The sequence below is a fragment of the Microcaecilia unicolor genome, chromosome 7 (assembly GCF_901765095.1).
Source record: "Microcaecilia unicolor chromosome 7, aMicUni1.1, whole genome shotgun sequence".
NCBI classification, from domain to species: Eukaryota; Metazoa; Chordata; class Amphibia; order Gymnophiona; family Siphonopidae; genus Microcaecilia; species Microcaecilia unicolor.
In genome coordinates this window covers 128,960,857-129,537,572 of record NC_044037.1, presented here as the reverse complement: position 1 = coordinate 129,537,572, position 576,716 = coordinate 128,960,857, and the positions used below count along the sequence as shown (strand labels likewise).

At 44.0% G+C, this 576,716-nt stretch overlaps 1 protein-coding gene across 1 annotated transcript; it reads right to left on the bottom strand.

Annotated features, from left to right (window-relative positions):
* Window positions 1-145,302: 145,302 nt before the first annotated feature.
* On the bottom strand, window positions 145,303-567,736 carry COL6A1 (collagen type VI alpha 1 chain). The gene is given in 37 exon segments (XM_030210386.1): window positions 145,303-148,423; window positions 173,302-173,331; window positions 175,505-175,679; window positions 176,841-177,027; window positions 178,141-178,250; window positions 182,103-182,236; window positions 223,304-223,310; window positions 231,384-231,391; window positions 283,526-283,556; window positions 283,783-283,817; window positions 291,703-291,781; window positions 328,305-328,367; window positions 331,011-331,046; window positions 331,581-331,631; window positions 338,244-338,306; window positions 342,856-342,918; window positions 369,184-369,246; window positions 373,789-373,851; window positions 375,829-375,864; window positions 375,958-376,011; window positions 376,493-376,555; window positions 427,249-427,311; window positions 434,591-434,644; window positions 456,248-456,292; window positions 456,384-456,410; window positions 458,214-458,228; window positions 458,230-458,241; window positions 458,940-458,984; window positions 466,161-466,214; window positions 477,302-477,346; window positions 482,743-482,763; window positions 487,297-487,317; window positions 505,926-506,048; window positions 509,073-509,232; window positions 511,140-511,340; window positions 566,377-566,506; window positions 567,404-567,736. Coding segments are annotated over 37 exon segments (3,129 nt in total). The 5' UTR covers window positions 567,555-567,736; the 3' UTR covers window positions 145,303-147,812.
* Between the last annotated feature and the right edge of the window lie 8,980 nt (window positions 567,737-576,716).

The following is a 576,716-nucleotide window of genomic DNA, read 5'->3' as shown; positions in this document are numbered from 1 at the left end:
TTCTGCACATGTCATTAATTGACTGAGGCAGTTTTAAGCGTCATTGTATTTCCTTTTGAATACTAACCTTTAACACATATTATTCTGCACACGTCATTAATTGACTGAGGCAGTTTTAAACGTCATCGTATTTTCTTTTGAATACTTGGTTTCTAAGCCACTATAGGCTATCATATGCGGGTTACATCATTAATCGCCGTCAGCATATTTACTATAAAAAACAGCTGTTTCGCTACTGCCGGTTTTCAGCGTGTCAGCACGTTCATGGAGATAGCACTCACAAACCCAATTTGATAGCATCAGCGGTAAGGTTTTAGATTTTGCTCTTAAAACATATAGCTTATTTCAATCATACTTGGCGTTTGGTATTTCAGGTTTTTTGAACATCGTGTATATTATTTATTTCTAAAATAACGGCGTTCTTTATATGCGTTTTTAAGGCTATATTTTAAATTGTCATATTTTATCCACATTATTTATACCTTTATCCAGATCATCTCATTTTTGTGAGCCCTTTTTGGAGGAACACTAGTATAAGTCAGTTTGAAGGTTAGATAATTATTAATGAATGCTTATGCAACAGTTGTCGTCTCTGTAGCTAATAATCACTTTTAGATATGTGTATACAGACCTTTAATACATATACTATCCCGCACACGTCACTAATTGACTGAGACAGTTTGAAGTGTCATTGTATTTTCTTTTGAACATTGAGACTCTAAGCCATTATTGGCCACCATAATCGATTCATATCATTAAGTGACGTTAGCATAACCACTACAAATAAACAGCTGATTTGCCACTGCCGACTTTCAGCGTATCAGCATGTCTATGTAGATAGTATTCATAAATTCACTCTGATAGTATCAACGGTAAGATTTTTATTTATTTTCTTTTATTTATTTTTTGCATTCGCTCATAGATCTCGTTCTCAAAATATATAGATTATTTCAATTACACTCGGTGCCTAAAAGCCATTCAAATCATTTTTGAATATCAAAGCTTACATCAGCTTGTATATATCTTAAAACGACGGTGTCTTTTGTATGCAGTTTCAAGGTTTTACTCCAATTTCATTAACTTTTTTTCATATATTTTTATCCAGATTATCTCACTCTGTTTGTGAGATTCTTTTTGGAAACATACCAGTATAAGCCAGTTTGAAGGTATGATAATTATTATTTATTAATTAATGTTCACGCAAAAGTTGGTGTTTCTATAGCTAATAATTACCTCCACATATGTTTACATTTATTTTGATATCATATTGCTTGTATATGCATCTTCAAGTCTTTCATTAGATCTTTACATATCTTTAAATACAATTTATTGTTGGATACATTATGTACTCTCATATTAATATGTTTCTTCTGTAGTCATATATTTATTTACGTACATACTCCTTCTGCAACTACATATATTATATATACTGTTTAAAATCATTATACACATATTACAATTTGTCCAAAAATCGCTTGTAACCACATGCACAGACTTTAAATGTACATTCTAGATGTAAAATGTTATTTTAAAGCTACTATTATTATTTATTATATATAACATGTGCCTTCATATGTTTTTATATTGTTTTTATTATGTCATTGTTATATCTTTGTTTTAGACCCCTGAGGAAGGCCTTTTTGGCCGAAACACGGACCGTGTTGGGTCGTAATAAATTATTTTGGTTCCCATAATTGTGGCTTCAGTCTGGTCCTTCTGGATAGCTTCCGCTCATTTTTGTTGTTATTTTGCATAAGGCTAGGCCATGAAGAGAGCCTGATTTGCATATGGCACAAAATCTGCTAATTATATTTTGTCATATTGGAAGTGTCTGAATGCTTTGGAAGTACCAGAGCTCATGTTGTGTCTATGGAACAGAGGTGCTGGGCAGAATGAAGGGTATTTGATAAAGCTACGCTGAGTATGAAGAAGTTCAGTACAAAGGACTACCAGAGGTATCGCCAATGCCGCAATTGACTGTCTCTGAGCTCTTTTCTTACAGGCAAAGTTTCTCAATGTGTACTACAGGACCCTTGGCAGAGATCCTGACCATGACAAAGGGGCCCTGGTTGTGGTTAGCTCAAAGACCCTATGACATAATGGCGACAAGGATAGGATCTTGAGGGCCAACATGTGGAGGACCAGCCACAGTCAAGACCTGAAGAGTATACAGAGAGTCAGTGAACATACCAAGGTGTCAGCTGTATGAGAGAGAGGTCAGAATCCAGAGTCCTCAAGGAGAGAGGAGACTATTTGGAGGAGTTCCTGACAGGACAAGATACAGCCCAGGCACTGGTCAGCAGAAACAAAAAGGACAGCACTGTACTGTGATGCAAACTGTTTCAATGCAATTTACCTATTTATGGTTTTAAAATTGATACTATGGGACTATGGAGAATGGGGATATGGGCAGCTATGAATGTCCTGGAGACACCCTGCCTGACTAGTGGGAGGGGGGGGGGGAGATGTCCTGGGAATTGGTCTTGCACCATGTTCTCCAGAGGTGTGAGGTTCACAGGGTCCACATCTGGTGCCTTCTCTCCAATCTTGGCCTTCATGTCTCTCTTCAGCTGTCTCCTATTGTTGAGTGACAGTCCTCCACATCTCCATTTCTCTGATAAACCCCATTCAACTTGGTGCTTGCACCCACTCATTCCTAGGGTTAAGAGGTGACCATTGTATGTATTAATTGTCATTTCCTAAATAGTTCACTCACCCCCACAATCATCTTTAACTTTCTCCCTGCCCTGCTCCTCATGTTCAGTAGGCCCAGAAGTGGAGCTCCTCACTCTCTACAGGGCCATCTGCATATTCCACAGGGTAAAAGCATAGGCTCCTCCAATAACAGTTCCTGCTCTTCATCAGTGCAGTGCTTCATTGAGTTTGTAACTTACCTAATGAAATTCATGCCACCTCAGTTTAAGATGCAGTTGGAACTGGCTTCCAAAGCACAATCCTGCAGTACAGGAAATAAAGCACCTGTGTTTATCTGTCATCATTTACTATGTTACTATCCTGCTTATTTTCGAAGGAGAAGGGCGACCATCTTCCGACACAAATCGGGAGATGGCCAGCCTTCTCCTAAAGCCGGCTAATTGGTATAATCGAAAGCCGATTTTGGCCGGCTTCAACTGCTTTCCATTGCAGGGCCGGCCAAAGTTCAAGGGGGTGTGTCGGCAGTGTACTGAAGGTGGGACAGGGGCGTGGTTAAGAGATGGCCAGCCTCGGCCGATAATGGAAAAAAGAAGGCCGGTCCTGACGAGCATTTGGCCGACTTTACTTGGTCCCTTTTTGTTCACGACCAAGTCTCAAAAAGGTGCAAGAACTGACCAGATGACCACCGGAGGGAATCGGGGATCACCTCCCCTTACTCCCCCAGTGGTCACCAACCCCCTCTCACCCCCCCAAAAAATTTTAATACATTTTTTCCAGCCTCTATGCCATACCCAGCTCCATCACAGCACTATGCAGGTCCCTGGAGCAGTTTTTAGTGGGTACTGCAGTGCACTTCAGGCAGGCAGACCCAGGCCCCCCCCCCCCACCTGTTACACTTGTTGTGGTAAATGGGAGGTCTCCACCCCCCACAAAACCCACTGTACCCACATGTAGGTGCCCCCCCTTCATCCCTAAGGGCTATGGTAGTGGTGTACAGTTGTGGGTAGTGGATTTGGGGGGGGGGGATTTGGGGGGCTCAGCACCCAAGGTAAGGGAGCTATGTAGCTGGGAGCAATTTGTGATGTCCACTGCAGTGCCCCCTAGGGTGCCCGGTTGGTGTCCTGGCATGTGAGGGGGACCAGTGCACTACAAATGCTGGCTCCTCCCACGACCAAATGCCTTGGATTTGGCCGGGTTTGAGATGGCCACCATTAGTTTCCATTATCAGCAAAAACCAATGGCGGCCATCTCTAAGGCTGACCCAAACGTTGAGATTTGTCCGGCCCCGACCGTAGCCCATTTGGATTGTTTGGAATGGGTCTTCAGTGTTTGGTGTTGTGTGGACTTTTAATAGTTGTCATTTCTTTGGTGAGGTGGGTTTGTTTGGGGCCTTCTTTCCCTTCTGTTGTGATTGTTCGCATGTTGGTGGTCCCCTTATGTTTGAGTTGTCAGCTTGATGAGGTGTGGGGTATCTGATTAGTCTGTGATGGCTATGTAGTATGGGTCTGATGTTGCTTTCTGCAAGTGGGGTGGTTAATGTTGAGCGGATCAATGTTAAGGAGTAGATTATTAGAAGCAGTTTGCGGACGTGCATTTTGACTTATGTTCCCTGTGGTTTCTAGTAGGCCGTGTTCTGACAGTTGGGTGCCTGATAGGACTTTATTCTGTGTTGTGGGATCTGGTGTTCTGGTCTTCCATAGATAAAGAATAATCCAAAATTACACCTAGAACATTTTGGTATATTCTGTAGTCATTTGAACTTTATGACATTCTCATGTTTACCTGGTGAAAGGATTTAGTCCAGTTTTTTATATCTATATCTATATCTATATCTATCTATATATATATATATATATATATATATATGTCCCTCAGTTCTGCTTTAGGATAGGGACACATGGCAAATTAGCCTGAGGTACCTTCCTCCTGGACTGGGAAAAGGGACTTTAGTATGCTTGTCATCCCATACCTCTCATTGCAAGAATTCTCATGAACTGATGCCAGGGAACCATGATTCTCATAGTCCTTTAGTGGCCGAGGCAGATCTAGACCCTTTCTTTTCTGGAATTTTCCATATGAAGTTCCATGATACTGGAACTTTGTCCAACACTGATCACACAAGCTTGGAGAATGATAGTGCATCTCAACATCAAGTCCCTAGCCCTCACAGCTTGGATGTTGAGAAGGTAACTTGTTCAGAACAATGTGTTTTTGCTTTAGATGCACACTCTGCTTAAGAAGGATAATTTCCTATCATAATTAAGGAGTAAAGTGGCTGAAATAGTAATGCATGGCACATTAGATTCTTCGGAGGAAGGAAATGTAGAAACTGAAAGGTGTGCTTTTGCAATTTGTCACCATTGTACAAAGCAACATCTGTTGTTAGCAGTGGGGTTGGGGCATGGGGGGTGGGGCAGGGGAGAAAGTCAAGCAAAAATTAAAAAAAAAAACATATGTTAGAAGTCTAGACAGGAAATTTCATTTACTGATATGCTGTATTGGCCCAGGTGAATGTTACAGATGATGTTTGTGTATATTTTGAAGTTGGCAGAAAAAAATGACAAGTTTCCCATCAGTAAGGAGAGTGGTGTAGAAATGGTTGTAGGCAGTGGAATAGAGTGGGCCACTGGAGCCATGATTCTACCAATTTGTGTACCTACATAGCATCATTACCAGGAAGACGGGATAGGGAGAGAGTTCAGTTTGGCCCTCCCAAGCAGAAAGATATTCCGCTGCTCCTGGAAGTGGTAGTGGTCACTGTGTATAATGTACCTAATATGTAGAACAAGCCTACTTTCCAGCATTGGTGAGGCTTTATTCTCAGTTTGGTTATTTGCCTTTTGAATGTCAGTAGAATTTATTATGATTGCTACATGGTCACTCCTGTTGCTTTGTATTCTGTAGTTGACTAACAAACATTAGTGGCATAGCTTTTTGTCAGTTGACTAGGCTGTATACAATGGAATGGCTAAGACTGAATGGGCCCCAGGTAGAAAAATTGAGGTGGACTTCCTATAACACCATCAGTCCCTAAGTGGTGGGGATGGGTGAGGGAGGATACACATTTCCCAAAGCTGGCATATTACAGTTAATATATTAAGAAAAAAATACTTCTTTTCTTCCTTTGTTGTTTGTGCAACGCTTTGGTCCTATTGTGTACTTCCTGTTTTATTTTTTTCATTACTTTCTCCAGGGCCTCTCTCTATGGCCACCATCCATCTTTCCTGTGTGTCCCTATCTATCCTGTCCAGCATCTTCCCTCTGTGGCCCTATCCCTATCTTCTCCCCATGTTCAGAATTTCTTCTATGTTCCCTGTCCCTATGCTTCCTCCACAGCCAGTATCTCTTCTGTGTCCCTGCTTTTCTCCTCTTCCCTTCCATGTTGTGGTATCTCTCTCTACCTCCCTCCATTGGTCCAGTGTCTCTACACGTCCCCTATCCAGTCTCTATCTTTTCTTCTCCCCCACCCCAGTCCAGCCTCTGCCCCTCTCTTCTCCTTTCCCTTTGGTTCAGATTTCTCTCTTTTTTCCATCTGTTCTCCACCCCCCAGCATCTACCCCCTCTCTTCTCTGTCCCTGTTGGTCCAGATCTCTCTGCTACTCCTCCATCAGCCCTCCTCTGCCAGGTCCAACATTACACACTCTTTCTCTGTCCTGCCCTCCATCTCTCCCCCCCCCCCCTTCTGGATTCTCCCCAGTGCTACGGCTGTCTCCAGCCAGTGGGGCCTTTCCTCTGCCACATCCCGCCCACAGGAAGTTGCATCAGAGAGGTGGGACACAGCAGAGGAAAGGCCCCACTGGCTGGAAACAGCCAGTTTTCAGGGCTACCTCTGCTGTTGCAGACCACCCTCCGCAGCACTGGGGAGAAGCCAGAGAGACCGAAGGGGGGGGGGGCGGCGGATGGAGCGATGTCAGACCTGCCCAGTTGCAGTGGATGGGTGGGTGGGTGGGAGGAAGATAGAAATGCTGGACCTGCAGACAGGAGCAACTTCAGGCATCCCCTACCATTGGGTGGTCCTGGGCAGTGCTATAAGATACATTACTTGTGGCTACTTTACTCTGTTTTGAATTTTTGTGGAGGAGTGGCCTAGTGGTTAGGGTGGTGGACTTTGGTCCTGGGGAACTAAGGAACTGAGTTCGATTCCCACTTCAGGCACAGGCAGCTCCTTGTGACTCTGGGAAAGTCACTTAACCCTCCATTGCCCCATGTAAGCCGCATTGAGCCTGCCATGAGTGGGAAAGCGCGGGGTACAAATGTAACAAAAAAAAAATTAAATTAAATTTTAAAAAATTCAACACCAGCTCCCCAAGTAGCAGAAAACTTTTGTACACCAATGGCATTGTTTTATAGTTCAACATTTTGAAAGCCAGTGTAGAAGTACTATGGTTAATGTCATGCATTAGTTTGTTCCACTATAATACAATCATCTTTAAACACAGAAAGAAACACCACCAGCAGAAATAATGTAACTAAGATTAAATCTCCTAATACAACAAAGAAAATCAATAATAGCAGTCATGAGAGACATTAGCTAAGAGTGTAGGCAAAATGGCTAATTTAACTATATTATGAGCCAGGATATCCTTAACTGGATAAAGCTAACAGGTATTCTAAAATGTTTAGTTAAAAGCAAGGTACGTGCTTTAATCTATCAAGTTAAGAACGATAAATTTATCAAAATGAATATCTAGTAGCACAGCTTAGCTGAAATTGGGTGGCGGAGCAGGTGGGGGGAAGAGGGTGTGGTGATTGGGAGGAGAGGATAGGGGAGGGCAGACTTGTACGGTCTGTACCAGAGCCGGTGATGGGAGGAGGGACTGGTGGTTGGGAGGCGGGAAATACTGCTGGGCAGACTTATATGGTCTGTGCCCTGAAAAGGACAGGTACAAATTCAAGGTAAGGTATACACATATGAGTTTGTCTTGGGCAGACTGGATGGACCATGCAGGTCTTTTTCTGCTGCCGTCATCTACTATGTTACTATGTTACTATGTATTATCGAAACAAAAGATGGCCGGCCATCTTGTTTCGATAATATGGTCGGGTACGCCGCTTTATGGGGCCGTCATTACAGATGGCCTCCCTTATAGATGGCCAGCCCTGTTCGATTATGCCCCTCCACGTTACTATTTCTGTTGGGAAACACAGTGACTAGCAAAAATGAACTTGATTGTTGTTTTATGCAAGAGGGTCAGCCAGTAGCTTTTGTAACCAGGGTGCTTACCCTAGCTGAGCAAACTTATGCACAAATTGAAAAATAATATCTCAGCATAATGTTTGCTTGCCAGTGTTTTCATCATTACATTTATGGCTGAGACATAATTACAGCAGAAACTGACTACAAGCATGTGATAGCAATCTTCTAAAAGCCTCAATCAACAACATGCTTTGAAGTTGCACCCAAGCAACTTCAGAGCAAGTTGTTGATGTTGCAATATTGCAACCTTATTATTGTTATTTTTTTTTTTTTTTTAATAAATCCGGTCCAGAGATGGTTATTGGTGATACACTCAGAAAGTTCACTGCAGACAACCATCAGCATTCCAGTGTTGGTACTGGACACCTCAAGGATTCTTGAGTGCAACAAGAACAAACTGACATTGAACAAATCATCCAGACAGATTTTATGAAAGTCACAGACTGGAGGCTAAATCAGATCATTCAGCACACTGCCAATATTGAAGTCTATAGTCCTGGCTAGATGACAGGACTCCAAGAAGGAATACACCAGTTGAAAATAGGGGATATTGATTTTTCATGGATAAAATCAACATACAGAATGGCATTTTATGCAAAGGGTCCAGGGTTATTATACCCAAATCACTGGGACCAGAGATGTTAAAACATATTCATACAAGCCACATTGGTGATGAAGCATATTACCAGCTGGCTCGTGATACCCTTACTGGTCTAACAAGCAAGGTACAATCAAATACTTATTCCATCTGGATTGAGATGAGCTTGAGCAGCAGAAGGAGACAATGATGTCACATGACGTACAAGTGTGGTCTTAGAAGATTGTCAGCATGGAGTTACTTAACTTTGCTGGGAAAGAGTACCTGTTGATAGAGGATCAGTATTCCGACATCTAGGAAACTGAACTGCTCCCAGACATGTCTGCTGAAGCCACAATTAAGTGTTTCAAGGTATAGTTTACACATTATGGCCAACCTGATCGAGAGATCTCAAATAACGGCACTCAATTTACTTTCATGAAACTCAAATAGATTTCTGCTATAGGGGTTTAAACATATTACTACATCAACAAGTCATCCACAAGCTAATGGCAAAACTGAATCTGTAGTGAAGATAGTGAAGAAGCTATGTGAGAAAGCACAAGGGGATGCACACCTACAAAGGACATGGATAGCAGCACAGTGTAGTGCCTAATTCAGGGGCGTAGCTATGGGCGGGCCCAGGCCCATCCAATCTCGGCTCAGGCCCATCCACCCAGTTTTAAGTGAAGTTGACTTAAAGCTCACAGAACAAAGCCAAAATCCGAAATACATGAAACCAGTAATACATACTATGCAATTCTGGGTGATGAATGCAAAGATCTCTCTAAACATGAGCTTGTTGCAGTATGTGTCAGGTAACTACACAAAGGGGTAATAAAGGAAAGGACAGTTGGATTTGTTGATACTGCAGACATGACAGCAAATGGGATTTCTGATAAAATCATAATAGTGCTTAAAGTGCTTGAATTAGATCCAGAGTTATATGTTGGCTTCAGCTTTGATGGAGCATCTGTGATGTCTGGAATCAAAGGAGGTGTTCATGTCATTTTGAAATGCACGTTTCGGCGGGCTGTTTATGTGCACTGTAATTCTCATCGCCTCAATCTGGTTCTCTGCACAGCATTTAAAGCATGTCCCTCTGTTAGCACATTTTTTGAAATTCTGAACTTGCTTGATTTTTGGAAGTACAAAAACAACTCCATCCTGATAGACAATGCCTTGAACTTGAACGATCAACAGACACAAGGTGGAACTCAAAATCTGGCTCTGTGAAAAACTTTTTGATGCTTTTTGATGTTATTCTTGAAGTACTTACTGAATTTTCAAATGCTGCTGGACAGACAAAACTAGATTCCCTATCTCTTCTACATCAGATAGAGACAAAGAAATTCTTATTTCTGGCAGTTACATTTGGGAAATTATTTGAAAGCAGTGACTTTGCCACAAAAGGACTACAGAGTGCCATGTTCTCTGTTACAGATTGCATTAATCTTATAGAGTGTCTAAAAGAAACATTTGTTCAGTTTAAGGAGAACACATCAAATGACTTTGATAAAGTTCTTAAATTAACAGAGGATCTCATGGAGAAATATGATATTTAAAAGTGGGATGTTTCTTCCTCTCAAAAGACAAAGCTACCTATAAAGTTTGGTGATTAATTGGTTTTTTCCACTTTGGGTAAATCTTCTTCTGTTAAAAGCAATGAAGATTTGAGACATCTGTGGAATGAGATAATTGACTGCCAGCTAAGTGAACTGAATAATCGTTTTCAAGATGATGCTTATGGAATGATGACTGCTTCTGCTGCCTGTATGCCAACATCTGAGGTCTTTGGCCGAAGAGAGAGTCTACTGCTCCCGTGCACTTTATATGGTATTACCATAGACTAGAGGAAGCTGAATTAACAGTGTTTGTTCAGCATCTAAAACACAAAGTAGCAGAAGGTACAAATTTTCCATCTTTAATCAAAGTACTAGACAACTGCAATTTGGACATTTTCCCAAATCTCAATGCCCTTTTAAGGGTACTTATCACTCTGCCGATGTCAACTTGCACTGTAGAACAACTGTTTTCAACTGCGAACAGAATCAAAACGGCATCAAGAGCTTCAATACTCACCAGTCGCCTCCATAATCTGTCACTGTTATCATTTGAAAGAGAACTGTGTGATTCATTGGACTATGACAGAATTATTGATATATTCAACACCATATATTCATTCTTTAGTGAGCATAGTTTCTCAACTTAATTTGCTAGATACTATTATACAGCTTTGGAATTGTACATTAGCACCAAATTCCAATTTATTTTATCTAAAACATCACTAGTGGCTGCCCACGAGGTACTTTTATAAGCCTATTTACAGAGAGGCTCTTAGCCTTTGAGAAGGCCGAGCTGACTATAGAGGATATAACTTTTGTCAATCCCTATTAGACATGTGCTCCTTATATAAACTGTATTTGATTTTTTTTCTTTCTCTTACTATACCAAACACATACTGTACATTTGAACATGAAGAGACAGTCCCTGCTCGACAGAGCTTACAATCTAATTAGGACAGACAAACAGGACAAACAAGAGATAAGGGAATATTAAAGTGAGGATGATAAAATAAGGGTTCTGAACAAGTGAATAAGGGTTAGGAGTTAAAAGCAGCATCAAAAAGGTGGGCATTTTAGCTTAGATTTGAAGACGGCCAGAGATGGAGCTTGACGTAATGGCTCAGGAAGTCTATTCCAGGCATATGGTGCAGCAAGATAAAAGGAATGGAGTCTGGAGAACGGTGCAGATAAGAGAAATTTACCCAGTGAACAGAGTTCCCGGGGAGGAATGTAGGGAGAGATGAGAGTGGAGAGGTACTGAGGAGCTGCATTAGTTTGTTCCACTATAATACAATCATCTTTAAACACAGAAAGAAACACCACCAGCAGAAATAATGTAACTAAGATTAAATCTCCTAATACAACAAAGAAAATCAATAATAGCAGTCATGAGAGACATTAGCTAAGAGTGTAGGCAAAATGGCTAATTTAACTATATTATGAGCTGCAGAGTGAATGCACTTATAGGTCAATAAGAGGACTTTGAACTGTATGTGGAAACGGATAGGAAGCCAGTGAAGTGACTTGAGGAGAGGGCCAATATGAGCATAACGACACTGGCAGAATATTAGTCATGCAGCAGAATTTTGAACAGATTGAATAGGAGAGAGATGGCTAAGTGGGAGACCTGTGAGAAGCAAGTTGCAATAGTCTAAGCGAGAGGTGATAAGAGTGTGGATGAGGGTTCTGGTAGTGTGCTCAGAAAGGAAAGGGCGAAGTTTGGTGATATTATAGAGAAAGAAACGACAGGTTTTAGCAGTCTGCTGAACATGTGCAGAGAAGGAGAGGGAGGAGTCGAAGATGACCCCCAAGGTTATGAGCTGATGAGACAGGAAGGATGAGAGTGTTATCCACAGAAATAGAGAATGGGGGAGGAGGAGAAGTTGGTTTAGGGGGAAAGATAAGAAGCTCAGTCTTGGTCATGTTTAGTTTCAGATGGCGCTGAGACATCCAGGCAGCAATGTCAGACAGGCAGGCTGATACTTTGGCCTGGATTTCGGCTGAGATTTCTGGTGTGGAGAGGTAGATCTGGGAGTCATCAGCGTAAAGATGATACTGAAAACCATGGGATGAGATCAGAGTACCATGGGAAGAAGTATAGATGGAGAAAAGAAGAGGTCCCAGGACAGATCCCAGAGGTACACCAACTGACAGTGGGATAGAAGTAGAGGAGGATCCACTAGAGTATACACTAAAGGTACGCTGGGAGAGATAAGAAGAAAACCAGGAAAGAACAGAGTCCTGAAATCCAAGTGAGGACAGCATATCAAGGAGTAGGCTGTGATCAACAGTGTCAAAAGCAGCAGATAGATCGAGAAGGATTAGGATAGAATAGAGACCTTTGGATCTGGCCAGGAACAGATCATTGGAGACTTTAGCAAGCGCTGTTTCAGTTGAATGAAGGGGGCGAAAGCCAGATTGAAGTGGATCAAGAATAGCTTAAGATGAAAGAAAGTCAAGGCAACGGCGGTAAACAGCACGTTCAAGTATCTTGGATAGGAAAGGGTGGAGGGAGATAGGGTGATAGTTGGAATGACAGGTAGGGTCCAGTGAAGGTTTTTTAAGGAGTGGTGTGACTACGGCATGTTTGAAGACATCAGGAACAGTCACAGTGGACACTGAAAGATTGAGGATATGACAGATGAAAGGGATGACAGTAGGAGAGATAGTGTTAAGTAGATGGGTGGGAATAGGATCAGAGGAACAGGTAGTTAGTTTCGAGGAGGAAATAAGATGTGTAGTTTCCTCTTCAGTGATTTCAGAAAAGGAGGCAGGGGTTGGAGGGTTGAGAGAATGGACTAAGGGAAGGAGAGGTGGAGGTGACCTGGTTAAGAATTCAAGTTTAATCTCGTGAACCTTATCATGCAATCTATGCTGGATGTAAAGAACAAATCGTCAAGAAACTCCAAATTGCCCAAAACACAGCAGTCAGACTCATATTTGGAAAAACGAAATACGAAAGCGCCAAACCCCTAAGCGAAAAATGATTCTGGCTCCCATTGAAAGAACGTATTAAATTCAAAATCTGCACTATGGTTCATAAAATCATCCACGGTGAGGCTCCGGTCTACATGTCAGACCTCAGACTTATCAACCAGAAACACCAAAGACCAGCACGTACATTCCTGAATCTCCACTACCCCAGCTGCAAAGGTCTAAAATATAAATCAACATATGCATTAAGCTTCTCCTTCATAGGCACGCAACTGTGGAATGCACTACCAAAAGCCACAAAAACAATACACGACATAACTAAATTCCAAAAAATACTAAAAACCAACCTGTTCAAAAAGGCATACCACAATGATCCATCCTAAATACCAGACAACTAAACCCATACCAGAATTGGACAAAACCGAACTCTCTATACCTCAATGCTTAAATTACTCTGTCACTAATGAACTTTAACGCAATTACCACTTTATCTCTCACTACGAAAATGAATTCTCTATTCTTGATTACTTAATCTACTCTGTCACTTATGAACTTTAATGCAATACCACTTTGTATTTCTCATTTCTGAATTGGCGATCACCATTACGGAACAATGTAAGCTACATTGAGCCTGCTAATAGGTGGGAAAATGTGGGATACAAATGCAACAAATACATAAATATATGAAAGAACTCAGCCAGAGTCTGGGGGGAAAGTGAAGGGGGGTTGGAGGTGAAGGCACTTTGAGGAGAGAGTAAAAAATGTGTTTTGTCCCACAACACAATATGCATTCCATATTATGCACTTACTGTTTTTGTATTAAAGCACACTGCACTGTTCTTTTTAAATAGTTATACTTCTTGAGCTCATGTAACCACACCTGCACTTTCTACATTTGATAAGTAAGAGATGGTGTGTTGGAGTATAATACTTATGATATGATACTTATGCTGACCCAGAATATTTGTTTTCTCACATGCAGAATGTTTGTTTTGACCTGTTGCTACCAGAATATTTGTTTGACAGATTGCTACCACAACGCTCTATTGCGGTGGGTAACTCACTACAGGACTGTGCTGAGAAACAAGTCCAAAGGCTGGTGTTTTCATCAGAGGGTGCCTGGGAGAAAGGAATGCAGATTGGCCACTCATTGTTCTGTTCTAGGCACACTTGTTTGTGAGCTGTTATAAAAAGAGGGGAAAGCTCTGGCTAAAACAGAAGCTCTGTACCTGGTTTGAGGGACGCCTCTATCCAGTGTGGAATTGTCCCGCAGAATCTCTGGGCAGTCATCGGTGCTTCCCCGATTGCTGTTACAGCTCAGATGAAGGCTACAATCCTGTGGTGATGTATGTATACTGCATAAGAGTGTTATGTAATATGTGTGTGCCTACCCAGTGTGGAATTGTCCTGCAGAATCTCTGGGCAGTCATCGGTGCTTCCCCGATTACTGTTACGGCTCAGATGAAGGCTACAATCCTGTGGTGATCTATGTATACTGCATAAGAGTGTTATGTAATATGTGTGTGCCTATTGATGTTGCCTATTGATGTGTGAATAAACAATCTTTAAAGCAATATCCAAACCCTTGATTTGCTACATTTGGCGCTGCGAGCAGGATTTTGCAGATTGTTTAAGCAAAAAAAAAAAAAAACAACATGTTTTGGAAAGGGAAAAAACAGAACCATAACAGTATTGGTGCTGGGATATCAGAGGATACTGTGCAGGCACAGTTACCTCAGTTATTTAGTATCCCGGGGTGGGATAAGTATCCCTATCATGCATTGGCAACTGAATGGGCTACTGATACGGGTTTAAGTGAGAATTGGGATGTTTGCCTAGGAGAGGGAAAGTGTGAGGAAGTGTTGCAATGTCTACAGAAAGCTCCTGTAATTAAAGGCAAGGAGTTGCGCTCAATAAGTCGACGTGGGTGGATTTTATTGTCGGCATATCGTCTGGTGCATCAACAAAATGTACTTCTCCAGCAGCAACTGCTGGAAGCACAGGTGGAAATGCTGACAGTAAAAAGTGATTTGGTAATGGCACAATGTCAGGGAAAGTTGATGATGGATAAGTGTACAGGGTACTAGAGTTGCAGAAAGGGCGACTGTAAGGGTAGTCCAGTATAAGTATCGTAAGAAACGAGGAAGAGTAAGCAAAAAGAAGGTAGCAATGGCGATGGCGAGGGTCAGTGTAGGGGAAGACTGGGATCCTGAAACATGGGATGTTTTTTTCCCCTCTTTATAAATACCTTTTTTTTTCCCCCTTTCTCTTCTGCCTTGTCTTCAGATAAACTGGTTTTCCCAGTCTGGCTGTCTCCATATTGATAAGGATCATTCTTAGCCTGAAGTAATTACCTGCTGCCCTAGCATTATTTTAGCATCATGAAAGAGACGCTACAACTAGTTTGCCAACTGTACCCTAATCTTTTCAGTTTTAATTCAATTGGCTTAAATCTAATATTTGTTTGATAACCTTTGTGCAGTCCATATGTATTTTGAGACATTTTGTTGTTGAACAGGTCTCAGCCCAGTGTAGGGGAGGCTAGAACTTTAGTAAAAATAGCACAACTAAAAACGTGTGATTAGTACAGTTTATGTTTGACATGTAGGACACTGAGAGAATCAAAGAGATGCATATTTTTAATCCCCAGTATTGCTAAGATTGCCTGAGGATGAGGGGACTTGTTCTTTGCAGCTAGGAAAATTTTGTTTAATTCTTTCTTTCCTTCTTTCTTTTGTGTGTTTACACTAATTATTTTACAACTACCAGAGTAATGGATGTTAGGTTTGTGAGACTGCTAATGGTAGCTACAAGATACTAGCTGTTTTGGGTTCTGCCTGACTTCTTCCTGAAGAATAGCTCTAAACAACGCAACTTTACATAATTTGGTGTTTGTTTGTTTTGGTCCTATATTCTCTTCCATTGTGGAGAGGGAAGATTAAAGATTTCTTTTACATTCCTGTCTCCTCCTTACAAACTGTGTTCAGAACGCTCTGATTACGAATTATTTTACCAGTTTGTTGAGGCTTCCTTTTGCACTGTAAATATGTGTAAAGTATTGTGTGTTACAGTTTTAATAACTGAAAATAAGAGAAACTTTTCCTTGAAACAGATATTCCTTATGCCCTGCTGTGAACTTCCTGTGGGACAGTGCCCTTGTCCGATTTCATTATATTTTATCTTTCCAGTGCACTAATAACATTTTTGTATTATCATGTACTTATGTTCACAAGATTACTTGTACTGTGTTTTTGTATTTTCCCTGCTACTGAGATTCCAGAGAACCCCCCCCCCCCCCCCCCCCCATTTTGGAAAGTGAATCTAGTTGAATGTTTAGATTAAGAACTTTATGCTATTTATTTAGTTCTTAAGCAGCAACTATCTCACACCCATATTTACACAGATTCCTGGGCAGTAGCCAATGGCTTAACTACCTGGTGGCCCATTTGGAAACAAAATAATTGAAATATTTATTCAAAACAGGTATGGGGTGCAGAACTCTGGAAGAAGATTGTACAAATGCTTTCCAATATGAAGGTTACTGTTTTTCATGTTGATGCACATGTTTCTCCTTTAACATCTGATCATCTTTATAACCAGCAGACAGACAAATTGTCTAAGATTTCACCTGTCAATGTCGTCACTGGAACAGATTCTGCACCTATTCCTGGGGATTCGCAAGAGAGAGGTTTGGCGCAATGGGCACACCAAAAAAAGTGGACATATGGGCGAACAAGCCACACTGCATTGGGCATGACAGCGTGGGTTAGCACTCACCACTTCCCTCATTAAAGATATTATTGCACATTGTCCAATCTGCCAACATTTGACTAAACGTCTGGTACCCCATCCAGTGCGAGGTCATTTGGCCCGCGGAAAGTTGCCTGGTCAAATCTGGCAGATTGATTATATTGGCCCTTTACCTTTGTCTAAAAGATGCCAATATGTCTGTGTCGCTGTTGATACCTTTCAGGTTTCCTGGTTGTACATCCCTGTCGCAGGGCAACTGCACAGAATACTGTTGTTTTATTGAACCTCATCATTCACTACTATGGAGTGCCATTGCAAGTTCAGTCAGGCAATGGTACTCACTTTAAAAATAAATTGCTCACCAGTTTTTGTACTGAGTATAACATTGAATGGATTTATCACATTCCTTATTATCCTCAGTCAGACGGATTAGTAGAGCGTATGAATGGTTTACTCAAGCAGAATATACGCAAATTGATACCTACTCGATCCACTACTCGCGGAGTGGCTGATTTTGGATCCACTGATTTGCCACTTGGACAGAAGGTTTGGGTTAAGGACCCTACTGGAGCTCAGCCTCCTATGCCAGCTGAGGTGGTGGCCAGAGGACAAGACGGCACAATGGCTATTGTTAAGCCTGGTGATTCACAGTTGCATAATGTTCCCATAGATCGTTGTTATTTGTGAGAATAGCATGCTTGTTGTTTATCCTTTGTAGTATGTCGTCATACTCCTTTTGGGTGGTTACCCACTAGTGTATACCCGGACCCCGGCGACGGAAATCCTCAACCAAACGAACGTGGTCCGCTATTGGTGGAAGAATTTGGAGAACAAGACACTGACTCAAGATAACTACACTTGTACTACCAACTGTCTTATTATGAATGTTACTGTTGACAATAGCTCACTGTGGAAGGTGCAGGGTCGTCTGTTGTTGGTAACTAATGCCACCCTCAATTTGACCATCTTGAATAATACACACTGGATGGGGTGTGTACAGCGAGCTGGCTTCTGAGATCAACAATGGATTCATTGGAACAGGACACAAAAGCTATTATTTTTTTTTTTATTTATTCTTTATTAATTTCTTAACATTTACAAGACAAACTTATAAATTGCAACATAGCATGAATTACATAGATCGAATTTTGAGTTATATAATTGAAATTTGTCAAAATTATTGGTATATAGTCTATGCATTCTAAACAAATAAAACTTTTTATAAGAAATTCTTTAAATGCTTCCTTAGACCACCATTATTTGTAAGGGGGTGGATAAAGTAGATGAGAAGATCAAATCAGGTATTTCAAAAAGAGAAAAGGCATATGGCCTGGCCCTAAAACCCAGAATTACACTACCATATCTTAATTACTTTACACCAACTATCTAGACAGCTTTTTACTTTCTATAAACATTTTAAGTTGTTCTGGCTCATAAAACACATATTTATTTCCCAAATATTTTATACAACATTTACAGGGATATGCCAACAGAAAATTAGCTCCCATTGATTTAACTTCTTCTCTATAAGCAAGGAAAATTTTTCTACGGTCCTGTGTACTTCTTGCCACATCCGGAAATATCCATATCTTTTGACCACAAAATAGTTTTTGAGATTTTTTAAAAATAAAGTTTCAACAACGCATTTAAATCTTGCTCAAAACGAAAGATATCAAAAGGGTCCTTCGATTTAAAACTTCCGACATGGATTCCTCCAACAAAGCCGATATATCCTGAAGATTCAATTCTAGAGGTTGAGCATTCTCTATTGGATTCGCCTTGGATTGTTTAATTTCAGATAGGTAATATATTTTATTAATCGGTGGAATAGCTGATTGCGGATATGCCAAAATTTCAAACAGGTATTTTTTAAAGAAATCCATCGGTGAAATTCCAATAGTAATAGGAAAATTTAATATCCTCAAGTTTAAACGTCTATTATAGTTCTCTATTTGTTCCAACTTTGAAGCCATCTTTATTTTATCAATTATCAATGCTTCTGTAACCTTTTTAAGAGAGGTAATTTCTGTTTGCGTCTGTACACTTTGGGCTAACGATTCTTGTTTAGCAGACTCACGAGCTAAGGTTAAAGAATCTATTTTGTTAACCATCGACGCTGTATCTTGAGCTGTTTTAGTAACAGTCTTAGTTAAGTTCTGAATAGCTGCCCAGATAGTTTGCAAAGTTACCGCTTGGGGAGCAGCGAGCTCCAAGGTCATCTCCTCTGCTTCCTGGGGCACGGCACCGCAGTCTGAAGCCAGTCACCGCCTTCCGATTCCGTTGAGTCCTCATCGCCGGCCCGAAGATTTGCAGGGCAAAGCGGTGGATTAAGTTCCGGTGGGGACAAGGATGTTTCAGCCCCTAGTGGAGACGCCGCTCCTCCGGTCGCTCCAATCGCAGGGTCCATCTCACCGGTTCCAGCTGGGGTGCTCGAAAGGAATCGCAGAAGAGTTTGTTGAGTAGGGGTAGGAACAAGGGCTGGCCGCGGTAAGCCCTTTACCGTCCCCTTTCTCTTGGTATGCGGCATTAGGAAAAATTCTCGACGTGAAAGTCTAAGAGAACAGCAAACTCGACCCGCAACGCCTCAAGCACGAGCCGCCATCTTGACTCCACCCCCTCAGGAGAAAAAGCTATTATTTTTAAAGGGTTGTAATATGTGCAAGAAACATTTAATAGTGATAAATCGGACCGGCGAATGGGTGTTCGCAAATGCCACCCCAATTACAAACCGAAGTACCTGGATGGACTTCTTGCATATTTTCTGGAAACAGGAACCGAGAATGTTATCTTCCCGCGTAATGCGTCTACCACAAACTTGTAAAAATATGTCAATGAAGCATCAGCGCATGATCTTAACATATAACATCACTTTCCCTAAGATGCCACATTGTACACGGTATCGGAGGGCTTGGTATGATACCATTTTAGGAACTGTTGGTACTGGGTTGGGAGTGTTAAATACTGTAGATACTGACACTTTGTATAACAAATTACATTACTTAGGGAAAGACTAATACGAAGAATTGAATATTTTAGCGAATTGGATGCCTGCTATTCCTTCACTGGGACAATTGGTGTTACCAGCAATGGAAGGCCATAATCGTTTATTTCAGCAGGACTTTATGTTTCAAAATGATTCATGGACGAATGTCACAAAAGCTTTGAATTACACATGGTGTACTTTGCAGGTACTGTATGCTATTCAACAGAGAGATAATTTTCAGATGGCTTTGCAGATGGGGATGCATACCCATTTGCAAACCCTGTTTGGTAAATATTGGCGTGGAGAGGTTTGGTTGGTACCTCAGAATAGCCTTACAGTCTGCAATATGCACTATTGTACTGGAGAACTGCATGTTTATGCAATTCAGAATACACAGATTGTATGTAAATATTATATTGTACCTATTATTGTTCAACAGAATGCACAATTACAATTTTGGAGTTCACATGTAAAGGGACAGTATATCACTAGGTATAATAATACTTACGATCTATCATATTGTATTTTTAGTTTAAATAGATTAATTTGTCCTTTACAAACACCTTTATATGAACCATGCTTATCACCTCGTTTTGGTGAATGTACCTTCACGGTGTACCCCAAAGATTATGAAATGTTTGTAGAGATATCCACTCAGATGGTATGCATTACCACAGCTAATAGCTCGACCGTACAACATAATCCATTTTTAGGGAATATGGTGGTTAGCCAATGTTATAGTAATATATCAGTATTTTGGTGGAAAGGTGCTAAATATTTCTTTTTCCTGGATATACAGATAAGCACCTCCACAATCTATACGTATAGTTTCTTCCATGCTCCTCTGTTATATGTTAATTATAGTAGACTACAGCAAATGCTAAATGAATCTGAGATTGTACATCAGTATTTAGAAGACACTAATCAAACTCTACGTATTATGAAGGTGGATGCCCAGTTAAATAAAACCCACATTCTCCTAGTTGCTGAAAATGTTCGGAGCAAACTGCAACATCATTGGTGGGATCCGTTAACTGGTCATTCTCCTGGAGCAGATAAATTTCTCCAATGGCTTGCACATCCATTACTAATAGTTTTATTACTTAGTATTGCTTTGGTGGTATGGAATTGTATTCTTACATGTAAAATTTGGCACCCTCCAGCAGGAGCGGTCCATAATACCAAGTATACTTCTGTGTCAGCATAGGTATCAAGAGGTGGAATGTGTTAGAGTATAATACTTATGATATGATACTTATGCTGACCCAGAATATTTGTTTTCTCACATGCAGAATGTTTGTTTTGACCTGTTGCTACCAGAATATTTGTTTAACAGGTTGCTACCACAACGCTCTGTTGCGGTGGGTAACTCACTACAGGACTGTGCTGAGAAACAAGTCCAAAGGCTGGTGTTTTCATCAGAGGATGCCTGGGAGAAAGGAATGCAGATTGGCCACTCATTGTTCTGTTCTAGGCACACTTGTTTGTGAGCTGTTATAAAAAGAGGGGAAAGCTCTGGCTAAAACAAAAGCTCTGTACCTGGTTTGAGGGACGCCTCTATCCAGTGTGGAATTGTCCCGCAGAATTTCTGGGCAGTCATCGGTGCTTCCCCGATTGCTGTTACGGCTCAGATGAAGGCTACAATCCTGTGGTGATGTATGTATACTGCATAAGAGTGTTATGTAATATGTGTGTGCCTATTGATGTGTGAATAAACAATCTTTAAAGCAATATCCGAACCCTTGATTTGCTACAGATGGCTTTGTTCTTGTTTTTATTTTAAACTTTTTTTTTTTTACAAATGCCTCTGACATAGCCTTCAGATGAAACGTGGTCATGTTGGATAATTTTCAGTAAAGTTTTTTTGTTTGTTCTTCATCTATGATTCTTTCTGTCCTTTGATATATGTTTCTTATAAAGCAAAGTTGAAGGATATGTGCCAAACTGTGGCAATTTTATTTTGTCAGCATCAGAATAGAGAGAAAGCAGTAGAGCCAAAGGAAGGGAAAAAGACTTCAAAGGTTCTCTTCCTGTTTTGCTTAATCAGGTATTTACATTTGTTATAAGCAAAGTATATGCCATTGCTGTAATTATACTTAATTGATTTGATTTGCTTACTTTATTTTTTGTCTATTAGATTGTAAGCTCTTTGAGCAGGGACTGTCTTTCTTCTATGTTTGTGCAGCGCTGCGTACGCCTTGTAGCGCTATAGAAATGCTAAATAGTAGTAGTAGTAGTAGTATGTATGTTGACATATTTGCCATTATAGTAGGCATATCTGATCAAGTTTGATATATATATAGTGCCCACCTATATTAGCTCTGGGCCCAGCCAAAATGTCAGGTCTGGCTGTGCCACTGGCCTAATGTCAAGGAGACTGAAGACATTTCTGCTAATAGCTAGCAAGTTACTTGAACCCTGTGTGATACAAGGTGTACTCTAAGCCAATACAAATATATAACCAGGACAAGAATCCATCGAAAATTTAAGTAGGCGATCTGCTGTTCTAAAAACTACGTAATTGTACAGGCTCAAAAAAAATAAGTAATATTATTCAAATTAATTACACATTTGCAAGGAAAATACAACTGAAATCTGGTCCCCGAGGAAAGAGTCTCCTGTTGCTTTTCTAGGAATTTCATCCTTTTTTTTTCTTGAGATACACATGAGACATCAGGAAATTGAAAGACAAAAAACACCAAAAGTATAGCCCTCTAAGGTATCTCATCTTGAGAACTTTCCAACATAGCAGATAAGTTCAAATTATCAGAAGAAATTTCTTCAAGTACAGGTTCAGCTGCATCAACATTCCATCGAAAAGAAACTGGCAAATAATAAAGTTTCTTTTCAGTTCAAAGGATTTATTGAATCGCTTCTCAATGTAGTTTATAAAATATATGCTAAAATTATTTCTAGTAGACTATTGAAAGTGTTGAGCAAAATTACACATCCAAATCAGATTGGATTTATGCCAGATTCTTTCATCATCTCTTACACCTGGCTAAATCCCACTCCACCCCTACCATAGCACTTTCACTAGATGCGGATAAGGCATTTGACAGGGTGAAGTGGGATTATCTATTCCATGTTCTAGGTTGGTGCCACAGATTTATTTATCAATAAAATAAAAATTCTGTATATGAATCCCTGTATATGAATCCCACTACCAGCATTATAGCGAATAATACACTTTCTGAGAAAATATACCTAAAAAGAGGCACCCAACAAGAATGCCCATTATCACCCTTATTCTAGAACCACTGCTGATCGCAATAAGACATAATGAAAATATAAATGGAATTAAATTCAAACACCTTGACATCAAATTTTCTGCTTATGCAGATGACATCATGTTATTCATGACCAACCCTACCCCTTCTATGCTTTGCTTCTTTGAGACAGTTAAATGCTTCTCAGCTATTTCAGGATACAAAATAAATTATCAAAAACCAGAAGTATTACCCTTAAATGTTCATGCTATACCCAATCTAGTGTCTCCATTTGGATTGATATGGTCCTCTAAAAATTTTAATTATTTAGGCATCAATATACATAAGACTTTGGAAGACAGTATAGGAGATAATAGCCAAATCATAATAAAAAAGCAGTTAAGGATATGCTTCATTCCTGGAAACCCTATCACCTTTTGTGGTGGAGGTACCTTGAAACAATTAAATTTTGTCTTGAGTATGATACCTACTTTATTTCCTGGGTTGTTTTATCAGCAGTTAGATAGGATTCTTTCTCAAGTTTTATGGCCTAAAAAAAATCATTGAACACACTTAAAAGTTAAAGGAGCATTCTGGAGTGTCTTTCCCAGATTTATTTGTTTACCACAAAGCTTTTATTACACATCAGTCTGGCTACTGGCTTAATAACGTCTTGCACTATATGCCTGTTTTGCTACAGCTGGAAAAAGAACTTACAAGACCCATCCCTAGCTCTTTACTTATTACTTTTAATAATTCCTTATCTTCTTCTATATGGAACAATCCCAAGCTCAGGATCATCAACAACATGATTCATTGGAATGAATGGACACCAAGGCAAATATGGACACTAGAACATTTATTTCATGATAAAAAAGTAAAAATCCTTCCAAGACGTACAACTACAATTCTCACTCCCCAGCAATCAGTACTTTCACTAGCTACAACTTAAACACTGTATTGATAAAAATCATATTTTTTAGATAAAGTGCATGAGGCACCATCATTGATTTCCCATACACATATGTTATTTGCTAATGGTCACATTATCTCATGCAAATATAAAGTTTTGTTACAAAAACAATATGTTCCATGTTTAGAATTGCAATCAGTATGGGAAACAGATCGTCACACCTCTTTAATGTCTAAACAATGGACTGTTTTCTGGATGAGAAAAAGCAGACCTTAATCCTCAGCCAATTTTATACAGTCCCTCTACTTTTTACATCGCAGGCCATATGGACACCTCAACAAATGAATCTAGTTCTCAATCTGTTGGCAAGCCTGTCTTTGTCAGAGAGCCAGGTTGTGCAGCATGTAGCAGGCCATGAATATTTTGGCCACCTTTTTAGGGCTGTAGAGGAGCTCCCCTCAGGAACAGTTCAGACATCAGAATCTTTTCTTCAGCAGGCCAAAGGTGCATTCAGTAATATTGCAGGTGCTCTTATGCCTCTTGTTGTACTCCTCCTGCACCTCATTTTGGGGGTGGACAATGGGAGTCATCAGTCTAGTTCACTGGGAGTAGCCTCTGTCACTTGTGGGAGGAGGGGGGGAGGAGCAGAATCCCAGACATGGGTGTGTGTTGGCTGATAGGGAGACCTTGTGGAGGTGGGGTAATGATTGTGGGTTCTGAGGCATTTAGAAGGAGGGAATGTGTTTAAGGTTAGGATGGAGAGAGGGAGGGATTTGGGAGTATGGGGTTTGGGAATCCCTGTCCTGATTACCCAGGAGCCAGTTGCTGGTGATCTCTTCTTGGTCAAACCTGCGGTAGATTCCTGAATGCTGGAGGATGTAGATGTTGTCGATCGATCCTGGGTAAAGAGCACACACATCCACAATCTCCCATTGGGCATCACACAGAACCTGCATGTTCATAGAGTGAAATTATTTTCTATTTCTATAGGTTTCTTTGTGTGCCTGGAGGGGGTGGGGAGGGTCTGAGTATAACATGTGTGCTGTTGATGACACCTATGACCAAGGGCAAGTGGTCTGTGACATAGACTGAGCCATGCTGTTCTGGAGTGCCTGGGCAGTAGTGGGGAAAGTAATATACTCAGAGGTGTAGGTGAGGAAGACATCGAAGAACTGGGCAAGGCAGTTGGAAATGGTGGGCTGGGTGAGGCCTGCATTGACTGCTAACATTGACTGGAAGCTGCCTGTGGCCAGAAAGGTGAGAGAAGCTGTGACCTTCAGGTGGACAGGCACAGGATTATTCATGCATGTTCTGGGCTGGAGGAGGGGTCGTAGCTGGTGACAGAGATAGTATATGGTGGCTATATTGAAGCGGAATCTAGTCAGGCATTCCTGGTCAATGAGGTCCAGGAATTGGGTGCGGGGCCTAAAGACTCTGTGATGGGGATATCTCCTCTGGGGCCTCCCTTCCAAACTCTTCTCCACTTCCAGCAAGGCATGAGCCACCACAGCATTCAGCACATTCATAATTGGCATGCCATTGTTCCACCACCATAGGTGCAACCTGCTGACCCCAGAAACACCACTATGCGCACCTCCACCTACTGCACCTTGTGAGACTCAGCACCAGACACAGTAGTGAGACACACACCAGCTGCCCAAAACACTCACTCTCCCACCACTGAGAAAAAATCTAGACACACACAGCTGCAGCATAAAGCACTCACTCTCCCAGCACCAGCAAACAGTCCTTACACACACAGCAGCAGCACAGAGCATGGTGAGAAACTGGGAATGAACAAACAGAGGAACACAGAGACAGAGGTCAACCAGGTAGGGATGTAGAATGGGAGGTGTGGAGGTTTGGGGACAGTGAGGGTTTCTTGAGGGAAGGGGGCAAGATACAGATGAAGGCAGGGCTGCCAAGAGGGGGGCACGGGGAACAAAATTCCCCAGGCCGAGGCCTCCAAGGAGGGCCCGGCACCGCAGTCCCACCCGCCCTCCGTCGTCGACCATCTGCCAACGGGCCGGGCCCCCTGCATTGAAATCACAGTGCCTTTCACTTCCGTGTGAAAGCGCTGCAGGCAGCAGCAGATTGCCTCCCTTTGGGCCTCCTTCTCTCCCTGTGTCCCGCCCTCGTCTGATGTAACTTCCGCGAGGACGGGACACAGGGAAGGAAGGAGGCCCAAAGGGAGGTGTTCTGCTGCTGCCTGCAGCGCTTTCACACGGAGGTAAGATGCGCTGTGATTTCAATTCAGGGGGCAGGGCCCGGCCTGGTGGCGGACAGAGGGGGGCGGGTGGAAAGCAGAGGCGGCGACTTCAGGGGGGGAGCAGCGGCACCGACCTTGGGGGCGGGGCCCCTGGGGTGGCTTTGCCCCAGGCCCGGCCCAGTCTCTCGGCGGCCCTGGAGGAAGGGATGGGTGTGGCTGAGGGGCTAGCAGATGTGGACAAGGACTTGAGAAGGAGAAACACAGAGGAGGCAAGTCAGGAAATATAAGGGTCAAAAGATTCAGACTGGGGCACACAGACAAAGGTAGCAAAGCATTCAGCAACTCTTCACTCTTTCTCACAAAAGACCACTTCCACCTCTCCATTCTCCAACTTAGCATAATCACAAATGGGTCTAAAGATAGGTTTGTCCTCACCCTAGACACTTTTAAAGGAGGTCTAATGCTGGACATTTTTCTCCCCACCTCTAGGAAGTCATTTTGCTATTCATTATGGGTTGGAGACATCATATAAGACTTCCCATGTCCCCTCTGGGAATGTTTTCTTACCAGGCATAAAGGTAGAAAAATAATTTAATTTTCCATTTATTGATTGTAATGTGTCAGTTTTGGGAACTGACATCTGCTACCTTTATATTTTGCACTGTACATAAGGAAATGCAACATTTTCTATTTCTCTGGTGTTGTGCTACGCTAGAGTCTGCTAATTGTTGTTTACATATTCTCTCTTCTAGCCAATCATTAAGTTGAACACAGACTGTTCTATGAGTTTCCCTAGAAATGGGATGTTGGATACTGTCCTTTAACTTTCAAGTTTGTCCTGGTCAAGGTTGTTTTTCTTTAGCAAAGGGTGAACCACTGCCCTTTTTAATGCTTTTGGTAGTTGCCCATTAGAAAGACAGGTGTTCACAATTTTTGTGGCACCTTCTATGAGGCTCTTATTTGCATGCTGCACTATCTTTGATGGGCAGGGGTCGAGGGAGTAGGTAGTTGGTCAAAGGTCTCTTAGGATTTTGTCAAAGTTCTCCTCTGTCATTGGGTTAAAAGTGTCCCATCTGTATCTGTCAAGAGGAGATGAGATTGTGCACCTCTGGTTAACTGGTTGGGGACTGGGTGGGATTGCCTGTAAATCCTGGCACAAACTTTTAATTTTGTTGGCAAAATATGCAGCAAAATCATTGCAGTTCAGTTTAGACTGAGTAGGCTGGTTCTGTTGTGGGGGTTGCAGTAGGCTGTTTACTATACTGAACAACTGCTTGGTTGAATTGGCAGCCTGTGTAATGCACTGAAATACTGTTTATTGGTTGCTGTTAAGGCTTGGCGGTACTTTGCCCTGTGCTTCCTACAGTTTAGCCTCTCTTCATCCAGGCGAGATTTATGCCATCTCCTTTCCAGTTTCCGTCCTTCATGTTTAAGGATCTGAAGTTCTGGAGAAGACCAAGGTGAGCGTTTGTGAGTGGGGCATAAGACCTTTTTTAGTGGTGCCGTTTTCTCTAAGGTCAACTTGTTCTGATACTGTAGTTGTCTTTTCATCCACATGTGGATAAGGCCATGATACTGAAGCTAACCTCAGTCCAGACTCATGGCAGGGAATTAAAACAAACTAAATATGGGAAGTTTTCCAACTGTTATCAACTGAAAACGTAAAATCACTGCTACTAAAATGATCACACTCACACTGCTTCCTAGACCACTGCCCAAAATTCCTGTCCCAAACCACTCCAACAGAGGTTGTTCAATGGTTAACAGACTGCCTTAATGAGTTATTAGAGTCAGGCTCTATTTTTTGCTAATAACAAGGGCTCCGTATCTTCGTATATAACATTATGGGAAGCCTTTACAAATTGGCTGAGAGGTGAAGTAATTGGTTATATAGCTCATTGTCATAAAACCAATAATACTCTTATTAACAATCTTGAAGAGGAAATTCGTCATCTTGAAATGTCTCTATACACATCTTCATCTAGAGTTCTAATTCAAAAACTCAGAAACCTCAAAATGCAATATAACTCCACTTTGTCAAATACCACCAGTGCCATCACATTTAGACAAAATGCTATCTACTATACAGAATCAAATAAGGCTGGTAAATTGCTTGTATCTTACCTCAAAGGCAAGAAAACTAAGCAATGCATAGCATCGATTCTGTCACCCACAGGAGTTTCCCTGACTTCCTCTCCTCAAATTCTCAAGGCCTTTCAATCATTTTATTCAACGCTGTATTCCTCAGAATGTAGGGTTTGTGACTATGAAATCTCTAATTTCCTCTCTTCATTGAGCCTACCTCACCTCAAGGCGAGATAGTATCTGCAGTTAAAGCACTGTCTTCATCTAAAGCACCAGGTCCTGATGGGCTGTCAGGGGAATTCTACAACTCATTCTTGGATTCTATCTCATCATGTTTGCTATCTTACTATTAAGAACTATTGGCTTCATCGTCAACAGGTCACTTCTTAGATGCTATCATTGTAGTACTTCAGAAGCCTAATAGAGACTGTACCTTTGTACAGAACTACAGACCTATTTCTTTGCTAAATGCTGATTACAAGATATATGCAAAGATTTTGAGCTGTAGAATGGAGGTCATTCTCCAATCACTTATACATAGAGATCAAGCTGGTTTTGTAAAGCATAGGTATGGTGCTGATAACATCAGATTATCGTGTCATCTCATCCACTCCGCTCGGTCTATGGAATACCCTATTTTATCTGTTTCCTTGGATGCTGAAAAAGCCTTTGACTGGGTGAAGTGGAAGTATTTGTTTTGTGTGCTTGAGCATATTGGGTTTCCTGAACCCTTTCTGCGTATGATACACCTGTTATATTCCCGACCGACTGCACGAATAGTAGCCAATGGTGAGTTTTCTGTCTCATTTGAGCTGCATAGAGGTACCAGACAAGGCTGCCCCTACTGTTTAACTTAGCGCTTGAGCCCCTTTTGGTAGCTATTCGGAACTCTGACGAAATTGCTGGTGTATTGATGGGGAGAGAGGAGTTCAAGCTCTCAGCATATGCTGATGATATAATGTTTTATCTTACCAACCCTAAGGCGTCTTCAAATGCACTTATTCAGCTAATTTTTCATTTTTCAAAATTATCTGGTTATAAAATAAATTGGGATAAAACTGAGCTAATGCCTTTAAATGATGCCCTTTCACAATACCTGGTTATCCCCTTAAATGGGTAGTCTCCTCTATTTTATTTATTTATTTATTTATTTATTGCATTTGTATCCCACATTTTCCCCACCTCTTTGCAGGCTCAATGTGGCTTACAATACATCATGAATAGTGGAAGCATATAGGAAAAGATACATTTAGCATTATAGAAGGATTTTGGGTAACATGATAATGATAGAACATAATAGTATTTTAACAAGTAAACATGATCATGATAAAACATTTTAGTATTTTACAAGCAAAAAATTGTAAGACAGTTCTGGATATTTGTATTGGGTTCATATTTGTTGGTCTTTGTGGTATGTCTTGCTAAAGAGATGGGTCCTTAGTAGTTTGCAGAAGTTAGTTCATAGAGCATTTTTAAGTTGCGCAGTAGCGCGTTCCAGGATTGTGTGCTCAGGTAGGAAAAGGTTGACGCATGCGTTAGTTTGTATTTTAGACCTTTACAGTTGGGGAAGTGAAGATTAAGGAATGCGCGGGATGATTTTTTGGCATTTCTGGGTGGTAGGTCTATCAGGTCTGACATGTAGGCTGGAGCATCTCCGTAGATGATTTTGTGAACTAGGGATGCGTTCTTTGAGTGGGAGCCAGTGTAGCTTTTCTCGTAGGGGTTTAGCACTTTCATATTTTGATTTGCCAAATATGAGTCTAGCTGCAGTATTCTGAGCTGTCTGAAGTTTTTTGATTATTTGTTCTTTGCAGCCAGCGTAGAGTGCATTGCAGTAATCTAGATGACTGAGTACCATTGATTGTACCAGGTTGTGGAAGACGTTCCTTGGGAAGAAAGGTCTTACTCTTTTTAATTTCCACATTGAGTGGAACATATTCTTGGTAGTGCTTTTCGCGTGATTCTCAAGTGTTAGGTGTCGATCAATGGTAACTCCAAGAATTTTTAGGGTGTCCGAAATTGGAAGATTCAATTTTGGTGTGTTAATGGTAGTGAATTTGTTTGTGTTGTGTTGCGAGGTGAGTATTAGGCATTGGGTTTTTTCTGCATTGAGTTTCAGTTGAAATGCGTCCGCCCATGTGTGCATGATATGTAGGCTTTGGTTGATGTCATTGGAAATTTCCTTTAAATCTTGTTTGAATGGGATGTAGATCGTTACGTCATCTGCATATATGTACGGGTTGAGGTTTTGGTTTGATAGTAGTTTTGCCAAGGGGATCATCATTAAGTTGAATAAAGTCGGTGAGAGGGGGGATCCCTATGGGACTCCGCATTCAGGTATCCATGTGGCTGAAGTAGTCGAGTTAGATGTCACTTGGTATGATCGTGTGGTTAGGAACCCCTTGAACCAATTGAGAACGTTGCCTCCAATTCCGAAATACTCGAGGATATGTAGTAGTATTCCATGATCAACCATGTCGAAGGCGCTAGACATATCAAATTGTAGAAGTAGTATGTTTTTGTCAGTTGCGATCGTTTGTTTAAATTTGTTCATGAGAGTAACTAGTACTGTTTCCGTACTGTGGTTAGACCGGAATCCTGATTGGGAATCTTGTAATATTGAGAATTTGTTTAAATAATTTGTGAGTTGCTTGGTTACCATCCCTTCTGTTAGTTTGGTTATTAAGGGGATAGATGCTACTGGTCTGTAGTTGGTTAGTTCACTAGCACTCTTCTTTACGTCTTTGGGTATGGGGGTGAGTAGAATGTTTCCTTTCTCCTTTGGGAAGAGTCCAATTTGTAACATATAGTTCATGTGATTCGTGAGGTCTGTTATGAATTGTTGAGGGGCCATTGTCATAAGGTTGTTTGGGCATATGTCTAATTTGCAATGAGATTTTGCGAATCTTTTGAGCGTTTGTGATATAAGGTCCTCCGATAATATCTCGAAATTGGTCCAGGTTCTGTCTGCTGGGTATTCACCAGGGTCTGGATCTAGGCAGTCAAGGAGTGTGTCATAGTCGGTGGTGCTGACTGGTATTTTAAGTCGCAATTGTATGATTTTTTCATTGAAGTATCTCGCGAGTTCGTCTGCTCCTGGTGTGTCTTTGCTGTTGGTTGTGATTGGTGTGGTATCTAGTAATTTATTCACGAGTTGGAAGAGTATTTGGGTATTTGAGTATTTGATAGAGACATTCACACTACTATAAAAATTAACTCAGATAGAATTGCTGCAAAGGTTGAGAATTCCCTTTTGTCCTGGTCCCCACTCAATTTAACTTGGTGGGGTAGACTTGATTGTATTAAAATGATGGTAGTTTTTTTTTGTTACATTTGCACCCCGCGCTTTCCCACTCATGGCAGGCTCAATGCGGCTTACATATACAGGTACTTATTTGTACCTGGGGCAATGGAGGGTTAAGTGACTTGCCCAGAGTCACAAGGAGCTGCCTGTGCCTGAAGTGGTAATCGAACTCAGTTCCCCAGGACCACCACCCTAACCACCCTAACCACCAGGCCACTTCCTAAAATCACATATGCTTTAAGTATGATTCCTCTCATATTTCCTGTTGCTTTCTACAGAAAGATGGAAAAGCTACTCTAGTTTTTTATGGAATTCAAAATCACCCAGAATTTCCATAGGAAAGCTAAAACTATCTAAATTACAGGGTGGAGTAAGATTCCCTGATCTCCTATCCTATCATAAAGCGTTTATTATATATCAGGGTCTGGAATGTATTGCCCCCTTTAAAGCAGATATCCCACCCAGATGGATGCTATTGGAGCAATCCATAATTGATCCTTTAATAAACTCTTATTTAGTAGGTATGCAACTCCCCAAGCGTATTGCCTCTAATCCTACTACTAATCAACACTACTCATAAACTATTGTCCTCGTTTGCCAAGTTATTAAGCATTCCCTGGTCATCTACTTTATGTATGCCCATTTGGAACAACCATAAATTTACAATTGGTAGAAAACAAGTCTCCTGGTCTCACTGGTAACGCATAGGTATATGGAATCTTAGACACTTTGTTGATTTAAATAATCACACCTGGAAATCGCTTTCAGCTATGAAGGTTGAATTTTCCTTAATAAATTCTCAATTCTACCAGTGGTTACAACTTAATTCCATGCTGAAAAAAAACAAATTGCAAATTGATAAGATGCATCATTCTCCTGAGCTTATTGATTTAGTTAAAAGTCTTTGGTCTACAAGACATGTTGCATTGCATGTTTATACTTTCCTTTTAAGTAAATCTCCCATTACATGTATGGGTCTTCGTAGGTGTTGGGAAGAGGATATCCAACAGTCTATTTCAGATAAAAGTTGGAAGCAGATATGGAAATCACTGTTTAAATGTTCCAAGTCTGCTGCCATAACACAGTCCCTCCATTTCTTTACGCATAGATCATTATGGACACCTCTCAGGTCGCATGCAATTAACCCTTGCATTCCCAGTTTATGCTGGTCCTATCATGCCCAGCAAGGTAATATTAAACATCTTATTTTTGAGTGTGTATGTATTAAAACATTCTGGAATGACATATGGCTAACTTTAACAGAAGTGTTTCATTTTACTGGTCCTATATTGTACAAATATGTGTTGTTTAGAGACCAATGTTTTAGATCTACGTTAAACCCAAATGAATGCATGCTTGTTAATACCTTGTTCACTTTAGCCTTGAAGGTCGTTTTCATGCACTGGAAGACTTTGAACCAAGCCACACATCAAGACTGGTGGAATCTAGTGTTTCAAACATATAAATATGAAACATTCCTTGCTAAAAAAGTCACTTCATTTTGCCTTGTACAAGGAGAAGAGGTCATAGTAACATAGTAACATAGTAGATGACGGCAGAAAAAGACCTGCATGGTCCATCCAGTCTGCCCATGACAAACTCATATGTGTATACCTTACCTTGAATTTGTACCTGTCCTTTTCAGGGCACAGACCATATAAGTCTGCCCAGCAGTATATTTCCCGCCTCCCAACCACCAGTCCCGCCTCCCATCACCGGCTCTGTTACAGACCGTATAAGTCTGCCCTCCCCTATCCTCGCCTCCCAACCACCACTCCCTCTTCCCCCCAACTGCTTCGCCACCCAATTTCAGCTAAGCTTCTGAGGATCCATTCCTTCTGCACAGGATTCCTCTATGCATATCCCACGCATGTTTGAACTCCGTTACCATTTTCATCTCCACCACCTCCCGCGGGAGGGCATTCCAAGCGTCCACCACCCTCTTCGTAAAGAAATACTTCCTGACATCTTTCCTGAGCCTGCCCCCCTTCAATCTCATTTCATGTCCTCTCGTTCTACCGCCTTCCCATCTCCGGAAAAGATTTGTTTGCGGATTAATACCTTTCAAATATTTGAACGTCTGTATCATATCACCCCTGTTCCTCCTTTCCTCCAGGGTGTACATGTTCAGGTCAGCAAGCCTCTCTTCATATGTCTTGGAACGTAAATCCCATACCATCCTCGTAGCTTTTCTTTGCACTGCTTCCATTTTTTTAACATCCTTCGCAAGATACGGCCTCCAAAACTGAACACAATACTCCAGGTGGGGCCTCACCAACGTCTTATACAGGGGCATTAAAACCTCCTTTCTTCTGCTGGTCACTCCTCTCTCTATACAGCCTAGCAATCTTCTAGCTACTGCCACCGCCTTGTCGCACTGTTTCATCGCCTTCAGGTCCTCAGATACTATCACCCCAAGATCCCTCTCCCCGTCCGTGCCTATCAGACTCTCCTCGCCTAACACATACGTCTCCCTTGGATTTCTACTCCCTAAGTGCATCACTTTGCATTTCTTCGCATTGAATTTTAATTGCCAAACGTTAGACCATTCTTCTAGCTTCTTCAGATCTTTTTTCATGTTTTCCACACCCTCCGGGGTGTCCACTCTGTTGGAAATCTTGGTGTCATCCGCAAAAAGGCAAACTTTACGTTGTAACCCTTCGGCAATGTCACTCACAAATATATTGAACAGAATCGGCCCCAGCACCGATCCCTGAGGCACTCCACTACTCACCTTTCCTTCCTCCGAGCGAACTCCATTCACCACCACCCTCTGGCGTCTGTCCGTCAACCAGTTCCTAATCCAGTTCACCACTTCGGGTCCTATTTTCAGGCCGTCTAGTTTATTTAAGAGCCTCCTGTGGGGAACCGTGTCGAAAGCCTTGCTGAAATCTAAGTAGATGACGTCCATAGCATGTCCTTGATTTAATTCTCCGGTCACCCAGTCAAAGAATTCAATGAGATTTGTTTGGCACGATTTCCCTTTGGTGAAACCATGTTGTCTTGGATCTTGCAACTTATTGGCTTCCAGGAAATTCACTATCCTTTCCTTCAGCATGGCTTCCATTACTTTTCCAATAACCGAAGTGAGGCTTACCGGCCTGTAGTTTCCAGCTTCTTCCCTATCCCCACTTTTGTGAAGAGGGACCACCTCCGCCGTTCTCCAATCCCTCGGAACCTCTCCCGTCTCCAAGGATTTATTAAACAAGTCTTTAAGAGGACCTGCCAGAACCTCTCTGAGCTCCCTCAGTATTCTGGGGTGGATCCCGTCCGGCCCCATGGCTTTGTCCACCTTTAGCTTTCCAAGTTGTTGATACACACTATCTTCCGTGAACGGCGCTCTATCCACCTCATTTTCAGGTGTACTTTTGCCAGTCTCTCTCGGTCCTTCCCCAGGGTTTTCTTCAGTGAAAACAGAACAAAAGTATCTATTTAGCAAATTGGCTTTTTCTTCATCATTTTCTACATAGCGTTTCGTTGTATCTTTTAGTCTCACAATTCCTTTTATAGTCTTTCTCCTTTCACTAATATACCTGAAGAAGTTTTTGTCTCCCCTCCTTACATTTCGAGCCATTTGTTCTTCCGCTTGCGCCTTCGCCAGACGTACCTCTCTCTTGGCTTCTTTCAGTTTCATCCGGTATTCCTCCCCGTGTTCCTCCTCTTGAATTTTCTATATTTCTGGAACGCTAACTCTTTAATCTTTATTTTCTCAGCCACTTGCTTTGAGAACCATATCGGTTTCCTTTTTCTCCTGCTTTTATTTACTCTCCTTACATAAAGGTCTGTGGCCCTGTTTATTACTTCTTTTAGCCTGAACCACTGTCCTTCCACTTCTTGTATGTCCTCCCAGCCCATCAGCTCCTTCCTCAGGTATTCTCCCATTTTGTTAAAATCAGCTCGCTTGAAATCGAGGACTTTGAGTTTAGAGTGGCCGCCATCCACATGAGCCGTTACTGACTTATTTTAAAGATGCATGCTGAGAAGTGTTATACATAAATTTCTTTTTTTTTTATGTTCGTTGCATATGTACATTATTATTAAAACACTGGTTTGTTCTATGCTGTTCTTCTGTAAATTAAATCAATAAAAATACTAAGACTATAAAACTACACTGGCTACCAATAACTGAAAGAACCAAGTTCAAAGCCGCCTGTCTAATCTTTCAGATTCTTCAAGGAGCTACATCAGAACTCATAGGAGCCAACTTTTCAAAATGATGGGGGGTGCTGAAATTTTTTTTTTTACAGGCAGTGTGTTCTCTCCCCCCCCCCCCCCCCCCCACCACCACCTTAAAATCCTGTCTGCTGCAGTCTTCACCTGGGCAGTGGCAGTACCACTCATAGGCTGCCTGCACCCTGCACCAGGACTTCTTCCCTGAACAGTCCCACCCCTCAGTCCCCCTGTACTGTGCAAATACAAAGAGATGCAAATTTCAAAAACTGACATATTTCAATCACTGTACTATAGGTTAACAAATACAAATAAAACAAAACATGGAAAATATGATAATATCATTTTTATTGGATTAAATACATTTTTCAATTAGCTTTTAAAGGCCAAAACCTTTTTCCTCAGTATACTGCTGTTCTGGTATTCTGTTCTGACATGAGAAAGGAGGGTTTGGTCTCCAAACATTAGTCAAAAATGTATTAAAATTAGTCCAATAAAGATATCACCTTACTTCCATTTTCTGTATTTATTAACACAGCTACCACACTACTTTATCCTAAACTAAAAATAAAATTCATTTTTTCCTACCTTTGTGGTCTGACTGTTTACTTCCCAGTCTCTTGTTTCTTTTTTCCTCGATCTTAACTCTCCCCCCTTTGCATCCAGCATCTACTCCCTCTCGCTCCCCTTTCCTTCCAGCATCTACTCCCTCTCGCTCCCCTTTCCTTCCAGCATCTGCTCCCTCTCTTCCCCCTTTCCATCCAGCATCTGCCCCCTCTCTTCCCCCTTTCCATCCAGCGTCTACCCCCTCTCTCTCCTCTTTCCATCCAGCGTCTGCCCCCTCTCTTCCCTCTTTCCATCCAGCATCTATTTTCTCCATCCATGTGTAGTTTTTCTCCTCTTTCTCTTTCCCTCATCTCTGCCGGTATGCATCTCCTTCCTCTTTCTTCACTCCCCTCCATCCATATGCATCTCCTTCCTCTCTCTCTCTCTTCCCTCTCCTCCATCCATGTCCACCATTTTTCCTCTCTCTCTGCCCCGCCATCCATGTTCATCTCACTTCCTATCTTCCCTCCCCTCCATCCATGTCCAGCATTTCTCCTCTCTCCTTGCCTCCATCCATGTCCAGCATTTCTCCTCTCTCTCCTCCATCCATGTGTATCTCCTTCCTCTGTTTTCCCTCCCCTCCATCCATGTCCAGCATTTCTCCTCTTCCCCTCCCCTCCATCCATGTGCATCTCCTTCCTGTCTTCCCTCTCCTCCATCCATGTCCAGCATTTCTCCTGCACTCCCCTGTATCCATGTCCATCAACTTTCCTCTCTCCCCTGCTCTCCCCTCCATCCATGTCCAGCAACTCTCCTCTCTCCCTTGCCCTCACCCATCCATATCCAGCAACTCTCCTCTCCCCCATGCCCTCCCCTCATCCATGTCCAGCAACTCTCCTCTCTCACCTGCCCTCCCCTGCATCCATATCCAGCAACTCTCTCCCCTGCCCTCCCCTGCATCCATGTCCAGCAACTCTCCTATCTCCCCTGCCGTCACTCATCCATGTCCAGCAACTCTCCTCTCTCCCCTGCATCCATATCCAGCAACTCTCCTCTCTCCCCTGCCCTCCCCATCCATATCCAGCAACTCTCCTCTCACCCCTCCATCCATATCCAGCAACTGTCCTCTCTCCCCTGCATCCATGTCCAGCAACTCTCCTCTCTCCTATTCCCTCCCCCATCCATGTCCAGCAACTCTCCTCTCTCTCCTGCCCTCCCCTCCATCCATGTCCAGCAACTGTCCTCTCTCCCTTGCCCTCCCCTCCATCCATGTCCAGCAACTGTCCTCTCTCCCCTGCCCTCCCCTCCATCCATGTCCAGCAACTTTCCTCTCTCCCTTGCCCTCCCCTCCATCCATGTCCAGCAACTCTCCATTCTCCCCTGCCCTCCCCTCCATCCATGTCCAGCAACTCTCCTCTCTCCCTTGCCCTCCCCTCCATCCATGTCCAGCAACTCTCCTCTCTCCCCTGCCCTCCCCTCCATCCATGTCCAGCAACTCTCCTCTCTCCCCTGCCCTCTTCCCCATCCATATCCAGCAATTCTCCTCTCTCCCCTGCCCTCCCCTCCATGTCTAGTGATTTCTCCTTTCTCCCCTCCCTCCTATCCATGTCCAGCGATTCTCCTCTGCCCTCCCCTCCCCTTCATGTCCAGTGATTTCTCCTCTCTCCTCTGCCCTCCTCTCCATGTCCAGTGACGCCCCAAACCCCACGTGCCCCCCGAGTTCCAGTTCCAACCCCTCCCTTCCCAACCTGCCCGCCCTCTTCTCCCTCAACAGCTCTCCTTGCCTTCCTGCAGCCCAGCCAGCGCTTAAAACTCATGAAGTCATGACTGCAAAAGAAGCAGAGTAGAACAGGCTCGCCTTCAGCCTTCCCCTTCTCTCTCAGCGTCCCGCCCTCATTTCCTGTTTCCATAAGGGTGGGACGTTGAAAGAGAAGGGGAAGGCTGAAGGTGAGCCTGCTCTAATCTGCTTCTTTTGAAGTCAAGACTTTAGTCAGGTAAACTGAGTTTTAAGCGCTGGCTGGGCGGCAGAAAAGCAAGGAGGGCTGTTGAGAGAAAAGAGGGCGGGTAGGTCGAGCTGGGACGTTGGAACCGGAACTTCAGATGACTGATGGCCGGGAAAATATTGGGGGTGGTCGAGCACCCACAGAGTCAGCGCCTATGTCAGAACTGCTGATTAACATCTCGTCTGTCTACACTGTTCACTCCAACAAACTGAAAGAACAATTGATCTTAGCCCCACTATTATACAAGGGATTCCAATATCAGAAAATCTTTAACTCACTCTTCTCAGTATCAGGGATCACATTATGGAACTCCCTCCCTCTAGCAATTAGATTAGAGAATAACTACCTCAGATTCCAGAAGAAGCTAAAAACCCTCTTCTTCCCAAAAACGGCTACATAATAATCACCAATCACCGATCCCCAAATGAAGTGTAGAACTATCAAATATAACACTGACTACATTCATAACATATAACGCCATGTAACAGTATATTTAACCAGTAAGATTGTACTCACCCAAAGTCTGGTCTTTAATACTGTAACAGTTGCTCCACTAATGAGGTAAACCACACTGAACCCTAAACAGGGGATATTACCGGTATTTAAGACCTAAATTGAATAGAATTGAAGACAGAACCTATATGGATACTGGGTTTATTATTATCACCTCCCTTGATTCCTACTCTTTTTGATAGTCAGATTGAGACAGTATCTTGGGGATCATTATTGACTCTGCACTTTCCTTCGGCCCTCATATTTCCTCTGTTGTGAAGACAAGTTTTTTTCTTTTTACATCAGCTAAGATCTGTAAGAAATATGATTGATCAAAAATCTCTGTGCTGCATATCATATGCCTTTATCAGTACACGTTATGATTACTGCAATGTTGCCTATGCTGGTATCACTAAAGCAAATTTAAAAAGATTGCAGACACTCCAGAATACAGCAGCTCCTATAATTTGTCGAGCATCTAGATATGATAGAGCCTTCCCTCTACTTCAACGTTTACATTGGCTTCCAGTTGAATATGGAATTAAATTTAAGGTGTTAATTTAAACCTTTATAACTCCCTCCTACCTGGCGGTTCTAACTATTCCCTATACTCCAGCATGTACTCTCTAATCACCCACTCATAATAGACTGGTTTTACTTTTTTTTAGTTACATTTGTACCCCATGCTTTCCCACTCATGGCAGGCTCAATGCGGCTTACATATACAGGTACTTATTTGTACCTGGGGCAATGGAGGGTTAAGTGACTTGCCCAGAGTCACAAGGAGCTGTGCCTGAGGTGGGAATCGAACTCAGTTTCTCAGGACCAGAGTCCACCACCCTAACCACTAGGCCACTTACCCCTGCAATAGCTAAATGGGAATCCACACGCACCTCAGCCTTTTATTTTCTCTTTCCGGCTCTGTGGAATTCACTTCCACAAGCTACTCGATTGGAAAAATCACACACGCTTTTCCGTACTATGCTGAAAACAAACTTTTTTCAACTGAAGTTTGATTCCCAGTGATGCACTGTACAGCAAAATGTGAATCCTGATGGATATCCTGAAACACAGAAATGTAGATTTAGGGAGGAATGTAGATTTATGTTCTACTGATATTATTAATGTTATTTTTTATTTTATTTTAGGACTATATATTCTTTTAATTTGAATTTATTGCTTGTTATACTTTCCTATCATTTTATGGATTTCTGTAGGTATTATGCTTTATATATTATATTTAGTGATTGTATACCGTTCTGCCTTGCCATGCAAAAAGATATGGTATAGTACAGGGGTAGGCAACTCCGGTCCTCGAGAGCCGCAGGCAGGTCAGGTTTTCAGGATATCCACAATGAATACACAGGAGATAGATTTGCAAGCACTGCCTCCATGGTATGCAAATCTATCTCATGCATATTCATTGTGGATATCCTGAAAACCTGACCTGCCTGCGGCTCTCGAGGACCGGAGTTGCCTACCCCTGGTATAGTACAACCGATAAACGATAAAGGGTTAGGCAAGCGGAGTCGATGGTCATCCAAGGAACGTAAGGCATGGGAGGGAGTGTAATGCTAACAATTCTAATTTAAAAGGACTATAATTCTTATAATTTCTTTTAGTTTTTTAAAGCCCTCTACTGTCAAAGGCGATAACTTTCTCATGGTCCCCTTGCATCTGGCTCAGGATTGCTCCTAAAGCTTTCTGGCTAGTGTCAGTGGTTAGAATGAATGGCAAAGAAAATTCTGGATAAGCTAAAACTGGTGGACTAGTTAAGCTTTCTTTTAAAGTGCTGAATGCTTCTTGTAACTCCAAGGTCCAGCTGAAATACTGAGTGGGCTGTTTTTTGCTGGGATTGCCCATTAGAAGGTGCAACAGCTTGGCTATTTTTTTGCAAAATTTGGTATAAACCTTCTGTAGTAACTTGCAAATACAACACATCTTCACATGTCCTTTGGACAGGAGGGAATTGACCATTTTTTAAGGGCACTAGTTTTATCTTTGTCTATTGTAGCACTATGTTCAGATACTACATGTTCCAGAAATTTAATTTGTTTTCTGTAACAATGTACACTTTGTAGGTTTTAATTTTACCGCAAACTCATGTAGCCTAATAAACACTTTCTCCAACTGTTCTAAATGCTGCTAGAATGTTGGAACAAATATTAAGATGTCATCTAAAGAGCAGAGGTATAGCTAGGTGGGGCGCCAGGGGAGCAACCGCTCCCCCAAACAGACTTTGGACAGCGACAGTACCTATTTTTCAGGCAGTCCGTTGCACCTATGCAGTGTGCATGCATACACCTCTCCACTCCCCCCTGGCATCACAACCTGGCTACGCTTCTGCTAAAGAGATCAGCAGGATAGCAAATATGTATTCATTCATGACAAGTTCCATAAGTCAGATAACATAGCGGGTGCATTGCGTAGGCCAAATGGCATCCTGTTCCACTCATACAGACTAAACGGCATAGTGACAGCTGTTTTCGAACGGTCTTTTCCTGACATGACCATTTGGAAATACCCCAATGTTAAGTCTAAAGTAGAGAAGCATTTGGCTTTTCCTAATGCATCCAAGGATTCTTCTATCCTGGGGAGAGGAAATGCATATTTTACCATCACTTGATTTAATTTCGGACAATCCATGCAATATCAAATCTCTACATCTTTCTTTCTAACAATCACAGCAGGACTATAACTTCTTTGGAGAATCTATTGATCTACCAGGTCCTGAATATGTTTCTTGAACTCACTGTAGATATGTGGTGAAATTCTTCAAAATCTTTGTTTTATTGGGCAACACTCTCGTTGTTGATCTCATGTCATAAAACTTCGGTGTAGCATTTAACTTGATCATTTTTGAAGAAAACATTTTGATGCTTAATCAACAGTTTTTCCAATGACTCTTTTTCCTCTGGATGCAGTTGTTCATAATCCACTTTTACTTTGGGTATTTCACTAGTTTCCTCTTTCTCCTTATTTTCAGGGCTACTATCACCCAGCTGGCACCCATCATTTTAAATTGCAAATCTGTCTGATTCAAACATTGTACCTCCTCAGGTCTAGAGACTTCTGTCACTCTCACACTGGGCCTCAATTTAATACTTTTGGAGCTCATATTTAGAATTCTTATTGGGAAAGTTCCTTTTCTTGCCTTGGCAACAATTTTTGCAACTAACATGCCCCCTGGAACAGACATTTCAGAAGTAGGTTTGATTATAACTGGACATGATTCTATTTTCTTTAAATTATAATAGCCTCCTTGTACTAAGGCTTCTGAGAATGGTGGAATGATTAGTCTTTTTGCTCCCAGAAGTTTCACAAACCCTAGGAAACCAGGTTGCTGAAGAACTTTATAACATTCTCAAATTTCTGCTTGAATTCTTGACACCACCTTTGAATCTGTCTTGGAACTAATTAGGGCAAAATCCTTAAATAAACCAGGCAGTTCTTTTAGTATATTGGTTCCAATTAGACCCTGAATATCTTCCTCTCCTTCCTGCCCTGTCCATACTTCATCTGTAACAACAAAGATGCAGCTCTTCGAAATTTAGTGTCCTGGAAATTCAACATCCGCTTCTAAACAACCATCTCAAGACCAGTACCTGCAGTCAGTTTGATCCAGTTTGCATCTGCCAGTCATCTTCCAGATTTTTGTCAGATTTTGGTAAAAATATCTAGCAGAAATAGTGCTGACCTCTGAACCGGTGTCAATCAGGAAACGAATGGGCACCTCACACATTAAGATTCTAGAGACCAGTCCTGAACGGAACATTGCCCATCACAGAGAGCCCACCCTTGTCAATTTGACCTCCGTCGAACCTATTGCTGAACCTGCATCTGCCAATCTCCCACCGGAACCATGTGACGCAAGTCCACCTTGATGAAGCTCCGAGCAACACACAAGAGGACCCTAAATTTTGTACTTCAAAAATTGTGCTAGAAATTGTTGTTCTTACAGTGCTCCTAATTGTGATTTTGGGACTAATCTTTTTGAAAAGGTTCATAGGTTACTTCAGTATACACATTAATGTTCCATAGTGATAATCAACTGGATCTAGACTATTGGGAGACTGCTATTGAATTTCGTGTTACCATACTCTTGCTTACCCTCTCTATTCTCCTTACTGTTACTTGGCTTTTATATTTTCTTTATTTAATCCTCCTGCTTTAGGGAGGTATTTTCCACTGCATGACCCAGACCAATACCATCCAACCCCTTTTTTGGGCCTTACCCTGGGACCCTGCCCCAGACGATGACCCTACCTGGGACCCCATAACTAGGTGTCAGATACTGTGTGGGACATTGTTCGACACCTGGACCATAGGCCCTGGATAGTTTTGGATGTTTTTGATATATTTGGAGGGTGTGGCCTTGTAAGGGTCGAACAGCCAGAAACACCATTAACCAGGCCTGAAACAGGAGAAATATTTGACTTTTGGCTTGTCACATATAACATTGTCCATAGTGGTTGGCAACCTTGGTTCTTCATTAGGATGAGAGGGAATCAAGGTCTTGAGATTTATTCCCTTTGTCCTGCTGGAGGACAACAACTTGGGGCCACAAGAATCCACCCCAGGTACCCCAAAGTTGACTTACTCTGGTTTAGTTGAAACCCTCTACCTAATCATTTTTCTAAAAATCCTTCCCTTTCAGCGGAAATTCCGGGGTTGACCTCAGTACCCCTGTATTTTGCTTTCTTATTTCAATTCTCTGAATAATAACAATCATGACTGCCACTTACTTTCTACTCTGTTTTCTGTCCACTATACTTGCACAGGTAATGTCAGGATCTGACCATCCTATCATCTTATCTCCCACCAATTACACACTAGTAGTTACCCTTGATGTCTGTGCCTACGTTAAATGTGGAGATTTAAGTTGGCAACGATATTACTCTGCATATGACAGGTTCCACTTGTAACATCTGGTCTAAAGTATGGTGGAGATCAGGCCAGGGTCAATACCAAGGTAATGACAATCCCCTAAGAAAGAGTATTACACTACTCAAACTAAAGGCAGATGTCCATCATTGCCAAACGAACCATTGCAATCCTGTTGTCATCACCTTTAGAGGTGTAACAGCAAGCACTTATCAAACCTATTCCCTAGGATTAAATGCTGCTGGCAGAGATCCTATAGCCAGGATCCGCATTCTTCCTCCTGCCACCTCTTTGTTTGGAATTGATATTCCCAATAAAGACATAAATGCCACAAACTATCATATTGCTTTTCCCACCCCTCAAGTAGAGAAAAATCCATTGATACCAACCCTAGCCCCTGCAGTAAAGATTCCATATGAGGTCCGCAGAATTGAGAGTGCAAAGGACTGGGTCGTTCTGGAAACTGGATTTGGTGAACGGAACCTGTGGCTAGAATGGGCCCATTACACCACAGCCAGTTTGAATATCTCTAACTGCTACTTCTGTGCCCATGCCCACGCAGAGCCCTTAGCAGTCCCCTTCCCCTTTGACCTTTCCAACCATCCAGAGGGTTTCCTGTGCATGTTACAGTTACTCCAGACTTTAGAGTCTATTAATCAGTCCTGTCAAGCCCTAGCAGAAAGTTATTCTGCGTTACCCCTATGACAGAGAATTCCTCCCACATTTATAAGACCCGATCCCACCACGATGTTCCAGACTTGTCTGGCCAGATACCCAACCCGTAATTCACAGTTTGTAGGTAACTTGACCTCTTGCAATACTACTCATTTTAGTATTGAACAGGTCGATTTTACTACCTTTTCTCAAGCCCGAACGCACGTATGGTGGTACTGTGGTTCTCTACCATACCTTACATAAAAATTGGAGGGAAACCTGTGCCGTTGTTAAATTGGTAATTCCACTAGTAATTGCCTCCCTAGGTTCACCCCACTCACCCTCCTCACACCGATTAAAAAGAGAGGCCTCTGTACCAGGCTCATTTGATGATCATGTCTATATAGACTCAATCGGAGTTCCCAGAGGGGTACCCGATGAATTCAAGGCCTGCAATCAAATCGCTTCAGGATTTGAGTCATTTTTCTTTCCTTGGGCTACAATTAACAAAAATGTAGACTGGATTAATTACATCTATTACAATCAGCAAAGATTTGTTAATTACACCAGAGATGCTGTTCAGGGAATAGCAGCCCAATTAGATGTCACCAGTAGAGTGACCATGGAGAATCGGATGATTCTTGATATGATGACAGCATCAGATGGTGGAGTGTGTGTAAAAATGGGTACTCAATGCTGTACTTTTATCCCCAACAATACCGCTCCAGATGGGTCAATTTCCAGAGCTCTGAAAGGCCTCATCTCACTTTCAGAGGAATTGGCTCGCAACTCTGGTGTTGACACCTCCTGGACAGGATGGCTGGATAAAACATTTGGAAAATGGAAGAATCTCTTTGTTTCAGCTGCAATTGCTATTATTGTTTGCATTGTTATTTTTATAGTTGTAGGATGCTGTATCATCCCATGCATCAGAGAATTAGTAGTACGCGTAGTTACTGCTGCTATAAGCAAGAAAGAACCAGGTCACTATGTCCTGTATGAACGCTTTATGGCTGATATCGAGCTTATTGCTGAAACAGAGGAAGAAAGAGAATATCTTCCAAAACGCTAGAAGTCAGCAGGGCCTTCATATACAATCTAGGCCTATGACACTCAGAGTTTTGCCTTTGCAATACTCATAATTATAATGCTCTTGAGTTTGCAGTAGTTGTTCATAACATTTACTTTAGTAAGTTTTTAATTAACCAATATTAACCTTTTTTATTAATTCTAAAATGAAACATTGCTGCCTTATTAATACCAGTTTAAGCTATATTTACACAATCAAAGTTTGACTAATGATTAGCTCTGTAATAATGATGTATTAGTTGATTGCAATTATATATACTCAAGCTTGTTGATTTTATTGTATGTCAAATGGATTTAGTTGAATTCCTGTGTTTCCAAGTCTCACTCCACCCCAGAGGGGTAGTTGTAGGATAGTTAGGTTTCTTGGGTAGGTTACCATAAAGGGGAACATAGAAGTTCACATAGCATATATCTACGTGCCCACAGGTTGACTCTTGCTATGGCCTAGTCCCTCATCATGTCAGAGCACCCATGTCACCTTAGATATATACATCTCCTCACTAGACTCCAAGAGCCCTCTGGAAAGGATGGCCACACACTAGAAGTCACATGTGCCAGCCCCCCCTAGGGGCCCGGCAAGAGGGGAATGTAGAAATATGCTGTCACTTGCTCTCAGTGAAATACAGGCCAAAGGCTCAGGCTAAGAGCTAGGCCTCTAAAAATCAAAGATCATCTCTGACACATATTTCACTGCAGCAAATGCTGAAGAAAGCAACTGAGGGCAGAAAGAGGGAGGGGGAATCTGCTCTATCAACAATGGTGGCACTGGCACCTGCAAGAAGTCATGAGCAAAGATGTTTTGGCTAGTGGAAGATAGCAGTAGGTCAAGTGCAAGTAGGATGAGAATATCCAAAGGTGGGCTGGAGGAAGGCTTGGGGGACATGTGAAGTCATTGTTATCAACTGATTAGGGTCAAAGAGTTCTGGTGAGAAAGTTAGGGTCCATAGGAATGAATAGAGCCAGCAGGGTATAAAAAGAGCAATCTGCAGGGGTATCGGAGCAGAAGGATGAAGAGACAGGACAGACTGCACCCGCTGTGTGTCATGAGGCGCTGTTCCACCATGCTCCAGTTATGAATGCCTAATTGCCTGTACTGCCTTTGGTGAGATGATAATAAAAATACCTTCTTCTATCCCCATGTGGCTTTCTAATTGTTGGGGAAGGTTTATACTCAGGCTGTGTAAAATCCTATTGCTTCCCCTGCCCAAAGCCTTTTCATAGCCCCTAATTTATTCAGGGCAGGGAAAAGAGAATTGCTGGACATGGATGGGAGGGGAGGGCAGGGGAGAGATGAGAATCGCTGGACAGGGATGGGAGGGGAGGGGAGAGAGGAGAATCACTGGACATGGATGGAGAGGAGAACAGGAGATAGAGGAGAATTGCTGGACATGGATGGATGGAGGGGTTGGCGGGGAGAGAGGAGAAATGCTGGACTTGGGTGGAGGAGAGGGAAGAGAGAATTATTGCTTTATATGGATACAGGGGAGGGAAGAGAAGAGAAATGCTGGACATGGATGGAGGGGAGGAAAGAAAAAAAGAAGATGCACATGGATGGAGATGAGGGAAAGGGAAGAGAGGAGAAAAACTGCACATGGATGAAGAAAATAGGCAAAAGCTGGATCCAAGTTATACCTCCTCCAGTCAATTCCATGGAGGAGGACCCAGCTTTTACTTATGGATGTATGGCAAGAAATGAAGAAGAAAGGAGGAAAGTAAAGAAATAAATGGAAAGGAAGCTCTCGAAACGGAGTTAAGGGAACAGATAGAAAGCAGCAGAATCAGAGACTGGGATGGATAGAAAAACAAAGTCACCAGACAACTAAGGTAGAAAAAATCATTTTATATTAATTTTAGTGTTTGAAATACGTCCAATTTGAGAATTTACATCTGCTGTCTTATTTTGCACTGGGTATACTGGAGCTGTAACAGCTTACAAAAATTATTTCTGATGAAAAAAAATTACATTTTTTTCTCCAATACTAGTATAATATTTTCAGTGATGTCTGTTTATATGCGCCATAGCTGGTATAAAGGGTGTGGCTAATGTGGGTGTGGCTACCATAGGGGTGGGGCCATATGTGGTGACCCCGCCCATAATGAGTACCGGCACCTTTTTTTCTACAAAAAAAGCCCTGCTAATAACCAAACTGATTCTGTTACTCCAAAGTTAACAAAGCAATTAACTGTCCACAAATATTCAGTGTCTCCCAGTGTTCCTTTTGTACAGCAAAATAAGCCAAAAGGAAACCCAAAGCATATTCAATTGGAGAAAAGTTCAGAATGAACAGGTCAAGCTGTCAACAGTAGGGGAGAAGAACTGGGAAGTGGAAACTGAACAGAAAGCTAGCCAAGAGGATGGATAGAGACACCAGAGTAAGCCTGGTGGGAATGGCCAGAAGCCTGCCAGGTCGCCACCTACACAGCACTAATAAAAGTACATTAACTCTTTCTCTTCCATCATGCTGTTGCAGTGATCCTTGGCCTTAGTGCCTTTCAGAGGTCACAAGCAGGGGTCCGCCATTTGCTTCTGTCTCACACCCAGAATGTATAAGGTTAATCATCCACAGGGCAGGTATCAGGAAGCACTGTGGGCTAAGCATCTACCTGCAGATTGACTAACTTCCACTGAAGAAGGGCAGAGGATTTGGCACATCTATTACTGTGATGAGAAAAGAAAGAGAAATTTTCCAAAAAGGGTTAAACTAGAGCAAAGTGTTATCTGATGTAAAATAAAGCATTTATAGTTTATATAGATCCTTGCTAGCATATGTAGAAGCGGGATTAATAACCCTTTTGGCCTATGGGGGGGGGGGGTGGTAATTTAAAGGAATCTCTGTATGGTTCAGGGCCCATAATATTGAACTATTATATAATATTATTATTATATAATATTGAGTGGAGGAGTGGCCTAGTGGTTAGGGTGGTGGACTTTGGTCCTGAGGAACTGAGTTAAATTCCCAGCACAGGCAGCTCCTTGTGACTCTGGGCAAGCCACTTAACCCTCCATTGCCCGCCGCATTGAGCCTGCCATGAGTGGGAAAGTGCGGGGTACAAATGTAACAAAAATAAATAAAACTATGGCACTGGTCCTTGGGATAGGTAATATGAAATCTTGCTACTATTTGGGATTATGCCAGGTACTTGTGACCTGGATTGGCCACTATTGTAAGCAGGATGCTGGGCTAGATGGCCCATCAGTCTGACCACTATGGCTATTTTTATGTTCTTATATAAGACTAGTAAAAAAGGCCCGTTTCTGGAACGAATGAAACGGGCGCTAGCAAGGTTTTCCTGGGAGTGTGTATGTTTGAGAGAGAGAGCCAGAGTGAAAGTGCAGGTGTGTGACAGAGTGAAACTGTCTGTGTGACAGTGTGTGTGTGAGAATGAGAGTGTGTGACAGGGCCCCCTCCCCTGTTCCTAACGCCCCTCACCCCATTCCCTCCCCTCCTTTTCCTCCTCCTTCCCACACTTTGGGTTCCCTAAGGCTTTCAAAAGTCTATGTACCCCCGTGGCCCTAACGCCCAGTATCCGGATACCCCACCGCTTTCCTCCTCACCCCTCCCCCAAGATGTAATACTTTCACGTCCTTCATTTTTAAAAAAAAGTATCCTATCTACCCTGTGTACAAATGCCCGGCATTCAGATTGTGTTCCTCTCGTAAATTGTCATTTCTTTCATTCACTCAGAACTTCCCCCCCCCCCCCCCCCCCCCCGAACACTTTTGGTTCCTTCAGTCTTTTAAAACTCTCCTATGTACCCTGTGTGCTAATGGCCAGCATTGAGATTGTTTTCCTGTCCCAAATTTGCATGTTTTTCAGTCATTCACAACCCCCCCCCCCCCCCCCCTTCTCCAGTTTAACACTTTCGTTTCCTTCAGTGTTTTAAAACTCTCCTATGTACCCTGAGTCCTAATGGCCAGTATTCAGATTGTTTTCCTTTCCCAAATGTTCATGTCTTTCAGTCGTTCAGAACTCCCCCCCCCTCCCCCCATTTAACACTTTCGGTTCCTTCAGTCTTTTAAAACTCTCCTATCAACCCTGTGTCCTAATGGCCAGCACTCAAATTGTTTTGCTTTGCCAAATTGTCTGTCACTGATGTCACTGAGGTCACTGCGTGCCTGCCTAGCAGACCACTTCCAGCAGGCACGGTCCCAGGCACATCCTGTTAGAGGTGAGAATTATTATATAGGATAAGAATTTATCTGTGTGTCAGAGGAAAGAGCAGAGAGGCTTGTCCTTGCACATTTCCCATGCCCATGAGTGCCTGCAATTTCTTTTGATGATAAGGCTTAAAAATGTACAGTCACAAGAATCTGAGCAGACGGCCTGAATTTCTCAGCCCACCACATGTTACAAGGAAATACCTGGGATAAAATGTTTTTAATACCTTGTTGTGGTTGAGAGTTTACCTTGCATCAATTTTGCTCTAGCCAATGTTCTTTAAGTCAGCTAAATATTGTGTGACATAACCCATGTAGACAGCAAGTATAAAATAAAGTAAATTGTGTTCGCAAAGGTACCTCTTATTATCTGCCATTGTATTATGGTGGTTGTGAAATCAGCTGAAATAGTAGCAAAGAAATAAAGGGTGCTATATAGAATTCACAAACTGATATAAAAAGTGAGTATCAAAAAAGTAATTAGTCTTCTACAGCAAAGCTGTACAGTGGGGGAAATAAGTATTTGATCCCTTGCTGATTTTGTAAGTTTGCCCACTGACAAAGACATGAGCAGCCCATAATTGAAGGGTAGGTTATTGGTAACAGTGAGAGATAGCACATCACAAATTAAATCCGGAAAATCACATTGTGGAAAGTATATGAATTTATTTGCATTCTGCAGAGGGAAATAAGTATTTGATCCCCCACCAACCAGTAAGAGATCTGGCCCCTACAGACCAGGTAGATGCTCCAAATCAACTCGTTACCTGCATGACAGACAGCTGTCGGCAATGGTCACCTGTATGAAAGACACCTGTCCACAGACTCAGTGAATCAGTCAGACTCTAACCTCTACAAAATGGCCAAGAGCAAGGAGCTGTCTAAGGATGTCAGGGACAAGATCATACACCTGCACAAGGCTGGAATGGGCTACAAAACCATCAGTAAGACGCTGGGCGAGAAGGAGACAACTGTTGGTGCCATAGTAAGAAAATGGAAGAAGTACAAAATGACTGTCAATCGACAAAGATCTGGGGCTCCACGCAAAATCTCACCTCGTGGGGTATCCTTGATCATGAGGAAGGTTAGAAATCAGCCTACAACTACAAGGGGGGAACTTGTCAATGATCTCAAGGCAGCTGGGACCACTGTCACCACGAAAACCATTGGTAACACATTACGACATAACGGATTGCAATCCTGCAGTGCCCGCAAGGTCCCCCTGCTCCGGAAGGCACATGTGACGGCCCGTCTGAAGTTTGCCAGTGAACACCTGGATGATGCCGAGAGTGATTGGGAGAAGGTGCTGTGGTCAGATGAGACAAAAATTGAGCTCTTTGGCATGAACTCAACTCGCCGTGTTTGGAGGAAGAGAAATGCTGCCTATGACCCAAAGAACACCGTCCCCACTGTCAAGCATGGAGGTGGAAATGTTATGTTTTGGGGGTGTTTCTCTGCTAAGGGCACAGGACTACTTCACCGCATCAATGGGAGAATGGATGGGGCCATGTACCGTACAATTCTGAGTGACAACCTCCTTCCCTCCGCCAGGGCCTTAAAAATGGGTCGTGGCTGGGTCTTCCAGCACGACAATGACCCAAAACATACAGCCAAGGCAACAAAGGAGTGGCTCAGGAAGAAGCACATTAGGGTCATGGAGTGGCCTAGCCAGTCACCAGACCTTAATCCCATTGAAAACTTATGGAGGGAGCTGAAGATGCGAGTTGCCAAGCGACAGCCCAGAACTCTTAATGATTTAGAGATGATCTGCAAAGAGGAGTGGACCAAAATTCCTCCTGACATGTGTGCAAACCTCATCATCAACTACAGAAGACGTCTGACCGCTGTGCTTGCCAACAAGGGTTTTGCCACCAAGTATTAGGTCTTGTTTGCCAGAGGGATTAAATACTTATTTCCCTCTGCAGAATGCAAATAAATTCATATACTTTCCACAATGTGATTTTCCGGATTTAATTTGTGATGTGCTATCTCTCACTGTTACCAATAACCTGCCCTTCAATTATGGGCTGCTCATGTCTTTGTCAGTGGGCAAACTTACAAAATCAGCAAGGGATCAAATACTTATTTCCCCCACTGTATGTGCTGCTACCACTGTGATCAGATTACATTCATGTAAAGTAATAGGAATTCCAACAAGATTAAAGGCCTTTTAATTGAACAGTATACATATAAAAATTCATTTGAGAATCTCTTAATAGTTTGATAAGTAGTGTCAATAAATTTGACAGAACAAGCTTTAACTATTTACTACTACTATTACTTCTACTTATCTTTTCTATAGCACTACTAGTTGTACACAGTGCTGTACACTAAATAAGAGACAGTCTCTACTCGACAGAGCTTAAAATCTAATCAAGACAGACAAACAGGACAAATAAGGGATAAGGGAATTACTTATGGCAAGAATGATAAAACAGACATATTGAACAAGTGAATAGGAGTTAGGAGTTAAAAGCAGCCTTAAAAAGGTAGGCTTTTAGCCTAGATCTGAATTCAGCCACAGTTGGAGCTTGACATACTGAGTCAGAAAGTCTATTCCAGGTGTACGGTGCAGCAAGATTAAATGAACGGAGTGCCTCAGAAGTTGTTAAAGGAGTGTTGCACCCTAGAATTTATTTCCCTTTAACATACCTATCATTTGGCCTTGCTACTTCCTCTTTATGAATGTAATTTAGGAACCAATATACATACATTGATGATTAAAGAATTATACCTTTCAAATTGCTTTTCCACTTTCATCTTCTTTCCTGATCACAGACGCACTGATAGTATACACAAACATGCAAGCATGCACATACACACTTACCAACACAAACATGCATGCACAGACACACACAAATATACAAGTATATGCACCAACAACCCCCTACACACACAGGCACACATGACTTTACAGGCAAAGAGGTTGGAAAGAATTCCATGAGCAATGCTCTGCATGGTTTCCCCACTTGTTTAAAATTAAATGCTACATTACGAGTCTTCTTTAGTGTCCCTCCCATTATGACACATTTTATCGTATTATGGTTACCATTGTCATGTAAACCATACCACCATTACCCCTTACACCAGGTCCTCGATTCCAGTAAGGACTAGAAATATCATATCTTCCCTCTATGGTAGCAGTCTGAGAAATACTTTCTCTTCCACACATAGGACCCCAGAGGCAGGCAGGTCTCCAGAGTCTCGAGGCATGGCAGAGCTCCAGAATCTCAAAGTTACACTGAGCACATATAGAGGGAAATTCTATAAATGGCACTCAATAATCAGTGCCAGAAAAAAATCTGCACTAAATGTGATTGTATAAAGGGCACACATCCTTTATAGAACCACGCTTAGTGCCGATTCCCATGTCTAACTTTTGGTGCCAGCCTTATATCTGCTGAAACCTGGTGTAAATGCTGGCGTCCAAGTTAGGTGCACTGAGGCAGTATTCTGTAAGAATGTGTGTTACTTTTCGGAATGCCCCTGACATCTTCCATGGCCATGCCCCCTTTTGAGTTACATACTATTAGACTTAAGCACTATGCCTTAAACAGAACAGCATGTAGCCAGATGTGCATGCAAATTTTAATGGGTGCCACACCAATAATTGGATGTTAGCATCCAATTATTGACATTAATTGGCTCATTAGCCAATAAATTTGTTCTTGCATCTCTGGAGTGCACCAAAATTTAAGTGTGCAAATATAGGCACCATATAGAGAATCTGGGGGATAGTCTCTTCTCTGTTTCTGTAAAGCACTGCATACATCTTGTAGAGCTGTATAAATGTTTAGTAGCAAATGTAAGCTCTGAGGACTATTTAGATACTTTCCTTCTGTCTTGTTCTTTTCTGACACTGACTTTCTGTAGGGATAGAGTATGAAAATTAGGAATAAGAGAGCATGATGTGAACTTATTTCAATGTTTTCCAAGTTATTACTTTCCATCTGCCTCTTCACTTATCCTATAGTCATGTTTCCCTTCTCAGTTTTTCCCTTTGCCAAGCATGCTCATTAAAAGTCCTTTCCATCTATTTATGGGTGGTGACTTATTCTGGAAAGACATTCCCTGGAGGTTTTCATCTCCCTGGACCTGGAATATGCTGGTCATTACTCTTGTGAATCATTAACAACATCACTTTGTAAGAGCTAACACAGCATAAGCCATACTGTTCTTTCTATGGGGGGGAAAGGGGGAGGGGTACCAACTCCATACACACATGGTTCACAGCTGCACTTCAGGGAAACTCAATGACTTTCTGTTCCTTGGGTGTTTAGCTTCAAAATTATTGTGGTTTGTGAGATGCTAGCTGGAGGATTGTCAAGTGTTCCGATTGTATACAGTTATAATGTTTTATTGCTTTAAGTTTTAGGAAATCAAATAACTGTATTTTTTCTGTTTCAGTTCTCTGGTGACTTGCCAACACACAGTTGTACCATCTGGTCCTGATTACTTCGCCTGCAGCACTGAACCAAAAGGGACACTAATTTATAGCAAGAAAACATAAACAGATTCCTCCTCCAATAGATAAATAGATTAATCCCCTTTTCCACACAAAGCTAGGGGCCCTAAGAGCCTTTAGATTCCTCTATATGTGTTCTTAGAGGTCTTTGATCTGTGAAATTTCAAATCAGTCTTTCAACTTTCAAACAATGTATTGTAGGACTCGCTTTTAGTTTTCTATTAAAAGCAGATGTAGCCCAGAAGACATTATTGCTGAGAGGACTGTATTTTCAAGCCTCGGGATCCTTCCAGAATACTATGACTGTTGTGGAGATTATAGAACAATATGCTAGTTTCTTTTTCACTTTAAGCAAGTATAATAGGCAATGAAAAATTTATTCTGCAAAGGATAGAATGTGAAATGACACAGGCCTTCTATGAAAATGTAATGGAGAATTGATTAGATACATATTTCTTTGTACTTCCAGCAGCATGGGGAATGGTTTACAAAACCAGAAATATTTTCACTTCCTGAATGCTCGTTGTTTTATGCCCAGATGAAGATCCTGAATATGGTTGCAAAATATGTCTGCTCATATATCCTCTTGCAGTCAGCATTAACAAGTAACTTTTTGGAAAACAAGTATGGCAGCGAATGACTGCTGGGCGAAAACTGCTGTATCGTTGAAGTACTTTGTAATGGGGACCAGTACTTATCACTCATTGTCCCCTGGATTACAGCACCTAGTACCCTGTGACCAGGGAGACCAGTATTCAACACCTTGTGCCAGGGAACTCAGCACAAAGTACCAAGGAACAAGAGATCCCAAGAGTAGCACTTCCTATATCCTATTACTCTTCACTATGGGACCCATGGTTGAAATTACTCTAGGACCAGGTAGCCCCGAACCTAGCATCCCCTGGCAATTAGGAGCCCAGAACATAAGCACCACTTGGAAACAAAAAATGCAAAACACATGGCTCTTTATTTTTTTCACAGGTGATACACGCTACAGCTATGATCCATTGTTAATATTCCCAGCACCTGTACCATATAATGTGGTTAAACAAAGGTACAATGAGGCATACACATTGGGGTGATTTGCAATTGAAAGAACATTCAGGGCCAGATGCACTAAACCTTAACGACCCTTTACTGACCCTTAACAAACAAATTTTCAACCATAGCATGCATCAAAGGCCATTTTCCGACGAAGCTAGCAGCCAACGAAACCAGAATGCAAACGAGAAACTACCATTGAAATGTTGACAATTCGGTATGCACTAACCATACCAACGATAACAACGAATCACTTACCGTCAGAAATTTAACGTGAGCTCAAACCTGTCGTTAAGGCCTGAGCTGTCATCTCCCCGCTGGCCCCTGCACCATAAAAATCATGTTTAAAAAGAAAAGTGAGCTCCCCGCTTCCCTCTGCCTAAAATAAAAATGAAACTAACAACAAAAAAGGCTCGGGAGGGGGCAAAGGCGCTCATCAGGAGCGTCCTTCACGGACGGCCTTGCCCCCATTCCGCCCGAATTCGCCGCTGCTCCCCGCTCCCCCCCCTCTTCAAAACCAAAATAAAAATCAAACTAACTTTTAAGGCTGCCCCGGCCCCCCTCCCTTCCTGTCTCTTTCCCAGCCCCGCCTCCCAACATCCTCCGCCCTGTGCCCCGCCCCCTCTGCCCCCTCCTGGGGTCATCGCCGCCATTCCCCCCCCTCCACCGGGTCCCCCTCCTACCGGGCCCGTGCAGCGCCTCTGCCTCTGTGTGAAGGTGCTGCATGGGCAAGAAGAACAGCTCAGTCTTCGTTCGCGTCTCTCTCCTCCTGGGCCCTCCCCCGTCTGATGTAAGTAACCTACGTAGAGGAGCAGCGGCGAATTCAGGCGGGGCGGGGGCAAGGCCGTCCATGAAGGAAACTCCTGTTGAGTGCCTTTGCCCCCTCCCAATCCATGCAACCTGTTTGTTTGTTTGTTTGTTTTTTTTGGTAGTTTTGACATTTGTGGCATGCGCAGAGCAGCCAGCATAACGCTTGGCTGCTCTGTGCATACGTTAGGGGCCGATTACTGATGGGGATTACACAGGTTTGATGCATTGTACTTTACAGTACCGCACCGAACATGTGCGACTTTTTTTTTTGGTGCACCCTTCGTTTTTTAAAATTTGTTAGGGACTTTAACGTTTTAGATTTTTTAACGTTTGGTTGATGCATCTGGCCCTCAAAGTGCTAGAAAAGACAGTTCTTGTGTTTGGATCACACAAATGGAGTGGAGAATGCTTTAAATTAGGCCCCAGAGAAGCTGCTGGACGTTTCTATAATATGCTGCATACTACAAAATGTAGCATGTGGCAATAGACAGTTAATTAAAGCTTTACTCCTTGTTATATTCAAGCTTGCAGGTAATAAATTATACCACACACCAGTTTCCCTTTAAATACATTCCCCTTTTTTACAACCTAGGGTAGTTCTCAGGTTCCTTTTACAACCCAGAGCAATTCCAAACCCCTTGTATACACTGTGGGGTAATTCTAACCTCCACCCAAGCTACCAGGTATGACCCTTCCTATGCTCTTTCTTCCAGAATATTTTCCTAGTCTGCTGAGCTTGGCTTGTACCTGCCTCTGGCCATTTGTTTCTTTTGGGAGTTTCAGCACATCCACTACTTCTGAGACTATCCTTAACCCAGGAATTATCAGCCCATCCTCTCTTCCCTTCTTTCTTTGGCAGTTCCCTCCTATAGTGGCTGTTAGCAGGGTTGCCAGGTGGAAAATTTTTTCCCCACCCAAACCAGCCCAAAACCAGCCCAAAGTCAAACCCCGCCCGACACCCCACCCCCGCCGTCATCAACCCCGCCCCCGCCGTCATCAGCCCCACCTCTTCCATCACCGGCCCGCCTCCCCCGTCATCGGCTCCGCCTCCCCGTCATCGGCCCCGCCCAGAACGTCTCTAATCCCACCCAAAACGTCACTAACCCCGCCCAAAACACCACTAGCCCCGCCCCCCACAGCCCGAAAAACCACTAAAAAAACCGCCGAAAGACCCCAAAACAAGCCCAAAAAACCGCAACCCGCCGCGGGCAAAAATTTCCCGCGCCGGGTCGCAGAAAACCGCCCAATTGGGCGAGAAAACCGCCCACCTGGCAACACTGGCTGTTAGACCTGCTAGAATATTCCTAGCCACACCCCTTTCCTTAAACTGATTAGTTTAATGCCTTTCCCACCTGGGAAGCACCAGGCTTCTGCACATTACCCAGCAACCACAGCTTTCTTCCCAGACTGCCTGGTGAGAGCTCTCTCATGTGTGGTTTCCAGCTATCCCTCCCCCAAGGCACCTATGCTAGGTGAAATGGATTTTTGCTGGCAGCAGAAGATGCATGTCTCAGGTAAGGATTTATTTTAACCTTTGTTTCTGATTTTCTTCTGTACCTTTGGGTTTTAACTGGATATAGCTGCTGGTTACTTCCTAATCGCTGGGACCCTAAGGTCCTAACACAGTTGCTGTGTCACATACCTTCCCACTTAAGAACCTAACCCAATTCCTCCCATGGGAAAATTTTATGCCCCCTCATGTAGCCCAGCAATCCTCATACCTGATAGAGCTTCACAAAAAGATTTTAAACCTTAGATGCTTCCTCTTATATCTAACCTGGGGCCTTTCTTTAGAGCCTAACCTCTTGCTCCATGGGGAATCTTCCACTCTTTAAACACTTTACCTTATCCTGCCTTGAGTCCCTTTCTGCTATACCCCTTTTATACTATATGCTTGAGGTTTCTTTTCTATACTGTTCCTCTTTTGGGTTCCCTTTTTTAACCTTTCTTACATAATCATTTCTTTATTTTCCCTTTTTAGGGGCTTTATATATAGGACCCAACCACCTTCCTTGAGAATCCACTCTGTTATCCCAAAGACTTTTCCTTGAGAGCCTCCTTCCCTTTAGTGACCTTAGCCTCCTCCAGATTTGGGATCCCTGCTGTTAGATCCGCTTTATCTGTTCTCTTCCTTTCCCCACCTGAGCACACTTAGCTTGTGGGATATCTTAGTCCTACTATGCCCCTGGCTACCTTTATGGCTTCTTTGGCTTTTATGAGCCATCTGCTTTTCCATTCTGCCCAGAGTTATAGGTACCTTGCCACCCTTTCCTCATTGAACCTGTGCTATGGGTTTATAACTTTCTACAGTTCCCAGAACCAAAGTCCCCTTCAATGACTGCTCTCCTGATCTGCCTACCTTTCAGTGCTTCCTCCGTACATGTGATCAGTAGTCTTTCCTTCATGGAATCTTTGATCTGTGACTCTAAGGAGTCTTTGGATTTTATCCAGATGTTTTTTTCCTGGCTTTTAGTACCACCTCTGTTATTTGTTCCTTTCCTTTTAGAAGAACTTTGGCTGCCCAGCTCTTTTCACTTTAGACCTTGATGGTTACTTAACCTCCTTCTCATCAGAGACACCTCTCGGGTTATTTTTACCTTCCAGGGTTCTTTGGGTGGCCCTTTAATCAAGGTTTCCTTCTCCTGTGGTGGGGTCCCATCTTTCTCTCTATGCTATAGTTACCTCCTTTTTTTTCCTTACTGGAGGCTTCTCCTTTCTTGGCTCCAGGCCTTTTCCTCTAGGCTCGTCCCCTTGTATCCCTAGAAAGATTAACAGAGTAGCCTGACCTGACCTATCAACCTGTTCTTTGGTCTCTGTTTGTACTTCTGGGTGTAACAGTGACTCTCTTGTAAGCTTCCTTTCCACGAGCTTGGCCTGAGTCTCTTGCAAGTTAAGGTCTAGATCATCTCTCTCTCTTTTTAGCTGCATCTTATTTTGCCACGGCTGAGCTACCTCACTAGTCAAGGTTCCACACTGGGCTTTTAAGTCCTGATTTACCTTCCCCAAGCTTCTGGTCAACTCTACAACCTTCTGTAGTTCCACAGACAACTGATCTACCAGCTGTGCATGTACTTGGCTCATGTCACCTAACTGACCTGCATAGTCCTTGTTGGCCCGCTTTAGACTTTCTAGGTCCTTTTGTGCCTGCTGTGGATCTGCATTTAAATTGGCCTCCACCTGAGCATGGGCTTGCTGCAGCTTTTCTATCTGGAACAAACCCTGCTCCTGCTCCCATTTTGGAGCCTCCCCCAATTGGGTTGCCTCGGTTTGTTTTATCAACAGAAACCCCTGCTCTTCCTTTAGGGCTTCTTTCAACTGGGCTACTTTGGTTTCTAGCTCCTACCTAAGCATCTGTTCTTTATTCAGATCCTCTCCCAGTTGTAATACCTCAGCTTCTTTTTGCCGTCTAAACTCCTTTTCCTCCTTTAGAGCACCCTCTAATTGGGTAATCTTAGTTTCTTTTTTCTGCAAAGTGACACGGCTTCCACTGCGACACTCCTCCTTCAGCCCCTCCACTGCCTCCATCTTATCATACTCCATAGCCTCCTCCCCACAGGGTTTCCACAGCTGCTCCTCATCACCCTGATCAGAGACCATTTCCCAATCATCCTCCCCACCCTCCAGCTCCTGCAAGTTTTACCTAGGGTGTGATGCATCCTGGGAATGTTAGTTCCTTCCCCTACTCAATATTCTGACCGGTTTCTTAGCCACTAGGGGGCGAATCTCATGTGTACTAGGAACCTGAGAGTGAACCTTTCTCTTCCTTAAGAATACCTTCTCCTCGAGCCCCTGACTCAGCACTCTTTCAGTCGGATCTTTCCCAGACCCCTTACACCAGCTAGTGCAGCTTCTTCACCTTGTCTACACTGCTGTTCTTCTGCTAGTTGGTTCCTCAATGTGGCTAGTAACTCATCTCTAACCCCCTTCTGCTGTTGAGCCTTTCCCTGAAAGGCTTCCCTTTCCTGTGCAGTCACCTCTTGTTCCTTCTGTCTTCTTTCCTTTAGCACTAACCAATTTTGATTGGAGGTCTGAAGTTGGGCATTCAAGCTTATATTCACTTGGGCCTTCCCTAAGGCTTCAAAATTTCCTTTAGGCTGTTGCAGTAAATCCCCATTTCTCCCCATTTCTTTCAAGAGCCCCTTTTACCCTGTGCTTTGCCAGTTTGGTTTCCTCCCAGGTCTTGTCACATCCTAGAGGTTCAGCTTCCACTTGTGCTATGCTGCTTTGCAGCAAACCCGGCACCTAAGCCTGCGCTAATTGCTGTAGGGATTCCCCAGATTTCTCACAGCCAGAATTGTTGCAGGGGTTCTGGACCTTTTCCCCTATCTGATAGTGACCCCAGAATGCTTAGTCTGGGCTCTTCCATGCCTATCCACCCTACAGAACTTTCTGGCCCTGCCTCAGGGTTCCCTGGCACTAGGACCACCTGAGAGGTCTTTGCCTCACTCTCTTTTCCAGTGAGCCCAACCTCCAGAACTTTTCCAGTCCTGCATTCCTCTGAAGGTACCTTCCCTGAAGAGCTTACTACTGTTTTCCCTAGTTTGTTGCTGCTTCAGGACCCTTATGACCTCTACCTTGGTCCTTATTAAATCTGCCTTTAGACACACTCTTTGGGCTGCCCTGTGCATGGTTTCCCTCTAACATAAGGGACACAGTGTTCTAAGAGGGTCCTTCAAACCTTTCCCTCATTTTGAGGGCTTCCTCAAAAGGATGATCTTCTTCCTTATGGCCATTATACCCACAAATCACAGAGAGATTGGGAATAATACCCTCTTCCTCTGGATTTCCCAATATCTCCTCCTCCACTGGAGAAGACTTGTTCCATTCTGTGACAAGGCCTACCCATCCACACCACAAACAACTGGAGAATTTTTACCCTTTTTCACTGAGGATTTACTTTCCCCATACCTTTCAACCCTACTCCAGACCACCCATGACTTGCCACTTTTCCAAAGCTCTCCACCAGCCCAGATCCCCACAGCACACCCATGGTACTCATGTTTCAGAGTCCCCCATGTTCATTCTTGTGGTTACTTCTCCAGGTTGAGGCTTCTGTGGCTTTAGACTATTGGCTTCCTCTGGCCTTCCTTGTCTCCCTTGCCCCATGACTTCAGTATTCAGCAGTGTCTTGGCTGTACAGCAAGATCTGTAAAAAAGAAGAGAACTCCATGTGCAGACTGAATTCCCCAAATCTTGCAATTCTCTTCTGTTTCCACTCCCAGGTACTTTTAACAGATATAGGCTTCAAAAAGCCTTTATATATTCTATTGATCTCTGGTTTCTGGACTCCATAACTCTTGTGGTCACTTTGTCCTCTGGCTACTCAACTCCTGACACCTTGTGGTCACTCTGCCCTATGATTCCTGGACTTCAGACACATGGTGGTCACTCCGTCCTCCAAACACTGAACCTCCGCTGTCCAACCACTGGACTCGGGACAGTCTGTGCTCTACTGGCAGTTGGAGCTTCCCAGTTGTTGCAGCTCACAGGTGCTTAGGGCTCCTCAAATGTGACGCTTATTAGATCCCATCCTTGTTGCCATCATATCACCACTAGGGGTCACACTAGTGGGTTTTGTCCTGATCCTAACTCTTCCAGTGGTGCTAGGGACTGCTTGAGTGGAATCTTTTTGCTGTAGCGGAGAGGACTAGCCCTGAGGGACTCCCTTTCTACTAGAGCTGAGTCACCCTGCCTACTACTTTAAGGTCTTGGATATCATCCGACCCACCCCCGGCATAGGCAGCTGCCTATCAAATAACCAGAACTTCTCAACGTTTTAAAACAAAAATATAATTTATTCTGGAAATCACCACTTTGATTCATTAAATGTTGCTCTCTTCACCTTCCCAAGAGTAACATAATGTAACAAAAAGTATTTCTTCACTTCCAAGGACAATTTTGTAATAGTTAATTAAAGCTTTAAGCCTTGTTACAAGCTTGCAGATCATATGTTTATGGTTACCATATTTACCCCGCCCCCTGTCACTTTAACCCCCCAAAAGAAAGCCAGATTCCCTCCCCTCCCCTCCTTTACCTTAGTGTGGTGCCCTAGTGTGGTGCCCTAGTAGTCTAGTGACAACTTCGGGGCAGGAAAGAGCCCCCTCTTTCCTGCCCGGCACGTCTGCAGACTGTCTTTCTCCTGGTGCAGATTCAAAATGGTAGCCGAGAGTTCAAGCAGTGACCTTGCAAGACTTCTGCAGGAGGAAAGACAATCTGCAGATGTGAAAGGCAGGAAAGAGGGGGCTGTTTCCTGCCCTGAAGAGGTCACTAGACCACCAGGGCACCACCCTAAGTTAAAGGAGGGGAGGATAGGACACCCGCCTGCCTGCCAGCCTGCTCGTTCGTCCACAATCAGAACAAACATGCAGGCTGGCAAAACCCGCCTGGTTGCCCAGCTGTGTCCTCAAGAAGAGGACATGTCCGGGTAAAACCGGATGTATGCTAACCCTACATATGTTATACCACACACGAGTTTCCCTTTAAACATGTTCCCCTTTTCACAACCAGGGCAATTCCAAACCCCTTTCCTTTACTTCAGGACAATTCCAAACACACTTTTGCACACCTTTTTACAATCTAGGGCAATTCCAAACCCTCTTTCACACACCGGAGTAGTTCTAACCCTCACCCAGGCTACCAGGGATAACCTTCCTATGCTCTTCTTCTAGAATATTTCCTAATCTGTTGAGCTTGGCTTGGACCTGCCTCTGGCCTTTTATTCCTTTTGAGACGATCTGTACCCAGCAGTTTTCAGCCCATCCACGCCTTCTGGGACTATTCAGCCCATCCTCTCTTTCTCTTCTGTCTTTGGCAGTTCCCTCTGACAGAAGCATAGAAACAATGACGGCAGATAAGGGTCAAATGGTCCTTCCAATCTGCCCTTCCTCAGTAACCATAGTTAATGGTTTTCCTCTTTTTCCTAAGAGAACCCACATGCTTGTCCCATACTTTCCTTAAACTCTGACACAGTCCTGGTCTCCATGACCTCCACCAGGAGGCCATTCCACCCATCCACCACCTTTTCTGTGAAAGAGTATTTTCTTAGATTCCTCCTAAGCCTATTCCTCTTAACTTCATCCTATGCCCTGTCATTCCAGAGTTTTCCTTCATTTGAAAAAGGCTCACCTCCTTATTGCATTATGTGGTGTTTAAATGTCTCTATCATATCCCCTCTCTCCCACCTCTTCCAGTGTATACATGTTGAGGTTCATAAGCCTCTCCCTATAGTTTTTGACAGAGACTGCTGACCGATTTTGTAGCTACCCTCTGAACTGTCCTCCATCCTGTTATATCTTTCTGTAAGTGTGGTCTCCAGAATTGCACATAGTACTTTAAATGAGGCCTCACCATAGACTTGAACAAGGGCTCTATCACCCTGTGGCTAGCTACAGGGGGCCCTCAGGGCCCAGGCCCCCTCATTTCTGTCTCAGCCCCCCCCCCCCCCCCCCAATAATAGTGGCCAGTAGACTGAGAGCTGACCTGAAAACTGGCATGACAAAAGCCATTTTTTGCTCCTTCAGGCTCCCTGCGGTCAGGCAGCTGAGCTCTCCTTCCCTTCCTTTGAGTCCAGCCAGCTACATTTCTCTCTCCTCCCTCTTCCCACAGCAGTGAGTCATAGACATTGAAGAAGCAGCTGCTTCTGGCTGCCCTAGTCCAACTTGCTGCTTAGTCCCTCCTCACAAGAAGTTGAAAAGGCGGTATGAAGCAGCGAGATGGACCAGGACAGCTGGAAGCAGCTATCTTCAGCGCTACCAGCAGCTCGTCACTGCCCAAGAAGATTTGATTGAGAACAGGAGACAACACAGCATCAGAAAAAGTTGAAGCCACGGAGGTTAATCTTTTTCCCCTCCCCCGTGCAGCCATCATTCCCATACAATCAAAACAAGGAAACAAAACCTATGACCACTGCAATCCACACAGTCATTCTTTGTGGTAGTATTTTTATTTGATCCCACTTACATTTTCAAACATGCTGGCTTGTGCAGCATATTGGATGTACACCGAGGAAGTATAATAACGGAATAACTTTCAATAGGTAGAGTAGGTAATTTGTTATGAATTGTAATCAGTGTGTCATTTGGAGGGGCTGGTTATAGGGACACTATAGCACGGTTATATTTGTGCAGAGATTGTTTTCTCTCCTGTAAAGGGCCAGTAAAACAGACACTCAGGTGCTCACATTCAGAGTTTCTATCTATCTATCTTTACTTATTATGACATTTATATCCCACACTTAAACATGACTAGGTTGAACATGAGAGCATTTTAAAAATCCTTTTTCCTGTGCCTAGATAAAAAGAGAAAGATGGTTTGTAGGAACTTCTCCTTTTGTTTTGTGAATCCAGTGGTATATTATAAAAATGCACTTATAGGTTTGTTACTACTATTTATAAGACAGATATTGAATAATGAGGGCAGAGCTACATTCTTGCAGAAGTTGTACAAACATTTTCCAGTTCTATTGATATATATATATTTATTTTCTTCTTCTAGTTTGGTTGTAAAAGGCATGGTTTTTTTGGGGGGGGGATGGGTTAATCTTTGTCTCCTGGCTGTGGTATTTGTATATAGATGAGTCCTGGGAAAATTTATGGCTAAGGGAACAGCAGCAGTAGAAGAGCCTTGGAAACTGAATAGAATTTATGGTTCCAAATGGTGATGCATAACTTATGGGATTTTTTTTTTTTTTTTAAGACCAGAGTAAATCGTTTCATAGCTGGTTGGCTGTGAAGTGACTTTTAAATTTATTTGCATGTTTTAATTGCCTTTTTGATGTGCTGACATGACAAAATTTGAATAAATGAATCTTATTGAAGTCTTTGACAGGGTGACCAAAGAACTGGATTGAAGGATGTGCGATAGATGTAATCTACTTGAACTTCATCAAAGCCTTTGATATGGGCCCCCTACGGAAGACTCGTGAATACGCCGAAAGGGTTGAACATAGGGACCAAAAGTGGTGAACTGCATAAGAAACTGGTTGACCGACAAGGTGGCAGAGGGTGGTGGTAAATGGAATCCGCTCGAAAGAAAGGAAGGTTGAGCAGTTGGAAGTTCCTCAGGGGTCAGTGATGGGGGCCTATTCTGTTTATTATATTTTTGGGCGAATTGCTGAAGGGTTGGAAGCAAAAGTGTGCCTTTTTGCGGATGACATGAAAATAGCCAATAGAGTGGATACCCTGGAGGGAAGTAGAAAACGATGAGATAGGGATCTCAAAACCTAGAAGAATGGTCGAGGGTCTGGCAATTAAAATTTAATCAATACAATTGAATTCTGGAAGAAACTTAAATAACTCCCTGAGTCTAACTTATATCCAAAACTATATTCAGATCATGCTCGATAATCAATCAATTCAAATGAACCACAAATTAACCTCCCACAAAGATACTATTAATGTGCTCAGTCCGTACCCATTCCAACCATTATATCCCCAATGGAATATGTGGCAGTGTCACAGATGGAACCATCATAGTACATTAAATGTTCCGCCTCTTAAGAAATGTATGTACATACAACAAAGCCAAACACAACTGCTCCAATAGTAAATGCTAATTAGTTTTATTCCCAAACTCTGAGTACATATATGCATACATATATATCGATATAAGTTCCATATATACACATTTATAACAGTGTTTTTGAATATTCGATATCCATAACACTTTATCTGCTAAATTACTCCGTATCTCAAAAAAGATATAGTAGAATTGGAAAAGGTACAGCGAAGGGCGACGAAAATGATAGTGGGGATGGGACGACTTTCCTATGAAGAGAGGCTGAGAAGGCTAGGGCTTTTCAGCTTGGAGAAGAGACGGCTGAGGGGAGATATGATAGAAGTGTATAAAATAATGAGTGGAATGGATCGGGTGGATGTGAAGCGACTGTTCACGCTATCAAAAATACTAGGACTAGAGGGCATGAGTTGAAGCTACAGTGTGGTAAATTTAAAACGAATCAGAGAAAATGTTTCTTCACCCAACGTGTAATTAGACTCTGGAATTCGTTGCCGGAGAACGTGGTACGGGCGGTTAGCTTGACGGAGTTTAAAAAGGGGTTAGAGAGATTCCTAAAGGACAAGTCCATAGACCGCTATTAAATGGACTTGGAAAAATTCCGCATTTTTAGGTATAACTTGTCTGGAATGTTTTTACGTTTGGGGAGCGTGCCAGGTGCCCTTGACCTGGATTGGCCACTGTCGGTGACAGGATGCTGGGCTAGATGGACCTTTGGTCTTTCCCAGTATGGCACTACTTATGTACTTATGTACTCAAAGGCAAGGAGATTCGCTGAACCATGCGCTAGAATTGCTGAAAAGCAAAGATAGCTGCCCTACCAAATATGTAGTTTCCTGTGTATGGTATCACAAATGTGCATATAACCGTAATATACAATAATATACACAATAATACATAGAGTGGTTAGGAAACTGCATAAAGGTTTTACTTCCCTTGAGGATAATTTGTGCTCGTATTCAAACTTCACATATGATGGTTTTGAGGCACGTAAATGTCTTCACCGGTTTTTTTCGTCTTCTTAAATTGAAGCTATTTTTTCAACACCAACATACCACACCATCTAACTGTGAGTTCCCTTTGCAAGGTAAGTTGCAGTCCTCCTGGATTCTGGGGGGTACTCCTGATGCCTCGATTGTGGCATTTGAACGCCTTGTGTTGCATGAACTCGAGAGTCAGGAGTGTTTAAATGGCCTGGTGGGTACGGGTTCTAATCTGACAAGGGCTCAACATAGTGCGCTTGCGGATTTGCTTAACGACCCCTCCCTTGTCATTAAGCATGCTGATAAGAGGGGTGCTGTCGTGGTCCAAGACAAAAGCCTATACCTTCAGGAAGCACATGCTCAGCTGTCAAATTCTATACTTTTTTTTTTTTTTTTTTAATCCTTTATTCAAATTTTATAAAATCTCACAAAATAATGAGACATTGCAATCCACATTAAATTTACAAAAGGAAAAAAGAAAAAAGAAAACTATTAAAGAATATAGATCTTTCGTCCACAATTAAAGAAAAACTGGATCCAAGACTTTAGAAATACAATATAAAGGAAAAGAAAAAAAAAGGCACATTTGCTACCTGTGTAAGTCCAACTCCTGCCTGCTATTCAGGGAGGGCATACAACATTTACTTCAACTCTTGCGTCTAGGAAATGATTAAGCTGCTTTGGGTCCATAAACTGATACTGTTTAGAACTCTAGCAATATATTACAGTTACAAGGAAAGCGGTAATACAAAATTTTGCACCTACAGCCTCGACTCTGGGGCGCAGCGCCAAAAAGGCCCGCGGTCTCATCTGCGTTGGCTTAGAAAGGGATCAGGGAAAAATTCTGATTTTAGAACCCATAAAACAGTCCTTTCTAAATGTCTTAAGGAAAGTCTTAGAACAGCAATTCCGGTCCTGGCTCCAACACAAAGGTGACCAGCATAGTAGTCCTATGGGTGATAACTTCCAACGAGGTTTTCCAGGAAAGAAGTAAGGTTTTTCATTGCTTCTTCCATTGGTTGCAAAGGGGACTCTCCTAGCTTCCCTTTAGGGTTCCAGATGTATTGGTACGCGTAATGGGGGGCAGTGAGTCGTTATCCATCCCTAGAATCTCAATCATTATTTCCTCACCATCTCCAAGGGAGGAATTAGAAGAGACTTGGGGAAATTGAGAAACCTTAAGTTAAGTCTTCTAGCCTGGTTCTCCAGGTATTCTAAACGCTTATGAAGAAAATTATTGTCCTTAACCAAGGCTGCTTCTAAAGTCCCCATTTCTGAAATCTTTGATTCCACTTTTTCCATTTTAGAGGACTGCTGCGCAGTCACCTCTGCCTGCATCAGAACGGCTTCTGAAAGAACTTTAATATCATCTGTATTTTCTTTAATCATACATTGCATAGAGGAGTGAGTGCTGTAAACCATGTCCCATAGTGACTCAAGCGTCACAACGGCCGGTTTCGTTATACCACTTGTTGGTAAAGGGGGGTGTGGCAGAGCCTCACGACGCGAAAGTTTGGAAACTATTTCCTGAGGTAATACCTTTAAGGCCAATAAAGCCGAAGTCTCTCGGTCCTGGGTCCCGCTCGTATCTGCTGCAGTCTGCCCCTCTAACAGCGCTGGTCTCACCCCTCCGGTGTCCTTTCCTGCACAGGCTGCTGCAAACAGCTCACTCCCCGGTTGTCGTGGTGCCGTGCGTTCCACGGGGCTCAAAGAAACCCCGTCTCCGCTCTCCATCGACGTCAGCGCGTCGATAGCTGCAGAGGGAGTTGAAGCACTCAGAGGTCCTGTTTGCGTCTTCGGAAACTGCAGCGTTGTCTGTTTCATCGACGAAAAGGTTCCAGGAGTTGAGGGGACCTCCCTCATCTTCCCCTCCGCTTTCCCATCGTATTCGACGGGTCGAAGGCCGCGCAAGAAGCAAAAAACCCCGCACCTTCTTTCCAGAGCAAATTCAGGTGCGTGTGGTCAGAGCGCCATCTTGGATCTCCCAAGTACTCAAATTCTATACTTTATCAGAGGTTATCCTCTGATCCGACTCTGCAGGTTCAAACAAAAGTACAGGATCTTTTAGAAGACGCTAACCGCGCTGGTACCCTTTCCCATAAAGCTTATAAAATATCTGTATAGAGAACATCCACGAGTCCCGTACATCTATTTTTTACCAAAGATTCACAAATCCTTGGAGCGCCCCCCTGGGCGTCCTATAGTGTCCGGGCGAGGGTCTCTCCTTGAGCCCCTTTCTGAATATGTGGACTACCACATTAAGCCTAGAACCGAAGAAGCAAAATCTTATGTATGAGATTCTACACATTTGCTCCAGATTCTTGCTGAGATTAGAATTCCCTGTAGAGGACCCATGCTTTTGGCTACCCTAGATGTGGTGGCCTTGTATACAAATATTCCCCAGGATGATGCTTTATGTATTATAGGGGAATATCTCTCCCTGCTGCGCATCCCTGGGGACAAGGTTCAGTTGTTGAAGAGCATGGGTGAATTGGTGATCAAGAATAATTACTTCATGTTTGAAGATCAGTACTATCATCAAATTAAAGGGGTGGCCATGGGGGCTACGGTCGCCCCTTCTGTGACCTGTTTATACATGACCAATTTTGAAAATCGTTTTGTGTATTGTGCCCCTTTTATGAGGAAAGTCCTACTGTGGAAGCGTTACATTGATGATATTTTGATCATCTGGAATGGATCAGAGGATGATCTGCAGCGCTTTGTGTCATACATAAATGAGGTGAATGTTCATATGAGCTTTACAGCCACTTAGAATGCAAAATGCATTAATTTTTTTGGATGTTACCATCAGGCTTGATGGAGGTTGTCCACTTCTATCTACAGAAAAGATACGGACTGTAATATGGTATTACACTACTCCAGCTTTCATCCCAGACACCTCCGTGATAACATCCCAACTGGCCAGTTTTTACGTTTGAAGCATCTTTGTTCTTTCAAGGATAAGTTTAAAGAACAGGCTGGTCATATGTACCATAGATTTTGTCAACGAGGATATCTGGACAGAGTTATTCGCAATGCATATAGGAGGGCTGAAAATGCAGATCAGCATTGGCTCTTGCATCCTAAAACCCAGGAGACAAGTAAACCTCTAGTGTGTGTATTACGTTTTTCTCAGATGTCCAATTCTATTCATCTTTGAGTCATAAATATTGGCACATTCTGAGGATTCTTGCTCCATTTTCTGATCCACCTTGCTTTGCATACAGAAGGGGGCGGAATTTAGGAGAACTCTTTTCGAGTCCAAGAAGAGGCCATGATGCTCCTCCTGGGCATTACAAGTGTGGAGGATGTACGTACTGCCAATATGTTTCTGAGGGGAATAAGATCCAGCTTCCACAATAGGACTAATTGTGATTCTAAGGGTGTGATCTATTGCATTTGGTGCCCCTGCAATATGTTCTACATTGGACACACTACTCTCAAGATAAAGACTCGCATAGGCGAACACATTAGTAATATTCAAACCTACGCTGGCTGATGGCTTGTGGAAGGTGCTGTGAAAAGATGTAAAAGTCCGGCCCCTTAGAAGCATTGAGCGAAACAGGGGCTCGCTGCTGGATGCGGGCATTCGCTATCATTCCAGCACAGCCGCAGCTAAGTATTTGTTTTGCGAAATTGCACAGCATGTATATACAAAAAAGTTTTCTAAAAAAGTGAAAAAATGTATTACTGCTAGTGCTAGTAAAGAGGACTGTGACTGATGAGGATTCTCGCCAACGTGGGTCGAATAATTGGCCACATAGAGCAGAGTAAAGCAATCAGCGGTCCAATTATAAGTTGGATCAGCGGTTATTGAGTTTCTGAAGCCCTTTCCTCTATTAAGTAAAAAGGTTACCTTGATAACAGAGATAGTTTGCTTGCTGTATTTAAAGATTTGTATGTTCAAATGAGGACAAGCACCAAGAGTATAGTTTAATATTCAAACCTGCAAGGCGGAGGCACCTTTGTCAGCACATTGGCAGGAGTGCCATCATATTGCAGATGTGCGATAAACAGTCCTCCTACAGATCACATTGATGAGAGGGGGCTCATTGAGTGATGTACTTATCCAAAAGGAACAATGTTTCATTTTTCCTGGGACACGGTACAACCTCGTGGGCTGAATAGGGAGGTTGAGTGGTTGTAAGAATGCAAGGAGTTGAAATGTCCTGATATTGAGACTCTGTGAGTAGACAATTTAAGTACATATGAAAGGGGGTTGGGTTGGGGATATTGGCTCGATGAGTCTGGCCTGGTCTGGCTTGGCTCTGTGTGTGAGTATTTGGCTTGTGACCAATAAGTGATGAGGGGCAGGGCTTTGATGACTATTTAAAGTGTGCGGAGCTAGTGATGTCACTCTTTCCATGCTGACGGTAGGCAGAGCCCTAGTTTGGACCCACTCGAGGTCTGTGGCTGCATTTGTATTTTCAATCTGTTTAGTAAGTATGGTTGAATTTTGTATGGTTATTTAGGAGCTCAAGGTTAGAGGTGCATGTTCCAGCTTGTGTGATAAATATGCTGGTAACTTTTATGTTGATTGTAGATTCCCTTTCTGATAATGCAATGCGAAACTCAGCCAGAGTCAAAGGGAAATAAAGTTTTGAAGTTGTGAGAATGGATTCGGTTGAAAGGAGAGTATGTGAAGTTTGAACATGAGCACAAATTATCCTCAAGGGAAGTAAAACCTTTATGCAGTTTCCTAACCACTCTATGTATTATTGTGTATATTATTGTATATTATGGTTATATGCACATTTGTGATACCATACACAGGAAACTACATATTTGGTAGGGCAGCTATCTTGCTTTTCAGCAATTCTAGCGCATGGTTCAGCGAATCTCCTTATACTTAGGTGTATCTCCTTGCCTTTGAGTAATTTAGCAGATAATGTGTTATTGATATCGAATATTCAAAAATACTGTTAGAAATGTGTATATATGGAACTTATATCGATATTTATGTACTCAGAGTTTGGGGATAAAACTAATTAGCATTTACTATTGGAACAGCCATGTTTGGCTTTGTTGTATGTACATACATTTCTTAAGGAGGCGGAACATTTAATGTGCTATGATGGTTCCATCTGTGACACTGCCACATATTCCATTGGGGATATAATGGTTGGAATGGGTACGGACTGAGCACATTAATAGTATCTTTGTGGGAGGTTAATTTGTGGTTAATTGATTGATTATCGGGCATGATCTGAGTATAGTTTTGGAGTTAAAATTTAATGCCAGAGTGATGCACTTGGGGTGCAGAAACCCAAAAGAGAGATACCGAATAGGAGGGGAGAGATTAGATCCTCAGACACCAACACCCCAAGGTCTCTCTCCTGAGTCAAGCTTACTAAAGGTGAAGAAACAATGTGACAAGGCGATGGCCGTGGTCAGAAGGATGCTAGCCTGCATAGAGAGGGACATAACCAGCAGAAGAAAGGAGGTGTTGATGCCCCTCTACAAGTCGTTGACGAGGCCCCATTTGGAGTATTGTGTTCAGTTTTGGAGGACGAATCTTGCTAAAGATGTATAAAGACTGAAAGCGGTGCAAAGAAAAGCTACAAAAATGGTGTGGGATTTGTGTTGCAAACCGTACGAGGATATACTTGCTGACCTGAACATGTATACTTTGGAGGAAAGGGGAAACAGGGGTTTCATGATACAGACGTTCAAATATTTGAAAGGTATTATTCCGCAAAATAACCTTTTTCTGAGACAGGAAGGCGGTAGAACTAGAGGACATGAATTGAGGTTGAAGGGGAGCAGACCCAGGACTAATGTCAGGAAGTATTTTTTCACGGAGAGGGTGGTGGATATGTGAAATGCCCTCCCGCGGGAGGTGGTAGAGATGAAAACGGTAATGGAATTCAAACATGCGTGGGATAAACACAAAGGAATCCTGTTTAGAAGGAATGGTTCCGCGGAATCTTAGCGGTAATTGGGAAACAAACGGGAGCTGGGCAGACTTCTACAGTCTATGCCCTGATCGTGACTGAATATATAGGTTGGGCTGGAGTTGTAAATTTTAAGGGGCTTTTGACGTTAGCTTCAGAACTAACTACAAGAACAATGCGTGCCCTGAGAAAGGCAAGGGCAAATCAAACTCAGAGTTACGTCCCTCACCTGTTCGACACTCCTTCCGGCTAAGTCATTCCTCAGTTCCGTCCAAAAGGGACAAGGTTCAGTCTTAAAAGGGTCTGTTTCAGTTTCCTAAGTCTGGCAGCCGTCATCCGGCTTGGAGCAAGGGCAGCAGCCATCTTGGCTAGCTCAGGAGGGGGCAGCCATCTTGTATAACGAGAACAGGAAGGAACTCCATATTTGGTCTTGGGAGGATCTCCTTTGGGGGCAGCCATGTTGGATTCACCTGAGTTTGGTTTGCTCAGATTGCTTCACTATTTAAAGCACTGCCTCCAGGCCTTCATTGCTTCGGCCTGAGGAGTTGCTGTGGGAGTGCTGTTCACTGACTAGTCTTTTGTTCCTGTTTACCTGTGCACCGGACCTTGGTTAGTTTTTTTGGATTACGCTTGTTTGCTGCCTGCCTTGACCCTGAACTGATTTTGACTATTCTTTGCCTGTCGGAGTACTGGTTCTGGACTTTGTCTGTTTCCTGCCATCCTGGTCAGCGGCTGTGCAACCCCGCCGGTTCCAGAAGTCCTGGTGGCCGCCTGCAGCTGGGAGCTCAACTCCCGGTGAACGGTGGTCACTTTCTACTACTACTACTACTACTATTTAGCATTTCTATAGCGCTACAAGGCGTACGCAGTGCTGCAGAAACATAGACAGGTGAAGCTAGGGGTTGTGTGGCTGCCTGACTGAGTGCGGTGGCACTCCATCTCTGCCGTGCTCTATGGGGGCACAAGGGCTCACTACTACCGGGTCATAACAGTAGGCCGAAGCCATGAGCTCACCAGACGGTTCTGAGCTTTCTCAGCTGGCTCAGGCGGTAAAGGAGCAGCAAGCACAAATAACACGATTGTCCAGTGTGCTGCAGAGCATCTGCAATCAATTTCCAGTGGCCCAGCAGCAGGCCGCTGCGGGCCCGCCAGGATCTAGAGCGGAGGCTTCCACCGCACGTCTGCGTCTCCCGGAGCCACCGTGTTTCAATGGAACCCCGGCAGCCTGCAGGGGGTTCCTTAATCAATGTCAGATCTTGTTTGAAATACAGCCGGAGGCTTTTCCATCTGACAGAATTAAAGTCACTTATATTATTTCCCTGTTGTCCGGTGCTGCATTGGCTTGGGCGTCTCCGTTGTGGGAACAGCGGAGCCCAGTACTGACTAACCTGGAAGAGTTCTTGCGGCAGTTCAGGATGGTGTTCGATGTACCTGGCCGACCATCTTCTGCCTTGGGAGAACTACAGCGAATTCAGCAGGGCTCCGGGTCGGTCGGGGCGTACGCCATCCAGTTCCACACGCTGGCCACGGAGCTCCGGTGGAACCAGGAGGCACTGACAGCCATCTTCTGGCAAGAACTGGACGAGTGAATCAAGGATGAGCTGGCTGGCCGAGAGATTCCAGCCACTTTGGACGGCCTTATTACTCTCTGCACAAGGATTGACATCCGTTACCAGGAGCGAGCCCTGGAAAGGGGCATGTCGCGACCGGGGCAGAGATCCAGAGGTCCGTCTCATCATCCAGAGGCGCGTGGGCTCCACAAGGAGGGTTCGGAAGGAATCCAGGAGGAACCCATGGTAATAGGCCGACATCGCTTGTCCAGGGAAGAAAGAATCATCGACTCCGAAATCGTCTGTGCTTGTATTGTGGAGAGGCCGGCCATTTCTCAGGCAGTTGCCCAAACAAGCCTAAGGGGTCAGGAAACGCTCTGGCCCGAGCCCCATGAAGGGAGTGGCTCTGGGCCGGTTGGCCTCCCTTCCAGACAATCTGCTCTCCGTTCCGGTTCTGCTCCAAGATGGACTACAGCCTTGTTGGACTCTGGAGCCGGAGGGAACTTCATTGACGCAGAGTTCCTGTCCCAGCTGGGAAGTTCCACATTATCCTGTCAGCCGGCACTCCGGGTCACCTCCATCCAGGGGGACAGTCTTCCCCGGACTATTTCTCAGGTTACCACAGATATCCATCTTCAGGTGGGGGCACTGCATCAGGAGACGATCCAGTTTCTGGTACTCGCCCAAGCCATCCATCCGGTGATTCTGGGACTACCCAAGCTCCGGCTGCACGCTCCTGTGAGTGACTGGACCACCGGTGAGATTGGGCAGTGGGGTTCCCGATGCTTTGAACATTGCCTCCCGCACGTCAAGGCCCCAATACCACTCTGCTCAGTGTCACTGCAGACCCCGCAGCAGGGGTTGTCTGGTCTACCCCATGATTATCAAGACTTTCAGGATGTGCTCAGCGCCCGGGCAGCGGATACATTACCCCCGCGCCAGTCGTTTGACTGTGCTATAGATCTCTTGCCAGGTAGGGAGCCACCTCGGGGGCGTCTGTATACGTTATCCCGGGAGGAGTGCCGTGTTATGAGAGAGTACATTCGGGAAAATCTCATCAAGGGGTTTATCTGGCCCTCTACTTCTCCTGCAGGGGCCGGGTTCTTCTTTGTGTCCAAGAAGGACGGGTCCCTTTGCCCCTGCATAGACTATCGGGGCCCTGAACAAGATCACCGTTAAGAAACCGGTATCCGCTTCCACTCATCCCGGAGTTGTTTGACGACCTGCAAGGAGCCCAGATTTTCACCAAACTGGATTTGCGTGGGGCCTACAATCTGGGTTGGATCCGTGAGGGGGATGAGTGGAAGATGACTTTCAACACTCACGAGGGGCACTTCAAATACTGGGTCATGCCGTTTGGACTCTGCAATGCCCCTGCGGTGTTCCAGAACTTCGTGAACATCATTTTTCAGGATCTATTGTACACGTCTGCCATTGTGTATTTGGATGACATCCTGATTTTCTCTGCCTTACTGCCCCAGCATGTGTCCGATGTCCGCCTTGTGCTTCAGCGACTCCGGGAGCATCGCTTATACGCTAAATTGGAGAAGTGTGCTTTCCACCAGAAGAGTCTTCCGTTCCTGGGATATGTGGTATCCTCCACTGGGTTGCAGATGGATCCCGGGAAATTGACCGCAATCCAGGACTGGCCGGTACCCCAGGGTCTGCGGGCCTTGCAGAGGTTCCTGGGGTTCGCCAATCACTACCGGCAGTTTATCCAAGATTATTCCCTTATCACGGCTCCCCTTACGGCCCTCACTAGAAAGGGAGCGAATGTCAAGAACTGGCCGCCAGAGGCGGTGGCTGCTTTTTCTACTCTGAAGAAGGCGTTCCCGGATCCTACCCAGCCCTTCCCAGTAGAAGTTGATTCTTCAGCCTTGGGGGTAGGGGCCATGCTCTCCCAGACGTCTGCTGCCGGTAAGGAGCATCCTTGTTTCTTCTTCTCCTGCAAGTTTACCCCCGCGGAGCGGAATTATACAGTGGGGGATCGGGAGCTGTTGGCACTCAAGTTGGCGTTCGAAGAATGGCGGTACTTGTTGGAGGGGGCCGCACATCCTGTCACAGTAATCACTGACCACAAGAACTTACTGTATCTTCAGAATGCTACCAGACTAAACCCTCGCCAGGCCCGGTGGTCTCTATTTTCGCGAGGTTCGACTTCCGTCTGATATTCAGGCCCGGTGAGAAGAACATCCAGGCTGATGCCCTGTCTCACAGCTTTGAGACTCCCGGGGACCAGGAGGAACCTTACCCCATGTTAAATCCAGGCTGCATTCCTTCCATACCTGGGGCTAGTGCCGGAGAGCAGTGCCTGTGGGTCTCTGCAGGAAGGTGTTGCGTTGAGGGCATGCTTCTGGATTTGCGGGACACTTTGGGTTCCATAAGACCCTCCATCTAATCGCCCGATCGTACTGGTGGCCTAGGATGGCGCAGGATGTTTTACAATATATGTCTACCTGTCCGGTGTGCGCCCGGACGAAGAGTTCACATCAGAAACCTTGGGATTTGATGCAGCCCATGCCAGTACCAGAGCAGCCCTGGGAGGACCTGTCCATAGATTTCATCACTGATCTACCGGTCTCCCAGGGCAACACCGTCATTTGGGTGGTAGTTGACCGATTCTCCAGAATGGCTCACTTTGTTCCCATGAGGTCCTTGCCCACAGCAGCCAGCCTCGCCTCCAGTTTCATCACCCATATATTCAGGCTCCATGGACTACCTAAAAGGATAATAAGTGACCGGGGTTCCCAATTCACCTCCCAATTGGGGAGGGCCTTGTGTTCTGCTTTTGGGGTGGCCACTCTTTTCTCATCAGCATACCATCCGCAGACTAATGGGATGGTGAAACGGGTCAACCAGACAGTGAAGGCGTTTCTCCGGGCTTATTCAAACCAGCGCCAGGACAACTGGGCTGCTTTACTGCCTTGGGCGGAGTTCGCCTACAACAACAGCTTGCACTCGGCCTCCAGCACTACACCGTTCCATCTCATCTTTGGGAGCCATCCACGACTTCCTCCACCAATTTCTCCTGCTGAGGTCTCACCTCTGGTCCAACCCACGGTGCGCACGATTCAGGAAGCTTGGGACAAGGTCCAGGCACAACTGCGTGGGCGGCCGCCAAGGCCAAGGAGACGTACGACCGCAGGAGACAGGCCGCTCCCATGTTCCAGACAGGAGAGAAGGTTTGGCTAAGCACCCGGTATCTGAGGCTGTGACTCCCATCACTCAAGTTTGCCCTCGGTTCATCGGTCCTTTTTCGGTACGCTCCAGGATCGGAGCAGTGACGTACTGGTTACATCTGCCCGGGCAGCTGAGGATGCATAATGCCTTCCACATGTCCCTCTTAAAACCTTTCCGCAGGTCCAAGTGGCATCCGGAATCCAAGAAGGTGGTAGTGCCAGAGAGTGATCCCGATCCTGAGTATGAGGTAGACCGAATCCTTGACTCTAAACGACGAGGAGGAAGATTGTTTTACCTGCTGTCCTGGAAACATTTCGGCCCAGAAGATAACTCCTGGGAACCAGCAACCAACGTCCATGCTCCTGATCTGGTTCGTGAGTATCACTCTCTTCATCCTAATCGCTCCGGGCCAGGGAGAAGAGGAGGCTTTCGGAGGGGGATACTGTTAGGTCCCTCACCTGTTCGATGCTCCTCCCGGCTAAGTCATTCCTCAGTTCCGTCCAAAAGGGACAATGTTCAGTCTTAAAAGGGTCTGTTTCAGTTTCCTAAGTCTGGCAGCCGTCATCCAGCTTGGAGCAAGGGCAGCAGCCATCTTGGCTAGCTCAGGAGGGGGCAGCCATCTTGTATAACGAGAACAGGAAGGAACTCCATATTTGGTCTTGGGAGGATCTCCTATGGGGGCAGCCATGTTGGATTCACCTGAGTTTGGTTTGCTCAGATTGCTTCACTATTTAAAGCACTGCCTCCAGGCCTTCATTGCTTCGGCCTCAATTGTTCTGAGGAGTTGCTGTGGGAGTGCTGTTCACTGACTAGTCTTCTGTTCCTGTTTACCTGTGCACCGGACCTTGGCTAGTTTTCTTGGATTACGCTTGTTTGCTGCCTGCCTTGACCCTGAACTGATTTTGACTATTCTTTGCCTGTCGGAGTACTGGTTCTGGACTTTGTCTGTTTCCTGCCATCCTGGTCAGCGGCTGTGCAACCCCCGCCGGTTCCAGAAGTCCTGGTGGCCGCCTGCAGCTGGGAGCTCAATTCCCGGTGAACGCCTGCAGCTGGGAGCTCAACTCCCGGTGAACGCCTGCAGCTGGGAGCTCAACTCCCGGTGAACGGTGGGTCACTTTCCAAGTGAAGCTAGGGGTTGTGTGGCTGCTTGACTGAGTGCGGTGGCACTCCATCTCTGCCGTGCTCTGTCGGGGCACAAGGGCTCACTACTACTGGGTCATAACACTCGGATATACATATAAAGTATCACTTACCACATAAATTTAGTTTATCTCGTTGGGCAGACTGGATGGACCGTACAGGTCTTTATCTGCCATCTGTTACTATGTTCCAAGGCTCCATTGAATCAGCAAACATAGCTGATAGGAAGTCCATTTTACACACTGTATGGTCTTATATAACATCTTTGGAGGAGTCCAGACATGACAAGTCTGTGTTAAACTCAGTTCATAAAACTGGATTCAAGAGGTTTATAGTTCTTGCCAACAACCCATCAACTAGGCAGTTCATTGCTGCATATAGAAATATGCTTGTGCATAATGATCTGAAAGGTATTCTGCAAGATAATTGCCTGCCTCTGGAAACTGTTCCCATTTTAATTGTATCAAGCAATTACATAGCTGAAGTTACACCCTCAGCATCAGTCCTTAACAATTCTATCAGTGGACAATGTCTCATTGATCCTGATAAAAGTGTAGTATCAGACCAAGATTACACTTTTATATCCCAAGACCTGCCTGTCTGTCATAAGTACATAAGTATTGCCATACTGGGACAGACCAAAGGTCCATCAAGCCCAGCATCCTGTTTCCAACAGTGGCCAATCAAGGTCACAAATACCTGGCAAGATCCCAAAAAAGTGCATCCCAGAAATAATGGATTTTCCCCAAGTCCATTTAATAATGGTCTATGGACTTTTTCTTTAGGAAGCCACCCAAACCTTTTTTAAACTCCGCTAAGCTAACCGCCTTTACCACATTCTCTGACAACAAATTCCAGAGTTAATTACATGTTGAGTGAAGAAATATTTTTTATATCATATCTCCCCTCAGCCGCCTTTTCTCCAAACTGAGGAGCCCTAGCAGCTTTAGCCTTTCCTCATACGGAAAGTCATCCCATCCCCTTTATCATTTTCATCTGCCTTCTCTGCACCTCTTCTAATTCCACTATATCTTTTTTGAGATGCGGCGACCAGAATTGAACACAATATTCGAGGTGCGGTTGCACCATGGAGCGATACAAAGGCATTATAACATCTTTCCTAATAGTACCTAACATTCTATTTGCTTTCTTAGCCGCCGCAGCACACTGAGCAGAAGGTTTCAACGTATCATAACGACGACACCTAGATCCTTTTCTTGGTCTGTGACTCCTAACGTGGAACCTTGCATGATGCAGCTATAATTCGAGTTCCTCTTTCCCACATGCATCACTTTGCACTTGCTCACATTAAACATCATCTGCCATTTAGACGCCCAGTCCTCCCAGCCTTGTAAGGTCCTCTTGTAATTTTCACAATCCTCCCATGGTTTAACAACTTTGAATAACTTTGTGTCATCAGCAAATTTAATTACCTCACTAGTTATTCCCATCTCTAGGTCATTTATAAATATGTTAAAAAGCAGCGGTCCCAGCACAGAGCCCTGGGGAACCCCACTAACTACCCTTCTCCATTGAGAATACTGACCATTTAACCCTACTCTCTATTTTCTATCTTTTAACCAGTTTTTAATCCACAATAGAACACTACCTCCTATCCCATGACTCTCCAATTTTCTCTGGAGTCTTTCATGAGGTACTTTGTCAAACGCCTTCTGAAAATCCAGATACACAATATCAACTTGCAAACCTTTATCCACATGTTTGTTCACCCCTTCAAGAAATGTAGTAGATTGGTGAGGCAAGATTTCCTTTCACTAAATCCATGTTGACTGTCTCATTAATCCATGCTTTTGAATATGGTCCTGTAATTTTGTTCTTAATAATAGTCTGTACCTTTTTTGCCCGGCACCGTCATCAGACTCACCGGTCTATAATTTCCCCGGATCTCCTCTGGAACCTTTTTAAAAATCGGCGTTACATTGGCCACCCTCCAATCTTCTGGTACCACGCTCAATTTTAAGGATAAATTACATATTCTAACAATAGCTCCGCAAGTTCATTTTTCAGTTCTCTCAGTACTCTGGGATGAATACCATCTGGTCCAGGAGATTTGCTACTCTTCAGTTTGTAGAACTGCCCTATTACATCTTCCAGGTTTACAGAAAATTCATTAAGTTTCTCCGACTCGTCAGCTTCGAATACCATTTCTGGCACCTGTATCCCACCCAAATCTTCCTTGGTGAAGACCGAAGCAAAGAATTCATTTAATCTTTCCGCTACAGCTTTGTCTTCCCTGAGCGCCCCTTTTACTCCTTGGTCATCTAGCGGTCCAACCGATTCTTTTGCCGGCCTCCTGCTTTTAATATACGTAGAAAAATTTTATTATGTGTTCATGCCTCCAATGGAATCGTTTTTACGAAATCCCTCTTAGCTTTCCTTATCAGCACTTGCATTTGACTTGACATTCCCTTATGCTGTTTCTTATTATTTTCAGTCAGTTCCTTCTTCTATTTTCGGAAGGATTTCTTTTAGCTGTAATAGCTTCCTTCACCTCACTTTTAACCACGCTGGCTGTCGTTTGGTCTTCCGTCCTCCTTTTTTTATACATGGAATATATTTGGCCTGGGGTTCCAGGTTGGTGCTTTTGACAGCATCCACGCCTGATGTAAATTTTTGACCCTCACAGTCACTCCTCTAAGTTTTCTTTTCCACCGTTCTTCTCATTTTATCATAGTCTCCTTTTTTTTTAAAGTTAAACACTAACGTATTTGATTTCCTATGTATACTTACTTCAAAGCTAATAACAAAACTGATCATATTATGATCACTGTTATCAATTGGCCCCAGCACCATTACCACCCGCACCAGATCATGCACTCCACTAAGGACTAGGTCTAGAATTTTTCCTTCTCTCGTCAGCTCCTGTACCAGCTGCTCCATAAAGCTGTCCTTGATTTCATCAAGGAATTTTACCTCCCTAGCATGCCCCGATATTACTTTACCCAGTCAATATCGGGGTAATTGAAATCACCCATTATTATTGTGTTGCCCAGTTTGTTTGCCTCCCTAATTTCCTTTACATTTCTGCATCCATCTGTTCATCCTGGCCAGACAGACGGTAGTACACTCCTATCACTATCCTTTTCCCCTATACACATGGAATTTCAATCCTCAGTGATTCCAAGAAGTGTTTTGTTTCTTGCAGAATTTTCAATCTATTTGATTCAAGGCTTTCGTTAATATACAATGCTACCCCTTCACCAATTCGATCCACCCTATCACTACGATATAATTTGTACCCCGGTATGACAGTGTCCCACTGGTTATCCTCCTCCACCAGGGTCTCAGGGATGCCTATTGTATCTAATTTTTCATTTAGTGCAATTTATTCTAACTCTCCCATCTTATTTCTTAGCAGTGCTTTTTTTGTAGAAAAAAAGGTGCCGGTACTCATTAAGGGCGGGGTCACCACATATGGCTCCACCCCTATGATAGCCACACCCCTTATACCAGCCATGGCGTATATAAACAGACATCATTGAAAATATTATACTAGTATATGAGAAAAAAATAATGTGATTTTTTTCATTATAAATAATTTCTGTAAGCTGTTACAGCTCCAGTATACCCAGTGCAAAATAAGACAGCAGATGTAAATTCTCAAATTAGACACATTTCAAACACTAAAATGAAAATAAAATGATTTTTTCCTACCTTTGTTGTCTGGAGACTTTGTTTTTCTATCCATATTGGTCCCAGTCTCTGATTCTGCTGCTCTCTATCTGCTCCCTTAACTCCGTTTCCAGGGCTTCCTTTCCATTTATTTCTTTGCTTTCCTTCTTTCTTCTTCATTTCTTGCCATACATCCATAAGTAAAAGCTGGGTCCTGCTCCATGGAATTGAGTGGAGGAGGTATAACGTGGATCCAGCTTTTGCCTATTTTCTCCATCCATGTTGTAAGGAGGTTGGAGGGTCTAAGCAGGCTAGGAGGAGGTATGGGGCCAGACTACATTCCCCACAGGACCCTGAGAGAAGGAATCGGGGTGGAAGGTTCCAAAACCCGGGAGGAACACCCCATGGAAGGGAGGGAGGTAAGGACTGGAAAGAGCAGCTGCTATGGCAGCCAAGGCCAGAAGGGGGAGCCAGGATGATAAAGCTCAATTTCCTTGGGTCAGAAATCAGTACAAGATTCCTCCCACCTGGGAGGAAGGGGAAGGCACTAACCAGCAAAGTAGCAGAGAAGCAGAGTTAATGGAGTGCTTGGAGGAAGGAGAGTCAGGAGGGCCCAGCTCACCAGGTTTGGAGGAACCGATTGACATGGACTGTAATTGTACTCTGGGGCAGAGTTGCAGGGATTGAAGGTGTGGGGGGGGGGGGGGGGGGGTGGGGGTGGTCACAGGAGTCAAGTAGCTGTGTTGTGGGAGGTGTACTGCCATTCTACAACCACCCAAGAGGAGAGAGTGTTTAAACTAAAACCCAGGCGGTTGGAACTGGGAGAAACTTGGATGTAAATTGAGACTTTTTCTTTTTGCTATGTTGGGAACTGAATGGAACATTACCCCCCTTTGAACTGAGTTTTGTGGAGGAGGGGGAATAAACTGGGTTTGAACTAAAAGCTGTGTTGTCTGGAAGGACTTTGTTTTGGACTGCTGAAGGGAGCTACCACCACCCCCAGAGGGATTGCTACCGGGGTACAGTTTATTACAATGTGCAGTTTTTCTCCTCTCTTCCCTTTCCACTACTACTTACTACTACTGCTTAACATTTCTAAAGCGCTACTAGGGTTATGCAGCGCTGTACAATTTAACATAGAGGGACGGTCCCTGCTCAAAGAGCTTACAATCTAAGAGACAAGTGAACGGTCAGTCCGATAGGGGCGATCAAATTGGAGCAGTCTGGATTTACTGAACGTAAGAGTTAGGTGCTGAATGCAGCATTGAAGAGGTGGGTTTTAAGCAAAGACTTGAAGATGGGCAGGGAGGGGGCTTGGCGTAAGGGCTCAGGAAGGTTGTTCCAAGCATAGGGTGAGGCGAGGCAGAATGAGCGGAGCCTGGAGTTGGCAGTGGTGGAGAAGGGTACAGAGAGGAGGGATTGTCCTGTGAACGGAGGTTACGAGCGGGAACGTAAGGGGAGATGAGGGTAGAACAGGTAGTGAGGGGCAGCAGACTGAGTGCATTTGTAGGTAAGAAGGAGAAAGCTTGAATTGAATGCGGTATCTGATTGGAAGCCAGTGAAGTGACCTGAGGAGAGGGGTGATATGAGTATATCGGTTCTAGCGGAATATGAGACGTGCAGCAGAGTTCTGAACAGATTGAAGGGGGGATAGATGGCTAAGTGGGAGGCCGGTGAGGAGTAAGTTGCAGTAGTCAAGGCGAGAGGTAATGAGAGTGTGGACGAGAGTTCGGGTGGTGTGTTCAGAGAGGAAAGGGCGAATTTTGCTGATGTTAAGAGGAAGAAGCGACAGGTCTTGGCTATGTGCTGGATATGCGCAGAGAAGGAAAGGGAGGAGTCAAAGATGACTCCAAGGTTGCGGGCAGATGAGACGGGGAGGATGAGGGTCTTATCAACTGAGATAGAAAGTGGAGGAAGAGGAGACGTGAGTTTTGGTGGAAAGACGATGAGCTCGGTCTTGGACATGTTCAGTTTCAGGTGGGCGGTTGGACATCCAAACAGGCTTATTACATGTGCAGTTATTACAATGTGCAGTTTTTCTCCTCTCTTCCCTTTTCCTCATCTCCATCCATGTCCAGCAATTTCTCTCTCCTCCCCTCTATCCATGTCCAGCATTTCTCCACTCTCCTCCCCTCCATCCATGCCCAGCATTTCTCCTCTCTTCCCTCCCCTGTATCCATATACAGCAATAATTCTCTTCTCCCCTCGCCCTCCGTTCAAGTCCAGCATTTCTCCTCTCTCCCCGCCAACCCCCCATCCTCCATCCATGTCCAGCAATTCTCCTCTATCTCCTGCTCTCCTCTCCATCCATTTCCAGCATTTCTCCTGTTCCCTGCCCTCCCATCCATGTGCATCTCCTTCCTCTCTTCCCTCCCCTCCATCCATGTCCAGCATGTCTCCTCTCTCCCCTGCTCTCCCCTCCCATGTCCAACGATTCTCCTCTCTTCCCTGTCCTCCCCTCCCATCCATGTCCATGATTCTTCTCTGCCCTCTGCCATCCATGTCCAGTGAGTCTTTTCTGCCCCCTGTCCTCCCCTGCCATCCATGACCAGCGATTCTCCTCTCTCCCCTGCCCTCCTCCTCCCTCCATGTCCAGCAATTCTCTCTTCCCTGCCCTCCCCTCCATGTCCAGCGATTTTCCACTCTTCCCTGCCCTCCCATCCATGTCCAGCAATTCTCTCTTCCCTTCCTCCCCTCTCCCATGTCCAGCGATTCTCCAGTCCTCCCCTGCCCTCCTCTTCCATCCATGTCCAGCAATCTCTCTTCCCTGCCCTGCCCTCCCCTCCATGTCCAGCGATTTTCCTCTCTTCCCTGCCCTCCCATCCATGTCCAGCAATTCTCTCTCCCCTGGCCCTCCCCTCTTCCATGTCCCACTTCCACTCCACTCTCTACTGAAGTCACAGCGGTGAACTGGCAGCGGCGATAGTAAAAGCATCAAACAGGCAGGCTCGACTCCATCCTTCACTTCCCGGCCCTCTCAGCGTCCCACCCGCCCTTGTGGAAAGGAAATGACAATCAGAGGAAGGCGGGAAGCAGAGATGGCAGGGAAGTGAAGGACGGAATCAAGCCTGCCTGCTTGCTGCTTTTACTACCGCCGCCCGCTAGTTCACCGCTGCGACTTTGGTAAATACTTGCAGGGGGCAGAACAGAACATCGGGGAGCTGTCAGACTTCAGAAAAAAGGTATTGGTACGCCGTGCACAAAAAAAGCACTGTTTCTTAGGCTCCTGGCATTCGCATATAGACATTTCAAACTATGTTTGTTGTTCCTATTACATCATGCTTAGTACTTGACAGTTTTAATTTGCAATCTTTTGTCTGATTTTTGTTTTTATTTAAGTACACCTGATCTACTATGGTCTCTTTTGCAACCTCACTATCAGGATACCCTATCTTCCCTGTTTTGGTGATATCTTTGAAAGATACCTTATCCTTAATCATGTGCTTTTGAGTGTCTGTCGGCCTTCCCCCCCCCCCCCCCCCCCCCCCCCCCCCCCCCCGTTTCTAGTTTAAAAAGTTGCTCTATCTCCTTTTTAAATGCCAATGCCAACAGCCTGGTCCCACCCTGGTTAAGGTGGAGCCCATCCTTTTGGATAGGCTCCCACTTCCCCAGAATGTTGACCAGTTCCTAACAAATCTAAAACCCTCCTCCCTGCACCATCGTCTCATCCATGCATTGAGACTCCGGAGCTCTGCCTGTCTCTTGGGCCCTGCGCGTGGCATAGGTAGCATTTCAGAAAATGCTACCCTAGAGGATCTGGATTTGAGCTTTGTCCATTGGTTCAGAAAAAAATTATTCTATGTATTGCTAGATATGTTGTTTTTAAGTTCTAAATATCTCTACATTGTGAACCATGCGTAAAATACTTTTGAGTGATAGTAGTGGCAGTGAACTTTGTTTATTGATAACACAGAAAAGTAAATTTGGCATTATTTTTCCCTCAACTGATGTTATTGAAATTTGTATTAAGTGTGAAAATTTGTTTTTAGACACCATGTCTCAAATCCAGCTAGCTCAGCAGCTTTGCTTTCTTTGGTTTCTTGTTTGAAATAGTGCAGTCTGTGTTAAGAAGCTTCTCAAACAGTACTATTTTCTCTGTTTTGTCAGGTGACATGTATGAATGTGATCCAGTAGGAAATCATGCACTTTTGTTAATTAAAGCTGTGGCAGAAAAATATTTGCAAATGGGATTTTATTATGCAAGCAAACAGTACACTGCCAAAAAACAAAATAGCAAGCAGCACAGTATTAGCCACCAAGTTCATACAAAGTTAATTATTTTCAGTGAAAATAAAGCTGTTTGCTGCCTGCTATGTGAATATTTAACCACTGTTTTATTATTGCTACCAAGTATTACATATTTAGGGCATATTCTTTCAACATAGATTGTTTAAATTTGTTTATCTAGACCTTACATGCAGATGGTATTGCTTGTTAAACCTAAGGGTGGTTAAACAATTTGGTATAAACTGTTGTTTATCACTATACTTGTTTGATTTGGGTGCGCTTATAGGGAGGGAAGGGAGTACAGGAGGGAAAGTTTCTTGTATGTTTTATTTATTTATTTGCATTTGTATCCCACATTTTCCCACCTATTTGCGGGCTCTCTGTAGAAGTTTTTATTGTCATGTTGGATAGTTCACTATTTTTTTTTCTTTTGTTCTGGAACGTGCTTTGTTGTTTGCAGGATGTGCTTACTGGAGCTCTATCTCTATTATATAATGTTTGTGAAGTAATCATTGAACATACATACATGTAGCAGTTTTTTCTTCTGAGATGACAACCCTAGTGCAGGTAGTTGGTTATAGAGGGGCGGGGCGATGAAGGGTACAATAGTAGGTGTGGCAAGGGACTTGTGTCCATTTAGCACGTATATGCTAGTATGCTATTCGGCAAATACCTGCCTAACATACATGTCACTGTCGGCATTAGCCTAACTGAGGATTCAGGACCTATTCAGCAGCACTTCCCCCCCCCTCCCCCCCAAGTCTGATCCCTGGGAATGTCAGTGAAAGACAGGATAACTCCTAACAACTGTGCCTCCGAGCAATAAAACAGACCAGAACCAATGCTCAGGAAAAAATAATAGAAATAAATCCCTATCTCCATAAACTGCCTTTACAGGAATTCACACCTCCTTGGTAAAACTAACCAAACTATGTAACAGGCCCCGGTGCATGCGACACATAGACATACAGAAACACACACACATCTGTATTATCTTTATGCCCTAAATCCTATTTCTAGATAAAATACCTTTTGTCAAGCCACCCTTCTGCATTGTATTATTGTGCTACAAAACCCACTGCCCTAAAGAAGTGGACTTGGGACCAAAAGAAAGGAACTCAGAACCAGGCCAAAGCCGACATCTTGAGGGCTCATCTCGTTTTTTTAGGGGATCTCCAGCTTGGTAAGTACACTTTAATTTTTGTTGTTTTGTACTAGGCGTACTATTTGCTGCTTAGACAGGGCAAGATTATATAATCAAGAGTCCTTGTGCAGCCTTGTAGATGTGGATTACAGACAGGGTGAGAGAAAAATTCAAAGGCTTTGTGAACCTCTTAAAGTTTGGTTATGGACTAGATGACACATAATCTGGTAAAAAGTCTCTGTAGTCAGGCAGAGTGCCACTAAATAATGACATTCAAATCTAATGTCCCAAACACTTATCAATAGAATATTTTAGGGGGCACTATATTTATTTATTTATTACATTTGTACCCTGCGCTTTCCCACACAGAGCAGGCTCAATGCGGCTTACATATGCAATACGAAGTTATAATACTGTTATTCACTTCAATCTTTTTCTCCAGTGAATCTCTTCCCTAAAGAAAGAAACCAAAATCTGGCCACGTTGGTGGAGGTTCTCCTCTGGTGAAAAAATTGCTTCCAGTTAAGTGATGCAATACACATATACTTTAATTTTTTGTATGGTTTTTAGGATGAAGGTTAAATACACAGAAAGCATTCAAAAAATAAAATAAGTGGATCAATGACTATTTGCGCTATACCATTACTATAAAGGAACAAAGTGTTCGCAAGGTGTGTGCTGCAGTATATTCTGATGATCCCCTTCTAAAAAAATCTCTATATATTTAAATTGATGTTGATAAGCTCTGATATGGCAAATACCGACTGCGGATGTGTAATTAATTAAGAAGTGCATTCTATTGATAAGTGTTTGGGACATTAGATTTGAATTTATGATATTGGGTCCCCACACAAGTAATTTATGGTCCTGAGAATTGGATTTCACTAAATAATGAAAAGCTTCAGTAATACCTTTGCAGTGTGGGTTTAGATAAGACTTATGCATCTAGCTCTGGGACCACACTATTATAACTTTGACTCTCTCACTCACCCACACCAGTTTGTGAAAAGAGGTATTGAACAACTGTTCCGTTGTACTCCAATGTAAGTCTTTAGGACCCTTTCACCTTTTCCAAATGATACACTCGACCAGTTTTCATACAGAGTGTGGGTACTGGAAGCAGTCCTTAGAGAGCAGAACCTTTGGCCCAAATCAGAAGATTATGGTCAGAGACAGCATAAGGAATTTCTATTAGAATTACTATCTCCTGAGATTATTAAACACTTAATGTTGTTTTCTGAGGAGCTTAAAGCAACACCTTTTGACACTTTAAAGCTCAGGATTGGAGTGGTATGGAAAACTCAGCCATCCCAGATAATTACTGTTTCAGAAGCTAGGAAATGACAAGACAAAGGATCACCCCAATACACAAAAAACCTAGACAAAGGGAACAAAGGACTTGCACCATGGAGAGGCCAGGGCAGAAGTAATTTTAGAAATTCCTCAGGTTACATTCCTTTTCATGAGCTCAAAGCACAGACAGATGAATTACAGCAGGAAAAGATTAAGTGGGATCAGGATGGGCATCTAATGCAGCTACAATTGGACAAAATACAGAGTGACTTGATAACAGCCCAAGAGAAACAGAAAACTAAAGAATAGGGATGTCCTGATCCCAAGTGGCCAAATACCAAACTGTCCCAAGTCTTTCTTGCCTAGTCTGACTCTTTTCTCTTACTTGAGGACTCATTTCAAGCACCTCAGGAGGATGGGAAGGATACAGGCTCAAAATACAGATTAAGGTTGTGGCACTTTTGATATTGGACACTTGTGGACACCCCAATGTTAACAGCAGGATAGGGGGTCAGGATAAATTAGCTTTGATTGACACAGGGGCTGGAATTATCTTTACAAATAGAGCTTCTCCCACTGCAGACCACAGAAATATGCAAAGTTATATATTCAAGGTATTATTAATACAGTACTACTACTACTATTTATCATTTCTAAAGCGCTACTAGACGTACGCAGCGCTGTACACTTGAACATGAAGAGACAGTCCCTGCTCGACAGAGCTTACAATCTAATTAGGACAGACAAACAGGACAAACAAGAGATAAGGGAATATTAAAGTGAGGATGATAAAATAAGGGTTCTGAACAAATGTATAAGGGTTAGGAGTTAAAAGCTGCATCAAAAAGGTGGGCTTTTAGCCTAGATTTGAAGATAGCCAGAGATGGAGCTTGACGTACTGGCTCAGGAAGTCTATTCCAGGCATATGGTGCAGCAAGATAAAAGGAACAGAGTCTGGAGTTAGCAGTGGAGGAGAAGGGTGCAGATAAGAAAGATTTACCCAGTGAATGGAGTTCCCGGGGAGAATGTAGGGAGAGATGAGAGTGGAGAGGTACTGAGGAGCTGCAGAGTGAATGCACTTATAGGTCAATAAGAGGAGTTTGAACTGTATGCGGAAACGGATAGGAAGCCAGTGAAGTGACTTGAGGAGAGGGCTAATATGAGCATAACGACACTGGCGGAATATTAGTCATGCAGCAGAATTTTGAACAGATTGAAGAGGAGAGAGATGTGGGAGACCTGTGAGAAGCAAGTTGCAATAGTCTAAGCGAGAGGTGATAAGAGTGTGGATGAGGGTTCTGGTAGTGTGCTCGGAAAGGAAAGGGCGAAATTTGCTGATGTTATAGAGAAAGAAACGACAGGTTTTAGCAGTCTGCTGAATATATGCAGAGAAGGAGAGGGAGGAGTTGAAAATGACCCCAAGGTTACGAGCTGATGAGACAGGAAGGATGAGAGTGTTATCCACAGAAATAGAGAATGGGGGAGGAGGAGAGGTTGGTTTAGGGGGAAATATGAAAAGCTCAGTCTTGGTCAAGTTTAGTTTCAGATGGCGCTGAGACATCCAGGCAGCAATGTCAGACAGGCAGGCTGATACTTTGGCCTGAATTTCGGCTGAGATTTCTGGTGTGGAGAGGTAGATCTGGGAGTCATCAGCATAAAGATGATACTGAAAACCATGGGATGAGATCAGAGTACCAAGAGAATAAATAAAAGCTACAGCTTTCTCATAGAAACATGAAATAAACAATAGAAATCTTTACAAAAATCATAAAACTAAAAAAAAAATTTCAACCTTTATTACATAATTCAAAACTATATCAACTAATCAACACATGTAATAAGTGCACATATTCCATTCCCTCCAATCAGTTTAAATCTAAATGTTCAATGTAGATAAGGAAAAGCATATTCTTATAGTCACTCATAAATCTTCTCCTTGATCTTCAAATTAAATCTGTTAAAATTGTCTGCTCTTCATAGCAAAATAGAAGAATCTCATCCAAAACTTCTTCCTCATGGATTAAACATATACAGTCCTTTCTACATAGCATATGCAGCCTGAGCGTTTTCAGCTGAAACCCCTGGCTTTTTTTCTTTCTTTTCCAAAATCACTGAGGAGGAAACTGTACATTTCTGTTCCTTTGATCCTATTCCCACCATCTACTTAGCACTCTCTCTCTTACTGTCATTCCCTTTATCTGTCATATCCTCAATCTTTCACTTTCCACTGCAACTGTTCCTGATACATTCAAACATGCCACAATTACACCACTCCTCAAAAAACCTTCATTGGACCCTACTTGTCCTTTCAACTATCACCCCATCTCCCTCCTCCCTTTCCTATCCAAGATACTTGAACGGCTATTCACCACTGTTGTCTTGACTTTTTTCATCTTAAGCTATTTTTGATCCACTTCAATATGGCTTTCACCCTCTTCATTCAACTGAAACAGTGCTTGCTAAAGTCTCAAATTTCCTGTTCCTGGTCAGATCCAAAGGTCTTTATTCTATCCTCATCTTTCTCATCTTTCTTTTGACACTGTTGATCACCGCCTACTCCTTGATACGCTGTCCTCACTTGGATTTCAGGGCTCTGTTCTTTCCTGGTTTTCTTCTTATCTCTCCCATCGCACTTTTAATGTATTCTTTGGTGGATCCTCCTCCACTTCTATCCCATTATCAGTCGGTGTACCTTGGGGCGTTGTCTTGGGATCTCTTCTTTTCTCCATCTATACTTCTTCCCTTGGTGTACAATTTGATAATATGCTAATGTAGCCTTTGGGTGCAGGCACTAGATGATAACTGGACTTCATTTAAGCCTATGGATCCCAGTTTGTGTGAGCAGATACTCTTTCATTTCCAGTGTGAACCTCATCAATTTAAAGAGTCTTACAGCTCCTGCTGGAACAATCCTTCCTCCTGCTCTCTGACTGCCAAGCTCTCATACTCCCTGACTACCTCAGAGCGGGATACTTTTTGTTTTCTTCTATTCTTTCCCCAAATACTTATTTTTTGATTGCTCCCTGAGTATATGACATTTGCCTTCCTAAGAACACTGTGCTGTACAGTTCGAACTATTTACTGAGCAATACCTGGTGCAGTCAAACACCTGTGGTCTCAATCACCATTAATGGGACAACATATTCCACACCTCTGGTTACCATTGACTCTATTGACATTCCCAGACTTTATCCCATATGCTGTGCATCCATTACCTCATGGCCTGGGAGAAGAGACTTACATTCTGCTGAACTTTACAGTACTCTGTGCCTATATTGATCACCTATCACCTTAAGACAACCTCCAAAGATGTGAATCATACCATCACTTATCAGAATGGACAGAAAATGTTTTAAATTTGCTATAATATGCTCATGTCTCTGTATGGGAACTTTTATTTGGGTATTCACCTACTGCTGATCATTGTATTTAATATCGTTATTCACCCTATCATTATTTTAACTGTTGTATACATTTTGTTATCCATTGTCATCTTCCTGTGCTATAAAATGAGACACATGTACAGTGGCGTAGCCAGACTTGACATTTTGGCCGGACCCAGAGCTAATATGAGTGGGCAATTTTGCACTTCCTGGAGGATTTCTAAGCAGTCTGCCCAATAGCTGCCCTGCATTAGCAGAAACCACATACATACTTAATGGAGAAACCAATATTTTTTAATATAGTTACATTATCCCATATCTTAAAATTGACCGACATAAGTCTACCATAATGGCAAACCTCTCAACACACATGACAGGATCTTGCAATATAATTACATAGGAAAAATGTACTTCAAATTCTGGTAGCACCTCAATAATAGCAATAGAAAATCCGTTCACTGCCAGGTACTTTGTGAAGTAACACTAAATTCTGCAAAGAAGCTTAGAGCCTAGGTTTCAAACAACATCAATTCTGAACATGAATACCAATAACAGTAATTGTATAAAGGCAGCAGTGAATATACATAACAGCAATGTGCATCCCAATGGAAAAGTCAGACAGGTCAGACTCGTACATCCCCACAGAAACCACATGCTGGCAGAATCTCTCACTTTATTCACATGCAGAACACATACCAACTCCTATCAATTACAGAATAGAGGACCAAAAATTAGAAATTGTCCTGTAGCCTGGCATCAGCCATTCCTTGCCCTTCAGCCCAGCATCAGCTTTTCCCTTCCCTACCCTCATCCATCACCATAGCCCAGCATCAGCCCTTCCCTTCTCTACCTTACTCTCCCTCCCATCTATCCCCATAGTCTGGTATCAGGTCTTCCCTTCCCCACCATCCATCCCATATCTAGGTATCAGCCCTAATCTACTCCCCACCCCTTCCTGTAGCCTAGTGTCAGCCCTATCCTACCCCCTCCCAATCCCCCCCATGGTCTGGCATCTCCTCCCCCCACCATGAAGCACACCAGCATTAAATATAAGACTTTTTGTTTAATGTCCTGGGCACTGCAGAGCCCATCGCCACCCAGAAATCTGCCTACATTCAATTTAAAACTTTTTTTTATTTTAACCCGAGCACTGCACCCAAAACCCCACCAAGGCACCAACATGACAAACGTACAACCTTTTAAAAACATTTTAACTTGGGCACTATAAAAATTATTGGTCGGTTTCTGGGTAGGGGTGGGCTCTTCACTGCCTAGGGAAGAAAGATATATTTAATGATTAAATATACCTTTTTTGACCTAGGCAGTGAAGAGCACCCCCCCCCCCCCCCACCACCACCACCCAGAAGCCCATCACCAGCCAGCACTACTCTGTACACGACATTAAAATTAAAAAATATATATACTTATTTTACCTGCGCTGAGCAGTTGTGCTTCGGTGGTGGTGGCAGATGGTGGTACAGACTCAGAGAGCACTCACTGTGTTCCGCTCCATGAGGCAGATGCACTAAAGCTTAATGAGCCTTTAATGACCCTCCAACGAGGGAAAATTTGATCCGTTGCATGCATCAATGGCTTTTACCGAGGAAGCCAGCAGCTAACGAAAACAGAATGGAGATGAGCAATTAGTGTGAAAACCCCATTGAAACGACATGCACTAACCTTTTCCGATTGCCTTTACGCAGGAAAAAGGCAGGAAATCTAACGAGAGGTCTGGACCTCTCGTTAGGACAGCTCTGTGCCAGGAAAAATAGTAAGTGAAAAAACAAACAAACTGTGAGCCAATCCCAGCGCATTAGCAGCGCTAATAGCGCTGTGATTGGTCAAAAGGAAACTGAAAGGCACAATCCATAAACATAAGCCTCTACAAGCCCCAAGGAGTTCAAAAATATTTTTTTTCTAGGCATGCATCCCCGTCCTCAGACTGCAAACAAAACACAAGCACATGGCTCCCAAATCAAACAAAAAGGGTCGGGAGGGGCAAGGCGCTCGTCAGGAGCGTCCCTGTATGGCGTCCTTGCCCCCCCCCCCCCACCCGTGGTCGCCGTTCCCCCCTGCCCAACTTCCCCCTGCATTCTAAATTAAAAAGCAGAAGAAAAGCAAACGTACCTTTAGCAGCCCGCGGCCCCCCTCCCTTCCTCCATACTCCTGGGCCCGCCCCTGGTTACCGACGCCAGACAGGGCAGGCCCATGAGGAGAGAGACGCGCGGACCGAAGCTGTGCGAAGACAGGCATCAGCTTTCTTCTTGCCCGTGCAGCGCCTTCGGACAGAGGAGAGAGGCGCTGCACGGTCCCGGTAAGAGGGAGGGGGGCCAGCCGATGGAGGAGGGGAATGGCGGCGACGACCCCAAGAGGGGGCGGGGCACAGGGCGGAGGATGTCAGGAGGCGGAGCTGAGGGGAGAGCAGAGTAGTGAGGAAGGGAGGGGGTCGGGGCTGCTAAAGGTACGTTTGCTTTTCTTCTTGCTTTTTAATTTAGAATGCAGGGGGAAGTGGGGCAGGGGGGAACGGCGACCACGGGTGGGGGGGGGGGCAAGGACGGCCATACAGGACGCTCCTGACGAGCGCCTTTGCCCCCTCCCGACCCTTTTTGTTTTGATTTGGGAGCCATGTGCTTGTTTTGACTGTGTTTTGACTGTTTGTGGCATGCGCAGAGCAGCTAACATAACGCTTGGCTGCTCTGCGCATGATTTGGGGGCAGATTAATGATGTGTATTGTGATTCTTTGATACATTGTACGTTTCAATACCGATCTCAACATGTGTGACTTTTTTTTTTTGGTGCATTCTTCGTATTTTTAAATCGTTAGGGACTTTAACGATTTAGATTTTTTTACGTTTGGTTGCTGCATCTGCCTCCATGTGTGCTGTGGTGGGGATCAACAAAAAAAGGCAGATCTTGATTCAGCAGGGCAGAGGGGAGGAACCGCTACACTGATGGCAGCCGGTACATGTTCCCTTCCCATGCAGTACTGCGGTGCCGGTGCCATCATGCGCACAGGGGGAGGAGCAAATCAAAGCAGCAAAGCAGAGTTCAGAGACTCCAGAGTGAAACCGGACACAGAGTGAATAGTGGGTGGCATCGGTGTGCAGCGCTACAATGGCCTACGACTTCAGGATAAGGACCCGCACAGAAAAAAAATTTAGACAGGGAGAGGAGGACCGAAGAGCTGCCTGCCACCTTGGTTGGGCCTGAGCTGAGAGCCCACCCCGTAGCTATGCCCCTGAGCTGCGTGACGCGACCTGCAAGCCCGAAAGGTAGGTAGGTGGCTGGAGCCTGGACTGGAGATCAGCTGATCGGGTGCCGTGCCTTCTCTGCTGTCTACGCGAGTCGAGATTCACAGTCTCAGGACAGTTGAAAATGTGAAAAGGGGCTTGCTGCAGTGTGTGTGGTGCGCTTGGGTGGGCGGGCCTGAGACGAAATTGGATGGGCCTGGGTGGCCGTAGCTATGCCCCTGCGACATGTACATTTCCTGCAGCGCATGTCCTACAAAATACCATCAGCATTTTAAGGTAGTTAAACATACTTGTTTCCAGCATCTCTTTCTGAAACCAGTTAATTTGAACTTCTAATTTGGCTTTTTTCTACTGCATTGCATACCAGGGTCAGCTGTAGTATATTGTGTTTCCACTTTCATACTCTTACTCATGGCATCCTGGAACCTTTAGACCTTAACCTCCTCAGAAATTTCCTGCATCCCTATGCATTGTAGGCTCTAAAGTGGCATATTGGGTTTCCACACCCAGTAGTGGCTGCCCTACCTAAGACATGAGGTTTTGGCTCCTAATGGACTTGCTTATCTCCATAGCTATGGAGATGATACTGTGCAGGACAGGGGACCTGCTCAAAAGAGCAAGAAAGTACTGTTGGAGGTATGTGAGGCATGAAAGTTTGCAAGCTGGCCACTGCTGTTTATAAAGCAATGGCAGATGTGAGTGCTGTATCTGGTACTCAGGTTTGCTTCCATCTTTTTCCATTAAAAAAAAAAAGACAAGAAAGAAAACAAGTGTGGGAGATGCATCAGTTCACAGCTTACCTGAACGTTATCCTAACTGAGGCTTCTGTAAGGCAACTTAGTCTTATTATCAAAGCTTCTGAAAGGCAATTAGTCTTATTATCGATCAGCGTTTACAACCAATGGTCCTTCTAAAGACCATTTCCGCTTTTACTGTGGTTCTTATGATTTCACCTTTTGATGTTTTTTACTCTGAGTTTGCATATAGACTCCTGATGCAGGCCCTTCAATAAACTATGTTTTAAATTCAAGACACTGTGTGCTCCAATCTCTGTTCCCACTTTCTTCTCGTTGTGAGCTACTCCATGGGACCTTTTGAGTTCTCCACATACGTGGATTCTCTTGGGCTGATTCCCGGTGAGTCACTGTAAGTAGATATGATGAGATTAGTTGGCCTGAAGAGATTAGTTGACAAGGGTAGCCAGACAGGCTGTCTTGAGAACTGGGCCTTCAAATGAATCCACACCTCTTGGGTAATCAGGAGACATTGTATCAAACAAACAAACCAAATTATTATACAGGAATATGCTAGAAAAAGATAGTTCAGGCTATAAAAAGACACGTTCACACCCAAGACACAGACACAGTGGTATAGCTACTATGGGGCCACGGGGGCCTGGGCCCCCGTAGATTTGGCCCTGGACCCCCCTGCCAACGACCCTCTCAACCTCCCCTCCTGCCATCGCCGTCTGATACCGTTGCTGGCGGGGGACCCCAACCCCCGCCAGCTGAAATCTTCTTCCTTCGTTTTGCTTCCGAGTCTGACTTGCTGCACGTACAACGTGCAGGACGTCAGACTCACAGAAACAGAACGAAGCCTTGCAGGGCTTCATTCTGTTTCTGTGAGTCTGACGTCCTGCACATTGTACGTGCAGGACGTCAGACTCAGAAGCAAATGAGGAAGAAGACTTCGGCTGGTGGGGGTTGGGGTCCCCCACCAGCAAAGGTAGCAGATGGCGATGGCGGGTTGACGGCAGATTGGTGCGGGAGGGGGGTTGAGAGGGTTGTCGTCGGGGGGGGGGGTCAAGTTGTTGGTGGTGGTGCTGGTGGCGGCGGGGGGGGGGGGTGCTAAATGTTGCCCCCTCACCTCGGGCTCTGAACCCCCCTCCCGCCGAAGTCTGGCTACGCCCCTGCACAGACAGACACACACACACATTCAGCCACACACTCATACACCCTCTCCTACCTGCAGACCTTTTTTCTAGTAGAGCTATTCTACACCCCCTCCCCCCTTCAGCCCAACGAAGGACAGACTCATTCATTGACAACCACACACAGTATCAGGGGGACAGGTAGACTCATACGCACAGAAAGAGCTGCAATACGTTTCTGCCCTATGTGCTGTAAGCCTATTTCTATATAAAATATCTTTGTCCAAGCCACACTTGTGTGTTGTATTATTGTGCCCCTAAGAAGTGAACCCAGGACCAAAAGAAAGGAACCTAGAACCAGACAAGAGCCAAAGCTGACATCCGACTTCTGGGGACCATAACGGACATACTTCTTTAGTCCATACTTAGAACTATACATAGTGATATCTCTTCTAGATCTTGACTGGTTTGAGGAAAAGCCCCCCCCCCCCCCCCCCCCTTACTCAGGATTCAGGATAGAAGTGAAGAGACAATGGAGGCATTACTATGCCTCAGATTACTTGCTCTAGCATCAAGATAACATAGTAACATAGTAGATGACGGCAGAAAAAGACCTGCACGGTCCATCCAGTCTGCCCAACAAGATAACTCATATGTGCTACTTTTGTGTATACCCTACTTTGATTTGTACCTGTGCTCTTCCTTTTCAAGTTCCTCTCTCCTCGCATCTCAGTGAGGCTTTGCACTTTTCAAAGGCTAACAAGCTTACCCTGGAGAAAGGAAAAAGAGGGTTAATTTATTTTAATTTGAGGTATTTATAGAAATGTTAAATAGTAGTAGTAGTATTTATGTGGATTCAGACAGGCAGTAATTTATCGGCCTGATCCCACAATTATACCGCCATAGTTTGTGGGTCAGTGGGAATCCACCCACAGGCTGAAAGACCTGAGACAACCTAGAAATCTGGAGTCTCTGATATGCCCCGATAATGAACAACAAGGTCCAGAGGCTGGAAGAGAAAGAAAGCACAGAAGTTTTAACATGTTATCACTCAACAAGACATGATTATACACAACTTCTGCTTGTATGGACTCGGTTGTCTCTTCGAGAGGCAGAACAGTAGCTGTCATTTTCTCAGTTTTTATTTGTGGGGGAGACTTGCACAATTAAATCACAATTCTGACAAGCTTGTGGCTGACTCTCAACAATCGAATAAGGGTGGGGGGGGGGGGGGGTAGGGTTCCTGCATCAGACTTTCTTTCTCAGCACTGCATGTCTCACAGCCATTGTTAGATAACAAAACAGAGTGTTTAACATTGCATTAAAGCTTCCCTGTTCAGGAACACTGTGTCTGCACAGGAGATAATTTAACACTGCTGTTCTCACAAGCAGAGGTTTTGAGTGGTCTTGTTATTACAGCAGAGCTGTTCTTTGTGTCCACCAACAGAAGCTGGGCTCCTTGCTAACATAGATATGTGATTGAGAGTGACATTCCAGCACAGTTACTGTTAAGACAGCCGACTCTGAAACAGTGGGTTGATCATGATCCAAGCTAAGAAAACAATTCTCTTTGGAGGAACAAATGAGAGGAACTAACATCCTCGGACTAGTTCAGTGGGATCAAATACAGAACATTCTACCACCATCCCTTTAAAATTCACTGTGTGTCTACCCCAACAACTTCCCAACCTTGTCAATCCGTAGGACCCAATATCCCTATATCAATAGGACAAACATCTCTCTTCCTTGCAGTCCTTGACTATGGCCTCTAAACATAGGCTGTAGGAAAGTCTAGCACTTCCTGAATGCAGTCTATAACTTCTGAGATCAATTTTACCTTCTCTTTCTGACTCCTTTTACATGTACAAAGTATACTCCTCTAGGGAACAACTTTTAACACAGGCACAGTATATTATACAGTTCTGCTACAGTGAATGAGACACTCCTGCTCTCAAGATTTTTGTTAAAACAGGCTCATAGGCAGTTGATGGCCCAACTGTTTGGGGAGGCTAAAGGGGGCGGGGTTAGGGGTGGAGCTTAAATCCATAATTGTCTGATAACACACAGAAAAAATAAATAAAAATAAAAGTCACAATACCTTTTATTAAATTTAGATATTAGCTATGTATCATATGTCAAAGAATAAAGTGGTTGCTCAAAGCATATTACTAATCACAATCGCTCAACTGCAAAACACTATGCACAACTTTGTGCAAAAAACACTCAGAACCTTACTGTACCATAAATATTATACTGGGCAGACCTAATATACCACCCATACGAAAAATGCAGACCGACAGAGATGAAGGTCTACTATGGACTGGCTAGTGTCAAAGTGCAGAGAGACAAAGAAAACTACGCTGAACAACCAGCAAACTTCAAATAAACTCTGAGAGAATAAACAGTCTAGTTAGAAATCATCTCTCGCCGGTGAAAGCCTGACAAAGCTTTGAGAATCAGCACCGTGCAACATTTGACTCACAGCCTTAGGCATGACAATTAAGTTCCAAGCAACTGGCAAGATCCACAAATTAAGCAAAACATCTCTTTTCCAAACATCCTGATCTCACTCAACCCCTTGCATTCTTGGTGCCTGTATCGTCCTAGTAGCAAGCCATGATTAAACGCCAGCCTCTCCCAGCAGATGCTTGTACCTGGGAATATTTGCAGCTCTGAGCTGAGCAGCACACGGATGCCCGGCGTGTAAATGTTTTTAAGTTGCAGTGACGACTCACCTCCGCTCCAGCCTTTCCCTTATCGCTTCTGGCTCAGTGTCCCGCCCTCACGGAAACAGTACAATACCTCATCAGAGGAAGGCAGGACACTGAGCCAGAAGCGAAAAGGGAAAGGCTGGAGCGGAGGTGAGTTGTCGCTGCAACTTAAAAACGTTTAACCGCGGGCGGCCACTGCAGGAAGGTTGGGGAGCTGAGAGGGCGGGATCAGCGGGGGGTGGGCGGCAGCGGAAAAAGGGAGGAAAGGTCACAGCTTGGCTGGGGAGCTTAGCCTCCCCCAAGCCTATTATACGGGGCGCCTATGAACAGGCTGTCTCTGGTTTGGAAACAGCTATCTCCTTTAAAAACAGTTGAATATATATTTTGAGCACTTAGTGAAATATAACTGTAACTCCAGGACTTTAGTCTGGGGAAACTGCCAAAGTAAGATTATTTATAAAGCATGCACCTAATTAACTATAACAAAGACAACACAGCCCAGGAGGCAGTCAAGGCCTTAGTATTGTGGCTAATACTGCCTGAACAGTGAAAGATAAGTGAGCTGCAACCCTCGGACCCTAAGAAATTAATATTGGGGTGTGAATCAGTTCTCTTCCTATCTGATCTAGATGTATTATCTTATCAATGATCTAGATCTCGGTGGAACCTCTAGCTGTAGGTGGTATGCAGGTAACACACTTTGGGGGTGTTATTGGGGTACCTGACACTTAGTATAAATTCTGAAAGAAATGAGTCCCACACAAGACCAACATTAGTAAGTAAATTGGCAGAAGCAAATCTGTTCACCCTTATCCTTAGATCCAAGCTCACTGTGCCAAAATAATATAAAGAACTAACTCCACACCCAAGTATTATAAAAAAAATAGGGTGAATATTTATTTACAATAGCAGCAGATATAAGAAAGGCGGGGATGAAATCAAAGCCAATCTTATCAAAGAAATAGCTCAGATTAAACACACTTAAAATCCCTAGATGGAATTCTAATCCAGTCAGGCTACTTTATCCTCACAGAGCACTAATTGAAAGGTAGTATGGCATGTATAAAACCTGATGCAGATCTCTAGATAGCAGTGTTCTTCAGATGGTCAGTCAGGTCCAGACACAGGCTTGCTCCTTGGGCGGGATGTTGATACAGCAGCCTCTGTCTTTGATAACAGCCCTTATTTATTGAGAAATCACTGACTGCAGCTGTACCGATGATGCCTTGTGGATGTTGTCTGCATAATATTTTTATCCCCATTGTGGTGACTTCAGGGACCACATTGAGGTAGTCTCCTTAATAAAAGCCAGGGTCCCATAAACAATTCTAGAAGTCCTGGCTGTTCTAGCCATGATGTCAATTTAGAATAACAAACTTGTTATTCTAGTACTTCGAGAATCTTGTCAGCAGTCTTTGCATGCAAGGTTGAGGCTTTATCAGATAGCAGAATTTAGAGATGGAAAGACTGTCTGCATATGTAAGTCAGGTTGTTGATGCTGGATAGTGCCATGGATTATATTCTCATATGTCTTTGGGAAAATATACATATGTAGTGCTTCATAGTGCTGGTTTTGCTCCTACATTCCCCACTTTCAAGGGTTCAGTTATAAGGGGAACTGAGCAACTTGAAACACTAGCTAAACAAACAGTAGGTTTACTCAATTGCAATAAATGCCCTTACAATGTTTCACTAAGCATGCTAGACTGCATTCATGTATCTAAGCTTAAGCAGTGAGTAACAGATAACATTGTAAGCAAGCTTCAACAATGGCTTAAAATGATAATAGGTATACAAGTATGAAGATACACTGTACTTGAACATATGAATATGCAATAAAATAAAGCACATTAAGTTGCATGCAATGATATTTATCAGAGGTTATGGTTAAGTGACTTTGAATTGCTTAAGAATATGTCCATAAAAGTAAAATGACTAGTGAGTTCATGGAAGAAAAGTCACTTTATAGCAAAGCATTATGACAATTGAGTGATGAACCACAGCGTTGAAGGTAGTGTGTGACACACCACCTTAATGACCTTTAATGTCTATAGCATGGGCTGCAGGAAGTGCATGGCTGTGCAAACAGTCCATAGGTACCCAGTCCATGGAATGCAGTCCTTAACATTCTGGGTATTACTCTTAAAATGTGCAACCAGGTGATGAAATAATGCTGTAACAACACAGTTGAGTGTGGCATATATCAACCTTTGTTATTCTAGCACTCTGAGAATCTTATTAGCAGTTTTTGTCTGCATGCAAGGCTGAGGCTTTATCAAATAGCAGGCTTTAGAAATGAAAGGTCTGTCTACATATGTAAGTTAGCTTATTGAAGCTGGATAGTGTCCTACACACAGATGTAATGTAAATGCAAAATAATCACAAAAGTCAGAAGACTAAAAACCAGTGGCGTAGAAAGGGGGGGGCGGTGGGGTGGTCCACCCCGGGTGCACGCCACTGGGGGGGTGTTGTCTCCATTGGTTCCTTGCTCCCTCTGCCCCGGAACAGGTTACTTCCTGTTCCGTGGCAGAGAGAGCAATGAACCAATGGAGCTGACGCAGCTCCCAGCGACGTGGACTTGGGGGCGGATCGGCCCTCCCGCCCGCCCGCCCCTCGCTTCTAAACGAAATAAGAATGCGCTCTGGGGGAGGGTGCGCGCCAGAGGGGGGGGGCTCCATGCTGCCCCGGGGAGATGGGGGTGCGCAGCGGCGACCCGCCCCGGGTGTCAGCCACCCTCGCTACGGCACTGCTAAAAACAGTGTGTATTATGAACCATTGGCAGTACTTTGGTTCAGGGCTCAAATCCTCCTTTAAAATGACAGGCCCTAGGTTAATGTGACACTGGCTTGACCTTCAGTACAGTACCAGGGCACATGATCTGTTGAGACACCTTGGTACAAGCCAGAATGAGGAACGGGCATAGGTGGAAAGATAGATTAACATAGTGCAGCAACATGGTGGTTACAGATGTTCTGCAGTTGCAGAGCCACATAACTTCAGAGGAAGGTGACTTTGTATTCTTAGAAGAACCAGCATTATTAGCATTTCTAGGTAAGGATTATTATTAGCCTTCTGAGTACTAACCAACTAATTATAATATATCCAACAAGTGCTAACCACAATATTATCATAGCCAATAAGTGTGATTATTGTCATATTTCCTATGAATAATTTGTTGGCATAATGAAGGTATAAAAATGTATTTAATACTTCAGGGGAGATCTAAATAGCAAATACTTTTGTATAGCAACTGTTCTCCCCAAAGCAATTACCAATTGTACCGGTATTTGTTAAGTTACTAATAAAAGAATTTGATTGCTTTCTCAATTACATGTGGCCTTGGGTCTTTTGGCTCTCCCAATTGGGTTTGGCAGGTAATCTGGGGAGGTGGTAAAAAGACCCTAAAACAACAAATACAATTCTAAAAAATAGCAGAGGTGGTATTTGTTTATCACATCATATACAGGTCAATTAACATCCACTACCATGCATACATATATAAAACAAATGAATTCTAAACACACAAATCTTGCTATGTATAAGAGTATGCATAAACTGAACTGGCAGCTGAACTGGCAGACAATCCCGTCGGAGAAGTGACTGACCTAGTGGCCATCCACTCGCCGGGACCGCAAAGACCACAGGCTTGGATCGGGTCGAGTCGCACGGGGCGCAGGAGAGCCAGGAGTGTAAAACGGCACCTCAGCGGCCCCGAAGCAGAGAGAGGCAGCTGCACCTCTTCCAAAGGGGACCGCACAAGAACCGAGCGCCCAGACTTCCCCCCGTTCGCCGATCTCCCTCAGACACAACAAGAACCGCTTAAACCTCCCATGCCTCCCAACTAGCGCAACGCAAGACGTCTGCAATCTCCTCACCAAGTCGTGAGAACAGCAAAAACTGAGGAACTAGATCCAACATTATCGTTTGTGCGGCGGACCACATGGGGTATTTCCCTGTGTATCTCACCCATCCCAAACCACTCTAACTGGACTGGAACGGACCAGAGCAACATCGGAGCCTCACCGGACCCGATTGATGAACTACAGAATAACACTGGCCCGATAAACCCCAAAACGAGCGAGTGTCCTGAATCTGACCGTGAAGGCCTGCCTACCTTGTGGCCACGACCTGTCCCCGACTGGACTGGGGCTCAACTGTGCCCAGAAGAGCTGAAGACGACTGACCCACCAACCGGAGGCATCGCGGAGACGCACCCATAGCCAGGACAGGGCTAGACTCGACTGGCTACGGATCGGAGGCCACGGAACAAGGACAACACAACCGTAATGAATAATAAAATAACTGCTGCTTTGCTTAACTGCATGCACTGCTTTAAGCTGATCTAAATGTCCATACTCTGCTTTGCTTCGCTTTTGCTTTGCTTGCTTTAAATAGAAAGTTAAATGCATGCACCGCTTTAACTTGGATTTAAAAGTGCATGCTCTGCTTTAATACAGATGCCTTCAAATAGCTTAAACATTATACTGTATACTGAAGGCAAATGATTAGTCCAGCCAAAATAATACTATTCTGTGTAAAAATTTATATGCAATTTGCCTTGCCATGCTTTAAAAGGGTAGAGAATAGCTTTGTCCTAGCATTGCTACCAGCTTAAATTAATGTACTTATTTAGCTTGCTCTGGTCCCCAGACAAATGAGCCACCTTGTACAACAAGAGAATTAGAATTAGATCAATAGGAAACACCTATTACTATGTACCTACTGTAAACACAGGCTGCCTTGCTCTGATTACAAACTAGCATTATCAGTAGGAACTGTTGCCAAGTTTAAATGCAAATGCAGGCTGGCCTGCTGTGAACTGTTGCCAAGCTTTGAATTGCTGCTAAGCATAAATGCAACTGTAAATACAGGCTCGCCTTGCTCTGATTACAAACTAGCACCACCAGTAGGAACTGCTGCCAAGCTTAAATGCAAATGTAGGCTAGCCTTGCTTTGAATTATTGCCAAGCTTAAATGCAAATGTAGGCTAGCCTTGCTTTGAATTGTTGCCAAGCTCTGAAGTGTTGCCAAGCTTAAATGCATATGTAAGCTTTACCTCGCTCTGAATTGTAGCCAAGCTCAAATACAAATGCAGATTTTGAACTACCAAGCTTCAATACAAATGTAAACTTTAATTTGCTTGAATGCCAAACCAGTTGAATGTTTACCACAGCGCCTTTAGACACAGATATGAATACCAGTACAACACTCCTATTCTCATCCATTGTCTCTCCCTACTCTTATACGCAAACACAACCTACAATCCAGATAACAACAATCCCATTACTCACAAAGTCACACAGCACTCACATACACACAATGCCTACCATAAAGAACATCCATAACAACTCACCCACAACACAACAATCCTATGTACAACCAACCAACAAAGACTACCTAAACCAAAGACACAATAACCAACCAAAAGGAATGATCTCTGAATATGAATACCGCCGACCAAAAAGAGGACAACATCAACAACAACAAATTCAACCACCGAGAAGAAGAAACAGACAACTAATAAAAATAAACACATCAACCCCCCCCCCACCCCCCCCCCCCCCCACGGAACCATACCACTCAATCCAACTAGGATACATCAATGCAAGATCAGCAATAAGCAACGCAGTAGACATACTAGACTGGATTACCACAGACAACTTAGACCTTCTATTTATCACAGAAACCTGGTTCCATAGCCCCACAGACCCCGCCATCTTAGAAACATGCCCACCAGAATACAAAATCACCCACTGGACAAGAAATGGAATAAAAAGAGGAGGCGGAATAGCTATTATTTACAAACCCAAATTCACCATCACAATCACAGGTGAATCTACCTCCCACAAACTTGAAATTGCATCGACAGGAATTAATCATCCAAACCTAATAGGACACCTTAACACAATCCTATTCTACAGGCCACCAGGAAAATGGCAAGACTCCCAAGCAGAACTTATGGATTTCATCTCGAACTCCTGCATATGTGCCCTCAAACATCCTTATACTAGGAGACATCAACCTATACCTAGAAAGATGACACCTCACCAAGCACATGAGAATGCAAAGAATTCCTAAAACTCTGGGATCTGCAAGTACCCAACACACAACCAACACACAAAAAAGGACACACACTAGATATCATAACAAACAAATTCGAAACGGACTCAACCATCATACTCACTGACACAAGATGGACACCCACACTATGGTCAGACCACCATAAAGCAAACGTCTCTCTCTGCTGGCGAAAAACACTCATAAACACAATCAATAAACAGAAACGAACAACATACACAACGAGAGGAAAAATAGATCCCACAATATTCTGAACGAATGGTCAACAAACGCTGACACCATCCAATTCCTCCAAGAATGGGACGATCTATGTACAACAACATTAGACAAAATTGCCCCAATACAAACCAGAACATCTCACAGGAAAAAAGCAAATCCATGGTTCACCGAAGAGCTGAAAAAACTTTAAAACACAAGTCAGGAAATTAGAACGAGAATGGAACAAAAAGAAAGACGAACAGACACTAAACGCCTGGAAATCACTTCGGAGAAATACAAATACACCATAAAAACAGACCAAAAGACTACACTACAAAACAATAATAGGACCTAACTACAAAGACACACATAAACTCTTCAACCTTGTGAACAAACTGTTAGACACCACACCAGTCACAAACAACGGCAAAGATCTACCAGATGTTGACAACCTTGTGAATACTTCAAGGAGGAAAATTATACAACTACGACTCAAAATACCCGCTAGCTCTATTGAGTACACCACACTCTTAGAATGTCTAGATCCAGAAGAAGGAATACACCCAGCAGACAGAACCTGGACCGAATTCGAAATACTATCAGAAGACCTCATCTCTGAAACTCTCAAAAGATATGCCAAATCCCACTGCAAACTAGACAAATGCCCAAACAACCTCATGAAATCTGCTCCTCAACAATTCAAAATAGACCTAACGAACCATGTAAACTTCATGCTACAAAACGGATTTTCCCAAAAGAAAAAGGAAAAATCTTACTCACCCCAATACCTAAAGTTACAAAGAAAAGCACGAATGAATTAACCAATTACAGGCCAGTAGCATCCATACCACTAATAACCAAAATAACCGAAGGAATGGTAACTAAACAACTCACTAACTATCTAAACAAACACTCAATATTGCATGATGCCCAATCAGGATTCCGGTCGAATCATAGCACAGAAACAGTATTAGTCACCCTTATGACTAAATTTAAACAAATAATTGCGACTGGCAACAATATACTCCTCCTACAATTTGATATGTCAAGTGCCTTCGATATGGTAGACCACGGAATCCTATTACACATACTTGAATACTTCGGCATTGGAGGAAATGTCCTAAATTGGTTCAAGGGGTTCCTAACCCAACGTTCGTATCAAGTCACATCAAATTCGACCACATCTAAGGCATGGACACCTGAATGTGGAGTACCACAAGGATCACCACTTTCACCAACCATTTTCAACCTAATGATGATCCCTCTGGCAAAACTCCTATCAAACCATAACCTCACCCTTATATATATGCTGATGATGTGACAATATACATCCCTTTCAAACAAGACATTAACGAAATCTTCAACGAAATCAATAAAAGCCTACACATCATGAACACATGGGCAGATGCATTCCGTCTGAAATTAAATGCTGAAAAAACTCAATGCCTGATACTCACCTCCCAATACAACACAAAGGAATTCACCACTATAAACACACCAAACCTAAACCTTCCATTCTCAGAAACACTCAAAATCCTTGGAGTCACTATCGACCGCCACCTAACACTCGAAACTCATGCAAACAACACAACTAAAAAGTTGTTTTACTGCATGTGGAAATTGAAAAGGATAAGACCATTCTTCCCAAGATCCATCTTTCGCAGCCTAGTGCAATCCCTCGTACTCAGCCACCTGGACTACTGCAACTCACTATACGCAGGTTGCAAAGAGCATACACTGAGGAAACTTCAAACAGCCCAAAATACGGCAGCCAGACTCATCTTTGGAAAGCCAAAATATGAAAGTGCAAAACCATTACGAGAGAAACTGCACTGGCTTCCACTCAAGGAACGCGTCACTTTTAAAGTATGCACATTAGTTCACAAAATCATCCACGGCGAAGCCCCAGCCTACATGTCTGAGCTTATAGACTTACCACCCAGAAACGCCAAAAGATCATCCCGAACCTACCTCAACCTCCACTTCCCCAATTGCAAGGGCTTGAAATACAAGATGCTACACGCGTCAACCTTTTCTCACATGAGCACGCAGTTTTGGAATACACTGCCACGCAACTTAAGAACAATCCACGAGCAAGCTTCCTTCCGCAGATCACTGAAGACCCATCTTTTTGAAAAAATTTACGGAAAGAGCCAAAACACATAAAATCCACACTTACTGTTTAGTAATGCACTATAAATCCACTTCTGAACTCTCATCCCCCGTAATCCACTTCTGAATTCTCATCCCCCGTAATCCCACATCACTCCTACCTTTACTCATAGAAATATGTATACTATATGTATTTATGCCTTAATATTGCCCTTCAAGCTCCCATTGTCTCCTTCCAGTGTTCAATGTTTGTGTTCCATTGTTGCACTCCTTAACGACACTTCGATTGTCTCGCATAATTCTGCACAATGTAATCCATAACCAATCTGTAACAAATTGTACTTACATCATTCATTTCTTATTGTAAGCCACACTGAACCAGCAAAAAGGTGGGAAAATGTGGGATACAAATGCAATAAATAAATAAAAATAAATAAATAAATAACCAACATCTGTGTTGGCACTGAAAACAGATCTTACTATGTATTAAAAGCTTGTGCACATAGCTAAGTTGCTTTTTGGTTTTTACCTTGAGATGGAAAACACAGAGTGGACAAGATGCTGGGCTCGATGGACCCTTGGTCTTTTCCCAGTATGGCATTACTTATGTACTTAATAGAGTTGGAACCTGATAATGAAATGCAGTTCTATGGGTAACCTACAAGTACTTACTATACTGTTAATATGGAAAGGATATTCGTATTTATATATTCTTATTTTATGCATTCTTATATCCCACTATTTTCCAAAAATGAATTTCAGTTCAAAGTGGCTTACAATTTGCAGTTAGGTGTAGTTACAGTAGTGTTTTTCGGTTAGGGTGAGTTGTAGAGCCATAGGAAAAGGATTTTACCAGTAGAGTGCCACAAGGTTTGGTTCTTGAGCTGGTTCTTTTTAACATTTTTGTAAGTGGTATTGCTGAAGGGCTGCCTGGTAAGGTCTGCCTGGTTAGGTCTGCCTTTTGCAGATGATACCCTCTGTCACCATCCACTCAACCAGTTCCTAACTGTTATGACAATAGGGACCTTTTCAATCTGTCACGGGATGGTGAGCCCTTGGAAGGAGATGCAGGATGGGGTCATACTGGACTTAGTGCTTACTAATGGGGAGAGTGTTTCTGATGTTATAGTAGGTGATCGTCTGGAATCCAGTGATCACCAGATGGTGTGACTTAATATTAAGATAGTTGTGGAGAGGGTTCATTTAAAAGTGAAGGTTCTAGACTTCAAAAAAACTAACTTTATTCAGATGGGGGATTACCTCAAGGAATTGCTGTCTGAGTGGGAACATCTGGAAGAACAATAAAATATTTTCAAACCTTTATATTTCTTTGGGTTTTTTTTAATTCTTTTATTTAAAGTTAACATTTCTCAAGCCTCTCCTTATTCGTAATGTTATTTTTCCTGTTTCCACATTTTCTCTCCCCTCCAATTTCTAAGTTGCCTTCTTCTGTTGTCGATTTTATTCTCTCTGCATTTCCTGTAGATTCATCCCATAGTTGTCATATTGTTTTTGCTTTTGGTATAAGTTCCATTTCTTGTGTTTTCACTTTTTCCTTATGTTTCCCTTTATCCCACCTATACTCTCCCCCTCCTGCTCTCACACCCCTCACACCTTACCTCCCCCATACCTCACCTCCCCCATGTATTCTACCTCCCCACCTCTCTGTATTTTCCTCTTCCTTCACCTCTTCCTCCTTCCTTCTCTCCACTTCTGCCTCTTCCCACCCTTCTCAGCATCTTCCTTCCCCTCCCTCTCCTCTTGCTTTTGTCACAGGTGAAAAAACAAACTTGGGGCAGGCTGCAGGCAAGAGTCCAGAGCAGGCTGAGCTGGCACGGGGGCAGGGTTGCAAGAGCCTGTGAACCTGGAAGTGCTCCCATGCTAGAGAAGGGAGTCTCCAGAGTTCGTAGGGCTCAGCCCCACTATCATCACTGGCCTGGTGGGGGGGGGGGGGGGCAATCAACGTGTATGCATGAGGGTGGAGAAGGAAGGCACAAAGGAGGGGGCAGGAGTGGTAGGAGCTGTGGAGCTCTTGATGTTGAGGGGCACAAATAGCGCCGAACCTCATTGGCCTGGCAGGACCTAGCAACAAAAGGGGGGGGGGGATGTTGGTTCAGAGTCCCAGTGTCCATGGATGTGCATAGGCATGAAAAGTGCCAAAGATGAATGACCCTGATTGGCTGAGAGTCCAGCAACATGGGGGGGGGGGGGGCAGGAGCAATCTGGATGCTTGCTGCGCTGAGGAGTGCAAGAATGGGCTGGAGTGTAGGGGAAAATATGGCAGTGTGGAGCAGTTACAGATTCATCCTGTGGCTGAATAAAAAAAAAAAAAAGTCCCCTGAACTCTATAGAGCTCAGGGGCAGTGGAATGTGATGTAGAGCCTTGTACTGGAGAGTAGAGGAGATGGCTGGAAGTGAGTTGCTGGCACAAGACTGGAGCTAGAGAAAGAGTACTGTTGGCTGCAGATATGTGGGTGGCTGGGAGGTGAGATCTGGCTGGCAGTGGCTGTGTTGCTGAAGGTAGAAGTTCTGGGTAAACTGAAATAACCTGTTTATCTCGGGGAAAATATGTGTGAAACGTTTGTGAGAAAGGGAAAGAGCTCTCTGTATCTGTAAGTGTATGGGTGTGTGTGTATGAATGAGGAAGGATTTTAGGGGAACTGTGAGGGGGTTTATAGAACACTGACCCCTTCCCTTAAGAAAAGTCCCTCTGATAGCCTGGGCCACCTTAAGGGCACAAAGAAAGCCAAAAGTTAAGATAAGTCTGCTCTTCCATATACAGGTAAGGAAAGGCCATTGAGTAGTCACTGAGTTTAGTGAAACTTACCTTTTCTGGAGACTGGTTCTGAGTGTCTGTACCTGAAAAACATAAAATAGACACAAAGAATCAAATCTCCATCTTTGGCCGTCTTCAAATCTAAGCTAAAAGCCCACCTGTTTGATGCTGCTTTTAACTCCTAACCCTTATTCACTTGTTCAGAACCCTTATTTTATCATCCTCACTTTAATATTCCCTTATCTCTTTTTTGTCCTGTTTGTCCTAATTAGATTGTAAGCTCTATCGAGCAGGGATTGTCTCTTCATGTTCAAGTGTACAGCGCTGCGTATGTCTAGTAGCGCTTTAGAAATAAGTACTTTTTGTACTTGGTTCCCTCTCTTTGTTACACTGTAGTAAATCTTAAGACATACACACTACAAAAGAAAGTTATTACTTTAGAGTAAAAAGAAAATAAGATAGATAACTTGGTTAATATTTATCGGATGGTTTCACTATTGTTCCAGAGCGGTATTACTGTACCCGTTTAAAAGAGATTTAAACTGCTGGTTAAATTGTTCTACATGAAGAAATGTTTGAATATATGTTTATGCAACAAAAGAATCAATTTTGTTAACTTCAAAACTTTTCTATACCCTAAATTGGGTTTAAAATAAAGAAGTAACTTTTGCATTTGAACTTTTGGAAATGGTGGAGTCATGTTTGTACTATTAGAAACTATGACGAATCTGCAGCTTTTAAATTTCATCAATTGCCTACTTTTAAGAAGCATTGGGCTCCTTTTGATCATTACATCAAAACATCAGCATCTCCTAGATTTTTATATTTATACTTAAATTGTCACATTTATCTATATGTAATGCATTTGGTTTTGTTGTTGTATATTGGTTTAAATTTTCTTGAAAACTCGATAAAATGATTAAAAAAAAAAAAAGAACTAACTTATACTTACCATCTGTCTGGTTACTGGGTCTCAAACTCCTTTTAGTTTCCTTTCCTTCTCTTGGTTTTGAACTAAGAGAATGTGCTTAATTTAATGTACTCTGTTACTTGGGATTGTTTGATGGCTTGAGGTAAGCGGCCAAAGAAGATTACAATCAATAGTACATGGTAGAGCCATCAATACAGGCCTGAGGTAGCATCAACTTCAACTCCAACTTGCTTACTCTCCCTTCCCTCCTAGTACAGGAATTCTCTCTCACCATTCAATCCCTCCTGACACACTCTCTCTCTTTTCCTCTCTTGTCCTTGCACTCTCCTCCTTCCCCTTATCCTCCCCCCCCCCCCCCCCCCACCCCCCCCCCCCCCCCCCCCACCTGTCACATATAATGTGAAGTAACACAAAACCATCCAAATAGGCTTTCAGAGCTTACCATATCATACTAGCATCAACTCCATTAACTCAAATCACACAAGCCCTGCCTATGAAAGTTAGCATCAGTTTAAAAAGGATTGGAAAAATTCATGGAGGAAATGTCCATAAACCATTATTAAGCTAGACCTGATGAAAGCTACTGATTATCCCTGGTGTCGGTAGTATGGAATCTTGCTACTCTTTGGGATCCTACCAGGTACTTGTCACCTATTTGGGCCACTACTGGAAACAGGATGCAGAGCTAAATGGTCCTTTTGTCTGATCCAGTAAGGCAATTCTTATTGAACACCAATAAGAAAAGAGAGCAAGTTGTGAAAAGAGAGCAAGTCGGACTGCTAGAGAGTCCTACACAGAATTTACATGTTAATCCTCACCTCAGTTACACAGGTAGGCCATCACCTGATAAAGAATAGGGAACTACATATACGCAGAAATGGTAAACCCAATTAACCAGACCCAGAGAACTATGGAATACTGAAGAAAGAGAAAAAGAAATGCATTTCCCCTGTACCAAACAAAAGATAAGAAATGCATATTTACAAAACTGACACTTCTCATTCTCTAAAAATTGATCATAAATATTTTGTACTTTTGTCTGATCATTTTATTTTTCTAGTTGGGGTGGTGTCTCTCTCTCTCCTCCCCCCTCCTCCCACTTCCTCATGTTTTCTCTTGATTCATTTTTCAGGATCTAATTTCTATTTTGTTCTTTACTACACCTATCTTCCTTTCATCCTTCTATTTCATCTTTCCTCCTGTTTCTTTTATCTTTATTTGTAATTATTTTTAGCTAGACTATATTCCTCCTTCTCCCCCTCCAGCCCTGTTTCCTTCCACTTCCTACCTTCCTAGTCCTCTCACTTCTACCCATGTGTCTCATTCCTTTGTGAGATTCCTGTTCCCATTGTTCAGCCACTTTCTAGTCCTCTGTTTCCATCCTCTGAACTCATACTCTACCAAGCCTCATCTACCTCTGCCTCTCATTCCATCATCTCATCTGCCCCAGTTTCTTCCCTGCCGCTCATCCCCTCTTCACCTTCAGTCCCTTTCTTATGTCTTACCCCTTACACAGGTTCCCTTTTCCACTTTTACTTCCCATTTCCACCCTCTCTCACTTCCTTCAAAGGCTTGTCCCCTTCCCTTGTCTTTCACCCTCTTCATAACCCTCTACCTCTTTTTCCCTTTCCCTCAGCTTCCATTGCACCTGCCTCTCCCCCATATCCCTTTCCCAACCTGTGCCCACCTAACTCCTTCAGTGTTAATTTTCCTTTCCTGCTTCTTGCCTTTGGTATTCATTCTTCTGTTCCTCCATCTTCCCTACCTTCCATGCATATATCTTTGCTACTATTTGGGTTTCTGCCAGGTAGTTGTGACCTGGATTGTCCACTGTTGGAAGCAAAATGCTGGGCTAGATGGACCCTTGGTCTGACCCAGTATGGAACCCATCTTGCAGCATGCCACAGGGCTCCCCTCTCTCCCCACTCCTTTTCATTGTATTCATATTGTCTCTTGGGAACATCAATCTGCTAAAAGATGACATCTTCATGCTAGTACCAGTTTTCACTGATCTACCAGAAGCTATCTGTAGGCTATCTACATACATAGAATGTACTCAACATTGGGCCACCAAGAACATGCTAAAGCTAAATACGAACAAAACCAATCTCTTATGGTTTTACACTCCAAATGATTCTGACCCAAATTCAATACCCTTATCCCCTGACTTATCTATACCAGTGGAGGAAAAATTGAAGGTACTAGGAGTTCCCCTACACTTCTCAGTGTCTTTTGAAGTACAAGTCAATCAACTATGGCAAAAAAACTTCTACAAACTTAAACAGCTAAGACTAACCACATCCTACTTCGATCAGTCATCCTTCACTTTACTCGTTCAAATGCTTGTTCTCTCTCACATTGACAACTGCAATGCTCTTTATCTAGGTCTCTCAGCTAAATGAATGCCCAAGCTCTAACTCATCCAAAATACATCTGCTCGCTTGATTTTCAGACTTAAGAAATAAGATAAGAATCTCACCTTGCTTCAAACTGCTACACTGGCTCCCCATTCAGAAAAGAATTCTGTTTAAAACTGCCTGTGTACTATTCCAAATCGTATATGGACTAACCTCAGAAGTGCTGATCAACATTTTTAAAGATTTCTTATTTGGACACTCTGCACGGCTGCAACACTCTCTGATATTTTGCTCCCAAGTGTCAAGAATGTCCATTGTTTAAAATTCTTTAATGTCCTATTTTCTTTTATAATCATTCCATTTTGGAACTCCCTATCTACTATAATATGCCTCAAACCCTTCTATCTCTCTTTTAGAAAGAAATTGAGTAGAGAGATGTGGTAGCTGTGTTAGTCTACTTTTAAAGATTTTCTGATCTGACGAAGAAGGGCTACCTTTGAAAGCTAATCAAAAAATGTCTTAAGTAGTCCAGTAAAAAAGGTGTCATCTTATTTTCTTTTCCATGTTTTATTTTATTCTATTTCTATTGATTACAGAAAGAAAATGAAAACTTTCTTTTATGAGGATTAATACCGTATCCACCTTATAATCGAAAGAGAAAAACGCCCATATTCCGACCTAAATCGGGAGATGGACGTCTTTCTCTCGTGGGCGCCCAAATCGGTATAATCGAAAGGCGATTTTGGGCATCTTCAACTGCACTCCGTCGCAGGAACGAATAAAGTTGACGGGGGCGTGTCGGAGGCATGGTGAAGGGGGGACTGGGGCGCGGTTATCGGCCGAGGAGAGATGGGCGTCTTTAGCTGATAATCGAAAAAAAAGGCATTTTTACCGCGATTTTGGGTCACTTTTTTTGGACCCTTTTTTTTTCACGAACAAGTCCAAAAAAAGTGCCCCCAACTGACCTGATGACCACTGGAGGGAATCGGGGATGACCTGCCCTGACTCCCCCAGTGGTCACTAACCCCCTCCCACCAAAAAAAACCCACTTTACAAACTTTTTTCCCAGCCTGTATGCCAGCCTCAAATTCCGTACCCACCTCCATGACAGCAGAATGTGTTCTATCCTCTGACAGCCTTTCTCTGGTTCTGATGTGGGTCTCGGGTGAGTGTGACACCTTTTCTGTTAAGGGCACTGCAGAGTCACATCAGCAATGCATTGTGGTGGGTGTAGGGTATTGGGCTCCGTGAGTCCACTAGCTTGTGTTAAATGCTCACGATGTTAGTAGTTGGTAGGCTCTACTCCCATGGTGCTTTTCCCTCTGCTTACTGGGTCAGAATGTGCCCTGTTTTGTTTCGGTAGTCCATGAGGTAGTGGCCATTTTTGTAAGACACTTTTAGATCCTGTTCATGTGTTAGCCACGTTACAGCACGTAGTTCTTACCTTGAATGTTGCTGAAAGAGGGCATTGTACACCATTCTGCAAGCTCGGACCTAATGCTAATCTCAGTACCAGTGAGACTCGTTGCCAGTGGGGCACAACCTCTGATCTGCAGTTAACTGTGAGTAAACATGCTTATTCAAATAAAGGACGTTTTCAGCGAGATTAGTCTTCAGGTGTCAACTGGTGTGCCAAGGTTATACAGCAGCAACAAGTCCTGTCCCTGGAGCACTTTTAGTGGGTGCTGCAGTGCACTTCAGGCAGGCAGACCCAGGCCCATCCCTCCCCACCCGTAACACTTGTGGTGGTAAATGGGAGGCCTCTGAAACCCACTGTACCCACATGTAGTTGCCCCCTTCACCCCTAAGAGCTATGGCAGTGTTGTATATTTGTCCCTCCCACGACCAAATGGCTTGGATTAGGATGTTTCTGAGCTGGACATTTTTATTTTCCATTATCACAAAAAAAAAAAAAAAAAAACGCCCAGCTCAGAAAGGACCAAATCCATGGCATTTAGTCCGTCCAAACCGTATTTTCGAAACAAAAGATGGGCGCCCATTTTTTTCGAATATACGGTCTGTCCTGCTTCTTCACGTACCCGTTTTCGGACATAGACGCCCATGGAGATGGGCGTTCGCATTCGATTATGCCCCTCCACGTAAACTTGGTATAACCTCTCTGATGCTAATGATTGATGGTATTTGTAAACTGGTCATAATTCTGCGGTTCACATATTGCTGTTGTAATTCCTAGGACGTCGCTTACTAATTTACCAATCTTCTGTAAACTGTTTGTAAAATGATCACAATCTCATGTTTAACGTATACTGGCCTGCTGATGTAACTCTATGAAAATTGCCTACCGATTTACTGTAAACTCTGATCCTATTCTCACCCATCTACTTAGCACTATCTCTCCTATTGTCATCCCATTTATCTGTCATATCCTCAATCTTTCAATTTCCACTGTGACTGTTTGATGCCTTCAAACATGCCGTAGTCACACCACTGCTCAAAAACCCTTCATTGGACCATACCTGTCCTTCCCACTATCACCCCATCTCCCTCCTCCCTTTCCTATCCAAGATACTTGAACATGCTGTTCACCGCCTTTGTCTAGACTTTCTTTCATCTCAAGCTATTCTTGATCCACTTCAATCTGGCTTTCATCCTCTTCATTCAACTGAAACAGCACTTGCCTACTCGCCTACTCTTTGGTACGCTGTCCTCACTTGGATTTCAGGGCTCTGTTCTTTTCTGGTTTTCTTCTTATCTCTCTCATCATGCTTTAGTATATACTCTGGTGGATCCTCCTCCACTTCTATCCCATTATCAGTTGATGTACACCTCAGGGATCTGTCCTGAGACCTCTTCTTTTCTCCATCTATACTTCTTCCCTTGGTACTCTGATCTCATCCCATGGTTTTCAGTATCACCATTAAGCTGATGGCTCCCAGATCTACCTCTCCACACCAGAAATTTCAGCAGGAATCTGGGCCAAAGTATCAGCCTACTTGTCTGACATTGCTGCCTGGATGTCTCACCACCATATGAAAGTAAACATGACCAAGACTGAGCTTATCTTTCCCCCTAAACCAACCTCTCCTCTTCCCTCACTATTCCTGCCTCTGACATATTGATCATTCCTTTGTAGCTCTTTTCTGCCTCTCTCTCACCCTTCTTTGTCTCCTTTTTACTTTTCAACTACGTATCAAATTTCCATCTTCTTCTTTCACCCACTAGCTCTCCCATTCCCCATCTTACTCCTCCCCATCTCTACTTTCTCTTTTATCTTTAATCTACTTCCCATTACCATATTTCTACCCTCTGTAATCACTATCTCTCATTCATTTCCTTGCCACTCCCTCCTCCCCCTCTTGGCCTCTCCCACAGGTTTCCACCATTCCCATCGTCTTCCTCCCTCCACCCTTCTAACCAGCATCTACTACTACTACTATTTAGCATTTCTATAGTGCTACAAGGCGTACGCAGCACTGCACAAACATAGAAGAAAGACAGTCCCTGCTCCAAGAGCTTACAATCTAATAGACAAAAAATAAAGTAATCAAATCAATTAATGTGTACAGGAAGGAGGAGAGGAGAGTAGGTGGAGGCGAGTGGTTACAAGTGGTTACGAGTCAAAAACAATGTTAAAGAGGTGGGCTTTCAGTTTAGATTTAAAGGTGGCCAAGGATGGGGCAAGACGTAGGGGCTCAGGAAGTTTATTCCAGGCCTAGGGTGCAGCGAGACAGAAGGCGCGAAGTCTGGAGTTGGCAGTAGTGGAGAAGGGAACAGATAAGAAGGATTTATCCATGGAGCGGAGTGCACGGGAAGGGGTGTAGGGAAGAACGAGTGTGGAGAGATACTGGGGAGCAGCAGAGTGAGTACATTTATAGGTTAGTAGAAGAAGTCTGAACAGGATGCGAAAACGGATAGGGAGCCAGTGAAGCGACTTGAGGAGAGGGGTAGTATGAGTAAAGCGACCCTGGCGGAAGACGAGACGGGCAGCAGAGTTTTGAACCGATTGGAGAGGGGAGAGGTGACTAAGTGGGAGGCCAGCAAGAACCAGATTGCAGTAGTCTAAACGAGAGGTGACAAGGGTGTGGATGAGGGTTTTGGTAGAGTGCTCAGAAAGAAAGGGGCAGATTTTACAGATGTTGTAAAGAAAGAAATGACAGGTCTTGGTGATCTGCTGGATATGAGCAGAGAAGGAGAGAGAAGAGACAAAGATGACCCCAAGGTTTAGAGCTGAGGAGACAGGGAGAATGAGAGAGCCATCAACAGAAATAGAAAATGGGGGGAATGGGGAGGTGGGTTTGGGGGGGGAAATGAGAAGCTCGGTTTTGGTCATGTTTAATTTCAGGTGGCGTTGAGACATCCAAACAGCAATGTCAGACAAGCACGCTGAAACTTTGGTTTGGATGCAAGGTGAGATATCAGGGGTAGAAAGGTAGATTTGGGAGTCATCAACATAGAGATGGTAGGAAAAGCCATGGAATGAAACTAATGAACCAAGGGAAGAAGTGTAGATAGAAAAGAGGAGGGGACCAAGAACAGAACCCTGAGGTACGCCAATAGGCAGAGGGATAGAAGTAGAAGAGGATCCACCAGAGTGAACACTAAAGGTGCGGAGGGAGAGGTAGGAAGAGAACCAAGAAAGGACAGAGCCCTGGAATCCAAGTGAGGACAGGGTATCGAGAAGTATGATGTAATCGACAGTGTCAAAAGCAGCGGAAAGATCAAGAAGAATGAGGATGGAATATTGACCTCTGGATTTAGCCAGTAATAGGTCATTGGAGACTTTAGTAAGCGCAGTTTCGGTTGAGTGGAGAAGGCGAAAACCAGATTGTAGTGGGTCAAGAATAGCATGTGAGGAGAGAAAATCAAGGCAGCGGTGGTGAACAGCACGCTCAAGTAATTTGGAGAGAAAAGGGAGGAGGGAGATGGGTCGGTAATTAGAGGGACAAGTAGGGTCGAGTGAAGGCTTCTTAAGGAGAGGTGTGACCACAGCATGTTTAAAGGCAGTAGGGACAGTTGCAGCGGCAAGTGAGAGGTTGAGAATGTGACAGATAAAAGGAATAAGAGCAGGTGAGATGGCATTAAGAAGGTGGGTGGGAATGGGATCAGAGGAACAGGTGGTACATTTTGAGGAAGAAAGGAGAAGTGTAGTTTCCTCTATAGTAACTTCAGGAAAGGAGGAAAAGGAATGAGGGGAAGGAGAGAGAGAGGGAGGAACGGACTAGTGAAGGGAGAGGTGGCGAGGTAGAGAATTCAAGGTTTATCTTTTGAACCTTGTCATGAAAGAATTCAGCAAGGGTCTGAGGAGATAATGAAGGGGGAGTTGGGGGAGGGGGCACCTTGAGGAGAGAGTTCAATGTGGTGAAGAGAAGTCGAGGGTTAGAGCCAAGAGAGTTGGTCAGTTGGATATAATAATCCTGTTTGGTGCGTAAAAGAGCATTCTCCAAGGACAAGCAGGCTGCTTGTTCTCACGACTGGGTTGACGTCCACGGCAGCCCCCACCAACCGGAAGAAAACTTCGCGGGCGGTCCCGCACACAGGGCATGCCCACCGCGCATGCGCGGCCGTCTTCCCGCCCGTGCGCGACCATTCCCGCTCAGTTTTTTTCTATTCCGCGCTGGAGAGAGACGTGTTATCGTCTCTCTCTCTGTCAGCCCCGGAAACCGGATCACGGTCTAGCCGCGGTTTTTTCTCCTTAGCGTACGCGTTCGCATATTTCTTTTCTTTTTTATTGTTAAAAAAAAGAAAAAGTGTCCTCGTCGTTCTTAGCCGCGAGGGCGCTTCGTTGCGGCCTAGTGGCCGCACGGTCGTTTTCTTTTCTGGGTGTGCTTTTTCACCGCCACCATCGACGACTTTGACTTCGCCGATGCGATTTTTCCATCGATGTCCTCGAAGGTCCCGAGCGGATTCAAGAAGTGTGGTCGGTGCAGCCGGCAGATCTCGCAAACCGATACCCACGCTTGGTGCCTCTAGTGCCTCGGCCCGGAGCATAATACCAAGACGTGCACCTTGTGTCTCGGCTTAAGGAAGCGGACACAGGTGGCGAGGCAAGTTCTTCGGGACCGTCTTTTCGTAACTTGCGCCGGCCCTTCGATGTCGACCTCGACGGCATCGGTGTTGACGGCCGGATCGTCGGTACCGGTAATGAAATCGGCGCCGACTCTGGCACCGACCCCAGGAGTACAGGTACCGTTGGCCCGCCGGCCTGCCGGTGACGGCGGAGGTGAGCGGCCGCACAGGCAGTCGGCCCCGGCCACTCCCTCTACCCAGGGCCATCGGGACCGAACCCTGTCGGATCCGATTCCTCGAGGCCGGGGGGGGGGGTTCTACCTCTTCTTCATCTCTGCCGCCGAGTGCCGATGACGGGCACCGAAAGAAAGCCAAGAAGCAACGTCATCGGTCGCCCATGGCGTACGGAACTGCCAGCTCCGGCACCTCGAGGGAGGACTCGACGCCAAGGAAGCGGCAGTGCCGAGAGGAGCATTCCCCCTCGGTTGAAGAGGTGTCGCTGCGCCAGTCCGCGGGTGCTTCGGTACCGTCTCCTGGACCTGAGCAGCTTCCGGCATCGACACCCACACCGGCCCCCCTGCCTTTCCCGACAGCGGGCCTGGACGAGTGCCTCCGAGCCATCCTTCCGGGGATTCTGGAAGGGCTGATGCGCCAGGCTCTGCCGGCACCGGGGGTGCTTGCACCCCCGGCACCGTTGATGGAGGCGCCGGTGTGCTCTAGCCCGATGCCGAGGCCTCTGACGCCGACGCCGCTTGCACGGCAGGTGGAGTCCCCGTCGATGTCGATGGAGGGAGCTTCATCCCCGCCGGCGCGGGAGTCCACCGCTCGACGCCATCACCGAGGACGTGGTTCCTCGAAGTCGAGACGGGCCCGGTTGAGATCTGAGCTGCAAGAGCTCATGTCCGACACCGAGGAAGAGGCCTCATGGGGGGAGGAGGAAGACCCCAGATATTTCTCCTCAGAGGAGTCTGTGGGCCTTCCCTCCGACCCCACTCTTTCACCGGAGAGGAAGCTCTCGCCCCCTGAGAGCCTCTCCTTTGCCTCCTTCATCAGGGATATGTATTCCCTTTCCCGTGGTCACCGTGGATGAGCCGAGGGCCAAGATGCTCGAGGTCCTCGACTATCCATCACCACCTAGAGAGTCTTCCACGGTACCGTTGCACAATGTCCTCAAAGAGACACTGCTTCGGAACTGGCTGAAGCCATTATCTAACCCCACCATCCCCAAGAAAGCGGAGTTCCAATACAGGATCCACTCTGACCCAGAGTTTTTTTGTTTTTTTTTTTATTTTGCATTTTAGAATTTTTTACAAGCCATTTATAAACTTGAGTAGGCAATACAGATACATATTTTGAAATCATATCATTCAAATAATAAAGAAAAAATTTTTTTTTTACTCATCTTCTTTAGACCACAAAAGTATGAGATCACTTGAAAGGAAAATAACAGGAGAAGTCTTAAGAGGAAAAAACAAAGCAGATGTATAGCTTAACACACACCTATCCATCTAACCAATATTCTCGACTAGGAGCTGGTATTATCCAGTAGCCAGTTTCTTAACTTTAACGAATTCACTAAGATGTTCAGGTTGGAAAAATATATATTTTATCCCTAAATATTTAACCACACACTTGCAAGGGTAGTTAAGATAAAAAGATGCCCCCAGAGTTAATATTTCAGATCTAAGAGCTAAGAAAGCTTTCCGTCGCTCTTGAGTGGATTTAGTCACATCTGGGAACATCCATACCTTTTTACCCAGAAAAAGGGTTTTTGCATTTCTAAAGTATAAACGTTTAACTGATTCTAAGTCTTGCTCAAATATAAAAGTCACTATTAAAGTACTTCTTTCAGAATCCTCGGTCATAGAAGTCTCTAGAAGATCAGACAAATTCAAACTGTCCTTATTTTGATTTAAAGGTGCAATAGTTTGTAATCCTGATTGAATTTCAGACACTTTTTTTGATTGAAGATAATATATCTTACTAATCGGGGGAAACATTTCAGGAGAATAATGTAAAGTTTCTTGTAGATATTTCTTAAATGCTTCTATTGGGCTGACCACTAAGGACTTTGGAAAATTCAGAAAACGTAATGTAAGTCTGCGGTGGAAATTTTCAATCTGTTCTATTTTACGGTGAATAAAGGTCTTATCCTTAACAGTTGTTAAATTAAATTCCTGTAGATTCTTCATTTCTTGTTTGACTTCCACCAATTGAGAAGCAAATTCTTGTTTTGTGTTCTCCATAGTATTATAAAGTGAATCTACTTTACTCACGAGAGATGAAATTTCTTTTGTAGAGTTGGCTACTGAGATATCCAAACGCTGGAGAGCTTCCCAAATACTCTCCAGCGTCACCGCCACAGGTTTAACAACTAGAGCTCTCAGCTCAGGAGTAGGGATTCCTCCCTTCTTCCCTCCATCGGGTTTTGCCGTCTCCACTCCTCGATCCACGGGTCCTTGTGCACTCGATCCCGGTCGCAAGGACCCCGTCTGGAGAAGGCGCCCTATGGGTTGGGGCGGTGGCTCGAGTTCCGGGGAAGAAAGAGTGACATTTAGTCCCATATCCTCATGGTCTCCTTCCAGAGAAATTGCAGGAGTCAACCCGGAAACCTGGGTAAGTGCCGTTGTGGTGTATCTCTCCATTGTTTGCTGCCCAGTGGTAGGTTTAGGCGTCGAGGTTCCTGCCTTAACCGTGCCTTTACGCTTTGTATGGGGCATTCTTAGAAGAAAGAAAATTTTTCGGCAAGCTAAACTCCGGAGCTCACACAAACCACAAACTAACGTGCCGCCATCTTGTCATGTGATCCCGACCGTCCACTCTGACCCAGAGTTGATGCGGCTTCAATTGCCTTATGACTTGGCGGTCATGGACTCTGCTCTCGAGAGCACGGAGTTCGAGGGATACCGCCTCAGCGCCCCTGGGGCGGGAGTCTCGCACTCTGGACTCGTTTGGGAGGAAGGCCTACCAATGTTCCATGCTCGTGACCCGCATCCAGTCATACCAGCTCTACACGAGCATTCACATGCAGAACAATGTGAGGCAACTGGCGGACCTGGTCGATAAGCTCCCACCGGAGCAGTCCAGGCCTTTTCAGGAGGTGGTCAGGCAGCTGAAGGCGTGCAGAAAGTTCCTGTCCAGGGGTATCTATGACACCTGTGATGTGGCATCTCGAGCTGCGGCCCAAGGTATAGTGATGCGCAGGCTCTCCTGGCTGCGTGCCTCTGACCTGGACAACCGCACCCAGCAGCGACTGGCGAATGTCCCTTGCCGGGGGGGATAACATTTTTGGCGAGAAGGTCGAGCAGTTAGTGGCCCAACTGCACCAGCGGGAAACCGCTCTTGACAAGCTCTCCCACCGGGCGCCTTCAGCATCCACCTCTGCAGGTAGACGTTTTTCCCGGGTCCGGCAGGCTGCTCCCTACGCCTACAACAAGCGTAGGTACACCCAGCCGGCCCGAAGGCCTTCTCAGGCACAGGGACAGTCCCAGCGCGCTTGTTCCCGTCAACAGCGTGCGCCTAAGCAGCCCCCTGCGCCTCCACAGCAAAAGCTGGGGACGGGCTTTTGACTGGATTCATGGGAACATAGCCGCCATCAAAGTGTCCGTACCAGATGACCTGCCGATCGGGGGGAGGTTGAAAGTTTTTCACCAAAGGTGGCCTCTGATAACCTCCGACCAGTGGGTTCTCCAAATAGTGCGGAGCGGATACACCCTGAATTTGGCCTCCACCAAATTGCCCACCGGGATCCCAATCCTTCAGCTCCCACCACAGGCAGGTACTTGCAGAGGAACTCTCCGCCCTTCTCAGCGCCAATGCGGTCGAGCCCGTGCCACCCGGGCAGGAAGGGCAGGGATTCTATTCCAGGTACTTCCTTGTGGAAAAGAAAACAGGGGGGATGCGCCCCATCCTAGACCTGAGAGGCCTGAACAAATACCTGGTCAAAGAGAAGTTCAGGATGCTTTCCTTAGGCACCCTTCTACCAATGATACAGAAAGACGATTGGCTATGTTCCCTGGATTTAAAGGATGCTTACACTCACATCCCGATACTGCCATCTCACAGACTGTATCTCCGATTCCGTCTGGGGACACGGCACTTTCAGTATTGTGTGCTGCCCTTTGGGCTCGCCTCTGCACCACGGGTGTTCACGAAGTGTCTCGTGGTGGTTGCGGTGTATCTACGCAAGCTGGGAGTGCATGTGTTCCCGTATCCCAATGATTGGCTGGTCAAGAGCACCTCAGAGGCAGGAGCTCTTCGGTCTATGCAGTGTACTATCCACCTTCTGGAGCTGCTGGGGTTTGTGATAAATTACCCGAAGTCCCATCTCCAGCCAGTCCAATCTCTGGAATTCATAGGAGCGCTGCTGAATTCTCAGATGGCTCAAGCCTTCCTTCCCGAAGCAAGGGCACAGAACCTTCTATCCCTTGCCTCTCAGACCAGAGCGTCTCAGCAAGTCACAGCTCGGCAGATGTTGAGACTCCTGGGTCATATGGCCTCCACGGTTCATGTGACTCCCATGGCTCACCTTCACATGAGACCTGCTCAATGGACCCTAGCTTCCCAGTGGTGTCAAGCTACCGGGAATCTAGAGGATGTCATCCGTCTGTCCATCAGTTGCCGCAATTCGCTGCACTGGTGGACCATTCGGACCAATTTGACCCTGGGACGTCCATTCCAAATTCCGCAGCCCACGAAAGTGCTGACGATGGATGCATCTCGCCTGGGGTGGGGAGCTCATGTCGATGGACTCCACACCCAGGGTCTGTGGTCCCTCCAGGAACAAGATCTTCAGATCAACCTCCTGGAACTCTGAGCGGTCTGGAACGCGCTGAAGGCCTTCAGAGATCGGCTGTCCTACCAAATCATCCAAATTCGGACAGACAATCAGGTTGCAATGTATTACATCAACAAGCAGGGGGGCACCGGATCTCACCCCCTGTATCAGGAAGCCGTCGGGATGTGGCGTTGGGCTTGCCAGTTCGGCATGCTTCTCCAAGCCACATACCTGGCAGGCGTAAACAACAGTCTGGCCGACAGACTGAGCAGAGTCATGCAACCGCACGAGTGGTCGCTCCATTCCAGAGTGGTACGCAAGATCTTCCGAGAGTGGGGCACTCCCTCGGAGGACCTTTTCGCCTCTCAGACCAACCACAAGCTGCCTCTGTTCTGTTCCAGACTACAGGCACACGGCAGAATGGCGTCGGATACCTTTCTCCTCCATTGGGGGACCGGCCTCATGTATGCTTATCCTCCCATACCTTTGGTGGGGAAGACCTTACTGAAGCTCAAGCAAGACCACGGCACCATGATTCTGATAGCGCCTTTTTGGCCCCGTCAGATCTGGTTCCCTCTGCTTCTGGAGTTGTCCTCCGAAGAACCGTGGAGATTGGACTGTTTTCCGACTCTCATTTCGCAGAACGACGGAGCACTTCTGCACCCCAACCTTCAGTCTCTGGCTCTCATGGCCTGGATGTTGAGGGCGTAGACTTTGCTTCGTTGGGTCTGTCTGAGGGTGTCTCCCACGTCTTGCTTGCCTCTAGAAAGGATTCCACTAAAAAGAGTTACTTTTTTAAGTGGAGGAGGTTTGTCGTTTGGTGTGAGAGCAAGGCCCTAGAACCTCGCTCTTGTCCTGCACAGAACCTGCTTGAATACCTTCTGCACTTATCAGAGTCTGGCCTCAAGACCAACTCAGTAAGGAATCACCTTAGTGCGATTAGTGCTTACCATCATCGTGTAGAGGGTAAAGCCATCTCTGGAGAGCCTTTAGTCGTTCGATTCATGAGAGGCTTGCTTTTGTCAAGGACCCCTGTCAAGCCTCCTGCAGTGTCATGGGATCTCAACGTCGTCCTCACCCAGCTGATGAAACCTCCTTTTGAGCCACTGAATTCCTGCCATCTGAAGTACTTGACCTGGAAGGTCATTTTCTTGGTTGCAGTTACTTCACCCCGTAGAGTCAGTGAGCTTCAAGCCCTGGTAGCTCATGCTCCTTATACCAAATTTTATCATATCAGGGTAGTACTCCGCACTCACCCTAAGTTCCTGCCAAAGGTGGTGTCGGAGTTCCATCTTAACCAGTCAATTGTCTTGCCAACATTCTTTCCCAGACCACATACCCGCCCTGCTGAACGTCAGTTGCACACATTGGACTGCAAGCGAGCGTTGGCCTTCTATCTGGAGCGGACACAGCCCCACAGACAGTCCCGCCCAATTGTTTATTTCTTTCGACCCCAACAGGAAAGGGGTCGCTGTCGGGAAATGCACCATCTCCAATTGGCTAGCAGATTGCATTTCCTTCACTTACGCCCAGGCTGGGCTGGCTCTTGAGGGTCATGTCACGGCTCATAGTGTTAGAGCCATGGCAGCGTCAGTGGCCCACTTGAAGTCAGCCACTATTGAAGAGATTTGCAAGGCTGCGACGTGGTCATCTGTCCACACATTCACATCACATTACTGCCTTCAGCAGGATACCCGACGCGACAGTCGGTTCGGGGAGTCGGTGCTGCAGAATCTGTTTGGGGTTTGAATCCAACTCCACCCTCCAGGACCCGATTTTATTCTGGTCAGGCTGCACTCTCAGTTAGTTGTTCTTCGTAGGTCAATTTCTGTTATGCCCTCGCCGTTGCGAGGTTCAATTGACCTGGATTCTTGTTTTGAGTGAGCCTGAGAGCTAGGGATACCCCAGTCGTGAGAACAAGCAGCCTGCTTGTCCTCGGAGAAAGAGAATGATACATACCTGTAGCAGGTGTTCTCCGAGGACAGCAGGCTGATTGTTCTCACCTACCCTCTCTCCTCCCCTTTGGAGTTGTGTTTTACTCATTCCTTTGCTTGTCATTCAACTGAGCGGGAACGGTCGCGCATGGGCGGGAAGATGGCCGCGCATGCGCGGTGGGCGTGCCCTGCGTGCGGGACCGCCCGCGAAGTTTTCTTCCGGTTGGTGGGGGCTGCTGTGGACGTCAACCCAGTCGTGAGAACAATCAGCCTGCTGTCCTCGGAGTACACCTGCTACAGGTATGTATCATTCGCTGATTGGAAGGAGGTCAGCATGAACTTAAAGTGTAAGAAATCAGCAAGGGCCCGAGATTTCCGCTAGAGGCGTTCGGCGGAGCGGGTACAGGAACATAGGTAGCGGATATTAGAAGTCAGCCAAGGTTGGGGTTTTGTATGCCTTATAGGGCGGGTCATCAAAGGTACAAGTGTGTCTAAGGCAGAGGATAGAGTATTGTTGTAAGAAGAAACAGCCTCGTTGACAGACGTGGATGGTGCCACAGTAGAGAGGAGGTTTGAAACATAGGAGGATAGAGATGAAGGGTCAATATCGTGAAGATTCCTAGATCTGATCCCCTCCCCATCCTTTGCAGCTTGGGTAGTGCAGGTTTAGGTACGTTCGTGATGATTCGGATGTGTTTCTCATAGGTAGGTCGATCAAGTTTGTCATGTATCCCGGGGTTTCACTGTACTATTATGGTAAGAACTAAGAACAAAAGAATGACCATACTGAAACAGACCAAGTGTCAAAGTAATTGGCAGAATCCCAAAAAGCAGAGACAATTTTATGATGCTTACCCCCCTCAACCCCCACCCCAGGGATAAGCAGTGATTTCTCCATTTCTACATTAATAAGGGTTTATGGATTTTTCCTCCAGAAACTTCTTTGAACCTTTTTTTCAAATCCAGCTACACTAACTGCTTTTTACTACAACCTCCAGCAACAAATTAGTCTAATTATACACTGTGAAAATATGTTCTTCGATTTCTTTTAAATGTTCTACTTAGAAGCTTCAAGGCATATCCCATACCCACTGCTCTTTTTGAAAAGAGTAAAACTAATGATTTGTGTTTACCCATTCATTCCACTGAAGATTTTATAAAACTCTCATATCTCCGCTCAGCCATCTCTTTTCCAAGCAGAAGCACCTTAACCTCTTTAGCTATTTCTCAAAGGAGAAGTCTGATAGCCATTGACTCATATTTAGTTTGGTGGGGTGGAATTTGCATGGATAAGAGTTTGGTAGGGCATGGCACAGGTGGCTGGAATTTTGTTAGGCAAGTCCTGTCTATAGTGAGATTTGCAAGTAGAGACTCTGAAATTTCAATGACACTAATAGACATTAGCAATTGTCCTGCAGTCCGGCATCAGTCCTTCAGCCCGGCATCAGCTTTTCCCTTCTCTACCCCTCCATCCATCCCCATAGCCCAGCATCAGCCCTTACTCCCTGCACCCCAATCTATCTCCGTAGTCTGGTATCAGCCTTCCCTTCCCCACCATTCATCCAATAGATAAGCATTAGCCCTACCCTATTCCCCACTCCTCCCTATAGCCTAGCGTCAGCCTTGTCCTATTTCCTACCCATCCTCCCATAGTCTGGCATCTCCTTTCCCCACCATGAAGGATACCAGCATTAAATATAATACTTTTTTTTAATGTCCTGGGCACTGTAGAGCCCACCTCCACCCAGAAACCTGCCTACATTAAATTTAAAACATTTATTTTTTTTATTTTAACCCAGGCACTGCAGATAACATCCCCACCCAAAAACCCACCAAGGCATCAATATGAAAAATATACAACCTTTTTTAAATTATAACCTGGGCACTATTAAAATTTATTATTGGTGGGTTTCTGGGTAGGGATGGGCTCTTTACTGTCTAGTGAAAAAAGGTATATTTAATTATTAAATACACTTTTTTTTTACCTAGGCAGTGAAGAGCACAGCCCCACCCAGAAGCCCACCACCATCCAGCATTATACTGTACACAATGTTAACATTTAAAAAAAATATATTTATTATACCTACACTGGGCAGGTGGGCTTCGGTGGTGGTGCAGACTCAGACAGCAGTCACTGTTCTCCGCTCCATGTGTGCTGTTGTGGGGCTGCAAAATCAACAAAAAAAGGCTGATTTGATCCAGCACGGCAGAATGGAGGAACCGCAACTGTGACGGCAGAAGGCACAGTTTCCATTCCCATTCAGCACTACAGCACCATCATGTGTATGAGGGGGAGGAGCAAGGCAAAGCAGCAAAGCAGAGTCCAGAGACTCCAGAGTGAAACTGGATGATCGACGGAGTTGTGGCCCTGGCGTGCAGCACTATAATGGCCGACTTCTGGATCAGAACCCGACCTGCATTAAGAACAAAATTAGGCAGGGAAGAGGAGGACCTGAGAGCTGCTGGCTGCCTGGGTGGGCCTGAACTGAGATTGGGTGGGCCTGGGCCCACCCGTACCTATGCCCCTGGTTCTTGTTCCTGTTCCATCCTGACCTGTTCCTGTTTCAGTGTTCCTGTGCCTGCCTGCCACAGTGTTCTTGTTTCTGTTCCATCCTGACCTGTTTCTGCATTCCCTTTCCTGTTTCATTCTGACCTGTTTCAGTTTCAGTGTTCCTGGCCAGGCCCAGGAACTTTAATGCTGAGGCAGGCTGCAGCATTCCTATTCCTGTGCCTGCCTCAGTCAGCATTCCTGTTTCTGGGCAGGAACAGAAATGCTAGGGCAGTTCCAGAAACAGGAACACTGAGGCAGACCTCAGTGTTCTTGTGCCTGCCTTAGCGTTCCTGTACCTGGGCCTGCCTCAGTCAACGTTCTTGACTGTTCTTATTTCAGCATTCCTATTAATTAATTAAACTCTGGAACTCGTTGCCGGAGAACGTGGTGAAGGCGGTTAGCTTGGCAGAGTTTAAAAAGGGGTTAGACGGTTTCCTAAAGGACAAGTCCATAAATGGACAATTCCGGGAATAACATGTATAGAATGTACGTTTGGGAAGCTTGCCAGGTGCCCTTGGCCTGGATTGGCTGCTGTCGTGGCTAGGATGCTGGGCTCGATGGACCCTTGGTCTTTTCCCAGTGTGGCATTACTTATGTACTTATGTATTCCTGTTTCAGCATTTCTGTTCCTGGGTCTACCTCAGCGTTCCTGTTGAGATCTTGTTTATACAAATTTATTTTAAATTATGAAAATGAAAAATGAAGGTAGTTTGGAAATATTATATCACTGAAGGTTTCAGTGCACATTGTTAAAAATTGATAGGAGTTTTTGTGTAGGTTTAGCTAGCAGTATCTTGAAAAAAAGACACCCTCCCCCCCTCCCCACATAGCTATTTTTGGTGTCAAAACGTTTGGACTATTTTTGGGCAAGAATTGGGCTGAAAAAGTTTTTTCGCCACCTGGCAACTCTGACTGGAGGACTGAGCAAGGAGGGTGAGGAGCTCCTCCTGACACCAAGGCCATGGACGGCCTGAAAGCAGGGACACTCCAGCCCTGCAGCAGAAGGTGTTGAAATGGAATGGGAAACCTCATGAAAGACAATTCAAGGTACTGAAAAGGCATCTGTGGGAGACCATAGCAAGAATAGTGCTTTGGAAGTGGGAGGTAGAGCTGCCAGTCCTTCAACAGTGGAGGGGCAGACTGCTGTAAGGAGATTGTTTGAACTGGACACCCCTTGGGGCATAGGCGGTCGGTGGCCCAATTGTTTGGGGAGGCTAAAGGGGGCAGGATTAGGGGTGGGGCCAGGGGCGGAACTTACCTCCATAATTGTCTGACAACACACAGAAAAAAAATAAGTAAAAATAAAATACTTAGATACCCTCAGGAGGCAATTCCTCCTTTAAATAAAGTTTACTATTTACCGCCTTCGAAAACAACAAACATGATACCAGAGAAGTTACCGAATTTACCTTCTGATGGGATACAAGATTTATCTGCTTTATTGGAGGAATCTTTGTCGGAGATTGAAATAAGAAGAACTTTAATCGTGCCCTCTATATTTGAGCAGGACTTGAATGCTCTAATGAGATTATATTTTAAAAATTCAACTAAGCTCTTTTGTGGTCAAAAGATATGGGTATTTCCTGATGTGGTAAAAACAACACAGGATAGGAGGAAAAAATTCCTAACTTTCAGAGAAGAAGTTAAAAGTATTGGAGCTAAATTTTTGCTTGCTTATCCTTGTAAGTGTTGTGTTAAATATCTAGGAAACAAATATGTCTTTTTTGATCCTGACCAATTACAAAAGTTTTTGAATGCAAAACGAATAATTAACTAGATGGTAAATTGTTAATGAAGGAATAACTAATTAAGATATAGAAAATATGAAACTTCTGGACAGGCCTATTTACCTTAAAAAGCATATTATTTGGATATCTCCTCTGTTTCTATCTTCCCTTCCCCCTCCATTATATTGTGGTCTAAGAAGTATAATGTACTATGGGTTTTTTTTTTCTCTTTACTGATTGGAATTTTATCCAATGTAATGACTTTTTTTTCTTTCGTGTTACTAAAGCAAGTTGTCTTATATAAAACTATAAATGCAAAATAAAAATAAATAAATAAATAAATAAAATAGTCACAATTAATACCTTTTATTAAATTTAGATATTAGATATGTATCATATGTCAAAGAATAAAGTGGTTGCTCAAAGCATATGCTAACCACAATCGCTCAACTGCAAACACTATGCACAACTTTGTGCAAAAACACACTCAGAACCTTACTGTACCATAAATATTACACTGGGCAGACCCTAATACACCAATATACCACCCATACGGAAAATGCAGACCGTCAACAATATGAAACAAGGGATCATAATATCATAATTCTGATGTAGAGCCACAAAACACCCTTTTAGGGTGGATAGTGTTCACAATGAGCTCCTTTTATTAACGACCATATGTAGATCCTTCAAGAGGTAGTGTGTCATGATTTAGGCTCTACACCCTTTCTGATGTTTTGGTGTCACCTCAGTAAGGCCAACACACAATCTCTCCACTGCAAAACACTATACACAAACTTGTACAAAAACACTCATAACCTTACCAAACCATAACAGCACTAATTCCAAGGACAGGACGAGCTACAACCTTATGCGTGGAAAGGCAGCACTATAATTACACTGGGCTCTAAAACACCAGTACACAACCTAGTGAAACAAAAAAACCCCAAAAAGGGCTGCAAATACTACACACTAGCAGAATACTGCATCTTGATCACACATGAAAAACACATAAGTACATAAGTAATGCCATACTGGGAAAAGACCAAGGGTCCATCGAGCCCAGCATCCTGTCCACAACAGCGGCCAATCCAGGCCAAGGGCACCTGGCAAGCTTCCCAAACGTACAAACATTCTATACATGTTATTCCTGGAATTTTGGAGTTTTCCAAGTCCGTTTAGTAGCAGTTTATGGACTTGTCCTTTAGGAAACCGTCCAACCCCTTTTTAAACTCTGCTAAGCTAACTGCCTTCACCACTTTCTCCGGCAACGAATTCCAGAGTTTAATTACACGTTGGGTGAAGAAAAATTTTCTCTGATTTGTTTTAAATTTACTACACTGTAGTTTCATCGCATGCCCCCTAGTCCTAGTATTTTTGGAAAGTTTGAACAGACGCTTCACATCCACCTGTTCCACTCCACTCATTATTTTATATACCTCTATCATGTCTCCCCTCAGCCGTCTCTTCTCCAAGCTGTATAGCCCTAGCCTCCTTAGTCTTTCTTCATAGGGAAGTCGTCCCATCCCCGCTATCATTTTAGTCGCCCTTCGCTGCACCTTTTCCAATTCTACTATATCTTTCTTGAGATGCGGCGACCAGAATTGAACACAATACTCAAGGTGTGGTCGCACCATGGAGCGATACAACGGCATTATAACATCCTCACACCTGTTTTCCATACCTTTCCTGATAATACCCAACATTCTATTCGCTTTCTTAGCCGCAGCAGCACACTGAGCAGAAGGTTTCAGTGTGTTATCAACGACGACACCCAGATCCCTTTCTTGGTCCGTAACTCCTAACGTGGAACCTTGCATGACGTAGCTATAATTCGGGTTCTTTTTTCCCACATGCATCACCTTGCACTTGCTCACATTAAACATCATCTGCCATTTAGCCGCCCAGTCTCCCAGTCTCGTAAGGTCCTCTTGTAATTTTTCACAATCCTGTCGCGATTTAACGACTTTGAATAACTTTGTGTCATCAGCAAATTTAATTACCTCGCTAGTTACTCCCATCTCTAAATCATTTATAAATATATTAAAAAGCAGCGGTCCTAGCACGGACCCCTGAGGAACCCCACTAACTACCCTTCTCCATTGTGAATACTGCCCATTTAACCCCACTCTCTGTTTCCTATCCTTCAACCAGTTTTTAATCCACAATAGGACTCCTATCCCATGACCCTCCAATTTCCTCTGTAGCCTTTCATGAGGTACCTTGTCAAACGCCTTTTGAAAATCCAGATACACAATATCAACCGACTCCCCTTTGTCCACATGTTTGTTCACTCCTTCAAAGAATTGAAGTAAATTGGTCAGGCAAGAATTCCCCACACAAAAGCCATGCTGACTTGGTCTCAGTAATCCATGTCCTCGGATGTGCTCTGTAATTTTGTTTTTGATAATAGCCTCTACCATTTTCCCCGGCACCGACGTCAGACTCACCGGTCTATAATTTCCCGGATCTCCTCTGGAGCCTTTTTAAAAATGGGCGTTACATTGGCCACCCTCCAATCTTCCGGTACCATGCTCGATTTTAAGGATAAGTTGCATATCACTAGCAGTAGCTCCGCAAGCTCGTTTTTCAGTTCTATCAGTACTCTAGGATGAATACCATCCGGTCCAGGAGATTTGCTACTCTTCAGTTTGCCGAACTGCCCCATTACGTCCTCCAGGTTTACCGTGAAGTCAGTAAGTTTCTCCGACTCGTCCGCTTGAAATACCATTTCCGACACCGGTATCCCACCCAAATCTTCCTCGGTGAAGACCGAAGCAAAGAATTCATTCAGTCTCTCCGCTACGTCTTTGTCTTCCTTGATCGCCCCTTTTACCCCTCGGTCATCCAGCAGCCCAACCGATTCTTTTGCCGGCTTCCTGCTTTTAATATACCGAAAAAAATTTTTACTATGTTTTTTTTGCCTCTAATGCTATCTTTTTTTCATACTCCCTCTTGGCCTTCTTAATCTGCGCCTTGCATTTGCTTTGACACTCCTTATGCTGTTTCTTGTTATTTTCAGACGGTTCCTTCTTCCATTTTCTGAAGGCGTTTCTTTTAGCCCTAATAGCTTCCTTCACCTCACTTTTCAACCAGGCCGGGTGTCTTTTGGAGTTCCGTCTTTCTTTTCTAATTCGCGGAATATGTATGGCCTGGGCCTCCAGGATGGTATTTTTAAACAGCGTCCACGCCTGTTGTACAGTTTTTACTCTCTCAGTTGCCCCCCTAAGTTTTTTTTTTACCGTTCTTCTCATTTTATCATAGTCTCCTTTTTTAAAGTTAAACGCTAACGTATTTGACTTTCTGTGTACAGTTACTTCAAGGTTGATGTCAAAACTGATCATATTATGGTCACTGTTATCAAGCGGCCCCAGTACCATAACGTCCCTCACCAGATCATGCGCTCCACTAAGGACCAAGTCTAGAATTTTTCCTTCTCTCGTCGGCTCCTGCACCAGTTGCTCCATAAAGCTGTCCTTGATTTCATCAAGGAATTGTATCTCTGTAGCGTGTCCCGATGTTACGTTTACCCAGTCTATATTTGGATAATTGAAGTCACCCATTATTATCACATTGCCCATTTTGTTCGCGTCTCTGATTTCTTTTATCATTTCTGTGTCTACCTGCTCATCCTGGCGAGGTGGACGGTAGTACACTCCTATCACCATTTTTTTCCCTTTTATACATGGAATTTCAACCCACAGTGATTCAAAGGTGTGATTTGTGTCCTGCTGAATTTGTAATCTATCTGAGTCAAGGCTCTCTTTAATATACAATGCTACCCCTCCACCAGTCCGGTCTACCCTATCATTACGATATACTTTGTGACAACAGATATGAAGGCAAAATACTTAACTGGAAAGTTACCTCAAGAAGTCAGACTCAGCATGCAGCAATACTAGAAAAATTGAAACTTACATGCAAAATATCACAGATACACATTTCCAAAAGCTGACATATTCCAATTAATAAATTCTGAATAAAATACTTTTTTCTACCTTGTTGTCTGAGCATTTAGTTATTCTATTTGCTTTGGTCCCAGCGTCTTCTGTTTTATGCAGTGTTTTCTTTCCATTTGATATTTTTTCTCTCACCATGTCCACCATCCACTTGTGTCCTTATGTGTCCTGACTACCACTTGTAGCCCTGTCCCTATCCTTCCTCCAGTTTCAGCATCTGCCCTTAAAATGTTCCGATCCAGCCCTTAAATTCAGCATTTTCCCATCTAAGTCTTTGTCTTGCCTTGGCCTGCATTTCCCTCTGCTGTGATCAGGGAGGTAAGAGAAGATTCAGTTTTGCTAGATGAGTGGTGTATGGGGAAGGGGGGGGGGGGGCTCTGATTTGCACTGTACATAATACATGACTGATCCACACAGGACCCACAGTTAGGAGGTCGGTTCTGTGGAGGTGAGGGGTGGGGGAGCCTCTGGTAAAACTTATCTCATTCATATACCAAAGGACAGCAATAAAGAGGGTAAGTAATGTATACAGGTTGCAGCCTCTGCGATTCCCCTCTGATAACCCTGCACAGCGAACTGGATCCCCCTTATTACATTTGCCACAGCTGAGAGCTTCCAGGGCAATCGGTAAGGAACTAGTTGCAGCAGTAATTTAAACGCCTAATCATATTTATCAGCTTTTTATACATCTCAACACTTCCCTGGGGTGAGCATCATCGGATCAGCGTCTAATTATTCTTTTAAAGGTAATGAGCTCCAAAAGCCAACAGCGTCTTTGAATGCTACCGAATCCCTTAAATAAAAGCCCCCAAATCCTGCTAATTCTTATATCATTAGACAGGTCAGGTGTTAAATATTTCTTATGAATGTTACTTATTGATGCGCTGTTGGAGCTGCACAGAGATAGAAGATAAACACAGTGATATCAGTATCTCCCCCTCCCTGCACTTTCCGCTGGAAAGAATTTGCCAATCCCCCTAACGCTCACTTTCCCTTCCAAGACACAAGAGAACGGGAGATACAGGCAAGCTGTCAACGCCAGGCAGTGGAGAAAGCTGGAGGAGGGTGGATGCGGCTCTGCTTTCCATTGGCCAACCTGGCAAGGGCTCCACTCACCTTGATGAGCTTGCATCTGATCTGGGCCGACACCTTATGGCTGTTGTGTAAGTTGCCCACTCGGAACATGAGGCACAGTTTGCTGTCACGCTGCGAGATCACGGCGTGGTGGCTGAACATGAGGGTCTCGGCTCGCTTCTTGGGCTGAGACATTTTAATGAACATGCAGCCTATCAGGAAAGCGTCCACGATGGATCCCAGCAGGGACTGGAAGAGGAAGAGGATGATGCCCTCTGGGCACTTCTCCGTGATGTACCTGAAGCCATTTGTATGTGTAATTCCTTACCTGCGTTGCAAATCTCAAAGTTAAAAGCGATCAGCAAGACGGAAAGGAGCGCGAGTGCTGGAGCTTTGCTCCAGCATTTCCCTTCTTGCTCAGTGTCCTGCCCTCGCGGAAACAGGAAATACCTCATCAGAGGAAGGCGGGACACTGAGTGAGAAGCGAGAAAGGAAAGGCTGGAGCGGAGGTGAGCCCTCGCTGCAACTTTGAAAGGATTAAACGCCGGGCGGCCACTTCAGGAAGGTCGGGGAGCTGAGGGCGGGCTCGGCGGGGGGTGGGTGGCGGCGGAAAAGGCGAGGAAAGGTCACAGCTTGGCCCAAGCTTCTTATAAGGGGCGCCTATGCCTTGGGGCTTAGCATAGGTCCCACACAGACTATTGATTTTGAATTACTGAACTGTGCTTATTTGCTTTCTTGTGTTTGCTGGACCTATTAGACTACTTTGCTGGCTGAAATAAAAGGAAAACCCAGACCAGATCACTTTATGGGTCTGACCTAGACTTGTGGAAAATACAAGGCTGGAAGCATAGAGCAACTGTGCAGAGGGCTGAAAGAACCCAGGACCCAGGGTTATGACAATGGTACCCCAGATGGAACTGACCGATCGGCCTCAAAGAGAAGCTGTAGTGGAGAGGACCCTCACCACCCTTAGCAAAGAGAGAACAAGTGGTCGTACAAGGTAAGAGGTACCAAGTCTGGGCATTGCTGGACATGTGGAGAAGATAAGGGGAGCAATGGAAAACACAAAGAAATCTTTATTGATGACACTCAAACCAAGATAATGCCTGACACAGGCCATGTTTCTCCCACATAAGGGCTGTGTCAGGGGCAAAAACCTCTTGGAAAATGCACTGTAGTATATTTTTAAAAACCCAGCACAATGGCTAAACATCTGTCACATCACTCTCCAGAAGATGACAGCATATACACAGCCACAACACCATCGATGGAGAGCGATGTGACTGATGTTTAGCCATTGTGCCAGTTTTTTTATGTACTACAGTGCCTTTTCCAAGAGGTTTTTGCCCCTGATGCAGCCCTTATGTGGGTGAAACATGGCCTGTGTCTGGCATTATCTTGGTTTGAGTGTCATAAATAAAGATTTCTTTGTGTTTTCTATTGATCTACTTGGTTTGTTCCCAGATTGAAATTTGCAGATTGGTTGCCCTGTTGTTTCCTTGAAGCTAAGGTGAGGGCAGAAGAAGGCCTTCAATGACCCAGGTCGCAGCTAGAACCCTGGGCTGAGCATTTAAGGAGTCCGCACTTGGGTTTTTTTCATATGTGTTGCAGAAATTTCCCCCAGGAGGTGGCAGAGATCTCCTGTTGGTAGAGGAAGCCACTGAACAGTGTTCAGAACTAGGTGAAGGAATTTACAGCTGGATTGTCAGCAGTTACAGTAAGAGAAGGACCAGCGGAACCCGTTTGGGGGACACAGGACTGGACTTGTGGTAGGATCCACCCCAGTAAAGTCCTTTATTTGGACATAGTTTTAAAATGTGTCTATAAAAGCAGAGTGAAGAAGTCCACAAGGAATGTCCTGACTGTTCTGTGGTATATAGGTTCAAATCCAACCACCCCATAACATAGAAGGCTTTGTGAGGAGGGTCATTATTTTGTGGTAGGCCCAAGTAAATTTTTTTTATTTATATAGGCGGGGAATAGGACTGGGGCTAGGTTTTTGAAATAGCTGGAAAAGGTAGATCCAAATGTAAGGTGGGGGGCTTAGAGGGGATCATTACTCAGGATACACAGGAAATTCGGGAGGGAGGCGGCGCTATCAGTAATGAAGGATATGGGTTGCCAGCTGCAGGAATAGCACTGAGAAAACTCGGGAAGTCTGCTTCATACGAGGGAGGAAACCAGGAACTTATAGTAGCCCCTGTACTAGAAAATAGCAAGTTTTCTGGGGAGGGGAGCAAAACCCCCAAAATCCCCTGCCTGGGACTAGGAAGATGAGCCCAGAGGATGCCATTCTTAGTTTGATGACTGGAGATTGTCCATATACAGGGGTGGAGGAGCCCGAAACAGAGGGATGTTATGAATGCTGGGGGGCTGTTTGTGAGAAAGGTGGTCCAAAGGATCAGGAAAGAAGGGAACTACTCTGTGGGGGAAGGGTAGTGCTTCCAGGGAAAGGCCCAAGTATGGGAGACCGGGTAGGTCTGCAAACTGAGCTGGGGAGGAAAATAGCCCAGTTACAGCTGGAGATAGAGGCCATAAAGAACAGTAGTCTGAAGTAGGGCTACTAAAGAAGAGAGTGCTGGTGGCACTGGAGGAAAATGAAACCTGGATTCAGTCCTTAATTGTAGTGCAGGGTATTGTGAGCAAGCGAATACAATTATAAAGCTAGTGGGGATAGCACTTCAGGAGTCCCACACTAGGGAGTTAAATGGGGAGAAGCAAAGGCAGAAAGCCATAAAAGCCCTGGCCTAGAAGCTGAGTGGGCAAAGGCCAGCAAATGTAAAGAGGTAAGTGATAGCCTCCTGTCCATTATGAAAGCTAACTTAGCAGAGGAACAAAGGTTGAGAGCTGGAAAGGAAATAGAGTATTTCCAATTTCAAGTGATTTCTGCTATAGCGAGGAAGTGGCAGAAGGCTCAGCTACAGGAAAGCTAGAGCAGACCCGGATGTTGGCTGAAAGCTTGAAGAAAGCCAGTAAAATTTTAGAGAAACAGGGCCAGGCCTTGAATGCTAAAGTAAATGAGCTTTCCCAGGGGGAAAAAACCAGGAGCTCCAATTAAAGGTGTCTGATAGGGCCATATCAGATCTAAAAATGGAATTAGCACAGGAACGGGAACTCCAGGAGCAAGGGAAAGGCAAAGGCACCCTAGAAGAGGTCAAGAAGGTACATGTAACTCAGCTTCGTGAGCTGAGTGGGAAGCATGCTCAGATTATACAGGGATTAGAGGCCAAACTGACTGAGGTGCAGGTAGAAGTAGAAGGCCTAAGAGAGGTCACACGGACCCCTGGAAATAGATGCCAGGGATTGACCCATAGCATAGAGGAACTCTCACAGGAGAGGGTTGTCAGGGAGCAGGAGCTCCAGTTAGCAAAGTCCACTATTTTAGACCTCCAGGATAAGCTCAGGGAGGAAGAGATCAGGAGGGCAGACTTGGTGAAGGAAAGGGATTGCCAGTTAACTCAAGTGAGATCCCATCGGCTAGAGTTCGCCTGGCTGAGGGAGGACTTGCAAGAGACCAGAATCTAATTACAGGCACTGATGGAGCAACCCCTGTTGAGGGAAGATGCCCATAGGGAATGTAAGGAAGCCCCTGCCCAGTTAAGAGGGTAGAAAAGGTGAGGCCAAGACTATAGGGTAAGAAGCAGATATTTTAAACACTCGGTGTTATGGGTCCTGAAGCCATTAAGATAGAGGGCCCTGGAACAGGCATTTGGGAAGGGGCAGCCCTTAGGATCTGCAAGGAGGGATTAAGCCAGTCAAGAAGGGTAACAGAAAAGAAATAGAGAGACCCCATAAACCAAGAGGGGGAATCCCCAGAAAAGTGTATCCTATAAAAACTTGGTATAAAACCAAATGTAGAATATCCAAAGCACATGAACCCAGGTGTGTAAAGTCTAGACAGCCACATAAGAAAAAGGAAGGAAGGCTGGTTGAGATTTAGGCCAGAACCATAAAACTCTAAGGAAGGGGTTCCTCAGTAAAGGTTCCCCAAAAGAGAAAGGTAGATGGAAAATCTCTTGGTTTACCAGGACTGCATAAGTGGCTTAGGCACACTAGCAGATTGAGGGCCACATGTCTCAACCATAGATGAGGAACATGGGAAAACAAAACCTACAGGAATAAAAGTAGTAGAACCAAAACCAGAAACCTTGGAGTAGAAATTAAGGAAAAAGGCCTTGGAAAAGTCAAAAAGAAAAGAGAAATAAATAAAAATTGTGAATCCTGGATTTTAAAACACCAAGATAAGATTAAGAACAGGGCGTTGGGGAAGATAAAAAAAAAGAAAAAGATTGGTGATCTGGGAAGGCCTCAATTCCTCCACTTTCCATGGAAGAGGCAGGCTAAAAGTCAGTTTGGGTCGTGTCCCTGCCAAGTGATACATATCAGGAAAAACAGAAAGGGACAAGGTTTACAGAGAGAATTGCAACTCTATAAACAAGAAAAAAGAGAGGACTTTATAGAGAGTAGCAATATCTTAAGGGTGGGGGCATAGGCGCCCGGTATAAGAGGCTTGGGGATGCTATGCCTCCCAAGCCACAGCAGGATGGATCAGCTATTTCTATAGAAATGCTAAATAGTATTTGTAGTAGTTCTCCTGAAGTCCTGCTGCTCTGGGATAGCAGCAGCTGCAGTGAAAGCCTCCCTTAGCCTTGTGTATAACCAGTTGTAATTTGATCATCTTACTGCTGGGAGAGCAGAGCAGGGGAGAGGGGTTGGCTGGAGGTGTCCTGGGTTGCCAGGGAGATATTTAACTAGGATCATGAATTCCTGGCTGCATATGAGCAATTCACACCAAAGAGACTTGTACTGACCCCTGAAATTTTAAAAGTGCTAAAAATAAGTTTTAAAAGTATTTGCATTAAATCTAATTGCAGAATTTAGGTGCTAGGAAGTGGGATTGGTATGCCATGTACTCAAATTTGCTCAAGCCATATGCAAATTAGTCCGTTTTTGGGAGGTTCTCATTTGCATATTTATGGGTAAAAATTGTTGGAAATGTTTACAGCCTTAATGTTAGGGCATGGCTCTGATCAAAAATGTGAACTTTGATCCAAAAATGAAGGGTTTAGCTAGTGTTTTGACTAAAAATTCCCATTAGAGTGTCTGTATGTTAATCTGCATTCAAATAGAGCTCTCTGATTGGATGAGCAGCTCCTGTTAGAAAATCTGCCCGGGAACAGAGAGGAGAGAATCAATGGGTGGGTGGGTGGGTGTGGATGGCTGGAGAGGGGGCAGGGGAGAGGAGAGAATCAATGGGTGGGTATGGATGGCTGGAGGGGGGGCAGGGGAGCGAGGACAAGAAATGAAGAAGAAAGGCAGAAAGTAAAGAAATAAATGGAAAGGAAGCCCTGGAAATGGAGTTAAGAGGACAGATAGCAGCAGAATCGGATACTGGGCCAGCATGATCAGAAAAACAAAGTCACCAGACAACAAAGGTAGAAAAGATTATTTTATTTTCATTATAGTGTTTGGAATATGTCCACTGTGAGAATCAGGTGCTCAACATTAAATGTTTATATTTATTTACTTATGTATGGCATTTTATCCCACATTAAACATGAATTAGGATGTTTTGTGGCTCTACATGAGAATTGTGATATTATGATCCTTGTTTCATATTGTTGACGGTCTGCATTTTCCGTATGGGTGGTATATTGGTGTATTAGGTTCTGCCCAGTGTAATATGTATGGTACAGTAAGGTTCTGAGTGTGTTTTTGTACAAAGTTGTGCATAGTGTTTTGTAGTTATGATTATGGTTAGTATATGCTTTGAGCAACCACTTTATTCTTTGACATATGATACATATCTAATATCTAAATTTAATAAAAGGTATTAATTGTGACTTTTTATTTTTTATTTTTTTTCTGTGTGTTATCAGACAATTATGGATTTAAGCTCCACCCCTGGCCCCACTCCTAACCACACCCCATTTAGCCTCCCCAAACAGTTGGGCCACTGACCGCCTATGAGTGGGGGTATGTAATGGGGAAGGCATGGTCCTGGCACCCCATTGCCCTTTTCCCACTTGGTTTGCACATAAGGAATGCAGGAGAGTCCCTAAGAAACTCATCTCTAGGGAAAGGGCTCTGGGCCATAGATACAAAAGAGAGAAGGAAGACCTGTGGAACCCTCAGAGAGAATGGAACAGGGTAACCCCTTCAGGAGTAGAGCTGAAATTACCCCAGGTGGTCACTAGGGAGAGCCCTGGGCTTGAAGCCAAGTTCCTTTGGTAAAGAAACAATAGGGGATGCCTATTCTCAGAGGAAGTGGGGGGAGGAGCTTTTTGAAGCCCAGCTGAAAACAGACAGAGCTGAGCAAGGAGAGGACTGAGCAAGGAAGGCGAGGAGCTCCTCCTGACATCGAAGCCATGGATGGCCTGGAAGCAGGGACACCCCAGCCCTGCAGCAGAAGGTGTTGAAATGGAATGGGAAACCTTATGAAAGACAATTCAAGGTACTGAATAGGCAGCTGTGGGACTGGGAGGCCATAGCGAGAATAGAGCTTTGGAGTGGGAGGTTGAGTTGCCAGCCCTTCAGTAGTGGAGGGGCAGATTGCTGTAAGAAGATTATTTGAACTGGACACTTGTTGGTGCTTAGTACAGGGCCCCCACAGACTGAATGTTGATTACAGTATTTTTCTTTGTAACCTCTTCTTCTTTGTAACCTTTTCTTTGTAAGCCCTTCATTTTGAAGGGTTCGGTTCAGTTCAGTTAAATTAGCCTTTGAAAAAATTATTTTGGGGGAGGTAACCTTAAGGGGTCAGTTTCAAAATTATTTAACTCTGTATTTATTTATCATTCCCATTAACCTCATATTCTAATCAAGAAATGGCAGAAAGATCTTTTAGACAGAGAAACATTTTGGATCTCATTATGGGAATCTTTATCTACTGAATCTCCACTATTTTAACTATACAGGTATGACTTTTATTTAGAAATTATATCACCCCTAAATGTCTTAATCATTGGGGTTTAGAAGATTCTGACTTTTGTGGGAGGAACTATGGACAAGTTGGGACCATAGGAACCAACTTTTCAAAATTATTGGGGGTGTTAAACCCAACAGAAGTTACCTCTCCATGGACACAGTCAAAGAGTTTGTTTAGTGTTGGGGGTGCTCAGCACCCACAGATTTGGTAGGAATTTCCTTTTATTCAAACATTTTGGAAGCAAATTCATACAACAAACTACAAGAATCCCTGTACCATTTAATTACAGTTTTATGTTACTGGAGGCTGATATTCTAATTACTTTCCCTTCTATATATAGAGGTATGATAAATTGACAATTGTTAGTTGCTAGATCTGTTATAGATAATAGATGGGACATGGATAAGGTTTGGATGATTTACAAAAAATTAACATATGAACTGAAAAATTAGAAGAAAAATTTGATAAGGGCTGGAATCCCCTTCTACTTTGGATAACATGCAATTCTTGTTTTGGATTTGATTTGTGCTTTCTTTCCTTTTAGACATGATCTCATTTTCTGTTCTATTTACTGGAAATACCATATAATGTTCTTGACTGGAGAGCTGTACCTGGTAAAAACTGAATATATCAATACATTGAGTATATGCACAAATATCCATTGTTTTCTGAACAGGTTTGAGGGGACATGTTTACTAAAGTGCAGTGTTTGTGATTCTGCTTATATGGAAGGTTAACACCTACTGGTAGTACTGCAAGAATACTTGCTAAGGGTCATCAGCACTATTTTGAACCTGGTGCAGCCCCGGCCTGGAAGCAGAGGGGGACCACTCCACTTTCTACAATTACACTACCAGGAGGACCCCTGGGTAATACAGGGGGAAGAGAGGGTGTCTGAGATGGTGGGGTCTGCACAGGTGGATCTGTAATGGGAGTTTCTGCTCGGGGGGTCTGTGATAAGGGGGTTTGCTGGGGGGGAGGCTCTATAATGGGGGGATTAGATTAAGAAGTGGATATGTGGAGGTGATTGATCGGAGGGTGGGTATATGCCACCTAGCTTTCCACCTGTCAAATTGGGCAGCCACTCCTCCACATCACACCTGCAACCCGCCCCTACTTGTGTTAAATTGTTAGCATGGGTTTTTGTACCACGCTAGCTAACATGCAGTAGTGCTACCATCTACAATGCTATAAAGCCTGTATTAGCTGCTTATCCCAGCTTAGTAAACAGGCACCAAAATTTGTTCTGAGAATTTGTGCATTACAGAGGCTGTTTTGGAGTACCTAGTTTAAAAACACAAATGCCTCTCAATCTATAGCAAGCACTTATATTTAAGTGTCATTTGCATGCTTAAATTTATAGAATAACTAGCACTTGCATGCATGAATGTACACTTTATATGGATAAGTGCTAGCAAATTACTCAGTGCTATTTGATAATTTAAGGGCATAAAGTGCATAGCACATAAATGCAAGGGGGTGTTCACAGGATAGGAGCATGGGCAGGCCTAACATTCACATGAGTAACTTACAGAATACTGTAATTTACATGCATAAGTGCCACATTTAGGCACACTGATGTCAACTTACACTAGCATTCTAACGTCCTGATTCTGTAAAGGTCTCCAAAATTAGGCACATTCCCGATTTGTGTGCACAGTTTAATTAAAAAAAAAGCCAATTAGTGCCAATAAGTGGCTTTTTGAACAAGCAATTATTGGCACTAATTAGATTTAATTGGGACCGACATGCATAAAGTTAGGTGTGGGATCTGTACCTAAAATTTATATGCATTCCAAAAAAGAGGGTGCAGAAATGGGAAGGTCATGGGCGCTTCAGGGTGGAACGGGGGAGTGGCTTTGAGTAATGCTCGTAATTACAGAATAATGGTGCTCCAGGTGTTAGTTTAGGAACAGGCATTTGCACCACATTTCTGTTAGTGCAAACAGCTATGCCTAAATTTACATAACTTTACGCTTAAACGTGTATTCTATAAATCACGCCAAATTTTAGGCGTGGCTTATAGAATATCATTTAAGCGGGGTTTTTCGGTGCCATTTATAGAATTTACTCCTAAGTGTTCTTATAGTATAGGCTCATAGCCCTTGTAAAGTAGGCACCTAAATTATGGCACCCAGTTATAGAATTGCCCACATAAAAGCTTATGTTGCCTTCATAAAATAGGGGCCTATTTTGACATTTGAAAATAGGTACCATTTTATAAAATTATCCTTTTAAAAGGTGTTTATTCATATTTTCTAAGAAAAGTAGGGCCTTTGAGTCAGTTTTTAAATATAAAATTAATTTTAATTGCCAGAACTGTAAATAACTTCTGCCAGACAATTTTCTGTCTCAGATTTGAGTGAATTAAACCCAAGACTGGGATGATATCATGCTCTTGATGGCATCCACAGGCACTTGATTTTTAAAAAATATTATTACTAATATAACATCCACAACCTTCAGTCAAAAATGGTGGAAAACATTTATTTAGACAAATTAAGGTGGACATATTTCGGTTAAACACAGAAGTAAAATACATTGGTCAAAAGATCATGAACAAGATTAAAATTATTTGTTTTCTAATATCATCATTATTGTAGAAAAATTCCTCACTTTGTAACTTAAACCTTGTGTTAACACCAGATAAGGAAGGGATTCTCTTCAGAACAAAATATTTGTATAAGCTTTAAAAATCAACCCTATAACATGTGGCCTGTGGAATATTTTTGTTGACAATAATAGCACCATTATTACCATAGAACACATCTGATAACCACTACCTGATTACTGAGGCCTGAAAGAAGCAATTATTTTTAACAGAATCAACTCTAAAAATAAAGTTCTTTAAAATATGTGTGACACTTGAAGTTAATGACATTTTATAGGGTTAAAGTCAACATAGTTGTGGTATTGGAGTTGTTATATTTGTAATCATTTTCTCCCTTTATTACAGCATAATACTAGAGACTCTATAAAATATAATCAGTAGGGTTCTAAATATGTACAAAAGTATGATAACTGATGACATATCCTAAGGTTCAGAGTGAAGGAATGCCTTATCATATCATGAGCATTACAGCATTTTTTAGACATTTTAATTAAAATACACATAGGGGTAATTTTATAATTGTACATATTAGAAAAAATTACATGTGTACTATGTGCTATATAGACTTTCCTTAATTTTCAAAGCAAAAGTATGTATATACTTTTGCTTTGAAAACTACCCAGGAAAGCTATATACACACCTGCTATTTGATGCACTGGGCTTTTTCTTTTCACAAAAAAATTACACACACGCATGAATTTTCAAAAGTTTGCACGTTACTACAATTTCTTCTCAACCACACACCTGGGAATGCCTTTGCAGTACAACATACTTCTACCCAAATATCACACAGGCAATTTTATAAAATTCCAATTTACAGAGAAACACCAATTCTTACTGACACCTGCATCAGAGCAAGTTTAAATTTTGTTTGGAAGCTTTTGGGGAGGCCATTTTATAAAGGCACATAAGCACTTTATGTTGCCTTTATAAAACAAGAGCAGGTGCTTAAAAAAATTATCCTCCATATATCTTATTTTCAACAATCATCACTGCAGACAGAAACACTAATTGATTGCCACAAAGGTTAAGGAACAATCTGTAATTATTTGGAGGAGACAGACAAAGGAAATTTTACTATGAAATTAATGACCCTGGTCTAAACCAGAACCAGTGATATTAGGTAGATATAAAATTATATGTTTTTTTCAGTCATAGACTAATTATTCAAGTGAGGAATGATTTTCAGAATCATTTTAATTTCTCACTCCTTTGTATATCCCCTCACCTTCATTTATTATTTCTCCATCTCCTTTAACTCATGATGTCCACTATAGAAGATAGTGCTGGCACTAGGAATGTCAATACACTCTGGTTCCAATTTTAAAAGAGCCTACTGAGTCCTTACTCCAGCCAGGGGGACCAGGAGTACCCCAGCCTGAATCTGCTATCCTAAGGGAAGGGCCCATGAGCTGCTACCCAGGAGATGCAGAAACCAATCAAAGGGCTCAGAGGTCCTTTTACAAAGGCGTGCTAATCTAGTTCTGCTGGAGACAGAATACTGGATAGTCCAGGGCTGCACCATTCAGCTACAGTAAGGATGATGTCACTGTAAAGCTGTATTTTCTTTCTACATCTGGTGGTTGGGGAGCACAAACACACATATCTGGACTGGCCTAGCAGGAACTGGGTATTCTCTAACCATAGACCTTGTAGTTAATTTTCAAAGGGACACTATTCATGCAATTTCCCTTTGAAAACTGCCTACAAGATCTGTAACTTATGAAAATTAAATCTATACAGTGTTTCCCTAACCAGTTCTTTCCCCACACTCTGGCTGAAAGCTCAAGTACTGTAGAAAGTGGCATGTATTTTTGGCAGCCAGAGAGGGGTAATTTTTAGATGCACAACTCTTTGAAAATTTTCTTACTGCGATCAGCTAAAATAGGGGTTCTCTTGAATGGCCTTTGAAGTCCAAAAACATTCTAGCTTTTAGGATGTCTAGGAACTGACTTCCCATTCTTACTCTGAAAGGCAGAACTGAGAACACCTTGACTAGAGATTAATCATGTACCAGTTTATGTAATTCTCTCTCAGGGAATTTGAGTGTTATAGTTTAATTTTATTGTAGCAAATACCTGAATGCTAAGATACAGCACAACCACCAGGAACTGCCCAAGTTCTGTTGGTGATGAAGAAGATTGAGAACACACCTACCTATCTGCTGCATTAGTTGTCACATTATATCAGAATGTGAAGCCCTAGACATGAGTATGGAGAACAAAGGAATCTCTGAAGACAAGAATTGATGGGATGGTTATGCATAAGAAATAATTGTAGAGAGGAGAAATTTGTACACATTGGGTGAATTTAAGTGGAAAACGTTGTTAATGTGCTATTTAGGACCCTTCGTAAATCCTTCATCTCAGTCTAGTGAAATCTTCCTTGATACTGTTTGATAGAAAACCCCCCTGAGCAGGGAGGGATAATCAGCCACCCGAAAGAGATGACGTTCCCCATAAGCAGCATCATACCCTGTGGTTTTTCCAGTGGCCAAAACCTGTAGATTGGACTCATGGGCATTGTTGCCAACTGCAAGCACATAAATCTCTATTCCAGCTTTCTTTGCTTCCTGCATGACCTGCTCAAGAATGCTCTCGGTGATTCCTTGTGAGTTACCATCAGAAAAGAGCAATACCTTCTTCTTTTTTCCAGCCTGTGAGGACTGGCGATAGAGGTTAGTAACAGTTCTAAGGGCAGCAGTCACATCAGTAGCATCATTGATGAACTCCATATCATTGATATCTTTGGCAATTTCTGTGTAGTTGGTTAAAAATTGTGCTTCCACTTTTTGCTGGTTTTTGCCACTGTATTGAACAACGGAAATGCGCAAATCTCCTGCTGCAGGCTTACTTGCACTCAGGAACCGCTCTGCCATGAGCTTAGCAAAGGTTTTGGTAATCTCAAAGTTTCGGCTTCCAACACTAGTAGAGCTATCCATCAAAAAAGTGATGTCCACTGGGCTTGTGAAAGTAACTGTGGAGGAAAATGGAAAAACTGAAGATTATGGTGCTTATTTTAGAAACACTATTTAGAAACATAGAAACCTGGGGGTCAATATTCAAAGTGATTTAAACATCCAGGAGAAGCTCCTGGATGTTTAAATTGCATGTCCGGGCCGAACTTAAGCAGACAGTGCTGCTGAATATGCCCTCTAATCACCCATTTGGGGGTGGTTGGGATGAAACTGGCCAGTTTGTGGGTGGTCCAAGGTCAGCTACCTAGCAAGTTAGCAGAGATATTCAGTCTGCTAAAAGGCTTAGAAAGCACATAAAGTTAGGACAGAAAAAAGGCTGTTTTAACTTTATGTGGTAAAGTGAATATCGGCCAGTGCCTGCTTAACTTCTAGGTCTGGCCCTGCTGTCCTGCCATCCCTCTCCCTCTCTGGCAATCCCCCCCACCCAGCATATGTGGAACTCTTCCTGATTCTCCTCCCTCCCATCCCCTACCCAGAAGCACACAGGACCCCCTTCCATCCCAACCACCCCCAAATGGTTGATGACCCCCCTTTCAGGATGCTCGCTCCCTCTCCCACTCACTGGAAGCCAACAGAGCCCCCTCCCCTGAAGGATCCCCTGCCTCTCCCCAACCCTACCCGTAAGAATGGCAAGTTCCCTCCCCATGGTAATGGACTTACCTGCCAATTGCACCTGTGGCCCAGTAGAGTAATGGGCAGGAGTGATGCCCACTCGCTGCTGCCTGTTGTGGCAGCCTCTCTAAAATGACTGCCAGGACCTCTAGCAGCAGCCTCGTGGCACTTCAAAGTACTGCAAAGCTGCTGCTAGAAGTCATGGCTGCCATTTTAGAGTAGGACCAGGGTGGGCCAAAAAAATAAACATGTATTTTTCATTTCAGAATGGGGATGCACATTTATGTCCAAATAGATAAACATCAGGATTTTTATCTACTACCTAGGATGTCTAGCTTACAAAAAAGGGATTAGAGGAAATTGTGCCTTTAATTCCCCAATGGTTGATGGCCTCTGAATGTAAAACTGGAAGGGACATTGGACTCTGTGATAGCTTAGGAAAATTAAATATTTTCTAAAATGGCTAACATAAATATTTAAATTGGCATTTCAGAACATAAAACTTGTATGTGCCTGCACATAAATGTTTAGGTGCCAATTTTAGTCCCATTAATGGTGAAATTTTGTCTTACCTGTTACTTTTATTTCTTTGAGTCCTGCTAGACTTGTCCAAAACACTTAGTTAAATTCCCCGACCAGCAGATGGAGGTAGAGTAAAGACAAGTTTAAATAACATCACTCATAGGCGCCCGGTATAAGAGGCCACGTGCAGCCAGCCAGCCAGGGCTGGTCTTGGGCAGGACTCGAACAACCGGTGCAGCTGCAGAGAGCCTCGCGCTCCCAGGGGCCCCGCACTGCCGACTACAGACTGACTGATCCAGTTCTTCTCTCTGCAGCGACTCACAAGTTTTGGGCTTGTTTTTTCTGGCATGCACTCAGCGCAGGTTGCTTATTTTAGAGCGTTTCCCCCTGATTCGCAATTGGTTTTGGGTTTGTTTATAATCCTTCCAGCCACAGCCACTCCTGATTGGCCGGACACTGGAAGTAACTCAGAGCGCCAATCAGGAGCACCCTTTTACATGCTCCCTGACCAATCACAGCTGAGCTGCACTTCTGTAACAGCTCAGCCACGTGAAAAAAGAGTACAGTTGTCTTCCTGCATCTACTGTACGACATCACAGTGGAAGAACAAAGAGAGCACGCGGGGGTATAAGTATTACCGAATTAAAGTAAGCAGGAGCAGTCAGGAAATGTTATTTGTAAGTAAGACAAATAATTTTAAACTTAATACATACAGAGACTGGCCAGCCAGTGCTCCGAGTGAAGTGGTGGAGTGACGCGGTGGTCAAAACAGTGAGCTAAATGCAAAAGTTTAACTGCAGTCGATTGAAAGAGCTGAAGGCACTTGATGGAATATAGATGGAGACCAGGGTAAAGTGAGTTGCAGTAATCTAGATGGGAAATGAGATGGATAGGAGGACAGAGCACATAAGGTTAGGGTCTAAATAACAGCAAAGGGGGCGGATATGATTTAGAGCAAAGAATGCTGAACGAACAGATTACTTTGTCAATTTGAGGCTTGAAGGTCAGCGGAGTCAGAGAAGGGGAAGTCCAAAGGTTGAAGCGTTGTACCACAACAGCCCTTAGAGAGAGAAAAATACCTTATATTTATCCCGCACGCATTAGGGAGAAATATTCCCCTTGCACAACGTGTGCTGTACAGAAACATTCCTCTGCCCTGATGTGTTCCATCAGGGCAGAGGAATGTATTCCAAAGCCCAGTAGAGACCTTTCAGCTCCCATCATCTGAATGTTTTTTCCAGGAAGAAAATCGCAAGAGGAGCTTTCCCTTTCTAAGGGCTCTTGTGGTACAACTCTTCAACCTTTGGACTTTCAAAGGAAGACGTGAAACTTCCCTTCAGAACCACCTTTGACCCTTGTGCTCAAAAACAGACAGCCACAGTAATACAGGACTAATAGGTTTCTGATACCATTGTGTGAAGTGTGACTTCAGCCAGGATTCCAACTATACAGCATGTGGAGAGCTCAGAACAGAAAGTACTGCAGCTCCAGTGCAACAGATTAGACAGACTTCTTATGGGCACAACAACAAGAAAATGGGAGAAGGAATAACACAAGACAAAAAGACAGACGGGAAAGACAGAGGAACAGGAAAATCAGAGAAGAATTAAAGAAACAGAGCATCATTCTCAATCCTTCCTCCCTTACCCAGGGATAAGGATGTGACAAATTTTTATTGGACTAAATACATTTTTGACTTGCTTTCAGAGGTCTAAACCTCCTTCCTCAGGTTAGTAAATTCCAAAAAGCTAGTAAAAAATGTATTAAATTAGTTCAATAAAAAGGTATCACCTTATACATTTTTGTTTCAAATATTTATTCATTTTTTAATTTAGTGAATGGAATGTGTCAGTTTCTGAAATTTTAATCTGTTGGTCTGACTCAGTATGTATGTTTCAGTCAATTTGCTTTATAGGTCCTGAGTGACTTTTTAAGGTTTTATAATACTTTTCAATATGCCTAATATTAGAATTTGGACTTGATTTAGCTCATAGCATTCTCAGCAGTAGCTCAACTTTCACTTGCTAACCTTGAATCTTACTATCACATTTTGGATAGGACACCCTTGGTATCTCTGCACTCTGGAAATTGGACCTTAGCACTGGTGCTTTTGTGTCATCCAAAAGTTCTGGCTGCCTATTCTGTAGAAATGCACTTTCCTTCCAACTATACTGTTCAGCCATCAAGCTCTTAGACAGTTTGAGCAACCACTTTATTCTTTGACATATGATACATATCTAATATCTAAATTTAATAAAAGGTATTACTTGTTACTATTTTACTTTTATTTTTTTTTCTGTGTTGTCAGATAATTACGGATGTAAGCTCCACCCCTGGCACCGCCCCTGACCCCGCCCCCTTTAGCCTCCCCAAACAGTTGGGCCACCGACCGCCTATGACATCACTAGTATAATAGAAGGTGCATCTTTGGAGCTAGACTGTACCAAAGCCAAGATGAATCCCTCTGGATCCACCAAAGACCCAAGGATATAACACAGAACAACTAAATGAGGAACAAAAAGGAAATTATAGACCGGTGAGTCTGACGTCGGTGCCTGGGAAAATGGTAGAGGCTATTATTAAAAACAAAATTACAGAGCACATCCGAGGACATGGATTACTGAGACCAAGTCAGCATGGCTTTTGTGTGGGGAAATCTTGCCTGACCAATTTACTTCAATTCTTTGAAGGAGTGAACAAACATGTGGACAAAGGGGAGTCGGTTGATATTGTGTATCTGGATTTTCAAAAGGCGTTTGACAAGGTACCTCATGAAAGGCTACAGAGGAAATTGGAGGGTCATGGGATAGGAGTCCTATTGTGGATTAAAAACTGGTTGAAGGATAGGAAACAGAGAGTGGGGTTAAATGGGCAGTATTCACAATGGAGAAGGGTAGTTAGTGGGGTTCCTCAGGGGTCTGTGCTAGGACCGCTGCTTTTTAATATATTTATAAATGATTTAGAGATGGGAGTAACTAGCGAGGTAATGAAATTTGCTGATGACACAAAGTTATTCAAAGTCGTTAAATCGCGACAGGATTGTGAAAAATTACAAGAGGACCTTACGAGACTGGGAGACTGGGCGGCTAAATGGCAGATGATGTTTAATGTGAGCAAGTGCAAGGTGATGCATGTGGGAAAAAAGAACCCGAATTATAGCTACGTCATGCAAGGTTCCACGTTAGGAGTTACGGACCAAGAAAGGAATCTGGGTGTCGTCGTCGATAACACACTGAAACCTTCTGCTCAGTGTGCTGCTGCGGCTAAGAAAGCAAATAGAATGTTGGGTATTATTAGGAAAGGTATGGAAAACAGGTGTGAGGATGTTATAATGCCGTTGTATCGCTCCATGGTGCGACCGCACCTTGAGTATTGTGTTCAATTCTGGTCGCCGCATCTCAAGAAAGATATAGTAGAATTGGAAAAGGTGCAGCGAAGGGCGACTAAAATGATAGCGGGGATGGGACGACTTCCCTATGAAGAAAGACTAAGGAGGCTAGGGCTATACAGCTTGGAGAAGAGACGGCTGAGGGGAGACATGATAGAGGTATATAAAATAATGAGTGGAGTGGAACAGGTGGATGTGAAGCGTCTGTTCACGCTTTCCAAAAATACTAGGACTAGGGGGCATGCGATGAAACTACAGTGTAGTAAATTTAAAACAAATCGGAGAAAATTTTTCTTCACCCAACGTGTAATTAAACTCTGGAATTCGTTGCCGGAGAAAGTGGTGAAGGCGGTTAGCTTAGCAGAGTTTAAAAAGGGGTTGGACGGTTTCCTAAAGGACAAGTCCATAAACCGCTACTAAACGGACTTGGAAAAATCCAAAATTCCAGGAATAACATGTATAGAATGTTTGTACGTTTGGGAAGCTTGCCAGGTGCCCTTGGCCTGGATTGGCCGCTGTCGTGGACAGGATGCTGGGCTCGATGGACCCTTGGTCTTTTCCCAGTATGGCATTACTTATGTACTTATGTACTTATGTAAAAAGGGTCAAAAGCATTGGAAGGAAATGACATAGCAGTCATGGTCTATAGAGCTACTACAGAGATGATCCCCAAACCCGCAGTCCTCTGAGACAATTTGACAGGAAATTGGAATGGTCTAGCAGAACTCAAGGAAAGGAAATTAACAGGTAAGACTAAATTTCACCTTCCATATCATCCAGCTAGACCAGTCAAAACCAGTAAGATGTACCAGAGCTCTATTCATCTGGGTGGAAAACAAGGATCCCTGAACAACTGCCATGGCAAAGGTTCTGTCACCTCGAGCCCATACTTCAAGCTTGTAACACTTCACAAAAGAATGGAGGGAGAATCGAGTTGTCCTATGGGAAAACTGCCATGAACTGTGCCCAGGAAATATCCTGGGCTCTAGTCAAGTGAGCTCAGAAACTATTTGGAACCATTTTATTTGCCAAAATATAGGTCACCTGTATGGCCACCTTGATCCATTGAACAACTGAAGCTACATCCCCTTTGTGCTGACCATGAAATAGCACAAATAGGTGGTTTGATTTTCTGAACTCATGCGTGACTTCAAAATATCTGAGCAAAATTCTATGTACATATATCTTATGTAGAATGCTCAGCAACTGTATTTGATAACTGGGAGAAGGCCAGTAAAGAAACCACTTCATTCATATGGAAGACCAAAACCACTTTCAGCAAAAAAGAAGAGAACTGTGAGTGCCAACACAGAGTCACTTGAAAAAGATAAGAACAGAACCCTTCAACAGAGAGCCTGCGAAAGAGGGAGCCTATTCTGAAAGGATGAACTCCACCTTAATTGGGATGGAACCAGGCTGCTGATGCTAACTTTTAAAAAGGGGAGAGCATCTTTTAAACTAAAATTGGGGAGGGGGGAGGGAGGAAAGTCAACAGTCTCCCAGGAGCTCATGGTATACTGTGGTGTATCCTTGAACGATACTATTGAAACAGTTCTTCTAGGGAATTCCAATACAGAGGTTTCAACAATGGTGAAAGAAAGGCAGACGTGTTTAAAGAGTGCCGCAGGGATCAGTACCGGGACCAGTGTTATTTAACATATTTATAAATGATATAGAAATTGGAACAACAAGTGAGGTGATCAAATTTGCAAATGACACAAAACTATTCAAGGTTGTTAAAACACTTGCGGACTGTGAAAAACTGCAGGAAGACTTTAGGAACTTGGAAGACTGGGCATCCAAATGGCAGATGAAATTTAATGTGGACTGAATTGATTTGCTCTTTTCTTACTACTGACAGGTCAGTTGTGACCCATGAACTGCATAGCTAAAAGGCTCGAACTTTACTTTTTGCTCAGAGCTGCATTTCTCTGTACTTTTGCTGAGGCTGTGTATCTGAGGTCGTGCTGACCCTAAGGAGCACTCATCCCCCCTCCCCTGGTGCAGAGTCACTACTTCTATATCAGACACAAGAATGACTACACAGTTTGAAAGTGGAGATGTTTTGAAAATTCCTATAACGAAATGGCGTCTAAAGTCTTCTATAAAAGAAAACTTGGACTTATTATAAGATGCTGAGTTCTATACATATTGTTCCGTGTTCCATAACATTCAGATAACATGTACCATTATAGGTAAACAATGATGTAACACAGAAATTAGCTGAAGTCGCAAACTGTATGGTTTGGGAGGGGGACTGATGCTCACTCCAGTGTATATAAAGCCACTGTGTTACTGTATCTAGTCAGAGGGGCGAGATGATCGACAGAGCGTAAGCCTTTGCAGCTGTGGTCTAATTGCTCTATTGTCTAATTGCTTTCTAATTGTTCTGCCTAATTACACTATCTAATTAGTTTACCTAATTACTCTATCCGATTACTCTAATTACTTTGCCTAACTGCTGTATTGCCGTATTGCCTTGTTATTGGTAAGTAATAAAAACCTTTCCTTCTGAAGAAACATGGAGGGGCATAATCGAACGGCGTCGGGCATCTCCATGGGCGGCCATCTCCAGGCCGGTGCCACAAGTGGGCGGAGCCAACCGTATTTTCGAAAAAGATGGCCGGCCATCTTTTTCTTCGCTAATACGATTGGGCCCGGCCAAATGTCAGAGTTCGCCGGGTTTGAGATAGCTGGCATCGGATTTTGGCCATAATGGAAAATACTGCCGGCGATCTCAAACCCGGCGAAATCCAAGGCATTTGGTTGTGGGAGGAGCCAGCATTTGTAGTGCACTGGCCCCCCTCACATGCCAGGACACCAACCGGGCACCCTAGGGGGCACTTCTAAAAATTAAAAAAAATACCTCCCAGGTGCATAGCTCCTTTCCCTTGATTGTTTAGCCCCCCCAAAACCCACTCCCCACAACTCTACACCATTACCATAGCCCTAAGGGGTGAAGGGGGGCACCTACATGTGGGTACAGTGGGTTTTGGAGGGCTCCCACTTACCACCACAAGTGTAACAGATGGGGGGGGGGGGGGGGGTGGGCCTGGGTCCACCTGTCTGAAGTGCACTGCATCCACTAAAAACTGCTCCAGGGACTTGCATACTGCTATCAGGGAGCTGGGTATGACATTTGAGGCTGGCATAGAGGCTGGCAAAAAAGTTATTTTTTGGGTGAGAGGGGGTTGGTGACCACTAGGGGAGTAAGGGGAGGTCATCCCTGATTCCCTCCAGTGGTCATTTGGGCTCCTTTTTGAAGCTTGGTCATGAAAAAAAGGGACCAAGTAAAGCCGGCGAAATGCTCATCAAGCCTGGCTTTTTTTTCCATTATCGGGCGAAGCCAGCCATCTCATGAGCACGCCCCTGTCCCACCCCTGTCCCACCCCCGTCCTGCCTTCACTACCCTACTGACACGCCCCCTTGATGTTTCGCCGGCTCCGCAACGGAAAGCAGTTGAACCCGGCCAAAATCGGCTTTCGCCGGGTTCAGGAGATCGCCGGCCATCTCCCGATTTGTGTCAGAAGATGGCCGGTGATCACGTTCGAAAATGAGCTGAATAGTAACATAGTAGATGACGGCAGAAAAAGACCTGCACGGTCCATCCAGTCTGCCCAACAAGATAAACTCATATGTGCTACTTTTTGTGTATACCTTACCTTGATTTGTATCTGCCATTTTCAGGGCACAGACCGAAGAAGTCTGCCCAGCACTAGCCCCGCCTCTCAACCACCAGCCCCACCTCCCACCACTGGCTCTGCCACCCAATCTCAGCTAAGCTTCTGAGGATCCATTTCTTCTGAACAGGATTCCTTCATGTTTATCCCACGCATGTTTGAATTCCGTTACCGTTTTCATCTGCACCACCTCCCGCGGGAGGGCATTCCAGCTCAGTTGCAGACCAGACTCTGACAGAGGAGGAAGTGCTGCCAGAGGCTCTATCGGTTCCAGGAGGGGGAGCTAGGCCTGGCCCCTTCCCCAGCACGGAGAGGGGTTCCTGGGGAGCATTCCTCAGGCAAACCCCAGGCTATGGGGCCTACCGGGCCCAAACACCAGATGACCCGGAGGAGCAGCTCCCAGCCCAGCCCTGCTCCGGGGAGGAGAGAGAGGAGCCCTGTGGACCGGAGGATGCCCAGAGCGAGTGCAGATGACGGCAGAACCCCTAACATGTCACACAGGTCCCAGGAAGGTGGGTGTGCAGACAAGGAACGGGGGAGACAGCCGGGGAAGGCCTCCAAGCCGCAGCCTAAGAGGCAGGCAAAAGAGGAAGCTATGGAGCTGGGCAGTGAATTGCAGCCAGTCCCAGGCCAGTTAGAAGAAGAGGCAGAATGGATGGAGGAGGAGGAGGAAGAGGAGGACGCACAAGGGGTGAGCTGGGATCCGGAGAATCCAGGGAGAGGAGTGGTGGAGCGAGTGAAGAAGATTAAGGCCCTGGAAAAAGAGCTAGCAGAACAGGGGAAGAGATTAAAGATGGCAAAATCCATGAGCAAGCTGGCCCCAGTAGAGCACAGGAGGTCGTACCAGAAGGAGGAAGGGCGTTTGGAGGTACTGATCCAGAAGAAGGAGAAATTGTTGGTAGCAAAAAAAAAAAGGCAGAGACAATCCCTTGAGAGAACTTTATTTAAACAGGGAGAGAATGGCAGCTGCACAGTGCAAGCAGTCTGAAGGATTTGCCTCAGCAGAGCTGGTGAAACACCAGCCAGTAAGAGAAGAGGTACCAGGGACCAGCAGTCAACAGAGAACTATACAATTCATGACAGACTTGGCAAGTCAGTCTGGAGTACTCACAGAGCAGGAAGGTTCCAGAAACAAGGGTTGTGAGCTGGAAGCTGATGGCTCCTTAGAGTCTGCTCCACAACCAGGGAGAAAAGAAACGGGAAAAAAAAGCATCAGTTAAATCCTTTCATATCATGGAAACTGAGAAAGGAGACTCAGAGTACAGTCTGTTTTCCAAACATATTGTGGCAGAAGCTGAGAGTGAGGAGGGCAGCTTACCTGTGGAAAGGAAAAAGGAGAGGACAGAGGAACCTGACAATGCAGAGCTCATAGGGAGACAGAACTCAGAAAGGCTGACTCAGGTGCCTGCAGTGAGCTTGATTGGAAAAACCATTTTTTTCTCATCAAGGAGGCAGTGCAATGGTGCCGCTGGAACCTGAGGACTTGTGCCTTGGAGAGAAAGAGGGACAGGAGTATCAGTCCAATCATGAAGCAGAGAAAGGAGGAGCTGGTTTAAAGCCTGGTTTGAGCCACGCGCGTGACCTGCCTTCTTCCAGAGTACAGAGAGTCAGGAGGAGGTGCAGGACATTTGGCAGAAGCAGCAGACCACTACTTCTTCAGCCTTGGCACAGATGGACAATGAGACTTTTGTAACAGATAAGGAGAACTCTGGGGAAGGGGTAGGGCTGGATGTGCAGAGGAAGGTTTTGTTGATGAATAATGTTGTGCAAAAGGAAGGTTTAGGAATCTCTGCAGAGCAGAGGGATATAAATGCAGGGAAAGGGAAGTGGGAGCGAGGGGGTAAATCCTTTGCGGCAGTTACGGGAGAAGGAGGGAGAGGGAAAGGGGGGGATTCTCGGGTAATGTGCCTGGGGAGGGGTTTTGGGAGGGGGGGAGAGGCTGGGGGCAGGTGCCAAGGAGACAAAACGTGGTACAAATTAGATGGGTGGGGGAGGGGGCAATGCCATCCAGAGAGGTAGTTTTGAGATTGGTATTGGGGTTGGGCTTTATCCCAGAAGACCTCTATGCGTGTATCCATCCAGTCAATATCCCTGAATATGATGTGAGTTTTTTCACGCAAAGAGGAATGGAGGTCTTCTGGGAAAAGTATGAAGGGGTACGGGGGAGGGGGGAGTGGAGAAATTATAAGGTTGTGCCCATTAGCAGACCTGACCTGGTGCAGGTGACCCTGCTAGTTAGAAATGAGTCCATTTCGGGGGTGGACCTAGCATTCTGGCTCCAGCGATACGCGGAATTACGAACCCCACTGGCGAAACTCCCAGACCCCAGTAGAGTATGGGCAGGGGGTGGGGGGCTTTGGTCAGGCTTAAGCAAGTAGGGCAGGTGGTCCAGCATATCCCCTCGGCAGCATTTATAGGAAGGGACCGTATCCTGTGTTTCTATAAGGGGCAGCCACGACAGTGTTTTAAATGTGCTGCCTGGTACTGCAGTGTGCCAAATGTGGTAGCAAGGACCATGCCACAGAGAATTGTGCCTCCACATGATGTAATCTTTGTGGGGGTTTGGGGCATGCGTTTAGGGATTGTCCGGAGGCTTTCCATAATGGAGGAGAGGGAAGTATTTCGGCTCAGGAGAAGAGGGGAGGGTTGCCAGAATCAGAATCAGGGCGCAGAGGTACTGAGTAAGGGAGGTGGGAAGGAGGGGAGAGGGGGAGAAGTAGGAGATAGAGGGAGAGAGGGAGCACAGGAGGGAGGGAAGGGGCAGGATGAGGAGGAAGAAGGGGGATGGGTGCGGGTCTCCAAAAGGCAGAGGGGAGCACAGGGGAAGGGGGGAGGGAAATAGGTCTGTTTGGGGAGGGAGGTAGTCCAAGGGCTAGAGGTAGGGAATTGGTTTCAAGGTTTAGAAGTGGAAGAGAGGGGGGAGGAGGTAGAAGAAAGAGGAAGGGAGGGGGAGGGCAGCAGGAGGAGGGTGGGGGTAAAAGGAGATTAGAGGGAGAGCCTAAGGGGGAGGGGAGGGGGAAGAAGAACGGGGGAGGATTCGGAATGAAGGGGGTTGTTAGGAGGGAAGAGGGGGAGGAAGTGGAGAAGGGGTGGGGAGGGTAAGGAAGATAGGGGGACACGGACATCGGACAGGAGCGAGGGTTTCCAGGAACAAGAGCAGGGGGAGGAAGGGGAGGCTGTAGAGGAAGTAGAGGAAAGGGAGGTGGAGGGGATGCAGGGAGAAGGGGAGGGGGGGTTCAAAGGGTTGCAGAGGAAAGGGGAGGGGGGGAGGTGAAGAAGAAGAAGGGGAGGAAGAAAGGAAAGGGGGAGGGGGGAGGGGAATTTGAATTTGGAGTTCGAGATTAGGCAGAGGAAGAAATGGAAACGGACGATGGGGGGCAGGCGGCGGAGTATGGGTTGGGACGGAGGGAAGAGGTCCAGGACGGGGTGGTACAGAGGAGCCATAACCTTGAATAATGGCAGGGATTCTGTTGTTCTTCGCCACGCTAAATGTGGCAAGTGTTGCCTCCCAGAGGGCGCAAGTAGTGGCCTTTGATGGCCTCTCAAAGATCGCTGCAGATTGTTTTTTGCTGCAAGAAACAAGGCTGCAGACGATGGATGCAGTCAGGCGTGCACAGCGGGCCTGGAGATTGGGGCCCTCCATTTGGGGATTAGCAGGGGAAAGATATGGGGGAGTTGGTATTCTTTTCAAAACACATAGGGTAGTAATACAGAGGGTGGTAGAATTAGGCATAGGGAGGTGTTTGGTGGTAGATGCATTGTTACACGGGGTGGCGGTACGGACAGTTAACATTTATGGGCCGCAGAGTAAAAGAGGGAAAATTTGTTGTTTGGGAAAATTAAGCCATATTTGTACACGTCTCAGCAGGTGGTATGGGGGGGGGGGGGGGGGGGGGAGATTTTAGTACGATCTTGCGGAAGCAGGATAGTGGGGGGAAGGCGGCACAGGTAAGATATGATGGGGTACGGTTGGGGGGTATCATGAAGGGAGCGGGATTGGTGGATGTGCATATAGAACACTTAGCGGACAGGGAAGGGTTTACATTTACTAGGGTGGTTTGCAGGAGTAGGATAGATAGGTTCTTAGTACGGAAGGGGGTTTGTGGGCAGGGGCCCCGTTTGGTGGAGGTGGAATTTTCTGACCACAAGTTAGTATTGATAGCAGTTGGAGGGCTAAGGGCTCACAGGCCGGGATGGGGTCTCTGGAGACTCATCCTGAGATGGTTAGAGGAGGAAACGGTACATAAAGAGTATCAAGAATTTATTGAAGATCAAATATCGATCCAAGGTCTCTTCTCCTCGCCAGGGGAATGGTGGGAGGTGGTAAAACGGCGCACCAGGTTTTTCTTCATACAGCAAGCCAGAAGGAAGGGAAGGGAGATGACCCGGCTGGGGTGGCGATTAAAAAACAGAGAGACTATTTGATCTCTCAGAGAGGGAGAAGGGAGGACATTGACACCCTACAAGCAGAGTTAGAAAAGGTGCAGTACAATAGGTATTCTTCGCTGAAGTACGAGAGGGATTTCGGGAAGTTGGTGAGCCCAGATCCCTTTGAATGCTGCAAAGAGAGAAGGGAGCGAAGGATGGTGAGTAGTCTGCAGGACGTAACAGGAGTGGTGAGGGATTCAAGGGAAGGGATTCTGAGGGTGGTGGGAGAGCACTTTGAGGATTTTTTTTCAGATAGGCATTTAGATAAGGATAGAATGGGGACATATATCAAGGACACTCCGGGGGTGGGGAAAAGGGGGGCCTATCTTCAGTTCCTAGAACAACCATGGACCTTGCAGGAGGTAGAAGAGGCCATAGGGGCCTTGAGGAGAAAGACCGCGCTGGGGCCGGATGGGTTCCCGGCGGAGTTTCACCAGAAGTTCAAAACTTGATAGCTCCGATTTTGTTAGATATTTGGGAGGTGGCACAGCAACAGGGTTCTTTGCCAGAATCCCTGGGAAAGGCAGCTTTAACTCTCCTCAGTAAAGGGAAAGATCCAGGGCTCTTGACAAACTGGAGGCCCATAGCACTGTTAAACAGTGACCGCAAAGTCTTTGCCCATATGCTTTTAAAAAGAATGAGGCAGATGGCGGGGGAGGTGTTGGCTCCCTCGCAAGGTTGCGGGGTGCCAGGAAGGGGGGTACTTGAGGCAGCAGCATGGGTTCGGGAGGGCTTTGAGCATAGCCGGGTAGATGGAGAGGGGAGGTAGATGGTCGCCCTGGATCAGGAAAAAGCTTTTGACAGGGTCCAGTTGGAATTCCTATGGGAAGTTTTACTCCACTATGGTTTTCCAAGGGGATGGGTGGCACAAATCCAGGTGTTGTACACTAAGGTTCAGTGCTTTCCTCTGGTAAACAGATGGAAAGGCAAGGGGTTTGAGGTGACGGCTGGGGTTCGGCAGGGGTGTCCCTTGCTATATGTATTTACAATTGATCCATTTATCAGGCGTTTGGAGCAGGGTGGGGAAGCGGGACTTCGGGGGGTGGAGGTGAGCACAGGGAAGGATTTACGGGTGGTAGCGTATGCGGATGATGTCACGGTGTGGGTAGCGGATAGGGAGGCAGGGGAACAGTTAAAGGGAATGATTGTACAATATTCACAGGCAAGTGGGTCACAGGTAAATCACGGGAAAAGTAACAGTTTGTGGGTAGGACCGGCAGGGTTGGGTTTTGAATTAGGGGGAGCATTCCCACACACAGGGAAGGAGTTGCGGGTGATGGGGTTTCACTTTGGGTTGGGGGATTATGCCTTAAGGAATTGGGAGCAGAAAATTCAGGAAGCCAGGGTAAGGGTAGAAAGGTGGAAGGGTTGGAAGATGCAGATGATGGACCGGGTTCAGCTGATTAAATCCCACATAGTGCTGTTTTTTTTGTTTCTTAGTTACATTTGTTTATTGCCTGAAAAATGTTACACTGCGCTTTACAGCGTGTTTTTTCAGATGTTGTGGGGTAATCGGCTGAACCCTGTAAAACGGAACATCACATACCTGACTAGGAAGGAAGGGGGAGTAGGGATGGTTAATCCGGTGCTTTTCTTTAGCTCGATTTTCCTCCAATTTAATTTGGGATGAGCAGTGGGTAGTGACCCCCCGGGGTGGGCGTCCAGCATTCTCCAGTGGTGGGGAAGATTTTGGATTCCTTGGTTGGGTGGGGGGAGGGTGGTGGCCTTAAGGGAGGGGGCCCCAGAGGTGTGAGTTACTATAGGACCATGACAAAGTTAGTAAGGTTGTGGGGGATTCTGGCAGAGGAAATTAAAGGAGGGAAAAGGGGGGGGGGGGGTGTGGATGGAGAGGGTGCGTGCGCAGAGGTTTGCAGCACAGTTGGCACTCAGGGAAGCTCCTGGGCCTGTTGTCCGGCAGGGCTTGCAGTTGATAACATCAGAACGGATCCCTCAGAAGTACAGGGACATCGCATGGCTGTCCTTTCATGGGAAGCTGTATGTACGAGGCAATCTTAAGTACAGGAAAGCACAGGAGCGGGACTGTCCGAGGGGGGAATGCGTAGGACGGGAAGAAACAATGGACCATTTTTTGAGGTTCTGTCCTTTTTCCGTGGCAGTAGCTGCCCAGGTGGCCTCCTTATTGAATATACCTTCCTTTCGGCAGTATACCTATGCTGACTGGGTGTATGGGAGGATGCAAGGTCATGGGCAGTTAGAGTCAGTAACAGGGTTCCTAATCTCGGTTGTCATCATGTTCCACCTCTGGATGGCGTGTTGCAGGGTCTCCCTGCACCAGGAATATAGGTCTGTGGAGCGGGTTAGTTGGGATGTGGTTAGGGCAGTCCAGGAGGTGGAAAGGTGGGACGGGTGAGGGTGGGGGTTGGTGCTGCTGCTCGGTGGTGGAAACACATAAGGTTAAAACCACCATAAATAATTTGTTTGGTGGGGTTAGGGTTTTATTTGGGTGGGGGGAGGGGAGGGATTGGGTGGTATATATATATATGTACATATGTTGATACTCTTGTGATGTAATTTTTTGATACCACTGTTATTATTCTTGTTATCCGTTTTATCAATAAAAGAGTTCTCCAAGTATCCACAACTCTCTCCGTGAAAAAATACTTCCTGACATTTTTCTTGAGTCTGCCCCCCTTTAATCTCATTTCATGTCCTCTAGTTCTACCGCCTTCCCATCTCCGGAAAAAGTTCATTTGCAGATTAATACCTTTCAAATATTTGACCGTCTTTATCATATCACCCCTGTTTCTCCTTTCCTCCAGGGTATACATGTTCAGGTCCGCAAGTCTCTCTTCATACGTCTTGTAACGCAAATCCCATACCATTCTCGTAGCTTTTCTTTGCACCGCTTCAATTCTTTTTACATCCTTAGCAAGATACGGCCTCCAAAACTGAACACAATACTCCAGGTGGGGCCTCACCAACGACTTATACAGGGGCATTAAAACCTCTTTTCTTCTGCTGGTCACACCTCTCTCTATACAGCCTAGCAACCTTCTAGCTACGGTCACCGCCTTGTCACACTGTTTCCTCACCTTCAGATCCTCAGATACTATCATCCCAAGATCCCTCTCCCCGTCTGTACATATCAGACTCTCACCACCTAACACATACGTCTCCCGTGGATTTCTACTCCCTAAGTGCATCACTTTGCATTTCTTCGCATTGAATTTTAATTGCCAAACCTTAGATCATTCTTCTAGCTTCCGCAGATCCTTTTTCATGTTTTCCACTCCCTCCCAGGTGTCCACTCTGTTACAAATCTTAGTATCATCTGCAAAAAAGCAAACTTTACTTTCTAACCCTTCGGCAATGTCACTCACAAATATATTGAACAGAATCAGCCCCAGCACCGATCCCTGAGGCACTCCACTACTCACCTTTCCCTCCTCCGAGTGAATTCCATTAACCACCACCCTCTGGCGTCTGTCCATCAACTAGTTCCTAATCCAGTTCACCACATCGGGTCCTATCTTCAGCCTGTCAAGTTTATTGAAGAGCCTCCTGTGGGGAACTGTGTCAAAAGCTTTGCTGAAATCTAAGTAGATTACGTCTATAGCACGTCCCTGATTCAATTCTCCGGTCACCCAGTCAAAGAATTTAATGAGATTCGTTTGGCACGATTTACCTTTGGTAAAACCATGTTGTCTCGAATCTTGCAACTTATTGGCTTCCAGGAAATTCACTATCCTTTCCTTCAGCATCGCTTCCATTACTTTTCCAATAACCGAAGTGAGGCTTACTGGCCTGTAGTTTCCAGCTTCTTCCATATCACCACTTTTGTGAAGAGGGACTACATCCGCCGTTCTCCAATCCCACGGAACCTCTCCCGTCTCCAAGAATTTATTAAACAAATCTTTAAGAGGACCTGCCAGAACCTCTCTGAGCGCCCTCAGTATCCTGGGGTGGATCCCGTCCGGTTCCACAGCTTTGTCCACCTTTAGATTTTCAAGTTTACATAGCAATTTACATAGCGGTTTGCAGCATCTTTCAGTCTCACAATTCCCTTTTTAGTCTTCCTTCTTTCACTAATATACCTGAAGAAATTTTTGTCACCCCTCCTTACCTTTCTAGCCATTTGTTCTTGCGCTTGCACTTTCACCAGACGTATTTCTCTCTTGTCTTCTTTCAGTTTCATCCGGTATTCCTCTCCATGTTCCTCTTCTTGAGTTTTTTTTGTATTTCAGGAACGCCAACTCTTTAGCCTTTATTTTCTCAGCCACTTGCTTGGAGAACCATATCGGTTTCCTTTTTCTCTTGCTTTTATTTACTCTCCTTACATAAAGGTTTGTGGCCATATTTATAGCTTCTTTCAGCCTGGACCACTGTCCTTCCACTTCTTGTTCGCCCTCCCAGCCCATCAGCTCCTTCGTCAGGTATTCCCCCAATTTACTAAAGTCAGAGTTTTGAGTGGCCGCCCTCCACTTCAGCTGTCATATCAAACCAAACTGTTTGATGGTCACTGTTGCCCAGGTGGGCACCCACTCGGATATTTGACACACTATCCCAATTTGTGAGCACCAGATCCAGCGTCGCTCCCTCCCTCGTGGGTTCCATCACCATTTGTCTGAGCAGAGCACTTTGAAAAGCATCCACGATCTCTCTACTTCTTTCCGATTCCGCAGATGGAACTTTCCAATCTACATCCGGCAAATTGAAATCTCCCAGCAACAGCAGAGTGGGATTTCTCCTCAGTGTTGGCTCAGATTAGCCAGTCATCTGAACTTGGATCCTCTCTCTGTAGAGAAAGAGGGCAACTACCACATCACATTGAAAAAGTTACTGGGTGTGTGTCCAACCTGAATGGGTGCCTGAAACTGAAAGTACCTTCCCAGCACCAAGAAATGAAAAAACCCACCTGTGCTCTGGGTAGACTGAAATGTGAAAGTACACTTCGGTGAAGTCTAGACACATCAGGAACTCCCTTGTCCACACCGAGGCTATCATGAAATGCAGAGTCTCCATGAAGAACCTCAGAACATAAAGTGTAGCATTGAGCCCCTTGAGATCTAAGATGAGCTGTAATGAGTCCCCTTTCTTGGGCACCATGAAATAGATGGAATAGCATCCTTAAACTTCGCTTGGGGGGAGGGGGTTCACTGACCTAGCTGAAGCAGGTGCAGTAAATTCTCTTTCTTTTACCACCTGGCACTGGAGAGGTGAACTGCAGGGGGACATCATAAAGGCATCTGAGATGGGTTTGGCAAACAGTATGCATTCAACTCAGTGACTGGCTAAATGAAAGTAACTGGCTAGACCCATGTCAATCTGGCTTCAGATCTGGGTATAGATTGAAGATAGTTCTTGTGTTGCTTCCTGATACTCAATTCTACATGAATCTCAATCAGGATTTCGGACAAATCACAGCACCGAAACTGTACTAGTATCCACAATGAACTCATTCAAACAATCAATTGCAACTGGTAGCAACATACTCCTCCTACAATTCGACATGTCCAGCGCCTTCGACATGGTTAATCATGGAATACTACTACATATACTAGAATACTTCGGAGTAGGAGGTACAGTTCTCAAATGGTTCAAAGGATTCCTGACCACAAGATCATACCAAGTAACAACGAACGTGGACATATCACCCCCATGGATACCTGAATGTGGAGTTCCCCAAGGATCCCCCCTATCACTAACTCTCTTCAACCTAATGATGATACCTTTAGCCAAACAAGACCTTAATCCCTACATATACGCAGATGATGTCACGATTTACATCCCGTTCAAACACGATCTAAATGAAATCACCAACGAGATCAACCAAAGCCTCCAAATCATGCACTCCTGGGTGGATGCATTCCAGCTAAAACTCAATGCAGAAAAAACACAATGTCTTGTACTCACCTCACAACACAACAAAAACAACTACTCCACCATAACCACACCATACTGCTCTCTCCCCACTGCACAAAATCTGAAAATTCTTGGAGTTACCATCGACCGAAACCTCACACTCGATGCTCATGTGAAGAACACAACGAAAAAGATGTTCCACTCCATGTGGAAACTCAAAAGAGTAAAACCATTCTTCCCCGAGATACGTATTCTGTTCCCTAGTACAGTCAATGGTAATAAGTCATCTGGACTACTGCAACGCACTGTACGCTGGCTGCAAAGAACAAACTATCAAAAAACTCCAAACAGCCCAAAATACCGCCACCAGACTCATATTTGGAAAAACCAAATATGAAAGTGCAAACCCCCTAAGAGAAACTCCACTGGCTCCCACTCAAGGAACGCATTGCGTTCAAGATCTGCACGATTGTACACAAAATCATTCACGCAGACGCCCCAATCTACATGCTAAACCTCGTGGACTTGCCTCCCAGAAACGCCATAAGATCATCCCGCAAATTTCTCAATCTGCACTTCCCCAGCTGTAAAGGACTAAAATACAAGCTGATACATGCCACCACCTTCTCTTACATGAGCACGCAGCTATGGAATGCATTACCTACAACCCTGAAAGCTATTGATGAAATAACCAACTTCCGCAAATCTTTGAAGACTCATCTCTTCAACAAGGCCTACAAAGAGAACCCATAGCCTCACAAAACTACCTCACCAATCCTTCCAATTATTAAAGTCCACCTTCATACTATCCTGCCTAACACCTTCCTTCTCTCTTCCCTTACTTAATCTCTATACAGTACTAAGTGTATCTGATATCATGGAATGACTATGTCATAACAAACTCTGTAAGCCACATTGAGCCTGCAAATAGGTGGGAAAATGTGGGATACAAATGCAATAAATAAATAAATAAAATACTCTTCACAGAAACTGTGAAAAGGAATCTGCCTCGATACTAGTGTTGCTCAATTTCTCAGCAGCCTTCGACACCGTGGAACATAATATGCTTACAAGGCTAGCAGGAACAAGTATCAGTGGCACAGTATTTACATAGTTCAAATCCTATCTGTCAGATGGGCAACAATCAGTTATTCAGCAACTGCACATCTTCACCTTTGCACATTTTATTTAATATCTACCTCAAACCTTTAGCTGAGCTGCTTTGGTCAAAGCACAAAAAAATTCTATGTCTGTACCAATGATATGCAGCTACTCATATCCACTGAACCAAATCTACCCATAGCTTTGATTACACACTTCCCAGAAAAACATTACACTGGCTACTAGCTAAATTAAAACTCTGTTTGATTTTCAAGGTCCTCAGACAAAAATTGGCCAGAACACTTAAAGAATAAGTTACCCCTCTACACACTTTTGAGACCTCTAAGGTCCTCTCAAGGAACATCACTATTAGTACCCTTATCAAAAGAAACTGCACAATGTGATACCACCAGCAAGACTTCTCAAGAGTAGCCCACACATTCTGGACTTACTTACAGAGGGTCTATGTTTAACTCTACCTCTTCTTCAGGAAGCAGGTGATAGCCTGGTTCTTCTCCCACTATCCACTCATTCCACACCTGAACTAACTTGCTGCACACTCTGTAACTTACACCAGTTCCTCATATATTACTCAACTTTATATATAATTTGCCTTTGGTTTAGCCATCCATCTATTTATCCCAATGACTTTGTACTACCTATCTTGTCCCCATTTACATATCTCAACTGCACTTGCCCCCTCTGCTACATAATAAGATTTGTCATTGTATTGTATGAACAGCATTAGCATCATATCTACATTATTTGAATGTTCTGTTATTTCATTGATAATAGGTTGACATGGTATCAAATCTATGTTATTTGAATGTTCTTTCATACTGTCTATTATGGTATCACTTGTATTTTTCTAACATTTATCATATTTCTGTTATATGATTTTTCTATAGTGCTGTTAAATGTGTATATTTTTGATACTGTATCATGTTAGTCCCATTACTAGGTTTCAATTTGACGTTTCCAAGTTTACCTCACTGACTGGTATTTGTCATACATTTGTTCATTTTACTATTAGTATGTTGTTAACAACAATTTAAGTTTTCTGTTAAATTGTACCTGCTATACATCATAATGGGTGAATCTCTTCTCTTGGAGCTGACCTCCTGGAGGAGTGAAAATGACCCCAGTTGTGAGTATGACTCCTGCCACCTCATGATCTCATCACTGTCAAAGGTTTGTCTTCAGAAAAATGCCGGGGCATCACCTCCCCAAGATCCTTCACCAGTTCTACAGCTCCTCACCAAACAGCAACCAGCACTTGAAGGGAACTTGCTAAAGCATGTCTTTGAGACAAAGTCTGCTGTACAATGCCTGAGCCAGGGCCACCATCAGGTTCTCATTGTAATCAATGGAGAGTTTGAGCACCATCAAGCTCAGGTTTTTTTTTTGTTACATTTGTACCCTGCGCTTTCCCACTCATGGCAGGCTCAATGCGGCTTATATGGGGCAATGGAGGGTTAAGTGACTTGCCCAGAGTCACAAGGAGCTGCCTATGCCTGAAGTGGGAATTGAACTCAGTTCCCCAGGACCAAAGTCCACCACCCTAACCACTAGGCCACTCCTCCACCAAAAATGCCATCCCTGACTCCAGCTGGGTGAACACCTGGGAAATTCAGAAGTGCACCCAGCAGACTACAGCCCTGGCCACATAGCCCCCACACATGGCAATCATAATCCTGAAAAGGTGCTTTAGGTGCTTTTCCACCTTCCTGTCAGGGAAGTCCTTGAGGGCAAAGCAGTCCTCCACTGGAATCATTGTCTTCTTGGTCTCAGCTGTATTCAGGGTGTCAACATTGGGCAGGGTAAATAAAGCCTCTGACTGCTCTGGGAAGCAGGTACAGCCTCCCCATGAACTTGAACCCATACAGGACCAACCAAAGGGCTTCTCTTTGAGGACCATCTCTGATAGGGTTTTGTAGAGTGGGAAGGCATTTGTGGGCTTCTGATAACCTTAAAGAATGGGGTCTCCCCCTGCTGGCTCTCCCAGGGTGCCTCTAAAATTTGCAGGGCCACTGCAACCTAGTCAGTCAGAGCAGGGAGCTCTTTGTGCCAAAAAAAGGTAAATCACCAGAGACTGTGCATCCTCCCCCAGGGATTTCTCCCCAGACTTTAAGGAATCTGAGTGTCCTGGAGATCCTGGAGAGGGGGATGGTCAAGAACCTCATCTGCCGATCCTGGAAAGCATGGGAGGAGAGGACCAGGAACTGGGCTGGCTCTTTGTACAGCCCCAAATTGTCTCCCCTAGGGTGCATGAGGAGATGCAGGGGTCCCAAGGGTATTGCTGTGGGAGTGAACTCCCCCCCCCCCATGGAAACATAGGCAGAAAAATCTGGTCTCTATCAGCTTGTCAGGGCCCACATACCCCCTCTGGAATGGCTACTGCCAGCTGAGGTCCAAAATCCAGCCCTGGGCTCCCATAGGATGTGTTCAGGAGGAAGGGAGACAAGGATACATCCTTGGAATTCCCTGGACTCTGAATCATGTCAGTCAGCCCCCCCCCCCCCCCCCCCCCCCCCGAAAGTAGAAAACAACTGGCTTGCATATAAGATAGCCACTGTTCCTACCAAAAATTGCACATCCGCAGGAACAGGGCCTAAAATAGGTGAAGGAAGGGTAAACTAGTATCCCAACCTGCCACTGACTCCAAATCCTTTTTGGCACACTCCAATGATGCCACGGACAGCCCCTTTACCACAATCAGGGCAGGAAGAGCCAGAGGCTAAGGAGAGCCACTGATTGCCACAACTACTGCAGTGCTTTGGCATTTTGCCTGTGCTGACCATCCCTCAATGCCCACTCACCTGGACCTCTTCTGGTGGTGATCGACCCAAACCATGCCAGGATCAGTGCTGTGGCTATCCTTTTTCATGCTCAATAACCTCCTCTACTAAACATGTTGCTTTTTTTCTCCAATAAACTTTATGAGGCAGATAGCCTCACTAAGACTGCCTGCTTCACAGATCATTCTTATTTTTTTTCACTTGCTCTGAAGAGGTTCTGGTAGGGAGGGGTAGGCAGCCTCACAAGGCCTTCTGGTCTAAATTGTGGGAAAGGACTCAGAGCAGAATGGAGAGCAAAATCTAAAATACTGCACCTCCAACTCAACTGGGGGGTGGGGGGTGCCTGTGGGCTTATCCTGGGAGTACAAGTGGCCCCTGGACTCAACCACAGGAACCCCTGGCTATAGCCTGAGTCTTGAGAGTTGGACCTGAACAAAAAATTCTAACCAGCAGCACTGTCAGCCCTCTTTTATAATGGTGATATCACCAGAATTTGTCTTTTCTCTACCTCCATCTGCTGGTTGGGGGGATATAATCCACTGGTTTGGACTGGTCTAGCTGGATGTTAAGGGAATTTTAGACATTTATGGTCCTAAAATGGATGCCATTTCTCCATGTATTTTAGAAAAGGTTCTACATCAAATGATCCTGATCTAAAATACTGGTGGAACTTGAGGTGACCTGACCTGGACATCTCAGTTCCAATTGGTACATCCTTACCAAAATGTTGCTCTAAAATTTCAGAAGATTCATAGGCTAACCATTGCTCATCAGCTCTATAAATGTTCAGCAGAAGAGCTGTCTTCTATTGGGAACTGTGAAACACTGGGATGGAGAGTGAGGAAAATGAAAACTGAAGAAAAAAACCAAAACAGTAGCAAATACAGGGACAAGTTCTGATTGAAATGAAAATCCAGAGGACCATGCAAAACTAAACAAAACCACAAAAAAAAGATCCTTTAGTTGCTCACAACATGTCCTATCTACAAACTGTCATTGACTGTCAAAGGTTCCCTTACTAAATAATTTGTCCATTTAACTCCTGAAACTTAGGGATGATATCCTATATGTTCAATTTTACATAAAATATTAAGATGGAAACTGGTCAGCACATGCACAATTTTCCCAGTACTTTACAAAAGGCTCTGCCAAACACATAACTCATTGTAAAATACTATAATGATGTGCAAGAGTATCTACTAACATGCCCAGAGGGAGAAGCAATTTTAAAAAGCCTCATATGGAGAAAAAGAACATTCTTTTTTCCCTGTTTCCATGACTGTAGCCTCTTAAAATTATTGATTCCTACTGCATCAATCTTTCCCCATTCCCACATCCCCTGGATAAAGACATATGTCTCCCATTTACAAAGACCACCTCCCCTTACATGCCCCCAGATCTTACTTAGAGTCTGCCTCAGTGGCGCAGGAAGGGGGGGCGGGGGGGCGGTCCGCCCCGGGTGCACGCCGCTGGGGGGTGTCAGCTCCGCGCCGGTACACTGCCCTCTCTGCCCCGGAACAGGTTATTTCCTGTTCTGGGACAGAGAGCCGGAGCCGACACACCCCAGCAACGTGCAGTCGGGGCGGATCGGCCCTCCCGCCTGTCCCTCGCCGCAGGTATGCGCTCCGGGGGGGGGGGGGGGTGCGCTCCAGCGGGAGGAGGGTGCGCCGTGCTGCACCCGGGGGGGGGGGGGGGGGGGTGCGCAGCGGCGACCCGCCCCGGGTGTCAGCTCCCCTCGCTACAGCTCTGGTCTGCCTGATATCTAGTGGGAGACAGGAGCAATCCCCTGTTGCTCCCGCCCTTCCTGGCACCTGGTTCAAAATGGCATCAAACAACTCCTAGCAGTAGTTTAGTGGTACTGCTGCTAGGGGTCAGCCAGCACAATTTTGATCCCAGTGCTAGAAAAGGCAGGATTGACTGGGGCTTGCTCCTGCTGTCCATTAAACATCAGGGAGGCCCCTAGTAAGAACTGAAAAAGGGTTGGGGTGGCAGTGGGAGTCTTATTCAGGAGAAGGCTCATGCCTTTGTTGGGGATGGGGGGAGGAGTCTGATGCTGATGTCGGGGAGTGCAAGTGGTTCAGGATAAACTCGTTTCTTTGTTGGGGGAAGGTGTGTAGATGGGGGGGGGGGGGGGGGGAGGGAACTCCTTCAGCTTGTGCGTTTGCCCCTTCAGACTGATACCCTCAGGACAATTGTAAAAGCTGATATGCAAACTTTTAGGTCTACATATGTATTCCCCTTGTAAAATGAATATACATATGTGTGCCTGCCCAAATCACACCCCCTTAAAACCTGCACATGCTGAGGATCTCCATGTTTAAATAGAAGCTTTCTAAAATCACTATCTGCATGTGTAGCTAATCTATACATGTAATAGCTGCTATTCACACGTGGAGATGCTTTTAAAATAACCCCCTATTTTGCTATATTCCAGTATTACGGCAGTTTCTTTCTCAACTGAACACTTTCTGTTATACAATCATTTTAATTACTGCAGAAAAGAAGGTAAGATAGAAGATACTTACTTGGACAGGTGTAATCTGGACATTTTTTATCTATAAGAAACCATAAATAATGATGCTATGAAGTAATGTGAGAGCTACAACTGCTGCTTGATTAGGTTTACACACAACACAATAATTTACCAAAGTATACCAACAGGGTTATTTTCAAAAGAGAAGGGCGCCCATCTTTCAACACAAATCGGGAGATGGGCGTCCTTCTCTCAGGGTCGCCCAAATCGGCATAATCAAAAGCTCATTTTGGGCATCCTCAACTGCTTTCCATCGCAGGGATGACCAAAGTTCATGGGGGCATGTCGGAAGCGCAGCGAAGGCGGGACTGGGGCATGCCTTACACATGGGTGTCCTCGACCGATAATGGAAAAAAGAAGGGCGTCCCTGATGAGCACTTGGCCGACTTTACTTGGTCCTTTTTTTGTTACAACCAAGCCTCAAAAAGGTGCCCAAACTGACCAGATGACCACCGGAGGGAATCGGGGATGACCTCCCCTTACTCCCCCAGTGGTCACTAACCCCCTCCCACCCTAAAAAAAAACCCTTTAAAAAATATTTTTGCCAGCCTCTATGCCAGCCTCAAATGTCATACCCAGCTCCATCACAGTAGTATGCAGGTCCCTGGAGCAGTTTTAGTGGGTGCAGTGCACTTCAGGCAGGTGGATCCAGGCCCATCCCCCCTACCTCTTACACTTGTGGTGGTAAATGTGAGCCCTTCAAAACCCACCAGAAACCCACTGTACCCACATGTAACATAGTACATAGTAACATAGTAGATGACGGCAGAAAAAGACCTGCACGGTCCATCTAGTCTGCCCAAGATAAACTCATATGTGTATGTAGATGCCCCCCTTCACCCGTAAGGGCTATGGTAGTGGTGTACAGTTGTGGGTAGTGAGTTTGGGGGGGCTCCGCACACAAGGTATGGGAGCTATGCACTGGGAGCAATTTCTGAAGTCCACTGCAGTGCCCCCTAGGGTGCCCGGTTGGTGTCTTGGCATGTCAGGGGGACCAGTGCACTATGACTGCTGGCTCCTCCCATGACCAAAGGGCTTGCATTTGGTCGTTTCTGAGATGGGCGTCCTTGGTTTCCATTATCGCCGAAAATCGGGGACGACCATCTCTAAGGTCGCCCTAAATTTCGCAATTTGGATGCCCATCTTGTTTCGATAATACGGGTTTCCCCGCCTCTTTACCAGGACGTCCTGCGAGGATGTCCTCAGGAAAACTTGGGCGCCCCTTTTGATTATGCCCCTCCAAATGTACTATTTCTTTATTTTATATATATATTTATTTATCAAACTTAATTACTATCTTTCCCAAAAAGGTATACATTGTTTTACAACAATTATTAAAACAATGACTATATAATTCAAGTAAAACAAAAATAAAGGCAGTTTATTTATAACACAATTTAGATAACCAGCCCTCACATTGCCTTATATGTGGGGACATAGAAGAGGAATGTGACTGTACCAGCTATGGTATTTATCTCTTAGGATATGACACAGTAATGGAGGTAGGAGAGAAGGCATCAGCTTTGACATGTATAGGCCAAGACATGGCTAAATGGCATAGATGTACCAGTTGTGTTTTTTGTCTTGGAGCATGGCAGTACTACATGAGAGTTAAAGCTGAGGTAACTGACTTAAACTCAGGCTGGTTATATGGATATATTAGGCCTTTTAAACTGTTAAATGGCCATTATTAACCATATAAAAGTAGACCTGGTGAGGGACAGGGTGGAGGTAGCCCAAACAATTATCCATTTAGTAGTGATATTTAGCTGCTAAGGGGGAAAGTTATCAATGTAGGCTACCGTTAAGATCTGTTAATAACATGACTTAACAATAGCCTACGTTGATAAATTATCTACTTAGGGTTGTAATTATCTGTTTAGTTTAGCCCTAACAAATAGCAGTGCTGGCACAGTCCTCAGTCAATCCTTATATTCAGCTCCACTACCTAAATGGATAGCAGTGCCTAATATGTGAATTAGGCACCAATGTTCGCATTTAACTTAAGCTGGTGACTGTGCCAGCTGAATATTAGCCCGACTAGTTTTAGTTAAAGCACTGTTAAAGTAATATGGCAAATCAGATAAAACATTTGATGATGATAATCTCTCTCCCTGATAATTCCTATTTCATTAAAAGCCCAGGATTTCTATCTAGTTTCAGCTCTTCAGTAGCCCTGAAGATATGATAGTTACCTTTGCAGATATAAGAAGTGACATTCTCTAGGAAGGAATCTTCCAGAAGTTCTGCATAATTTTCCTTCTGCAAAGAAAGACCCGGTTCATATTGTGTGCCCCCACAGGCAATGGCATCTAGCTGCTCTGGATTTGGAGGTAAACTAAAGATGTCACCCACACCAAGGGACAGGACCTGCAAGAAAGAAGTATATTTATATTAAAGACAACCCTTAGGATCGAGAGATATAGAAGGTTATTTTAAAAGCCTTATTTGCAGTTTCCATGTGTAAATTCTGGCATTTATGTAAATGACAATTTTAGAAACGGATCGATTTACACGTGGATGTCCATAATACATAGAAATCGCCAACAGGCATGGTAGGGTGAGGTTTAGGCATGGCCTTGGCAGGACAAAAAGCTATACATGTATTCCCTATTTCATAAAGGGACTACACATACAGAACTTGAGCTGTTCTCTTGCACATTTATGTTTTCAATAAGTGCTCATTTTGGGTCTATTCAGAAGGGATTAAGAAAGGTATCCTCCTTAATCCCCCACTGTTTATTCCCCCTCCAAACTGAATAAATGAAAATTTTGGCTTCAGTAATTAATTAGTAGCATTTGCAGATTTATGTTTGTAAACTGGCTGGCATGCACATGTAAGTGCAAACACAAATTTAAGTTGTGAAATACCACTTACCTGTGTAAGTTGCCAAGTTTCATCTATTGATTTTTCCCGCTTGTATATTTGTAAAATGGAAGCTCCCACTGCAAGTGCCAACAAATATATGTGCACTTCTGCAGATAATTTTAAAAAGCTCTTCATCAGCAGATCCTTTACTAAAATACCACTGGAATTGAGCATGTATCAAGCTCAATTCCTATCTCTATGGTTTATGTAAAATTAGGATCATAGGGGCTCTTTTACTAAGCCGCGTAAGTGTCTATGCGTGCCCAACGCACGCCAAAATGGAGTTACTGTCTGACTACAGTGTGGCTCTTGCGGTAATTTCATTTTTGGCATGAGTCCGATATGCACGTCTGAAAAATATTTTTTATTTTTGGACGCGCGTAACGGATGTACGCAGGCCATTACCACCCAGATTCTTTACCGCTAGGTCAATGGCTGGCGGTAAGGTCTCAGACCCAAAATGGACGCGCGGCAATTTTGATTTTGCCGCACGTCCATTTTCGTGAAAAAAAAGACCTTTTTCACAGGCGCGCTGAAAAATAGATTGGCGCGCGCCCAAAGCCCACACCTACACTACCACAAGCCATTTTTCAGCGCACCTTAGTAAAAGGACCCCATAGTCTGAGGCAAAAAAAAAGATATCTGCAACAAATTTCTCTTACCTGAGTATTGATCTCACAGAGTGAAGAGAGAGGAGTAGGGTCTCTAGCTGTGTCTGACCGTCCATCTGTGAGAACCAGGGCCACTCTCTTATTTGAGGTGAAACGCTTGAGGAGATTGTCCTTTGTAAAGAGTAGAGCTTCCCCAGTCCAAGTTCCACCAGCAATCCAGCCCAGATTCTTCACAGCCCTATATGTAAAAAAGAAAATAAGGTTTACTTTAAACACACACACACACACATAACCTACCACCCAAATCACATGCTAATCAGCTATAGAGTAAGTCAACCCAGCAACCAGCCATCCTTCATATTTTCACATCCAGAAGACATAAGGCTTGACAAGAAAAATACTACTTTGTAGACAAATTTGAATAGTTCTCGCCATAAATGATATTTTAACTCATCAAAACTCCAAATTATTTATATCACAAAATATTCTTGATAAATTTTAAATTAGGGATTTGTTTCTTAACCAGCCTGCAAAATAAAACCATCAACATTAGTTTCTAAATATTATAGACTACTAGTAAAAAAGGCCCGTTTCTGACACAAATGAAACGGGCACTAGCAAGGTTTTCCTCGGAGTGTGTATGTGAGAGAGTGTATGTGAGAGTGATTGTGAGAGAGAGAGAGTGAATGTGCGAGTGTGTGTGTGTGACAGAGAGAGAGTGAGTCTGGGTGCGAGTGTGACCAAGACTGGCAGCGATGTGGAATATGCGACTGATGGGTGGGACACTCTTGTCTGGTGGGCGGGGAGGCAGAGTATAGCAGAGAGGGCGCCCTTGCCGTTTCCGTGAGAAGCTGCACTCTGCGTCCTTGAAAAAGGCTGGCACGGGGATTGGGGTACGACTGAGAGGAGAGTCCCCCATGGCATCCTGGGACAATGGCATGGCGGGCCTTGGGCACCCTAGCAGCAGCGGACAATAGACTCACTCAGTTCCATTCTGACTCTCACGTTTTGTCGCTTAGCAACGGGTGAGCGATGCGATTCGCTGAGTGTCAGTGCTCCGCCCTCGATGTCATCACGTTGTGACGCGAGGGCAGGGCAGACACTCATGGAGAAAAAGCGATCTACACAACCACACATTTAGAACGTTTGAACTTTTGGAGGCTTCATTAGAACGTTGGAGGTGCGTTTTATATAGAGAGAAACATCCATTCAGACAAATAATAGTAGTATTTAAGATTCTTTGAACATTTGTAACTCATGTCTGTGGAATAGCCCTGTGATACTGGACACACTTTTCACCTTTGCATAGGATCATCCATCCTCCTAGTCAGTGCCAGCAGCACACACTTACTCTTTTAGCTGCCCAATGGACTGAATGTTGGGGTCACCCATAGCCACTGTTTCCTGGGTATTTCCATGACTGTACTGGACAACTCCCACCTTGGACTCTCCAGCATCAAACTGCAAAATAATAATTTGTTAAAAATAGATTGAAAATCACTTAACTTTTCTCCTGCTCACTTTCTATGAACATTCAAAAAGGTTTAACCTGGGTGACTACAGATAAAATGACAAGCACTAGATTTAATCTACTTGGATTTCAGCAAAATGAGACTACTGCCAGACTAGCGTGCCCTCCTGGTGGTAACTTCAGATTTGGTGTGCGCCCATAATGCCTGGATGAATTATTTCCTATGTGCACTGGTTCCGGTGGTAATCGGCACTTGACGCATGCCAACCGGTCACTGCGCATGTAGCATGTGAGTGTTTACTGCTAGATGAATGGGTGGTATTAAAGGCTTAGGCCAGTTTTTGGGCATGCGCAAGTTTCATTTTTAATGCAGACCCTTTTCCCATCCCATTAAAAAAAAACCATTTTTTTGGTAGACTCGGTAAAAACTGGCCCAGCGCATGCCCAATACACGCACCTACACTACCGCAGGCCAGTTTTTACCACGGCTTAGTAAAAGGACCCCTCAGACAGAGATTCCCTTGATCAATACCTGCAGACCCAATCAGAAGATATCAGTATTATTGCAACCTGGCCTGATTTGATGGAACTTTTTTTTTTATCATACTGAACACTCCACTTCCTTCTAGTGTAGTTATTGAACACCTTTTCAGCTGTGCTGGATTAATGTCTCACAAGCACACTTGCATAAGTGACAGTCATTTTCCAAAATTTTAGTTTTACTAAAAGCAAAGTGAATTGAATTATAGAGCAGTAAAGTTATTGGTATAAGAATGTTAACAATAGTTGCATTCATTGTAGTTGCAGTACTTTTACTTTTTACTCAAAAACTATTATATTAGGCAATAACTTTTTACTTTCACTTAAGTAAAATTTTTTTAATGTGTTTTTTAATGTGTTCTTCACTTAAGTACTTTGAACAACACTGATGTGATCTAAGAATAATAATAAAACAAGAATATAAATTAATAATAATAATGATCCTGGATACTAGATGGCATCTTAGAGTGTGGACACACCTACACTCACTCTGAGCTTTGGTAGTGCTACGGACTCTAGTCAAGTCCTCGCCCATTGTGCTGATGGGTAAGAGAGGAGGGAAGGGAATTCCCAACAGTTCAGAGTCTCTGCTAGACCCCCGATGACTTCCTCCCCTACTGTAGGGACCGCCGCGATGATGTCAGCCAGCAGTTTGGACGGGGCTTCATTGAGCCCTGTCAATCATGTGGCTTCGCTGCAACCAGGAAGTGGTGTGGCTGTTGTGAAGTCTACACCTGACACCCATGAGTAGGAGCAGAGGGTGAATGAGAGACAGACTGCCTACAGTGTTTTCAGTTGCTGTACCTGGGGAAGATTTATTTCTGAAGTCTGCTGCTCAGATTCTTTCTACAGAGGCAGTGAGTACTGTATCCTATGTGAAAAACCAGCTCACTCTCTGTTTTAAGACCCAGGTTTCTGTAAAACCAGTCATTGTGACCTTGGAGTCACTGTGAGATATTACACATAACATACATTCCTCACTACAACCTTTAATAATGGAAAATGTTAAAGATATTAAGGTTATTTCAGAGGCAGTCCAGGTTTAAGTACAGAGAAATGCCTCAAAGTCCTCAATGCTGGAAATCTTGGAAACTAAAGTTAAGGCTGTGGAGAATTTGGAGTCAGTCTCTGTAAAGGATAAGAATTATACACACCACCGTTTAGAGTATCTGGAGAACCAGGTCAGGAGACATAAGAGACTGCTCAAATTTCCTAAGTCTCCATTAATTTCTTCAGTTGACATGGTTAAGAAGTATTTGGTCGAGGTTCTAAAGACTCTTGAACCAGACCACAATGCTGTTTTGAAACTTTCTTTTAGACATATTGACTCATTGTTTATGGGTTCAAAAATGTAGATTTTTCCTGATCTTGGTAGAGAGACACAGATGAGGTGCAGGGCATTCCTGGCTTATTGTGCCAGGGTGCAAGCTCTAGGTGCCAATTTTGTTCTTAGATTTCCTTGTATGTGTTTTGTTGTATTTGAGGGTAAATGGTTTCAGTTTTTTGAACCTGAACAATTGGAAGAATTTTAAATTCCGAAGGAGGAAATAAATGTTATCATGTAACCTATATGCATGCTGCTAAGGGCAGGCTTGGGAGGGTCTTTTGGGGTGGTGTCTCCATTATTAATTTTTTTTTCATTATTAGTAATTTCCTAATTCTTGGATCTGTTTTTCTTTATTTGTGGACGAATTTGTTTGAGTTGTTTTTCCTTTTGATTGTGATGTATGCTTTTCTCTATTTCTTTGGTATCCCATATGGATAGCTATAACTTAAATTTTTGTGAAATTTCAATAAAGATAAAAAAAAAAAAAAAAAAGAATAAAAGAGGAAGCAGTAACAAGAGTTTACCAAGTTAATGTGCTCAAGAGTTTTACCTATCACTGTTGCCTTTAAACTGAACTTGATGCCCTGAACAGAGAAGTAAACCCGTGCACATCTCAATGACGATGTGTCACATGGCTATGACATCACTTAGGTATGTCAGTGTGAGGGAGTCTATAGGACAATCCCTCACAGTGCCAGAACCATCTTAAAACTCACAGTTCTACCTAGGGGGGAAGTGACACGGGAGGGTCGGAGTCAGGAAGGCATGGTCCAGGAAGTATAAAAGCTCAGGGCACATCCAGATTAAGGAGGCCCAGAGGGAAAGCAGTGATACTGGACAGCATATGCCTCCACCATGTACCTGTGAACTGCAACCCTGACAATCAAGTAGGCCAAGTTCAATTTGGGACCTTTTAGATCTGTTTGTTTGGCTCAGCCAGATGCAGGCCAGCCTATGTTATTTGCTAATGATTGTACTGGTAACTCTGGGGATCCAGACCAGAGTCATGCAGAGTGTGCTGCCTTGCTGAGATAATAGTGCATACCATGGCCCTACAGAAGCATGCCATGAAAGGACATTCTTACATCTAAGAACTAGTTGTATGTTTACTTTCTCCCCTACCTGTGAATTGAACAGGAACCCCTATCTGACATCTTTAATAATTATTATTTCTGTTCACCTTAACCCTCCGTTTTATCCAGATTCTGGGCCTGCCCTCATTCAAGTTACCACATATGGTTCTGGCGATGGGATATGAGTTTACCCTGCTAAAAGAAGTTGTAAAACTTAGCCTCCTGGGTTCTAGGCCTGGTAGGAGTACAACTCAGGAAAATCATGCTAAAGGGGCCAGCTCTGCCCTAGCTAGGGACTGGAAGACATACAGTTAGTGCCAGACAGGCAGGCTTTATTTTCTGGTTTGTTCCTTTTATGCAGTGTGTGCTAAGGTTACAAGGAAAATATGGAAAGACTGTTCCAGGCTTTAGTGGAAGGCCAGCAGCAGCTGGAATAAGAGGTGCAGAGGCAATGGGAACAACAACAGGCTTCCTAGAGATCTCTAAAAGCCCAACAGAACTCCCTTGCTTAAGTGACACAAGCACTACAGGCACCCAAGCTACAGACTCCAATTCTGGTGTTACAAGCTTTGAGAGGGTCATTTGGCTGATTGGCTGGAACCTTTTGTTTCTCCTTTGACCCCCCCCCCCCCATGAAAATAGGATATAATTTAAGAGTAAGGGGCAGAACAGCTACTCATCTTCTAATGTTATAAATGGTAGTCTGGAGGAAGAATATATTAGGAATTCCACAGATATTTTAGGAATACAGGTTAATAGCCCTTTGAAAGCAATAGTCACCAAACAGATACAGTAACCATAGCTTACCTTGTTGTTACTTCTCCAGAAATGAGTGGGTAGTTGAATGATTGGATCACTACAAAATGCATTGCTCACATGAATGCTTCTCCTATACCACTCACCTTAACATGTTCATCTTTGCTCAGTCTGTCAATTACTTTAATAATGAAATCTTTCGCCATCTGGAAGTTTGCAAGGCCAATACTTTCTGAACTATCCACTACGAAGAGTACATCAATGGGGCCGCATGCACATTCTGCAACAAAAGTATAATATAGATGCACATATAGGTGATAATGTTCACTAAGCCTTATGGAGGCAAAGTATACAGGCATTTTTGGATCCATGTATGTTTAGTACATTTTCAAAGAGAAAGTGTGCAGTTTCACCTGGAAAGCTAGCTAAAGCAACATGGGTACTAAAGTAGTTTTCTCCTGACCCAGTATTTTCATAAAAAGATTTGCCTATTTGCAGTTAATGCTTAAATCTATAACAAGATAGGCACCTGCAAGTTGAGGAAAATATGAGGAGGGGTCTAATGAAGATTGGATAATGGTCTAGAGTTTAGCAGCAAAGATAAAATGATAAAAATGTAAGGTCAAGCATTTAGGTAGCAAAAATCAAAGGTAGTCGTACTGTATCATGGAGTGAAATTTTGTGCACAAAACAAAAGCAAAATATAGGAGTGACCATATCTGATCATCTCAAGGAGGCCAACTGGGTACATAATATAACAGGAAACGCTAGGATATTTGGGTACATTGGGAGATGAATGGCCTGCAGGAAAAATGAGGTGATATGGCTTCTGTATACATTTCCAGTGAGACACTATTTGGAGTATTACATACAGAGCTGGAGATCAAAGTTTCAATAGCATAGGAGTCAGCCCAGATTGCAGTTTTATTTATTTATTTAAAACATGCATAAACCGCCCAATCCAAAAGTGCTCGCTGGTATAAAATAGAACAGTCATAATATAGCATCATAACATACAAGACAAACCAGTTACACATAATAATCACCTAATATTCCATTGTTAAATATGAATATAAGTATATTTCCAATACTTTTAAAGAAGTCTCATAAGCAAGATGGAAATCAGCAATATCTATCCCTATACCCAGTGGAGTGCCGCAAGGACCTATACTGGAACTGGTGCTTTTTAGCATATTTATAAATTATCTAGAAATGGGAACGAGTGAGGTGATCATATTTGCAGATGATACGATGCTATTCAAAGTTAATACATCACAAACTCGTCTTTTTTCAGACTGTCAATTACCACAGTGTGTGTGAAATTGCAGAAAGACATTGGAAGGCTGGAAGACAGGGCATCAAAATGTCAGATGAAATTTAATGTGGACAAGTGAAAAGTGATGCACATTAGGAAGAATAACCCAAATTAGAAATACTTGATCCTAGGATCAACTTTAGAAGTCACCACTGAGGAAAGGATTTAGCCTTTGGATTACTCTGCTTTTAGTCTCCCCTCCCTGGTGTATCTTTCCCCTCTTTATTTTATTATATTACTGTAAACAACGCATTAGCCAGTTTGGACCCCGGGCAGTATATCAAGCCTCTGGAATAAAAACAAAATCATGGACAATATGTTGAAATCTTCTGCTCAGTGTGCAACAGCAGCAGCAAAAAACAAAAACAAAAACCCCCCAGAACATCAAGAATTAATAAGAAAGAAACAGAGAATATCATAATGCCTCTGTATTGCTCCATGGTGAGACCCCATCTTGAGCATTCTGATCACCACATCTCAAAAAGAATGTAGTGGAACTGGAAAGGGTACAAAGAACTGTGACCAAAATGATTAAGTGAACGGAATGACTCCCATATGAGGAAAGGCTAAAGCAGTTAGGTCTCTTCAGCTTGGAGAAGAGAAGGTTAAAGGGAGATATGATAGAGGACTACAAAATCATAAATGGAGTGGAATGGGTAAACCCTTTGTCAGACCCTGTATGGCAACTCTTATTTTCTTATTATGTTTTTATGTAATTAGAGGCAAACAACTATTTCTTTACAAAACAGGTGGTGGATACATGGAATGGCCTCCCAATAATGGTGGTGAGATGAAGACTGCTACTGAATTCAAGAAAGCAGAAGATAAGGATCTCTGATGGACTAGAAGGGATTGTACAACTGAGCAGATAATGTAGATGGGCATACTAGCAGGCTGTATTATTTTTTCTGCCATCACGTTTTATGTACTCATATTCAAATACCAATTAACAAGCCTTACGAATTAACACAATCATGGTAATAGGTATATACAGTCACTTGGAAACAAACTGGGGCCACGGGAGGGAGCCCGGCTAACTCCCACGGTTGGCGGTCAGCCTGGATATTCAATGCCAGGCTGTTTCTTGTGATCGGCATTGAACATCTGGTTTATTTTCAGCTGGTTTAAAGTTAACTGGCTAAGTGCCATTTAACCGGCCAGGTGCAATTCCTGGCCAGTTAAATGATTGTGACTATCGGGGGGGGGGGGGGGGGGGGGGGGGGGATTGTCTCAATAAGAAAGAAGAGAACTGACACAAATGTGTGCTTAGAACTATCTGCCTTTTGCATGTGTTATGGTTTTCATATAACAGTGTGAAAAGGAACATGAAATAGTGGTAATCCAGGGAGGAACCTGACTGACCTGAATCACAAAAACACTAGCATCTGACCATTCCCTTTAGAGTAGCATCAAAATGTCTCAACCACATCAGTGGCGTAGCCAGACATGACATTTTGGGTGGGCCCAGAGCTAATATGGGTGGACACCATGGGGTTGATATTCAACTGCTGGCAGGCTGTGCAGTTAAAGCCTGCTGCCAGTGCTGAACCAGGAAATTCAATGTTGCGCCCTATCCGGCAATCGGCATTGAATTTCTGGTTTTATTTTTGGCCGCTGGAACTTAAAACGGTTAACAGATATTCAGCGCTAAATGGTTAAGTTCCTATCTTTATATAGGACTGCTATTTATGCAGTACTATTTAACTGCTTAACTCAGCACTGACCATCGGCACTAACTGGCTATAACGGGCAACATAGCCGGTTAGCCGCTATGTGCTAGCCGCAAATATTTAGCGGAGATTACTGACTATCTTCCGCTGAATATTTGCGGTTAGCCAATTAAATGATATTTAAGTGGTCAGTGGGTTTTGCTGACTGGTTAAATAGCACTGAATATTGGGGGGTATATATATATATAAATTGGGGGGGGGGGGGTGGTATGCATGTATAAATAATGCCTTAGAATGCTCTTGATGATGGATATCTAAGTAAATAGTCAGCCCAACAGCTGTCCTGCATCAACATAAATAGAGAAGAACAACAACCAAGGAAGAAGTGCCAACCAAGGGATATTTATGAGAAATATCAAAAACAAAGGTCAACTAAAATGATATACAGTCCATAGGATCTATTTAAAAAAAAAAAAAAAGGTATCAAGACTCGATGCAGTCCTGTGTTTTGTTGCATGGGGCATCTGCCTCAGGAGTCTCAACTTCAGTCGGACGAGTAAGTCCTTTGTACTGTTAAAGGACAGATATGAACACAACACAATCAAACAGCCACCCACACTATTAGGCTGTGATGGCAACATGACAACAGCTACAGCTGAGGACCTGACCTCTTGATACCATTTTATAGATCCTTCAAAAATGTATGCCGTTTTAGTTAACCTCTGTTTTTGATATTTTTAATAAAAATCCCTTGGTTGGCACTTCCTTGGTTGTTCCCCTTTTTGTTTTGCTGTTCTTCTCTATTTGGTTTTGCACAGGGGTTATGTTGGCTTTTTATTGTTTTGTTTTTTCTGCATCAGCATAAACCACATACTGTCACACTGTCAACAGCAAGATTTTTTTCCCACCTACTGTAATGCACCCCTCCTGTGCTTCAGTGTAAGATGTATTTCTGAATACCAGAGGTTATACTCAGTACCCAGATTCACCTCACTGAGGACGGTGGAGTGTACAAGTCACTAACCTCGCCTCTCACTCTCGATGAATGAGAGGGGAAAATAAACTAAGTTAGGATTTGTCCTGCTTCTGGAAGAACCAAACTTAACAATCTTCAATAATAATATTAGTTTTTATTTTGTCAAAAATGAGGTAAGTATATATTCATATCAACCTTTATAATCAATTGTAAGTAAATTATAACATTTATAATCATCAATGTTCCCTTTTTCCCAATTTTCCAATTCCCCAGTATATCAGTATAAACTCAACATTTCTACTTTGGTTCAGTATAGAGTTAACACTACAGTCTTTGCTTGACTTTCTTTCCTTTACAGGATCTTTCCTCAGTACCTGCAAACAGGATTACTATCAGATAAGTATAAATTCCTAAATATTCCAAATGCTTAACTCCCTTCTCAACTTTTAAGTTTATCTTTGTATTTTCACAGAACTTCAGTATACCCTCAACATGTCAGCTTAGGTAAGTATATGTCTTTTCTTTGTCATTTAAACTTGTTGCAGCATAGCTGTAGATGAAATTTTAGGTTGTTTTCTTTTGCAATCTTTCTTGCGTGGGGGCCCATGATATGTTCCAGGTTTTCGTGCTCCCTTTCGGTTTCTTCTCCCTTCACCTCACTCTTAACCAAATAAAATGAAGGCAAGACCCTAACTCCTTAACCTTATACACCACTTAACTAAGTGTCCTTAATGGGGTTTTTTTTTCCAAAAATACTGGGCCTCAGTAAACTTTCAGGAAATAAAAGTAACCAAACAATCCCTTACTCTCAACACCTAGTCTGTACTTTAATTTCCCTATGCTATGGAGAAGATTCAACATGCATACATTGTTGCAATCAAACCAGTCAGCAACCTACAGATTTTTGTAGCCCTCTCACTAGGATTCCCCATTAAATCACACATTAAATCTTTTCTACTCAAATCACAGCTATCCTCACTTTTTCAGACTCCCTCACCCCAAGCAACCCAAATTTAATTTCAAGCACTCAACAGTTCTTTCAAATGTTCTAAACCACACTTTCCTCCTATTCTGTCACATTCTCCTAGCACTGCACATCCCTTTCAGCCACTTCAATCACTCTCCAGTACATTAGAATCAGCTTTCCACTTCCCAGTCTCTGCCACACAGTTTTGCACCTCCTCTCTCTTCCACAGTCAGTCAGCACTCACCATCTGTATCTCAACTGTGCACTTCAGCATTCATACCTTTCAAAAATACAACTTAAAACCTTTTCTTTCTTTCTCTCAAGCCACCACCAACACAACCTCTCACTCTCACTGCTTTCACCTTCTTCCCCAACTGTCAGCTCCTTCTGCCCAACTCTCAACTGACCAGCAAGCCATTGCCAAGGCAACCAGGTCTCAGCTTGCTCAGCTGTTGTCCCATAGTGATGTCACCATAGAACCCTTATTTGTTTTCCTCTGGAGAAGCTCAGGTAAGATTATTTTAACCCCTTCGGGTTACACTACTGTGGCTACAGAACATAGTACAGCTTTCCATAGAAAAGATTTATTCAAATCTGGTAGCACCTCAATAATAGCAGCACAAAATCCCTTCATTGCCAGATACTTTGGAGGTCTTTTACTAACAATTGACTCGTGTTATTTGCTATAGAACTAATTTTATTCCTATGAGCCCTGCAGCAGAAAACATGAGCTATTAGTAAAAGATCAGCTTTGTGAAGTTAAGCTAAATCCTGTGAAGAAGCTTCTCAGAGCCTATGCTGCAAACCTTAACACCATCAATTCTGAACACTCAATACCCAAAGCAATAGCTTTATAAAGGAAGTAATGAATATATACATAACAGCAATATGCATCCCATTGGAAAAGCCTGATCATTCAGACTGATATAGATCCCCACGCAAACCACATGCCAGAAGAATCTCTGACCTTGGTAGCATAAAGAACACTGACAACACTTACCAGTTACAGAATAAATGACCAAAAATTAGAAATTGACCTGTAGCCTGGCATAAACAGTGGCCTTCCCTACTCCCCCATCCCTCCCTATAACCCAACATCAACACTGCCCTTCCCTACTCCCCCATCCCTCCCTGTAGCCCGGCATCAGTACTACCCTTTCCTACCCCACACCACTCCCTGTAGTCCAGCAATAGCCCTGCCCTTTCCAATCTCCCACCCCCAACCAGTAACACATCAGTAACACATTACAGAGCCCAAGCCCACCAAAATGAAATTATAAAACTTTTTTTTTAATCAGCATTATACATACAACAGTTTTGTTTAACCTGACCAGTGTAGAGCCCTCCCCAACCAATCCACCCCCCCCCCCCCCCCCAGCAATCCAACTTTACACAGAAACCTTTTTTTTTAAACCTAGGTAGCACTTCGCTGCAGAGTCTACTGCAGTACCCCCGATGAGGCCTGAAGCAGTGTGCTGAAGAGGAGGCCACAGGGGAGAGTAGGCTTGACTGGGGGGGGGGGGGGGGGAATGCCGCACTTCTAGCCTCTGCTCCTGCCCCCACGCACTGGGTACGGCACTGCTTCCACTCTGCAGCAAAATCGGCCCAGGAAGTTGTTTATTTGGAGCTCTGGCACTGCTTGTTTTTAACTTAGCTTCTGCTCTTCCCCCCCCCCCCCCCCCCCAGTGCTGTGCCATGCTGCTGCAGAAATATGGACTCTCATCAGCCCCAGACACTGAACCCGGCGTCTGAGGCTGATGAGTGTCCAAATTTCTTCAGCGGCATGGCACAGCATGAGGAGAGGGGGGCGGCAGCTAAGTTTAAAAAAGCAGTGCCGGAGCTCCAAACAAATAACTTCCCAGGCAGATTTTGCTGCATTTCTCAGTCCAGCGGCACAGCAAAGGAGGGGGGAGGGAGCAGCAGCTAAGTTTTTAAAAAAGCAGCGCCGGAGCTCCAAAACTTCCCGGGCCAATTTTCTTGCACAGCGGGAGTGGTGCCTTACCCGGTGCACGGGGCTGATGAGTGCCCATATTTCTTCAGCGGCATGGCACAGCATAGGGAGGTGGTGGGGGAGCTAAGTTTTAAAAAACAGCACCAGAGCTCTGTTGCACGGTGGCAGAAGCAGAGGCTAGAAGTGCTGTCTGCAATAGAGCAGCAGCCTCCACGGGGAACTTTCAGCAGAGCAGACTTGGTATAGGTAAGTTTGTAGTGAAGGGTCCTCCCCCTCCTGAATCTCAACTGGACTTCAGGGCAGCCCAAACAGCAACAAAAAAGTAGTTCTGCGGATGTGCAGGGTAACCAGTTTATAAAGCACCTGATTGGTGCAGAGGCTGAGACAGGGTGGGCCTGAGCTGAGATTGGGTGGGCCTAGGCCCACCCATAGCTACGCCCTTGAACCACATAGAGGGGCATAATTGAACGGCGCTGGCCAAATAGCTGGCCGGCCATCTTCGGGCCCGGCGCCGTAAGTGGACGGAGCCAACCGTATTTTCAGAAAAGATGGCTGGCCATCTTTTTCTTCGCTAATACGGTTGGGCCCGGCCAAATGTCAGAGTTCGCCGGGTTTGAGATGGCCGGCATCGGTTTTCGGCCATAATGGAAAATAATGCCGGTGATCTCAAACCCGGCGAAATCCAAGGCATTTGGTCATGGGAGGAGCCAGCATTTGTAGTGCACTGGCCCCCTCACATGCCAGGACATCAGCCAGGCACCAAAGGGGGCACTTCTAAAAAAAAAAAAAAATAGCTCCCAGGTACATAGCTCCCTTACCTTCGGTGCTGAGCCCCCCGAACCCCCCAAAACCCACTCCCCACAACTTTACACCATTACCATAGCCCTAAGGGGTGAAGGGGGGCAACTATATGTGGGTACAGTGGGTTTTGGAGGGTTCCCATTTACCATCACAAGTGTAACAGGTGGGGGGGGGGGGGGGGATAGGCCTGGGTCCGCCTGCCTGAAGTGCACTGCAGTACCCACTAAAACTGCTCCAGGGACCTACATACTGCTGTCATGGAGCTGGGTATGATATTTGAGGCGGGCAAAAAAATGGTTTTGGGGTTTTTTTTGGAGTGGGAGAGGGTTGGTGACCACTGGGGGAGTAAGGGGAAGTCATCCCCAATTCCCTCCAGTGGTCATTTGGTCAGTTGGGGCTCCTTTTTGAAGCTTGGTCATTTAAAAAAAGGAACCAAGTAAAGCCGGCGAAATGCTTGCCAAGCCTGTTTTTTTTTCCATTATCAGGCGAAGCCGGCCATCTCGTGAGCACGCCCCCTCCCGCCTTCACTACCCTACCGACATGCCCCCTTGATGTTTCGCCAGCTCCGCGACGGAAAGCAGTTGAACCCGGCCAAAATCGGCTTTCAATTATACCGATTTGGCCAGGTTCAGGAGATCTCCGGCCATCTCCCGATTTGTGTCGGAAGATGGCCGGCGATCACTTTCGAAAATGAGCTGGATAGTCTCCCATTGCCTCAAAGTTCACAGAAATGAGTTCTACACTCAAAATGAAACCATTGGTCAGCTTATAGAAGCTTTAGAGTACTCGATTGCTGTTCATCCTCAAGCACTGGAACACCTATAGTGGTCTTTGGTCATATTAAGTTTGCCAATAAAAGGAAAGACGTTTGTCCTGTGGAAACCTATCACTTAGAAGCCCATTTTCCTTCTGTAAAGAGAGGCAGATTTAGTTTTGCTCATGTCACTGTGTGTCTCCTTGGTTCCACTTCCTCTCTTTCTGAATTTCTCCCTCTCTTCCATATCTTTTTCTGATTTTATAGTGTTTTTGAAAAAAACTTTCTTTTCATACTGGATGGGAAAAAAAAAAGAATGAGGCAGCACATCTGCTCCTTCAGGGAGTCCCCTAGAAGCCTCTGTTTTTCTAATTAACCAGAATATGGGGCTTGACCACCTATAAAAACTGCTGTTGTATAAAACTCTAGAGTGGCCATTATCCAGACCAGCCAGAGTAATGATAAAACAATACATTTGCACACTAGTATAGAAACATAGAAAATGGCGGCAGAAAATCAGCATATGGACAGCAATTCTATAAAAAGGTGCCTATTTTTTGGCACTTACTTTCCTTTCTGGAATACTACTGTATATGCATGTATATTTTAGGTGCAACCACTTACTACAGCCATAGAGCTGGTGTATTGAACACACTAGTAAATTATAGTATTCTATGATTAACAGGTATAACTGAAAAAAAACTGCCCAGACTTTATGCAGGTGTAAGCCCACCTTCGAACTATCTACCATCTCATTTAGACACTATTTTATAGAATAGTGCATAGCTGAATACTGGCATTAATATATGTATGTGCACATATATGCCAGTATTATAGTCATTTATATGAATTCTTGGTGCTTAAATGTTGGTACCCTCTTTATAGAATTACCCCCCAACTGCTTAGTTCTACAATCCATTCCTTGTCAAAATTGGAGAATACCTCGAGGAGCTGTTTGTTGGATGGAATGATCGGGGGGGAAACAGCAAATCAGTGGGCAAAACTGAGAGGTGCTGTTTTAAGGGCAAATTCTTTTGTTAGGAAAATAAATAAAAGTAAGATAAAAAGGAGCAATCTTTGGTTCTCAAAAGAAGTAGCTGAAAAGATAAGGAAAAAGAGATTAGCCTTCATAAACTACAAACAACTGTAGAAAGATGAAGACAGACAACAATATCTAGAAAAGTGATTCCCAAGGTGGGCAGTACCATCCCCTGGGGGGGGGGGGGGGGGGATTGGACTAGTCTAGGGGCGTTGAAAGACAAGGTAGTGGTGTGGGGGTGCTGCACTGTCCTAGAGGGCACAGGAGAGATAAGCACAATACAGTGGTGTGAACAACTAAGAAGTATGAAATTTATTTTTTCAATGATTTTATCAACGAGGTAACTTGGCAAATAGGCCCACCTATAACACTATTTATTTGCTTATGCATATGAGCATATATTTGGCACCATTGCAAATAAATTGTGCGAAGTGTTGCTCGAGTCATGAGAAGTCAGTAATAAGAGCCGCCACTTGGGTAAGTGTTGAAAGCATTACTGCGAGCAGATGTCTTATTTTTGTATTTTCAGCTGGTTAGCTTGGTTAAGTATTGAAGCATAACTGCAAGCAGATGACCCATACTTGCCACAGAAAAAGATTTGAACCACTAAAGTATTTTTTTAAATCATTTTATCAATGTGGTAGCTTGGTGAATAGGCCTGCCTATATCACTGTTTACCTGCTTATGCATATGAGCATATGGTTGCACCTTCACAAGTAAACCAACAGTGCATATGTTTGTACTGTCGCAAATAACATAGATCAAGTGAAAAATGTAAATTGTTTTTTTTGTTGTAAACTTAACAAAATTGCAAGTTTGATGTTAAACTGTACCTACTGTAGACCACTTTGGGTGAATCTCTTCATAAAGGTGGTTAATAAATCCCAATAAATAAATTAGATTAAAATTTCAATTCCATCATTAATATTATTATACTATACTATTTATGTTATTAAATAAACGTTTAACAACATTTTGAATAATTTGTTTTGAGTAATAGCCTAAATAGGTAGGGGAGGGGGGGTGGACTGTAATAAATTTACAGAACCAAGAGTATGGCGGGTCAAAAAAGAATGGGAATCACTGATCTAGAAAGCTAGAGAAGCTGGTAAAGTAGTCAGGAATGCAATGATGCAGACGGAGAAAAATAGCCAATATGGTAAAATGGGTGAACAACAAAAGCAAATGGGCCTCCAAGAATGGAACAATCAAAAGTCCTTTAATGAACAGACCCAACACAGGCCGTGTTTCAGCGTATGTCCACCTGCATCAGGATTCAATTTGAATGGCAACTCTTGAAAGACACACAAAAAATATATAAAATTGTACTCCGCAAAGCACAAGCAAACAGTTACAAGAAAGGCACCTAGGAGCGCCTTAGTGCCCAACTGTTGATAATCAGCTCACATGTGAGAAATCAATCGAATTTCAGAACAATCGCAAATAAAACCCACACCTCGATTCATCGTGGTGTTCAACAAAAACATTTTTGTTTCTGTTTGTGTACTTTTGAACCCTCTCTTCTGTTACCAAAATGGGGAAACAAGACATTTTTACATATGTTAATGATAGGAAAAAGTATAAAAGCAGCATTCTGAGACTCAAGGAAGAAGGGAAGGAATCTGTAGAAGAAGATCAGGATAAAGCAGGATTCTTTGGCAAATTATTCCATTCTGTGTTCACATATGAAGGGCCAGGTGTAGGAATGCAGAAGCCAAACATAATAGGGATGGAAGAGAGGTAGAGGCTGACTGATTTTCAGAAGATTGTTTATGAGGAGACAACTAAAGTAAAAATAGTCATAAAGATAGGACTGAATAGGATACATACAACACAACAGAATTTATATTCCGATATATACCAGCTAAGGATCAATGCGGATTACAATTTAGATGAAAACTAGGTCATCACTAGGAAATACAAAAATACAGAAATTATATCTAAACCAATCTAAGGGGCTCTTTTATGAAGCGGTGGTAAGCCCAACGCTGGCTTACTGCTCGCTAAAAGGGAAGTACCTCCGGGCTCCCTCCCCCAGCATGTGCCATTTCTGACGCTGCATAAATATTCAATTTTTGTAGTGCCGGTGTGTACCCAGCGGTAATCGGGCAGTGCCATGTGCTGCCCAGTTACCGCCAGGTTAGCCCAGGAGCCCTTTACCACCACCTCAATAGGTGGCGGTAAGTGCTCCCCCCTGAAATGGCCATGTGGCACGTGCTTCACTTGCCGCATGGCCATTTCTTTAAAAAAAGAAAGACCTCCCTTTTACCCACTGCAGTAAAAGGGGGCCTCGGCGCATTTGCTTAAGCTTCATAAAATGACCCCTAAATTAACTAAAGTAGTACATAAGAAAACCTAAATTATATGAAATAAATAGAAAATAAGGGCCCTGTTTACTAAGGTGTGCTAGTGTTTTTAGCGCTTGCTAAAAATTAGCATGCGCTAATGCTAGAGACACTCATATAGCGCACGCTAAAAACGCTAGCATGCTTATAGCGCGGATTAGTAAACAGGGCCCTAAGTCTTACAAAATCGTAAATAGGATTCTACAAATCTCAGCTCCAGAGGAGGAGAGTTCCAACATTGCACCAAGCAATAAACAAAACTAGAACTATATGAATGGCCTTGTACCTCACATGTTTTACAGAAGGAAACTGCAATAAGCAATGATCTCCCAATCTAAGAGAATGAACTGTTCCTACATTGAATAACTCCACCAAATAATCTGGGAGAAAAACATAAAATAATTTGTGGATAAAAATGCAAAGTTTAAATTTACATCTTACTTCAAACGGAAGCCAATGAAGAGATCTCAAAAAAGGAGTGACATGATAAAATTTATGTCTTCCACAAATTAATTTTGCGGTCGTGTTCTCAATCTGAGGATACTGACAAAACTTAGGGAAATTCTGGTGGCTCAGCTGTTTGATATTTTTTCTTTAGGGTCAGGAGTGGTCCCAGAGACTAGACCAAGGTCAACATAGTCCCTCTCCACAAAAGCAGTAGTAAGGAGAAAGGTGGGAACTATAGGCTACATAGTCTGACCTTTGTGATAAGTAAATCAATAGCAACAATTCTAAAATTGTATTGTAGAAAATCTTTAGCTTCATATCTATGTTAGTTGAATGTTCTAATGCATGCTTATTAGGTGTATCATTAGTATAATGCCAACATTGTATTATATCTCTGAAATTTGAATTCAAGTGCTATTAAATGTGTATATTTTGATACTGTTTCACATAATTTATTAGGTTTCAATTTTACTATTTTCAAATTTACCTCATTTATTGTATTTATGTTTATTCTTGGTTATTTTACTATTGTTGTGCTGTTAACAAAATTATGTTAAACTGTACCTACTTTACAGCACCTTGTGTGAATCTTTTCATAGTTAATAAATCCCAATAAATACATACATTTAAAAAGATTAGATTTCTGGAATTGAAAGACCTGAAGCAGCATATAGTTTTACAAGAAGTAGGTCTTGTCAGACAGATCTGATTAATTATTTTGATTGGGTGTTCAAAAAGATGGATCATGGGAGAGATCTAGATGTGGTATACTTAGATTTCAGCAAAACCTTTGAAAGGAGACAGAGCGGTGGTAAAAGGAGATTGATCCAAGGAAAATTATATCAGTGGTGTACCACAGGGATCAGTACTTAGGCTGGCTCTTTTTAACATCTTTGTGAGTGTCTGGTAAAGGTTGTCTCTTTGCGGATGATACCAAACTTTATAATAAGGTAGATACCCTGGAGGGTGTGGGTGGCATGATGAGGGATCTAGTGAAGCTTGAAGAATGGTCCAGAAATTGGCAACTAAGATTTCATGCTAAAAAAAATGCAGGATCATGCAACTGGGTTGCAAAAACCCAAGGGAATGGTATAGTATAGAGGATAAAGTACTTAGAAAATAAGAATAGCCATACTGGGTCAAACCAATGGTCCATCTAGCCCAATATCCTGTTTCCAAAAGTGGCCAATTCAGGTCACAAGTACCTGGTAGCAACATTCCATTTTACCAATCGCAGGGCAAGCAGTGGCTTCCCCAAATCTATCTCAATAGCAGACTATAAACATTTCCTCCAGGAACTTGTCCAAACTTTAAGCCCAGATATGCAATCTGCTGTTACTACATCCTTTGGCAGCGAGTTCCAGAGCTTAACTATTCATTGAGTGAAAAAATATCCTATATAATAATTCTCGCCTTCAACGTTCTAATGTGCCTGGGACTGTGGCTCCCTTGGAGGTGGTCTGCTAGGCAGTTTAGAATGCACTGACGTCAGTGATGTCACTGACAGCTGATTCCAAGGCAAGGGGAGGAGTAGGGAAACACGCGGAGCGTGTTTCTCTACTCTTCCCCCTGCCTGGGAAACAGCTGTCAGTGCCCCCCCCCCTCGGCACAACACCCAAGCCCCTCCAGCTTCTCCCTTCCCTCATACAGTGTCCTGTCCTCACAGAAACACGAAATGTATCATCGCAGAAGGCGGGACACTGTGTGAGGGAAGGAAGAAGCTGGAGGCGAGCCCACAGGGGGACAGAAGAGATTGCTGGACATGGATGGATGAAGGAGAGGGCAGGGGAGAGAGGAAGTTTGCTGGATATGGGTGGATGGAGGAGAGGGCAGGGGAGAATGGAGAGTTGCTGGACATGGATGTATGGAGGGGAGGAAGTCAGGAAGGAGATGCACATGGATGGAGGGGAGGGAAGAGAGGAGAAATGCTGGACATGGATGGAGTGCAGGGCAGTTAAGAGAGGAGAAATGACAAGGATGGAGATGCATACGGATGGTGGGGAAAAGAGAGAGGAGAAATGCTGGACATGGATGGAGGGGAGGGAAGACAGAGGAAGTAGATGCACATGGATGGATGGAGGGGAGGGGAGTGCGGAGAAATGCTGGATATGGATGGAGGGGAAACTGCTGAATTTAAGGGCTGAATCGGAACACTTTGAGGGCAGATGCAGAAACTGGAGGAAGGATATGGACAGGGCTACGGATGGTAGACAGGACGCATAAGGACACAGGAGGATGGTGGACATGGTGAAAGAAAATATATCAAATGGAAAGAAGACACTGCATAAAACAGAAGACACTGGGACCAAAGCGAATAGAAAAACTAAATGATCAGACAACAAAGGTAGAAAAAAGTATTTTATTCAGAATTTATTAATTGGAATATGTCAGCTTTTGGAAATGTGCATCTGTGATATTTTGCATGTAAGTTTCAATTTTTCTAGTATTGCTGCATGCTGAGTCTGACTTCTTGTTCACTATTTTACTTTCATATTTTTTTTATTTCTAGTTCCTTGTGTCATATCTATTGTCATGTGCTTTTTGTGTGTGATCAAGGTGCAGTATTCTGCTAGTGTGTAGGATTATTTGCAGCCCTTTTTGTTTTGTTTTTCATTAGGTAGTGTACTGGTGTTTAGAGCCGGTGTAATTACAGTGCTGCCTTTCCATGCATAAGGTTGCAGCTCATCCTGTCCTTGGAATTAGTGCTGTTATGGTTTGGTAAGTTTATGAGTGGGTTTTTGCACAAGTTTGTGTATAGTGTTTTGCAGTGGAGAGATTATGTGTTGGCCTTACTGAGGTGGCACCAAAACATCAGAAAGGGTGTAGAGCCTAAATCATGACACACTACCTCTTGAAGAATCTACATATAGAGCATATGCATTTCTAAGGTCTACACTGGCATGGTATGGGAAAGGAAGGAAGGGAGAAAGAACTGGCTTTTTTGGGAATAACCATAATGTATATGTATGAGATATCTCGTACGAATTCATTATGGTTATTCCCAAAAAAGCCAGCTCTTTCTCCCTTCCTTCCTTCCTTCCTCCATATTAACATATTCATTTGCATATATATATATATATATATGCAAATGAATATGCTAATATGCCCTGCCCCATCCTCCCCCCCCCCCCAAATGAAACAGTCAAACTATGCCAATGGCAGTCACCTTGTGCTGCTGCTGTTACAGCAGTGGCGGCAAAAACAGAAATAAAGATTGCAGAGCCGCACTATTCCTCCTGTTTGCGGCTGCCGATCCCGCTTTCCTCTAACAATTTCCTGTTCCAGGGCAGAGCCGGTCAGCTGCGAGCGGGAAGGGAACAACGGTGCAGCCCCGCGATCTTTTTTTTCTATTTTTGCCGCCACTGCTGAAACAGCAGCAGAGCAGCACCAGTGGTGGCTGTGGCAGGGGGGTACTGGGTGGGAGTGGGGATAGCCTGGTCTTGGTGTGCCAGTGGTAGTGGGGGTTCTGGAGGGGTGGGGGAGAGAAGATTTGGGTGTTGGGTGGGGCTGAAAAAAAGACTGTAACACTGGATGGGAGGGTGTGATTGTAAGTGAGGGTAGGGTGGAAGAGTGGGGATATGGGGATTAGGTGGGGTGATAGTGGGGACATATAAATTGAGCAGGAATAAAGAGGACCCCAGGTACAGGGTGACTGGGTGATGGGGAAGGACAGACGATAGGTGATGGGGAAGGACAGACGATGGATGGAGAATGGAGTGGGGAGGGGGAACAGATGCCGGATGGAAGGGAGAAGAGATGCTGGATGGAGGGGGAAGGGAGGACAGATGCTGGATGAGAAGGAGAGAGGGGACAGATGTCAGATGGAAAGAGGGAGAGGAGGGACAGACACTGATGAGGGAGGGAGAAGGAACATATGCCAGATAGAAATGGGGAGAGGAGGGACAGACACTGGATGAAGGGGAGAGAGGGGATAAAAGCTGGATGGATGGGGGAGAGAGGATGCAGATGTTGGATGGAACTGGGAAGAAAGAGGGGCCTGAGTGGATGAAAGTGAAGAGAGAGAGAGGGGCCAGATGCTTGATGGAGGAGGGAGAAAAAGAGGAGAGACTCTGGATGGAAGTGAGGAGAGAGAAGGGTCAAATGCTAGATGAAAAGGGGGTGAGAGAGGACAGACACTGGATAGAAAGGGGGAAGAGAGAAGGCAGATGCTGGATGGAAAGGGGGGAGAGAGGGGGCAGACACTGGATGGAAAGGGGGAGGAGAGGGGGCAGATGCAGGACGGAAAGGGGAAAGAGAGAGAGGGAGCAGATGCTGGATGGAAAGGGGGTGTTACACTCCTACCTTGTTACTCCTGGCGGCGGCCATCTTGAGAGGTTCAGCTGTATCAGTTCCTGAGGGGCAGCCATCTTGGGAGGTTCATCTGAGAGGCAGCCATCTTGAGTGGCTCATCTGAGAAGCAGCCATCTTGGGAGGTTCATCGGAGAGGCAGCCATCTTGAGAAGCTTCCTCATGGGCGTGCCCAATGAGATTCCTTGCCTAGCAGCTAGGGCAGGGATCCTCTGATGGGAGGCCTACTTAACAGCAGAACAGTGCCATCATTTTGCTTCAACTTCTACTTTTGGTAGAACTACTTGAGCTCCTGCGACTCTGTCTACTATTGTTTGCTGCCTGACCTGATCCCTGCTGGTTTCCTGACTTCGCTCTGTCTGCTGCCTGCCCTGACCTTTGCTGGAACACCAGACTCTTCTCTTCTCTGCTCGCCGCCTGCCTTGACCACTGCCTGACTTCGGACTCTTCTCTGCTTGCCGCCTGCCTCGACCAATGCCAGTCTCCTGACCAGCCCGATTGCTCGCTGCCCGACTCCGATCCCAGCCGCGTCTGTAAGTCCTGGCAGCCGCCTGCACCTGGGGGCTAAACCCTCGGGGAACGGCGGTTGTCATAGGTGAAGTTTTGGGTTTGTACGGTCGCCAGCTGAGCACAGGCTTTGCACGGCACAAGGACTCACCGACCTCAACGGGGGGGGGGGGGGGGGGGAGGGATAGATGCTGGCGAGAGTTAAGAAGAGATCAAGGAAAAAAGAAACAAGAGACTGGGACCAACACAATTAGAAAAAAGTAAATGGCCAGACAACAAAGTTAGGAAAAATGAATTTTATTTTTAGTTTAGGATAAAGTAGTGTGGTAGCTGTGTTAATAAAGAAAATGGAAATAAGATGAAATCTTTATTTGACTAATTTTAATACATTTTTGCTAATGTTTGGAAACCCAACCATCTTTTCTCATGTCAGAACAGAATACCTTAATAGCAGTTTACTGTCCTGACCAGAGGAAAGAGGTTTTGGCCTCTGAAAGCTAACTGGAAAATATATTTGATCCAATAAATTGGTATCATCATATTTTCCATTTTTTTGTTTTATGTGTATTTGTTAACCTGTAGTATAGTGATTGAAATATGTCAGTTTTTGAAATTTGCATCTGTGGGCGGAGGAGTATCAGCAGCACAGCAGGTAAAAAAGAACTGGGATGGTAGGGGGGCGTCAGCTGCGGTGGTAGGGGAGCATCAGGCAGTGGCCATCAGTTTGACTCCCTCAGATGCTTTGCTATTGATCATGTCCCTCATAACATTCGAAGGGGGGACAGAAATAAGATTTTGATTAGGAAAGAACAAAAATGGATCTACATGCTACAGTCACTGGAACCAGTGGCGTACCTAGGGTAGTTGACACCCGGGGCCGGTCATTTTTTAACACCCCCCTCCAAAATCCAGTACTAGGCATACCGAGAATACAAAACACTCAGGACCTATAGAGCAATTCTACCATACCATAAGCAGTCATTTCTACGAGTCACACAAGGAAAAAGAAATCATCTTAAACACTACAGTGAGCACTAGAACATCAATTCACCTATTGTAAAATGAAAACAGACAGATTAGTACAGATCGTCGATCCTGCACAGTCAATGCCAACCGAAAGCCATGTCTTTTTCACAAACACAGATACACCCTAATCCACTATAGAACAAGTAATCATAAACTTTCTATTCAGACAAAAATTAAACTGAACCCCCAAGATGCCAGACACTGCATACAATGCAAGACCACAGAAACAGAAAATGTCCCCTAGTACTGTGCAAAATATAAAGACAGCCGATGTAAATTTGAAAAAAAACTAACAAATACCAATCACCACTTTACAAATTAACAAATAGAAATAAAACAAATATAGAAAATAAAATACCATTTTATTGGACTAATACATTTAGCTGTCAGAGGCCAAAACCTTCTTCCTCAGGTCAATACAGTATAGTGTGTTACAGTGTCCTAACCTGACCTGAGGAGGGGGTTTTGTTCTCCGAAAGTTAGTCAAAATGTATTAAAATTAGTCCAATAAAAAGATTACCTTATTTACATGTTCTATTATAAACATTTAACACAGCTAGAATACTACTTTATCCTAAAGCAAAAAAAAACAACAAAAATATATATTTTATTTACAGTTTGTTGTCTCTGGTTTCAGCTTTCCTCATCTTCTTTTCACTGTCTTCCTTCCATCCAGCATCTGTCTTCGTTCTTTCTCTGCCATCCAGTGTCTGCCCTCTCTGCTGTCCCCTCCATCCAATGTCTGCCCTCTCTCCCTGCCCCTTCCATTCACTGTCTGCCCTCTCTTTCTCCCCCTTCCATTCACTGTCTGCCCTCCCTCTCCCCCCCATCCATCCAAGGTCTGCCCTCCCTCACCCCCCCATCCATCCAGGGTCTGCCCTCCCTCTCCCCCCCATCCATCCATCCATCGTCTGTCCCCTCTCTCTCTCTCTGCCCCTTTTTTCAGCCCCCAGTTCCAGCCCTCTTATCCCACCTGCCCCTAGTTCTAGCCCCAGCCCACATCTCCCACTTGCTCCCCCTTTTCAGCCCCACTATCCCACCAGTACGCAGTTTCAGCCCCAGCCCTTTTCTCTCACCAGTCCCGAGCTTCAGCCCCAGCCACTTCTCCCTGTCCCCTTTTCAGCCTCCAGTCCCCCCAGCTTCAGCCCCTGCCCCTTTTCAGCCCCCAGTTCCAGTACTAGCCCCCTTATCCCACCTACCCTCCTTTTCAGTCCCCAGTTCCAGCCCCCTTCATCCACATGCCTTGCATTAGGGACCCCTTTTCAGCCCCAGACCCATTTTCCCACCAGCCCCAGGCATGGCTCCCATTTTCTTGCATGGCCCCTTCCCCACCCCCTTCTCCCCACCCATCCCCTTCTCCCCTCTTCTCCCATCTGAGATCCCCCTCCCCACCCCAGTCCCCTTCTCCCATCGAGACCCCCTCCCCACGTCTCCTTCTCCCATCTGAGACCCCCCTCCCCACATCCCCTTCTCCCATCTGAGACCCCCACCCCCCTTCTCCCCAGCCCAGTCCCCTTCTCCCCTCTTCTCCCATCTGAGACCCCCCTCCCCACGTCCCCTTCTCCCATCTGAGACCCCCACCCCCCTTCTCCCCACCCCAGTCCCCTTCTCCCCTTTTCTCCCATCTGAGACCCCCCCACCCCTTCTCCCATCTGAGATCCCCCTCCCCACCCCAGTCCCCTTCTCACCTCTTCTCCCATCTGAGACCCCCTCCCCACCCCAGTCCCCTTCTCCCATCTGAGGCCCCCCTCTCCAGTCCCCTTCTCCCATCTGAAACCCCCCTCCTCAGTCCTCCTCACCCATCTAAGCCCCCCCAACTCGACCCACCTACCACCTTCGAAGACAGCCCTGGTCTCCTGCCTCCATCGGGGGCTTTTAAAAAAAATCTGAAAAGCAGCATGGCAGGCAGCGCTTCGCATCTGCCCTGCCTGCTTGTAAAAGAAAGCGGCAAATCTCCTCGTCGACGTCGCGTCGGGTCTTCCCTCACTGGGTCCCGCCGTCCGCGAGGGCGGGACCGTGAGGGAAGACCCGACGCGACGTCATGACGTCGACGAGGTTTGCCAGCGCTTTCTTTTACAAGCAGGCAGGGCAGACGCGAAGCGCTGCCTGCCATGCTGCTTTTCAGATTTTTTTTAAAGGCACAGGATGGAGGCAGGAGACGAAAGGCTGACTGCAGTCTGCAACGGAGCACCCCCCCCCCCACCCACTGACACCCGGGGCGGACCGCCCCCCCCCCCCTTGGTACGCCACTGACTGGAACCACGTGGTTTAAATTCCTTGATTGAATGGTCTGTGTTCTTTTAATTCCACTCCCTCCCTACCATCATATGGGGGTGTGGCTTATCACCTCTGCACTTTAAATACCGGTGTAGTTTTTCCGGTTGGTGCTTTCATTTCCGGTATCATGGAAACCATGGACATCAATGTATAAGGTTAGTACCAGTGGACTCTTTAATTTATTTACAAATTACATTTTTGCTTATACTATCAAGTCTAAGTAAATGACGGGATATTATTGTGATTTCCAGGCAGTGTGACTTGCTGACAGTTACTTGGCCCCCCTGAGGAAGCTAATTGTAATAGTGAAACGGTGAGTCCCGTTGGGCGAAATTGTTAAAGCTAAGTAACATTATCATTCAAGCAATTGCCTAACATCACGTGTTGAACATATTATTCTCTAATGGGATAAATATAACCCCCATTTAGAGCCCTTACTTACACGCAAGCGGAGTTTTCAGACCGGTGATAAGAACAGAGTCAATTTGACGCTGGCATTGAGTGCTATTATCACACTGCTGCCAAGCCTTGACTACTGAGGTTGTTTTCACCACTTTAAATAAGAAAAAAGTGCAGTTTATTTCCTGATATCGTATAGACTGCAATAGTTAAGTATTTCTCAAGCTCATTATTAGTACTTTACTTTTTGACTTGCTGAAAATTGGGTCTTGCATTATCTGCATTCACAGCTGATTTAGATCATCATGACTGCCAACACTTGGCGCATTGGGTTCAGTTTTGCCACTGACACAACCACTACCTTATTGAACAGAATGACTGAATTAGGGGATGATGTCCATCATGGCATTAAACCCGATTGGGATGCTTTGAGGGGCATAATCGAACGCGAACGACCATCTCCATGGGCGTCTATCTCCGAGAACGGGTACGTGAAGGGGCGGGGTAAACCGTATTTTGGAAAAAATTGGGCGTCCATCTTTTTTCCGATAATACGGTTTGTGGCAGCCAAACGCATCGGATTTGTGCGGATTTGAGCTGGGAAGTATCGTTTTTCAGCGATTGTCACGTCTGTGGCTGTGCCCACCCTCAGACTTACCTTATTCCTGGGGGTCAGCTTCCTAGCTGGCTCCTGTTTCTTCTGTCTGTCCTTTCTGAGCTAGCTCTGGCTCCCTGTGCTGGCTGCATCCAGCAGCATGACACTAATTGCTTCACTATACTGCACCTGTGGGTGTTGTCTGGGTTAGCTCTCTCTCTCTTTCTCTCTGTGCTGGCTGCTTCCAGCATGACTCTAATTGCTTCACTACACTACACCTGGGTGTGGGAAGCCTTTCTGTGTTTCACTGTGCTTTCTGCCTGCTCCTTGGTTTGTGCCTGAACAGCCTCCGTAGTTACTTAGAGATTGCTGCAGCTGCGCCTCTGGTGTTGAAGGGCTTTATTAAGGACTTAGAGACTGCATCCTTTGCCTTTGCATCATCTAAGGTCGTTGGTTGTAGAGTGCTCTGTGCACTGCTACCTTGTCCAGTTCAGTGTGAGTTTCTAGCTTGTTACTAGTAGCTTGGGCATAGCTTTTCTTGTTGGCTTGTGTACAGCTTTACTAGTTCTCCTGTGTGGTGTGGTGTGGTGTGTTGTGTTGTGTGAGTTCCTAGCGTGTGACTAGTTAGCTTGGGCACAGCTTTGCTTGTTAGCTTGTGTACAGCTTTCCTAGTTCTCCTGTGTTTTGCTTAGTGTGAGTTTCTAGCTTGTGACTGGTTAGCTTGGGCATAGCTTCCCTGTTAGCTTGTGTACAGCTTTTCTAGTCTTCTTGTGTTTAGCTTTCTGGTTTTCCCATGTGTGTTTTCCTTTGCTTCTGGAGCTTCAGCCCTAGTCCTATCCGCTGCCAGTACCCCTTGCTACTGGAGCTCCAGCCATAGTCTTGCTCCGTGACCTGACCATTGCCTGAATCTGACTACTCTCTGCCCGCTGTCTGACCTGACTACTGCCTGTACCCAGATATTCTCTGCTTGCTCTGTGATCTGAGCATTGCCTGAATCTGACTACTCTCTGCCCGCTGTCTGACCTGACTACTGCCTAAACCCGGATATTCTCTACCTGCGGCCAGACCTGACTATTGCTGGAACCCGGACATTCCCTGCCTGTCTGCCTTGCTTTCGCTAGGTGCCTGGGGGCACTTCTGTATCCTGATTCCTGTTGTTCCTGCCTGCTAGTTCCAGTTCTGGTTTTCCTGTAAGCCCTGCCTGCCGGCTGCCCGAACCTGAGGGCTCAACCCTCGGGGAACGGTGGATAAGCGTAGGTGAAGCCTAGGTCCAGTGTGTTCCTGTCCAGCGGGTTCCCGTCCTCCACTCCAGTGTGTTCCAGTCCAGTGGGCTCCACTCCAGTGGGTTCCAGTCCAGTGCGCACCCGTCCGGTGCGTTCCAGTCCTGTGTATTCCCGTGCAGAACTCCAGTCCGGAGTTCCAGTCCAGCCTCGCCTCAACTCTGCTTTGGAGGTGACCTTGCCTGCCACTGCTCCTCCACGGTAGTGGTCCAAGGGCTCACAACCCAGTGCTTCTGGGGAAGAAGCCTGACAGAATGCCAAGGCCCTCGAGAACGCAACAGCGATAATGGAAACTGAAGGCGCCCAGCTCAGAAACGAATAAATCCAAGGCATTGGGTCGTGGGAGGGGCCAGTATTCATAGTGCACTGGTCCCCCTCACATGCCAGGACACCAAGCGGGCACCCTAGGGGGCAATTGTAACAATTAAAAAAAAAAAACAGTTAACTACCTCTGAAGTCCATAGCTCCCTTCCCTTGGGTGCTGAGCCCCCCAAATCCCCCCAAAACCCACTCCCCAGAACACTACACCATTACCATAGCACTTATGGCTGAAGGGGGGCACCTAGATGTGGGTACAGTGGGTTTTGGGGCAGTTTGGAGGGCTCCCATTTACCACCACAAGTCTAACAGGTAGGAGGGGATGGGCCTGGGTCCACCTGGCTGAAGTCCACTGCACCCACTAACAACTGCTCCAGGGACCTGCATACTGCTGTCATGGAGCTGGGTATGACATTTGAGGCTGGCATACAGGCTGGAAAAAAGTTTTAAAAGTTTTTTTGGGGTGGGAGGGGGTTAGTGACCACTGGGGGAGTCAGGGGTGGTCATCCCCGATTCCCTCCGGTGGTCATCTGGTCATTTTGGGCACTTTTATGGGACTTGTTCGTGAAAAAAAAGGGTCCAAAAAAAGTGACCTAAATTCGCGCTAAAAACGCCTTTCTGTTTTCGATTATCGGCCAAGGACGCCCATCTCTCCTCGGCCAATAAACACGCCCCAGTCCCGCTTTCACCACGCCTCCGACACGCCCCCATCAACTTTGTCCATTTCTGCGACAGAAGGGCTGGTAACCAAGCAACTTACAAACTATCTAGATAAATTTTCAATACTTCAAGATTCCCAGCCAGGATTTCGGTCTAACCACAGTACCGAAACAGTATTAGTAACTCTCACGACTAAATTCAAACAAACGATTGCATCTGGTAAGAACATACTACTTTTACAATTTGACATGTCAAGCGCTTTCGACATGGTTGACCACGGAATTTTAATAAACATCCTTAAATACTTTGGAATCGGAGGCAACGTCCTCAACTGGTTCAAGGGATTCCTAACCACAAGATCATACCAAGTAACATCTAGCTCGACTATTTCAGCTGCGTCGGTACCTGAATGCGGAGTACCACAAGGATCCCCCCTCTCGCCAACTCTATTCAACTTGATGATGATACCCTTGGCAAAATTACTATCAAATCAAAACCTTAATCCATACATTTATGCAGATGACGTAACGATCTACATCCCATTCAAACAAGACCTAAAAGAAATTTCCAATGACATCAACCAAAGTCTCAATATCATGCATTCCTGGGCGGACGCATTCCGGTTAAAACTCAATGCAGAAAAAACCCAGTGCCTAATACTCACCTCCCAACACAACAAGAAAGAATTTACCACCATTAACACACCAACTTTAAACCTTCCTATTTCAGAAACCCTAAAAATTCTTGGAGTCACCATTGATCGACACCTAACACTAGAGAACCACGTGAAAAACATAACCAAGAACATGTTCCACTCAATGTGGAAATTAAAAAGAATAAGACCTTTCTTCCCAAGGAGTGTTTTCCGCAACCTGGTACAATCAATGGTGCTCAGTCATCTAGACTATTGCAATGCACTATATACCAGCTGCAAAGAACAAATAATCAAGAAACTCCAGACAGCCCAGAACACTGCAGCTAGACTCATATTTGGCAAACTAAAATTTGAAAGCGCCAAGCCCTTACGAGAAAAATTACACTGGCTCCTACTTAACAAACGCATCACGTTCAACGTATGCTCACTAGTTCACAAAATTATCCATGGAGACGCACCAGCTTACATGTCAGACCTGATAGACTTACCACCTAGGAATGCCAAAAGATCATCCCGCACATTCCTTGATCTGCACTTCCCCAGCTGCAAAGGAATGAAATACAAACTAATGCATGCGTCAAACTTTAGCTACCTGAGCACACAGTTATGGAACGCACTGCCGCACAGCCTAAAATCGATCTAAGAAAGAACGAACTTCTGCATATTACTGAAGACCCATCTCTTTAATAAAGCATACCACAAAGATCAAACAATGTGAATATGCACAACTCGCCATCTATGTTTAGAACTGTTTCACTATATCTGCTTTTATATTATAACTCTGTTTAAATTATCATCATGCTGACCAAGACTTTGTAATACTAAATGTCTATTTACAATATTCTTCCACTACTCATGATGTATTGTAAGCCACTTTGAGCCTGCAAAGAGGTGGGATAAGGTGGGATACAAATGCAACAAATAAATAAAGAAAGAAATATTTTCTCCATGGACCATTATTAAACGGGCTTGGGGAAAATCCACTATTTCTGGGATAAGCAGTATAAAATGTTTTGTACATTTTTGGGACCTTGCCGGGTATCTGTGACCTGGACTGGCCACTGTTGGAAACAGGATGCTGGGCTCGATGGACCTTTGGTCTTTCCTAGTATGGCAATTTAAAACATAAATACTTATGTGCTTATGTTTTAAATGTACTACATTGTAGCTTCATCGCATGCCCCCTAGTTCTAGTATTTTTGGAAAGCATGAACAGACGCTTCACATCTACCCGTTCAAGTCCTCTCATTATTTTATAGACCTCTATCATATCTCCCCTCAGCCGCCTTTTCTCCAAGCTGAAGAGCCCTAGCCGCTTTAGCCTTTCCTCATAGGGAGGTTGTCCCATCCCCTTTATCATTTTTGTCGCCCTTCTCTGCACCCTTTCTAATTCCACTATATCTTTTTTGAGATACGGCGACCAGAATTGAACACAATATTCGAGGTGCGGTCGCACCATGGAGCAATACAAAGGCATTATAACATCCTCATTTTTGTTTTCCATTTCTTTCCTAATAATACCTAACATTCTATTTGCTTTCTTAGCCGGAGCAGCACACTGAGCAGAAGGTTTCAACTTATCATCATGAGTAATCTAAGGAATTACTTCTTTACAGAAAAGGTGGTAGATCTATAGAATGGCCTCCCAGTGAGAGTGGTGAAGTCGAATACTATATCTGAATATAAGAAAGCATGGGAAAAATAAACAGGATCTCTAAGGGACAGGAAAGGACAGAAGAGATTAGTAGATGGTGTGGATGGGCAGATAGGAGAGGCCATACAGTCTTAACCTGCTGTCAGTTTACTACTACTACTAATCATTTCTATAGTGCTACTAGATGTACGCAGCACTGTACACATTAAATGCAGGTATTTTCTCTGTCCCTAGATCATGGATCATGATACCATGTTATTTAAGTTATCAAAATTGATCATCTCAGGAGAGGTGATTCATTGGTATGCTATGTTTTTGGAAAATAAATATTGTAAGATTAAGTCGGGGAAGATGTGTTTAACAGACTGGCTATTAGATTCCTCAAGGATCCCCTCATCTACTCTATTTTTACTGTCAATGTACTCTCTCTTGGCAAAGTTATAGAAAATCTTGGGTTAGCCCATTAGTTATATACAGACAATTAGGTTTTTATTCCTGTGAAAGGGGTCGGTATTGGGGCCGATTCTGTTTAAAATATTTGTAAGAGTCATTGCTGAAGGGTTAGAAGGGAAAGTTTGCCTCTTTGAGGGGACACAAAGATAGCCAATAGAGTGGATACCCAGGAGGGAGTAGAAACCATGAGAGATCTCCAATAATTAGAAGAATGGTCAAAGGTATGGCAGTTAAAATTTAATCATCAAATCACTAGTACAGATTAACTAATATAGAAAAAAAAAGTAACTGACATACAACCTTCCATTCCACATACTCACTAAATATGGAGTGAGTGTAAAAAGTGCTCAGTTCACACGTGAAGTCGTCATTCAAATGAGACTGACTGAAGGAGAACCATCATCGCACTAATAAAGTTCTCACATGAACATGCAAATGGTGCAAAACAATAACAAACCTACCAGGCTTATATCTACGAATAATTCTGGGGGTCGTTTACTAAGCCGTGGTAGCATTTTTAGTGCACACTAATGATTGGCATGCGCTAAATGCTAGAGACGCCCATAGGAATATATGGGCATCTCTACTGTTTAGTGCACGCCAATCATTAGCACACGCTAAAAATGCTACCGTGGCTTAATAAGGAGGCCCTCTAAACACCAACACATCTAATCTAATATCAATATAATGTATTATGTTAAAGTAGACTAATCCAAGAAAAAATGAATGAAAAAAACTCTACTTAACTCAATGTTCAAACTGATGTCTACTACTACTACTACTACTACTTATCATTTCTAAAGCGCTACTAGACGTACGCAGTGCTGTACACTTGAACATGAAGAGACAGTCCCTGCTCGACAGAGCTTACAATCTAATTAGGACCGACAAGCAGGACAAACAAGAGATAAAAGAATATTAAAGTGAGGATGATAAAATAAGGGTTCTGAACAAGTGAATAAGGGTTAGGAGTTAAAAGCAATAGAAGAACTTATAATAATCTTGAACCACCAATGTGTAGTCAGGGGGACTGGCAATAAATACCTTGACCACACTTGTAATGACTTGTGATTTGGTGAATTTCTAGTAATACAGTTATATTTTGAAGTTTTCCCTTGTATATTGATTCAGTTAAAATTTAGTGTCAAGAAGTGCAGTGATACACTTGGGGTGCAGAAATCCAAAGGAGATGTATAAGATAGGAGTAGAGAAATTGGTAAGCACAGATCAGGAGAGGGACCTTGGGGTGATGGTGTCTGAGGATCTCAAGGTGACGAAACAATGCGACAAGGCAGTGGCCATGGTTAGAAGGATGCTAGGCTGGATAGAGAGGGGTATATCCAGCAGAAGAAATGAGTTGTTGATGCCCCTATACAAGTTGGTGAGGCCCTACTTATGTACTTTGCATTTTGGGTTCAGTTTTGGAGGCCATATCTTGCTAAGGACATAAAAAAGCATTGCATGCACATGGCGATTGATTGTTGTGTCCGCAAAGTGAAACACTAACAATCCTTTGATGGGTGTGATACCTTATTCATCTTGTGTGTCCGATGTTCACTCTATTATTCAAAATATTGGCATGTATTCAGTGATCATCTTCAGTTGCGAGAACTTCCTAAATTTGAATATAAAACAGAATAGGAATATTGGAGAGATGCTGGGTAATAAATTACATTATATGAGTGAACCTAGTGGTCACTGCAAGTGTGGTCTGTGTATTTATTGCCAATATGTTTTAGAATGTATTTATGTTACTCTTCCACATTCTAACAGTAAGTTTTATTTGAAGAGCAAGAGTGATTGCAATAGTATGTGTCATATATTGCATTCAGTGCCCGAGTGGATTATATTACATTGGTCAGACTCGTTGCTGTATTAAACAATGAACTGGAGAACATTTATGTAACGTTCGAACACATAAACAGGAACTCCTCTCATTGCTCATTGGATGGAGAATAATCATGGTATTGAAGATTTGCAGTTTATGGTACTTCTACAGATGTCTATAGAGTATAGGAGGGGACATTTCAGAAACATTGATTCATAAGGAACAGCAATTTATTGTCAGATGGGATACAGTATACCTAAGGTGCCTGAACCAGGAGGTTGAATAGGATTAAAAGTGAGAAGTGAGGTGGCTGGTTGTATTGTAGGTTGTATTGACTGTCTGGTTTGCTTGCTTGATTGGTTGGACGTGATGATGTCAGTTATCCCTGAGGGAAGTATATATACTTTGCATTTTTTGTTGGTTCTTTTTGAGCTGCTGTTGACGGGCGAACATTTGGAGTGCCTGCTAGTGAGCAGCCATTCCAATTGAATAAAATATATATTGTTTATTGAGTGTGTGCAATTTGGGTATGTGTGTCAAATTTATTTATTAGGATTTATTTACCACCATTTTGAAGGAATTCAATCAAGGCGGTGTACAGTAAGAATAGATCAAACATGAGCAATAGGCAATTACAGCAGTAAAAATATTCAAAAAACAATACAAAGTATGGCATGGAGGGGCATAATCGAACGCGAATGCCCATCTCCATGGGCGTTTATCTCCGAGGACGGGTCTGCAAAGGGGTGGACCAGACCGTATTTTCAAAAAAGATGGGCATCCATCTTTTGTTTCGATAATACGGTTTGTGCCGGGCAAATGCATCGCATTTGGGCGGATTTGAGCTGGGCAGTATCGGTTTTCAGCAATAATGCGAAAGCACCCAGCTCAAAAACGAACAAATCCAAGGGGCCAGGATTCATACTGCACTGGTCCCCCTCACATGCCAGGACACCAACCGGCCACCCTAGGGGGCACTTATAACAATTTAAAAACATTTTTAATACCTCCCAAATCCATAGCTCCCTTACCTTGGGTGCTGAGCCCCCCAAATCCCCCCCAAAACCCACTGCCCACAACTCTACAGCATTACCATAGCACTTATGGCTGAAGGGGGGCACCTAGATGTGGGTACAGTGGGTTTTGGGGGCGGTTTGGAGCGCTCCCATTTAGCAGCACAAGTGTAACAGGTGTGGGGGGGGGGGGGGGGGGATGGGCCTGGGTCCACCTGCCTGAAGTCCACTGCACCCACTAACAACTGGTCCAGGGACCTGCATACTGCTGTGATGGAGCTGGGTATGACATTTGAGGCTGGCGTACAGGCTGGAAAAAAAGTTTTTAAAGTTCTTTTTTTTTGGTGGGAGGGGGTTAGTGACCACTGGGGGAGTCAGGGGAGGTCATCCCCGATTCCCTCCGGTGGTCATCTGGGCAGTTGGGGCATTTTTGGGGGACTTGTTCGTGAAAAAAAAGGGTCCAAAAAAGTGACCCAAATTCTCACTTCTGGCGCCCTTCTTTTTTCCATTATCGTCCGAGCACGCCCATCTCTCCTTGGCCAATAAACACACCCCAGTCTGCCTTCACCACGCCTCTGACATGCCCCCATCAACTTTGTCCGTTTCCACGACAGACTGCAGTTGGAGGCGCCCAAAATCGGCTTTCGATTATACTGATTTGGGCACCCATGAGAGAAAGGCGCCCATCTCCCGATTTGGGTCGAAATATGGACGTCTTTCTCTTTTGAAAATAAGTTGGATAGTATACTACTTACAATGTTTGTGTGATTTGTGATTAGCATTCATTTATTTCTGTCTATTATAGGATATGTATATTTCCTCCTGAAGAAACGTATGTGAAACTCAGACCGTTGGTTATGATCTACCTCTTGACATACTGTGCTGATTCACATTTCAGAACTCTTCTCTATCTTGGTTTTCTTCTTACTTCTCCTATCACACTTTCAGCATACCCTTTGGTGGTTCTCCACTGTTATTCTAGTATCAGTCAGCATACCTCAATGCTCGGTCCTAGACTCTGTTCTATTTTCTTCTACAACTCTCACTAATCTGATCTCTTCTCATATCTTTCAGTACCATTTTTATGCTGATGATGCCCAGATCTAACCTCTCTATCCCCAAAGCTCAGCCTGCTTGTCTGACATTGAGGGGTATTTTCAATATGAGTCTAAATGCGATTTTGGTCGGTTTGCTCTTAACATCCAGAATCCAAGTGGCAAATATATTGATTTTTGGAAGTGACCACTTGCTAGATGTTTTTGTGCTCTGTGCTTTTATCTTTTTGGTCCATTTTCAAAAAAAAGAAAAAAAAGTCCAAGTGGGAAACGCACAAAATCAAGCCATTGGGATGTAGGAGGAGCCAACATTCTTAGTTGACTGGCCACACAGACATCCCAGAAGAGCAGTGGGGCACCCTAGGGGGCATTGTAGTGGTACTTCACATTAAATCTCCCATATACATGTCTCACCATTACCCCCTTATATTGTATGGTGAGCCCTCCAAAACCCACCAAAAACCTATTGCACCTAATTTACACCACTACTGTAGCCCTTATGGATGCAGGTGTCACCTATATGTGGATGCAGTAGGTTTTTGTTGAGTTTTAGAGGGCTCACACTTTCCAACACAAGTGTAACAGTTAGAGTGGGATGTGGGCTTGAGTCTCCTTCTCTACAGTGCACTGAACTGACCACTAAGCTACTCCAGGAACCTGCTTGCTGCTCTAATAGGACTGTCCATAACATCTGAAGCTGTCAGAGGCTGGTATGTACTGTTTCTTCATATCTTTGGGGGCGGGGGGGTGAGAGGGGGGTCAGTGACCTCTGGAGGAGTGTCATTTCGTTATTCCTCCTGTGGTCATCTTATCATTTAGTACACATTTTTGTGGCTTAGTCATTATTAAAACAGGTGTAGCTCAAAACGTCTTAGTTTTAGTCCTGAACATTTTTGTTTTGTTCCATTATGGCAGAAAAACATCAAAGTGTTAGGTATGCTCTAATTCTGCCCCGGCACACCCCCTTGTGATTTGGATGCATTGCAGATGAACTGCATAGATAACCATCTGCAGACTAGATTTTGAAAATAGCGCATGTTTTGCCTAGTGTATATTATCATCATAGCTAAGAGCTTTGATTCAAGGCCTGACTTTGGTTCAGGATCTAAAATGAGAGAAAAGCTTACAGGCCAAGGACTCTAACCTGAACTCCAGTATGACTGCAGAACTCATGATCTGTTGTGACACTCTCATGCAGCAGAATGAGGAACGGGCATAGGTGGAAAAACAGTAACATGGTTTAGCAACATGGTGGTCACAGATGTTCTGCAGCTGACAGAACAAGATAACTCCTGCTAGTCTATTATATTATTAGCATTTCCAAGAAGAACTAACCAACTCATTACCATAGCCAATCAGTGTTGGCCACGGTGTTGTCGTGTATCCAATGGGGCATGATTGTTGTTGTGTTACCTGTAGCCTGAGAAGACCTATAAAAATGTATGTACTTCCTACTTCTTTAGAGACTCAGACCCAGAAGAACACCTATGTGTAGCTGTGGTACTGTACTCTCATAAGCAATTAATTGTACTTATACTCGGAGAATAATAAAAGTATTTGATTGCTTATATATTCTTTGGAGTCTCAGATGCAAGCATCATGGTTGTATTGCGACTCTGTTACCCCCTCCCCTCATGAGGTTAAAATTTGTAATTGTAACTTTCTCTTGGTGAGTAATAAAATCTCTAACTTCACTTTCTCATATGTATGGCCTTGTATTTTATCTCTCTAAAGCCGTTTTATTATATATGTTAGTATAGAGAGGTGGTAAAAATACTAAACACCACTGGTCTTTTAGCATTCCACAATACTAAGTAGTGGATATTTGAGACACTGGCGTGAGAGTGAAAAGACAGTGATAATCTTAGAGTGATAAGGGGAGCCCATTATTAACATTTTGGTGGCCCGTACGGGGATAAGGGGAATCACGACTTCTGGGTCCCTTTTGCCACTCTAGGAAAAGGGGGATGGACGCATAATTAAGGATATCTGCATAAGTAAAATTCTGGGAGAACTCCAGAAGGAGTCATCGACTCAGGGACGCCTGAGCCGACTCAGGAAGACGAAAAGTGATTGAATCCAGGGAGTACTGGATAAGCCGCTCGGCGATCGTTTCCACAGGGGTGGTAACGCGCTTCCATATTAGCATGCCAATACTGGGGAGCGGTAACAACACCGTGCCAGCTGTGGATGGGACGTCCAGGTGCGTGTAGCATGGAGAGTGGTAAGTTAAGAAATCTCTTCTTGATGTTATTATTGTGTTTTAAGAGTATTAAAGTTAACAGAGTTCCTGGTAGGTACAATTTCAAATTTGAGCGTGAAGGGGGTTTTATTGCCCATTGCACTCCTTATGTCAAATTTGAACGTGAAGGGGGGTTTTACTGTCCCATTGCACTCCTTACATGAAGACACATGAAGGGGGATTTCAGTGTCCCATTGCACTCCTTACGTGAAGATTTATTTGTTAGAAAAAGTATTTTAAAATACCAGGTTCTCTGTCACATTATGGCCACACCTCTAGAGCTAGTGATTAGATAGATATTTTACAGGAGAAATAAAGGATCTCACAAAAAATTTGTAATAGTTGGTTTAAGTGGCATAAAAAGGCTGACCTTTGTTAGCCCATAGATGGATCATCTGATACAATTGCTTTAAATAAATTGATCCAATACAATGAGACCCACAAAAAGGGGTAAATCCCGCATTAAACACCTACTGTTAATAAATGGATCCTTTTTACCAGAAGTTACTAGGAAAATATGATTCTAAAATTGAGCCCATCCAATTTAGTAAAACTAAGGCTCCTGTTTTGATTGCATTAGTAAAAGATGTAATGCAGAGTTCTGCACTTGCTACAGTTGATGTGACCCGTGAAGTGCATTTGTGGCAAACTTACGATGTGTGCATGTTTCCCTTCTTGCTACTCTATTAGGGAAATATATTTTTATTTAACTCTTCCTTTTTCTGCTCTAAGTTTTCTGATTACTAAAGCTACTGTGCTTTATTAAAAAAAAAAAAAAGAAAGAAAAACAAAAAGGCACATGAACTGTCTACCCAGTAATGCAAGTGTAATGGGGACCACTGATAACTGTTCTAAATTGTATTCTTTAAAAGGAAATAATGAATAATTCTTTGCTGAGGAAGCAGAACTTGAGTACTCAACCCGATTACATTTAAAAGTCTGTTTAATTTATGTCCTGTTTATATATATATGTCTTCTGTTAACTAAGTGTTGTGTGACCAGATTAGGGAAGACTTGTCGGCTGATTAAGTCCTGTGCTGGCATGCTCTTGTCTAACGCTGTCACTGTTTTTACTATGGCTTGCTTTGTGTTATGAGTAATAATATGGTGCTATTAATGGTGCTATAAATGAAAACTACATTACGGGGAAATTATTTAAGTAACAGTGAAGAAAGGTCTTTCAATAACTATGTCTGTTATGTGTAAATGACCTTTTGCATTGTCATCCTACTTAGCTTAGATTTAAGGAAGTACTTTGATCTGTGTCGCAGCATGAAAAAAACCCCTCTTAATTATAGTAACAATTTTTACTGCAATGCAGAGGGATTTTTTTCATGCTGCAACACAGATCAAAGTACTTCCTTTATAGAATTAATGTCTATTGTTTGACATTCACTGTAGCATATTTCAATCTTAACTTCCCTTTGGTGATAAGTGAGGTTTCTTGAGTATTCCTGAAATGAATGGATCTTGTAAATTGTCTGCTTGTTACTGTGTGGTTTACTGTTTACTTCCTGTTTAGCCGGTGGTGGGAGGCAGGGCTGGTGGTTGGGAGGTGGGGATAGTGCTGGGCAGACTTATATGGCCTGTGCCAGAGCCGGTGGTGGGAGGCGGGGCTGGTGGTTGGGAGGCAGGGATAGTGCTGGGCAGACTTATACGGTCTGTGCCCTGAAAAAGACAGGTACGAATCAAGGTAAGGTATACACAAAAAATGGCATATGTGAGTTTATCTTGTGGGTGGACCGTGAAGGTCTTTTTCTGCCGTCATCTACTATGTAACTATGTTTTTTTTACTGATGGGAAACAGATGTGAGAAGGAAACCATACAAGATTTTAAGTTATATTATAATTCTTGTTCTATTTAATGTGCTGTAATAAGGAATAGAATCTGTTACAGAAGTATAAACAGGTTCTGACATTGTAAATAATTGAAAGAGTCCCAATAGATGGAAAAGTTGACATGGAGAGGGATAATCGAACAGGGGCGCACATCTCTAAGGATGACCTCGTAAAGGGGCGGGGCAACTTGTATTATCGAAACAAGATGGACGTCCATCTTTTGTTTCAATAATACGGTTGGGGACGCCCAAATCATGAAATTTAGGTCGACCTTAGAGATGGTCATCTCCGGTTTTCGGCGATAATGGAAACCGAAGACGCCCATCTCAGAAATGACCAAATCCAAGCCATTTGGTCATGGGAGGAGCCAGCACTCGTAGTGCACTGGTCCCACTAACTGAATGTAAAAAGGCCTTCCCTTACCGATCCAGAAAGGAACGGGCATGCATGAAGGAAATTGCATGCAAATGAGCTGCTCGCTGTTAGCTCATTTGCACATGATTTCCTTCCTAAGGAGGTTATCAATAGAAATCAAACAAAATAAAACATGGAAAAGAAAATAAGATGATACCTTTTTTATTGGACATAACTTAATACATTTCTTGATTAGCTTTTTTATTTTGTTTGATTTCTATTGATAACCTTAAGAGTGGACTAACACGGCTACCACACTCCTCTACTTCCTAAGGAGGGGAAGCGACGGCAGTTGAGGACGTCCTTCCCTGTGACGGCAATTGAGGATGTCCAAAATGTGGATGTTTCTGTAAGAAGGACATCCATGCCTTTGCTATGCCTCCGATACCTTCTTTATTTATTTATTTGGATTTTGGATCACAAGTAGCAGCAGTGGGATTTGAACCAGCCACCTCTAGATTGCAAGACCAGTGCTCTAACCACTAGGCCACTTTGCCACTCCACCACTCCCTTGAAATTTGGCCATCCCTGTGGGGGGCAGTTGAGGATGTCCAACATGTTTGAAAGAAGGACGTCCACGCCTTCGTTATGCCTCCACGGACACATACATACCTTCCCCCCTCCCACAGGGATGGCCAAATTTCAATGGAGTGGAGTGGCTTGGAGGAGTGGCCTAGTGGTTAGAGCACTGGTCTTGCAATCCAGAGGTGGCCAGTTCAAATTGCACTGCTGCTACTTGTGTTCCAAAATCCAAATAAATAAAGTGGGTGTCAGAGGTATAGCAAAGGCATATGTGTCCTTCTCACAGAAACATTCACATTTTGGACATCCTCAACTGCCGTCGCAGGGACGGAGGCATAGCAAAGGACATACTTTAAAAAAAAAAAAAAGACAAAAGCTTTTGAAGTTGTTTTATTCGGGATGGGAGGAGGTTAGTAACCACTGGGGAAGTTAGGGGAGGTCATCCCTGATTCCCTCCGGTGGTCATCTGGTCAGATCGGGCACCTTTTTGGTCAAGAAAAAAAATGGACCAAGTAAAGTCAGCCAAATGCTTGTCAGGGACGCCCTTCTTTTTTCCATTATCAGCAGAGGATGCCCATCTGTCAACCATGCCCCATCCCACCTTCGGTACACTGCCAACACGCCCCCTTGAACTTTGGTCATCCCCATGTCAGAAAGCAGTTGAGGATGCCCAAAATCGGCTTTCGATTATGCCAATTTGGGTGACCTTTGGAGAAGGATGCCCATCTCCTGATTTGTGTCAGAAGATGGGCGCCCTTCTCCTTTGAAAATAAGCAGGATAGCTACACCAGTGGAATATAAAGAAATATTATTTCAATGGACGCCATTGAGGTTTCTGATCTGCTACAGAGGATACAGAATCTCAATGGAGCATTTAAACAATACTATTGTACATTCCACCCCCCCCACCCCCCCACACACACACCTCTGGAGTAACTATCTCACATAAGAAGTACTTCTAGCCCTAGAACACTATTTTGGTAACTTATCTTATTTACTTGTATATATCACCTTGATTAATCTACAGGTTATGAGGTGAACGATGTGGTTTATTTTCTCATTAGTGTACTGCCTAATTGCCCTCATTGCCTGCCTCTTTAAGCATTCACTTTGAAATTTTGCAAAAGGGACCAGCTTGGTTTACAGACAGATCTTTTCAAAAGGGTAATGTCAGCTTTGCTGCTATTCAGTGCACTCATGATGAAATCCCCATTGAAGTCGTGTAATACTGACATCCTGATTCTTACACTACTCCAAATGCAGAACTTACAGCTGTGCTGTTTCGTCTTAGAGCTGTGCTGTTTGTCTTACAATTTAAAGTACTGGATATGCTATATATCCTGCTTGATTTCTATGTAAAAGGTCATTCAAGGATGCAGCTTTTGTCTGCCTCTTTAGGATTTTTTCTTTTTTAAAGCTGATTTTTGTTGCATTGCACTCAAAACTTGACATGTTTACATCAACTGTGAGCCCTCAGATGACTGAGATCCCAGAGAAATTGCCCCACATGAAAGGTAAATCTAGATGAATGTTTAAATTTAGAAGATATTAAAATATAGATATTTTGTGTACCTAGAAAATCTTTTATACTGTCCTAGAACAAAGACAGTGCCTTTTTAGGCAACTGCCTGTTTGCCCTAAGAGATACACTGTTAGCTTTCTTATTTGGGACCATTATCCGAGTACAAATTTTCACAATTTATTGTTTTACTAGTAAAAAAGGCCCGTTTCTGACACAAATGAAACGGGCGCTAGCAAGGTTTTCCTCGGAGTGTGTATGTTTGGGAGAGTGTATGTGAGAGTGAGTGTTTGAGAGTCAGAGTGAAAGTGTGAGTCCAATCCATGCTCCTCTGTTACCTGGCCCCTCCATTCATCCCTATCCAGCAATTTCGCTGTCTCCCTGAGGCCTGCCCTGCAATCCATATGCATCCATGGCCATCTGTTCCCTCCATTCATCCCTATTCAGCAATTCCCCTCTCCCTGAGTCTTGCCCTTCCAATCCATGCTCCTTTGTCATCTGGCCCCTCCATTTTTCCCTATCCTGCATTTCCCCTCTCTGCCTGAGGCCTGCTCTGCAATCCATATCCATCCATGGCCATCTGTCCCCTCCATTCATCCCTATCCAGCAATTCCCCTCTCCCTGAGTCCTGCCCTTCCAATCCATGCTCCTCTGTCACCTGGCCCCTCCATTCATCCCTATCCAGCAATTCCCCTCTATGCCTGAGGCCTGCCCTGCAATCCATATGCATCCATGGCCATCTGTGCCCTCCATTCATCCCTATCCAGCAATTCCCCTCTCCCTGAGTCCTGCCCTTCCAATCCATGGCCATCCATGCTCATCTGTCACCTGGCCCCTCCATTTTTCCGTATCCAGCATTTCCCCTCTCTGCCTGAGGCCTGTCCTGCAATCCATATCCATCCATGGCCATCTGTCCCCTCCATTCATCCCTATCCAGCAATTCCCCTCTCCCTGAGTCCTGCCCTTCCAATCCATGCTCCTCTGTCACCTGGCCCCTCCATTCATCCCTATCCAGCAATTCCCCTCTCTGCCTGAGGCCTGCCCTGCAATCCATATGCATCCATGGCCATCTGTGCCCTCCATTCATCCCTATCCAGCAATTCCCCTCTCCCTGAGTCCTGCCCTTCCAATCCATGCCCATCCATGCTCATCTGTCACCTGGCCCCTCCATTTTTCCGTATCCAGCATTTCCCCTCTCTGCCTGAGGCCTGTCCTGCAATCCATATCCATCCATGGCCATCTGTCCCCTCCATTCATCCCTATTCAGCAATTCCCGTCTCCCTGAGTCTTGCCCTTCGAATCCATGCCCATCCATGCTCATCTGTCACCTGGCCCCTCTATTTCTCCCTATCCAGCATTTCCCCTCTCTGCCTGAGGCCTGCCCTGCAATCCATATCCATCCATGGCCATCTGTCCCCTCCATTCATCCCTATCCAGCAATTCCCGTCTCCCTGAGTCTTGCCCTTCGAATCCATGCCCATCCATGCTCATCTGTCACTTGGCCCCTCCATTTTTCCCTATCCAGCAATTGCCCTCTCTCCCTGAGGCCTGCCCTGCAATCCATTTCCATCCATGCCCATCTGTCCCCTGTATTCATCCCTATCCAGCAATTTCCCTCTGTCCCTGAGTCCTGCCCTCCCAATCCATGCCCATCCATGCTCCTCTGTCCCCTGCCCCCTCCATTCATCCCTTTCCAGCAATTGCCCTCTCTTCCTGAGCCCTGCCATCCCAATCCATGCCCCTCTGTCCCCTGCTGCCTCCATTCATCCTTTTGCAGCAAGTCCCCTGTCTCCCTTTCATGACCCCCCCTTGCATCCATGCTTCTCTCTCTCCCATGTCCCAGCCTGGGCCGCCCTCTTCTCCCCCCCTCCCCCCTTCGCATCCATGCTGTCGTTTCTCCCCTGCCCTCCTGCTCCCATTGTTGTTGTTTAGTGGCCACCCTCTTCTCTCCCCCCAACATGGTTGGTTTTTTTTTTTTTTTCTTGTTTTTAAATTTACCTCCGTGGCAGCGAAGCGTCAGGGAAGGAGGCGGTGCTCCGTCCCGACGTCTAGGTTTTCCTTCGCTGTGTTCCGCCTTCTTTTGACGTCATCCTTGACGTCAGAAGAAGGCGGAACACAGCGAAGGGAAGGCTAGACGTCGAGAGCGCCGCCTCCTTCCCTGACGCTTCGCTGCCGAGCGTTGCGATTGGTTGAGTGTCATTGCTCCGCCCTCGACGTCATCACGTTTGACGCGTGGGCGGGGCAGACACAATGCGATCTCACCCCCTTCACTTTAGAATGTTGGCTAACAGAGGCTTCATTAGAACGTTGGAGGTGCGTTTTATATAGAGAGATATTACCTGAATTTGAACACTTTTTCCCCTACCTTACAATATCGTTTGCCTCCTCATCTCAACAACAAGACGGATGTTTCTAAATCACATATCTAAAATTTCGATACTCATTGTAAACAGTTAAAATGTTACCCTTTTCAGCCTTGTTTTATATAAATGGGGTACAGACGTACCTTCCTGATTACTTGGTGCACTATTTTTATCTATTATGTAAGCTATTAATTTACTTTTCTTAGGACAAGTTTACAACTTAATTTTCCTTAATTTCTACTGTTAGTAATTGGATACTGATATGATCTTATTTTTTTTTTACATCAGCTTTTCCATAATTGAAAGGTGCTTATTTAATGTTTTTAATCAAAGGCTTAACTCTGGTTACCATGATAAAGAATTTATGTTTTGAATTGCAAGGAAAAGTTGTATGTGCAAGGTTACAGAGATGCTCAAATAAATGATTTGTAAGACCAGAGGCCTAAAGTGAAGCCCTCTTTGCGCTGCTCTACTTACTTATTTTATTCCTTTGAGTCATGTTACAGATTCACCCTATTCTTATTTACTCCACATTGACGCCTTCCAGAAGCTGCATACCATCTCATATGGGAAACCCTGACTGTGTACACTCTGATGCAACTTTGTGCCAACTGTGTGTTCCCGATACCAGAAAAGAGAAGATGCTGAGAAACAAACACTGACCGCTGTTAATTCCTCTGTAACATGGACTTTAGTTTTCTACTTTTACTCATGCCTTCCTTATCTTTCTACTAGATTTCCTGATGTTACTTTACTGTTTGTATCCTGTGGTCTCCCATCCCATTGTACTGGGACTATTTACAATCTTTTATAACGTCTCTGTCTTACATTTCCCAGGAAATTGCCAGACAGAAGGGGGGAATAACAGTTCAGAGAACCCCAAAGATCTGAAGATAGGAGACTTAGTCCATAGAAAATACTACACACACAAGACCTGGAAGGATCGGGTGTATGTTGGACCCTTTAAAGTTGAAGCCGTAAAAGCTACTGCAGTTAAACTACAAGACCACACATCTTGGGTTCATATGAAAGACATCAGAGTCTTCAGACAAGCTCCGGTCCAGGAACCAAGTGACACGCCAGAACCACAGCCATTCTGATTGCTTTTATTTTAGCTGTGACTTTAACTTTACGAGAGTACTTGAGTACTGCTTTAAGTCCACTTGACAGACTTAATGCACGTTGGCCAGAGGGCAATTAATCTAACTGTTACATGCTACAGAATTAAATTCAGACACAGTTAAAAAGACTTTTTACATTACTGAAGCTGGAGTATCAAAATGAGGAAGTATAAGTGCTTCTAACACAGCTAGCACTGGAGATACGCCTGAATCTGGAAGTGTCCCTGACACCACAGAGGCAGGAAACAGATAACTTCAGCATTAATTATACTTTCTATAAATATACATTAAGACTGTTTGGACTTTTTTTGCTTCATTTCATTACAGCATTAATTTGAATCTTGCTTGACAAGTTTTATTTCAGGTCTGCTTAAAGGAATCATGAACTTATGATCACTACTGACAGCATAATACTTTTTATCCTGTCTTGCAACATATTTGCATTTAGTTGGTTTATGCTAGAAGCAAACAATAGTTTAATGATTCTTACCCTGTTTTATAAAAGCATTGCATTTATTCTGTTTATTTTAGAGACATTTTAGGATAAGTTAGGTTAGTATAAGGTCTGTTCCACATACGCATTGAATATAACAACTTCCTCTTTTTTCTAAGTACTTTACAGCAAACAATTAAGCATTCAAACACATCTTCTGCTAGGAAATATAGAATTCTGATTGTTATACATGAGCTTTTAGTTTTGAGTTAATTTTGCATAAGTTGTTTTGCACAAATATAGAATACTTTCTTAATATTTCAACCTTTTTCTATTCAACTTCCTCTTTTCTCCTTTCCACATAATCTCTATCTAAGCATTTAAACAAGTTCAACCTTTTTGAGCATTAATTCTACACCTAATTACCCTTACACCTGCATACATTTTTGATAAGAACTTAAACTTACCTTTTTTATTTTATAAGTAACATTGTATCTTCCAGGCATCCCGATGCTCACACCAGCCATACCTGAAGGAGACTCAGACCAAGCACAGCAAAAACAGGAAACTACCCCGTCACTTCCCCGGGAGTGGTTGACACCACAGCACTTAAAGTTAACCCTTGTAGGACTTTTCATTGTTTCAACTTTCATACTTGCTTTTATTTTGTTTCTTATGAGTCTGCTCAAGCTACGTTTAACTAAGACTTAAATTCAACATACTGTTGTTTAAGTTTTGATTTCCTTACATGACACAGGAATCAGTTACACGGACCAACAATTCCCTTCAGATTTTTGACTGGTCACTCATAGCTTTAGGACTTGTCTTCCTGCTTATTTTCCTTTTTGGTATTTTACTATTTTCTGTTTAGAATATTCTTCCTTTCCCACAGAATTAGAAACAGATTAACGCTGTATGAACAGAGCCTACTGTGGCTCCGTTTCCCTTAGACTTTGACACTGATTATGATGGTACCATAGGCATGCTAAAGTTACTCCAGAGTGATAACAATAATGACAAATCTTGGAAATCCCTTGCTTTACTGTTTTCAAATTTGTCCAAAGAAGCTAGCATGCCTCCCGCCTCACAGTCAAAGTTTACAAATTGTTTGGTAGGGACAGGTATTAGCAAACCCCATTTTTTTCCTTTGGAGTTTTATAATTATAAAGATACATGGGAATTACCCATAGAAAATGTTGCTACCATTTTGCTCTGTGATGGAACCCTAACTGCTGCCTTCGGCCTATCTTTTGGTTATTCCATTAGCAATTTCAAGCACACAAATTCCCCTTACTAGTGTCTCTCATACTTACTATCCGCCTCTTAGTGCTCATAAAATTGTGTGGCCATAACGGGTAAGTAAGGCCCAGAACTCCCAACCTGCTTAGGGATTCTAGGATGCCTGCAACCTAAGACAGCCTACAATCAGAGCACTAACCATGTCCTTTTTGAGCTTATGATAATAAAGACCTAACTCAAGATTTGATTTTGAGGTGAAAGCAAACACCTAGGTGCAGGACTATGTCAATTGCAAGGAGCACTAGCCATTCCCATATTTAGTGAAGGTCTTACTTTCAAAGACCTTCAAGGGGGGAGATGTATATTATCATCATAGCTAAGAGCTTTGATTCAAGGCCTGACTTTGGTTCAGGATCTAAAAATGAAAGAAAAGCTTACAGGCCCATGACTCTAACCTGAACTCCAGTGTGACTGCAGAACTCATGATCTGTTGTGACACTCTCATGCAGCAGAATGAGGAACGGGCGTAGGTGGAAAAACAGTAACATGGTTTAGCAACATGGTGGTCACAGATGTTCTGCAGCTGACAGAACAAGATAACTCCTGCTAGTCCATTATATTATTAGCGTTTCCAAGAAAAACTAACCAACTCATTACCATAGCCAATCAGTGTTGGCCACGGTGTTGTCGTGTGTCCAATGGGGCATGATTGTTGTTGTGTTACCTGTAGCCTGAGAAGACCTATAAAAATGTATGTACTTCCTACTTCTTTAGAGACTCAGACCCAGAAGAACATCTATGTGTAGCTGTGGTACTGTACTCTCATAAGCAATTAATTGTACATATACTCGGATAATAATAAAAGTATTTGATTGCTTATATATTCTTTGGAGTCTCAGATGCAAGCATCACGGTTGTGTTGCGGCTCTGTGACCCCCCCCCCCCCCCCCCCCCCATGAGAGGTTAAAATTTGTAATTGTAACTTTCTCTTGGTGAGTAATAAAATCTCTAACTTCACTTTCTCATATGTGTGGCCTTGTATTTTCTCTCTCTAAAGCCGTTATATTATATACGATAGTTCAGAGAGGTGTAAAAATACTAAACACCACTGGTCTTTCAGCACTCCACAGTACTAAGTAGTGGATATTTGGGACACTGGAGTGAGAGTGAAAAGACAGTGATAATCCTAGAGTGATAAGGGGAGCCCACTATTAACACTAGGACAATATCCAAATGCTGCTTTATGCCACTTTTTAAACGTTTTTCTCTTTTGAAAATGAGCCCCACTGCCAGCTACATATTGCACTGTCATCTTAAAATTAACACGTCCTTGATAGAACTCTGTGAAACCCCGAGTGGGGGTTAGGTGTGGCCAGAGGAAATAATACAGATGAACAAAAAGGGTAAAATACAAAAAATGAATATTTATTCACAAGAACTGAAACTCCTCAGCCTGTTGATTCACAGAGCTGAGTAGTAGTACTGAGAATAAACTTAGTGGAGGAGTGAGTTAGAGGTATATGCTGAAACGGAGGACGTTTACAGCAGAACCCGAATCGGCGGAACCACTCCTAAACACCTATGAGAAACCAACTTGGAGTTTTTGGCTCCCAAGGAGGTTACATTGAATACCATCTGGAAGGCGCTTCGGGACCTAAAGGTGGCAGTAAATAATTTTGTAGTTATAATTTTATTAGAGAGTTACATGGACAATTTCAACTGAACCCTTTGAGAGTAAAAAATTGATATAACAAATGATTCTACATGAGCAAGAAGTGGTTATGATTTTGAAAATGATAATAGACCAGAAATTTTGAATAATAAAATGAATATTATTATAGATGATTAATATCGAGATTATTGTTTTTCCCAGAGTTCCGGGTATGACTCCTAAAGTTTTCCTCAGAAATATTTCCTCAAATTATTACTTTAAAAGGAGTGAAGCCTGTGAAAACTGGGATTACTTTAATCAGTGGGATTTGAATTAGAGACTTAAGTATATGAATTGTTAAATAATTTCTAGTTTTTAAAAGAGAAAGGATGTAATCAGATGTATTATTTCTAACTAATATTGGAAAATAAGTATGTTTTCAATGAAATGATTTGACTATACACCGTATTGGCCTTGAAGAAGCCAACCAGATGATCAATGTGGAATAATGAATTAGACGAGTAATATCTGGGGATAATCAGGTTAATACCACGTTTTTTTTTCTGTTTACTGTTTAATTGATCTCCTTATCTTGTTTCACTCTCCCTATTTAGTGGTCTAAGGAAGAGAATAGAATTACCTGACTGAAATAATTCCTACGTATTACTTTCTCTGTATTTCCAGCAAGTTGTTTTATCGCTTGTAAAGATTTAAATGGTTATAAATAAAAAATTTAAAAAAAAAAAAGAGAATAAACCCCTGCGGTTCAAACATACAGGTATCAGTATTTATTGTCATGTACTCTTGGGCATGTTGCATCACAGAGCCCGAGATATAGAATGGGGAAAACCCCGGTGGTTCAGGAAACAGCAGTAAGCCAGCCTCTGGCGGCAGCTCAAGCACAGTCCACAGCTGCAGGGTTGCCACAGCTCACACACTGCCTTTCAGTTTTCTTTGACTTTTCAAGTCTTGATCCAGCCAAACCTCCATCAAACTCACAAAGTTTGATCAGTTTGTAACAAGGGCTTACTTCAGCATGATCGCAGCATGTGGATGTCTCCAGTCAGAGCATACACTGAGGCTTCTACTCTTTCTCTCCTGGGCCTCCCTCTGTTCTGCTCTGGCTCAGGGCTTTAAGCTTCCAGTCTACTGTGAAGCCACTCCTTCCTGTCAGTCAGTCTTTCTCTCCCATAATGCACTAATCCTGCCATAGTAACTCTGCAGTTCAGCCTCTGTCCAGCAGGGTTAACACCACCTGCTGAAAAAAAGATGGCTGAACAGCAACTTCCCCCAGGGAATATCTCTAGAGACATCCCCACTATGTCCCTCACTGCTTCACAAACTCATCTTTTCCCCCAAACTCATTTCCCTTCTTCCTTCTTTCTCTGTGATAGTATTCTCATCCTTCCAATTCCCTTGACTCACACCCTTAGGGTTATTTTTGAAGTCTTTCTTTATGTACACACATCTAAAAGACTGCTAAAACATGTTGTTCCTTACTTTTCAGTATTAGTAAAATCTGTCCCTTCCAATCTAAGCATGATAACTAAATACTCACCACTCTCTCACTGTTTTCTGCTTGAGACTACTACACCCTACTCTTCATGTGTCTCCTGCAGAACTATCTTTCTCCACTGCAATTCAATCAAAATTCTGCTGCATGACATTAATATTACTATGACCATTAAACCCCTCTCCTCAGATCATCACATTGGGCCCCCTCTGCTTCCATATACAATTCAGACTTCTATTTCTCACCTACAACAGAATTCATTCTGTAGCTGCTCATTATTCCCCCTCTTCCTATACACCCTTTCTCTTGAACTCCATTCATTAGCAAGCAACTCTCCTCCATTGTTAGCTCTCAACTTTGCTCTTTCACTCATTGTGCTGTTTTTCTGGAACAGATTTCCTGAGTTAGCGTATTGTGCCCCTTCTCTGGAAATATTCAAATCCTGACTAAAAACTCACCTTTTTGAGATTGTTTACATCTTTACCACTTCTCTATAATTAATTTCTTCTCATGCACTCTGTTATTTGTTGTATGTTTCTCTTCACTAGACTGTAAGCTCTGACTGACTTATGTGTGTACAGTTTTACATACACCTGGTAGTAGCAATATTAGAAGAGGGGAGATGTTGCAGGATAAGAGGTACGGATGCAGAGAGAAAGGAGAGAGATGATGAGGGTGCAAGGGAAGGGAAGAAAGAGAGGGTGATTTACTGCAAGGTAGGTGGTGGAAGGAGAGAGATAAATAAGAGGAGAATGGTACAGGTGAAGGGTGGGAGAAGAAAGGAACTGGATGGGAGACCTGAGGGAATGAGAGAATGAGTAAAAACCTGAGGTTGGGGAGCAGGAGGAGGAAGGGGAGAGTACTGGGGTCAGGGGGAGGGGAATGTGCTAGGTGGTGTTGATGAAAAGAAAGTTTATATACTTCCACCAGCCAATTAGACCTTCCTATTCCTTCCCCTCCCTCCATTTTAAACAGTCAAAATATGCCTATTACCCTGATGTCAAAATTAGTGATCTTGATAGGTTTCAGATTTAGCTGGAAATCATAGCATCTTCACACATGAACTATATTTACAGTCCAGCTGATATTCAGCCGGCAGTGGTCAGTGTTTTTTTTAAACACTGACTGCCATCAGCTAGATTAGCCCCAGATATTCAGTGCCAGTGACCTGACTTGGACTACCAGGGATATCAGGGGGCCTATCTGGTCAGGGGTGGGGGGGGGTTGAGGGGCAGTTCTGGGGGTGGGAACGGGGTTGTGTCACATGCAGATTGGGGGAGGGGGAAGCAAGGAAGGGGTCTTTCTTGAGGGGGATCAGAGGGCTTAAAAGACCAACACAAAGTTATGTAGGTGCCGGCATACTTAACCTGGCCAAGTTAGGACAGCTTTTGAGCTGTCCTAACTTGGCTGGGTTAGCTATGCAGATCCAGTACCTGCATAAACACTGGCTCGGCACTGCCCAGTTTAGTGCCACTAAATTTTGGCAGTTGGGTGGCTCACCGTGATTTAAGCAGGCAGGAGACTCTTCAGCCCGCATAAATCGCCCTGAATATCAGGCCCAGTGACTTTCCTCAAAGGAAAAACATTTTAATCAAATATACTATTAAACAGCAACTACGTATTGGCAAATTGTACTTACCACAGCAAGCTAGAATAAAAAAGAAAATAGAAATATTTACTTTCTACATTATTTCAATACACCAAGTTTTCAAACACTGCAGAAAAGTATTTTTCTGACAACTCTAATGAAACAGCTCCTGAGTAACCAACTCTAATCAAACAGCTGCTGAGTAACCAAGATAAATAGTTATGGTTGGATATTCAAAGACACATCCATACAGCCATGGCCACTTTCAGGGTAATTCTATTACTGGACATCTGAGGACACCTGGTAAGAGCCTATTCTACAAGGAATACAAGTGCCTACATTTATTCATGAAATGCAAACGCAACCCTGAAAATATACACCTATAAGTTTGGCTGAGCACATATGCCAGCTATAAAGCTGGTGTAAAGTGTATGTGCTGAAGTGCTGGAGATACATGCATAACTTATGGTGTTCTATAAGTTACATATGTAACTTTACACCTTGCCCAGGCTCTACCTATGTGTACACCTACTTGTAAGACACGCGCTATACACCCTCTATGATGGTAATTCTATAAAGTAGGCACTAACATTTATCTAGAGTACCTCTATAGACATACAGTATGGTATATTCGTCGGAAATACAGCCAAATCTCTTTTTTCTCTAAATTGCTTATTTCTAAAAAATTAGGAGGAAAAGACCTCGTTAAGACCTCAATCCACAAACTTGGAGCTTATAGCTTCCTATATGTGTGAGTAGTCAAACAAGTCATCATTGGTCTGAAAAACCTCCTATTCACAGTTGCTAAGTAGACAAAAAGTTTGAACTTTTAATTCACAATAAATTTATACCAACAATTAAATAAAGTAAAATTATTACTAAGCTTAAATAGCACGGCTCTTACAAAACGTCAGATGATTGTCTAATCATCTTTGTTCTGCAAAACTCTTTCAAGTCTTAGGTAGAGGTCCCGAAGGGGACCCGTTTTGCATAGGCTTCTTCCGGAGACCCCACCTCTCTTTCAGACGATCAATTGTGCCTGTGCTCTTCACTGTGACTTTATGCATTTATGTGCATATCTCTGATAGTCCATTATTTACAGGTGGGTGTACACATGGGCAGAGTCTGGGCGGACTGTGAGCAGGGCACAAACTTACAAGCATAAATTATAGAATACTATGGAGTTCATTTTCAAAAGAGAAAACATCCATAAATCTGCATTTGGACATTTTTCTCACAAAAACATCCAAATTGGTATTTTCAAAACCAATTTTTAGATGTTTTCTATGAAGTCCATCAGAAGTGTGTTCAAATCTCAAGGGTGCGTTTCAGGGGCATGTTAAGAGCAGGATCTGGACATTTTTCAGCCATAATGGAACAAAACAAAACCGTCCAGGACTAAAACTAAGATGTTTAGAACTAGACCTGTTTTTATAAGGAATAAGGCACATAAAGGTGCCCTAAATGACCAGATGACCCCTGGAGGAAATCAGGGGTGACCTCCCCTTACTCCCCCAGTGGTCACTAACCCCCCTACCCCCCAAAAAATGTGATTAAAACCATTACTTGCCAGCCTCAGATGTCATAGGTCCATTAGAACAGTATGCAGGTCCCTGGAGTAGTCTAGTGCACTGCAGACAGGTAGACCCAGGCCCATACCTCCCCCTACTTGTGGAGGAAACTGTGAGCCCTCCAAAACTCACCAGAAACCCACTGTACTCACATATATGTTCCCCCTTCACCCGTAAGGGCTATGGTAGTGGTGTGCAGTTGGGGGTAGTGGGTTTTTTTTTTAGGGGGGGGGAGTTGGGGGGCTTAGCAGACAAGATAAGGGAGTAATGGTGAGATGTGTACCTGGGAGCATTTTATGAAGTCTACTGTAGTGCCCCCTAGGGCACCCTATTGCTTTCCTGGGATGTCTGGGGGACCAGTCTACTAAAAATGCTGGTTCCTCCTACATCCCAATGGCTTGATTTTGTGCGTTTTGCACTTGGACTTTTTTTTTTTTAATGGACCAAAAAACAAAATGTCCAAATCACAAAACCTTGTTCAAAACAGTATTTTCAAAAAAAAAAAAAAAAAAGAAGTTTTTCTTTTTTGAAAATTACCTTTCCTATTCTGATTTTGGATGTTTTTTGTAAAACGTCCAAAGTCGGACTTAGACGTCATATCGAAAACGCCCCTCCACGTCACATGCATATCTCTGGAATATAGGCACATATACTTACACCAGCTCTTTGTTACGTGTATACATATGTACATACCTGGTTATATCAGTGGGCATCTATTTTCCTTTATATGCACCAATCAGGGCCCTTGGGGAGAATCGCCCCGTAAAAGGGTAAATGTTCTATCTTTGAATTGTCAGCAGCACTATTTGGTTAGTGCTACTGAAAATGTTACTGACTGCTTCAGCACTATTTGATACTCAGCTGCTATGCATATAGTTAATTGGTTTAAGATAGGACACAAAGAGGCATATTTTCAAAGCACTTAGCCTTCCAAAGTTCCATAGAAACCTATGGAACTTTGGAAGGCTAAGTGCTTTGAAAATATGCCTCAAAAGCATGCTCTAACTTAAACTGCCCAGGTGTACGGACAGCAGCTGATCATCACCACTATTCAGTGTAGTGGTAGTGAAAGTGCTGCCTACATATATGCAGTGCCGCTGGTTCTACAGATAATAGAACTGAGCATACTTGGACAATTTAAACAGCACAAGCAGATTTATAAACACAAGTTGACTGCGGGTTTTATATATTTACTTGTTACTTTCAGCACTTTACAGCATCTTTAGGAAATTTGCTGAACCTAGCTGGGTAGGGTTTCAGGTAGAAATTTGCATGAAATTAGGTGGTTGAAATTTGACTAGCTCAGGGGAGTGGCAATGATGGCAACCTCAAGGTTGGGTGCTGCACGTGGTCTCTTTTGCCTGCATAATAATTGATTTCCTCAGTGCGAGATGCCTCATAAATAAAGGAAAGGAATTGTTAAAGCCTTACCATCGCCAGCCAGAACTTCATCCCTGTTACAGCAAACGCTTGACCACTACTCCACTCAATGACTACAGGAAAAGCCTGGAGTGGACTCTGCTGTAAAGCCGGCGGCAGGAGCTGCTACATATCATTGTCTCATCTGGGAACCTATATTCCACCATGTCCCTCCGCCATGTGTGAGGCGATAGCGGATCTCAATTTGTAGGTGGGTCTAAGTTTGAGATACATGGAGGGGCATTTTCAAAAGAAACGTCTAAGTTTGAATTTGAACGTCTTTGTAAAACGTCCAAATTCGGAGGCGGGGAAAAGGTCATTTTCGAAAAAAGATGGACATCCATCTTTCGTTTTGAAAATACCAAGTACGTCCTTGGATTCGGACGTCTTTGATTTTCAAAATCAAAGATTCCAAGTCTAAAATGTCCAAATGCAAGCCATTTGGACATGGGAGGAGCCAGCATTTGTAGTACACTTGTCCCCCTGACATGCCAGGACAGCAATCGGACACCCTAGGGGGCATTGCAGTGGACTTCATAAAATGCTCCCAGATACACAGCTCCCTTAGCTTGCATGCTGAGCCCCCCAAATCTCCCCAAAACTCACTACCCCCAACTGTACACCACTACCATGGTCCTTATGGGTGAAGGGGGCACCTATTATTATTATTTGTTACATTTGTATCCAACATTTTCCCACCTTTTTGCAGGCTCAATGTGGCTTACATATAACCGTTAACGGCATTAGTCGATTTCGGTCTGAACAAATACATGGTATAAATGAATACAAAGTGATATTGTGGTAGAATGAGGTACATGTATGGTAGGTACAATTGGGGGGAACTTAGGGAGGGAAAGGGGGAAGAAGAGAGTCAGATAATGTCCTTTACGGTCTTTGGTTACATTGTGTTGCAAGTGTCCAGGTATTTTTATGTTGGGTCGGTGGGGTATGCTCTTCTGAACAGGTCTGTCTTTAGTGCTTTCCGAAAATTTAGGTGGTCGAGTGTAGTTTTTACTGCTTTTGGCAATGTGTTCCATAGTTGTGCGCTTAGGTAGGAAAAGCTGGATGCATAGGTGGATTTGTATTTCAGTTCTTTGCTGCTTGGGTAGTGCAGGTTTAGGTATGATCGTGCAGATTTTGTGGTGTTTCTGGTTGGCAGGTCGATAAGGTCTGTCACGTATCCCAGTGCCTCGCCGTAAATAATTTTATGAACAGTCATGCAGATTTTGAAAGTGATACATTCTTTGATTGGTAGCCAATGCAATTTTTCTCGGAGTGGTTTGGCGCTGTCAAAACGTATTTTTCCAAATACAAGCCTGGCTGCTGTGTTTTGGGCGGTCTGAAGTTTCTTTATGATTTGATCCTTACATCCCGCATAGATTCCATTACAGTAATCTGCGTGGCTTAGTACCATTGACTGTACCATGTTACGAAATATTTCCCTCGGGAAGAATGGTTTCACGCATTTGAGTTTCCACATTGAGAAAAACATTTTCTTTATGGTAGATTTCGCTTGGGTCTCTAGTGATAGGTTATTGTCGATTGTTACTCCGAGAATTTTCAGGCTATCTGAGATAGGGAGGGTGTATCCTGGGGTGTTAATGTTTGTGGGTTTGTATGTATTGTATTAGGATGAGATGAGATGATGAGACAGTGTGTTTTTTCTGTATTTTTAGTTGGAATGCAATTGCCCATGAGTTCATGATGTTTAAGCTTAGCTTGGTTTCGTTGGTGATTTCCGCCAGATCATGTTTGTAGAGGATGTATAATGTAAAGTCATCAGCGTAGATAAATGTGGGTTTTGGAGGGCTCGCTGTTTCCTCCACAAATGTAACAGGTGGGGGGGGTATAGGCCTGTGTCCACCTGTCTGAAGTGCACTGTACCCACTAAAACTGCCCCAGGGACCTGCATGCACTGTCATGGACCTGATTATGACATCTGAGACTGGCAAGTAATATTTTTAATGATGTTTTTTGAAGGTGGGAGGGGGTTAGTGATCACTGGGGGAGTAAGGGGAGGTCATCCCTGATTCCCTCCGGTGGTCATCTGGTCATTTCTGGCACCTTTTTGTGCTTTATTCGTAATGAAAACAGGTCCAGGTGAAAACGTCCAAGTTTTCGTCTTGGACGTCTCTGCTTTTTTCCATTATGGCTCAAAGATGTCCAAGTCTTAGGAACACCCAAGTCCCGCTTTCAAAGGGAAATCGTGCCAAACGAATCTCATTGAGTTCTTTGATTGGGTGACTGGAGAATTGAATCAGGGACGAGCTATAGACATAATCGACTTAGATTTCAGCAAAGCTTTTGACAAGATTCCCCACAGGAGGCTCTTAAATAAACTGGACGGGCTGAAGATAGGACCCGAAGTGGTGAACTGGATTAGGAACTGGTTGACGGACAGACACCAGAAGTCGGTGGTTAATGGAATTCACTCGGATGAGGGAAAGGTGAGTAGTGGAGTGGCTGAAGGATCGGTGCTGGGGCCGATTCTGTTCAATATATTTGTGAGTGACACTGCCGAAGGGTTAGAAGGTAAAGTTTGCCTATTTGCAGATGATACTAAGATCTGTAACAGAGTGGACACCCGGGAGGGAGTGGAAAACATGAAAAAAGATCTGAGGAAGCTAGGTCTAAGGTTTGGCAATTAAAATTCAATGCGAAGAAATGCAAAGTGATGCACTTAGGGAGTAGAAATCCCTGGGAGACGTATGTGTTAAGAGGGGAGAGTCTGATAGGTACGGACGTTGCTTCTAGAATGTTAAGCGACTTCCTGTGTCATACGATGCTAATGCAAATTCATGGATGACTGGGGAAATTTGGAAGCAGTGGCTAAAGAAGTTAGACACTAGAATGCGGACACAAAAGCGTCAGATTTTACTACTACTACTACTACTACTATTTAGCATTTCTATAGCGCTACAAGGCGTACGCAGCGCTGCACAAACATAAAAGAAAGACAGTCCCTGCTCAAAGAGCTTACAATCTAATAGACAAAAAATAAAGTAAGCAAATCAAATCAATTAATGTGTACAAGGAGGAGAGGAGAGTAGGTGGAGGCGAGTGGTTACAAGTGGTTACGAGTCAAAAGCAATGTTAAAGAGGTAGGCTTTCAGTCTAGATTTAAAGGTGGCCAAGGATGGGGCAAGACGTAGGGGCTCAGGAAGTTTATTCCAGGCCTAGGGTGCAGCGAGACAGAATGCGCGAAGTCTGGAGTTGGCAGTAGTGGAGAAGGGAACAGATAAGAAGGATTTATCCATGGAGCGGAGTGCATGGGAAGGGGTGTAGGGAAGGACGAGTGTGGAGAGATACTGGGGAGCAGCAGAGTGATTACATTTATAGGTTAGTAGAAGAAGTTTGAACAGGATGCAAAAATGGATAGGGAGCCAGTGAAGCGACTTGAGGAGAGGGGTAGTATGAGTAAAGTGACCCTGGTGGAAGACAAGACGGGCAGCAGAGTTTTGAACCGATTGGAGAGGGGAGAGGTGACTAAGTGGGAGGCCAGCAAGAAGCAGATTGCAGTAGTCTAAACGAGAGGTGACAAGGGTGTGGATGAGGGTTTTGGTAGAGTGCTCGGAAAGAAAGGGGCGGATTTTACGGATGTTGTAAAGAAAGAAACGACAGGTCTTGGCGATCTGCTGGATATGAGCAGAGAAGGAGAGAGAAGAGTCAAAGATGACCCCAAGGTTTCGAGCTGAGGAGACAGGGAGCATGAGAGAGCCATCAACAGAAATAGAAAACGGGGGGAGTGGGGAGGTGGGTTTGGGGGGGAAAATGAGAAGCTCGGTTTTGGTCATGTTTAATTTCAGGTGGTGTTGAGACATCCAGACAGCAATGTCAGACAAGCACACTGAAACTTTGGTTTGGATGCAAGGTTTGTTGCTTTGTGATAATTGTGCTGCACACAGTGATGATGTCAGGCTGTCTAACGTCAAGGTGGTCTTCCTGCCACCAAACACTACCTCTCTGATCTAACCTATAGATCAGGACATAATAGCCAATTTCAAACAACATTATCGGGCTCTTGTGCTACATCATCTGATGTGCGTTATGGATGACCAGACTGGCAAGGATAAACATGCTGTTGAACTGGCTCGTAATCTATCACTGTTGGATTTCCTACATATGTAGAAAGAGGCCTGGAATCATGTTACACAGGGAACCATTCTGAACTGCTACAAGTGGGCAAGCTTTGTTAAGGATGTGGAGAGGCACAAAATAGATGCAGCTGTTGCAAACGCGTCAGATGAACAGGCTATTGACATCCCAGCCAGTGTTACTGAAGAGGAGTTTCATTACTACGTAGCTGTTGATTACGATCTACAAACAGCTGACGACAGCACTGATGTCGAGATATGCGCCTACATGCAGGCACCGGCTGATGATGAAACAGATGAAATGAGCAGCGAGGCACATGCTGACGAAATTCAACAACCTCCTGTCACTTTTGCAAGAGCGCTGGAGAGTCTCAACACCATGCAGGCCTATGTGGAGGCCACTGGATGAACAGTGCTATGACAGTTTTTACCATCTGGTAGATGTAGTCTATGGAACTCACAGACACAAGAGTTTACAGAGGACTATGACTGATTACTTCAAGTAAACCTAACGTCAGTTAACGGAGACTGTATAACGTCAGTTATCGGAGACTGTATACTGTACGTATAATAAACAGTACTGTACATATGTTTATCAGATGCCAAGCTTCTTTGGGTCACAATGGTTAAGTGCAACTTTTCTGTGGTCAGAAACTGTGGATTTATCCTGATGTGATTAAGAACATGCAGGACAAGAGAAGGCACTTTTTGGAAATAAGAGAGGATACAAATTGTACTTCCATTAATACAATGTATTGTAAGCCACACTGAGCCCGCAAATAGGTGGGAAAATGTGGGATACAAATTCAATAAATAAAATAAATAAATACTAGAGCATTGGGAGCAACATTTCTGCTGGCTTATCCATGTAAATGTGTTGTTCATTATTTAGGAGTAAAATATGTGTTTTTTTGAGCTGGAACATCTTAAGTCTTTCATTGACCTGAAAAGGACATCTGGTGGTGGATTATCTTCTGATGTAGGTGTTAGTTGAAATCTGTGGGATACTTTAGGTCCAATCCTTTTCAAATGTATACTTTTTCTTTATTAGATATCCTTGTCTACTGTACCATTCCCCCTCATTTATTGTGGTGTAAGGAAGGGTAAATATTTTGTGCTTTAACTATATTATTTTTTTTCCTTTTTCTTTAAGAATTCTTGGACAATATTTCTCTGTGTTTGTCACAAGTGGATACTTGTAAACTGTTAATATAATTGCAGTAAATACAAAATTATAAATGAAATTTGATTGGCTCAACTAAGGGCAGCTGGATTCCCCCACAACAACTTAATCAATTAGTGCTAAAAACCAGTGCTATCCAGCTTGGGAGAGTGGGGTAGTTATCAAGGTGCAGTAAAAGGCAAGCTTGGCCTGTTGTAGCTCTTTCACCTGTAATGGACCATTTAGAGAATTATGCTGTTCATGAGTAACACAGGCAACCCACAGTCCTCCAAATAATCACTGCTCATAAGGGCTGCATAAAAGTACTTAAAATGCTTATAAAACTGGGTGGCAGTATCTTGTGGCTTACTGAAAACTTGGTCATCTATAGAACTAAGACAAGAAACATATCTAGACCCCTGGCACTGCTTTGTTACCTGAGCCAATAATCTCCGTGGGCAATTTCCAAACCAATGATATTGGTATTTCCAATACAGCATCATCTTTCAAGCCCGCTCATGAATAAGGGAATTTAAACCAGTTTGCACTGCTAAAAAAGTCTTCCAAGCTCTTGCATAGGCTTCCAAATACAGGCCCATTTTGCAAGCGCCAGTTTTTTCTCAAGGCGCACGAAGCCTTCAGCTATACTTCCAGGCTCCAACAAAAGTGATAATGTTTCCTCTACGAACAGCCTTAGCAGTGTCCCAAAATAGCTGTGGTGTACCCAACTGCTGTTCATTAAAAGTGAAATAATCTTGCCACTTCTTAGACAAATAATTTTGGAAACCAATATCTCTCTGTAAGTAAGAAGGAAACTGCTACCCTTCCTGAGACTGTGAGAATCCTCCCAATTCCAGCTGCATCCGGATAAAGGAGTGATCAGACACCTCTTGTGGATCTATCTCAGTGCTGGAAACTCCTCCAGGCCCACAATTCTAGCACATAATCTATACGAGACCATGTGCCATGTGCCTGTGAAAGGTGTGTCTAATCTCTTTCACCTAGGTGCAGTAATCACCATGGGTTCACCAAGACCATAGTATTACAGAAATAGCGGTGTTACGTTCCTCACCTGTAGGACGGCCTGCACGGCCAGTTCGTCTTCGAGCACTTTCTTAGTAGCGGTGGCCAGCCATGCGGGCTGTCGGCATCGGCTGCTCGACCCAGTCTCGATGACCGGCCATGCGTATGGTGGCATCGGTCATATTCGGTCTGGTCTCGATGGCCAGCCATACTGAAGCGGCTGGGGTGGCCGGTCAGGTTGGCTATCAGCATCAGTCAGGCTCGCTTCGATGGCGTGGCCAGCCATTTTGGTTCGGCCCTGGAGGCCAGCCACGCGGACTGTCAGCATCCGGGAGGTGGGACTTCCCTCCGGCGCGGATCTTTCACCTCACCTGGTTGTGCGAGATTGGCCGTCTCTCGCTGCTGCTCCAGCCCTCTCCAGCAGCCAACCAACCCAGGGTCGTTCTCTCCAGCTGACTGGAGTTACTGCCGATGAGGGGACTATTTAGGAGCCACAGTCTCCTTCGTACTTTGCTTCGGCTTCTATCGTTATAGAGGTTTGGTACTTGTGATTGTACGTTCTGCTGTCTACTTTGCTGTCTGCCCTGACTATTGGACCAGACCCGACTATTCTCTGTACCGCTGCCTGCCCTGACTATTCTCTGTACCGCTACCTGCCCTGCCTCTTGGATTGGCCCTGACTATTCTCTGTTCTGATGCCTGCCCTGACTCTTGGATTGGACCTGGCTATTCTCAGCTTTGCTGCGTGCCACAGCCAGTGGCTGTGCATCCCCGCTCGTATCCAGAAGTCCTGGTGGCCACCTGCATCTGGGGGCTCAACTCCCGGGGAACAGTGGTCGCTCCCCAGGTGAAGCTAGGGGTTGTCCGGCTGCCTGACTGAGTACGGCGCTCCTCTCCAGTCCACCGTGCTCTGTCAAGGCACAAGGGCTCACTACCGCAGTATCGCAGGAATCATAACAAGCGGACCCCTTTCACCTCATTATGTTCTTCTGGGGCCCCTCTCCCTCAGGAGCAATCCAGTTCAAAATCCACAACTCTATTAAGATCACCCGCTATGATAAGGGGAGCAGAAAGCTTTCGAGCACACTAGCTCAAAAAAGGAATGATACTAGACATTAGGGGCATATACCAATAATAGCAAAAATCTAGTTCACTGGTATGTAATTTGTAAGAGCAGGTAACACCCCAGGGGATCCCCATTAAGCTCTCTCACCTCACAAGGCAGATTTTTACGAATAAGGACTGCTACTCCTCCTTACTTGTGGGCCGCAGTGGAAAAATATACCTCTCCCACCCAGCCCTTTTTAAGTTTAAGATGTTCAGTGTCAGTCATCTTAGTTTCCTGGAAGCAGGCAATATCTGCATGATGATGTTTCAGCAAAGACAGAATTTATTTTCACTTCACAGGGAAGGAGATCTCAGAAACATTCCAAGAAAGAATGTTCAAAGACCCATCACCCATGATGGTAAAAAAAGGGAGAAATTGAAGGTTATATCTAAGCACATCAAATTAGGGCTCCATCAGGGCTACCACCTCCTCGCAGAGAGAAAAGTACAATCTATCAAAATTAAGCATGATGTAGCATATAAAACCAAAGTAGGAACTAAACAACAAGAAGTAACATAACAAGTAAACTCAGTGTCCCGTGAGTAATAAAGCATCTCCCCAAAACCTCCTACCCTGCCTCTCCCCACTCTCCATTCCCCCAAACATAAAGCCCTCACTCCCCTACATCCAAAACTTTCCACATGTCCCAAGGTCAAAGTCCAGGGAAATAAAGACATATCACATTAGAATGCTATCAAGGCATACCCTTCATCCACCTAGCAAGAAAACAGGATGCTACAATAGAAAAAACAGTCCCCAACTCAGAGAAACTCTAAGAACACAGGAACAGGCCTCTATGATCCAGCCTAGCAGGTGTAACTCATACATCATCCAGCAAAGCAAGCACTTACTATCCATTTACCACACACATACAGTCACCCTTCGGAGGTGCCTGAAGGAATAGCAGAAGTGTTCAGCCAATCTTGTGCTTCCTGCACAGTATTAAATGTTTTCCATCTGCCCTCTGTGAACACCTTCAGCTGTGCTGGATATAAAAGCATAAAGTGCTGCTTCTGTTATGAAAGCACAAAGCAAAGAGGAGTAAACGCCTTCCTGTGCTCAGGGCCGTGCCAACACGGTAAGCTAGGTAAGCATGGCAGGGGGGCGCCGCTGCACCATGCTCACCTCGCTCGCCCTCCCCCCAACATCCCTTTTCTTTTTTTTTCCCATTTTAAATGTACCTCCGTAGCGGTTCCGGCAGCGCAGCGTCAGTGAAGGAGGCGGCGCTCCCAACGTCGCTAGCCTTCCCTTCGCTGTGTTCCGCCTTCTTCTGACATCAAGGAAATGACGTCAGAAGAAGGCGGAACACAGTGAAGGGAAGGCTAGCGACGTCGGGAGCGCCGCCTCCTTCACTGACGCTGCCGGAACCGCTACGGAGGTAAATTTAAAAAGAAAAAAAAAGAAAAGGGATGTTGGGGGGAGAGAAGAGGGCGGGCAGTTGAATTGAACAATGGGAGCGGGAGGGCAGGGGAGAGACGAGAGCATGGATGCGAGGGGGGGCGGTCATGGAAGGGAGAGAGGGAAATTGGAGGGGGCAGGGGACAGAGGGGCATGGATTGGGAGGGCAGGGCTCAGGGAGAGAGGGGAATTGCTGGATAGGGATGAATGGAGGGGGCAGGGGACAGAGGAGCATGGATGGGCATAGATTGGGAGGGCAGGGCTCAGGGAGAGAGGGGAATTGCTGGAAAGGGATTAATGGAGGGGGCAGGGGACAGAGGAGCATGGATGGGCATGGATTGGGAGGGCAGGGCTCAGGGAGAGAGGGGAATTGCTGGAAAAGGATTAATGGAGGGGCAGGGGACAGAGGAGCATGGATGAGCATGGATTGGGAGGGCAGGGCTCAGGGAGAGAGGAGAAATTGCTGGACATAGAGGGGAGGGAAGAAAGATGAAGGAGATGAAATGAGGGAAAAGGAAGAGAGGAGAAAAACTGCACATGGATGAAGAAAATAGGCAGAAGCTGAGGACCAGAAATGAAGAAGAAAGGAGAAAAGGAAAGAAATAAATGGAAAGGAAGCCCTGGAAACGGAGTTAAGAGGACAGATAGAGCAGAATCAGATACTGAGCCAGCATGATCAGAAAAAGAAAGTCACCAGACAACAAAGGTAGAAAAAAATCATTTTATTTTCATTTTAGTGTTTGGAATATGTCCACTTTGAGAATTTACATCTGCTATCTTATTTTGCAATGTATAGCAATCTGTTTCTAAGAATATTGCTGACAATTCCTGTCAGTGTGGCAAGTGGTGAGCGATCATTTTCACGGGGGGGGGGGGGGGGGGGGGGCACCGCCACCGCAGCCAACTGATAGTCTGCGGGGGGGGGGGGGGGGGGGCGCCAACTAATAGTCTGCAGGGGGGCGCCAGAGACCCTAGGCACGGCCCTGCCTGTGCTCCTTGAGTGCAGCCAAGTAATTCTGAAAAATATGTATAATATTGTCTTCATATTTAGCGCCATCCCAGTTCTGCTTGTAGTGGTGTAGCAATGCGATTTTCTGGGCATAGCAATAGAATTTGGCAATAATAGGCCATGGTCACACTTCCTCCTCTGTGTGACGGACCAAGTGGAGTGCCCACTCCAGTTGATAAGGCCTCGCTCCAGTCGAAACATGATTCTGAGAAATCAGCCATTCTTCTAGTATTTCTGGCAATCAATTCTCTGGCAGCGTTTCAGAGAATCTTATGAAACGCAAGTTGTCCCACCTGGAATGATTTTCTAGATCATCTAGCTTTGCTGCATGCTCCTTGACCAACGTATTAAGTGCCTCAAGATCATGCTGGGATGTCAGCATGCTGTCCTCTGGATCAGAGAGTCTGACTCCCAATTTGCCAGTACATCTTCAGACATTAGAGAGCAGCTGCTGTACCGACGTTAGTTGTTACAAAAGCAGTCCTAGGCACGGGTCCAGTGTTTGAACTACTTCAGCTTAATATCATCCTTAAGAGTAGGCACCACATCGTGGGGGGGGGGGGGGGGAGGGGGGGGGAGGGTGGCTGGAAAGTGATCCGCCATTTTGCCTTCTGCAGCCTTAACCCTAGATGCATCACGTTTCTGTCCTTTATTTGACATTGCATCCCCTGCCTTCACCACAAACTGTCCATATATGTGTCAAACGCATACAGAAGCAAAACCGATAGTCAGCAGTAGCACAGAGAGAGGTAGATTCTAAGGGTGCACCGGAGCAGCTACAGACCACACATCTTCCTCTGCTCACAGCATCATATGACCACTGCTACATACATTTAAAAAAATGTCTATCTCAAAATCATTAGTATATGTTCCTACAGCTATCTCGCTTCTTCCAACTATTACAGCTGTAATAAAAGAAAATCCATCATCTCTCTCTCCTTATTGTTCAAAAAAGAATAAGAGGGGGAGAAAAGAGAATCCCTGGCCTCAGTTTATACTTTTTTGGACAGCAAGGATTTCTTTCTTTCATTCTACTTTAATTGCCTGGAGACTTGTGGGATGGACTACAGGCACATTTTAAAAATGTTCTGGACAGCACCTCACTGGACTTTTTACCTGGGACTATCTTCTTGATGTTCTGGTTGACTAGACAATGATGTCCGTTCCAGATGATGACCAGATTTTTCTAATTCTGGCATTAAAACTTCTTAGAGATCAATCTTTTGCAAAAACTCTAGGAACACCTCAACTCAGAATGTGTCTGGGTGTGCAGATGGAGAAGATGAACAGGTCCCAGAAAGTATATATACTATTTAGAATAGATTCTGATGATGATTCTGTATTAACACTAATTAATCAGAAAATGATGCCATGGTTGCAAATTCTTTAAAAATTGGCAAACCAATGTTAGAATTAAATTTCCACAACTTTTGTTTTGCTTGTTGAACCTGGTGTTTCAGAATGTGCAATCTTTGGTGGAACTATGATGCGTTTTCTTTTACAACCATGCCAGAATGTGAGCCATGTAGGAAGCCCAGAATAGCTTGAGGACAAGAGCAGTGAGATCTATTACATAGTGGAAGAGCACAAGGGTCCTTTTTGGCACCCTAGAAACACTGTCATAGTCACCACAGATAAAAAAAAGAAGAAAATAAAGATCTTCTACAAAAGGTTAACAGACAAATAAAACAAGAGTGAAAATCACCAAATCCCAAATGATCAAGACTGTAAATACACACAAAAAAACACCGAGGTCCACTACAAACAAGACAAAGTCAAAAAGAAGAATGAATAGCGTGATCAAAAGGACTGTTCCAGGGCGGGAGATCCAGAGCTTCATTTACCCTGGGCTTATGGGCTGTGCTGGGGATTTGCAGAGCAGGTTTGGATTGGTGGCTGAGGCTGCATGTGTTTTAAAAAGTTTTTCTTCTAAAACTGTTTTTGATTCTATGTCTCACCTAAAACAAACGTAGGGAAAAAAAAACGCTGTTCTTTCACTTGCTGTCCTCTCTAAGCCTCTCTATCCTATTACTACTACTACTACAAATCATTTCTATAGCGCTACCAGTCATACGCAGCGCTTCACAATTACTAATTTGGATTTTCTGCTGTTGGTTTCTTCTTGAACTGTGTTGAATTTCTGTGCTGGTGATTTCCTATTCTGTGTGCTGAAGTTGTCTTAAAAGTGCTCCCTGGAACTGTGTTTTCTACCGAGTGAAGTAATCTGATTAACTTACATTAACAGATAGAGTCTTGGTACATGTGGGAACCAATGACATAGAAAAATGTGGGAGAGAGGTTCTGGAAGCCAAATTCAGACTTTTAGGAAGAAAGCTCAAATCCAGATCCTCTAGGGTAGCTTTTTCTGAAATACTTCCCGTTCCACGCGCAGGGCCCACGAGACAGGCAGAGCTCCGGAGTTTTAATGCATGGATGAGACAATGGTGCAAGGAGGAGGGTTTTAGATTTGTCAGGAACTGGGCAACATTCTTGGGAAGGGGGAACCTATTCCGAAAGGATGGGCTCCACCTTAACCGGGATGGGACAGGGCTGCTGGCATCAACATTTAAAAAAGAGATAGAGCAGCTTTTAAACTAGGAACAGGGGGAAGGCCGACAGTCGCACAAAAGCATATGGTTCAGAATAAGGTATCTTGCAAAGATATCGCCCGAAAAGAGAAGACAGGGTTTATTGATAGTGAGTATGAAAAAGAGACTGTAGTAGATTTGATGTCCATAAGTAAAAATAACAAAAATCAGAAAAAAGATAGCAAATTAGTACTGTCAAGTAATCAACATGCTGTAATAAGGAATAGCAAGTCTAGCTTGAAGTGTCTATATGTAAATGCTAGGAGCCTAAGACATAAGATGGGAGAATTGGAATATATTGCACTGAAAGAAGAATTGGACATAATGTCACGATGGTGACTATTTTCCTTGGCTGTGCTCACCTCGCCCTCTGGTGGCCAGAACCGGGGGCTGCCATAGACTGTCTTGCTGTCTTCCCTACACATTCCAGTTTTTCATTCCAGTCCGGTCCAGAGATTCTAGCCCTTCAGACTTGGTTGGAAGTTTGGCAGCTAGCCTCACCCTTAGCTGCTTTGAGCTTCCTGCAGCTGAGCCTCAGCTGCTGATTGCCTTTATTAGGCACCTGGCCCTTTCAGCAGGGCCTTTGCATCGTCTAAGGCCCCTGGCATGATGGTGTGCTCTGTTGCACTTCTGGTTATTCTGTTTCTTGTCTGAAATCTTTGCCTGGTTCTAGTCTAGTCTTTGTGTAGTTAGCTTGTACTTGGTTGCTTGTTTTCTAGTTTTATTTCTTGTTTGTATTTCCTGGTCAGGTCCTTGGTTAGTCTGTGTGTAGGTTAGCTGTTAGCTTTTACTGCTAGTTCCCTTCTTAGTGGCTGCTTGGCAGCTTTCTGTTCTTGCCCTCTTGTCTGTCAGTGTTTTTCCCTAGTGGCTGCTTGGCCGCTCTCAGTCCTTGCTGTTACCTGTCTTTGTACCCTTTTCAGTGACTGCTTGGCAGCTTTCAGTTCTTGTCCGTTAGCCTGTCCCCTTCCTGCCTAGTGTTGTATTGTCTGTCTGTGAGTCCTAGCCCAGTTTTCTGCCTTGCTTCCCATGTATATTCCTTTCCCCTCTGACCCTCAGTCCCCGTTCAGCCTAGTTGGTATCCAGTTCCTGCCCTGTCCAGTAAGTCTTGCCGGCCGCCTGCACCCAGAGTCTCAACTCCTGGGGAACGGCGGTCAAGTGCAGGTGAAGTCTAGCTGTTCCTGCTCTGCCTGTTCCAGCATGTTTGCCTCACCTGCAACTCTAGTCCGGGGTTCCAGTCCTGTTCTGCCTTGTCTCTGGTTTGGGGGTAGTTTTGCCTGCCACTGCCGCTCCACGGCAGTGGTCCAAGGGCTCACAAACCCAGTGTTTCCGTGAGAAGCCTAACACATAATAGGCATCTCTGAAACCTGGTGGAAGGAGGATAACCAGTGGGACACTGTCATACCGGGGTACAGATTATATTGTAGTGATAGGGTGGACTGGATTGGGGGAGAAATAGCACTGTATATTAACGAGAGCCTTGAATCAAATAGATTGAAAATTCTACAGAAAACAAAAGACCCCTTGGAGTCATTGTGGATTGAAATTCCAAGTGATAAGGGGAAAAGGATGGTGATAGGGGTGTATTACCATCCGCCCGACCAGGATGAGCAGACGGACGCAGTCATGTTAAAGGAAATTAGTGATGCTAATAAAGTAGGCAATGCAATAATAATGGGTGATTTTAATTACCCCTTATAACAAAGCAATTCTACTAAGATGTAACCGAGTATTGGAGGTGTACAATCGCTAGTATATATGAAATGTGGAGAAAAAAAGACTTCAGAAACCCTGGAGAATACTCCTTATGTGGAAACCACCTTTCAATTTTCGAGTACTCCTGTTCTTCAATCACTAGTCTTCACATATAGACTGGGTTAATGTAACATCAGGGCATGTTAGGGAGGTAAACTTCCTTGATGAAATAAAGGACAGTTTTATGGAGCAGCTGGTACAGGGGCCGATGAGAGAAGGAAACATTCTAGACTTAGTCATTTGTGGAGCGCATGATCTGGTATGGGAGGTTACAGTCCGGGGGCCGCTTGACAACAATGATCATAACAGGATCACCTTTGAAATTTGCTTTCAAAAAGGTAAACATAGGAAGTCAAATATGTTAGTGTTTAACTTTAAAAAAGGAAGCTATGATAAAATGAGAAGAACAGTATAAAAAAAACTTCGAGGAGCGACTGAGAGGGTTAGAAACCTACAACAGGCGTGAATGCTGTTCAAAAACACCATCCTGGAGGCCCAGGTCAAACATATTCCACGTATCAGAAAAGGAGGATGGAAAACTAAACGACAGCCGGCATGGTTAAAAAATGATGTAAAGGAGGCTATTGGAGCTAAAAAGGAATCCTTCAGAAAATAGAAGAAGGAACCGAATGAAGAAAATAAGAAGTGGCATAAGGAATGTCAAGTCAGATGCAAAGAACTGATAAGAAAGGCAAAGAGGGATTTTGAAAGAAAGATAGTTTTAGAAGTGAAAACTGATAGTAAAATGTTTTTTAGATACATTAAAAGCAGGAAGCTGGCAAAAGAATTGGTTGGCCCGCTGGATGACCGGGGTGTAAAAGGAGCGATCAGGGAAGCCAAAGAAATAGCAGAAAAATTAAATGAGTTCTTTGCTTCGGTCTTCACCGAGGAAGATTTGGGTGTAATACCGGTGCCAGATAGGGTATTCGAGACTGAGGAGTCGGAAAAACTTAATGAAATATCTGTAAACCTGGAAGACATAATGGAGCAGTTCTGCAAACTGAAGAGTAGCAAATCTCCAGGACCGGATGGTATTCATCCCAGGGTACTGATAGAACTAAAAAATGAGCTGGCAGAGTTACTGCTAGTGATTTGTAATTTATCCTTAAAATTGAGCGTGGTACCGGAAGATTGGAGGGTGGCCAATGTAACGCTGATATTTTAAAAAGGTTCCAAAGGAGATCCGGGAAATTATATACCGGTGAGTCTCATGTCAGTGCCGGGCAAAATGGTAGAGACTATTATCAAGAACAAAATTACAGAGTACATTCAAAAGCATGGACTAATGGGACAAAGTCAACATGGATTTAGTGAAGGGAAGTCTTGCCTCACCAATCTGCTGCATTTCTTTGAAGAGGTAAACAAACATGTGGACAAAGGTGAGCTGGTTGATATTGTGTATCTAGATTTTCAGAAGGCATTTGATAAAGTCCCTCATGAAAGACTACAGAAGAAATTAGAGGGACATGGGATCGGAGGTAGTGTCTTACTGTGGATTAAAAACTGGTTGAAAGATAGGAAACAGAGAGTAGCGTTATATGGTCGGTATTCTCAATGGAGAAGGGTAGTTAGTGGGGATCTCAGGGATCTGTGCTGGGACCTCTGCAATTTAACATATTCATAAATGACCTAGAGATGGGGGTAACTAGTGAGGTAATCAAATTTGCTGATGACACAAAGTTATTCAAAGTCATCAAATCGCGGGAAGACTGTGAAAAATTACGTCTCTGCTCACCTCGCCCTCTGGTGGCCAGAACCAGTGGCTGCTATGGACTATCACCCGTTCCAGACTTTAGCCCAGTCCAGTCCGGATCTTCCAGGCTGCCAGACTTCTCTGTCTTGTTTGGCCCTGCACAGCACCCGTAGCTGCCTGGTGATTGTTGCAGCTGAGCTCCAGGTGCTGCTGGGCTTATTAGCCATTTTGATAATTTCTGCCTTTGTCTTTGCATCGCCTAAGGCCCTGAGGTTTGTCAGTGTGCTGTGTGCACGTCTGCCTAGTCTGTTTTTTCTGTATTGATTCTTGCCTGAGATTCTTGTCTGTTCTAGTAAGTCTGCGTGTAGTTTAGATTAGGTTGTTGCTTGTTCTCGTCTTGTTTCTGAGTTGTAGTTTTGTGTCTAGTCCTTGTCTGTTTGTGTCCTGGTGGCTGCTCTGCAGCTTTTAGTTCTGTGTCTTGTTATTTCAGTGTTTTGTTCCCTGTTTTTGTGGCTGCTTGCAGCTTTCAGTCCTGCCCATTAGCTTTCCCTTCCTTGCCCTGCGGTCCCTGTATTTTTCCTTTCCCCTCTGCCCCTCAATCACGGTGCAGCCTTGTTGGGATCCTGTTCCTGCCTGTCCTATAAGTCCTGCTGGCCACTTGAAGCCAGGGGCTCAACTCTTGGTGAAAGGTAGCCAAGTGCAGGTGAGGTTTAGGGTACCTGCTCAAGTCCTGCCTGTTTGCCTCTGCTGCAACTCCAGTCCGGAGTTCTGTAGGCATGTATAAATAACTAACTCTTATGGGAAAAGCAACCCAATGAGTAATTCCCACGTTCCCGTTTACAGAAGTCTGGCTAAACAACTTCTTAGCTCTGCCTAGGGGTATTATTCTACAGGAACCTGCCTCTTCTGGTGCCTATACCAGAACTTTCCTTCCATTGTAGAGAACTGTGATAAAGAAAAGTCACAGCTGATATATATTAGAATTTATTATAAAGATAAGAAAATATAAATGATACACTCTGCAATAAGGCTTAGGTACAAATATAGAGACCTTATGCTGATAAGAAAACTATAGAATGTATTGTCTAACTAAAACACTGTTATCACTGGTTACTAGGTTATACACAATCCTGATTTGTAACTGACTAGGTCATGAAGTAATACAGTTAGCAGCACATCTTCCTGACCACAGTTCTGAATTAACCCGCCTTTGCTGAGGTAAGAACCCACTCACTAATCCCAGACTAATCGGAAATAAATCCCTGTAATTCTCACCAAACTGACTCTTGGGTGGTCTCTCAGATGAGGTTGGCACAGGTTTTCCCCCTTAGACTCAAACTGTCTTCCAAAGCGAGTCAGTCTTAGAGAATAGCCCAGGCTCTCTGCAGCAAGCAGGATTACAGTCACTCTGGCCGGTACAGCTGGACCAACAGGTACTTTCTTCAGATAGACAGTTCACAAGGTTGTGGACCACTTCAGGTCTCGCTGGTCTTCTCTCCAGCTACCCCGTCTTCCAGGCGAACCACACAACTTCTGCCAGACCCTTTTCTTATCCTCTCATTCCTGCTCTTCCAGTATGGCGGTGCTTATTCTCAGGTGAACAGACAGCAACCAATCATGATCTTGTCCAGCTCCTTCCCTGAGCAAGAAACGACCTTTTCTTGACCTTCAAATTGTTGCATTGAGATGGGCATTCCTGTCTCTCATCAGGCTTGCTGGCGCCATGGTCTTACTCCCTTTTCCTTATCAGGGAGGTAAAAGAGGGGGCAGGTAGCCCACTGCATGTCCTTGAGTTTTTCCAGGCCTGCCAGTGATTTACCACAAGCAGAGAGCTGACACAAACAGAAAGTTGAATCTGCTTGCTCACTGAAGTACAGGGTCATAGTTCACAGACTCCATCTTGATATAGTTGTATTAGATTGTAAGCTCTTTGAGCAGGGACTGTCTTTCTTCTATGTTTGTGCAGCGCTGCGTACGCCTTGTAGTGCTATAGAAATTCTAAATAGTAGTAGTAGTATTCACAGGCTGAGACCAGCAGAGTGAGACTCACAGGGAAATAGCCCTACAGTTCCAGTCCTGTTCTGCCTAGTCTCTGGTGTGGGGTGGTTTTGCCTGCCACTGCCGCTCCTCGGCAGTGGCCCAAGGGCTCACAAATCAGTTTCCAGCTTTGAAAACGTGACACAAGAGGACCTTATGAGACTGGGAGACTGGGCGTCTAAATGGCAGATGATGTTTAATGTAAACAAGTGCAAAGTGATGCATGTGGGAAAGAGGAACCCAAACTATAGCTACGTCATGCAGGGTTCAGCGTTAGGAGTCACGGACCAAGAAAGGGATCTAGGTGTCATCGTTGATGATACATTGAAACCTTCTGCTCAATGTGCTGCTGCAGCTAGGAAAGCAAATAGAATGTTGGGTATTATTAGGAAAAGGATGGAAAACAAAAATGAGGATATTATTCTGCCGTTGTATCGCTCCATGGTGCGACTGCACCTCGAGTATTGTGTGCAATTCTGGTCGCTGCACCTCAAAAAAGATAGAGTGGAATTAGAAAAGGTGAAGAAGGGTGACAAAGATGATACAGGGGATGGGACGACTTCCCTATGAGGAAAGGCTGAAGAGGCTGGGGCTCTTCAGCTTGGAGAAAAGGTGGCTGAGGGGAGATATGATAGAGGTCTATAAGATAATGAGTGGAATGGAAAGGGTCGATGTGGAACATCTGTTTACGCTTTCCAAAAATACTAGGACAAGGGGGCATGCGATGAAGCTTTAGTGTAGTAAATTTAGAACAAATCGGAGGAAATTTTTCTTCACTCAACACGTAGACTCTGGAATTCGTTGCCAGAAAAAGTGGTTAAGGCGGTTGACTTAGCAGAATTTAAAGAAGGGTTGGACGGCTTCCTGGAAGAAAAGGCCATAGAATGTTATTGAATGGATGTGGGAAAAATCCACTATTTCTGGGATGGACGGGACAAATTGTTTGTTCTTTTGGCCGCTGTCAGAGACAGGGTGCTGGGCTCGATGGACCCTTGGTCTTTTCCCAGTATGGCGGTGCTTATGTACTTATAAACTCTGTGAAAGACTAAAGTCCCAGGACGCTTTAGAGGAGGCGACTGCTGATCTTGCACAGCCTTTTTCTTTGAGCATTGAGAAGGCAACTCTTGATTGTCGATCTTGCACGGCTTTGTTTTTTGAGTGTTTGATTTCATATACAAGATTTTTATTTGATAGAATACTTACAGACATGTTTTTTCCATAGACAATTTTAAAAGACTGCGAAGACTCCTGAGGCAGGCCGGTTGGCAGAAACACGGATGTGTCAAGTCTTCTGAGCTACACAATAAATCTGGACTTTATAAACATCATCTAGAGACCATATTCTTGGGTCATCTTCACTGTGTCCTGTGTGATTTTGAGTGTGTTCTTCTGTGCTTATATCAGCATCTGTTATTTCTCCAGTACTGTCTTCTGTTAGTGAAACTGCAACTAGACTAAGTCAGGGGGCTATAACACCACTTGCACCAAGGTTCACACTTCCTTTTAATTTACCTGTTGACTTGGAATCATTATTGGGGGATGTTTCTCCTAAGAAAAATTCTTTACTGGATATTTGAAAGGTGGTTACCCATACTGAGGAGATGCTTAAGAGGACTATAGCCTAGCTGTGTGCATTTTCTAAAGAAATGGTGAATAAATTAGGAGAACTGGATCACAAATCATCTGTAGTTGATAAATATATTACTTTATTAGAACCTCGAATAACTGGGCTTCAATATGTTAATGCCATTGGGATTAAGGACAGTTTCAGTGTACATTCAAAATCGGAAAATGTTTCTAGGGCTAGGAACTTGAGGATCTTGCATTTTCCTTCTACCCATTTATTGTCTCTAGATATATTATTTGCTACTTATTTTAAGGATGTTTTGAAGATTCCACATGCTGAGCAAATGGTGATTTCTAAATATTATTATGTCTATAAATTTACAGATTTCAAATGCAACTGAAGGTGAGATGAATGCTTTGGCACCATCTGATAGCTTTGATGTGACAAAAGTTTAGAAGATTCCCAAGATATGATTTCCGATCAGGCCACCCTGTTAGTTACATTTGTTTGTTTTTAAGAATATAAGAACAGTCATACTGGGGCAGACCATTGGTCCATCTAGCCCAGTATCCTGCTTCCAGCAATGGCCAATCCAGATTACAAGTATCAGGCAGAATCCCAAATAATAGCAAAATTCCATGTTACCTATCCCAGGGACAGTAGTGGCCTTCCCCATTTCTATCTCAATAGTAGACTATGGTGTTTTCTTCCAGGTGATGACCCTGAAAGCATTTATGACAATAGATTCTCCCTGTTCAGAGAGGAGCATCAAAGGTTAGATGCAAGCATTTGTGTTAAGCTTTTTCTGTTGAGCAAAGCAGGCTTGTGAGTTTCACAATATAAATATCCTGTGCAGATGGTGGAAATTGTCTAAAATTATAAGCAAGCACGTGTAATGCAAGTTAGAACAAGGAACCAGGAAGAGCTGATTACACATCTTAGCCTACATACCCTTGACATGTAGAACATTGCATGTATAAGCAGAAATCAGTATATATGTACCAGGTGTATTAATTTCCTATTACTGGTTTATTATTGGTAATGGCTAGACTTTATGACTAAATTGTTGACTGCTATTGAACTTTGTCCTGAATTAACTAATAGCCATCTGACTGAAGCTGGACTTTACCCTTGATTATTAATTGTTTGTTTTTATGACTAACTGCTGACTTGTTGACCTATGACCAGGTAACCCACTAATAAAAAGGCAACGGTAAGGAAACAGAACGAGCCAGTCAGGTGCAGCTTCCACTACTGTTAAACTGACTCTGTGACTGCTCGCAAAGGCCTTGCTATTTAACCAACATTAACTGTATGTATGGAATTCTTTGCCTTGACATCTCCTAGGGACGGGAGATTCTTGCACCCTCTAGTGTGCACTAACTCCAAGAGCTGGACCTTACCTGTTTGAAGGAGGCTAGACTCACTTACCTCCAGGGCTTAGGGCCTCAGTACAGTACAGCAGTGGTAACATTTTGTGTATAAAGGCTAAAGAGATTAGCTCTGCCTTAGAAAGGAGAGGGGGGGAGTTAGTGCTGGACAAGCAGGATTTTTTTCTGTGTTGGGTTTGAAGAGTGTTGAGCTGTAGAGCAACAAGCAAACTCTGGCTTGGAATGAAGCCAGAAGGAAAGCTGGCCTGAAGGTGTAAGAAAGGTTCTGCAGAGAGTGTTTTGAGCTGTGGTGCAAGTCACACCTAACCAGGAGAGTTGGCAAGATGGAAGAAAAATACAAAAAGTTAAAAGTGATTAGGAAGCTGTAGAACTTACCTAATCAAGCACAGTGTGTGCATTTGAATATAATTGACAGAGAAGCTAGTTCTGGAAAGCTCCCATGGAAAGTGAAACCAAACATTGCTGCTGGTGCTGGAGCAGCTAGGGAAAGCCAGTCTGGACTACAGAGTTGAGTTGGAACCAGAACTGCTATTTGTTGTTATTAACAAGTTGACTCTTGGAGACTACAGAATAGGGGGATAGAAAATTCCAAGCTGTGCATCAGAAACATAGTGAAAGCTGAACTGCTGTCAGGGAAGCTGCAACTGGGGCAGTTTGGAAACCTGGTCTGGAATAGAAGTTACAATGGCAGCTGGAGCTGTTTCCTGGGAAGGTCCAGCTCTTGGAGTCAGTGCACACTAGAGGGTGCAAGAATCTCCACGTACAGAAGAAGTTAGCTGCAACTGGATCTGTGGGAAAATCCAAAGTGGAGCAGCTGTGTAAATGCAGTCCATCTGCTCCAAAGGGGACAGCCAATTAATCTCTGTTTATTCTGGCAGGAGACTCTTAAGGTACCTCTAAAAGGTGGAAAAGAGCAAGAAACTCCAGGTTGGGAGTTGGAGACCAGGAGTGGCAGCAGGCTACAATAGCTCTAGGAACAGGGCTAATTATTGTTCCAGGGAATGGGATGTGCCTGGGGAGGAGAAAAGTCAAGCTAAAAAGAAAAGTTGAAAGAAACCATAAAGTGTGGTTGGCAAAGAAACTAAGGGGGCAGTCAAGGAGGCCCCAGGAGGAAGTCTGCCAGCTGACCTGCATAAGATCGAAAGGATTCAGAAGAGGGAGTACTCTGCGAAGGATACAGAGATTAGATAGCTTCAGGCACAACTAGAGGGAGCCCATCTCTATAAAGAAGGGCCAGAAGCTGCAAGAAGAAAAGGAAGCTCTTCAAGGACAACTGGTAAAAGCAGGACCTGAGACAGAATCAACACAGACAAATGGACATGAGTGTGCCCCAGTCTACTCAAAGTGCCAAGAGGGCAGAGAGAAGGAGTTCAAAGAAACAGTACGCAGCAAATGGAAGTGATGCCTGAACATGAGAGTGAGTTGCAACCCAAGCCCAGAAGCCTCAAGAAAGAAAAGGGAACCTGTCAAGGACAACAGTTAGAGGTTAAGTACCTGTCCCATGTGCATCCTAAGAGATGGAAGGAAGTCCACCATGGTAGTCTAGAGGTGATTGTAGACATGGATTGTTTGCCATGGTGTCAACAAGAGGAAGAGAAGGAACCCCACAAAGATCACTTGAAAGAGGTTCAGTACCCACCTCAAGATCTAGTTAGTGAGTTGCAGGAAGCTGACAGCTGGATTAGAATGCTGCCCTACTGTACATCCCTTTCCCCTCTATACTATCAGCAATTGTAGTTCTACTCTACTTCCCTTGTGTGTTGTGTACGTCACATTCTCCTAAATTCTGTCTTTCCCCTGCATTAGATTGTAAGCTGCCTAGATGGTTTGCTCCATAGGACATTCATTGATTTGTTTGCTTTATTTTTTGTCTACTAGATTGTAAGCTCTTTGAGCAGGGACTGTCTTTCTTCTATGTTTGTGCAGCGCTGCATACGCTTTGTAGCGCTATAGAAATGCTAAATAGTAGTAGTAGTAGGATGGGACAGGATATCACCATTAAACTTGAAACTTGGCTAAAGAATTGCAGCATGCCACTGTGTATGCGGGTCAATTATGGAAGGAAAAGAAGTCCCTCCAATAGCAACTGCCAGAGAGTATGGACCAGTAAAAGGAGCTGATGGGAGCTTTCACTCAGCAAACTGGGAAGTATGTGGAGGAATTACAGTCTATTCGTACTGCTGTGGAAGCAGAAAAGCATACAGAGGAGATAAGGCAATTGAATGCACGACTCTAGGAAGGGGCCATGCAGAGACAGGATTACAAGTAAGGCTGGAGGAGACCCAGGCCTTGGGAAAAGAGAGAGTGGTCACAGAGCCAGAATTCATGGCTGGAGGCCCAATTGAAAGCTAAAATCCAGGAAGTCCTGTCTCAATCCAGTGACAGAGAACATAAGGTCACAGAATTGAGAAGCTGTCTGAAGCAAAAGACAGAGGAGGTTACCCAGCTGCAGGATCACATAACCCTTGTGATGTCCTCCACTGAGATACTAGAGAGGCAGGAAGAGGGGCTACCTGCTATGTTGAAAGAGGCAGGAGAGCATGCAAGAATTGCAGAGATGCAACGGGAGAGTGCGCAGGCTGACCCTAGTCTATTACGTTATCACTATAGGTGGCTTAACAGAGCTTTGTGTTTGAGACATGCTCCACCGCGCATGCGTGGGTGCCTTCCCTCCTGCTGTGAGACAGCAGTTACCACAGTTAAATACTACAGCATAAAAAAGAAAAAATAAGACACAACTCCTAGGGGAGGTGGGAGGTTTTGTGAGAATATAAGGCCTGTTGTCCTTGGAGAATGCCTGCTACAGATGAGCATTTTCGCTTTCTCCGAGGACAAGAAGGCCATTAATTCTCACAATTGGGGTATCCCTAGCATCCAGGCTCACCAAAAATAACAAACATTGGTCAACTGAGCCTTGCAACAGCAAGGAAATAACTATATACAAATTGAGCGATAGTGCAGCCTGGAACAGAATAAAACAGTGGAGTTGGATTCTAGCCCCCAGGTTCTGCAACATTGTCTGCCGGAACCAACTGTCACATCAGGTATCCTGCTCAAGGCAGTAATGAGATGTGAATGTGTGGACTGAAGACCACGTTGCAGCCTTGCAAATTTCTTCAATGGAGGCTGACCTCAAGTGTGCTACAGACACAGCCATGGCTCTGACATTGTAAGCCTTGACATTACCCTATAGGGTCAGCCCAGCCTGGGCATAAGTGAAGGAAATGCAATCTGACAGCCAATTAGAGATGGTGTGTTTCATTTTGGCACTCCAATCTCCATGGTTCTTTGAAGGATAACTCCAGAACGAGAGGGAACCAGATCTGCTGAGGCCAGTAAGGTGCAATCAATATCATGGTCCCATGGTCTTGCTTGAGCTTCACAAATGTCTTCCCCACAAGAGGAATGGGAGGATATGCATACAGAAGACCTGTCCCCCAATGAAGGAGGAAGGCATCTGACGCTAGTCTGTCATGGGCCTGAAGCCTGGAACAGAACTGAGGGACTTTGTGATTCATCTGAGTAGCAAAGAGATCCACTGAGGGGGTGCCCCACATCTTTCGGGCACAGCCTATGTTGAGGGACCACTTTTGCAGTTGCATGACCCTGATCAGCTTGTTGTTTTTACCTACCAGATAAGTAGCTCGAAGGAACATGCCATACCAGCGAGCCAAGCACCACATCTAGATAGCCTCCTGATACAGAAGTCGTCATCCGGTAACCCCCTGCTTGTTGGTGTAATACATAGCAACCAGATTGTCTGTTTGAATGAGCACAGTTTAGTGAGACAGCTGATCTCTGAAAGACTTTAGAGCATTCCAGATCTCCCAGAGCTCCAGAAGATTGATATGAAGATCTCTTTCCTGGGCAGATCAAGCTCCTTGAGTGTGAAGCCCATCCACATGAGCTCCCCAACCTAGGAGAGATGCATCTGTCATCAGCACCTTTTGTGGCTGAGTAACTTGTAATGGAAGTCCCTGAATCAAATTGGTTCAAATGGTCCACCACAGAAGACAGCGAACAAGCTCTGGGGAAGAGAAAACCATAGCAGAGAGGTTAAATGAATTATTTGCTTCGGTCTTCAATGAGGAAGATTTGGGAAAGATACCGGTGCCAGAAATAGTATTCAAAGCTGACGAGTCAGAGAAACTGAATGAAATCTCTATAAACCTGGAGGATGTAATGGGGCTTTTTGGCTAGGATCAGGCGACCCTCAGGGGGAGGAATGCTGGCTTCGGCCTAACCCCTGGTAAGCCTTTCCTCAGCTGAGAGGTGCCCAGCTCTACCACCGGTTGCCTTTCAGGTGCTGTGGAGGACTTGCAGCTCATCTGCATATCCTGCCTTCTTCGGGGTGACTCCCAGGTCCACTCCGATCCACTCAGGGCCTCCGCTCTAGGTGCCCAGCGCTCCCACCAGGTGCTGTGGAGGACTTACAGCCCTTCTGCATTTCCTCACAGCTGTATCCAGGGTGACTCCCAGGTCCACCCCGATCTTCCCAGGGCCCTCACTCCAAGTGCCCAGGGTTTCCAGGTGCTTTTTGGCTAGGATCAGGCGACTCTCAGGGGGAGGAATGCTGGCTTCGGCCTAACCCCTGGTAAGCCTTTCTTCAGCTGAGAGGTGCCCAGCTCTACCACCGGCTGCCTTTCAGGTGCTGTGGAGAACTTGCAGCTCATCTGCATATCCTGCCTTCTCCGGGGTGACTCCCAGGTCCATTCCGATCCACTCAGGGCCTCCGCTCTAGGTGCCCAGCGCTCCCACCAGGTGCTGTGGAGGACTTGCAGCTCATCTGCATATCCTGCCTTCTCTGGGGTGACTCCCAGGTCCACTCCAATCCACTCAGGGTCTCCGCTCTAGGTGTCGCGTGCCTGACGGCGCGTGGGGCATTTTTCTCTTTACATTTATTGTTCTCCCAGTTACTACTTATGGCTCCAGTACACTTTCTCTTCTTGGTACTGTCCCTTCCTAATTTGTTTCTCCATCTTAAACCACTGTACACTGCAGGACCACATTGTCCACCCTCTGTATTCATCACCATTTCTTTTTTCCTCTTCCTTTTTCTCAGCTCTCAAACTTGAACATTTCCTTCCTTCCATTCATCCATCTTCTTTCTATCTGAGTACATCTCGCCTTCGTCGTTGTCGTTGTACCTCTCCTACTCTTCTCCGTACTCTTTTGCTCCTTCTCCTGCTCGCTGCTGGGGACATTAATCCCAATCCTGGTCCTCCATGTCAGCTCTCATCCTATTTGTGCAGGTCACACCATGATATCTCCAATCTAATTTCTGTTCCTCTCCTCCCCCATCCTTCCCTGCCTTTCTCTTCTGCTCTGTGGAATGCCCGCTCAGTCTGTAACAAACTTTCCTACATCCAAGACCTCTTTATCTCTCGTACTCTCCATCTGCTTGCCCTAACTGAAACTTGGCTTTACCCTGAACTACTACTACTACTACTACTATTTAGCATTTCTATAGCGCTACAAGGCGTACGCAGCGCTGCACAAACATAGAAGAAAGACAGTCCCTGCTCAAAGAGCTTACAATCTAATAGAAAAAAAAAATAAAGTAAGCAAATCAAATCAATTATTTTATTTATGTTAATTTATATACCGTATCTTATTGCAACTGCAAAACAGAACGGTTTACATATGTATAAAAACAATTAGTGTATACAAATAAACAAACATAGGAATTCCATTCATGACACATTCCATTAATGTGAACGGGAAGGAAGAGAGGAGGATAGGTGGAGGCGAGTGGTTACAAGTGGTTACGAGTCAAAAGCAATGTTGAAGAGGTGGGCTTTCAGTCTAGATTTAAAGGTGGCCAAGGATGGGGCAAGACGTAGGGGCTCAGGAAGTTTATTCCAGGCATAGGGTGCAGCGAGACAGAGGGCGCGAAGTCTGGAGTTGGCAGTAGTGGAGAAGAGAACAGATAAGAAGGATTTATCCATGGAGCGGAGTGCACGGGAAGGGGTGTAGGGAAGGACGAGTGTGGAGAGATACTGGGGAGCAGCAGAGTGAGTACATTTATAGGTTAGTAGAAGAAGTTTGAACAGGTTAAGAAAACGGATAGTTGGTGAGGGGGGCCGGGATTGGGATTGATGTCACCAGCTGAGAGTAAGAGAAGGAGTAAAAGAGAGTGGAGGAGAGTAGGAGAGGTGTGGCCACGAAGGCGCTGAAGGCGAGAGGTATTTAGGTGGAATGGGGAAGCCAAAATGGACGGAAGAAAGAGGCGGAAATTAAAAGCCAAGAGGGAGGAAGAGGGTAGGAGAGAAAGTGAGGTGATGAAGTCGATGGATGGGCAGTGAGTTCCTGTAGCGGAGAGAGGTAGGGGGTGAGGGAAAAGATTAGGAAGGGACAGGGCTAGGAAGAGAATGTGAATAGGGGCCATTAATGACTGAGGTACTTTAGCAACTGGGAAGAAGATTAGATGTAAAGAGAAAAATGCCCGGCGCGCAGCACCTAGAGCGGAGGCCCTGAGTGGATCGGAGTGGACCTGGGTGTCACCCCGGAGAAGGCTGTAAGGATATGCAGATGAGCTGCAAGTCCTCCACAGCACCTGAAAGGCAGCCGGTGGTAGAGCTGGGCACCTCTCAGCTGAGGAAAGGCTTACCAGGGGTTAGGCCGAAGCCAGCATTCCTCCCCCCGAGGGTCGCCTGATCCTAGCCAAAAAGCACCTGGAAACTCTGTGCACTTGGAGCGAGGGCCCTGGGAAGATCAGGTGGAACTGGAGTCACCCCGGATACAGCTGTGAGGAAATGCAGAAGGGCTGCAAGTCCTCCACAGCACCTGGTGGGAGTGCTGGGCACCTAGAGCGGAGGCCCTGAGTGGATCGGAGTGGACCTGGGTGTCACCCCGGAGAAGGCTGTAAGGATATGCAGATGAGCTGCAAGTTCTCCACAGCACCTGAAAGGCAGCCGGTGGTAGAGCTGGGCACCTCTCAGCTGAGGATAGGCTTACCAGGGGTTAGGCCGAAGCCAGCATTCCTCCCCCTGAGGGTCGCCTGATCCTAGTCAAAAAGCACCTGCTTCAGTCGTGGCCCTATGCCATGGAGGTTATCTTTTCTCCCATACCCCTCGCCCGGTTGGCTGCGGAGGTGGTGTCGGGCCACTACTTTCACCCTCTTGTAGATTGCAACCTCTTCTTCTACCTCAGTCTCACTGTTTTTCTTCCTTCGAAGTCCACTCCATCCGTCCATTTGCTCCTCTGCCTCTCCGAGTAGCAGTCATTTATCGACCTCCTGATAAATCCCTTTCTTCCTTTTTCACTGACTTTGATGCTTGGCTTTCCTTCTTTCTTGAACCTTCATCTCCTTCCCTCATTCTTGGGGATTTTAACATTCATGCTAATGATCCCTCTGACTCTTATGCTTCTCAGTTTCTTGCCTTAACATCCTCTTTCAATCTTCAACTGTGCTCCACTGCCCCCACTCACCAGAATGGCCACCGTCTTGATCTTATCCTGTCCTCAAACTGCTCACTCTCCAGTTTCTGTGCCTCAACTCTTCCCCTCTCTGACCATCATCTGAAACTCTGTGCACTTGGAGCGAGGGCCCTGGGAAGATCAGGTGGAACTGGAGTCACCCCGGATACAGCTGTGAGGAAATGCAGAAGGGCTGCAAGTCCTCCACAGCACCTGGTGGGAGTGCTGGGCACCTAGAGCGGAGGCCCTGAGTGGATCGGAGTGGACCTGGGTGTCACCCCGGAGAAGGCTGTAAGGATATGCAGATGAGCTGCAAGTCCTCCACAGCACCTGAAAGGCAGCCGGTGGTAGAGCTGGGCACCTCTCAGCTGAGGATAGGCTTACCAGGGGTTAGGCCGAAGCCAGCATTCCTCCCCCTGAGGGTCGCCTGATCCTAGTCAAAAAGCACCTGCTTCAGTCGTGGCCCTATGCCATGGAGGTTATCTTTTCTCCCATACTCCTCGCCCGGTTGGCTGCGGAGGTGGTGTCGGGCCACTACTTTCACCCTCTTGTAGATTGCAACCTCTTCTTCTACCTCAGTCTCACTGTTTTTCTTCCTTCGAAGTCCACTCCATCCGTCCATTTGCTCCTCTGCCTCTCCGAGTAGCAGTCATTTATCGACCTCCTGATAAATCCCTTTCTTCCTTTTTCACTGACTTTGATGCTTGGCTTTCCTTCTTTCTTGAACCTTCATCTCCTTCCCTCATTCTTGGGGATTTTAACATTCATGCTAAAGATCCCTCTGACTCTTATGCTTCTCAGTTTCTTGCCTTAACATCCTCTTTCAATCTTCAACTGTGCTCCACTGCCCCCACTCACCAGAATGGCCACCGTCTTGATCTTATCCTGTCCTCAAACTGCTCACTCTCCAGTTTCTGTGCCTCAACTCTTCCCCTCTCTGACCATCATCTGATAACTTTCACACTTAAACACCCTCCTCCCCAGTCCCGTCCAATCTTAACCAATATATTTAGGAATCTTCAGGCTATTGACCCTTCTACTCTGTCCTCCAATGTTTCTAATCTCTTTTCTACCACTATCAGGCTTATTTTCGAAAGAGATCGCCGGCGATCTTCCGACACAAATCGGGAGATGGCCGGCCATCTCCTAAAACCGGCCAAATCGGTATAATCGAAAGCCGATTTTTGGACACACTCACCGGCATTCCGTCGCGGAGGCAGCTAAACTTCAAGGGGGCGTGTCGGCAGGGTAGTGAAGGCAGGATGTGGGCGTGCTTATGAGATGGCCGGCTTCAGCTGATAATGGAAAAAAGAAAACCGGCGATGACGAGCATTTGGCCGGTTCTACTTGGTCTATTTCTTTTCACGACCAAGTCTCAAAAAGATGCCCAAACTGACCAGATGACCACCGGAAGGAATTAGGGGTTGACCTCCCCATACTGCTCCAGTGGTCACCAACCCCCTCCCACCCAAAAAAAAACTTTAAAACATTTCCTTCCTAGGAGGGGAAGCCAGTCGGCCAGCTCGTAAAAAAAAAAAAAAGGATCTTGCTGATCAGTTATGTTATGACTTACTTGTTCTGGAGTGCTGTATTTTGTGATACTGTTTTGAGAAATGTTCAAGAAAGACTTCATACAAATTAAAAAAAAGTCCCTGCCATTCATTTTCCCTTGATGGCCGTCCCTGACGTGCACTTCCCTTAATAGCCGTCTTTCTCTCCGAAAGTGCACTTCTCTTAATGGCCGGCTTTCTCCCCGAACAGGGAAATCAAAACAGTTTTTGCTCACAGTTTTTTTTTTAGTAGTAACAGTGGGATTTGAACCAGCCACCTCTGTATTACAAGAGCCATGATGTAACCACTTGGCCATAGCTCCACTTACTTGGCTGTCCCTCCCTTTTGATTATACCCCTTCAGGTCTCTCTCAGCCAATCACAGTGCCTTAAGCTGTCTGTGAGTGGCTGAGAGAGACCTGGAGGGGTATAATCAAAAGGGAGGGACACCCAAGTAAGTGGAGCTGTGGCCAAATGGTTACATCACTGGTCTTGTAATGTAGAGGTGGCTGGTTCAAATTCCACTGTTACTACAAAAAAAGCAGTGTGCAAAAACTTTTGATTTCCCTGTTCAGGGAGAAAGACAGCCATTAAGGGAAGTGCACGTCAGGGACGGCCAAAAATGCACGGCATGGACTTTTTTCATTTGTATCAAGTCTTTCTTGAACATTTCTCAAAACAGTATCACAAAATACAGTACTCCTGAACAAGTAAGTCATAACATAACTAATCAGCAAGATATAAACATCCAGAAGTACCAGTGCACTATGAATGCTGGCCCCTCCCATGGCCAAATGCCTTGGATTTGGCCGGGTTTGAGATGGTGGGTTCCAGTTTCCATTATCGCTGAAAAAAGTCGGCCATCTCAAACCTGGCGATCTGTGGCATTTGGCCAGCCCCAACCGTATTATTGAAACAAAAGTTGGCAGGCCATCTTTTTCAATAATACGGTTCCGGCCAGCTGTTGCGGCGCTGCCAAAATAGATCGCCGGCAATCGATTTCGCCGGCGCCGTTTGATTATGCCCCTCCACGTTATCCAAGTCTGTCAATGAGGCTGTCTCTTCCTATAATACTATTCTCTGCTCTGGATACTCTCGCTTCTCCCATTCCCCGTTCTGTAAAACGTACCAAACCCCAGCCTTGGCTGATCTCTAGAATCCGCTACCTACGTTCCTGTGCCCGCTCTGCTGAACGCCTTTGGCTGAAATCCCGTGCCCATGCTGACTTCATACATTTCAAATTCTTGCTGACCTCCTTCCAGTCTGCTCTTTTACTTGCCAAACAGGACTATTACATCCAGTTGACAAATTCTCTTGGCTCAAACCCTCGACATCTCTTTGCCACACTGAACTCTCTCCTCAAAGTGCCTTCACCTCCAACCCCCCTTCACTTTCCCCCCAGACTCTGGATGAGTTCTTTCATGATAAGGTTCACAGGATTAAACTTGAATTCTCAACCAGGTCTCCTCCACCTCTCATTCCCTTAGCCCATTCTCTCAACCCTCCAACCCCTGCCTCCTTTTCTTCCTTTTCTGAAATCACTGAAGAGGAAACTACACATCTTATTTCCTCCTCGAAACCAACCACCTGTTCCTCTGATCCTATTCCCACCCATCTACTTAACACTATCTCTCCTACTGTCATCCCTTTTATCTGTCATATCCTCAATCTTTCACTGTCCACTGTGACTGTTCCTGATGCCTTCAAACATGTCGTAGTCACACCACTCCTTAAAAAACCTTCATTTGACCCTACCTGTCCATCCAACTATCACCCCATCCCCCTCCTCCCTTTCCTATCCAAGAAACTTGAACGTGCTGTTCACCGCCGTTGCCTTGACTTTCTTTCATCTCAAGCTATTCTTGATCCACTTCAATCTGGCTTTCGCCCCCTTCATTCAACTGAAACAGCGCTTACTAAAGTCTCCAATGATCTGTTCCTGGCCAGATCCAAAGGTCTCTATTCTATACTTATCCTTTTCGATCTAACTGCTGCTTTTGACACTGTTGATCACAGCTTACTCCTTGATACGCTGTCCTCACTTGGATTTCAAGGCTCTGTTCTTTCCTGGCTTTCTTCTTATCTCTCCCAGCGTACCTTTAGTGTATACTCTAGTGGATCCTCCTCTACGTCTATCCCACTGTCAGTGGTGTACCTCAGGGATCTGTCCTGGGACCTCTTCTCTTCTCCATCTATACTTCTTCCCTTGGTACTCTGATCTCATCCCATGGTTTTCAGTATCATCTTTACGCTGATGACTCCCAGATCTACCTCTCCACACCAGAAATCTCAGCCGAAATTCAGGCCAAAGTATCAGCCTGCCTGTCTGACATTGCTGCCTGGATGTCTCAGCGCCATCTGAAACTAAACATGACCAAGACTGAGCTTCTCATCTTTCCCCCTAAACCAACCTCTCCTCCCCCCCCCCCCCCCCCATTCTCTATTTCTGTGGATAACACTCTCATCCTTCCTGTCTCCTCAGCTCGTAACCTTGGGGTCATCTTCGACTCCTCCCTCTCCTTCTCTGCACATATTCAACAGACTGCTAAAACCTGTCGTTTCTTTCTCTATAATATCATCAAAATTTGCCCTTTTCTTTCTGAGCATGCTAACAGAACCCTCATCCACACTCTTATCACCTCTCGCTTAGACTATTGCAACTTGCTTCTTACAGGTCTCCCACTTAGCCATCTCTCTCCTCTTCAATCTGTTCAAAATTCTGCTGCACGACTAATATTCCGCCAGTGTTATGCTCATATTAGCCCTCTCCTCAAGTCACTTCACTGGCTTCCTATCCGTTCCTGCATACAGTTGAAACTCCTCTTATTGACCTATAAGTGCATTCACTCTGCAGCTCCTCAGTACCTCTCCACTCTCATCTCTTCCTACATTCCTCCCCGGGAACTCCGTTCACTGGGTAAATCTCTCTTATCTGCACCCTTCTCCTCCACTGCTAACTCCAGACTCCGTTCCTTTTATCTTGCTGCACCATATGCCTGGAAGTCATATGGTCATTGTAAGCTCTGTCGAGCAGGGACTGTCTCTTTGTGTTCAAGTGTACAGCGCTGCGTACGTCTAGTTGCGCTTTAGAAATGATAAGTAGCAGTAGTAATTTGACATACTGAAGAGTAGCAAATCTCCTGGACCAGAGGGTATTCATCCCAGAGTACTGATAGAATTGAAAAATGAACTTGAGGAACTATTGTTAGTAATATTTAATTTATCTTTAAATTCAAGCATGGTACCTGAAGATTGGAGGGTGGCCAATGTAACGCCAATTTTTTAAAAATGTTCCAGAGGAGATCGGGGAAATTATAGACCAGTGAGCCTGATGTTGGTGCCAGGCATGGACTAATGAGGCAAAGCCAACATGGATTTAGTGAAGGGAAATCTTGCCTCACCAATCTATTAACTTTTTTTGAAGGGGTGAACAAACATGTGGATAAAGGTGAACCGGTCGATATTGTGTATCTGGATTTTCAAAAGGCATTTGACAGAGTACCTCATGAAAGGCTCCAGAGGAAATTGGAGAGTCATGGGATAGGAGGTAGTGTCCTATTGTGTATTAAAAACTGGTTAAAAGAAAACAGAGAGTAGGGTTAAATTGTCAGTATTGTCAATGGAGAAGGGCAGATAGTGGGGTTCCCCAGGGGTCTGTGCAGGGACCACTGCTTTTTAACATATTTATAAATGATCTAGATATGGGAGTAACTAGTGAGGTAATTAAATTTGCTGACAACACAAAGTTATTCAAAGTTGTTAAGTCGCAAGAGGGTTGTGAAAAATTATAAGAGGACCTTACGAGACTGGGCATCTAAATGGCAGATGACGTTTAATGTGAGCAAGTGCAAAGTGATGCATGTGGGAAAGAGGAACCCGAATTCTATGTAGCTATGTAATACAAGGTTCCAAGTTAGAAGTCAACGACCAGGAAAGTGATCTAGGCGTCATCGTTGATGATACGTTGAAACCCTCTGCTGAGTGTTCTGCTACGGGTAAGAAAGCAAATAGAATGTTAGGTATTATTAGGAAAAGAATGGGAAAAAAATGAGGATGTTGTAATGCCTTTGTATCGCTCCATGGTGTGACTGCATCTTCTCATTTTATCATCATCTCCTTTTTGAAAGTTAAACGCTAACGTATTGGATTTCTTGTGTATACTTATTCCAAAGCTAATATCAAATTTGATCATATTATGATCACTGTTATCAAACAGCCCCATCACCATTACTTTCCGCACCAGATCATGTGCTCCACTAAGGACTAGGTCTAGAATTTTTCCTTCTCTTGTCAGCTCCTGTACCAGCTGCTCCATAAAGCAGTCCTTGATTTCGTCAAGGAATTTTACCTCCCTAGCATGCCCTGATGTTTCATTTACCCAGTCAATATCGGTGTAATTGAAATCACCCATTATTATTGTGTTGCCCATTTTGTTAGCCTCCCTAATTTCCAATAACATTTCTATATCCATCTGTTCATCCTGGCCAGGTGAACGGTAGTACACTCCTATCACTATCTTTTCCCCTTGTAGACATGGAATTTCAATCCATAGGGATTCTAAGATGTGTTTTGTTTCCTGCAGAATTTTCAATCTATTTGATTCAAGGTCCTCCTTAACCTATTACCCCTCCACCAATATGATCCACCCTATCACTATGATATAGTTTGTACTCCAGTATGAAGTGCCTATTATGTCTAATTTTTCATTTAGTGAAATATATTCTAACTCTCCCATCTTATTTCTTAGGCTTTTGGCATTCGCATATAGACATTTCAAACTATGTTTGTTGTTCCTATTTACATCATGCTCAGTACTTGACAGTATTAATTTGCAATCTTTTGTCTGATTTTTTATTTTTAAGGACTCCTGATCGACTATGGTCTCTTTCGCAAACTCACTATCGGGATACCCTATCTTCTCTGTTTTGGTGATATCTTTGAAAGATACCTTATTCCGAACCATGCGCTTTTGAGCGACTGTCAGCCTTCCCCCTGGTTCTAGTTTAAAAGCTGCTCTATCTCCTTTTTAAATGTTGATGCCAGCAGCCTGGTCCCACCCTGGTTAAGGTGGACCCATCTTTTTGGAATAGGCTACCCCTTCCCCAGAATGTCAACCAGTTCCTAACAAATCAAAAAACCCTCCTCCCTGCACCATCGTGTCATCTACGCATTGAGACTCTGGAGCTCTGCCTGTCTCTTGGGCCCTGTGCATGGAGCTGCAGAAAAGGCTGCAGAACTGATGGGGCTGAGACAGGAGTCAGGTCCTGGCTGTTAAGGGACCGATGCATTGGCACCTCCTGAATAGAGGGGGAACGATCCTCTCAGTGATGACATTTCCCTGGTGCCAAATCCCTCAATGTCCGGGAGCTTCCGGCACCATGCACTGAGGATGACCAATGCCGAAGCTTCTTGGCCTTCGCTTGAATCTGGCTTTGAGACTCCTTGGTGCCAATGAGGACGACGTTGAATCCTCATATCGCCTCAGAGTTCTGACACTGGCTGGTCCTGGGGGCCCTGTCCAGCAGCCTGCATCGAAAAGGTAGAGACCCATTTGACACACTACTGCTCTCAGTGTTCATGGGTCTTGAAGCAGCCATGTGGACCAATACTCCAGATGCCGGTGCAGTCTTTGAAGTTGATGAGAATGCTGACATTGAGGACTTGGACCTGGCAACAAAACTCTTCTCGCGTTGAGCCTCTCTGGACACCTGAGTCTTCTTCTTCATACGAAGATAAAGGGAAACAGCTGGGCCATGGTTGGGTCCTAAACAAAAAGACACTAAGAATGGATGTCTTTACCTGAGATGGTCCGATTGCATCGGGTATAGTGCTTGAAGCCACTGGGAACTTTAGTGGACATAGACGGAAAACCTTCTGCAGCCAAATGAAAAGACGAGATGGTGCCTGAAAAAAGGGGCAAGGCACCAGAAAAAAAAGCAAGGGAAGAACCTGGCCAAAGTCAAAGACTAAACGTGGCCTAAGCCACAAAAAATAAAGAAAACCTAAAACTAGGAAAAAAGAAAATCTAAGCGAGTACAGGAATGAAGGGTACTGAAACCTGAGAACAGACACAGCAAAAAACAAGAAAAAACCCAAAAGGCACCAAAAAAGAAGTTCTTCCACACCGTGAGTGAAGAGAGAAACCACAAATGCAGCTTCTCCTCTCCGTGATAGAAAAACAACTGCGATAACAGTTCTCTCGCAGTGGGCGGGAAGGCACTTGCACATGCGTGGTGAAACGTGTCTTGCGCTCCGCAAAGTTCTGTTAAACTTGTTATATGCTCCAGACTTGGCAATGCGGCACTGTGTTACCCAATTGTGAGAATTAATGGCCTGCTTGTCCTAGGAGAATAGCTGATTATCCCCTACTGAATATTTGCGGATAGCTATTTAACCGGTCAGCTGCCGTTCTGGCCGGTTAAATAGCACTGAATATTGGATGGTAAGTCTATACCTGAGGCAACGGAGGGTTAAGGGCCAAATTCTATATATGGCGCCTAAAAAATCTGCATTCATAACAGCAGAACACATAAGATTTGTGGCTACATTTTCAAAGAACTATGGGGTTCTTTTACCAAGCTGCAGGAAAAAGAGCTCTGTGCTAGAGGTGGGGACCATTTTTCCTGCGAACCAGGGCTGTCTTTTCTGCAGCTGGTAAAAGCCCCCCTCCACCCCAAAAAATGGCCACATGGTGATATAATTCTTTCCACGTGACCATGTGATGGGGAGCCCTTACCGCCACCCATTGAGGTGGCGATAAGGACTCCCGTGCTAACCTGGAGGTAACCGGGCAGTTTGCAGCAATGCCCAATTACTGCCTGGTTATTGCCACACAAACCATTTCAGGGGCTTTCTTTTTCCCCTGGAAATGGTATGAGCTCAGGGCGGGACTACCGCCGGCTGCCGCATTGGGCTGGTGGTAGTCCAGGAACAGCAAGCGTCACTCTGTAAAAGGCTCCCTAACAGACTTATTTTCGAAAGATGGGCGTCCTTCTCACAGGGTCATCCAAATCAGTATAATCGAAAGCCAATTTTGGACGGACTGCTTTCCGTCAAAGGAATGGACAAAGTTCACGGGGGTGTGTCAGAGGCGTAGCAAAGGCGGGACTTGGGCGTGCCTAACACATGGACGTTCTCAACCCATAATGGAAAAAAAAGGGCATCCCTGATGAGCACTTGGACAACTTTACCTGGTCGTGTTTTTATTACGACCAAGGCACAAAAAGGTGCCCGAACTGACCAGATGACCACCGGAGAGAATTGGGAATGACCTCCCCTTACTCCCCCAGTGGCCACTAACTCCCTCCCACCCTCAAAAAAATCTTTAAAAATATTTTGTTCAGCCTCTCTCAAATGCCTGTTTAAATAAATATGTCTTTAAACCTTTCTTAACCAGGTCAAAACTTTGCATCTTTCTAAGTTTCAAAGGGAGGGAATTCCATAATTGTGGACCTACTATCGTAAAGACAGTAGAACGGTACATCTCTAAACGTACTAGCCAAAAAGAGTGTAGAATATAGGCACAACCATAAGCCTTAAGACCAGGGCCTAAAAGAATAAACAGTTGACTAGCCTGTGTGACTTTAGAAACTTATGAGATGCTGAAGACACCCTTTGTTCTGGGAAAAGAGAAGTACCAAAAGGGTGCAGGCATTTCAGAGAAAGAAGAAGTCATAAAAACTCATAAACAAGATAACGTGGTTTAACAACCTAAGGGGAATAACATAAGGGAAATAGATCCTGGGAAAAAGAGAACTGTATGGACCTTTGTGGAAAGTACCCAGTAAAAGTGGAAAATAACTTGCAGAAGTAAATGAATTGTTAGCTTGTCAATTTTAGTATATAAGCAGCTTGATCTGAGTATTACTTTGGAGAAGCGAGGGCGGCAAACACTTTTGTGTAGTAGTTCCGTTCTCCCATTGAGAAAATCATAGATTGTATCTGTATTGTGTAAGTAATAAAAAATAGCTTTTCTCAAACGTGGCCTTCCTAGTCTTTTATCACTCCAAATTGTGGGTGGCTGGTACATAGGAATTTGGGGTGGTGGTAAAAAGAATAATTAAAAACAAGAGGGGATTTCCAAAAGAGCTCTGTTGATCGCATGTCTCTCACTGGTTGATAAAAATGCAGATCTGCTGAAAGCAAAACAGATGCCTTTCCATTTAAGATTTTAAAAACCAAAGAAGCCAATGTATACTTTATTCTAAAAGCAATAGGAAGTCAATGAAGCTGTTTTAAAACAGGGGTAATGTGTGAATAACGAGAACAACCAACCCAAACTCTTGCATTTGCATTTTAAGCAACTTGCAGAGCACTCATTTGGTTCTTCGAGATCCTGATAAAAAAACTGTTACAGTAATCGAAGCAAGGACTGATAACACTTTGCAATACCATTCTAAAATTGCTCTGATTCAAAAATTCTTTCAATCATCTCAATAAATGTAATCTAAAAAAAACCTATTTAATAATTTTTTGAACATGATATTGCAAGAAAAGAGAGGAGTCTAAAATAACTCCCAGATTTCGAGCCTTACTAACCACAGGAATTTGTTCATTTCCTAAAATAACAAAATCGGAGCTATCACCACAAGACGATCCAGCAAGAAAAAAAATCTGTGTGTTAGCAACATTTAGTTTTAAATGATGGGCTTTCATCTACTGATTTACAGCCGTCAGGTACAGTTGAAGAAACCCAACTGTATCCTTAAGGGATAAATCAATAGGAATCAGAAATTGGATATCGTCAACGTAGATTCAAAATTGTAGACCCAAACTGTTCAACAATCTACATAGGGGCAGCAAAAATATATTTAAAAACACCACGAATAAGCAGGAGCCCTGAGGTACTCCTGTACTAATTTTAAAATCTGTAGAATAATCCAAGTCTTTCATTAAACAAAAGCACCTATTAGAGAGGAAAGAAGAAAATCAATTTAAAGCCACCCCTCTCAAACTATTGCATCCAAACAATTAATCAAAATTGAATGGTCTAAGGTGTCAAATGCAGCAGACACATCTAACGATATCATGAAATATTTTATTTATTTAGATTTTGCTCACACCTTTTTCAGTAGTAGCTCAAGGTGAGTTACATTCAGGTACACTGGATATTTCTCTGTCCCAGGAGGAATAGCATCTGCCTTTATCAAAACCAGCACGGACAATAGCCAAAAGAGATATCAGTAAAGTCCCTGTGTCATGATTTACTCTGAAGCCAAACTGATTTAGATCTAAAATTTTATATTGATCGAGGAAATTTATCAACTGATCATACACAACTTTCTCTACAATTTTTCCCAAGAAAGGCAAAGATGATATCAGTCTATAGTTTCCAACACAATTCTTACCTAATGACTGGATCTTTAATCAAAGGGTTTATGGCTGCCTTCTTAAGAGAAGATGGGAAAAAAACCCTCACTGAGAAAGTTATTAATCTTCATAAACACATCAAAACTAAGATCTTTCATAGCTTTCAAAATAGCCAGATGACAGACATCAAGAGTAGAAAAACATGTGTTCACTCTAGAAATAATCTGAAAGACTGTTTTTTTGGGATCATGAATTTTGTAGTATGTTTCAGTGGCGTATCCAGATCTGACATTTTGGGTGGGCCCAGAGCTAATATGGGTGGGCACTGTGTATATAAGTATGAGTATGTTTCTTGTGATACTACAAAATAATGCCTTAGAATGCACTTGATGATGGATTTCTAAGTAGTCTGCCCAACAGCTGCCCTGCATCAACATAAACCACATGCATACGTAATGTAAAAATTGATATTTTTAAATATAATTACATTATCCCATATATTAAAATTGGCCAGACATAAGTCTACTACAATAGCAAATCTCTCAACACACATGGCAGGATCCTGCAATATAATTACATAGGAAAAATGTATTCAAATTCTGGTAGCACCTCAATAATAGCAATACAAAATCCGTTCACTACCAGGTACTTTGTGAAGCAATACTAAAGCCTGGCTTCTTAGAGCTCTATGTTGCAAACCTTAACACCATTTCTGAACACAAAATATCAACAACAGTACTTTTATAAAGGCAACAGTGAATATACATAGCAGCAATACACATTCCATTGAAAAGTTCAGACATCAGACTCATAGACCCCACACAAACCACATGCCAGCAGAATCTCTCACCTCGGTCACATGCATAATACATACCAACCTTCATCAATTACAGAATAGAGAACCAAAAATAAAACAATTGTTCTGTAGCCCGACATCAGCCCTTCCCTGCCACTCTCCCAATGCCATCAATCCCAGCAGCCCGGCATCAGCTTTTCCCTTCCCTACTGCCTATCCATCCCCTTAGTTCAGCATCAGTCCTTCCCTTCTACCTTATCCTCCCCCCCCCCCCCCCCCACCCATTCATCCCTGTAGCCCAGTATCAATTCATCCCTTCCCCACTATCCATCCCATAGCTAAGCATCAGCCCTATCCTACCACTCCAACCCCTCCCTGTAGCCTAGCATCAGCCCTGACTTACTTCCTACCCACCCCTATTGCATTATATCCTGGGCACTGCAAAGCCCACCTCCACCGGTCCACCCAGAGAAAGCTGCCTACGCTTTTCTTTTCTTTTTAATTTTAACCTTGGCACTGCAGAGACCTTCCCCACCCCAAAACCTACCAACATGAGAAATAGACAACTTTTAAAAATTAATTTGGGCACTATTAAACTGTATTGTCCGTGAATTTCTGGGTGGGGATGGGCTCTTCATTGCCTAGGGCAAAAGAGATATATTTAATGATTAAATATACCTTTTTTTGCCCTAGGCTGTGAAGAGTCCACCCCCACCCAGAAGCCCACCACCAGAGCCATCATTTTGATTACAACAGTAAATCAAAATGCTGGCTGGTGGTGGGCTTTTGGGTAGGGGTGGGCTTTTCACTGCCTAGGGCAAAAAAAGTATATTTATCATTAAATATACCTCTTTTGCCATAGGCAATAATGGTCTTAGTTACCCCACCCAGAAGCCCACCACCACTAGCCAGCATTTATTTGATTACAATTACATGCCAAGTTAAAAAAATGAAAAAAATATATATATTACCTTCTGGGCAGCTGCCTGTAGTTTCACGTGGTGCAGAGCTCCCTGGCTCCTGTACCTGTGTTGTTTGTGTCCTGTGTCGGGGTGCCGCAGGGGAGTGCTGCTACGCTATGATGATTCTAAAAATATCATCTAGAACCTGGCCGGCAGGCAGGCAGGCACAGTGTGGATTCCAAGGAGACATGGCCATAACAAGCCGGACCGGCAGCCTTTCCCCTGCGGCACTGTGTGCGGTGCTGGTGCGATCGTGCTATGCACACTGCAGGTAGTAGGCAGTAAAGCGTGGTGCGCGCCGCTGGCGTGGCGTGCAGCTGAACTCAGCAGAGCGACGCAGGCGCAGCAGCAGCTGAGACTACGTTTAGCGCGGCCGCGAGAAGCGAGAGCGGTGCGGGATGGCAATGCAGCGCTGGCCGAAGCCGAGGACCAGAAGTCAGAAGAGCTGCCTCTACCAAAAAGCAGGTGGGAGGTGGCTGAGTGGGCTGCAACATGTCAGAAAGGCTGTGTGGCTGCTCTGCACTTTTGGTGCTTAAGCTGGGTGGGCCTGGGCCACCCGTAGCTACACCCCTGCCTGCTATGTTTTATTGTATTTTTATTTCAATGTACTCTTCTTTGTACTCTCTTGTGATTGAAAAGGCAGATTATAAATCCTGACATTAAATTAAATTAACCAGATATCATCTGAATATTGCCATCTTCTGGATACATTTAGGCACCACCCTGGAACACCCAGGTCCCTCATCAAGTTAAACAGATAATTTTCAGGTATATATCATCTTATCTGGGAAAACAATGTATCCGTTTAGCAGACAGAAATTTTAAAGCAAAGTATTCAAGGTAGCCAGCATCCAATATTGACCATATAAGCGCTGCTGAATATCAATGTCATGCTGTTTAGAGCAAACACATAGAGGGCAATTTTATAACAAGTCATCTAGAATATAAGGGCATAAAGCACCTATTTGTAGCCTAAGACACATACATATGGTTTTATGAAATACTAGCACAAATATGCAGAAATTATCAGAGCATGTGTAAATGTTCATACATATTTTATAAAATATGCATATACGTCATGACTCCACCCATGTCCATGGGCAGACTCTGGTCAGAGCATGGGTGGGGCACACATTTGTGCATGTAACTTGCAGAATACTATAAGTTATGGGCCTGATAATCAGCTGGTGGCAATCAGCGTTTTGCTGACCGATACCAGCATTATCCCTAGAAATTCAATGCTGGGCCATGTCAAGGCTCCAGCACTGAATTTCTGGGTTTATGGGGCCGGCAAAAACATAGCCGTTAAGTATAATATTCAGCACTTAGCCAGCTATGGTGAACTGCATAAAGATAGGACTCACTTTTATGCGGTCCTATTCATACAGTTACCCTGGCTGGTTAGGTGGTGAAGTGCTGACTCTACTCCTGGAATGCCATCAAAATAGCTAGTTTCATGTTGGGCAGTAACCGGACATTTTCAGCGGCACTATCCAGTTTAGTGCCACTGAACATGCCCAGTTAGCCCCTGACAGGCAATTTAAATGGACAGGAGTCTCTCATGGATGTTTAAATCATTTTAGTTTTCATATTTTTATTGCCAAAAAACACAACCATGCGTGTACATCAATTGTCAGTTATACAAAGTGTAGTAAATTAAACATAAGACAAGCATGATAATTTTGCCTGACATACTCCATTATTAAACACTAGTAAAAAAGCCCCGTTTCTGATGCAAATGAAACGGGGGCTAGCAATGTTTTCTTTTGTGTGCATGTGGGAGTGTGTGTGTCCCTGCCCTCTGGCCTCTCTCCCCTCCCCCCTCTGAGTCCTTCACTGTTACAGAGCCAGCGATTTGATTTGGTGCTCTGCTGTTTTCCTTCACTGACTGTGTTACAGAGAGGGCGGGGCAGACACTCATAGGGAAACCGGATATCTCGCCCCCTTCACACTTCCGGCTGGAGGCTTCATAGAACGTTGGTGTTGCTTTTTATATAGAGAGATTTTAAAGTTTCCACCCCTTCATTACTTCCCCCCCTTCCCGTCTTTCTACTGTGATCTCCACCCTATTATTTATTAAATCCTATGTCTCTGTCACGATTGTGACTATGTTCCTGGTTGGACTTGCTTTGGGGTTCCTCCAGCCACGCCAAGTCTATGTGTAAATCCTGAAGCCTGGGGGGAAATCCTGAAATCCGGTCCAGGCTAGTCCGTTCCTGGATCCTGTTCTTGCCAAGCTATGCTCTGCTGTTCCTGCAATCAAGCCTCACCCTTATTCGTGACCTCAGCTGGGATTGCCTTTATCATGCACCTGGGAACTTTCTGGTTTGCCTTTGCAACAGAGGTCGTCTGATGAGCTTCTCGTCGGTGAGTGTTGTTGCAGTGCTACCCTGTTACTTCTTATCCTGTCTTTGACCCTGCCTGTTTTCTGGAGTATTTACTGTTTGCTGCCTGCCTTTGACCCTGCCTGTTTGCTGGAGCATTCTACTGTTTGCTGCCTGCCTTTGACCCTGCTTGGTTCTTGGAGTATTCTACTGTTTGCTGCCTGCCTCTGTTCCTGCTTGTTTCCTGGGCTACTTGTCTGTTTGTTGGCTGCCTGCTGGACCCTGCAGTTCTGGGTTTTCCTTTCTGTCTCATAGTCCTGCCGGCTGCCCGCCCGCACCCGGGGGCTCAACCTCTGGGGAACGGCGGTCAAGCGCAGGTGAAGCCTAGCCGTTCCTGCCTTGCCTGTTCAAGTCTGCTCTACTTCAGCTGCAGCTCCAGTCCGGCGGTTCCAGTCCTGCTCCTACCAGTCCATCTGAGTTCTGCCTGGTCTCCTGTTTGGGGTGGTTTTCCTGCCACTGCCGCTCCTTGACAGTGGCCCAAGGGCTCACAAATCCAGGTTGCCCTAGAAAGTCTGACAGTATCCACCACCTAAATGATCAATTGTATAGTAAGAAATGCAAGCTACCATCCACCTGTTAGCAACTGCCCCCCCCCCTAATATCCTACCTCTACCACTCCCTCCCTCCCCCGTTCGGGTCAAGAAGCTGTGTGTATGTTTGTATGTGCCCACCAATATATGCCCCCACACTTTATCTCAGTTATAACGTATTAAGAATGAGGCTTCTTCCTCTCTGAGTTAAGGCTTCCAGCATATTTCCCCAAACTTTAAGAAAACGCATTTTACGTCGGTATGAACCTTTTGCCTCCCTTGCTTCCCACGTCATTAGCTGGTGCACCTGATTGCGCCAATGCCAATATTCAGGAGGGTTCTCTGAAGTCCATGATTGTAATATACATTTCCTCGCTACCAAGCAAAGTTTACGACACAGTAATGTTCTCTCTGCAGTTAGGCCCCGGAATGCACCCGGACAATCCAATATCAATTGTAGAGGAGTGCCCACTATCTTACATGGCAGTAATGAGGACAGAAAAGCCACTATCCTCCTCCAATAACTCTGTATCCTTGAATATTTCCAGAATGCATGATAAAAGGTGTTCTCCATTAGGTTGCATTTCAGACATGTGGGCGTATTAACTCCTCCCGCTCTGAACAGTTGAGCTTATGTAAAGTATGCTCTATGCAATACCCGAAATGCACATTCCCGATAACTTGCTCCACTAATTAATTGGGGAATACCCCTGAGGTGACCTTCAATGTCCCAGTCAGATAAATCTATGCCCACATCTGCCTCCCACCTCTGACAAAGCTGAAACAGCCCCACCCTCGGCGTCAAGACCCATATTTTCTTCTGAAGACATGAAATTGTTAGGGTATCCTCTGAGACCTCATCAAAAAACATTGTGATTTTCTCCCCCAATTGGAATTTAAGCGCCTCCCTCTCCAAGGATTGAATATAATGCCGTATCTGGCAATAGGCAAAGATATCTCCGCATCCACCCATCTCGGAAGGTATAAGTTGCCTTAATGGCTTCAGTTTCCCTTCTACATCCAATATTGTCCTCAAACAGGTGAAACCTTTTCTCTCCCACTGTATAAAAACTGGATTTTCCAGCCCTGGCATGAACATCGGATTCCCTCTGATAGTCAGTAATTCAGAATTGCTTGGGTTGCCCCCAACTTCTTCCCCAGAACTCTCCATGTTTCCCGTAAAGGCATCAAAAGTATGCAGTTTCTAAATGACTTTGGCAGTGAAGTTCTATCTACATGCAGCAAGGTGACTAAGTTATAAGGGCTAAAATAAGCTTTCTCCAACTCTAAGGGAGAATGCAGGTTTGATGAAAAAACCCAGTCCCTCACCAATCTCAATAGGCAAGCAAGATTATAATATTGTAAATTAGGAAGACCCAACCCCCCATCAGAAATTGTAACTTAAGCTTGGCCTTCTTTTTTGCCCACAAAATCTCACCACTAACTGATAAAACCGCCTGATATCCTTCTTAAGTAGCTGTAATGGTAGCATCTGCAAAACATATAGCCATCTGGGCAGGATCACCATTCGAATAAGACAGATGTGACCCGCTAATTGCACAGTCAATGCATTCCAGGTTTCCAATTGCCTTTTTGTTTGACCTAACAACCAATTAACATTTAATTTATATATATCTTCCGTTTGAGCCATTAAAAGGACCCCTAAGTATCAAAAGGAGTTATCCGCCCATCTCAAAGGGAAATCCCACATCCAGAGGAGTCGAGTATTTGGAGTCACTGCCAGCGCTTCCGATTTATCCAAATTTAATTTAAACCCTGAATAATCTGCAAATTCCTTAAAAACATCCAAAAGAGCCACCAGTGACGATCGAGGTTTAGTAAGAGTCACTAGCAGATCATCAGCGAACGCCGCTATTTTAAATTCCGTCTTCCCTATCGATATTCCACTAATAGTTTGACAAGAACCTATATCCTGGATCAAGGGATCTAAGTAAAGCGCAAAGAGCAGCTGTGACAATGGACAACCTTGCCTGGTCCCTCGACTGATCTCAAAGTCCTCAGACCATGTTCCATTTACCAGTACCCTAGCTCGAGGTGAAAAATATAGGGCCTTAATCGCTTGCACAAACCAACCGTTGAATCCATAAGTATCTAAAACAGTAAATAAAAAGGGCCACTCTACACGATCAAACGCCTTTTCGGCGTCAAAGCTGATCAATATTGCCTGTTCCAGGGACCTTTTTAACTTCTCTAGAGATGCCAAGATGCTGTGTAGGTTCTTAGTTACAGATCGACCTTGAACAAAACCTACTTGTGCTTCATGAACAAGTTGTGGTAATACTCGTCTTAACCTATTAGCCAATATTTTGGTAAACAGTTTTACTTCATGATTTAAAAGAGAGATAGGATGATATGAAGATAATAACATTCCATCCCTTTTCGGTTTCAGTAGAACTACTATCTGGGCTAAATTAAGACGTTCCGGCAAACTACCCTCTTCCACCCATTCATTGAATGCCCTGGTTAATGATGGGACTATATGTTCTCCCATCAACTTATAAAATTCCCTTTATAACCATCTGGCCCAGGTGCCTTCCCCAATTTAATTTGACCAATAGCCCAGGTAACTTCGTCACAACTTATAGGGGCATTCAAGTGTTGACACTCTGTTTGTGTCAGTACAGGAGCCTCAATGTTCTGCATATATATATCCCCTTGCAAACCCTGTTTCTCCCCTGTACTATAAAGATTTTGAAAATAAGAGTGAAAAGCATCTCTTATTTCCTGATTCGTGTGAAGTAACCTCCCATCCCTTCCTTCAATAGCCGCAATATGCTTTGATACTTACTGTGGGGCTATTAACTTCGCCAGAAGTTTACCTCCTTTATTCCCATGTTTATACAATTGAAATCGGAAATACACCTGGGATTTTATCGCCCTTTCATGCAGCAAGGAGTTCACAGCTGTTTGGACCGAAATTAATTCTTGTCTCACTCTAGGAGTTGAAGTTTCCCCATATTGCTTTCTCAAACCTACTAATTGTCTCTTCAGACGTATGATTTCTCTGTCACGGGCCTTTTTATAATGACTGGCAAAACTAGTAATCTCCCCTCTTAGGACCGCTTTCGCTGCTTCCCAGTATGTCGAAGCATCCCTTACCGACCCCTCATTAAAATGCCTATATTCCTCCCATTTTGTTATTAAGAATTCCCAAAATCTATCATCTTTATAAAGATAACTGGGAAATGCCCATCCCCCAACTTCCTGTTCAGTATCTCCCACCTGCCAAGTCATCCAGACTGCTGCGTGATCCGAGATCACACAAGGACCAATAACCGCTTCATTAATATGTGTTAAAGTCTTACATGAAATCAGCAAATAGTCAATCCTTGAACAGGTATTATGGGCCCTTGATTGGTGTGTATATTCCCTTTCTGTTGGGTGCAGTGCACGCCAAACATCTAGAAGATCTAAAGTAGTACATAGATCCGGCAACCCTCTAGTACTCTTGTTTTCTGGTTCCGATGGAGGATGGGATCTATCAACCTGCGGATCCCAGGTCATATTAAAATCACCCCCCATCATCACAGGAATGGTCTCTATTTTGGCTAAGATCATACTTAATCGTTTATAAAATTTAAGGTCTGGCGTGTTCAGGGCATATATACTGCCCAATACTATCTGTCGTCTAGCAATTGTGACATTACAAAAAACAAATTGACCTTCTTGATCTTTGATCAAATTGTGAATTTGCGAAGCTATTCCTTTCCTAATAGCCACTCCTCATTTGCGGCCTACCGCCGGTGAAGCTTTACATTCTCCCACCCACCATCTAACTAACTTTGCATACTCCCGATCAGAAAGATGTCTCTTGCAGCAGAACCACATCTGCTCTGATTCTCTGAAGATAATGCAAAATTTTTGATCTTTTAATGGGTGAGTGGATACCACCCACATTCCAGGTAACTATCTTAATCACTCCACATATTTGAAGCACATTGAAAAATTGCATTTACTGAGAGGAGCCATCCCCAGTCTCTGACCCCTCCCCTCCGAATTCGTCATCCACTGCCTCTGCCCACATCCAAATCTTAAAGAGTTACACCTTTCATCCTTACCCAAACCAACAACACACACCTCCCCCCCAACAATATACCCTCCCTCCTGACCCTCACCCATGATCTCCAACCTCCCGTTACCCCCCCCCACCCTCCCTTACTTCCCCCTCCCTCTCGCCCCCCTTCTAATGCTTCTATAAAGAAAGCCGTCATGAAACAACGCTTACCCAACCACCCTCCTGCCCCCCATGTCCCGTACAGTTTATTCCTTAATAGCCCCCCTAACCCATTCATGCCTTTCCAAACACCTCCAGCCATCCTCTCACATTCTCCCATCTGTTCAAACCTTCGCCAGATAATGCCGCTACTCCAACATTATTTTGCAAAACCCCATCATTTCTTAGTGTCTCAATATAGTCTCCAGTCCCCTCTTCTCCATTAACCTTTAACAGTAAAACAACTATTATGTTTCCAACATTAACGTTCATCAACTCTTGTATAATCACAGAAGGATTTCCAACTTGCTTGCTTCCTTCCATATTTCAGCGAGATTATACACCCGCTGCGATCTCCATCTCCATCTCCTGAGTACTAGTGCTTCCCTTTCACCACTTCAGGTCCTCATGTCTGTCCTCCATCTTCAACTGCCGTTGTCTCCGATTTCTCCAGTTGATCCACATACATTTTTGCTTCTTTTTCAGACACAAATGATCTTGTTGTTCCATTATATGTAATTTTCAGGGTAGCAGGATATTGCAATGTGAATCTGATTTTCATAGCAAATAGCTGGGAGCACACTGGCGAAAAGGCTCGCCGCCTTGCCGCGATTCCTGCCGAGTAGTCCTGGAAGCCAAGAATCCTCTTTTCGTCAAATTTCAGGGACTTATTTGAACGCTATATGCCTGAATACTATTCTGAAATCACCCACTTAACTTATATAGCATGCTTGGGATTGTTGAGGAAATATGTTGTTTTCCTTGTGGAAAGATATTTTGAGTTTTGGAGATGACCTTTTACAGAAATTACTCCCTAAGGAACCTTCTTCAAAGAAAGTGAAATGGAGAATACTGTCAAAGATTATATCTCCAATTTGGAAGATAATATTAAGTACAGCAAGAGACTGGTTAGAATTGATTTACATGCTTCTATGCTTTTAGATTATTGTAGATATATACATATTCCTAGGGGCTTAGAATAAATAAGGAACAAAAAATGTTTGCTGATGATGTTGGTTTCATGATTAAATAGAAAGCCATATTAAACAAGTGCTCCTTGGATGAGGTTGAAAGGGGGCAGACTCAAGAAAAATGTTGGGAAGTATTTTTTCACGGAGAGAGTGGTGGATACTTGGAATGCCCTCCCAAGGGAGGTGGTGGAGATGAAAACGGTAATGGAATTCAAAGAAGTGTGGGATAAACATAAAGGAATCCTATTCAGAAGAAATAGATCCTCAGAAGCTTAGCAGAGATTGGGTGACAGCACCGGTGGTTAAGAGGCAGAGCTAGTGGTTAAGAGGTGGGGCTAGTGCTGGGTAGACTTCTACGGTCTGTGCCCTGAAAATGGCAGATACAATTCAATGTCAGGTATATATATAAAGTAGCACATATGAGTTTATCTTGTTGGGCAGGCTGGATGGACCGTACAGGTCTTTTTCTGCTGTCACTTACTATGTTACTATGTTACTATGAACGCGCCGCTTGCAGTATGAATTGCTTGTGTGTAAAATTCAACACTCTGCAGATCACCACTCGCGGCTTATTTTCATCAGCCTGGCGTACGCCTAGTCGATGGGCTCTCTCTATATGCAACGGGCCCAAAGCTGCTAAGAAATCGATTGATTTTGTTAGCGACTGTTCCAACAATCGCTCCAACTGTTGTCCTCCCATTGCTTCTGACAGCCCCACCAGGCGGATATTATTCCATCTGGATCGATTCTCCAGATCCTCTATTTTGGATTCCATCGCCTTTAACTTAGTCGTTAAGTCCTTTTGATGGCCCTCCATTTTCACCACTTTTTCTTCCACCTCGCTAGTCCTAGTTTGATACGTCACGCACTCTCTTGTCAGCTCCTCCAGCTTAGTGCTTAATTGTTCCAGTTTATTATCCAACTTCTTATCCAGCGGGGCCAGGTGACGCTTCAAGAGTTCCTCTATCACCACCATCATCTCTGATGTGATCTCCCCTATCCAGGCTGATGACACCGACGGACCCGACTCAGGAGATGATGCCGCCATTTTGTATTCTACTACTACTACTTAACATTTCTAGAGCGCTGCTAGGGTTACGCAGCACTGTACAGTTTTACCCCGTAGTTTTTCTTTCTGTGTTGATTTCGCTGCCATATTTCAACTCCTTAGCTTTTCAGTTCTCCTATTTTGCTCTCCTCCATGTTCTTTACCAGATGTCCCTCTGTTAGGGGTTCCGAATTTATTTCAGAGTCCAGGAAGAGCAGTTAGATATCGGAGAGAAGCTCACCCACGTCCTCTCTCCACCATAGCTTCACGTGACCTCCATTTAAATCATCTTAAATATTGAACCCTATCCCCCAGGTTCTACAGTAACTAAAGTCCCACGCACAAATCAGTACTCATAGCCGATATGCGCACAGAACTTAATTGGTTAACAAGCCAATCAGCGCCGATAATTGGATGTTAACAAGCAATTATCGTTACTAATTGGGACTAATTAGGATTTATATGCATAACTCGCTAGCGTATTTTATAAAGTGCTGTGCATAAAATAGGCTGTGCAGATCTCAAAAGGGGGCGTTGCCATGGGAAGGGCATGGATGGGTCATAGGCATTCCAAAAATTTACGCACATTGATACAGAATATGCCCAATCCCTGCCTAAATACGATGTGGGCATTTATACCAGGCTTTAGCTGGCATAAATGCCTGCACCTAAATTTTAGTCTTGGTATGGCCACTACACATATTCTACAAACCGTGAATTTTTTTTTCAGTGCTGATTTTTTAGGCACCATATATAGAATCTAGCCCTATGTGTGTATCTTCAGCACTTAGGCACACACCTACACCAGCTCTATGGCTGGCATAAGTGCTCATGCCTAAGGGGTCCTTTTACCAAACTGCAGTAAAAAGAGCCCTGTGTTAGCGGCAGGGGCTGTTTTTGCCATTTGCCAGGGCCCTTTTTACTGCAGTGGGTAAAAAGCCCCTAAAAAAGACATGGCTATGCGGTAAAATTATTCTTAGCATGTGGACATGCGGGGGGGTACACTTATTGCCACCCACTGAGGTGGCAGTAAGGGCCTCATGGTAACCTAGCAGTAACCAGGTCAGCACTGCACTAGAAATGACGGAATTCTTTTCCATAGTGCTCAAATTGGCGTGCACTTGAGGTGGAACTACCACTGGCGGCCGCATTGGGCCAACGATAATTCTGGTTTAGTAAGAGGGCCCCTAAGTACCTAAATACATGTATACCTGGTTACACTAGTATTCTTTAAAGACTTTCCAATAAAGTATATGCAGTATCATAGAATTACCACGTATGTTGAACTAAGAGAATAGGTTTGTTGCAGTTAACTGCCCAGTCCTGCTGTAAATTCCATCCATTGACACTGGAAAGTGATTACACAACACCAGTGGAGTTCCTAGGGGCGCTGACAGCCGGGGCGGATCGCCGATGCGCCCCCCCCCCGGGTGCAGCGCCCTCCCGGAACAGCGTGACCCCCCGCCCCCCAGCGAAATAACCCCCCGGGTTCAGCGCAACCCCCCGGCGAAAGAATCCCCCGGGTGCAGGCCGCTGGGGGGGGGGGGGGGGTGCCGCACGCCTGTCGGCTCTTCGTTTCCATGCACCCTCTGCCCCAGAACAGGAAGTAACCTGTTCCAGGGCAGAGGGAGCATGAAACGAAGAGTCCGACAGGCGCGCAGCACCCCCCCCCCCCAGCGGTGTGCACCCCGGCCGGACCGCCCCCACCGCCCCCCCCCCCCCTTGGTACGCCACCGCACAAGACCCTCTTTTCACACTACCCTAAGGAGTGTCAACATAGTATAGTCTATTGTCCAAGGAAAAAGTACTTACAGCACATCTCATGATGATATCTAAAATGTCACACTCCTGAAAAAGAGCAAGAGAAATAATAAAGATCTGGATGATATAGGTGATCTATTCAACTCTCGTGTCTAACCCTTGCTTTCAACCCTCTGCATAATCTTCTCTGTTTCTACATATCTGTATTACCAGTGTGAACACCAAAGCTGATTAAAAGCTGTTTTAATAAAATGTAATACTGTAGATAATGATAATGTTCAGCTTGGAGCTGAAGCGATGCTTCTATACTTACATCAGGCCCTGGTGGCCCTGGTGGTCCTGGGGGCCCTAGAAAAATTAATTAATAAAGATAGTTTAAGACAACTCAGTAAAATATGCCTGGATTACTTACTCTTTTTAAAATCTTTAAACAACTGGAACAGTTTTTTTTTAAGTTTTATAAAGAGTCATGAATTTGATAAACTATTTTTTATGGTACAACCAAATCAATTTACATTTATTATATGCCAGTGGCATAGTCACAGGTGGACTGGGTGGGCTCCAAAATCAGTGTATTTATAGGTGTGGCTGGCAGGAATCCACAAGACCCACCAACAGAAGATCTACTCCCAGCATAAAGAACACTTACACCCTGTGCAACTAGCGGAGTCACTGAGCCGCTGCTGCCCCACCCCTCATGAATGCGTAAAGGCTGGCCATGTCTGTGGCTCTTGGACATTACCACCATCTGCTCAAGATATAAGTGTTCTTTCTGCTGGGAGGCTGGTGGGGCTTGCGGATCCCTGTCAGCTTTGGTTTGATTTGAGGGGGGAGGTGAAGAGGAGGAGGATTAGGAAGAGGAGGAGGCCCAGGAGAATGGGAAGAGCACCGGAGGAGGGCGGGGAAGAGATGAGTTTTGGACCCAACCTCTTTGGGCTTAGGCCCTCTCTAAATTTGTCATCTGGCCATGCTCCTGTTATATGCAGGTAGTGTCCCTGCTGGGCTCACGGTCTAAGTTTGTTTTTTTTTTGTACCTGGGGCAATGGAGGGTTAAGGGGCCCTTTTACTAAGCTGCATAAGCATCTACACACACACACACACAATGCACGCCAAAATGGAGTTACCGCCCGACTACCGCATGGCTCTTGCAGTAATTTCATTTTTGGCGAGCGTCCAAAATGTGCGTCTGAAAAATATTTTTTATTTTCGGATACGCGTAACTGACGCGTGCCAAGTGCCATTTGCAGTGGCGTTCCTAGGGGGGCTGACACCCGGGGCGGATCGCCGATGCGCCCCGCCCCCCGGGTGCAGCGCCCCCCCCCCCCCCAGAACAGCGCGACACTCCCCCCCGGCGAAAGAACCCCCGATCCCCCGGCGAAAGAACACCCCCCCCCCCGGGTGCACGCCGCTGGGGCGGGGGTGCCGCGCGCCTGCCGGCTCTTCGTTTTCATGCTCCCTCTGCCCCGGAACAGGAAGTAACCTGTTCTGGGGCAAAGAGAGCATGAAAACGAAGAGCCGACAGGCGCACGGCACCCCCCCAGCGGCGTGCACCCGGGGCGGATCGCCCCCCCCCCCCCCCTTGGTACGCCACTGGGCATTTGCACATTTCAAGATGACATAGTCAGTTACTTAACTGAAAATAAAATGTATCTTTTTACTTGTCTGGGCATTATATTTTACTAATCCACTTGATCGCAGCCTCTCCTTTCAACTTTTCTTGTGTCATCTTCATCTAAGTTCTTTTCCACAATCCCACTGATATTGCTTCTTTCTTCTCCTCCTATTTTCCTTTCCTGTCTACATCTGTCTGACACTGAATGTTCCCCTTAATCATTTTTCACTGTTTCTCTCTTCTGTACATCAGTTGGCAGCTAGATTTCACCTCTCATTCTCCCCTTCTAGTTTTCAGTTTCCGTCTTTTCACATCTCACCTACCTATGAGCTTTCTATCTTCCACTCTGGCCTCTTCCTAGCCCTCATTTATTTTCCTCCAAGTCTCATTTGTTCACTAACCCACCTCATTATCTGTCATGTACATATAAAAACAAGATTCTATTATGTCACTTGAAAAATCAGTGCCAAAAAAATTACAACCTAGGTGTAATCTATAAACCACATCTAGATTTAGGCATAGTTTATAGAATAGGCCTAGCGGCCATGCCAGCACCCACTCTAGGCGCAGCCATTTACGCCAAGGAAACTTGATGTAAATACTAGCGTCTAAGTTAGGCACACACCAGGTGTAGTCTATAAACCTGCACATAGATTTTTGGAATGATCATGAACCGCCTTATTCCATGCCCATGGCCACACCCCCTTTTTGGCAGCACGCATTAGAATGTATGCATACCACTGTACAGAATATACTTAGCAAGTAATGCGTGTAAATTCTTAATTAATTGCCAATTAGTGCTGATAATTGGTTGTTATCCATTATTGGTGCTGACTAGCTTGTTAACCAATTAGGTTATGCCCATTATTATGGGATACACTTCGAGTTCCACATGGAAACCTTGGCGCTATATATAGAATCCGGGGGAAAGTGCAATCACTTACACCACCTGGTGTAAATGTGGGCACCTTGGTGTATGATAGAATATGTGTAAATTATACCAGTGCACCCCACCCATGCTCTATCCAAACTCCCCCATGCGTATGCCTACTGATAAAGTATATGCCATCAAATCATGGCACTTTTCCACTAGTTAGTATTATATATGAGGTCATTTACATTCTTAAATAGCCACTTACATGCATAAATGCCTAAAATACCATCAAATATGTGCCTTCTTGCTGCCTACAACTAAGCAACTGCTTATAGAATTACCCCCTTTGTTTCTATTTCTCTACAAGCCTGGAGGAGCTATCACATCTTTCTTCAAGAATATAAGGAAAAGGTGGGCAAGCTGATTTCAGTTTGTCAAAAAGAGGAGACCTTACTATATGCTCAGATTGGCTGACACTGCCCTTTTCTCCAGTTCCCCTACATTGGAACATGTATCAACCTTGCCATGGATCAAGAGGCCCAATCGTTAAGAAGCAATACCAAAAACTTGTTACATTGCAGAAAATCTCCTTCAAGGTTGTGAGGCCCAATGCTTATTCATCTGTATGATGCTCACACAGCCCAGAGTCTGAGATGTCCTCTGCAACCCCTTCTAAAGCTCAGAATGCTTGATATTCTGTTTTTGCAGAGGTTGTTGGTTAAGCCTTGAATGCAGAGACTTTTGCAGCTGAACACACCCTTATGACAGCCAAGTGACATTACTGACATATTCCCACCTCTGCCAGAAGAGATTGGTAGTCTCTGCCAGTGCAGTGTTCCCTGCACACCATTAGCATAGAGTGACAGCCTCTGGCAGAGAAGTAATCCCTGCAGCTCAGATCACCAGCAATTTGATAACAAACAACTTATTTTATTTTTTATGCACAATGCAGATATACCCTCAGGCTTTTCAGGCTTTTAGCTCTGCATCAAACTTTCCTGCACACAGTCCAACCTCCAAGATCTCTAACTCCAGGTCCAAAACTAGAATCAGGTTAATCACCATCTGCTCCTTCTCAAACTATTGTGGAATATCCCTACTTGTTCCTGCAGTGTATGGTCAATAAATTTGTTAAAGGCCCTTTACTAAAGGGTACTGCATGATTTTCCCAAGGTTTCAACATTAACATCACAGTGAAACACCTGTTATATCCATAGGCACAGCTGCTGCACACAGAGAGATAAATCCTCTCTCTCCGGTTCAGTCTCTCAGTCTGCATTCATTAAGGTTCTGTTATCTGCTGTTATAATCCTCTAGAGCAGGGCCGACGTTAAGGGGGGGGGGGGGGGTGCAAACAGGGCAACTGCCCTAGGCCCCACAGCTCAGGCATCTCTTCCCCTTTTCCCCATCAGCGTCCATCTCCTCCTCCCTTCCCCTCACCTTACCAATCTTTAACATTTTATTTGCCTTCTCAGCAGGGCCCCGGGGCAGCAGCCATCCTCACAAGTTGCCTCCAGCTGTCCCCAAAGCTTTTCCTCTCTGCCACGATCTGCCCCCCTCTGACTCAATTTCCTGTTTCTGCCTGGGCAGATTGTAGCAGAGAGAGAATCAGCTTCAGAGCAGCTGGAGGCAGCTTATGGGGATGGCTACCACGCCGGGGCCCCTCTGAGAAGGGAAATAAAATTTACAGAAGACCAGGAAGGTGAGGGGGAGGGAGGGAGACAGAACCTGGTGGGGGGAAGGGTAAGAGATGCCCGGACCCTCTAGCACTAATGCAGGTGGGGAGATTGGAGGGAGGGGGAGGAGAGTGGGTCAGGGATCAGGGGGCCCCTCCTTAATTTTTGCCCTGGGCCCCACCATATCTAAAACTGGCCCTGCTCTAGAGGCTCTAAATTTCTTGACATCTTTCCCTTAGGAACTCTCTCCCCTGGCCTCCTCATAATCAGATACTGTTGCCTATTATTGAACACCATACAAGAAGAGTGTTCTGTTATGGGAAAGAACATCTCAGGGGTCCTGACCCAATTAATAAGTTTCAATATAGGATCAGCATATTAAAAAAAATCCTATTAACTATTCCCTCTTTTGTTCATCTTCATTATGAAGACAACAAGAAAAATAAATGGCAGTCTATGTCCCATTATCATTTAAATAAAGTATCCTAATAATCTGCTGCTGTCACACTTCCTGCAGTTCTTCAACCTTGCATACACCAATATATGCTATGCATGGCTCAACACCTCAGTATAGACACAGTCTGAATTATCAACTGGTAGCCTACAGCACATAACTAAGGATCTGCTAAGAGGAACATGTTTTTCTAATATCACTGTTCAATTCCCAATATACTGGTATATTTGCAATCTAGTGGAGTACCTCTACATAGATACACCACAGCATGAAGAACTCCTGTGTATGTTTGTACTACTAGACTCCATTCATACCATTTAAGTCCATACCATACTATGATCACAGGGGGGGCCTTCCTTCTCTCTATGAGGAAACCTCAGAAATTCTTTTTGTCTATCTTGGGGACAATGTCTCCAAATGGGTTAGGTTTGCAGATTCAAACAGTAACAGAGGGTATTGATAGCCAAACACTCAGTTTATGTAACAATGCAAAAAAAATAGATTAGTTCTGAAATAATAATCCCATATTAATGTCATCAAACAAAATATGTGATAAAGGGCATCAGAAATTGTATACTTCACATAAAAGTTTATAGGACTTTCTATGGGTGTAGAAATGAGAAGGTCATGGGTGCTTCGGGTGGATCGAGGGCATGGTTTTGAGTTATGCACATAATTATAGAATATGGGTGCTCTGTGCATAAATTTAGGCATGGGCATTTTCATTGGTGCAAATGGCGATGCCTAAATTTTCATGTGACCTCTCCACTGAAGCATTATTCTATAAACCCCACTGAACTTTAGGTGCAGCTTATAGAATACCGCTTAAGTAGGGTTATTTTGGTGTCAATTTTTTAAAGCGCCATTTATAAAATTCTCCCCTTAGTACTTAATCTGAAACAGCACTGCTCAAAATATCGAGGGTGGAAATGAGTAGCGTAGCACTTTTCCAGGTCACTAGACAGGACACAAAAGGTATGACAGAATTAAGGAAAACTCATCAACCTTACTTTGAAGGCACTATCCTAAAACTGAACCCCTATGGGATTTAAGAGCACATTAACATTTGTGTGAAGATTCAGAGCATATCGTCACAGGAAGAGAATTCCAGATTGATTGTGCACACAGCAAAATGCTTATGAATGGTTTCTCTCTCTCTCTCTCTCTCTCTCTCTCTCTCTCTCAAAAGGACACTATTCCAGTGACTCGCCTCAGCCCCCACCTGCCCCCCTTTTCAGCCCCCGAGTTCCAGTTCCAACCCCAGCCCCACCTGCCCACCCTCTTCTCTAAAACATTCCCCTTTTCATTCCTGCTGCCCTGCATTTAAATCTTTTATTTTACCTCAAGTTGCAGCGGCGGCAGCAGCAGCAGCAGTGAAAGCAGCAGGCTTGCCTCCAGCCTTCCCTTCCCTCAGTGTCCCGCCTTCCTCTGAAGTAATTTCCTGTTTCCGCAAGGGAAGGACACAGAGTGAAGCGAAGGCTAGAGGCGAGTCTGCTGCATTCACTGCCACCACCTCTGCAACTTGAGGTAAAATAAAAGATTTAAACACAGGGCAGCAGGAACGAAAGGAGGGCTGTTGGGGAGCTGAGGGCGAGCAGGCGGGGACCAAGAGCTGCCTGCTACTGGGGCTGGAACTGTAACTGTGAGCCGCCTGGCAGTGGTAAGCATGGCTTGTGGTGCCCTCCAGAGGTCGGCGCCCCCCTGACATGCTTACCACGCTTACCAGGTTGTGCCAGCCCTGGCACAAATCCCGTTCTTCTCTGTGTCTTCCCAAAATCCTAGGTAGGAGAACTGGAGACCTCCTGTTGTTGCTGCCAGCTGCCGACTGCCTACTGAGCTGAGCACTGTGCCATGGCAGATTTCCTGAAAGGCTGTGCAGTGTGCACTCCCACTGAAGCATAACCAAGACTGCGCCAATTGGAGAATCAAGAGAAACTAGGTGTAAAACTTGGTGTAAATGACAACACCTAGGTTATGATTAGAACAGGCATATTCTATCACAGTACGTGTAAATTCGAGGAACGCCTATGCTCCTCCTGTGGCCACACCATCTTTTCAGATCTGCATCTTAGAATTTACACACATCACTTTATAGAATATGCTTAGAAAATTATACTTGTAAATTCTAATTAAAGTCAATTAGTGGCCATAATTGCTTAAGTGGCAATTATCAGCATTGATTAGCTTGTTAAGCCAATTAAGTTGTGTGTACAATACAGAATACGGCCAGATGTCCGCATGCAACATAGGTCACCCTATATAGAATTTGGGAGATTATGCATAACAAATTGAGCAGGTGATTGAATTTGCACTGGTATGTTTGGATTTAAGGGGAGTTTTATCCCATAGAAAGTCCTGTAACCTTTTATTTGAGATATATAATTTCTAATGCTCTTTATCACATATTTTGTTTGATGACGTTAGTATGGGATTACTGTGATAGAACTAATCTCTGTTTCGCATTGTTAGCTTTGCATAAACCATGGCAAAAATGGTCATCATTCATAAAGCAGGATATATTGATTATAACCTCAATCTCTCTTGCCATAGTACTTGCACTTTTTCTGGCAGTGACAGCTGGTGTCCTTTCAACCCATGCACGCTGCCTCAACTTGTCTTCTTTCTTCCGCAGTAGGAGCAATTTACCACCGACTCCTGACTTCCCACCATAATAAAGATGGGCTACTACCTAACATTCCTCAATTTACCCCTAATTCGACCTTAACACCTTACACAACTCCTCCAAGAAAAAGTTAGCCTCCTCCCTAAAATACAAGTTCCTCTCCAGGAGTAGAATCCAGGCTTCGACTACAACTGGTCAATATTCGAAATGATTTAACCAGTCAGAAACGGCCGCTGACCAATTAAGTCCCTTGTTTGGGGATATCCACTAATTTTCAGCGGCATTTAACCGGTTATTGCCGCTGAAAATTAGCAGTTAGCGCATAAGTGGAAACTGGCAGTGTCCCAGGGCGGAGTCAGCAGTTGGCCAGTTAAGTGCCGATATTCAGCACTTAACCGGCCAGGGTAACTGCATAAAACACAGTCCTATCTTTGGGCCCCTTTTACTAAGCTACAATAAAAGGGGGTAGTGTTTTTGATAAACGCTGAGGTCCCTTTTTACTGCAGCAGGTAAAACGCTGTCTTTTTTTTTTGTAAGAAATGGCCATGTGGTAAGTGAACCACTTACCGCACGGCCATTTCAAGGGGAGCACTTACCGCCATTGCCAGGTAAGCACCAGCGCTACAAAAATTTTAAATATTTTTGTAGTGCTGGAAATGGAACGTGCTGGGGGTGGGAACTATCACCGGGCTGCTGTGGTAGCCCAGCAGTAGTTCTGGATTAGCGAGTGGTAAGCCCATGTTGGGCTTACCGCCTCTTAGTAAAAGACCTCCTTCATGCGGCAATCCATGGCCAATTAAGTTCTGAATATTGACTTAACCAGCTATTCGTTAGCTGACTCTGTATAAACCAGACACTCAATGCCGAAGCCCAGACATAGCCTGGCATTAAATATCTGGGAATTCTGCCGGTGGCAGTCAGCAAAACATTCACTGCCTTCAGCTGAATATTTATCCCCAGGTGTTTTCCTGATCTGTGATTTAGTAATATTAACCTATGTTACTCACTGGAGGACCTTCATTGCCTCGATAGCCCTTGGCTCCTTTTGCTCCTGAGGTACCAGGAGTGGGATTCTGCAAGAAAAGAACAAACAACACAAGCAGACTTGCTTTATAGAGCACAAAAGATGTAAAATTCTGTTTCACTGTGCAAATCTAGTGCAATCATGAGCAAAGCAGACCAGTTTAGGGGGCTTAATACTATTTACTGATACTGAGAGTAGACAGTATCTGAAAGTAGCAGAAAGCAAATGTTTGGAAACAATTTATGCTTAATAGTGTGGTAGCTTCATGGAATAGCTCATCACAGAAAATAGTAGAAACACTGCACACATTTTACACTGGGCTGCACAATAGTCCCAGAGGATAAAATATATGTTGTACAAACAGTATATGTTCTATTAAGAAAAGGGTAAACAATTTGGGATTGTGATCTTTTAAAGTATTATCTAGATATTTTCTTTGTTCTTAACATGTCTAATATAAAAACCCCATAAACAAATTATAATAATATAAGTAACTATCTGTGGGGAAGGGGCAATAATAAAAGGCCCCTATTTGCTAAGCTGTTTTATAGTACTAATGCATATTATTTGCCAATTATTGCAGTTCAACATGCAATTTTGTTTTTCACTGCAATGCAAATTAATAAATTATGAGCTGAGAAGCATTAAAATGCATACAGAGCAACTTATTATTATGCAAAATGAATACTGCAGCTTTCAGTAAACTGCAACCTGCATTATTTATTGAAAGTTAACAACAATCCAAGAGTGGGTGCTTACTTTCCAGTTGCTCCTTCCCCCAGGAACACTGGGTCATGACTGTTATAGCAATAATGTACGTTATTTGCCAATTAACGAATAAGTTACTTATACCTGCTTTTTGTGCAGTTACACTTTTGCTTGAAAAGTACATGTATAGCTTTGAAAATACAATTTATTTGTGCGCTTTCCTTCCCTTACCTAAACATTCCCGATGAATGCCTGCTATCTAAGCAGCTAAAAGTACATGTGCTGTGGAATCCTAGGGATACTTTTAACTGCATTAAAGATGGACAGTTAAATCACCTCGAACATTTTCCTCTGTGAGGTCAAAATTCAGATGAGTGGCAGTTGCATACAAATATATGAATTACTTTTAACTACTTATCTATATGCCAAATTTTCAGCCATGCTTTTCATTTAAGTAAGACTGCTGAAAATATGCAGTTCTCATTTTAAATGGATGTTATCCAATTTAGGGGTCTTTTTACAAAGGTGTAATGAAAAAAGGCCTTATGCAGGTCTTTCCTGCGCACTAAGGCCATTTTTACCACAGCCACAAAATGGTGTATTTTCTATTTTTTCTATTATGACCATGTGTTAATGTTGCCATTAGTGTGTGGCCATTTTTTAAAATAACCACATGAGTTGAGCAGCAACATCAATTCCGGCTAATCTACCCGGCGATTTTGAAAATAAAAGGGAACAGCGTGTGGAAGTCCTTTGATAACGCGACTGCTGCAGAAACTTCTACACAAACGCTGGAGCACAATCGGAATGGGAATAAGGAGGACGCAGATGAGGGCTGAGGACTTAAGGAGACAAACACGTGCTTCAGCAGTAATGTCAGTGAGATGTTGTGAAGTGATCTAAATGCTTTAACTGTTATATGCATTAGGTTTGAGGTAATAACTGCTGGGAACGGGGAGCGGAGGGGTCTTAAGCATGGAAGTGACCCATAGATGAGGCCACAGGGCAGGTTACATAAGGGGACGGGGAGTAGGGGGAGAGGGGGGACACGGGGGGAGTATGGGGGGGGGGTTATATCTTCAGGAAAAGGTAGTAACACTGCTGAGAGTGAAGGATAGTAGATCGCAAGCAGCCATCGGGATTGGGATGTTCCTGGGGAGAAGGGCTGGGCTCCTGGGGGAGAAAGCACATATCTTAACTGGGACAGTATCAAACCCTGAGTGCCCTGCATAAGAGCCAACTAAGGTTAATATCCTGGAACGTATCAGGAATCTCTTCACCTGTAAAAAGGTCTAAGATATTGTCGCAGCTAAAACACCATAAGGCATCTATAGCGTGTATAGAAGAAACTAAGTTAACCAATGAGGAGCATGAAAAACTGAAACAACAATGGGTGGGGGAGTGTTACTATTCCTCATCTGGAGCTAAACGAGGTGGGGTCGCTATATTGATAAAAAGGGGCCTGGCCTGTGAGTCTAAGTTGGTGCATAAAGATCGGGAGGGCCGGGTAGTGTTACTTCACTTGAATATGAAGGGTCAACAATATTACTTATGTGCTGTGTATGCCCCGAACTCTCCCTCTCGTTCCTTTTTCAATCCTTAATTTCGCTGGGTCTCCATGGGTGTGGGCGGGAGATTTCAACCAGACCATGGATCCGGCAGTGGACAGAGCCGGAGGAAGAATAGGGGGGGAGGGAGGGCTGCCCTTATTATGTCAGAGTTTGGGATTGGTGGACCCTTGGCGGTTACTGCACCCCACGACAATAGATTACACACATCCGTCGAAGGTACATAGGTCCCGGTCGCGCCTGGATTATATCTTGATCCATCAGTCCCTGTTTTTTAGGGTTGCCCAGGCAGAGGTGGGCCCACTGGAGGTGTCGGATCACGCCTTGATATGAGTAGACCTGACCTTTACATCACCAGGGGAGTCAGGATACTTTTGGAGGTTCCCAGCCTTCTTATATAAAGACCCAGATTTTCTCAATTATATTGGGCAACAATGGGACCAATATGTGACAGAAAATGCAGATTCTTGTGACTCCCCCACGATATTATGGGAGGCCTCAAAAGTTGTGTTGAGGGGAGGGATAATATCGTACATGCATACTCGGGCGAAGAGACTGGCCAGGGGTATAATAAAATTAGAGGGTGAGTTGCAACAGGCCAAACGCAGATATATCCAACACCCTACACCAGGGAACCGAGATAATTGGTCGGCAGCCAGTGTAGTCCTTAACTCGTTAATACACGAGCAAACTAAAAAAACGATTAATAGTGAGGCGGATGACATTCCATCGTTATGGGAACAAACCAGGGAGGCTGTTGGCTCAGGCAGCACGTACGAGAACCCAAAAGAAACTGATCTCCTCCATTAAACCAGCTAAGGGACCTCACGTGAATAATCCAGAGGGGATAACGCAGGCTATACATGATTATTTTTCTGCCTTATATATGAGAGAGGATGAGGATACTGAAATGAGGGTCGAGGACTATTTAGAAGATGCGGGGCTGCCGAGGTTCCCACAAACAGTTAGGGACAAATTAGTAATGCCCTTACAGATACAAGAAATTCAGAAGGTTATTAAAGCCTTGCCCCTGGGTTCGGCTCCTGGCCCCGATGGGTTTTCGGCGGAATATTTTAAAATGCTGCCGGCTCAGTTTTCCCCGTACCTATTAGACTACTATGAAGCAGTGGTACAAAGGGTTTTTTTTTCACCCAGAGAAAATGAGGCACTGATTACATTGATACCTAAATCAGACAAGCCTGTAGATAGAGCTGAATCATACCGACCCATCTCATTACTTAATGTAGACACCGAGATCCTTGCCAGAATCCTGGCAGATCGTTTAGCGCCCAGTATGAGCACAGTGATAGGGGAACAACAAGTGGGCTTTGTACGCGAGAGGCACTCAGTTCTAAATGTTCACAAAGTATTACTGTCAATTGCCCAATGCCAAGATAGAGAGACTGACCTACTTTTGGTCAGTCTAGGCGCCGAAAAGGCATTTGATATAGTGAAATGGAATTACTTGTTTAAAGTGCTCTCGTACGTGGGGGTGGGAGGATGGTTCCTAGAGGCTATAAAAGCACTGTACAAAGATCCTACAGAGTGAATCCTAGTAAATGAGCTCAAGACGCCCCCATTGAACATTCAGGTTGGCACGAGACAGGGTTGCCCCCTCTCACCCTGTTTTTGATTTATCTGGAGCCACTGCTGCGTACGATAGAACTGGATCCGGATATAAGGGGAGTGAACCTACCTGCTGTACAAGTAAAAACTTTGGCATTTGCGGATGACTTGTTTGTGACCCTGACAAACCCGCAGTTATCGCTCCCCCGCTATAGACGAGTTCGGTATGTACTCTGGGTTTACCTTAAATTATCAGAAATCTATGGCCCTCCCCTCAAGCCCAGACATTAGACGGAACTGGGAGGGGCAGTTTCCACTACAATGGGCACGGGAGGAGGTGACTTATTTGGGGGTAAAGATACCGGTGGATCTCGCCACATTATATTCTAGGAATATGGAACACTTGAAAGGAAGAGTGTCAAAGGCATTACAGGCCTGGCAAGAGCTCCCCTTGTCTTTAATGGGAAGGGTTGCGATGTATAATATGATGCTATTCCCGATGTGGATATATGTATACCAGACTTTGGCCCTTCTTTGAAACACAAAGATGAAAAATGGTTACAAAGACAGCTGAACCACTTTATATGGAGGGGGAAGCGAGCACGTATCACCTATGCTAGGGCAGCTTTACCACGGACCAAGGGAGGACTGGGATTGTTGGATCTTCGCCTATTTTCCATAGCTAATGGAATGAGACACCTTTCGGATTGGTATCGGGATACACACTTTTTCACCCATACCCATTCAGAAGTACGCTGGTTTGAACCCTTGCATTTTACCAGTTGGCTACATATGCCATCGGGGCAGGCGTCACATTTAGACACAGCCAAGTATATTTTTCGACCCTTGAGGCAGACATGGTGGAGGTTGTGCAAATATTTCTCTTTCAATAGACAGGTGTCTCCCTTACTGTCAATAAAAGGTAATCCAGCTTTCCCGGTGGGGGGCACATCCAAGGTGTTCAGGGAGTGGGGGGGCCAAGGGAGTCCAGTATTTGAGCCAGGTAGCGAGGGAGAAGGGCACTATTCGACCCTTTCATGATTTGTGCAATGAATTTCACTTAAGAGAGATGTTTTTGCACATATTCAACTTGGACACTATATTTGCTCTCTGCCTAGGCAGAATCTGAACATGGAAACATGGGAAAAACTTAATGCGATGCTTGGACTGGACGCACAGTTACGAACTCCCCTAAAATACTTCCATGCTCATTTGAGGGAACAAGCGAAACAATATGACTTTGAGCGAATAACACAACAATGGAACACTGAATTGGGAATGCACATATCATCAGAGCGTTTACAGACTTGCTTGGCACGAACTTACAAGATAACAGTAAGTGTTGGCTGGTGGGAAATACAGTACAAGTTTATATTGAGACTCCATGTGTCCCCGAGGAGAGCAAATCGGGCCACTTTGAGGTGGACCGATACATGCCTGAAGTGTGGTGAAGGAGAGGCACACTTGGGGCACATGTTCTGGAGTTGCTCTGGAGTGCGGAAGTTTTGGGGCCTCATGGGGATGCAGGTGTCAAGTATGTGGAATATTAAATGGCTCCCCGGCCCAAAACAACTTTTTGATGACTTTGTCATTAAGGGACAAGCAAAGATGTGCATGAGAGCCTTCCTCCAGAGAGCGGTTCTGATGGGGAAAAAAATCATTTTGCAGCATTGGCTGGGTACGGAAGATCCTCCACTAGACCAGTGGCGCTCTGCGATGATATATATGTGTTCCCTGGAGCGTAGAGATATACAAGACCTTGCTTCAAAAAAAGGAGACCTTTTTTGTCAAACATGGGCCCCTTTTTGGGACACTTTAACTCCGGTGGCTCAGAGTAGACTGCTTAATTCCTGAAGATGGGGGGAGGGAAGGGGGGAAGGGGGGGGGGGGGGGGAAAATAAGGGAGGATGGGTAGAAGGAGGGGGGTAGTTGAAAAAGCACAAGACACGATATATGGTAGTGGAATAAACATACAAATACTGTTGTGGTGAACATTTATTAGAGAACTTAGAACCAGTTTGTTTATATATTAACATTTTAGGAGGAAATAATACGAGAAATTGTGTTCTGTATGGCATGTATGTTCAGAATCTGTCTTCAATAAACAAGATTTTTCAAAAAAAAAATAACCACATGAGTACTTACCACCACCCATTTTGTAGGTGGTAAAGGTTTACACGGTATCCCTGCTTTAACCAGTTAATACGCAGTAATGTAGATGTGCAATTTCTGCCCCGACACACCCTCTCCCAAAAAAATAGAAAACTTTTAGCATGTGATTTGTGCACGCATATTTTGAAGTTACTGCAGGACATCTGAGCACATTTTGTGGTACTCCATTTTCAGCTGCATTAGGCACACATTGAGGGGCACAATCGAATGGCCTCGACCGTATTATCGAAATAAGATAGCCGGCTATCTTTCGTTTCGATAATACGGTTGGAGCCGGCCAAATCTCAGCATCTGGGCCGGCTTTAGAGATGGCCGGCATTGGTTTCCGGTGATAATGGAAACTAATGCCAGTGATCTCAAACCTGGCCAAATCCAAGGCATTTGGTCATGGGAGGAGCCAGCATTTGTAGTGCACTGGTCCCCCTCACATGCCAGGACACCAACCGGGCACCCTAGGGGGCACTGCAGTGGACTTCAAAAATTGCTCCCAGGTGCATAGCTCCCTTACCTTGGGTGCTGAGCCCCCCCAACCCCCCCCCCCCCAAAAAAAACCCACTCCCCACAACTCTAAGGGGTGAAGGGGGCACCTACATGTGGGTACAGTGGGTTTTGGGGGGGTTGGAGGGCTCCCATTTACCACCACAAGTGTAACAGGTAGGGGGGATGGGCCTGGGTCCACCTGCCTGAAGTGTATTGCACCCACAAAAAACTGCTCCAGGTACCTGCATACTGCTGTCAGGGAGCTGGGTATGACATTTCAGGCTGGCATAGAGGCTGGCAAAAAAATGTTTTTTTTAACTTTTTTGGGGGGGGGGATGGGAGGGGGTTGGTGACCACTGGGGGAGTAAGGGGAGGTGATCCCCGATTCCCTCCCGTGGTCATCTGATCAATTGGGGCACTTTTTTGAGGCTTGGTCCTAAAAATAAATGGACCAAGTGAAGCCGGTGAAGTGCTCGTCAGAGCCGGCCTTCTTTTTTTCATTATCGGCTGAAGCCAGCCATCTCATAACCACGCCCCGTCCCGCCTTCCATACCCTGCGGAAACGCCCCCTTTAACTTTGGCTGGCTCTGCGACGGAAAGCAGTTGGAACTGGCCAAAATCGGCTTTCGATTATATCGATTTGGCCGGGTTCAGGAGATGGCTGGCGATCTCCTTCGAAAATAAGCAGGATTAGCACCTAACATAGTTTAGTAAAATGATCCCTTAAAGGGATCATTATTTAGGTGTGTTATAGCCATAATGTGTATTATTTTCCCCTTAATGCACATTAAACAGCAATAATGTGTGTTATATTATTGTAATACACATTAATATTAGTGTAATTAGTGCAAATGCATGTAAAACATCTCATTACTATGTAAATTGAATAATGTAGTTGTCTTGTTCCTGGAAAATAATTCCAGCTATAAGTTAGCATTATTTATTCTGACCGGGAGCATCAGGCTGCTAAACTATGGCCCAATGCATCTTTTTTTTTTTATATCATTTTTATTGACGACCAAAACATACAAGTGACATTAGATGCAGAAAAAAAAAACGTTGCAATACAAGTGTGTTCCAATAAACTGATGTACATCAACATAGTCAAACTGGCCGTCTATAATTTTACTTTTCCTAGTATACCCATCGAACCTCCCACCATCCCGCCTCCCACCCGCCCTCCTCCCCGCGAGCTTACCCATTCAAGATTCTACTACGAGCCGTGGGGGTCAGGGTATCCCAAAACAGTAACCAACATTGTAACAGACGGTCTCCCTTTGGGGATGCTAAGTCATTTATTTCCCTACGTTCTAAGGCACCCAGGGAAATCATAAGGGATCGCCATCGTGGTACCGAAGGTGGTTCCGATGAGATCCAATTCAATAGAATCGTTTTCTTTCCCATAGCAGTCGCCCTGCGTAAGAATGGTAACATGCCCTTTCTTCGGTTCCCTCTCACCTTATATTTATCAAACAAGAGAGTAGGTAAGGGGCACCACTGCAACCCCCAGACAGTCGAGACAAATGCACAAAGCTGTGTCCAGAAGGCACGGACCGGAGGGCACAACCAGAACATGTGTCCCAAATGCGCCCCAACTCCCGCACACTTAGGACAGTCGTCCGAAGGTCTCAGGGCAGCTCTGAACGCTCTGTGTGGCGAAATATATATTCTCATATTAAATTTATATTGAGATTCCTGTAGTGTCGCATCTTTAAAGGTCTTATATCCAATTGCCAAATTAGCCTGTACCATCACGCCAGTAATAGAACAGCCCAACTCTCTAGTCCAGGCCCCAGCGATCTGGTCATATGGTATCTCCGGGCAGAGCTCTTTGAGTTTGAAATGGTAAAATTTAAGAGGAACCGAAAGCTGCGCCTCCAAATCTAGCAAGTCTGTGATTTGTCTCCGTCTCTGTGAGGTCAACGAAGTTCGGGGGAGGGAGGCAATGTAATGACTCAGTTGTAAGTAGGAAAGGGCAGCCTGTGCTGGAAGTCCAGCATTCTCACACAAGTCTGTGAAAGACCTGCAGTTGCCTTCTTTTGTTAATACTTGAAACAGGAATATTGTCCCCTCCTCCCTCCATGTCTGAAAAGTCGCAGTATTCGTGCCCACTGAAAAATCCGCATTGCCACCAATCGGTAGAAAGGGGGAAGAGTGGCACTCAAACCCTCCAGTTTTGCCCAGCCATCGCCATGTACGTCTCAGTGGTGCAAAAAGAGGGGCGTATCCTTTGGCAGTAGGTGCTTTGCCCGTTGGTGCATGCAACCAATAGCTAAAGTGATACTTGCTCACCAGTTTAGTTTCAGGAATAGGAAAAGAAAAATAGGATGTGCCCCTAAACCAATCTGTAATGTGTCTCATGCAGCCCGCCACTGACATACGTTGAATACTGTGTACACCTAACCCTCCCTTATGTATTGGAAGGTACGTCTGTTTTAATGTAGCCCTGGGCCTTTTCCCGTTCCATAGATATCTAGCTAATAGCCTATGTAGTTTTCGCTCATCTTTATGTAAGAAGAAGAGAGACAGTACCTGGACCACGTATAACCATTTAGGGACCAAGACCATATTGTACAACGCTACGCGCCCCCACAAAGACAGGGGAAGGCGCTGCCACATTTCTAAGGTATGCTGTGTCTCTTTCCACAGGGGGGCCAAGTTGATTTTGTAAAGTTGTGTGAGTGATGCTGGCAATTTAATCCCCAAGTAAACCAGGTGGTCAGTAGTCCACTTCAACGGGAACCTTCCCTCCCAGCGTTCCCGCACTGAAAGGGGTACCGGCAGCGCCTCAGATTTCTGTGAGTTGAGTTGGAACCCCGAGTAGTATCCAAACTCTGCTATGTGGTCTAAAGCTATTGTCAGCGATGTCTGAGGATGTGTCAACACTAGGAGAATATCGTCCGCATAAGCCAATACTTTAACATGAAGTTGTGGCAGCTGAACTCCCCCCACTTCTGGATCTTTTATGATGTTGCGCAACAGGGGCTCCAAATAAATCAAAAACAGGAGTGGGGATAGGGGACAACCCTGTCTTGTGCCCCGTCTTACCAGAAATCGTGGAGTACACATTCCATTCACTAGGACTCTGGCCCCAGGGTCAGTGTATAATGTATCTATGGCGTGTAAATACCACCCTGACAACCCAATGTATTTAAGTGTCTGGAAGAGGTAGTCCCAGTTTACTTGGTCAAATGCCTTAGTAGCGTCCAGGCCTGCCAACAATAATGGGTGACCCGTAGCTTCAGCGTGCGCCACCGCCATCAAGGCCCTACGGACATTTAGACCTGGGTGCCTCCCTCGCACAAACCCTACCTGGTGGTCTCCCACTAAGGCCGGAAGATGTATGGCCAGCCTATCAGCAAGGACTTTAGCTAGAATTTTTACATCTACATTGAGAAGGGATATTGGCCGGTAAGACCCTGGCAAGTCAGTTGGCTTGCCCGGCTTCGGGATAAGAACAATCAAAGCGTCATTCGAGTCCCTGGGCAGCCTCCCCGCTGCCACCGCTGTCTCAAGGTGAAGCGTCAGGGGGACACTCAGCTGGGTCGACAGTAATTTATAATATTCTGTAGAGAATCCATCCAGGCCCGGAGATTTTCCCAAAGATAAACCCTTGATCGTTTGTTGAATCTCCCGGGCCTGGAGGGGAGCATTCAATTGATCTCTAACTGCGGGGGGCAACACCGGAAGGCCTGCATCTCTCAAATAATCGTCTAATTGTGGTCCCCCCTGTTGCGCTTCCGGTTGGTACACTCGGGAAAAATAATCTCGGAATATGGTCAATATATCTTTAGGGCAAGATTTACGGGAGCCGTCAGGTGCTAACACTGTAGAGATGAATGTCCTCTCTGACCAAGCCTTTGCGACTTTAGCTAGTAATTTCCCAGGTCTGTTACCCAATTTGAAATAGTGATATTTACGACTAAAAGCTTGCTTCTTAGCACGTTCGTGGAGTAGTGAGTCTAGAGCCACTTGTGCCGCAATCACACTATCGTAATTTGTCTGGGTTCTACAGCGTATGTGTGCACGTTTGGCTTGTTGGTATTTTCGCTCTAGTAAAAGTATACCTTGGGAGATTTTTTTATGTCTTGCACTTAAGTAACTAATAATTTCCCCTCTCATGACTGCTTTAGATGTTTCCCAGAATAATGTCGGTTTATCTTTATGGGCTACATTATCAGATTCAAACAAGTTCCATTTTTGTACTAGAAAATTGCCAAAGTCTCTATCCCCAGCTATATAGGATGGAAACCTCCAGGACTTAAATCTGTCCACATTGTGTCCCAGTGCTATGTCGGCCCAAACTGGAGTGTGATCTGAGATCGCCATAGGTGCCATGTCTGTATTAATTATCCGAGAAAAAAGCGATGTGGAAACCAACAGGTAGTCTATACGGGACCAGGTTTTATGGGCCTTCGACAGGTGAGTATAATCCCGCCTCTGTGGGAATAGTAACCTCCAGGGGTCCACTAGGTCCATTAATTTGCAAAGATAAGGCAATCCCTTACTGCGGGGTAGTGCACTCCATGCCCCAACCGTCGAGCGGTCAAGGTCCGGATCAAGCACCTGGTTAAAATCTCCCGCTACAATCCAAGGGGCCGTATCATATTTAAGACCTAGATTTATCAGAGTCTGGAAAAAATCTGCGTCATAACCATTTGGCCCATAGACAGCACATAGGTAGTATTCCTGTCCCATAATGTTAAGATGGAGCAGGACATATCTTCCCTTTGGGTCTTGTCCTATTAATTTAGAGGTGCATGGGAGCCCTCTCCTAATCAGTATGGCCACTCCTCCCCGCCTAGCTCCGGAAGAGGAGTAATAACACTCCCCCACCCATTGTTGGCGCAGCTTTCGGTGTTCCTCATCTGAGAGTTTAGTCTCTTGTAGGCAGACTATGGAAGCCTTTAGGCGCTTCAGGTGTGCTAAAATTTTGGATCTCTTAATTGGAGAAGTAATCCCAGCCACATTCCAGGTCACTAATCTTAAAGGTTCAGTCAGGACAATCCCCTAAAATTACCAAATTAACATGTAACAAAGCGAACATAATGCCCCGGTTGCCCAGCCCCAACCAAAGGCACCTTATATCAAACAACACAGAGATATACCATGCTTTACCTAAGCCCACAGCCCGTCTTGGTTCCCTATCATCATTCTGCTCGCACCTACTTCTATTCCCTCCCACCCCACCCCTCTTTATCTCCCCCCCCTGCCCTCCCCCCATCTGCCCCCCACTAACCGTCTGGCCTATCTTACTCACTTCACTCCGTTCCAGTGAGTACAGAAGGCAGAGGTCTAGATGCCATAGGAACCCCGCCCTTCTTTCAATTTAAAAATGTTACATAGATAGTGTCTCACATATCCCAGAGAACCATAAAGCTCACAGTACAGGATAGGTGGATATCTTCCTCGTCCGGCCCATTCCTGAACCGTTCTGCCATGTGTCTCCGGTCTGCCATCTTGTTCACCATTCAACTCAGTCTCACTCTTTTGTCACAGTCAATTGTCATCATTAACAATCCAACAGAAACTTTCTGGAACTCAATCAAACTAGGAATCCAACCGGTAACCGCCAACCACGTACACCATCCACATATTGCATGGTCAAACTATCTTGTGAATAGATTAGTGATTCCTCCGGGATCAGGTCTGATGACGATCTAACCATTCCGCTACAGCCTCTGGTGTAGTATAAGCTGTCCAGGTTCCGTTCTCCAGGATTTTCAGCGTTGCTGGATATTGCAAAGTGAATTTAAACTTTTTTTCCACCAGGCAGGTGCAAACCGTGGAAAAAGCTCGTCGCTGCGCTGCCAAGGCCGCGGAGTAATCCTGAAAGATACGAATTAAAGTCCCATCATACTTTGTAGTTTCCCTGCAGTTTTTATACTGGCGCAATATTGCCGCTTTTTGAGCATAACAGTGAAATTTTGCTATCACCACTCTGGGCCTCGATTCTCTTGTTGGCCTAGGTCCTACGCGATGTGCCCGTTCAATTCGGATCGCTCGGCCTTCACCCGCCTCTGGGAAGTGCGCCTGCAGCCATGTCTCCAATGTACGTTTTAAATCCTTATCTGCCAAAGATTCTGCAAACCCCACAAATCTGAGATTATCGCGGCGCGAGCGATTTTCCAAATCTTCTACTCGCTGCACGTTCTCCTGGACCAGGCGTTGTAGTCTTTCTAGCTCCCCCGAGTTATTTTGTTGACCATCTTCCACCTCCGCAACCCGAGCCTCCAGCTCCCCGGCCCGACGTGAGAGTTCCGTCGTGAGCGCCGACAGACCCGTTATCTGGGCAGAAAGTTGATCGAATTGGGGGGCCAATGCACCCACCACTGCTTCTGTGAGTTCTGGCAGCGTGAAATCAGAGGCTGGGCGGGAGGGTGAACTCGCCGGCGAGGCGGCCGCCATCTTGGATTCGCCAAGTCTCGGTTTCTCTTCTTTTTTCTTAGTATTTCTTCCGGTTTGCGCCATCGCCAATCTTGTTAAATATTTGTCCATACACTGGGGGAGCGAATGTGCCCTAGATTATCTATCTTCTGGGGTCGGAGACACCTTTAAAAGTTCAGTTTTCGGGCAAGGTTCCCAGCAGCAGAAAGTTCCACGTCCTTCCTAGCTTCACAGCATCACGTGGACCCCTGGCCCCAATGCCATCTTAAAGGTGATAAGCAATCTATGGTAAATGCTCCCCCTCCTATGCCCCGTTCATCCAAATTACAATCTCCTCTCTCCGCATAGAGCTCTTCCCTTAAAAAAAAAAAAGACCCCCCCACCTCTCCTGTAGCCCTCCACCATGCTTACCTTTAGAAATTCCTAGTACTAGAGGGAACTGGGGCAGGAACAATTCCCAGTTTGCTCCTGCCACCTGCCAGGTTCAAACTCATGCTGCCATACCCTAGCAGTACGTCCCCCCCCCCCACCACCCCCCCTCAGTAATATGCTAGAGGTAAAGCTGCTGTATAAGGGCAAGGCTTTTAAGAGATATGACTTCTGGCTTTACAAACAACAGAAAAAACAGCACCAGGGCCTTAAAATGGGGGACATAGTTCTTTAATTATACACCTTTATATGACAGTCTTCAAAAGACCCGACACGGGCCGGTTCGGACGCACAGCACCTGCGTCAGGGGTCACGATGGTAGCAAGAAGAATGTGAGATAAACTCAGCAGAAGAATTGCGTTTAATCTTTGGACTCCAATTTGAAGGAGAGCGTTACTATTTCAATACACGTGTGGAGGAACATATATCGTTGTCCCCATTTTTAAGGCTCCTGGTGCTGTGTTTTTCTGTTGGACCCCTTTGTACTTTGTTCCCTCTCTTGCTGTTCTGGCTTTACAAAACCATAAGCAGTTCTGATTTGGGGCCCACTACATTTGCATTACTGCAGACAGAAACACGCAATATTTCTGGACACAGTAAAGCAAAAGTATATTTACTGCAAGATTCAATAATCTGTGGTAGTGAGGAACCACAAGTTAGTAAATCTCCCAATGTTATGTGGTAAAATGGTACATTTTACTGTAGCTTAACAACTCTTGGTCTACATCAGAAAAGCAGACATGAGTGTGGAAGGATTCCAAATAGCTTCTGGCTCACAGATCCTGACTGGAATGTTAAAAAAAAATTAGCTTCATGGGGAACTCAATTAACAAAACTAAAAAATAGTAGCAGAAAACATCACTGCAAATTTAAATAGCAAGTAAAACACTATTAAAATTAATGGATCATGTGATTTCAATAAGGGAGGTCATTGTTAAAAAAATGTATATCTCACTAGTAACACTTATGCTGAAGCTACTAGGTGCAGCGAAGGGCGACTAAAGGGCAACTAAAATGATAGTGGGGATGGGACGACTTCCCTATGAAGAAAGACTAAGGAGGCTAGGGCTTTTCAGCTTGGAGAAGAGACGGCTGAGGGGAAACATGATAGAGGTATATAAAATAATGAGTGGAGTGGAACAGGTGGATGTGAAGCGTCTGTTCACGCTTTCCAAAAATACTGGGACGAGGGGGCATGCGATGAAACTACAGTTGTGTAAATTTAAAACAAATCGGAGAAATGTTTCTTCACCCAACGCGTAATTAAACTCTGGAATTCGTTGCCGGAGAAAGTGGTGAAGGCGGTTAGCTTGGCAGAGTTTAAAAAGGGTTTGACGGTTTCCTAAAGGACAAGTCCATAAACCGCTACTAAATGGACTTGGGGAAAATCCACAATTCCAGGAATAACATGTATAGAATATTTGTACGTTTGGGAAGCTTGCCAGGTGCCCTTGGCCTGGATTGGCCGCTGTCGTGGACAGGATGCTGGGCTCGATGGACCCTTGGTCTTTTCCCAGTGTGGCATTACTTATGTACTTATTTTTGCTGAATTGGGTACAGTATTAGTCAATATTTATGTAACTTTGTAAGTTTAAGTGCTTTGAAAATATGCTTAAGCTGCTAGCTAAGTCTATGGGATGAACATTATTTCTGATTTTTGCAGAATGCTTGAGGTTCCCTGAAACCATTTATCTTCATGGAGGGAACAATTTCCTTTGTACCACATGAAATGGATCAATGGAATTCTGAACTGAAAACTATCAGAGGACTGATCTGTGATGCCAAAATCCTCAAAGAAGATGTTAATATGCATATGACAAATGGGGAGGGTCTGAATTGAGTAGAAGAAAGAAGGGGGGAAAGTGTAAAAAAAAGGCTTCATGGGGGACCAAGAAAAGAGAATGTTTTGTAAAGCAGAGAACGAGGAAGAAAGGGAAAGTGCTGTGTGTTCTATAGGTAAGCGAGGGTAAAATAAACTACTTTATAATAGCCTGTAGTATATAAAATGATGTCAGTAAAGAAAAACACTTCTGAACTTTAAGAATGTTCAAGATACAGCTTTTCTAGACTTATTGTCTGCATGTTTGATTTAAACCTTCCTTCAGTTATTATTTCCAGATGATGCAAACTTTGCATCTGTGGAGTTATGAGACAAATACTATGCACATGAGGCTATGAAGCAAATACTATTACATGTAGCAACTGAATGCTGCAAAGGCTATGACAGGCCCACAGTTATATTATCTGGATTAATGATTGAGCAGTTATAGAAAATGCAATGATTCCTCCAAGGTAATGAACAAGTAAAATAAAGTGATGTGATCAAGTATACTATGTTCAGACACTGCCTGTGGGAGACCAACTTCCTACAAATATACTACAGATCCACTCTAGGGATATGCACTGAACATTTTTTTTGTTCGTTTTTCATTTTATTTTTTAGATTTTTTTTGTAATTTTAATTTTTTTTGTTTCATTTCTTGAAAACAAAACAAATAGAAAACTAAAACAAAAGAAGCTAGGTCCTAACCCTTTCCCCCACCACTGTCATTTAGTGTCCCCTGAATCCTTGGGGCTTGGGGCTGAATCCTGAGTTTTATCAGGACTCAACCTCATCCTTATTCACAGCACTAGTATTTCCTGTACAAAAGATTTTGTGTGCTTCAAGAATTTGCTATACAATGAAACAACAACTACCCTCAGTCAACTGGTGCCATTTTGAAAATTTGCAGCAGTGGGTCAGGAGTATCAGAGGATCATGGGATGTTTCAAAGAGGCAGTGAAAGGCACAGTAGTAGTATTCTCTTTGACTGTATCCGAGGATCGTTCCTGCTCATAGAAGACCCACAGGCTGGGAGGAAGTGACGTCACCGTCAGAGATGGCTGCTTGATGTTTGAGCTCCGTCGGGGCAGCAGTGAAAACAGCGATTTTCCCCCAGCGAAACCGCGATCGCGAATTTAGGCGGTCAGAGTCCGGAGATCGATGGCGACCCGAAAGCGCCTGGAGAAATTTAAATATAGCGCTGATCAGCGGGACGGAGCGGCAGCATCGAGTCGCACCCCGCGCAAGGCGCGAGACAAAATGGCGGACGCGGACTCGGGCTCTGATACGGAGGGGCTGATGGAGCAGCAAGAAAGCGATACTGAACTCACGAAGCAGGAGGTAACGCGCTGGTTTAAAGCGCTTAAAGCTGAAATGGCGGCAGTGAGGAAGACAATCAAGGATGCAGTGGTGGACATCCAGAAAGAGGTGAGGGAAATTGGCAGCAGGGTGGAACAAGCTGAGGAAGCACTGGAGCACGTGGAGGGAGACATCTTGGAGTTGAAAAATGAGATTGGCTCTCTGCGTGCAGAGAAAGATAAAATGCAGCTGGATCTTGAGGACTTAGAAAATAGATCCAGAAGAAATAATTTAAGATTCAAGGGGGTCCCAGAAACGGATCAAAATATGGACTGCACTAAGGTGGTAAAAGCAATTTGTGCCTTTATCTTGGCATCTGAAGGAGATGAGCACATGATTGGAGACGGGACTGAGATACAATTTGATAGGGTACACAGAAGCCTGGGACCCCGAAGAGATAAGCAGCCCAGAGATATAGTGGCATGCTTTAAGGATTATAAGACTAAAGATCTGGTCTGGCGTAAGGCACGATTGATGGGTGAAATTCCCTGGGACAATCAAACAGTGCTAGTATTTCAAGACCTGGCCCTGGGCACGCTGCAACGAAGACGAGAATTTCGGGACTTGACCAAGTTTCTTCAACAGGCTAATTACAGGTACAGATGGGTTTTCCCGTTTGGCTTGCAGCTTACAGTAGAGGGCCAAACGAGGCAGGTGACCTCGCTGGTTGAAGCGTGGAAAGTGCTGAAGGAGCTAGGCTGTAAGAATTTGCCTCCTGAAGGAGATACAGGAAAACCAGGAAAAGTAGCATAAGTACATAAGTAATGCCATACTGGGAAAAGACCAAGGGTCCATCGAGCCCAGCATCCTGTCCACGACAGCGGCCAATCCAGGCCAAGGGCACCTGGCAAGCTTCCCAAACGTACAAACATTCTATACATGTTATTCCTGGAATTTTGGATTTTTCCAAGTCCGTTTAGTAGCGGTTTATGGACTTGTCCTTTAGGAAACCGTCCAACCCCTTTTTAAACTCTGCTAAGCTAACCGCCTTCACCACTTTCTCCGGCAACGAATTCCAGAGTTTAATTACACGTTGGGTGAAGAAACATTTTCTCCGATTTGTTTTAAATTTACTACACTGTAGTTTCATCGCATGCCCCCTAGTCCTAGTATTTTTGGAAAGCATGAACAGAAGCTTCACATCCACCTGTTCCACTCCACTCATGGAGAAGAGAGGATCGTCGTGGCAAAAGGCGGGTTCTCGCAAAGGGCCGGGCTTCCCCAGGCCAGAAATGGACAGAGTACCCTGATGGAAAGTATGAGAGACTACTGGTTTCAGTTCACCACAGTTATAGGTTGTTGAGTAGCCCTGGAGGGTTGCCAGACAGGGTTTGCAATAATTTTCTTCTGTTATGAGTTCAGAGAATGGATGTCTATTACACTGTTATAATGTAATGAGTTTGGGAAAGGAGGAGCGGAGGGAGAGGGAATAAGAATTTGGGTGGAGGGGGGGGGAAACAGAGGGGGAGGAGGGGGAGCCAGCTCTGGCGAGGGGTTATTTCCTTACAGTATTAGGCTGGCGGCAAATGGTACTGCTCAGCAACAGGGGGGCGGGAGGGGGGTACAGGGAGGGAAAGGGTTGAGGGTGGGAACTTGGAATGTGAATGGGTTAAATTCGCAGAGGAAGAGAAATTTGGTATATCGGGAGTTACAGAGGAGTAGATGGGATATAGTCTTGCTGCAGGAGACACACATTAGACGCCGAGAGGCACATTTATTACATCAGAGGGCTTACAGTGAATGTATTGCACACTTTGATAAAAGAGGGGGAAAGGTGGGCGGTTTAGTCATTTATATTCGGAAAGGGATAACATTTGTAACTGATGACATTTATAGAGATGAATTGGGGCGCTGTTTAGCGGTCAGAGGGCTCTTATATGGGAAATCTGTGACAATTGTTAATATCTATGCACCTAATTCAGGTCAGGGAGAGTTTTTTTTAGCATATAAGGGAGGAGCTTCTTCAATTTCAAAGAGGTGGGATGATTATGGGGGGAGATTTTAATTTATGGAATACATCTATGGATCACTCTAAGGGACACATTACAGTACACAAGTCTTATACTCGGAGTTTGAGGGCACTGGCCTCACGATTAGATCTCCTAGAGGTTTGGAGACTTAAACATCCGACCCAGAAGGCATATACATTTTTTTCTCACTCTCAGAACTCATATACACGTATTGATATGATTTGGTGTAGCCGGGTCTTATGGGAACACGTTGTGGATGCAGATGTGGGGTCTATCTCAGTCTCTGACCATGCCCCAGTAGAACTTGACTTGAAGGGGTTGGGAGAAGAGGACAAACAGAGATTTTGGAGGCTTAATGAGGGAATTTTGGGCAATAAACAGGTATGTGAGGACTTACACAAGGTAATTCAAGATTATTGTAGTATGAATGACATGGGGGTGGTATCGGAGGGCACACTCTGGGATGCTTTAAAGGCGGTGGTACGGGGTCGCCTAATTAAATGGGGCGCCAGGAAAAAACGGGAACGGGAGGCGAAAGAACTGGAAGCCAGGGAGAGGTTGGCCTACTGGGAGCGTAAGCATCAGGAAGGGGGGTTAGGAGAGGAGTTGCGGGAGGTACGTAAATGGAGGGCGGCCTTGGATCAAATACAGGTTGAACGGGTGGAGTTCCTGAGGAAACGTCTCCAGCATAAGTTTTTTGAATTTGGCAATAAGTCAGGGAGGATGCTGGCTAACTGTTTGAGACACCGTCAACGGGACTCGCTGATTACCAAAATTAAAGGGCAGGGGGATCAGATCCTTTATAAGGATAGAGATATTAGGGATCAATTTTTGAAATTTTATAGTACACTATATACTAGCACTATTGGGGTGGAGGGAGGTGAAATTAGAAAGGAATTGTGCTCTCTTAGGTTGCCCAAGTTATCTCGTGAGGATTGTGAAAAGCTAGAGGCCCCCTTTCATTTGGAGGAAATTAGGCAGGTTATAAAAGGACAAAGGAGGGAAGGCCCCAGGACTAGATGGATACTCTGCAAAGTTTTATAAAATCTTTGCTGGGGAGGTAGGGCCGTTGTTGGTAAGGGTGGGCAATGCTTGTTTTCAGGGCAGCTCCCTCCCATCTAGTATGCATGAAGCTGGTATATCGCTCATACTGAAACCAGGCAAAGACCCTTCCGCATGTGGGTCTTATAGACCAATTTCACTAATTAATTTGGATGTTAAGATTCTCTCCAAGGTCCTTGCGAACAGACTAGGGGGGATATTGCCCAAATTAATCCACCCAGATCAATCAGGGTTTGTGGCGGGGAGACAAGTAGCCGATAATATACGTCGTACACTGCATATTATTTGGGAGGCTCAACAGAAGGGTCGATCTATGGCTTTGCTAAGCACAGATGCTGAAAAAGCCTTTGACAGGGTGGAGTGGCCCTATCTATGGGAGGTATTGGGGCATCTAGGTTTTGGAGAGGGGTTGAAAGGATGGTTGCAAAGGTTATATGAAGGACCCTCGGCGAGGATCAAGGTAAACGGAGGGTATTCTAATGCATTTAAGATAGGGAGAGGTACGAGGCAAGGCTGCCCACTATCTCCCTTGTTATTTGCGATATCGATTGAACCGCTGGCACAAAGGATAAGGGAGATGGGTGACATAAAAGGGATGGTAGTAGCGGGCAGGGAACACAAGCTGGCATTATTTGCTGACGATATTCTGTTTTTTGTTACGAGTCCCCTGACGACTTTGCCAAACTTGGTGAAAGAGCTTAATCAATTTGGTAGGATTTCAGGTTTTAAGATAAACTATGACAAGTCTGAAATTTTGGGGGTGTCTATCCCACAGGGTCGACTGGTAGAAATGCTCCAGGGGTTCTCATTTCGCCTAAAGAAGGGCAATATCAAATACTTAGGGGTCCAGATACCCTCTGAGTTGAATCAGCAATATTCACTAAATTATGGACCGTTGTTTCAACAAGTACATAGAGATATGGCAGGATGGCAGGGTAAATGGCTATCCTGGTGGGGGAGAATAGCTACAGTACGAATGAATATCTTACCCCGGATTTTGTTCCTGTTCCAGACTTTGCCTATGCGGGTACCTAAAAGGGAAATAAATAAGCTTCAGGGGGAGATTATGAAATTTATATGGGGGGGTAAAGCTCTGAGAATACATAGGAAATTGATGTGGAAGTCGGTAGACCTGGGGGGAAGGGGGGTGCCCAATTTGGAATGGTACTTTTGGGCTGCACAGGTAAAGTTTGTAGTGGCATGGAGTCAGGAGGCTCCATCGGTGGTGGCTAGTTTAGACCAAGAGATGGTGCAGGGTTATAAGTTGAAGTCGGTTATATGGGCTTCAATAGAACCGAGGGTATACGGTCAAATGACAACAAACCCATTTGTGAACCATCTGTTGACCTTGTGGGCCTCTTTCAGAACCAGGTTCTGGCTAAAGAGGAAAACTTCCACACTGGCAGGTATAGGTTGGGAACCGGCTTTTCAAGTGGGAATGGGTCACCAGGTTGCAGGGTGGTGGGAAGAGGAGGGGTTGATTTGTTTCAGGGATCTCCTGGATGATGGGGAGTTAAGACCCTTGGAGGAGATCCTGGAACAGTGTGGGGGAGGTGCGGGAGATACTTATTTTTATATACAAGTCAAGCATTATATGAGCCAACAAGGGTGGTTGAGGAGGGACCCGGAAGAATATGAGGAACTTGAAAATTTGTGGGGATCATTGGGGAAAATGAGAAGAGTTATATCTATGTTGTACAAATTGATTAGAGGTAGATCTTTTGAGAAATGTGCTTATATGATAAAATGGGAACAAGATCTGCAACGGGAGTTTATAGTAAATGAGTGGAAGGCTATAGTAGTAGAAGTCAAAAAAGCTTCGAATTGTGTGTTGTTAAAAGAAAATGCCTTTAAGATATTGTCGCGGTGGTATTATACCCCGCATCGATTACATGCTATGTTCTCCTCGGCATCCTCCCTGTGTTAGAGGTGTGGAGATGAGGAGGGGACTTTCTTGCATATTTGGTGGTCGTGCCGGACTCTACAACCATTTTGGAAGACAGTAACGACAAAAATTTCAGAAACAAGCCGTTCCAATGCACGCCGCACTGGTGTCTTTTGGGTCTCGGTAACAGAAGAGGAACTAAATGGCAAAGACGCCTTAAGAGAATTTGTTTAACAGCGGCTAAGAGTGTCATTGCAATGCACTGGAAGAAACAGATGGCTCCCTCAGAGCTGGACTGGACTCTGAAACTTTCCCTGGTCGGGGAATTGGAGCAACTAACGGACAAAAGAATGGGAAGGTACAACCCATCTTCTGAACTGTGGTCTCGATTTCAGCGATTAACCCAATAAGGACAGTTGAAATAGAGCTGGGAGGGAGAGGAGGGGGGGGGGAAACATGGGGGAAAATGAATGCGTTTACATTGTTGTATTGTAATGATGCTTAATAAAAATATTCAAACATTAAAAAAAAAAAAAAGAAGACCCACAGGCTGCAGATGAAGCAAGGAGTGGGGGTGATATGAAGAAGGCCAAGCGGGCCTGCAGAGGCCTATGGAGAGCTACCAAGTTCTGAAGGGACTCATGAGAATAAAACCCATGTTTCCAGGGGTTTGTTTGCTTTTTAAACAGTAGTCACAATAAAATGACAGGAAATGAAAAACAATCATATCATGTTTTTCTTTCACTTATTTAAAAAATAAGAAATGTCATTGATATTTCCTATTTCATTTTACATGACATCATATTCCTACCGTATGTCCTAGGTTGAAGAAGTGGATAAAGGAATGATCCATCTTGTATCATATATCATATTTAAAATTACTTCCCTCTCCCAGGCTCAATTAATGCAACATTCTGCAAAGCCTCTAAAGTTTTATAAGGTGATCCCATTCAAGATCATCCTTTGATCTTGAGTGTTTCCAGACTGCACTTTAGAGATGAAAGGATGGAATTTCTACATGTTTCAGAGATCAGAAGGGAGGTTTCCACTGTGTACTTTTGTGGTGTCAGGGTATAACCAGAAAGATAGTTTGTGAACAGTGAAAATGCTCAAGAATCTGAAATTTTGGAAGCTGATGTAGATTTTTGGAGGGGGAACAAGCTGAACTGGAGGGGGAAAGAGTTAGATATCTTCAAAGTAAAAGGTACTATAATTTATTTCCTTCTCATTTCTGTATATTAAAATAATACCTTGACAAAATTGTTTCATTAAAAAAATAACATCACAGATCTGAATGACAGCCTGATCCCTGAGCTCCCGCTTCCCCACCAATTTAACTTGCTTAATCCCTTGCTATCCACCTTTGCATTAGCTTTACCTGTGTTCCTGAAGTGTTGGAGAGGATATTATGGCTTCCTGAGCTAAGTCTGTTACTAAGGAGGGCGATAAACTCCCCCATAAGCCAGGACCCAAACCTTCCTTGTGCCACGCGTCCCCAGGTTCTGATTTCGTTTCTGAGTTGGAGTCCAAGAAGTCGGTGGCTGAACATCAGGAGGCCGCCTCCTCTCACAGCATGTCTCGAAATTTTAAGTGCTATTTCATGGAAATGCACTGAGTTGAAAAGCATGCGGACGAGATTTTGGAGAAAATTGAGACTAGGTGCAGGGGAATTTAGAGATTTGAGTGCGAGAGTGGAGGACTTGGAAACCCGCACTAATGAGCATACTGAGGCCCTAGAAACACTGCGCACTCAGTCAGGATCTGTTTGTATGCAATATAATATCTCTTTGTATATGTTCCCCTACCGGACTAGGCGAATGTACCTCTAGAGGGGCATAATCGAACGAAAATATCTATCTCCATGGGCGTTTATCTCCGAGAACGGGTCCGTGAAGGGGCGGACCGAACTGTATTTTCGAAAAAAATAGACGTCCATGTTTTATTCAACAATTTGTGAGCTGGGCGTTTTTGTTTTTCAGGGATAATGGAAAATGAAAGTGCCTAGCTCAAAAACGAATAAATCCAAGGCATTTGTTCATGGGAGGGGCCAGGATTCGTAGTGCACTGGTCCCCCTCACATGGCAGGACACCAACCGGGCACCCTAGGGGGCACTTTGACAAAAAAAAAAAAAAAAAGGTAAAAGAGCTCCCAGGTGCATAGCACCCTTCCCTTGTGTGTTGAGCCCCCCAAATCCCCCTCAAAACCCACTGCCCACAAGTCTACACCATTACTATAGCCCTAAGGGGTGAAGGGGGGCACCTACATGTGGGTACAGTGGGTTTGGGGGGGGTTGGACGACTAAGCATTAAGCAGCACAATTGTAACAGGTAGGGGGGGGATGGGCCCGGGTCCACCTGCCTGAAGTCCACTGCACCCCCTAACAACTGCTCCAGGGACCTGCATACTGCTGCCAGGGAGGTGGGTATGACATTTGAGGGTGAAAATAAAAAGTTGTGAAACATCATTTTTTGTGGTGGGAGGGGGTTAGTGACCACTGGGGGAGTCAGGGGAGGTCATCCCCGATTCCCTCCGGTGATAATCTGGTCATTTAGGGCACTTTTTGGGGCCTTATTCGTGAAAAAACAGGGTCCAGGAAAAGTGCCCTAAATTCTAGCTACAAACGCATACTTTTTTCCCATTATCAGCGAAAGGCGCCCATCTCTGTTCGGGTGATAACCATGCTCCAGTCCCGCCTTCACCACGCCTCCGACACGCCCCGTCAACTTTGTACGCTTCCGCGATGGAGTGCAGTTGAAAACGTCCAAGTTCGGCTTTCGATTATACCGCGTTATTTGTTTTTGTGAGATAAACGTCCATCTCCCGATTTAGGTCGGAACTTGGGCGTTTTTCTCGTTCGATTATAAGCAGGCTAATCTACCACAATATCACCTTGTATATGTTCCTCTACCGGACTTGGTGAATGCCTTTACGGTACTATGTAAGTCACATTGAGCCTGCAAATAGATGGGAAAATGTGGGATACAAATGTAACAAATAATAAATAATAATAAAGATATGTTGCTTAAACTTGATGATTTGGAGAATAGGGGCAGTGGAAAAATCTGAGATGGAACGGAGTGCCTGAGGATGTTCTTGCCATTGTGTAGTCTGTTTTGCACTTAGCTTCATGGCAGAGATGGAGATGCAGCCCTGATTGAGCTTGAGTGCCCACATCATGCAGTGGGTCAGCCCCCCCCCCCCCCCAAAAAAAAAAAAAAAATTTGCCTGGTGGTGCCGTTTGCCTGGTATGCTGTGAAGGGACACATCTATCAGCAAGCTCATCAAAAGGGCACTTTACATTATCAGGATGCTCTGGTTCAAATGTTCCAGGATCTTTCTGTGCTTACTTTGCTTAAGTGGAAGGATTTTAAACCGGTGCTGGAGAATTTACAAAAGGAAAAGATTTCATACCATTGAAGCTTCCCCTTTGCCTTGTCTTTTGTGTTTGCAGGCAAGACTCACCAAGTGAAAACCATCTCTGAGGGTTGGCAGATCCTACAGGGGTTGGAGGGAGTTTCTCCCTCATCTACATCATCTTCATCAGTGGTGGCTCCAGCTCCTTGTGGTAAACTTCAATATTGGCAGTGAGTCCCAGGTAAAGTGCAGAAGATGCCGTGGTTCCCTTCTGCTGGGATTCTCTGAACTTTGACTTCTCTGAAATGTCAATACATCTTGGAACCAGTTGATTGTTTAATTTGGAGCTGCTGCTTCTCTCCTTTGAAGTGACATCCTTCTGTGTTGGGGTGTACTTTTACTGTTTGAAAAAGTGGGCTTGAGATCTAGCTTCAGAAATGCTCTCTATTGTATTCAGTTATATACACTGTTGTTAAGAAGCATACATTGGAGCCAACCTTTCAAAATGATTGGGGGTGTGAAGCATGTATAGCTGTGTCAATTGCTGTGTTATTTGAACTCTATGTTTTGTGAAAGATATTTATTTTGCTTTGTTTTTCTTCTTGCATTGTGAGAGGAGGGGTGGGGTTGGTTGGACTGGAGTTGTGGGTCCGGACCTCCATTTCCTTGCAATGTGGGCTTCAGTTTGCTTTTGTAGGTGGTGTTTGTTTGTTTTGTTTACTTTTTGGGCTTGGGGGGATTCTAGGCGGCTGGGTTTTTATTTTTGTCAGTTGGAACAGTTTTTTTTTATTGAGCACTTTCATGCTGGGGAAGGGATTCTGAGTGGGTTATTTTCATTTTGGGGTGGGGGATGGGTTTTTTTTCACTGACTGTAATTTCTTTGCTTTTGTTTTGTTAGTTTATTGAACATGGGGATTGACCTTAACATTTTAACTTGGGATATAAAGGGACTTAACTCTCCTAGGAAGAGACATTTAGTTTTGCAAGAAATCAGATCAAATTGACTCCAGGTTGTGATGCTGCAAAAGGCATATTTTTAAGTGGCTCATAAATCCTTGTTTCGTGATGTTCAGTTTTCTAAAATGTTATTTGATTCTAATGTTTCTGGAGCAGCTCTTGTCTTTCATAATCTCTTGTCTGTCCAGATTGAACGAGTGAAGTGTGATCCTGAGGGGCGGTACATTTTTGCTCATAGTAAACATGGTGATTGTGATGCTACTGTTTATACAAATGCAGGCCAGGCTGCCTTTTTTAAAAAGAAGCTAACCCATTTGTTTTCTTTATTTGTTGTTGGTAAGATAATCTTAGGAGGCAATTTCAATGCCTGTTTGCAGCCTGGCATGGATTGCACGGGGTCTCTACAGGTGATGATATCCATAACTCTGAAGCCTTCCAGCATGCTCCAGGGGTGATGGATGCTTCAAGTCTAGGGGTCGAGACTATACATTCTTAGCATTAATTTGTTTATTCATTTTAAACTTTTAACAAGAGTACACTTGTCATGTGCAATACAGCGAAGTAAATAACAAAAGAAAGGAAAATTACAAAAAAGGTTAAGAGAAATGTTCTCATCAGAAAATTGCACTGAAAGAAAAAAGGTTACTTTTCACTTTATAACATATTGTTCTGCTTTCTTAGACCACAATCTCTTGGGGGCGTTAATGAATTAGAGAAGATTACAAGGAATAACAGTTATAACAAAGCAAGGCTGCGTGTCCCCCCTTCTAATTTAACAGTTGTTATTTCAGTTGTTTCAAATCCAAAAAAGATTTCAGCTGATCAGGAAAATAGAAAACATATTTCATCTGACCTAATCTTACAATACATTTACAGGGATAAGTGAGAAAAAAAGTTCCTCCCACTTTCACCGTCCTTGTTTTCATAGCCAAAAAGGCTTTTCTTTTCTGTTGAGTCGTCTTTGTCACATCCGGGTATATCCATATTTTCTCACCTCCGAAGTGAGAATTGGGATTTTTGAAGTAAAGTCTCAAAACAGAATTAAGATCTTGTTCAAAAACAAAGAAAACTAAAAGTGTTGCCCGCTCTGTTACATTATCTAACGACTGTTCCAATATAGCAGATATGTTGTTAGCATCAAAATTCACATTTTCTCCATTTCTTATTTCTCCTTCTTCCCCTTTGGGGCTAATAGATAGATAGAAAATCTTATTTATTGGAGGAATAGCTTCAAGTGGTATTTTAAAATTTTCTGTTAAGTATCTTTTAAATAATTCAAGTGGACTAGTCCCTGGGAGTTTAGGGAAGTTCAGAAGACGCAAATTCAGTCGTCTGTTGAAATTTTCTATCTGCTCAATTTTTCTACAGATATCCATATTATCTTTAACTACAACAGCTTTAAACTTTTGAAATTGTTCAACATCTTTTTGTAGATTTGTAACTCGCGTGGCCAGTTCTTGTTTAACTAAATCAACTGTGTTTTTTAAATCTTCAAATTTTACATAAAGAGCATTTACTTCACCTGAAGATTTTTGCAAGGTTGAGTCCATTTTAATTAACATCAGCCAGATTTTTTCAAGATTAACCTCTGGATTTTTCCCTGAGGTCACAGAAATTTCCTGGGCCTCGGTTCTCAGTGACTTCTGCAGCAACTCTAGTCCCCCATTAGGTATCTCCGCCGTCACACTTCTGGTGGTGTTCTGAGTTCCCTCTAGGGCGGCTGCCGATGCTGGACACGGAGGAACCAACGATGATGATGGAGGGGAGAGGGATGTTTCATCTCCCCATGAGGGCTCCGCTTCACTGGATGCCCCTCCTATGGGACTCATTCCCCTCAATACCTGGGAAGTGCAGGCGAAGAAATGCTCCAGGCTCGGTTGAATCGGAGAAGTTGAGGTAGGAGGGGGCACTGTCCTCAATATCCCCTTTCGCTTAGTATGAGGCATAATTGCAGGAAAATAGTTATTCTCAGAGCCTGGTAGGAGCGTCTCGCAATCCGTCCGGTCACGCCGCCATCTTGGTTACGCCCCCTAAGAGACTATACATTCTATTCACATTTTCATGGCTCCTATTCTAGGATCAATTATTTGTTTGTTGATGCTGCTTCCCTTACTCCTGATTTTGTATCCTGTATGGGCATACTTGCCGTTTCTGATCACGTTCCTACTTGGTTTGAATTATTTGATGTTGGGGGAGAACATATGAATAGATACTGGTCCCTTAATAATGCTTTGTTGGGAGACGAGTCTCTGGTTCAGGCTTATAGAGCTTTGCTGAAGGATTACCTTGAGCATAACCTGGACTCTGGCCTGCCCTTAGGCATTGTTTGGAATGCCCTTAAAGTAGTTTCTAGAGGGCTTTTCCTTAAACCTGCTTCCCAATGTAAGTAGCAGGAGACTAGATTAATACAAGACTGTACTTCTCATATTAACAGCTTAGAGCAGGGGTGGCGTAAGGCATGATGCCATCTGAGGCAGGGCTGAGATGCCGCCCCCCCCTCCCATGCCAAGTTCTGGCATCACTCCGCATCCTTCCTCCAACCTGTTCCTTGAGTTCACCTTCTTTCTTCACATTCTAAAAGCCGGCAGCGGCAGCAATTCCCATATGCTGCCCTGCCGCCGGCACCGGCCTCTTCTCTACTGTGGCCACCTCTGAGGAAATAGGAAATTACATCAGCGAGGCAAGCCACAGTAAAGAGAAGAGGCGGGTGCCGGAGGCAGGGCAGTGTATGGAAATCAAGTCTGCCACCACCAGCTATTGGAACATGAAGAAAGAAGGTAAAGTTGGGGAATGGGGTGGAGGAAGGAAGGGGGAGATGCTGCTCCCGAAAGACGGCCTAATGGTTGGGCTGCCACTGGCTGAGAGCAACAACATAAACTTACAGGCTCTGAATCTGTTTTTCGGCAGCTACAGGCTGCCAGATTGATTTAGGTAGCTACTACACAGAAAAAGTGGCCGATGTCTCTGCCAGGCTGCAACATCAAGTTTATGAGAAAAATAACAAGATAAGTATTATGTTGGCATCGTACCTGTGTAGACAACAGACTGATAGAAGCATATATAAAATCAAAGACAGATCTGGCATTTTATTGACCTGTACCAGTGGCGTAGCTAGGTGGGGCGCAGAGGGAGCAGTTGTTCCCCTAAATCAATTTCTCAAAAAAAGTTGCCTATGCGCATGAATGCACCCCACCTTCCCGCTTGCACGCGGTGGCACTGTGACAGTGCCGCCTAGGTGCATGCGCTCCCACCTTCCCACATGCACGTGGTGCCACTGCCAGTTCCAGAGCAGGAATGATGCAGATGATCATCGTCGTCGTCGTCACCTGCCTGCCAATGCATCAAAAGTGAAGAACAACAGACTGCTGCTGTGAGCCGCCCGGTGTCTGCACACTCCCCATCTCCCATCCCCACACTAAGCTGCATGCAGAAGTGCTTGAAGCCAGGAGAAGGAGAACGTCGTTCAGAGAGATGCTCAACCGGAGCTGCAGCGGCCATTGTGAGCTGTCTCGATGACATTCTTTCCTCCTCCTTTCCTGGCTTCAAGCAGTGCAGGCAGGCAGGCAACAATGTGGGGGCACGCGGGGCCCAGGCCAGGGTGCTCTTCAGCGCACGTTCTGCATCGCCCAGTGTATGGTCGATGCAGGGCAGGCTGCACTGCTGCAGCCCAACTGTTCAGCGGTGGCGCTTGGCCTTGGCTTTGTAAAGCTGATGAATGAGAGCTGTTCTTCTTTGACGGCTGGCTTGGCTGTAGGGGTAAAGTAAGAAGGGTCCAGGGACCGTTCCCCGGTGCATGCTGTGTGTGTGCTAAAGCAATAGCAAAAGATTATTAAAAATAAATGCGAGGTTCATCTGTAAAAAGTCTAAAGCTTCCAGTTGGATAAGCATTAGGCAGTGCCTTCAAAGCTGGAGGACAAAAGATTTTGTTTTCTTTTTTACTTATTTGACAGCTTTTTAATTTATTTGAAAGCTTCCCATATCTAGATTTAAATACCATGAAATAATAATTGAACATCACTAAAACAGCTTTTAGTAATGTTCAATTTTTATTTCATGATATTTAAATCTAGATATGGGAAGCCAGTGGTTGGGAGGTGGGGCTGGTGGTTGGGAGGCAGGGATAGTGCTGGGCAGACTTATACGGTCTGTGCCCTGAAGAGCACAGGTACAAATCAAAGTAGGGTATACACAAAAAGTAGCAAATATGAGTTATCTTGTTGGGCAGACTGGATGGACCGTGCAGGTCTTTTTCTGCCATCATCTACTATGTTACTATGTTATGTATGGTAGAAACAAGCAGTTATCTCTGTATTTTGTGCCCATTTTTCTGCACTTTTCTGTACAATACAGATGGAGAAATTTCAGTGAGAATATTCTGTTTCTTGATCTTAACTGTTCATCTGTTTCTGTAATCTGCCATTGGGAAGCCTGGTGTTATAAAGATGGAATTTATTGAAATAATGGAAATAGAATTAAAGTCTCCTTTCATTAGGGCACATGGAATCACATACTACTACTACTTAACATTTCTAGAGCGCTACTAGGGTTACGCAGCGCTGTACAGTTTAACAAAGAAGGACAGTCCCTGCTCACAGGAGCTTACAATCTACAGGACGAAATGTCAAATTGAGGCAGTCTAGATTTCCTGAATAGAGGTATAGTGGTTAGGTGCCGAAGGCGACATTGAAGAGGTGGGCTTTAAGCAAGGATTTGAAGATGGGCAGGGAGGGGGCCTGGCGTATGGGCTCAGGGAGTTTATTCCAAGCATGGGGTGAGGCGAGGCAGAAAGGGCGGAGCCTGAAGTTGGAGATGGTGGAGAAGGGTACTGAAAGGAGTGATTTGTCTTGAGAGCGGAGGTTATGGGTAGGAACGTAAGGGGAGATGAGGGTAGAGAGGTAAGGGGGGCTGTGGACTCAGTGCATTTGTAGGTTAGAAGGAGAAGCTTGAACTGTATGCGGTACCTGATCGGAAGCCAGTGAAGTGACTTGATGAGAGAGGTGATATGAGTATATCGGTCCAGGCGGAAGATAAGATGTGCAGCAGAGTTCTGAACGGATTGAAGGGGGGATAGATGGGTAAGTGGGAGGCCAGTGAGGAGTAGGTTGCAGTAGTCAAGGTGAGAGGTAATGAGAGAGTGGATGAGAGTGCGGGTGGTGTGCTCAGAGAGGAAAGGGCGAATTTTGCTGATGTTATAGAGGCTATCTGCTGATATGCGCAGAGAAGGAGAGGGAGGAGTCGAAGATGACTCCGAGGTTGCGGGCAGATGAGACGGGGAGGATGAGCATGTTATCAACTGAGATAGAGAGTGGAAGGAGAGAAGAAGTGGGTTTGGGTGGGAAGACAATAAGCTCGGTCTTGGCCATGTTTAGTTTCAGGTGGCGGTTGGACATCCAGGCAGCAATGTCGGATAAGCAGGCTGATACTTTGGCCTGGGTTTCCGCAGTGATGTCTGGTGTTGAGAGATAAAGCTGGGTGTCGTCAGCATAAAGATGATATTGGAAACCATGAGATGAGATCAGCAAGCCCAGGGAAGAGGTGTAGATTGAAAAAAGAAGGGGTCCAAGGACAGATCCCTGAGGAACTCCAACAGAGAGCAGGATAGGGGTGGAGGAAGAACCATGAGAATGTACTCTGAAGGTATGGTGGGAGAGATAAGAGGAGAACCAGGAGAGGACAGAGCCCTGGAACCCAAATGAGGACAGTGTGGCAAGAAGTAAATTGTGATTGACAGTGTCAAAAGTGGCGGATAGGTCGAGGAGGATGAGGATGGAGTAGTGGCCATTGGATTTGGCAAGGAAGAGGTCATTGCAGACTTTAGATAGCGCCGCTTCTGCAAATGATGTCTGTTTTGGTCACTTGGTGGCCCTTTACTAACATCTCTGCATGAATACAGGGGGAGCCCCTATAGCCAGCCCCTCCAAATGATACTGATTTAAAATGTAGAACAAATTAGTACTCTAATCGATGAAACCAATACTTCCTCTGGGTACATCCATATGCTGCACAAGCCAGCATGTTTGAAAATAAGTGAGATTAAATAAAAATGCTACCAACAATAAACAACAACAACAAGAATGTAGCAGCTCATAGGTTTGCATGCTTTGTTTTGAATGTACTAGATAATGGCTACACAGGGAAGAGGGAAACATAAACTAACTTAATTGGCTTCAACTTTGTGATGTTATCATCCCCTCTCCTGTTTTCTTCAACCTTCTTTATGTCAGACTTGATGGGATTGTAGGAGGCAAGGGAAACAAGGAGGAGATACCAGACCTTTGGTGGGGGGCAAGGGGAGGAATGAGGAGATGCTGGATCCAGGCAGAGGGAAGGAGCAGGAGATGGATGGGGCTGGGAGGGGTGGTGAGCAGAGGTAAGGAGCAGAAGATGGATGGGACTGGGAGAGGTGGGGCAGAGGGAAGCAGCAGAAGATGGATGGGACTGGGGGGTGGGAGCGGGGAAGAAGCAGAATGTGAAAATAGGGATATGAGAAGGAGGGCAAGAAAAGGGGATGATGTGGTAAAGGTTGAGAAATAATGTGAATGACCTGGAAGACTGGAGAGAGGATAAGAGGCATTGAAAAGGGATTGGGGTACTGGTGAGGGGTATAGGAAAAGGGGATGAGTTTCTGAAGAGAGTTGAGTTAGGGTAGAAAGGGGTTAAAAAGATGGTGAAAGAGAAGTTATTGTGCATGGGGTATAGTTGTAACAGACTGAAGAGTGACCTTGGAGGCAAGGGAGGGAAGGAGACATGGATGGAGCTGGGACCGATAGGGTGATGAAATGAAGTGGAGGGTAGATGAGGGCAAAGAGGGTGAGTACAGAGGATGGGAATTGAGGAGTAATGAAGTGGGTGAAAGATGGGAGAGGAATTTAGGAGACTGGGTAAGGGAGAGATAGAGGGGGGAACAGGAGTGCTGGAAAGGGAATGAGAGGGAGATGGTCAAAGCCAGTAGGTAGATGGATACTAAGGAATAAAGAGTGAGAGAAAAGTGGGGGAAAACATAAAATGAAAGATCAGTGCCAGACAGATGCAGAGAAGGACAGGAAGAAGACAAGAGAAGAGCAAAGAAATGGAAAAGCCAACCTGGAAAAGAATTTAGGAGAAAACTGACACATGAAAAGTGGAAAAGAGACTAGGACCAGCCCACCTAGAAAAATAGAATGCTCAGACAACAAAGGTAGAAATTCAGCACTTTAATCTGGTGCATGTGTGTGTTAGTTGTTGTTGTTTTTTAAATAGCCTTAATGGATATGTATGAGATGTACATATGCAAATGAACATGCAAATGTGCCAATCTACACCCTTTGCCCCCCCCCCCCCTCCCCAAATGAAACAGTCAAACTATGCCCATGTCTGGTGCCTATTTTACAAAAGTCTGCTGCCCTAGACATCAAAACCTAGCTACACCTCTGACCTGTACCACTCAGATACAGGATAGGGAATATTACAGTGAATTATATAAGGTGGACTCTGGGATTGACTTGGTGGCCATTGATTCTTATTTGTCTGGCTTGCTCTTCCAGCTTTAGCAACTGCACAACATGCTTCTCTGGATGCAGAAATCACGGTTAAAGAAATGCTACAAGTTATTAAATCCGTACCTAATCATAAGATTAGATGTTTTTTCAGGGGAACTTTATAAAACTTTCACTTCCAAGCTTGCTCCATTACTTACTAAATGCTGTTCATTTAGATTGCCCCTTGCCACTGTCTTTAATGGAGGCTTGGATTGCAATGATCCCTAACAGCAGAAAGATCTAATGGTGTGCCAGTCCTATCACCCTATCTCAGTGTTGAACACAGATGTAAAATTTTGGAGAAGATTTTGGCCAAAAAGCGTGCTGCAATCCTACCTTCTTTGATCAATCCTGGCCAAGTAGGCTTTAGTCTAGGTAGGCAAGCCTATGATAACATTCGTAGAACAATTTACCTGGTCACGATTGCTCATTCCACTCAAACACCAATGTGCCTTCTCAACATTGATGCTGAGAAGGCCTTCAACCACATCCACTGGCCTTTTATGGCTGTAGATCCGTTCAAATTTGGCCTGGACTCTCATTTTCAGGCCTGGATCTCGGCATTCTATGCTAAGTCTCAGGCCTGCATGTGCATTAATAGGGGTAATTTTCAACAGTTTGAAATGAGCAGGGGGTCTTTACAGGGTTGTCCTCTGTCTCCCCTGCTTTTTGCACTGGTGATGGAACCATTGGCAAGTGTTGTTTGTGACATTCTGGATGTTTGTGGACTTTGTATGGGTGATACTGAGTACAAAATTGCTTCTATCACTTACAAATCCCCTTGTCTCATTTCCAAACCTATTATCTCTCTCTTAAAAAGATACTCAGCAATCTCAGGATTTAAAGTTAACATGAGTATGTCTGAAGCTTTTAATGTTAATTTGGACAGTGCTCTTCAACAGGCTCTTCAGCAATCTTTTAAATGGGTGGCCAATGAAATTAAATATTTGGGTGTTTACATAATCACGGACTATTCTGGTTTCTTTCAAGCAAATTATCCTGCATTATTGCATGAATTAAAGCTTGACCTTGATCACTGGAATCACTTGTCCCTTTCCTGGTTTAGTCGAATAACCTCGATAAAAATGAATCTTCTACCTGCTTAAATTGTATTGGGCCCTAGGCAAACATATATTTGTGGGCTGCCCTACTAAGAACCCCCTCCCCCACCATCATTTTACCTAGGCTCTTATATTTATTTCAAGTTTTGCCTGTACCTTTGACTAGAGCATTTGTTTCTTACCTTCAAAATCGCATAGCACACTTTATATAGAATAACAAATGTCTGAGATTGCCTCATAGCATTCTTTATAGGTATAGGAAACAGGGGAGCAGAAAAGAAAAGCAGACCCATGTGTGAAAAAAATGTATTCAACGCAGATACATAAAATCAGCGTACAACTTTCCTCTAACCGTCCAACATGGCCATGTTTCACCCTCTCAAGAGCTGCGTCAGGAGCTTAACATGAAACCAATAGGAACAGTCCAATGTTTTCCCTGTCTGGTTAGTGTAGTGCAGCACAAAGAATAATACTCACAAACAATGAGCTGCCTTTCCAAGCAGCTGCAGCCTGACATACAGACTGCTCACGAATGCAAATTATTCAATCATTTGTGAGTAGCCTGTATGTCAGGCTGCAGCTGCTTGGGAAAAACAGCTCACTGTTTGTGAGCCTTATTCTTTATGCTGCACTGCACTAACCAGTCAGGGAAAACATTGGACTGTTCATGCTGGTTTCATGTTAAGCCTCGGACACAGCCCTTGAGAGGGTGAAACATGGCCATGATGGGTGGTTAGAGCAAAGTTGTAGGCTGATATTATGTATCTGCATTGAATAAATTTTGTTTTATTTCACTACGTGGGTCTACTTTTCTTTTCTGCTGTTCTGGATCTTGCAGACTTCTTGCCTAGTGCTTTTTAAGAAACAGGAGAACCTTAGTGTGCCCCACTTGTCTATCATCAAGTGGCTCAGGTGCGTACAACCACTAAGTGATTTCAAGTCCATACTCATAAGCTGTGGATTCTGTTGGAGCAGGCTAGTGTCTGATGCAGTTAGTTCCTGGTTGCAATTTTTTGATGACGCTGACTTGATACCTTTTGAAGAGCTGGCTCGCAACTATCATTTGCCACCAAGTGATCATTTTTTTTGCTTATTTGCAGCTCACTCATTTCTTAACTTTGAAATCTATTAAGCCTGTTGTCACGCAGGAAAACACTTTCCTGGAAGATTTGTGTGAAGATTTTCATAATCCTTATAAATTAACTTCAGTGCTGTATCGTTGTTTTAGGGACAGCCTGCCCCTTGATCTGTCTCATAGAGTTAAATGGGAAGCTAAGCTAGTTACTTGATATGAGGAGTGTGATTGGAAGGCAATGGAAGTGGCATTGCCACACTTGTCTAGATCAGTTAACATTCAAGAGAATGGGGTTAAATTACTGTATCAATGGTATCTTCCTCCTGCCAGACTCACATTTTTCCTGTTTCAGCACTTTGTTGGAGAAAATGTGGTTGAGAGAGGATCTATGGGACTCATTTGGTGGACATGCCTCAAGGTGCATGCTTATTGGAAGATGGTGCAATATAAGCTGAAATCTAGGTTGGATCTTGAGATACCATGGGACCTGGGGATCTACTTGCTTAATAGACTGGTTCTGGGAGCATGCTTGAGATAGCAACATCTTATCCAATATTGTCTTTATGCAGCACGACTCACTCTGGCTACGGCCTGGAAATTGTAAACTCTTCCACCTGCCTATAAATGGATTATAAAACTTTGGTTTGTAGCTGATATAGAAAAGACCATAGCACAGCTTAACAAGACCTGGCTAAATGGGAGTGCATATGGAAACCCTTTCTTACTCATTGTTCATAGAGTTTGTTTATGGACATTCATTGCTCATTTGTTTTCTTACTTAGTCTGGTGAAGAAGGAAGGGAATATGGGGGCGGGGTTGAGGAACAAGTTAGGAGTTTCGATAGATAGATAGATAGATAGATAGATAGATAGATAGATAGATAGATAGATAGATAGATAGATAGATAGATATACTGTAGATAAATATATATAAATTAGAGGTTCCTGTTTGGACCTTTATGCTTGAGAAGCTGAGCTTCTAATAAAAAGACCTCTAAAAATAAAGAAAATAGGGATTTATGTAGGTTATGATACTTTTAATTGAAATCAAACAATAAATGGAGTATTGCATGAATTTTGGGGACCAAGGATCCTTTCTACAAAGATTCATACTTTCTCCAGGATTAGTACAACTACTAAAAATCTGAAGTATAAAATAAAATATCATTTAACCAAAGAATTTCTTTCTTATCTACTTACATCATCTCCAGGATCACCAGGTTCACCTTCATCTCCTTTGGGGCCAAGGTAACCTTTAGTGCCCTGTAGAGAATCAGAAAACACTTATGAAAATTGTTGACAAGGAGGAAAGCATTATCTCCAAATAACATACACACACCAGGCTTTAATTTGTAGACAAAAAGGAAGTGGAGCTTTGGAGCCAGTTTAAGGGGAAGGAACAGGCAGACCCAGTGCCTGCTTAAATTGTATTGGGCCCTAGGCAAACATATATTTGTGGGCTGCCCTACTAGGAACCCCCTCCCCCACCATCATTTTACCTCTTCAGAAGTCAGGCACAGCAAAGAGGAACAACCTCTACATAAAAAGTACAAGTGTGAAGGAGGACAATCCAACACAGAAGATGGTAATTTAAAAGAAGCTTTATTTGCTTCTTGGATACAAGGGACTCAACACGGTCCATGTTTCGGGGTCACAATAGTGTTCAAACAAAGACACTGAGCAACCGAGGTGGCTGCAAAGCAATCCATTTGGGAAACACTGCTGTCCAACAGCACATTATAATGGGTTAGGTGAATTGCCTAGGGTCACAAGGAGCAACAGTAGGACTTGAACTCAATTCCCCTGGTTCTTAGCCCACTGCACTAACCATTAAGCCAGTGGCGATCCTAGCCTGCATGACACCCGGGGTGGATCGCCAATGCGCCCCCCCCCCCCCCGGCGAAATGACACCCCCCCCCCCGGGTGCATGCCGCTGGGGGGGGTGCCGCGGCGCGCGCCTGTCAGCTGAGTTCACTAACTTCGCTGCAGCTCCCTCTGCCCCGGCCGGAAGTAACCTGTTCCGGGGCAGAGGGAGCTGCAGCAAAGTTAGCGAACTCAGCTGACAGGCGCACGCCGCGGCACCCCCCAGTGGCGTGCACCCAGGGCAGACCGCCCCCACTGCCCCCCCCCCTTGGTACGCCACTGCATTAAGCTACTCCTCCACATCATAGCTACAAAAGAAACCAAGTGATAAAGGAACAGTTAATTTGTATAACTCTTTCCTCAGCCAGACAGAGATGAAGCTATTCTAGAAACAAGAGTTAAACCTAAGCTGATGTCTTTTTTGTCCTTTTCATGAAATTAATGTCATTACATTAGTCCTGTTGTACAAATGTCATTTTTGACCTCCTACCAAATGGGATCACTAGGTGCTCCAACTATGGTTACTCTACTGCTGCATGGTATGATACAGAAGAAATCATCTCCTTGATATAAAATCAGGGGTTCTCAACCCAGTCCTCAGACACACATGGCCAGTCAGGTTTTCAGAATACACACAATGAATATGCATGAGATAGATTTGCATAGAATGGAGGCAGTATATGAAAATTTCTCTCATGTATATTCATTGTGGATATCCTGAAAATATAACTGACTAGCCTGGTTATTTTCGAAACAGGACGCCCATCTTTTGACACAAATCGGAAGATGGGCGTCCTTCTCACAGGGTCACCCAAATCGGTATAATCGAAAGTCGATTTTGGGCGTCCCCAACTGCTTTCCGTTGCGGGGATGACCAAAGTTCACAGGGGCGTGTTGGAGGCGTAGCGAAGGTGAGACTTGGGCGTGCCTAACACATGGGCGTCCTCGATCCATAATGGAAAAAAAGGGCGTCCCTGATGAGCACTTGGACGACTTTACCTGGTCCAGCTTTTTTTACGACCAAGGCACAAAAAGGTGCCCAAACTGACCAGATGACCACCGGAGGGAATTGAGGATGACCTCCCCTTACTCCCCCAGTGGTCACTAACCCCCTCCCACCCTAAAACAAATCATTAAAAATATTTTGTGCCAGCCTCAAATGTCATACTCAGGTACATCGCAACAGTATGCAGGTCCCTGGAGCAGTTTTAGTGGGTTCAGTGCAGTGCAGTTCAGGCAGGCAGACCCAGGCCCAACCCCCCCTCCCCTACCTGTTACACTTGTGGTAGTAAATGTGAGCCCTCCAAAATCCACCAGAAACCCACTGTACCCACATCTAGGTGCCCCCCTTCACCCGTAAGGGCTTTGGTAGTGGTGTACAGTTGTGGGTAGTGGGTTTTGGGGGGCTCAACACACAAGGTAAGGGAGCTATGTACCTGGGAGCTTTTTCTGAAGTCCACTGCAGTGCCACCCTAGGGTGCCCGGTTGGTGTCCTGGGACCAGTGCACTACGAATGCTAGCTCCTCCCATGACCAAAGGGCTTGCATTTGGTCGTTTCTGAGCTAGGCATCCTTAGTTTCCATTATTGACGAAAATCAGAAACGACTAAGTCTAAGGACAACCATCTCTAAGGACAACCTAAATGTCAAGATTTGGGCGTCCCCGACCATATTATTGAAACGAAAAATGGACGCCCATCTCGTTTCAATAATACAGGTTTCCCCACCCCTTTCGATTATGCCCCTCTACGTATGTCCTACGGACTGAGTTGAGAACACTCGCAATAAATCAAGATTTTCAGGTAAAAGATAGAACTGCCCATATATGCAACTGAAGGCAATTATTATCTTTCAGTATGTAGTATTCTGCAAGATTCTTTTATTTATTGGAAAAGAATATTGCTCCAGCACAAAATCAGCAAATATTCTCATTTTTGGGGGAATCCCTTTAAAAGTTAATTATTGGCTTCCATTCTCTGTAAGGTACCTACTAAACCTACTCTTCATTAGCTCAATGTGATACTATGGAAAAAAAAGGACTTACATTGACTCCTCGGTCACCTCTGGCACCTGGATATCCCTGAGAGAAAAATACAACATGATGGTGAGCACAGCTGTTACTTTTTTAAACATGATGGGCCCAATATTCAGCCAGCAACGATCAGCATTTTGCTGACCACTGCCGGTGCTAAACCCAAAATTCAATGCTGGATTATGTCTGGGCATTGGCATTAAATTTCCATGTTTGTAGAGTCAGCTAACATATAGCTGGTTAAGTGCAATATTCAGCACTTAACCAGCTATGGGTTACCACATAAAGAAAGGACTGACTTATGTGGGTCCTATTTATACGGTTAACCTGACAGGTGACATTCTGAATATCAGCACTTAAACAGCCAACTACTGACATTGCCCCCAGAACTCCCCCCAAAATAACCATTTTTGAGTTCAGCACTAATCAGTTGTTTTCAGCAGTACTAACTGGTTAAGTACCACTGAAAATGACCAGTTAGCCCCGAACAGGAAGTTTAACCAGCCAGGAGCCATTCTGGCCTGTTAAATCACATTGGATATCGACCCCCAACAGTATTAAATTTCCTTGTAACTAACTTACTTGAAAACCTGGGAATCCCTCAGTGCCATTTCCAGGGAAACCATCTTCACCCTAAGAACAAGAACCAAAAATCCATAAAGTGAATCAAAAACTAATCACTTAAGTGTTCAGATATTTTATCAATCTACCAATCAACAAGCACCTGTCAAAACTAGTAATCTTTTCATCCTAGAGAGCAGCTTACATGACACAGATTTACCCAGGTTCAAAAGGGTTACTCAGAACAATGAATTATCTATTCAACCAATGAATTACTTATCTATTAATAAAACAATAGTGAACTAATTAGTTTATTAGTTAATTCAATAAATGTGAAGGCATGCATTTTTTTTAGATTCTTGCTGATGCATTTACTTATTTATATAAGATTTATTAATGGCCTTTATTAAGAGATTCACCCAAGGTGGTGAATGGTAAGCATGAATGGACAAATTCAATTTACATTGTAGTAACAATATAACTACATAAGTATATAAGTGTTGCCACACTGGGACAGACCAAAAGGTCCATCAAGCCCAGCATCCTGTTTCCAACAGTGACCAATCCAGGTCACAAATACCTGGCAAGATCCCAAAAAAGTACAAAACATTTTATACTGCTTATCTCAGAAATAGTGGATTTTCCTAAGTCCATTTAATAATGGTCTATGGACTTTTCCTTTAGGAAGCCGTCCAAACCTTTTTTTAAACTCCACTAACCGCCTTTTCCACATTCTCTGGCAATGAATTCCAGAGTTTAATTGCACGTTGAGTGAAGAAACATTTTCTCCAATTCGTTTTAAATTTACTACATTGTAGCTTCATCGCATGCCCCCTAGTCCTAGTATTTTTGGAAAGCATAAACAAATGCTTCACATCTACCCGTTCAACTTCACTCATTATTTTATAGACCTCTATCATATCTCCCCTCAGCCACCTTTTCTCCAAACTGAAGAGCCCTAGCTTCTTTAGCCTTTCCTCATAAGGAAGTCGTCCCATCCCTTTTATCATTTTGATCGTTCTTCCCTGCACCTTTACTAATTCCACCACATTTGTTTTGAGATGTGGCGATGAAACAAACAGGAGGCAAAAACCCTCACGAAACCGTGAGATGTGGAGAAAAAAGTGAGGAAATTGAATGAGGATACCAAATATGTTTATTCACATAAAAAATGACGAAATTTTCATAAAAAATGACCCGACACGGCCGTGTTTCGGCCCAAAAGGCCTGCCTCAGAGGTCTTTAAAACCTCGGAGAGTACGGCTTGAAGTATGTGCTCCAAGGTGAATGATAAAACAAAATTCTCTTGGGTCTCCTCTCTTCTAAAAAGGTTTTTGTATTTTAAAGAAGGAAGAACGGAACAAGCTCATTAAACTCCTCTGCAAAACGACCAGAATTGAACACAATATTCGAGGTGTGGTCGCACCATGGAGCGATACAAACGCAATATAACATCCTCATTTTAGTTTTTCATTCCTTTTCTAATAATACCTAACATTCTATTTGCTTTCTTAGCTGCAGCAGCACACTGAGCAGAAGGTTTCAATGTATCATCAACAACGACACCTAGATCCCTTTCTTGGTCTATGACTCCTAACGTGGAACCTTGCATGACATAGCTATAATTCGGGTTCCTCTTTTCCACATGCATCACTTTGCACTTGCTCACATTAAACGTCATCCGCCATTTAGACTCCCAGTCTCGTAAGGTCCTCTTGTAATTTTTCACAATCCTCCCGCGATTTAACGACTTTGAATACCTTTGTGTCATCAGCAAATTTAAATATCTCACTAGTTACTCCCATCTCAAGGTCATTTATAAATATGTTAAAAAGCAGCGGCCCCAGCACAGACCCCTGAGGAACCCCACTAACTACCCTTCTCCATTGAGAATACTGACCATTTAACCCTACTCTCTGTTTTCTATCTTTTAACCAGTTTTTAATTCACAATAGAACACTACCTCCTATCCCATGACTCTCCAATTTCCTCTGGAGTCTTTCATGAGGTACTTTGTCAAAGGCCTTCTGAAAATCCAGATACACAATATCAACCGGCTCACCTTTATCCACATGTTTGTTCACCCCTTCAGCATAATGTACAATTGAAACAGTGTGGCAAACTTGGAAATAGATAAATTAAATTATAGCAATAGCAATAATATGATACAATATCAGTACAGTAAACATCAAAACAGCACAGTAGAATATTCATACATCAGAAATATTGCAATATCAGCCCTATACAATTGAAACAGAATATTTGCAGTTACAGACAGGAAGGCCAAGACAAAGGCATTAGGATAAAAAAAAGTGAGTTGGCTATATTGAAGGAAATTTATATAGATAGTCTCTGAATCTTTCAGAAAAGAAACAGTCTGGTATTTAGCCAGCTTGGCAACTGGAAAATATTTAAAAAATAGCTTGGCAACTGGAAAATATTTAAAAAATAGCTGCAGTCTTTAACTTATTCTGTATATTCAGCGCTGCTTTATGTATAAGCAGAAGCACTGAATATATGTGCACTGCGGTCAATGTGCTAGTGCTATATATTTAGTTTAGGCCAACTCTCATAGAAGTAATCATAATTCTGCATCTAACCTGCTTCTCAACTTCTGCCTAACTACACACACCAGATCCCATCCTAAAATCTGAAACAGCAGCAACCAATGATCTGACCAGGTGACTGGAATAATTACAAGATCTTTCAATTCTGCTCCTTTCCCTGTGGAAATTAAGAAGAAGAAGCATGTCCAATGAATTCTTTACATGATGTGTGGAACCCTCCATCATTTGTGCAAAACTCAAAGCAACCAACACATTCAAATATTCACTAACACTAATCACATTAACTTCTACATTGGTATTGAAATCCCTAAGAACTACTAAAGTATCTAAGATAAACCTTGCACTTGCAAGTATTTCAACAGTCTAGCAAATCAAATGCTGACTTTTATCAGGTAGCCTACATATTAACAAAAAGCCCCATCCATGTCCATAAACTAGTGAAGGGCACTTCTCTAACTGGGTATCTGCATTTAGGTCACCCTTGCACATGTAAATATATAGAATACTAGCACTTATAAGAGTACACTTACCCACGAAAGTGCTAGAAGTGTAGTTAAGTGCTATTCTGTAAAAGCATGGGCAGAGAACATAAATGCAAGGGGGCATGTACATGGGTGGAGCATGAGATTCCCACTTATGCACATAATTTACAGAATACTGTCAGTAATGAGCATCCCTGCTGCATTTACACAATTACAGTTATGCCAAGACTCTGAGATACAAAATGAATTTTTGTTTCCCTTAATTAAAAAAAATTCCCCTTTATTACTCATTGCCTTACATTCATATACAAAACAGAGCGAGCATTTCTAAATTTATGCTGAGGACATTCTTATTATTTTTCTCACATCAGGACTAGCCCCAGATTTAACCCCATTGCAATCAGCACTTCTTTCAGTTTCAGAATAGCTTTCGTCACATAAGCTTGTTCTTAATCCTGCAAAAACTACTACCTGTTGGATTACTGGAACTCAGCCTACACCCTTTATAGTTCCTTTCCTATTTGGTCTTCTAATTCCAGCAGTCGACTCTTTTAGGTATCTTAGTATTATCATAGGCACTAGTCTTTCTTTCAATAAGCAGATCTCATATGTCATCAGGACAGTATTTTTTTAGTTACACCGTCTTTGTTCCATCTTGTACTACATTCTACCTCTCTTCAAACTTTGATTCACGCATATGTTACATCACGGCTAGACTACTGCAATATGATCTATAATGCCTTCCACATTTTCAAATATGTCAATTACAGTCTTTGCACAGTACCTCTGCTAGATTACTCTGCAAAATAAAGAAATTTGACTATATTATTCCTTTCTTACAACAACTTCATTGGCTTCTGGTAAAATATCGAATATAATTTAAAATTCTCCTCCTTACCCATAAGGTTTTGCATACAGGTAAACCCCCCTACTTATCCTCTGCAATTATCCCCTATAATCTGGCTTGGGTGCTCTAATCATTAGACTTCAATCATTTGGTTCTACCTTCCACTAGGGCTGCACACCATGAATCCACCAGAGCAGCAGCCTTTTATTTTTCATCTCCTTGCTTATAGAATAGCATGCCTTCAGAACTTAGATCAGAAATCTCATTATTGCATTTTAAAACCCTGTTGAAAACCCATTTCTTTTACCTAGCTTTTAATGGCCCTTCAGATTGAGCACTTTAATGGTGTTTTCCCCTGTAATACAGTATGAGTGCAGTTAAAAAAAAAAAAGAAGGAAAGTATTATTTTATAGTATGAATAAAGCTCTTGTTGAATGTGTCTTTCTTGTCATAAAATGGAGTTCTGTTCTTTGCTGTGTTTTTAATATTGTAATTGTGAGCCACTTTGACCTTCTTAGAAAAGCGGTATATCAAGTACCAATTAAACATTAAGGTCTTATATTATCTACAGACACAGCCAAAGATGTGACTGATGGGCAAAATTGACAGAGGCAGGTGTCACATTTATTTTGGCATGAGTTTTCAAGGACCAGAGTCTACTTTATTGAACTGATGGGCAAGAAACTAATAATCTTAAACTATTTTGCCACTCAAAACTGCTGCATAGAATTCCTTCCCTTAACAATATCCCTGTATCAACCCAACACAGCAATAACAGGAATAGCTCTAACCCATCCATCACATTCCCTAGTCTGCTGCCTAGTTGAACCCAGGTAAACAAATGATATATATTTCTTCATGTTTTGTGACTGTTGTTAGTAACATTACATTCTTGTGATTGAAAATGTAGACCTTATAAGGAGCCACCATGTAACTGGCAAGCAAGTTTAGGAAGCCCTTTGTGTCTGCTGCGAAGATCAGAATACTAGCACATACAATGGCTTCAGAAGCATTAAGATAATAGAAAACAATTCCTGACCGATTGTGTCTACAGGACAAATATTTTTCAACTGATATTACTAACATTTGTCTTTAATAAATTCTGTTTTATTTACTAATTTCTTCACAAATTCAGAAGCAAGGTGGTGGCGCTGTCCAGCTTCTGCAGACTGGACTGCAGTGCCTGATGTAGAAGGTTGAAAGAGTAGATTCATATGTAGATGTATACAGAAGATGTTTACATTCAATATCCCAAAGACACTAGTTATGGTTGGCCCACAATGAATGCTATATGACAGAAATTCCTAAGATGTGGTGCATATAACCCAGGGGGTACACGGTGCCCTGACCTCACCAAGTATATAAAATTACCACTGTTACCTCTTTCTTTCTCTACCTCAATGTGACTACATCACATTGATACCAGCAGCTCACACCATGCCACACACCATGGCTGCAGCTGACTGCACCACTGCACAGCCCATACCATTTCAAAAAGTGAAGTATAAAAGGTCATTGGCTGCTGCTGCCTGTCCCTCAATCACTTCGTCCCCACAGTGATGTCCGCTTCAGCAGACCATAGAGGTGTGCTAAGGAGGAGGCAGGAGCATGAGGCCAGCAAGGCATGTGGAGAAACCAAGGTGCACAGTACCTCAGAGCTCTGTTCAGGCCAGAAAGTCCAAGAAAAGGGTGGCCCAGCTCCTGAAACCTACACAGCTCAGTTCAGTTGGTTAGCACCATTGGGAGAGGAAGATGCAAATGGTGGAGGGGAGTGAGGAAGAACAGAGTAGAAGATGGATGGGAACTGTGTGGGGAGGGAGTGAATGGGGGAGGCAGAGTAGAAGCTGGATGGAACTCGAAGGGGGGGAGCAAAAGCACAAGCTGAATGGGACTTGTGGGAGGGGAGAGTAGAAGGTCAATAGTATTCAGGAGGAAGGAAAGTAGAAGCTGGATGGAACTCTATAGGGGGAGGGAGAGTAAAAGCTAGATGGGATAGTTGTAGGAGGGAGAACAGAAGCTAGATGGCTACAAGTATGGGGGAGAGTGAGAAAGAGGATGAAATTGGAGTTTGGCAGAAGAGAAAAAGAGTGAGGGCCCTGTTTACTAAGCACGCTGCAGGTGCACTACCATTTTCAGTGCGCTAAAAATTAGCAAGCACTAACGATAGGGAAATCCATAGAAATATATGGGCGTCTATCATTAGCGTGTACTAAATTTTAGTGCGTGCTAAAAATGCTAGTGCACCTTAGTAAACAGGGCCCTAAGTATGTCAGAGATAGATCTAGTGAGGGAGGGAATGGAAAAGACAGGAGGCGAGAGGAGAAAGGATACATGGACAATAACTATTGAGCTGTTGGCTCAATGAATTCTGGGGTTTCATTAATTAAGAGTTCAACTGTTTTGTGAGCTTGATGCACTGGAGCTTCATTCTGTTGAAAAATAAAGTACTCAGAAATGTCTTGAATTTTAGGCAAACAATTCTGTAGTAGGACGTTTTGGGGTTATTTGGAAAAATATTGGGGGGGGGGGGGTCCCTTTTTGTCCAGACACTGTGTAGAAAGAGAATTTCAGATTGCAGACTAACAGCAGCTGTTTTCTGATGCAAACACAAGAACATCCGCACTGGCAGTTATCCAGTTTTATAGGATATGGAAAGCATCAAAAACAGATAAAATCTGTGGCAAAAGAATGTTTGCCCTTAACAGAGCATGCTAGAAAGCACATCATAGACAAAGGAAGATGAAAGGAGAGTTTGTCCCATGAACAGTGTGTTGAGAAGCATACTCACCCTTTCCCCTATCACACCAAGATCCCCTGGTAATCCTTGTGGTCCTCTGGGTCCTTTAGGGCCCTAGAGAAGAAAAGCAGAAATGTGATTTTAACAAAATTAAAACTGAAGAACTGAGTCAGCCCATGGCCTATGTCCAGAAACCACATTTCCCATAAGAAAATCTGGAAGAGGTAGGAATAAAATGTACCTGTGAAAACTGAATCACATGCTGAATTTCTGCCTTTCTGCATTCTGATAACAGCACTAATAGCACATAAAGAATTCCACAGCATATATACTTAAAAAGCAATTGGAACATTCAGTATCTTCAGAGACATAAACACTTTCATTACAGAAATACAACAGCTGGGCTCTCTCCAAGTTTTGGTTATGATTCATCAGCGGATTTACTTCACAGTTTCATTGTATTTTAAGAATGCTTTGACTATGTACCAACCAGTGCAGGCACTATGCTGTTAGTGGCCCTTTTACTAAGGGGCAGTAAGCCCACCACATGCTTGCTGCACACCAAACAGGAACTACTGCTGGGCTACTGCTCAGTTGTGTGTCCCAGCTTGTCATTTTGTTGATACATGTAATGATGTTTCCTTGTCATCTATACCAGACCAGTCCAGACTAATGGGTTGTGTCCATCTACCAGCGGAAGGAGACAGAGAAAATAGTTCCAAGTAAACCGCCCCTTAAGGGTATCATGCAGCCTGGAATGTTCAATATTTTCTCTGTCTCCTAGCGGATGGTAGACGAATCGTGCAGCTGCTCTGGATTGCTGGCTGGTAGCTCCTATCCCAGATTCTTCTGTTGACAGTGGAGCCAGGGGTGTGCTGGTAGCCGTGTTGGGGCTAGTTTTACATGATACTCAGTGGTCCTGAGTTCCTCATCTGCCAGCTAGGGTGATATCCATTGCTTGAGTTTGAATTTGTCTTTTGCTCCTTCTTGGCACCTTGGGGTCTTTTCTCTGCAGTGTGGCTCTCAACTCTCTTTCTTTTGCTCTCCTTTTGTTCTCTTGGCTCTGTTCTTTCATCCCTAAGTCCAGAGCGAGCTGGTTTAGGAGTACTATCTTTCTACGCTTGTACCTTGGTATGCTGCTGCCCTTTTCTTCATGGTTCTCCTGGAGAGACAAGCGCTCCAGTTAGCTGGTTCTCTCGGCTCTGGAGTCTCATCTTGTTCTGTGGAGTATGATTCTCTCACTAGGTGCAGGTCTGGGAGGTTCCTGGGCCTTGCTCCATTTTCTTCTATGATTCTCTCACTAGGTGCAGGTCTGGGAGGTTCCTGGGCCTTGCTCCATTTTCTTCTATGAAGTGTGGCACACTGTATGGGGTTGCATACTCCTAGTACTTGTTAGGGTCGCTTCCTCCGACCATCTTGGACTCAGGATGGACCGGCAGGTTTGGGAGTTAGTCTCTGTCCTGCCAGGGTTTGGAGAAGTGGATCCTGGTCTAGGAGAGACGGTTCTTCTCCTTGTTCCTTGGATTTGACTGTTGCCTTCCTTCCAAGGGGGGTCCTTTGGCATGTGTATCTTTGCTGCTTCTTTTGCTACACTCGAAACAGAGGTACATAGTTTTCTTTTGTTCGGGATGTTTGTTTTATGTCCTATGGCTTCAGTTCCTTTTCTAGTATCTAACTCTGTTCCATTTTGGTAGCCTGGTGGTTCAGATATTTTTTGCTGTGTATATAGCTTTGCTGATTTTCAACCTTCTGCATTCTTCTTTTCTCCCGCCATCTTTGGGAAACTGCTTTGCTACATCCCATTAGTCTGGACTGGTCTGGTATAGATGACAAGGAAGGAAAAATTATGTTCTTACCTGATAATTTTCTTTCCTTTAATCATACCAGAACAGTCCAGATGCCCTCCCTGGCTAAAGTCTGTCAGAATCTTGTTTTCTTTAGCTATCCCTGGCTGTTCCATGATGCTTCAGTATGGTGGGATGTCCTACAGCACTGTCATGTCTCCTACCTCAATGCAAGCGGCGTCCTCGGGCTGCACAGGGTCCCGTCGACATGCACACTTGACTGGCACAGCCCTGAGCCATGTGTGTGTAGTTCTTCTCTGGCTGCAGGCTCCTTGATTGCTTTGCTGCCTTGCACCTGGCTCTGCTCTCTCTCTCTCTCTCTCTCTCTCTGCCTGGCTTCCAGGCTCCTTGATTGCTTTGCTTCCACCCACCTGGGTCTGCTCTTCCTCTGCCTGGCTTCCCTTGCTTCTCTCCTATTGGTCTTCCAGTTCCTCTTTCCCCTGCTCTTGTCCTATGGCTGTGCCCCTTCTCCCTGCTGATGTCAGACGCCAGCACTTTATCAGCTGAGCTCTCCCTAGACTCCTCGCTTCAGCTTCTACTTTGGTAGGTGTTACTTGCTCAGTAGTGTGCTTCTCCTCTACCTTTTCTTCATTGCTGACTCTGCTTGTACCTGGATTACTCTCGTGTCTGCTGCCTGCCTACTGACCTTGCCTGTACCTGGATTACTCTTGTGTCTGCTGCCTGCCTACTGCCCTTGCCTGTACCTGGATTACTTTTGTGTCTGCTGCCTGTCTACTGACCTTGCCTGTACCTGGATTACTCTTGTGTCTGCTGCCGGCCTACTGACCTTGCCTGTACCTGGATTACTCTCATACCGACTGCCTGCCTACTGACTCTGCCTGTACCTGGATCACTCTCTTGCCTGCTGCCTGTCTGGCCATCACGTTCATCACCCCACTTCCTGCTCCATCTCATAAGCCCTGCAGGCCGCCTGCACCTAGGGGCTGAACCTCTGGGGAATGGCGGTCAGCGCAGGTGAAACCCGGGGTTGTCCGGCCGCCAAGCAGAACCTGGTCCGAGTACCGGGCTTGGCAGTGCTCTACTTGGTACAAGAACTCACAGGTCTGACAAGCACTGCCTACTTCATCTTCTCTACTCAGTCTCCTGCCACTTGTTGTTGTGCCAGCTCAGTATAACTTCTGTTACTTGGGATCATGGAGTTCTTTCCTCGGATTCAGGGGTAGATCTCTATGCGCTTGGGCAAGCTTGGTATGGACCATTCCCTCCCGCTTACTTTACTGTGAGAGGAGGTTGCAGTTGCCTTCGGCCGAGCAGGAACAGTGAGGTTCTGCATACTGGCTCCAAGAGTTTGCCTGTTTGGTATTAACTGTGTTTTCTTCTAGAGTTCAGGGCACCATTGCTTGGCTATTCAAAATACTGAACATTCCAGGCTGCACGATACCCTTAAGGGGCAGTTTACTTGGAACTATTTTCTCTGTCTCCTTCCGCTGGTAGATGGACACAACCCACTAGTCTGGACTGGTATGGTATGATTAAAGGAAAGAAAATTATCAGGTAAGAACATAATTTTTCCTTTTTCCATTGCTGGAGCTAACTTATGGAATCATTTACCTAGTCATTTAAGACTTTGTTCAAATAGACAACAACTTAAGAAACTTTTAAAAATGCATTATTTTATTAAATCTTTTTTGGAAGGATGATCTTAGACTTGCATTAGGCGGTTCTTCCTGGAAAGTGTATTACTATTGAAGAATATTTGCTGGGGCATATTATTTTTATGTGTTGTTTGTCATGATTTTATGATTATTTTTATTGTAGCCCACTTTAGTAGTAAAGCAGGACAGAAATATATAAAATAAATAAATAAAAATGATATAATTAATGAAGTATTCGTGATTCTGATTTTTATACGATTTCTCCAATCTTCTTTTTATGTAATATTTTTATATGAATACATATACTGATTGTCAAAAGATCTAGGCCTTTAATTTAGGCATGTGAAGGACAATTCTATAACTAGGCATGCACAATTATATGCCCATTGAGTACATTAATGCACAAAAAATTAGCACTTACATGCATAAGATACCTAAGCACTACTCTAGAAAACAGTGGTTCTCAGCCCAGTTCTCAGGGCACAACCAGCTAGACGGGTTCTCAGGATACCTATCTCATGCATATTCATTGTGGATATCCTGAAAACCCGACTGACTGGGTGTGCCTCAATGAAGGAGGTTGAGAACCAATGCTATAAAGGTGTGCATACATGCTATAGTACATAACTACAAGGGGGCATAAACCTGGGTGAGAGATGGACAGAAGAAAATGGGCAGGGCTCTCACTTGTGCTTAATTTACAAAATACTATAAATTACACACATCTCTACTGCATGTAAGCGCCCAAAGTTACACAAGGTCTATGGCTGATGTAACTAATGGGTGGATAAATGTTAGGTTGCCAATACTGGATTACGCTAGTATTCTATATAGTTACATGGGTGCATAGGAGGGACATTTTTGATATGAAGTCTAAGTTGGACTTTGGACATTTTGCGCTAAAGGTCGAAAATCCAAATAGAAAACATGACCCTTTTCAAAACTGCAAAATGGCTATCATTCTTTTTCAAAAGTACCATTTGTAACAAGGTTTTGTGCTCTATGCGTTTATCTTTTCAGGCCACAGTGTTCATTCATTTATAAAGCTTTAAAAATTGTCCTATCTGCTGTGTGCTATACCTACCACACAGTACATATGTAATGTGCTGTGTGACTCATGTGCCATCTCCATTTTGTTGTACATCATATACGACATATGCAGTAAACACTAGTCTGAATCACTCCATAGCATTCAACACTGACCTCAGGTCCAGGGGGGCCTTGTTCACCTCGGTATCCCTTAGGTCCAGAAGGCCCAAGATCACCCTACAAATGAAAAAAAAAAGAAAAACAATGTATTTAAGTTTGAAATTTTTACATGTGTACTGCCTCTCCGATGAAGTTTGCTATCTCAAAGTCTATTTTGCAGACTAGAAGCACTTTATCAGTGTAGCTAAAAAGTCCACACTAGCTTTCACAACACATATTTTTAGCCACAGTAAATCAAAAGACATGTGAAACAGCTGATATACACGTGGAGAGTCATTTTATAACAGGTCACCTAGGCAGGGAAAGAACACAGGGCATACATTGCACTTATTTTATAAAGGCAACATGGCCTACTAAAAAAGCTCCCATGCAGTTAACCTGCTACAAGGCAGAAGTAACTTTGTATATGCATGTGGCAGCAGGAATTGGCATGTATGCATGCATTTCATAAAATACACACATAACAGCCAAATCACTCCCATTCCACCTTTTCTCCACTCCCAGGAATTCCTATATATGTATTGTATAAAAGTAAATGTTGTTTTTCTGAGTGCCTGCATTTGTGTGTGTATATACTGGGGCACTTTTATATGCACCTACCTGTGCATGTAAAATGCTGTTCTATATGATCAAGTCACCTACAAAATTTCCCCCTTTATTTTCTCAAAAGTGTATGTACGATTTTACTCCAATCAACAGCCCACATAAAGGAAGTGGAAATGTACTCAGGTACTTTTAGGAGTCCTTTTACTAAAGCTAAGTGTGAGCTAACAGAGATTAGTGTATGGTAAATGCCACATGGTCCATGGGTATAAAATAAGATGTGCAGCATTTAGCGTATGCTAATGTCTATTAGAACACGCTAAGCATTAGTAAAAGGGCCCTTTAGCATGCATACATTGTAGGCAATATTCAAAGATAAACTACCTGTTTTGTTTCAGTTGTTAAAAGGTTCCAGCATACATTGACAGCATCATAGGCTATTCAGAATGCACCTTTGAAGGTCTGAGTATTTCTCTCAATTGTGCTGTGTCTGTTTTTCATAAACAGATGCCTAGCTACCATGGAATGCATTACCAGGTCATATCCGATTTTGTTCATCCATACAGCAATTTAGGAAAGTGCTTAAAAACTCTTTTGTATTTGCAACCTATTCCTAGCTCCTGAGTTTTAATATGGCAGCTTATTAGTTTGATTTTTTTTTAATATAATTTGTTGAGGAACAATATTTTGTTTTTGTTTTTTTGAATGTTTCTATATGTTTTATTATGAAAGCCACCTAGGGATAGGGAAGGTATACATTTTTTAAATAAAATAAATAAACAATTGTCTAGCTGTTAGGTATTATTAGGAAGGGAATGGAAAACAAAAATGAGGCCATTTTAATGCCTTTGTATCGCTCCATGGTGCGACTGCACCTCAAATACTGTGTTCAATTCTGGTCACCTTATCTTAAAAAAGATGTGGTGGAGCATTTTCGAAAGGGACGTCCACATTTCAATTTGGACGTCCTTGCAAAATGTCACATTCCAGGGGCAAGAAAACCGGTATTTTCAAAACATGATGGACGTCCACCTTTCATTTCGAAAATACCGTCAGGGACATCCAAATCCTTAAATTTGGTCGTCCTTAGAGATGGACGTTTCTGATTTTCAGTGATTTTCGAAACCAAAGACGTCCATGTCAGAAACAACCAAATGCAAGCCATTTGGTCGTGGGAGGAGGCAGCATTTGTAGTGCACTGGTCCCCCTGACATGCCAGGACACCAACCGGGCACCCTAGGGGGCACTGCAGTGGACTTCATAAATTGCTGCCAGGTACATAGGTCCCTTACCTTGTGTGCTGAGCCCCACAACCCCCCCCCCCCCAAAAAAAAAAACCCACTACCCACAACTGTACACCACTACCATAGCCCTTACGGGTGAAGGGAGGCACCTAGATGTGGGTGCAGTGGGTTTGTGGTGGGCTCACTGTTTCCTCCACAAATGTAACAGGTGGGGGGAGGGGATGGTGCTGGGTCCGCCTGTCTGAAGTGCACTCACCCACTAAAACTGCTCCAGGGACCTGCATACTGCTGTCACGGACCTGAGTATGACATCTGAGACCGGCATAGAGGCTGGCACAACATATTATTAAAGATGTTTTTTGAGGGTGGGAGGGGGTTAGTAACCACTGGGGGAGTAACGGGAGGTCATCCCCGATTCTGTCTGGTGGTCATCTGGTCAGTTCGGGTACCTTTTTGTGCCTTAGTCGTAAGAAAAACAGGTCCAGGTGAAAACATCCAAGTGTTCGTCAGGAACGTCCTTCGTTTTTTCCTTTATGGATCAATGATGTCCAAATGTTAGGCACGCCCAAGTCTCGCCTTTGCTATGCCTCCAACACTCCCCCTTGAACTTTGGCTGTCCCTGCAATGGAGCGCAATTGGGGACATCCAAAATTGGCTTTCAATTATACCGATTTGGACGTTTCTGAGAGAAGAACGTCCATCTTCCGGTTTATGTCAAAAGATGGGCGTCCTTCTCTATCGGAAATGAGCCCAATAGTGAAATTAGAAAAGGTACAGAGGGCGACGAAAATGATAAAGGGGATGGGATGATTTCCCTATGAGGAAAGGCTAAGGGTCCCTTTGACTAAGTCGTGGTAAAAAGTGGCCTGCAGCAGTGTAGGCACAAGTATTAGGCGCGCACCGGGCCAGTTTTTACTGCGTCTGCAAAAAAGTTTTTTTTTTAATGTGATGGGAAAAGGGCATGCGGTAAAACTGAAACCAGTGCACATGTAAAATCGACCTGAGCCCTTAACGCCACTCATTGATCTAACAGTAAGGGCTCAAGTGCTACACGAACAGCGACCGGTCGGCATACGCCAACTGCCGATTACCGCCGGAAATGGCATGCGCAACAGGAAATAAATAAATAATTCATCCAGGCATTATGGGCATGTGCCAAATCTGAAATTACCACCAGGGGGGCATGCTGGCCTGGTGGTAGTCTCATTTGGGCATGTGGTGCACGTGCATAGAGCCTACCGTGGCTTAGTAAAAAGGCCTCTAAAGTGGCTAGGGCTCTTCAGCTTGGAGAAAAGATGGCTGAGAGGAGATATAATAGAGGTTTATAAAATAATGAGTGGGAGTGGAACGGGTAGAATTGAATCGCTTGTTTACTCTTTCCAAAAATACTAGGATTATGGAGCATGCAATAAAGCTACAAAGTCGTAAATTTAAAATGAATCGGAGAAAAATTTTCTTCACTTAGCGTGTAATTAAACTCTGGAATTCAATGACAGAGAATATAGTAAAAGCAGTTAGCTTAGTAGGGTTTAAAAAAGGTTTGGCTGGCTTCCTAAAGGAAAAGTCCATAGACCATTATTAAAATGGACTTGGGGAAAATCCATTGCTTATTTCTAGGATAAGCAGCATAAAATGTATTGTACGTTTTGGAATCTTGCCAGGTACTTGTGACCTGGATTGGCCACTGTTGGAAACAGGATGCTGGGCTGGATGGACCTTCGGTCTGTCCCAGTATGGCAATACTTATGTACTTATTCTTCCCAGGAAATCATCTTTATAGAATAATCAATGAAACATTCATTTAAAAATCTTTAAAGAACTGCATGAAAGTAATTATTTTAGCTCATTATAAATACATACTGTATTAAGTTCAGATGATTTCCTCAGCATGCCACCTTTTTTCTTCTTGCAGAGATTCTTTAGGCCTCCTTTTACAAAGCTGCACTAGCAGTTGCTGGTGTGGTAATGCTGACACAGCCCATTTACTCTGAATGGGCTGTTCTGGCATTCCAATGCGGCTTTGTAAAAGGGGCCCTTAGACATTATTTTCAGCTCTTCTCTTCCTATACTACAACTGCTATGAGTTCCATATAAATAAAAGGGTTTGTCCAGCTAAATTTGGAGTTAGCCAAAGAGACCTCAGTGACTTAAATTCCCTCCTTCCTCCTCCCCAAATCAGCAGAATACATGTTATCTAATGTTGGGTAATTTCCAGGAAATCGTTTCATTTTGTCCACCACACCACTGACATTCAATTTTGGCTGGCGAAAAAACACAACTAAAGTTAACCAAATAACTTTGACCAGTTAACTTTAAATAAGATGTTCAGCACAACCTATCAGCCTGTATGGGTTTATATATTTTTATGAAATTTATAAGAATTTTCTATTTACAATTTTAAGAAAACAATATTCACAAACACTATGTTGCACAGCATAGTTTATCTATATGTTATTTTAGTATCAACATTTTTGCAGCAACTATGAACATGTGAGTCTGTGAAATCTTTTCTGTTCAAATACTGTTCTGCAAGGTGCAGCAGAATCTTTGTTTTATCAACTTTTTGTGAAAGGAGATTTGTGTTTGTGAAAACATATTGGGGTTGATAATCGTGGAGGGGCTTTTTCGAACGGGGACGACCATCTCTAAGGGCACCCGTGTGTAAGGATGGAGCCGCGAAGGGGCGGAAAAACCCGCATTATCAAAACAAGATGGGCGTCCATCTTTCATACGGTCAGGGACGCCCAAATCTCAACATTTAGGTCAACCTCAGAGATGGTCGACCTAAATGTTGAGATCGTCGACCTTAGAGATGGTCGTCCCCAGTTTTCGGTGATAATGGAAACCGAGGACGCCCATCTCAAAACGACCAAATCCAACTCATTTGGTCATGGGAGGAACCAGCATTCGTAGTGCACTGGTCCCCCTGACATGCCAGGACACCAACCGGGCACCCTAGGGGGCACCGCAGTGGACTTCAGAAATTGCTCCCAGGTACACAGTACTACTACTACTATTTAGCATTTCTATAGCGCTACAAGGCGTACGTAGCACTGCAAAAACATAGAAGAAAGACAGTCCCTGCTCAAAGAGCTTACAATCTAATACACAAAAAATAAAGTAAGCAAATCAAATCAATTAATATGTACAGGAAGGAGGAGAGGAGGGTAGGTGGAGGTGAGTGGTTACAAGTGGTTACGAGTCAAAAGCAATGTTAAAGAGTGGGCTTTCAGTCTAGATTTAAAGGTGGCCAAGGATGGGGCAATACGTAGGGGCTCAGGAAGTTTATTCCAGGCGTAGGGTGTAGCGAGACAGAAGGTGCAAAGTCTGGAGTTGGCAGTAGTGGAGAAGGGAACAGATAAGAAGGATTTATCCATGGAGCGGAGTGCACGGGAAGGGGTGTAGGGAAGGACGAGTGTGGAGAGATACTGGGGAGCAGCAGAGTGAGTACATTTATAGGTTAGTAGAAGTTTGAACAGGATGCGAAAACGGATAGGGAGCCAGTGCAGCGACTTGAGGAGAGGGGTAGTATGAGTAAAGTGACCCTGGCGAAAGACGAGACGGGCAGCAGAGTTTTGAACCGATTGGAGAGGGGAGAGGTGACTAAGAGGCTTATTTTCAAAGCACTTAGCCTCCCAAAGTTCCATAGAAACCTATGGAACTTAGCCTCCCAAAGTGCTTTGAAAATATGCCTCTAAGTGGGAGGCCAGCAAGAAGCAGATTGCAGTAGTCTAAACGAGAGGTGACAAGGGTGTGGATGAGGGTTTTGGTAGAGTGCTCGGAAAGAAAGGGGCGGATTTTACGGAAGTTGTAAAGAAAGAAACGACAGGTCTTGCCGATCTGCTGGATATGAGCAGAGAAGGAGAGAGAAGAGTCAAAGATGACCCCAAGGTTTCGAGCTGAGGAGACAGGGAGAATGAGAGAGCCATCAACAGAAATAGAAAATGGGGGGAGTGGGGAGGTGGGTTTGGGGGGAAAAATGAGAAGCTCGGTTTTGGTCATGTTTAATTTCAGGTGGCGTTGAGACATCCAGACAGCAATGTCAGACAAGCACGCTGAAACTTTGGTTTGGATGCAAGGTGAGATATCAGGGGTAGAAAGGTAGATTTGGGAATCATCTGCATAGAGATGGTAGGAAAAGCCATGGGATGAGATTAATGAACCAAGGGAAGAAGTGTAGATAGAAAAGAGGAGGGGACCAAGAACAGAACATAGTACTACTACTGCTACTACTTAACATTTCTAAAGCGCTACTAGGGTTACGCAGCGCTGTACAGTTTAACATAGAAGGACAGTCCCTGCTCAAGGAGCTTACAATCTAAAGGACAAATGTACAGTCACTCAAATAGGGACATAGCCCCCTTACCTTGTGTGCTGAGCCCCCCAAACCCCCCACAACCCACAACTGTACACCACTACCATAGCCCTTAGGGATGAAGGGGAGCACCTACATGCGAGTACAGTGGGTTTCGGGTGGGTTTTGAAGGGCTCACATTTACTACCACAAGTGTAACAGGTAGGGGGGATGGGCCTGGGTCCGCTTGCCTGAAGTGTACTGCACCCACTAAAAACTGCTCCAGGGACCTGCATACTGCTGTGATGGAGCTGGGTATGACATTTGAGGCTGGCATAGAGGCTGGCAAAAAATATATATTTTTTTTTAGGTGGGAGGGGTTTGGTGACCACTGGGGGAGTAAAAAGGGAGGTCATACCCGATTCCCTCCAGTGGTCATCTGGTCAGTTCAGGCACCTTTTCGAGGCTTGGTCGTAAAAAAAAATGGACCAAGTAAAGTTGGCCAAATGCTCGTCAGGGACGCCCTTCTTTTTTCCATTATCAGCCGAGGATGCCCATCTCTTAATCACGCCCCAGTCCCACCTTTAGTACGGTGCTGACACACACCCGTGAACTTTGGTCGTCCCCGCGACGAAAAGCAGTTGAGGGTGCCCAAAATCGGCTTTCGAGTATGCCGATTTGGGCAACCCTGAGAGAAGGAAGCCCATCTCCCGATTTGTGTCGGAAGATGAGCGCCCTTCTCTTTCAAAAGTTCCCCTGCTAGTAACATAGTAAATGACGTCAGATAAAGACCTGTATGGTCCATCCAGTCTGCCCAACAAGATACTTTATGTGTATACCCAAGTTTGATTTGTCCCTGCCTTTCTCAGGTCACAGACCATAGAAGCCTGCCCAGCACTGTTCTTGTACTAAGTTCTGAAGCTAACGTTGAAGCCCCTTAAAATTTACACTCCAGCCCATCCCTATATATTCAGTCACAATAAGGGCATAGACCGTAGAAGTCTGCCCGGCTCCCGTTTTGTTTCCCAATTACCAGCGTCACCACCCAATCTCCCCTTAGATTCCGTGGATCCATTCCTTCTAAACAGGATTCCTTTGTGTTTATCCCACGCATGTTTGAATTCCATTACCGTTTTCATCTCCACTACCTCCTGCGGGAGGACATTCCACATATCCACCACCGTCTCCTTGAAAAAATACTTCCTGACATTAACCTGAGTCTGCCCCCCTTCAACCTCAATTCATGTCCTCTAGTTCTACCGCCTTCCCGTCTCCGAAAAAGGTTCGTTTGCGGATTAATACCTTTCAAATATTTGAAAATCTGTATCATGTCACCCCTGTTTCTCCTTTCCTCCAAGGTATACATGTTCAGGTCAGCAAGTCTCTCCTTGTATGGTTTGCAACACAAATCCCATACCATTTTTGTAGCTTTTCTTTGCACCGCTTCCAGTCTTTTTACATCTTTAGCAAGATACAGACTCCAAAATTGAACACAACAAGTGGGCCCCCCCCCCCCCATGGCTTGTATAGGGGCATCAACACCTCCTTTCTTCTGCTGATTATGCCCCTCTCTATGCAGCCTAGCATCCTTCTGGCCACGGCCATCGCCTTGTCGCATTGCTTCTTCACCTTCAGATCCTCAGACACCAACACCCCAAGGTCTCTCTCCTGAGTCAAGCCTAGTAATTTCTCCCCTCCTATTTGGTATCTCTCTTTGGGGTTTCTGCACCCCAAGAGCATCACTCTACACTTCTTGGCATTACATTTTAACTGTAAGCTTTTGGTACTCTTTTTTTATATTTTTATATTGTAGTGCTCAGTATGTGTTGCTGTGCCTTATACCATTGGTCATGGTAACTGCTAACAGCGCACCAACTTCAAACATCACCGCACTGGGCCTGCCTATCCTCCTTAGTACATGGTCATAATGCTTCAGTTCTTAATGTAAATTGTACAAACATTAAAAGTGTAAATCGTGTCTTTCCACTTATCTAATGTTTGTTCAAAGCAAGTCTCTTGTGGTGCTGTGTTGTCTGCAGCCGTGACTCTCTTCCACCAGTGTAAGTGCTCTTTTCTTATTAAAAACAATTCTGAAAGTAGGATGTCTTTCCCAACGTGAGACTATGTTTTGCCATTACGGCGTCTTCAGGGGAATGTATATTCCAGTCTCTAAATTGAAAAAACCAGCATAATATTGAGTTCAAAATCGTATACATGACTATTGTTAAAAGCTATTGTATGTTCATTACCTTCTTAACTGTTCTCTCTAGATTCAATTATTGGCTCGCAAGGAGGCTGAATCGCTGCAAGCCCTTCCCTGTAGTCAAACATCACCACAATGGGCCTGCCTATCTTCCTTAGTACATGGTCATAACACTTCAGTTCTTTTTTTTTTTAATCTTTTATTTATTCTTTTAAACATTTTACAAGCTTTTATACTTGAGCAAGAAAGACAGATTAATTGACTTACAAAGAAAATTTCTTACAAGAAATTAAAAGAAAAAACATCTTATCTTAGAGCACCATAACGGGGGGAGTATGCCGATAACTCAGGAGAAGAGATTACAAAAAATAGCAAATAATAAAGTAAGGCTTAACGGATATTACCACTGTAAATCTTCATTACTTTCCCTAGGTTTAATACAGGTTGGCTTCAAACAGCTTTCATAATATTTTTTTGTGCAATAAATTGTTTTAAGTGGTCCGGTACAAAGAAAACATATTTTACATCCATATATTTTATAATGCATTTACACGGATAGTTTAAATTAAAAGAGGCCCCCAATGTCAAAACAGCAGGTCGTAACAGCAAAAATTCCTTTCTTTTTTTTTGTGTAACTTTAGTGACGTCTGGGAAAACCCAGATTTTTCCCCCATAAAAAGGGTTTTGCAAATTTCTTAGAGCCAGTTTTCTCACCAGCTCCAAGTCCTGTTGGAACACAAATGATACCAAAAGGGTTTGCCTATCAGTTATAGAGGTCAAAGAGGTTTCCAAGAGTTCTGAAACATTTAAGTCACTCTGCGGAATCTGTGGCTCATCGTTTGTTCTTTTTGATGGTAAATAATAAATTTTATTCAAAGGTGGAATATTATCAGAGGCAAACTTTAAGTTTTCCACCAGATATCTTTTAAATATATCCATAGGTGAATACACTAATATCCTAGGAAAATTTAAGAATCGAAGATTCAATCTTCGGTTGAAGTTTTCAAAGTATTCAAGCCTGTTGTGAATTAGTGTATTGTCCTGTATCAGCTTAACAGTTGTTCCTTTCATTTTGGTGGAATCAATATTCAAAAGATTTATTTGCTCATTGACCTCAGTTTTCATTGTAGTAAATGCAGTATTTAAATTCTGTACCTTTTCAGTCAGTAAGTCAATCTTGCTGGTTGAAGTCCTCATCGTATTATTCAAACGCTGGAGTACCTCCCATATCGTCTCCAGCGTTACCTTTGCATTCGAGGCCTTAGATGTTGTTGGTCTCTCCTGTAGAGCAATTATGCCCTCTGGCTCCGATGGTAGGGAAGCCCCGGCAAATAGACCGACTTTCTGGCCCAACGGTGGAGCGCTTACTCCGACTTCCGGTGTCGGCGATCCTCCCTCGAAGTCGAGCGTCGCCGGTTGCAAAGGTGGGCAAAGAGTTGGAGGAGACAACGACGTGTCTATACCCAAGATTTTGGCGTCGCCTACCGCCGTAATATCAGCAGGACCTCCAATCTGCTGAACAGTGGAATGTTGCATGAGGAACTGGTCAAGCTTCTGCTGGGCGGGCGTTGATGTTAGCGCCGACTGGGCCGCCGGTCTAACGGTCCCCTTTCTCTTGGTGTGCGGCATCGTACAGGTATAAAGAAGGAAAAAATCTTTAAAAGGAAAAACCCCAAGAGTAATTTCAATCTCCAGCAGCGTTGAACTAGTCACCGATGCAGACAGATGGTACTGCCGCCATCTTGCTCCGCCCCCTGTCTACACACTTCAGTTCTTAATGTAAATTGTACATTATTGCACTACACCAGCTGTTACCCCATGGCCTTGAAAATGGGATCCCCGTTGGACACTCAACGTGTAATTAAACTCTGGAATTCGTTGCCAGAGAATGTGGTAAAGGTGGTTAGCTTAGCGGAGTTTAAAAAAGGTTTGAACGGCTTCCTAAAGGAAAAGTCCACAGACCGTTATTAAATGGACTTGGGGAAAATCCACTATTTCTGGGATAAGCAGTATAAAATGTTTTGTACTTTTTGGGATCTTGCCAGGTATTTGTGATCTGGATTGGCCACTGTTGGAAACAGGATGCTGGGCTTGATGGACCTTTGGTCTTTCCCAGTATGGCAATACTTATGTACTTATGTATGGCAATTCCTGTGAGTTAAGCATTTATGCAGTGATCAAAATACCTTTAAACAACAAGTACATCAAATGATAAACAAATTTAAATGACGTGGTTACCCCTCCAGGGTTATAAGAAAAGTATACCAGAGGGCACAGAACGCACATAGACAGTGGTTGCTAGCTCCTCAATTAAAAGATAAGCATCCCCAAAGCAACATTCCATGTGTTCTCCCTTATTCCAACTATGGACAAGAAGTGACAAAGATCCTCTACAAACACTGACCTATACTGCGTTTACATCCTCAACTTATGAATAAACTGCAGATATCACTGAAAAGAGCCAAAAATATGGGCGAACTGCTATCCGTTTTTTGAGATACTGGATCTGCAGGTGTGGCCAACGATGAAGGTCACAAATGGTGTTTGAATTGTATCTACTACTCTTATGCCATGGAGACAAATAATGTCATCAATCCTAAAACCGGCAAGCGATATTTCTTATGGGGCCACACAGACTGTAATTCCACCCAAGTTATATATGGGATACAATGCCCCTGCTCTAAATGGTACATTGGCCAAACCAAGCGCAAAGTTAAGCAGCGCATAGGGGAACACATTAGTAATCTATGGGTCAACAAGAGAGAAGTTCCGCTGGTAGAACACTGGGGACAACAACAGCACTCAATAGCAGACTTAAAATATGTGGTTTTGACTCGGGTGAACTTGCGCTGGGGGGGGGGGGGGTGATATATCAGCCGTTTTAGCAAGCATTGAACAGAGATTCATTTTTCAATGGGGCACAGTTCAGCCCCAAGGCCTCAATAAAGAAATAGAGTGGTTGCTTTAAGATAAGGGAGTAGCCTGAATTCTCACAGCTGGTGGATTAGTATAAAAGGTTGACGTTCAGGCAGCATGCGCTTTTGCTCTGACTACAGGGAAAGGCTTGTAGTGATTCAGCCTCCTTGCGAGCCAATAATTGAATCTAGAGAGAACAGTTAAGAAGGTAATGAGCATACAATAGCTTTTAACAATAGTGAGTCTGTACCTGTCCATATAAGTAAAACATCATCAATGAAACGCTTCCAACTGATGACATATTTTGCATATCGAGACGGGAATATGTACTGATTCTCATATTCTGCCATGTACAGGCAGGCTATGGTCAGGGCAACCATGGCGCCCATGTGACTGAGAGAAATATGATGAATAACTTAAGAATGTAAGTAAATTTGAAATCAATGTATTAGCAGATAAGCTTTACATAGGATAAGTGAAACAAACAGAGCTGTTATTGTGTTATAACTTACAGCTAACGCCACTGTGGTTATACAAACAATGAAAGATTCTTGTTGGAATGCCGTTGAACTACAATGATTTATAAACAGCTCCTGAAGACGCCAAAGGCGAAACATAGCACTGTGTAGAACTGCAAGAATATTTATATATAGACCATCGAGATCAAAATTCAGGAAATTATTTACAAGTGTTTGAATTCATCATGTTTGGATTACAAAAATAATATCGAACTGATATATCACAACACACGGGATCTTCCTTCTTTTCTTCGTTTCTTCAATTCAAAGGACTCTTGATGATAAAACAGTGGGGTTACGATTTCAAAGGACATTGGCCTAAGTATTTGTAATAATACATACTAATACAATAACTAAAGCTTTGTGGTCAAGAATATATATGTATATGTGTTTGAATGGTACAATACATATAAGGTAGAAGCATTATAGCAATAAATAGATATTTGGAATAATAATCAATGTATAAATCTATTCTTATTATTTACATATATAATTTTTGAAGAATAGTACTCAATAATTGTCCCTCAGTTTGTCTTTAAGCAATAAATTATTAAGCTGAGCGTGGCTCCAGTGACATCCTTATCCCCTTGGCCATTTCCCTATTTGAGACCACCCTACTTCAAGCAGCCTTTTCTATAGCCTTTTTTTGCTGCTTTAATGGTAAGTGAATTCTTAAAAGACAGCTTGAAACTCTAAGGATGACTCTGAATTAATGCTGTTAGATATTTCCCTGACTCATTCCAGTATTTCACCGACAGCATTCCAAAATAATTTGGCGTGGGTGTGTGGGTCTCCTTAGCTGCAGTGCTCAGATGGATAACTTGCCGGATCATAATGCTAATGTATACAAGCCTATTAGACCCTAGGTGGCATCCAATTACTTATTCACCAAAATCTAAGTCTATTGAGCAGGTTCCAATTTTTAGTTATGTTTAAGCAGGCTTTGGGGCTTTGGAAACAGTGGGACTCAGAATTTAACATTAAGACATTCATTCATAGTAACATAGTAGATGACGGCAGAAAAAGACCTGCACGGTCCATCCAGTCTGCCCAACAAGATAACTCATATTTGCTGCTTTTTGTGTATACCCTACTTTGATTTGTACCTGTGCTCTTCAGGGCACAGACCGTATAAGTCTGCCCAGCACTATCCCCGCCTCCCAACCATATATTTTATAATGCATTTACACGGATAGTTTAAACCACCGGCTCCGGCACAGACCGCACAAGTCTGCCCAGCACCATCCCCACCTCCCAACCACCAGCCCCGCCTCCCAACCCCGGCTCCGGCACAGACCGTACAAGTCTGTCCAGCACTATCCCCGCCTCCCAACCACCAGTCCCGCTGCCCACCACCGGCCCTGGCACAGACCGTACAAGTCTGTCCAGCACTATCCCCGCCTCCCAACCACCAGCCCCGCCTCCCGATCCTGACTAAGCTCCTGAGGATCCATTCCTTCGGCACAGGATTCCTTTATGCTTATCCCACGCATGTTTGAATTCCGTTACCGTTTTCATTTCCACCACCTCCCGCGGGAGGGCATTGCAAGCATCCACTACTCTCTCCGTGAAAAAATACTTCCTGACATTTTTCTTGAGTCTGCCCCCCTTCAATCTCATTTCATGTCCTCTCGTTCTACCACCTTCCCATCTCCGGAAAAGGTTCGTTTGCGGATTAATACCTTTCAAATATTTGAACGTCTGTATCATATCATTCATTCCTTCAAAGCCAAGATGTTTTCTTATGCTGCTGCACCTGGTAAATAATGTATGCCATATAGTATAATGGCATTTGGCACTCTGAAGTATATATATCAAAAACTAGTAAACTAGTAAATGCACTCTTGCTATACACAGAGTGTATATCAAAAACTAGTAAACTAGTAAATGCACTCTTGCTATACACAGAGTGTATAGCAAGAGTGCATTTACTAGTTTACTAGTTTTTGATATATGTTAGTGCATTCTAGACAATTGAAGATATTTCCACTCTGAAGTATATGCAACATAAAAAATTTTATGGCACCCTGATTAATATGAGTCATTAATTTATGTTGCTCATCCCCCTCTTATAAGAAACAGAAAGATGTTATAACCAGTCTATGATATCAGCTATTCTTTCACTTCCTAGGTTAGGAACGCAGCAAGGCAGGAAGATGGAACTGTTTTTGAACCTGGAATTAATATATTTCCTGATATTGCTAGTGAGACACAAAAAGGAAACAATCCAGCTTATTTTCGAAAGAGATCGCCGGCCATCTTCCAACACAAATCGGGAGATGGCCGGCCATCTCCTGAACCCGGCCAAATCGGTATAATCGAAAGCCGATTTTGGCCAGCTTCAACTGTTTTCCGTCGCAGAGCCGGCCAAACTTCAAGGGGGCGTTCCGGCAGGGTACAGAAGGCGGGACGGGGCATGGTTACGAGATGGCCGGCTTCGCCCAATAATAGAAAAAAGATGGCCGGCTCTGACGAGCATTTCGCCGGCTTCACTTGGTCCATTTATTTTTACGACCAAGCCTCAAAAAAGTGCCCCAATTGACCAGATGGCCACCGGAGGGAATCGGGGATCACCTCCCCTTACTCCCCCAGTGGTTACCAACCCCTTCCCACCCAAAAAAAATGCCAGCCTGAAATGTCATACCCAGCTCCCTGACGGCAGTATGCAGGTACCTGGAGCAGTTTTTTGTGGGTACAGTGCATTTCAGGCAGGTGGACCCAGGCCCATCCCCCCCACCTGTTACACTTGTGGTGGTAAAAAGGGAGCCCTCCAACCCACCCCAAGCCCACTGTATCCACATGTAGGTGCCCCCCTTCACCCCTTAGGGCTATGATAGTGGTGTAGAGTTGTGGGGAGTGGGTTTTGGGGGGCATTTGGGGGGCTCAGCACCCAAGGTAAGGGAGCTATGCACCTGGGAGCAATTTTTATTTTTTTTCTAATTTTTAGAAGTGCCCCCTAGGGTGCCCGGTTGGTGTCCTGGCATGTGAGGGGGACCAGTGCACTACAAATGCTGGCTCCTCCCATGACCAAATACCTTGCATTTCGCGTGGTTTGAGATGGCCGGGCCCAATTTCCATTATGGCCGAAAACCGAAGCCGGCCATCTCTAAACCCAGCGATCTCAACATTTGACCTAAATGGTGAGATTTAGCCGGCCCCAACCGTATTATCGAAAGAAAAGATGTCCGGCCATCTTTTTTGATAATACGGTTGGCTCCGCCTCTTTGCGGAGCCGGCCCCGAAGATGGCCGTCGCCTTTCAATTATGCCCCTGAATATCTTTTATTACGTTCAGATGTCTTGCAGTTAGGAGCTCAATTCTTTTTAAAGTTTCTAAGTAAATGCATAATTAATTTTCCGTCAGTTAAATATATTTTCTTTGAACCTGCTCATTTGACTGCATTTCTGGCAATTGAAAGAATTGCTACCAAGGATGTTGGGGATGAGGTCTTACCTGTATCTTTTGGACTGATTTTGGCTTTCATTGAATATCAGGTTCCATTAGGAGGTCAGTTAGTTTGATTTTTTTTTTTTGTTATATTTGTACCCGGTGCTTTCCCACTCATGGCTGGCTCAATACTGCTTACATGGGGCCCAGAGTCACAAGGAGCTGCCTGTGCCTGAACTTGGAATTGAACTCAGTTCCCCCGGACCAAAGTCCACCACCCTAACCACTAGGCCACTCCTCCACTCTCCTTTATTAATCTCTCTTTTTCTTTAATCTTGGATCTGATTATAGTGGACTATACTTTTTATTTGATTTAATAACTTAATATACCACTTAATACAGTGAAGTTTTACATAGGGGTTTTCCTTTTTTTCCCTTTGAAATTGTAACTCTTGAGTTTTTCTTTTTTTTTTATTCTATATGTATGCTTTTTTTTCTGCATAAGGTGCTTATTCATTGCTTGGTATATATTTGAAATTGCATAAATAAAGAAAAAGAATTTGAGTTAAGAAACATAAAGACTTTGTGCTCACTGCATTGGTAGAGGGGTTATGCACTGGGAACATGTTTTGCTCTCTCTGATGGAGATGGAAATTGAGAATGTATGCCAAAAATTCCTTATTATATGCCTTGGAGGTAACAACTTTGGCTGTGTCCCATGATGAAAACTAGAAGAGAATATGAAGAATGTCTTGGGTTTTCTTATACATTCATTGCCTTCTATGACCATCTGTCAATCTGAGATTGGGAACAAAAAAGGAAGGCCTCTTGGGTACAATCACTTCTATCCCAGGCCGCATGATGCCAAAGCACTGGCAATATCTACTTGCAGTTAGTCCAAATGTCCCCCAGGATCAAACAGCCATGGGAGAGTGACAAAAGAACAATGGGCATCTATATCTTATATTCAAAAGTTGTACTTATCTGAAGTGCATGTGAGTAGCAGAAAGTCAAGTAATCCAAACTGCTATTTAAAAGATGATAATTATCTGAGCTGCTCATAAATAGTAAAACATGAAGCGATCCAAACCACGTAAGATTTACCGTTCACGTTGAGATCCTTTTATCAAGCTGGGGTAAAAAGGGCCCTGTGGTAGCCACGTTCCAGGGCCTTTTTTACAGCAGCAGGTAAAAAGCCCCTAAAAAAGACATGGCCATGTGTTAAGATTATTCTTACCACGTGGCCATATGGGGAGGGGGCACTTACCATCACCCACTGCGGGTTAGCGCCACAGTAGAAATTACAGAAATAGTGCATGCTCGAGGCAGAACTACCACCGATGGTCGTGTTGGGCCAGCAGTAGTTCCAGGATGCCACGTGGCAACCCTTTATTAAAAGGGCCCCTTAAAGAACAGTCCCAGTTAACTGTGAATCTTGCATGGGGCAATTCTATAAATGGATGCATTCTTTTAAGCACCTGGAGATAGATTCTATATATCATGCCTAAAAAAATCATCACTAAAAAAAAATGCCTAGGTGTATTCTATAAAGTACACCTAAATTTCAGTATGGTTTATAGAATACATTGATCACCCATCCTCGTGCCTAAATTTAGTCACAGGCAGTTACACCAAGTAAAAACTTGGCGTAAATGCCAAGGCTTAAATTAGGCACAGACTGGATGTATTGTATAACAACGCTCATAGATTTCAAAAATACTCATGACCCGCCCATTCCATGCCCATGGCCACACCCCCTTTTCAACTATGTGACTTAGAATTTACACACATCATGTTACAGAATACGTTTACCCTCCTGTTTACTAAACCGCGCTAGTAGCTGGTGATGCTGTAATGCCAACACAGCCCATTACTGTTATAGAATGCCAGCGTAACCCAGCATCACTGTGCCTACAATCTAGCACCAGCAGTAGTTACATTAGCCATAGACCCGCCATAATTGTGGGCACCTAAATATAGCAAGGGTACATATTTATTTATTTATTTATTTGTTTGTTTGTTTGCTACATTTGTATCCCACATTTTCCCACCTATTTGCAGGCTCAATGTGGCTTACATAGTACCGGAATGGCATTTACTGTTTCCGGTGTGAACAAATACATTGTGCTGTTGTGGTAAGATGAAGCTTATATGGCAAAGCCACAGAATAGTCGTGATGCGGAAGAGTAGTGTTGTGATCATACGTGCTTTGGCTTTCTTGTGTAGCCAAGGTCAGTCTTTTAAGTTGGATCAGGATGGTATGCCTGTTTGAACAGGGTGTTTCAGAAGTTTAGGTGGTCGTAGGTCATTTTCACTGCTTTTGGTAGCGCATTCCACAGTTGTGTGCTTATGTAGGAAAAGCTGGATGCATAAGTAGATTTGTATTTAAGACCTTTGCAGCTTGGGTAGTGTAGGTAGAGATATGATTGTGTTGAATTGGAGGCGTTTTTGTTTGGTAGGTCGATTAAGTCTATCATGTATCCTGGCGCTTCACCATAGAGAATTTTATGTACCATGGTGCAGATTTTAAAGGCAATGCATTCTTTGATTGGGAGCCAGTGTAGTTTCTCAGTTTTGCACTTTTGAATCGCGTTTTTCCAAATATGAGTCTAGCTGCCGTGTTTTGAGTGGTTTGAAGTTTCTTTAAGGTTTGTTCTTTGCATCCTGCATTGTTTACATTGCAGTAGTCTAGTTGGCTTATTATCATTGATTGTATCAGGTTGCGAAAGGTATCTCTCGGGAAGTATTGTTTCACGCATTTGAGCTTCCACATTGAGTGGAACATTTTCTTTGTGGTGGATTTTACTTGGCTCTCCAGTATTAGGTTGCGGTCTATTATGACGCCAAGGATTTTCAGGCTGTCTGAGATGGGGAGAGTGTGACCTGGGGTGTCGATGCTTGTGGGGTTGTCCATGCTGTGTTGGAATGAGAGGACAAGGCAGTGTGTTTTTTCTTTATTGAGTTTTAGTTGAAATGCATTGGCCCATGAATCCATGATATTCAGGCTTAGCTCGATTTTGTTGGCGATTTCTTGCAGTTTGGTTTTGTAAGGGATGTAAATTATTACATCGTCTGCGTAATTGGCTAGGGACTTGGCTAGTGGAATCATCATTAAGTTGAAGAGGGTCGGTGATAGCGGTGATCCTTGTGGTACTCCGCAGTTTGCTTTCCATGGTGATGATATGTTTGAGTTTGACTTTACTTGATATGATCTTGTGGTTAGGAAACCTTTAATCCAGCTGAGTATGTGTTATGAAACATTCTGGGGCGGATTTCAGTAGGTAGCTGGGACAGGTATCTAGTTTGCAGTGAGAGTTGGAGAACTTCCTGATAGTCTGGGTAACTGTTTCAGTGGTCAGGGGGGCAAACTTTTACCAGGTTCGGTCAGCTGGGTATTTACCAGGGGTTGGGTCCAGCTCATTGAGGAAGTTTTCGATGTCAGTGTTGCCTTGTGGTAGCATGTTGCGTAGGTTTATGATTTTTTCATTAAAATATTTGGCGAGTTTGTCTGCAGGTGGGATGTCTGTGTTCGTTGTAGTGACCATGTTGGTATCTAGGAGTTTATTCACGAGTTGGTGTAATTTTTTTCATGTCTTTGTGATTTATCCCTATTTTGGTTTTATAATATGATCTTTTGGTCCGTCTTATTGCGTATTTGTATTTTCTTAGTGCTTGTTCCCAAGCGTTGTGTGTAAGACCATCTTTTGTTTTATTCCATGCTCGTTCAAGTTTCCTGTATTGTGTTTTGAGTTTTTTCAGCTCTTCGTTGAACCATGGTATCGTGTTGTGTTTATGCGAGGTTCTTGTCTGTAAGGGTGCTATTTCATCTAATATTTTTTTGCATCTTTTGTCCCAGGCTGTGAGGTAGTGTACGGAGTCCGTTTGTGTTGTCCAGTCATTATTGTACATCATTTGCCAGAATATTTTCGTGTCTATTTGACCTCTTGTGCTGTAGGATGTGTGTTCTTGTGCTTGTTGTGGACCTTTCTTCCACCAGTGTAAGGACAAGTTTAGTTTGTAGTGGTTGGTCCAGGGTGTTTCTGCCCAGTTAATATCTGCTATTGTTAGGTTCAGGTCTGTAGAGAGTTTGTGTGATATGAGATCAAGTGTGTGCCCTTTGATGTGGGTCGCTTGCAGTTGTGGCCAGTTGAAATCCCATAAGTGGAGGAATTCTTTAAATTCTCATGCATTACTGGAGTTTGTGTCTTCAAGGTGCAGGTTGATGTCTCCTAATACTAGTATATTTGAGTTGGTTACACATATGTTTGAAAGGAAGTTCATGAAGTTTGTCTGGCTTTCGTTCCAGTTACAAGGAGGTCTGTAGAACAAGACACAATTCAAAAGATTGCATAAGGTTTTGTTATGAATTCTAATTGAGGCAATTTCGAGTTGAGGTGTTATGGACTCGGCAGTGGTTTCCGTGGTGAAGTGGGATCGGTAGATTAATGCTATGCCACCGCCTCTCTTTTCCTTTCTGGTCCAGTGTGTAATTTTATAGCCTGGTGGGCACAGGTCTAGAATTATGGGGTCTTTTTGGTCGTGGATCCAGGTTTCAGTGATAAAGAGTAGATCAAGGTTATCTGACGTGATCCAGTCAGTGAGTATTTCTGTTTTATTTAACGCGGATCTAGCATTTATGTAGCCCACTTGGATAGTTTGGAATGGATCTTTTGTATTAGATGTTGTGTGGACTTTTATTAGTTGTCGTGTCTTTGTTACGGTGGGCTTGTTGGGACCTTTCTTTCTTTTCTGCTGTGCTTGTCCGCATGTTAGAGTTCTTAGTTTGTTTGAGCTGTTGTTGGTGTGATGGGGTGAAGTGTATTTAGTTAGGCTTTGATAATTTTGTAGTATTGGTATGATGTTGCTTTCTGATAGAGGGGTGGTTTCCATTAGGTGGAGCAGTGTTAGGGAGTAGATTGATAGAAGTAGTTTTAGGGTATGCATGTTGTTTTCAGCTCTCACATGCTTGCACCCCTATGCAGTTATTCACTGTCCCCCAGATTTTACATAGTGTGACTTGAGTTGCGTGTGCAAATCAGGTCGTATTCTAATTAGTGCACACAATTTAATTATCTTAAGCCAATCAGTGCTGATAAATAGTAACATAGTAACATAGTAGATGACGGCAGAAAAAGACCTGCACGGTCCATCCAGTCTGCCCAACAAGATAACTCATATTTGCTGCTTTTTGTGTATACCCTACTTTGATTTGTACCTGTGCTCTTCAGGGCACAGACCGTATAAGTCTGCCCCGCACTATCCCCGCCTCCCAACCACCAGCCCCACCTCCCAACCACCGGCTCTGGCACAGACACAGACTGTATAAGTCTGCCCAGCACTATCCTCACCTCCCCAGCCCTGCCTCCCAACCCCGGCTCTGGCACAGACCGTATAAGTCTGCCCCGCACTATCCCCGCCTCCCAACCACCAGCCCCACCTCCCAACCACCGGCTCTGGCACAGACACAGACTGTATAAGTCTGCCCAGCACTATCCTCACCTCCCCAGCCCTGCCTCCCAACCCCGGCTCTGGCACAGACCGTACAAGTCTGCCCAGCCCTATTCCCCGCCCCCTCCAGCCAACAGCCCCGCCTCCCGATTACTTAACAAGTAATTATTGACACTAATTGGCATTAATTACATTTTACGTGCACAACTTTCTAAGCATATTCTGAAAAGTGATGCATGTAAATTCTAAGACGCAGATTTGAAAAGGTGCATGGCCATGGGTGTGGAATGAGTGACTCATGGGCATTTCTAAAAACAGGTGTATTCTGTAACAGCATGCATAGTTTTTAGAAACACCCATGACTTGTGTAAGTGAATACTTACCCACGAGTGTGCTAGCATTCTGTATATTTACATGCACAAGAGGCACATTATTGTGGGTGCCCAGTTATAAAATTGCCCTGTATATATTTTCTTTTTATAAATCAGTTTTACTGAACGCTCCTACACAAAGTTACACCTGTACTAATAGTAGCATAATCTTTTGGGCTACGCTTGCACAGATACACACTTATTTGATATATGTGCATCTCTCACAGCTCTACCCAACACCTTAGGAAATGCGTAGGCATATATTGAGAAAAAGTATGTGTTACATGCCAGTAGTACATAACTCTTATTATATGTCCCTGGGTAATGTTATGGCTATTTTTCCATGGTAAACATTGTTTCTGTGCAAAAAAAAGGAAAAAAATAGTCTTATAAAATTAGCCCCATTAAGCCAAGTAACACTTGAAACTTGCCAGGCAGGACTTGTTTCTAGTCTTTGGACTAATGTGTCACAGGCTGGTCATGAGCAACAGAATTTTCATCTCTGAAATGCCTTCTATGAGGAGGTCAGAACTGTGAAAGCTTAGCTACACAGAAAGGAGGATATTTTTAACTGGTTTGGGACAAGATCCATGGGATCCATGGGTGGCCCAGGGACATTCCCTTAAAATATGCACAGTGTTATAGAATTCAGGGTATCTGCGCCCAACTTGCACACAGGGATTTATATCCAGTTTCCATTGGTGTAACGCCTCACATCCAAAGTTGAGCACGAATCCCAGCACTATGCACTGTTCTATAAAGGATGCCAATCCTAGAATGCCCGTTATAAAATACTATTCAGCACTGAATTTTGAGCACCATTCATAATTGAAGAAATGGTTTGCAGCCCTGGAGGTACAAGAGCTGAAAATCTCAAGAACGAGAGGAAACAAAGCTCAACAATCCCAAAGCTGCTGGCCAATAAGAAGAAAAAGGTAGTTGAAGCTGGTGATTCTCTTCTGAGGGGTACTGAGGTGTCCATCTGCTGCCCAGACACTATGTCCAGGGAGGTGTGCTGTCTGCCTGGTGCCAAGATTTGGGATGTAGCAGAAAGTTTACTGAGACTCAAACCTACTAACCACTATCCTATGCTGCTCATCCATGTTGGTACAAATGATAATGCTAGGTATCCTGTTGAACATATCAAATGTGACTTCATGGCTCTGGGACAGAGGATGAAGCAGTTAGGTGCACAGGCGGTGTTCTCATCAATCCTTCCTGTTGAGGGTAAAGGCTAAATGAGGGAAGCTCGCATCCTGGAGCTGAACACGTGGCTGTGTGGTTGGTGGCAGTGGGAGCGCTTCAGTTTCCTTGACCATGGAATTATTTTCCAAGACCTACTCAGTAGAGATCGCGTACATCTATCAAAGAAGGGGCGAAGTGTGTTCTGTATCAGAATGGCTAATGTACTAATGAGGGCTTTAAACTAGATTCACTGGCAATGGGTGAGAAAAACCACAAAGCCAATAACAACTCTCAGGATTGTAGGATATCTAATACTTTTATAGAAATGGGAAAAAAGAGCAATATCTAGAGAGCTTTGTATACCAATGCCCATACTATGGGACACACATTTCTAGATCATGCTAACAGGAATGGATGTTCAGTAGACCAGGACCAATTTTCAGAAGACTATGTTCATGAGGAGCTAGCTAAACTAAAAATAGATAAAGCAATGGGGCCTGATGGGATACATCCGAGGGTACTCAAATAACTCAGGGAAGTTTTGCTGATCCATTGACTGACCTCGTCAATGTTTCCTTAGAGTGGTCCCAGAGGACAGGAGAAGAGCAGACGTGGTCCTTCTGCACAAGAGTGGCAGTAAGGAGCAGGTTGGCAATTACAGACCTATTAATCTGACCTCAGTGGTCAGTAAACTAATGAAAATGCTTCTAAAGTGGAGGATTGTGACATTTCTCAAATCGAATAGACTGCAGGTCCTGAGGCAGTATGGTTTCACTAGAGACAGGTCTTGTCAGACAAATCCGATTGACTATTTTAACTGGATGACCAAACAGTTAAATATGGGAGGGGCACCAGATGTAGTGTACTTGAGTTTTAGCAAAGCCTTTGACACGGTTCCGCACAGGTGACTAATAACACTAGAGAGCCAAGTTTCATCCTCAACAAAGAAAATGTTCCACTCAATGTGGAAACTCAAACGTGTGAAGCAATTCTTCCCGAGGTAAACATTTCGCAACCTGATACAATCAATGGTACTAAGCCACTTAGATTACTGCAATGGAATTTATGCGGGATGTAAAGAACATGGGAGGGGCACCAGATGTAGTGTACTTGAGTTTTAGCAAAGCCTTTGACACGGTTCTGCACAGGTGACTAATAACACTAGAGAGCCAAGTTTCATCCTCAACAAAGAAAATGTTCCATTCAATGTGGAAACTCAAACGTGTGAAGCAATTCTTCCCGAGGTAAACATTTCGCAACCTGATACAATCAATGGTACTAAGCCACTTAGATTACTGCAATGGAATTTATGCGGGATGTAAAGAACAAACCTTAAGAAATTTCAGACCGCTCAAAACACGGCAGAAAGGCTTATATTTGGTAAAACGCGATTTGAAAGCGCAAAACTACTCCGCAAAAAACTACACTGGCTCCCAATCAAAGAACACATCGCCTTCAAAATCTGCACACTGGTTCACAAAATCATCTACGGAGAAGCCCCGAGTTACATGACAGACTTGATCGACTTACCAATTAGAAATACATCCGAATCAACACAATCTTATCTAAATCTGCACTACTCAAGCTGCAAAGGACTTAAATACAAAACAACTTACGCATCTAGTTTTTTCTACATAAGCACACAACTGTGGAATGCATTACCAAAAGCCTTGAAAACGACGTAGGACCACCTAAACTACCGGAAATCACTAAAAACCAACCTGTTTAAAAAGGCATACCCTACCGATCCAACTTAAATGCCTAATCTCTGCAACACAACCAAACTAAAGCGCATAATGGACATAACACAACTCTTCCGTTCTCCAATTCCCTAATGTGGCTGTGCCACATGAACTTGATCTTACCACAACATCACCCTGTATTTGTTCACATCGGAGCCTGCATAGGCCTCTCTGGTACTATTTAAGCCACATTGAGCCTACAAATAGGTGGGAAAATGTGGGATACAAATGTAACAAATAAATAAATAAATAAATAAAGTAAGTGCCCTTGGTATGAGCACTAAAGTGACTGACTGGGTTAAAAACTGGTTAAGTGGAAGGAGACGGAGGGTAGTGGTAAAAGAGTGTTATCAGTGTATTACAGGGATTGGTCCCTGGGCCGGATCTGTTTAACATCTTTGTGAGTGATATTGTGGAAGGACTGTCTGGTAAGGTTTGTCTCTTTGCGAATGATACCAAACTTTGTAATAGGGTCAACACCCCAGAGGGTGTGGGTAGCATGTGGAGGGATCTGGAACAATGGTCTAGCAATTGGCAACTCAGATTTAATGCTAAAAAATGCAGGGTCATACACTTAGGTTGCAAAAATACAAGGAAAAGGTGTATAGGAAGTGAAGTAGTTCTGTGTATGAAAGAAGAGTGAGACTTGGGGGTGATTGTGTCTGATGATCTCAAGGTGGCCAAACAGGTAGAAAAGGCGATGGTCAAAGGCAGAAGGATTCTTGGGTGCATAGGGAGAGAAAGGCCAGCAAGACAAAAGAGGTGATAGTGCCCTTTTATAAGTCTCTGGTGAGGCTCCATTTAGAATACTGTGTGCAATTCTGGAGACTGCACCTACGAAAAGATATAAACTAGATGGAGTCAGTCCAGAGGGTGGTTACAAAACTGGTCAGTGGTGTCTTTCATAAAGTATACGGGGACAGACTTAAGCCTCTCAATATGTATACTTTGGAAGAAAGGCAGGAGAGCAGGGATATGATAGAGATATTTAATTACCTCTGTGGTATTAATGTACAAGAGGTGAGCCTCTTTCAAATGAAGAAAACTCTGGAATGAAAGGGCATAGGATGAAGTTCAGAGGTTATAGGCTCAGGAGTAATCTAAGAAAATACTTTTTCATGGAAAGAGTGGTGAACGGATGGTGGACGTATGGAATCGCCTCGTGGAGGAGGTGGTGGAAATGAGGAGTGTGTCTGAATTTAAGAACGCATGGGACAGGCAGGTGGGATCTCTTAGGGAAATAGGAGATAGTGGTTGCTGTGGATTGGCAGATTGGATGGGTCATTTGGCTCTTATCTGCTGTCATGTTTCTATGTTTCTTCAGAATTTTCCCCATAGTTGATTAGAGAAAGGGAAATCTATAGTCTATTTAAATACACAAATCACTATTTATCCATATATATTACTTTTAAAATTTAACTCAAAGACATTTGAACTACTACTACTAATACTACTACTACTGCTTATCATTTTCCGGAGACGGGAAGGTTGTAGAACTAGAGGACATGAATTGAGGTTGAATGGGGGCAGACTCAGGAGTAATGTCAGGAAGTATTTTTTCATGGAAAGGGTGGCAGATACGTGGAATGCCCTCCCCCGGGAGGTGGTGGAGATGAAAACGGTAATGGAATTCAAACATGTGTGGGATAAACACAAAGGAATCCTGTTTAGAAGGAATGGATCTACGGAATCTTAGCAGAGATTGGGTGGCAACACCGGTAAATGGAGAGTAAAACCAATGCTGGGTGGATTTCTACGGTCTGCGCCCTGATCGTGGCTGAATAGATATGGATGGGCTGGAGTGTAAATTTTAAGAGGCTTCGACGTTAGCTTCAGAACTTTTAGTACAGGAACAGTGGGCAGACTTTTACAGTCTGTGCCATGAGAAAGGCAGAGACAAATCAAACTCGGGTATACATTTAAAGTAGCACATACCATGTAAATTGAGTTTATCTTGTTGGGCAGACTGGATAGACCGTTCAGGTCTTTATCTGCCTTCATTTACTATGTTACTATGTATTTCTATAGCACAACTAGACATACGCAGTGCTGTACACTTGAACATGAAGAGACTGCCCCTGCTCAACAGAGCTTACAGTCTAATTAGGACAGACAAACAGGACAAATAAGAAATAAGGGAATTACTAAGGAGGGAATGATAAAATATGGGTACTGAACAAGTGAGTAAGGGTTAGGAGCTACTTTCATTGTAGAACTTTCATTACAGCTTAGTATCAGTTTGTTGCTGAGTTACCTGCAGGGGGAATAGTTGCTAAATGTCATGGAATGTACCAAAAGACCCTTGATGCTATGTGTGAAAGAAAGGGCATCAATATAATGGGAGAAAATATCTGGACTGAGCACCTACAAGATAGCTAAACCCAACTAATCTTGACTCTAACAGCCTTTACTTCACAGGAATCCAAGGTTTACTGAGTCCAATGATATAGGCTATACTCTGATTAGCTTACTGGGTCTCCAGAGGGTCCAGCAGGTCCATCCCGACCTTGGTCGCCTGGTAGTCCTGGCTCACCCTGTAAAGTCAAGAAACAAAATTTCGTAAACAGATGTTACAAATACAATCACAATCTAAAGTGCCAAAATATGTAGCTATATTTATATGTACTGCAAACAAGGGTGGATCAAGGAGAAGAGATCTTTGAGAAAGGAAGCTGGAAAGAGGAAGGGAGGGAAAGACAGATGAAGAGGTTGGAAGGAGAAGAGAGAAACACAAAGCAAAGCAAAAAAAAGACAAGAGAGTTTTAAAAAAATCTTCTCCTAACATCCCAAATAAGAATAAAAATATATGAAAAAACATAACTAATCCCCAACAAAGAAAGATCAATTATAAAGAATAATGATTTTCCTTGGTTTTCAGCTGGCAACTTAGGGCCTGCAATTTAAAAGATTTATACTCCTAACTTTGAGAGTTTTGCTCTTAAATTGGTCTCTTTGAAAATCTATTAGTCTTGAGTGCCTAAACCTATACTCAAAATTTCACTATACTCCTACATTTAGGACCATAAAAATGGTGTGTGTGTGTGTGTGTGCGGCAAAATAAAAATTGGTGTGCATCCATTTTGGATCTGAGACCTTACCACCAGACATTGACCTAGTGGTAAGATCTCATGCGTCAGCCAGGCAGTAATGACGTACATGTGTCAAATGCCACTTGGCGTGTGTAGCGGATGCGCACCAGAAAATAAAATTATTTTTCAGATGTGCGTATTGGACACGTGCCAAAAATGAAATTACCACAAGAGCCAAGCAGTAGCTGGGTAGTAACGCCAAATTGGCGCATGTTGGGTGCGCACAAACGCTTACACGGCTTAGTAAAAGGGCCCCTAAGTTTGGATGAAAATAGGGCACAAAATTTCTGAGCCTAGATTTAGGAGTTCACGTTCTTATGAATATTAGGCCCCAAGTTTTCAAGATTTTTTCAGCCAGCTGTAATCATAATATATAATACCTGCATATAGCTACTATAATAACACCATCTCTCATACTGTCACCCCCTCCATCTGTCATATCCTCAACCTCTCTCTCTCCACTGCAACTGTCCCTGACACCTTCAAGCACGCCGTAGTCACACCTCTCCTCAAAAAACCAGCACTTGATGCCACCTGTCCCTCCAACTACCGCCCCATCTCCCTCCTACCCTTCCTCTCCAAAATACTTGAGCGCGCCGTTCACAGCCGCTGCCTCGATTTTCTCTCCTCTCATGCCATCCTCGATCCACTTCAATCCGGTTTTCGCCCTCTACACTCGACAGAAACAGCACTCTCTAAAGTCTGTAATGACCTGTTCCTTGCCAAATCCAGAGGCCACTACTCCATCCTCATCCTCCTCGATCTATCCGCCGCTTTTGACACTGTCAATCATGATTTACTTCTTGCCACACTATCCTCATTTGGGTTCCAGGGCTCTGTCCTCTCCTGGTTCTCCTCCTATCTCTCCCACCGCACCTTCAGAGTCCACTCTCATGGATCCTCCTCCATCCCCATCCCGCTATCAGTTGGTATTCCTCAGGGATCTGTCCTTGGACCCCTTCTCTTCTCAATCTACACCTCTTCTCTGGGCTCCCTGATCTCATCTCATGGTTTCCAGTATCATTTCTATGCTGATGACACCCAGCTGTATCTCTCCACACCAAACATCACCGCGGAGACCCAGGCAAAGGTATCAGCCTGCTTATCCGACATTGCTGCCTGGATGTCCAACCGCCACCTGAAACTGAACATGTCCAAGACCGAGCTTATCGACTTTCCACCAAAACCCACTTCTCCTCTTCCTCCACTTTCTATTTCAGTTGATAACACCCTCATCCTCCTCGTCTCATCTGCCCACAACCTCGGAGTCATCTTTGACTCCTCCCTCTCCTTCTCTGCGCATATCCAGCAGATAGCCAAGACCTGTCGCTTCTTCCTCTTTAACATCAGCAAAATTCACCCTTTCCTCTCTGAACACACCACCCGTACTCTCGTCCACGCTCTCATTACCTCTCGCCTTGACTACTGCAACTTACTCCTCACCGGCCTCCCACTTAGCCACCTATCCCCCCTTCAATCTGTTCAGAACTCTGCTGCACGTCTTATATTCCGCCAGAACCGATATACTCATATCACCCCTCTCCTCAGGTCACTTCACTGGTTTCCAATCAGATACCACATTCAGTTCAAGCTTCTCCTTCTTACCTACAAATGCACTCAGTCTGCTGCCCCTCACTACCTCTCTACCCTCATCTCCCGCCCGAAACCTCCATTCACAGGACAAATCCCTCCTCTCATTACCCTTCTCCACCACCGCCAACTCCAGGCACCGCTCATTCTGCCTCGCCGCACCCTATGCTTGGAACAGCCTTCCCGAGCCCTTACGCCAAGCCGCCTCCCTGCCCATCTTCAAGTCTTTGCTTAAAGCCCACCTCTTCAATGCTGCGTTCGGCACCTAACTCTTACCTTTCAGGAAATCCAGACTGCCCCAATTTGACTGCCCCTGACTTTTCATGTGTCCTTTAGATTGTAAGCTCTTTGAGCAGGGACTGTCCTTCTATATTAAATTGTACAGCGCTGCTTAACCCTAGTAGCGCTTTAGAAATGTTAAGTAGTAGTAGTTGTATATTACTGTGGGTGATTCAGCTAGAAAAGTTCTATGTACATCCTGATAGAAGATTCTTGGTTTGATTTGCAGGTCATGATTTCTACTCCCTGGGTCAGCCAGGGCTGAGAATCCTGCAAAGGAAGAGTTCATAGCCCCAAAGGATAAGGGGAGTCATAGCCATTGGATAGATTGATGCCTATATGTTTGATTAGGGGCTTTTTGTTGTTGGGTCTTAAAGAGAGCCAGAATAAATATCCACCAACCCTGGATGGTCACTGCAATGGCCCAACTAAAGTATGAGTGTGGGATGCAAGGGGAGCAAGGAGTATACAAAATATGGGAAAAATTCCCAGGCAGTGTGAATGAAAGTTTGGGGTGCCAAATCCCAGCCTGGTTTTGATTGCACTGGAAGAAGTCAGGTCTAAAAAAAATAATTACCAGTACTGTCCTGTTATTATAATGAAGAATTAGTGCAAAATACTTGGGAAAAAGCATTCATTTATGTAGGGGCAATAAGCAAAGTATTTTAAATGGATAAAAGAGTATTAACACACATAGAGGTCCTTTTACTAAAGCCTCTTACATACTAATGGACATTAGCAGGAGCTAAATGCCACGTAGCCCATTGGTATAAAATAGGACGTGTAGCATTTAGTGTGTGGTAATGTCCATTATCGCAAGCTAGGCTTTAGAAAAACATAGTTTGATTACTGCCCTTCCCCTTATTATGTGTAAAAATATACTTGTTGTTCATTCATAATAAAAAGGGGTAGAGAACACGTCAGGGAATTTAAATTACTTGTAGACAGTGGCAGTGGCGTACCAAGGGGGGGGGCGGTGGGGGCGGTCCGTCCCGGGTGCACGCCGCTGGGGGGTGCCGTGGCACGCGCCTGTCGGCTGCGAGTTCGAATCGCTACGCTAAATTCTCTCGTTCGCTGCAGCTCCCTCCCTCTGCCCCGGAACAGGTTACTTTCTGTTCCAGGGCAGAGGGAGGGAGCTGCAGCGAACGAGAGAATTTAGCGTAGCAAACTCGCAGCCATCAGGCGCGCGCTGCAGCACCCCCCCAGCGGCGTGCACCCGGGGGTGGGTGTCATTTCACCGGGGGGGGGGGCGCTGCACCCGGGGGGGGGGGCGCATCGGCGATCCGCCCCGGGTGTCGTCGAGGCTAGGAACACCACTGGACAGTGGGGTCAATTCTGTGGGTGCAGTGGGCGCTTCAGCTTGAACACCCCCAATACTGAGCAAACTTCTTTACTGTGTGCAGGGAGAGGTAATTGAAGAGGTAAGCTCCAAAACCTGTTGTACAAAAATCTAATCTAATCTAATACACTTCTTATCTACCGCTACAATCCCCGAATAGGGTCCAGTGCAATTTACAGCATACAATCATATACAATCTAAAAGTACATTAAGAAGGAAAAAAAGATAGTGAATCAATCAACTTTACAAAAGAAAAAAGTCTTAAGTTTCCTATGAAATGATAAATAATTATTATCAGTTCTGATAGTAGTAGGAAGAGAATCACAAACTAGAAAGATGGGCTTGGCTATCTTAGAATACCTGACCCCATTTTGGGATATATGCCTCGGGGGTGTTCCCAGTGATAACGCCCCCTGTGAGTGCTGCATGGTTACAGCGTGCATATCGTGTAAGCCCTTACCACTAACTAGGTCAATGGGTGGCTGTAAGGGCTCAGGCTGTAAATAGGCATGTACTAGTTTTAATATTTCTGCAGGCCCATTTCCCGGCCCATTAAAAAATAGCCTTTCCCAGTCACGGTAAAAAATGGCCCAGCATGTACCTAAAAGATGTGCCCACCCTACTGTAGGCCATTTTTTTACTGCGGCTTTGTAAAAGCACACCAACCTAAAAATTTATTACTTAAAATAGCCTTCTCTCTTACCTGTACAGCAGCTCTCACAGCCTGGATGGTCACAAATGTTTTAACTCTAATTTTAAAATAATATTAGAAACATTACCCTAGTTCCTCTTGGTCCCCGAGCTCCAGACGTCCCATGTGGACCCCTCTCTCCTGCACCTCCCTATCAAAAGAAATATGAAATGAAACACCATGGCCCTTATTTTAGAAATTCTATTTGTGATTTACACATATAAATACTGAGATTAAATAAAAAATGATACCAATAATAAAGAATGACAACTCGGATGCAGCAGCTCATAGGTTTGCTTGCTTTTTTTTTTGAATGGGAATGGAAACAGACTACTGACCTAATGGCTTCAATTTTTTTACTTCATCCTGTCTCCTGTTTTCATCCAGTCTCCTTAGTAGTCACCTCTGAGTCCCAAATGCCATCTACTCCCTGTCCCCATTGGCCATGACAGGAAATAAAAACCAAGTGCGGGGCCGCAGCAGCCTTCAGGCATGTGCTGTTGGCTTTGCTGGTCCTCTGCCCGCCCCCGCTGACGTCAACTTCCATTGCCGGGGGTAGAAGACCAGCAGAACTGAAAGCACATGCTTGGTTTTTTTTGTTGTTGTTTTTCTGACGCTGCTGCGCTGCAGTGTGCAGTAGCGGTTCAGGCGGGATTTGCTGCGGCACCCAGAGAGGTCGCTGCGGCGCACAGTTTGGGAAATGCTGTTTTAGACATTGACAACTAGTGATAAAAACAGTGGCTGCTGGCATGTAATTGGTGAATACACAAGCATTCCTGCATGTATTTTAGAAAAGACTCTACACTGGCAGATACTTTCTTAAACTACTACAGAATTTGACATTTTCCAACCTGGACCTCTCAGTTCCAGTTTCTACATTCTGACTAAAATAGGGCTGTATCAGCATCAGAGCCTGAAGGATCAGATGGAAAGATCTGCCTACAGGAGATGGTGTATATGTACTGTACCAGATTGTTTTATATGGATCTGGCCCATATAGCCTGCCAGATGCCACTCAACAGTTATTCAAAAATAAGTTATATTTTAAAAGGGGCAATTTTCACTAGAAAGGTCTGTGAGCACTTTAGTGCAGGAATACCCTTTACAATGGCAGTTGGTGGCTCAGCTGTTTGGGGAGTCAAGGCCAGGGCCAGAGTCAGCAAACTAGTTGCAGGTAATACCTTTCATTAAGTTTAGATATTAGCTACATAATGTAGCCGGTTAGCCACTATGTGCTAAGCAATATTAGATACAGAGGACATTAGAGCCAGTTAGCCAGGTTTTCTATGCTGCAGAGCTGTACACATTAACCCTAGTGCTGTTTCTTCTTGAACTGTGAAGTTTATACCATGAGGGAGGGGCCCTTGGGGTTTCACCCTGGTCTGCTGGACTGCTTCTGAATATAAGGCAGGCTTTCTTACAAGGCTGGAGTAACTTCAGGACCGAGATAAGTTTTCTGTTTTGCTGGATGGACACAGCTTCTTTTTTTGTGGAACTCTTTTTTTAGATTTTTGGCTGGCTCTAATGTCCTCTGTACATTTTGAAATTCTGTGTATGCCTGGGTTTTTTTCTTTGTTTGTTTGTTTTTTAGGGGGGGGGAACCATGGGTTTTCTCACTTGAAGTGCAATGTTAAAGCCAGAGAGGTTTCCTTTTTTTAAGTGTTGTTTTATATATATATATTATTGGTTTTGTCAGTGTTTTCTACCCAGTTGATATTTTTCTGAATTTAAAAACTGGCCTCAATAACTGACTTTTTGAAAATGTTGACAGAGATGACATAACTGGAATACATCAGCTGTAGGGCTTGTTTTCACTCTGTATATGGACGGATGTCATCAATACAAACTCTATAGACACTTACATCTCCTTAGAAACAGAGTAAGTGATGTGAACGGAAGACACATGATTATCTTTTTTCAGTCTGCTCTGCTTGCCATTCATTTGCATGGACTGTAGCAAATACATGATACTAACAATTGATATAAGTCTGGAGAAACATCTGACTCATAAACCAGATGTAAAAGATGACTCATAAACCAGATGTAGAAGAGTCTTTGCTACCTCAGAAACTATACTAGGAAAAGCAGCTGAGCCGGAAATTAGTTCCATAACCATGCAGCCTCTTACCCTTTCTCCTAGGGGTCCATCAGGGCCAGCATCTCCCTAAAAGGAAAGAGGAATTAGAAAGCCATAAAGTAACACTGCATTTAATATTCCCCTCCCCCAAATTCCAAATAAATGTGGCACATTACCAACCTCATCTCCAGATTCTCCTTTCTCTCCAGGCTCTCCTCGGGCCCCTGGCTCACCCTGCCAAGTAGAAAATGAGAGAGATATGCATTAAGGGGAGAAAAGTAAAGCTGACACAGCTATCAGATAATGGGGTGATGTAATGCAGAAAGATTTGAGAAGACACATAAGACTGCAAGGAAAAATTATTCTGCTCTTAAGGGCATGAAAGGAAACCTGGTTATAAAGTGAAAGCACTTACTGAATAAACAGAAAACTCTGATTTGGCATAGTTTCATCGTTGCACTGCTGTCTGAAGCATCCTAGATACACATGCATTGGTTGTGACAATAATCACATCCCCCCAAAACGTTCTGGGCAACACTGCCGGGAATTCCACAGTTCTAGCTGAGCTGACATTCCTACATCAGTTTCAGTTCAGCACTATGCGAGCCTTCCTGGCTTAGCAATGGATTATGTTTTCTCTAAGCAGATCTATGAAAATGTAATAGGAGTACCCATTTAGGGGTATAGTTATCCTTTCATCTTATTGTCTCCTTACCTTTTCCCCAGGATTTCCAGTATTGCCAGATCTTCCTGGTCCTCCATTAGCACCCGGCTCTCCCTTGTTAAAGGATAAAAGACATCATTATTAATTGCTAGCATGTATATTTAGTCTGAACACTAGTTAGTTTCCATCCAGCAAAATGCACTTTTCAGTAGGTAGAATGCCTCAGCATTTGGACTTACAATATGAGACACTGACGTAACATTGAGATAATTATGCTCCAACATCACATTTCCTTGTGTTTATAAACATGGTAAAAACCACACAGTTTAGTAACATTATAGTGTGCTAACCATTTAGAAGGTAATTTCTTTTTAAGTTCTTTGGTGTGTAAAACAACATACCACATGCTCAGGTAGGCCCTTATATAGTAATTGCCCAATGTGTGGCTGTATACAAAAATCATAGCAGCTATTTATATGCTATATAAGTGTAGGCATACTGGGAAAGGAGAAAGGGGACATGACTGGTGCATATGCATATATTTTCTAAAATAAGTACATATACACCAATTCTCACTTGCACATACACACACATTTTACATCTACACTGAAATAGGTAGTTTTATAAAGGCATATAGACATATCTGTTACCTTTATAAAACAAATATATCATATGTGCTTATGTACCTTCATAGCATATATGCCCCATTATAAAATTGCCTTTTGTGTTATACTTATGAGCCTGGTTTAGTCCTTGTTGGTACTATGTGCCTCAAACCACTGTGTGTGGGGGATTAATTGGTTGTATTGGTTGTATATTTTGCCTGATGCAAATGGTTTAGTTTTCTGTCTCTGTGCCTCAAAACGTGTTGGAAGAATTAACTTGATATGGTGTTGACTGCTGTGACTCAGAAAAGTATGGCCTATGCTGGCTTAAAGTACAGTTCTGGAAGCAATATTGGTCCTGGAGAAAAACAGGGTTTTAGTAGGCTGTGATACATTTTAAAAGATCATCAAAATATGTTGTTCTATAGGAGTTGAGACCATATAAGTTCCTTCTTCAAATGAGTCTGGCTCCTGTACCTGTGAGGGAGTCTATAGGATGCTACCACTTCCCCTTAAGGATAATCCCTCAGTGTCAGGAACCACCTTAAAACTCATAGCCCTGCCCAAGGGGGGAATGACATGGGAGGGGTGGAGCCAGGAGGGCATGGTCCAGGAAGTATAAAAGCTCATGGCACAGCTAGGTTAAGAAGCAGCAATGGCTGACTGCATATGCCTCCATATATCTGAACTGCAACTGTGACAGTCAGGTACACCAAGTTCAATTTGGAACCCTGCAACCTAATATCCTTGACCCAGATTGTACTGGTACTCCGGGGAGCCACACTGGAGCCCAGCCATGTATGTTACCTTGCTGAGAGACTGTAGTGAATACTGTGGCTCTGTAGGCGCAGACTATGAAAGGACATTCCATTTTTTTATTTATAGCATTCAAAACTTACATATCAAGCAAACACAACTTGTATAGCAAAGGACGTCCAAGTAAAAATAATGACATCCAGATCAGAACGTCCCAAATGGACGTCCATCTCACATGTATTTTTGAACAGAAAACATGTCAAGATTTCCTGTTCAAAGATAAGTGAGACGGATGTCCATACGCTGGAAATGTCCAGCATGAACATCCATTTTACAAACTGGAATTTCCAAATTATGAATGGGGAAAAACAAGGGACATGGATGTCTGTCTGGCAGCATTCTTTGAAAATGGCCACACAGACATATATGCAGAGCAGAGGGGCAGCCTAGTGGTTAATGCAATGGACTGTAAACTAAGGGACCCAGATTCAAATTCCACATTAACTTTTATTTTGTAATTGTGAGCCCTCCAAGAACAAAAAAATACCTACTGTACCTGAATGTACACCACTTCAATAGCCTTCAGACTTATATATTTAGGTACAGTGTAATTTTCTGTTTCTGGAGCTCTCACAATTTAAAAAAAAAAGCTGAAGTGGGATTTGAACCTGGGTCCCTTGGTTTACAACACTTCTTAGACCTGCTTCCTGCTCTGTTAAGATTGCTTATACTACCTGAAGCTATCAGAGGCTAGTAACCCCTTCCAGTTTCACTTTCAGGGGAGAAGGAGGAGGACAGCAACTACTGGGGGATTAAGGTGATATCATGCCTTAATCCCCCCAATGGGCAGCTGTTCAATCAGAGCACCTTTCTGTAACCTGGACATGCCAAATACAAGGTCTAAATAAGAACATCCTTTTTAGACATTGATGTTTCTTAAACTTTGGTAATCACTGTTGGTCCTCCCTGGTCTCGCCCCAAACATGCCGCAGTATTACAAAAAACAGAAAGGCAATTAATCCGCAAATTCCAAGATGGAAATGATAAAAGCAGATCAATAATAGATGTACATTAATTTTTATTCATGCAAATAGCAATCTCCTTGCATCGAGAGATTGCTATTTGCACGAATAAAAATTAATGTATAAATATTAATGATCTGCTTTTATCATTTAAATACTGAAGTGTTAGACATCCCTATTCTTCCTTTGCAAAATCGGGACTTGGACAATTAAAGCACATGGATGTCCTTATATGTCCATATGCTTCAAAAATGAGTGCCGTGGAGGGGAATAATCGAACGGCACCGGCGAAATACATGGCCGGCGATGTATTTTGGCGGTGCCGCAAACAGCTGGCCAGACCTGTATTTTCAAACAAGATGGCCGGCTATCTTTTGTTTCGATAATACGGTTCCGGCCAGCCAAATGCCTTGGATTTGGCCGGGGTTTGAGATGGGCGGCTTCGTTTTTTAGTGATAATGGAAAGTTATGTCGGCCATGTCAAACCCCGGCCAAATCCAAGGCATTTGGCCGTGGGAGGAGCCAGCATTTTTAGTGCACTGGCCCCCCTGACATGGCAGGACACCAACCGGGCTCCCTAGGGGTCACTGCGGTGGACTTCAGAAAAGCTCCCACGTGCATAGCTCCCTTACTTTGGGAGCTGAGCCCCCCAACCCCCCCCCCCCCAAAACCCACTACCCACAAATGTACTGCACCCACTAATACTGCTCCAGGGACCTGCATACAGCCTCTAGGACTTATTGCTGCTGTATAACTTTGGCACACCAGTTCACACCTGAAGACTAATCTCTCTGAAATAGTCCTTTCTTGAAATAAGCACGTTTACTCAGAGTTAACTACAGATTAGAGGCTGTGCCCCACTGGCAAAGAGTCCCCTGGTACTAAGATTAGCAGTAGGTCAGAGCTGGCACAATGGTGTACAATGAGGCATATTTTCAAAGCACTTAGCCTTCCAAAGTTCCATAGAAACCTATGGAACTTTGGAAGGCTAAGTGCTTTGAAAATATGCCTCAATGCCTTCTTTCAGCACCATTCAAGGTAAGAACTACGTTCTCTAACGTGGGTAACACAGGAAAGGGAACTAAAACTGGCTTACAAAAATGGCCACTACCGCATGGACTACAAGAGGAAACAAAACAGGGCACACTCTGACCCAGAAAGCACCACGGGGGTACAGCCTACCAACTACCAATACCTACACCCACCACAATGCATTGCTGATGTGACTCTGCACTGCAAATAACAGAAAAGGTGTCACACTCACCCCAGAGCCACATCACAAGCAGGAAAAGGCTGTCGGAGGACAGAACACATTCTGCTGTCATGGAGGTGGGTACGGCATTTGAGGCTGGCATACAGGCTGGGAAAAAAGTGTTTAAAGTGGGGTTTTTTTGGTGGGAGGGGGTTAGTGACCACTGGGGGAGTACGGGGAGGTCATCTCCGCTTCCTAACGGTGGTCATGTGGTCAGTTTGGGCATCTTTTTGAGGCTTGGTCGTGAAAATAAAAGGACCAAGTAAACCCGGCGAAATACTGCTTAACGCCGTATTTTGTTTTTCCATTATCGGCGAAAGCCGGCTATCTGGTAGCCACGCCCATACCCGCCCATGTCCCGCCTTCACTTTGCCACCGACACGCCCCTTTGAACTTTTGCCGGCGAAGCGACGTGAAAGCGGCGATGCTGTAAAAAAAAGCAGCTTTTGATTATACCGATTTCGCCACTTTTCCGAGATCGCTGGCCATCTCCCAATTTGTGTCGGGAAATGGCCGGCGATCACTTTCGATTTTGAGCTGTAATTCTAACTATCCCCTCTATTCTATGACATCACTATCTTTATCCCTTTTTAAAAAGACCTAAGCGAAATTACCAATGAAATACGACTAGGATTACACACCATGCTTGACTGGGCCAACTCATTTAAATTCAAACTCAATACTGAGAAAACTCAGTGGTGTAGCAAAGGCGGGGCAGTGGGGGCGGTCCGCCCCAAGTGTCAGCAGGTGAGGGCTGCTCCGCTCCCGCTGCTCCCCTGCCTTAAAAAAAAAATTTGTGAAGCGGAGTCGCAGGCAGGCAGCGCCTCGCGTCTGCCCTGCTTGTAAAAGACGTAAACCTCCTCCTCGTCGTCGGGCCTTTCTTCACTGGGTCCCGCCCTCCTCTGAGGTAACTTCCTATTTCCGCGAGGGCGGGACCCAGTGAAGAAAGGCCCGACGATGACGAGGAGGTTTACTTCTTTTACAAGAAGGGCAGACGCAAGGCGCTGCCTGCCTGCGACTCCGCTTCACAAAAATTTTTTTAAGGCAGGGTGGGAGCAGGAGAAGAGGGCTCTCTCGATGGAGCTTACTGGTAGGCAGGTTGGGATGGGGGTTTTCAGATGGGAGAGGAGAGAGGTGTTGTGGGGCTTCCCAGATGGGATGGGGAGGGGTGTTGTGGGGGTTCCCAGATGGGACGGGGAGGGGAGGGGGTTCTCAGATGGGAGAAGGGGGGTGGGGTGTTGTGGGGGCTCTCGGGAGGGGAAGGGGTTCTCAGATGGGAGAAGGGGACTGGGGTGGGGTGGGGGCTCTCAGATGGGAGAAGTGGGGGTTCTCAGATGGGAGAAGGGGACTGGGGTGGGGTGGGGTTCTCAGATGGGGAGGGGAGGGGAGGGGGTTCTCAAATGGGAGAAGGGGACTGGGGTTGGGAGGGGGTTCTCAGATGGGAGAAGGGGGCTGGAACTGGGGTTTGAGAAGGGGTCATGAGGGAAAATGGGGGCATACCTGGGTCAGGTGGGAGAATGGGTCGGGCTGAAAAGGGGGGCCTTAATGCAAGGCATGTGGATGAAGGGGGCTGGAACTGGGGGCTGAAAAGGAGGGTAGGTAGGATAAGGGGCTAGTACTGGGACTGGGGGCTGAAAAGGAGACAGGGAGAAGTGGCTGGGGCAGAAGCTCGGGACTGGTGAGAGAAAAGGGCTGGGGTTGAAACTGAGGGCTGAAAAGGGGACAGGGAGAAGTGGCTGGGGGTTGAAGCTCGGGACTGGTGAGAGAAAAGGGCTGGGGTTGAAACTGGGGGCTGAAAAGGAGGCAGAGAGAAGTGGCTGGGGGCTGAAGGTCAGGACTGGTGGGAGAAAAGGGCTGGGGCTGAAACTGGGGACTGGTGGGATAGTGGGGCTGGAACTGGGGGCTGAAAAAAGGAGCAGAGAGAGGGGACAGATCCTGGATGGAAGGGGGAGTGAGAGGGAGGGCAGACCCTGGATGGTTGAGGGAGGGCAAATGGTGGATTGAAGGAGCAGAGAGAAAGGGCAGACAGTGGATGGAAGGGATAGAAAGGGCAGACAATGAATGGAAGGGGGAGAGAGAGAGGGCAGTTGTAGATGGAAGGAGCAGGGAGAGAGGGCAGACGTTGGATGGAGGGGACAGCAGAGAGGGCAGACACTGGATGGCAGAGAGAGAACTAAGACAGATGCTGGATGGAAGGAAGACAGTGAAAAGAAGATGTGGAAAGCAGAAACCAGAGACAACAAACTGTAAATAAAATATATATTTTTATTTTTTTTGCTTTAGGATAAAGTAGTATTGTAGCTGTGTTAATAAATGTTTATAATAGAACATGTAAACAAGGTAATCTTTTTATTGGACTAATTTTAATACATTTTGGCTAACTTTCGGAGAACAAAACCCCCTTCCTCAGGTCAGGATAGGATACTGTAACAGCACTATACTATATTGACTTGAGGAAGGATGTTTTGGCCTCTGAAAGCTAAATGTATTAGTCCAATAAAATGGTATTATTTTATTTTCTATATTTGTTTTATTTCTATTTGTTAATTTGTAAAGTGGTGATTGGTACATGTTTTTCAAATTTACATCTGCTGTCTTTATATTTTGCACAGTACTAGGGGACATTTTCTGTTTCTGTGGTGTTGCATTGTATGCAGAATCTGGCATCTTGGGGGTTGTTTAATTTTTGTCTAAATAGAAAGTTTATGATTACTTATTCTATAGTAGATTAGGGTGTATCTGTGTTTGTTTGTGAAAAAGACATGGCTTTCAGTTGGCATTGACTGTGCAGGATCGACGATCTGTACTATTCTGTCTGGTTTCGTTTTACAATAGGTGAATTGATGTTCTAGTGCTCACTGTAGTGTTTAAGATGCTTTCCTTTTCCTTGTGTGATTCGTAGAAATGACTGCTTATGGTATGGTAGAATTGCTCTATAGGTTCTGAGTGTTTTGTATTCTCGGCATGCCTAGTACTAGATTTTGGAGGGGGGGTGTTAAAAAATGACCGGCCCCGAGTGTCAACTACCCTACCTACGCCACTGAGAAAACTCATTGTCTAATTCTCTCCTCTCCCTATAACAAATTCACGCCCCCAACATTAATCACTCCTGAGCTTGTCTTGCCAATCTCGGAGTCCCTAAAAATATTAGGTGTCATTGTTGATAGAACCTTAACCCTGGAGCCGCAAGTGAACTCTACAACCAAGCAAATGTTCTTCTCTCTTTGGAAGCTTAAGCGTATACAACCTTATTTCCCTAGAGAAGTATTCCGCAGCTTAGTTCAATCACTAGTTATAAGCCGCCTTGATTACTGCAATGGAATCTATGGGGGATGCACAGACATGCTCCTAAAAAAACTACAAACTGCCCAGAACACGGCAACTAGGCTCATCTTTGGTAAAACGAGATTCGATAGTTCAAGACCAATGCGTGAGAAGCTGCACTGGCTTCCTGTGAAAGACCGAATCGCTTTTAAAATTTGCACTCTGGTGCACAAAATCATCTGTGGTGAAGCCCCTGCTTATATGGACACCCTAATTAACCTGCCACCTAGGAACTCTCACAAATCAGCTCGTTCGTACCTAAACCTCTAGTACCAAGTTTTTTGTGGCCTCACGTTTAAGACCACCTATGCATCCTCCTTCTCCTATCTCAGCACTCAATTGTGGAATGGGCTGCCTCAATTGGTCAAACTTACTCCTGATCACCCGACCTTCAAGAAGTGCCTCAAGACCTTCCTTTTTGGTAGAGCATACGCTTCAAACCCGCCTGGCATCTCTTCCTTCTGAATTCCAACTGTCGTAGCGACATATTGTTCACTACTACTCTTTCCCCTTTTCCCTCCTTAGCTATTTCCCTTTCCCTCTTACGACATTGATTGTTTGCTGAATTGTTGTATGTTTTTATAGACTGTTGAACACCACATTGAGCCTGCCCATGGGTGGGAATATTGTGGGATATAAATGCTATAAATAAATAAATAAAATAAATTCTGTACTGGAACAATACTGGACACTAGTCTGGTTTCCAAAAAAACAGACAAATGGGAAGATTCCTGCCAAAGAAAATTCTTATATCTAAGGACCACTTTTATGTTAAATTTCGTCTCCCACCTGTGAATTAAACAGGACCTCTGACACCTTAAATAAATAATTTTTTTTTCATCTTCACCTGCTGTGTGGCTTCGGTTTATCCTGGCTCAAGGGCCTGACCTCGTTCATGTTACAACATATGGTTCTGGTAGTGGGATAGGAGGTTATCCTATTATAAGAAGCCAGAATCTTCAGCGTCCTGTGCTCTGGGTACGTAAGACTACCCACACAGGAAAATTGGGTTAAAGGGATGAGCCCTGCTCTAGTTAGGAGCTGGAAGTACTATAGTAAGTGCTGGACATGCAGGTTTTATTTTTTGTTTATTCCTCTTGTGCAATATACGCTTGTGTGCCCTAGGGTTACAACAAAAACACGGAGCAACTGATCCAGATTCTACTGGAGAGTCAACAGCAACAGTAGCAGCAGTTCATGCAAGAACAGTGTGTGAGCACCAGCAACAGCAATTTATGCAAGCTCACTTTAAACAACAGCAGCAGCAACAACAACAAATGTTACAGAAATTGTTGGAGCTGCAATAGGGCTCTCTGACCCAGGCTTCCCCAACACTACAGGGACTAGCATCCGATGCAAATGTATCTGTCCCAGTGTTGCCTAAAATAGCCCCAGAAGATGACTTGGATTATTTCTTGGCCGGAGGTCACGTGGAGAGACATAATCGAACGTCACCGGCGAAATAGATAGCCGGCAATCTATTTTGGCGGCGGCGCAACAGCTGGCCGAAACCATATTATCGGAAAAGATGGCCGGCCATCTTTTTTTTCGATAGTACGGTTTAGCCCGACCAAATGCCAGAGTTCGCCGGATTTGAGATCGCCGGTTTTGTTTTTCAGCGATAATGGAAAAAAATGCCGGCCATCTCAAACCCGGCGAAATCCAAGGCATTTGGTCGTGGGAGGAGCCAGCATTTGTAGTGCACTGGTCCCCCTGACATGCCAGGACACCAACTGGGCACCCTACTAGGGGGCACTTCTAAAAATGTTTAAAAAATACACGAATAGCTCCCAGGTGCATAGCTCGTTTCCCTTGGGTGCTGAGCCCCCCAAATCCTCCCTAAACCCACTCCCCACAACTCTACACCATTACCATAGCCCTTATGGGTGAAGGGGGGCACCTACATGTGGGTACAGTGGGTTTTGGGGGGGGAGTTGGAGGGCTCAACACTTAGCACCACAAGTGTAACAGGTGGGGGGGGGGGGGGGGGGGTCTGCCTGCCTGAAGGGCACTGCACCCATTAAAAACTGCTCCAGGGACTTGCATACTGCTGTCAGGGAGCTGGGTATGACATTTGAGGCTGGCATACAGGCTGGTAAAAAAAGGTTTTTATTTTTATTTTTTTAGTGTGGGAGGGGGTTGGTGACCACTGGGGGACTACGGGGAGGTCATCCCCTATTCCCTCTGGTGGTCATCTGGTCAGTTGGGGCACCTTTTTGAGGCTTGATCGTGAAAATAAAAGGACCAAGTAAACCCGGCGAAATACTGCTTAACTATGTTTTTTTTTTCCATTATCCGCGAAAGCCGGCCATCTGGTAGCCACGCCCATGCCCGCCCATGTCCCGCCTTCACTACGCTGCCGACACGCCCCCTTGAACTTTCACCAGTGCGGCAACGGGAAAGCGGCGATGGTGTCAAAAAAGCCGCTTTCGATTATACCGATTTCGCCGCTTTTGAGAGATCACTGGCCATCTCCTGATTTATGTCGGAAGATCGCCGGCGATCACTTTCGAAAATAAGCCTGATAGACTACATATCTGGGAAACCTGTTGATTGGCAGCAGCCAGACCACATTCCAAAACACAAACATCAATGGCTGAGCCAACTATAAGGATATTAAGGCAGCCATCCTGGACTGGGCAGGGTGTACACCATAAGCCTATAGGCAACAGTTAAGAAAAACACTCTCTATGCAAAGAAAAGTCCCATCAGTTTTTTCTACAGACTGATAGAAATTGCATGGAGGTGGCTACAACCAGAGGAAAAGTACAGCATAGAAATAGCGAGCAGGTCCTGGATAGTCTGCCCCACTCTATGAGACAATGGGAGAGTCAACACCTAATTGACCCCGGAGACCACCTTGGAAATGATATTCCACCAAGATCAACAAGGACAGGAAGTGAGCTGAGAGTCCTGGAAAGAGACGAAAAAAGGAAGGATCCAAGAACCCTAAAGACCAGAAGCAACTTTCTAGCATGGTGTCTCAGAAAGGGGGGTTGGAACAATGGAAATCCTCCCCACCACAAATCCAGTGCCTTATTCTGATCCGATTGCGGGAACCACACTATGTGGAAAGAAAGGTCATATAACCATGGACTGCCAAAACTTAGCCAAAGATATGAATGCAGTAGCTCTGCACTCTTGCAATTTTGTGGAGGCTTTTCAACCAGAGTAGAAACTGTGCTGCAAGTTAAATTGGATGGGAACCCCTAACAGGTGTTGGGAGATTCAAGCAGTATCAAGACCCTCATTCAGAGGGGAATAGCCACCCAACTGCAAATGAACTATGAATGGATTGTGAGATTGTCATATGTGCATTGAATCAGAGATAGTATCCTACAGCTCAAGCATTCCTCCAAATGCCAGTCAAGGAAGCCCAGTTGGAGGTGGAAGTCTTGCTCTAGCTTCCCTGTCCAGCTGTTCTAGGCTGGGATTTTTCAAACTTTGGAACCATCTGGGCCCAGCTAATCACTGGCTCAAAAAAAGAAGAGGATTTTTTCCTGAGATCTTCCCTCTGGAGGATCTTGATGTATATAGAAAAGCCAAAATTGCCTAAACCCCGCCATCAGTGATGGTTAGAGAAATTGCACTACCCTCTGAATATAGGAGCTAATGCTGATGAAGACCCGGAGCTAGGGGAAGATGGACAGAATACCTCAAACCCTTTAAATAGACTGCCTGAGTGATGTGAAGAAGAAACAACAGGAATTTTTAAGAGTCCAGTCAGAGGATAAGTCCCTTAGAGAAATGTAGGCTAATATAGCTGTAAATGGGAACCTTGTGATACCTCTAAGGTAAGTTCCCCATATTTCATAATAAAGAATGATTTGTTATATAGGATGTCCAAGGGAACCCTGGAGGGGGAAGTGGTAGAGCAATTTTTTAGCTCTGCACCCTTATCATAGGCAGGTCATGCAATTAGCACAACAGTCACTTGTTGAAGGACACTTGGGAGAAGAGAAAACCTGGAAATGTATCCTGGTCCATTTTTTTGACCCAGTATACATAAACAAATAGCACTTTTCTGTTATCCTGCCCAACCTGCCAGTTGAGTATCCATGCAAGGGTTCCACCTGCCCTCTAATTTTATTTTTATTTATTTATTGCATTTGTATCCCACATTTTCCCACCTTTTTGCGGGCTCAGTGTGGCTTACAATACATTATGAATCATGGAAATACAATTTGTTACAACTTGGTTATGGATTACATTGTGATGGGTTATTTGAGTCAAAGTTAAAGTATTGTTAAGGAGAATAATCATGGAAAAAGCACTGAAACATTGGAAGAAAACAATGGAGACACAAAGGGGCAATATATAATAACAGGAAAACACTTGGTATACATTTTCTGTGAGTAAAGCTATGAGTGTGGTGAGATTCATAAAGCTATGAGTGGGGATGAGAATTCAGGAGTGGCTGTATTGATGCATAACTGAACAGTGAGTGTGGGCTTTATGTGTTTTGGTTCTTTCCGTAAATTTTCTCAAAAAGATGGGTCTTCAATAGTTTGCGGAAGGTGGTTTGTTCGTAGATCGTTTTCAGTTTGCGTGGTAGTGTGTTCCAGAACTGCGTGCTCATGTAAGAAAAGGTTGACGCGTGCAGCGCCTTGTATTTCAAGCCCTTGCAATTAGGGAAGTGGAGGTTGAGGAAAGTTCGGGATGATCTTTTAGCGTTTCTGGGTGGTAAGTCTATTAAATCAGACATGTAGGCTGGGGCTTCACCGTGAATGATTTTGTGGACTAATGTGCATACTTTAAAAGTGATGCGTTCCTTGAGTGGGAGCCAGTGTAGCTTCTCTCGTAAGGGTTTTGCACTTTCATATTTTGGTTTTCCGAAGATGAGTCTGGCTGCTGTATTCTGGGCTGTTTGAAGTTTCCTCAGTATATGCTCTTTGCAACCTGTGTATAGTGAGTTGCAGTAGTCCAGATGGCTGAGTACGAGGGATTGCACTAGGCTGCGAAAGACGGATCTTGGGAAGAATGGTCTTATTCTTTTCAGTTTCCACATGCAGTAGAACATCTTTTTGGTTGTGTTGTTTGCATGAGTTTTGAGTGTTAGGTGGCAGTCGATAGTGACTCCAAGGATTTTTAACGTTTCTGAGATTGGAAGGTTTAGTTTAGGTGTGTTTATAGCGGTGAATTCATTCGTGTTGTACTGGGAAGTGAGTATCAGGCATTGAGTTTTTTCTGCATTTAGTTTCAAGCGAAATGCATCTGCCCATGTGTTCATGATGTGTAGACTTTGGTTGATTTCATTGAAGATTTCTTTAATGTCTTGTTTGAAAGGGATGTATATTGTTACATCGTCAGCATATATATATGGGTTGAGGTTATGGTTTGATAGGAGTTTTGCCAAGGGGGTCATCATTAGGTTGAAAATGGTTGGTGAGAGGGATGATCCTTGTGGTACTCCACATTCAGGTGTCCATGCAGCAGGCGTTGTTGAGTTTGATGTGACTTGATATGACCGCTGGGTTAGCAACCCCTTGAACCAGTTTAGGACATTTCCTCCAATGCTAAAATATTTGAGTATGTGTAATAGGATTTCGTGGTCAACCATGTCGAAGGCACTTGACATATCAAATTGTAGAAGGAGTATATTGTTGCCGGTTGCAATCATTTGTTTAAATTTAGTCATGAGGGTAATTAATACTGTTTCTGTGCTGTGATTCAATCGGAATCCTGATTGGGCATCATGCAGTATTGAGTGTTTGTTTAAATAGTTTGTGAGTTGTTTAGTTACCATTCCTTCAGTTATTTTGGTTATTAGTGGTATGGATGCTACTGGTCTGTAATTGGTTATTTCGCTTGCGCTTTTCTTTGTATCTTTGGGGAAAAGTCCGTTTTGTAGCATGAAGTTTACGTGGTTCGTTAAGTCTATTTTGAATTGTTGAGGAGCTGATTTCATGAGGTTGTTTGGGCATATGTCTAGTTTGCCTATGCCCATCATCTATATCCCATTCGACCAGGTGGCAATGGACATGGGGGCCACTGGAATGAACAACTCATGGTAATAAGTATATCCTAGTCATTTTGGATTATGTCACCCAATACCCAGAGGCCATTGCACTGCACAACATGAAGATTACCACTATGGTCAACAGCCTATAAGAGGTCTTCTACTACTACTACTATAAATCATTTCTATAGCGCTACCAGTCGTACGCAGCTCCCATATGGGGATTCCAACTGAGATCTTCACCAATCAGGGTACCACTTTTATGTCTCGAGTCATGAAGCAAGTCTGTGCCCTGCTAAAAGTAAAGACCTTGTGGACATCAGTGTATCATCCACATATGGATGGTATAGTGGAGCATTTTAACGAGGCACTCAAGCAAATGGTAAGGAAATTTATGACTGAAGATTGGAATAACTGGGATACCCTGCTCCTGTACATCCCATTTGCCATCTGGGAGGTGCCCCAGAGTTTGACAGGATTCTCTCAATTCCAGTTGTTATATGGCCCAGATGTGGTTTGTGAAGCCTGGAAGAAAGAACCTAACAGGGATGGATTTGGCAGAGTATTGCTCACCATGCAAGAAAGACTAAGGAAAGCAAGCAAGGCTGCCATACTCTGTTTAGAGAAGGCCCGAGTCTATAACCAGAAGACCATCCAGAGAACCTTCCGCTTGGGGCCAGAGTTCTAGTCCTTCTGCCCTTGTTGGAATGCAAACTGCTTTGCAAGTGGAAGGGGCCTTCCATGATAATAGAAAAGACAGGACCTGTCAACTACAAGGTGGCCCAACCAGACAAAATGAATAGGGGAAAGATCTTCCACATAAATTTATTAAAGAAATGGGTTCCAGTCACTGCAATGTTATTCTAGAAGGGTGGTTTTAGATCTGAGGTACTGACACAGCTAGAACTACTGCAAGTTCTGTTGGAGATCAGTTTGTTCTATTTGGATATCTGCTTTCAGTCACACAAAATCTGATTTGGAGCAGTTAGTCCACCAGAATGATGATGTGTTTTCCAGCATGCCAGGTCAGACACATCTTGTGTCCCATGATATCATCATGGATCCAGCAGTGATGGTCCAACAATGCCCAAACCAGATTCCAGAAACCCTCTGGAACTGGGGGTCACTGAGATGTTGGAACTGGGAGTCATCGAGAAATCCACTAATAACTGGTCATCCCCCATTGTACTGGTGCCGAAACCAGATGGGAGCATCTGGTTCTATATCGATTTCCGGAAGATGAACATTGTTTTCAAACTGGAAGCCAACCAATTCCAAGGGTTAATGAGCTGATCAAAAGGCTGGGAGGGACCTGGTTTATCTCAACACTGGACCTGACCAAAGGGTACTGACAAGTACCCCTTACTACAACTACGAAGAATAAGATTGCCTTTTTGATGATGTATCTAGTGTACTATGTTGAGAAAGGACAGGTGAGACCCCAGGTCTGGAAGAGGGAAGCAATCATGCAAGTACCAGTACCACAGTTCAAGAAGCAAGTACAAGTTCTCCCGCCCGCCCCTCACCGCCTTCCAGGTATGTTCTCATGGGGGGCGGGGGGGTTGCGCTACGTAGGGGGGAGGGTGCGTCGCGCTGCACCCGGGGGGGGGGGGTGCGCAGCAGCGACCCGCCCCAGGTGTCAGCTGCCCTCATGACGCCACTGGGTCCAAGGTTCACAAAATTGCATAAACCAACAAGAAAGCCAGAGAGGTGTATGAAGTGAAGTAGAAAAATATGTCTCCCTTTTGAACAAACTCTGGATCAAAGTAGGGCAGGAAATTCTTAAAGTTCAAAAGAGGAACCAGACTGAGGGCCTAAATACTGACCTGCTGCAAGCAACCTATCAGCAATATCAACAGAAATCACAGGAATATTGTGAAGTTCTGAGCAGGTAAAATACATCAGACAGTTTGACCCAGCTTGAAAGACAGCAGGCCACAGACCTTACACGCCAGGCTAGGGTGGCAGAAGCAATGAGAGACTTAGAACCTCACAAGGACCCAGCAGGAGAAAATCATTCCCAGCACTCTGAAAATTCCAGAAACAGTTCTAGAAATTCTAGGTCCCTCAAATCACACAGAACAAGTTATTCCAGCAGGTCAACTAAGGGCTCTCTTGCTCTTAAATAGCAAATGGATGAAGTGGCTGCATAATCAAACATTCTTTACAGAAAACAGGAAGCTGCTATAGAACCTCAAGCTGGAAGAAAAGAAAGCAACAGCTGCCACTGCACATAGGAAAGCAGAATTGGAAGAAAAGGAGGCAAAAGCTGCTAATGAATGCAAGCAGACAGAGATAGACGTTGCCTTGAAGATGCTCCAGCAGGAAAAAGAAGCAGCTGTCATCGAGGCCCAAGTTAAGGTACTTCAAGGCAGGATATTGGGGAGAATCAGCTCAGCCACATAATCGCAGAAGACTCTGCTCAAATATGTGAAGGCCCATACCCTGGCTCACAAAAGCACACAGTCGCAGTCTGACTCAGAAGAGTCATCAGATTCTGAGCAAGCATGTTCCCCCCACACCAGAGTCTAGCTCGAAAAAAAGAGACAAGCCTAAGACAAAGCACGCTATGGAGGTGAACCACCATCACAGTAATCTACAAGCTTGCACACAATCAGTTACACTACCACTGGTATTTGCTCCAGGAAAGCACAAAAAGGGAAACACTTCATTTCAACCATATACTCTGGTGCTACCCAAGAACTGGGCTCAGATAATAGTTGAGCAGTTATGCCCAACAAAACAACTTGTGATTAAGCAAGAACCATCTGACCAGCCACATTCTAATGACTAAATTCAAACAAATGATCGCAACTGGCAACAATATACTTCTCCTACAATTCGACATGTCAAGTGCCTTTGATATGGTTGACCACAGAATTCTATTGCACATACTTGAATACTTCGGCATTGGAGGAAATGTCCTAAACTGGTTCAAGGGGTTCCTAACCCTGCGGTCATATCAAGTTACATCAAACTCAAATACGTCCGCTTCATGGACACCTGAATGTGGAGTACCGCAAGGATCACCCCTATCACCAACCATCTTCAACATAATGATGATCCCATTGGCAAAACTCCTATCAAATCACAACCTCAACCCATACATACAGTGGTGGAAATAAGTATTTGATCCCTTGCTGATTTTGTAAGTTTGCCCACTGACAAAGACATGAGCAGCCCATAATTGAAGGGTAGGTTATTGGTAACAGTGAGAGATAGCACATCACAAATTAAATCCGGAAAATCACATTGTGGAAAGTATATGAATTTATTTGCATTCTGCAGAGGGAAATAAGTATTTAATCCCTCTGGCAAACAAGACCTAATACTTGGTGGCAAAACCCTTGTTGGCAAGCACAGCGGTCAGACGTCTTCTGTAGTTGATGATGAGGTTTGCACACATGTCAGGAGGAATTTTGGTCCACTCCTCTTTGCAGATCATCTCTAAATCATTAAGAGTTCTGGGCTGTCGCTTGGCAACTCGCAGCTTCAGCTCCCTCCATAAGTTTTCAATGGGATTAAGGTCTGGTGACTGGCTAGGCCACTCCATGACCCTAATGTGCTTCTTCCTGAGCCACTCCTTTGTTGCCTTGGCTGTATGTTTTGGGTCATTGTCGTGCTGGAAGACCCAGCCACGACCCATTTTTAAGGCCCTGGCGGAGGGAAGGAGGTTGTCACTCAGAATTGTACGGTACATGGCCCCATCCATTCTCCCATTGATGCGGTGAAGTAGTCCTGTGCCCTTAGCAGAGAAACACCCCCAAAACATAACATTTCCACCTCCATGCTTGACAGTGGGGACGGTGTTCTTTGGGTCATAGGCAGCATTTCTCTTCCTCCAAACACGGCGAGTTGAGTTCATGCCAAAGAGCTCAATTTTTGTCTCATCTGACCACAGCACCTTCTCCCAATCACTCTCGGCATCATCCAGGTGTTCACTGGCAAACTTCAGACGGGCCGTCACATGTGCCTTCCGGAGCAGGGGGACCTTGCGGGCACTGCAGGATTGCAATCCGTTATGTCGTAATGTGTTACCAATGGTTTTCGTGGTGACAGTGGTCCCAGCTGCCTTGAGATCATTGACAAGTTCCCCCCTTGTAGTTGTAGGCTGATTTCTAACCTTCCTCATGATCAAGGATACCCCACGAGGTGAGATTTTGCGTGGAGCCCCAGATCTTTGTCGATTGACAGTCATTTTGTACTTCTTCCATTTTCTTACTATGGCACCAACAGTTGTCTCCTTCTCGCCCAGCGTCTTACTGATGGTTTTGTAGCCCATTCCAGCCTTGTGCAGGTGTATGATCTTGTCCCTGACATCCTTAGACAGCTCCTTGCTCTTGGCCATTTTGTAGAGGTTAGAGTCTGACTGATTCACTGAGTCTGTGGACAGGTGTCTTTCATACAGGTGACCATTGCCGACAGCTGTCTGTCATGCAGGTAACGAGTTGATTTGGAGCATCTACCTGGTCTGTAGGGGCCAGATCTCTTACTGGTTGGTGGGGGATCAAATACTTATTTCCCTCTGCAGAATGCAAATAAATTCATATACTTTCCACAATGTGATTTTCCGGATTTAATTTGTGATGTGCTATCTCTCACTGTTACCAATAACCTACCCTTCAATTATGGGCTGCTCATGTCTTTGTCAGTGGGCAAACTTACAAAATCAGCAAGGGATCAAATACTTATTTCCACCACTGTATACGCCGACGATGTAACAATATACATCCCGTTCAAACAAGATATCAAAGAAATATCCAATGAAATCAACCAAAGTTTACACATCATGAACACCTGGGCAGATGCATTTCGACTGAAACTAAACGCGGAAAAAACTCAATGCCTAATACTCACCTCCCAATACAACACGAATGAATATACCACCTTAAACACACCAAAACTAAACCTTCCAATCTCAGAAACTTTAAAAATCCTTGGAGTCACTATCGACCGCCATCTAACACTCGAAACCCATGCAAACAACACAACCAAAAAGATGTTCTATTGCATGTGGAAACTGAAAAGAATAAGACAATACTTCCCAAGATCCGTCTTCCACAACCCCTCGTCCTCAGCCATCTGGATTACTGCAATTCGCTATACACAGGTTGTAAAGAGCAAATACTAAGAAGACTTCAAACAGCCCAGAACACTGCAGCCAGACTCATCTTCGGAAAACCAAAATACGGAAGTGCTAAACCCTTACGAGAGAAGCTGCATTGGCTCCCACTCAAGGAACGCATTACCTTTAAGATATGCACATTAGTCCACAAAATTATCCACGGCGAAGCTCCAGCCTACATGTCCGACTTAATAGACCTACCACCCAGCAACACTAAAAGATCATCTCAAACTTTTCTTAACCTCCACTTCCCCAACTGCAAAGGCATAAAATACAAGACGCTGCACGCATCAACCTTTTCTTATTTAAGCACGCAATTCTGGAATATACTACCACGCAACTTGAAAACAATCCACGAACTTACCAACTTCCGCAAACTACTGAAGACTCATCTCTTCGATAAAACTTACTGCAAGGAGCAATACACATGAAGTCCACACTCACTATTCCAGAAATACACCAATACTTTCTTTTCTGAACTCTAATCCCCCGTAATCTCATCACACTTAAACCTTCATTCACAGAAAATGTTATACCGAATGTTCTTTGCTAAGGTTTTATCACCCTACCGATTTCCAGTTGTCTCTTTCCATTGTTCTTTTCCTTGACCTTTTCCCTAACGACACCTTGACTTTGTCTCGCTTAACTTCTCACAATGGAATCCATAACTGATTGTAACAAACTGCATTTCCATGATTTACAATGTATTGTAAGCCACACTGAACCCGCAAATAGGTGGGAAAATGTGGGATACAAATGCAATAAATAAATAAATAAAATCTAACTCTAGAGACTTCAAAGATAAGATTTCACAACCTATGTGGCTCACAAAAAGATGGTAAATACGGGGCTTACACAGTTCAATGTATAGAAGAAGGAAATCCAGCTTCAAGAAGGCCATGGCACTCATGAAGCCTACCCTGAACCAAGAAATGAACATGATATTAAAATGTCTGGGAACAGAGTTAGCAGAGTGTGTACAGGGAATTCCAGATGCATATTTGCATGACCCCTCCACAGGATTGAAAAAGATGTGGAAGATACTTGACCAGTGCTATAGCAGCCTAGAAGCTTCTTGGCCTTTACTTCTACTACTACTATTTATCATTTCTATAGTGCTACCTTTACTACTTGGATACAGCTTGGGGCATAAATGAGATCAAAGCAGCCACATGGCATAAAAGAAAAATGGTCATCAGTAGGTGCCAAGTATAAAGACAACCACCAAGAGAAGTTCCCTCCCTTCACTGTTTTTGTGACGTTTATCCAGGATCTGGCAAAGAAGAGAAATGATCCCAGCTTCATGTTTGATGTACCTGAATCAGTCAAGACAGGCTACTTCCCGAGTGAAAGGCCAGTCAAGAAGTACAGTAATACCAGGAAACATGTAGCTGTACACATGACAAATGTGTCACTCACAGCAAAACCAACTGATCATCCTCCTACTACAGAGAAAGTAGAGGATCAAGACGATAGTCATAAGAAGCATCATCCTCTCAAGAAATGTAGAGAGTTTAGGAAGAAACCCTTAAGAGGACATAAAGATCTGTTAATAAAGTACAGAATCTGCTATAAATGTTGCTCTTCATACAAACACATGGCTCAAGACTGTAAAGCAGCAATCAAGTGTGCAGAGTGCAATAATGACCAGCATGTCAGCGCCTTACACCCCGACAAGAGCCTACTTCTACAGAAACCCCAGCATTAGAGTCAAGCAATGGCAGGGAGAGTGAGATAGAGCAAGTGTCACCACTGTATGTTACTCAAAACGCTACACAAAGCACCTTTGGTGAATTTCTTCAAAAAGGTGGTAAATAAATCCAAATAAATAAATAAATAAAGGTGCAGAGGAGGCCGCAGTGAACGGTCATGCCCCAAGATTTGTGTAGCTAAAGTATATACAAAAGAGCTACCATAAAAGGCAGTAAAGAGGTATGTCATCATATATGAGCAGAGTAATCAGTCCCTGGCAAGGACAAAGTTCTTTGACCTATCTGGCATTCAAAGAGCTCACTATCCCTACCACTTCAACATCTGTTCAGAGATTAGAAAAAGGGCGGGGAGAAGAGCATGATACATGATACAAGCAACAAGACCCATCTACCGACTTAGTGAATGCAATCAGATACTGATAACTGATAACCTATAGTGGAGTATCTGCAGCCTTTGGACCTGAATGCTAAGATTTTATTCTTGTTGGGAAGAGATGCACCAACATTGATCAGAGTTTGTGGGTCATGTGCAGGTCCACCCAATGTCCCACATGCCTATTGACTTGCCCTGGGATTTGTGATAGTAGGTGACATCTGCCTTAACAGACTGAGAAGACCTAGTGTAGATGTCCACAAAACGTGCATTTTGGAAAATGGGCGTACCACCTTGTTCAAGCCTTGTCATAACCATCTTTATGTGAAGGAGATTTACAGTTGGGAAGAACCAGACCCGAGCTCAACCATTTGTCAGAATACCTCTTCACCAGATTTAGGAGAACATCTGACAAACCAACCCTTTCAGTAGAAGACAGAGTTCTTGAGAAATAAGGATAAGGAATTCTACAAGGATGAGTCCAACAGCTAGGTGGCTCCACTGCCATTTTGGACACCCAGAACACAACTGCCTAACAGAGAGCAAGCTCTCTCTCATCTTAGTTCATTGCAAAAGACTGAGAAGGAAACCAGAGAGGAAATAGCACTTTACAACATTTATGCAGAACATGCTGGATAATGGACATGCAGAGCCATCTCCACTTTTACAAGACAATGAAGAATGTTGGTACTTACCTTCTTTGGGGGTGCATCATCCACAAAAACTAGGCCAGATCAGGATTCTATTCGAGTCCAGTGCTTAATTTCAAGGAATCTCACTCAACAATGTACTGCTTTCTGGGCCTGACATGATTAACAACCTATTAGAAGTCTTGATTCACTTCAGAAAGGACCCTATCACCATAACAGCAGATATCCAGGAGATATTCTACTGGTTTATTGTACACTCAGACTACAGAAACTACTTGAGATTCCTATGGTACCATGACAATGACATCAACCAGGAAATCATGGAATATAGAATGAGAGTTCATGTCTTTGGTAACAGTCTACTACTACTACTACTACTACTTATCATTTCTATAGCGCTACTAGACGTACGCAGTGCTGTACACTTGAACATGAAGAGACAGTCCCTGCTCGACAGAGCTTACAATCTAATTAGGACAGACAAACAGGACAAACAAGAGATACGGGAATATTAAAGTCAGGATGATAAAATAAGTTCATCACCTGCAGTGGCAACCTACAGGCTTAGAACCTACAGGCTTAGGACAGCCCAAGAAGGTGACAGAGAAAATAGCACAGATGCCAGACACTTCATTCATGGGCGTAGACTGGGGGGGGCGAGGGGGGGCAATGCCCCCCCAAACGCAGGGCCGGCAACAGGCAGCTCTCCCTTCACCCCACCCTCTCCCCGTTCCTTCTCCTCCACCCCCGGCCCCCCCGTGAGCCGGCTCTCCTCCCTCCCTCCGTATCCGTCCCTCACCGACCTGATCTTCGAATCCTTTGCCTGCCCGCTAGGCGCTAGCGCTCTCTCCCCTGCTGGTTCGCGCTTTAAAAATGGCCGCCGAGACTTTCAGAGGCGGCCTCGCGAGAAGTCTCGGCGGCCATTTTGAAGCGTGAACCGGCAGACGGCAGTGGAGAGTCAGCGCTAGCGGGCCGGGCAGGTGAAAAATTCGAAGATCGTTGGTGAGGGACGGATCCGGAGGGAGGGAGGAGAACTGGCTCGCGGGGTGGGTGGGGGTGGGGGGGGGGGGGGGGAAGGAACGGGGAGAGGGCGGAATGAAGGGAGGGGAGGGGAGAGGAGGGTCACTGCTGGACTAAGTGGATGGAGGGCAGGGGAAAGGAGGGCCACTGGGCATGGGGGCAGGGGAGAGGAGGGTCACTGCTGGACTGAGTGGATGGAGGGCAGGGGAAAAGAGGGCCACTGGGTATGGGGGCAGGGGAGAGGAGGGTCACTGCTGGACTGGGTGGATGGAGGGCAGGGGAAAGGAGGGCCACTGGGCATGGGGGCAGGGGAGAGGAGGGTCACTACTGGACTAAGTGGATGGAGGGCAGGGGAAAGGAGGGCCACTGGGTATGGGGGCAGGGGAGAGGAGGGTCACTGCTGGACTGAGTGGATGGAGGGCAGGGGAAAAGAGGGCCACTGGGTATGGGGGCAGGGGAGAGGAGGGTCACTGCTGGACTGGGTGGATGGAGGGCAGGGGAAAGGAGGGCCACTGGGCATGGGGGCAGGGGAGAGGAGGGTCACTACTGGACTGAGTGGATGGAGGGCAGGGGAAAGGAGGGCCACTGGGTATGGGGGCAGGGGAGAGGAGGGTCACTGCTGGACTGAGTGGATGGAGGGCAGGGGAAAGGAGGGCCACTGGGCATGGGGGCAGGGGAGAGGAGGGTCACTACTGGACTGAGTGGATGGAGGGCAGGGGAAAGGAGGGCCACTGGGTATGGGGACAGGGAAGAGGAGGGTCACTGTTGGACTGGGTGGATGGAGGGCAGGGGAGAGAAAAGAAATGCTGGACATGGATGGAGGGGAGGAAAGAGTGAGGAAGGAGATGAGATGAGGGAAAAGGAAGAGAGGAGAAAAACTGCACATGGATGAAGAAAATAGGCAGAAGCTGAGGACCAGAAATGAAGAAGAAAGGAAGAAAGAAATAAATGGAAAGGAAGCCCTGGAAACGGAGTTAAGAGGACAGATAGCAGCAGAATCAGATACTGCACCAGCATGATCAGAAAAACAGTCACCAGACAACAAAGGTAGAAAAAAATCATTTTATTTTCATTATAGTGTTTACAATATGTTCACTTTGAGAATCAGGTGCTCAACATTAAAAGTTTATATTTACTTATTTATACCCCCCCCCCCCCAGGCTCTCTCCCCGGCTATAGCCAGCTCTGCAATTTGGGGGGGGGGGCGCAGAGGGGGACTGGGGGGAGAGCCTGTTGTTAAACATTTGCCAGCACACCACTGCCTGTCGCCAAACCCGCTGCCTCTCTGATTCAGTGGCTATCCATTGGCAAACGAACACTGGTTATTCCCAAAAAAGCCAGCTCTTGCTCCCTTCCTTCCTCCATATTAGCATAATTTGCATATACATATATGCAAATGAATATGCTAATATGCCCCGCCCCTTCCTTTGCCCCCCCAAATGAAACAGTCAAACTACGCCTATGACTTCATTGAGAGAGACTTTTATGTAGATGGTTTGAAATCTATACCTACTGCAGGAGAGGCCATTGACCTGCTAAAGAGAACACAAGCAATGCTGAAGAGGCCAATCTGAGACATCATAAAATCGCCTCCAACAGTCCAGAAGTAATGAGAGCATTTCCTGCAGAGGATCATGCCAAAGATTTAAAAGATCTAGGTCTAAGAGTAGACACCTCTCCACTTCAGAGAATCCTTGGCTTGCACTGGGATCTAAAGATACATTTTTACCTTTCAAGTCTCTACCCGAGAGAAACCATACACATGCAAGATGTGTCTTGTCCACAGTATGTATGACCCACTGGGGTTTGTGGCTCCAGTCAACATTCAAGGAAGATCCCTACTGGGAGAAATTTTCCAAAGTACTGATGAGTGGGATGTTCCATTACCACCAGAAATGTGGCAGGAATGGGAGAAATGGAAAGATTCTTTAAAGACTCTTGAACAATTATACATCCCATGCACTTACATCCCTGCAGCACTCAGTACTGCCTCTCACAAAGAGATTTGTATCTTCTCAGACGCATCTGAAAAAACCATAGCAACAGTGGCCTACTTGAAAGCTACAGACTCAGAAGAGTTATCTCATATGGGATTCATCTTTGGCAAAGCTAAGTTAGTATTACATCCCAATCATACCATTCCATGCTTAGAATTGTGTGGAGCAGTTCTGGCAGTAGAGATAGCAGAAATAATACTCAATGAAATGGGCAAACAGACAGTCAATTTCTATACTGACAGTAAAGTCATCCTGGGCTACATCTATAACCAAACCAGGAGATTCTATATGTACGTTAGTAACAGAGTTGAGTGTACACGAAAGTCAACATGTCCAGAACAGTGGCATTAAAAGCCAACTGACCAAAATCCAGTAGATTGTGGTAGTGTCTGGTCTAATGGAAACCACGTGGTTGTTAGGACCAGACTTTCTTTTAAAACCAGACCGCACATCTACAGTGATGGAGAACTCTTTGGAACTTATATAGCCTGACACAGAGATCTGTCCAATTTTGTAGCTGCCCTCTGGACTGACTTCATCCTGTTTATCTTTCTGAAGGTGCAGTCTCCAGAACTGCACATAGTACTCTAAATGGGGACTCATTAGAGACTTATACAAGGGCACTATCATCTCTTTTTTCCTGCTGGTCTTCCCTCTCCTTATGCTCCTGAGCATCCTTCTGGCTTTGACCGTTGCCTTTTCTACCTGTTTAGTCACCTTAAGATCTTTCTTCTTTATCCTACTAACCATTTTAATCCTGCTCTTGATCTATTACATGATTGTCTAAATCTCATTTCTAACTGGCTGACCAAGCACAGGTTAGTACTTAACAAAGAGAAAACGGATGTTGGTTTACAGGAGGACCGACGCCTCCAACTGTTCCTCTGAACTTCTTTGGGTCTACCATTCAGCCAGTCAATTCATTTTGGTACCTGGGGGTAATATTAGGTTCCCACCTCACTTTCGTTCCTCAGCTCTCTAATGTTTGCAAAATGGGTTCTTCATTCTTCATCAGCATCATTTAACCTGGTGCTATTTTAACGCTGATATTTTTAATTCTCTTATTCTTTTATTACTTACATCTCATTTAGATTATGTAATATCATCTATCTAGGCTGTACTTGACTGAACATAAAAAGACTCCAATCTCTGCAAAATACAGCAATTCGACTGCTTTGTCATGCTCAGCATCAGGATCATGTGTCCCCATTTCTTCAAAAGTTTCATTGGTTGCCTATTAAACAACGGATAATTTTCAAACTTCTTATACTTACTTTTAAAGCACACAGGGTGGGTTTTCCTCTTTGAATTCACTTACCATTCCCTATTCTCCTGTCCGTTTACTTCATTCTTTAAAGATCACCGACTTGGTCTATTGGGTCCAAAACTTGCTCAGCTGGAATTTTTAGGAATCACACTTTCTTCTTTGCTGTCCCTTCTTTTTGGAATTCACTACCCTTGCATATTTGTGCTGAGCCTTCTTTTAAGGCATTCAGAGCTGCCCAAAGGCTCGGCTTTTTACTCAAGCCTTCGTTATCACCTAGATTGTATATTAGGCACTGTTGCTGCTGCTTTTTGGTCCTAATTAAAAGTCCATACTCACCTAAATTGCTTCTGTGGGATTGGGCACTGTTGCTGCTTCTTTTTGGTCCTAATTAAAAGTCTCTTACCCATCTTTTCCTCTCCTTAGTCTGTTTACTGTCAGGTTGCTTATCTGCTAGATGTGTATCTTTCCTACCAACAATTGTAGTTCTTTTTCTTTTTAATATTGTTTTTAACTATTGTAAACCACTGAGTCCTGCTAGTTAACATTAGCGGTATAGCAAATTTTAAATAAACTATAAACTATCAGACACAATCACGCCCAAGTCCAGCTCTTCTTTCGTACATAGAAGCACTTCACCACCTATATTGTACTGTTCTCTTGAATTTCTGTAATCCAAGTGCATGACCCTGCATTTCTTAGCATTAAATCTTAGTTGCCAATTATTGGACCATTCTTCAAGCTTCGCTAGATCCTTCCTCATGCCATCCACATCCTCTTGGGTGTACACCCTATTACAGAGTTTGGTATCATCCGCAGAGGCAAACCTTACCAGGTAGCCTTTCCGCAATATCACTCACAAAGGTGTTAAAAAGAGCTGGCCTGAGGACCGATCCTTAATTACTACTACTACTACTACTGCTACTTAGCATTTCTATAGCGCTGCCAGAGTTACGCAGCGCTGTACAATTTTAGCATGGGGAAGGACAGTCCCTGCTCAAGAGAGCTTACAATCTAAAGGTTACAAACTATGTAGTCAGTGTAGGTAACTTACAACTTATGTAGTCAATGTAGGTAGCTTACAATCTAAAGGTTATAAGCTATGTAGGGAAGGTGGTTAGGCGCCAAAAGCAAGGGAGAAGAGATGGGCTTTGAGTAAGGACTTGAAGATGGGCAGGGAGGGCGCATGGCGTATGGGCTCAGGAAGTCTGTTTACTTGTATTTTGTGCACTGCTCATACTATCTTAAAACTGTTAAATTTCTGATATTTGATTGTTAGCACTGGTCTTGGTAGAAACTAGAGATTTATCTGTGCCTTTGCGCCTTTAAAAGTTACTTTGTATTAGCCTCCTACCCCCTCCCCTACTTTTTCTCTAAAGCAGTCACCTGGTCTTTGAGGCAGGCTTTTGTTGCCAAGCAGCAGTGTAGTAAGGTGGTTTAATTTAGCATTGGAGATAGGTTTCTCAGCTAACACATTCTATGTGTTGTTTAGGCCCTCCCACTCTGCCCCCTCTGCCCATCCACCCCAAGGGTGACACTTCCTATATAGTTTGCCTAATCCACTCTCTATCTCCAACAATTAATCTACCCAGATTGCAGATGTTTGAGAGCACATCATTTGATTGCGGGACTCTTCAGCTTTCTGCTTTTTATCAGGTGCTTTTCCTGTTTTACATTAAAAGGATCTCTTTTAACATACATATAGATATATATAGATCTATATCTCTCTATCTATACCTGTATCTAGATCTAATAGAAGGATATTAGTTTATCTTCTCTTTCCCTTAAACTTGCACATCAACTTACTATAAGCTTTTCCTTTTGTACCCACTTTAAAAGGGGAAAGGAAGACATACTCTTTAAATATATTCTATAGAGATCTGGCCCTAATGGCACTGTTACCAGTACTAGTATTGTTGGAAGGATAATCATGAAATCATTGTCACTTAACTGATACCTATTAATTGAGATCAGATTTATTTGTGGGTCTCTACTTTGTAAGATTATTCCCTTGAATTAGGCCTACAAACAAATACACTACAAATCAGATTTAAAAAAAATTCTAAACCCTGGAAGGCTAAGCTAAATCACTGTATATTCCAATAATTGGCAAGGAAGTACATTGAACTACACCAACAGAGTAAATCTGGACAAGTTCTTAGATCTCACAGTAAAACTACCTGCTTCCTGTAATTTACAGACCAGGTGAAAGAAAAAAATAGGGTTAGGATTTTGGTAGGCTTTCTTTTTATCCACAGGTACAAAAAGCTCCTACTGTTATAATGAGGAAAATATAAAGTTCCTATGGTCAGTGGAATGTAAGCATTAAGGCAAACGAGATATGAGTCATAAACCTGTGAGAATAATAAGGGAGTCATAGAATCAGCCTGGAGCTGGGTAACCTTGTGTGAAGCAGAGACAGTGTAAGGGGGAGGGGAGACAGTCTTTGCTGGACAGAAAGAATGTGTTTGTAGATAAGAAATGTAATGTGAAAACAAGCTTCAAAGAGAGAGGGTTGATGACGTACACATTGGGTTCAGTGTGAAAGAAAGTGAATATAAACAGAGCAGCATATATGTGACTTAAGCAAAGCAATATCAAAGCTGAGCAAATATATATCTGTATTACTGATAAGCATATATATATATATCTCTATTATAGCTAAAAATATATTATATAAGCAGACTTTGCTTCCAAATGAGTGTTCCTCATTTGCCTCTGTTCGACGGAGAACAGTTGAAAAAATAAAAATATTTTGATTATTCTTTTTATGACAGGTGTCAGTTTCTTTGTTTACACACATATAGGGTGTAAATCATCAAATTGGCGACCTGCGGCAGGACGCGGCTGCCGTCATTTGGATTAAGTTTTTGGATTGGTTATCGTGTGACTTTCTTTCCTATGATCTCCAGAAATGGCCAGCCTGGATTGAGTAGGTTATAGACTGTCAGTCAGCTGAACCGTGAGTATATTTTGGAGCAAAGTCTTTTGAAAAATTGCTTCTTTATTTTTATTCTTGTATCTTTCATTATTTATATTATTGTTTGCTGTGTATTTTGCTAGCTTAGGCATTGTCTGTTATTATATCATGAGACCTTTTCAGTCTAAGAACGAACCTTCCTTTAAACCCGCTGCAGAGGGTCAGGAAGAAACATCTATCACTCCTTATGTTTTGTATGTAGATAGCCAAAAGAATTGTTCACCTCTTGTGCATGTTAATCTGATAAAATGAAAATAGATACACAAGCACGTGAAACCGCACGCATGCAGGCAAACGAGGACAGCCATAAGCTGCCCCCACCTTATCAAACTTCGCTGACTTTGGGTTGATACCGCTGGACGCGTATGCCTCAGGGTTTTACTGATAGCCCTACTGTCTTTTCAAAACAGCTCATGTCTGATCTCACTGACTTCATTTCACTTTTACCTTCAAATGTTTCCCTGTTTGTAATATATTCTGACAGTTCTTATGTTATTAGCTCATTGCAGTACCATCTCCTGAAATGGCAACGTAGAGGTTTTATTACATCTAATGGTAAAACTTTACAGCACCTCCGTTATTGGGAATTGCTTTTTGATTTACTTCAGGCTCGTGAGGCTGTAGGGGTTAAGACAGCGTTTATTTGGGTCCCTGCACATACAGGAGCTAACAGTTTTGAAGCCCGTGGTAATCAGCTTGCTGATACAGCGGCTACGGAAGTTGTTAGTTCTCAGGCTATTCCCTTATGCATGGTTGTTACACGCACTGGTAAAAGTACTGCTCAGACTATTTTACCCCCCACACCATTGGAGCAAGCAATATGGAAAAATACAGGGTGTATCTCTACTTCTACCGGATGGATATATCCTTCTGGAAAAACTTGTTTGTCCACAGCTGAAGCCATTACTAAACTTACTGCAATACATAGTGAGCACCATGATTCTATTTCAGCTTTGGTAGATTCTTTATCTTTACTGTATTGGAACCCCAATCTTAGAGAATTGGCGGAATCTATTGTTAAAACATGTCTTTCTTGTGCTGTGACCATTCCTCGTAGAGGTCCAGCCATACCCACGGGATGTTTGCCTACTCCAACAGGACCAGGTATTGAATGGCATATTGACTTTACTGATATGATTCACCCCATCCAAGGTAAACGCTATATCCTTTTATGGGTCGATGCTTTCTCAAGATGGGTGGAAGCATTTCCCTGTACTAAGGAGACAGCTCATGTCGACATATCATGCCAGCACATGGTTGTCCACATAAAATTGTTTCAGATAATGGTTCACATTTTAATAATGTACTTATGCAGGAATTGCAGACTATCTTGAATATTACTCACCGCAAGGTGTCAGTATATAGCCCGACCTCTAATGGTCTGGTGGAACGATACAATGGTATACTGAAAACTAAATTGAGAACATTGTTGCATGACTTGGAGTCTGTGGCTCCACATAATAAGTACAATTGGTATGATCTACTTCCAGTGGCTCTCATGTCTATACGTAGCTCGCCACTGAGTAAATTAAAAATTTCACCTTTTCAATTACAAACAGGCAGACATATGAGAACGCCTGTTGTTACTCCATTGCATACGCCGCAAGTCTACTGGCAGCAATTACAACCTGTTATGGAACTGGTTCAGTCTTTAGCTATTCCAACTCAGAAACAGTCTCATTGGGACAGAGGTGATGATCTCTCTCTTTCCTTTTCCATAGGACAGCAGGTCTTAAGAAAAAACTTCACTCACAAAACCTGGAAGGATCCAGTTTATGTGGGACCATTCACTATCACTGATTTAACTCGCACAGCAGCAAAATTGTCAGACCATACCACCTGGATACATCTATCTGATTTACGCAAGGCTCCTGATCCAGGACCACCTGAGCAAATAGAAACCACCATTGTACCCCCAGAAGGCATTGATTAACAACATCATCAGTGCAAAAGAATTATGAAGGTTTTTGTAATCTGTCTGCTGGTAGGACTTACTTATGGACTCAATACATATGTTGAGAGAATTCAACATGCCTCAAAGACTCTTAATCTGACTAACTGTATTGTTTGCACTCCACTTGTCACTTCTGTAACTACCATTCCAGCACATGTTTACCCTTATACTATGATTAAGTTGCAAGGTATTCATAACTGTTTCAGTAATGGTACCTGCTATTTGGGTCTGGGTCATGAGCATAGGCAATATTGGACCAATGTTACTACTCAACGCCTGCCTTCTTTGTTTGCTCATACTATTCCTGCATTAAACTATTGGTGTCTGATAAATTCTAGTTCACTTCAGGGTAAGATACCTAATGTTTTATGTAATTACACTTATGACATACAATCCCGGAATTGGACTGTGTTACAGGGATCCTATGTCATAAATCAGACTGCAACATCTATGGCCTGTGCTAACAAAACAACTTGTCACCGGACACTGACAACCTCTTATGTGACCTCTACTAACCTTACTCTCACAAATTTGACTTTCTTCTTTTCATTATGTCAATTTAATGCCTCTTCCATGCAAGCTATTACTGCTGTACCTACTGCTTGTTCTTCAGTTAAGGAACCAGATAATCCTATTTTTCCTTTTTCTCAAACATATGCTTTATATCATAACCTAACTTCTCTACAGTCTTTACGGTTAGGGGATTATTTGTTATGTGATAATATCCTGTACACTTATCTTCCATCATGTTATAAGTTCTGCACTCTTGTTCAACTAAATTTATTTGATTTGATCATTCCATTAAATGCCACATCACATGGTTCTAATAGTCAGAAACGAAGTAAAAGAGATGTTTCCAGTACCTCCTTTAGTGCTTTAACAGGAGATGATCAAGCTTTACAATTAGCATTAGATTATATTAACAGTACATATCCTATGACCAAGAAACGTCTAGATGCCTTGTCAGCCACTGGATGGCTTCCATTTGCAGGATCTGCCATTGCAGCTGAAATGGGTATGTCAATCAGACGCTTACAATCACTATTACATGTTGTAACACATGAATTAGACATAGCTATAACAGCACTTCAAGAAGAAATTGATGATACAGCGAGATATGCAATGCACACACGCATGGCAGTTGATTTTATGTTAGCCCAATCTGGAGGAGTATGCGGCATAGTGAATGATACATCGTGTTGTTCAGTTATTAGAAATCAATCAATAATTGTTAAAAATGCAATGCAGCGCATTCTTTCTCTAGCAAGAATTCAAGTAAGTGATTATGAAGGGATATTGGACACGTCATGGTGGGATACCATAAAAAATTGGTTTGGAGGATTAGGTCCATGGTTAAGAGGGATTGTGACTGGATGTATTGTTTTCATATGTGTTGCAGGACTCTTATTATGTTGTTTGCCTTGTTTACTTAGTTGCTGGAGACGAACATGTCAAGATTCATTGAAAATGACCATGGTAACTCAGATACAAAATATAATACCTGATACCAGTGACTATGAACCAAACTGTTCTGGGTTACTGATGACTCCCGAAAGTTCTGTGGTTTGATAGAAAATGTTTGTCATTGCCAGGATGGCCTGAGGTGTTACCTATTTATAGGATGATGCCCAGTCTAACAGTGATGAAAACTATAACCATGAAACTTTTGGTGAACCTTGCTCTACAAGGTTCAAGGGAGGATTTGTTATAATGAGGAAAATATAAAGTTCCTATGGTCAGTGGAATGTAAGCATTAAGGCAAACGAGATATGAGTCATAAACCTGTGAGAATAATAAGGGAGTCATAGAATCAGCCTGGAGCTGGGTAACCTTGTGTGAAGCAGAGACAGTGTAAGGGGGAGGGGAGACAGTCTTTGCTGGACAGAAAGAATGTGTTTGTAGATAAGAAATGTAATGTGAAAACAAGCTTCAAAGAGAGAGGGTTGATGACGTACACATTGGGTTCAGTGTGAAAGAAAGTGAATATAAACAGAGCAGCATATATGTGACTTAAGCAAAGCAATATCAAAGCTGAGCAAATATATATCTCTGTATTACTGATAAGCATATATATATATATATATCTCTATTATAGCTAAAAATATATTATATAAGCAGACTTTGCTTCCAAATGAGTGTTCCTCATTTGCCTCTGTTCGACGGAGAACAGTTGAAAAAATAAAATATTTTGATTATTCTTTTTATAACAGGTGTCAGTTTCTTTGTTTACACACATATAGGGTGTAAATCATCACTACATTTGACATATGGCAAAGAAATATTGTGCCCCTAAGGCTGCTGCTCTCATTACATCTTCTGCCTCTGTCCAGACTGAATGCTTGGTACAAGGCATGGATCTTATTTGATGTGATAATTCCTGTGACATTGAAATCCTCATGAAAGAACAAGAACTAAGAGAAGAGGTGACAAGACAATATGTGACAACCAGAAATTCATCCTGGAGATTCATGTTGAAACATTGGGGGTATCCAGCAAAGGGAGAGGAGATCTTGAGCAGAAAGAGGACAGATGGACACAGGTCACCAGATCTTGCAAAATCAACCCCCCAACTTCATCTTCTGTTGAACTGAAGAATCGGTTCACAGCCCTAGAGGCAAAAGAGATGAAAACATCTCGAGAACAGGAGGAAACAATGATCAAAAATCCCAAAGCAGTTGGATCAGTGGCCAATAAGAAGCGAAAGGTAGTGGTAGTTGGTGATTCTCTTCTAAGGGGTACTAAGGCGCCCATCTGCCGACCAGATATGATGTCCAGGGAGGTGTGCTGTCTGCCTGGTGCCAAGATTTGAGATGTAGCAGAAAGTTTGTCAAGACTCATCAAGCCTAATCAATACTATCCTATCCTGCTCATCCATAGTGGCACAAATTATAATGCTAAGTATCCTGCTAAACATATCAAATGTGATTTCATGGCTCTGGGTCAGAGGGTGAAGCACCTAGGTGCACAGGCAGTATGCTCATCGATCCTTCCTGTTGAAGGTAAAGGCAAAATGAATGAAGCTCGCATCCTGGGGCTGAATGTGTGGCTGCGTGGATGGTGCCAATGTGAGTGCTTCAGTTTCCTAGACCATGGGATGATTTTCCAAGAGCTACTGAGCAGTGATGGTGTCCATCTTTCAAGGAAGAAACAAAGTGTCTTCAGTAGCAGACTGGCTAAACTAAAGAGGGCTTTAAACTAAATTTGCTGAAAAGTAAGACATCAAATACCTTTATAGAAAAGGGGAGGAAAAAGTAACATCTGGAGAACCTTGTATACATATTTCTAGATCTAGAGGCTACAAAGTTAGAAGCTGATCTGGATTTAGTGGCGGTCAGGGAGACGTGGTTCATGGAGAACCATGACTGGGATATAGTTATATCAGGCTATGATCTATTCAGGAAGGACAGGGTAGGAAAAAAGGGTGGAGGAGTGGCAATATATGTTAGGAATAATATTAAAGTGACAGAATTGCAAGACATATGGGGTAAGGAAGAAGCACTGTGGGTTAATCTGGAAAAAGGGAATGGAAAAAGTATTTAAATTGGTGTGATATACAGGCCTCCCTCACAATCACAAGAAATGGAAAGAGACTTAATTGAAAGACATTAACAAGATAGCTTGGAAAGTGGAAATACTACTCATAGGTGATTTTAATATGCCAGATGTTGATTGGGTACATCCCTGCTGCAGGGTCATCTAGAAGCAAAGGGATCTTGGATTCTCTACAGGAAGATTTGTTCCACTAGAGGGTAATGGAACCAATGGGGGATGGAGCTATTCTAGACCTGGTGCTTACAAATGGGGAGAATGTTTGATGTTACGGTGGGAGATCATTTTGCATCTAGTGATCACCGAATGGTATGGTTCAATATGAAGACACAGGAGGAGAGGGTTTATTCAAGATTGAAGGTCCTAGATTTCAAAAGAGTTAACTTTGCCAAGATGGGGGAATTTTTTTAAGGAAGAATTAGTCAGATGGGAACAGCTGAAGGAAACAGAACATCAGTAGGCAAACCTGAAAGGAGCTAATGTAAAGTCGACAAACCTTAGAAAATTACATACAAGTAAGAGGAAAAGAAGACCACTATGGTTCTCAATCGTAGTAGCTGAAAAGGTAAGGGAAAGAAGGTTAGCCTTCATATGTTACAAGATAACTCAGAAAGAGGAAGACAGGGGAAAATACCTGAAAAAGCTAAGAGAACCTGGAAAAACCATCAGGAAAGTGCAGAGGCAAATGGAAGAAAAGATAGCTGATACGGTGGGACAAGACATTTTTCAGATATCTAAGTGACAAGAGGAAGTGCCATAATAGTATTGTGAGGCTCAAAGCTGAGGGGGAGGAATATGTAGAAGCTGATATGGATAAAGCTGAACTGCTCAACAATTATTTCTGTTCTGTGTTCACGGATGAAAGACCCTGGGTAGGACCACAGAAAACAAATTCTAATGGAGATAGATGTATAGTAGACCGGGACCAACTCTCAGAAGACTGTGTTCATGAGGAGCTAGCTAAACTAAAAGTAGACTAAGCAGTGGGGCCTGATGGGATAATTCCGAGGGTACTCAAGGAACTCAGAGAAGTTCTTTTGGCTCTGCTGTCTGACCTCTTCAATGCTTCCTTAGAGTCTGGAGTGGTCTCAGAGGACTGGAGAAGGGCAAATGTGATCTCTCTGCACAAGAGCAGAAGGAGGAGGTTGGGAATTACAGACCTGTCAGTCTGACCTCAATGGTGAGTAAACTAATGGAAATGCTTCAAGGCAGCATGGTTTTACTACAGGCAGGTCATGTCAGATAAATCTGATTGATTTCTTTGACTGGATGACCAAACAGTTGGACATGGGAGGGGTGCTAGATGTGGTATACTTAGATTTTAGCAAAGCCTTTGACACGGTTCCACACAGGTGACAAATCAATAAACTGTGCGCCCTTGGTATGAGATCTAAAGTGACTGACTGGGTTAAAAACTGGTTAAATGGAAGGAGACAGAGGGTAGTTTTAAATGGAGCTTGCTCTGAGGAAAGGGATATTATTAGTGGTGTACCGCACAGAGGGTAGTGGTAAATGGAGTCTGCTCTGAGGAAAGGGATGTTATCAGTGGTGTACTGCAGTGATCGGTCCTCATGCCGGATCTTTTTCTTGCCACCAACATTGTATCTTCATCTCATCAACCAGCTGATAAAAGAGCAGACATCTACCAACGTGCCATCAGAGATACAGAACTACAGATCATCAATGACAGCTTGGCACCACCTGGGAACTTCGACACAAGACTTCTCTTGAAGACAAAGAACTTCTTCAACAGAGTCATCACTGAGCCAGTGATTCACACCACAAAGAGATGAAGACATGGTATACCACTGTCCACTCCAGAGACTTTTTCTCTTTTATGTTGTTTGTGTTGTCTGTCTCTCATTTCAGCTCCTGCAAGACCGCAAAAGAGAAGTCACCTGAGCTACAGTGAACCGGTGATAAACAAGAAGTTGTCAACCTTCAAGACCCAGCTTTGTTTATGGACTTTGTGTTATTGGTAGTTGGAAAATTTATGTTTGAATCTTTTTATTGCAATTTTCCAAATAATAAACAGAACCAAAGGCAAGAACATGAGACACAGAGGCATGTTGTACAAATCGGAGCACCAAGGACCTTGACTCTTATAGCCCTCGGCACACCCACCACACCTCTACCTTGTACACACGTAAAACCAACAGAACGCCACCTCCCCGTAACCCTCCCCCCATCCCCCCTTCCCCATGCTCCATGATATACCCTTACGAATTCAAGATTCTACTGCGTGCTACTGGAGTTAACGAGTCCCAAAATGGTGACCACCTCTGACAATATGCTTCCCCCGTGTTCGAGGCTAGGTCTCTAACCCCCCCCCCCCCCCCCGGTACTCCAATGCACATAAATGTATCATCCTAGCCCGCCACTGCTGAATGGTAGGCGGCTCCACTCCTATCCAGTGCTGGAGAATTACCTTTTTGCCCAAGAGGACTGACCGCTTCAGAAAAGGTTTTAACCCCTGGACTCTCTGCACAGAGAGGTAAAATTGATCAAATAATTGTAATGCATGGGCCCTCCAGGCAACTCCCCAGAGAGCTGAAACATGGCCACACAACTTCCAGAATTGCAAAACAGGCGGACAATGCCAAAACATATGGCCAAGGTCTACTGGGGAGTGGCCGCACTTGGCACACTTATCATCTTCACGCATGATTGCTCTCATCGCTCTATGTGGTGAAATATACACTCGCATCACAAACTTATAAAGAGTTTCCCGCAGCGTCACACTCTCGGTTAACTTCGGAATATTCAGAATATAAGTTTTCAAATGTTCACCCCGAAGACGAAGTGATAACTCCCTATTCCACTGATCAGCTGTCTTCTCATAATCTACCTCCCCCAGTTGCTCCCTCAAACACATATGAAAATATTTAAGAAGGAACTGCCAGCTGTGCATCCAGGGCATATACAGTAAGCAACCTCTCCCACACCCCCTGGGTCAGGGACGCCACCAGAAGCGACCTGATATAGTGCCTCAACTGAAACCACGCAAAGAAATCCCTGGGCACAGCCCCAAACTCCGCCTGCCAGTCCTCCAACGATTTCAAAGTGCCCTCCTCCATATACAACTGATGCAAGAAATGCGCCCCTCTCGCCGCCCAGGCCACAAATTGGGCAGAGGACGAACCAGACGGGAACCCTGGATTACCCTGAAGCGGCAGTAAGGGAGAAGAAGATGACGAGATCCCAAAGAAGCGACACACCCACCTCCACACCCTCTTCAACGGGTGAAATATGACTGCATAGCAGCCGGGTGCGCGGAGCATACGGGCATGGCCATGCAACCAATTGCTAACATGCATTGGTCCCAACAACCATTTCTCCTCCGCTGTGCAGGAAAAATGACTCGTGTTCCGGAACCAGTCGGAGATATGTCTCATATTGATCGCTACAGACAGTAACTTAACATTCAAAAGTCCCCAGCCTCCCTGGTTCCGAGGTAAATACAACTGGGCTGCCGCCACCCGCGCTCTCTTTCCCTGCCATATGCAACGCGGCACCAGCCGCGTTACCAAAAGCTTATCCTGTCGGCTAAGCAATATGGGCAACATCTGCAAAATATATGTCCACTTGGGTGCCAATACCATATTGTAGAGGGCAATACGACCCATCGCAGATAATGGCAATGACTGCCACACCTGTAGTGTGGTTCAGTTGGAAAATTTAAATAGTGGTATATACTGAAACCAGGCAGTGTCACGTTTGTGACTGTTTTCCATGTGGGTGCTCTCCTTGCCCTCTGGTGGCCAGAACTGGTGGCTGCTATGGACTGTTTTCTGCTGTCTTCCATGTTCCAGACTTCAGTGAGTCCGGTCCGGATTTTCCAGGTTGACAGACTTGCTCTGCTGGTTTGTCCTGGAACAGCAACCTTACTTGGCTGGTGATTTACTGCAGCTGTGGGTCAGCTGCTGAGGGGCTTATTAGCCTCTGGGAGCCTTGCTTGCCTTGCCTTGGTATCAAAGGTCATCTCGAGTTCCTGTTGGTTTGTTGGAGTTCCTGCTCTGTAAGTTTCCTGTGTGTTTGACCCTTTGCCTGGACCTGGACTTTGATTTTGCTTTCTGCCTGCCTAAAAGACTCTGGTTAGTTTATGGATTACCCGTGTTTGCTGCCTGCCCTTTGACTTTGCTGTGCTACTGGATATTGTTACTGTCTACTATTAAAGCCTCTTCTAGTTATATTCTGTGGTTCCTGCCTGTTGTGTTCAGCACTGCTTTCTGCTTGGGTGATTTGCCTGCCGCTGCCACTCCTTGGCAGTGGCCCAAGGGCTCACAATTTCAGAGACTGGGTGAGAGCCCTGACAGGCAGGGAGTGTTTGCATGAAGGCAGGGTATATGTTGTGTACCTGTTGGACATTATGTAACAGTTTAATGTGCTTGTGCCCTTAAGGCAGAAAGTGCTTATGGACTACAAATCCTAGTCTTCCTGTGGTGCTCTATGATAGGCTTTTCCTGAGCACATGTCCCAGTTCCTTATGCTTTATGGGATTTTTCCTATTGGCTGACCCTTGCCCCTGTGTATGCTGGGTTGTAGCCTTCCCCTTCTCTATCCATTGGGTTTGAGAGATTGTCTGCAGCATGCTTTTTCTAAGAACTTTAAGCTGACTTGCTGTACCTTGTTGTAAACTCTCTATTTAAGCTACTATAAAATAACCACGTTTTTTTAGCAGTTTAAAAGTATTCACAGCATCTACTCTCCCAGACTCCAACTTCTGCAAAGCAGAGACTCTTGTCCAACACAAGTAACTTGTCATTTCCTTTGTTTCATTGTACATTAAAGATGATTTTGGTTTAAGAGTTCTGAATCTTCATAGTGATGTTCTATACTCTGGTTATTTACCTGCTAATCCCTGAGAATAGAGCCTATCAGAACACTATATGAGGGAATCAATAGGATGCTGTCACTTCCACTTAAGGATACGCCTTATAGTGGCAGAACCACCTTAAGACTCATAGTCCTGCCTAGGGGGGGAAGTGACATAGGAGGAGTGGAGCCAGGAGGGCATAGTCCAGGAAGTATAAAAGCTCAGAGCACAGCTAGGTTAAGGAGTCCCAGAGGGAAGCAGTGATGCTTGACTGCATATGCCTCCACCATGTATCTGTGAAATGCAACCACAACAGTCAGGTATTTATTTATTTATTTATTTATTTATTTATTTATTTTTTATTTATTTATTTATTTAGATTTTGCGCACACCTTTTTCAGTAGTAGCTCAAGGTGAATAACATTCAGGTACTCTGATAGATTCAGGTAGACCAAGTTCAACTTGGAACCTTGCAACCCAATATCTTTGACCCAACTGGATGCCAGCCAGCCTATGTTGATCGCTAAAGACTGTACTTAGGAGCCAGACCAGAGCTGAGAGACCATAGTGCATGACATAGCCCTGTAGGAACAGGCCATGGAAGGACATTTTTATACCTAAGAACCAGTGTTATGTTACTTTTCTTCTCCCACCTGTGAATTCAACAGGACCCATACCTTAAGTAAATATTATTTTGTTCACTTTCACCCGCTGTCTGGCTCCAGTTTATCCTGACTCCAGGGCCCACTTTCTTTCACGTTACCATACTGGTCCTTTGTTAAAATCATTTATTTATTTATTTATTTATTTATTACATTTGTATCCCACATTTTCCCACCTATTTGCAGGCTCAATGTGGCTTACATAGTTCCGGAGATGCGTTTGCAGACTCCGGTGAACAAATACAAAGTGATGTGGTGGTAAGATAAAGTTCATGTAGCACAGCCACATATGGTGCTTCATGAAAATTTCTGCTTGATATTTTATATATATATATATATTTGTTACATTTGTACCCCGCACTTTCCCACTCATGGCAGGCTCAATGCGGCTTACATATTGTATACAGGTACTTATACCTGAGGCAATGCAGTCCATTCAAAGATTTTAGTAAGGTAAGCCCCTAGTTTGTTGTTACCTTTGTCCTTAAAAGGTGCATATAAGCTTGTATGTTCAGCAAGCTAGTATTCCTGTTGCAGAGGTGCTTTCACAATTCTAATCACCACATCTGGATGTATTTTATTTGCTTGTGTTATTCTTAATATGCCTATTATGTTGATTCATAGATTTTAATGATATTATCCTTACATTCAATTTTATGATACAACTTCTCTATTACCTTGCAGCTTGAGTTTTGTGATTCTGACACTACCACAGCTGTTTGTCTCTGATTAGTTTATGATTTCCATTTCCTAATACACATGTAATATCTGCATGTTTAATTTTAATATTATTATCTTTTAGTTCTATGTAATTGATTTTTGTGATTTTTATGTTTGAATCAACAGTTTGCCCCTGACACAGCTTATTCAGGCGAAACATGGCCACATTGTCATTCTCCTCCCTCACTAGATTGCAACAATAACTTTTATTTAATATTCCATTTGCTTCTTTGTGCTTGTAATCTGCCATGATTCCCCTTCCACTGGAGTTCTGCAGATCTCAGCCTCTCACTTGTTGCTTACCAGGTTCACAGCCTGACATCTTACCAACACAGGAGATATGATCCATTTCCTCTCTGCTTGTCCAATTAGAACATAACTGCTTGATTGCCTATTTAAACTAAAAACAATTTCTGATAATATATATAATGCAAAGTGAATAAAAAATGTTTTGTTTGCCAGCTTTCCAGATCCTTTTAGCTCTAAGAATATATCTGTTGAAGCTTTATCTAAACAGACCAAAGATCCTGGTTGTGGCGGCGATCTATATTAGTACCTTTGACTGCCCCTATCGGACCGACCGTTCACTTGTCTATTAGATTGTAAGCTCTTTGAGCAGGGACTGTCTCTCTTTGTTAAATTGTACAGCGCTGCGTAACCCTAGTAGCGCTCTAGAAATGTTAAGTAGTAGTAGTAGTAGTACCTTTGCCCAGTATGGACTCATCTTGTAGCTTCAAAAGAGATGGCAGTGAGTAAATGACATAATAGAGCTCCTTGGTATAATTATGATCTGAGAATGAAAAAATGTTCCCTTACATAACTATGAACGTGAATGGAGCAAATACCCAAGTTTGCCAAACTTGGAGGCATTTAATTTGTATAGAAACAATATTGTTCAGCAGTATGTTCAACAAAAAAGGAATACTATAACAAGCGTATTGAAGAATCTTCCTCTCAATTGAGAGAGTTTTTTGTCACAGTTACTAAATTGACAAGGATGGATAGAGTTAATCAAAATAATGTAAAACAAATCTCTTTGCAGGATATGGCATTAGGCCTGGTAGAAAAAGTACAAAATATAAATCATAAGTTTCAATTACTCTCATTTTCATCTGAACTTCATTTTATTTCGGATCCAAATCCATATTGGATATCCTTTAAACAACAAAGTTTAGAGCAGATTGTGACACGCCTTAAGAGAATTAAGAACTCTAGCTGTCCTTTAGACAGCAGTCACCTCTCCATTATAAAAGGAATTTTAAAAATGTATCTTTCTCAGACATACACTATATTGTAAACAAATCTCTGTCGGAAGGTATCATGCCTCCTTCTTTGAAAAAAGCTTCAATGAAATGTTTGTTAAAGAATCCTACCTTAGATGTGAGTTTGATTTGTAACTAAAGACCTATTTCTAACTTGACATTTTTGACTAAAGTGATAGAAAAATGTATTTACGATCAATTGACTGATTTTTTAAAACAAACATTCAGGTTTTGCAGTGAGCATGATACCGATATACTACTAATGTCTTTACTAGATACTGTTCATGCTGGATTTGACAGAGAGACTTGCTTTATATTTGTATCATTAGATATTTCAGTTGCCTTTGATAGTATTGACCATACAATCTTGATACAGCAATTAAAGGAGATTGGTATATAGGTGGTACTGTCTATGATTGGTTTCAAATTTTCTTATCCATGAGACATCTATGCTGATGATGTGCAGTTTATTTTTTAAGTAGGACCCTTTTCAAAGGCAATTGATTTTTAAAACTTTTTCAATAACTCTATAGTTGCGAAGCAATCGGTTAAAACTGAATATGAACCAGACCCAGGTGATGCTTCTGAGTAGTCATCTAGTTTTGTCCTTTCCTAAATTTTGTGTAATTGCAGATGTACAGATTTATTTCACTCAAAAGATTAAATCACTAGGGGTGATTTTAGATCAGACTCTAACAATGAGATATATAAAATTAAAAATTATTAGATGCTTAAAAGAGTTTTTAACTCCAGGAAACTTTCAAATGGTAATTCAGAGTATCTTGATTCCACATTTTGTTTGATTACAATAGTACATAAGTACATAAGTATTGCCATACTGGGAAAGACAAAAGGTCCATCAAGCCCAGCATCCTGTTTCCAACAGTGGCCAATCCAGATCACAAATACCTGGCAAGATCCCAAAAAGTACAAAACATTTTATACTGCTTATCCCAGAAATAGTGGATTTTCCCCGTTTATTTAGGAAGCCGTCCAAACCTTTTTTAAACTCCGCTAAGCTAGCCGCCTTGACCACATTCTCTGGCAACGAATTCCAGAGTTTAATTACACGTTGAGTGAAGAAAATGTTTCTCCGATTCGTTTTAAATTTACTACATTGTAGATTCATCGCATGCCCCCTCATCCTAGTATTTTTGGAAAGCGTGAACAGACGCTTCACATCTACCCGTTCAACTCCACTTATTATTTTATAGACCTCTATCATATCTCCCCTCAGCCGCCTTTTCTCCAAGCTGAAGAGCCCTAGCCACTTTAGCCTTTCATCATAGGGAAGTTGTCCCATCCCCTTTATCATTTTCGTCGCCATTCTCTGCACCTTTTCTAATTCCACCATATCTTTTCTGAGATACGGCGACCAGAATTGAACACAGTATTCGAGGTGCGGTCGCACCATGGAGCGATACAAAGGAATTATAACATCCTCATTTTTGTTTTCCATTCCTTTCCTAATAATACCTAACATTCTATTTGCTTTCTTAGCCGCAGCAGCATACTGAGCAGAAGGTTTCAAAGTATCATCAACGACGACACCTAGATCCCTTTCTTGGTCCGTGACTCCCAGTGGTGTGCTGGTAAATGTTTAATAACAGGCTATCTCCCCAGGCCCCCTCTGCACCCCCCTGGTCCCCCTCTGTGCCCCATGGTCCCCCTCTGCGCCCCATGGTCCCCCTCTGCGCCACCCCCCCCCCCCAAAATTGCAGAGCTGGCTATAGCCGGGGAGAGAGCTTGGGGGGAGGGGTGGCAATGCATTACTCCAGGAAAAAAAAAATTTAATGATCCCAGGTTCCAATCTAATTCATGTTTAATGTGCAATAAAATGCCATAAGTAAGTAAATAAATATAAACTTTTAATGTTGAGCACCTGATTCTCAAAGTGAACATATTCCAAATACTATAATGAAAATAAAATGATTTTTTTCTACCTTTGTTGTCTGGTGACTGTTTTTCTGATCATGCTGGCCCAGTATCCGATTCTGCTGCTATCTGTCCTCTTAACTCCGTTTCCAGGGCTTCCTTTCCATTTATTTCTTTCCTTTCCTCCTTTCTTCTTCATTTTTGGTCCTCCGCAGACTTGACTGTCCAGTGGATCCAGCTTCTGCCTATTTTCTTCATCCATGTGCAGTTTTTCTCCTCTCTTCCTTTTCCCTCATCTCATCTCCTTCCTCACTCTTCCCTCCCCTCCATCCATGTCCAGCATTTCTTCTCTCTCCCCTCCTCTCCCCTGCCCTCCATCCACCCCCTCCCGAGTTGTTCATCGAATACTTCGGGGCAGGCAGTCTTGCCTGCCCGCTGCCGGCGCTGACTCTCCCCCGCTGCCGGATCGCTATTCAAAATGGCCGCTGAGACTTACAAGGGCGGCCTCCAAGACTTCAGCAGAAGTCTCGGCAGCCATTTTTAAAGAGCAAACCGGCAGCAAGGGAGGGTCAGCACCGGCAGCGGGCAGGCAAGACTGCCTGCCCCGAAGAATTCGATGGACAAGGCGACTCAGGTGAGGGACCGGATCCAGAGGGAGGGAGGGAGGAGAGCCGGCTCGCACATAGTAACAACTGGCTCGCAAGTCGGAGCAAAATTTAACAACCAGCTCTTGCAAGCCGGCTCCAGCACACCACTGGTGACTCCTAACATGGAACCTTGCATGACGTAGCTATAATTCGGGTTCCTCTTTCCCACATGCATTACTTTGTACTTGCTCACATTAAACGTCATCTGCCATTTAGACGCCCAGTCTCCCAGACTCGTAAGTTCCTCTTGTAATTTTTCACAATCCTCCCGCGATTTAACGGCTTTGAATAACTTTGTGTCATCAGCAAATTTAATTACCTCACTAGTTACTCCCATCTGTAGGTTATTTATAAATATGTTAAAAAGCAGCGGTCCCAGCACAGACCCCTGGGGAACTCCACTAACTACCCTTCTTCATTGAGAATAATGACCATTTAACCCTACTCTCTGTTTTCTTTTCACCAGTTTTTAATCCACAATAGAACACTACCGCCTATCCCATGACTCTCCAATTTCCTCTGGAGTCTTTCATGAGGTACTTTGTCAAACACCTTCTGAAAATCCAGATACACAATATCAACTAGCTCACCTTTATCCACATGTTTGTTCACCCCTTCAACTGACCAGATGACCACCGGAGGGAATCGGGGATGACCTCCCCTGACTCCCCCAGTGGTGACTAACCCCCTCCCACCCTGAAGAAAACAACTTTAAAAAACTTTTTTTGCCAGCCTGAAATGTCATACTCAGGTCCATCACAGCAGTATGCAGGTCCCTGGGAGGGGAAGTATGTGTGTGTCAGGAGAGGCATAGCGAAAGTGTGGATGTCCTTCTTTCAAACATTTTGGGGATACACACACACACGGCCAAATTTCAAGGGAGTGGCTGGTTCAAATCCCACTGCTGCTACTTGCGATCCAAAATCCAAATAAATAAAGGGGGTGTCGGAGGCATAGCAGGCTTGGACGTCCTTCTCACAGAAACATCCACATGTTGGACGTTCTCAACTGTCATCGCAGGGACAGGGCATAGCAAAGGACGTCCTCAACTGCCATTGCAGGGACAGAGGCATAGCAAAGGACGTCCTCAACTGCCGATGCAGGGATAGAGGCATAGCGAAGGACATCCTTCACCCATACTCTAAAAAAAAAAAAAAAAAAAAAAAGACATCCCTGACAAGCACTTGGACATTTTCACCTAGACTTGTATTTTTCTAAGGTTGTAGATGGCAATTTATTTAAAGTTGTAGACGGCTATTATACATGCAACTTGTCTGCATGTATGAAGCCATTTTTGGAATGCGCAGAGCAGCCACGCATAAGGAAATCGTGTGCAAATGAGCTAACAGTGAGCAGCTCATTTGCATGCGATTTCCTTCATGCATGCCCATTCCTTTCCGAATCGCTAAGGGATCTGTAAGGGAAGGGCTTTTTCCGTTCAGTTAGTGCATCAGTTAGTCCACTGCAGTGCCACCTAGGGTGCCCGGTTGGTGTCCTGACATGTCAGTTGGACCAGTGCACTATGAATGCTGGCTCCTCCCACGGCCAAATGAGTTGGATTTAGTCGTTTTTTTTAGATGGGCGTCCTCAGTTTCCATTATGGCCAAAAACCGTGGACAACCATCTCTAAGGTCGACCATCTTAACATTTAGATCGACCATCTCTAAGATCGACCTAAATGTTGAGATTTGGGCGTCCCCGACCGTATTATCGAAACGAAAGATGGACGCCCACCTTGTTTCGATAATACGGGTTTCCCCGCTCCTTCGCGGGGATGTCCTGCAAGGACGCCCTCAGGAAAACCTGGGCGCCCCATTCAATTATGCCCCTCCACGTGTCGAATTTACTAAAACCAGCAATGTACCTCAGTATGGGTACAGCCCAAGTATTCATTACTTTAATTATTTGTTTTTTAGTTATTTTTTTATGCATTCTTGTATCCCACTAGTATCCAAAAACAAGTTTTGGTTCACAGTTTGGTGGAGTTACAATCATGCTTTGCAGTGTAGGAGGACATCTATAAGTTCGTGTGCTTATTCATGAGTTATAACATGTCATGATTGTGGTCAGAACCCCTCTCAAACTTACCTTATTTCTGGTGGTCAGCTTCTTAGCTGGCTTCTGTTTCTTCAGTCTGTCCTTTCTGACCTAGCTCTGTCTCTCTGTGCTGGCTGCTTCCAGCAGCATGTCCCTAATTGCTTTACTATACTGCAGCTGTGTGTGCTACCTGAGCTAGCTGCCTCTGTGTGCTGGTTGCTTCCAGCATGGCTCTAATTGCTCTGCTATACTGCAGCTGTGGGGGTTAAGCCTGAGTTAGCTCTAGCTCTGTTTCAGTATGCTGCCTGCCTGTGTCTAGCAGTGGTGACATCAGCAGGCAGGGCCTTGATAGGGAAGTGGTGTTCTTCCCTTCAGGGCCTTTGCAACGTTTGCTTAGTCGTTTGCTTTAGGTCCAGGTTACTGGTAGTGCAGTGTGCACTTTTGATCTGTGTTAGCTTCCCTGCTTTTCCCTTGTGGCTCCCCTGCTTTCCCTTTTGGTGCTTTGGAAGCACTACTGTGATTGGTGCTTTAGTAGCACTTCTGTGTTTGGTGCTTTAGAAGCACTTCTGGGTTTGGTGCTTTAGAAGCACTTCTGTGTTTGGGGCTTTGGAAGCTCTGTTGTGTTTAGTGCTTTGGAAGCACTGCTGTCTTCTGTGTTTAGCTTCCCTGTTTTTTCCCTTTTGGCTCCCCTGTCTTCCCTTTTAGTGCTAGGAGCTCTGCTGGTAGTTTGGTGCTTAGGAGCACCGTAGTTAGTTTAGGGTTGTAGAGCTGTTGTGCTTGGTGCTTAGGAGCACCTGTGCTAGTTTATGTGTTTAGGTTCCCTGCTCTTTCCCTGTGGCTCCCCTTCTTTTCCTAGTGGTGCTATTGGTAGCACTTCTGTTAGTATAGGGCTTAGGAAGTCCTTTTGTTGGTTTATTGTTAGGAACACTTTTGTTGGCTTCTGTTTGGAGTTCTTCAGTTGGTTAGGGCTTGGGAGCACTTATGTCAGTTTAGGATTTAGGAGTACTGCTGTTTGCAGCTTGTTCTAGTTCTGGTCCCTGTGTCATCCGGTATCTGGTAAGTCCTATGTGTTCTGGTCCGGTGTGTTCCAGTCCAGTGTTCCAGTCCTGTGTCCTCCAGTCCGGGGGATTCCAGTCCAGTGTTCTAGTCCTGTGTCCTTCAGTCCGGGGGATTCCAGTCCGTGTGTTCTGGCTCGCTGGGCGTGCCTGCAGTCCCTGCCGGTGCCGGTGTGCTTGCCCAGCATTGGTTGGTGGGTTTTGCCTGCTGTGTCGCTCCTCGTCAGCAGCCCAAGGGCTCACGTTTGCTCCAGAGCCCGGCCCCACGGGCTCTGAACCTGAGAACCTTTTGTGTGGGGAAATCTTGCCTGACCAATTTACTTCAATTCTTTGAAGGAGTGAACAAACATGTGGACAAAGGGGAGTCGGTTGATATTGTGTATCTGGATTTTCAAAAGGCGTTTGACAAGGTACCTCATGAAAGGCTACAGAGAAAATTGGAGGGTCATGGGATAGGAGGAAATGTCCTATTGTGGATTAAAAACTGGTTGAAGAATAGGAAACAGAGAGTGGGGTTAAATGGGCAGTATTCACAATGGAGAAGGGTAGTTAGTGGGGTTCCTCAGGGGTCCGTGCTAGGACCGCTGCTTTTTAATATATTTATAAATGATTTAGAGATGGGAGTAACTAGCGAGGTAATTAAATTTGCTGATGACACAAAGTTATTCAAAGTCGTTAAATCGCGACAGGATTATGAAAAATTACAAGAGGACCTTACGAGACTGGGAGACTGGGCGGCTAAATGGCAGATGATGTTTAATGTGAGCAAGTGCAAGGTGATGCATGTGGGAAACAAGAACCCGAATTATAGCTACGTCATGCAAGGTTCCACGTTAGGAGTTACGGACCAAGAAAGGGATCTGGGTGTCGTCGTCGATAACACACTGAAACCTTCTGCTCAGTGTGCTGCTGCGGCTAAGAAAGCGAATAGAATATTGGGTATTATCAGGAAAGGTATGGAAAACAGGTGTGAGGATGTTATAATGCCGTTGTATCGCTCCATGGTGCGACCGCACCTTGAGTATTGTGTTCAATTCTGGTCGCCGCATCTCAAGAAAGATATAGTAGAATTGGAAAAGGTGCAGCGAAGGGCGACTAAAATGATAGCGGGGATGGGACAACTTCCCTATGAAGAAAGACTAAAGAGGCTAGGGCTATACAGCTTGGAGAAGAGACGGCTGAGGGGAGACATGATAGAGGTATATAAAATAATGAGTGGAGTGGAACAGGTGGATGTGAAGCTTCTGTTCACGCTTTCCAAAAATACTAGGACTAGGGGGCATGCGATGAAACTACAGTGTAGTAAATTTAAATCAAATCGGAGAAAATGTTTCTTCACCCAACGTGTAATTAAACTCTGGAATTCGTTGCCGGAGAAAGTGGTGAAGGCGGTTAGCTTAGCAGAGTTTAAAAAGGGGTTGGACGGTTTCCTAAAGGACAAGTCCATAAACCGCTACTAAACGGACTTGGAAAACTCCAAAATTCCAGGAATAACATGTATAGAATGTTTGTACGTTTGGGAAGATTGCCCGGTGCCCTTGGCCTGGATTGGCCGCTGTCGTGGACAGGATGCTGGGCTCGATGGACCCTTGGTCTTTTCCCAGTATGGCATTACTTATGTACTTATGTACTAACCTGACCTAACATCTATAGTTCGTGTGATTTATTCAAGAGTTTATGAATAGATAGAACTGACGAGGAAGATGTAGTTTAGCTTTGGTCATCATTTGCTTGTTTTGGAGTTAATTGTTCATTTGTTTTGAGGGGTCAATTTGAAGCAAAAAGGTGAAGGTGGTCTTGCAGTTATTAGTAGAATTTTTTGAAGAGATAGGTTTTAATTTTTTTCCTGAACTGGAGGAGATTTGAGATGCTTCTTATTGGTTTTGGTATTGAGTTCCTCCATTTGGAACTCAGGTAGCTAAATCCTGCTGTGATGTAGAAGTAGGTAGTTCCTGGTTTCTAAGCTTGCATTTCTTAGAGATAGCTCGATCATGCCCATCATATATTCAGGTGCCATTCCAAATAGTAGTTTGAAGATTAGGGTACCCACTTTGATTGGTAGCCAGTGCAATTTTTCAAGCAGTGGGTTGCTCTTGTATTTTGATTTCTTGAAGATCAGTCTTGCTGCTGTATTTTGGACTGTTTGTAGGGATTTCAGTGTGCTTTTCTTGCACCCCACATATGCCGCTGTTATGATCCTGCTGGAACAAGCATGGTAGCGACAGTCCTGATTTGCTATGTCAGGGATTGGGCTGACGTCTGAGGCAGATGATGTCAGATGCCAAACCCTATTTCAGCCTACCTCTGCTTGCACAAGACACTCTAGCATTAATTCTCTCAGTGTGAGTTCTTTCTCTGTGTGGTTAATATTTAACCCTTTACTTCCTGTTTGAGGCTGTGGGAGCTTTCTCTGTGAGGCTTCCCTTTAATCCTTTGTGTGTGTGTGGTTCTTGTTTGAACCTGTGTGAATTGCTCTCCTGTTAGCTCTTCCATTTAGGGTGTGTGGCACAACCCTGAGCTACTTCTCTGTGAGGCTTCCCTTTAACCCTGTGTGTGTGGTTTGTTTGAACCTGTGTGAATAGCTCTCCTTTAGCTCTTTCGTTTAGGGTGTGTGGCACAACCCTGAGCTGCCTCTCTGTGTGGTTTCCCTTTTACCCTTTACTTGCTGAATCGGTAGTTTGATTCCTGTTTGGGCTGCTCTTCCGCTTAGCTGTGTGGCACAGCCCTGAGCTGCCTCTCTGTATGGTTTCCCTTTTACCTTCTATTTGCTCTTGTTGGTATTGTTTGTACCTGTGTGTTTGATCTTGTGACCTTTCATTGGTGACTGTGTTTTGCACAGTGTGCGTGGCCTAGTTAGTATTCCCTTCTGGGACTTTCTGTTCCTTTCTCCTTTCCTTCTTGTTTGTTTGGATTCCAATTCAGCCTTGTGGCCCGTACGCTTGGACTCTGTTATGTGTGGGTTTCAGTTCGGCCTTGCGGCGTATGAGTGTTCTATCTTTCCTTTCTGGAGGTGCTCTCTGGTCTCCCTGAGCATGCTGGGCTTTTTAGCCTTTAGTCTGTGTACTTGCGTGGGCTCAGTCTGCCTTAGGCCTTGGCCTAGGTCTGTCCTAGGCCTCGGCCTAAGTCCAAGGGCTTACGACCAAACACAACAGCTGCATTGCAGTAATCTAATTGTGATAGTATCGTTGATTGAACTAGTATCCTGAATGAGTGTCTAGGGTCAATTTTGTGAACTGATATTTGATCATCCAGTGTTAGAGTCCCAGTATTTTTAGATATGAAACGAACCTTTTCCGGAGATGCGAAGGCGGTAGAACGAGAGGACATGAAATGAGATTGAAGGGGGGCAGACTCAAGAAAAATGTCAGGAAGTATTTTTTCACATAGAGAGTAGTGGATGCTTGGAATGCCCTCCCACGGGAGGTGGTGGAAATGAAAACGGTAACGGAATTCAAACATGCGTGTGATAAACAAAGGAATCCTGTTCAGAAGGAATGGATCCTAAGAAGCTTAGCCGAGATTGTGTGGCAGAGCCGGTGGCGGGAGGCGGGGATGATGCTGGGCAGACTTGTACGGTCTATGCCAGAGCCGGTGGCGGGAGGTGGGGATGGTGCTGGGCAGACTTATACGGTCTGTGCCAGAACCGGTGGTGGGAGGCGGGGATAGTGCTGGGCAGACTTATACGGTCTGTGCCCTGAAAAGGACAAGTACAAATCAAGGTAAGGTATACACAAAAAGTAGCACACATGAGTTTATCTTGTTGGGCAGACTGGATGGACCATGCAGGTCTTTTTCTGCCGTCATCTACTATGTTACTATATGATTTGGTATGTCTGCTGGTTGATTGTGAAGTTTTGGTAAGATGTAGAGTTGTGGGGGCTAGATAGGACCAGGAATTTGATTTTGTCTCTGTTCAGTTTGAGTTTGAAGGTTTTTGCCCATTTTCCATGAGGTCCAGGCCTCCATTTAGTTTTGATTTTAGGATTTTTCAAATTTGTCCAGTATATTCTTCCCTAGAATTCTTTTTAATTTGTTCACATAGAACTTACAAAGTTTCAAGAATTCTCACATATATGTAATTTTCTTCAAGCGGCAGTCCTTTAATAAAACTGCAATTTAGTAGTTCAATTTATGTTGGTTTTTCAGTTTTTACTTTATATATATATAGAAATGTACAGTGTGGTCTCTTACCTTTTGTCCCTTTGACCCATAAGAACCAGGATCTCCTTTTGGTCCAAAAGGTCCCTCCTCTCCCTAGTTAAAAAACACATCAAAATAAATATATGCAAGAACTCAGACACTAACATTATCACGAACAGTTTCATACCTCTTAACATTTTTACTTCTCTGGGAATAAAACCTGTGTGACTGAATTTTGTACAGAAATCTGTGGGAACTGTCCTGAAAGTATTTTTTTTAACAGTCTTTAAAGAAGACATTTTGAGAATGATCCTGTGGTTCAGGTGCATGTGAGAATCCACAGGAGACCAATTCTTGGCTTCAATATTTATCAGGCTGGAAAACTGATGGCCACAGGAAGACAAATTTCTTCTGGCATTACAGCATTGCTTGGACCCCTCTCTTGGATCAAGTAAGTTTGCCTTAAAAGGGTAATTCTATAACTGTGTGCCTCTATTTAGGCACCCCGAGGCAGTGTACTAGGAGTTTATTCTTTAACAAAAACAAGTTACCTAGATTTCTTTATAGAATACTAGCATAACCCAGTATTGGAGTGCCTAATATCTAGGCATGCACAATTACATCAGCCATAGAGCTAATGTAAATGTAAACTCTTAAATTTGGAAACAACACGCATAACTTACAGTATTCTGTAAATTATATGTGTAAGTGTGAGCCCCGCCTATGTTTTGTTCATGCTCCGCCCACATGTATGCGCCCCTTGAAAATACACGCTATGCATGATAGATGCGTATTTACTAAATATCACTAAGGTGGACTATTAATATATACGCACATATAGGAGACAATTTTATAAAAGATGGCTAAAGTTAGGCAGTAAGATGATGCACATTAAGCACAAATTCTATATCGGCAATTATGCAAGTAATTGTCATTATAGAATACTAGTATAAGTTGGCATTTACATGCTCATGTTTAGGCACAAATACTTATGCCATAGCAAAGTCTAGTGGAAATACTCTGGGAGGAGCAAAGAAACTACAAAGCCCAGAAGGCAGTGCAGCATCAGAGAAATCCGGAGCAAAGAAACTGCAAAGCCCAGAAGGCAGTGCAGCATCAGAGAAATCTGGAGCAAAGAAACTACAAAGTCCAGAAAGCAGTGCAGCAGGGAGAGGATGACATACAAGAGAGGGAGGAGACTAGAGGTGATTGGGAAATGGAATCAGATGTGGGAGGGGAGGAGTCCCTAGATCGAATGGAAGTGGAGAGAATGGAATTGGGAATGGCAGAAGAGGGAGAGAGAGAGAGGAAGAGATGGAGGTGTCTGCTGAGGGCTCTGACATGGGAGACTGACTGGTGGAAAGAGAGAAAGAGAGAGAGAGAGAGATGACAACAGTCTTCAAGCAGTGACCCAGTGGGTGGATGTCAGGAAGTTTTGATGCTGACAAATGAGGGAGGTGGGTCATTAGGTCTAAGAGCGAGGATTTGACTTGGACCTGATTGCTAGATGAACTGTGTGAGGAGCTTTGCTGAGGGGAATTGCAATAAAGCTTAATTGAACTGAACTGTGTGAGGAGCTTTGCCAAAGTGAACTGCAGCTAAGCTTAATTGAACTGAACTGTATGGGAAGCTTTGCAAAATAGAACTGCAACTAAGCTGTCTTGAATTGAACTATATTAAAAGCCTGCCTAGGCAAGCTGAGAGAGAAGCTTTGTTGGACTGGATAAGAAATAAATGAGTTAAGAAGGTGGTGGAGCCTTAGGTTATTTCCTGGTCCATGAGGTGCTATTTGCAGGATGGGATACCAGAGAGAGTGGTGTTGGGTGCCAGGAAAGAAGGAGCATGGAGGTGGAGGAGCTGTGCAAGTGCAGAAGGACGTCCTGACAACTCATGCCTAAATGCTATCATATAATTGATCAATTATATATGTAACTGACAGTATTCAAAAAGGTTAGCACATAAGTGCTTGGCACACCCTGTCACACTCATGCCCCTCCCATATCCATGCCCCTCTCGCAGTTACATGCATGTGCCATTGATCTACAATCTACATGTGCAATTTTGAGAGCTAAGTGTGAAATTGTGCATGCATGATTATAGAGTTAGGGAGATAACATGCATATAAACATTAGCACCTCGTTTATAGAATTGCCCTTTAAATCACAGTGAGAGAAGACAAGCAGGTGCATCTGTGTTATGAAGGGATCAATATTAAAAGAACCAGCAGGAGAGGCTGCTGCCCAGTTAAACTTGGCTGAGCTAGCTGGTCACCAATATTCAGCAGCACTGGTAATGCCGCTGAATATCACTGCTAACTGGTCATCCCCTAACTGGCTAGGTTAGGGGCGGGATGAGGTCAGAGTGCCAACTTAGCCATCTAACAGCGATATTCAGTCTGCTAACTGGCTAAGTAAGCACATAAAGTTAGGACAGCTGGCTAGGTAAGCACATAAAGTTAGGACAGCAAAACAGCTGTCCTAACTTTACATGCTCAGTTAATTAGGCACTGGTTTGAATATCGGCTGTTGCCCCATAAGCCTCCAGGTCAGCAGACATACCTGGATATTCAATGCCAGGAGCCACACGTGCCCTGGTATTGATTATCTGGGGTTAGTTCAGCCTGTGGCTGGAAGCGGTTTGCAAGCCTCTTACTGCTATGAGCTAAATATTACCCCTGAAATATCTATCAGAATCATTTCAGAAGTCTGATGAATATGAAAAGAAAACAAGTAGGTATTTTTTTCATTCTAACCTTATAGTAGTACCAGAATCTTCAGGTATTTTGAAATCCAGTTATTCAGACAATATTAGCCTACAACAGTTATTAATTACACATTGCATACAATCAGTGTTTTCTGGATATGAGTGGTATATATTGCCTGTGAGTGAATTCCCCCCCCCCCCCCCCCCCCCCAAGATGGGAGAACTGGAATGTATAGATCATCAGATGGGAGACAAATAGCACTGACAGTGTACTGGCATATAGTTGAATCAAATAATTTGTCAATATGGCATTCTAAAAAGATTTACAAAATTAGATACCGTTATGAGGTTTTTTTTTTTTCAGATTTTGAATGCTTGTGATCCACATATATGTTTCTCATATACACTTGCCCCTAATTCTATACCAGTTGCTAAAATTTGTGCATGCATATTTGGGCATATGCCCAATTTGTGCGTGCAACTTAACTGAATAACAAGCTAATTAGTGCCAATAATTGGCTTTTAAACATGCAATTATTGGCACTAATTAGATTCAATTGGCATTTAAGAACATAATAGCCATACTGGGTCAGACCAATGGTCTATCTAGCCCAGTATCCTGCTTCCAACAGTGGCCAATCCAGGTCACAAGTACCTATCAGAAACCCAAATAGTAGAAACATTCCATACTACCAATCTCAGGGCAAGCAGTGGCTTCCCCGTCTATCTCAATAACAGACTATGGACATTTCCTCCAGGAACTTGTCTAAACCTTTTTTAAACCCAGATATGCTAACATGCGATCTGAAAAAGGGGGCATGGAAATATGAGAGTCATGGTCATAATGTAGTCATTCCTACAATTAATGTACATTGTTATAGAATAACAGGGATATGCACCTAATGTAGGTGTGTACATTTGCACCATATTTCAGTTGGTGCAAATGGCCATGCCCAAAGTTTGGCAAGATTTCCAGGAATAAGTGCTATGCTATAAACTGTGCCTAACTTTAAGCATGGCTTATGGAACAGAACTTTATTTGGTGCTGATTTTTTTGGCACCATATATAGAATCTAGCTCTTGAGTCTCAACAGATATTCTTTCAGAACATTACTATTAAGATAGAAGGCAACCTATTGTTTTGTAATACATTCCTATAATATTATAGTTGTCATATAATTAAAATGAAAGAAAAGATTCAAAGTCATTTTCTTTAGCTTAAGCCGTTTTTTCCTCAGTGGACAAACTTAAATTATAATCCCTATATATATGATTCAATGTTCTCATGTAGAAGTTTAACCCCACAAAGTTATTCACAAGCTTATAGAAGGCTCTTGCCAGTAATCGAGAGCTTCTTTTAAATTAAAAAAACAAACAAACATGTTTTTCACAACTGGTTGATTTGTATTCTGTCCTATTCAAAAAAAATCTTACTGGAGTATAGAGATTGTTAGAAACATTGGCAGGTTTATAATAACATCTTGAATTTAATAAACCACCTTTGTTTGCTAAACTGTTTTGATTTTATATTTATCTTCCATATTTTCTGTAAATAATATATAACAGTGACATAGCGGATGACAGCAAATAAAGATCAAAATAGTCTATCCAGTCTGTCTGGCAGGGCTATCAGGGGAGTACATCACTTGGGTTATCATAAATGTATGCATTGTAGTGTGCATCATTAATTTATGGAAACTACTTATTTAATTCACCCCAAAACTGGAAGAAAGTTTCTTTTGAAAGTGTCTCTCTTGTGCAATATGCAGAATTGTCTATTTGATTTCATCTTTGTCTTCTCCTGTACATGGGGAAACTTAGGGGGGTCTTTTACAAAAGCATGCTAGCGTTTTTAGTGTGCACTAAGTTTTAGCATGCTAAACATTAGAGACCCCCATATATTCCTATGGGTGTCTCTAGTGTTTAGCACATGCTAGAAACATTAGCATGCCTTTGTAAAAGGACCCCTAAGCAACAGAGTTACATAAGACATACTGAATACTGTAACAAAAACGGCATATATCTGTGTCCCAGTAGTTGAGCAATAGCAGTAGTTTTCTACTACTACTACTATTTTCTCTTTCTCTGAAAGATTTAGAGACTCATTTTCAAAGCACATAGACTTACAAAGTTACATAGATTACTATGGGGCTCATTTTCAAAGCACATAGAGGCACATTTTCAAATCACTTACCCTTACAGTTCCATAGGTTTCTATGTAACTTTGTAAGTCTAAGTGCTTTGAAAATGAGCATCTTAATATTCTATGTGTTGCCAAAATGTAACTTAATATAAGATGAAGAGAGCCATTTATTTCAAGTGGAGAAGCACTAGGTTTTTTAAATTATCTCAATAAAGCCTTTAAAAAGGTTAGCTATGATAGTCTGGCGTAACAAAACTGACATAGGCAGGTGGCACCTTATAAACCAGGGTTGTTCAATCTCGGACCTCGAGGGCCACAATCCAGTCAGGTTTTCAGGATTTCCTCAATGAATGTGCATGAGATCTATTTGCATGCCCTGCCTCCATTGTATGTAAACAGATCTCATGCACACTCAACCTGGTGAGGACTGAGGTTGAACACCCCTGTTATATACCAACTAATTTATTGAGGCATGAACCTCAGATGCAGATGCATGAAGTGAAGATCAGGACATGGGTACATGTAAAGAAAACACTCCAGCATGAAACTGTTGAACTGGAAAACTCATCAAAAACACCTTCATCCTAGGCCTGAACAGAGAATGGATTCATGGCACATTACAGGTGTGAATGAACAACTACTCTGAGATTTGCTCTTTGTTCTCTCACTTTTACCACAGCTGCCAGTTAACTGAGCTATGCAACTATTTTCTTTCCCTTTCCACATCCTGCCTTGCACTTTCCAGTATTGCATCTTCCTTATGTGAACCCATGTCCTGAACTTCACTTCATGCATCTAATGGATTGGACTCTGGTTCTTGAAAGCACATTCAGATCCAGAGCTGCCCTTGAGTCAGAGTTGACCACTGGTGACTACACAATGAGGAATACCCTCTTCCCCACTCCCCCCCCCCCCCCCCCAACACACACACACTTTATGGTTTTCTTGGCATGATACATGACTGATTTGCCATTACCTTCTCTCAAGGCATGGAGGGTTAAGTTACTTGCCCCGGTCCAAAAGGAGCTGCTTTTTGAACCTGGGCCTTCTGGTTCCCAGCCTGATATTCTAATCATTAGGCTAATCCTCTTCTCCCAAAAGCTCATGCTTCAATAAGGGGGTCTTTTACTAAGGTGTGCTAGCATTTTTAGCTCGCACTAAAAATCAATTGGCGCTAAACGCTGAGTTCAGCTAAAAGCACTAGCGCACCTTAGTAAAAGACCCCCTAAATTAGGTGTGATGCAGAAAGCTGTTAAGGACAGAAGCACTCAGTTAACAAGCAGTCTGTATGCACTTTACTGGGCGCATGAAGCAGAAAGGAATTCAGCGCTGTAATTAATTTGTGATTGCGATGCTATGCACAACATATTGATTGAAGGAGGGCAGACTCAAGAAGAATGTCAGGAAGTATTTTTTCACGGAGAGGGTGGTGGATGCTTGGAATGCCCTCCCGCGGGAGGTGGTGGAGATGAAAACAGTAACGGAATTCAAACATGTGTGGGATAAACATAAAGGAATCCTGTGCAGAAGGAAGGGATCCTCAGGAGCTTAGCCTAGAATGGGTGGCAGAGCTGGTGGTTGGGAGGCAGGGCTAGTGCTGGGCAGACTTATACGGTCTGTGCCAGAGCCGGTGGTGGGAGGCAGGGATAGTGCTGGGCAGACTTATACGGTCTGTGCAAGAGCTGGTGGTGGGAGGCGGGACTGGTAGTTGGGAGGCGAGGATAGTGCTGGGCAGACTTATACAGTCTGTGCCAGAGCTGGTGGTGGGAGGCGGGGTTGGTGGTTGGGAGGCGGGGATAGGGCTGGCCAGACTTATACAGTCTGTGCCCTGAAGAGGACAGTACAAATAAAAAAGTAGCACATATGAATTTATCTTCTTGGGCAGACTGGATGGACCATGCAGGTCTTTTTCTGCCGTCATCTACTATGTTACTATGTTACTAAATTAATGAGGCTATTAGTCATTCTAGGGCAATGAGAGAAGTACATGGGATAATTTAAGGTGAACAGAACACAAGAAATTTACCACCAGATCTGAGGCAGCATTGAAGGCTTAGTTGCCGTGGTACTGAGCAGTCCCCTGACCTGCCCCGACATTTAAAAAAAAAAACCTGGTGGTTTAGTGAACCACCAGCCTCGACCCAATATCTCTACCCCTGCATTTTAATAAACTTTAGTAATCTAGTAGATTCCCCCAACCTGACCTGCCCTGACATAAAAACACCCTAGCAGTCTAGTAGACCCCTGACTCAACCTGACCCCCCTGCATCCCAACTTACTGCCAGGGGCAGCTTATCAAATAAGGCAATCCTTATTCTCTCTTTATATATACAAAAAGCTTGAATTGAAACAATAATATATATTTCAAAATTGAATTGATTCATTTTACCACAGTTTGACTCAGCAAACATTTGAAATGTTGAGGATATGTACCCTAATTGCTTCTTATTACAATAAGAAGCTATTTCTTCTCATAGCAAGTCGATTCAGCAACCTTCATCAGTTCTCGTTTGAATGAAATACACATTGTTATATACAATTACTTACATCTATTCCTGGAGATCCCTTACAACCCGGTAATCCTTCAAATCCAACTTCACCCTATTAGAAAACATGATATAAAAAAATTAATATTCCTTTTATAAAAAGCCTGAGCACCTGCAACACAACAAAACCAAAAGTCGTAATGGACACACCCCAATTTCCCTCTTCCTTCCTAAGTTCCATTATATACCTACCTTACATGAACCTATTCTACTACAATAACACCTGTATTTGTTCATTCCAGAACTGGCAAACGACACTACGGTACTATGTAAGCCACACTGAGCCTGCAAATAGGTGGGAAAATGTGGGATAGAAATGTAACAAATAAATAAATAATACAGTTTTACTGTAATATAGATTCCCACACCATTGCCAGGAAGTGGGTGAATTATGTAAGACATGGTTATATATCTATACTTCATGAAAGAGTCCACTTTATTATATGACACAGTCACATATTTACATAGCTAAGAAGTGACCACACTATAGTATAAAATATGTAGTATATATTGCAGTGGTCAGAAAGCGAGATCTCAGGGGACAAAGCATTTCCTGGGCAAAGAACATTCTAGGCTATCTCAGGACCAGGCTGAAATCCAGGGGAATAAGGAAGATCTGATCTGGCCTGGCCCCAAGGAGGGAATGGTTTGCAACTCTTGGTAACTCCCCCAAGGGTGTCAGTCTGCAAGCAAGAGAAGGAGGCACATTTTCCCTGGGTTACCAATCAGTATACATTAGAGCCAAAGAAAGGCTAGAAGAGGGTGGGCCGGCTCACTACACCCTGGAAAAATCCTTCAGGGAAGAAGAAAGGCAGGCTATTAGCACTACTCCTGAGCAGTTAGAAGAAAGCATGGAAGTGGTGGAGGAATGGAGGCTATGCCCCGAGGAGCTGATGGAGGTCACAAAACAGTGAGTTTCAACTTGAACTGTAACTTTGAATTTCAGTTGGTTACAATTTAACAGACAGCCCAGTGAGTGGCTGCCAGATACCCAGAGTGAAAATCCTGGCAAATGGGTGATAGGCTGCAGGCACAAGTTTTGTTAAGCAAGGACTTGTTTTCTTTGAATTGTTACTGCAAAAACAGGACTATGAGACACTGTTAAGACAGGAGAGGGGAAAAAGGACACAATGACTGAATTTTATCCATCCTCAGACTATATTCCTGGCCATAGAACTGTGGAACTTTATTATACTTTCTACCAGGATTTGGAAGAATTTTTATGTTTGTTTGGACTGTGTGATTTTTGCAAGCTGCTTAGACACCTGACAAACTGAGACCGGTGTGGGAGCTGGATTTGTGTTTTGTTGTTGTTAGAGTGGGTGAAGCAGTCCAACCAAGCAACCTGTACTGAGCCACACCCCTACGCAATGCCACAATATGCATGGTTATGCAGTGATCAAGTATATACAATAAGTCAGTGCGTTTCAACTAGTGCAGCATGCCTAAATCCTTGATTTGCTGCAGTAGGAATAACCCCTAGCAAAATTCTATCCTTCCTCTCTCCCGCTGGCCAGCCTCAGTATTGGTATCCCGCTGGCTTTGTATTGGTATCAGATGCTGTTGAAAGACATATGCCCTTGAGAAAGCAGTTGACCGCGAAACAGGGTCCTGTTGGGCTGACAACGTACCGGAGACTCTATTAATGTCTGATAAGCTGAACTCTGGAAATGCGTGAAGCCTAAGAAGATTAAAACATGGCTTGCAACTACCAGAGACATTAAGATAAGTTGATTTTTTTGCACTATAATTAAATTTATTCCAACAGTGCCTGAATGTTTGAACAGTAGCACACAAAAAAAAAAAAAAATATATATATATATATATATATCACAGCAAGTACACGGTTATATGGACATCGATGTTTTCATTATAGGCAGATAGTGTGAACTACTGGTTGGCTGGAGGTGGTCTATGATTGTACAAAGTCACAAGCATACAAGCTTGAAAGAAGTATGACATAAATATGTCTTTGTGACAGTATGAGACGCCTTCAATAATAAATATATCTCTGTTGTAATAAATTGGTTTGCCTTTCAAACGTTGTGTATTTTTACAAAGGTATATAAGACAAAGTAGAGCCATTCCCGATTTATTTTTTGTATTGACTCAGCCTAAGAGTAAGCAAACCTTCAGCCATGCACTCCTCATCCTCTCCCCAGGGGTGGATGAGGGCCCTATCCACCCCGCCCCCCCCCCCCCACCCTTACTACAGCAACACCCTTCTTAACTAGCTCTCTTCTATTTCCCTCTCTACCCCCTCAGGTCCGGCATCTCCTCTTCCTCTCCCTAACTGCCCCCTTAAGTCTAGCATTTCCCCTTCACTTCCCCTCCCCCCCACTAGGCCCAGTATTTTTACTTCTCCACTACCCTCCTCCCCATATCTAGCATCTCATCCCTCTTTCCCTACTTTGGCACTAACCAAAAGAAAGCTCTTTTCCTAGTCCAAACACCAGATGCTCTAGTATGGTGAGGTATAACCATCCTATTGTCTTGTGAGGACCTCACTGATCTTGCTGGTATACAGGGAATAACTAACAAACTTAAATATGAAGGTTGTTTATAAAAAGCTCTACGAGTTATTTTCAAAATTTTTAAACTAATCCTAAAAGAGAGACAGTGAAAATATTTATACAATGGTGTAATATGGTTGTATTTATGCACCCCACCTAACAGCTGAATTGTCATGTTTTGTAATGTCTGTAAATGTTTTATATGTGCTTATGTGATACCCATATAACTCATATTTCCATAATTTCATTTTGAAATTAACAATACATGTATCAATGTATGCAACGCAGCTTCATCGAAGCAATGTCTCATCGCCCTCAACTGTCCTTTTTTCATTCATGAAGAAATTTGCTCATCAAAAATTAAGTTGGAACCTATAATGATCCCAAGATATTTAAGACAGTTCACCAGGACCACTGTTTTTCCAAACAAAGTGAGTGTCATTAGTGGCGGATTCATTCTACCTGAAATCCAGCATGTAACCATTTTTTTCAACATTCAAAAACAACCAGTGATTTTCCAACCAGTGCATTACGGCTACTAAACAATTCTGCAAATTAGAAAAACTGGGCGCTATTTAATTCTACTGACTATCAAAATATCATCTGCATAACAGTACATATTGTAAGAAGGAAGAGGCTGTCCTACCCTGGTTAGGCCCCTAGAGGGCGTAGTTCCCCTTAAATGTCCAGGGAAAAGGGCTGGGTGAGTTGCTGAAGGGAGCCAGAAAGGGGAGGTATAGCTGGAGGTCGCTAGGACCTGGGGCGAGTCCTGGAGAATAGCTGGAGGTCGCTAGGACCTGGGGCGAGTCCTGGAGGATAGCTGGAGGTCACTAGGACCGGGGAGAGTCCTGGAGGTGGAAACAGGTGCAGCAGGTTATGGGCTGGGTCCTGTTTGGCTATTAACCACTTATACTCCTCCTGAGTTGTGAGGAAGAGGGCTAGAGCTAGCAGCGGCAGGAGAGAGAGCTGGTAACTGAAGCAGAGGGATCCCCATGAGAAGTACTGGCTGTACCCTTTGGACTGGTGGTAGAACTGGGTGTTTCCAGGAAGGAAGCTGGCTGGGGCAAGAAGGCCCTGGAGTATCAAGAATAAGAACTATGTGTTCAAGGAGGTACTGTGTGTCCCAGCTGAAGAGACTGTGTGTCTAGAGCTGTGTGTCCAGGGACTGAGTTAATACTGAGCCCAAATGCCTGTGTGAGAGGGCTCAGGGGGGAAGAAATCTCTGGATATTGAACTGTGCAAGAAGAAATGTTTAAAAGGGAAGATTGCACGGAGTAGGAAGAAATGAATTGGTTAAGCTGGAAGAACTGTTTAAGCTTATGAAAGTGTTTTAAGCTAAAAGAAGTGTGCCCCAGAGGCTGGAATAAAGATGTGTATGAAAATAGCCTGATTGGTGAGACCTGACTATGTTTGCCTTTTGAGAAGCAGGTCACCCTGAGCAGAAAAAGGTAGTAGATTAATTTGCATAAAATCTGCATATTGAGAACCAGCTCACCCTGAGTGAAAGAGGGATCTGGGAGCCTGAGGTGGGAGCTTCCTCTGCACAATAGCCTCATCATTTTCACAAATGGTGGCAGTGGTGGGATCTGCACTGAACATCCACCTGGGAGCAGTTGGATTCCAGATCAGACCAGATGAGGGGTCGGCGTGAGAGGGAGGTGTACCTGGAGGTTCCAGAGGCTGTGGTTCCAGAAGCCCGTTGAGGGGGCCAACACTAGCAAAAGCGCTTTGCTCACCTACCCCAGGTAAAGGGTATCTAGGGGGGAGGTGAGAGTGGATACGTAAGTGAGCACTGGAGGCTTGGGAGTGGCTGTAGGGGATGGAGGAGGCCACAAGACCCTCCCTGGGAGGGGAGGCGGACACACAGGGAGGTGCAGCACAAGTGAGGGGGCCAGGAGAGTAAACAGGCCACACTTGGATTTTGTTTTGTGTGATTGCAGGCTGCACCATCGGACGGCCAGGAAGGATGGAGGCCGGAGAAGCTGGAGAAAAGTTCAAGCCAGAGAAGAGAAGTCCAGAGCACTCACCGGAGTCAATTACCGCTGGAGAGGATCTATTAAAGAGGAACATTAAGAACCAGGTTTTGGGACTTGCAGGGGGAGGGTCAAAAGGGACCTTCTGCAGGGGCCCAGCCTGGGGGAGCATGGTAGCGGCGGGCACCCTAGTGAGAGGGAAGGGCCCGGGCCATGTGTGGTGCTAAGAGAAGAGTTGTCAGGTGACCCCTTTCTCGGAGGGATCGTGGTGAGGTCGGAAGCCCCAGGCGGTAGGAGGTGGCTGCAGTTGGAGGGTCAGACAGGACCTGCTGCAGTTAGGCACCTCAGGTCCCCGGGAACGGGGGGGATGGGCCGAAGCCATGTGAGGTGCTAAGAGAAAGATAAGGGACCTAGGCGAGCTAGGTGACCCCTCCCTCGGAGGGCTCATGGTAGCGTCGGGTGGCCCAAGAGGCGGGAGGGGGCTGCAGGAGAAGGGGGTCAGGAAGGGCCCGCTGCAGTGGAAACCCCTCGGCCTGGTGAATGGGAAGGGCCCGGGGCCATGGGATGTGCTAAGAGGGGGATGAGGAGCCTAGATGGAGGGTTGGTGAGGCCCAGGGATAGAACAGGGATGAGCCTGGAAAAGTGTATGCCCTCTTGGAGGAATTGCTGCTCCTCAGTGGAAAAGGCTTACAGAGTGGCTGAGGTTGAGCAGCAATTATCTTAAGGGTGGGGGTATGTAAGAAGGAAGAGGCTGTCCTACCCTGGTTAGGCCCCTAGAGGGCGTAGTTCCCCTAAAATGTCCAGGGAAAAGGGCTGGGTGAGTTGCTGAAGGGAGCCAGAAAGGGGAGGTATAGCTGGAGGTCGCTAGGACCTGGGGCGAGTCCTGGAGGATAGCTGGAGGTCGCTAGGACCTGGGGCGAGTCCTGGAGGATAGCTGGAGGTCGCTAGGACCTGGGGCGAGTCCTGGAGGTGGAAACAGGTGCAGCAGGTTATGGGCTGGGTCCTGTTTGGCTATTAACCACTTATACTCCTCCTGAGTTGTGAGGAAGAGGGCTAGAGCTAGCAGTGGCAGGAGAGAGAGCTGGTAACTGAAGCAGAGGGATCCCCATGAGAAGTACTGGCTGTGCCCTTTGGACTGGTGGTAGAACTGGGTGTTTCCAGGAAGGAAGCTGGCTGGGGCAAGAAGGCCCTGGAGTATCAAGAATAAGAACTATGTGTTCAAGGAGGTACTGTGTGTCCCAGCTGAAGAGACTGTGTGTCTAGAGCTGTGTGCTACAAGGAGGGACTGTGTGTCCAGGGACTGAGTTAATACTGAGCCCAAATGCCTGTGTGAGAGGGCTCAGGGGGGAAGAAATCTCTGGATATTGAACTGTGCAAGAAGAAATGTTTAAAAGGGAAGATTGCACGGAGTAGGAAGAAATGATTGGTTAAGCTGGAAGAACTGTTTAAGCTTATGAAGTGTTTTAAGCTAAAAGTGTGCCCCAGAGGCTGGAATAAAGATGTGTATGAAAATAGCCTGATTGGTGAGACCTGACTATGTTTGCCTTTTGAGAAGCAGGTCACCCTGAGCAGAAAAGGTAGTAGATTAATTTGCATAAAATCTGCATATTGAGAACCAGCTCACCCTGAGTGAAAGAGGGATCTAGGAGCCTGAGGTGGGAGCTTCCTCTGCATAATAGCCTCATCATTTTCACACTATTTAAACCAAATGAGTGGATCAGACTAAAAAGGGGACTCAAGAAACATTTAAAAATATTGGTGAAAGAGCTAACCCCTGTGGAACCACAAAGAAAAGATTTTAGAACCAGTACACTTAGCAGCTACCCTAAAGGTTCTATCACTAAGGAATGAGGTAAATAAATCCAAATATTTCCCAGTGAACCCAACATATTGTAACTGTTGAATAAGGAGATAATGATCCACCAGATCGAAAGCTGCTGCTAAGTCTAATGATACTGCAAAGGCAACAGCATCTGTATCCAATAGATCAAACATCTCATATGTCTCACTCAAAAAAGAAGTTAATAAAATTTCAGTGCTATATCCTATTCTAAATCCTGATTGATGGGGATGTACTACATTTATGCTTTCTATATAATCTGTAAATTGTTGCACAGCCACCTTAGCTGGCAACAGTAAATTAGATATTGGTCTATAATTACTCACATTCCCCATATCACCATTGGAAGATTTTAGTATCAGATGGAGAATAGCCTGTTTCCACAAAACAGGAACTATAACTGTTGACAGGCTTTCATTAAGCATCTGAAGAAACAATGCTATCAGGCCATGTCTATTCATTTTTATATATTCCACATGTATAGGGTCCAAAAGCTTACTAGTCCGTTTAATATTAACCATCAGTTTAGATATACTTGTCAAGGATTGTTCCTGAAACTAATTGTTATGCTGTGAGACCCTGTGCCCAGTGAAGCACAGATGAGACAAGCTCGGACCTGAGCTCCGCAGGACGGCCGAACAATCCCGAGACTTCACCTGGAGCGACCCCTTCCCCCAGGGGTTGAGCCCCCAAGACCGGGGGCCGACAGGACTTCCGAACTCCAACCGGGAGTGGTCAGACGACAGGCAAGAGTCGAGGCAGGCAGCAAACAGAGAGGTGGTCCGGAGTCAGGCAATGGTCAAGGCAGGCAGCAAACAAAGAAGTAGTCAGGACTCAAGCAATGATCAAATCCGCAAAACAACAGGAAACACCATGAACTCCACCAAAGTAGAAGCCGAAGCAAACCGATGACAGTGTTCTGTTCTTAAATAGGCCTCTCATCAGGAGATCCCTGCCACAGCTGACAGGCAGGAACCTCATTGGGCACATCCAGAGGAATAAGCCTCTCAAGATGGCTGCCCCTCAGGAACCGATGCAGATGCTCTTCTCAAGATGGCTGACCTTCAGGAACTGATATCGATGAGCCTCTCAAGATGGCCGCCCTCAAATGAATCTCTCAATATGGCCACCGCCAGGAGCAGCAAGGTAGGAGTGTAACACTAATCTAGTTTAGATCTAAGGCAATCTATAACTCCGTCCTCTCTGTTCTCATATGAGGGGGCAGTGACACAGAATTAGCTCTCAAATTTTTACCTTTGAGAGAAAAAAATTTCTAAATTCATCTACCAATGGCATCTTTATCTAATCCTTGCCAACCCTCCATAACCTTCTGATATGTTTGATACAATTCCTTTGAACCAATTCCATCGAACTCTTATACCTTTGCAGTGCCCAGGACAGGTAGAGCAGCAAAGGGATATCATAGTAACATAGTAAATGACGGCAGAAAAAGACCTGAATGGTCCATCCAGTCTGCCCAATAAGATAACTCATTTTGCATGGTATTTGATTAGTATATGTATACCCTAGTTTAATTTGTACCTTGCCATTCTCAGGGCACAGACCATAGAAGTCTGCCCAGCACTGTTCTTGTACTAAACGTTCTGAAGCTAACATCAAAGCCCCTTCAAATTTACACTCCAGCCCAGCCATATCTTCAGTTACGAACCAGGACGTAGACCGTAGAAGTCTGCCCAGCACTGGTTTTGCTTCCCAATTACAGGCGTACCCAACCAATCTCCACTAAGATTCCATAGACCCATTCCTTCTAAACAGGATTCCTTTGTGTTTATCCCATGCATGTTTGAATTCCATTACTGCTTTCATCTCCACCACCTCCTGTAGGAGGGAATTCCATGTATCTACCACCCTTTCCATGAAAAATACTTCCTGACATTACTCCTGAGTCTGCCCCCCTTCACCTCAATTCATGTCCTCTAGTTCTACCACCTTCCCGTCTCCGGAAAAGGGTTCATTTGCGGATTAATACCTTTCAAATATTTGAAGTCTGTATCATGTCGCCCCTGTTTCTTCTGTCCTCCATGTTCAGGTCAGCAAGTCTCTCCTTGTACGGTTTGCAACACAAATCCCATACCATTTGTAGCTTTCTTTGCACTGCTTCCAGTCTTTTTACATCTTTAGCAAGATACAGCCTCCAAAACTGAACACAATACTCCAAGTGGGACCTCACCAACGACTTGTAGAGGGGCATCAACACCTCCTTTCTTCTGCTGGGTTATACTCTTTTCTATGCAGCCTAGCATCCTTCTGGTCACAGCCGTCGCCTTGTCACATTGTTTCTTCACCTTCTTATCCTCTGACACCAACAAACACCCCAAGATCTCTGTTAGTCTGATTGTGAGCCCTTGTGCCTAGGTCGCGGCCTATGAAGGACCTTGGCCAGGCCTAGGGTAGACCAAACAGGCACTATACAGTAACATGGGCCACGAAGCCCCACACACTCAAGGAAATCAGAAAGCACCACCAGAAAAGGGGAATAGATCACTCATGTGGCAGCAAGGCCGATCTGGAACAAGCATATGGTCAGCAAGGCCGAACTGGAACCGAATCTTACACTATGGAAGGGAAAAGAACAACGAGAGATCCCAGGTAGGGACTGGGCTCAGGCGGCACACACAGCACCAGGCAGAGACACAAAGGGAAGGATGTCAGACCAAACTGCAGATACAGACAACAACCAGAGGAAGAGAAATACAACAAAGGCTATACAGTAACCCAGGTAGCGGAAGGCAGTGCACACAGGGGAAAAGGGAAAAAGCAGGGTCAGAGCAGGACACTATAGACTCACAAAACCCAAGAGCGAAGCTCCACAGAAATGGCTGAACAGGAAAAGACAGACTGAAGAAAAGGGGCTGCTAGAATTCACCAGGCAGAGGAGGGTCAGGACCCCGCAGAGCTGAAACAAACACAGCAGGCCAAGGGCAAGAGCAAACAGAAAGAAAAGGCAGCTTCTAACTAACTAAACAGACAAAGGAGGACAGAGCTCCCCAAAGTCAAATAACAAACACAGGGGCACCCAGGGTAAAAGCAGAACAGAGGAAGGACTGCCTTCAAATACACAAACAAGAAAAGGGCCAGAGCCCACAGGAAAATAACAACAAGCAAAAGCAGACTACAGAGAAAGGCTGCTTTCAAATATAGGACAAGGAATAGAAGCAGGGCTCACAAGAGTACAGGAAAGGTTAAAGCAGATGCCAGAGAAGGCTGCCTAAAGAGGCAGGGCTCACAAAAGAACAGAAAGGTTAAAGCAGACACCAGAGAAAGGCTGCCAAAAGAGGCAGGGCTCACAAAAGACAAATACCAAGCACTGGCACATAAAGGGTTAAAGCAGAGTAGAGGGAACTAAACAAACAAAGCAGGAACCACTTACACAGACAATTCAACACCACAGCCTGAGAGAAACAGGCAGAGGAGAGACAACAGACCCAGCTGCACTGCAGTGAAGCAATCAAGGAAACGCTGTTACAACCAGCACACACAGAGACCACAAACAAAGAGAAGAGCAAGCAAAAGAATACCACTGTGCCACTAGCACAGACTAGAGCAAGAGAACCAGAGCTCAGCTGAAAGGAAAAAACGCTAGAGCATCCGCAGTAGGGAGAGGTAATTTTAAATAAGGTCTGACTTCTGACGTCTACTGCTTCAGATGTCAGCTCAATCCTGACAGGCCAATCAGAAGTGAGTCCCAGTCATTCCCCTGCCTGTCTCAGTAGAATCATAACCATCTATCTCCTGAGTTGAGCTTACTAATCTCTCCCCTCCGATTCGGTATCTCTCTTTGGTTTCTGCACCCCAAGTGTATCACTCTACACTTCTTGGCATTAAATTTTAACTGAAAATCACAACACAACCTCACACTGGCTTGTAAATATCATGTAGGGTACACCCACCTATAGAAATGCTGGTTAGTCTAATAAGATTTACTTAGATGGAGAAAAAAGCTTCAGTGTCGCCACCCACCCAGCCCAACATAGCAGGCTATAAGGCGTAGGCTTGGCGTGCCATCATATAGCTTCAAAAATGCTGGCAGCATTGGATACAGCAGAGCAGAGATTTGATCAGAATCGTTGATACAACAAGAGATAGAAGTAAAACCCCTGATGCAGCACTAGCGAAATGGGGGCTCCCTGTCGGGTTGAGGAACGGAAAGCACCAAAATGAGCAGAACACTACAGTGGTCTGATGAAGCTAAGTGATTTCTAGCGGTGTTCCTCGTTTGATCTCATTGAATAGAACTTTATAAGTGTATCAAGAGTATATAAATAACTGATCTACAGAATTGTGTAGGCACACACAATTACTAGTTAGTAAGAAGAGTTAAAATAAATCTTCTGAGTGGATTGAATTAATAGTAATCGATGGAGTTTTTTTGAAGCTATATGATGGCACGCCGAGCCTACGCCTTATAGCCTGCTATGTTGGGTTGGCTGGGTGGCGACACTGAAGTTTTTTTCTCCAACTAATTAAATCTTATTAGACTAACTAGAATTTCTATAGGTGGGTGTGCCCTACATGATATTTACACAATCCAGTGTGAGGTTGTGTTGTGATTTTCAATTATTACTTTAGCTTGAGTGGATTAAATTTTAACTGCCTGACCCTCGACCATACTTCTGATGTTTGGAGATCCCTTCTCATCGTTTCTACTCCCTCCAGGATAACCACTCTATTGGCTATTTTTGTGTCATCCGCAAAAAGGCAAACCTTTCCTTCCAACCCTTCAGCAATATCTCCCACAAATATATTAAAGAGAATAGACCCCAGCACCAACCCCTGAGGAACTCCACTGCTCACCTTCCTTTCCTTCAAGCAGATTCTATTTACCACCACCCTCTGCCACCTATCAATCAACAAGTTTCCTACCCAGTTCACCACTTTCGGTCCTAAGTTCAACCCTTTCAGCTTATTCACGAATCTTCTGTGGTGGACTGTATCAAAGGCTTTGCTGAAATCCAAGTAGATTACATCTAGCGCATGTCCTTCATCCAGTTCTTTGGTCACCCAGTCAAAGAAGTCAATAAGATTCATTTGGCAGGATTTTCCTTTGGTAAAGCCATGTTGCCTCGGGTCCTGTAACCCATTGGCTTCTAGAAAGTTAACTATCCTTTCTTTCAACAGTAACTCCATTTTCCTACCACCGACGTGAGGCTTACCGGTCTGTAGTTTCCCACTTCTTCCCTGTCTCCACTTTTGTGGAGAGGGACCACATCCACTCAACTCCAATTTCACGGTACCTCTCCCGTCTCTAAAGATCTATTAAATAAATCTTTACGTGATCCCACCAGGACCTCTCTGAGCTCCCTCAGTATCCTGGGATGTATCCCATCCGGCCCCATAGCTTTGTCCACCTTCAGATTCTCAAGCTCTTTATAAACTCTTTCATCCATAAACAACACAGTATCCACTCCATTCCCAGATATTCCCTCGGCAGCCAACCGAAGTCCTTCTCCAGGATTTTCCTCCATGAACACCGAAGAGAAATAATATTTTAGTACATTCACTGTATCTTCATCACTATCCACATAGCCATTCTCATTACCTTTCAGTCTCGCAATTCCACTCCTATCTTTTCTCCTTTCTCCAATATATCTGAAAAAAATCTTGTCACCTCTCTTTATATCTTTAGCCATTTTTTCTTCTGCTTTCGCTAGCCGTATTTTCCCCTTCGCTTCTTTGAATTTAATCCGATAATCTTTTCTGTGATCCTCTCGTAGCATTCTTTTCTATTTCTTGAACAAAGCCTCTTTTGCTCTTATTTTTTTCAGCTACTTGTTTGGAGAACCATATAGGCTTCCTGTTTCTCTTGTTTTTGTTTACTTTCCTCGCATAAAGATAAGTTGCCATATTTATAGCAGCCTTTAGCTTTGAACACTGATTTTCCACTTCTCCTATGTCTTCCCACGCCAACAGCTCCTTCTTCAAGTATTCCCCCATTTTATCAAAATCAGTATGTCTGAAATCCAGTACTTTGAGTTTTGGGCATCCACACTTCGCCTTTGCCCTTATATCAAACCATATCGTACATATACATAAGTATTGCCATACTGGGAAAGACCAAAGGTCAATCGAGCCCAGCATCCTGTTTCCAACAGTGGCCAATCCAGGTCACAAATACCCGGCAAGACCCCAAAAATGTACAAAACATTTTATACTGCTTATCCCAGAAATAGTGGATTTTCCCCAAGTCCATTTAATAACGGTCTATGGACTTTTCCTTTAGGAAGCAGTCCAAACCTTTTTTAAACTCCGCTAAGCTAACCGCCTTTACCACATTCTCTGGCAAAGAATTCCAGAGTTTAATTACATGTTGAGTGAAGAAAAATTTTCTCCAATTCGTTTTAAATTTACTACATTGTAGCTTCATCACATCCCCCCTAGTCCTAATATTTTTGGAAAGCGTGAACAGATGCTTCACATCTACCCGTTCAACTCCACTAATTATTTTATAGACCTCTATCATATCTCCCCTCAGCCGCCTTTTCTCCAAGCTGAAGAGCCCTAGCCACTTTAGCCTTTCCTCATAGGGAAGTCGTCCCATCCCCTTTATCATTTTCGTCGCCCTTCTCTGCACCTTTTCTAATTCCGCTGTATCTTTTTTAAGATGCGGCGACCAGAATTGAACACAATATTCGAGGTGCGATACAAAGGCATTATAACATCCTCATTTTTGTTTTCCATTCCTTTCCTAATAATACCTAACATTCTATTTGCTTTCTTAGCTGCAGCAGCACACTGAGCAGAAGGTTTCAACGTATCATCAATGACGACACCTAGATCCCTTTCTTGGTCCATGACTCCTAACGTGGAACCTTGCATGACACAGCTATAATTCGGGTTCCTCGTTCCCACATGCATCACTTTGCAGTTGCGCACATTAAACATCATCTGCCATTTAGATACCCAGTCTTCCAGTCTCGTAAGGTCCGCTTGTAATTTTTCACAATCCTCCCGTGATTTAACGACTTTGAATAACTTTGTGTCATCAGCAAATTTAATTACCTCACTAGTTACTTCCATCTCTAGGTCATTTATAAATATGATAAAAAAAAGCATCGTTCCCAGCACAGACCCCTGGAGAACCCCACTAACTACCCTTCTCCATTGAGAATAATGACCATTTAACCCTACTCTCTGTTTTCTATCTTTTAACCAGTTTTTAATCCACAATAGAACACTACTTCCTATCCCATGACTCTCCAATTTCCTCTGGAGTCTTTCATGAGGTACTTTGTCAAACACGTTCTGAAAATCCAGATACACAATATCAACCGGCTCCCCTTTATCCACATGTTTGTTCACCCCTTCAAAGAAATGCAGTAGATTGGTGAGGCAAGATTTCCCTTCACTAAATCCATGTTGACTTTGTCTCAAAGATCCATGCTTTTGAATATGCTCTGTAATTTTGTTCTTAATAATAGTCTCTACCATTTTGCCTGGCACCAACATCAGACTTACCGGTTTATAATTTCCCGGATCTCCTCTGGAACATTTTTTTAAAAAGGCGTTACATTGGCCACCCTCCAATCTTCCGGTACCACGCTCGATTTTAAGGATAAATTACATATTTCTAACAATAGCTCCGCAAGCTCATTTTTCAATTCTATAAGTACTCTGGGATGAATACCATCTGGTCCTGGAGATTTGCTACTCTTCAGTTTGTAGAACTGCCCCATTACATCCTCCAGGTTTACAGAGAATTCATTAAGTTTTTCCGACTCGTCAGCTTCGAATACCATTTCCGGCACCGGTATCCCACCCAAATCTTCCTCGGTGAAGACCAAAGCAAATAATTCATTTAACAAATGGCTAGCGCATGTGGAAGAACAAATAGCTAGAAAGGTAAGGAGGGGTGACAAAAATTTCTTCAGGTATATTAGTGAAAGGAGGAAGACTAAAAAGGGAATTGTGAGACTGAAAGATGCTGCGAACTGCTATGTAGATAATGATGAAGAAAATGCAAATTTGCTAAATAGATACTTTTGTTCTGTTTTCACAGAAGAAAATCCTGGAGCAGGACCACGATGGACTGGAAAAAGTACATGTGAGAATGGAGTGGATATAGCACCGTTCACGGAAGAGAGTGTGTATGAACAACTTAAACATCTAAAGGTGGACAAAGCAGTGGGACCGGACGGGATCCACTCCAGGATATTGAGGGAGCTCAGAGAGGTTCTGGCGGGTCCTCTTAAAGATTTAATAAATCCTTGGAGACGGGACAGGTTCCGTGGGATTGGAGAACGGCGGAGGTGGTCCTTCTTCACACAAGTGGTGATAGGGAAGAAGCCAGAAACTACAGGCCGGTAAGCCTCACTTTGATTATTGGAAAAGTAATGGAAGCGATGCTGAAGGAAAGGATAGTGAATTTCATAGAAGCAAATAAGTTGCAAGATCCGAGACAACATGGTTTCACCAAAGGGAAATCGTGCCAAACGAATCTCATTGAATTCTTTGGGTGACCGGAGAATTAAATCAAGGATGTGCTATGGACGTAATCTACTTAGATTTCAGCAAAGCTTTTGACACAGTTTCCCAAAGGAGGCTCTTGAATAAACTAGACAGGCTAAAGATAGGTCCCGAAGTGGTGAACTGGATTAGGAACTGGTTAACGGGCAGACGCCAGAGGGTGGTGGTAAATGGAGTTCGCTCAGAGGAGGGAAAGGTGAGTAGTGGAGTGCCTCAGGGATCGGTGCTGGGGCCGATTCTATTCAATATATTTGTGAGTGACATTGCCGAAGGGTTACAAGGTAAAGTTTGCCTTTTTGCGGATGACACCAAGATTTGCAACAGAGTGGACACCCTGGAGGGAGTGGAAAACATGAAAAAAAGATCTGCAGAAGCTAGAAGAATGGTCTAACATTTGGCATTAAAATTCAATGCGAAGAAATGCAAAGTGATGCATTTAGGAGTAGAAAATCCAAGGGAGACTTATGTGTTAGGCGGGGAGAATCTGATAGGTACGGACGGGGAGAAGGGATCTTGGGTGATAGCATCTGAGGACCTGAAGGCGACGAAACAGTGTGACAAAGCGGTGGCCGTAGCTAGCTAGGCTGTATAGAGAGAGGTGTGACCAGCAGAAGAAAAGAGTTTTAATACCCCTGTATAAGTCGTTGGTAAGGCCCCACCTGGAGTATTGTGTTCATTTTGGAGGCCGTATCTTGCGAAGGGATGTTTAAAAAATGGAAGCGGTGCAAAGAAAGCTACGAGAATTGGTATGGGATTTGCGTTACAAGACATATGAGAGAGAGACTTGTTGATCTGAACATGTATACCCTGAGGAAAGGAGAAACAGGGGTGTATGATACAGACGTTCAAATATTTGAAAGGTATTAATCCGCAAACGAACCTTTTCCCGGAGAGGGGAAGGCGGTAGAATGAGAGGACATGAAATGAGATTGAAGGAGGAACAGACTCAAGAAAAATGTCAGGAAGTATTTCTTCACGGAGAGAGTAGTGGATGCTTGGAATGCCGCGCCGCGGGAGGTGGTGGAAATGAAAACGGTAACGGAAATTCAAACGTGTGGGATAAACATAAAGGATTCTGTTCAGAAGGAATGGATCATCAGGAGCTTAGCCGAGATGGGTGGCAGAGCCGGTGGTGGGAGGCGGGGCTGGTGGTTGGGATGTGGGGATAGTGCTGGGCAGACTTATACGGTCTGTGCCAGAGCCGGGGGTGGGAGGCGGGACTGATGGCTAGGAGGCAGGATAGGGTTGGGCAGACTTATACGGTCTGTGCCAGAGCCGGTGGTGGGAGGCGGGGCTGGTGGTTGGGAGGCGGGGATAATGATGGGCAGACTTATACGGTCTATGCCAGAGTTGGTGGTGGGAGGCGGGGCTGGTGGTTGGAAGGCGGGGATAGTGCTGGGCAGACTTATACGGTCTGTGCCCTGAAGAGGACAGGTACAAATCAAGGTAGAGTATACACAAAAAGTAACACATATGAGTTTATCTTGTTGGGCAGACTGCATGGACCGTGCAGGTCTTTTTCTGCCGTCATCTACTATGTTACTATGTTAATCTCTCCGCTACGGCTTTCTCTTCCCTGATTGCCCCTTTTACTCCTCGGTCATCTAGCATTCATCTAGCGATCCAACTAATTCTTTTGCCGGCTTCCTGCTTTTAATATATCAAAAAAAATTTTACTATGTGTTTTTGCGTCCAACGCAATCTTTTTTTCAAAGTCCCTCTTAGCTTTCCTTATCAGCGCTTTGCATTCGACTTGACATTCCTTATGCTGTTTCTTATTATTTTAAGGTCGGTTCCTTCTTCCATTTATCTGAAGGATTTTCTTTTAGCTCTAATAGCTTCCTTCACCTCACTATTTAACCACACCGGCTGTCGTTTGGTCTTCCGTCCTCCTTTTTTATACGCGGAATATATTGACCTGGGCTTCCACTATTACATAGGTGGGCACCCACCCAGATATTGGAAACACTTCCTCCATTCATGAGCACTAGATCCAACATCGACCCTTCCCTCATGGGTTTTGTCACCATTTGTCTGAGCAAGGCACTTTGACAGGCGTCCACAATCTCCCTACTTCTTTCTGATTCTGCAGATGAGATGTTCCAATCCACATCAGACAAGATGAAATCTCTCAACAGTAGCACCTCCCCTTTCACACCAATCTTTTGAATATCTTCTATCAGATCCTTGTCTAGCTCTCAGTTTGTGCTGGAGGTCTGTAGATAACCCCCCATGTACATACAAGTTCCATCTTCTCTTTCCAGGACGATCATAAAGCTTCTTCTTTCCCCAGTTCCCCACATTTCAGCTGCTCTGATATTGACTCTCACATACAGAACCACTCCTCTACCTCTTCGGCCCTCTCTGTCCTTCCTAAAAAGATTATTGCCCAGTATAGTCACATCCTGTTCATGGGAATCATTGAGCCACATCTCTGTAATAGCAACAATATCCAAGTTTTCTTCAAACATCAGGGCTTGCAAGTCTTGAACCTTTTTACCTAGACTACGAGCATTTGTGCTCATTGCTTTCCATGTGCTTAGTGAGTTTAGGTAGTTTTCTATATTTTAGATGACCTTTCCCTCTGCCATCATCTGGGGGGTGACTTTCTGAACTCCCTTGTTTCCTTTTGTCACCCCTGCCTTCTAGATTAAATGTCTAGAAACATATTGTCTGAATTTCTCCCCAAGCATGCTTTTTCCTGTCACAGAAAGATGTAGCCCATATTTACAGTACAGCCTTTTATTTTTCCACATATTAACCCATGCTCCTATGTATCTAAAACCCTCTTCTTTACACCAAGACTCAACCCACTTATTGAAATCCACTATTTTGCGTAGTCTTTCCTCTTCCTTCCCCCATGTGAGAATTACTTCAGAAAAAGCAACAGTCGAAACCAAAAATTTCAATCCCTCCCCAAGCTTCTGGAATGCTCTCTATGCTGTAAATTTGCTATTGTTGGCCAGGCCATTAGTCCTCAGGTGAATTACAACATCAGTATTTGAAGCCTTCTCTCTTCTTGGATCACTTTCAGTATTTGGTCAGTACATCTGGTAGCTGAAGATCCTGGAAGGCATTTCACTAGGTTGGAACCCTTGAACTGTGTTTCTAAGTTAATGCCTCTGATAAAGGAGTCTCCGAGCAATAAGAGGTTTCTGCTTTTCACCAATTTTTTTTTAATGAGATAGATTGAAGCAGATAGAGTCAGCAGTTTATCAGGAAGATATCAGGGATGAGGGCAATATGAGATACCACTATATTGCCATACCACTGGTCCCTCAAATAATAAAAACATAAGAATAGCCATACTGGGTCAGACCAATGATCCATTACCCCATTATCCTGTTTCCAACAGTGATCACTCCAGGTCACAAGTACCTGGCAGAATCCCAAAGAGTGCAAGATTCCACATACCAATCCCAGGAATAAGTAGTGGCTTCCCCCCATCTTCTCTGCTGTTGGCTTTAATATAAAGTCTGATGTAAGAGTCCTCATAGTATTATGGGGCCCACTGATCATGAGCTTTCCAACATTAAACTGAGCTAAAAAAGTAGGAGAAACATATAGGTAAAAAGTACTACTCTCCTCCTGCCAAAGGGAGGGAAGAGAGAGAGAATTATAGTCAGGACCTGTGGAAGAGTAATTAGATGCCAAGGTGAACTTTCAGCTTTACACCACCCTTATTAAATTTTCAGGTTCCTAGCCCATCCCCTCTCCAAGATTTTGGTAATTAAATTCTACAATCATGAATACCCTGCAACAATTCTATAAAAATGTATAACTGGAGCACCAAGCCTTTAAACATTGAACTTTGTTTTACAGGTAAAAGTAGGCACTAATATTCTTTGAGTTTCTGTGGCTTTCAGGACTTGTTTTGCTTTAATTGCAGCTGGTGTTGCTTCCCCTAGAAGCTGCTACTCTAGGCTACCACCTAATTTTACCTAAGGTTGGGCCAGTCCTGATTAGAATGGGGTGTGTGATACATATTTGGGGTAATTGTATAGCTTATTTTCTGCAGATAAGTTCTGATTTACTCAATGGAAACAAGCTTGAATAAATTACCCAAGAGTTACATGCATATAAAGGAGAAACTGAGAATGTTCATGCCTACTTTTATGAGATCCAGGCATTTTTTCATCCAGTTTGCACTGGTACAAGTACAGGTACCTTTTTTTCCTGACTTCCAAAAATGTCCTATCCACTCCATTACATTTCTCACTCAAAATCTTCCAGCTTGGCTTTTTTTCCCCCCCCCCTCTCCTTCCCTCTATTGAAAAGGGATCTCCGACGTTAGAAGAATGATCGAGGGTCCTAGCAGTTAAATTTAATATTTTTATAACAAACTAGGGTTCACAATTTGTTACCAGAGTACAAACTCGATAATACATGCCTAAAGTACTCCTTACTACATAAATTTCTTCAACTTATTTATTAAATCACATATACCTATATCTTGCCCCTATCCTTGGAACTCCCAATCACACGCTGCTTTCACTCATAACACTCAATTCTCTTCACTATCGTGATCACCTTATCCAATCTTGTCAATTAATACAAAGACCTTCATTTGCTTATACGAAGAGCATAAAATCAAAGAACATACTTCAATCATTGCTATACTATCTTCGTGATCGTATTATAGCTGTTCAGTCCAATGTTCACTAACACAAACAAAGTCTTTGAATACAAATTCAAATGCTATGGAAAGTTTTTCCCGTCTCTTGAGAACCGTGTCCTATGAGGAACATCGCAGCGAGGGAAAGGCTACCGAGGTGCCTTATATGTGAACATTCACTCCAGCTGAAAGTCCTTTTAAATCCTGCAGATTTTCTATCTCTTGTCCTGGTCCTCTATGCGAGACCGCATTTCGGAAGTTTCCTTCATCAGGAGGAACCAATGCCCGGAATATATAATAGATATACACAAACATACAGATGCAAGCATAGGCAATGGCTTATTTATACTAGTCATATCTAATACTTTCTAATCAATCAATATCAAAATTGGTTGCTTATCATCAGGACTTCATTCCAAGTCAGGGATTTTCTACCTGCCCAATAAACGCTATACCATAGGGCATGCACGCGGGAGTTTAAATATGCCTTAGCTCCTCCCCTTACATGACGTGGCCTCACTATAGCCACTCTACCTCAAGGTTGAGGCCATTCAGCTGGAGTAAATGTTCACGTATAAGGCACCTCGGTAGCCTTTCCCTCGCTGCAATGTTCCTCATAGGACATGATTCTCAAGAGACGGGAACAACTTTTCCATAGCATTTGAATTTGTATTCAAAGACTTTGTTTGAGTTCGTGAACATTGGACTGAAAAGCTATAAGACGATCACGAAGATAGTATAGCAATGATTGAAGTATGTTCTTTGATTTTATGCTCGTATAAGCAAATGAAGGTCTTTGTATTAATTGACAAGATGTGATAAGGTGATCACGATAGTGAAGAGAATTGAGTGTTATGAGTGAAAGCGGCGTGTGATTGGGAGTTCCGAGGATAGGGGCAAGATATACTGTAGGTATATGTGATTTAATGAATAAGTTGCAAACCGTACGAGGAGAGACTTGCTGACCTGAACATGTATACCTTGGAGGAAAGGAGAAACAGGGGAGATATGATACAGACGTTCAAATATTTGAAAGGTATTAATCCGCAAATGAACCTTTTCCGGAGACAGGAAGGCAGTAGAACTAGAGGGCATGAATTGAGGTTGAAGGGGGGCAGACTCAGGACTAATGTCATGAAGTATGTTTTCACGGAGAGGTGGTGCATATGTGGAATGCCCTCTCGCGGGAGGTGTGGAGATGAAAACGGTAATGGAAATCAAACATGCGTGGGATAACACACAAAGGAATCCTGTTTAGAAGGAATGGTTCCGTGGAATCTTAGCGGAGATTTGATGGCGACGCCAGTAATTGGGAAACAAAACAGGAGCTGGGCAGACTTCTACGGTCTACGCCCTGATCGTGACTGAATAGATGTGGATGGGCTGGAGTGTAAATTTTAAGGGGCTTCAATGTTAGCTTCAGAACTTAGTACAAGAACAGTACTGGGCAGATTTCTACGGTCTGTGCCCTGAGAAAGGCAAGGAAAATCAAACTCGGGTATACATATAAAGTATCACATACCGTGTATCACATACCATGTTAAATGAATTTATCTTGTTGGGCAGACTGGATGGACCGTACAGGTCTTTATCTGCCATCATTTACTATGTTACTATTGGTGCACCAGCCAGCCTCAAATCTGTGACCCTCAGTTGTCTTACAGGTAGAGCTATTCTGGGTTGTACGACTCCATATACCATACTGGCTGAAAAAAAAACCTCCAGTTACCTCGCCCCCTAAAGTTGGCTCTGCCTAAGTACCACACCTTTTTTCCTAGGAAAAAAAAAAGCACTGATGAGATCTGAATGTAGGCACGTTCAGAGGAAGGAGAGAGAGGGGGATAGTCCTAAAATGGCTGCTTCTGATTGTATATTCTATGTAAAATGGCCTTCCAACATTCTTTCTAATTAATGGAGGAATTTGGTGCTCATAAAGATTAGGAAGAGCAATTTGCTTAACTACTGAACAGGTATACGTCAAAAACATTATTTGCATTTTGCTATGAATTTATGAGCTATTTGTATTATTTAATACTTTCTGGTGTGAGGCAGTATATCAAATGTAATTAAATACAAAATTATAAATACAAAACTTATATGTCAAGGAATCATTTTAAGTAACATTTCACAAAAATTAGCAAAGAATTTCCTTGTTGTATTCCAAGGGTGGCTTTACAACTACTTCCTCACTATGGGGGCACAGCAGAGTGCATTACCCAGACAGGTCTCTCACCTTCTGCCCATCAATCCCATCAGTTCCCCGGTGGCCCTTTTCACCCTGCAACATGAAAGACAAGAATACATTGAAAAACCTTTGTCACAAGCCAGCTTTAAAAATTACTACAAAGAAATAGGGTACCAGAACTCACCTTGGCTCCTTTTGGTCCTCGTCCCCCCTAGCAATAAAGAAGAAAAAGAATTATCAGTGTGAACATAGAGACATAATGAACCTTACCATCACTTTTCCTTCTCATGACTCCTCTTTTTTCCCCTCCCCTTCTCTCCTTTTTCATGACCCATAGCCTCTTAGGACTCCTATCACTTCAGTTCTTGTTCTTTTTCCTTCCTTCGGGCCAAATTTCTCTATCTTCTCTCTACTAGAATTAATCTCAAAGGATTCCTCCCTTACATTTCAATTCTTAAACTTATAGCCTGCCAGATCATTAGAATGCTCCAAATGAAATATAATCATTTTTTAAATGATGTGGGCCTTTTACAAGGCATGCTAGCGTTTTTAGTGCACGCTAAAAAATAAGTGCACTAAATGCTAGAGACGCCCATATAATCCTATGGGTTTCGCTAACATTTAGTGTGTGCTATTCATTAGCGTGCACTATAAATGTTACCGTGCCTTTGTAAAAGACCCCCTACATTACTTAGCTCTCCCATCTTCCTCTCCCATTCTCTCTTAGGGTTCATTTTACTCTGTCCTCCATCCCTCTCCTCCTTACCTCTCTGAGGACTCAGTTCTTTTTCCTGCTCACACAGAATTTTGTTCCTCTTATAATTCCACAAACTCCATCAGATATCTGTTTTTTTCTTCACTCCTTCAAATGAAGGATCCTCTGTGTTTATCCTACCGCTTCCCGAATTCTACTTCTGTATTTGCTACCAACATTTCTGTTGAGTATAATTCTAATGTTATGCCCGAGTCTCCTCCTTTGAATCTTACATGCCCTTATGTTCTAGAACTTTCTTTGCACTGATTGTTTGTTTCTCCTGATGATGATTTATTTCTTTAAATGTCTATCAAATCATGCACTCTCTCCTCTCCTAGGAATACACATAGATAAGTGCCCTAGTTTTGTTTCACATGTTTTCTGGAGCAGACTTAGCATTCTTTTTATAGCCCTCTCCTAGATTGCCTATACTCTGCCTATATGCTTCTTTCTGCATGAAGCAACAATCCAGATTAAGTTTTACCCAATAACTTTTAAAGAAGCATTCTTATATCTTTTCCTACTGCTTATACCATCTCCGTCCCTTAGTCACACTGCTACCACTGCCTTGTTGCAATGTCTCCTCTCTTCAAATGGTAATTGACTACAGCTATGCAAAATTTCTCCAAGCTCCTTTAAGAGACTTTTTGAGTCTCACTGACACTTATTGAATCACTTTTTGGAGACAGGAATGATTCTAAATGACTGAGAAAAGACAGATACTGTCCCTCTTCATAAAAGCAAAGCAGGAGGATAGTAATTGCGGGTCAGGTAGGCTGACCTCACAGGCTGGCCAATTAATGTAGTCACTAATGAAGAGTATTTTGAAGTTAAGTGTCTTGAAGTCACTGGATTTGGGGATCCAAGGGTAGCATGGATTTCCCAAAGTGAAATCATATACCCCCTCCCAAGACCTCTTTCCCTTGCATCTTCACCTTTTCAATCATGACATATCTCTTTGTTTCTAGAGGGAGAAGGCATATAAGCCATGCAGTCACAGAAATTAAGGCTGAAAGGAAATCACCTTTACATGGTAAAGTCACAGACAACCAAGACACAGAGCACATGGATGGGCCAGTGAAATTCCAGAACAGTCAAGGATAACCAAAGCATAAAGCATGGGATGAAAGGTAGGTTAGCCAGAAAAAATGGTTTACAGGTGAGCATAGAATTGGAGATACAGAATATTGGAAGATGGGCAGAGAATATGATACAGGGAGAAGAGAATGTGGTACGGTTGTATAAGTGAGGCAATCTTACATTCTCACCTCGAGTTTCCCTTGTCTCCCTAAAATATGAAAGAGCAGAGAGAGTGAAGAACAGACACAAAGAGGGTATTTATAAAGCATTTTCTGTGTGTAAAGCATGTTTCATACATGGGGAAATGTCTATTATTAAAATGAGGTAGAATATACACGTGCAAAAATCGATGCACTGAAAGATAACACCTACTTTTATATAGAGAGTACACATACATATACAGTTAAAACCTACTTCAGAGCAGGTGTAAATTTGTGCAAGAGCATTTATGCGCTGTTTAGAATAGATGTGGAAGCTTATTTTATCATAGGCATAGCTTTGCTATTTAAGTTGGGGAACCCAGGATAGTGAGGTGATCTTAGCATGGGGAAGGTGATCATAGGCAGCAGAATGAGGTGACCACTGGGGCTATAGCTCAACTAACCTTTTCCAAATATAGCATCAGCAAATGGTGAGCTGGTGGAGATCAGGAGTGGAGATCAGTTTGGCCCCAAACACAAAGGATTTCTGGTGCCCCAGAGGGCAGCCAATACAGTACTGACACTTGAAGCCTTTGGAGGGGGTTGCTGCCCCCAGTCTCCCCCTATGAGTTATATAAAAGCTTATATTGCCTTTATAAAATAGGTGTATTTTAGGGACATTTTGTAGGTGTCTCCCAGGCTGTGAAATTACCCTCAAACTATTAAAAGAATTTTAAATCATCTTGTGAAGATGAATAAAACTTACCTTCATTCCCTGGTAACCCACAGGTCCGATGTCCCCTGGCCGACCCTACAGCAAAAAATCAAAACATAATTTAATAGCCAACCAGAGTTCTCCTTGTATAGACATAACCCTCATATGAGTCAGCTGAATTCATAAAACTAAATCAACAAGGATATAAAACATTCTAAAAAAATGTAACCAATATCTAAGCCACTATTATTATTTAGTATGCAACAATACCATCTTCTCTAGCCATACCATGTCTCAGCTGTTATACGGTAAAGTTGGATAGATACAGGGTTATCACCAGTAGCAATGCATCCTTCTGACCTAAATGTGTCTCATCCAGTAATCTACATCCTGCTCAGTACACCGTATGTCACCTGGTAAACCCACTCTAATCTTGGAGTGTCTCACTAAGGACCCAAACCAACTCTGACTTTATAGTGCCTCACCAATAACCCCAAATTATTCTACCTTCCAGTCATCTTGCCTCACTTCACCTTTACTGTTTCTTACCAGTAACATCATAGCTTTCTGGTCTACATCTCTTTTGTATCTCCACATCTCTATGACCTTTACGACTCACATGGTAATCCTTGCCTGTTGTTTCTCATCTTGTAACCATGCATAAGGCAACAAGAATCTTGTAGTATGGGCACCTGCATAGATTCTTAGTCTCTATACTCTAACCTCACCCCACCCCTTTTACAAAGTGTGCGGTAATGCCGGCACAGCCCATTCAAAGTGAATGGGCTGTGTCTGCATTACTGCATGGCTTTGTAAAAGGGGGAGGGAGGTAAGCAATGTAATTTTTCCTTTTCTCTGACATCAGGATTTGCCTGGCAGAGTACTACCAGACTCTTGGACATAACAGTTTTGGAAGGGAACTCCCCTAAGCATAAAAACCTGTCTTATATGTGAGTAATTGTCTTTGGTTTCTTTTTTCTGCCTTCCCAGCCACCAACCTCATGCACCACGGAAGAGCTCTTAAAGCCTAGAGCCTTAACCATAGAGTCCCAGAAATCTACAGATTTTATGCTGTGTCACTCTAGCTGGTATAGAGTGATCCAGGAGCATACAGGTGACAGAAGCTACATAAGCATTTTCCCTGTTAGGTACCAAAGGGACCTGGAAACCTTTCTCATCCCTTCTGAGATACTGAGAAGAAAGGAGAGACTAGGCTACATGTGTATTCTCCAGCAAGACAACCTGCTTCTATCAACTAGTGATCCAGGAACATCTACTAGGCTGAAGGAAGTGTAAACTTCTATAGAGTTCCTGAAGCTTCTAGTATACCTCAGCTGATCCTGATTGCATGAACATATATCTGAGTCTCAGAGCCCTTGAGTCTCATTGCAGCTAACATCAGAACTGTAAGAGATTATTGAAAGATTGATCTCCTGGTACTGAGTTGGACTTTCTTTGGGCTTTGGAAGTAAGGATATCAAGCATCAGAGACACTGTAAATAATTGTATTTTGCCTCTTTCATTATATCTGCCTCTGCCATATTGTATTTGTTTGCCTGAAGAGAGGTGATTGAAGTAAACATTTGGTTCACAACAACAGCTTTGGTAGTAGACTGGCTTACTAAGAGAGTGGAAATTGTGAAGACAGAATGAAGCTGTTCCAGTCCTAGCCCTGAACCCAATGAAATAAATACTGTTTATATACAGGAGATACTCAAATTCTAGCTACTCACTAGGCAACTGCCTATCATATATAATAACCCTCATTACATATGCATTCCACTGACCTTATTCTGGATTAAAATATGCAGTCATACCTCCCAGTTTATCGTGTTTCACTGAGTAAACCTGTTCCCTAATGACCCTGATGTGTCTTACTCAGGAACCCCAGACTCCCTCCAAATTAAGGCTTACTACAATTTTTTCTACTATTCAATATCTATTGGAAAATAAAATGTAGTAAATCATACCTTCCACATCTCACTTGGGGTAGTAGTTATAGAAAAGTAATACAAAACAATCTATGTCTTGCCCAACCTGGACATCTCAATACCAATCTCTACATTCTGTGTAAAATGGGCCTTTCTATCCTATATTGTAAAATTACATTCGTTATATCTCAGTAACCAATAAATCCATCTAGCCTTATGGTGTCTCACCTGATGTGACAGGCTGGTCTGGGTACTAGTGGTAATGGAGACTCTGACACAATATATTTGTCAGAATAGCTCTTATATTGGTAGACTTTATTGTAAGTAATTTATTATTTATTTATTTATTTATTGCACTTGTATCCCACATTTTCCCACCTATTTGCAGGCTCAATCTGGCTTACAGAGACCTGTTGTGGCGTCGCCATATGAGAGTAAGAATACAATTGGGGTTACAGAGAAGTCAAGGAAAGCAAGAGGATTTGGTCAAGCAGTTAAAGAAAGATACATTCTGAGTAATGTGGAAAGGTGTTGTCATATAGTTAGTTACGGGTTCTCGTGGTAGGTCTTGTTAAAGAGATAAATTTTTAGAGATTGGCGGAAGATAGTTAATTCGTTGATCGTTTTCAGGTGAGTTGGAAATGCATTCCACAGCTGCGTACTCATGTAGGAGACGCTGGTCACGTGTGTTAGTTTGTATTTTAATTATTTACAGCTGGGGAAGTGTAGATTAAGAAAGGTGCGTGAAGATCTTTTAGCATTTCTGGGAGGCAGATCTACGAGGTCTAGCATGTATGTCGGGGCGTCTCCGTAAATGATTTTATGAACAATCGTGCAGATCTTGAACGCGATACGTTCTTTAAATGGGAGCCAGTGTAATTTCTTTCTTAGGGGTTTTGCACTTTCATATTTTGTTTTTCCGAATATGAGTCTGGCTGCGGTATTCTGGGCTGTTTCAAGTTTCTTGATGGTCTGTTCTTTACAGCCAGCGTAGAGTGCATTGCAGTAGTCCAGGTGACATGCATTGACTGTACCAGATTTCGAAAAATGGCCCTTGGGAAGAAAGGTTTTACTCTTTTGAGTTTCCACATGGAGTGGAACATTTTCTTTGTTGTATTCTTCACGTGTATTCGGTCACTCCCAAAATGTTCAAATTGTTTGAGATGGGGAGGGAAAAGTTTGGGGTGGTTATGGTGGTGAATTCATTTGTATTGTGTTGTGAGGTGAGTATAAGACATTGTGTTTTTTCTGCGTTGAGTTTTAGCTGAAATGCATCCTCCCAGGTGTGCATGATTTGGAAGCTTTGGTTGATTTCGTTTGTGATTTCCTTCAGGTTGTGTTTGAATGGGATGTAGATCGTGACATCGTCTGCATATATGTATGGGTTGTAATTTAAAACAAATCAAATAGTTTATAAAATACTGAGCTTAAAAAACCCAACATGGTTACATATAATTCTGCAAATCTCACACAAGCCAGGCCTTTTTTAATATATACAAAAACTGTGTACAAAAAATATAAAAGAAAATACAGTGCAATCCGCTTAACTGCAAGGGTCTGGGACCAAAGAAATACATGCAGTTAACCGGAGTGTGCACGTAACCGTTGTGACCCAAAGAAGTTTGACATCTGATAAACAAATGTATAGTACAGTTTATTATATGTACAGTACACAGTCTCCGTTAACTGATGATATACAGTCTCCGTTAACTGACGTTAGGCTTACTTGAAGTAATCAGTCATAGTCCTCTGTACACTCTTGTGTCTGTGAGTTCCATAGACTAAGTCTGCCAGACAGTAAAAACTGTCTTAGCATTGACATCCAGTGGCCTCCAGATAGGCCCGCACAGTGTTGAGACTCTCCAGCATTCTTGCAAAAGTGACAGGAGGTTGTTAAATTTCGTCAGCTTGTGCCTCACTGCTGATTTCATCATCTGTTTCATCATCAGCCGTTGCTTGCGTGTAGGCGCATAGCTCGACATCAGTGCTATCGTTGTTTGTAGACCGTAATCAACAGCTATGTAGTGATGAAACTCCTCTTCAGTAACACCGGCTGGGATGTCAATAGCCTGTTCATCTGACGCGTTTCAACAGCTGCATCTGTTTCGTCCCTCTCCACATCCCTAACAAAGCTTGCCCGCTTGTAGCAGTTCACAATGGTTGCCTGTGTAATATGATTCCAGGTTTCTTTCTGCATATGTAGGGAATCCAACAGTGATAGATTATGAGCCAGTTCAACAGCACGTTTATCCTTGCCAGTCTGGTCATCCATAACGGTCATCAGATGATGTAGCACAAGAGCCTGATAATATAGTTTGAAATTGGCTATTATGCCCTGATCCATAGGTTGGATCAGAGAGGTAGTGTTTAGTGGCAGGAAGACCACCTTGACGTTAGATAGCCTGACATCATCACTGTGTGCAGCACAATTATCACAAAGCAACAAAATCTGACGCTTTTGTGTCTGCATTCTAGTGTCTAACTTCTTTAGCCACTGATTCCAAATTTCCCCATGAATTTGCGTTAGCCTCGTATGACACAGGAAGTCGCTTAACATTCTTGAAGCAACGGGACTGTTTGCTCTTTCCAATGACGAGTGTTCCAACTTCTCACTCCCATCCATATTGCAGGAAAAGGAGGATCGTCAGTTGGCCCTTGACGTTTTACTTCCTGTAGTTTCGGCTTGTTTGAATGCAAGTGTTCCATCAGGAATCGCTCGCCAGTAGAGACAGTTTTCGTCAGCATTGAAAATGTCATGAGGTGCAAACTCGTTCAAGATGGTAGGAAGAACTGAAACAACCCAATTTTCAGCACCAAAGTCATCAGCGTCTTGTTTTTCACCATGCTGTTTCTTGAATTTTATGTTGTTCCTCTCCTTCCATCTTTCCAACCATCCAACAGTGGCTTTGAATTCAGTTAGTCCAAGACTTTCAGCTAGCTGATTAGCTTTCTCCATAAGCAGTGGACCACTGACAGGAAACTGTCTGTTCCTGACATGAGAAAACCACCGAAGAAGAGCATCTTTCTACATCCTCAGCTTTTCCCGCCCGTTTACGTTTCCAGTGTGGATTTGTATTGTTTTGCTAGTCTTCCAGAAGCTGGTCTTTCTGCTTCAAGATATGTGAAATTTGACTGGGATTGATACCATATTCTTTAGCAATAGATGCTTGTTTTGTTTTCTAATTTTTTAAGAACTTCTATTCGTTCGGCCAGTGTTAAAGTCATACAGTTGCATGACGACGACGACTCCAGTATACACTCTAACAACATTATTTCGCTTCTTCTGCCTGTGGCAGTTAACCAACGAAATTTCAAATTTACTGCCCCTTTGTCACGCGCCAATCGGCTTCCATATTCCGTGTGTGCGCTTATGCGGAGTCTTTCCTGCAGAGGAGCGGTCTTAAACCATGCATATAAGTGAATCTTGCACTTATCAGTGGTGCGCTAAACCGAAGTTTGTCCCCATAGAAATTGATGGCGACAAAAACTGGACCAAAGTACGGCATGCAGTTAAACAGAGCATGCACTTAAACGGAGTGCACCATACTTACAATATGTGGAAGGCAGTTTTATAAAGGAGCACTTTAGATTTGGGAGCCTAGAGGGTGCCTATTCTAAAAATGAAACTAATGTAAGTGGATATATACGTGCGGTTAGGAGTGCACACTTAACACTAACCGTAGAGCTGGTGTAAATGCTCACACCTAGATTTGGGAGAAGCTTATATAACTTATAATATTCTATATGTTATCAAGAAAATCTGTGCCCTGCCTATGCTGTGCCCAGACTCCGCCCATGTGAATCCCACCAGCAAAGTACATGCTACGGAAGATATGTAGGTATTTACAGAGTAGCATGTAGCCAAATAATTGGAATGTACGAGTGTATGTCATATTCAGGTCACTTGCTGCATATGTGATTGTCAGACTCAGATTTTCTCCAAGTTTTGTAAATGTCATTTGGTGTGTACTAGAGCAAGGTAGCGGGTGTACAACTGTTGTTTTGACTTGTTTGGCTACCCAGGGAATGTACTGGTTTGGATCTGTATCGATTTGTTCCATTCATGACATTATAAAGATATTTTCAACAACAACAAAAAAAGAATTACTCCTTAAACCTTAAGATGAGGTTTTCAATAAGAATTTAGACTTTGCTTCAACTCCGTAAAGTATCTCACTCCACACCCCTTGCTTTCTCTTCTTTCCTAATATCAGGGACCGTAGATCCAGCTTTTGCAGCAGAAAAGAAACTGGAGCAAATTAACCTTGTTTTAGATTTTAGGAAGCAGGTAGATTCTCTGCTTCTTATTTCTACCTGAGAAAACAGCTAAAAGACTTTAACAAGCCCCCCCCCCCCCCCCCCCCCGTCTCTTTATTTGGGTAAACAGAATAGTGTCTTCCCAAGAAGTTCTCCCCTTTGGTTCTCTGAATTTCTGGTTTATTTGTGGGCAACAATATCCATTTCTCACAGTCAATACTGCTTTTTACGGTCAGCTTTTTCTTGTTGCAAACACCTAGTTCTGTTTGTGATTTCAATCTGACTGGTTTAAACTGCTTCCCTGCAAGATCCCACATGGGGTTTAAGCCCTTCATCACAATTGTTCACCCATATTCCTTTGATCATGCCCTGTAACCCAGTACCCATCTAACTATATCTCACCCAGGAACACTGCCCCTTTTCAGTCTTACTGGAAGCAATTCTGAATATCCCACAGTGAACTGTAGCACATTTTCAAAGGGAAACATGGGTAATTTCCCTTTGAAAAATGTCTATAACGTACAAGTGCTAAGTATATATTTTTGTAGCTGGAGTTTGTGCTTAATTTGAAAATCAAGTACACGTGAATTGTTTTACTACCCCAGGGAATGCCTCCTCCTACTGCTGCTAAATGTGTCACACTGTGGAAGCCAGAACATTTTTAGTAACACTGGGGGTGACAATTTTAAATCAGCACTCCCTTCCTGAGTAAATACCTTCCAATAACCCTTCACTCTTCTTATCCCACAGTTTTTCACCAAGTAATCCCACACCACTCTAAACTTACATTTTCACCTGGTAATTCTGCACTCCTCTAACTTTATTTTGTCCCACTCAGTATCCTGCACACTTCCTAACTTATAAACTCCATGTCACCTACAATCTTACTACAAACCCTTCTTTTCTTTCCCCTTATCTCGCATCTCATGAAATAAACCCAAGCCTTGTCCTGATATATCCACTCTCCTCCTTTCAGAACTTTACTGCAAGCTTCCTCTCTCTCATTCTCCTCCCCTTCAGAGGCTCACTGCAAACCTTCTTTTCTCTTGCTTAACTTTGTTCTTCTTGACCTTATATTACTTACTGGATCACCAGGTTCTCCTCTGTCTCCAGGAAGTCCTGTCTTTCCAATTTCACCCTGCAATTAAATGTTAATAATGTTAATAACAACAAGGCTAACTTTAATATATGTAATGCATGAGCCCAGTGAGACAATTACACAAAAACCACTATGTGCAGAAATGGATTTTTCCAAAACTATCGGGGGTATATATATTTAAATATATGCACATACATTGTGTATACATATAGGAGACAACTCTGTAACAAGTCGCCAAAGCCCTGTACCTGCTGACCATGATCCTTTTTGTGTCAGTGTTGGCCGACCCCGGAGAGGAAGGTAAAGAGAAGAAAGCTGGACACCATTAGAAAAAGAAGTAAGGGGAGGAAGGCCAGACACCACAGATGAGGGAGGGAAGGGGAGGAATGCCAGACACCACAAGGAAGGGAGGAAGGCAAGGAATGCTGGAATATAAATCCTCCGTTTATATTTGAGTTAACATTCCCTCAGCCCCTTTTTTAGGGGAAAAATGTTATCTCGGTTTATATTCAAGTATATAAGGCACCTCTTAAAATATGTGCACATGCTCCTGTTCTTTCCAACACATACTCACACAAAATTATACCTCTGGCTCTGGTGGTTTCTCTCAATTTGCTGGAGGCTTTTGACCTAGTTGATCACAGTCTTTTTCTTACCAAGTTAGCCAATATTGGGGTTTCCTTCAGTGGTTCACATCATTCCTGTACGGCTGCTGTTTCACTGTTACCCTACCTTCCTCTACAACCTCTTCTCACAGCCTGCCTTGCAATGTCCCACAGGATTAAGTTTTGCCCCTCTATTGTTTAACATTTGTCTCACTCCCTTGGCCACATTAGTACGAGACACTGGTGAAAACACCTTCTACTATGCAGTCAATATTCTCTTGATAACCAAATAATCTGGATCTTTCTCAGCTTCATCATTGTCTCACTATTGCTGCTGACTGGCTGCATGACAATAGGCTCATTTTGAATTCAGCCAAGACCATTGCATCTTGAATTACCAGTCAGCCATTCCATCCATCTCTTTCCTCCCTGCTGTTATGGTCCCCAATAACCATAGTGATTCCTTTAAATACTTGGGTGGTGTTCTTGGCTATCAACTTTTATTTGAGACCCAGATATTGACTGTTGTAGCTTCTTTGCATTGCGATATTTCTGATTCGTCCATGGCTACCTTGATAAAATAATTCAACTCTGCTTTATACCCTTGTGGCTTCATGCTTAAATTACTGTAACGTAGTCTATATTGGGATCACTGTTGCTCTGGCTAAATAGGTCTAGTCATCTCAGAACACTACGATTAGGATTCTTTACCATGCTTGAAGGTTCGATCATGTCACAGCCCTACTGTATCAGCAACACTGGCTCCCCATCCATTACAGCTCAAGGTTTTGACTTTGGTACATAAGACTTTGTATGCTGATGTGCCCCTCTTCTGACCTCATGCATCCCAACCCTGTCCCTTTGATCATGCATGAATTCCTTCTGGAAATCCTAGTGCTCTGGAATGTCTTATCATTATTCTTCTGCATGGAACCCTCAGACCAAAAATTCCAGTCTGCTCTCAACTTACTTTGTTGCTTTAGAATTCCCAAAGTGAGACTTAGTTATTTGTTTCAGCAAAACTGGGCTAAAGGCTACTACAGAGGATGCGGCGGACTGAGAATCAGTGCCTGTCCATTTGTGTGTCTTTGTTTGTCTCTATTTTCCAACCCTATGCCAGCCTTTCTGGATCTGTATTACCTGTCCTTTGCTTAAGCGGTTTTCCCATATTTATTACAGTTCCCTTGCCTTCTCTCTCCTCTGTTCTATCAAATTATTGGTGTTCCTTTCTGCTTTCCTGATGTTTTAAATGTGATCTGCTTTTGTTATACCTGATACGAAAGGCAGTATAGTAAACACTAATAAACATAAATATTTGGAGCAAATATAATGAAGATACATACCTGTAGCAAGTATTCTCCGAGGACAGCAGATTGATTATTCTCACCAATGGGTCGTCGTCCGCGACGGGCCCAGGAGACCGGAAAAAACTTGAGAGCAAACAAGCAGTCTCTGGAACGCTCTGTCGCACAGGCTGAGCGCACCACGCATGCGCAAACGGCTTCCCCCCGCGGACACAGTGTGAGTCCCCTCAGTTTAATAAAAAGGCAAACCAGAAACAAGAACAACTCCAAGGGAGGAGGGCGGGTATGTGAGAATAATCAGCCTGCTGTCCTCAGAGAATATGTGCTACAGATATGTATCTTCATTTTCTCCGAGGACAAGCAGGCTGATAATTCTCACCAATGGGGTATCCCTAGCCCCCAGGGTCACTCAAAACAATGAACATTGGTCAACTGGGCCTCGCAACGGCGAGGACATAACAGAGATTGACCTGAAAAGAAGCACAACTAAATGAGAGTGCAGCCTGGAACAGAAAAAAAATGGGCCTAGGAGGGTGGAGTTGGATTCTAAACCCTGAACAGATTCTGCAGCACTGACTGCCCAAACCGACTGCAGAAGGCAGTAGTGAGATGTGAATGTGTGGACAGATGACCAAGTTGCAGCCTTGCAAATCTCCTCAATGGAGGCTGACTTTAATTGAACCACTGACGCAGCCATGGCTCTAACATTGTGAGCCGTGACATGGCCCTCCAGAGTCAGCCCAGCTTGGGCATAAATGAAGGAAATGCAATCTGCTAGCCAATTTGAGATTGTGCGTTTTCCGATGGCGACACCCCTCCTGTTGGGATCAAAAGAAACAAACAACTGGGCGGACTGTCTATAGGGCTTAGTCCGCTTCACGTAAAAGGCCAATGCTCTCTTACAGTCCAAGGTGTGCAACTTGTCTTCACCAGGGCAGGTATGAGGACGGGGAAAGAATGTTGGCAAGACAATTGACTGGTTCAGATGGAACTCCGACACCACATTCGGCAAAAACTTAGGGTGAGTGCGGAGGACTACTCTGTTATGATGAAACTTGATATAAGGTGCATGCACTACCAGGGCTTGGAGCTCACTGAGTCTATGAGCTGAAGTAACAGCCACCAAGAAAATGACCTTCCAGGTCAAGTACTTCAGATTGCAGAAATTCAGTGGCTCAAAAGGAGCTTTTATCAGCTGGGTGAGAACGACATTGAGATCCCTTGATACTGGTGGAGGTTTAACTGAGGGCTTTGACAAAAGCAAACCTCTCATGAAACGAACTACTAAAGGCTGTCCAGAGATAGGCTGACCTTCTACATGTTGATGGTAAGCACTGATTGCACTAAGGTGAACCCTTACAGAGTTGGTCTTGAGACCAGACTCTGATAAGTGTAGAAGGTATTCAAGCAGGGTCTGTGTAGGACAAGAAAAAGGATATAGGGCCTTGCTGTCACACCAGACGGCAAACCTCCTCCATTTGAAAGAATAACACTTTTTTTGTGGAATCTTTCCTGGAAGCAAACAAGACTCGGGAGACACCCTCCGAAAGACCTAAGGAGGCAACTTCTAAGCTCTCAACATCCAGGCCGTGAGAGCCAGAGACTGGAGGTTGGGATGTAGAAGCGACCCCGTCCTTCTGGGTGATGAGGTTGGAGAAGACTCCAATCTCCAGGGTTCTTCGGAGGAAAACTCCAGAAGAAGAGGGAACCAGATCTGACAGGGCCAAAAGGGCGCAATCAGAATCATGGTTCCACGGTCTTGCTTGAGTTTCAGTAAAGTCTTCCCTGCTAGAGGTATGGGAGGATACGCATACAGAAGGCCTGTCCCCCAATGAAGAATAAAGGCATCTGATGCTAGTCTGTCATGGGCCTGAAGTCTGGAACAGAATTGAGGGACTTTGTGATTGAACTGAGTGGCAAAAAGATCCACCGAGGGGGTGCCCCACGCTCGGAAGATCTTGCGGACAACGTCAATGTTCAGTGACCACTCGTGAGGTTGCATGATCCTGCTCAACCTGTCGGCCAGACTGTCTTTTACGCCTGCCAGATACATGGCCTGGAGAAACATGCCATGTTGGTAAGCCCAAAGCCACATCCGGATGGCTTCCTGATACAGAGGGCGAGATCCGGTGCCCCCCTGCTTGTTGGTGTAATACATTGAAACCTGATTGTCTGTCTGAATTAGAATGATTTGGTTGGACAGCCGATCTCTGAAAGCCTTGAGAGCATTCCAGATCCCTCGTAATTCCAGGAGGTTGATCTGAAGATCTTTTTCCTGAAAGGACCAAGCTCCTTGAGTGTGAAGCCCATCTACATGAGCTCCCCACCCCAGGAGGGATGCATCCGTCGTCAGCACTTTTTGTGGCTGAGGAATGGACGTCCCAAGGTCAAATTGGATCGAATGGTCCACCACTGAAGGGAACTGCAAAAGTCAGTGGAAAGATGGATCACATCCTCTAGACCCCCTGTGGCCTGGCATCACTGGGAAGCTAGGGTCCAATGAGCTGATCTCATATGTAGGCGTGCCATGGGAGTTACATGAACTGTGGAAGCCATGTGCCCTAAGAGTCTCAACATCTGCCGAGCTGTGATCTGTTGAGACACTCGAGCCAAGGACACTAGGGCCAAGAGATTGTCTGCCCTTGCCTGGGGAAGATAAGCTCCAGACGTCTGTGTGTCCAACAGAGCTCCGATGAACTCCAATTTTTGAACCGGGACAAGATGGAACTTGGGATAATTGATCACAAAGCCCAGAAGTTCTAGCACCCGAATAGTCATCTGCTTGGACCCTAGAGCACCTGCCTCCGAGGTGCTCTTCACCAGCCAATCATCGAGATAAGGGAACAAATGCACTCCCAGTCTGAGTAGCGATGCTGCAACAACTGCCAGGCACTTTGTGAAAACCCTGGGCGCAGACGCAAGACCAAAGAGCAGTAAACAATACTGAAAGTGCCGAGTTCCCAACCGAAATCGAAGATACTTCCTGTGAGCTGGGAGTATCGAGATGTGGGTATAGGCGTCCTTTAAGTCCAGAGAGCATAGCCAATCGTTTTCCTGAATCATGGGAAGAAGGTGCCTAGGGAAACCATCCTGAATCTTTCCTCATACAAGGAATTTGTTCAGGGCCCTTAGGTCTAGGATGGGACGCATCCCCCCTGTTTTCTTTTGCACAAGAAAGTACCTGGAATAGAATCCCAGCCCTTCTTCCCCTGGTGGAACGGGTTCAACCGCATCAGCCTTTAGAAGGGCGGAGAGTTCCTCTGCGAATACCTGCTTGTGCTGGGAGCTGAAGGACTGAGCTCTCGGTGGGCAATTTGGAGGTTTGAATTCCAGATTGAGAGTGTATCCTAACCAGACTATTTGAAGAACCCACCTGTCGGAGATTATAAGAGGCCACCTCTGGTGAGAAAATATCAACCTCCCCCCAACCAGCAAGCCGTCCGGCACGGACACATTTTGCGAGGCTATGCTGCACTGGAGCCAGTCAAAAGCCCACCCTTTGCTTTTGCTGGGGAGCCCTAGGGGCCTTAGGCACAAACCGTTGATGGGAACGAGCATGCTGGGACTGAGCCTGGACAGGCTGCCAAGAAGCAGGAGTGTACCTACGCCTGTTGTAGGAAAAGGGAGCACTTCTCTTCCCTCCAAAAAACCTCCTGGATGAGGAGGTGGTAGCAGAAGACGCCCGGCGGGAGAGAGAATCCATAGCATCATGGTGCTTTTTGATCTGATCGACCATGTCCTCTACTTTTTCTCCAAAAAGATTATCCCCCCCGGCAAGGAACATCTGCTGCTGGGTCTTATGATCCAGGTCAGAGACATGCAACCATGAGAGTCAGCGCATCACTATACCTTGAGCAGCTACTCGGGATGCCACATCAAAAGTGTCATAAGTACCCCCGGCCAGGAATTTACAACACACCTTCTGCTGCCTGACCACCTGGTGAAAAGGTTCGGCGAGCTCCGGAGGAAGTGCTTCAACCAAAGTAGACAGTTGCCTCACCGAGTTCCGCAAGTGGATGCTCGTGTAGAGCTGGTAAGTTTGGATCTTGGTGGCGAGCAAGCATAGCAGCCTGATACATTTTCCTCCCAAAAGAATCCAAGGTCCTAGACTCTCTGCCTGGGGGCGCCAAGGCATAGTCTCTAGTATCTTGGCTCTTCTGAGAGCAGAGTCCACCACCATGGAATCATGAGGAAGTTGGGCCTTCACCATTACAGGCTCTCCATGGACTCTGTACTGGGACTCAGATTTTTTGGGTTAGAAAGAGGGAATGACCAATTTCGCATAAGCACTTCTCTGAGTGTATTATGCAAAGGGGCCATTGCAACCTCAGCAGGCGGAGAAGGATAATCCAAGACCTCGAGCATCTCTTGCCCTGGGCTCATCCACAACCTCCATAGGGAATGGAATGTCCTTAGACATTTCCCGAACAAAAGATGTAAAAAAAAGACTCTCAGGTGGAGACATTCTTCTTTCAATTGGCGGAGTAGGATCAGAGGGAACCCCATATGACTCTTCCTTCGAAAAGTATCTGGGGTCTTCCTCCTCTTCCCACGAGCGCTCCCACGAGCGCTCCTCATCGGTATTGGACAAAAGCTCCCTAAGAGCAGCCCAAACCCGAGCCTGTCTCGACGTCAAGGAACGACGACCTTGTGGGGGATGTCGAGAAGTCAACCCCTGCCTGGACTCCGGCGAAGCTTCCTCCACCGACGTCGAGAGGGAATCGACCCAGGTGGCGGCCAACGCCGGTACTGCAAGTGGAACCGAATACGGGGACCTCACCACAGGCGATGGCCTAGATGCCGCTTCTGCAGTCAGTACAGAAGGTGCAAGCACCCCCGATACCGAAGCAGATTGGCGCTGCAATCCCTCCAGAAGCTCTGGAAGAAGGACTCTGATGCGCTCGTCGAGAGCTTCCATCGGAAATGGCTGGGGGTCGGTGCAGGAGTCGGTGGCAGAATCTGAGGGGGCTCGAGAGCTGGTACCAGGCTGCCAGATGACCGACGCATCAGCACTTCCTGTATGGAGGGTAAGTGGTCCTCCCAGTGCCGATGCTTCTCGGGTGCCGACTCCCTCGGCTCCCCGGAGCTCTCGATACCGTGCATGGAAGGAGAACGATGATGGTGCTTCTTAGCCTTCGCTCAACACCCGTTATCGAGACTTCTCGGTACCAAAGAGGAGGACGTGGAATCCTCATGCCTCCTCGGGGCCAGGTCTGACGAAGGTCGGTCCCGGGGGGCCTGCATAGCAGTAGGCCTCGAAATAGGTGGAGACCCACTCGAGGCCTCGCTGCTCCCAGTGCGATGCAGTCGTTCGGCAGCTATTACCTGCACTCTCGATGTCGCTGCTTCCCTCGATGCCGATTCCGCCGACCTCAGTACCAATGTTGATGCCGACGTCAAAGGACCGGATCGATCAGCAAAAAGTTTCTCTCGTTGAGCCTCCCGAGCCACGGGTCCGTTTCTTCATCAAAAGACACAGCTTACAGGCAGCTGGCAGATGGTCGGGCCCAAGGCACTGGAGACACTACGTGTGGGGGTCAGTACCCGAGATGGTCCGGTTGCAGCAAGTACAACGTTTGAAGCCGCTGGGAGTCCTCGATGACATAGACGGAAAACAGCGACTGCGAAATTAAAAGACTCGATCGTGCCAAATAAAAAGGCACAAAAAAGGAAAACATGACCCCACAGAGCAGCCTAAAGGGCGGCTGCAACGAAAAAAGAAGGAAACTTAAAAAGGTGAAGAAAAAACTAATAAAATAAAGGAAAACTACTTTTTTGTATATATATTTGATGAACTAAGACTATAACTTTAAGTAAAGAAAGAAAAAAGGGGAGCGGTAAACGTTAAGTCCGAATCTCCTGAGCCGAAAAGAGCGCAATCGAAGAAATACGAACACTCCAGATCACGGATCAAAAAGAACTGAGGGACTCACGCTCGCGTTGCATGTGGGAAGCCATTCGCGCATGCGCGGTGCGCCCAGCCCGCACAATGGAGTGTTCCAGAGACTTCTCATTTGCTCTCAAGTTTTTCCGGTCTCCTGGGCCGTCGCGGATGACGACCCATTGGTGAGAATTATCAGCCTGCTTGTCCTCGGAGAAAACCATATGCACCTGATTTTGCTCGTGTAATTTTACAAAGGCACAAAGATGCATATGCTGCTTTTAAAATTGACACAAAATATGCCTTGTTAACAGGGGCGTAGCTACGGGTGGGCCTGGATGGGCCCAGGCCCACCCAGTTTAGCCTCAGGCCCGCCCAGAAGCAGATCCTTGCCGTGACCGTCTCCCACCCCTGCCGCAGCGCTTCATTTAATGTTGTCGGCGCTGCTGTTAGTTTCCTACCCCCGCGGCAGCGCTTTACACTTTACCTGACGGCAACGCTACAAATGCAGCACTGACGTCCGACGTCCTGCTCCGGGCCTTCCACGCTGATGTAACTTCCTGTTACGGAGGCGGGACGCGGAAGGCCCCGGAGCAGGACGTCGGACGTCAGCGCTGCATCTGTAGCGTTGCCGTCAGGTAAAGTGTAAAGCGCCGCCGCGGGGGTGGGAAACTGTAACAGCAGCGCCGACAACATTAAATGAAGCGCTGCGACAGGGGTGGGAGAGGGTGAGGAAGTCAGTGGGGTGCTGCGTGCTGGCCCAGTAAGGGGAGGCAGGGAGGGGAGGGAACAGAAGGGTGCTGGACTTGCAAGGGGCAGAGGGTTGGAGGGAAGGGAGAGAGATTTTGGGATTTGCAGAGGGGAGGTTGGAGGGAAGGGAGAGAGGTTTTGGGATTTGCAGAAGGGAGGTTGGAGGGAAGGGAAGAGGTTTTGGATTTGCAGAGGGGAGGTTGGAAGGAAGGGAGAGAAGTTTTGGGATTTGCAGAGGGGAGGTTGGAAGGAAGGGAAGAGGTTTTGGGATTTGCAGAGGGGAGGTTGGAGGGAAGGGAGAGAAGTTTTGGGATTTGCAGAGGGGAGGTTGGAAGGAAGGGGAGAGGTTTTGGGATTTGCAGAGGGGAGGTTGGAGGGAAGGGAAGAGGTTTTGGATTTGCAGAGGGGAGGTTGGAAGGAAGGAGAGAGAGAGGTTTTGGGATTTGCAGAGGGGAGGTTGGAAGGAAGGGGAGAGGTTTTGGATTTGCAGAGGGGAGGTTGGAGGGAAGGGAGAGGTTTTGGATTTGCAGAGGGGAGGTTGGAGGGAAGGGAGAGGTTTTGGATATATAGGGGGGTGGAAGGAAGGGGAGAGGTGCTGGATATGCAGGGGGGTGGAGGGAAAGGGGAGAAGTGCTGGATATGCAGAGGGTTGAAGTGAAGGGGAGAGGTGCTGGACATGTATGGGAGTTGGATGAAAGGGAAAGAGGTGCTGAACATGTAGGGGGGCTGGATGAAAGGGAGAGATGCTGGACGTGTGGGGGGGGGGGGGCTGAAGGAGAGGTGCTGGATATGCAGAGGGAAGGGAGAGAGATGCAGGGAGAAAGAGCCAGATGCATAAGGGGAAGGAAAGAGAGGAAGAGAAGCTGGTTGGGGGTGGGATCAGAGAGGAGAGGGACACATTGGTGTGGAGGAGGGAGAAAGGGGACCTAGGGAAGTATACAGATACAGAAGGGAGATGATGGGCATTAGGTGGGAGCATGGGGACAGGGACACAAATGTGAGATGCTGTATGGGGATGGCACATGGGCACAGAGGGGTAATGCCTGACCAAGGGGGGTATAGAATAGAGATAAAATGCTGGACACTGGAGGGGGGGGTACATGGACACGGGGGGGGGGGGGGGGGGGGAGATACCAGACAAGGGAGAGAATAGGAATGCAGAAGGGATATGCTGGGCATGAGGTGCATAGGTGCACAGAGGAATGATGATGGATGAGGGGATATGAACACAGGGGAGATACTGAACAAGGAAATATAGGAAAACAGAGATGGGAGATGGATGATGGACATGAAGAAAGAAGAAATGTCAAATAGGAGACCCTGGCAAGTGAGTTAAGAGAAGACAGAGGGAAGCAGAAACCAGAGACTGGGACCAATATGATTTGAGAAAAAATGACCAGACAACAAAAAGGTATAAAAAATATTTAATTTCAATGTTGTGAATATAATATGTTGGATTTGGAATGTACATCTTGCCAAAGTTGATGGTAAACATGGCTGGGGTCCAGGACAGAAATCTAGGAAAGGACCCCAAAGTCCATTACCAGGCTGCTCCTTCAGCTTCCAGCATGCAGGCTTTCTCTGGCCAAGGAACCAAGCACAATTGCCCTAACACCATCCCTGGCATGTGCCATCTTTATATTTTGCACAGGAGTAAGTGCCTTTCTTTCTTGTTTCTCTGGTGTTGTACTACATGCAAGGTCTAGTTTCTTGGGGTTTCCGTTTAATTTATATTTCTAGAGTTTGTGGTCACTTATTCTGTATTTGGCATTTGTGTCTTGTGTGTGTGACTGAGGTATTCTGTTAGTATGAAGTTTCCATGTAGCATTCTGTAGTAATTTGGCTTGTTCAGCTTTCCTGATAAATGTATTTGTATTTTAGGGCCCTACTATAATATTTAAGGCACTTCTTTTTCATAGGTAGGATCTTTGTTTTTGGAAGTTAGTGTTGGCATGGTAGATTTGCTCTAGGTTCTGAGTGACTTTTGTTTTATAGATTTTTTTAAAGTTGATTTATAATATGTCTGTAATTGAGATTACACTAAAAAACAAAATTTCTTTATATGATGAGTTTTATGGAGAATTGTCCTTGCTGTGCTCTGTATCCATTGTTGGTGGATGGCCAGGAGGTTCTCTGGATGCAGAATGTGTTTGGCTTCAATACCATATATGTGTTGGAGGACCATGGCTCAGTGGGGCTGAATAGTGCAGTCTATTGTACTTCCCTTAGCTCTCAATTGGCCTGCAGCCACTGAAACCTGCACTGCAACCCTCATTGAAGTTATGGGGAGTGGGGTAGGGACAGAGCATGGGTGCATCAGGTTTGCTGTTTTTTTCTTTTTCAAAAAAGTTGGCAACTCTAGTGCCCACCCATCCAACCTGTTGACCCACCCAAAAATTGCCTTCTGGCTACACCTCTGCTTTTTAACATAAGCAACCTGTTAAAAAAATGTTAAACTCAGCAGAGCTCATAGCTTCAAGTACAGTGACAGTTAGTAGTGGAAGCAGCTAAAAGATTATCTAAGTTCTTCCCTCCTCTCATGTATTAGAAACAGGCATATTTCTTGTTCACATTCCATTAACTCACCTCATAACCTGGATCACCTGGTGGTCCTGGAGGTCCCCTGGCAGGCTGAAAAAAATATTTAAGTATAAAAATTAATTCAGGAACCCAAAAGCAAATGTGAATGCCATGAAACTGCGATGGGATACAGTATCATGGCCAAAAGTGACAGATTATGCAGGGCTAGATAGATAGTGGCAGGAAAGTGAATGTGTGATATGATGGTACCAATATTGAAAGATTTGCATTGGCTTCCAATAGCTGAAAGAAATATTGTATTTTGCTTTTTAATGTTGAAAGTCATGCATAATCTAGGGCTCTATTTGATGAAAGGTTTTTGCCCCATTGTTCCCATGTGAACACTAAGGTCTCCTTTTACAAAGCAGCGCTACTGATTAGTGTGTACTGAATGTGAAGAAGCCTGTAAGAACTGAATGAATGCTAATTGGTAATGCTGCTTCCTAAAAGGAGCCCTAAGCTTATACATGAGGGTTTTTGTTTATTCCGGGATAGTTTTTCATGTACTCCTTCTTTAGTGTAGACAAGGTTGGTTGGAAAAAGTGGGGGAGAGGTTCCTGTACAAGGATGGCTCCCGACTTATAATATAATCTACCAAAAGACATTTATTTAGAAAATAACTACTTAATATTCAGAAAAAAGGGAAAGACTCAGCTTTTTAATTAAATTATTTATTGTCTGTTTTAAAATACTGAATGAGTTTTTCATCATAGTCAGCTGTTTTATGACCAGTTTCTTAAATCTGTTAGGACCTCTTTTACTAAACTGCATTGAAATATGGGCTTCATGCCTTTTAATGTAGGATTTTGGAGCATACTAAACCCAGATTCAACACAGCAATTTTTAGGTCATTTTCAACTTTTTTTTCAGGTCATGAACTAATTCACATTAGCGCTCGTTACCTGTAAAATGTTTACATGGGAGCCATTACTGCCTCCTATTTAGCAGGCAGTAAGTGCTCTCGTGTTATCTTTGTGTTAGCCAGTTAGCATAGGTTAAGCATAATGCACTAGTTGACTAACAGTTCTATGCCCATTCCCACCCATGTCACACTCCTCCAGACAAAAATTCTTAAAAAAATAATACCATGAGGGGCATAATCGAAAGGGGCGCCCAAGGTTTCCTGAGGACGTCCTCGCAGGACATCCCGGCGAAGGGGCAGGGAAACCCATATTATTGAAACAAGATGGTCATCCATCTTTCATTTCAATATTACGGTCTGGGACGCCCAAATCACGAAATGTAGGTTGACCTTAGAGATGGTCGTCCTTAGAGATGGTCGTCCCCGATTTTCGGCAATAATGGAAACCGAGGACGCCCATCTCAGAAACGACCAAATCCAAGCCCTTTGGTCGTGCAAGGAGTCAGCATTCATAGTGCACTGGTCCCCCTGACATGCCAGGACACCAACCGGGCACCCTAGGGGGCACTGCAACTTCAGAAAAAGCTCCCAGGTGCATAGCTCCCTTGTGTGCTGAGCCCCCCAAAACCCACTTCCCATAACTGTACACCACTACCATAGCCCTTATGGGTGAAGGGGGACACCTAGATGTGGGTACAGTGCGTTTCTGGTGGGTTTTGAAGGGCTCACATTTACCACCACAAGTGTAACAGGTAGGGGGGAATGGGTCTTGGTCCGCCTGCCTGAAGTGCAATGCACCCACTAAAATTGCTCCAGGGACCTGCATACTGCTGTCATGGAGCTGGGTATGACATTTGAGGCTGGCACAGAGGCTGGAAAAATATTTTAAACATTTTTTGAGGGTGGGAGGGAGTTAGTGACCACTGGGGGAGTAAAGGGAGGTCATCCCCGATTCCCTCCAGTGATCATCTGGTCATTTAGGGCACATTTTTGTGGCTTAGTCATAAGAAAAAAAGGACCAAGTAAAGTCATCCAAGTGTTCGTCAGGGACGCCCTTCTTTTTTCCATTACTGGACGAGGACGCCCATGTGTTAGGCACGCCCCAGTCCCGCCTTCGCTATGCCTCCGACACGACCCCGTGAACTTTCGTCATCCCCGCGATGGAAAGCAGTTGAGGACGCCCAAAATCGGCTTTCGATTATGCCGATTTAGGCGACCCTCTGAGAAGGACGCCCATCTTGCGATTTGTGTCGAAAGATGGGCGCCCTTCTCTTTTGAAAATAAGCCTGCATGTGGTTTTGTAAATATAAACGGAAATTACCACAAAATGCTTTAACGTGACATGCAGTGTCCTGTTTACACACATTTACCATGCATAAACTGCCGGATTCTATACATCGAGCCTTAATTTCCACACGGAAATTGAAGCATATTCTATAATAATGTGCATTACTTAATTGGTTAACTAGCTAATCGGCACTGTCAATTGGATGTTAACAAGCAACTATCAGCACTGATTGACATTAAGATTTACATGCACAACTCGCTAAGTATATTCTGTAATGAAGTACACCGAATTTCTAAAGCACGCAGGCAAAAAGGGGCATGGTTATGGGTGGGGAAATTTACATTTTGTGGGCGTTCCACAATTTATGCACCTAGTTATAGAATATGCCTAGTGCGCCTAAATCTAAGTGCAGGGATTTACACCAAGTTTTCGTTTGGTGTAAATGAATGCGTGTAGATTTAGGCGCTGAAATATGAACTAAGCATGTTCTATAATTGGTGCCTAAATCTAGGCACCAAATGCTTTGTCAACACTGATTTCAGTGCTGATTTTTTAGGTGCCATATATAGAATCTCCTCCTCGTCTAATTTAGGCATTGGGATTTACACCAAGTAAAACATGGCATAAATGGCCATGACTAAATTTGGTTGCATGGAGAGGCACTCAGCATATTCTAGATACTGCATGGAGATTTAAGCCTATTCTATAGAATTTAGGCATATTTTAGAGAATACACCTAAGCGTATTTTTTTCCCATGTGGAGTTTTCAGGCGCCATACATCGAATCTAGTCCAAAGTGCATAATGCACTTTGGAGCCCTTTTTCTAGGCTGGCGTGTGTCAGGGGTGGAGAGTGGTCATTCCTATGCTAGCTAATTAGGTGCATCAACATGCTAACCAGTTAGCGCACGAATACAGGAGCCCTTACCGCCTACAAAATGAATGAGGGTAAGTGCTCATGTAGTAATTTTAAGGAATGGCCAAAGATCACAGCTACGTGGAAGGAGTATGCCAAATGATAAGGCATATGCAGGAGCAGTGGAATACCTTTTTAATGTTTGGGAGGGCCCAAATTCCACCACCATTAGCCATTAGTGCAAAACAAGGAAAAAAAGACATTTTACAACTGCAGTAAAAAATGGCTTTAGCACATGGGAAAGACCCACTTAAGGGCACACTAAGGCCACGTTTTACTGCGGCTTAGCAAAGGATCCCTTTAGTAAAAGAGGCCTTTAGTTTTGATTATTACTATTACTTTACAGGGTTGCTTACTGCTTATTACTTATTGCTGTACAATCTCTGGGAGTTAAATTAAATTTTGATGAAGACTGTTGTTGAACTGTTTTATGGCACAGGGTGTGCCTGGGTTCTGCACTTTATTTTTGGGCAGATTCTGTGAGGCTTTGGTTGGATTTTTGACAGATTATACACACTCCCATATTTATTATGTAATATTAATTATATTTTATATTTATCATAACCCATTATGAACAGAATAAGACAGATGTGGAGGTGGGGAACTTTGTAAGTTTAAGTGCTTTGAAAATTAGCCCCTTACTGTACCTTAATGCACATTGAAGGATTTCAAACGTTATTAATAAATAGGCTCCACTGAAAATAATGAGTTTTGAGTTAAACAACACACCTTAAATTACATTAGTAAATCTAGTCCCACATGTTCTTCAAATATATTGTACCTGCCTTGCGTTATATAATATACTGCTCTGACCATTGTTTTTTTTTTTCATAGGACTAGTGGTCTATAAATCAAAAACATAAATTAAGAGATAAATGGCACCAGTTATCACTAATTATTAAGTAGCACATATAAGGAGCATGCAGAACCTCAATCATATTAGAAGAAGCATTGCAGACCACAGTCACATAGGAAGGAACATGCAAGAAATCTTTTCTAAGAAGGGGTAGCTGTAGTCATATAGAAGGAAGCAAGAAATACCACAGTCATACAGACAGGATCATGCAGAACTACAGTTCCCTAAAAAGAAGCCCCCAAAGATCACAGCTATGTGGAAGGAGTATGCCAAATGGAAAGGCATATGCAGGAGCAGTGGAATACCTTTTTAATGTTTGGGAGGGCCCAAGTTCCACCACCATCTCTCATCCCAATTTACATTTTATGTAACTCACATAATGGTCAATATTGAACCAGTGGCTCATTTAGACCCGGATTTTCAGGCATCGACACTGAATATCTGGGTCAGTAATGATACCGAGAAGTTATGTTGGTACGGTTCATAATTTTTCTCTTCCTTTCTTCCATCCCCAATTCCCTCCTCCCATCCCCAGCATCAGATCTATCTCTAAGCACAGCTCCATTCTCACATCTACCATTCGCAAGCCCCCCCCCCCCCTCCTTCTCCCAGGCCCAGCATGAGATTCATTCTCCTACTCCCATCCCGTGGCTCCTGTCCTTGCTCCTGTCCCTAGTCCCTATGTTAGTTCTGATCCCCCTTCTGCTGTTGCCAGCATCAGCCCACATCTGTCACCCCCACTGTCTGCCAGCATTAGCCCACTTTTGCATCCTCAGCCTTGAATCAGCCCCAGTCCCTCTATTAGATCCATCTCCAAGTCACAACTCCCAACTCCTATATTCCCCCTTGTCAGCCCTGGCCCCCGGCATCAGTTGCTTTTTCCACCTACCTGGTGCCTCTATAGTCACTGCAGAGCAGGGAGCTCATTTCTTTGCTCCAGCCGCTCTGTCTGTCTTGTGCTGGTTGTGGCCACTGGCAACGTGCAGAAGTTGAAACTTCTAGCAGTCCAGAAAATTGAAGGACAGCAGTGCAGGAAGTGGGAGGGCAGCCAGTAGTGCCCCAAACACAGGCACTTGACTGGCCACCAGGGTTGGGAGGGGGCCTGAGCCCCAAGGCCCTTCGTAGCTACGCCACTGGTTGAAAGTAGAGAGCAACTACTTCCTGTATCACCCAAGAAACAGGAAATAGTTGCTCTCTGATTTTAACAGCCGCACATTGCTGGTACCAGAGGATGGACAGAGTGGCTGGAGAAGAAATAAGTTCCCTGATGTGCAGCAGATCTAGAGGTATCGGGCATAGCTGACAAAAATGGGGGGAGGGTGCCTTGTGCCCCCCACCCCCATTCCTCTGCTTATGATGCATTAAATCACAGCTATGTAGAAAGAAGCATGTGGAACTATGTCCATATAGAAAGGAACGTAAAGTACTTCAGTCACATAGGACCACAGCCATATGCAAAGAAACATGTTAGACAGTAAGAAACATACAGCTACAGAAATTTGTTTCTGATATTTTCTTTTTCTTACCTGGCACTCATAGGAGCAGCACTGTAAGGAAATACAAAAGAAAAAAGCAGAAAGTTAAGAGACAAAAAATAATAAATCTTTTTGTTTTTTCACTTAGCTGCAAATTAATAAAGTGGAATAAAATATCAGAGATGAGATATTTGTGGGAAATTCACACATCTAACAGCATTGAATAGCTAACAACCTCTTTCAGACAGTGCTAATGCCAATGACAGGAAATGATTCAAATGATCAGACACTGCTGACATCAACAACAGTAAGATATCAATGTCAGAGATCACCAGTACCAACAGGAGGAAGCAAATTGTGTCAGAATGCATCAGTGGCATAGCCACAGGTGGGCCTGGATGGGCCAGGGCCCACCCACTTAGGGTTCAGGCCCACCCAACAATATCACATGTTTAGTGGTAGTTGGTGGGGATCCAAAGCTCCAGCAGCTGAAGACTTCCCCCTGATGGTAACTCTACTCTCCACGCTACTCTCCACAATACCGGCACCTGCGCATGCTCAGTTTTCAGTGCATGCCTGCTGCAGACTGCCAAGATGGAAAGAAGCGTTTTCTGCCAGCTGAGATATTTTTTGGGTGGTGGTGAAGTGGGGAAACACTTGGTGCTCACCCACTTCTTGCCTAGGCCCACTCAAAATCTGTTGTCTGGCTACGCCCCTGGAATGCATTGCTGCTAGTGATGTATAATGCATCCATACAGAAAAAAGCAACACTGGGCCTTTAAGACTGGGACACTTGAAATTCTTTATTGATGACCCAACAAGGGCCGTGTTTCGGCGTTAGACAACGCCTGCCTCAGGGGTCAAAGAGAAGCTCAATAATAAACACGTTGTATAACTTCAATGCCCCAAGTGTTAATAGAGGATATTCGCTAATGGCCACATGGGCGGAAGCGAGGCTCAACAACAGAGCCTTTTCTGTCGCATCAATTGGCGCTAGTAGAGGTTACTTCCTGTTCCGGGGCAGAGGGAGCAGGGAACCAGCAGAACCGACACCCCCCCCCCCCCCCCCCAGCGACATGCACACGGCAGGCAAGAATGCACTTGGGGGGGGGCTTGGGTGACACGCCGAGGGGGGGTGTCATGCTGCACCCGGGGGGAGGGGTGCGCAGCGGCGTTCCCCCCCGGGTGGCAGCCACCCTCGCTACGCCACTGAAGAGACACAACTTTGGTTGTTGGGAAGATGGTTTTTGCAAAGTAGGATAACCTTACTGACCTTACTTATGATAAGCAAATATGTTATGAAGAACTTTGCTTCTGTAAGATAGAATTTATTAGAATATGCTGGAATATGTTAGAATATGCTGACTTTGTACTTACAATACTAGCCTATGAGAGAAAAGGGTATCAAAGGAGAATCACGGACAGAGGCAATCAGAGAGCTAATGTCAGAGGTCACGTTTGTGTCCCGGTTGCTGTCTCATATGAGAATTAATTAATTATATTACGTATTCTAATTGTAGTCCTGATTGGTAAGTGTAATAAACAATTACTGATTATTCTCATATTACTATAGCCTTCTGTGTCTTTCTGTCTCTCCACCTGGTGGCATTAGGACCATAATCCCTGGAGTGCTGGACATTCCAGGTTACAGGTAACTAGTACCTTTATACCTAGGAGAGGGCAGAAAGATAAACAAAGGATATCAAACAGCATGGACAAAGGAAATCCACATCAAATAGCACTGATGCAACAGGAAATTAACTATATCAATGCAGATGCAGACAAGGAGTGATCTGCGCCAGACAATGCTGACACAGCAATAGGAAATTGCTCCAAGCAACTCCATAACCAGCTACAGGACTTGACCTGCTTCAGAAACTGCCTTGACTAATGGCAAGATTCTGGTAATCCAAACAACTGACAGAGATTACATTTTTGACCAACCCTCCCAGAGCACAAGAGTTATACTATAATTTGATTTTTAAAAATTTATCAATTCATATTTATCACAAAAACTACCCCTTAGTTTTCATTTGTATTTTTGGTAACTTTAACAGTGACCAACAAAAAGATAGGAGTTATGCATATACTACTGATGCTAATGATTAGACAGTGTAGTAGCTAATAAAAACATGTGGCTTGAGTCAGTCACTGCTTTGACTAAAACAATGACCTGCATCAACTGGCACTGCAAGTGAGCACAATATTTAACCCATGTCCGACACCACTTGATATCAGCAAGTGACCCACATCAGCTAAGGGAAGGACTTTGTATGAAGCTCCAATATGTGAAAAATGTGGTGGACAATTTAAGGGGATCTAGCAGAGTGACTAAGGAGGTGTACATTGTCCCCTTATGAGTGGATAAATATACATACTTAGTTTTATTAGGCAAGTGTATTTAGCCAGGGAGAGAAAAGGCCATTCCAGGGATAAAGAAGGAAAAATGTATTTGTATATTTGATATCCATGGTTAATTACTTTTGTACCACACACCTTGGATGAAATTCTCTAAATGCTACCTAAAAAAAAAAATTGGTGCCAAAAAAATAGTGCTTAGCGCTATTCTATAAATCATGCTTACAATTAAGTGGGGTTTATTAGAATAGCCCTTCATGCCAGGAACCATTTAGGCGTGGACATTTATACCAATGATAATCCCCCTAATTCTATAACAACGCACATAAATTTTAGGAACATCCCCGACCCACCCATGCTCCTCCCATGGTCATGCTCCCTTTCCAGATCCACACACTAGAATTTACACGCACCTCTTTGTACAATATGCCTCAATAGATGCGCGTGTAAATTCTAATTAATGCCAATAATTGCTTCTTATTGCCTAATTATTGGCACTGATCGGATCATTAACCAAGTTGTGCACACAATTTGGCCACATATCCAAATCTGTGCATGCAACTCAAAGCGCAATATATACTTCTATTTTTTAGGATTGGGCATTTATGGCTTATTTTTAAAGGGAAAATACTCAAATTGTTTGCCTTTGAAAATTAACTACATGTGTCGTCAAGTGAATATTGCTGCATAATAAACAGAAAACTAAATTAAGGCATTGCCTACAGCTCCATGTCCCAGGCGAATGTGAATCAGATATCATTGAACAATACAACTTTTTAGAGCATCCAAGAAGCTGTGAAACAGGAGAAGAGTGTCCTACTAACAGGAGCCCTTCCTAGTGACTCTGCAGAGAATTGTATATGCTAAGGACAATGTGAGGGGAGAAGAGTTTAGCATTACTATTCACAGAAATAGACCATGCAAGTAAAGGGAGTTTCAAAGTTCCTAAAGTTGTTAGATGTCCTCAATTTTCAGGCATGGCCTCAGATTTGGCACCAGTATTCCCAGCTGTGTTTCGTGGAACCTCTCCTCATTTCTTCCCATCATTATGCAACATCATCCACTAAATACTGTCAATTTTCCCTGTTGCACCAGGACATTTTCTGATGAGACAATGCTGTAAGCAAAGTTTCCAAGTCAGACTCATCCTCTCTCCCAGCTACTCTCTTCCCCTCTCTCTCACTTTAGTGCACTTCTTCCTTTCATCCCCCATTCTGGTCCTGCTCCTTCTTACCCTTCCTCTCTTTCTGGCTTTCTTCCTCTTCTCTATCACTCATTCCTCCTTTCCCCTTGCTCCTCTCTCCTGCCCTCTCGGCCTCATCCTCTCTAATCACCTCCCTTGCTGGGAGAAAGAAAGGACACTTAATTGTGATCTTCTTCCCCATTCACTTCCTGTTCTGCAGCATGACCCGTGATTCAATATGTCTACATTTCTTTAACTTTTCTTGTTCTAGTTTGATTTCTTATAGAAATGGTGAAGAACTATTTTCTTGAATATTTGCATTTGGATCCTCTCTCACTCCTGGCCATCTCTAGGACTTATTACATTCCTGTCTCAGTGAGGTGGCTGGGGAGGGTGAAGGAAATTTTCATCTTTTAGAGAATCTTAACCAAACTGCTCAGTTGGTGATCTCATTAGAGGAGACCAATACCAAGGATACTCTGGTGACATCCTTCATTTTGGCCTGCAACCAAAATAATACTCTGAATTTAAGCTATGGCATCAGTTCACAATTGTTTCTTCCATATAAAATTTCTGTCTTTTCTGAAGTATATGTTAAGACACAGAAAACAAGAAAAAAAGTGTTGTCACTACAGAATAGGGGACAGGCTTTTTCAAAAAAATTTTTTTAATTTAGTAAGGGATTAATAGGGTTATTATGTTTAGAGTCCATTTAGGATGATTTCCCTTTTCTGTTTGGGTTTCTGCCTGAGATGACCTGTCCCTTTCCCATTTTGAAGTTATGTAGGTTTGATGTTTTGTATTAAAGTAAGGATGCAAATCTGATGCAATAACTTCTTTACTTTTGAGATTAAGAATAATGTATTTCATTATTATTGTTTCTGATTTGTAAATTTGAGAAATTTGACAAACTGTACATTAAAAAAAAAAAGAAAAAGAAATTTGTTTTGCACATAATAGAATATCTCCACATCAGAAAAGATATGAAAAGCACAGACAGTGAAATTTCTGCCTCCACCTAAGCAAAGCCTCTTACATATGAAAAATAGAAGTTAGAAACTTACTGCATGCTCCACATCTGATTTCTGTAAAAAAAATTTAAGACAAAAGGTATGAGATTCTGTCTTGGCAACTCCATGCTGATTTTATCACAATGCATTTTTGGTTTACTGCTGATTGTACAAACGTATGCAATGAAGGATGCACTATACAAGTGCAAATACACACAGAGGAGTAAATCTGGATATATAGTTGATTGTAAATACCAATAGTGTACTTACTCCAGGCTTACCACTGATCCCCCCCCCCCCCCCCCCCCCCACTGATCCAAAGACTGGATGTATTGCTTATCTCACACACATTTGGGGGGAGGAGGAGGTTGCTACACTGCACAAGTATACTGTTGATTATACAAATATTGAAGGGTACACACAGACCAGCTGTATTGCCGATCAAACACACATGAAGATTATACCATCTGATATTAAAAGTGATTTAACTGAGCATGAGAGGCTCCTGCACAGTTAAAGTGCTTGTGACTGTCTAAGTGCTGATTTGCAGACACTTAACTGGACAGTGCTGCTGAATATCACCACAGACCACCCCTGCACTATCCCTTTAGTGCAGGAGTGGTCCATGGTCAGACCTTGGGTGTAGCCAGGACTTACCACAGAGAAGTAGTGGCCTAACAGTTAGTGCACAGCAGGCTTTGATCCTGGTATTCTGGATTCAATTCCCACTGCAGCTCCTTGTAATCCTGGGCAAGTCACTTAACCATCCATTGCTTCAGGTACAAAAACCAAGATTATGAGCCCTCTAGGGTCAGAGATAGTAACTGCTTATAACATGAGACTGTTCTCCGTCTTGAACTTGATAATTAAGCAGATTATACATGCCTAAATTAAATTTAAGTTAGCAGCCATATTCAGACCACTAACCAATTAAGTAAGGGGCTAAAGTTAGGACAACAAAAAAGCTGTTCTAATTTTAGCAATCAAACTAACTGGGCACCTGTCAGAATACTGGCTGGTGCCCAGTTAATTTGCAGAAGAGGCATTGAGGTTTCTGTGTCATCCCCTGGCCCAATCTTTCATAATTTCAAAACCATCTCTTCCCCCCCCCCCCCCCCCCCCTCGTGGTCCTTATCCCCTTCCCCTCAAAGAAAGATTCCGGCCTTCTCTGAATCCCCAACCCCTCATCCCATATGCCCTCCTGGACCTAACTGGAATCTCCCTGGTGGTTTTTTTGGGGGGGGTCATATGGGCAGAAGTAAAAGCTACTCACTCCTGCCCATTGTGAGTCCAACCTCAAAATGGCCACAGCAGTGATACTGCAGTCTCACGGTATTCGTCTCACTAGGGGTCGCACTGGACATTTTCAGGCCGGACCCGCAATGGGCAGGAGCAAGTGGGCATCACTCCTGCGCATATGACTTCCTTTAGACCACCAAAACCCTGACAACAGCGGGCTGAATGTTGACCAGATAGAGTTCAGGTGTATTGCTAATCACATATAAATGGAGAATTACCCAATTTTGTGTGCGCTGATCACAAACACATGAGGGATACATAGCCTAGGATACTATACTGTTGTCACTATGACAAATTCTATGTGTCCCCTAGAAAGAAGAAGTAAATGAAAAGGAGCTACCAGGTACTATCTCAAACCCTGGGATGAAAGAAAGACTAAAAACAGGGAAATAAAAGTGTCCCTGGGGAGGAGCTTGAGATGAAATAGAGACCCCCATGCAAGAAGAAAAATCCTCAACAGTTGGAAGCTGAGCAGAAGTAATAACATAATATAACATCTCAATATAGGAGATTTAGGTATTAATAGGTATTTAGGTATTAATAGGTTAGAGAAAGCTTGATAAAATTCTACTGTATATCCATCATTCCCTGGTGCTTTACCACTAGGGAGAACTCTAAGCATGACAAAATGGGGACCGAGTGAGACGGTCTGCGAGAGCTCCAGGCTCGAAGCCAAACTCAGATGAATTAAAGACTGACCGACCGACCCCAACCAGGCGAGACGCACCCAGCTGGGAAGGCTCTGAGCTCTATGGATGAGCTCCTGTAGAGCGAAAGACGGAACCCAGTGAGGCGTCGGAAGGCCCCGAACGGGCGAGCCGAGGGCCATGCGGATCCGACCGGTGTCGAGGTGAGATAGCCCGACCTCCCGCCCGCCAGACGGGAGACCAGACGGTGAACGCCCCGGCTGGCCTAGAACACGCCGAAAAAAGTTGACCAGGGCTGGGCAGGAACGACGCGAGACGCACCCACCTGGGAGGTTCTGAACCCCAAGGACGCACTCCGGCGGAGCGAAGGCTGCGTCCCAACGAGGCGCCGGATGGCTCCCTAACAGACAAGTCGAGGGCTGCATGATCTGACCAGCGCTGGAGGTGAGCCAGCCTGCCCTCCTGACCACCAAGCAGGGAACCAGATCGTGGACGTTGCCCCGGCCGGTCCAGGACGCGCCGGGGGAAGCCGACTAGGGCTGGGCAGGAGGGGTACGCCTGATCAAGCGGGACGCGCCCATCGCAGCTCCAAACTGCCGGGGCAAACGCTCCCACCTACGCAGCGTCTGTTGGAGTCGGCGGGCAGCCCGCCTGTGCTCCAGAACGTGGACCACCTGGATGAGCCTAGGCCCGACCTTCCTGCACAACAAATATCTCTCCAGATTTCTATCTTCAACCAAGGACACAGCACCGATCCAACCATCGACACAGATCTGAAAGCTAACCATCGACACAGATCTGAAAGCTACGGAGTCGCTATATCCTGGAACACCACACCTGAACATCTAACGGTCTCTCCCCAGACTCCTAAATTCAGCCACCAACACAACTCCAAGAATCACAGAGTCTCTGCGCCCTAGGGCAGCACATCTGAGTATCTAACTGTGAGTAAACAATCTATACATAACTAATAAATGTAACATCAGAACCACCACAGACACCAACAACTCAATAGACAACCCGAAGATACACAAAACACACTAGACCAGAAAGCAAGACTCTGTCACAAAGAACAAAATCCTACTACGCATCCCATCAAACACGACCTACTAATAGCCCAAGCGAATTGATACCATAATGAACACCGCCAAACTGCTCCTAGCAATTTACTCCTTATCCTTGATCCACCTAACATTAACCATTCCATTCGCAGAAATCAACAATATACCCATAATATACAATCACCGAATACTGAATAGACACACCACACCACACCAAACTGACAATAACCAAAACAAAGGAAGAACACCAACATGTATACAACCTCAACAAAAGGAAAAGAAAGGTTATAAAAAATCCACACAAACTAAGAAACAACAACTAACAAAAGTCCATATAACACCGAACACAGAAGACCCATACCAAAAAAATTCAAGTAGGCTATGTCAACGCCAGATCCGTAGTAAACAAAACAACAATAATAACAGATTGGATCAAGTCAGCGAAACTTGATCTACTCTTCATCACTGAAACCTGGATCCATGATCAGGAAGACCCTATTATCTTAAACCTATGTCCTCCAGGATATAAAATCACTCACCGGACCAGAAAAGAAAAGAGAGGAGGAGGCGTAGCGTTTATATACCGATCTAACCTCACTATTGAAACCACTGCCAAATCTATAACAACCCACCTCGAAATAGCCTCAATCAGAATCCACCATAAAACCCTGCTCGACCACCTAAATTGTATCCTGTTTTACAGACCACCATGCAACTGGAACAAAAGCCAAGCAGACTTCATGGACTTTGTTTCTAACCCATGTGTATCCAACTCCAATACACTTTCCACTGCGACTGTCCCTGCTGCCTTTAAACATGCTGTGGTCACACCTCTCCTTAAGACCCTTCACTCGACCCTACTTGTCCCTCTAATTACCGACCCATCTCCCTCCTTCCTTTTCTCTCCAAATTACTTGAGCGTGCTGTTCACCGCCGCTGCCTTGATTTTCTCTCCTCACATGCTATTCTTGACCCACTACAATCTGGTTTTCGCCCTCTCCACTCAACCGAAACTGCGCTTACTAAAGTCTCCAATGACCTATTACTGGCTAAATCCAGAGGTCAATATTCCATCCTCATTCTTCTTGATCTTTCCGCTGCTTTTGACACTGTCGATCACAGCATACTTCTCGATACCCTGTCCTCACTTGGATTCCAGGGCTCTGTCCTTTCCTGGTTCTCTTCCTACCTCTCCCTCCGCACTTTTAGTGTTCACTCTGGTGGATCCTCTTCTACTTCTATCCCTCTGCCTGTCGGCGTACCTCAGGGTTCTGTTCTTGGTCCCCTCCTCTTTCTATCTACACTTCTTCCCTTGGTTCATTAAACTCATCCCATGGCTTTTCCTACCATCTCTATGCTGATGACTCCCAAATCTACCTTTCTACCCCTGATATCTCACCTTGCATCCAAACCAAAGTTTCAGCGTGCTTGTCTGACATTGCTGTCTGGATGTCTCAACGCCACCTGAAATTAAATATGACCAAAACCGAGCTTCTCATTTCCCCCCCCAAACCCACCTCCCAGCTCCCCCCGTTTTCTATTTCTGTTGATGGCTCTCTCATTCTCCCTGTCTCCTCAGCTCGAAACCTTGGGGTCATCTTTGACTCTTCTCTCTCCTTCTCTGCTCATATCCAGCAGATTGCCAAGACCTGTCGTTTCTTTCTTTACAACATCCGTAAAATCCGCCCCTTTCTTTCCGAGCACTCTACCAAAACCCTCATCCACACCCTTGTCACCTCTCGTTTAGACTACTGCAATCTGCTTCTTGCTGGCCTCCCACTTAGTCACCTCTCCCCTCTCCAGTCGGTTCAAAACTTTGCTGCCCGTCTCGTCTTCCACCAGGGTTGCTTTACTCATACTACCCCTCTCCTCAAGACCCTTCACTGGCTCCCTATCCGTTTTCGCATCCTGGTCAAACTTCTTCTACTAACCTATAAATGTACTCACTCTGCTGCTCCCCAGTATCTCTCCACACTCGTCCTTCCCTACACCCCTTCCCGTGCACTCTGCTCCATGGATAAATCCTTCTTATCTGTTCCCTTCTCCACTACTGCCAACTCCAGACTTCGCGCCTTCTGTCTCACTGCACCCTACGCCTGGAATAAACTTCCTGAGCCCCTATGTCTTGCCCCATCCTTGGCCACCTTTAAATCTAGACTGAAAGCCCGCCTCTTTAACATTGCTTTTGACTCGTAACCACTCGCCTCCACCTACCCTCCTCTCCTCCTTCCCGTTCACATTAATTGATTTGATTTGCTTACTTTATTTATTTTTTGTCTATTAGATTGTAAGCTCTTTGAGCAGGGACTGTCTTTCTTCTATGTTTGTGCAGCGCTGTGTACGCCTTGTAGCGCTATAGAAATGCTAAATAGTAGTAGTAGTAGTACATTAACCTTCACCTAGAAGACCCAAACTCTACCAATGCATGAGAATATAAGACTTCCTTCATTTATGCGATCTTACATGGCCACACATGCAAACAATCCATGCGAAGGGTCATACACTCGAACTCATATCACACAAACTGTCCACTGATCAAAACATAACCATAATACAAACTAGATGGACAGAAACACCATGGACCAACCATTACAAACTAAACCTATCCCTAAAATGGTGGAAAAGGGGTTCTCTCCACACACGAGAACACACAACCCACACCACGAGAGGCCAAATAGGCCCGGATACTTTCTGGCAACAGATATACAATAACGATTGGACAGCACAAATGGACTCCATATACTACCTCTCAGAATGGGATAGAAGATGCAGACACATACTAGACGAAATAGCACCCTTGCAAACAAGAACTTCACGCAGACATAACTCAATACCGTGGTTCAATGAAGAATTGAAAAAATTTAAAACACAATCAAGGAAACTGGAACACACATGGAAAAAAATGAAAAACAAACATATACTCAACGCGTGGAAACAAATACAAAGGAAATACAAATACGCAATAAGACAGACCAAGAGGTCGTACTACAAAACTAAAATTGGGCCGGACTACAAAAACACGAGGAAACCATACCATCTTGTGAACAAATTACTAGACACAGCACCGGTCATCACAACCAACACTTGCATCCCATCTGCAGACAACCTTGCAAAATATTTCAATGAAAAAATGATAAACCTACGCAAAACTCTACCTCTGGACAACACGGACATAGAAAACTTCATTAACAGTCTAGACTCAACCCCTGGTGAATACCCTACGGACCGAATATGGTCAAACTTCGCTCTCCTCAGCGCCGATACAGTTACCCAGACGATAAAAAGATACTCTAATAGCCACTGTCAATTGGACACCTGCTCCAGCTACCTAATACAATCTGCCCCCCACCACTTCATAACAGATCTCACATCCCACTTAAACTTCATGCTTCAGCAGGGCACTTTCCCTAAAGAAAAAGGCAGCATCTTGCTCACCCCAATACCAAAAGCCATCAAGAAAAAAACAAACGACATCACTAACTACCGCCCAGTAGCATCTATTCCATTAGTAGTCAAACTAATGGAAGGACTGGTGACCAAACACTTAATGACTGCATAAACAAATTTACTATACTACATGAGTCACAATCAGGATTTCGCCCCCTACACAGCACTAAAACAGTACTACTTACCCTCCTAACTAAATTCAAGCATGAAACTGCAATAGGCAAAAGCATTCTCCTCCTCCAATTTGACATGTCCAGTGCGTTCGACATGGTCAACCATAACATACTGCTAAGACTCCTAGATCACTTCGGAATTGGTGGAAACACTCTCAATTGGATCAAGGGTTTTCTAACCACCAGAACATATCAAGTGAAATCAAGCACAAACGTATCGTCACCCTGGAAACCAAACTGCGGAGTACCGCAAGGATCACCATTATCACCGATCCTTTTCAACCTCATGATGACCCCACTAGCCAAGGCCTTATCCACCCAAGGCCTCAACCCATTTATCTATGCTGATGACGTTACATTATACATCCCCTACAAACATGATCTGGCAGAAATCACCAATGAATTCAAGCTCAGCTTAAACATTATGAATTCATGGGCAAATGCATTCCAACTAAAACTCAATACAGAAAAAACACACTGTCTCATCATCTCATCCCAACAGAATACATACAAACCCACAAACATTAACACCCTAGGATACATTCTCCCTATCTCAGACAGCCTGAAAATTCTCAGAGTAACAATCGACCAAAACCTCTCACTAGAAACCCAAGCAAAAACCACCATAAATAAAATGGTTTTTTTCAATGTGGAAACTCAAACGCGTGAAACCATTCTTCCCGAGGGAAATATTTTGCAACCTGATACAGTCAATGGTACTTAGCCATGCAGACTACTGCAATGGAATCTATGCAGGATGCAAAGAACAAATCATAAAGAAACTTCAGACCGCCCAAAACACAGCAGCTAGGCTTATATTTGGGAAAAACGCATTTTGAAAACTGCACTGGCTTCCAATCAAAGAACGTATCGCTTTCAAAATCTGCACGACAGTGCATAAAATTATTTATGGCGAGGCACCAGGATACATGACAGACCTCATCGACCTTCCAACCAGAAACAACATAAAATCAGCATGATCATACCTAAACCTCCACTACCCAAGCAGCAAAGGACTCAAATACAAATCCACTTATGCATCCAGCTTTCCTACTTAAGCGCACAACTATGGAACGCACTACCAAAAGTAGTAAAAACTACGCTCGACCACCTAAATTTCCGGAAAGAACTAAACACAGACCTGTTCAGAAAAGCATACCCCACCGACCCAACATATCAAACCTGGATACCTGCGACATAACATAACCAAAGACCGTAACGAACATACCTTAACTCTTCCTTTCCCTCTCTAAGTTCCCCCAACTGTATTTACCATACATGTACCTCATCCTATCGGAATATCACCTTGTATTTGTTCATACTTTGTATGTGTTCATACCGGAATCGGCTAACGCCGTTTACGGTACTATCCAGCTTATTTTCGAAAGTGATGGGCGCCCATATTTTTCGACCCAAATTGGGAGATGGGCAGCCATCTCGCAAAGGCGCCCAAATCAGTATAATCGGAAGCCGATTTTGGGCGCCTTCAACTGCACTCTGTCGCGGAAACGGACAAAGTTGACGGGGGCGTGTCGGAGGCGTGGTGAAGGTGGGACTGGGGCGTGGTTATCAGCCGAGGAGAGATGGGCGCCTTTGGCTGATAATCGAAAAAAATGGGTGCCAGTAGCGAGAATTTAGGGCACTTTTTTGGACCCTTTTTTTCATGAACAAGTCCCAAAAAAGTGCCCTAAATGACCAGATGACCACCGGAGGGAATCGGGGATAGTGGTCACTAACCCCCTCCCACCACAAAAAAAGAATTTTCAAAACTTTTTTTTTCCAGCCTGTTTGCCAGCCTCAAATGTCAGACCCAGCTCCATCACAGCAGTATGTAGGTCCCTGGAACAGTTGTTAGTGGGTGCAGTGCACTTCAGGCAGGTGGACCCAGCCCCATTCCCCCCCCCCCCCCCCCCACCTGTTACACTTGTGGTGCTTAATGCTGAGCCCTCCAAAAAACCCCAAAACCCACTGTACCCACATGTAGGTGCCCCCCTTCACCCCTTAGGGCTATGGTAATGGTGTGGGCAGTGGGTTTTGGGGGGGATTTGGGGGGCTCAGCACACAAGGGAAGGGTGCTATGCACCTGGGAGCTCTTTTAATGTTCTTTTGTAATGTGTAAAAGTGCCCCCTAGGGTGCCCAGTTGGTGTTCTGGCATGTGAGGGGGACCAGTGCACTACGAATCCTGGCCCCTCCCATGACCCAATGCCTTGGATTTGTTCGTTTTTGAGATGGGCGCCTTCGGTTTCCATTATCGCTAAAAACCAATAGCGCCCAGCTCAAAAATGCCCAAATCCTAGGCATTTGCCCCGCACAACCCGTATTATCGAAAAAATGATGGGCGCCCATCTTTTTCCGAAAATGCGGTTTGTCCCGCCCTTTCGTATGGCCACCCACGGAGATGGGCGTTCGCGTTCGATTATGCCTCTCCACGTAAGCCACATTGAGCCTGCAAGAAGGTGGGAAAATGTGGGATACAAATATAACAAATAAATAAAAAATAAATAGATAAATATTTACATACCACCCCAATTATAAAGCTCTGGGTGGAATAAGGAAGGATCTGTTTTTTGTTTTATTTTTATGATGCATACAATATTACTTAAAAAAGAAAATAAGAGCAGCCAAACATAATCAAATAAGAAAGATCACATGAAGAGTAAAAAAGCAAGCATGCTCCTAGAGTATCAGGCTCATTTTCAAAAGAGAAAAAAGTCTAAAAAGTGACATAAGTCTGCATTAGAACGTTTTTCTCACAAAACGTCCAAATCAGTATTTTCAAAACCTCTTTTTAGACGTTTTTCTATGAAGTCCATCAGAAGTATGTCCAAATTTCAAGGGGGTGTTTTCAGGGGCATATTCACTACTACTACTACTTGACATTTCTAAAGCGCTACTGGGGTTACGCAGCGCTGTACAATTTAACATAGAAGGACAGTCCCTGCTCAAAGAGCTTACAATCTAAAGGACACGTGAACAGTCAGTCTGATAGGGGCAGTCAAATTGGGGCAGTCTGGATTTCCTGAAAGGTAAGAGTTAGGTGCCGAACGCAGCATTGAAGAGGTGGGCTTTAAGCAAAGACTTGAAGATGGGCAGGGAGAGGGCTTGGCGTAAGGGCTCGGAAAGGCTGTTCCAAGCATAGGGTGAGGCGAGGCAGAATGAGTGGAGCCTGGAGTTGGCGGTGGTGGAGAAGGGTAATGAGAGGAGGGATTTGTCCTGTGAACGGAGGTTTCGGGCGGGAACGTAAGGGGAGATGAGGGTAGAGAGGTAGTGAGGGGCAGCAGACTGAGTGCATTTGTAGGTAAGAAGGAGAAGCTTGAACTGAATGTGGTATCTGATTGGAAGCCAGTGAAGTGACCTGAGGAGAGGGGTGATATGAGTATATCGGTTCTGGCGGAATATAAGACGTGCAGCAGAGTTCTGAACAGATTGAAGGGGGGATAGGTGGCTAAGTGGGAGGCCGGTGAGGAGTAAGTTGCAGTAGTCAAGGCGAAAGGTAATGAGAGCGTGGACGAGAGTTCGGGTGGTGTGTTCAGAGAGGAAAGGGCGAATTTTGCTGATGTTAAAGAGGAAGAAGCGACAGGTCTTGGCTATCTGCTGGATATGTGCAGAGAAGGAGAGGAAGGAGTCAAAGATGACTCCGAGGTTGCGGGCAGATGAGACAGGGAGGATGAGGGTGTTATCAACTGAGATAGAAAGTGGAGGAAGAGGAGAAGTGGGTTTTGGTGGAAAGACAATGAGCTCGGTCTTGGACATGTTCAGTTTCAGGTGGCGGTTGGACATCCAGGCAGCAATGTCGGATAAGCAGGCTGATATTCAGGGCGGGACTTGGGCGTTCCTAAGACTTAGATGTTTTTCAGCCATAATGGAACAAAACAAAAACGTTCAGGACTAAAACTTAAGACGTTTTGAGCTAGACCTGTTTTTATGACCACTGGATAGAAACAGGGATGACCTTCCCTTACTCCCCCAGTGGTCACTAACCCCCTCCCACCCCAAAAAATGTGATTAAAAACATTGCCAGCACTTTTTTCTCATGTGTTTGACTGTTTATGCAGGTAAGTACCAGTTTATTTATTTATTTATTGCATTTGTATCCCACATTTTCCCACCTATCTGCAAGTTCAGTGTGGCTTACAATACATTGTGAATGGTGGAAATACAGTTTGTTACAACTCGGTTATGGATTACATTGTGAGGGTTATGCGAAAACAAAGTTAAAGTGTTGTTAAGGGAATAGAACAATGGAGAAGAACAATGGAAAGAAACAATGGGAGCTGATAGGGCAACTAAACAGTAGTAGGAGAGCAATTCGGTATAACATTTTTCTATGAGTAGAGAGGTATAAATGTGGTAAAATTTACGGGGGATGGGAATTCAGAAGAGAATGTATTGTTGCATTACTAACAGTGTGTGCGGACTTAATGTGTTTTGATTCTATCAGTAAATTTTATCAAAGAGATGGGTTTTCAATGATTTACGGAAGTTGGTTAGTTCGTAGATCGTTTTCAGGTTGCGTGGTAGTGTGTTCCAGAGTTGCGTGCTCATATAAGAAAAGGTTGATGCGTGTAGCGTTTTGTATTTTATGCCTTTGCAATTGGGGAAGTGAAGGTTGAGGAAAGTTCGGGATGATCTTTTAGCGTTTCTAGGTGGTAAGTCTATTAAGTCAGACATGTAAGCTGGGGCTTCACCGTGAATGATTTTGTGGACTAATGTGCATACTTTAAAAGTAATGCGTTCCTTGAGTGGGAGCCAGTGTAGCTTCTCTCGTAAGGGTTTGGCACTTTCGTATTTTGGTTTTCCGAAGATAAGTCTGGCTGCTGTGTTCTGGGCTGTTTGAAGTTTCCTCAGTATTTGCTCTTTACAACCTGCGTATAGTGAGTTGCAGTAATCCAGATGGCTGAGTACGAGGGATTGCACTAGGCTGCGAAAGACGGATCTTGGGAAGAATGGTCTTATTCTTTTCAGTTTCCACACGCAGTAGAACATTTTCTTGGTTGTGTTGTTTGCATGAGTTTCAAGTGTTAAGTGGCGGTCAATAGTAACTCCAAGGATTTTTAGAGTTTCTGAGATTGGAAGGTTTAGTTTAGGTGTGTTTATAGCAGTGAATTCATTCGTGTTGTACTGGGAAGTGAGTATCAGGCATTGAGTTTTTTCTGCGTTTAATTTCAAGCGAAATGCATCTGCCTAGGAGTTCATGATGTGTAGACTTTGGTTGATTTCATTGAGGATTTCTTTAATGTCTTGTTTGAAAGGGATGTATATTGTTACATCATCGGTGTATATATACGGGTTGAGGTTATGGTTTGATAGAAGTTTTGCCAAGGGGATCATCAATATGTTGAAAATAGTTGGTGAGAGGGGTGATCCTTGTGGTACTCCACATTCAGGTGTCCATGTACCAGACGTAGTTGAGTTTGATGTGACTTGGTATGAGCGCAGGGTTAGGAACCCCTTGAACCAGTTTAGGACATTTCCTCCGATGCCAAAATATTCAAGTATATGTAGTAGGATTCCGTGGTCAACCATATCAAAGGCACTTGACATGTCAAATTGTAGGAGGAGTATGTTGTTGCCGGTTGCAATCATTTGTTTAAATTTTGTCATTAGGGTAATTAATACTGTTTCTGTGCTGTGATTCGACCGGAATCCTGATTGGGCATTATGCAGTATTGAGAACTTGTTTAGATACTTTGTGAGTTGTTTTGTTACTATCCCTTCAGTTATTTTGGTTATTAGTGGTATAGATGCTACTGGTCTGTAATTGATTATTTCACTTGCGCTTTTCTTTGTATCTTTAGGTATTGGGGTGAGTAGAATTTTTCCTTTTTCCTTTGGGAAAAGTCCATTTTGTAACATGAAGTTTATGTGGTTCGTTAGGTCTGTTATGAATTGTTGAGGAGCTGATCTCATGAGGTTGTTTGGGCATATATCTAGTTTGCAGTGGGATTTGGCAAATCTTTTGAGTGTTTTAGAGATGAGGTCTTCTGATAGTAATTTGAAGTCGGTCCAGGTTCTGTCTGCTGGGTATATTCCGTCTTCTAGGTCTAGACAGTCTAGAAGTGTGGCGTATTCAATAGGGCTGGCGGGTATTTTAAGTCGTAGTTGTATAATTTTCTTCTTGAAGTAATTCGCAAGGTCGTCGACACCTGGTATGTCTTTGCTGTTGGTTGTAACTGGTGTGGTGTCTAACAATTTATTCACGAGGTAGAAGAGTTTGTGTGTGTCTTTGTAGTTTGGTCCTATCATTGTTTTGTAATGTAGTCTTTTAGTCTATTTTATGGTATATTTGTATTTCCTCCAAAGTAGTTTCCAGGCGTTTAGTATTTGTTCATCTTTCTTTTTGTTCCATGCGCGTTCTAGTTTCCTGACTTGTGTTTTAAGTTTTTTTCAGCTCTTCGGTGAACCATGGATTTGATTTCTTCCTGTGTGATGTTCTGGTTTGGATTGGGGCGATTTTATCTAATGTTGTTGTGCATATATCGTCCCATTCTTTGAGGAATTGGATGGTGTCAGCATTTGTTGACCATTCGTTCTGGTAGATCTGTTGCCAGAATATTGTGGGGTCTATTTTTCCTCTCGTGGTGTATGTTGTTCGCTCAAGGTTGTTGAATGCGTTTATGTGTGTTTTTCGCTAGTAAAGGGAGACGTATGCTTTATGGTGGTCTGACCATAGTGTAGGTGTCCATCTTGTGTCAGTAAGAAGGATAGTTGAGTCTGGGTCGAATTTGTGTGTAATGATGTCAAGTGTGTGTCCTTTTGTGTGTGTTGGTTGAGTGTTAGGTGCGTGTAGATCCCAGAGTTTTAAGAATTCTTTGCATTCTCGTGTGCCTGTTGAGGTGTCGTCTTCAAGGTGTAGGTTGATGTCTCCTATTATAAGGATGTTTGAGGCAGAGACACATGTGTTCGAGATGAAGTCCATGAGTTGCGTTTGGGAGTCTTGCCATTTTCCTGGTGGTCTGTAGAATAGGATTGCGTTGAGGTGTCCTAGTAGGTTTGGATGATTGATTCTTGTTGCGGCAATTTCAAGTTGTGGTGAGGTGGATTCTCCCGTGGTTGTGATGGTGAACTCGGGTTTGTAAATTATGGCTATTCCGCCCCCTCTTTTTCCATTTCTTGTCCAGTGGGTGATTTTGTATTCTGGTGGGCATGTCTCTAGGATGGCAGGGTCTGTTGGGCTGTGGAACCAGGTTTCTGTGATGAATAGAAGGTCTAAATTATCTGTGGTAATTCAGTCTAGTATATCTACTGAGTTGCTTACTGCTGATCTTGCATTGATGTATCCTAGTTGGATTGAGCGGTATGGTTCTGTTGGGGTGGGGGGGGGTTCGATGTGTTTATTTTTATTAGTTGTCTGTTTTTTCGGTGGTTGAGTTTGTTGTTGTTGTTTTTCTCTTTTTGTTGGTGATGTTCGTATGCGGAGATTTTTCCTATTGGTTGGTTTTTGTGTCTTTGGTCTGGTGGGTTGTTAATAGGTTGTATATAGACTTAGTATATTGTGGTTGGATTGTTATGAATGTTATTTAGGGTGGGCATTATGTGTGTGTGAGTGCTGTATGGTTTGTGAGTTATGGGGTTGTTTTTGTCTGGGTCGTGGGTTGTGTTTGCGTGTAAGAGTAGGGTGAGACAGTAAATGGTGAAGAGTGTTTTACTGGTATTCATATCAGTGTTTAAGGCGCTGTAACAATCAATCAGCTGGTTTACATTCAAAGCGAAGCAATGCCTGCATTTGCATTTAAGCTTGGCAACATTTCATGCTAATTTCATGCTGTTACAATCAATCAGCTGGTTTATATTCAAAGTTAAGCAAAGCCTGCATTTGCATTTAAGCTTGGCAGCATTTCATGCTAATCATGCTTGGTTTATAATCATAGCATAGCAAAGCCTGCATTTACAATTAGAGCATAACAATAAGTGTTACATGCAGTTAAAACAGAGCAAGCAGTTATTATTAGTTATTAGGCTGTGTTATCTTTATTCCGTGGTCGGGGTGCTCCTCTGTCCACTGCTCCGCCGGATTGTGCTGTGCAGCACGTACCTCTTTCTCCACCGTTTCGGGTCAAGTCGGCAGGTAATCAGCTGTTTCACTCCTGGTTGTTTCACTCGGTATTGCCACGTGGTCACGGATTCACATGGAGTTCGTCTGCGTTGAGAAGCAGTTCACGAGCTCCCAATTATTTGGGACTGGTCTCAGCGATGCGGTGTCAGGTTTTATACGCTGGGGAGATCTGCTGCTTGCTTTCGGCAGAAAGCCACTTACTAGCCAGTGATCCGGGTGCAAGTCGCGTGGTTAGTTCTGAGTCGCCGATCGTGCTGCAATTGGTTCCTCTGGTTTCCGTGAGTGCCTCCGATCTGGGCGATCATCCGCAGCAGCGTTCCCCAGTTAGCTCAGCAGCCTCAGTAGTGTGAGCCAGTAGCGTTCGGCGTGCGAGGGGGCTGGCGCACTTTCGCGCCGCTCTTACACTGTCTTTCTTCTGTCATATTAGCTCCCCCTTTTTTGCCTTTTTACACACACTTATCTTTAGCACTTGTTTATCGTTTACCTCCCGTTCCCTTTGCTCTTTCACTTCGCATTCATTCCCTGGGTCTCCCTTTATTCACATGGCACTTCTCACTGCTATATCCCTCCATTGTTAGTTTATTTTACATTTCACCACACTGCTTCCCAGCACCAGTTCTGCAATTGTGTTTTTGTCAGCTTAATACCGCCTTTCAGTATTCGTTTGTCTATACATCTTCCAGCTTTTTCAGCAGCCTGCCATATTATTCAGTTTCTCTATCCTCACCATCTCTCACAGAATATTGCTTCTCATCATCTACTTCTCTGCACTTGTATTATCGTCACTTCAATACCGTTCTTCGGCACTAGTTTCTTCATGTCTGTCATTGTCTTCTTATCACTACACCTTACCCCCAGTTTCATGTTCATTTTTGTATTATTTTTTTTTTACCATTTTATCAGTACCGTACCTTTTCCCATACAACTCACAGCACTAATGCTACATCAATTTATGTGGCTTTTGCAGTAAATGTTTATTCACCCTCTAGAATACGTTCCATATAATATACATTCTTCTTGGATGATTATATTATATTTTATCCCTTCTTACTATATTTTTCATATGCATGTAATCTTTTAATTTAACAATGAGCAGATGTCTGGGGGACCAGTCTACTAAAAATGCTGGCTCCTCCTACATCTCAATGGCTTGCTTTTGTGTGTTTAACACTTGAGATTTTTTTTTTTTTTCGAAAATGGACCAAAAAATAAAACATCCAAATCACAAAACGTCCAAAAAGTAAAACATCCAAATCATTTTCGAAACAAAAAAAATAGACGTTTTTCTTTTCGAAAATGACAGTTATTCCTATTCGGATTTTGAACATCCAAGTGTGACTTGGATGTCATATCGAAAATGTCCCTTCACATCATTGAAAGAGCAAGCAGTTATTCGAGAGAAAGTGGATAAGAAGAATGTTCCAAACCATACTAAGGCTAACTTAAACCATCCACCAATTGCAGAAATTGAAACTAGAACCAAAAACACAAGGAAAGCAGCAGCTGTTTTCAAAATGCATTGTGTTTCAAAAAGACGTATCTATTCCCAGAACGAGTAACCAAACATTACTTGGAAATCTTAGAAAAAAAGGAAGTTCTTGCTGCCAGAACCCTAGGTTTTAGCTGCAGGAAAACTTTCATACAAAGTTGAGTGGCTCTTGCAACATCTGAGAAGATATACATCTTCTGGCCTAAGGAAGGTATGGGCCCAATATTCAAAATGATTTAATAGGCAAAAGAAACTCCTGCCCAGTTAAATAGTGCTGAGCGCAACTGCATAACTTCTGGGTACTACTAATAACAGATATTCAATGCCAGGGCCTGGACATGGCCCAGCATTGAATATGCAGGCCTAAATTAGCTGGCAGTAGTATTTAAAAAAAAAAAAACACTGACCACCGCCAGCTGAATATTGACCTGAACATGTTTTTCCAAAAATACAATTTAAAAATAGACACACTTCGACACAAAACCAATGTTCTACTCGATGCTCTCTTTCATGTACTTCCCAAGAATAGTACTTTGAAAAGTCAGACTCAGACCTCTCCTGGGAGACGGATCAAGACCCACAGGACCTCTCAGCTGAGGAGTCCTATGACATTCCATCTGATAACATGGAGCCGTGGCCTAATAGTTAGAGCAGGCACTTATAAAATTGCCTAGACGTATACATGTATAAAAGGAGGCACATAGTGCCTCCTTTTATGCAATGAAGAATAATTCTATAACAGGATGCTGTGAAGAAACTGTGTGTTTAAAGCCTGTAAAATGTATTAGATATTTTCCTGCCTTGATTATGTCCTGAAGTCTATTTCTTCTATTTGGCCAGCAGGTGGTGTTTAAAGCTGATACAGGGAACTGAATGTTCTTTTTCTTTAACTCAAGCAGGAAGCAAACAGAAGTATACTTTTAAACCTTGTTGACTGGGCTCTGATTGGCCCAGAAGCTCATTTCCTTTAGAGTGTAGTGATTTTGCCTTCAGTCCTAGCCAGGAAGAAAAGAGAGCAGATCTCTTCGCTAAGGCTCTGTGAACAGTTATATATCCTGATCTTCCCAGGTACTATTGAGACAGTATACAGATATCTAGTTAATGTTATAATTCATCCATATTTCAGTTACCTGTTATTGTTTTGCTGATTGCACATTTTTTGTTCATTGTTCCAGTGTGACAATAAACCTGTTTAGTTTGTTGACTCTGCTGTCTGGACTGATAAAGAATCCTGGTGGTTTGTGTGCTGAGTCTCTGAGTGCTTCCTGGGAACTGTGGGATCACTGGGAGTGTGGTCCCAGTAACCTAGAAATCACTGGGATAATTTGAGGCAGTTGTGACTCAGTTGGTGGGAGGAGGGTGCTAGTGTAGAGCACAAGTGGCAGGTGCAGGCGGGCCTGAGCTGTGCTGAGGATAGACTCTAAGTGGCCTCTGTTGTTAAGAATGCCAATAATACCTGAAGCTGTTATAGAGCCTGGTGTCCCCTTTCAGATTTTCTTTCAGGGGAGAGGGAGGGGGGATAGCCACCACTGTGGGATTAAGGAGGTGTCATGCCTTTTATCCTTCCAGTGGTCAGCTGCTCAATCAGAGCATTTTTTGTACCCTGGACATGACTGAAACAGGTCTAACTTAGGGCATCCGTTTTAGGCTCGGGTGTTTCTTCAGTAATCGCTTTTGGATGCCCTGATTTTGGGCCCTCCCTAGTCCTATCCACAACATGACCCTTTGCTATTTGGACATACTTCAGTGTTGGGTGTCCCTTTTCTGTCTTTGCAAAATCAGGATTTCGATGTTTCAAGCACATGGACTTCCAGTTGGGCATTTTGAGATGTCCATATGCTTCAAAATTAAGCATATATGCACCCTGTGCCTCAGGGCCGTGCCAACACGGTAAGCGCGGTAAGCGCTGCAGGGGGGCGCCTGCCTTCAAGGGCACCGCCACACCATCGCCTTGTATTTTAAAAAAAACAACCTTACTCCTCCGCTCCCCTCCATCCCCGATTCGGCGCTTTAAATTTACCTCCCTCCGACATCTGCGCAGCGTCAGTGAAAGCGCTGCCTGTCTGATGTCTCTCCACCAGCCCAGCCTTCCCTTCGCTCGTTGGTTCCTTCTGTGTCCCGCCTTCTTCTGACGTCATTTCCTTGAGGGTGGGACACACAGAGGGAATGAACGAGCGAAGGAAAGGCTGGGCTGGTGGAGAGACCTCAGACAGGCAGCGCTTTCACTGACGCTGTGCAGACGTCGGAGGGAGGTAAATTTAAAGCGCCGAATCGGGGATGGAGGGGAGCGGAGGAGTAAGGTTGTTTTTTTTTAAATACAATGCGACGGTGCGCAGATGTCGGAGGGAGGTAAATTTAAAAGTTGGGGGGGGGCACCAACTGATGGTCTGCAGGGGGGCGCCAGAGACCCTAGGCACGGCCCTGCTGTGCCTTTCCTGCTTAGGTGCCCAATTATAAAATTGCCCACTTACATTGCAGCAATGGACAGGGAAAAATGTACAAGTACTCACAATCATATCAATGATGGTATCGATTGTTTCTTCTATGTCCTGCTGAGATAACCCGACTGAACTAGTTGCTGTGAAGTTCCTTCGATAGCTCGGATCTGATGCAATGACACTTAGCCGAGGTTCCTGGAATAAGAGCAAAATTTCATTAAGAATAAAACATGAACCAGCTAATATTCAGTTGGTGGCAGTCACTGTTTTTAAGTGCTGACCGTAGCCAGCTAAATTAAGCCCAGATAGCATTGAATATCCAGCTCTCTGGATGTGCTTTCTGCCTGATTGTATGCGACTAGGGCCCCTGCATAGGTGAAGCAGTCATTTTCTTCCCCTCTCTCCCCAATTCTGATCTCCCTTCATGAATCACCAACCCCCTTAAACAGATCTCACCCCCCACCCTGAGAACAGACAGCCCCAAACACCACCCTCACACATCCACCTCAAGGCCTCCCCAGGGCCTACCTTAAGCTCCCTGGTGGTCCAGTGGAGTATGCAGGCAGAAGTGATCCCCACTTGCTCCTGCCCCTAGCAGCTCCCTCTGTAATATGGACACCACAAGCTCTAGCGGTAGTCTCGCTGTACTACAGCTAGAACTCCCAGTGGCTAACCCACTGGACCACCAGATAGCAAAAGGTAAGCCCTGAGGGGGTCTACAGCTGGATAGGTGAGGGGTATCTGCTCTGGGGGGGGGGGGGTGCCTTTAGGGGAAACTCTGGGAGGGGAGACAACTTGTGTTTGAGGAGTGTGGAAGGGTCATGTTGATGCGGGTCAGAGGATGTGTTTGGAAGGACAGGAGCTGAACCATATCTTCAGCCGCTACCTGGAAGCTTTGCGGATGCCAGCTGATGTTCAGTACCAGCACCTGCCTAACTAGGCAGCCAAAGTTAGGACTGTTATTTATGGTGGTCCTATTTGGTCCTATGTGGTCCTATTTGGTTGCATAGATATGCAGGTACCTGCAATAAATACTGCCGGCACCTACATAATTCCCAAATCCTCCCCGACTCTGCCTCTGAAACGCCCCTCTCCATTTTTTTAAATGGCCGGTTAGTGCTAATATTCAGTGGCATTATCAATTAAGTGCTGTTGAATATTGGCAGACAGCCCACTGAACATGATTCAAATGGGCAGGATCCTGTCCTGCCCACTTAAATTGCTTTGAATATCAGGTCTGAAGAACATAGAATCACACATGAAGAATAAGCAAACCCAGCACACAAGGACAATTATATGAGAAGCATAAATATTAATAGTTACATAACTCAGTGATCAATAGTTGTAACTGAGTCCCTCACTTGGGGTGTTGAGAGTAGTACGGCATAGTTTTCTAAGGCATTTCTAAGTGGAAAAACAGGGCGTATGTGCCTAAGTTTGCAAGCATGTATCATGGGCCATTTTATACACAGATATATAAAATAGCCCAAGATATATGGAGGCAGTCTTATGCACATGCATGCTGTAAATTGAAACAGAGAAATTCTATAACTGAGTACCTCCATTTAGATGCCTCAAAGTCATACGATAGCAGCCTATTCTATAACAAAATCAAAATGCCTAGGTTCCATTTTATACTAGTGTAACCCGGTATCAGTGCACCTAACATTTAGGCACCCACACCAGCCATATAGCTAGTGTAAGTGCTGGTGCTTAAATGCAGCAGGGACATGTATAAGTTACAGTGTTCTGTAAGTCCACACAATAAGTGGGAGCATCACCTTGTCCCAATGATGTTGCTCCTACATGTATGCCCCCTTTGCAAATACCCACTGTGTAATTTGCAGAATAGCACTTAGGCAGAATATTGGCCTTTATGTGGATATGTGTGCACATACACACACATATGCCATTATTCTAAACATTAAATCAAAACAAAAAATCAAAAAATGACCCACTGTAATTTCAAATATATGTATCAACGACAAGAATGTACACTAAAGGAAGGAAAAAGCCACAAAGAGCTCCAGATCACCCGATCTATAGAGCTAAAGATTATCACAATGATCTGTTCTTCATCATTGGCTTAAAAAATGTTCCCAATCTTTAAAGAATTACTATGTGAATTAAATCAAAACTGTCTAAGTGAAGCTTGTCACAACCCTTCAACGTGAATAGCTTCAAACAGTGACACACAATGCTTGCATTCTCTAATGTATAAATCCAACACGACATTTTGGAGTTAGTACTTAGTTCAATAAGCTTGACAAACCATCTCTCCTGAAGTCATTTCTCCTGCATTCCATCGGTCCCCCAGACCAATGTTGGCCAGTGTTTCGCTTTGCTCAAACTTGCTCAGTTGCTTCAGCTTGAGCCCTTTTATCCCTCAATCTCCCTGTGAGGAGGCCAAGGTGAAGGACACTGGAACCAAGTGTGAGCCTACAACGTTGGACAGATGCCCCGACTTTCAAGACCCTGAAGCAGATGGAAGTTTGAGCAAAGCGAAACACTGGCCAACATTGGTCTGGGGACTGATGGAATGCAGGAGAAATAATTTCAGGAAAGACAATTTGTCAAGTTTTTAGAGCTAAGTACTAACTCCAAAGTTTTTGAATTTTGTGTCATGTTGGATTTATGCATTAGCGAGTACAAGCATTGTGTGTCATTGTTTGATTACATTCATATTGAAGGGTTGTGACAAGCTTCACATAACGTTTTGATTTAATTCACATAGTAATTCTTTAAAGACTGGGAAGGTTTTTTAAGCCAATGATTAAGAACAAATCATTGTAATCGTCTTAGCTCTATAGATCTGTTGATCTAGAGCTCTTTGAGGCTTTTCCCTTCCTTTAGTGTACATTCTTGTCGATGATACATATTTTTGAAATTACAGTGGGTCATTTTTTGATTTTTTGTTTTGATTGTTCGATTCAATTGACTCCATATCCTTTTGAATTATTTTTAGTGGATTATTCTAAACATTTACATGTGTAATATGTACGTAAATGTGAGTGCCTGGCTTATAGAATTGCCCTTTCAGTTACTGCCTTTATGCTCCACATATAACATTCAGTAGTTATCTCTGAGCCCTCCACATAGTATATAGTTCTCAGGGTTGTCTCTAACCTACTACACATTACCTATTGTACATTAGCTATCTCTGGCTATCTTTCTTTTCTCTGGCTATCTTTCTTTCTGTGGCATGCAGCTTTCTCATACCAAGTGGTTAGGAGAAATGGCAACTGAGAACACTTTTATTCCAAGATGCTTTGCTTCATTGGCGGCATCTTCCAATCCTCCACATGGCTCTTTATATCCTTCCAATGGATGCCCATCTGTCACCACAATCAGATATTTATTCTCTCTCTGATGGGAGCCACTGCAAGAATACAGAGAATGACATTAAAGTACCAGAAGCACCAGAGATGGGAATTATAGAATTGGAAGCACTAGGGAATATTACAGTAACTAAAGTATCAAAAAATGGTACAAAATTACTGAAGAAATGAGACATTTCTGTTACAGTAGAGTTACAGATGGGTGCTAAAAATAGTGGTTTTAGAAAGGGTGTTATATAGAGTTGGTACAAAACAGGATGCTCCAATTACTGGATGCCAAAGATTGTGTAAACTGCACTGGAGGTGTCCACCAATTATCAACAGGGTCACCGCCCTTGTGGACATTGCCATTTTATTCTCAGATTTTTGCCTACACAGAGTGGCAACATCCTGGGACATCACTTAGATATAGATTGAGTCACATTACTGATTGACTTCTACATATTTGATTTATGTCATTTTAAGTCCTTGTAGCTTCTATATATTGGGTGCACTACTAAGCAGATGAAAGTGCGTGTTAACGAACCAACAGTCGCCTTAAGACTAAAGTGTGACTGCTCATATGGTATTCCATTGTCTCCGACACCAACATACTTTCGAAGAACTTCAATGGTTTAGTCAATGATCAGATACCCCGTACTACTCGGGGGCTCGAACAGTTTTGGATTTTTGAGCTTCACACAGTTATCTCCTACTGATTTAAATAATTTTGTGGAATGGAATTCTATTATTTAATCTTTTGTATCTTTAGGGATGAGTTGGTGAGTTTTTTTATTATGATGTATATGTTTACTTAATCAGTTTTGCTGATGTCCTTGATCAATGTGAGGTATATACATGCATTTTCTTGTTTGACAGCTTTAACGTTTAGTGTCTATGCAGTGTCTTTTTGCTGTCTACTTTCCTGCATCCATAAAGTTTATTATGTTGTAGGTCACTTCCTGCCTGGGAGCCCCAGATGGGCTATTTTCCTGCTTGGAGTCCTATTTAAGTCATACTAGTTTGTAAACATCTCTTACACGAGTGAGTGGAGCTTGAACAATTTTCTTCATCAGTCTCACCCGAGTCCCTGAGGAAGTCATGAATGACAAAACCCACAGTGCTGGGCGTTGCTAGAGAAGCTGTTTGTGAAAGAGAATGCCGAGTGAAGTGATGCTGACCACTGCATTTGAAGCAATCAGATGATATAAGTGCATTGACTTACTTTTTGACATTTTGATATTTGAATGTTGGACTCTGCATTATATTTTTTAAAAGAACTTCAGTATTTAGAACATTCAGTGTGAAGGTATTGGGGTGGCACAACAGTTATGCACAAAGTTAAATTTGTCACACACTGGAGAGTGAATGATAACATTTTTTCACCCATTGTAGCAGGTTCTAGATTATAACCGCAGCATAGGTGAGTTTTTCGTCTGAGGACTTCGCCTTTCTTTACACATTAGTGAGTTTGAGAGTGGTTTATGTAGCTAGTAACTCTCATTCCCCATTGTTTTGGTGACTATTTTATTTTGTTTCTACCAGAGGTTTTGGGGGGATTGTATTTGGACTTTTGGCAATAAACCCTCAGCAGTAGTTTTTTTAATACTACTGCTAAGGGGCTGCCCTCCATATAAGAGCAATTTGTTAAGATTCTTATTCAGTTCTGCTGAATATTTGCTGGGGCCCAGATAAGTGTTGGTGTCCGAGCATCCCCAGATATTCAGTGATGGTGCCTGGACATGGCCCGGCTTTGACTATCTGAGCCTAATTTAGCCCACAGATGTTGGCATTTAAGAAACCACTGACCACCGCCGGCTGAATACTGCCTGGAAATTACATTACTCATCTGGGGATGAGTCTAATGTAATGATGTGACCTTACAGAACTAGGCCCTGTCTCAGATTTACTCGATTTTCTTTTTTTTTTTTTTTTTGTACTATAATGGACTGTAGCAGTTTATACTTACCCAATCAGCACCTCTTCAATCCCTCTCTTAATGGCACAATCTGTGTGGGTGCCTTTGCCAATGTAAGCTATATTCTGCACTTTGGTCTTTAGATCATTTTGTCCAGCAGGCATTCGAGTAAGTCCCTTAATCAGAATTACTTCATCGCTATAATGGAGAGCTCCAGCATTCCATACCAGATTCCGATCACAGCGGTAGTACCTGCCAAGCAGACATAAAGCTTATGAGCAACATTTTAAAGAAATATCTGCTAACCAAACACAGGATCAGCAAGAAACGAATACAGTTTCAACTGTAATATCTGCCCACCAAGCCCAGAACTCATCAGCAATGACTGTGATAATTTGCCCTCCAATCTTATTTTGTTCCATACAGGAATGCCCAAGTTCTATTTTCTTCATGTAGTTCAAGAGTTCTATAGGTACCTGTTTACTTGATGAAGATGTTAGCCTTACAGATTCTATTGCTTTTGAAACTTTGTTGATTGTTGTTAATTTTCTTCCAACTTTAAGGTGCTTAAACTCTCTTCCATAATAACTACCAGGTTGATAGTCAATGAGGGGCATAATCGAACGGGGCGCCCAAGTTTTCCTGATGACATCCTCGCAGGACGTCCCCGCAAAGGGGCAGGGAAACCCGTACTATCGAAACAAGATGGACGCCCATCTTTCGTTTCGATAATACGGTCGGGGACGCCCAAATCTCAACATTTAGATCGACCTTAGAGATGGTCGTCCTTAGAGATGGTCATCCCCGATTTTCGGCGATAATGGAAACCGAGGACGCCCATCTCAGAAACGACCAAATGCAAACCATTTGGTCGTGGGAGGAGCCAACATTCATAGTGCACTGGTCCCCCTGACATGCCAGGACAACAACCGGGCACCCTAGGGGGCACTGCAGTGGACTTCAGAAAAAGCTCCCAGGTGTATAGCTCCCTTACCTTGCGTGCTGAGCCCCCCAAACCCCCCCACAACTGTGCACCACTACCATAGGGATGAAGGGGGCACCTAGATGTGGATACAGTGGGTTTGTGGTGGGTTTGGGAGGGCTCATATTTACCACCACAAGTATAACAGGTAGGTGGGGATGGGCCTGGGTCCGCCTACCTGAAGTGCACTGCAGTACCCACTAAAACTGCTCCAGGGACCTGCATACTGCTGTCATGGAGCTGGGTATGATATTGAGGCTGGCATAGAGGCTGGAAAAAATATTTAAATTGTTTTATAGGGTGGGAGGGGGTTAGTGACCACTGGGGGAGTAAGGGGAGGTCATCCCCGATTCCCTCCGGTGGTCATCTGGTCATTTAGGGCACATTTTTGTGGTTTGGTCATTAAAAAAAAGGACCAAGTAAAGTCGGCCAAGTGCTCAGCAGGGACACCCTTCTTTTTTCCATTATTGGCCAAGGACGCCCATGTGTTAAGCACGCCCCAGTCCCGCCTTCGCTATGCTTCCGACATGCCCTCATGAACTTTGGTCATCCCCGCGATGGAAAGCAGTTGAGGACACCCAAAACTGGCTTTTGATTATACTGATTTGGGCTACCATGGGAGAAGGACACCCATCTCCCGATTTGTATCAAAAGATGGGCGCCCTTCTCTTTCAAAAATAAGCCTGAAAGTGATTTAACTGACCACAAATGGCTCCTGGCCGGTTAAATCACTTGTTTGGGGTTAACCAGTTATATTCAGTGGCACTTAACCTGTTAGTACTGCTGAAAATGTCCAATTAGAACATATCTCAAAACCAGCTATTTTGGGAGCGTTCCAGGGCAGAGTCAGCAGTTGGCTGATTAAGTGCTATCTTGTATGAGAGTATTTGATAATATTGCTCCAAGATGCATGAAGACTGAATATATCAGGGAAAGTAACAAATGGTTTGATTCTGAATTAAAACAAAATTACAGAAAGCTTGAGAGAAGATGGCAGTATACTTATCAGGATTTGAAAATGAAATGGTGCGAGGCTTTTACCATCATAAAACCACCTTGAATATAAAATCAAAACTTTGGTATTCCAAATTGATAGAAACTGATGTATCTAATACAAAAGCTCTCTTTCAATTAGTTATGAAATTATCTCAGTTAAGTATATCAAAGTTACAGTTCCAACAGCTTCAGAGTTGGCAGGCTTTTTTCAGAATAAAGTGGTGAAGGTTAGGGCTTTATGTACCAATATGTCACAATTTAATAATAATGATATTGCACTGAATTCATCAGAAATAGCTGGTCAGATTTTTAACCTATTGATTGGCCTGTATTTCAGACATCAGCTCTCTGGCACTTTACTTTCAAAAATTCTAGTTAATTTTCAGAGAGGCTAATTTAGGACCTAACTCTCAATGTTAGGTGCCTAAACCTTTTAATATTTACCTCCTAAATTTCAGTTTTTAGGCTCCTGTTTTGCTGAAAACTGGGGACAAATTTGTGACAAATTTTATTTTTTGTTTTTAATGTTGGCCTTTACATCTATGGAAATATAAAGCAAAGAAAAGGCCTATCAAAGTGTTGTAAAATATGTACTGTATTTTATAAGGGTTCCTTTTACAAAGCTGTGATAGTGATTCCACTGTGGCAAATGCGATGAAGCCCATAGGAACTGAATGGGCTTTGTGCATGCACCCCATCGGAATCGCTAGTCCAGTTTTGTAAAAGCAGCCCTACGTAATTGGAGCATGTAGAATAACATTTTACACACTCTTATTAAATTGCTCAGTTATACATGCATAAAAATTAGAAATACAGAAACATAGCACCTACTTTTATGCGATACGGGGGAATTCAATAAATGGTGTCCAAAATTACACGCTGAAAAAATTGAGCACTAAGCACTATTTTATAAAGGACATGCACCCTTTATAGACTAGCATTCTATGTGGATTTAGCTAAAATCAGGTGTAAATACTGGTGCCCAACTTGGGCACACTTCAGGCGAATTCTGAGCGCAAGTTTTTGGAAAGCACTGGCCATGCCCCTTTTTCAGATACGTGGTATGAGAGTTAGGCACTGAGCTTAATAGCATGCAGCCAGTTGCATGTACAAATTCTAATTGATGCCAATTAACTGCAATAATTGTATTTTAGTGCCCAATTATTGCTAGTTAAGAGCTCTCTATATGACCACCTATAACGTACAAAATTTGAATCATCAGCAAGCCTCTAGTGGAAGCCAACAGAGGCTTTTCACCCTAAATACAAATATAATAAAATTCATATTCTGCTACAAACCATTACTGGATTCATGCAGATTATAATGTATAAAAGAAGCTACACCAACCCTAGGAAGTAACATCACCCTAAGCAGATTTCTAATACATCAAAATAAATACCTCAATTATTGGATTGCAGATAAATAAAATAAATATGTTTTTAACAACTTATGAAATTGCACATTCTGAGTTAACAAGTTCCAGCATTGTTCTGAGCTATAAACCCATTACATGAATTGATTTATACCTGATCCCTTTGAGCATGGGAAACCGTCTTGCAGCCTAAATGATTGATCTGCCTTCCCAGTGATAAACAAGTCTACCAGGTATTCAGGGGCAAAACCATAGAGTAACTTGTGCACCAACGTACATAATTTGAATCGGCAGTGAGCCTCTAGTGGAACCCAATGGAGGCTTTTCAATAGAGGTGTGACATGATCTGATTTTTGCTTATTTAAAATTAACTTTGCTGCCATATTCTGCAAAATCTGCAGATATTGCATTGATGATTTAGAACAGCAAAAATATAAAGAATTACAGTATTCAAGCTGGGACAGTACCAGCGCCTGAACTGCTACCTGAAAACATTCTTGAATTATCACCTTTTTAATGTGCTGTAACTGTATCAGCTTGACAAAAAAACCTTTTAATAGGCTGCTTAATTTGATTCTTCATAGTAAGTTGACTATCCAGAATTATTTCTAACACCCTCAAAGAGGATACCAGACAAACTGTGAACCTAAAATGGTTAATAATGTAATTAACAGGCTCTTCTGAAGGAGGAGTAAAGCACTGAATCTTTGTCTTACTAGTATTTCAGTTCAGCTTATATCAGGATGCCCACTGTTCCATTAAACTGAAATATCTTATTATTTCTTCAAAACCTGCCTCAACAGAGCTTGGAAACTGAAAAAATTATTGTAATAACATCTGCATAAAGATACAGGTGGTTCTTAGCCAAATAAAAAAAACTTCCCCAAGGTTGCCAATTAAAACATTAAAAAGTATGGGGGATAAAGGATATCCCTGGGGAACTCCAATCGGAGAAATCCAAGGATATGATTCTTACCTTCCCTTCTAAACCCAATAAGCCTTCCTTCTAAGAAGTCCATCAAATCATTGAATCACTGAACCCACCAATTCAAAGCTATCTAAGATTTCTAGCAAACTAGAATGGTCCACCAGGTCAAATGCTACAGATGAATCGAACTGGAGTTTTGCTATGACTTTTGTGAAAATACACCACATATATAGTTATACTGCTATTTTAGTGGCTTTTATAAAATAGGCACTATATATACTGTATGCCTGTGTGCTTTGGTAGCCTAGACACCCTATAATAAAATTGCTCTCTATATCCCATTTGAGCAGATGATGGAAATGTAATATGAAATAGACATATTTGGGGGGGTTTCTTTATTTTTTTTATGAAGAAGTTGTAGAACAACAATCTGGAAGGACATATAAGGCTAGCAGAGGGTAGACTAAGCAGAATGTACTGAAGTATGGATAGATAGAATATTCTCCCTGTGAAGATGGTGGGGGTAAACTGAATAATAGACTTTAACAAGTAAGAAAAGCATGCAGAGCATGGCCCATGGAATTGTTCTGCCCTGGTTTTACAGCCTGCCTCGCTGACACAGACTACTCAGTAATTACTGTGAATTCCTTTGGATTTGTATTAGATAAATGAGACTTTTATTAGAGGTTCTAAGATACACAATGATTAAGATATATACACAATGATTAAGCTATATAATTGAAAAGAAACAATACCTATCTATAGTGAAAAAGAAACAAAACAAATCATTACATCACTGGTCCCTACATCCAAGCAATGCTAGGAGTTTCTAGACCAGGAAAAGAAGCAATAATACACTATGCATACATCATATCTATACATACATCACTGGTCCTTACATCATCCAGGCTCTTATCATCAGCTGGGGGAGCCCTGTTCCCAGCGAAAGCCAGGAGTTTCTTTGACCAGGAAATAAGGTTCTCTGTGCAGTACGTACGTTACTCACAGACGAGCTCCCAATTTCACTGACAGAAACTCCCTTTTTTATGAGGCTTAGAATTCATGTTCAGAGCTAAGGGAAATTACAGAATGCTTGAGAATTTCTCTGTTTAGGTAAACAAGCCATACTGTGGTAATGTGGTCACATGTTTCTCAGTCCAGGTGGCCAGTCTGCTCGAAACAGGCTCCACCTCTCCACATACCAAATTAATTAGAGATATGTCTTATCTTTCACACAAACAGAATTACTTCTAATCAAAAATACAGACCCCGAGTGCACTTGTCGGTCAAGGCAGAGTTGAAAAACAATGTTTAAAAATCTTTCACTACAGGAATTCCTTCCAATTCCTCTGTGTCTGTGTGTGTTGTCCCTGTGTGTGTGTCTGAATTGGAGAAGAAAGGGGCAGTGCATATAAACAATTTTATATGTGGCTTTCCAATCTGTTAAAAGCTTTCCTGGGTTTTTCACACATTCTTCCCTGGATTCTATATAGTGTGACTTGAGTTGCGCATGCAAATCCGGTCATATTCTGTATTTGTCTGCGCAACTTAATTGGCTTAACAAGCCAATCAGCACCAATAATTGCCACTTAAGAAGCAATTATTGGCACTAATTGTCTTTAATTAGAATTTACACACATAACTTGCTAAGCATATTCCACAACGTGATGTGCATAAATTCTATTTTTTTATAATTTTTTTATAATTGATGGCAATTCCAATTACTACATAGCTATCATGATGTTACAGATCAGAATTCTCTAATTCTTGCTTGTTTTATATCTTGACTAGATAATTGTACTGTTGTTCATACTGGTGTTAATATTTCTAATATTAAGTATTTACAGATGTTCACAATACAGCTGCCCATCTTTTGTTTCATACTGGTAAATTTAGTCATGAGTCAAGAGACACCTTTATTTTTGCATTGGCATCCTGTACAATATAGAATTCATTTTAAGGTGCTTGTTTTGGCTCGCAAGATTCTTTATTCTAAAAATCCTTCCTATTTATCATCTATAGTTATTTTTCACATCCCTGTGTGGACTTTGCATCCCTTGCATGATTATCCTCTCGGTCAGATTCTTCTAGTCGCATTTAGGTCTATCAACTATGGATGAATAAATCTTTTGGACATGATTTTGAATCCACTGACTTTTATTGATAGTCTTGACCACTAGCATTTTGGTGACTTCTACCCCTGTTTCATTTGTCTGTTGACTTTCTGTGGAATAGTTTTGTTTTTTGTTGTTGTGACTATCCTCTGGTTTTTACCAGCACCTTCTTGCACCCATTTAAAATCTACCACACAAAGCACATTTTTTTGTCTGGCTTCTTTTTTTGGTATTTGTTTACCTCGTAGACTTAGTTCTGAACTTTTCTATAAGAAGTTCAGGGCCCAATTGAAAATGTATTTATTTTCATGAGCCTTTCTAGGATGTTAATTTCAGTTGGTTGTTTTGCATAAACATAGAGATGCACAGACCTTTTTAACTAGTTTGTTTTTGCTTATCTATTGTTTTCAGTCTTATCATATGATGGAGTTCTTTTAAAATCTATGACCCCTTTTCTATGATTTTATCTTGATATATAAACCGCCTTTGTCATATGTTTCAAAAGGTGGTATATAGCAAGATGATGAACAAACATAAAGCATAGTAATATAGTAGATCATGGAAGAAAATATCTATATTGTCCATCAAGTCTGCCCGACAAGATAAACTCATAGCATATTGTATGATGTAATACTACATACCATATCAGTTTCTCTAGTGTCTAAACATTGGAAAGATGAATAAAATGAAATAAGATATGATAACCATTAGATGTCATGGTCAACATTTCAAAGAATGATTTTTACGGGGGGTCATGTGATGGTTGAAGCCTGAGCGGACGTCTGTTGACTCGGCTCCTCTCCCCTTCACTCGTTCACCCGCGTTTTTGACGACTCTCCATGTTTTGATTTGCCTGATTTTCTTGTGAGGAGTTCGTGAAAGCTGGGAGAAGGCTGCGGTGAGAAGATAGGTGCCGCGCAACTGGTACATAAGTACATAAGTACATAAGTAGTGCCATACTGGGAAAGACCAAAGGTCCATCTAGCCCAGCATCCTGTCACCAACAGTGGCCAATCCAGGTCAAGGGCACCTGGCACGCTCCCCAAACGTAAAAACATTCCAGACAAGTTATACCTAAAAATGCGGAATTTTTCCAAGTCCATTTAATAGCGGTCTATGGACTTGTCCTTTAGGAATCTATCTAACCCCTTTTTAAACTCCGTCAAGCTAACCGCCCGTACCACGTTCTCCGGCAACGAATTCCAGAGTCTAATTACACGTTGGGTGAAGAAAAATTTTCTCCGATTCGTTTTAAATTTACCACACTGTAGCTTCAACTCATGCCCTCTAGTCCTAGTATTTTTGGATAGCGTGAACAGTCGCTTCACATCCACCCGATCCATTCCACTCATTATTTTATACACTTCTATCATATCTCCCCTCAGCCGTCTCTTCTCCAAGCTGAAAAGCCCTAGCCTTCTCAGCCTCTCTTCATAGGAAAGTCGTCCCATCCCCACTATCATTTTCGTCGCCCTTCGCTGTACCTTTTCCAATTCTACTATATCTTTTTTGAGATACGGAGACCAGTACTGAACACAATACTCCAGGTGTGGTCGCACCATGGAGCGATACAACGGCATTATAACATCCGCACACCTGGACTCCATACCCTTCCTAATAACACCCAACATTCTATTCGCTTTCCTAGCCGCAGCAGCACACTGAGCAGAAGGTTTCAGCGTATCATCGACGACGACACCCAGTTAAACCGCTGCATCAAACGCAGGCCTCAAAAAGATGGCGTCGCCAGCCTCATCGCCGCAGATACTGTGCATGTATCAATGAGAAACCTGTCTCAACTCTTGGACGACAAATTAGCTAAGCTCCACGTGGGAGTAGAGGAGATCAAAGACAGTGTTGTGGGCCATGCGGTGTGAATTCAGCAGGCGGAAGAGCGAATATCCGCCCAGGAAGATCTGTTAACAGCAGCAGAAACTCGAATTGGAGCCTTGGAGTCCCAGGTCCACATGTTACTCGATAGAGTGGAAGATCAGGACAACAGAGGACGCAGAAATAACTTACGCATTATTGGTGTTCCTGAAAGCGTGCCAGAGAATGAGCTCCGAGAACTGGCTGAGAGTTGGATCCCATGGGCCTTGGGGCTCCCCACAGAGGTAGGCCATGTGCACGTTGAGTGGGCACATAGAATCGGAGCGCATAGAGAAGAGTCCGGGAAGGCGAGACCGGTTATTGCCAGATATCTTAATTATGCAATCAAGGCCAAGATACTGGAGCTACTCAAAAAACAACGCACAATTGAATATAAAGGCGTCCGTCTGTTACTTTTTCAAGACTTTTCGGTGCGAGTAATGGAACAGAGGAAGCTTTTGGCGCCCTACTGCTCCCAACTATTTACAAGAGGAATAAAGTTCGCCTTTCAGTATCCTGCCTGGGTCCGGATCTCTGATGACAACCGAACGGTCACACTGAAAGCAGAGGAGCTCAAGGCATTCTTATAAAAGCTCCCGCCCGAGCAATGAAGACTCAGGTGGAATAAAACACCTAATGGTACCGAGGGTGAAATCCTAATGTACTGCAAAGATTAGTGTTCTGTTGTTGATAGCAAATTGGGACTGCAGTGATTACTTCAGTTATTATTTTAATAGGCTGTGGATCATCTTTGTGCCTGTGGTAAGCCGGGGAGAACGAAGGGACAATACTATGTGGTGGTGCTCTACACTCGATGAGCATCATCCTGAAGACTCCCAGCAGTTGAGATCTGAGGTCCCAGTGTGGAAGTAGTGTTGGACAGGACGGCTCTGCGGTTAAACTGATCACTGGGGCACAAAAACAACAACAAGATGATCTGTTCACAAGATGAGCTGAGCAGCTTGTACTGTTGCTATAGAAATGATTTGTAGTAGTAGTAGTAGTTATGGGACTGTTATCCCATTTGGCGGGAATGATTCTTGGTGGAAGAGTTGGAAAGTTCCTTTGCTGAAGAGAGGGGGAAGAGGGGAAGGGGCATTGTGCTTTTGGGTATATCTTAGGGGGGCAAGAGGAAGTATTGTGCTTAGTGGGGGGTGGAAGGGGTGTGAGAGTGGGAAGATGTATGGGTGGAGGATGGCTGGGAGAGTGGACGAGGGGTAGATGTGGGGGAGGGGAGGATTGGGGTGGGGGAGAGGGAGGCTGGGGAGCTGGGGGGGATGAGGATTGGGGGTGGGAAGTGAGAGGGACAAGGGGAAGGGGGGGAACAGTGGCTGAATGAATATTTCGCTGAGAGAAGTGTGTGGAAGGCACCTGTTCTACAGGTGTTCAAAATATTTATCCCTATGGGGCGGTTCAGCTGGGACGCCACCTTGGGGAGATGTGCGACGGTTCAATCTTTCATTGGTGCGGTCGGGGCTGATTGGAATGGGTAGTTTACGTTTTGCCACATTACATGTAGATGGTATTCATTCGCCTGTCAAAAGATCCAAAATTTTGCAATATAGCAAACATATGAGAGTGGATGTTTTATTAATCCAGGAAACCCATCTTTTGCATTTGGAACATGCCAAGCAGTGGTATAGCCACAGGTGGGCTTGGGTGGGCCAGGGCCCACCCACTTAGGGCTCAGGCCCACCCAACAGTAGTACATGTTTAGCAGTAGCTGATGGGGATTCCAAGCTCTACCAGCTGAAGACTTCCCCCTGATGGTAATGAAAATGCTGCTCTCCACGATACTGGCACCTGTGAATGCTCTGTTTTCAGCACATGCCTGCTGCAGACTGCCAAGGTGGAGAGAAGCATTTTCCCACCAGCTTAGATATTTTTTGGGGGAAGGGGGAGAACACTTGGTGCCCACCCACTTTTTGCCTAGGCCTACCCAAAATCTGCTGTCTGGCTACGCCCCTGATGCCAAGCTGAAACAGGGGTGGCACTGTGTTCAGTCTATGCTCCTAATGTGTACTCACATAAATTTTTCTCCTCCCTGTTGGCGGCACTGATTCCTTTAAGTGATTACCAGCTGGTGGTGGGGGGGGGGGGGGGGAATTTTAATATTACAGCGGACCCTCTTGTTGACTGCAACCCCCCAAAAAAGAGACCCAAGGAGATGGAGGGGAAAGGTGTAGGTCTTCTGCAACATGAGTTGGGGTTGGTGGATATATGGAGAGCGCTATACCCAGAAGATAGAGATTACACTTTTTACTCTCATGTGCATAAGGTTCAGGCTAGACTGGACTATTTATTGATATCTCCCTCTCTTTTTTCGAAAGCCCGAGGGGCGGACATCGAGGCGGGCACCGTGTCAGACCACAGCTTGGTATGAGTAGATCTGGGCAATTTGAAGGGAAGGGTGGGTGGCACATGAACCCTACACTCTATTTGGTCCCGGAGTTTAAGCCCTTTTTACTTGAGGAGTGGCAGCATTACCTTGAGGACAACGACCCACAAGACACCGATCCAGTTGTGTACTGGGATGCGGGGAAAGCAGTAATGCGGGGCAAACTCATAGAATACATGGCACGTATGAGGAAGAAACGAGATAGGGAACTCTTTTCTTTGCTAAAGCAATTGCAGGATGCTCAAGTGACGATTTCACAAGGCAACCGGGGGGCGAGGGAAAGCTATATGGATTTGAAAAACAGTATCAATGAAATCTTGAAAGGGCCATGGGAGATATCCAATTATATAAACAAAAACTCCACAGATGGGGAAATAAGGCGGGGAGGTTGTTAGCTCCGGAAACTCACGGCCCGACGGCGTGCTCCCCGGCAGAACAACCCGGGAGGGATCCTTTCGCGTGGATGCCCTGGCTGACCAGGCCTCAGCCTTGCCGATCCCAGGAACCCTCGCACCGCCGTCGCGCCCCCCCCCCCCCCCCCGGCAGGAATTGCCCGGGAGTCGAGTCATCACAGCGGAGAAAAGAGTGAGCCCGCCAGCGGCCTCCGACACTGGACGTGGATCGCCAGACCGCTTCTGCCCGGGAGACGCTGATCTTCCTTCCTAGTCGGCCGCTCACGTTGCACGCCTGTCCCTGCCCGGTCCAACCAGACAGGAGACGGAGCCGGAGACCTGTGGTGCTGTGGAGCCTACCGACGGCTCGTGAGGCCCTGCTTAGCGCCCTGACCCATCAACTCGCCCACGCGGACGCAACCTACCCGCGTGGCAGCGCCTGAAGCACCCGACCGGGGAACTTCAACGCCGGCCAGCACTACTCGTCCAGGTACAGACAGCGAACCAACATGGACCCTGCTCCAGATCGCTCCAGTCTGTCTTTTCCTGCGTGTTCCGGTCCTGCCACTCAGCTCTCCTCTGTTCCAGCCCACCTGTTCCAGCGTGTTTCAGCCCTGCTGCCCAGCTCTCCTCTGCCCATCTTGTTCCAGTCCACCTGATCCAGCCAGCTCCAGCTCGCTCCAGTCCTGCCGCCCAGCTCGCCCAGCCGCAGTCCGTCGGATCCAGCTTCTCCCTGTTTGTTCCAGCTACCTGCTCCTGCCTCTCCCTGCTTGTTCCAGCTACCTGCTCCAGCGTGCCGCAGCGTGCCGTAGTCCGTCGGATCCAGCTTCTCCCTGCTTGTTCCAGCCACAGTCCGTCGGATCCAGCTTCTCCCTGTTTGTTCCAGCCATCTGCTCCAGCCTGTTCCAGCTTGCCTGACCCAGCTCATCCAGCTCATCCCAGTCCATCTGCTCCAGCTCCTTCCAGCCCGCCTGATCCAGCTTATTCTAACCCACCTGCTCAGCTTCCCCCTGTTTGCTCCAGTCCTTCTGCTTCAGCAGTGCCAGCCCGCCTGATCCAGCTTGTTCCTGTCCACCTAATCCAGCCTCTCCCTGCTTGTTCCAGCTTGTTCCAGCTACCTGCTCTGGCTTGTCCCAGTCCGTCGGATCCAGCTTCTCCCAGCTTCTCCCTGCTCGTTCCTGTCCATCTGTACCAGCTTGTCCTAGCCCGCCTGCTAGCTTGTCAGCCATTGACTTACTTGCCTGCTAACTTGTCAGCCATTGACTTACCTGCTCTCCAGTCCATCAATTCCATCAATTGCTTGTTAAATAGCTTGTCAGCCATTGACTCACTTGCCTGCTAACTTGTCAGCCACTGACTTACCTGCTCTCCAGTCTATCAATTCCATCAATTCCCCCTGCTCGTTTCTGTCCATCTGCACCAGCTTGTTCCAGCCCGCCTACCCCCTGTCACTACACATACACCTGTCACCCCTCAATCACTACTTATGGCCCTTGTCCACATTCTCTTCCTTGCCCTGTCCCTTCCTAATCTTTTTCCCCTCTCCCTACCGCTGTCCACCGCTGGAAATCATTGCCCCCCCATGCCCCCTCCCGTCCTATTCCCTACGGCAATACCCTATTCACCCCATCCCTCACCACCTCACCATCTCTCTTCTCCCCCTCCTCCTTCCTCCTCCTTCCGCCTACAATGCCACTCTCTCCTCTGCTCTAGACACCCTAGCACCATCCACCTCCCGTCCCACTAAGCGTACTATTCCCCAGCCATGGCTGACCCCTTGCATCCGTTACCTTCGCGCCTGCGCCCGATCTGCTGAACGCCTCTGGCGGAAATCCCGCACCCACTCAGATTTCCTTCACTACAAATTCATGCTATCCTCCTTCCAATCCTCCCTATTCCTTGCCAAACAGGATTATTACACCCAATTGACCAATTCTCTCAGCTCCAACCCCCGTCGTCTCTTCGCCACCCTTAACTCCCTCCATAAAGTGCCCTCCGCTCCCACCCCCCCACCCCTCGCTCTCTGCTCAATCACTGGCCGATTACTTCCGCGACAAGGTGCAAAAGATCAACCTTGAGTTCACTACCAAGCCATCTCCTCCTCCCCAACCTTTCAATCCTCTCCCTCAACCAATCAACCCAGGCCTCCTTCTCCTCCTTTCCTGACATCACCGAGGAGGAAACCGCTCACCTTCTTTCCTCCTCGAAATGCACCACCTGCTCTTCTGATCCTATCCCCACCAACTTACTTAACATCATCTCTCATACCGTCACCCCCTCCATCTGTCATATCCTCAACCTCTCTCTCTCCACTGCAACTGTCCCTGACACCTTCAAGCACGCCGTAGTCACACCTCTCCTCAAAAAACCATCACTTGACCCTACCTGTCCCTCCAACTACCGCCCCATCTCCCTCCTACCCTTCCTCTCCAAAATACTTGAGCGCGCCGTTCACAGCCGCTGCCTCGATTTCCTCTCCTGTCATGCCATCCTCGATCCACTTCAATCCGGTTTTCGCCCTCTACACTCGACAGAAACAGCACTCTCTAAAGTCTGTAATGACCTGTTCCTTGCCAAATCCAGAGGCCACTACTCCATCCTCATCCTCCTCGATCTATCTGCCGCTTTTGACACTGTCAATCATGATTTACTTCTTGCCACACTGTCCTCATTTGGGTTCCAGGGCTCTGTCCTCTCCTGGTTCTCCTCCTATCTCTCCCACCGCACCTTCAGAGTTCACTCTCACGGATCCTCCTCCCCCCCCATCCCGCTATCTGTTGGTGTTCCCCAGGGATCTGTCCTTGGACCCCTTCTCTTCTCAATCTACACCTCTACCCTGGGCTCCCTGATCTCATCTCACGGTTTCCAGTATCATCTATATGCTGATGACACCCAGTTGTATCTCTCCACACCAGACAGCACCGCTGAGACCCAGGCTAAGGTATCAGCCTGCTTATCCGACATAGCTGCCTGGATGTCCAACCGCCACCTGAAACTGAACATGTCCAAGACCGAGCTCATCGTCTTTCCACCAAAACCCACTTCTCCTCTTCCTCCACTTTCTATCTCAGTTGATAACACCCTCATCCTCCCCGTCTCATCTGCCCGCAACCTTGGAGTCATCTTTGACTCCTCCCTCTCCTTCTCTGCGCATATCCAGCAGACAGCCAAGACCTGTTGCTTCTTCCTCTTTAACATCAGCAAAATTCACCCTTTCCTCTCTGAACACACCACCCGAACTCTCGTCCACGCTCTCATTACCTCTCGCCTTGACTACTGCAACTTACTCCTCACCGGCCTCCCACTTAGCCACCTATCCCCCCTTCAATCTGTTCAGAACTCTGCTGCACGTCTTATATTCCGCCAGAACCGATATACTCATATCACCCCTCTCCTCAGGTCACTTCACTGGCTTCCAATCAGATACCGCATTCAGTTCAAGCTTCTCCTTCTTACTTACAAATGCACTCAGTCTGCTGCCCCTCACTACCTCTCTACCCTCATCTCCCCTTACGTTCCAGCCCGATACCTCCGTTCACAGGACAAATCCCTCCTCTCATTACCCTTCTCCACCACCGCCAACTCCAGGCTCCGCTCATTCTGCCGAGCCGGTTGTTCTGCTCTCAGCTGCGACTTGAATGGGGTTTTTTTTTTCACAAATTGCAGCAGGAGGCTAGAGGCACGCATGCCCAAACACACCAGCTGTCACCTGATATTGGTGCATGCCTGGTGTGTGGCAACCCTGCCTCCTCGTGCTGCACTGCAGGCAAGAGGTTGGTCGGAGTTCCTGATTCTCTCTTCCCTGCTGCTGCCCTTCCCACTGCCCCATGCATTGAACTTTGTTTCTTCCATCCCGTATCCACTCCCTCTCCCTGCCTCCCTCCTTCAACCTCTCCCCCCCCCCCCCCCCCCCCCCCCCCCGCCGCAGTTCAGACCGGATCTTTACTTACTTGCAGGCAGTAGGCAGGACGTGGCAGGCAAAGGACACTGTCGGGACCAAGGAGGTTTGACGTGATGAGCTGCAGGCAGCCTATCTACTCCACAGGTAAGCAAGGAAACCAATTTGTTTAATCTTTGTTTTCACTCCCCCCCACAGCTAGAACACTCAAACCAAACAAAGCAATCAAACCTATGAGCTGCTGCATCCACATTCTCGTTTTGTTTTTGTTTTTTTTATTCTTGGGCCATCTGTAACAAGTCTAAAGCTGTTAGGCAGTGCCTTAAAAGGTGGAGAACAAAAGTTTTTGTTTCGTTTTTTTTTTCCTTATTGGACAGATTTTTTATTTATTTGAAAGCTTCCCATATAATATAAATATCATGAAGTAACAATTGAATATCACTAAAACATCTTTAAAGAGTATTATAGCTGGTAGAAACAGCAATCTTAAACTCTGTATTTTGTGCTCATTTTTCTACACTAAAAAAAATAAATAAATACACTGTCTGTATACAATACAGATGGCCAAATTTCAGTGAGGATATCCTGTTTCCTGATGAGTTCACCTTAACTGTTGTTGTAGTCTACCTTGGGAAGCCTTGTGTTGTAAAGATGATGATGGAATATATTGAAATTAAATGGAAGTAGAATTAAACTCTCCTTTCATTGGGGCACATGGAATCAGATCTTAATCTGTTTTGTAGAAGTTTACCTTTTAGATACACAAATGGATTATTCTGTTTTGAACATGTTTCAGGGGCAAGTGGTTTTATTAGTCAAAATAAAAATATTTTGTTTCTTGCAGATTTCTTTTGTTTAAACATAAATGGGCCATAAACCCCTAATGCAGCCCATTGGTTTTCTTATATTTTGTTCTTGTGATAAATTATACTGTGTCAAAACTGAAAACTCTTGTCTCTATCTGGTCGATAACAAAAGGAGCTCATTGTGAACACTATCCACCCTAAAAGATTGTTTTGTGGCTGTACATGAAGAATTATGATATGATAAATACGTGTATGTATGTGTCCCTAGTCCTGCATCCTAAGTTTATATAATCCTTTCAAGAAATCCAGTTAATCTTTTAACTTATTAGTGGAGCATAACCGCAGAGTCATCGTATGGTCGCATCTTCAATATCGTAATACTAGTACCTATCTAAGGAACAGCCAGGTTATTTTGAGTTAGTCTTCACTTGCTTTCCTTGTGCCATCACTATCCAGCAGGTAGGCAGTGTCTTAAAAGATGGAGGATAAAGGATTTTTTTTAACATTAAAAGAAGGTAAATTTGGATGTAAGGATTGTTTGAAAGCACACTCTCTCCCCGGGAATAGCCAGCTCTGGAATTTTTTTTTTTTTTGCGGGGGAGCAGAGGTGGACCAGGGAGAAAGCCTGTTGTTAAAAATTTACCAGCACACCACTGCATAGGAGGATGTGATAGCACATGGAAAAACAACAGGTTGTACTGTAATGATAGGCTACATCTTTCTGTGACAAGAAAAAGGATCCTTGGGTACAAATTTGGACAGTATGTTTCTAGACATTTAAACTAGAGGGTGGGGTGACAAAAGGAAACAAGAGAATTCAGAAAGTCATTCCCAGAAAAAAACATGTCAGAGGGAAAGGTCATCTAGAAAACCATCCAAACTCACTTAGTACATGGAAAGAATAAGCACAAATGCTTGTAGTTTAAGCTAAAAGGTTCAAGATTTGCAAGACCTGATGTTTGAGGGAAAACTTGGATATTGTTGCTATTACAGAAACATAGTTAAATGATTCCCATGAATGGGATGCAACCATACCTGACTATAATCTTTTTAGGAAGGCTATGGAGGGCCAAAGAGGTGGAGGAGTGGCTCTGTATATGAAAAACAACATAAAAGCAGCTGAAATTGAGAGCAGCTGGGGAAAGGAAGAAGCTATATGGATCGTCCTTGAAAGAGAAGATTGAACATGTATCCACATGGGCGTTATGTACAGATCTCCAGCACAAATGAAGAAGCTGGACAAGGATCTGATAGAAGATATCCATAAGCTTTGTATGAAAGGGGAGGCACTATTACTGGGAGATTTCAACTTGCCTGATGTGGATTGGAACATCCTGTCAGCAGAATCGGAAAGAAGTAGAGAGATTGTGGATGCCTGTCAAAGTGCCTTGCTCAGACAAATGGTGACGGAACCCATAAGGGAAGAGTCGATGTTTCCAATGTCCAGGTGGGTGTCCACTTAGACAATAGTGATCATCACACAATATGGTTTGATATAAGAGTGAAAGTGGAGTGTAGATGCACAAAACAACATAAGGATTTCAGATGTTCTGATTTTGGTAAAATAGGGAAATACCTGAAGAAGGAGCTGATGGCATGGGTAGGCACAGGTGAAATGGAAGCACAGTGGTCCAAGCTGAAAGCTGCTATAAATATGGCAACTGATCTTTACACAAGGAAAGTAAACAACAAGAGAAACAGGAAGATTACATGGTTCTCCAAACAAGTGGCTGACTAAATAAGGGCAAAAGAGGCTTCATTCAAGAAATACGCAACAAGAGGATCACAGAAAAGATTACTGGATTAAACTCACATAAGCAAAGGAAATACAGCTAGAGAAAGCACAAGCGGAAGAAAAAATGGCTACAAATGTACAAAGAGGTGGCAAGACCTTTTTCAGATATATTGGGAAAAGGATAAAAGATAGAAATGGAATTGTAAGACTGAAAGATGCTGAAAATGGCTATGTGGAGAGTGATGAGAATAAAGTGAATGTGCTAAACAAATACTTCTCTTCAGTGTTCAGGGAAGAAAATCCTGGAGAAAGACCACAGTTAGCTACTGAAGGTATATGTGGGAATAGAAAGGATATTGTGCCGTTCACGGAAGAAAGCATTTATAAACAGCTTGAAAATCTGAAAGTGGACAAAGCTTTGGGGCTAGATGGAATACATCCCAGGATACTGAGGGAGCTCAGAGAAGTCCTGGCAGGACCTCTTAAGGATTAATTTAATAGATTTTTAGAGACGGGAGAGATTCTGTGGGATTGGAGACAAGCTGATGTGGTCCCTCTTCACAAAAACAGAGACAGGAAAGTAGTAGGAAATTACAGGCCGGTAAGCCTCATGTTAGTGGTTAAAAAAATAATGGAGTCCCTGCTGAAGAAAAAGAGAGTTAACTTTCTAGATGCCAATGGGTCACAGGATCCGAGGCAACATGGCTTTACCAAAGGAAAATCCTGCCAAATGAATCTGATTGACTTTTTTGACAAGGTGACCAAAGAACTGGATAAAGGACATATGCTTTATAATCTACTTGGATTTCAGCAAAGTCGTTGATACGGTCCCTCACAGAAGACTTGACTTAAAGTGGTGAACTGGATTGGAAATTGGTTGACCGACAGGTGGAACAGGGTGGTAGTGAATGGAATCCACTCAGAGGAAAGAAAGGTGAGCAGTGGAGTGCCTCAGGGGTTGGTGCTGGGGCCAATTCTGTTTAATATATTTATGAGAGACATTGCTGAAGGGTTAGAAGGAAAAGTTTGCCTTTTTGCGGATGACACAAAGATAGCCAAAAGAGTGGGTATCCTGGAGGGAGTAGAAACCATGAGAAGAGATCTCCAAACACTGGAAAAATGGTCAAGGGTCTGGCAGTTAAAATTTAATGCAAAGAAGTACAGAGTGATGCACTTGGGGTGCAGAAATCCAAAAGAGATGTACCAGATATGAGGGGAGAAATTGTTAAGCTTCACTCAGGAGATGGTCCTTGGGGTGATGTTGTATGAGGATCTCAAGGTGAAGAAACAATGCAACGTGGTGGCTGTGGCCAGTAGGATGCTAGGCTACATAGACAGGGGTATAACTAGCAGAAGAAAGGAAATGTTGATGCCCCTATACAAGTCATTGATGAGGCCCCATTTGGAGTACTGTGTTGAGTTTTGGAGGTTGTATCTTGCTAAGAATGTAAAAAGACTTGAAGCAGTTCAGAGAAAAGTAATGAAAATAGTATAGGGTTTGCCTAGCAAGATGTATGAGAAGAGACTTGATGACCTGAACATGTACACCCTGGAGGAAAGGAGAAACAGGGGTTATATGATACAGATATCAAATATTTGAAAGGTATTACCGTATTTTTCGGACTATAAGACGCACTTTTTCCCCCAAAATTTGGGAGGAAAATGGGGGGTGCGTCTTATAGTCCGAAGGTAGCGATTCCGGATCACCCTCCCCCCGAGTTCGGGATCGCCCTCCCCTACTCACGTCAGCGATGTTCCCTGGTGGTCTAGTGACGTCGGGGCAGGAAAGAGCTCCCTCTTTCCTGCCCAGCGCGCTGCTCTCCATCCTCCTCCGTCCTCCTGTATGCTGCCTGACGGTCTCGGCGAGATTCAAAATGGCCGCATTTTGAATATCGCCGAGACCGTCAGGCAGCATACAGGAGGACGGAGAGCAGCGCGCTGGGCAGGAAAGAGGGGGCTCTTTCCTGCCCCGACGTCACTAGACCACCAGGGAACATCGCTGACGTGAGTAGGGGAGGGTGATCCCGAACTCGGACAAGACGCACTGGAGCACCTAGGTTTTAGAGGGAAAAAGGAAAAAAAAATTTTCCTATTTCCCTCCTCTAAAACCTAGGTGCGTCTTATGGTCCGGTGCGTCTTATAGTCCGAAAAATACGGTAATCCACAAACAAACCTTTTCCAAAGTTGGGAAGGTGGTAGAACTAGTGGACATGAATTGAGGTTGAAGGGGAGGCCAACTCAGGAATAATATCAAGAAGTATTTTTTCACCGAGAGGGTGGTAGATACCTGGAATGCCCTCCTGTGAGAGGTGGTGGAGATGAAAACGGTACCGGACTTCAAAAATGTGTGTGATAAGCACAAAGGAATCCTGTTTTAGAAGGAATGGATCCAAAGAAACTTAGTGGAGATGTTATGATTGTGGTCAGAACCCCTCTCAAACTTACCTCTTTCCTGGTGGTCAGCTTCTTAGCTGGCTTCTGTTTCTTTTGTCTGTCCTTTCTGAGCTAGCTCTCTCTCTCTCTATGCTGGCAGCTTCCAGCAGCATGACACTAATTGTTTCACTTTACTACAGCTGTGTGTGTGGACTGAGTTAGCTCTAACTCTCTTTGAGGCTTATTTTCAAAGCACTTAGCCTCCCAAAGTTCCATAGAAACCTATGGAACTTAGCCTCCCAAAGTGCTTTGAAAATATGCCTCTTTGGGTGTACTGGCTTCAAGTGCTTCACGGTGCTGCATTGGTGTGGGTTGGGCCTCTATGGGTTTCAGTATGCTCTCTGTGTTTCAGTGTGCTGCCTGGGTCTAGGAAGTGTGACATCATCAGGGAGGGCCTTGATAAGGAAGTGGTGTTCTTTCCTTCAGAGCCTTTGCAACGGTTGTGTTTGCTTTAGGTAGGGTGGTGCAGTGTGCACTTCTGACTTTGTGTCTAGTTTCCCTGCTTGCTTTTGCTAAGGTCCAGGTTAGTGTGCACTGGTGTCTGTGTGTTTAGCTTTCCTGCTTTTCCCTTGTGGTTCCCCTGCTTTTCCCGCTTGGTTTTGGAAGCATTGCTGTGTGTAGGGCTTTGGAAGCTCTGTTGCTGTTAGAAGTACTTCAGGGTTTGGTGTTGTTAGGAACACTACAGATTTTGCTGTTAGAAGTACTTCTGGTGTTTGTGCTATTGGGAGCATTGCAGTCTTTGCTGTTTGTGTTTGGTGCTTTAGAAGCACGGTTGGGTCTGGTGCTTTGGAAGCACTTTTGTCTTATGTGTTAGCTTCCCTGCTTTTTCCTTGTGGCTCCCCTGTCTTCCCTTTTAGTGCTAGGAGCTCTTCTGGTTGTTTGGTGCATAGGAGCACCTTAGTTAGTTTAGAGTTGTAGAGCTCTGCTTGTAGCTTGGTGCTTAGTAGCACCTACTACTACTACTATTTAGCATTTCTATAGCGCTACAAGGCGTACGCAGCGCTGCACAAACATAGAAGAAAGACATTCCCTGCTCAAAGAGCTTACAATCTAATAGACAAAAAATAAAGTAAGCAAATCAAATCAATTAATGTGTACAGGAAGGAGGAGAGGAGGGTAGGTGGAGGCGAGTGGTTACAAGTGGTTACGAGTCAAGCAATGTCAAAGAGGTGGGTTTTCAGTCTAGATTTAAAGGTGGCCAAGGATGGGGCAAGACGTAGGGGCTCAGGGTATCGAGGAGTATGCTGTGATCGACAGTGTCAAAAGCAGCGGAAAGATCAAGAAGAATGAGGATGGAATAGAGACCTCTGGATTTAGCCAGTAATAGGTCATTGGAGACTTTAGTAAGCGCAGTTTCGGTTGAGTGGAGAGGGCGAAAACCAGATTGTAGTGGGTCAAGAATAGCATGTGAGGACAGAAACTCAAGGCAGCGGCGGTGAACAGCACGCTCAAGTAATTTGGAGAGAAAGGGAAGGAGGGAGATGGGTCGGTAATTAGAGGGACAAGTAGGGTCGAGTGAAGGCTTCTTAAGGAGAGGTGTGACCACAGCATGTTTAAAGGCAGCAGGGACAGTCGCAGTGGAAAGTGAGAGGTTGAGAATGTGACAGATAAAAGGAATAAGAGCAGAAGAGATGGCATTAAGAAGGTGGTGGAATGGGATCAGAGAACAGGTGGTACATTTTGAGGAAGAAAGGAGAAGTGTAGTTTCCTCAATAGTAACTTCAGGAAAGGAGGAAAGGGAATGAGGGGGAAGCGAGAGAGGGGAACAGACTAGTGGAGGGAGAGGAGGTAGAGAATGCAAGGTTTATCTTTTGAACCTTGTCGTGAAAGAATTCAGCAAGGGTCTGAGGAGATAATGAAGGGGGAGTTGGGGGAGGGGGCACCTTGAGGAGAGAGTTCAATGTGGTGAAGAGAAGTCGAGGGTTAGAGCCAAGAGAGTTGGTCAGTTGGATATAATAATCCTGTTTGGCGCGTAAAAGAGCAGATTGGAAGGAGGTCAGCATGAACTTAAAGTGTAAGAAATCAGCAAGGGCCCGAGATTTCCGCCAGAGGCGTTCGGCGGAGCGGGTACAGGAACGTAGGTAGCAGATATTAGAAGGCAGCCAAGGCTGGGGTTTTGTGTTAGCTTTGTGTTTAGTTCCCTGCTCTGTTAGTTTAGGGCTTAGGAAGTCCCTTTGTTGAGCAGGGCTTAGGAGCTCCTGTTTAGTATAGGGCTTAGGAAGTCCTTTTGTCAGTTTACTGTTAGGAACACTTCTGCTGGTTTAGGGCTTGGGAGCACTTAGGGTCAGTTTAGGTTTAGGAGTACTTCTGTTTCCAGCCCTGGTCCCTGTGTCATCCGGTTTCCGGTAAGTCCTGCCGGCTACTCAAACCCAAGAGCTCAACCCTTTGGGGGGGGGGGGGGGTAGTGGCCAAGCGTAGGTGAAGCTGTACGGACCAGTCCAGTGTGCTCCAGTCCAGTGTGTTCCGGTCCGGTGTGTGTTCCAGTCCTGTGTCCTCCAGTCTGGGGGATTGCAGTCCAGTGTTCCAGTCCTGTGTCCTCCAGTCTGGGGGATTCCAGTCCATGTGTTCCGGTTCGCTGGCAGTGCCTGCAGTCCCTGCCGGTGTGCTTGCCCAGTGTTGGTTGGTGGGTTTTGCCTGCTGCTGTCGCTCCTCGGCAGCGGGCTCACATTTGCTCCAGAGCCCGGCCCCGCGGGCTCTGAACCTGAGAACCTGACAGGAGATTAGGTGGCAACACTGATAATTGGGAAGCAAAGCCAGTACAGGGCAGACCTCTACAGTGTGTGCCCTGATCATGGCTGGACAGATTTAGTTTCAGAAGTTGGAGAACAAGGTCAGTGCTAGGCAGACTTCTATGGTCTGTGCTCTGATTGTGGCTGAATAGATTTGAATGGGCTGGAGTGAAACTTTTCAGGGCTTTGAAGACAACTTCAAAGTTTTACAAATTGAAGTATGCCAGGCAGACTTCTACAGTCTATGCCCTGAAAATGGCAAGGACAAATCAAGATCAGACATACATATGAAGTATTACATCATACCTTATGTAATGAGTGTATCTTGTTGGGCAGACTGGATGGATCTTACAGGTTTTTATCTGCCATAATCTACTATGTTATTATGTTATGTTACAATGGCAAGAAAAAAAAAGATGCTGTTTTAGGACATAATCCTTGTCATGACTGTTCAGTATGCCAAGTTAATTCAAAAGCCAAAGATATTTATACACCCTACATATGGTGAAAGGTATGAACTTTAAAACAGAGCATGTGGTTTATGTAGCTATTTGCCTGTGCAAACTACTGTATATTAATGAAACCATGAGAGCACTCAATAAACATATTACAGAATATAGAAGTGTAGTAAAAAGAAGGGAAGTGGAGAAACCTCTAGTTGTACATACCAGCTGCATTTCGTGGCACTATATAAAGCGCAGATGCATTGGAGAGGTAGAGATGTTAACAAGCTGCTATTATAGAAGATATAAAGATTCATATTCCAATACAGTACTGTAAGACAGAACTGTTTTATCTTGAATCAGACCTCTCTTTATTTTTATAAAACACTCAAGATGACCATGGAGGGGCATAATCGAACGGGGCGCCCAAGTTTTCCTGAGGACGTCCTCGTAGGACGCCCCTGTGAAGGGGCGGGGAAACCCGTATTATCGAAACAAGATGGACGTCCATCTTTCGTTTCGATAATACGGTCGGGGATGCCCAAATCTCAACATTTAGGTCGACCTTAGAGATGGTCGTCCCCGATCTCGGCGATAATGGAAGCCAAGGACGCCCATCTCAGAAACGACCAAACGCAAGCCATTTGGTCATGGGAGGAGCCAGCATTGGTAGTGCACTGGTCCCCCTCACATGCCAGGACACCAACCGGGCACCCTAGGGGGCACTGCAGTGGACTTCATAAATTGCTCCTAGATGCAAAGCTCCCTTACCTTGGGTAATGAGCCCCCAAACCCCCCCCCCCCAAACCCACTACCTACAACTGTACAACACTACCATAGCCCTAAGGGGTGAAGGGGGGCACCTACACGTAGGTACAGTGGGTTTCTGGTGGGTTTTGAAGGGTTCACAATTATCACCACAAGTGTAACAGGTAGGGGAGATGGGCCAGGGTCCGCCTGCCTGAAGTGCCCTGCACCCACTAAAACTGCTCCAGGGACCTGCATACTGTTGTCAGGGAGCTGGGTATGACATTTGAGGCTGGCATAGAGGCTGGAAAAATATTTACATTTTTTTTTAGGGTGGGAGGGGGTTAGTGACCACTGGGGGAGTAAGGGGAGGTCATCCCCAATTCCTTCCGGTAGTCATCTGGTCAGTTCAGGCACCTTTTTGAGGCTTGGTCGTAAGAAAAATTGGACCAAGTAAAGTCGCCCAAGTGCTCGTCAGGGACGCCCTTCTTTTTTCCATTATCGGTCGAGGACGCCCATGTGTTAGGCACGCCCACGTCCTGCCTTCGTTATGCTTCCGACATGCCCTCATGAGCTTTCGTCGTCCCTGTGATGGAAAGCAGTTGAGGACGCCCAAAATCAGCTTTCAATTATGCCGATTTGGGCGACCCTGGGAGAAAGACACCCATCTCCCGATTTGTGTTGAAAGATGGGCGCCCTTCTCTTTAAAAAATAAGCCTGCATATTACTATTATATATGGCTTCATATACGTTTTTGATTGTTTCATTTGTTTAGTATGTAATATTTATTTATGGGTTTAGTATGCATCATTGATTCATTAATCTTAAAAATTTTTTATGAGTTTTGTAAGTTTTTATGTTTATTTGCATATTTATTTATTAAGTTGTGAAGTTATGATACTGATTTACATGGTTTCATTCTCATGTCTTATGCATTTATTCATGTATTTAACAGACTGAATAAAGTTTTTATTCAATTATATCATTGTCTTTTAGCGTTTTTATACTTACAGATTTGATGTTAGACTTTTTATCACCTTCTACACCTGTTTTCAATAGTCCCATGATATCTGTAAGGTGTTTTGTTCCTGATGACATCATCAGTGTCATTGGAATGCTAAAAACATGGCTTGTGGATCACATTAAAAAGTAATGTATTTTCAAAATATTCTAATGGTTTTGGTAGCATTTTTTCATAAAAATAACAATTTGAAAGGGCAGAGCATATAGAACATGAATCTATGCTTGGTTTTACAAAAATTGATTTTTTTAAAATCCATCCCATTTTGGTTTCAATAGGTTTCAAAACAATCCATTTTTTACAAAAAATCCTCCTGGGGGATTTATTTGTCAACATTTTTTGTTTGGTATTAAATTCTATATGTTCATATTAAGAGTGCTCAACCCTGATGCAGCCTGTTGAGGTGAAATGTGGCCATGTTTGGTGCTTTGTTTTAAATACATTGCACTTTTCTACTATTGCTGGCCTGCTTCTGATTGTTTCCTGCCTCTCTGCTGTGTTGTATAAATAAGGCATTACAGTAATATAAATAAGTCAGTACAACGGAATGCATTAAAACACAAAATGCTTTTGGTTGCAAGTAATTTCAAATTGAATGTAACTGGCACCTAATCTGACTTGGCTCCTCCTATCCTGTGATGTCTGCGGAAATGGTATCCAGAGGGGACATTTGCGGTGCTCATGCTGTTTGTACCTACTCTACTATGCAATTTTTTTGTTCTATTGTCTGCTATGTGTGATATATTCTGTTTTTCAGATGCTGTTGTTGCTTATTATATCTGACATTCAATATGCCTTGGCTCCTCCTATTCCGTGATGTCTGTGGAAGTGTCACCCGGTTGCCCATTCATATTGGAAACATATGAGGCATTTGCACCACTGTGGTGACTGCTGCAGGTGCACGTCAAAGGAGCACACAAGAAGCAGTATGTGCTTCTTGGGTGAGCTTCTTGGGGCGGCTCCGGAGGTAATTACGGTGGGCTCAAGCTTTATGCTACCTTTTTGTCTATTTTTTAATTGTATTCTATTTTTCACCCTTTTTCTCTCAACTACTGATAAGACTTTTTCTTACACGAATCTTATTCCCATTCATTGGGGACAAATCCTATTCCCATTTATTGGGGTCGCCAACAAAGCCGTATCCTCCCTTCTTACCATCGCCCATGCTCCTTATACTCTATTCCTAGTTCTAGCCCTGCTTGCTCTGATATTTGCCATCTCCCTGCTTCTACTTCCTTTCTCTTATGCCCATCTATCTCTTTTCCGACTTTTACACTCCCTATAACACTTCTAAATTGTTGGTCAATCCACACGAAGACTGCAGCTGTATATGATTTACTCTATACTTCGCACCCACAGCTTTGGAGAGCTACACAGGAATGAGGACTGTGGGAATTCTGCAGAACCCATGGGATTTCAGCAGTTATGGAAAAAGCTGCCATGGGTTTCCCATGGGGAATGGAAGAAGCTGCCATGGGATTCCTGGGGAACTGTAGTCAAAATCTCTGGTGACTTCAGAATGAGAAGTAGAACATACTGTGCTTCTAATACTGCTTCTCCAGCTCTAATTTTCTGACCCATTACATATTCTTCTTGTCCACTTTCCTACATCATTTGATACTGCTCTTTGGGACTCCTCTGCACGGTCACTTTCAATTGAAGTCACTAATTGCAAAACGTTACTCATTTTAGGTGATTTCAATTTTTACTTTGACAATCCTCACCCACATGACAAGCGATTCATATCTATTCTTTTGGATCATGTATTTAACATACTGAATCAGCTTTTTATTCAATTATATGGTCGCTGCTTGCTTGCTGGATTTCAAATACATCAGTCATTCCTTCCTCCCCCATTCAGCTCTTTAGTACATCAATCACTCCACTGTCAGATTTCCATTATCTTGGTATAATCCTCTATTCTTCCCTTTCATTCCAACCTCAAATCTCACATCCGTCTAGGATCAGTTTTCTTGTCTTTCGTCAATTGCAGGCGATACGCCATTTCTTCGACCGTAATCAGTTCCATTCACTTATCCTCTCTTTTTTCAAATCACGACTCGACTATTGAAATATTATTTATGCTGGCTTATCTCATATGTCTGTAAAGAAACTACAAACCCTTCAAAACCCAGCCATAAGACCACTATGTTATGCTCACTGCTTTGACCATACAACTCCTTTAGTGAAACAATATCACTGGTTACAGGTTCAACAACATATCATTTATAAAGTAGCTATCCTTACATTTAAAGCTTTCAGGCTAGTCTTTCCTATCTTTCCTCTCTCATTATCCCCTACTCACCAGCAAGGGTTCTCTGGACAATCAATGATCATCATCTAGTCCTCCCGAGTCCTAAATTTGCGCATCTCGAATCTACTAGACATATCGCCTTCTTTTTCTTGTCACCACACATCTGGAACAATCTTCCCCTTTTTCTTTGTAGTAAACTCTCTTTTCGTAGGTACAAATCCGAACTGAAGATGTGGCCTTTCCAACAGGCCTTCGGATATGCAGACTGAAGGGAGCCACCAGCAAAACCTATCCCCCTTCCCAACAATACCAGTCTTTTACCCTCTTTTCCCTTCCTCACCCTTTTTTCTTGCTTTACCTCTTTTATTCTTGTTTTTGCTTTTCTTTCCTTTTGCGTGATTGTTTTACCTTTCCTATTATTGATGAAGTTCCATTCCTTTTTCTTGATTGGTAGTATGTAAACCACTCTGCTTGCCTGTCAGTTAGGGCAGTATAGTAAATTGCAATAAACTATAAACTACCTTGACTTAAACCAACATGTTTGTGTCCCCACACATAGCATCATGCCTGCTCTTCCCTATGAGTTTCAAGTCTGACTGCCACACCTGTCCCGTGATCAACTCATCAATTGATGTTTTTAAATATTTTTTTTTGGCTTTCCACCCACATTAAAACTTCTTACACTTACATCTTGAGATACTGATTAACTTGACATTCAGGATCTTCCTCCCCTATTCTCTAGCTCTCCCTTTCAGTTTGTTTCTGTTCCTCTGGATGAAAAGGATACAACCTGGAATTCAGTTCCTCAAGCCTACCTTGACAAACATGCTCCAGAACAGATTTCCTTAACAAAACGAACTGTATATAATCCTTGGTTTCGTGAGGGACTTCACTTACTATGATGTTATGCAAGATGATTAGAACGCCTTTGGCACAAGCATTGCACTGTTACTTGCTTCTCTAAGGCAGATTATTCTTACTATCATACAGCTTTAAAACATGAAAAACATAATTATTATACCACCTCAATCTGTAATGCTGCCAACAAGCCAAAAAAGCTTTTCTCAATAGTGTTGCAACTAACTTCTACACAGAATCTGGTAGAGCTTCTACTATGATCATCTCAGCATCTGATTTTGCAGACTATTTTCATCATTAGACAGCTTCAGAATGTTCAATCTTCTCTGTCTCCAACTCTTCACACATGCCTCCTAGTCAGTGGATTCACCTATTGTTCCCATATACTCTCTATCAACATTCCACTCTCTTTCACTTAGCCAACTGACAAAGTTGATCAAGTCTATTCATTTGACAACTGCAAGCTTGATTTGATTCATTCCGCTTGGATAAAAATGCCTCATCATGGCCTCTTTCTTTTAATTCTCTCTACGATTAAAAACAGTCTTAGTACAGGAGTCTATCCAGCACCCTGGAAACATGCTAGCATACATCTAATTTTAAAGAAGCCTGCTTTGGATTCAACTGTCATCTCCCATTTCTGTCCAATTTCAAATTTTTCACTTATATAAAAACAGCTTTCACAGTTTGAGTATAGTCCAGATTCATGAATGGCCACAGTACTAAGGCCATTATTGTGAACCTACTTAATGATCTCCACTCAGCACTTGATAAAGGTAGCATTGCCCTGGTGGTCTCTTTGGATCTAACTGCGGCATTTGATGAGGTTGATCACTCTTTACTTTTTCGTTGACTCCATGACATTCGTATCAGAGACACTGCACTTGATTGGTTTGCTTCTTTTTTGATAGGAAGATCTTTCTTGGTTTCTACTAACACATCAATTTTCCACGATCTCCCTCTTTCTTGTATGTACCACAGGGCTTAGTGCTCGCTCCCTTACTATTCAACATCTTCCTAAGTCCTTTAGCTTTTTTAATCCAGAAATTAGGTCTCCCAACTTACCTCTATGCCGATGACATCCTTATAGTCCACTGCACTAACCTTCTGGCCCCTGAAGTTTCAACCTTACAATCTGCCTTATCTAAGGTCTCCCAATGGCTTTCGGACAATTTCTTTGTATTTAATCACACAAAAAAAGTTGACTGTTGGATTAGTGGCTATTTTCCAATCCTGACACTAACTCCATCTTTGTGTGGTTCCCCTCTAACATCAGTTCACAGTTTCAAATACCTTGGAGTCAACTCCAGGCTCCGCCCTTTCTGCCTCACCTCACCCTATGCTTGGAATAAACTTCCCGAGCCCATACGCCAAGTCCCCTCCCTGCCCATCTTCAAATCCTTGCTCAAAGCCCACCTCTTCAATGTAGCTTTCGGCACATAACCATTTACCTCTATTCAGGAAACCTAGACTGCCCCAATTTGATTGACTGCATACTTTGTCCTTTAGATTGTAAGCTCCTTTGAGCAGGGACTGTCCTTCCTTGTTAAATTGTACAGCGCTGTGTGACCCTGGTAGCGCTTTAGAAATGTTAAGTAGTAGTAGTAGTAGTAGTAGTAGTAGTAGTAGTAGTAGTGAACTGCAAGTAAATGCTGTAGTTAAATCTTGTTTTTATGCTCTTTGGCAATTTTGTGCAATTTGCTAATTTTTGGACCATTCCTCTCAAATCACAGTGCTTCTTGACTTAGTAATCTCAAAGCTCAATTACTGTAATATTGTCTACACTGGACCACCTCAGTCTTACCACATCTACAGACACTACAGAATTTAGCATTAAGAATCAAACTAGCCGCTTTGATCATGTTTCTCCACTCCTAAAGCATAATCATTGGCTCCATGTTGTCCACAGGATAACACTTAAAGTCCTTAATCTTGCTCATAGGATTTTTTGTTCAAGCATTCCGTCATATCTCTCTACTCATATTATTCCATACACCCGCCTCATGAGCTCTTTGCTCTTTAGATTATCATCGCCTTCGTCTGCCTCCTCCGTCCTTTGCTCATTTAGCAGCTACTCAGTCCTCTGTATTTTTTTTATTTAGAACCTGGAACTCATTACCTAAACACCTCCATCTGGAACTGTTCTACCCCAAATTTAAAACCAGATTAAAAACTTGTCTGTTCTCAAGTGTATTTGACACATAAATTACCAATGTACACTATACCTCAGTTACTGCTATTAATTAGCAGCACCTCTTCTTTCTCTACTTTTCTTATTTCTCTACTTGCGTTTCTTCTTTTTTCCTAGTTTTAATTTGTAGTTCCTTTCCTACTTTTACCCCCCTGTTTGCTAAGCCATGCTAGCGGCTGCCATGAGGCAATGCCTACACAGCCCATTCAAAGTGAATGGGCTGTGTTGGCATTAGCACACAGCAGCCCCTAGCGCAGCTTAGTAAACATGGGGATTAATTTGTTTTTTATTACACACCGTCATGTTCTTTTGTTTTATGAAAGGCAATATATTAAGATAAATAAACCATAAATGATAAATGAGTTATAAGATCATTCCTGCATAATGATCAAAGGACGACTGTTCCAAACATATGCTGATTGAAAAAGAAAAGAGCAATTTAATTGCCTTTTATAAAGGTCCCCCTTTAATAGATGGAAAATTAAGTAAGTTACAATCTTGAGAACAAAAGGTATGAACAGACTTTAGTCTGCTAGTCTGCTTAACAAGTCTATCACATATTCAGATGTTTGAACTTGAAATGCTTTAAAAATGGTACATGTGGAGAGGCATAATCGAACAGGGCGCCCAAGTTTTCATGAGGGCATCCTCGCAGGACGGCCCCACAAAGGGGCGTGGCAACCCGTATTATCGAAACAAGATGGGCGTCCATCTTTTGTTTCGATAATACAATCGGGGGCGCCCAAATCATGAAATTTAGGTCGACCTTAGAAATGGTCATCCTTAGGTCGTTTTTGAGATGGTCATCACCGGTTTTCGGCAATAATGGAAACCGAGGACGCCCATCTCAAAATGACCAAATCCAAGCCATTTGGTCATGGGAGGAGCCAGCATTTGTAGTGCACTGTTACCCCTCACATGTCAGGATACCAACCAGGCACCCTAGGGGGCGCTGCAGTGAACTTCACAAATTGCTCCCAGCTGCATAGCTCCCTTACCTTTGATGCTGACCCCCCAAACCCACTCCCCACAACTGTACAACACTACCATAGCCCTTATGGGTGAAGGGGGGCACCTATATGTGGGTACAGTGGGTTTTGGGAGGGTTTGGAGGGCTCAACATTTACCACCACAAGTGTAAGAGGTATGGGGGGATGGGCCTGGGTCCGCCTGCCTGAAGTGCACTGCACCCACTAAAAACTGCTCCAGGGACCTGCATACTGCTGTGATGGAGCTGGGTATGACATTTGAGGCTGGCATAGAGGCTGGCAAAAAATGTTTTTAAATTTTTGGGGGGAGTGGGAGGTGGTTGGTGACCACTGGGGGAGTAAGGGGAGGTCATCCCCGATTCCCTCCAGTGCTCATCTGGTCAGTTCGGGCACCTTTTCGAGGCTTGGTCGTGAAAAAAATGGTCCAAGTAAAGTCGGCCAAATGCTCATCAGAGACGCCCTTCTTTTTCCCATTATCGCCCGAGGACGCCCATCTCTTAATCATGCCCCAGTCTCGCCTTCGGTATGGTGCCGACACCCCCCATGAATTTTGGTCATCCCCGCAACAGAAAGCAGTTGAGGACGCCCAAAATCAGCTTTCGATTATGATGATTTGGGCAACCCTGAGAGAAGGAAGCCCATCTCCCAATTTGTGTTGGAAGATGGGCGCCCTTCTCTTTAGAAAATTCACCTGAAAATTTTGTAAATTATACATGCTCTGACCGGAAGTCAACGAAGGTTTACCAAAAGAGGTGAAGGCCTATCAAACTGTTAATATTTGAAAATCAATCTAGCAGTCATGTTTTGTAGTTTTTCAGAAGTGCTAACATAAATGGAATTGTAATAACCTAACTGAAATATTAGTAATTGAACCAATAGGGAAAGTGGTCTTCCTAAAAATAAGATCAGACCAGTCTCAGTTATTTGACTTTAAAGAACTTTCCTTGTTAAATTACTAATTTGAGTTTCCAAGTTTACCAGGTTTCCAGGTTTGTTAACACTTGATATACCACCTGGGGGACAACCCATCAAAGCAGTTTATAATATCAAAAACATTTTATCGTAGTAGAAAAGAAATGGAACTACAAAGGTGGCAGGAAAGGGGAAGCAGGAGAGCCAGAGAGGGGATGTAGATAGTAGTAAAGGGCTGGGAGGCAAAAGAGCAGAGATGCTGCTATGTAACCCCATCTAAGCCACAAGTGTAATATATGGTAACATATATTAAATGTTTTTTGGGGGGGCTGTGCCAGGGTTTTGGTGGATGCTGCTGGTTGGAAAAGGTTTAAAGTTTAGTTTGGGAATTGTTAATAGATTTAGCTGAAGAAAGTGTGAGATGTTTCTTAAATATGGTTTTATTTTTCAAGAAATAAACCATGATTAAGTGGGGATTGTACTATAAAATGTTCCTTGCTGTGTCAGGTTAAAATTGACCTGGAAATTCTCTGTATAGGAAGTTTTGCATTTACTTCTATGGGGGAGGGAGAATCTAAACAGATCAGAGGGAAAAAAAACAGTCTTTAGCTGACAAGCTGATTGGTTGAGTGATGTCAAGTGTTCCTCTAGTGGGGGTGATTTGTGTTGCTAACCTGTAATTGGAATACATATGTTACATTTGCAAGTTGATAAAATTTCATTAGCATTTAAATATAATTCACTAATAAAAAAAATATTTTCTTTTTATTGTTAAACTCCCCGGTTGGTATTGAGTCATTTTGGGGAAACACTGTGACATATCTGGTACCATCATTGTAATACCTTGCTCTGCCACCAGGGGGTTTACATTAACACCATCACTCCTACTGTCACCACCCCCCCCCCCCCATCTGTCATATCCTCAACCTCTCTCTCTCTCCACTGCAACTGTCCCTGACACCTTCAAACATGGTGTAGTCACACCACTCCTCAAAAAACCATCACTTGACCCTACCTGTCCCTCCAACTACCGCCCCATTTCCCTCCTACCCTTCCTCTCCAAGATACTTGAACGCGCCGTTCACAGCCGCTGCCTTGATTTTCTCTCCTCTCATGCCATCCTCGATCCGCTTCAATCCGGCTTTCGCCCCCTACACTCGACAGAAACGGCACTATCTAAAGTCTGCAATGACCTGTTCCTTGCCAAATCCAAAGGTCACTACTCCATCCTCATCCTCCTCGACCTATCCGCCGCTTTTGACACTGTCGATCACAACTTACTTCTCACCACACTGTCCTCATTTGGGTTCCAGGAATCTGTCCTCTCCTGGTTCTCCTCTTATCTCTCCCACCGTACCTTCAGAGTACACTCTCATGGTTCTTCCTCCTCCCCCATCCCTCTCTCTGTTGGAGTTCCTCAGGGATCTGTCCTTGGACCTCTTCTTTTTTCAATCTACACTTCTTCCCTGGGCTCCCTAATCTCCTCTCATGGTTTCCAATATCATCTTTATTCTGATGACACCCAGCTCTATCTCTCCACACCAGATATCACTGCGGAAACCCAGGCCAAAGTATCGGCCTGCTTATCCGACATTGCTGCCTGGATGTCCAACCACCACTTGAACCTGAACATGGCCAAGACCGAGATTATTGTCTTCCCTCCCAAACCCACTTCTCCTTTCCCTCCACTCTCTATCTCAGTTGATAACACCCTCATCGTCCCCGTCTCATCTGCCCGCAACCTCGGAGTCATCTTCGACTCCTCCCTCTCCTTCTCTGCGCATATCCAGCAGATAGCCAAGACCTGTCGCTTCTTCCTCTATAACATTAGCAAAATCCGCCCTTTCCTCTCTGAGTACACCACCCGAACTCTCATCCACTCTCTCATTACCTCTCGCCTTGACTACTGCAACCTACTCCTCACTGGCCTCCCACTTTACTACTACTACTATTTAGCATTTCTATAGCGCTACAAGGCGTACACAGCGCTGCACAAACGTAGAAGAAAGACAGTCCCTGCTCAAAGAGCTTACAATCTAATAGACAAAAAAATAAAGTAAGCAAATCAAATCAATTAATGTGTACAGGAAGGAGGAGAGGAGGGTAGGTGGAGGCGAGTGGTTACAAGTGGTTACGAGTCAAAAGCAATGTCAAAGAGGTGGGCTTTCAGTCTAGATTTAAAGGTGGCCAAGGATGGGGCAAGACGTAGGGGCTCAGGAATTTTATTCCAGGCGTAGGGTGCAGCGAGACAGAAGGCGCGAAGTCTGGAGTTGGCAGTAGTGGAGAAGGGAACAGTTAAGAAGGATTTATCCATGGAGCGGAGTGCACGGGAAGGGGTGTAGGGAAGGATGAGTGTGGAGAGATACTGGGGAGCAGCAGAGTGAGTACATTTATAGGTTAGTAGAAGAAGTTTGAACAGGATACGAAAACGGATAGGGAGCCAGTGAAGCAACTTGAAGAGAGGAGTAGAATGAGTAAAGCGACCCTGGCGGAAGACAAGACGGGCAGCAGAGTTTTGAACCGATTGGAGAGGGGAGAGGTGACTAAGTGGGAGGCCAGCAAGAAGCAGATTGCAGTAGTCTAAACGAGAGGTGACAAGGGTGTTGATGAGGGTTTTGGTAGAGTGCTCGGAAAGAAAGGGGCGGATTTTACGGATGTTGTAAAGAAAGAAACAACAGGTCTTGGCGATCTGCTGGATATGATCAGAGAAGGAGAGAGAAGAGTCAAAGATGACCCCAAGGTTTCGAGCTGAGGAGACAGGGAGAATGAGAGAGCCATCAACAAAAACAGAAAACAGGGGGAGCTGGGAGGTGGGTTTGGGGGGGAAAATGAGAAGCTCGGGTTTGGTCATGTTTAATTTCAGGTGGCGTTGAGACATCCAGACAGCAATGTCAGACAAGCACGCTGAAACTTTGGTTTGGATGCAAGGTGAGATATCAGGGGTAGAAAGGTAGATTTGGGAGTCATCAGCATAGAGATGGTAGGAAAAGCTATGGGATGAGATTAATGAACCAAGGGAAGAAGTGTAGATAGAAAAGAGGAGGGGACCAAGAACAGAACCCTGAGGTACGCCAACAGGCAGAGGGATAGAAGTAGAAGAGGATCCACCAGAGTGAATACTGAAGGTGCGGAGGGAGAGGTAGGAAGAGAACCAGGAAAGGACAGAGCCCTGGAATCCAAGTAAGGACAGGGTATCGAGGAGTATCCTGTGATCGACAGTGTCAAAAGCAGCGGAAAGATCAAGAAGAATGAGGATGGAATAGAGACCTCTGGATTTAGCCAGTAATAGGTCATTGGAGACTTTAGTAAGCGCAGTTTCGGTTGAGTGGAGAGGGCGAAAACCAGATTTTAGTGGGTCAAGAATAGCATGTGAGGACAGAAAATCAAGGCAGCTGCGGTGGACAGCACGCTCAAGTAATTTGGAGAGAAAGGGAAGGAGGGAGATGGGTCGGTAATTAGAGGGACAAGTAGGGTCGAGTGAAGGCTTCTTAAGGAGAGGTGTGACCACAGCATGTTTAAAGGCAGCAGGGACAGTCGCAGTGGAAAGTGAGAGGTTGAGAATGTGACAGATAAAAGGAATAAGAGCAGGACAGATGGCATTAAGAAGGTGGGTGGGAATGGGATCAGAGGAACAAGTGTAGTTTCCTCAATAGTAACTTCAGGAAAGGAGGAAAGGAAATGAGGGGGAGGAGAGAGAAGGGAACGGACCAGTGGAGGGAGAGGTGGCGAGGTAGAGAATGCAAGGTTTATCTTTTGAACCTTTGCCATCTATCCCCCCTTCAGTCCGTTCAGAACTCTGCCGCATGCCTTATCTTCCGTCTGGACCGATATACTCATATCATCCCTCTCCTCAAGTCACTTTACTGGCTTCCGATCAGGTACCACATACAGTTCAAGCTTCTCCTATTAAACTTCAAATGCACTCGATCTGCAGCCCCTCCTTACCTCTCTACCCTCATATCCCCTTACGATCCTACCCGTAACCTCCGCTCTCAAGACAAATCCCTCCTTTCAGTACCCTTCTCCACCACCGCCAACTCCAGGCTCCACCCGTTCTGCCTCGCCGCACCCCATGCCTGGAATAAACTCCCTGAGCCCATACGCCAGGCCCCCTCCCTACCCATCTTCAAAGCCTTGCTCAAAGCCCACCTCTTCAATGTCGCCTTCGGCACCTAACCACCATACCGCTATTCAGGAAATCTAGACTGCTCCAACTTGACATTTCGCCCATTAGATTGTAAGCTGTTTGAGCAGGGACCGTCCTTTTTGTTAAACTGTACAGTGCTGCGTAACCCTAGTAGCGCTCTAGAAATGTTGAGTAGTAGTAGTAGTACTGTCCGCCGGGACAGAACGAACAGACGATGAAGAAATGTTTACAGAGATTAGGAAAGCTGGCAAATTGGGCAACGCTATAATAATGGGTGATTTCAATTACCCCGATATTGACTGGATAAATGTTACATCAGGGAATGCCAGGAAGATAAAATTTCTAGCTGTAATAAATGACTGCTTCTTGAAGCAACTGGTCCAGGAACCGACGAGAGGGGGAGCCATTTTGGATCTGGTGTTTAGTGGCATGCAGGGCATAGTGCGAGAGGTGGCAGTGTCGGGTCCCCTGGGAAACACTGATCATAACATGATCAAGTTTGAGCTACTATCTGGGATGAACCCGCAAAGGAAATCTACTGTAGCTACATTTAATTTTCGAAAGGGCGACTAAACTAAAATGAGGAAAATGGTTAAAAAGAAACTAAAAGGATTGGCAGCAAAGGTTAGGACACTATCAGGCTTATTTTTGAAAGAGAAGGGCGTCCATCTTTCGACACAAATTAGGAGACGGGCATCCTTCTCTCAGGGTCGCCCAAATCGGCATAATCGAAAGCCGATTTTGGGCATCAGCAACTGCTTCCCCTCACGGGGATGACCAAAGTTCCCAGGGGCGTGTCGGAAGCGTAGCGAAGGCGGGACTGGGGCGTGCCTAACAGATGGACATCCTCAAGCGATAATGGAAAAAAGAAGGGTGTCCCTGACGAGCACTTGGGCGACTTTACTTGGTCCATTTTTTCTTACAGCCAAGCCTCAAAAAGTTGTGCGAACTGACCAGATGACCACCGGAGGGTATCGGGGATGACCTCCCCTGACTCCCCCAGTGGTCACTAACCCCCACCCAATCTGAAAAAAACAACTTAAAAAAATTTTTTTGTCAGCCTGAAATGTCATCCTCAGCTCCATCGCAGCAGTATGCAGGTCTCTGGGAGGGGAGGTATGTGTGTGTCAGTGGAGGCATAGCGAAGGTGTGGACGTCCTTCTATCAAACATTTTGGACGTCTGAACTGCCTCCCCCCCCCACCCACAGGGATGGCCAAATTTCAAGGGAGTGGAGTGGAGGAGTGGCCTAGTGGTTAGAGCACTGGTCTTGCAATCCAGAGGTGGCCGGTTCAAATCCCACTGCTACTACTTATGATCCAAAATCCAAATAAATAAAGGGGGTGTCAGAAGCATAGCAGGCATGGATGTCCTTCTCACAGAAACATCCAGGCATGGACATCCTTCTCACAGAAGCATCCACATTCTGGACATCCTCAACTGCAGTTGCAGGGACGGAGGCATAGCAAAGGTTAGGTGAGCCGGTTGATGTAGTGTATCTAGATTTTCAGAAAACTTTTGATAAAGTTCCTCATGACAGACTCCTGAGAAAATTAGAGTTATGGGATAGGAGGCAAGGTTCTGGTGTGGATTAGGAACTGGTTATTGGACAGAAAACAGAGGGTAGGGTTAAATGATCATTTCTCTCAATGGAGGAGGGTGAGCAGTGGAGTGCCGCAGGGATCTGTACTGGGACTGGTGCTAGTTAACATATTTATAAATGATATGGAAATCGGAACGACAAGTGAGGTGATCAGATTTGCAGATGATACAAAACTATTCAAGGTTGTTAAAGAACATGCGGACTGTGAAAAAATGCAGGAAGACCTGAGGAAATTGGAAGACTGGGCATCCAAATGGCAGATGAAATTTAAGGTGGACAAATGCAAGGTGATGCACATTGGAAAGAATAATCCGAATCATAGTTACCTGATGCTAGGGTCCACCTTGGGTGTCAGCACTCTAGAAAAAGATCTGGGTGTCATTGTAGATAATACACTGAAATCTTCTGCTTAGTGTGCAGCAGCAGCCAAAAAACTAAACAGGATGCTAGGAATTATTAGGAAAGGGATGGTGAATAAGACTGAAAATACTATAATGCCTTTGTATCACTCCATGGTGCATCCGCACTTTGCATATTGCATTCATTTCTGGTCGCCATATCTCAAAACAGATATAGCATTATTAGAAAAGGTTCAAAAAAGAGCAACCAAAATGATAAAAGGGATGGAACTCTTCTCGTATGAGGAAAGGCTAAAGAGGTTAGGTCTCTTCAGCTTGGAAAAGAGACGGATGAGGGGAGATATGATTGAGGTCTACAAAATCCTGAGTGGTGTAGAACGAGTAGAAGTAAATCAAATTTTTACTTGTTCCAAAAGTACAAAGACTAGGGGACACGCGAGGAAGTTACATGGAAATACTTTTAAAACAAATAGGAAGAAATATTTTTTTCACTCAATGAATAGTTAAGCTCTGGACCTCTTTGTCAGAGGATATGGTAACAGCGGTTAGTTTATCTGGATTTTAAAAAGGTTTGGACAAATTCCTGGAGGAAAAGTCCATAGTCTACTATTGAGACAGACATGGGAAGCAACTGCTTGCCTTGAGATTTATAGTATGGAGTGTTGCCATGATTTGGGTTTCTGCCATGTACTTGTGACCTGGCTTGGCCACTGTTTGGAAAACAGGATACTGGGCTAGATGAACATTGGTCTGACCCAGTATGGCTACTCTTATGTTCTTAATGCATGCCTAAGGGCTGCTCTGTATCATGCAACCTGGTTGAGACTTTGAGCACAATTCTGCATTGGGTGGTTGACTCTTTCAAACAACCTCATCCAATTTCTTAACGACTTTCTTTTGTGGGACTTGGACATTCTGATAGCTGTTGCAGCCTATTGGAAGTATTCCAGTACACGTCCAAGGACTTTAGAGTGCCTCTTGCAAAGGAGAAAACCATAGAACTCACCAACTGCCTTTCCTTCCTCAGCATTAAAATCAATTCCTTTTCTATGATGACCAGGTTGCCTCAAAACAAGCTTGTGGCGCTAAAGGAAAAAAATACTGCAGCCATGAGGGTCAAGAAATTAACACTGCAACAAATGTAATCCCTTCTGGGTCACTCAAATTTGTATGCAGAGTTATTCCTATGGGGATGATCTTTGCTGGAAGGTTGGCTGCAGCTACAACCAGCATCACTCAAGAAAACGATCACAGTCACATAACGGCCCCACTCAGACAAGACCTCAGCATCTGGCACCAATTCCTCAAGAATTTCAATGGCAAAGCATTTCCAGTTACAAGCTCTACTGTTTACTGATGCTGCAGGCTCAACTGGTTTCGGTATCTATTGCCATGGTGCATGGTGTGCTGCTCGATGGCCACAAGCCTGGAAAGAATCACAGCCACATTCATTTTGCCTTCTTCACAGCCCCTGCACATCAGTGAACTCACAGCAAGGTCCAAGTGCAGCAAAAGCGGGGGCCTTGCCCTCTCCAACACAGTCATTCATGAAGACAGAGAACAAATATGAATAGCAAGATCAAAAGCAGATCAATTAGCTCTGGGACACTGACTGACTTTGCACGAGGTCTTTTGTTTAAACACCCACCCACTACATAACCTACATACTTACTTCAGATAATACCCAGAGGGCAGCTATCACCTGCTTGTACATGAGGACCTAATACCACAGTTTGCTGCAGTCCTGAAGAAAGCCCTCACCAAGATGGGACATTGCTCATCTGATTTTGGAACCCATTCCTTCCAGATTGGCGCGGCCACATCAGCAGCCCAACATGGCCTCCCCAGCCATCCAAAATATTGGCAGGTGGAAATCTAATGCACTTCTTGGCTACATACACCCAACAACCATCAGCAGACAGTTTCATTCACACTAATATGCCTTTTTTTGTCTTACAGGGACAGTGGCAAAGTCACATACCATCTGGATTACCGGACACTCCTACATTAATCATGCAGCCAAGAGAGCTAAAGCTTGGCCTCAAGGACTCCATTTGGAGCTTGTCACCAACTGCGCATACATTTGCTGGCGTGCTATTAGAGGTATGACCTGGGATCAATTCCTGCCTTATATCCTGGCTGTTTCAGCACCACCAGCAGCTATGATTTTGCACTTTGGAGGCAACGATTTGAATTCAATCTCTTGCAAGTAGCTGATAGCTTCAGCTAAAGCTGACCTTTATGAGCTGTCATTCTCTTGCCTGCTACCTGCATATTCTGGTTTGATGTCATAACAAGATACAGATGGGCTACGCCTACCCTCTGGGCCCGCAGCCTCAACAACGTGAACAGGCATACTGGTCTATGGAATTGCTCTCTAGGTGGCCAGATGATATGGCACCACTGGGCCACCTAATGCATCCCAGGGAACTTCCGCAGGGACCACATACATCTTTCAGACATGGCACAGGATTTGCTCCTCAATGACTTTCAAGAGGCCCTTCAGAGTTACTTCACACACTAATGGGCTCATTTTCGAAAGAGAAGGATGTCCATCTTTCGACATAAATCGGAAGATGGGCGTCCTTCTCACAGGGTCGTCCAAATCGGTATAATCGAAAGCCGATTTTGGACGTCCCCAACTGCTTTCTGTTGCAGGGACGGACAAAGTTCAAGGGGGCGTATCGCAGGCGTAGCGAAGGCGGGACTTGGGCATGCCTAACATTAGGACATCCTCAACCCATAATCAAAAGAAAAAAGGACGTCCCTGACGAACACTTGGATGACTTTACCTGGTCATGTTTTTCTTACGACCAAGGCATAAAAAGGTGCCCGAAATGACCAGATGACCACTGGAGAGAATCGGGGATGACCTCCCCTTACTCCCCCAGTGGTCACTAACCCCCTCCCACCCTCAAAAACATCTTTCAAAATATTCATTATGTCATACTCAGGTCCATGACAGCAGTATGCAGGTCCCTGGAGTAGTTTCAGTAGGTGCAGTGCACTTCAGACAGGCGGATCCAGGCCCATCCCCCCCCCCCCACCTGTTATATTTGTGGAGGAAACAGTGAGCTCTCCAAAACCCACCAGAAACCCACTGTACCCACATCTAGGTGCCCCCCTTCACCCGTAAGGGCTATGGTAGTGGTGTACAGATGTGGGTAGTGGGTTTTAGGGGGGGGGGGTTTAGGGGACTCAGCACACAAGGTAAGGGAGCTATGTACCTGGGAGCAATTTATGAAGTCCACTGCAGTGCCCCCTAGGGTGCCCGGTTGGTATCCTGGCATGTCAGGTGGACCAGTGCACTACCAATGCTGGCTCCTCCCATGACCAAATGGCTTGAATTTGGTCGTTTCTGACATGGACATCCTTGGTTTCCATTATCACCAAAAATAAGAAACGACCAAGTCTAGGGAGAACCATCTCTAAGGACGACCAAATTTCAGAATTTGGGCGTCCATGACCGTATTATCGAAACAAAAGATGGACTTCCATCTTGTTTCGAAAATACGGGTTTCTCCGTCCCTGGATGGGGACATTATGCAAAGACGTCCTCATCAAAACTTGGACGTCCCTTTCGATTATGCCCCTCCACGTACCTTAGCCGCAGCTTACCACATTCCCTAGTTGGAGGGGAGAGGGACCCGCAGCAGACCTTGCTGCACGGGACTGTGGTGGAAATGTGAGTACCTTAGCCAATAAAGTGCCAGGTCTACAAACCAGTTTGGTGGAGCGCAGTATTCACATAGCAAAAATTAAATAGGCGGTGGATGCTCTGCAGACTGGTAACGCCCAGCTGCAGAGTAAGGCAGGTGTGGACTGAACCATATAGTCGAAAGAGGCACCACTAACGCGTGAACATTTTGATGGCAGGTCATTGCGCATCCACAGTGGATTAAATGCCCCAGCTGGCTGATGGTAGGTCATAGCACAGGACCTAAAGGGCCAGGGCTTGGGTGCTCTCCAGAAGTGTTAATGTTTATTAATAAAACTAGGGCCTTCTTTTGTTTTGTCCACACCTGAACAAAGTTTATTGCCTGTAATCAATAAAACTGTTACCTTGTTTCACACAAATCTGAATGAAATTCCTTGTTGTTATGCTGTCTGGAAGAAGTGAGTGGGGTGTGAACCCAGACATGTGTGAGCTATGCCTACGTTAGGGAAAGGTAGCCACAGAATAGAGTGCTGCCAAAAGTTAACATGGCAGCGGCCACATGAAAGGACATCACTGCCATCATCCCCTTCCTTCCCCCTGCAGCCAGCCTGGGGCCTCTTTTGTCAGCGGTGATGTGGGAGTGCGTTGCCGCCGATGCAGGGGGTGCTGGGCCAGGTGATTGGTAGGCTGCAGGGTGAAAGGTGGGGCCGATGTGGAGACCGACTAATTTTGAATGATGATACGTTGAAACCGTCTGCTCAGTGTGCTGCTGCGGCTAAGAAAGCAAATAGAATGTTAGGAAAGGAATGGAAAACAAAATGAGCATGTTATAATGCCTTTGTATCGCTCCATGGTGCGACCGCACCTCGAATATTGCATTCAATTCTGGTCGCCATATCTCAAAAAAGATATAGTGGAATTAGAAAAGGTGCAGAGAAGGGCGACAAAAATGATAAAGGGGATGGGACAACTTTCATGTGAGGACAGGCTAAAGTGGCTAGGGCTCTTCAGCTTGGAGAAAAGGCGGCTGAGGGGAGATATGATAGAGGTCTATAAAATAATGAGTGGAGTTGAATGGGTAGATGTGAAGCGTCTGTTCATGCTTTCCAAAAATACTAGAACTAGGGGACATGCGATGAAGCTACAATGTAGTAAATTTAAAACGAATCGGAGAAAGTTTTTCTTCACTCAACGTGTAATTAAACTCTGGAATTCATTGCCAGAGAATGTGGTAAAGGCGGTTAGCTTAGCGGAGTTTTAAAAAGGTTTGGACGGCTTCCTGAAGGAAAAGTCCATAGACCGTTATTACGTGGACTTGGGGAAAATCCACTATTTCTGGGATAAGCAGTATAAAATGTTTTGTACTTTTTGGGATCTTGCCAGGTATTTGTGATCTGGATTGGCCACTGTTGGAAACAGGATGCTGAGCTTGATGGACCTTTGGTCTTTCCCAGTATGGCAATACTTACGTACTTATGTAAGGGAAGCTGGGTTTTAGCTTGCCTTGCTGCCAGCGCTCGGGTTTTGCCTCCCCTCCCACCCCGTTGTTCTGTCGGAGGGATGGGATAAATCTCAGTTGGCTGTTGACCTATTCCTGCTAGTCAGTAGAAGCATTGTTTAATTAGTTATTGTTCTTGATTTACAATGTACATGACTATAGGGTGACTTATCTCTAACAACCAGTCGATATACTGTTTAGCTAATTATGGTTATTAAACTGTTGAATTTGAGTATACATTGCTTTCTGTCACAGCAAGCAGGAGTACCTGAGCCAATAAAGGGCCATCTAGAAACCAGTTTGGTTGAGCGCAGTATTCACAGAGCAAAGTAAATAGACAATGGACGCTCTATGGACTGGTAACACCCAGCTGCAGAGTAAGGCAGGCCGTGGACTGAACCACATAGTCGAGAGGCACCACCAATGCACGACCTAGCTGGACATTTTGATGGCAGGTCATTGTACATCCATAGCAGATTAAATGCCCCAGCTGGCTGATGGTGCGGCAAAGCATAGGACTTAAAGAGCTAGGGCTCGGGTGCTCCCCAGAAGTGTTGATGTTTGTTAATAAAGCTGTGACCTTGTTTTGCTCACACCTGAACAAAGTTTGCTGTTCCCTTTTTTGCACAAATCTGAACTAAATTCCTTGTTGTCATGTTATCTAGAAGAAAAGAGTGTGGTGCGAGCCTGGACATGTATGCTGTCTACCTACATTATGAATGAGTACCCACTTCACTATTAAAAAAAACACACACACGCAATTTTGCACTAATTGACAGCCTTGTTGACAGAGACACACAGAATTAGGAAAGAAAAATAAATACATACAAAGGACTAGTAGAATTATTAGTAAAATAATGGAGGTCCTGCTGAAAGGAAGGTATAGTAAGCTTCCTAGAATCCAGTGGGTTACAAGATCCCAGGCAATATGGTTTTACCAAAGGAAAATTGTGTCAAACAAATTGAATTGATTTATTTGACTGGGTGACAAGAGAATTAGATGGTGGGCACGCACTAGAGGTGGTATATTTGGTTCTCAGCAAAGCCTTTGACACAGTTCCTCATAGAAGACTCATGAGCAGATTGAATGAGCTGAAGTTAGAACCCAAAGCAGTGAACTGGATTAGAAATTGTGTGAGTGACAGACAACAGAGGGTAATGGTGAATGGAATTCACTCAGAGGAAAGGAAAGTGAGTAGTGCAGTGCCTCAAGGATCAGTATTGAAGCCGATTCTATTCAATATATTTATGAGTAACATTGTTGAGGGGTTAGAACAAAACGTTTGCTGTTTTGCAACAAAGATTTGCAATAGAGGGGCACACGAGAAGTGGACAACATGAGACGTGATCTAAAATAATTAGAAGAACAGTCTAACGTTTGACTGTTAAAATGTAATGTGAAGAAGTGCAGACTGATGTACATGGAGTATAGAAAGCCAAAAGAGTTGTATTTGCTAGGGGATGAGAGGCTGATAAGCACAAATTGGGAGAGGGACCTTGAGATGATAGTGTCTGAGGATCTCAAGACAACAAAACAATGTGATAAGTCAGTGGCCATAGCCAGAAGGATTCTAAGCTGCATAGAGTGGCATATCCAGTAGAAAAAAGGAGGTGTTAATGCCCTTGTACAAGTCATTGGTGAGGTCCCATTTGGAGCATTGTGTTTAATTTTGAGGGCTGTATCTCACTATAAGTCATCAAAGAACTTGAAGTAGTTCAGAGGAAGGTGACAAAATGATATAGGTTTTCTGACTCTGAAGACCTTAATATGTATATCCTAGAGCAGGGGTCCTCAAATCCAGTCCTGACGTCCACAACCCAGCCTACTTTTCAAGATTTCCACAATAAATATGTATGAGATCTAGTTCCATTCTTTGCTTCCAAACAGATCTCAAACATATTCATTGTGAAAATTCTGAAATCCAGGCTGGGTTGTGGACTTCAAAGACTGGATTTGAGGACCCCTGGTCTAGAGGAAAGGAGGGATACGGGACATATGATATAGATGTTTAAATACTTAAAATGTATTAATATGAAATCTTTTTCAGAGACAAGGAAGCAGTAGAACTAAAGGCCATGAGCTGAGGTTGCAGGGTAGTAAACTTAGGAGCAACATTAGGAAATACTTTTTCAAAGAAAGGGTATTGGATGCCTGGAATGCTCTTCTGGGGGAGGTTGTGAAGATAAAAACAGTGACATAATTCAAGAATACACGGGGTTAAACACAGAGGATCCCTAGATAGAAAAAGGGTGGATTCACATTAAAATAAAACTTATATGACCTCATAGCTGAAGTGAATTTCGATGGCAACTCCAGAGGTTGGAAAGTAAAACCAATGCAGGCAGACTTCTATGGTCTGGGGTCCCATAAATTGCAAAGATAGATCAGGAATAAGGCTGAAGTGGGCTTTGTCATCAGCTCCAGTAGTTGGGAAGTAGGACCACTGCTGGGCAGATTTCTATAGTCTGTACCCCAAAATTTGTAGGGAGAGATAGATGCATATATTATATCATATTCAAAGCATACTGTATGCTGTTATCAAAGGTGCTGTGTATATCTATTAGGGAGGGGTAGAATCATAAAGTTGATATTAGCGAATAAATGATGTTAGTTAGCTGTGGGGAAAAGGGAGACATTCTTAGGGTATCATGGCGTGATGTTCCAAGGCTGCATCACATAACTACCTATAGGAGGTTGGCAAAGTGGAGTGGAGGAGTGGCCTAGTGGTTAGAGCACCAGTCTTGCAATCCACATAAGCACCACCATACTGGGAAAAGACCAAGGGTCCATCAAGCCCAGCATCCTGTCTCTGACAGCGGCCAATCCAGGCTTCAAGAACCTGGCAAAAACCTTAAAAAAAAAATAATTAATCACGTTCAATGGACTTTTCCTTCAGGAATCTGTCCAAACCCCCCTTAAACTCCGTAAGGTCAGCCACTGCCACCACATTCTCCGGCAACGAGTTCCAGAGTCCAACTACACGCTGAGTAAAGAAAAACTTTCTCCTATTTGTTTTAAATCTACCATATTCTAGCTTCATCTTGTGTCCCCTGGTTCTATTATTGTTTGAAAGTGTAAACAAACGCTTCACATCTGTCCGCTCTACTCCACTCATTATTTTGTAGACTTCTATCATATCACCCCTCACTCGCCTTTTCTCCAAGCTGAAGAGCCCTAACCTTCTCAGCCTTTCCTCATAGGGAAGTCGTTCCATCCCTTTTATCATTTTCGTCGCCCTTCTCTGCACCTTCTCCAATTCCTTTATATCTTTTTTGAGATGCGGCGACCAGACTTGGACACAATATTCGAGGTGCGGTCGCACCATGGAGCGCTACAACGGCATTATAACATCCTCGTGTTTGTTCTCCATCCCTTTCCTAATTATATTAAACATTCTGTGCGCTTTCTTGGCCGCCGCAGCACACTGAGCAGAAGTTTTCAACGTCTTGTCAACGATGACTCCCAGATCCCTTTCTAGGTCTGTGACTCCTAATGCGGAACCTTGCATGACATCATAGGCGTAGTTTGACTGTTTCATTTGGGGGGGCAAAGGATGGGGCGGAGCATATTAGCATATTCATTTGCATATATACATATGCAAATGAATATGCTAATACGGAGGAAGGAAGGAAGGGAAAAAAAGCTGGCTTTTTTTGGGAATAACCATAATGAATATGTATGAGATATCAAGCCAGCTCTTTCTCCCTTCCTTCTTTCCTTCTTCCACTCCAGTAGTATTTCCCCACCCCTTTTCCCATACCATGCCAGTGTTGACCTTAGAAATGCATAAGCTCTATATGTAGATCCTTCAAGAGGTAGTGTGTCATGATTTACGCTCTACACCCTTTCTGATGTTTTGGTGCCACCTCAGTAAAGCCAACACACAATCTCTCCACTGCAACACACTATACACAAACTTGTGCAAAAACACACTCATAACCTTACTAAACCATAACAGCACTAATTCCAAGGACAGGACGAGCTGCAACCTTATGCGTAAAAAGGCAGAACAGTAATTACACCAGGCTCTAAAACACCAATACACTACCTCGTGAAAAACACATGACACAACAGACATGACACAAGGAACTAGAAAGCAGAAAATATGAAGGCAAAATACTGAACTGGAAAGTTAACTCAAGAAGTCAGACTCAGCATGCAGCAATACCAGAAAAATTGAAACTTACATGCAAAATTTCACAGAAAGCTGACATATTCCAATTAATAAATTCTGAATAAAATACTTTTTTCTACCTTTGTTGTCAGATCATTTAGTTTTTCTATTCGCTTTGGTCCCAGTGTCTTCTGTTTTATGCAGTGTCTTCTTTCCATTTGATATTCCATTTAATAGATTCAAAATAAAATACTTTTTTGTACCTTTGTTGTCTGGACATTTTACTGTTCAATCATGCTGGTTCCAGTTTCCTCTTTTCCTGTCTTTCTGCTAATTCTCCTTCAACTTCTTGCTGTCCATTTGTCTTTTCTCTTCTCTCCTGTCTTATTCCATTCCTTCACTACACCTACCTTTGACACATTATTTCTTTTTTAGCTCTTTCCTCTCTGATCACTTAAATTTCACCCTCGTCCTCATCCTTCTCCTTTTTAGTTTTCAGCTATCAAATTCCATTTCTTTCTCTCACCCACTAGCTGCCCCATTCCTCTTCTCAGTCCTTCCTCCAACCTTTCATTTCCTTTCATCTTTAATCAACTCCCTTACCACATTTCTGCCCCCCCCCCCCCCATCACTATCATCCTCTCATTTGTTTCCTTCCCACCTCCCCTTTGGCCTCTCCCAAATAGTTCCACCATTTGCAGCAACTTCCTCCCTCCAACCTTCTAGCTCAGCACGCCTGCTCCCTTTCTCCCATTGTAGCCTAATATCTCCCTGTCCCTTCCACACACACACCCACACCCCAGCATCTTCCAGCCCCCACTTCCCTGTGGTCCAGCATTTCTTCCTCTCTCTCTTCCCTCCCTCCAATTGTCCAGCATTTCTCCCTCACTCCCTTCTGTCCCTGGATCCACAATCTCCCTCTTTTTCTCTTTCCCCTCTAGTGTATATCTATCCCTCCCTCTCATCCATCCCCATGTACAACCTCTCTTCCCTCCGTCTTCTCTCTCACTGCCCACATCACTCTCAGTATCTCCCTTCCTTGCAGCCTGGGCCCAACATCTATCTCTTTCGTTCTCTTCCTTCCCCTTTTAGCATCTCTCCCATCCCCATAAAGCATCTCTCTCTGTCTCCCTCCCTCCCACTTCCATGTTCCAACATTTCCCCTTTTCTCTTGCTGTCCCTCCCTCCTCCTCCACATCCAGTATTATTTCTCCCTCTCTCTCCCCCATGCATCTCCCCCCACCAACATTCCCCACCTCTCTCGCTCACCTCTACCTAGCATTACCCCATCACCTCAACAGTGCTCCTGTGACTGCCTCGCTCTTCCCCGCCGGCGCTGCCTCGGTCTCTGACTCCCTGCAGCATTTTTGTCCGTCGCCATCAGCGCTGCCATTCATTCTCACAGGCAGCCTCGTTCCCGCTCCCCTTTGCCGCGTCCACTCCTCCGACCGGCTCTCTCTGATGCACTTCCTGTTTAACAGGAAGTGCATCAGAGAGAGCCGGAGGACGCGGCAAAGGAGAGTGGGAACGAGGCTGCCTGTGAGAATGAATGGCAGCGCTGACGGCGACGGACAAAAATGCTGCAGGGAGTCAGAGACCGAGGCAGCGCCGGCGGGGAAGACACAATTAAGCCCCGCCAGTTCGCCGGTGCGACTCGTTTGGGGGGGCAATGCCCCCCCTCGCCCCCCCCCCCAGTCTACGCCCATGCATGACATAGCTGTAATTCGGGTTTCTCTTACCCACATGCATCACTTTGCACTTGTCAACATTGAACTTCATCTGCCACTTGGACACTCAATCCCCCAGTCTCGCGAGGTCCTCCTGTAATCTTTCACACTCCTCCTGCGACTTGACGACCCTGAATAACTTTGTGTCATCTGCGAATTTAATTACCTCACTAGTTACTCCCATCTCTAGGTCATTTATAAATATGTTAAAAAGCAGCGGTCCCAGCACAGACCCCTGAGGGACCCCACTAACTACCCTTCTCCATTGAGAATACTGGCCATTCAATCCTACTCTCTGCTTCCTATCTTTCAACCGGCTCTTAATCCATAGTAATACCCTACCTCCGATCCCATGACTCTCCAGTTTCCTCTGGAGTCTTTCATGAGGCATTTTGTCAAACGCCTTCTGAAAATCTAGATACACAATATCCACCGGCTCCCCATTGTCCACATGTTTGTTCACCCCCTCAAAAAAATGCAGTAGATTGGTGAGGCAAGTCTTCCCTTCACTAAATCCGTGCTGACTTTGTCTCATCAGCCCATGTTTTTGTATGTGCTCTGTAATTTTATTCTTAATAACAGCCTCTACCATTTTGCCCGGTACCAACATCAGACTCACTGGTCTATAATTTCCCAAATCGGCGTAACATTGGCTACCCTCCAGTCTTCCGGTTCCACACCTGATTTTAGGGCTAGATTGCATATTATTAACAGTAGCTCTACAAGTTCATTCTTCAGTTCTATTAATACTCTGGGATGAATACCATCCGGTCCTGGTGATTTACTACTCTTCAGTTTGCAGAATTGACCCATTACATCCTCCAAGTTTACAGTGAATTTGTTTAGTTTCTCCGACTTGCCTGCTTCAAATACCCTTTCTGGCACCAGAATCCCTCCAAAATCCTCCTCGGTGAAGACCGAAGCAAAGAATTCATTTAATTTCTCTGCTATGGCTTTGTCTTCCCTGATCGCCCCTTTAACACCACTTTTGTCCAGCGGTCCAACCGATTCTTTAGCCGGCTTCCTGCTTTTAATGTATCTAAAAAAATTTTTACTATGTATTTTCGCTTCTAACGCTAACTTTTTTTCAAAGTCCTTCTTAGCCCTCCTTATCTCCACTTTGCATTTGGCTTGGCATTCCTTATGCTTTATCTTATTATTTTCAGTCCGTTCTCTTCTCCATTTTCTGAAAGATTGTTTTTTGGCTTTAATGGCTTCCTTTACCTTACTGTTTAGCCACGCCAGCTGACGTTTGGTCTTTTTTCCTCTTTTTCTAATACGCAGAATATATTTGTCCTGTACCTCTAGGATGGTGTTTTTGAACAGCATCCATGCCTGATGCAAATTTTTTACCCTGCAGTGGTTGATGTTGCCATATTGTCCAATGTGTTAATTTCTTTCTTTTATTTCAGGCTCAGGATTAAACTGCACTCAGGCCAACCACCAATATTTAGTGACACTTAACCGGTACTTAAACAGGCAATGCCATTGGCACTAACTGGTACAAAAAAACAGAAGAAACCAGTCTTCGCAAAAAACACCAAAAAAGCAAAACAGTGAAGATGACTAACAAAAACAAAAATAATCAAAAATTAAAAACAAGAAAAAATCAAATTAGCTCTGTTTGATTTTACAGAGACGAGACGCTGCTCTGATGCTTTTTGCTTCACTTTGTTCCAAGGATCATTTAACGCTACAGTTTAAAAAGACACACACATATTCCCTTTACAATTGGATAGAATTAAAAATCAACACACGGTGAGAAGACTCCTGACGCAGGCCTGTACGGCCGAAACACAGCTGTGTCGAGTCCCTTTCTCCCTGCTATCCTTTGGCTAATAAAGTGTTTTAATGTTTTATAAACAAGTGTCGTCTTTTTCATATTTTTTATTTTTTTATGTATTTGTATTTTTAAATACAAATTTGATTTTTTCTTGTTTTTAATTTTTGATTATTTTTGTTTTTGTTAGTCATCTTCACTGTTTTGCTTTATTGGCACTAACTGGCCATTTTAAATGTGGTCAGGAGGGGGTGTTCCAAAGGTGGCATCGTGGAGGAACCAGGAGCTATGAGGGTGCTGGCAGTATTCAGTGCCAGCATCTGCATAGCTAAGGGACTACATAGGACCATATAAATAACAGTCCTAACTTTGTCACTTAGTTATGTGGATGCTGCCACTAAATATCATTCAGCATCTACATAGCTTCCAGGAAGCATGCAGAAGCTGTTGTAGAGCTCCCCTCTCTCCCACACCACATCCAACAAGGTACTACTACTACTACTTAGCATTTCTATAGCGCTACAAGGGTTACGCAGCGCTGTACAAGTTAAAACATGGGGAAGGACAGTCCCTGTCCTACCACCCTCCCGATCCCCACAAATCTGATCCAACCCCAACCCCCAAAATGAGTACTATCCTCTCCCAGCACCCCCTAATAACAGGAACCCCCCCCTGGCATTGAATATTTGGAACCAGGGGCATAACCAGACATCCAATTATGGGTTGGCCAAAGCCCAAAGTGGGTTGGCATGACAATCCTGCCCCTGCCACCCCTCCTACTCAGTATCTCTCCCTCCCTCCCTCCCTCCCTCCCTCCCTCCCAGGCGATCGTAGGGTCACTTAACTCCACTCCCCCAATCCCCCTTCCACCCAGTATAGTAAGCAGCAATTCATTCCCCTTGCTTGCGCCAGCTCGAGTTTTCTCTCTGACTCCCTGGTCCCTCTGAGCCTTCCCTCTGACGCCATTACCTGGTCTCTTCCCTGGCTGCTCACTACCAGCAAAGAACTAAATAATTTAAAGGTACTTGGAGGTCAGGGGAGTGGAGTTAAGTGACCCCCTGATATCCTGGAGAAATGCCAAATGTCTTCAGTTGGCAGTGCTTGGGGATTCCCACCAGTCACATCACTGCTGTACTGCTGCTGGATGGCCTTGATTTCAAAGGGGGTGGGCCTAGGCCCACCCACGGCTATGCCACTGTGGACCGGAGCTAATCTAGTCAACAACACTCAGCATTTAAAAAAATACTGATGCTTTTGGCTGAATATTGACCAGATTGTTTCTAAAATAGTCCCAAGTAGGTATAAATGTAAGTGGGTTCAGATTACCTACAATTTCTGCTGGTTTTGTCCCGGTATTTTATAGGTTTAAAATAGGCAACTACTCAGTATCCCCACCTAGGCTACTTGCTTTAAAATTACACTCTATGGGAGTATTTCTATAACAATGCACCTATTTTTAGGTACCACGAAGGCACCTATTTGGAGTTTACACGATAAAGGAAAGTATGTGTCCACTTTTCTTTATATAAATCTAGTGTAGCAGGGCAAATATGCACCTATATTTTAGGCTCATGTCTAGATTTCCAAACAATGTGCATAAATTATAATATTCTATAACTTGTGTGTGTAGCAGTGCGCCCCGCCCATACCCCACCTAGACTCTACCCATGTGTACATCCACCTTCAAACTAAGCCATCACATTTAGGCACCTGTTTATGGAAGAGCACATAACCAAAATATTGGCAATTACACAAATTTGTGCACGCATTCTGTTCATTTTCATGCATTCTTGGCACCTACATACCTACATAGTAACATAGTAACATAGTAGATGACGGCAGAAAAAGACCTGCACGGTCCATCCAGTCTGCCCAACAAGATAACTCATATGTGCTACTTTTTGTATACCCTACTTTGATTTGTACCTGTGCTCTTCAGGGCACAGACCGTATAAGTCTGCCCAGCACTATCCCCGCCTCCCAACCACCAGCCCCGCCTCCCAACCACTGGCTCTGGCACAGACCGTATAAGTCTGCCCAGCTCTATCCTCGCCTCCCAACCACCAGCCCCGACTCCCAACCACCGGCTCTGGCACAGACCGTACAAGTCTGCCCAGCACTATCCCCGCCTCCCAACCACCAGTCCCGCTTCCCACCACTGGCTCTGGCACAGACCGTATAAGTCTTCCCAACGCTATCCCCGCCTCCCTACCACCAGCCCCGCCTCCCGATCTTGACTAAGCTCCTGAGGATCCATTCCTTCGGCACAGGATTCCTTTATACTTATCCCACGCATGTTTGAATTCCGTTACCGTTTCATTTCCACCACCTCCCGTGGGAGGGCATTCCAAGCATCCACTATTCTCTCCGTGAAAAAATAGTTCCTGACATTTTTCTTGAGTCTGCCCCCTTCAATCTCATTTCATGTCCTCTCGTTCTACCATCTTCCCATCTAGATATAGACACACTGTTATAGAATTGCCCGCTATGGGGGTACTTCTACAGCTGAGTCCCTCTATATAGGTGCATCAAGGCCGTGCAGTAGAAGTCTATTCTACAACAGAACCTAGGCACCAAGTTCTGTTATAAAATAGTAGCATAACCTAGTATCCATGTGCCTAACATCTAGGCGCCCACACTCATGCCAGCCATAGAGCTGGCTTAAGCTCAGGTGCCTAAATGTGGCAGGCACATGAGCAATTTACAGTATTCTGTAGCCTACTCATGGAAGTGGGATCCCCACCTTGGTCCCACCCATTTCCCTCCTCCTGTATGTTTCCTTTGTATATGTGTTATGTAAGTTAAGCATATATTTGCAGAGTAATGCTTAGGTAGAATATTGGCATTTACACATATATATGCACACTTATGTGTGTATGTGTCAATATTCTAAACATTTAAACACATAACACACGTAAATTACATAATTTCACTTCATGTATGTGCTTGAGTTTGTGCATGTAGAAACATGCAGGATTGGGAGAGAGAGGAATAAGTATATATATAGGAATAATGGAGAGACACACGCACAATTTAGGATTATAGGCAGGAACACATTTAATTTCATCTCATTTAAACATGTAGTTCCCCTCCGATTATACATTTTTGAACCCAATAAAACATTATATACAATAATTCAGGATTGGAAAACGAGAACACTCTGGAAAATGCAGTTTCCTATAAATGGCATGTATGGGACTAGGGAACAAACAAGCAAAAGACACTTCAAGTGTGAAATATGCACAGAATTTGGAGAGAGACACATATACACTCTGGGGAGAGGAAACACAGTTGTGGAATATTGCCCCATGTAAGCCGCATTGAGCCTGCCATGAGTGGGAAAGCGTGGGGTACAAATGTAACAAAAAAAAAATTCTGGATTTTATCAGGGCACGTGTATCTGTTACAGGGCAGCAACAATTGCTATTCTCTTCTCGGAAAAGAAACTAAATGGAAAAAGTTTGACTGAAGACATTATTAAAGAGTGAGTGCCCTCTATGGTACTATATTTGAAACTGCTGCCTTTTTCACTCTAATTTTATCTTCACCCATTCTAACCAAAGAATGACCCCTGCTTCCCAGGCACATAGAGCTTACTACTACTACTACTTATCATTTCTATAGCGCTACTAGACGTACGCAGCACTGTAGAACTTGCCTATCTGATCCTTAAAAACAGCCCTCACCAGCTAGGCCTAAACTCACAGAAGGGTCCAATACTTTCCTTGGTTAATAACTCTTCTAAAAAAGGAGCAGGAAAAACTGTAGTTAGTCTTGGTCTTTTCCTTCATCTCTTCACAACTAGAAATAATCCATGCCCATTTCATATTCTTCTGAACTCTGCTGCTGTCCTTTCCTCTACCATATCTACCAGAAGACCTATTCATGTATCACCCTTCTCTCTACAAAAATGCATCTCTCAATGTCACACTAAGGTTCACTTCCATCCCTATGGAAGACACATTATGGGAGTGTTTCAATTCTCTGGGTGAAATAAGGTGCTGTGGGTGTGTGGAATGACACATTGTATGAGTGGGTGAATGAGGCACTGCTGAACAGTGTAAGTCCTGTAAGATGGAGTGAGATGAGAGTGTGTAAGTGTTGTGGGACGGTGAAAATACAGCTCCTCTGCAGTCTGACTTTAAAGCTCAGAACTGTTTCTCTGTTAAAGCTTAACACCCTAATCTGCTTTTGGTTTGGTCCTGTTAGGTTTAATTCTTAGTTTGAAATGATCCTCTAGGAAATTTAACCCTTAACTGAGACCTAATAATACAACCTCAGTTAACAGGGTACTGTGAAGAGAGAGCTGTTAGTACAAAATAGGCTTTGATTTACCTGGATGTTAACTTATCAATGAAAGTCTTAGTGAAATCCTTTACTTGTTCAACTAAATTCCCAAAGGGTTTGACTCTGAGAGCAACACTTTCCGAAGTATCCAGTACAAAGAAGAGGTCCACAGGGCAGTCTGTTAATAAGAGACAAACAGCAAGTTACAAAACTCCTCTGCTCTGCTCTGCTCCGCTCTGCTCCTGTATTCTTTAAGTAACAGAAGCATGCAAAACAACAAAACACCTACATCCTTTCCCTATCTAATGGTGAAGGCTGTGAGCAAATTATGGGCTAGATTTACTAATGTGTGTTACTGTGTTAGTGTGCACTAATGCAGTTAACATGCATTATTAGTAACTAGCACCCACTGCATAAAATGGGACCTATGGTAAATAATGCACATTAATGCATCTTAAGGTGTAGTTAACACAGTGCTCCCTTTTAGTAATGCCCTCTTTGGTGATGGGAAAAAGTGCAAGCATCTTTTGGTCATTAATGTGTTCATTTTGGTCAGATCTCTTAATAAGTGAGCTAGGAGTTGGAAAGGTGAGTAATTAAAATAATTTTCTGTCATATTATACACGTATTTCTTGATATTAACATCTGAGTTTATTTTTTAAAGGGCCAAACTGCTCCATTTCACATAAAACTTGGAAACAGAGTAAATTAAATCCACAACAGCCTTACTGACACATGTCTATGATTATCAAGTGCAAAGCAACTCCTTCCTTTCTTGCCGCATTCCCTCTTTGGCCTTTACTTGGGAATCTACTTGGTGAAGTTTCACCCACTCTCTTCACATAAGTTATGCCAGTCTCTAGTTGCGTGAGACAAAAAAAATAAGAGACTGGGTATTCTATCAGAAGGCAATGATGCAGTAAAATTGACTATAGTTATAAGGAAACCATTTTCCATGCAGAGCTATCTAAACCTCTATACATCTATACTGGTAACTAATATTGTCAGGTAAAGTTCTCTCACTCCATCTACAAGAATGCAAAGCTACACCTGGAAGGAAGTGCCTGTTTCTTACCTTGGAATGCTGATGTTTTGGCGGGGGGTGAAATAATGATGTTTGTGGAAGTACCAGGGGTCCCAGTTACTTCCTTCTGCTGAGTCAGTACCCCATTCCAGAACAGGCAAAGCTGCAACAGAGGCAGCACCCAGTTTGTTTGGATCACCATCACTGTGCTTCCAGCTGCAGCATTTAGCTGTTAGTAGCAACTGAGAGGAAAAACTGAGGAAAAATGAACTCAGGCAGAGAAGGAATTCCAACCTCTCCCACTTATAGGGCTCTCTTTCTCAAAAGCTTTCTGCTCCTTCCTGAAGCTAAGAAGGAAGTAGGGGGGGGCAGGGAGTGAGCTGTGAGTTTGGGCAGCAGAGGAGGAGGCAGAGATCAGTACAGCTTTGAAAAGGGAGGGATCATAAGAGACGAGTTTCCACTTTTAGCAAAACTTTCTGTCACTGAATCAGGATTAGCCTGGCAGTAGCAGAAAACTCTTCAAATACAGAATAGGCTCCAGGCCTCGCCTCTTTTTTTCTCCCTCGTGTCCTGCATATTTCTGTCTTCCTTTTCTCCCTTTTCTGAATTCTCTGTCCCCATAGTTTTATTCACTCTCCTGCCCTTCTCACTTTCTTACTTTCCCTCTCCAAGATATTTTCTGAGTATAAAAAGTGTCCTGCTAGAACAGATCAATGGTCAACTGAGCCCAGCAATTGGTCCAAATCCATGAAATTACCCAGCGAGAAGATCCATTCCCTATTGCTTATTTCAAAAAATGAGTAGTGCAGATATCCAAGTCTATCTGGATAATAATTATTAATAGACCTGTACTTCAGAAACTTATCTAAACTTTTGAATGCTTTCCAACAAATAGAATGTAGAAAATAATTTTTAAAAAAAGGATTGATGCCCATCTTTTTTTCTGTCTATTCATCTGTAGGGACAATAACTCACCAAAAAAAAAAAAAGGATAAACATAACATAAGAATAGCCATACTGACTCAGATCAATAGTCCATCTGACACAGTATCCTGTTTCCAACAGTGGCCAATCCAGGTCACAAATACTTGGCAGAAACCCAGATAGTAGCAACATTCCATGCTACCAATCCCAGGGCAAACAGTGGCTTCCCCATGTCTGTTCCTCCAGGAACTTGTCCAAACCTTTTTTAAACCCAGATTCACTAGCCGCTGTTACCAAATCCTCCGGCAATGAGTTCCAGGGCTTAATTATTGAGTGAAAAAAATATTTCCTCCTATTTATTTATTTAAAAATCTTTTTTTTGAACATTGAAAAATGTGAGCAGTCTCAAAGCACCCCCTCCCTCTACCCCCACCCCCAACAGAGTAACATTCAATACAACGAAACCAGATGAAAAATGCACATTGCTTCTGAGACTATCAGGTGAATTTTTGAAAGAGAAGGTTGCCCATCTTCCGACACAAATCGTGAGATGGGCGTCCTTCTCTCAGGGTCGACCAAATCGGCATACTCGAAAGGCGATTTTGGGCATCCTCAACTGCTTTCCGTCGCGGAGATGACCAAAATTCACGGGGGGGTGTCGGCACTGTACCGAAGACGGGACTGGGGCGTGATTTAGAGATGGACGTCCTCGGCCGATAATGGAAAAAAGAAGGGCGTCCCTGACGAGCATTTGGCAGATTTTACTTGGTCCATTTTTTTTCACAACCAAGCCTCGAAAAGGTGCCCGAACTGACCTGATGGCCACCGGAGGGAATCAGGGATGACCTCCCCTTATTCCCCCAGTGGTCACCAACCCCCTCCTGCCCAAAAGAATATATTAAAAAACATTTTTCCAGCCTCTATGCCAGCCTCAAATGTCATACCCAGCTCCATCACAGCAATATGCAGGTCCCTGGAGCAGTTTTTAGTGAGTGCAGTGCACTTCAGGCAGGCAGACCCAGGCCCATCCCCCCTACCTCTTACACTTGTGGTGGTAAACTTTGAGCCCTCCGGGCCCCCCCCCCCAAAGCCCACTGTACCCACATGTAGGTTGTCACGATTGTAACTATATTCCCTGTCAGATTTGCCTTGGGGTTCCTTCAGCCCAGCCAAGTCTGCTTGTAAATCCTGAAGCCTGTGTGAAAATCCTGAAATCCGTTCCAGTCCAGTCTAGTCCATTCCGGGATCCTGTTCCAGCCAAGCTGTGCTCTGCTGTTGGGTTGCTAGCCCCACCCTGCTGGTGACCTCACCTGTAGTGCCTTTATTACCACCTGGGAACTTCCTAAGTTTGCCTTTGCATCATTATAGGTCAGTCGGTGTGCTGTTGCACTTCTGCTTGGTTCTGTCTGTGGGCATTTCTGCCTTCTGTTTCAGTGTGTCTGGTTGGGGGCATTTCTGCCTTCTGTTTGGTCAGTGGTGTTTGTTATATTCCTCTTACTTGTAGTTCCTGCTCTGTCTCTTTGTGCTGGCTGCTGCCAGTGTGTGTGTAATTAGCTCTCACTCTACTACACCTAGGATTGTTCTCTCCAGTTGCAGTACTCTGTGGTGAGCCTGTTTCTCTCTAGTGTTTCTCTGTATGTTTTGTGGCTGCCTTGTGTTCAGCCTTCTTGTAGTTCCTGCTCTGTCTCCTTGTGCTGGCTGCTGCCAGTGGGTGTGTAATTAGCCCTCACCATACTACACCTGGGATTGTTCTCTCCGGTTGCAGTACTCTGTGGTGAGCTTGTTTCTCTCTAGTGTTTCTCTGTATGTTTGGTAGCTGCCTTGTGTTCAGCCTTCTGTTAATGCTCAGGTATTAGGTTGTGGTTGTAGCCTAGCTTTGTGGTCTGCCTTGTCTGTCTTATTTTGTGTCTCTAGTTCCCCTCTGCCTTTTTCCCTCAGTCCCTGTTTGTGCAAGCTTGTTGTTGTATCCTGTTATCTGAGGAAGTTCCCTCAGTTCTGAGTCCTGATTCCTGGTCCCTGTTTAGTCAAGCTTGCTTTGGAGTCCTATTCCCTGTGTGTGTTCCTGTATCCTGTAAGTCCTGCCGGCTGCCTACACCTAGGGGCTCAACTCCTAGGGAACGGCGGTCAAGTGCAGGTGAAGTCTTGCTCCAGTCCGAGTGTTCTAGTCCAATGTGTTGCTGCTTTGCTTACTTACATCTGCAGCCCCTGTCTTGGTGTGTTTGCCCAGTGCTGGTTGGGGGGGGGGGGGGGGTTGCCTGCCACTGCCGCCCTACGGCTGTGGTCCAAGGGCTCATGAATCCAGTTTTCCCTTGAGAGAATCTGACATAGGTGTCCCCCTTCACCCCTTAGGGCTATGGTAGTGGTGTACAGTTGTGGGGAGTGGGTTGGGGGGGGTTGGGGGGCTCAGCACCCAAGGTAAGGGAGCTATGCAGCTGGAAGCAATTTGTGATGTCCACTGCAGTGCCCCCTAGGGTGCCCGGTTGGTGTCCTGGCATGTGAGGGGGACCAGTGCACTATGAATGCTGGCTCCTCCCATGACCAAATAGCTTGGATTTGGTTGTTTTTGAGATGGGTGTCCTCAGTTTCCATTATCGCCGAAAACCGGGGAAGACCATTTCAAAAACCGCCCAAGGATGACTATCTCTAAGGTCGACCTAAATTTCATGATTTGGGCGTCTCCAACCATATTATCGAAATGAAAGATGGACGCCTATCTTGTTTTGATAATACAGGTTGCCCCACCCCTTTACGGGGCCGTCCTGCGAGGACGCCCTCATGACAACTTGGTCGTCCCGTTCGATTATGCCCCTCCACGAATCTTAATCCCCAATGTACGCTGTATATTGTATGCAAGCCACCCTACCCTACTGATCCAAACCCCTCCCCAAAGGAACCCATCAAAATAGTTATGGCTCTGCATGAAACTTGTTAAGCACGGCACTACATCCCTTGGGAGAAAGTTGCTGCAGGTAGAGACCCCAAACTGACAAGAATTTCTTTTCTCATCTGGAAGAGAGGTGGACCCCTCTAATTTTATTGAGTATCCCCCTAGTCTTTTCATTTTTTGAGGGTAAAAAGTCGATTCACTTCTACTCATTTTACACCTCTCAGGATTTTGCATACTTCAATCATATCTCCCCTCAGCTGTCTCTTTTCCAAGCTGATGATCCCTAACCTCTTTAACCTTTCCTCATATAAGAGGAGTTCCATCCACTGTATCAATTTGGTTGTTCTTCTTTGAACCTTTTCTAGTCCCATTATATCTTTTTTGAGATACAGTGATCAGAACTGAACGCAATACTCAAGGTAAGGTCGCACCGTGGAACCATGGAGCAATAGTATTCTTGGTCTTATTTATAATCCCTTCCCTAATAATTCCTAGCATCCTGTTTACTTTTTTTGGCCGCCACCACACAATGGGCAGAAGTTTTCAGCATATTGCCTTCAACAACACCTAGAACTTTTTCTTGGGTGCTGACTCCCAAGGTAGACCCCAGCATCCAATGTGCATCACTTTGCATTTGTCTTCATTAAAATTTCATCTGCCATTTGGATGCCCAGTCTTCCAATTTCCTCAGGTCTTCCTGCAATTTTTCATAGTCCACATGTGTTTTAACAACCTTGAACAGTTTGTGTCATCTGCAAATTTAATCACCTCACTAGTCATTCCAGATCATTCATAAATATGTAACCCTAGTAGCGCTCTAGAAATGTTAAGTAGTAGTAGTAGTAAATAGCCCCAGTCCCATTACAAATCCCTGTGGCATTCCACTATTCACTCTCCTTCATTGAGAAAAATGACCATTTAACCCTATCCTCTTTTTCTATCCAATAACCAATTCCTAATCCACAACAGATCATTGATCCTATCCCATGACTCCTTAATTTTCCCAGGAATCTCTCATGAGGAACTTTGTCAAAAGCTTTCTGAAAGTCTACATCAACCAGCTCACCTTTATGAGCATGCTAATTCATGTCCTCAAAGAAATGAAGCAAATTAGTAAGGCAAGACTTCCGTTGGATGAATCCACACTGATTCTGTCCCATTAAACTATGCTTATCTATATGTTCTGTAATTTTATTCTTTATAATCATTTCCACTATTTTGTTCGCACTGAAGTCAGGCTTACTGGTCTGTAATTTTCCGGATCACACATGGAACCCTTTTTAAAAATCGGCGTTACATTGGCCACTCTCCAATCTTCAGGTAATATGGATGATTTTAACGACAGGTTACAGATCACTAACAGCAGATCAGCAATTTCATGTTTGAGTTCTTTCAATATCCTAGGGTGCAGGTCTTCTGGTCCAGGTGATTTTACTACTCTTTAATTTGTCGATTTGGCTCAGTACATCTTCCAGGCTCACCGAGATTTCTTCAGTTCATCTCCATCATCACCCTTGAAAACTATTTCTGGTACAGGTAGATCTCTTACATCTTCTTTCATAAAGAATGAAGCAAAGAATTTATTCAGTTTCTTCCCTATTGTCACGATCATGCCCATGTTTCAGGCTCTCAGTCATCTCGCCACCTGGTGGACAGTCTTGGTGGCTGCACTGGACTGTCTGTGTGCTGTTTCCCAGGTTCCAGAAGTCAGGCCGGTCCAGTCCGGATCTTCCAGCCTCCCAGATTGTCTTGGGAGTTTTGGAACTTAGCAGCACCCGTACCTGGTGAACTCCCTTGTATGTGGCCTTTATTAGCCACCTGGAAGCTTCTGCCTTTGCATCGCCTAAGGCCCTAGTTTATTGGTGCTTGTTGCACTTCTGCCTAGTTTGGTTTTTATTCTAGTTCCTTGTCTGATTCTAGTTAGTCTCTGTGTAGTTTAACTTAGGGTTATTGTTTGTTTCCTAGTCTTGTTCCTTGCTTGTCTTTTTGTGTTTAGTTTCTGTTTGTTTGTGTTTCATGTTCAGTGGCTGCCTGGCAGCTTTCAGTTCTGTCTCTCATCTGTCAGTGTTTGTTCCCTGTTTCTGTGGCTGCTTGCAGCTTTCAGTTCCCGTCCTTTAGCTTGTCCATTTCCTGCCTTGTGTGGTATTGTCTGTCTGTGAGTTCTAGCCCAGTTTCCTGCCTTGCTGTCCATGTATATTCCTTTCCCCTCTGACCCTCAGTCCCTCTTCAGCCTAGTTGGTATCCAGTTCCTGCCCTGTCCTGTAAGTCCTGCTGGCCGCCTGCAGCCAGCGGCTCAACTCCTGGGGAAGGGCAGCTAAGTGCAGGTGAAGTCTTTCTGTTCCTGTCTGAGTTCTGTCTTGTCCCTGGTGTGGGGTGGTTTTGCCTGCCACTGCCGCTCCTCGGCAGTGGCCCAAGGGCTCACGAACCTAGTGTCCGTCTTGAAAACCTAACAGAATGCAAAGGTCATGAACTCAGCAAGATCACCCTACCTGCTGGGCCTCCAGTCTAGAACTTCTGCTCTTGTTTCCCTTGTGAAGTTCGGGTCTAGGTTTATTATTGATCCTGATCTTCTCAAGACACTTGAGGAGTATTGTAGAAAACCTTCGTCTGATCCACTCTTGAAGAAGCAGCCTGAAGCTTCAGTGGAGAGGAAGTGTATCCGGCAGCTTGGGCTCGTGGTAAATCCAGTTTCTACCATTGATCCTAGGACCCCGCTCTGGGAATATCGCTACCTACTTCTCTCCGACCCCGCTCTGCGGGATACTCGGGAAGCTGCCATCAAAAGAAAGCGTCTTGCGAATCCCGAGGTCCAGGCGTACCATCAGTCCATCCTGAGGGACGCTCTCAGCCGAATTGCTCCGGAGTCCAAGCCGAGTTCCATTTCCAGCCAAGCTCTGAGTTCTGTCCGAGTGGCGCTTCTAACCGAGCCTCCGATTCCAGTCCAAGTGGCACTTCCAGTCAAGTTGTTGGTACAGTATCATGGATTGAGGGAGTTATAGCAACACATTTTTTGACAGGCAGAGATGTTCTGCCTAATCATTATTGCTAACATCGGGGTACAAAAGGTGTTGTGTCTACATCTTTAAATAATATTAAAATTCACCTTCCCTGCTTCAAATTAGGTAATATACCTGGATTGCTTGAATATCTCCATCTGTCTAGATTTTGAAGAATCATTCTGGTAAGCTTTTGTGCCTCTGGTTGTATAGAGATATATACACATTAAGATTTGTTTACATATACAATTTTTAGAAATAACATATCATAATACTTACGACACTGTGATTTGTTTAAAGAAATTTAACACAATATATTTTTATATTCTTGTATGGCGGCTACTAATATGTTTATAATTTTATATAATGTTTTATTGCAGCTGTTTGTTGGTGAGGTTTCACTATGATCCCTTTGGGTTGGTAATAGGGACTTTCTCGTCCGTACTTTGGTCCTCATTTGCTCTGTTTTAATTTTTAATTATATATATATATATTTTAATCTTTAACTTGTAACACATTATTATTATTTTTAACAATTATTTTGTGTTATAGTTCTATGCGTTTATATTTTGATTGTTATTTTTATTGCTCACACTTTTATTGTTATAATCTGTCCAACTGGATGATGTTTATCATATTATTATACTATTTTATGAATGTGGATCTTTTGAAATATGTGTGCAGTGTTTTTTTATGATTATATCTGTGTGTTTTTATGTCAGACCTCTGAGGCAGGAGTTTGCACGCTGAAACACGGCCCATGTTGGGTCATTTTTACATTAAAGGACGACATTTATCTCAATCCTGAAGGCCCAGTGTTGCTTTTTTGTTTCTAGGGGCCAAATAGTATAGTTATACCTGGTTTTTGCCATATGCAGGCCAAACACATAAACTAGATGTATAGGTACCTAATAACAGTGCCTATGTGTAGAGAGGGCAATTTTATAACAGAGTGTCTAAAATTAGGTGTCCAAAGGGCACTTGGTAGGAGCCTGTTCTGCAAAGGAATTTAGGCACCTCCTTTCTTTCATAGAATACTAGCCTAACTAGGTCTACATGTACCTAACAGTGAGGCAAGAGCACTTATGCCAGCCATAGAACTAGTTGTGTTAGTGCCTAGTACTACATATGTAAGGCTTTGTTCAAGAAATACAAAAAAACACAATGAGAGGATCACAGAAAAGATTATCAGATTAAAGTCAAAGACGTGAAGAGGGAAATATGGCTAGCAAAAGCACGAGTGGAAGAAAAAATGGCTAAAGATGTAAAGAGAGGTGCTAAGACCTTTTTCAGATATATTGGAGAAAGGAGAAAAGATAGGCATGGAATTACGAGACTGAAAGATAATGTGAATGGCTACGTGGCGAGTGATGAAGATAAAGCGAAAGTGCTAAACAATTATTTCTATTCGCTGTTCATGGAGGAAAATCCTGGAGAAGGACAGCAGTTGGCTGCCGAGGGAGCATCTGGGAATGGAGTGGATAATGCGATGTTTATGGAAGAAAGAGTTTATAAACAGCTGGAGAATCTGAAGGTGGACAAAGCTATGAGGCTGGATGGGATACATCCCAGGATACTGAGGGAGCTCAGAGAGGTCCTGGCGGAACCTCTTAAAGATTTATTTAATAGATCTTTAGAGACGGGAGAAGTTCCGCAAGATTGGAGACAAGCGGATGTGGTCCTTCTCCACAAAAGTGGAGACAGGCAAGAAGTGGGAAACTACAGACCGGTAAGTCTCATGTCGGTGATAAGAAAAATAATGGAGTCGCTGCTGAAAGAAAGGATAGTTAACCTTCTAGAAGCCAATGGGTTACAGGACCCGAGGCAACATGGCTTTACCAAAGGAAAATCCTGCCAAATGAATCTTACTGACTTCTATGACTAGGTGGCCAAGAACTGGATAAAGGACATGCGCTAGATGAAATCTACTTGGATTTCAGCAAAGCCTTTGATACGGTCCCCCACAAAAAACTCATGAATAAGCTGAAAGGGTTGAACTTAGGACCGAAGGTGGTGAACTGGATAGAAAACTGGTTGACCGACAGGTGGCAGAGGGTAGTGGTAATGTTGCAGGAATGGATGCATGAATTACCCCTATTGTTAGCAGAATCTGTGGTACTTCAGGAGTCAGACAGCACACATCAAAATGAGAGAGAAATCTTCTTTATTTGCCAGCAAACAAAGTAGAACATCAGCATTAAGTCTCTTCTTCTCTTTCTCAGCTCTCTGTGTCTTTGTGGCTTCTGTCTCAGCTGCTTCTCTCCTTCTGCTGTCTCTCCCTCTGTCTGTTCCTTCTGCTCTCTTTCTTTTGTCTGTTCCTTCTGCCGTAAGCTGCTTCTACTCCCACTTAAATACAGTGCTATCCCCCTCCTAGCCTAGCCCCCCTTACTCTCCAGATGGTAAAGAATAGATTGGTTACCTTGCCTCAGCCAATCAGCTCTATAAAAATATCAGTTACATAGGTTCCAGACATCCTAAACTGACCTATGACCTGGGCCCCTCACACCAGACATTTGGGCTCCAGAACTCCTGCATGTTATTATGATTAATTTCTCAT